The following is a 523,993-nucleotide window of genomic DNA, read 5'->3' as shown; positions in this document are numbered from 1 at the left end:
GGAGGAGAAGCTGCCAGCACAGCCGAGAAGCTCTTGGTGAGGAGCTGGCTGGCGCCCAGGGTGCGATTTCAGAGTGAATCCAGCGTTACAGGACCGGGACGAACCTTAAACCTCTTCCCAGCCTGCTGGGGGTGAGAGTCCCCATTTCTACACTTCTTTTTACAGTAACCGCCCACTTTTTCATAAACCGTATCTGTTAATCTCTGCTCTGGGATGATGGGGGTCAGGACCGTGTGCCTGAGCTGCGGAGGGTGAAGCCCACGGGAAGGGGAACACGGACAGATGGGCAGTGGGATGGAGGAGGGATTGCACTGCTTCTTACAAAGAGTTTTTTTAATTCCAACACAAACACCCATGAAAACGAGACCAGAAAGGTGTTTTCTAAAAACACTGGATGCCCTGAGGCTCGAGGCCTTCTTCTCAACAGAAGTGGGAAGGGTAGAAAACCCGACTCGCTCGATCTCAGGAACTCAAGCGCTGCCTAAAATCCCTGAGGAGAGCACACCTTGTGCGCTTTGGATCCTGATGCTTCGCAATGCCCACGGGTGTGATGCTGCTGCACCCCCGAATGTGCTTTTCTAGATCCAGTTCTCATTCCACAATTAACATCAGTCAGAGGTTAAACTTGGCTCGAAAGCACATCGTACACATCAGGGACCCGGGTGCCCCAAACTCCTGTATCCTCCCCCAGAGGCCTGAGCACCGTTGGGGATCGGGTCTAAACACTGCATGCAAAATTAACATTTTGTTGTTGGTTTTAAGGTACTGCAGCTTCACTTAACACCTCGGGACTGAAAGCCACAATAGCACTGACACATCCTAAAGCAACGATGAGATGACCTGGGCTGAAAAACAGCCTTTGGACAGCTGGATGGCAAAGGGGACACATTTCATGTCAGAGAAAGTAAAGAGAAATGCACCACCATCTAGAGAAACATCCAAATCGGTAAGATTTTACCCCTCTTCTCCAAAATAACACCTTTGTGTCAGACTTGGCGAGGACTGAGGAGAACTTGGGTTTGTCACAATTTCCCTACAGCCTTTTGTGGAGGCCTGGCCCCCTCCCTGCACCCGCCTGTCCTCACAAAGCTCCAGGCGCACAGGGAGGTTCTGGCTGCTCCACATCTAAATTAGATGTTTCTCCAAGTATCCTTGTGCAAAAACAATAGGAAATCGGCAGCTGCTGCTCCTCTCCCTCCACTGATCAAAAAATGCCAATAAACAGGCACAAAATGCGCCGCAGAGCTGCTGATCATGCCCTGTAGTGAGAGCAGCAGCTCGTATTTCCTTCCTGCCTCTGTGGTGGAACAGGAACCGTCCCAGCTCCGCGCGGTGCCGTGGGACTTCCTTCACCCCGAGCAGCTGCAGAGCCCCAGGTATGTGACCCACCCTCAGGGAACGCAGCTGAGCAGAAAACGCAGCCCAGAATAAGCACGTGTGTCACTAAAACTGCATTTGAGCAAAAAAAACCAAACCACCAAGTCAGAGAGGAAAAAAGGTGTGACATGGTGACACGCGGAAGGGCTGGCGAGCTGATGGTTGCAGAGGCGGGTTAATACATTCCTTTAGATACAAGTCAAATAAAAACTCATTCCACATGTGCTCCATTAGTCACCGGATCAATAAAAGACATGCAGGTGACTGTTTTACAAGGAGGTAGAAAAATTATAGTGCTATAAAGAAAACCACAAATGTGATTTAAAGGGTGAAAGTAAGTTTGTGAGAAAGCCTTTTAACAGGCAATCTCTGACACCTAATCTAACGAGCTCATCAAAAGTTACCAAGAGGTGGCTTGATTAATTAGCTTTAGAGGGAGGAAAACAAAAGTCTTCAGAGTAGGCAAAAGGCTTTTTGATTCAGCAAATACATTAAAAAATAAAAACAATGGCCAGGGACTTGCCCAGAAGATGTATTTCCATCAAAAAGCAGCTCAGCTCACCCCAGAGCAAAGGGAAACTCGTCTAAGGGGGACGCCAGCCCCGCGCGGGCAGCTGAACTCCCCCCGGGCTGCGCAGCCACCAGGAGCAGCCCAAGCTCAGCCCGCGGCCGCGCTGGAACAGGCTGGTGGTACTGGGCGAGCCGCCTCCCTTGACTTCCAAAAACCTTCCAGTATTTCCCCTGAGACAGAGGGAGAGCAGGCGGCAGACGAAGGAACATGGAGCAAGGGCACATTCCTGCTAAGGAAACGGGCACCACATCACCACAGAGAGCGGTGAAGTTTACTGAACTATCCTCCTTCGTCAAGATTTTAGTTATTTAATTAAGAACCAGAGGAAACTGGTCGTGTCCTCAGCTACGACCCACTTAAGCTCAGACTCCCGACAAAGCAGTACTGGTATTCATGGCAAACCCTGCTCGGGAAGTGCCACGGGAGCTGCCCGGCCGCCCCCTCTGCGGGGAGTTAAGGGCAATATCTGTATTAAAGCTCCAGAATAGGATCTGGAATCCAACACTCCTGTTTAAAAACATACCTTAGACAAATCGAAACCAAGAATTTGTGGGTTTCCAGAACAATTTATTTCTCTAAGTCAGGTCCTCTGCTAGCAGTAGTGTATATGTTGTGATAAACTGACACTGAGAAGATTTAACAATTTCTTCATTTAATAAGTGATTTTCACTACATGGTATTGTACACTGTTATCTGTTCAAAAAAGATTAACAGTTTTTAAAAAACAAGATTCTGTGAGAGATTTATATAAACCGGTGATCAAGATCACCTCCGGTTGGCTTATCAAGCTAGTTTCTAGGCTTCTTTGTAGAACAAAGTCTTTAGGCTAAAATGCACAAAACCATTCAGGAAGATCTAGAACCATTTCTGTAACTTCCAGCTTTGTCCTGGGCTGCCACAGGACTGACGCCACCATGAAACGGTCCACTCGATCGACCATACGGAAACTGTCCAAAACTGTGTTTACTTTGACCAGGAATAGAACAAACAGCACAGCAGTTCTACTCGCTATTTCAAGTCAGGACTTCCTCTTATCTGCAGGAGGAAGGCGTGAATGGAAAGCTCTGCCAACTCAGGGTGGTGGGTCATGTACAAACGGTTTTCTAAGCAAACTTTGGCTTCAGGAAAGAGACACAAACACTTAAAATAATGGCTTTAATTGTCATTTGAAGTATACGGAGAGGGATGTGTGTCTGAATTAAATATACATCATACCAGTGATGCTGGCAAGGTTGAAGGTTATTTCTAATGTTGACAGCAATAAAACTAACGTGTACGTGACAAGACATTAAAAGAAAAGCAATCCCTTTAAAATAAAATTTAACGTAAAAAAAGTTCACAGTGGTTTGTATAAACAGTATGTAATTTCTGACAGTAACAGATCTCTACTCTCACAGCACACCAGTGCCCTCTTTAGATCCTAAAGAAGAAAACAAGCATTTACACTACTCATTGTCCAGATCCGGAAAGTCAGTTGTACAATTACCCACAAGGACGGGGTACGATGCTGTGGAGTGTACAGCTGTAACACCAACGAAAGGAAAGTTTAAAACTCTTTTCCTGGGAGGGAGAAAAGTCTTTCATTTGCTGTTACAACCAGCAAATGCCATTCATCAAATCAAAAGGAAAACCACAAACACATTATCTATTTTGAGCAAGCTGAACAGTACACATTACAGTTTTAAAAATGGAGATTATATACTATAATACAAGTCCCAACAAGGCAGTGCCAAAGTGACTATTTCTTTGCTTGTTTTGTGATCATACCCCTGGGAGGCGTTACGGGTCTGCTGGAATTGGGCTTCTTTTTCTCTGCAGGTTTCAAAATCTGAAAAAATAGTTCAGTTATTTAGCAAAAAGTTTTAGCTTTCTTACAATCAAACAATTAATTCACTCGTAAAGGCATCATACAGGTCATCTGGACAAGTCATAAACGTGCCAAGAAATAGATGTGTTTCCTGCTCAGAGCTCTGACAGGCCCATTCAGCCCATGCCAACGGAAGCGGGCTAACAGCTGACAGCTTTGCTTGAGTGATTTAATTCCAGGGTAAAACAGTTCAACGACTCACACCAGCAAGAGCTTCTCACATTTTTGAAGACATGAGTGGAAACACAGCCCTGTCTACATACAGTATCTGTAAAGATCTATTTGAAACAAGCATTATGGTTTTCTAACAGTACAGTATCAACTCAAACTAGAGTAAATTTAAAGTGTGACTACACTAACTAGGAGGTGAAATCTTCAGATATCATACCTGAAAAGAGCACATTAGAGTTTCATCCACACTCATCATGGCACCCGCATTATCAAATTCTCCACAGTAATTTGGGGCAGAAAAGAGAGTTACCAACTGCCTTTTTGCAAAAAATTCATATCCATCTTCAACAACCTTTAGAGAAAAAAGCAGAAATATTAGACTGGACAACTTCTTCCTGCCAAGGCGCAAAGCAGCTTTAGCACAGCCAGCAGCTGAAAAACTGGCTACATCCAACGAGCCTGAGTTCCAAACTTTTACAACAGAACAGGAAGACCATTGCAGGATCCAGTTCAACAACAGAGTCCATTAGCAATGAGTAAACCAGAATTCTCTTAAGATTCAAGACAATCTTGTTCAGGAATCAGTCACAGTTTATGTGTATTAAGAAAAATGTTCATTATGAGGGTGGTTAAACATTGGGACAAGTTGTTCAGAGACAGTGGAATCTCAATCCTTGCAGATATTTAAAACTTGGCTGGACAAGACCCTCAGTTTGGCCTGTGTTGAGTACAGGTGTGCAGGGTTGGACCAACCACAGCTCCCTCTCAACCTAGATTATTCTGTCGTTTAATGGACAAAATTAAAATACCTGATGAGCTCTACATATGAGATCCAAATCATGTTTATGGAGAAACTTCGCAACCACTTCAGCGCCGAACGTGAAGGACACTCCTCTATCATTTTCACCCCACCCTAAGACGTCCTTGTCAGGGTCAGACCACAGGAGATCACAAAGCAGACCTTGATCTGGTACATCAGTGGGGCGCATAATTCGTCTTATCTGTTCCATTGACTGAAGGTCTGGTGACAAACCTGGTCAGAGTTAAGATATGCAATTCCCATTTTAGTCCAACTTTGCTCTGCAAGACTGAGGTTTTAATTCAAGACAAAAATAATTTGTATTCAAACCGATTCACCACTGCTATTTTATGTAGTTCAATGGCAATGTTAACTGACATTTTTTTAATCCAGCATTTGTTTTAAAGCTTTTGTAACAGAAGTCACTTTCTAGAAGATTTACTGGAAGCAAGATAAGCAGAGCCATTTCCACATTTGACAGGATTACAATAATCTCACTGTAAGTTTTTGCAAGTGTCTGTTAAGAGAGCTGTTAAGTAAAAGAGGCATTAACACTAGAAATCACGGGGTACGTTTATTTTACTGATCAGGCCTAGTAAAATGAAATACAGTATCAGAGATCTTATACCATTTTTCACTCGTGGGTCTCCCCAGGCAACTGTCATTACTCACAAGTGATAAAACATTTAAGGTACAAGATGTATTTTACTACTTTGAAAAGTTGCATGAAGCAGGTATCACACAACATAACAGAGCCAATTTCTACAAATGAATCTCCAAACCCGTCAGGCTGGATGAGGCTTTGAACAACCCGATCTAGTAAAAGATGTCCCTGCCCATGGCAGGGTGGATTCTACTACACGATCTTTAAAGGTGCCTTCCAACCCAAACCATTCTATGAAAACATGTTTTCAGAATGTACATAAAACTCCTAGCCATGTAAGTGTAAAAAAACCTATGCAGATTCTTTATTCAGAAAGGGAAGCTACTAAATATGTCTTTTGGTATAAAAGGAAAAGCAGATCATTGCATCTGAAGTTACAAAACTACCTGCTCAATGACTCACAAAACAGACACTAATCAAGCTCAACCCTATCTCATACATTATCCAAGGCAGAGAAAAATCCCTGAAGTTTTGAAGCTTCAGCAACGTAAACAAGACATTGACATGACTGATATTGGAGTATTACAGTTTCTCAAATATCAACAAAGGAACTGTTGCTTACCCCCATGACAGCAGAATATTTTCTCATCCACAATAGCTGCAATTGGTAAACAGTTAAAACAGTCTGTGAAGGTTTTCCACAGCTTAATATTGTATCTTCTCTTACCTAGAAGACATTTTGAAGAAAAAACAGTCAATATGCTTTAACATAACTACAACCAACCTAACACGGCTGCCGTAAGTTTGCTAAGGCTTGCAAGAAGTTAGCGTTACAGGGTATACACAATTTATCTTCTCTGATACCCACTGACATACTTTATCACTTGTAAGAAAGGTGCAAAGGTGTCTTTCAGTGTGACAGGGCGCTCTGAAGAGGCTCTGAGGACAGTACAGGTCTGTTCAACAGAATGACATTCCACTGCTGGCAGCCAGACTCTCCAGTCCCACCTTTGCTTTGTGAAATTATCCCTTGGAGAATGTGATCCATTTCAGAAAATCTTGCCATTTGCTATCTTCTTTGGGAAAGACAGCAATTCTTGGAAAGCAAATTTTCTTTAAACTTGTGCTAGTGCTTTACCACATAAAATCACTCTAGCCAAAGAAACAGGACTGAAAAATGAAACTGCTAGTTTTACTTTCAAAGGGACTCTCTCAACAGATATGAACCCTGATATTTGCAATATGACTAAGCCTGTGATTAATCTCAGAGGAGTCAACTCAAATACCACACATCTTTTGTTTCCTCACTGAAGGAGAATGAGACATGGAGAGTACATCTTGTAAGCTACAAGCCAAGTATGTCCCTCAACACAAGTTGTGAGAATGCTTCAGTGCACAATTAATTTAACAGTTTAATCTCCTCTGCATTATCTGGATTTCTTAAGTCACATCCTTTGAAACGCAAACATACACTTCTACTTCACAACAAAATCACTTGTTATGTTAGGGGTAAGGTCTATGTGTGGTCTCCATCACAACAGACCTTAATGCCCTCTGCAGTCACTTAACTGCACGATGCCAAATACAAGCACATTGTTTCATTAAAAGGCTGACACAACAGTTCAAGTTCTGCAGCTGAAACTACCTCTGAGAAAGCAAGTATCTGGTGCTCAAACCAAGCACACAGCACACGGAAGGCTTCACACCTTTGTCCCATTTATGAAAAGAAACATGGTTTTGGCCAAAGCAACAGCACACAATAAAACAGGACTGCATCCAGAGAACAGCAGAGTCTTCTTTTTTTTAAACATTATGAAGTTACAGGTCTTAACATGAAGTCGATTGATAGCAGTGTAGCGTAACTACAGTAAAGACCAGCCCAGTCTCCAAGTTAAGTTATAACCCACGTATACATTATCATCATCTTCCCTCAGAGGAATGAAACAGAGGTGAACTCTTGTAAAGCACATCAAGTAAAATTATCTCATATTTCAACAGATGACCTTATCTGAAGAAATTTAACAATATGTACCAGCAAGAACTAAATTAACATAGCAGCCAATAACTAAAATTATCCACTCGCATGCTGCTTTGTACTGTGAGGATCAGACTCCAACATCATCAGGGAAAGGACACATTTCCCTTCCTAAAATAGGCCACGGGCCCCCAGGAAGCACACAAAGGGCACTGCAAGTTAGGAAAGAATTATCCAACACTGAAATGCTAGCACTTCCTACCCTGCTTTCCCAAGCCAAAGATGCACACATCTATTACTTACATTCATCGTAAAACCCATAAATTCTGTTGATGCTGGCACATTCGTGGTTCCCTCTGAGGAGGAAAAAATTCTCTGGGTATTTAATTTTGTAGGCCAACAGAAGACAAATTGTTTCTAAAGACTGTTTTCCTCTGTCAACATAATCACCAAGGAACAGGTAGTTACTTTCTGGTGGAAAACCTCCATATTCAAAGAGTCGAAGCAAGTCATAGTACTGTCCATGGATGTCACCTGTAAAGAGCATTCAGAAACACCTAAGTGATCCTGTGCTACATTCTCTGATTGACTCTAGAGAAAGAACAAATGAATGACACTTCAGAAAGAAAAAAAAAGCTTGCAGTTAGATACTACCTACAACATAATTAAAAATTACAGTTTATCTTAATGTATACTTTATAATAAAATTATCACATTCTGAACGTTGTTATCTATTTAGTGCAATGGTTAACTGCACTAAGATGAAGTAAGTAGCTACGTCAAAATATTCATGTGTGTAAAACAAAATCAAGATTCCAAGAAAGCAACTGCATGTTCACATGAAAATCTGACATCCAGTCAAATCCTTTACTTGACTAGTGACTGTGAGATCACAAACCTTTCCCTCATTCTTGGTATTTTCACACAGAATTAGTAATACTGATGGAAAACTGAGCACTTGGGGAATTTGCTTTCCTTTGTACCATCTCTGGTGTTTTCTTGAAACACTCAGTAATTCAAATTCTAGTAGTGAAGTTCTATCAAAAATGAAATTGGTATTTCTGCTTTTGCTTTAAATCATGGCTTTGCTTTTGACAAGCAGAACACTAAATCATGATTTTAGACTACCAATGTTACTAATATCAAACATGCTACTTCAATCTGAAGTAAATCCTCAGTGTTAGAATAAGATAAAATACTGTTTGCTGGAAGCTTTTACAAGTGCGTTTATTGAGGCTGTTATTTTGACATTCTTCATTCTTTTAGCATAGACATGTATGTGTGTGCAAAATGAGCACTACTGTGTACAAGTATGGTGAAACCAAACCAGAAAGCAATTCCAAGAAACAGTACAGTAATTTAAGTTTCCAGCAGGATTTTAGAATATCGTCAAAGCAGTGTTCATCTCTGAATAGCAGCTACAATAACCCACTGCCGTTCTTTGCTTCTCCCTGTTCAGTCATAACTGGGCCACCAATTTTCATTGATACAAAAGCTCCCCTCCTAAACTTCATGTGAATCCCTTCCCCAAGTGACCTCGTGAGACTGGACCAGTTACTTTTTGGGGTTGGATTATTTTGGTCCCCACTCCAATTTGTATGTTTGTTACCTCCTCCCCACTCCTTCACCCTAAGCATCCAGCCAGGTTTTTCCTTTTTGATACAACCATTTACTAGTTCCACTGTTAGTAGGTGAAAGTAGCATCTGGCATTTGTTCTCTGCTTAAGGTCTGAATTTACCTGACACCCCACTATCCCCAACAAGCATCAAACCAAAATCACAATACTCACCACATATTTTCAGTGGAGCTTCAAGTTCTAGTAGAATAGGCTGACTCAGAAAGATTTCTCTGGATTTTAAGCACAGTCCTCTAATTTCATTCTCTTGAAGTTGGACATTTTTGCCTGGTTTTGATCCTCGCACTGTTGGAAGGAGTCAGAAGTCAGTAATCAAAATCAACAATATCCCTAGTGCTATTTTAAGAGCCTGACTAAATGCCACTGTAACACAGAATGAGAAGATAACAGGGTAATATCAGTCTGCTGAGATGAAACTGCAATTCCGTGTTACCACAGAAAGCATAGTGTGTTCTGTTTCAGTTGTATGTTACTTTCATTTAGCAGAATTCACGGCTCAACACTTCCCCCGTTAAATGTCACATTTTAAATAGCACCAGTGTTGTTCTATTTAGTTATAAAACCCATCTTGGATAATGTGACTATATATATACATTTATTAAAAAAAAAAAAAAAAAAAAAAAGTAGTTCTACACTTGTTCTCCGCAAAGCTGTCTGAACATGAGAAAAGGAAGTCTCCCATTTAATCACCAACATCATAGCTCAAATGTGAAAGCTTCCCTAAACTATCATATAACCTTGCCCAAGACAGTATCTGAACAAACAAGACTGCAGTACCAATAAATACTGTACTGCCCCATTCTACACGGTAGTTAGCAAACATGGAAGAAAAATAAGTACGTGATTGGAAGGTAAGGACTATACCTAAGGAAACGATTTTGAATCACAATGACAAAACAGCTCTCTATCATTACCTCTGAGCACAGTAGAAGAGAAACTAGTAGAAGATCTATCTCCCAGCCTCAGACCACTTCCCCCCCACACCCCCAATCACCCAGCTTCAACCTCCCCCACTGCAACAATTCACAGTAGCTAGCCCCCTGAATCCCCATTGGAGTTTGCTTTCCTAGTCCGGACAAGGACACCAGCTTGGCCTGAACAAGTTTCCACAGCCACCAGCACAGCTTTCCCTCAATTTATTATCCCTGTTCCCACCCATTTCTCTTGCCCAAAAACAAAGCACATTTCTATGGCAGCAATGTTGTAACTATAGCTAAACTGCATACAACAGCATTTATCAGGGTTAGGATAAAACTAAATAAAAAACTGTGATTATGCCATTACTGGTGAAGTTTATTATATTTTTATTTGATGTCAAAACGGCTGACAACACAGAACACTGATAAGGCTGAAGCAAAAAAACAACCTGTAGCAAATTCAAGTAAGATTATGGAATAAGAGCAGTCATTTTCTGCAACATAACCCATTGGTTTAGCCACAAAGCCAAATTATCTCAAAACTTTAGCCTCAGATACCTGGAAACACTCTGACATCTTCAGAAACAAAACCACTATAGTAGTATTGTTGCCTAGATGGGTGACTTCCTGCATACAACTTGTCCCGCATTGCAACTGAAAAATCTATGCTCTTATCCAGAAAATCTTAGTCTTTTGTTGCAAAACAAAAAAGCAAGTGACAAGCCCTGAACCTAAATATAAGAACCGACACAATATTATCTTCCTGAATACCTAACTTTTTAGATTCCATTTCAGTCTAACTCCCTTGATATTGTTTAACCTCTGAGTGAGAAATCTGGAAGCTAGAGATGACTCAAATCTCTGTACTGTCGCTGTGGACCTTGCACTATATGAAATCAAGAAGTGAGAACTGCAGTAGGAAAGGCGATGGAGGGAGGGTCAGGGGGCATGTTTTAAGAAGGGTAAGAACAAACGTAGTTGTGTTCCAAAAGGATTACAATTTCTCATTAGCACAGATGATACCTACTTTTGTGCAAGTCTCTGAACAAGAGTAGAAACTATTGTTCAGTCAGCATGCATCTTATCTAGACCAAGAATGAAATGATGACTGTGTAATTTCCACCCATAAAATCAAGTATCACTGGACCGAATCTCTACCAGCATGTCCAGTGTTAATCCAAAACAATTCTACCCTGCATACTGAGCCCCGTCACAGACCCTAGTCATGGTGGCACAGCCTGCCCTACAGACATTGATTCTTTTGAAGAATCATTGACAATACCCTGAAACACACCACCCGTCCTCAGACAACCTTCAAAGTTCAACCTTAGTTCAAACTGCAGTGTGTGCTGACAGTGGCATTACATTCATTGTAGGTCAAGTCATGGCTTTAATAATGTTATCTTTCAAACAATACATGCTCCTTTTTTATTCACTGCTTATGTATTATCACTCAACACTGACATTACATGGCAACACTGGAATTACCACTAAATTTCATGTCTTCCATTAAAATATTTGAAGTAATGAAGCATATAAATGGAAGTTAAATCTGTCACAGCAGTTTATCATGCATGAGGCTTTTCATCCACACAGTAATTTTTTCATCCATACAGTAATTTTCCAAACACTCCTGAGCAATGAGCAAGTTACTCAAGATGCCAAATATCCAGAAGCAATAAAGGAACAGAAATTTATAGAATAAAGTGATCAGCTGACTGAATTATAAATGTTAAATTTTCCCCTACTCTTAAATTTTACAAATAACATTTGTTTCTGAGATAATACAATATACTTGTATTTAGTTTTGAGAAGACAAAAATCTAACTTTGCATGATTTGATCTTGTTAGAAATTGATAAAACCAAACCCTGTATCTCAGATCCATAAATTAAAAACCATAAAATATTATACAGACTATGTAATGCACTGAGTCACTAAAGCTCATGAATAAAGCATATGCATTCATTTTTGCTGAAGATTAAATGAAAATCTGAAAACTGACTGTTTCAGATACAAATTTCTTATGTTTCTCCAATACATTTTTACTGAACCAGTATAATCTTCATGCAGTTTTAGTCATCTGCTTGCAGAAAACCATGACAAGATAAAATGATGCTTTGTTGCAGTTTACAAACTCACTAGCACAGACACCAGAAGGATGAAAGAACAGGACAATGACTCAGTTCTGTAGCCTACTGCCTTGCCAGTGACATTTTGACCACTTTCATCCAACATGGAACTGGCACAGAACAAACAAGAGCATTCCGTTTCTTCTAACATTGATCTATATATCCTGAAAAGCTGGAAAAAAAATATTTTTGGCTTCAAAAGAATCAAATACGCAGACGTGTATGTTGGTTTGAGAAATCTGTATTTTTAGTGCAAGGATTTTCTCATCCACAATGAAAAAGCTGGCAAGAAAACACAGGATGTTCAGTCTGAATGACTTCTTAAAAGGTTTCTCTGACTGAGCCTTCAAGTTCCTTAGTCCCACTGAGAAAGGCAAAAATAATATACTATGAAAAATATATTGTGTTTACAATTGCTTTTCTCTGTTTTGGACCAAAACAAGGCAGCTTGTAGAGATCAGACAGTACGATACTAATTGGCAGCTTGGTCACAAAGTCAAAAGAGCAGCTCAATAGTACTGTATGTGCACATTTGTTCTTTCAATGCATAAAAAAATAACCTCTCAGAAATGACAGTCTGGAACTGACAGCAGAACAAGCTAAAAATTAATCAGCTGAGGAAAAAAGTCTGCCCATTTCAAATAATATTTTATTTATATCTTGTCTCAACAGACTGCTGCACTATTTCCAGACAGTAATGTATTCTCATCCTCTCTTAGGCAGAGATACTCCTGTTCTTAAACATCATTTTTCTAGAGCTTGAATTTCAATGTCCAGTCTGGGCAGACTTCTAACATGTAAAATCTTGTCCACTGTACAAGTTCGAGAAGTTTTAGAAAAATAAGCTCTCCACTGGATGGAAAAGACTCTAGGGAAGATCCCTTCCTGGAGCCTGGATGATTGCTGCAGAGGTACTGACTTGAACACAGGTTCCAACTATTAAAATTAGCGCTGCTTTCCAAGACAAAGAGGAAAACTGCTGGTAAGCAATGACAGATCCCAACCCTCTAAAATGAAAGTGTACTATCAAGAGGGGGTGAGTGCAGTACAACAGCAGCCCAGCAGAGGGGGAAAGGAGGCTTAACGGCAGCCTGGCATTCTCCGTGCAGCCAGCACCAAGTGCAGCTGCAGATGCCAGGAGTTAAAACAGCACACAACATCGGGGATAACTTTTATACGCTTCTCTGTGAAGGACAAACTGGTGAAGGACTGTGTGACCTAGAACGTACAACAGTCAGAAGATCACATGCATGTAGAGTAAAACAGACTTCTATACAACATCCCATTGCTAGCAGTTTCCAATATTCAGTTTGGTGCCACACAATCCTTTAATGAGGGCAAATGCTATTACAAAGCTGAATATATTACCTCATTCAAGGTTAATATGAAAGGGACAGACACTTAGGAAAGTATTCAAAAACATTTGAGAATTCAAAAATATTTGAAATTTCAGTGATCTAAACTTGTAGTTTTCCTTCAGTATTATATTAAAGAAGCAGTTGAAATGCTGTAAACTGAAGAGCTAGAATCAAGTTCTTATATAGAAAATGTTTTAGAGAAAATAGTCTGTCAGCAGGTCAGTTAATCATTTGGCTTAAGTCTCTCAGTTTTACCATATTTCATATTATTATGATGTCTGCAAACCTAGAGACATTTCCAAAAATAATGCAGGTTGGTTTTAATCTTGTTTTCAGCAGCTCCTGATGACAGTTTTGCACCATAGGCACAAAGGGAATAAATAACTTGAAAGTGGTGGTTGATGTAAAAAAGGTTTTACTTTACTGCAGGCACCACCAACTTTGATCAGATCATTTCAAATTCAAAATTGAAACTGAAAAGCAATTCCTCAGTGCCCAAGCCTCCAAAAAGAAAAGGTTCTAGTCTACTTTTTAGTATGACAGAAGTTCACAGCCGTAGTATCAAACATAAGATTCTGCACAACTGCAAAATCTTTATCTTGTAACATACTTCCACACTGGGGAGAGCTACATAGCAACAGGTACACACGCAATCACAAATACTCAGAGATGACAAATTCCTCCACTTCACTGACTGGGCAACAAACACAGAATTTAACTGACTTATTTGAATGCACAGCAGTGATAGGAATCTAATCCTCATCTTTCAAATGCAGAGCTCCTATTTCCCATTATTAGAAACTGCTGCAACACAGCAGGAAACAATTAGCATTAAGCTACACAAAGTATGGAAAATTATATGGTTTGAGGTCAAGTGCTGCCTGACTATTAGAAACTTAACAGTATCCCAACTCATCAACATGTGAAATCTGACCACATTTCAGACTAACATTGGCGACCATCAGACAGACTCATCTCAGTGCATGAAACCAAACAGAAAGCAAGCCTTCAGACCCAAGGAAGGGTCTGAAGACCTTTAGCAGAAAGGTAAAAAAAAAAAAAAAATAGGAGAACTGTATTTGTAGGAAATAGCCTTCGCAGTTGCCAGCAAAAGTTTATCCATACTCTTTGACTCAACTACTTTTAATAACTGTATGATCCTCTTTCCCCATTTAAAGCAAATAAGAGAGACTATCTCCTTGACAGCCATACAACAGGCTTTACTGGGAATAGAAATCTGTGGGTGTATAAACAGGAAAGTTTGAGGATTTGCAGTCTTTTTGCTGATTTTAGTGCACTAACCAGGATTTCAGCTTTCCGAATGGCTACCACCATTCTAGCCTCCCATGGACTTAGCCACAGTAGCCTCTATTCACTACTTAGTTTCTCTTTAATGGTGTTTGCAGAGGCTGCAGCACAAAACATTCTCAGAAACGTATTTCAGCTTGGGTTCCACTTATGTATACTGGAATTGTGTTATTTATCCCCGTTATTTATCAGTACCACGGTAAGACTAATAAATTTCAATCTTCTTTTCTAGATGTTACTATGAGCTCCACTTTCAAGCCAGACCCTACTTATCTGTGAAAAGCTGCCAACCACTAGATGAAGGAAAGCGATAATGGGCTCGCGTTATAGGAACACCAGATGACATGACACGGAAAGGAAGCCATGCTCACGCTCAGGGCATCTCGGGATTTGTCACTCATTTTTTACCTGGAGCTGAGCAGGAAATCTGCCATTTCCTGGAACCTCTTCTATGATCATACAGATGCCAGTGATTTTTCACCTTCCAGGGAACTTTTCTAGCATCTTCTTGTCTATTGGCAGTTTTGACTTAGCAGACACACACAGCTGCAAGCTCAGAACCATTAAGTTACTGCCTACAATACTACTAGGAGGAGAACAATTCGCTCTCATGTTTGTCCCTTCTTATTGCTCAGTAAAGTGAGCCAGTTCCATAAATACGTGAGCCTTTATCCACTATCAAGGACACTTGGGAAACATTCCAATACTCAGTTCAGGATACTGTAATTTACTATACTTTAGAAGTCTTATTCTTGTGAAAATTGTTGTTAGCACAGTTACTAAAAGTGACAAAGTTAGACAACCTGTACTCATGAAATTTAAAGAGGGTAACAAATATAAATTCAATTACAGCAAAAAAAAAAAAAACAGTATGTTTAATGTTTTCATTGAACTGCTTTCCAAGGTTGAGAACAATGTTACTGAAAAATGTTTTTTGTGACATTTTAATGCCAAATGGCTCTGAACTATAAACATTTGGAGCAAGAAAGACTCTTCAAATATTTACCTTAGAATGATAAGCTAAATATATACTTCCAGGCCTTTTAAAAAACAAACTAATAATTGCAGCTAACTAGCCTAAGGTAGGTGGGAAAATATCAACTATCTGGGGGAAAAGTACAAATGTAATTCGATCAGAGAAGGCAGTATAGAAATCAAGTAAACCCCCCTCACAAATACATTATTAATACCCTATATATTAAGAACAAAAGTGAGTGTAATTTATTACTCATCCTTTAACCACTTCACTTTACCTCGAACATCAGACTACATTCACTACTGGCATCGCTCCTGGTCTCCTCCAATGGTGCAATGCTAAGGCACATTATAAAACATAAATACCTGTTTAACTATATTTTCTCATTGATTTGAAGTATTTAATGAAGTATCTCCTTAATACTTGGGTTTGTTACCTTTAAAACGGGATAATCTCCCCCACTCATATCCTTTGCATTTTACTAGCAAAATCACCTAAAGTTATCTGTTGTAAAAACATGCAAGTATACAGTTTAGAGACAGCTGTACTGAAATACCACATTGCTCTAAAAAATAAAGCTTGCACAAGAACTTGGGCAACTTGGTTTGTGAGCTGATTATTAAAACAGATTTTGCAGTGTTTTCATGCTTGAGTATGATCTTAATCTATGTGCAATGCTGTCTGTAAAGGGTATCACTTAAAACAGAGTTCTGGTATGGGCACTCCAGATTTTGTAGAACTAACATTATGTAGTTTTACCAGAACAGCACTGAAAAAGAATCTGTTTGCTGCAAGCCTAAACAGGGTGAGAAGCCTTACACATACTTCAGATTTTTTTTTTTCCTTCACTGAACACCATGCAGCTCTCCACCTTGGAAGTTCAGCCCTGCTACCTACCTAGCCAGACTAATAATTTCAGGGAAAGGATGAGTCAAATAAATGCTAAACAGAATAGAATGGCATTTGCACAGTAATTCACACAATTTAGCACTCTATCAAAAATGCAGTGTTTGTTAAATTGCAGTATCATTTTGCCCTTTCTGCAAAAAAAGTATAAAAATGACAGACTGACACAAAGGTCAATCATTTCTCTGTCTGGTTAAGATGTTTACAACAGTCATTTAATAAGCAATAAAAAAAGCACTAGCATAGGTTACTAACATTGGTTATTGTTTTAAATATTGAAAGGCAACCATGGCCTCAAGAAATCCAAAATACCAACTGAAATGTCAATAAAGAAAACAATTTTATTTCCGTTCTGGCAGCTGATGCAACCCCAACTAGTATCTTTAGTTGCACAAACCACCTCTTAAAAGATCTTGTCAGTAAACCTTCTGAAGCCTGATTTATGAACTCTCATCGCCTCCAAAAATATAATATTGATATAAGCTGGGCAAAAACATATTAGCATAGTACACCTTATTACTTTTTGAAATTTTAAACAAGAGATATAATTCAAAATCATTCCAATCTCTTTCTACAATTATTCCATGTTTCTGATATTAAGAACTTACACTTTGAGAAAATTGCACTAGTTACACTAGGGCAAATCATGTTAAGAATTGTAACTAATACCTGCAGTAAAACTGAGCACATATTAATATGTCAGCAAACACAGGACATACAGGACCTGACATCTACAAATCATACTACTAGAGTTTCAGAAAAATCCTGGTCTAAATTTATGAAGGGAAGCCTTTAAGTAATTTAAACCAGGGCAGTTTAAATTGGTAACAGGCAAAACCCAAAACGCATCAGAAGAAAAGCCATATTTACTTTTATTTATTCTAGTTCAATAATCTCATAATACATCTATAGGATTTTTAGCTCCAAGTAATTTCTAGAGTAGCACTATTGTTCCTCTGCCTGACCTTTTGCTATCCAAGCCATTACACAAGCAAAATCTTGTAAGGGTGTAATACAGCTGAAAGACATTTCTTCACCATTTGTCTCAGCAACATCTCAGATGACTTTGTGCCAAATGGAAAAAAGTTAAATCCCTGACCAAGCTCTTCAAGCGTAAGTGCCTGCCCCAATATACATGAAATGAGGCTGGATCAGGCTTGCTTCTTTCTCTGAATAATTATGATTTTCCTTGATGCCTGGAAGAAAATTTGTCATTGGCTACTTCTCACTTTTGCCCTAAGAAAGATCAGTCATCAATTCTAGTCTGGTGCCGACCAACTGAAGGGATGATGCTGAAGACACCCCCTGCAACTTCTAGGTTTTCCTTTGATTTAGGAACTCCTATGCAACTCATTTCAACCCAAAGCACTAACAATACAAGACAATAAGCCTTTCCACAGACTGCCTGAAAAAAAAAAAAACAAAACCAAAAAAACAACCCAACCTATTCATACCTAAAACGCCATCGTATGTCAGAAATTAAGAGCCAAAAAGTCCTATGGTAGTACTAACGCAAGCAGCTAATCAAAGCTAAAACCGGGATATCCTGAAACCCATGTGAGTGTCCTCCCGACTTTCTGAAAAACTGTCTCAACAGACTCTTTAAACGCGCTTAGGTCTTATTTCCAGAGCCCTGCGACTACCCAGGCAAGCACAGACCCCATGTACGTGACTGGAAGGCAAGAGAGACCCCTTTTTTAAAAAACCCACTTTCCTACTAAAATAATACGAAATTAAGCATCCCCTTCGAGCTGCAGGGGAGGAGAAGAGGGGCAGCCGGCTGGTCCCAACACCGCACCGGGAGCGCAGAGGGCAGGAACGACTGGGAAACACAAAGGCTGAGGGAAAAGTTGGGGCTGAAGGGCAAAGGCGGAGAGCCCCGGGAAGACAAAGCGCCGCGGCGCCCCTCCATTTTGGTCCCCCAACCCCAGCGGGCGGGCAGGATACGGTGCAGCCCCCGCGGCAGCGGCTGAGATAATACCGCTGAGGCGCCACACGGGTAGGCTCCCGGGGACCGGACCGGCCGCCACCCACCCCCCGGCCATCCGCCCCGTGCCTTCCCCGACCCTCACCCTCCAGCAGCCGTTGGATGATGCTGTCGATGTTGAGCTTGTCTATATCCGCCATCGCCTCTCAGCGGCCGGGCGGACCCCTCCCCGCAGCTCCCCTCCCTCCGCTCGCTGCTTGGCTGGCCCGGCTTTTCTCCTCGTTCTGTCTCGTTTTTTCCCCTTCCTCCTCTCCTCCCCGCTCTCCTTCTTCCCTCTCTCTCTTCCCCCCCCCGCCCCCCCCCCTCGACTGCCGGGCTCAGCGGAGACCCAGCACTGAACAAAATGGCCGCCGTCTCCTCAGCGCTCTCGGCTGGCGCACGGATACTACGAGCGCGACGCGGCTCACCGGAAACCCTTTCTAGGCCGGGCGGGAAGAGCGGGGCGGAGGGAACGCGTCGCGATCTTGCCACGCGCTCGCGGGATTCTTCCGCTCACGGGAGGTGAAGTAGTGCGGAGCCGCCGCCTCCCGGTGCCGGGGATGTAACAGGGCCCCCGTTTGGCCTCGGTCCGTCGAAACCAACAGGCCGTTTGGCGTCTGCCGGTGGCGGGAGGCGGTGATTGGGATCGGGATTCCACCAGTGCTGCCTCCACATGGCACACGCTCCGAGGCCGGCAGCTTGGCGTGAGGGGCGCGCACCCCGTCCGTGACATGGCAGCTCCCCCCGCCCTAAAACTGGGTGAACAACACCAAAATCACGCCTGCCGCTGCCGTCTCCCTCACAGGGTGCTGTGGGAGAAGGCGTGTGGGGCCACGCCACCAGCAGCGGGACCAGGCGAAGGCGATGGCGGCCTCTTTCCTGCTCCCTGGGCGACATGGCCACTGGCCCACGCGATGTGGCCTGCGTGATATTGATGGCAGCTCGCTGCCCACTGCCAGCTCTCGCAGAGCCGTGCCATGGGTCCTGGTCACAGCTGGGTTGTAAACTCCGGTCTCCGCTCCTCAGGAGTTTCTACACCCTGAGTGAGCCCTTCAGCTCCTAAGCAACTTCAGATACAGGGCTCTCCCCCTGCAAATACTTTAACAAACACGCAGCGCTTTGAAATCCTTATGGATGGAGAAATTAGCCTACTCTTTCAAGAGCATCTTGCTATTTTATTTTGCGCTTCCGCTATTATTTTGTTCTATATGTAGCTACAGCTTGGCTACAAGCGATTAAATGAGATTCAGTTCATAAATTGGATTACATTTGCAAGGGAGATGGGTTGTGCGGGCCTTTCCCACTGTTCAGTTTGCATCTCTTGATTGAATATTGTTTAATTGCTTTATTTACTCCTACTTTAATTTGCAGGGATGGCTGTGTCAACCCCTTTTCTCCTCCCCTCCCTTCCCCGCGTGAATTGCTCCCGCTCTGCATGCCAGATTCCTCCTGCCAACAGTTATACAATATTCATAACAGCTTATTACCATGGTGGGGCCAGAGCAGAGTTCAGGTTTGTGAGGGCGATAAAGCAAAGAACTTGCAGTCTCAGCACACCTTAGATCTGGCGGGAGGAAGGAGATAAGAGGACGCGGACAGAATTTACCTGAAACTCAGGCACTTGCCCGTTGCAAAATGTAGCTCCAACACTCAACTTCCCTCAGCGAATGCTTATCGTAACGAGCACACCCAAAACGATATGCTAATCTGTGTCATGCTGGTGTAAGCCAGAAGTAACCCTGTTGAAGACAACAGAGTTACTTCAGATTTACTTCAACATAACAGCCTTCGCAGATTTACATCTATTTTTGTGCGGCACCTTCCCAGGGAACGGCCCCCCCCCAGCTCTTTCGCACTGAATGCTTGCTTTCTCTTTTGAATCCTTTCTAATTCTGCAGGGCAAGTTGTTCTCTTGGACTTAGCTGAATTATTTAAAAAGTGAAATTGGTCCTGTGTTTTCAGAGGAACCTTTCTGGCCTTGTTTTTCTTGCTGGAAATCTCTTTATCTTATCTCATACTTTGGCTGTTATCCCCTCTCCAGGGGCAAGTCCTTCAAGGATCTGAGCACCTTTAGTGTGGTGCTGAGCCCCTTTCACTCCTGTTAATGCTCTGGGAAATGGGGTGGAGGGGGAGAGCTCAGCACCTTCCAGAGTGTGAACCAGGAGATGTACTTGGGAATTCACTGGGAAACACCGTACTTCTGGAAGGAAGGATCCAGCCCTTCAAAAGGTACCGGTCAGGGCAAAGAATATAGCTCACTTTTTGGACCATATCAAGCAAGGTCCAAAGCACCATCAATTCTTGTTAAAAGAGGTATAGCCAAGGGGAAGGGAGAGAAGTGACAGATAAAGGCGAATCTGTCGAGGCCCCGTCATCACTTCGATAGCCAACGTGCCTTGCTACAGCTCCATGTCTCAACAGCTGCCAGTGCTCGGTGTCCTCTTTGGAGGGGGGCTGTATTTTTGGACAGGGTCTTTCACATTTACATTTTTGCTACGTGAACATTAAAAAAAAAAAAAAGGACCCTTACTTAACAGCAGTAAACTCTGTGACAAGCCACAGATATTAAACTGCCACTGCAAAATTATCTTTTTAATAAGCTAACTTGTCTCTGCTGGAAATAACAAGCTTCACCCCACACCAGCTTCTCCGATTAGAAAAGGGACTCAGCCAAGGTGTTATAAATATCCTGAAACTATTTTGTTCTCCGGTGTTGCTCGCAACAGTGATTTATTTCTAGAGAGGGAACAATCAGGGAAATCCCTTTGTCCTTAAACTCTGCACACAGGCTTGAAGCATCCCATAATTTTGAAGCTTATGGTTCATATATTCCCCCCCTTCTTTCTATTTGTCTACAATTTGCGCTCTAGTTTGCTAAAGACATGATGATGTACAGTTTATCTCGCTTGCAGCTCTGAGACCTTTGTGTCTTTTCCTCCTTTCCCCCCCTTGAAATTCCACAAATAAATCACTTCTTTGGTAACATTCCTTGGAAGCCTCCATGTAAAATATCTTTCCCTCATGATTTGTCCTCACTTTCTCATGCGCATGCCACTTCGTTTATTGTATGGTTGTTCATAATATGGCTATGTTTTTTTAAAAAAATAAAATATCTAATACCCACCTACATATAGGAGCAACATAAGGAGTGTTTTGTTATTGTTCTGTACATATATATACATAATATATGTACACACATACATATACTGTGTGTATAATATAATATGTATATACACTATATATACACACACATGTACGTGTATATATATGCAGTTAATAATGAAACGCTCCTTATTTTATCCCTGTATGTAGGTGGATCCTAAGAAATGCAAGTCACCCACACTTCCCCTTGCCTTAGATTACATATTTGCTAAGACCGTGAAATTCAATGTGTTTGTGTACAATTCAAACAAAGATCTACACAGGCTGTTCAAACACTGCAAAAACAAGAACGGGTGACTCGTGGGTCAAATGTTATTTTTCCTAACTCGATACACAGCCTCGACTTAAATGTTTTCATAACTCCTACTGTTTGCATCCAGATTTCCTTGTGTTACAATCAAGACAAAGCTTTTATGCATGCTTCTTGCATCTGATGTCTAAAATATTTTGCTGACCCCCAAATTTCAGATGCTGCGGAGTTTTGAGGGTAGACAGTGCCAATTTGTCAGACAAAAGAAGAGCAGCTGGAACACGCCGCGAAGCTGATCTGGAGATGTAGGGGTCCGTGTCTTGTTTGGAAGGGAGTTGATGACGCATAGGCAGGTGTTTTCTTAGTGTCATCTTTTATTTACAAAACATACAGTGCAGTGATCTCCCTTCAGCAACAAAACCTGCAGACTGCAGGCAGGAGGCTGCATGATGCGGGACCTGGCGAGGAGCTCGGGGCTGGCTGCTGCTGTGGAGCTGCTGGCTTCGCCTTGGGGCTCGCCAAGGACTCAAACCACGTGCAGAATCTGACTGAAGCCCCATCCCCAGACAGCCAGCAGCAGGATGCCTGCCGGAAACTTCATTACACGCTCTCTTCTCACTGGTGTACCCAGCACATCAGAGCCAGGCCTTGATTTCCACTGAGCCGAACATTTCGCAGTCTCAACAGCTGGTTTCCATCTGAAATCTCCCACCAACAGAAGCTGTTAACAACGATGACAAGTCCATCTCAAGTTTGTTAAAATCATATTTTTGATAAAAAATGTTAAAAGATTCTGCTCAGAAAATTCTGAGACAGGCTATTTTGACATGGGAGAAATGTGATTTGCCGTTCTTCCACTCCTACTTCTTTTTTTGTTGATGAGAGTTGATGTGCTTCATGGGTTTCTGATGAAAGGTATTTTCAAATGGAAAAATGTTCTGTTGGTGAGTTTTGAAAGGTTCATATTGGCAAAAGTACTACCAATAAAATCCTCATATAAAAATGTCCTAAGTTGCTTTTTTTCTAATATAGCAGTGACCACAATAGGATTTTTCCTGCTATAGCTATTTGGGTAAAGAAAACACAGCACATTCCACCTTCTCAGTGAGTTTCTTATATGAATCTGAGTTTTAAGTCTAGACCAGGCACAAGAACCGTTTGGAGAATTAGTTGATTGATGTGTCCTGCCTCCGTTGAGCATCCCTGGGCAAGTGCGGCGGAGGTCTGCTCTGCCGCTTAGAAAAAAGGAGAAACGGCGCTAAAGGAGGCTTTGTCCTACTTTAAGTGGAGAACAGCCATAGCGGATCAGTTGACGCTGCTTTGGCAAGGAGCAGAGCCCCCGTCTTCCCCTCTTCGGTCAGGAATCTCTACGCTCCGCCAAAGCCTGAGTTTCATAACAGGCTAGAAAGCTCTTGCGGGTTTCCACGGGGCTCAGCTGAGCTGTTCATGGAGGGGGAAAGGGGAAAACGTACGTGGCAGGCAGTGCTGTACATCCAACAAAGGGCTTTTCAGCCCTTCTTCAGCTGGCTTGTGGTGGGGCAAGCATAATTTGCCTTTTCTCTTTGCTGTGTGAGAGGAGAGGTATTGGGGAGCGGCGTGGCTGACCATGGTCTGCCTGGATGTGGTTACAGAGGGATGTGAATTGTCCCATGGTGTGGAGCAGACCTTGCGAGATGGGGAGAGGCAACTGCTTCTCGGAAAGATTAAGTGGGACATTTTTTGGTAACTTCAGCTTCACGTGGCTTGAAGGAAGCACTCATTGAATTGGCCAGGAATGCACGTTAGCAGCCTGGGACACAGCTGGCTTCTTTGCTTCCTCTGATTTTACCCCAGCATAACTCTACTTCATGGATGAGCTGCTTCTCTAATTAAAACCGATGAAAAAGGAGGACCAGGAGGACTATCAGGGGAGTGGGAAAGTGGAAATAAGATGAAAGTCTGTTGATTTTCTCTTGGTCAAATGGCTGCTATGCCTCTGCAGACCCCAGTGGGAGACACATCACTGAACATGAGATGCAGGAGCGAGAAAAAGATCTTCACAAATCCAGGCTGGGTGATGAGTGGATTGAGAGCAGCCCTGCAGAGAAGGACCTGGGGGTGTTATTGGATGGAAAACTGCCTGGGAGCCAGCAACGTGAGCTTGCAGCCCAGAACCCACCCATGCCCTGGGCTGCAGCCAGAGCAGGGTGGGCAGCAGGGCCAGGGAGGGGATTCTCCCCCTCTGCTCCGCTCTGGGGAGACCCCCCTGCAGTGCTGGGGCCAGCTCGGGGGCCCCCAACAGCAGAAGGACACGGAGCTGCTCGAGCGGGGCCAGAGGAGGCCACAAAGATGCTGGGGGGGCTGGAGCAGCTCCCCTGGGAGGCCGGGCTGAGAGAGTTGGGGGGGTTCAGCCTGGAGAAGAGAAGGCTCCGGGGAGACCTTCGAGCGGTCTCCCAGGGCTTAAAGGGGGGACAGGAAAGGTGGGGAGGGACTCTGGGTCAGGACGAGAGGTGACTGTTTTTAACTGACAGAGGGCAGATTTAGGTGAGATCTAAGGCAGAAATTCTTCCCTGTGTGGGCGGTGAGGCGCTGGCCCAGGGTGCCCAGAGAAGCTGTGGCTGCCCCCTCCCTGGAAGGGTTCAAGGCCAGGTTGGACGGGGCTGGGAGCACCCTGGGCTGGGGGAAGGGGTCCCTGCCCAGGGCAGGGGGGTTGGAACTAGGTCTTTAAGGTCCCTTCGTACCCAAACCCTTCTATGATTCTGTGATCTTCCAGGCACCCTGGGGATCCCTGACTCCACTGGGGATTTTGAAATGCAGATGAAATACGTGGGAAATCCCACCTGCAGGTGCCTGCAGGCTTCTCAGAAGACCAAAGCCTTCCCAGATCTGGGACAGGTCACAAGTGTTCAGAGGGCAGTGGCTTTGCTGGTCCAGGTTTTGTTTTCCCTTACACTCCTGAAAATCCAGAACAATCCCACTGACGGCTCTTGGACACCTGGATTTTCTGCTTACATGCAGTGTTTGAAAATGTGGTCCACTGTGGAGGTAGCTGCCACATGTGCTTACTTATTTGTTTCTATTCTCACCTCCTCCTTGCTGCTTGCTGCTCGTGAGCCTGGCAGATTTTCAGGAGCTGGGTTGCTCTTACATAACGTTGCGCCAAAATCGGTCTGAAAGGATTCGGAGGAATCCGTGGCTGGAGTCACCTTTGATCCCTAGATTCCCTTCTGGTTTGTCCACACAGCTGGGGCAGGCTGCTGTGAGCTACTGCTTTTCCCTGGGGCATCCTCTGCCCTCAGCATCCCTTGGGACTGGGTGTAACGTGGAGGATGAGGTCCCCAGCCGTGCGGCTCGGCGAGCACTGCTTTTGCCGCAGCTTCGGCTGCTGCAAGACGGCGGGTATGGTGCTGCTCTGGCTCTCCTGGGCATGCAGCCGCTTACAAGAGCAGCATCTCCCAGGTCCCCAGGAGACCGTGGCCAGAGTTCAAACCTGTATAATTAATGGTAATTATCTGGTTGAGGGAGCGGGTACGAAATGGATTTAACTCATTTGAAGTCCTCAGCCTGAGTCACACTGAGCTGTATTCTCGGCTCAGCAGACCTTCAGCAGCATCCAGAGGATACCTGAAGTGGCTTGAGGAAACCCTCTTTCTCCTGGGATGGTTTTTCTTCCGCGATGTGGGCAGCTTGGAGAAGATGTGGGGGCTCAGCCCAGCAGCAGAGATGGAGATCTTGTAGATCTCTGACATGCCAGAGAGCACTTTGGGTGCTGCTGTGAGCTGCTCTGAAGCAAATGTGACCCAGGTCGCTGCAATCGCGTCTCTGGGTCACAGCACAGACAGACCCAAAGCAACGGAGCCAGGCTCTCTCCCATGCCAGTCTCCAGTCTGGTGCCTTTGGTGATAAATCATGAGTGTTTCAATTTGTATGTGGTGATAAATCCAAGGGCCGTGAGTGATAGCGTACACAATAGTGGGGTTTAGCCAATAAATTGGGCTTTTACGTAAATGCTTCCATACACATTTACGCTGTCAGGCGGCAGGTGAGACAGTAGACTTGGAAACATTAATCTGTGGAGAAAAGGGAGCCTTGGAAACTTGCCACTTTTGTTACAGTCTCTGCTGTCCGGGAACTTGAGTTTCCCCTCCTTTACCTCCAAGTTTTACTTCATGTAATTTTTTGCCTTTTAGAAACAGATGCCTTGTTTGCAGTAAGAACACCCTGTGCATGTCTGCACAGCAGGTGAGATTCAGATTCAGCCCAGTGCAGGTCTCGGGTGAGACTTCAGCATTGCATCAGCCCCGGGTCAGCCAGCCGGGCATGGGGGCTGATGTTAAACTTGTGCCTCAGAGCGAATGGCTGTGGGCATGGGCAGTCTGTTTCTTCCATTCAAAAAGAAGAAAAAAAGATTAGAGGAAGTATTCACCCTGCAGGCAGAACAGCTTTGATTATTCAAGGGCGCATTTATCATTATATCATATATATAATGATATATCATTACATTTTGTTACCGAATTCCCATCCTGCCTTTCCATTCCCTTCCAGGGGATGCTCGCCACCAAATTTGGTGGGCTTGACTTTATTATAAAGAGGATTTGAAGAAATTAATGTGCTTTGTGGGAAAGGGAGAGGACTACAAAAGCAAACTATGGGCAGAGAGTGAAACCTGAGTGTAATGTTGCCTTGGACAATCATGGCACATACGAAAAGGGAACACGTGTTGCAAAGCGGAGGGGACTGTACTGATTCTTTCAGCTCAAGCACTCAGCGCTGTTGTGTCAGGTCCAGCTGTGGCAGAGGGACGGTCCTTGCATTTCCATCCAGACACACATCAGGCAGGACTCACAGCCAGCTGCTGGGAGCCACCCCCAGCTTGGCCCAGTGCTGCTGAGCCAGCAGAAGCCAGGATGCACCCGGTGACAGTAGCTGTCACAGCAAAGCTGGAGCAGGGAAGAGACACCCCACGCAAGGCTCTACATTCCGTGTGAGGATAAGACCGAACCTTCTCATGGCACCTCCTGACACTCTCATTGATTCAGCACATGCAACTTGGCCAAACCCGCCTCAGGGATATGTTGCGCATGAGGAGGAAAAGCAGATTTTGAGGCCGAGAGGCAGTATTTTAGAAGGGCAGTAGTTTGTGAAAGTTGGTGCGTGCCTGGAAGTTTATCTGATGGCAACTTGAACCATCATAGCTTCTCCTGTGTACCTCCTCATGGGGTGCTCTTCCCAGCACAACTGCTTCGTCCCAGGTAGTTCAGCCTGAAACACAAGTGTCCGGAGATGAAGCAGGAACATCTCCAGAGATGGAGAAAGCCCGCCGGGGGTCAGAGAAGCCCCATGCAGCCTGCTTCTCTGCAGCCTCCACTGAAGAGGAAAGCCTTGGTGGCCTCCAGCCCTTGGGCTCAACTTTCACTCTTCTTCCGATACCATTTGACTTCCCTGCAAAGAATTCCCTCTGTGCTAAGCTTGCTGTGAATTTAACTTTACTAACACAGAGTGAGGAAGGGACCAGCAAGAGCTGCTCCTGGGTAACTCCATGCAGTGATGGACTTACACCACAAGCTCCCCAGGAGAGGGGCTTTGCTCCGAGCAGTGCCTGCACAGGCAATCCTTCACCCCAGCTCCTGGCTCGGTGACCCTCCTCTGCTGAGCTGTGCTACCTTTGCCACTTCTCCCAGCACAACCTCAAACAAGTGTTGGGTATTTTTTTTCTCGGTAGCATGTAGGTCACTGGAGAGCCTTAGGGACCTGACAGCTGACATTCATCCCTGGTTTTGAATCCGTGCATCAAACTTTCTGGAGGCAATAGAAGTGCAATTGCTGGTGAGACTGAGACTGACTACCTTTTGTGCAGCTTCAATTAAATGTCTTTCTTGGCATGGGACAGTTGCCAAAGTTCTTTTTTTTTGTTGTTGTTGAAATAAATGTTTTTATTTAGATATATATAGAAAAAGGCCCACCTGGCTTTTTGGAAGGGTTTCAGCTGGAATGTAACAGATCCCATACTCTTCTATAAAAAGGTGAGCTGTATTTTTCAGCTGAACTTTTCTCCCTTCTATAGCTGCGATTTGGCACTCATGAGGCATAAGCATCAGCAAGGTCGCTGCCCTTCCCCAGCTGAGGAAGGAAAGCCGCAGCACGTGCCGGGGCTGGGGATGCAGGGAAAGATGCTGAGGACAAGCCCGGGGCAGGGGGACACACATGAGATATGGGCTGACCCCCGAGACCTGCTTGTCATTGGGGTCTGTGCAGGAGCCCTGGGGGAGTGCAGAGACCCCAGGAGACTCGTGTCCTGGCTGCTGCAGAGCCTGCCCTGCTGATGAGATGCCTTCACAGCCGTGACCTCTGGAGAGGACTCATGGGGACAGTCATGGCAGAGCATGTGCTTCCTCTCCCAGCCTTTATTTGCTTTGTCTTCACTTCTTTCAACCCAGGCTAACACCATTTCTCTATTTTAACCGTGTAAGCATGGGCAGCAGGTTAAAACAAGGCGAGCAGCCACCATTGCCTCTGTTCTCTTTCTTCCCGCTCCCTTTTAAATTTTGGTTGCTCAGATGACTTTCTCCAGACCTGGGTGTCCTCCTCCCTTGTAAGCCATAGTACCTGATGTCCCTTGCACTGTGACCAGGTGCTCTGGTCCTCGCTTCTGTCTGCAGAGGAGGAGGTGGTAGAAACCAGCAGCTCTTTGCTGTGGTGTTACATTTCTTGACCGCAGACGCATTTTAATTAATTTATTTAATTATTTTTTATCAAGATTGCACTTATTTTTATTATGCATTCACTTATTATCAAGCGTGCATATTGCAGTCTCTTCCCAGCCCCAGCTAGGGAAGAGACTTGCCCTGTCTCATCCAGACTCGCTCCTTCCAGCAGCAACAGGCAATGCCAGAAACGCTCCAGGAGCTGCAGCACCTTGGCCCAGGCCTGAGAAATCAGGAAGTGGGGAGGAAATAAAAGTCAAAAGACAAAGAGGTGTGAGTCACTTGGTGAAACTGGGGTACCGCTGCTGAATTCCCCAGGGCTTAAAACCAGGGTACAAGGAGGGATTGGAAATCCCAGGGGTGCAAGTGGCCAGGATGACGAGAATGCACTTGATCCTCATGTGCCAGGAGCTCGGCCACGCTGACGAGCTCATTTCTGTTTTGTGTTTTTTATTGTGCTCTGATTAATATGGAAATCATCATATGCTCATGCTGGCTGACCACATATCCCTGTGCTTTTACTGGTCCTGCTCTGGAAATGCCTTTAGGGCTGTGGGGAGTCCCTGGCTCCCCTGGCTTGCACGAAGCAATGCTTTAAATCCTCTGCTCACTGTTCCCAGGTTCTCCCAAGCACAGCCTTTAAATGCTGTGCCTTCAACTGCTTGATTAATTAATGCTCTTCTGTTTCACTTGTTTGATGATGATATTCAGTGATGTGACTGAAACTCACCTCCCAGGGTGGAGACAGTTTCATGCACTGAAACAGGCTGGACATGTATTTTTAGTAAAACACTATTTTCAGCTCAGGATTTGCAGTTTCTGGTCATTTCCTCATCCCTCTCTGAGTCACACGCCAAGTCCTTTCTGTTGTTTATTGCAGATGTTGAAGGTTATAATAATCCAGGAGTTAAGTGCTCAGCTTTTGGAAGGAGAAGGAAGCAGGCAGCAGGACGAGCTCTCGCTGCCTATCGGCACCAGGCACCCAAGCTCACGGCAAAACTTCCAGGGAGCTCCAGTTTATATATTTTATCATAGAAATAATGTATTGGAAAAGGCACACGTCAGGATTTAAGGCCATTCCACATTATTGCTTACCTCAGCCAAAAGAGTTGAAGGGATCATCCCAGTTGTCCTAGCCTGGAGATGAGCACAGCAGGGCTGGCTGTCCATCCGTCTGTCCAGCCAGGGCTCCTGCTGCCTAGTCCCAGGCCCCAGAAGCAGCAGGCTCTTGGCACCAGAGGGGCTGGGGGGCTGCAGCACGGGGTGGTGAGCCTGGGTACCCTCCTCTACTGCCACTTCAGCAAATATTCCTGAATGTGGCTTCTCGCCTCTGCCTGCAGGCAGGGATTTAAGCCAGAGATGCTGTCAGTCACGTTTGTCCTGCCAGCATCAGCTCACCTTGGAGGTGTCAGCCCTGCAACCGTGCTTAACCTGCAATGCATCTCCTCAGCCTCCCCAACTGGGTGCCAGCACCTATCAGGACTGGATCCTAAAAGCTGCTACCCTGGTGTTTCCCTCCTTGCCCTTACACCCCAGATTTCTAAACTCTTCATCAGTCAATAGACATTCAGAGCACAGAGAAGCTTCAACACATGGATGGGGCAGGGGTCTGCTGGCATGCCAGGCTTGTGCTGCAGTGCCAGAAAGGAGCAATGTGGTTGTGGGCTGATGTTTGCCTGCTCTGCTCTGTGTCCGGGGAGGATGCTTGCTGCTGGAGCAGAGGAGCTGCTGGAATATCTCTCTCCCAAGCCCAGCAGCACCAGTTTGCTGCAGACGGAGGGAGCAGGCTGAGCTCTCACCATTAGGCAACGTGCTCTTCCCGCTCTGGGGGGGCCCGTGCTTAACTCGCCATCAGTCAGAGAAAGAGGACACGTGTGGGAACGAGTGCGTGTGGCAATGTGGGGCCTTCCCAAAGCGTTGGGCTCTTGCGCTGGATCCGAGCGGGAGATCTGGAGAGGAGCAGACAGGCTGTCAGGAGCACTGAGCATCAAACACACTGTGCAGCCTCTGGAGCCTCAGGGTTGGCTTTCTTCTCCCCAGGAGTGCATCCCAGGGTTTTAAGCTCCCATTTCTGATGCATGGGGGGGTCCACAGCCCTCCTGGCATGCCTGGGGGTGAGAGAAGCAGGGATACAGGGACTGTATGGCAGCAAGGCCATCCCTGGATGGTGCTGACTGCATCACCTCACTCACCCTCAGCTTTTGGGACACCAGTTTTTGCTGAAGGGATAGGTGGGCTTCCCTGCAGAGCCCAGCTGGGCAGAGGTGCCTGGGTGCCCTCCTTCCCCATCTCCCCCCTGGGGATTTCAGAGCCCGTTGGATCATTTTGCAACCCAAAAGAGGGTTTCCCACCACTGAGGGATGCGCCAGCCCTCTGAGTGCCGTGCATCCAGCTACCACCTTTCTTCCTCTTGCAGGAGCAAAAAATTTGACAATGAAAATGGGGTTGACGAGAGCGCTAAGTGCGTAAGAGATGGCATGACAGCCTGGGGCTGGGGGGATGGCATGCCGCAGGGTTTTAAAGCCACAGATGAGTGCCTGGTGGGATATTTTGCCAGCTCAGAAGGAGATGGGAGAGGGCTTAGCGCTGAGCTGGTGAATACACTGCACAGGCGGGATTCTAGAAGCAGCACAAGTTGAGCTGGTAAATTATAAAATGCCACACTTGAGGTCTGTTATATAACGTCCCTTTACAGAACCTGGGAGCTAAATATAAAAGAGAGTTACATTTTGGGCTGGTGTAAAACGATGCTCCAGAATGGGTTTGTGTGGGAAGGAGCGCTCTGCAGTGCTGTGAGAAACGGAAAGGCTTTCGGGACCCTGGGTTCGCTCCCAGCCTCCATTGCTTGTTTTCTCTGCAACCCTGTGAAAAAAAAATTACTCCTCAAGTCTCAGTTTCCCTCTCTTTAAATCAGGAACAATAAAACCTCAATTTCTTTGCAGCTGCATTGTCAAGATTAATTCATGTTTGCAAAGTGACCTGAGAATCTATAGAAACCTGAACAGTATATCATTATCCCGATCTAAACTTGGCATATAATATCAGCGGGCCAAATTCCCCTCCCACACTGGAGGAGAAGGGGTTGTGTCAACGTAGCTGAGAGGAAAATTCCAGCCACCTTTTCTAACCCCAAAATCCAGAAGAGAAAAATCTTTTCAGGCTGAGACAATTTTGTTTTCCTTGAGGAAATTCCCCCCTTCATTAGCGCTGAGCAGAAGGATCCGCTCCCACACAAATCGGCTCGTGCCGAAGTGCGGAGGGGGTTAATGGGAGTTCTGGATGGCTTATCCTTCCTCTCCAGGATGGTAATGGTGACTCTGGGCTCCTGTGGGACCTGCTGCCGTCACTGTCACCGGCTCCTGCTTCTCAAAGGTGACAAAGCCAGGAGCATCTCCTGTGGGAAACGCCAGTGGCAGAGGAGCAAAGTAGAAATGCAGAGAGATGCTGTTTGTGCAGGGATCCAGCCTGTCTGGCAATGATTTGGGGCCATTTTGCACTCCCTCAGCTCCTGCCCTTTTTCTCTTCAGCTGTATTTCCAACAACAAGCCCAGCATGGCCCCCAGCATCCTGCTCTGCTCAGAGGATGCTCCCTCCTGTCCCTGTTCTCCATGAAGTGATGGGAACAGCCTGGCCCGTCTTCCTTCTCCTTCCTCTCTGCATGCAGGGTGAAGACTGCAGATGCTCAGCCATCACAGAAGAGCTCGATGGATTTTCAGGTCAGGTTTGAATGCTCAGTGTAGGGGCTCAAGGAAGCCAGGTATGGACTGGAGGACGGCTGAAACATGGGACATCAGAGGACAGTCTGGCTGGGATGAGCAGGGATGGTGCTGCCACAGCCTTGCTCCCACAGTGATGGAGGGATGCAAGGATTGAACTAGGATCAGCCTAGTTCAGCTTCTCTCTCAGCCTACAGAGACAAAGGGCGACTAACAGAGGGCCTGCCCTGGCCAGTGGGACCGGGAAGCAGCTTGCCTGGGCTCACGTCGGCCGCTCATTTCACCCATGGCAGAGGGGGAGACCACTGCATCCCCTGTCTTTTGCTAGAATGTGGATGATGCAGAGCATCATGGCCCCTGAGCAGGGGCCAAAATGGGGATGTAGGAGCCCTGTCATCCTCCTTGCAGCACTCCTACATCTTTCTCAGCCCGTGCCTGGCTGCACGGCCAGGACCTGGCCAAAGCAGATGCGCAGCCCCTCCAGGTACAGTGTGTGGTTTCTTAAAACCACCTGATCATCCGGGCCTGATCCTGCACCTGTGAAACCCATCTGAATGGCTGGAAAAAAATGTTTTCTGACAGGCTGGAGATTTGCAGGGGAGTTGCCAAGCAACTGGCGAAGCTCTGCCGCCTCCTGCTCCTCTCCTCCCTCTGAGCAGTGAGCAGGCAGGGGATGGCTGCATCCCTGCATCCCTCTGCCCCAGTCAGCCTGCCTCTGCCTGCCCAGGGAAAAGCAGGGACCGCTCATAGCTAGTGGGATGGGATGCTCCTGGCCAGTGGGGATGACCACTCCTGCACACCCAAGCCATGGCAAATCGCTATCAGCAGCAGGGTTAGAAACAGGCTCTCTCTTCCAACCCATCTCCAAGCTGCGCAGCTTCCTTTGAGCTAGTCCCAGAAATGTGTGCTAACACACTGAGCAAAACGCCCAAGAGGACTCATTATAACCCAACTTTGATCAGTGTCACCTCTGCATTTCCTTGGGAGTCGCTTCAGATTTACACTAAGAGAACTATGCAGCCCGAACCCTTGGGATGTTCTTTTTTCAAAGCTTCAATTTAAATCAACTCTTGAGTAACAACTGCCTGTTACAAAAATCAGCCGATGTCCTTTGTAAAGCCTTGGACCTGCAGCAAGAGGCATGAAGCAACGGCTGACGGGAGGGGAGGCAACTGATAGCTGCGATCTTGCAAAAGATCAGTTGCTGAATGAGTGGCAATAAACAGCAAATCCAGCCAGCTTGTAGAAATGGCAAATGGACCAGACTGTTCAGAACAATCTGTTCCTTCTCCAGAGAAGGGCTGCGGTGCTGGCAGTAGGCTGGGAAAGAGGCTATTCTCGGCGTGAAGCTGGTCTGAAATTCTGCTTCAGAAAAATGGCAGGGCCAAGACAGGCTAATTACTAGGAGACATGTACTAAATCAAATAAAAAGACTGCAAGTGGCTTTGCTGGGCTGACTCTTCTCCAGGGAGGTTTGTGCTGAAGGAGCCTTGCTCTGCCTCATCTCATGGACCTGCTTGCTGCTGTGTCCACGGCTTTCTGCTCCGGCAGCACAGCCACTGCGCTGATGCTCGGGTTATTTGCCTGCATTTGGCTATGCACTTTACTATCTCATACCGTCACCTACTTAATTGGGCATTCATATCACTGAGCCAGAAGGAAAACAGTTGTTGCACCCAGATTCTTGCCCGGTGCTGCTACTGCTGTTGGAAGGGGATACCCCTGAGTGCTCAAACCTCTCCCATAAAGCCAAAGTTAGGGAGATAGAAAGGCTCAGGGCTGTCCATGTTGACACCACACAAGGCTGGACCTGGAGTGCAATTCCTCCAGGCAGATTTATTTCAGTTGTCCTGCTTTCCTCGGGGCTTGTGGGCTCCCCAGGATCCTTTCCTCTTGTGCCCAACCCAGAGACCAAGTGGACTTTGTTTTGGAAAAGTAAAAGAAGACAAACGGAATGCAGATGGTGCCGAACGCCCGTACAGCAGTTTAATTAATTGCCTTTAAATGTTAATTCAAAATAGTTTCTCTGAGTGATCTTACATAGGCAAATACTCAGTTGCTTTAAGCCACTTGCAGAGCGTGTTCAACTAATAAGGTGTTCTTAGTCCTGATCAAGAGCATTGCACAGGATGGTAATCAGGAGTCATTAATTGGAAATAGCTCTTCTAAAACAGGCTGTACCTGCTGCACTCTCCCGTGCTGGCCAGCTCTGCCTATAGTTGATGGGGAGCCGTCGGGGTCAGTGGGGAAGGGACTTTCCTTCCCAACTGCCCCCGTGATGTGCTGCTTTCTCAGCCACAAATCATCCTCCCACCCCTCTTCCCAGTGCTCTCCAGCTAGATCTGGCATGGAGGGTTTCCAGCACAGCATCTACATTTGCCAACAGACTTCCCTGGGGAAGAAAGGGATCTGGGAGGTCACAGTGGGAATTTATTAGCTCGACTTAGCTGTAGCCAAGCACCTTGCCGGACCTTTAGAGCTATTGCATTGCATATCCCACCCCTGAGCAAGGCTGCCTCCTGCTTTTATGCTGTAAAATGGCTGTGTCCCCTCAAAACTGCTGAGGGATCAGCAGCCCTGCTAAGAGTGTTACTTTGTGCAGCTTTGCCTAAATCACAGGCAAAAAAAAAAAATGTCCATGTAGAGAACCCTGTTCCCGGTCAGCAAGACCCTGTGTGACAGCAGCTTCTGCAATAGCTCTGTCCTTGAGTCCTCTGTTCTCTTCTCTTTAGCTAAAATCTTCCCGCAGTGTATGAGTGCTTGCTACGTGCCAGGTTTGACCTCAGGCTAGTGAAATTTTTGGAGGCTTTTTTCTTGCTTTCAGATAGCAGCGTGTCCTCAGCTATTTTGCTTCTGCGTTTTCCCACCCGCAGTGGCAGCCTTTGAGTAGTAATTCAGCACAGTGTACCTGCTGCAGTCAAAGGCGTCTGTAAGTTAGCACTGAGGGATGAAGCAAATACATGTTATTAGGCTCCGCTGGAGGAGCTGAGCCTGCAGTGGAAAAGAGTTTTATTTTCCCAAAGTCAAGGCCTGGGGAACTTGCTCCTAAAATGACCCTTTAAAAAATACCACGTATTGTCATGAAGGAGTCAGTTCACTGCTGGAAATCACATTTTGCTCGATGTCAGCAAGAAGAAACCCATCTGCAGGAAACTGTGATGACAATTTCCTCTTTGAGTGAATTACAGCTGTAATTCCTCTTTGCTGTAATCGAGGAGGCAGCGAACAGCCTCCTCTCCCCTTACTTAATACCAATTACTCCTAAAACTTGGAACCATGTGCCTGTACAGAGCCATCTCGTTCCCATCCTGCTATCTAGAGGTTATTGCTGCTGCACTTGCAAGCTGTCAGGAAAAACATACCCAGAGGTGAAAACCAGCTACTGTTGTGCTATTTTGTTGTCTCTAATGCTGGATATGCACTTGTTATTTTTGCACTGTAAATTTTCATTGTGAGAAAGGTGTCCTGCTCCATGCTTGTAGAGTGTCTGGCATACTTGGCTCTCATTTTGTTGAGATTTTAAGTGTTAAATAAGGAAAATAGCATCAGAAGTTTGCAGTGTTGTTTCAGACGCTGAACATGAAAGCCTTCTCTCTTGGAAGGGTGTGTGCTGAGGAAGGTCAGGCAAGAAAAAGTGGTATAATGCAGGAGGAGGATGGCTTAGCATTGGAAGACTAGATGGTGTGTATTTTGAAATAAACCTTTTCCGTAAGAAACGCACAGAGCAAAACTTGGGCCAGTTGCAAAAGACTGCAGGTCTACAGCTCTCAATGTGTTTGCAATGCTTTTAGGACCAAAACCGATCTTGCCTTTTGAAGGCTGGTATGGTTCATGCACATATAAAGATAACCATGCATCAGAGAAAAAGAAATAAAAAACAGGATAGAAAATGTGCTCATGGGAGGCCATTCCCAAGCAAATCAGACTTTTTTTGGTGCAAGGTGGCACCATGAGGCCAAGGTATCACTCCAGGTCCATGGGATGACATTTTAGCAAAGATGGACCTAGCGTGTATCTGAATTCAGGACCTCTTCTGTAAGGTTTTGCCATCAGATTGCTGGCTGAGAAGATCTTTCCCCATCACCAGCTGCCTTAGCAGTTGTTGGCATCTTCCTGCTCCTCCCAGCGCTGCTGCTGGAGCTGATGGGAGTTTGATTATGATTTAATCCAGGCTTTTAGAGGAGGGAAAAAAGAAAGTTTTGACAGTTCCATATATAGTCCTGTGACTCACAGATTTCATGTGTCAAACACCGAAGACGGGTTAAGTAGAATTAAGTTCTGGATTTGTTATAAATAGGCATCAAGTAACATGAATGTATTACATTTGCATGAAAATATGGGCCTGATTCTCTAGTTTACCCCAGAGATTTTCTTTGACGTCGATGGGACGCTCCCAGGTAGGTAAGCTTAGATCAGAGCTAGCCCAGCTCTGACCATCCCCTGCAGCTACCATTTAACTAGGACTGGTGAAACTGGGAAATAATTGCCGAAATTAGGAAGGATTTATGCTGCTTGAACAGATTAGAATTTGGCCCTTAAAATAGTACAAGTAGTTTTAATTAGACCCCAAATCTGCAGCTGAAGGAATAATTTCTCCATCAGTCAGTACTAAATGTACCTATTAAATCAGGGAACATGGCTTAAGATGAAAATTGCATAGAAAGTCACTTTTCCTCTGATTCTCCCAGAGACAGAGATGTGTTGGATTCAGATGTTACAAACAACCTCATTCAGCTCCGATTACCGTTCTCCTCAGCCACAACTTAAAGGTCCATCCAGACAATGAAGTCACCCTCGCTCAGAGCAAGTCTGACAGTTGAGCATTATTTGGGTGAAAACAGTCCCCTTCAGTAAAAGAAATGCTTCTGCAATGAGTGCGACAGACACAGACTCTACCAAATCACATCTCTCCTCGATAGTTTAATTTATTGACTTGTTCGTTGCTAAACAGTTGAGAATTGGTCCATGGAGAAAGAACACAAAAAGGACAGACGATATGGGCTATATTTTGAGGCTGGACTAGTCCAAGCTGAGTGAAAACAGGCTTTTGAGCCACCCGGAAGCATTGTTTCTGGAAAAATTATATCCACCCCTGCAGCTCTACCTTTAGTCTGAACTGGAGGTTTGGCCCTATTTCTGATGAGGGTGAAGAGAAGCAAACTGGAGAGACGGGATCTGCGGTATGGCAGAGCCAGGGCCACTGAGACAGAGCGACAACCTCATCCCTAGAGAGGTTGTCGTTATTATTCCACGGAGCTGTCGACCATGCAGGAGCAGCATGAAAAGCTCCAGGAGCTTCCCCCAGCCCCAGCGGGACCCTCAGGCTCTGGTGCCTTCCCAGCATTTCTTTGCCCTTGGTTGCAATTTTTCTTATCTAATGCCACATTCTGCTTTCTGCCATGAAAATAATTTCCAATTAAATGCATCCTCAGAGCCTAGCTGGCTGTGAATTAGCCTGGAACTGGATGGCTGGCTTGTTAGCTCATCAAAGTCTCCAGGATAACGGGGAGGCGCAGCCTCAAGAGCTTTGTGCTGGTTGGGGATTTTACTCATCGCCTTGAACTCATCACAGCTCTGCAAAATGGGATGTGGATGCCCTTTGCTCACCTTCAGAGCTTCTCTATTCCCCTCCATCCCAGAGCTGAGTAAGCAACACCAGGGCTACGAAACACATCCTTGCTGAAGCCTCCAGTGCTGTCTCGTGCTTCTGCCCTCCGGGGATCTCAGGGCTTGCTGAGTCCCTGGGAATGAGCCAGCCACGCGCTCCAGCTTATGGGAAAGAGATTATCATGGCTCGTGTGGCTCAGCCCACTGCTCCTGTGTACTTCACTGCATGGAAAGGAGAGGAGCAGGCGTGAATCCTCTATTTGTTTCCTATATTGGCTGCCTAAACAGTCTCTGTCCACAGGGACCTTCCCTGGGTTGGCAGTGCCAACCATTGCTTCTCTCCCCATGGTGGGTACCTCGAAGGTATCTGGATGCTGAGGGCAATGGCAGTGATGTGGTGATTTCTGCCTCTCCACAAGCAAATTGGTTAGAAATCAGGTAGGGAGGCCAGGGAGCTGGCTGCAGGGCTGACAAGAAAGGGGAGGGAACCACAGCTCTCTGGCCCCAAAGCACTGCTGAGGACAGTGAAGCCCTGGGTGCTGCATTCTGGTCGGAGCAAAAGGCTTAAAAATCCCAAGTTATGGGACGATTCAAACACTACAAACAGAAGTGGGAACTGGTAAAGTGAGGGTTTCTGCCTGCTGTAGACGTGTGACCAGGGAGATATCGGAGCACGTGCTCCAAGGCTGGTTTGGGGCATGGAAACCCCTTTGGTCCGGTAGCACGGGCTCCCAGAACCCCTTCAGTACATCCTCCTTTGTAACCGTCCCCATGGAGAATCTGTCCACACTCCAGTGTGATGACACTGTCGTGGCAACCAGGCCAGTGCCTGTTCCACAGAGCCTGGGGCAGTGCAAGCCGCAGGACACGGACCGGGGATCCGCTCCCTGCCGGGCTCTTGCCTCTCCTGAGCTTCCCACTGGAAACAGGAGCTGTTCCTTGGGAACACACAACTGCCGCTGCGGTCCCATCCCCCGGCTGGGGAGGAACCGCAGCACCCTGAGACAGGGTGAGCTGCATCCCTGGGGGGGACAGGGGAGCCCGTGCTGCTGCAGCAGGGCTGGGGGGGGACCGGGTTTGGGGCGGGAGGGCTGTGGGGTCAGCCCTAGTGCCCTCCCTGGCTGCAATGGGATTCGGGCTGAATCCAGGTGATATCCCCTTCCTTGTGCTCCCCGGGGGTTCTGCCTGCCGGCACTGGGGGGGGGGGGGCCTTGGCCTCTCCGGGATTTCTATGGAAACCCAGGTACCGAACAGGGTGGAATAGCTCAAACCATCTGTTCTTCCCCTACTTATAAACTCGATAAGAGGAGCGTGTTTCGCGATGACATCACTACAAATGCTCTCCTTTTATTCATCATGCAGCCATCTGTGATGGTTTCCTCATGTGCCAAACACGCGAGCGGGTGCTGAGGGATGGGCAGGGGAACACAACCACCCCCTTACCCAGGTTTTGTTTCTCCCCTTTGGAAAACAGGCCTGGCCCCACAGAGGCTTCCTTGTTCCCTTCCTGAGGCACCTGCAGGTCAACTGGCAGAGTTAGCTGGAAGAAATGGGGCACTCAAAGGTAAAAACTGAAGCACAATCCAAATCTGGACTTCTCCGCAGGCACTCTGGAGGGTCTGCCGTGGGGATCTCACCTGTAGAAATATGTGCCACAGTGCGGCAAGCTGGACAGGCGGTGGGCAGCCAGGCTTTCTTTTACCAGCAAGGTGTTGGGTTGTGGTGGGGCTGATTCTGCCTGACCTCCTGTGCCAGGGATGAGGCTGCAGCCTGAGATTTGGGTGTTGGGAGAGGCAGGATTGGGGAATATGGGTCAGCTGAGGACACAGGTGGTGGTGGAACTTACTGCCACAGCTTCAGTGCTTTTTCTCAGCTAGAAGTCACCTTCCCACAGCTGGGGATGTGAGCACTCCAGTTCTGCTCCTGGGCAAAGTCAGCTGGATTCATTCATGTCCTCAGCATGGGTGGGTTTGGTTCTGACTCACATGGTCCTCGCAGTCATGTTGGGTGATAAAAGAGGTGACAACCAGCCACCACCTGCCCTCCCTGTTGCTGGAGGTCCTGGAGTCAAGGTGCTGGCTGCAACACAGCCGCCACGGTCAACAGGCACCGATTTGGGTTGCTGTTAACACCTCCTTGCCCTGGCGAGTGGTGGTACCATGGGGGTGGGTTACCCAAGAGCAAAGCACCAGGTGGACTTTGCTCTGAAGCACTCACGGAGTTGGTTTGTGTGGCTCAGTGTTTTGGGTGGTAATGAATGTCTTAAGTGGCAACAAAGAGCTGAAGGTGGTGACAAACAGCTGGAGGTGGTGATGCCATTAACCTGTTCCCCTCAAATGACCAAACTCTCCCTCTCTGTGGCAGCAGGGAGGGTCCTCTTTGAGGCAGAATGTTTCAGACTTCCCTGTGAAGGAGAATGAAAAACTGGCTGAAGCTGAGATCAGGAGGCTGCAGAAGCAGTTTCGGATAGCAGCGGAGAAGAGGAAATCTTACGGTGCCAACATGAAGCGGCAAATGCAGGCTCAGGAGTGAGTGCAGCTTTGCTCAACTGCATTGTGCTTGGAAAGTTACTCCAGATCTGGGGAGCCAGGTGCAGAGATAAGGAGGGGTAAGGACCTGCTCCAGCATTGTGGGTGGGATGTGATAATGTGATTTGTTGTTCCGTTTTTACAGAAAAGAAATAGAGTTGCTGACCGAAGAACACAAAAAGGAGTCATTAACGCTGAGCCAGCTCACATCCCTGAGAAATGCAATGCTGGATGACAGAATTTGCATGGAGTTCCAATGCCTTTTGCAGACCAAATATCAGTATGATTCTCTGATTAGAGATAGAAAAGCCCTGTTAGCTGACCTGGACAACCAGGTAAGAGCATCTGGACTGTTCCCTGTCTGAGCACAGTAGAGCAGAGCAGAGTCACAGAGTGAGCCCTATGGCTGAAACTCCTAGGTGTAAAATGCATTTAATTTAGGCCTTGGAATATCATGCTGCTTCCTGGCAAAAGACACATAACAATGACAAATGGAGAGCAATGTGTTCCCATTCAAGTCAGCAGCACTGGCTAGAAAAGTGAGGTCTGACTCTCAACCTTGTTGTCCCACCGGTCTCTGCACCTCTTCTTTGATGGCACACGCCTGCCTGGGGTCATGCAACATCCCTCTGCTTTTCCCTTGATTTTTTTTTTTTTTTTCCTCCTGAAAATGAGGCAAAAATTGAACCTTTAATTGTGCTGCCTGAGACATGGCACATAGAGGAGCAGCAACATCTGAGGGATGTCCCATCACTTCTCTTGAGGACATCCTGGTTGGATTTGATCAATGGTGGGGTGGGAGACCAAGGGAAACCCAGTGCTACAGAAGTGACAGGTCCCTGCATCTTTCTGCTCTGAACAAGCCACCTATGATAGAAATCAGGGAACATGCTCAGGTAGCCTGTAGTTGCTAGAGGTGCTGTGGAGCTTTCCACAACAAGGTTAGCTTTCAATCAGAGACCTCTTGGCTGAGTCATGCTTCTCCCACCTGTACCCTGCTTCGTTGTTCTCCAACTATTTCATTCTTCTTGTGGGTTTATTTCCTCTGGAATCTCCCCACTTCTGACAAAAGTTTTCCTTTGCTCATTCCCAGGGAGTACTGCACAGATCCCTGTCTGGCCAACACAACACCACTACCAAAACCCCATCCTCTGCCTTTTCCACTCTACACAGAGTGCTGCTTGCCTTCTTCAACACCTGCTGAATTTCCCTCCAGAGGCAGCTGCATGTCCGTCGTGACACAAAAATAAACCCATTCCTAGTTACAGTTTACATTTCTGTGTGTGCAGCATGGGATCCTTTGGGATTAAAGTTGCTTCTATAACTGTGAGCTCATTAATGACATGGCTGCTGTAGTTCAGGTCAACAGAGGGTATTTTCTTTGGCTAAGTGTCCTGACAAGAGTCCAGAATGTAGGGGTGGAGATTATACTTACTTTTTTTTTTTTTTTTTTTCCTTCCTGTGTGTGCAGATACTAGTGCTGGAAAAAAAGGTTGTGAGGCAAAACCAGATAGCGGCGAAGGTGAAGCAAGCAAACAGTAGCAAACGGCTGCAAAAGCAGGTTGAGACACTGGAGGTCCATCTAAACAATGTAAGCAAACTTTTTGCAGACCTTTGGAGACCATGTGCAGGGCCACACTGGGGCCTGTGTGCAAAATACTTTTTGGTCAGGATAAAGGGTAATGGTGCAAATACATTTGGTTGACACGAGCTGCATAAAGGACCTGGCTTGTTCCCCTGGTCTGATTGTTCCTGGAATATCTCAAAGGCTCCTTCAAGTTTGGTGACCCAAATGCAGCGCTTGTGTCATGCCAAGAAGCCTGAAGGTCTGCACCTGCTTAGTGATAAAACCGAGCTGCCTGGAGCCACCTTGCCTTGGACAATGCCAGCTCCAGGTCTCTGCCATGATTGGTCTGGCTTACTGTTGCTTACCCTGTCTTGAGGAGGAGGATAGTGCAAGGCCAACTTAAAGTCTCTCAGGCTGTGTTTGTCCCAGCCCTGATCAAGGTCTTTCAGCAGAGACCTGAGACACCTAGTCCTCCACCAGCTTCAAACCTTTTGCTTCCCTCTCCCCAGGTCACTGTTCATTTCAATACCATCCTGACCAGAAATAACAAGCTCCGAGAAGAGATTGAAAACCTGCGAATCCAGAAAGCCATTTTGGACAACTTCTACTTGAAGCTCCATAAGAAGCTGGCTCAGCAGAGGAGAAGGATGAACACTGCCATTGAGCAATCAGCACAAGGCTATGAGCAGCGGTACGTGGCCTTGAGAACCCTCTGTGGCAAAATTGGCACTGATGGGCAATGCCAGCGCTGAGTATCGTTGTAAAGAAAGACTGATCACACCTTCAGAGAGAGGTTTCACCGCTCTTGTCTAGAGCTGGGTTCTAAGGTTAGGTGCCTGGTCAGTGCAGAGAGACTGGTACCTCCAGGGTGATTTACTCCACCTATCCCAGACGTTTCTCGGGATGGGGTGAGTTTCCCCATGGAGCAGCCTTTTTTCTCTGAGTCCCACCTGAGCCCACATAGGGCAATGCAGCGGACCTGGAGCAGAGGCCAGCTAGCTCTGGTCAAAGTGAGCCTGGCTGACACAATTGGGTGCTGTGGCCGAGTACAAAACCCCACCAAGAGCTGTGTCAGCTCACTGCTGGCCTTGGGCTAACACAGCTACATCTGGGTGAGAGCTGGGCAACATGCACAGCATCACAGAGGTGCATGGGAATGGCTGGGAACACAAATCCTTAGACCTAGGCATGGTGTAACCTGCTGCTCTCTGTGTGCAGGATGGAGGCTCTGGCAAGGATTTCAGCCATGAGCGAAAGGCACAGCAAAGACACTGTCCAGTACAGTGTCGAGCTGCAGGAGCGGGAGCATCTCCTTGCCCAGGAGGCCAAACTGAAAACCTTCATGCTTGCCAAATTTACAGATCACTCTGAATTGGAAGAACAGGCCAAAAAGAGAAAAGGTATCAGTAGAGAGAAACTCTGTGCGGCTAGGACCGCAAACCAGGAGTCTGCAGGGCTGGCAAGGAGGCTGCTTATAGCATTGCACCCCAAAGGCAGGACCTCTCCTCTGCCCACAGGCTCCTTTACCCACCCTTTGCCCTACAGAAGGAAAGGATGAACAGTGATAACCAAGTGAGGCCACCCAAAACCATGTGTTTTGGGGTGCCACTGGGGAGAGGGAGGGATAGGGAGGCAGGAAGCTGCCTCCATGTGCAACTATGGCTCCTTTTATCCTCCTGGGAGGGATCCCACTGTGTTTGCCCCACTCGCATGCAGACTGTGATCTCCTTGCTTAATTTCTGAGTGAAATAAAGACACTTTCTGCCCCCTTAGCACCTCACCAAACCCCACAGCACACGCAGGGGAAGGCTCTGGAAAGGCATAGCCCAGACTCTATGTTTCCCCTTCAGCCTTGAAGGCAGCCCAGAGGGCAAAGCGGAGCCAAGGGGAGAGCTTTGAGAGCAGGGAGGTGGCTTACAAGTGCTTGCTGGAGCTGGCAGAGGATGGGGACATTGACCGTCTGGTGAATGGATTCACTGAAAGGGAGGAGAAGAACTTTGACAGCTTCAGCTACGCCATCAAGCTGAACAACGAGATGGAGAAGATACAGTGGAGGATCAAGGACCTCCAGGTCTGTTCCAGGTTCTTCATGTCTCCCCTTTCTCAACTGGTGCTTTTGGGCTGGGGTGGATTTTCCCTCTCCCTTGGATCCAGCATCACTACCCACACCAGAGCCTGGCTCACAGCCTGCCACACGGGTGGGATTAAGGAAATGCAAAGGGATAGCCAAAAATATAACTCCAAGAACCAGAACACTGCGTTTTCAGAGCTAAAAGCGTCTCAATGCTGCCACCGTGTACCCAGCAAAAATACTGCAGTATCCAGGAGGGCCAAGAGCTGCCCTGTCTCTGTGGGGCTGGCTGGAGTGAGAAGTGCTGCCTGTTGTGGGGTCATCACCTGCCCTCCTGGCCTGGGGACAGTGGTCCCCAGAAGGGTCAAGTGGGATGTCCCTGCTCCCAGGGCGGAGGGACTGGTCCCCAGCCTCTGTTAGGTACATCTGGTGGGCATTCAGCCAGCATCTCCTCCATGTGCTTGTGTTTACACAGAATGAAATTATGGCCCTCACGGCGGGTCAGGAGTACGCAGAGAGCAGCAGCCTTCATATCCTGCAAGAGCTGGAGGTATTGTGGCCAGGATTTCCCTCTGCAAGGGCAGCAGACCTCTCTCAGTCCTGGCACGTGTCTTAGGGAGTCTGGTCCTGTCAATGCTGCTCTGGCCGACGGCTGGAGAGATGTGGGCAGAAAAAGGCCCTGCACCAGCCTTGGCAGCCCTGTCTCCCAGTGCATGGTGAGAGGGTGACTGCAGGGCTCCTGCCAGCCCTGGTCTTCCAGCACCTGGGGCCTTATCTGTGGCATGGGGATCTTGGGATCCCCTTCCCCTGCTGAGATGGGAGCATCCCACAGCCTCTTCTGGGATGTGTCCAGACTGGAACTGGCCAGCACTGGGGTGGGGGGGAAGAGCAGAGAACAGGTTTGACACCTAGCAAAACCTAGGAAAAACTGATGAAAACTACTGAGGAAGCCAACGAGTACGAAGACAGATGCAAAAAGAGCAGCAAAGTCCTGGGCCAGCTCAAATCTGACATGGAGGACCTGTTCAGAAAAATCAACTGCGACGCTACGGAGATAATGAAACAGCTCGGAGAAAACAGAAGGATCACGGATCTGAACCTGATGCAGTTTTTTGGTGGGTCAAGGCTGCCTGTCTTCCCCTGCCACGTGACTTGAACTGTTTTAATTGAGCTGTTTTTTTTCCCCTGCCCTGACATGCATGGGTGTCCCTAATGTGGGGGGTGCCAAATTCCCAGCAAATTCAGGGGCTAACCTGGATGTATAAACATCCCAGTGGACCCCCAAGCCCTCATCTTGGATCTGAGGGTGGGACCCAACCTTGGGCCCTTGACCCTGGGGAGGCAGGCTGGCCAGCGGCACCGCCTCGGGGAAGTCAATGGATCCAGGAATGCGTTTGGGCAGGGGTCTGAGTGCTGGGACCCCGTGACACGTTGCTGTCTCCCACCCAGGTCTCGTGGAGAAGAAGACCAATGAGCTCCTGGTGCTGGAGTCCATCCTGCGCTACACATCGGCTGACGGCTCGCTTCTGGGCAAGCCTTTTGCCAACCCGCTGCTGGGCAGCGTCGAGCTGCTGCAGGCGATGGACCGGGCCCAGCTCTGCCCTCAGCCCCCCGCCCTGGACAGCATCAGCGACACCATCGACGCCTGTGAGTGTGGGAGCAGGGAGGGAGGGGCAGACTGTGGCCACACAACCAGCCAATCCCCAGTCTCCCCCTGTCTGCCCAGCCAATCCCCTGCTGACAGCTACCCTCCCCAGCCAATCGCAACCAGCCTGCCCCGCCCCGGCGGGTATATAAGGCCTGTGGTGGTGTGCGTGATGGTGGCAGCCATTTTCTTGCACAGTGGAGGTGCCGTTGGACCACAACCAGCTGTGCCAGCTGATTGTCCAGAACCAGGAGAAGGAGCAGGGGCAACGCCACCAGCACAGGCAAGAAAGAGAGGAATGGCATTAAGGTGTGAGAGCCAGTGAGGATGAATTAAATAAACAGTTTCACTCCTGTGTAAACTCTCCACTTCTGCGCCCCGGACATCGTTCCATCGCCCTTCTCCTCTGGAAGGAGCCCAATGCCTTCTGCAGGCTTCAAAGGCTGGCCGGGTGATATTTCGGCACGGCTTCGCCCACTGCTGACAGCAGCCGCGGCCGGGGGTGGGAACAGCTGCTCTCCGATGGGGTGCTGTCTCCATTGCACACCCCGAAGTGCCTCCTGCAGCTGACCGTGGTCCCGCTCCTGCACCGTGTCTGCTCCAAGGGGGCTGGGGAGGGTATGGGGGAGGTTGCAAGGGAATGGGAAACAGCAAGGCAGAGGGACTCGAGGGCATGTGAGAGTGATGTGCAGTGGGACCGGGAGGCTGGGGGCAGTGGGTTTGGGATGGGTCTGGGAGCTCCCACTGGGCACAGACACCCAACGCAGACACATACGAGAAGCTCAAGCACCACTCACGCCAGTGGCTGAATTTCCTCTTGCCAAGAGGCAGTTTAATGTGGGTACCATTCACATCTTCCCCAGGGGGAGAGGCAAAGGGACCCCGCCGTGCGACCTAGAGAGAGGTGATCTCACAGTGCCAGCTCCAGTGCTGAGGGTAGGCTAGTCCTTCTCTTCACCGTGTGTGATGACATGGACAAGGTTTTTGTAATCCAGGTTGCCAGACATGTCTGGAGGGAAGGCTGCGAACATCTGATCAATCTGCTGGGAAAGAGCCAGGGTGAAAAGGTGGCACAGAAGGGGTTTGTGGCTGGGGCTGGAAAGAGGTCTGGGGCTCTGTTGGGATGGAGGGCACAGGAGGCTGGCAGAGGGTGGGAAGGAGCTCGTACCTCTTCCTGGGAAAACCTTTCACCCTGCGTCATCAGCATTTCTTTGATGCTGCAAAGGAGAGCATGGTGAGCACCAGGGAAGCCTCAGAGGGGACACCCATGCTTCCCCCCCTGGCCAACCCTGCACTCACTAGGCAGATTTCAGGCCTTTTCCCTCTGGATCAAACACCTTGAATGCGTTCAGGATCGTCTCCTCCGGGTCAGCACCTGTGGGTGACATGGCCACAGCCGTTGGAGGTAGCGGAGGAGGAAGCCAGCTGCAGCCTCCTGCTTGCCTCAGCCTTTGGGAGGAAGATGGGGGGCTGGCTGGGAAGTGGGGGGCCCCGCAGGAATGCTGCAGCTGGGGCCTCTAGCGTGGGTGGTGACGTGTAGGGTCATAGCGTGCCCACACAACAGGCTGTGTCACCACCGCCCTGGCATCCAGCATCTATCTAATCTTTCAGGTGTATTTATAGAGCTTCAGGCACAGGCCCCTGGGGCCGCATAGCCTTCTGGAGATCTGCGGGGAGGCTGCATGCCTTGGGTTGTGTAAGTGATACAGAGGGTGCAGCCAGACAGGGCTGTTGGGTCAAAGTCATGAGGTAGCCAGCGCCCTTGCCAGGGTGGCCGTTGGTGCCACCGTTGGTGTCAGCAGGCTCAGAGGTGCTGCAAGATCTCCTGTCCCCTCTTTCTATGGGGACAGCAGCACCACAGCCTGTTTTGTTTGTTTGTTTGTTTTTTTAAAAATGGCTGGGGAAACCAAGACACAGAGACCTGCTCATACCCTGCAACAGGTTGGGGAGACACAGGTTGAGATCCAGATCTCTGGATGGGCAGCCTGAGGTCTGGCTTTGGGACTTGATATTGCAAGTCAGCATGAGTTTTGGGGCACAGGGACCTCCCTGTGGACAGTGGATCAGGGTATATGATACTGAGTTTGACCTCTCTGCAGTGTCTTAGGATGGGGAGGCAAGGAGAGTGTCCAAGTCCAGGATTGGGAGGACAAGGACTGGAGCTCTTGGGCAGAGAGGTTGTTGCTGATGATGGTCCCACCAAAGACTCTATCTTTGAGGTGGGTCCCTGTGCTGCCACTGGGAGAATGTGGCACTAAGGGATGTGGGAGGTATGGATGAGGGAGGTTTCACAAGTATCCCATGGTTGGCCCCAGGTATCACCTCTTGGCCATAGTGTGGGAGGCATCTCTGCTCTGACCCACTTCCCGGGCTCTGCATGCTACATTATGGCAGTTGGTGACACCTTTAGCAGCTCCCACCTGAGACCCCCAAGGATGACGGAGTGATGGGTGACAGAGGCCCTGGGAGTTGGGTGGCTTCCCCAGGTGGGACAGCATATTGATGATGGTGTGGGTCCCCACTAACCCACCACCCCAGCTCCCCAGGTGCCCTCTCACCCTTGAGTTTCTCCCCAAACATAGTGAGGAACACAGTGAAGTTGATTGGGCCGGGTGCCTCCTTTATCATCTCATCGATCTCCTCGTTTTTCACATTCAGGCGCCCTAGGGGAGAGCAGCGTTGGGTGAGTTGCGTGTCCATCTCCAGCTGCAAACGCGTGCAGACCTCCCAGCTCTTCTTCATGTGCTGGGGGCTAAAAGACACCACAGGACCCTTCTCCTGGAGGTTTTTCCCCCACCCAAGGGAAGTGGAAGAGTGACCTGTATGCTGGCAGAGGATGGGTGGGATGGACACCTCCAGCTCTGGTTTCTCAGGCTCCAGGATCATGGGAGAAAGGGCTGCAAAGCACTGAGCTGTGCTGCTTCCTTCCCTCACTGCCCCCTGGATCAGCCTGCTTCAGCCCTTCTTGGAAGATATTTTGGGTCAAACCACTAGTGCTGTGGTTCCCCCTGGCCCATGATGTCAAAAAGGAACAGGACTGAATGCCTACATCCTTTTACCTGAGGTTGGGTTGTCTTTGGGATCCCCCAGCCCCATTGCTGGTTCGTGCTGGCCTCTGTGATGAGAGAACCAAGCTTGCAACTTCACAGCTTCCCATAAATCCCATAAATCCCCCTAATACTCATATACCCAGGGATGCCATGGGATGGCCACAGCCACGTGCTTCTTAGCATGCAAGAAGGCAGGGAGAGTTAGGCTGTGTATAATCCAGGAGCTGACTTTCTCTAGTACCTACAGGATTAAACACTCACTGCTGCAGGAGCTGCTCTGAGTCACCCCACGTGGGATCTCACTGGCTAACAGAAGTGGGTTTGGGTCGGGAGGTTTTCAGCAGAACAAAAGTTCCAGTTAACCACTGGGGCTTTGTTAAATGGGGGCTTACAGCTGGTTTCTCGCTTAATGGGTCTAATGTCGTGGAAGCTGTTGGGAAGGGTCCTAAAAGGGGGCTCACCAAGTGCAGCAAATGTGTCTCTCAGATCTGCCTTGTCGATGAAGCCATCCCGGTTCTGATCCATGATGGTGAACGCCTGGAAGCACAGGAGGAGGGCAGGGAGCACAGGGAGAGGGAGAGTTGTCGGCCTTTGCAAAGGCTTTAGTACCCTCCTCCTCCCATGGAGTTGGGTGGGAGCAGGGTGCTTTGAGCCATCACAGGATGGGGTCTGGGGGTCCTCACCCAGCGAGGGAGCAACAACCATCACCCCAATCCAGCAGCAATCCTGGCCCCTGCACCCTTGGGCAGTGTGGGGTGATGGCTCCCTATGGCAGCCCAAACACTAATGCTGTACAAACCCCATGCCTTGGTTAAAGCCTTCTTATCCAGGGATGAGACCAACTGGAGAGGACAGCCTGAGCCATCAGCTCCCCCAGCTGGGACCAGTTATCCCTGTAACTGGGATCTACACAGGACCACGTGCCAGCTGTGCAGGGGTAAGTTGTGAAGATCTGACACAGCAGGTAAGAGCTAGCTGGGAGGTGTGCTCCTGCTCTCCTGGATGCTGCCGGCTCCTCTGCGGGCTCCTAGGAAGCTTTGAAGTGAAGCCATACTTAAAAATGTCACTGAGTTGTCGTTTTCGCTTTTAAAATAAAATGACTCAAAACTGGACATGCTGCCTCATTGCAAACCAGCTGTCACTGATCTGAAAGTGCTGAGGAAAGAGCTGAAGGTCACATCACATCAAGAACCCTTGGACTCTTCTACTAAACCCACCTACCTCTTTGAATTCCTGGATCTGGGCCTGCTCGAACATGGAGAAGACGTTGGAATTAGCACCTTCAATCCTCTTCTTGGCTTTCTTGGGTGCCTGCAGGGGTTCAAGTATGTATCACTAACTCACTGGCTTTTTATGGTGTGGAATAAAAGCATGAAACTACCCTATTCTTAGTTGTGAGTCCTTCACAGTACCGCTGGGCTGTTGCTGCCGCTGCACTTATGTGCTTGGTGGTTTTCTTGTGCATCGCTCAGGAGCTCTGGGCACATGTGACCCTCCAAGATACTGAGGGCCGTTAAGATTCCTCATTAAATTATAGCTCTGTCTTTGCTTTCCAGATATAGGCAAATAGGTCTGAGGAAAGATGAGTTGGGAAATCACTTCCCCACCAAAGTCTACAGCAGGTCAAAGTATCGATGCTGGGCTGAAATCTCCCTGGGTGGAAACCCGGCGTTGGGAGCGCGCTGCTGAGGTTGCACGCAAGGGCTGTAGTCAGTAGGTGCTTCCTCACCCTGTTATGCCTCTTGCTAAGAACACAGCATTTATCAAAACGATTGCTTGTTAAAAAAATCTGCCTCCTCCTGCACTGAGGCTTGAAACAACCAGAAATGGCTCACCGTGTCTTTTAAAGAGGAGCAGAGGGCAGAGCCGCTCACCCCCCCCATTGCCCCTCCACATGCTCCAGCAACTTTTCCCTCTAACTGGGGGGGACAAGGCACCGTGAGAGGGTTTGGGGGGACACTGCAGCCCTTCCCATCATTGCATGGAGGAAGGGAAAGCAGAAAGATGGCATTTGAACCCCTAACTGGTCTGCCCCAGTTAGAAAGCTCTGCTGGCGTGGGAGACACCTCTCGGTTCCCCATGGGATACTGCTGATGCAGCCAGATGCTCCCCAACTTGCTCACCCCCTTTCCAGGGCAGGGGGAACCTTTGGCCATCAGACCCCTGTTGCCTCCATCGCTCCCTGCCCATTAAAGCTATCCTGATGAAAAAACTAATGGAATTTGCCTCTTCCCGCTGGAGCTTCGGTCTCTCGGTACTCACCATGGCTTCGCACAGCCGCCGATGTCGCTGTGAGAGGAGTCTCGGAGGCAGTCCCTCGCTTCCCTTGGGCTGAAACAATAAATACATCCCACTCCGGGTTAAAAATAACTCTATGCCCACTTTTGGCTGTAATAGGTAATTTAGCCACCCCCAACCCTGTTGTCTCTGACTTTCTCAGTCCCTCTCTCTCTAATCTGGAATAGCAGCTTGTTGTTGTCACCGGCTGACGTGACATGTGAGCCAGAGAGGGTTTCAAGGTTAACAAAGTGCCAGGCGGCCCCACAGCTCCCACACTGGAGATGCTGACCCGCAGTGGGGTCTGCACAGGAGCAATCCCACTTGTGTTTGTCACTCGAGCTGTGGCCGGGTTTTTACCCTCTTCTGGGGCATGCAGGGAAGATTTGGCCTAGGGGGACCCCCAGCTACAGTCCCCCAAACCTTGGGATGTGGATGTTTTGCGTCAGTCCTGCCAGGCATCTTTGGGAGCCTTCATGCCCCATCGCAGTGTTAGTATGGCAAAGCTTGGATGCTGGAGGTGGAGGAGCCCTCCTGCCCTGCCTGCAACAGGGTCACGTCACTTGTAATGCTTGAAGAGCAGAAGAGGCTGCCGGTCACCCCGTCTCTGGACAAAGGGAACCATCCTGCTGCAGCACCAGCTTAGATACAGCACCCCATCCTGGAGTGCTGGGCTGGGGCTGGAGGCGGATGCTGAGCTCCTGCAAAGCCAGGCAGGCACGCAGGGCTCCTCTCTCATGTGTCACCCCCCACTGAGGCACCTGTCACCCAGTTAAGCCAAACACTTGCTTGTCCTGGTCCCAGCAAGACGCAGCACACAATTAACTCTCACCATCCCAGGCTCTGGCAGCCAGTGCGGGGCCACATCCTGCAGCACCCAGGAGTTCAGCACGGGCATGGCACAGCCACCCTGCTTTTCTGCAGCAGGAGCCACCAAACCCACAGTCCAGCAGGCAGAAATCCTGCAAAACTTCTGCTGGGATCCATTGTCCTCGTGGAGCAGACCCACCAGCTATGGAGACCAGGCCGTTTGGCAATTCTGTTGTGTCTTCAGTATTTTTAGCTTGTTAAATTTTATCTCCCCCTCCCTCTTGCCTTGCCCTGGGGATGTGGGCATGCTGGGGTGGGAATGGTGCTGGCAGCCCAACAATGCCTGTCAGCCAGCACTGTGGCCCCCCAAGCTCTGTGGTGCCTGGCATGGTCCTGACCTGGGGTGCGGGGGGCTGCCCGACATCCTCCCCTTGGCATGCCGAGGAGGCTGGTGGGCGAGCGGTGAGGGCTCGGACAGGGCTGGGAACAAAAGGCAGCATGAAATGGGATCACTGGAGCTCCGGGCTCTGCCCAGACACTGCCCTCGTTCCCCCAGAGGACACAAATATCATGTTGGATCCCTGACACTCACCACTCGGTCGCACCTCAACGCCCAGTTGCTGTGGCTGAGCCAGCAAGGATGGCGTTACAGGGAGGATTTAAGTAGGCAGCTGGAAAATGCAAGGGAAAAAGTGCCTGGAGAGGAGAAAACTCCTGATCCAGGAATGACCACCTTGTCTGGACGCAGCTGCAGCTGAGGGAAGGGATTTCAGGATGGAGTTTGAGCTCTTGTCTGAGCAAAAGGGCAAGTGAGAATGCCAAAGGACTGAGCTGGGATGAGGACCAGTCCCGGGCACACAGGCACAGTCTGGGATGAGCGGGATCAATCTCAGCACGGATGCTCCCTTTCCCTGCCAAGTTCAGCTGGATTCATCGGCCAGCTGAGCCCAATTACCTTAATTTGTGGCATTAAGGAAAAATCCATAAGCATCAGGGAAGTGATGTGTAGTGGTTTAACAGGACCGGTTGGCCATGGAGCTGCCGGCATCGCCTGCATGTTGCCCATCCCCAGCTCCGTGTCCATGCTGGGGCCTGACTGGTGGCACGGGAGGCAGCCCTGGAACCATGGAGATTTCCCAGAATACTCTTTTTTGAGGGGGGAAGCACCATTTCTGCCTGCTTAGCCTGGAAGAGGTCAGACCTCGGTCTCTCCCTGGTGTTGCCCACGCTGTGGTTGGGGGTGAGATGGTGGCTGGGGGGCTTCGAGGGGCTGGTTGTGCTGAGCGCAGCACAGAAATCCTGGCCGGGGATGGGGTGCAGATGGCTGTCTGTGTTTCTGCTGTAATTTGTAAGACGGTGCATCTGCTCCGCTGCTCACTTCTCACTGTCAGACGTAATCCTCTGTGCTGCACGGGCCGGATCCTGCCCCCTCGATGAGGATCCTGGTCCAGCCTGGGGATGGAGGTGGCTCCAGGCACATCTTTTCCTTCCCCTGCTATGGATATGGGGGGACTTACTGGCATCCAGGAGAAACTGGGTGCTTTAAATATATATTGTATGTACATATATGCTTATACAGCTCTGCAGTGAACAAAAGAGCTGTTGGGAAGTGGCTGCAGCCTGTGAATGCATGTCAGGGAATAACACACGTATCTGTGCCATGGCAAAATCAAGCATCGTCCCTTCTTATCTGCAAAAGAGCCTGTGTTTTACATGAAAAAGCCTTTCTAATTAATAGGACAGCCCCTCTTGAGCTCGATAAAAAATGGAGTCAAAAGGATTTGATTAACCCCTGCTCTTTTCAAGGCGCGTGCTCTGCCTGAGAGAGATGCATGCCTGTGCCTCAGCCAAGTCCTGCCTGTGGCCGATAACGGGCTCCCTTCGTCCCAGGGAGCCGGCAGCGTTGCGCCCATGGGTAGTCCTGAGGCCGGACCTCAATGGAGCCGATTTGGGGGTGTCCTGGCCCCAGGGCTGGCCAGGCACTGCCACGTCGGTGTGCCGGGATGCTCCAGAGCCAGCCCGTGCAGCCGCTCACCCCACGCCATGGTGGTTTCCTTATGAATATCTTTTGCTCCAACCGATATTTTTTTTCTGCGATCAGATACATTTGACTAAACTAATACATATGTATACACGCCAGTACATTCCCATTCAAACCAATGTAAATTACCTTTGACCAATACATTTTCCCAGGGAAATCAATGCATTTTAACACTGGATAATATTTATGAAATTGAATTTTTTATTGAAGCTAATGCAATTCTCTTCTATTTTATGCATTTTTATTAAACTAATGCATTTTAAATTAAACTGTTGTATATTAACTACAGTGGCTGTTGGTACTTACAGTAAAATAATATATGTTTGCTGAAATCAATACATATTCCAAACCTAGGAATTTCCAGTTAACAAGGCTATATCAAGTATAACAAATGCATGTAGCTATTTAACTTGATGCTTATATACACTGGCTGGTATATTTGTTTATTGGTAATGATTATTTTTAAAAGGAAAAAGCTTATTAAAGTTAGAAAGATGGATTCCTGTGCAGCTCAGAGCTGCAGTTCGAAGCCGGCAGTGGTGGCCACCCCGTTGCCGGTGCTCACGCTGAGGGGGGCCATCGGGGTGGCCCGCGTGTCCTGGTGCTGGCTGGTGGCTGAAGCCCATCTCCTCTGCCACAGATGGCCTCTGTGCCCTTGGCCACATCCCTGTGCCTCAGTTCCCATTGCGTGGGTTTGGGGGGCAACCTTCCTTTTCCTTGGGCTCACCCTTGCTCATCACAGTCCCCTCCACAGCCCCTTTCTGCTGGCAGTGTCTTCAGGAGCTTTTGGAGTGTTTTATCCATCTCCCCTTGGTGTTTAGAAGGTTTCAATGTTTAACGGCTTATTCCAGATAGACTTCATTTAGCAGCTTTGTCTGATTCAGCTCCATTTTCCCTCAGAAGGATGTATCACCGCAGTAATGGCCAGGAGGATTTGCCCAGCTCAGGGGTGTGGGGAAGAACTGCCACCCACAAAACAGAGCCAGGGGCCAGCTGGCCTGAGGATGGGGCAGGTGATGGGGACGAGGACGGATGATACTCCCATTCCTGAGCTGCTCCCAGGGATGTGCCCTGCGCTGTGCACAGGATGCGGCCGCAGGAGGAGACGGCCATCCTGGCCTCCCGAGCTGTGGCATTGACGGGGGAAAGCCAGAAATAGCAACGTTATCTGCTGTCCGCATGCTGAATGGCGCCATAGTTCAGATAATTTGGGCGAAGCAATAAAAGAGGAAAATTAATTAAAGAGCATGTGCTAATTGTAGGGGGAATGTGCCTGGCCATAAGTAGCCGTGGCAGAAACACGGCCGGTGGAGGGGCCCCGGGCACCCTCCCCGTGCATCCTGGGGCACCCAGGGGGCACCGCGGGCTGAGGCCGGGCACAGCTCAGCTCATGCCCTGTGGGAGCCGCGGTGAGCACCGAGGAGAGAGGGAGGGTGCTGTGTCCCCCCGCGGTGCCTCAGCCTGCGCTCCTGTGCCCCCCATGTCCCTTCAGTGTCCCCTTCGGGGTGTGTGTCGTCTCCCCCCCCCCCCCCCAGCCCTCCCCGTGTCCCCACGCCCCGGCCCCGTGGGATGCGCTGTAGGTACCGCGGCGGCCGCCAGGTGGCGCCGTTGTAGCGGGCGCGGTGCGGGCGCTGCCGGGGCCGGGGGAGGCGGGGGGAGAGGGGAGTGAAGGGAGAGAGGGGCGGTGAGGGATGGGGGGAAAGGGGGAAGAGGGACGAGGGGAGAGAGGCAGGGAGAGGGATGGGGGAAGAAGGGCAGGGGGAGAGGGGAAGGGAGAGGGATGGAGGGAAAGGGGGAAAAGAGAGGGATGGAGTGAGAAAGGGAAAAGAGAGGGATGGGGAGAGAGAGGGATGAGGGGACAGAGGCAGGGAGAGTGATGGGGGGAGAAGGGCAGGGGGAGAGGGGAAGGGAGAGGAATGGAGGGAAAGGGGGGAAGGAGAGGAATGGAGGGAAAGGGGGAAAGGAGAGGGATGGAGGGAAAGGGGGAAGGGGGAAGGATGGGGGAAAGGGGGAAAAGAGAGGGATGGAGGAAAGAAGGAAAATTGAGGGATGGGAGGGAGAGGGAGAAGAGGGATGAGGAGAGAGGCAGGGAGAGGGATGGGGGGAGAAGGGCAGGGGGAGAGGGGCAGGAGGGAAAGAAGCAGAGGGGAGAGGGCCATGAAGCTACATGATCTGCAGTAATGGGCTTTCACACTACCAAACCCTTTAAAACATTTGTGAGAATGTGGGAAAGAGACTGGGATGGCCCTATACCGGGCTGGGGGGGGCATCCTGCTGCCCTGGGCTGGTGGGAGACAGGCAGAGCCAGGCGTTGCTGGGACAGCCCTGGGCTCTCCTGCTGGAGGAGGCAGAGCCCCTGCAATGGAGGGGCACTGGGGAGGCAGTGGGACCTCTGTCAGGGTTTCCCGGAGCCCAGGACCCAGCTCAGCTTGGGGACAGCGGATGGAGACTGTGCTGCAGGATGGGGACAGAGCTCTGGAGTGACCAGCTGGGTCTCCACGAGGCTCCTTCTGCTCTGTGCCCAGGGCTGAAGCTGGGCCCGAGCTCCTGGCCAGCCCCAGGGCCTGACTCATCCCCGCTGGCATTGCTGTCCCTCGGTGGGGCTCCTGGCATCCCCCCTGCCCATCCTCGGGACAAGGCGGCCGAGCGAGCTCACCATCACTGCTGGCACTTGGCTCTCACTGCCAACATCACCCCTCAGATGCCTAATGGGGTCGGATCACCACACAAAGGACTTATCATGTGGATCACAAACGGCAGGAAGGCGAGAATAAATTAACGCCTGAAATGGGAGTGTGCTGAAATCTAACTATTTTTTTTCCTTTATTTTTTTTAAAGTACACAGAAAAGCCTCTTCCATATTTTAATTAAAAGCCTTTCACGAGAGGAGGCAAGGGGCTGCCATTTACAACGGGCTATTGTCAGGCACACAAAGCAAACCGTTCTGGAGACAAACTGATTTATTAACCTGCGCCTCGCAGCGCTCCCCGGGGTGGGTGAGTCCTGGGTGGTTGGGGGGTGGTGGGACCAGGCTCCCCCTGCTCTCCCCGGGGTGCCCCAAGGCCAGCAGGCCCGAGGGGACACAGGGGAGTGGGGATGGAGCATGCCACCCCGCATCTCTCCATCCCTCCGTACAGCACGGGGCACAGCCCCTCTCCCTTACAGCTCTCATTGATTTATTAATGATTTGGCCAAACAGAAACATTCCTCCAAAGCCCACAATTTAATTTGCTCACCAAAGATGCCAAGTTAGTTTTATTTCTGATTTATGAGCAGGCTCTTCTGTTCCCTCGGCGGCAGAGCAGGGCAGTGATTTATGGGTGTGAGATCAGCTTTGTGGGTGCAGGGAGAAGGTCCCCTTGCTGGGACCTGTCTCTGATGGTGTCCAACAGCAGATGCCTGGAGCATCTTGGCCATGAACAGACTGAGCCACCCCTGCTGCTGGCATGAAGAGGACTCCTTGGCATCAAACAGCAGAAACCCACTCCCCCCCCCCCCCCAACAAAGACCATCACATCCCACCTGGGTTTATTGACCCATCTATAACCAAACCTCCCCCTGTGCACGGCCCTGAGAGAGGGATGGAAACAAATTCCCATGGAGGGATTCCCCCCTTGCACAGCCTGTGCTCTCACCCCTGGCTAATTACAGCCTCGTTAAGCCAAAGGTGAAGCACCTGCCTGGCACCACCAGCAGATCCAATCTCATTACACATCCCAATGCCTCTCAGTGGTTTGGGCCTTCTGATTTTTGTGGTGGGTGGGTCAACAGAGGATCTATTTATAGTGCTTGGGTTCTCAGGGCAAAGTTGGGTGCTTGATTTGGGTGCACCCAACTGGGGACAGTCCAGAGGCACTTGATGGTTGGGTGTCACAGACCATCCATGGAATTTGCTGCTGATGTCAGTAGGACTGAGATTTCAGATTGTCATTTGTATCTGGGGTTCACCAGTTCCAGGCAGGTGCTTTTGTTGAGGCACCATGAGGGGGATCTGCCATAGCAACCCCCTCCCCAACCAGCTCCGAAGCTACAGAAGAGGCTGGAGCTGGGCTCGCAGGACTATCCAGGCTCTCTCTAACACAAACTGCCTTGGCTCTTGCAAATCCTTTCTTTGAACTTTGATTTTTCTGTTCACTTGTTCTTCTGCCTGAGGCATTTTGCAATTGTGGGATTGTGAGCAGCTCTGACTCTCTCTGAGTGGAAGAGATGAGAAGGACGAGATCATTTCCTAGCTGTTTGTGCTACAGCATGGTGCCAAGGTCACTTTGGGTGTCTGCCTTATCCTTTTGGACAGTTTTCCTGGCTCAGGTGAACTTCAGATAACAAGAAGGGAAAGAGCAGACCTGTCTCTGTGACAACTGGAAGCACCTGCAGAGCTGCTTGTGCTTTGAAGGGTATTCCTTTTCTCTGGCATCTTCTGAAATCAAATTACGCTTTTTTAGTGGCATCTCTAGAGCCCTGCAAAATGCAGGGAACTGCAGCAGGATGATACCTGGGCCGAGGGGCTGCTTCCTCCCCAGCCACGTGCAGGCAGAGGCTTCAACGCCACAAGATCCGCCGCAGCGAGAGGAGCAGAGAGCTTTGGGGCTGGGATGGTGAAGGACTATGAGTGACAGCCACAGGAGCGCTTGTCCTGGGTTTGCTGACATCCATGCACATGGGTAGCGGAGGCTGCCAGGATGGCTGACCCTCTCCCTCCAGCCCCTCTGAGCACAGGGATCTCCGCAGCGGCAAAGGGTGGCAGGTAAGATGGGGGGGGACCAACACGGTGGTGAACGAAGGGGCTGCTGCATGCTGCCCTCATCCTCTCTCCAGTTTCAGAGGCAAAGCATTGCCCATGGCTTGTGAGCTTGGGGTAACACTTCAAGGATGTATCCATGGGGTGTGGGGGGGTCTGGCTTGCCCCATGCTGCGCCTCGGAGAGGGGAGATGGGCTGTGGGTTTATGGCACAGCCTGGCAGGATCCGGGGGCTCTTCCACGCGCGGAGATGTGTACGTGTCTGCGCGACAGCTTGGGGTGTTACCTGCTCCTTAGGACGAATATTAAAACCCTGCACTTGCTTGGTTTGCAAATACCTGCCTGCAAAACGTACCCGAAGGGGCAGCTCAGCTCTTCACTCAGCAGCAAGTCATGGCCAGCAGCGCTGGGGTCCCTCCAGTGCAAACACAGCAGGGCTCTGCTGGGAGGTTACTGGTTTCCCCACAGGGAAAGGAAAATAATGCTCAAAGCCCTTTGGATGTCAGTGTGGTTGGTGCAATAGGATTTGGGGCAGAAACCGTAAAGTTCTTTATTTTTTTGGTAGGAAAGCAAAAGGGTTATTTCTGGACAGGTTTTGTTACTGCCCAAGTGCTATTGGCAGTGCTCCATGCTTCTGTTTAAGTTGTTTGAATTCTTCAGAGACCAACTGCATTAAGTCATTTAAAAATATAGTCCTAAACCAGTCCGAACCTTGGGAATTTTCTCACCGTGGTGTGCTGTGGGCGTGTTTGCTGTGGCCGTTCCCACCAGAGTCAAAGGTGCTGGATGTGTCAGGTTGGGGGGGGGGGGGGGGGGGGGGAACAAACAAACAAAACCAAAAAAAACAACCAAAACCCAACCAAACCCTGAAAAAAGTTTAACTGGTGGCTTCCGGATGGTGATTTTCCACCTTCCCAGGGTGGTTGGGTGTTCTTAAAACACTGATTTTTTTTTTTTTTTTTTTCTTTTAATCTTTTAATTTTTTTTTAATCAATTGCACCGAGGCTCTGTGTCCCTTCCCCGGTGGAGGCCTCCGCGGGGGGTGGGGGGTGTCCCACATCGCGGAGGGGGGGGGGGGGTCCCACGACCGTGGGATACCCACGGGAGGGGGGGGGGGATGCCGCCCCCTTCTCTCGGGGCGGGGCGGGGGCCGCCTCCGGTGGTGGAGGCGGGCGGGCTCCTCCGCTCCTCTCCGCGCCCCTCCGCGCCTCCGGTTCACCCCCCCCCCCCAACACCCCCCCCCCAAGATGGCCGCCGACGTGGGATCGATGTTTCGATACCGGACGCGGTTTGATGTCCGCCGGCTCCAGGTTGGTGGCGGCGGCGGCCGCGGGGCTGGCGGAGGAGGAAAAGACGGGGGGGGGGGGGGGGGGGGGAGATCCAGTCCGCCGCCCCCATCCCTCCCTCTTCCCCCCCCCCCCCCCCCCGCGCTCCTTCCCTCCCTCCCTCCGCCCGCCCTTCCCCATCGATAGGTATCAGAAATTGATCCCCGCCGCCGCCGCTCTTTGTTCGGCGCCGCCCGGGAGATATGGAGCAGCGCTAGCGGCGATGGAGCCGCGCCGGCCCGGCCCCCGCCCCGCCGCCCCCGAGGTGACAGCGGGGCCGGGGAGAGGAGGGGGGGGTTGGCGGGAGGGGGGTGGGGGGGGCGGCCGCCGCTCCGCCCCGGCGGGAGGGGAAGGAGGGAGGGAGAGGAGGGAAGTTCCGCGGGATGAAGTTGCGGGGAGCGCGGCCTCCCGCCAAGTTTCTCGCGGTCGGAACCGCAGCCGCAGGTGCCCGCGGGCAGCCGAGCGTCCCCCCGGTGTCGTCGTCGTCCCGTGTTCGTCGTTGCCTTCCTTCTCCCCGCTAACGGGGTTGCAGCCCTTGCTCATGCTCGGAGCCGGGCGCTGGGAGGGTCACAGACTCTTTATTGAGATGATGGATGCGCGGTAGCCCGGGGGATGGCGGAGCGGGGCTGCCCGGCGCCCCGCCGCCCTCCCATTGTTAGTCAGGATTTGCGGGGCCGGTGCTGGGGTTCGGTCAGCCCTGAATGTCAGGGAAGGCGATCAGCAGCAACCGGCTACTAGCCGGTCCTGCGAGCCGGCCCGGGGAAGGGCTGGCTGCCGGCGTTTGGGACTTGTGATGGATGCGGCGGGAGAGAGATCCTTTGTGGCTCTGGGCAGGTCACGGATGCCGTATCCCGCCGTAGTGCCCTCGGGCTCTGAAATTAACGGTAAGTCCTTTGTTAACGTGTACGAGAGAAGGTTTGTCAGGGGCTGTTGACAGTTTGTGACCTTAAATAGGCACCTATGTAGCGGGGAGGCGGATAATTAACACAATAGCTCTCCCAACATAATGGGATGAAACCCAACCTGGATCTACTACAAAAGCCGAAACGCTCATTTACATGGATATTAAATGGGTTTATCCCTGTAGGATATTACGGAGTTTAAAATGCAGCATGCTTCATAGGGGAGTAAACAAATTGAAATGCGATTTATGGGGCTTCGGTACTGTATCAACAGTTCCAGCATTTAATACATTTTGGCTTTTAAGCAGATTACGTGCTACGTCTGTGATACGCTACCCTAAAAGTACTGCAGGTACGACGGCCGGTCGGTTTGCCATGACTGCTCATTTATGGCATTGTGGTCGGAAAGGGATTACGGGTCTAAGCGCTTCGGATACAAAAGCATTCCTCGCTACATCACACTAATGACTTTTCCTGGGTGCGCACAGACCTTTATTTAGAGACAAATATTGGCAGCTACTTTTCCGTGGGTTTGTTGGGGTGTGGGGGGGTACTTTGCTGGTGGGAGAGGTGAGCTGGGGGGTGGGCAGCTCTCCTTTCTTCTTTCCTTCTTTCCTTCCTTCCCCCCCCGTTCCGCTCGAGCGGGCGGCTGGGGCTGGGTGCGGAGCTGGAGAGGGAGCAGTGGGGATTGACTTCTGTCCAGGCAGCATTTCTGCCACCTCGCCGGGATCACGGTGGGAAAGGTGACCTTGTGCCAGCTTGGCCTAATGCCCTCAATTTAAAAAAAAAACAAACAAAAAAACATAAACCAAAAGGGGAAGGGGAACGATCAGTTTATTATCCTTCCAATGGCTTTTTCCCTTTTTTTTTTTCCTTTTTTATTTTTTTTTTCTTCCTTTTTAATGCATGTGTCTGAGCAGCTCTGCTGGCCTGGGGCTGGCCAGGAATGGCAGAGTTTGAGCAACCCTGATGAATGGTGGGCATATGTAAAACATGTAGATAATGTGCTACTCGGCAGCACTTTGATCGAAACAGCGTTGAGCCTTTTTACAGCAAATAGTCTCGGAAATGAGAAGAGATAAAATTCTATCAAAGATAATACCAGACATATTTCACTGGGTTATGAGATTGTTTTATTGTGTACATTACTAATGCAGTATTTTTTTACAGCTTTCTTGTGTATAATAGTCATAGTGGGATTCATACCTTTATGGGTTTTTTGTGTTTTAATTTGCTCTCGGTTTATTATGTTCTGGTTAGCATTGTATGGATCACATGCTCCCCGTGCTGGATGCTGTTTTAATCTAATCCATTCTGTGCTAAAATGGCAAAAAATGGGAAGAGTTGTGAGCTGTTGATTTGGGATAATAAATACAACCAGGAGTGAGGGGAGAGAGACAGATTATAGCCATCTTTTATAAATGTCTTCACATCTCATTATGCAGATGAGCTCTGGCTATACGGCTCGAGTGTTTGGTTCGTCAGATAAAATGCTCTTCGTTTTATTTCCTGTAATGCAAATGCTCTCTGCATGTCGGAGTGGAGTTGGGCAGAAACTTCGGCGGCGGCTCTGCTGGATGGCGGTGTGCCGGGAGCCTCGGAGCGTGGTGTGGTTGATGGAATGTTTTTGCTGTTCAAAGTTTAGGGGAGGGAAAAAAAAACCCAACTGTGGATGTGATTAAAATATTATAACCTTATGATATTCTGAAGTGCATAAATTTTACATATCAGCTACAGAGGGAGTTTAGACATCCATTAAATGATATGACAGCTTGACTTATCTAAATGTGCTATCATTTAACAATGTGTCAAAATTCTTCTTTATATAGACGACAGCAGTAAATAAGCTATCAGTCCTCTTGGCTGAAGCTTAATTCCTGGAGCTTGGACTAATAAACTTAACTGCACTCTTGTGGAGCAGCCCGTGGGCAGGATAACCTCAGGGGGAGGCCACAATGCTTTTGGGGCTGTGAGCAGGGGCAACTTCACATCTGAAAATTCCCCAGGTTCTGTGTGGGTTTTAGGGCTTTTACGGAGAGACTAGTGGGACCTTCCAGTTTCCTCCAGCATCTCCAGCACCCAATGCTATCAGTTCCTACCCCTGCTTTGCAGAGGTGGAGGTGAGATGGTACCTGTGGTCTCTGAGCCCAAGGGGAAGAAAGGGGGAGCCCAAGAGGGCCCTGGGTATCCCCATCTTGGAGGGGGTGGTGGGTGGTGGTGGTGGTGTTTCTTTCCAAGCTGAAATCTTGGGCTTTCTGCAAGTGCAGCCCATGTCCAGGGCTGGCTGAGGAGCATTGTGGGGTTGTGAACATGGTTTGTGCTTTCCAGTGGCTCCAGCTACTCCCCATACATCAGGGCGCAGGGGAGCACGGGCTGCAGCATCATCCTGTTTAAACAATTAATATGAATTTAGGAGCAGTGGCACTAATGAAGCCGGTTCTCGGCAGATCTCTCTCTTGTGATTGGGTTATCTGGTGTCTGCTAGTTGTGTGCTCCTCTTGGGGCCTTCCCAGTGACCAGGGTGTCCGTGATGGTGCGCTTCGTGGGGATTCTCTGCTGTCTGCTATTGCAGCTGTGCTCCGTAGCCCATCTCTTGGCAGGGACACTGGTGGCACTTCCTTCCTTCACCCAGGAGTCCTGTTTCCTTAGAGATCTAGAGCTATGGCAGCCAGAAATGTTTGTCCCTTCCATGTGCCACCAAGGAGGTTCAGCTGAACCAACCACCAAAGTGTAGCTGATGCTCCAGCGTGGCCCATTAAAACCTCAGTGGCTGGGGGACCCGTCTGTCTCTGGATGTCACCATCACTGACTGCTTTGGTGTCCCCTTCCTCCACACTTCTACCACAGCTCCCTCCTTGGGTCAGGCTGAGGTGCAACATCCACCCCACATCCCCCTGTTCCCCCCCAATCCTTCACTAGAAGCAAATGCTTGATATTTCTAATATTTCCAATTTATATATGGAGGGGACAATGAGATGTGCCATGTTTCTGGTCCCACCTGCTGTTGGGTCTGTGTTGTGCATTGGCAGAAAGTTGGACCATGAAGTTTCTGAAGTGAAATGTGGCTTTTTCTTTTTTTTTTCCCCCATGGCTGAATAATTGAGATGCTGCCAGACAAGAAGAGAGCTGCAGAAAATGAGAGTTTATCTTTAGCTCCACAGCTCTCACTTTAGAAACTGGTGACCCCAATTCCAGCCCGAAGAGTGACTTCTTCCCTAATTAATAAATCCATTAATTAATTGTGTGCGTGCTGCAACCCATTAGAGATGTACGCGCTGGCCTCCTGATCCAGTTTAGTGGATTGTCTCTGTGGCCTTGGAGGTGGGGGGGAAATAGGGATTGTGACCAAGAGGCGAATAGGGGACAAGGATGGAAATATAATTTGATTTTATGGGACTGGAGGGAAGGGTATCAGCCCTGCCACCTCCTCCTGGGTTATCCAGCTTGGAGATGGGCATGGGGACAACGAGCAGGGTGCTTGGGGTGGCTGTGCCCACTGAAATTGGGGAAGAGTGTGGAGTGGGGTTCATGGGGTGCAGGCAGCTGCCTGCTGCCCCAACCTCAGGCCAGCCTGGGTGGTGGAGCAGCCTCTTGCCTTGATGCCCCGTGAGGCTTGATGGCAAGAGGGGAGCCATTTCTTTGGGGTCCCTGGGCTGCGTTCTCACCTCCCGCTGCCTTGCGGCCACAGGTTTTTGTTTGGCAGGGCTTTTGTGCTGCAGGTGGAGCTGAATGTTAAAGCGTTTGGTGATCCGAATTATTATTTATGACCAGATTAAGCAAACAGTACACTCCCAGCCTGCGAGTCCTTTAGGAGGTACTTGCTTAACTAGATAACCTCAGCAGAGCATGCAGAACTTGCTATTCATCTCCCTCCATATGTTGGCACAGGAGCTGCTCCCTTCAGTTAATTTTTCTTGCTGTCTGCAGAGACTTCAAATAAAAATGCAGGCATAATTGTTGTGCGTGCCGGTCCCATAGCTACTGTTTTCTCTGCTGAACGGAAAGTTAACTGTTGGCAAAAGAAGCATCATCTTTACATGCAGAAGGCTTTGCTTGCCTATGGATCTGGGGGTTGGAGTGGCCCGTCTGCTCCCCCGTTTTCCCCTCCTATTTTTGCTGGTTGGAGGAAAGCAGTGTGTTTGGGTTCCCAGGGGCAGCTTCGTGTCCCATGGGACTGTGGTGATGCTGCTCCCCTCCTCCCTTTGGTGCTGGCATAATCACCGTGCTCTACATCCCTGCCTGTGGGAATTCCCATGTCTTGAATTTCAGGGAATTATCCTGGGACCTGCCGACACAACATGGCAAATTGAAAATGCGGGGCCATTGTTTGCAGGGAGGGAGGGCGATGGCAAGCTGCAGCATCCTGCTCCTCAACAGCCTGCCTTGAAAAGAAATTAATTTAGGGTTCAAAAGCAATGGTGTGTGCTCCCCGCCTTGCTAGACCTTGATATAGAAACCACACTGCTGCTCGCTCTCTGTATTAATGGGGTAGCAGATTCCCTCTTGGATTGGAAAAGGCACTTTAGAGGCATCCATTCCCCCCAAAAAGCCTGGGTGAAGTTTCTCAGTATATTTTGTACCATCCTGCTCCTATTACTGAAAGATGTAATTCCCCAACTTGGGAGATAATAAGCAGGTATTGACTTCTGCTGGGGTCATTATCAAGATTTATTCAGTCAATATGGCTTCTTGGGTCAATAAATCTTGAGGTTGATAAAGGAGGAATATATACTTGCAGACTTTATTAAAAAGTTTTCCCCTTTTGTAACACTTTCTTGTTCATGTTGCATTAGGTTCTATGACTGAGTTTCTTTAATTACCTTTTTTTTTGTGATGCATGCTTTCCTGCAGCTTTTGGTGTGTCTTGCTGAGACAGCAAAACCTGGGAAACAGGATTCAGCCCTGTGCCGGGTCTGGCTTGCTCGAGATCACTGCCTTGTGAAGATCCCCCTCTCTTGGTTTGGCTTTGGCAATAGGGTGGGGGGCTTACCCCATCATTTTGGGGCTCGGTGGGTGGGGAGGATGGGGCTGAGCATGGGGTGTTGGGTTTTCCTGCAGGAGGGTTAAAACTCAGGATTCCTGTTCCCAGCCCACTGTAAAAGAACAAGATTATGTCCTCTCCCCATCGCAGGCTGAGAAGTCTCTGAGATTTGGGATGAAGTGAAACAGCCATGACACTCTGCACTGGGTTGGGCTCTGTCCCAGTACCCGCTTTTTGCCTTGGGCAATGGCTTTGTGCTTCAGTTTCCCTACTCTTGGGGCACCAGGGATGGAGTATTCTTGCAAACCAGCATCTCGGGGCAAATTGCCCCCAAAAGGGGCCTGGCAGCATCGTGGCGGTTGCGTGCTTGTCCGTCATCTTCTGCTGAGAAGGACCCTCAGAAAAGTTGTGTATGCCATTTGGGTTGCCCTTGCAGAAGATCTTGGGAGGCATCTCTGCAGAGGCCCGGGCTGTATCGGTGTGATGAAGAACTGGCTCTGGAAGCCAGCAAGCCACCAGCCGCAGGGGGTCATCGGCAAAATCTAACCGAAAGGCTTTGATAGCTTGGAAAGCTGAAGTGCTCGTTATTTACTGCAGTGCTTGTTAATGAGCAGGAGCATCCACTTCTGCCTGGGTTTGCCATGGCCCAGTGCTGGCAGATCCTGGCTTGGTTTTGGGGTGCAGGGAGAGCCCTGGACAAGGGGGGCAATAACTGCTCACCCTGGGCTGGCAGGCAGGAACCCTGTCAGAAGGGCAGCATGCGATGATGGGCTCCTTCAACTTCATTTGTATGTTTATTTTGGCTGTGTCTGCTGAAGAGCTGCTTTGCAGTATTGCTACAATTGGTGGGTTTTCTTTTTAAGTTGAGCTTCCTGATTTTGCCCAGCTGAACACGCCAACACCTCCTTCCAAAATGGTTTCGCTGCTTTTTTTTTTTTTTAATACGGCCTTGCTGTGTAATTATTTTTTTGACTACTTTGGTGTAGCACTTAATGATTTCCCCAAAGCTGCAACAGGACCCCAGAGTATTGATTTAGCCGCAGTTTAAGCGACTCGCCGCTAACGCGTGGCCGTTTTAATATTAATTGCTTGGCATGTGCGTGCTAGCTAGTTCTTCTGCAACGCGGATTTCTAAAAAAGTAAATAACCAATTTGAACCCCGTGTAAATATTCCTCTGGTGGGAGCTGTGCCGTGCGTCAGCCGCTCTGAGCATGCTGCCGTTGCCTTTGGTAACGCTCCTGCAGTTTTACACCGAAGTCAGGACCTCGGGCATCCTTTGTTTTCTTCCGTTGGGATAACATAATAAAGTATTACCTGGCGCTGGCAGCAGGTCTTGTAATGTGTGGTGTAAGCACAGCCGCTCATCGGCGCCGGGGCCGGCGCGTTATTGCTTAGCCTGCCTGCAGAGGACATTTATTCTTTATTAATCACACCGATGGGGAGAGCTGCCTTCGTCTGCAGCTCTTGGAGCAGTTTGCAAACACTGCTTCATCCCTGGGAGCTGGGTAATTATTACCCCTCTTGTCCCCCTGGTTTCTTGGCCAAGGAGGGGAGTGGTGGGCTCTGCCCCGTGGGAGGGCACAGTTTGGGGGAGCTAAAAGCATCCCCCCCCCCCCGCCCCATGCTGCCTGCATGTATTTCAGCAGTGTGCAGCGTCTGGGGTGGGGTGATGGGGAGGATGGTGCCCTCCAGGAGGAAGGCAATTAGGGACCCCCATACTGCAGCTCCCTGTACCCCCCAGGACAACGGCTCACCGCCCTCCCTGGTGGGACAGAGTGCGGTGCTGGGTCTCACGAGGTTCCCCCCAAGCAGCACCCTTGGGCCCCAAATTCAGCGCCCGAGTTGCTGGTGACGGCTCCACCCCGGAGTCTCTCCCCCCGTGAGCATTTGCTGGTGCCAGATTCGTCGCACCGGAGCTGGAGCGGGACACCCTGGCCGTGCCGCTCCGCTTCCCTTCCTCCGGCACCGGTGATGGGCTGTGCTCTGCTGATCCCAACCCCTTCCAGACTCGCCCCCCACCCCGGCAGAGCCGAGGGTCGGTGGGCACCTGGGGCCAGCGGGACCCAGCCCAGGGCACGGCTCTGACACGTGTCCCAGCATCCAGGATGGTGGTGGCCATCCATGGCCAGAAGCTTTGCCCGCTCCGTTCTCCACTCAGCGCACGCTGCAGAGGTAGTGTCTCCTGCCACTGCACTTTTCTCTCAAATAAAAGCGGCTAATTAACATTATTCTTTAATTATTGCCTTTATCAACAAGGGGTCTGGTTTATACCAGCAGGATAGTCGCTTTCCCTTCCACTACCCAAGCGAATGCTTCAATTCCTGTTGCTTTTGAAATGAATTTGATGTCATCTGCCCATTGTCACTTAATGGGGACACTTGGGTAATGATTGCGCGCTCCAGCCCTGTTAGCAGCACTGCGAGCGTGTAATTTAGCCCCTTAGGCAACGGTACTTTTGAAATCTCTGGATAGTTTTGAACTCTCAGTTCTTAATTAAATATGCAATTTTTCACGGTAACCAGGTTAATTCTTTTGTGTTGTGTTGTAATACTGTTAGGAATTTTCATAGTTCTTATTAAACATTATTCAGGCATTGTGAATTCCATAATTAAAAAAAATGAAAAGAACAAAGCTTGATTCACTTCTTTCTTTTCCCTGGTTAATTTATCAAATGAATTTTGCAAATTTTTCTTTTTCTCCCCAGACGGCATGCCAAGTGTTTTAAAGGGGAAGGATTTAATTGCTCTGTAGGGATTGGTTGGTTATGAAGGATTTGGCTGTTTGATTAGTAAACCCTATTGGGAATGGTTTAATGCTCCATGATCTTAAAAATTGTCTGATTGTTAGGCTCTCCAAGGATGTTTTCTCTTTTCCTTATGTACGGCAACAGCTTTGCACAAGTGTGATTATTAGATAGCGAGGCGGGAGCGGAGGGGTGGATGGTCGGTGCTGGGTGAGCCTGCCCGCCCCGGCAGCGCCTGGAGAGCCACGGTGGTGATGATGATGATGATGTTGGTGAGACAAACCAGCAGTTGTTTACGTGCATCCTTGCGGACTGTGGGAATGGATCGCTGGCTGTGCCAGGATGGGGCTGCTCCCGGGCTGGATCCTGTGCTCTGTTTCCCTTCCAAGGCTCGGTCCCCAATATCTACCTTGTATAATGAAATTAGACGGAATATCTGGTTTAGCAAGAGGCAAAACCCTGCTGTGTTTTCTGTGCCTGAATCACTCTGGTGTCCCACTGGGCAGCATCCCCGTAAGGATGCTACAGTGGGGAGGTCTTGCTGGGGGACATCCACGCAGCCCTGGAGCCAGCACAAGGAGGGATGCGGGGCTGCAGCCTGCTGGGGGTTTAATCCAGGTACCCCATAGTGAGAGGGCTCACAGAGCCCCAGTCTGGGAGTTTTGTGGGCGATCAGCCTGCTCCGACTGCGGAGCCTGGCCATTCTCAGCCAGAAGCCTTTAACCAGGGAGGCTTTTAAAAAAGGGGGGGAAACAACACAAAAATGCTCAGCTGGTGTTTTTTTTTTTTTGCTGGTGGGGATGGTACCCGCTGCCCAGTTATTGCTGCTTTTTTATTTCTCCCACCCCTGCATAGGAGGGGGCTCTGTGTTGCCCTCACACCCCCAGCCCTGACACCTTCAACTGAGATTTGGATCTAAACTCAATGGAGGTGATGTCGGGGCTGGGCTGTGACTCCAGCTGCCTTGGCGTGCTGGCAAGAGCGCGTCTCCTCAGAATTCCCACTGGGGACGAGCCCAGGCTTCGCTTCCAGGGCAGCCAGCGAGCATACCTGTAGGCACTGCCACTGCCAGAAGTTCTGTGGGTTGTTTTTAAAGTGCTTTTTAGACTTAATATGGGGGGCGGGAAAGTCAATATCTGGTGTGTTTAGCCATACCATGCCAGTTGGGGTCCTCCAGGACCCTCTGGGTTTGTGGGATGAAGGATGGTGATGGGCTCACTACTGAATAACTGAAAAGCCCCAGCATGGCACTGGCACCCAGTGGTGTGGGTTTTTTTGGTTTTTTTGGTTTTTTTTTTTGGAGGGTGGGGAGCAGGAGGGGTTTTGCCTCCCACCCCATGTGTGGAGCATCCCCAGGAGATGCTGGTAGCTGGGAGATGGCAGCCAAGCTGGGATCGATTGCGGCCAGTCTGAGGGGGCTCCCCAGAGGTTATTTGGGCTTTAAGGAGAGGTCAGAGAGTCATTAAACTTATAAATATATTATGATTTAAGAGAAGAGCTGTCGTTATCTTCAGGCTTGGTTTATGTGGCGCCAATTTTTCCCCATTCTGGTTCAAGCCTTTATGCTGGGCGGATCAACCAGCCTGTGGCCAAGGCAGCATCTGGGCAGCTTGGGGTAGAAAATAGTGTTCAGTAATGTTGGGCAGGGGATTTTTGCCCCAAAAAGCATAAAATTCTGTGCTTAAAACTGCCACTTTTTTTTCTTCCGCGCCCCCCTGAAACTTGCAGGAAGACATTGATTTGAGGTTTGGGGAACCAAGCGATGCTGCGATAGCTCAGCTGGCGGTGTTCCCGGTTCACTCCGGGTCAGAGCCCAGGGCTCAGCTGGGGCTCCTCTGCATCCTGGGTGCTTTTGGGTGACCAGGATTTTTTGAGGGATGTACGAGTCAGCAGCACACGAGTGCCCAGGCTCAGTGCTGGGGTCCTGGCAGATCTGAGCCTGGTCAGTGCCAACTGGGTGTCCCCTGAGCACGGTGTGACCATGGAGGAATGTCACCAGCCCACAAAGCAAGATCCATGAGGCAACCCGCAGGGTCATACCCATCAGTGGCATCAATTCATTGCGATGTCTCCATCATTTTGTTGAGCAGCATGGGCGAGGAATGCAAGCAGGGCTTAAAAATAATGATTAAAAAAAAAAAAAAAAATCTGAGTTGCTACCCCAGTTTTCCTATTCCTCCATGGCTGAACCAGCAAAGCTGGGCTACAGCTCAAGCAGAAATGCAAACTATTTGCTCTGCGAATTTTGCTCAACGGGGGCAACACAGGGCTTGAGCAGAGACCAGCCATGCCTGCAGGGCTGCCTGGGCTCTGCTGCTCCGCCGGCGTGGGGCTGCTCCCCGCGTTGCCATGCTGGATCCAGAAAGTCATTTAAAAACAACAACAACAACAACAAAAAAAAAAACACCACAAAACCCGACAAGAACAAAAAAGGACTACACATTTGCAAGGCGAAGCTGAGCAGACGCTGGTAATGTATTCCCAGGCATGACACAGAGTGGCAGCGTGTCGTGAACCGCATCCCCGGGGACCCCCGGGTCTGTGATATTGGCTTTAACCCCCACCGGCTCCGGTCGGGGCGTAAATTCATCAGGCTTACGGGTATTGCTCTTGGACTACTGAATAATTTACAGTTGCAGAGCCCAGCCAGGTTCAGGTCATTGGGGTTCATGGGTTAATAACAGGTTTGGTTTTTGTTGTCAGCAGCTGCCTTGATAACATATGAAAGAATCCTATTCTCTTGATTAGATTTTGAAATGGATCAATTTTTAATCAGCAGAACATCTGACTCACTCAATAAGAATAGCGTGGTGGAGACAGGACGAGGGTCTCGTTATTTACAGGATTGTTTGTTTTTACTAATACGCAAATCCTCGCCGGGGCTGGAGCCTGCCCCCCGCCTTCCCTTGCCCTGGCTCCCCCAAAATAAATAGTCGGGATTATCCACAGCCTCGCACCAGGTATTTGATTCATCTACTGATTTGGTAGGAAATCTATGATGCTGTTTAAGAGATCTGAGGGTACACTGAAGCTTTGATTTATCCATCTGTTGTTATCAATGGAAAAACATTTACTTACCAATTGCCAAATCTTATATATAAAAGCACCATGGGGGTGTGTGGCTCACCCATTCCTGAGCATCCTTGCAGGGAGTTCCCTCCCCAAGGGCCACTGAGAAGGACCTTCCAGATGAGCTTCAGGGTGCTGGGAGAAAGGGGGCAAAGCCCAGTGGGATGCAGAAAGGTCCTGGCCAAATTCCTGGGTGTGAGCAAAGTTTCAGAGGGAGTAATTTTGATTTCATCTTTAATACTAAAAGAGCGGGATTCTCATTTAAAGTTAAATACTGGGTGGGGACTTGGACAGATATCTTTTTTTTAAAAAACTTTTTGATTACTTGGGACACAAAAATCATCCCAAACTTGACACGTTGTATTGCATCTTGATAACCATGTGTGTTTCTTTTTGTAAAGATATGCATAAAATATTTTTTTTTTTTTCCTGAGGTGGAATCCACTGGGTCAAAATTTTGGCTTGAAGGAAGTGTTAACAACCACTATAATGGGACTCCCTGAAAATGAAACTCTCTTTTTCCATAACAGAAAAAAGTCTTGTAAATCTAGCTTTGGGAAGAGAGTCACTAGAGTACAGATGACTGCTGTTGCTGGCTGGGCACTGGTGGGTGGCTGGGGACAGTCTGTTGCCGACAGATATTGATATAGATAAGAACTCAGTTGCGATGGTAATTTGCATGGTTTTGCCCCGGGTACTTTGGGATTTTACTTTTAAAACTTGTGTCTTCTGGCGGTCTCCTTAACCTAAATAAATATTTTCCCTCTTGCCATGGATCAATTAAGATCATGGCTGTGTGGGGGCTTGCTCTTGCAGGTTTCTTCTCCATTTCTTTCTTGAAAGAGTTGCCTCATTTAAAATTCGGTGTATTTATAAATTTCTATATATATGGTTTTTGGTTGATTTGGTGAGATAGTGATTTAAGCACCAGGAAAAGCGTGCTGAAGGCAATGGGGATGAGGTCCCTGGTCCCGCTGGGTGCTGTAGCCTATTCCAGCCCCACGTGAGCACCAATGTCCCCCGTTTTTGCTGACCTTTGGCCACAACCAGTCATGCTCTGAGGTCTCCTTCGTGGCTTTGCAGTGCCTGGAGTTATTACAGTACCATAAGCACAAGGGCTCATTTTTATTACCTGGAAATAACGCTGCAGGTAATAGGTGGTTGCTAATAGCCACAGAAGTAGCTTATGGGCTCTAGTGCCTGTCAGCGGGCACAGGCGATATATCAGTTTCTGCTAAAAACATTAGCAACATCAGAAGGTTAAATATGCATATTATATCATCCCTGGCGGTTTTATTTTCAGGAGAGCAGTGGGTGTCACAAGTTCACGACTTCAAAATTAAGTTTATTTTAGTGATGGAAAATGTGCTTCTCTGTTGAGCATCTGCTGGTTATTTTCTGAGATGAGTTGAAAGAAAAACATTTTTGCAAAGAGTGGCGGGGCAGCTGACCTGTTTTTTATTTAATAATGGGTGCTTAGAAAGCATCGAGGGAGGTGATCGGTCTTTAGTGTCTGCTGTTGGGCAATGGGGAGCTGCCCAATTCTTGTGTTTGAGAAAGGCAATGGCTTCTCTGGTAACTTATTAACTCTCAAAATTGCTGTTGTGTTTGGCAACCGAGTTAATGAATCGCTGCTGCTGGGTCCCTGGGTTTTAGTGTCATTGCTTCTGGCAGGATTGACCCAAAACTGCACCAGGGCTGGTTCTGCAGCACGGGGGGGAGCAAACTGCACTGGCGGGACTGGAGATGGTGCTTTGCTGCTTCATTTGCGATTTAAGGGCGTGAGGGGTTGCTCCTTTGCAGCTCAGGGTTCATTTTGGGTCTGAGTTTGTACTTGTGACAAGTACAGTCCCAAGGCTGGTGGGTACAACCCCATGTGTTGCTCAGAAGCTGCACTGATTTGTTCTGGAGTTACCAAGACCAGCGTGTAGCCTTGTCCTTTTTCCTCCTTGATTTTTAAGCCATTTAAGCTAGGTACGAAGCTCCAACAATTTTAGGCACCACGGGGTGTTTGGGTTCATTAGGTCTTGCTCTGGTGGACATACAGATTGCCTTTTGGCAGCAGTCCCCTTCTCCTTACCCATCCCTTGCTCTCTTATTGAAGAACCCCCCCCTGCCTACCAGGATGCATAACCTGAGCCTGGAAGGGTTTCTGTGTTTTGATCTTATTTTTTTTTTTAGGCTAATAATTAAACGATAACAGAGCCCAGCATCTCTTTATTTAAAGAGCAGATGGAGCATCCTGAGTATTAGCATGGTCCTGTCTCCCCGACAGTGCCAGCAAGTCCTGGAGCTCGGGGTTTGGATGTGCCCCCCAAGGACCGTGTTATTGGGCAGGCAGCAGGCAGCAGAACCATGGGACGCAGCTCGGCAGCGGTGCCGGCTCAAAATTACAAGGGCATCATTTGGTAGAGGTGAGCTGAGCCCCTTTTCCCGCCCTCCCTTCCTATCCCATGGCTGAATCCCAGCGAGCTGCTTCAAAAAGCACTTTCGGGCCCCGATGGGTCGTAACTCCTTCCCACCATCTGAGTCGGCAAAATCCGGCACGCCGCGGCTGCCGTGGGCTCAGCCGGGTGCCTCTCCCTCCATCCCACCTCTGCGAGCAGCTTGTGAGCGATCGGAGGAGCCGCGGCTTTTATGGTTATAACCGGTGTGGGGGTTTTTTGGTGACAAATACTTTATAATGGATAATCCCAGTCTGCTACTTTAAAAAGCTATAAAAGAAAATAGCGCAAGCACTGGCTGCTGAGCTTGCCCGAAGCTGGTTGCTCCCACCTTACCATCGCCGATGCAGAGCCGCAGCGATGCGTTCAGGGCTGCAGATGCCGTCGCAGAGGGTCCAGATCAATCACCAGCAAAATCTCCGTCTTTCCCCATTTTGTCTCTAACTGGCATCACCATCTAGCAACTGTGGTGTTTACCTCCCACACTGATTTCTCATTGAAATGCCCTATTTTTATTTTTTTTTTTTTTCTTAAGCAGCTACAATTGATAATTTAGCTCTGGATAAAGCAACCTTAGAGCTTTTTATTTCTCAGAGGCCAAACATTGATGTTGTGTGAAATGGGAGCTTTGAGGAGGCTTTGTATGGAACTTAGCTTCCTGAAAAATTTATTTACTGCGACTGTGATCTGCAGGAGCGAATTGATGTTTATCTATAGTAGTTCTTGCCAGAAAAAAAAATGCATAACTGCACTTTCTTGGGAAGCCTTGAAAGGCCTTTTAAATAAGTGTCTAATAGTAGGCTCTCAATAGCAAACAGCCAGCTTGATAGACAGTATACAGTATATTATTAACTATAAGCAGGCTTAATCTTTTTCTCATGTTTTAGAGAATGCTTTATAACCTTGTGGCCAAAGAATTCATGATCGCCAGATATTTGAAGCTAAGCAAAATTATACCGGCTGTTACTGCGGGGAGATCGATACTGCCGGGAAGCTGCGAGCTCCTGCTTGCAGCCCGTGTCCTGGCGTGGGCTGCTCCTGGGCGGTCCTGGCTGTGGAGCTCAGATTTAGGTGATGCATCTGAAAGAGGGGGGCGTTTTCTCTGGAGAGGGATGCTCAGAGTGGGGGTGTTACTTTTTTTTTTTCTTTTTTTTTCTCATTCTCTTTTGCAGTTGTCAGGTGGGAGCTGGGGGTCCCGGCATCGCGCTGGAGTCATGCGCAGGTCGCAGCTTGATGATGTGACTGCATTGGAGGGCAGGATTTGGCCTTGGTGGGATGGAGCTGGGTCACCTGCATCTTTCCTCTGCTGGATGTGGCAAAATATCAGAACTTTACTGTCTGGCAGTGTTTGTCCCAAGATGAGGGTGTTGAAGTCCCCGGTGAACCTCCAACCACCACCTTGGCTTGTGGTCAGGGACTTTGCTTTCTCCAGGGTGATCTCGGCCACGTGCTTTAGTGCCCTCATTTGCAGTTGTGTTTTTCTGCTTTTCCTGCCCGCTCTGTGTTAGATCCTGGGAGCTCCGGCCGGGAGTCAGGGAATCGATAGATGGTTAAGGTGATAAGTGGCTTTGCTAAAAACCAATTTTGCAAGAGGAGTTTGCAAAGAGGTTAGTGGAGAGGACCTGCATCCACACCCCAGATGACTTGCTCCAGCAGGAGCTCGCCTCTGACCTGAATTAACCTGGGAAGCATCCTCTGTGACAGCCACAGACACTCTTCTCCCACTTCTGTGAATCCATGTGGATCCCCTGGGAGAGTGAGCCTGAGGAATAAGTCTCCTTCCTCCAGAGAGAGCATTTGGGGAAAATCAGAGGTGTGAATGTGCCTGAAGGCAATATAAAATTAAACAAGCAGAATTTGCTCAGCTGATAACTTTTAGCTGGTCTCGGAGCCGGCGGCTCTGCTGGCATTACAGTCACAGTATTTACATAGGGATGAAGTGTTCCCGTACGGCTGCTCCAGCACGTCCAGATCTAGGCAGGCTTTTCTCTAATCTCCACCATGACTGGCTGCTGCTTCCAACTCTATTTTCCCTTGAACAAACATATTTGTTGCACCCACCATTGAGAAGGTCCCATAACCCATTTATGGCGTGCTTACTGGTTTTGACATAGCTCGGTGGGTTAGTGCTGTGCAGGGACACTGTGCAACCTCATGGCACCAAACACGAGTGTCCCTGGGTCTTATGTCACCGTGTGGCCCCTGACCACATGTTGCCGCAAGAGATGGATTTGGGAGGAATGGGCAGAAATAGGGAGCAGCACATCTCGAGGGTGTTTCACCAAGGCAGTTTTGACCACCAACAGCTACTCTGTGGTCTTTTCAGAGGAAATGAAGCTGATGGCACCTAGGATCTTCCTTTCTAACTAAATTTTGCAAACAATTTGTATCAGTTCCAAACACAAAAGCATTCTGTGCATGTGATGACTCCCTTAAGGCATGATCCAACTTGTTGCCAGGTCCTTTGCTGTATCCAAGGGGTCCCAGCTCCCTCCTGGGGCTTTGCTGACCTGGTCCTGGTTTCATAGGTAGCTGTCATCTTGGAAGTCCTGCCTGTTTGGGGTGTTTTTGGTGGCACCCCATGGAAAAAGTTGGCTTGGGCTGCAGTTCATTGGGCTGGTGATTTATTCAAGGGTGTTGTGACATTTATCCAGTTCATCCCATCCCTCCTGCATCCTCATCTCTGCTACACCCAGGCTGCAAGATGGCAAAGCTGTGGGCTTTCCCACTAATGGGTTTGATTTTTTTTTTTTTTTTTTTTTTTTTCCCTGTGGGCAAAGAGTTGGGTTGCTTTTAGGCTTTCTGGCATTTATCAGGCCTGACTCTTCTTTTCTCACTTACAAGGCCAGGGGTATTCCCCAAACTCTGGCCTCAAACCCAGGGCACTCGAGCTGACGTTGGGATGAGCTGGCAGCAGCATCCCCTCTCCCCTTGGGCAATGATTCTTTATTTTCCCTCTGTTTCCCCGTTTATCAGGTGGAATTTCCTCTTGGCCGATGACCCCAGAAGGAGCATCAGGGGATACTCATGTGTTGCTGTTGGTTTTTGCTTTCGTGCTGTTATTTATTACTATGTTGCTTCATTACACAGCTGCAGTTCGAATGCTGTGGCTGAAACCACCTTATTATTTTGTTTTTGTAATCATCGTGGGGAAGCTGTTTCTGGATGCTGATTGATGGAAACATCTTATCTCCTCTAGTCAAAGTGTCTCCACTTTGTGTGGTAATGAAATAGTTTGACACTTTGACACAAGTGTCAAACACTTTTCTGAGGATGCAAGCAGCAGACACTTTGATCTAGGTGCAAACTGGTTTCATTACAACAAACAGGCCCCCTTTTCATCCAGAAAAGAAGATAAGGGGTTTCAATTGGTGCTAACTAGCAACTGCTCTTAATGTTTTTAAAAACGAAAATAAGAAAAAATATAATGATTAGAATAGTTAAACTATTATGTCATGTTATAAACTAGGCCCAGTGCTGTGGAGTGAAATAAGGCAGGCGTAATACCAACAGTATGAATGATAAACATGAGAGAATCCTCCTAAAATAAAACAACAGAAATCTTCTCTTTTGGGAGATGTTTAGTATTGTTTTTCCCAGTATTTCAAGTGAGAACATGTTCAGAAATGCATTTTCTGGAGAAAATGCATTTTGTTTTTCATAAAAATGGCATTTTCTGTGAAAAAGAACCACTTCTACTAGTAGCTTTCTTTTTAATCCCCCCCCCGCCCAGTTTTCTCTTGGCCAAGCCTGGAAAGGTTTTAAGTCCTGGTGAGAGGGCTGGAGAGAGGAATCCTGAACGTACCCGCAAGCTGACAAAATTCTGCTCAGTCATGAGCTTTTTGTTTTCAGTAGACAATTTTGAGTAAAAATGGGTAAAATTCCTACTTGCTGTAATGATTTTGGCGTTAAGCACCTTGTACTGTGCCTGGATTTGGCCCAAGTATGTCTAATTAAACATAGCAGCACCTTTTTTCTATTTTGAGCATTGGGTTTGTGCACAAATGCCTTATGAGCAGCTGAAGAGTTTTTGTGACGTATGGAAATTGATAAGTTACAGCAAATCCTGAGCTTTACATGCAGGTTTTCTCTTCCCTCTCTGCTGTACAGTATGAGTGGCATCAGTCCGGACACTGTGTTCAGTCTTCTCGCTTAGGGAGTTTTGCTTTTAACTGTTTTCTTAGAAAATCTTTTCCCTTTGAACATCTTGGACTAGATGATTGTTTGTAGGTCCCTTCTCATCTTTCCCTTCCAAGCACTGGTGCAACAAGCACAGCCTGGCACCGGGAGCTGGATGTCCCTTAAGAAGCGTGACACCACAGGACCATGTCCCCTCTCCTAAAGAGTCCCCATACATCCCAGGCAGCTCATCCTGGAGTTGGGGCACTGGGGACGGTCCCCTCCCTGTCCATCCCACCCCACCACCAGCCAGGATCCTGCCCAGACCCATTTGCTGCCTCTGGTGTGATGCTTGGTGCAGGTGGCCCCAGCACTGGCTCTGTCCCCTGCTCTGCCCTTGGGCAACGCCCCCCAAGATGTCTCTGCCCAGAGCCGTGGGGTGAGGAAGCATGGAGGTGGCCATGCATGAGCAGAAGCGCTTAATTTAGTGCCTCCTTAATTAGTGCAGCAATTCCTGTTCCTTGCCTTCGTCCCTGCCCTCTCCGTGCCAGGGACTGGAGCGCAGCAAAATCCTCCCCGGGAGATGCTGTATTTGGAAATGACAGGGGATTTGGGGCTTAATTTTAGCCGGAACATGTGGCTTGTTTTTAGATGTTTCTCAAGTCATGTTGCAGTGGCTTTGTTATAGATGAGGAGAAAAAAAAAAAAAAAAAAAATCCCCAAAAAACTAGAACGGCATTGTGGTTTAGATGGTATCTTTCCACAGACAGAGTTACAGAATTTAATAGAAGGAAGCTTTTGCACGTTGCCTGGTCTGTGTCGAGGTGTGGAGAGCCTGCGTTTGAGATTAAAACTCACATTTCATTTTTATACACTGTGCTTAATCCAATAATGATTCCATGTTACAAACGGCAATAATATCTTTCAGCATAGTTAATCAGAAGAGACTTAATGCTGTCACTATTTATTAACCTTTGTTGAAAAGCAAGAAGTTTTCTTACTAATCTGTGATTGTTGCTCTTGTCAGGCTCTATCAAGTGCAAACCAGATTTGCCATTCGTTACAGCGGGGAGGATGCTGCTGCGTTCCCAGCTGCCTGCTGCATCCGATCCCCGTGTAGGGATGTGGTCCTATATGGTGCAGGGGGGTGCTTTGGGTGCTGGGGGGGCCAGGCTGACTGGTCTCCTCTCCCCCATCCCCATACCTCCAGCTCCTACATGGATAACAACCTCATCTGCTCCTCCAGCCTCACAGACCCTGGTGCTGGGGTAAAGAGGCAGCTTTACCCCCTCACGGTTATTTTTTGGCTGCCTCACCCATGTTGCTGCTTCCAGGTGTGTCTGGGGCTCTTTCAGGCTTCTGGTGTGGGAGATACTCTCCTGACTGGGTGGCACTGGGGCAGTGACGTTGCTCTCTGATGGTCTGCAGGAGGTTAAGTGACTTCCAGCAGCTTCCCCAAAAGCTCAGGGGATCCCTCCACTCCACTGCCTGTACCCATGCAGCGGGGGAATAGGGTGTTACTGGGCAGACCCAGGGGTTAAGGGGGGTTTTGCGAGGCTGTGGTGGCAAGGGCTGAGCTGAAGCATGTGGAGGTGGTTTATCCCTCATGTCCAAAACAGCATCCCATGCACCCGAGCATCGCCTTGGTTCCCGGCAGAGGCAGACAAGAGGCTGCAGGCAGCGCTGCCCTTGAAATGGTGGCATTTCCCAGGACGGTGGCTTGTGTGGCTTTGCAACACAGGCAGATGAAATGTAGGTTTTAGGGAGGGGAGCGGCGGAGGGTGCGTGGGATTTTTTTTTTTTTTTTTTTTTTGAAGCTCCTTGGTGATAAAAGGTCAGCGCAGGAAGGAATTTCAGCCTTTGATATTCTCCCGTTTGTCTCCTGTTGCAGGGAGGCCGGTGCTGGAATTGGCTTGTAGGAGCACCTGGAATTAATGAGCCAGCTTGGTGCTGTGCAGAAATCGATGCTTCCTGCATTAATTGTGCTGTGTTCGAGCTTCAGCTTTTTATTCTGAGTTATGTAGTTACAGGGAGAGATGTCTTTCTTCAGCACAGCCCTCAGTCCCATGGGAAAGGGTCCTTGTGCCTGCGCCTGCCCTGCCTGGGTGCTGGTGATGCGTCTCGCCTCGCTGCCAGCTGTGGGATGGGGATGCCCAGCAGTGACCGGAGCAGGAAAACCGAAAACCACCACAAAAATAAACCCTAAGTCTCTGCCACCTTCCCCTGTAATTGGCCAAATGAAAAGACAGCCGGTGATGCTCAGGCTGGGTGTATGTCTCAAGGTGGAGAAGCCACCAGCACCCGGCTCTGTGGCACTGAGGGGTCCTGCTCTGGTTTGCAGTGGGAGATGGATGGGCAGGTCTCCACAGAAGGTTGGTGTCTCCTTGCAGGTGGGTTTGCAGCAGCTTTTGCATTTAGTTGCAAATTAGTTTGCATTTAGTTGCAAATTATTTTGCATTTATTTACAATTATTTGTGATTTCTGTAACTGAACATCCATGTGGGTGGAGAGTGAAGTCCCCCAGACCCTCAGGGCTTCAGGAGCTGTTTTGTAAGAGCAGGCATTGCTGTTGTTTTTAGGGTGGAGTAGCACCGAACACCATTCTTATGTCAGCTTGAACACTCAAACAGGTGCAGTTATTTTACATACAGCTATGAAGAATCCCACTTTGCTAATATTGTTAAAGCCTAAACATGGTATTTATATTTTTAGCAAATTGTTCTTTATGGTATTGATTTACATGTAATATAGTCCTTGCATGAATAACTACCATAAATCTGGAAGTATTTATTATTCGAAATAGCTGCAAACTCAGTCAAATCTTTTATTTGTTAGACACGATTAAGGAGCTTAAACTGCAAGGTAGAGAGTAAAACATGAACTGTATTTTCTGTGACCAGCTCAGAGTTTCTGCCAGCCATCCCATTGATGTGTAGTAAGAGGTAAGGTTTAAGATAATTTGGCAAAATGAAAAAGTAGGGAATAAATTACAGTAAATGGGATCTTTGATATGGCCTGTCGATATTGGGGATGGTGCCTGCCTCTGCCTTCCCTGTATAGCCAGAAAAATCAACTTTTGAACTCAGTGGCTCCAATCTTTTTCTCCTGACTTTCATCCTTCGTGCTGATGGGCAGTGGGGACAGGCACTTATTTGTTATCCTGTTGATACTGAGCCCAGGAAAGCTGGGCTTTGTGGACCCAAGGCTTACAAAAATAGTGTAAAATCTTGTTTGGTATTTGTGAAACAGTGATCGTATTAAAAAAAACCCAACTTCCGAGCCCTTGCTGGTGCCATGCACCAGACATGGAGGGCTGGAGGGTTTCTTATTCTAAATTTTAGCCATTTAAAAGAAGATTATGGACTAGCCACTTGGGACTTTTAAAAAGGCTTTCACGGTAACTCTTGAAAGCCTGATGCCTTTAATCCTGAACTTTAATTTAAAATAAAGAGATCTTTTCAACTCACCTCTTTCCCCTCCTTCATCTCACTATTCCAGACTGAGGTTCTTTCCAGCTTGCTTACAGAGCAAAGATGTGCTAAGCTCTTTTAATTTCTTATGAAGATATTTATTTTTTAATAGAAAGAAAATAAAGTCAACACTCAAGAGTATACACAGCAGTTTACCGCAATAGAAGGAATTTATCAGTCTATAAAGTTCAAAATGTACAAAGAAGGAAGAAAAAAAAAAAAACCCCAACTGATCAAACACAAGGCTCTTCTCTGAGATGCGAAGATAAAAGCCTTTTCCTCTGCGAGCTTCTCCACTATTGGCAGCCACTGGGATCAAGATATTTTTTTTTTGTTATGGAAAGCTCGAGATAATTAATGTTGTTGAAAGAGGACCGTTGGGTTGGCGTCTAGCAGGCTAGCCCCCGAGTCTGGCATCTTGTGAAGCAGCAGTGAGTCTGGGAAGGGGGGGAAATGTTCCCCACAGAGGGAACTGCCAATTTAACGGAGCAATAAATAATATCAGGAGATAAAAAAGAGCATTTAGAAAGGGATACAGTGCTGCTGTTGCTGGTTGAGCCCCTGTTCCCTGGCTTAAGCTATGAGGACTATGCTGGTTTGGGATCCAGCAGCATCTGCCCAGCATTATTCCTCCGGATACTTTTTGCAGGGCCAAATACCTGCAGATTCCTCCTGGACACTGGGAATTATCCAATGAGGCTGCGTAGACCCATTTGCTGCATGCTTGATCTCTCTCGTCTCCTAAAGCTCGTTTGGATGTGTCCTGTTACGGTGTTCGTGTTAAATCTGCCTGCACTAATAATCAATAGACGTATGGTCACCCAGGCTGTTTATGTATCTCTTCTATCAAAGCCCTGACAACACGAGATCACGATGCGAGCAGGCAGGCTCATACATCGAACGCTGTTTAAAAAGCGGGATGAATTAATTACTGCCATTAATGACTGAGGAGAGACTTTAGGAAGCTTCAGCTGGTGGTTTGGAGCCTCCAGCACGAGACAGAGTAGGTGGTATCTTATGGTGCTTTGTCACTAATGTTTCAGCTCATGTCCATGGTCCCCATCTGTATGAGACAGACCAAAATTTGTAGGGTGTGATGAGTCCCTGCAGATCTGGCAGGGAACGGACCTGGGGAAAAGATAGATCTAAATGCCCTTGCTAGCAACAAGGACATTTAGAGCTATCTTTTCCCGAATCCTTTGGGTCCTGCACCAGCAAACCTCCCTCCAACACGCCTGGCCAAGCATCCTGGTTGGCTGGTGCATGACCCCTGGGCTGTGATGGTCCCCAAATGTCCCACCAGCGCATTGAGGCTGCACTGGCATCATAACAGTGGAGTGGTCACAGCTGGATTTGCCCCATCTAGCTGTTTGCTCAAGATTGTGTTAATTATGATTACTTTTTTATTTGCTGGGGGGGTGTGTGTGTCCTTCTGTCCTTTCCCAGCCCCCTTTGAAGGAGCCGAGATGGCACAGCTGATCGTCCCATCCTCCGCTGCCTTTTCCATTCCAGTTATTTATTATGCAGCATAACCAGAATTGCTCTCAGACAGGACTTGTCAGCTATAAAAGACACTGGCAAATTTTATTAGTTGACAGAAGGGTTGTTTTTTTTTCCTCCTGAAAATATTAAAAAGTCATTTTAGTTTAGAAACCTAATTTTAATTTAGTTAGGTTTTAATTTAATTTAGTTTTTAAATTCATTTTCCAGCAGAACTCAATTTTTCAAGTGTAATTTGATGCCGTCAGTGGCTATAATGTTTAATGTCCTACCTATAAATTGCAAGGATGGCTTTGAGATGATTTACAGGATTCAGGAGGATAAAGCCGTCTCCTGGCCCCGCACGTGGGAGAGGCTGGAGAGAAAATGGTCTTATTGTGGCAACTGCAGCGGCTGGTGCTGTTACCTACAGAAAGATAGGAAAAACCTTAATTTTCTTCCTGGCTCAGTGCAGGCTGGGGATGGATGGGAAGAGAGAGATGGGGTCTGTGCTGGGATGCTCTGGGGATATTCTTGGGTATTTGTGCTCCGCCTGTCTCTGTGCTGGGATGAGGGGGGACTCCAACGGAGGTGAAGAGGGTTTGGGATGATGGTGTTACCCCAGAAACCCATTTGTTTTTAAAAAAGCGAGCCGAGCCCTTTCTGGGTGCAGGATTCAGGCCACAGCTGATCACTCAAGGGGTTGGAATCAGGACAGACCCTTGGAAAATACAGCGTAATTGTGTAAAATACCCTCCCAATTTCATCCATCGAAGCGTTGCATCTAATTACTGGATTAGAGAAGTCCTCAGACCATGTATTGAACATTATAAATGGGGATAAGATGCTTCTGGTAATGGCTTAATAAAACAGGGGAGGTAGTTGAGGCTGTCTGCATACATCTTTGGGTCACAGCCAGATTGATTTGGCAGAGGAGGAGAAACCCCTCAGCACTTTGGAGAGCATGGCCGTGGGGAAGGTTTGATTTTTCCTCTTGGTTTTGGCTTCTGAGTAGCAGCAGTTGGCTCCTTTTGTTATCTGGGGGATGTGCTGGCCTCTGGGAATTCTTGCGTGTTGGAATTTGTCTTCATTTTTTTCTAAAGAAGTGGCCAAGCTGTGCGTTCATGGATGGGAAGGGAGCATCTGAGGGCATCTCCCAGTGTGGGGTTTGGGGAGCCCAGCAGCAGCTGTGCCTGCCCAGGCATCACCAAGGGAGGCAGGTGATTTTGGCCATGGGTCGGTGCAGCCACATCTCATCTCATAACAAACTTTGGTGCAGTTGTAGGTTTTTGCCCTAGTGGGATCTCCGAGATGTGTGGTTGCTTCCAAACTTGGTGCTCAGGGAGCAGACGTGATCCTGGATCACGCTGCAGATGCTGCTCACAGCTTCAGATCCACCGCTACAGGCCGTGGAAGATCCTGGAAGTGGCAGTCTCCTCCTGGAGACGGTCAGTGGAAAGCAGAGGAGGGGTCTGTGTTGGCTGTTCAGATCCCAAATTAATCAGCTTGTGCCAAGTGTGCGTTCTCTAAACATATGAGTCTTTGCCCTAAAGATGCGTCCTCCCAGGTTGCTGTGCTGGGCAAGGGTCTCCATCCCAGAGGATGCAGATGGAAGGAAAAAGCTCATCCACATGAGAAGTGCAGCCTTGGACCCAAGAGATGGTGGAACCTCCATCCTTGGAAGCCTTCAGACATGACCGGGATGTGGACCCAAGCAGTGGGTTGGGCAGGAGCCCTCCAGCCATCCCCCTGACCAGTGCTTGCGTGGAGTGGGGTATGCTGCCCACTCCGTAGCTCTCAGAGCACCACTGGCCTGTCACGTATCTGACCGTGGTGAGCCCCATGGTGTTCATCTCCACCAGCCCATGCCACGTGTATTTCCCTGTGCCTGGCTTCCTTCAGGGCTCAGACGTGTCCTCAGTATCCATCCCCCTCAGTAATGTTGGATTAATTTTAACCCACTTACTGTAGATGTAAGTGTTTTGAGAGATGCTCTGAAAACTTCCATGAAAACAGAGCAGAGAAAACCACCTTAAACGCTTGTCCGCTATGCAGAGAGGGAATGTGAGCACAGTCATATTAGACACTGGAGAATCCACGTGGGAGCTGTCTGCTACAGCCTGGGCCATGCCACCATCCTCTGTGGCTTCTTGTGTCCTCATGCTGACTTTTTGGCCTCCTGCATGGTTCAGGTGCTGCACGGAGGGGTCTCGCCATGCGAACTCCCCCCGTGTTTAATCCCAGGGCTGATGTGCCGGCGCTGAAGGTGAAATCCCAGCGCCTCACCGGGATGCCCGTCTCTCCCGGCGAGATGCCATCGCCGCCCGGCGTCCCCCGGGTTGTCATGGTTACTGACGCATGGGACCCCAGAGACCCGGCTGGGAATTAATGGCAGCCCAGGATAAAGGATTCCTGTCTCGGCCGAGTTGATGGATTACATTGATGTGCCATTTGTCATACCGTAATTGTTCTGGCAAATGTAATACCCACTAGTATAAACATTGTGCTGCTTTGCTAATAAAACTGAAAATAGGAAGAGAAAGGATGATGCAGTGTTATGGTCAGTTAAAGAGACACCGCCTCTGCTCTGTGCCGGCACCAGGGGCTTCTGCCTGGAAACCCGCCCCGTCCTGCCCCCTTCATCCATGGAAAACAGGCAAAGCCACCGGCCAGATCCTCATGGGATGCGTGTGCAGCCGGGGCGGCTCTCGGCATCGCTTTGCCCATCACTGCCTTTGTTTGGGGGGGCCTAGACACCTTCTTTGCTCCCCAAATGGGCAGGTGGGGAGCCAGGGACCCCAAGGGTGCTGTGCCTTTCCACTGCCTTGCTCAGGCTTTAATTGCTTTGTGAGAGGTAAATGAGGGCTGCGGCATATTTGGCATCCAAGGGGGCTGCTCTCACCTTGACAGCGCTTTATAAAAGGGAGGGGTTATGGTGCAGTGCGTGCCTGCCCCTGGGTGCCACTCCTTCCCCTTGTTTTGGAGGGTACCAGGGTCTCCCCAGCCCCGCTGGCTGATGCTCCCAGGAGCAGCCAGTGCCCGAATCCCTGGGTAGTTTTGCTTTCTGGCGAATCAGCCTATGGATTAGGAGCCCAGCGGGGATTTCAGCCAGGGCTGAATTGCTCATCCTCCTGCAAGTGGGGCCCAGTGCTGGCTCTGCAGCAGATATGATGGAGAGGGGTCGGAGATCCCCTCCAGCTGCCACCGGTCCTCACTGGCAGGACCCTCCATGACCATGGGGTTGATCCAGTGCATTATCCCCACGACTCAGCTGGGCCTTGGGTCGTGATGCCGTGCTCAGGTTTCGGAGGACAGGACCATCTCATCCCTGTCTCCTCCCGTTTTTCTGGCATGAAAAGCTAAGGGGATGAGGATGAAGAAGAGGAGGAGCAGCAACCCTCCTTGGTGCAGCCTCTGCACCCCCCTCCTAAATCCTGGGGTTAGTTCAGAGGCATCATGGTTTACACAGCCGTATCTCCAAATGTTTTTAAAGTTTCTGGTTGACCTGATTCATAGAAAAAAAAAGATAAACACCCTTTCTGTGTTTGCAGTCATATGTAATTTTTATCTCTTGACCTTTAAACGTAAGCAGCAGTAAAATGAAGAACTATGGCAGTCATTTAACACCCTGCCTGTACTAACTGGTTTCTGCCTGTGAGCCGTGGTTTTAAATTGGCTAATGCAGAATACTTGCAGAGCTAATAATAATTCAGATTACTCCTGTCAGCTATTCCGGTTTCATGGGTAATTTAGTAGTTGAATAAATTTTTAAAAAAATTCATTCGTTCCCATGCACTGTTATGAATCAGTAGATGGTTTACCATTGGCAGCAGTAACTGTAAGAAGATTTAAATTGCTACTGAAAAGGATTTGAGTGAAGGTAATGTTTTATAATGTTCTAAGCCATATGCACTACTTTCAGGCCTCATCAGTTTTACATTGATTCCTAGTGAAGTGTTTAATTGCATCATGAATGCAATATAATTCAGTTCTTTTTGCTAATATGGTATATATCTCAAAGTGATATACAGCACTGACAGTGAAGACTCAGGATTTTCTTAGGATTTGAAAATATGCGTCTGTGCGTGTGTTTGCACGCACGTGTATGCATCTGTGCGTGGCTGGGAGCTCTTTTCTTGGGGTAACCTCTGGGCTCTGGGTTGGGTGTTTGGTGTTGAGAGCTGCCAGTTCTCCTGGAATGTCTGCATGATCATCAGCAGGTAGGGGATTTTCATATATACTTAAAAATATATAGAAATAAATATATAGCTATAAATATCTATAAAATCCACTGATCTAACAGTGTGACTGCTCTGATCTTGACCAATCCTTGATGGGCAGCTCTGCCCTGGCCCCGGTGCTGTTTCGGTCCTTCCCAGCGCTGCTCACGCCCGCGGTGGGTGATGGCACCGCGGTCGGAGGCGCGGGCCTGGTGCTATCAGAGCCTCGTGGGCAGTGGATTGAAAGAAACACACTTTCATCTTAACGCGAAGACAATTTATTTGAGTCCATAAAAGAGCTAATTAGGGATGCGGCAGATCGCTAGCTGTTACCGGGCCGCTCTACGCCGGCAGCAGGGAGATGTGCGCTGGCGATGCAGCTCCGGAGCCGCTCAGCCTGACGTAAAGCCCGTTCCTGTCCCGCTGCCAAGAGCACTGAGCCGTGTGGGATCAGCTCCAGAGCCACCGTCCTGTGCCCCCCGGCAGCCCTGTGTGCTCCCCCAGCCCCCTTCCCTCCCGCTGCACCCTGTGGGGCAGGGACCTGCCCTGTCCCCCCATCTCTTTCTGCTTGTGCTTGTTGTAACTTCATCAGCTAATTAAGGACCGGGCCCTGCAGAGCCCTTTGTCACCCTGAAGGGGAAACTGAGGCACGCTCAGTGCCGGCTGGAGTTTTCCCACAGGAGGATGCCAGCTTTCTGTGGCAGCAGAGCGAGCATCCCCTGTCCCTGCTGTAACCCCGGTCTACACATCTGGATCCTGCTATCTGCTTGGTTTTTAATTCCCAAATTGCTGTGGCTTTGCAAGGAGGGGAGCACCCAGCGCTGCCGGGGACACATCCCTGGGAGGTGAGTGCTCTTAGGCTGCTGCCGTGCAGCTCCAGCTTTCACCTTTGGGAATCTTATTTTAGAGGAGCGAGTTACTTGTTCAGGATGCAGCACCCTTTATTTTGGTTTGCATCTTGCCTTTGTGTATGGGGAATCCCCTCTGCGGGGACCTTGGCTCAGATCTGTGGGGCTGAGGGAGGTCAGTGAGAGCAGGATCCGGCCCCATATTTGGAGTATTCCCACTGAAGGCTCCTCCTTGGCTACGGTGCTCCCCACCCGGCGCTGCTGGGGCCGGGGTGCATGCCAGCGGTGGAGCCTAATGCGATATCAAAGTCACTAACATGATTATGCTTATATATCATATTAGGGAAAATGAATACTAATTCAATACAAACTACTAATTCAGTAGAACAGAAAATTGCTGAGAGAATAGAAAATTGCTGAGCGTGCCGAAGCTGGGCATTGCTCGAAGGAGATACGCTGCCTGCCTCTCTCCGTGCCGGAGCTATTTTCTGCAACGGTTGGTGGCACAGTTGGCCGGGGCAGTGCGGAGCATCCCTGGGTGCGTGCCGATGCCAGGCTGGGGAGCAGCTGTGGAGATGGTTTTGCTGAGGAGCTGGGGCGAGAAACGCCCTTTTGATTTCGAGCCTGAAGCTCGTGGCCAGGGATCGGGAGGTGTTAGGTGGGACCTGTGGGAGAACTGAAGCAGAAGAGTGGGGAAAATGACTCCAGGTGCTGCAGGCGAGGGGGAAATAAAGCTGGTGTGGGAGGGTGAGGACCCTTGCCGAGGCCGTCTGCCCCAGCTGGAGGGGGCTGCCTGATAGAGCCAGTATTTTTAAGATGTTTGGTTTTTTCTAATGCATACATATCTCATTCCTAGGCTGGTGCTGAGCTTGAACCCCTCGAGATCCAGGGGATCATCCCTGTTTCGGGGACCACAACACTGACTTGGGGCTTCCTGTGGTCCAGCCTCAGCCTAAGCTTTAGACTTCTTCCTCCTCCTCATCGTGGCATTTCTGCCAAGGAATGTTCCCCGCATGGCATCTCGGTTGTTCTCCCCGCGCCGGTTGCTGTTGCAAACTGGTTGTGGAGGCTCCTGCTCCTTGGGACGGTCCCCAGCACTGCCACGGGTTTGTGCCGGGGAGCATCAGGGACTTGGTGAGAGGCAGCTGCTAACACCGAAACTACACGGCAGGCTCTTCAGTATAATTGGATTTCTCTTTCAAATTATTATTGCTTGTACGAATATTCAGGCCACATTTCCAGAACCATGCGGTGTCCCCCAGTCATGGCGGCTGGGTGGGCTCTCCCTCTGCTGCCACAGCAGGCTGGTTGCATGGTTGGGGGGAGCCAAATTTCACTAATTTACTTTGGAATAAGGAATTTTCATTGCAATTCAATGCATCTGCCATGGGTCATCTGCATCACCATGGCAGAGCGGGGCCCTTGATGCCCAACCCTGCACATCCCCCTGTCCCACACATGCACCTTTGGACACGATGAAGGTGACTGGTTTTGGAAGTGCCAGGTATTTACCTGGTTCAGAGAGAGCCGTAACTGGGGCACACAATGTTTCTATACTAATATGGTAGGAGAGTCTTATTGTATTAGCACTTTCCCATCAGATCATGTCATATTAGTATTGTATTGTATTAGTATTTGTTTTCACTAATGTGATGTGAAAGTTGCTAATGTGATAAGACTTCTGCATTGTATTAGTGAAAACAAATATTAATATGATAGGATGGAAAATAGCTAAAAAGAAACTAAGTTGCTAATCTGACGTGATGGATCTCCTAAAGGAATTGGTTGTAGCTTTCCTGTACTTTTCCAGAACCACCTTCAACCCCACTTGGGGGCGAGATGGGAAGGCAGCAGCACTGATGGGTTTTAAAGGGATGAATCCACCCAGAAAGCGAGAGCATCTCTTTTGGGCTTAAATCCAGGCTTTCATTGGGTAGGGGAAAAAAAAAAATCCCACTCTTATGGGAAAGCCCTTGTGTGCCGAGAGCCCTTTCCAAGGCTCCTGGGGCAAGCTGATCCTTGGAAAACCAGAGCAAATACGAATTTAGGGGGACTGGAGCCATTCCTCTGGTGTGCTGGAGGCTGCCCGAAGCTGCAGTTATGGCACGGTCTGGCTATGATGAAAGGTAGCCAAGAGTTTCCTAATTTTTTGTTATTTTTTTTCCCAGCCACCGGAGCAAAATATCATTTTCTGACATGGAGAGCTAGGCTAGGTGAACCAGAGCTAAATAAAAATAAGCATTAAACAATTATTGGAATTTAGGTTTATTTAAAAAATCAGCAGGGTTGAGGGAATGAGCCACCTATTAGCAGGGAAAAAGCTATTGGGCTTTTTAACAACATGCTGTTTCTTGGCGGAGGCTGGGATTTGGGCTGTGCGCACGGTGGCAGCCCTGCATGTTATTGATTAAAGATGATGTAGCAGCAGCGCAATTATATCACAGTTTGCGCTCGCCGCGGTGGTACCGTTGGCCTCTCATTTGTCTGTCAGAGATTGGTTTGTTTGTCTTGCCCTGCCCGGGCATCGCTCGTCGCTCCGATGGGTCAGGTCCCCCGGAACCCGTGGAGGATGCTTGGGGCAGTCGGGGACTTGGCTTGGTCTCAATGGTGAAAATGTTTTTTAATTGCTTCTTGTCCCTCGTTATTTTTGCATTTAATGGTAATTCCAGATTCTGCACTATCAACTGCAGTGATGCAAATAATAAGGGAATGTTGTGTTTTGGGAGGAATTGAGGTGCCCAGCGCAGATCTGCCATGGCACTCGCCCTGCGCCAGAGGATCTGGTGGATCCAGCCCTGCATCAGTGCAGCCAATGCTCAGGATGCCGTAGCAGGCAAAACCATGGGGAAGGGTGTTTTTAAAGTGTTTCCAGAAAATTCTGTGCCAGTATTAAGAGGCCAACGTAGGGGCGACGGGAACGGGCTGCACGACGCACAGGAGCAAGCGGGTAGCTTGCAGGGAGCGTGCATCTTCGAATCAGTCTATAATGCAATCAATTCTGTATATCCCTAGTGAAACAGCAACATTTATTTAACGTCTTTTATAGAGCAGCTGAGTTTTATCACAAATCACATTCCATTTCTATTCATCGGGGACCCCTTGAAGGCTAAAACGCACTTACTTTCCTCCAAGGAAGTTTACCAATTCTTCAATAAAGTCCCATTTACTTCTGTATGTAAAATTGACACATTTATTGAATATTAAACATTTGCTGGTTGCTTGTGTGCTTCTTTCGACTTTATCTGCTGCCCTTAAAAGTCATTAAGGGAAGGATATATCAAAGTCACAATAAAGGCGTGTTTATGGATGGAAAGGGGATGCTTGAATCCGCCTGAGAGGCCGGTTTATCCCATTCGGTGGCTCCTTCCTTGGAGCAGCCCTCTTTCCTCCGCTGTCTCTTGGCAATAACCATTTGGCAGCAGTTTTTCTCTGATTATTATAAAGGATTTTCTGTGCATAAAAGCTGTTTCTTGTCGGGGGCCGGTCGGGGTTGTGCTGGTTGCGAGGGATACGCTTTTCTAAGCCAGAGTCAGTCGAGCTAATTAGCAGGAGGTCCAATAAAACAAGTTTTTCTTTTATCACTGTTACTAAGTGCTGTTGTAAATCAATTAAAATGTATTCTAGTAATTCTATTTTTCCTTGGCGACTCTGTTTAAAGAAATACCAAGCCATTAACAGTATTTTGTATATGTTTGTGTGTGCATTTATGGGAGAATATCGACCTGTTGCTGTTGAGTTTGGTGCTCGGCGATGAGCTCAGGAGTGTGCCCTGCCCCGCTTTCTTCCCACCAGTCACATGAGTCTACCTGTTTATTTGGGGGAAGAGTGCAGGTTTTTTGAAGATAATAAGAAGGGAATCTCATTTTTCTTGAAATGTGCACATTCATTCCCATGGTTGTGCTGATTATTAGTTGCTAAAGATGTAGCTGCATCCTTTGAGCGCATTCCCAGAGGTGTTTTTTGGGGAGTATTAACTTAGGAGGTTGCGAGAGCGATGTGTGGTGGTCCAGCAGTAAATGGACCTTTAGGTCCATTCCCTAAAGACATCACAGCCTCTGTGCAGTGGGAATAACCTCAGTAGCCAGAGGAGAAAATTTGCCAGGAGCAAAAAATTGAGGATTCACACCCTTTCTGCAAGCCATCACTTCTCTCATTCCCCACCTTTTCTCTGCTTTAATTCACATTATTTAAGTAGAATTTACAAACGTGGGCCAGCTTGCCCTGCTTTATGGATAATTTCTCCCTGTCCACTGACTAATTGAGGACACATCGTTAGACAGGGAGGTGGCTACTGTGTGGTTTTACTGACTCTTGAATATCAGCAGAGCGCAAACAGCCATTTACTGATGGCTGGCTTGACATCTCAGAGACCTACCTGCTCTATCAACCTGGAGAGATGAAGGGGCTACTAAATCCCATATGGAGACAGACATCCTCCCCACCATGGGTTGACTCTTTAGCTCCGTGTGGGATTTGTTTTGGCAGCATTTGGGAGAAATGTCCCCAACCCATCCTGGTCCGTCGGCCGTGCTTACCAAGAATGAACTTGTTAAATTAATACTTTACTGAGCACCGAGATGGGACCGAACTACTGGGTTGGGGTTTTTTGCTAATGTTACCAGCAAGAATAAGGAGCATTAAATTTGAGATTTAAGGCTTGCTTGGTTGTTTTCAAAGATGTCATTTTGTCCCTGCTTTGGAGCAAGGCAGCTCTTGCATGCCGCAGGGATGCGGTTGGCTGCAGGATGGTGCCTGGCTCCAGCTTTGCCGTGATTGCGGCTCCGGCTCTGGATGCTGAATTATAATGCCGGGTTGGAAAATGAAGCTCTCCGGGCTGAAACACCCCAAATTGTCCCAACCGAAAGAGCAAATGTGCAGGGGAGCCAGCCCATCTTCACAGCAGCGGCAAATTTTTGGGGCACTTGTCTGTATTAATTTATAATAGAAGCTGGCATAGTAAATGTCACCTAAACAGAGCTGCAGTAAACATAGCTCATCTTGAGTGTATAATAAAAATAATATACGGCTGCCTCTCGGCAGCTGCCGTCTCGCTGCCGGCCAGGAGGAGAAGCCCCTTTGCCGGGGATCCCGCTGCCGGCACGACCCTCATCCCCGTCAAGAAATACCCGAAAGTGGCTCCCGGCACAAATAACCTTTCCAGTGCACCAAGAGGCTCTTCTTTATGGGTGAGGGAAAGCGCTTAAAATGCTTAGAGGGAATAAACAGCTTTTAATGAAGTTACATTGCCACATAATGGGTATCATAAAATTGCCTTCATAGTACAGGGTCCCAGGATGGCTTTTATTATCGACTGAGCAGGAATCCTGTCTGTAAAGCTCCGGCAGCTGCAGAGAGGAGAATGCAAAGTCTTCTTAAATTACCTGATTGAAATAACCGACAAATATTCTGCTTTGCTGCTTTGTTGAAGGCAAAGCTGCCTTTGGGGTGGTCTGTCAGACCTGGTTTGCAGCTTCTGAAGAACACAGGAGTTTCATTGCAGCAAAACAGATGTTCATCTTGTTTCTCTATCGGCTGTTTGATGAGAAATTTATTGCTCTTCTGCTGGGCTGGAGCTCCTCTGCTGCGGAGTCTATTAGGCAGCCTGGGAGCTGGCGGGGAGCCAGGGAAGCCGCGTTTTGATGAAACCCATGAAAAAGCCTCAGCTTCGAAGGCGCCAGTAATAATGCATCGGCTAGACTCTTCGGATCGGGCGATTGATTGCTGTGATTTGATTTATTGATCAATACCCTCAAATTTGGCGTCTGAGAAGCTGAACTAATCTTTAACTGCTGTGAACATCTCTGCCTGGTGGAGAATTAGAGCTGATAAGGAATGTATGAAAGGAATCTGAGCTTATCTTAATCACACAGTGCCCCGGCGCTGCCTGTGCCGAGCGGGAGTGGATGTGTGCAGAACACAATCACCAGGCAGAACAGAGCAGATCTATAAATTGATGGAATTCAAAGCCTCCAGCATCGATTACCATTATAACAAACAGTGGCGCGCTGAATGTCTGATTATTTTTAGACAAAGATTCTGTGCTCTCAGCAGCAATTTTGCTGATGCTGTCACTGTGTCAGATGTCTGTTGTTGATTGCAATTAGATGCGATACAAAAAAAAAAAAATTTAAAACTATCTCTGCCTATAGTTTTATTTCCACTTATTAAATCTCCTCCTTTGTTTGCTGCCTCCTAATGTCTGCAGCTGGATGAAATATTGCATTACCAGAAGAGATCTCTTATATTCAGTTGGGTATAATCACTTTACAGATCATTGGATTATATCTGATATGGTTCAGATAATCCTGGGGAAATGTGGGACAATTTCTCTGCCTTGGTTAAATGCGCCCTGGTTTAGGGTTTTGAATGCGAATCTGTATAACATTTGGGTTTCTGAAACAGGTCTGCAACCCTCCCAATGATCTAATTCTATTAAAACACTAATCAATTCCCTGTGACGTCAGCCCACTTTCCTGCCAGTGCCAAGCGTTAGGTCCAATGTGGATTTATCCTGTCCATTTTAAACAGCTTTTGGAGCTGGCATGGCATCAGCTTTAATGGTTTAAGGAATGAATACGCTGGAGTGGCAGCAGGAGCACGGCACGCCGGGCACTGCAGTTTGGTTTGCTGGAGTTCCTTGTGCTGGGATCCTGCTATTTCCAAGTGCATCCATTGCTTTGATGCTTTCCAGTTTCTCTCCAATGCTGGTGCGTGGCCGAGCGCCCGCGTTTGGCACCGGTCGGTGCTGCAGGAATGGCTCTGCTGGGGAAATGCAGCTGGCAAAGGGCAGTTTCTGAGATGGCTCTTCCCGATGGGGAAAGCTCTTTGGGAACCCTCTGTGAAGCCAAAATGATTGCCAGGGGGCTGCAGGTCCGTGCAGGGGTGAAAAGGCATCAGGATTGGGGGTGGCCCCTGGGGACCCCCATTGGACCAACCTGGGTTTGTTCTGCTGGGCACTGAGCTGTCACTCCGCACCCCACAGTGATGCCGGTGCAAGATATTTAGGGAACTTCACGTTTTTATTTCAACCCAGGGAGGGGGCTGTGAGATTTGCTGTGTGGCAAAGCAGTGGCCGTGGCCCTGGCCCTGACCTGGCTGCCGGGGGAGCGGGAGGTCTCCTCTTGAACGTGACCTCATCTTGCGCAGACACGCGCAGCTCCGGGGCTTGATGGAAAAATGCACCGCGGCGGAGGAGTTATGTGCTGCTGGCAGCTGGTGTTTTCTTTCTTTGGGAAATCTAATATATTGATTAGCTTTCTTCAGAACAGCATCAATAAAGCGTATAATGGCATGGCTGGTGCCTGCAGCGTCTCCTCCCCTGGTCTGAGCCCCCCTGGATCCAGGAAGGACCTTGGCGGGATCAGGTCAGGCTCCGCGTCCCGCCGGCTGCTCCTCCCTTTCCTGGCAGCCGTGGGCACCACTCTGCCCAGCAAACGTGCTTGGCTAGACACCCTGGTCCTCTGCAGGGAGGTTATCCCAGGCAGCCTTCCTCCTCCTCCTCTTCCTCATCTTACCTCCACGGTATAGCTGCCACCGGCAGCTTTGGCTCAGTCGGCTCCAGCGCTTGGCCAAACGCTGGCAAATAGCTCAAGGGTCCTGCTACACCGTGGGGCACGGCCGTGATGTGCTCCTGTCCTGGTCATCCCCGGGCAGCAAACGTCACCAGCAAAGCCACTGTCACCCAGGGTTGGTGGCACCAGTGCTGGCAGACTGGCAGCATGCCGGGGGGGGGTCGTTGCATCCTGGGTCCCTTCTGGGAGCATAGGGATGCTCTGCCCGTGCCATCGCGGTCCCCAGCACGCTACGGACCCTCCCGTCTGCAGCCCGGCCCATGGCACATGCATTGCTGCTCCAGCCCCACAGTCACGGCCGGGGAAGATGGGAGCAGAAACCTTTTCCATTAAAGCATCTAAGCTTAGAGGGTGGTTTATTGTTGTTATTGCGGTTGGTTTTTTTGGTGTGTTTTTTTTTTTTTTTTAAGCCGATTGATTGCAATAATGAATGGAGCCCAGAAATCAGCTGGAGCAGCAGCTCGAGGCCGGCCACTGGATTTAAAGTCCTGTTTGGCTTCAAACCCTCTGAACTATTTCAGCCTTCATCTGTAAAATATGCAGAAAGCAAGCGGGATCTTATTAGGGCTCTCCCAAGCCCAGATCTGCCCTCGGATGCCAGTGTCTGTAGGAGCGGGTGCCTTGCACTTGTCGAGGACTGTATTATAAACTGCTGGCTTATTTATTTCTTTGTGGTTCGCTGGAGAGCGAAGCCATCCAAAGGGATGGTCTGTTCTACCATGCAGCACCTCGGTGTCATGCGGTGGGTGAAGACAGCACCATCCAGGATTGATCCAACTCACAGATGCTTTTATTTTTCTTTCAAGTCCAGTCTACTTATAAAAGGGCTGGAGGAGCATCCCAGTCCCCCATCGCCCCAGGGTGGAAGTGGTCGGGCTGCATCTCACCAGCCGGGAGCCTGGAAGGGTTTTCTCTGCTTCCTGAGCATCTTGCTATAAGCTCATTTCAGAGAGAGATTTTCAGGGAAAATTGACAGCTGATGACTATGGGAAGATGTTTTCAAAAGGAGAAACAATTTACAATAATTAGAAATTTATAAAATGTCTTTAAACATGGTGGTAATAGGGATAAGAAAACACTTGCTGCAATGTAATCAGTTATTAGCAGCTGATCATTTATCTCGATGGATAGTTGCTGCTGGTACATGAGACACGTAATAAAAGGACTCTTGATTAACTAATTTGAATATCTTTTGAGAACAAATTCTGAGTTCTCTTTTTTCTCCATTGTAACGGATCCGTACATCTGCGAGATAAACACTGAATGAATATGGTAATGAATATTATTCTGGAAGTGTAGCCCTTGAACGCTGCCGTCGCCATCCCAGCCCTGGCCTTGGGAAGCCGCTGTAATAGATGTAATAAGGAAAGGGCCTTAACGAAGCTGGCCAGGAGGAGCCGAGGCTGTGGGATGCAGGAGAAGCGTGGTAGGGGGGTTTGCAGGGGTGGGGGATCCGAGGAGGCAGGGACCAGGCTGGCCTCCTCCATCAGCCCCTCTTTGGCCTCCAGCAAGGACCAGGATGGCAAAACTCTGGGGTGGTGGAGCTGCCCACAAGCAGCCACCAGTATAGCACATGAGATAGCATCCCTTGATATATATATATATATATTTTTTTTTTAAACAGCCTTCTCCTATCTCTCCAGGAATGGAAATCTGATGTGCGTCTCAAATCTGCACCCTCTGCGAGATCCCATTACGACTCTTTTGATAACGCGCTGTAAACCCCGATTCCATTTTAGATGCGGAGAGCTCGCGGCTCAGCATCGGCGCTGCGGGTCCGCGGGCCAGCGCTGGCCCCGGGGTGACTGATGGCAACTGCGGGGCCGATCCCTGCTCCCTCCCGGCTGCCGTGCCCGTGTGTGCTGGTGGTTAAAGGATGCGGCCGCACGTGGGAAAGCATGGCACGGCCAAGTCAGCTGGGAAAGCACCACAAACTTGTATTTCTCTTTTCTGGCACAGCAGGCAAAGGGAGGAGGCAGCTGCAGCGTGGGTTAGGTGGGGTCTGGTCCCAGCCCCCCTTGGTTTCTCTGGCAGCTCCTGGCCCTTCCTGCCAGCCATCCGTGACTTCGCCCGCGGCTCGGGAGCGGTTCCTGCTGCCTGTGAGTTATTCATCGTCGGCAGCCACTAATGGACTCCATTCAAATACTTCTCCCTCATTTTCCCCCTCCCAAATATTACGATTCACATAGTAGCTGAAAGCAGATTCCTTTCGTCAGCAAGAGCCCCAGATATTTTATATTTACGCATGATTTTTTTTTCTCAGGATCCCAATTTTTCCCCTTCTCTCATCCGCCCCTTCTACAGATGCTTCTGCAGGGACAGCAAGGTGATGCTCAGAGATGTTGGCACTGCTCCTCCTTGGTTGTATTTACTGCAGTGAGGAGCAAAGTCCATGTAGCTGTGGATGCAGTTTACAGGTAATTAAACTCAGCTTGGTGAGAATTTAAACATTAATATTGATGCTAAAGTTTTTAATAAAATATAGGTAGAGAGAGAGAGAAAGAGGTATCGATTCCTATAGGCTTTTTATTTTTTCTTTTCTCCTGCTTTATTGTCACGGGGGAGGGTTGATATATTGGTGAGCATGAAATAAGGATGTCCTGTGCTGGCACAGGGGTCTGCAGATGAGGACAGATATGATCCCAGAAGGACAAGTTGTGGAAAACTGGTAGGAAAATGCCTTTGGGATTGATCCGTATGCCCCCTGCCCATCATCCTGTGCTTGGAGGCAGCATCCACTTCTTGGGAATGGGGCTGAGCCTCCAAGGTTTCTGCGAACTGTGTGTTTCTCACCATCGCAGCCAGATGAAGACACGACCCCTTGGACCATGCCGCCATCTGTCCGTGTGTCTGGGCTGCGCCTCCAGCATCACTCCCATTCCCAGTGCAGCCCCAGTGGGTCTGGAATTGGGGTCCTCAGGGTCCCCTGGTCTTCCTGTGCCACTGCAATCATCAAACCCCCTTCACAACCCGTGTTCTCATACCACACCAAAGGCCGTTAAAAAGATGCTGACAGCCGTTTTTCACTCCCTGCTTCTCTGTATACACACAGGACTTGGGTTTATCTGCTTTCTCGCCAATATTTTTTTATATAACAGTGAAATATTTATATTGTCCAATAAAAGGCAGTAAGCTTGCAATCTTGCACAAATTCATCTGAGACCGGGAGCTTCGTTGTCTGAATTTTACACCCAACAGTGACCCCTGGTAATTGGCTCCATACATCTTTAGCATCACGGATTTACATAAGGCTTAGGGGTGATTGATGGCCGGGGCCACCTCACCTGCCCCGTGGCCCGTCTAGCAGGGGATGATGGTGGCCACCTTGCACCACATCTCCTCCTGCCCCGCGTCCCACCGTGACACGACCGCATGGATTTTTGGTGATGCCAAGGAGGAAGGAACCGATCCCCTGCGATTCGAGTGGTCGTGGCTTAAATCCCTTGCACACCTCGCCGGGGTGTAAGGCTGGCTCCACACCGAGCGTGGGGGTCACGGCCCTGAGGTTTTGGTGGGATATAAGGATGGAGCAAACTGCAGGTCCTGCAGCCTGGACCGGCTGCTGAGCCTGGAGGTGGCGGCTCCTTCTGTTGCAAACCCAATTCGTCCCACAAGTGCCTGTTTTGGGAGCCAGGGAGATGCTTGAATTGGGGATGGGATGTGCATTGCTGGCAGCTGGAGCTCGGGACACAGCCAAGCCCCACACAGACACCTCCTGACCTCCACCACCAGCACCTCGGCCCCCAATTTATCAAAAAGCAATTAATAGCCTCCACCCCCACTCAGGTTTTACGGTTTCTGTCTCTTCCCGCCGACTGCAGGGCAGTAATTAGAGTCTGTCTAATGAGGTTTTCATGGCGGGGATACGTTCTCTCGCTGTATCTCCCCATCAGACAAAGGCTTTGCCACGGTTTATGGTGCCAGTGTAAATTTTTTTCCAGCTGTTTTCACCACAATATAAGCTGAATAAGGACCGGGGTCCCCTGGCACAGCCGGGATGCAGGATTTACCAGGGAGCAACCAAGAGGTCACTTTGCATCACATCAACTCCCACCTTTTTTTTTTTTCTTTTTTTTTCCTTCGCATTCCACCAAAATTAAAAAGCCATCTATATCTTAAAAACCTTATTTATGAACACTTAAGCATAAGTAAGTCATTGTTGGACGGCTTCCCTCCCTGCTGATGGATGTAATCTGGCACCGGGGTGGACCGGGAGGGAAATCTGGCAATACAATATGCTGTGCTTGACTATTTTGACACTCGGAGTGCGATGTTTTTTTTACAGTTACTGATGAGCTTATGGCACTGCTCCTTTTGGAGAAGCGTGGAGGAGGCTGGGGCTGAGAATATTGATTAGCGAGCTCCTGATTATCTCAACAACCCTCTCGGCTTGCCTTTTCTTTTGCGGGGAATACAGAATTTCTTCAATTATTCATATAAACCCCCTTGTCGATATTGCCAACGTGCCATGGCTGCACGACACAGAGCAAAAGCAGTCCGGGGGAATTATATTCCTACAATCTTAAACCCCAACCCTCCTAAACCACCTTTATTTTATTTTTTTCCCCTCTTTTTTTTTTTTTTTTTTTTTCCCTCCTTGTTTTGTTTTGTTCCAGAAGGAGCTTAATTCTGTTGCTTCAATGCTGGCAGTGTGGCAGGGGGAAAATGCACAGTCTCATAAACATTTAATTGAAATCAGCCGGGAATTTAAGAAAAATGTACCTGAGGTACAGGAGATTTGATGTTAGAGAATTAACTTGGCAGGACAGCAGATTTCCTTCCCTGGCAACTAGATTTTTGAGAACCATAGATGTAAGTGACTAACAAGAAGGGAAGATAATTAGCCGCAAAGACAAATTATAGCGCCTGACCTTGAGGTATGGGGATTTCTGGCTCTTGCTGCCTCCAGTAGCTCCTTTGGATGAGCAGAGCTGGGTCCAGGGGGGACGGGGGCTTCGTGGGGGGACGCAGCATCCGGCTGGTTGCGGCATCCGCCTGAATGCATCCCGGCAGCGCGGGAGGAAACTTTGGGTTTCGAGGAGTTTATAAAAAGCAAACGTTGAGCATTCAGCGCCAAGATGCTGGCACCCAGCTCGCAGCCCAGATGGGGGGAGATGTGTTGTTTTTTTTTAAAAAAAAAAATTAAAAAAAGACAAGAAGGGGGAAAAAAAAAAGAGCAACTCTAAAATAGCTTTCCTCAGAGGCCGTGTGGGGAGGGGTGTTTTCTGCCTGCCTGGGTGGGAGGAAAAACTGGCAGCATTATAGGGGGATGCTTGAAGGAGATGTGGGCAGGACCTGCCCTCACCCCCCATGGTCCCAGGCATGATCCCAGCCCCTTCCTGCCCCCTCAGTTCTTGGTGGGGTTGAAATGGGAAGGGGAGAGCCCTGGGAGGGACAGACTGGACTCAGCTTGATGTGGCCAAGGTATGGGGTCACTGTCCCCAAACCTTGAGGGGTTTTTTTGGCTGATAAGATCCATCTGCTTTGCCTCCCTGGCCGGTGCTGGGTGGTCCTTGTGCCATGCGTGGGCACAGGTACAGGCAGAGTGAGCAGTGCCCAGCTGCCAGCGAGCTCCCTGATGTCCTCTGCAGGACACCAGGGATGGTGGTCCTGCCTGGAGAGCTTCCGAAGGAGCTGTCACCACCGGGATGTTCTGTGGAGTGGCCAGGAGGTGCCATGGCGTGGCTAGGAGATGCCATGATGTGGCAAGAAGGTGCCATGATGTGGCCAGGAGGTGCTGTGGTGTGGCCAGGAGATGCTATGATGTGATGAGGAGGTGCCATGATGTGACAAGGAGGTATCATGATGTGACTGGGAGGTGCCATGGCGTGGCCAGGAGGTGCTACGACACGGCCAGGATGCAGCAGATGAGGTTGCAATGGGCAGTCTGAGGGGGAGCAGAGCACCGGGGTGGCACAACACGGTCCCAGCCCACCACGTTGCTGCGGAAGGCATCTCACTTCTTCATCCTCCAGCCTGACCCAGTTGCTCCCAGTCCCGTGCCCCTACCACATCCCCGGAGGCTCCGTGAATTCCTTGGCTTCGTCCCTGATGCCGGTGAGAGATGCATTGCACTTCAGGATACCTCTTCTTCTCCCCGGCTTTTTAATGTTCTCTCTTCGGGGGCTGCTTTCTCTGCTGCTCTAATGTGCTTCGATGGAAACCCCTGGAGAGCTGCCGGTACTCTGAGCTTGCCAGCAGCGACACATTAGGATCTGTCATCTGCTGAGCATTACCTGATTTTAAATCTGTCTCTTTGGAGCTACGGAACTGCATGAGAAAATATTAAAGTAAACAATAAGTGGATTTACACAAATGCGACTGATTTCCATATTTTTCATCACTTCATTTTATTACTGGGTTTACTGATATGCTCATTTATTTATAGGGCAATCCAGTATTGATTCATTCCGATGCACTATGCATAAACACATAAAAGAGAGTGATAACAATAGGAATACATTTTCAGTCTTTTAAATACTGCATTTTTTCCAATAGTGTTCATTAGATCTGCTACGAGAATATGAACTATGTCCTTTGGGGAGCCCCAGCCAGTCCCTCCGCCCAAGTGGCTCTGGATTTATGGGGGTGTAAGGGAGAGCGGGATGCGATTCCCGGCTCGGCAGCAGCTGCTTCCCAGCTCAGCTGCCTTCCTCCCCCCCCAGGTTTTTTTCTACAGGAGGTTTGGGGGGATTTTATCCCAAAAGGTGGATTCCAGTCTCTTGGGGTTGGGTTTTTTAGCTGCTTCTGTGCCAGGCAGTGTGGGATGGACACCAGAGTGCTGCTGCTTCTCCTGGAGCAAGGCTTGCAGGGGCCCTGGGCACTCTTTTTTCCCTCTTTGTCCCCCCTCTTGTTTCCTCTCTTTTTCTTCCATTTCCCCCCTGGTTTCCCCTTCTTTTTTCCACTTTTTCCCCACCTCTTACCACCTCTTTTCCTGTTTTTCCTCTCACTTCATGCTCTCTTTTTTTCCCCTTCTTTCCTTTCCTTCTTTTTCTTCCATCTCTTTTTTCCTCTTTTTTCTCTTTTCTCTTCTCAAATATTTTTTTCTCTTTTCCCTTTTTTCCCACCTTCCCCCTCTTTTTTCACTCTTTTCCCCCCTCTTTTTTCCCCTCTTTCCCCCACTCTTTTCCTCGCTTTCCCTCTCTTTTTCCCTCATTTCCCCTCTTTTTCAAATTTTAAAAAAATACTTCTTTAATATATTTTTTCCCTGCAAAGCATACTTTTCAGCGCTCCCCATGAATATTAACCAGGGAGAGCGGAGCGCTACATCATCTGCGTCACGGGAAGGAGCCCATAAAAGCACGGTGATGAATGGTGAGCATTCCCCCTCCGCTCTTTCTTGTAAATGGGAAGGAAAAAAAAAAAAACCACCATTTTGAAATATTAACCTGGGTGGCAGCGAATGGGCTTTTTGGGCCATTTCTCTTTGCTGTTCCCAAATACACCCCGTATACATTTAGGCTCCTATATCCTTCCTACATAATTTTTTCCTTGAGAAAGGAGGAGCAGGGCCAGGAGAATAAATTGTACCCAAGGCAAATAAACCCAGCTTTTATTTTTCCCCCTCGATTAGCTAAAGGGCAGTTTCTTTCTCTCACCACAAGCTGCCCGCGATGGCAGTTTAATGGCAACAGCTTGAGACGGACAAAGTTTGAATATCCTTGCGACGGAGAAAAGAGCAAAGCGAAAGCCCTGCTAATTACAAAAGTTGCTTTATGAAAGATAATTCAAAGCAATAATTTAGCAAACATAATCAAGTAGCGCAGATGGGGATTTTGATGAATAGTTTGCAACATGCAATTAGCAGCTCTTGCAGTTACATATCATTAACCCTCAGAGCACAAAAATTATTTTCTCATTATTAGATGAAAAGGTAAAATTAAGCTGACTAGACAGTAAAGGAACAAACTACAATTAATTACCTTCATTTATTACAGTCATTATTTTAAACTTTTTTTTTTAACTCTGATAGATAGATGAAAACATCTAAATTAAAAGTTTTGTTCTGCTAAATGGGAGGTGAAACTTTGCAATGCTCGGGGTGCGCCCGCGAGCTGGGGCCATCCCGGCCCCATCCCAGCTCCATCCCGGTTCCATCCCAAACCTGGGGACCAGTGGGAACCCCCTCATCACCTCACTTCATCTATGCTGGGGATGCAGAGCCCTGCACATCCCTGCCTGTCTCCTTCACCGACCTGGACCGCTGCCACCAGCTGCCTGGGGAGTTTGGCATAATTTTACAGGAAAATATTTTCTGCGGGAAAGAAATTTGCAGGAAAATATTTCTGCAGGAAAAAAAAAAAAATCAGGAAAAAAATTTGCAGGAAAGAATTTCCGCAGGAAAATATTTTTGGAGGAAAATAATTTTGTGGGCTTGAAAGAAATCCAGCCCCGCTGGGATTTAAGATGTCCGGGTGGCACCTTCTCGTGCCGATGGTTGGAAATTAGCCTGCTCCTTTGAGCCACGTTGGGTTCGACGCTGAAGCCTTTCGTTTCGGCGTGTGTGCCGGTAGCAGATGGTTTGGAGTTGCCAACTGTCAGCAAACGCAGTCAAAAAGAAAAATACGTAAAGAAAAAATCGAGGAAAAAAATTAAGAGAAACCCAACTAAACCAGCCAGTGCAAATAAAAAAAAAAAAAGTATTAAATTATGTTGGTGAGGATAGTAAAATAAGCCTGGCATATTTTCCTCGGTTGCTGCGTTGTGACAGGAGGCTGTGGCTCACCTGGGAATGGTGGTGGAGGAGGCAGGAGGATGCTCCTGCTCGGGGCTGGCAGGGCCAGCGCCAATCCGAGGGCTCAGCCCAAGAAATCCTGCGGCACCGGGAAAGGGAAGAGCTCGGGCACCTTCTCCTGGAGCCGGCTGGGCTGGGATGCTGTGGGAGAAAGAGGGGGGAAAAAATAACCTAGCAAGCTGAGCAGTCTCTGAGTCTGCTCTCAGGAACTTTGCCAAAGCATCATTGAACTTGTCAGGAAGTATTACAACAAAATTAAGAACCAACAGCAATTTTCTTGTGTTCGGGATCCTATGCTTTATGAAGTAAATTATTAATGCATTTTTTTTCTCCGTTAAGCAGTTATTTGCAGCAGTCTCGGTATATTTCTCATTAGAAATAACATCATCTGAAGAACTTATATTGATTCTTCTTTTTTTTTTTTTTTTTTTTTTTTTTTTAATCTCCGAATCATGAACGTGAACAACATATTTCTGTGACGTTCCCTTTAACTAGAATTCTCAGGCTTTATTTTTATATTATTGATCTTTTTGACATGAATTGCTTTTTGGCCTTCTGAAAATGTTGTGAGCTGCTTCTGCCTTTGGAGGCGGCGGAAGGATTGGGAAGGGGTGGGTGGGTGCGCGACGGGTCTGTGGCGGGGTGTGTGATGAGTTTGTGGGTGTGCAACGGGTCTGTGGGTGTGCAACAGGTCGGGGGGGGTGATGGTTTTGTGGGTGTGCAATGGGTCTGTGTGGGTGTGCAACGGGTCTGTGGGTGTGCAACGGGTCTGTGGGTGTGTGCAATGGGACTGTGGGGGGTGTGTGTGATGGGTTTGTGGATGTGCAACGGGTATGTGTGTGTGCAACGGGTCTGTGGGTGTGTGCAATGGATTTGTGGGTGTGCAACGTGTCTGTGAGCGTGTCTGATGGGTTTGTGGGTGTGCGACGGGTCTGTGTGTGTGCAAGGGGTCTGTGGGGGTGTGTGTGATAGGTTTGTGGGTGTGCAACGGGTCTGTGTGTGTGTGTGAGGGGTTTGTGTGTGCAACAGGTCTGTGGGTGTGTGTGATGGGTTTGTGGGTGTGCAGTGGGTCTGCGTGTGTGTGTGTGATGGGTTTGTGGGTGTGCAACGGGTCTGTGGGTGTGTGTGATGGGTTTGTGGGTGTGCAACGGGTCTGTGGGGGTGTGTGTGATGGGTTTGTGCGCGTGTGATGGGTCTGTGCGGGTGTGCGATGGGGTTGTGCGTGTGCCCTGAGCCTGTGCGCGTGTGCGTTGGGCCTGTGGGTGGGGGTGCAGTGGGTTTGGGTGGGTGGGCAGGGGGGCTGGGGGCGTGCGATGGGTTTGTGGGTGCCCGATGGGGCTGTGCCTGTGTGTGCAGCGGCCTTGCCCACGTGCAACGGGCTTGTCGACGTGCAATGGGTCTGTGCACGAGCGCGCTGGGTCCGTGTGCGTGTGTGCTGGGTGTGAGGCATCGGTCGGGGATGCGGGGCACCGGGAAGGCAGAGAAGGACCCCGGCCCAAGGCAGGGGGGTCCAGCCCCCACCACCCTGAGCTCCCCCCAGGACAGCAGCTCCCTCCCAGGCTCCCTTCCCTCACCCCCCCACAGCCCTCCCGCTCCCCCCGACTTCTTTACCCATCAGCAAAAAAAGCGAGGAAAATAGCAAAGGCTTGAATGAATTTTTTCATCAGTTTTCTTCAACATTTGGGGTCTCTGCTGCTGCTTTCTCCCCCGACAGCTGTTCCTCTCCGCTGAAAAAGAGCTCATTTGTGGTTTACTGCCACCAGTATTTAGATGGAAATAACCCACTACTTATCCTGCACTTGATCTCATGGATATAAGAATAAACTCACCGCCGGTGCGATGCAAATCCTGCGCCTTTGGAGAGGAGATGTTCAGACGGTCGGTCCTTGCCACCGTGCCGGGAGGAGGACCGGCTGCGCTGGGGGAGTTTTACCATTTTGTTAGTCAATTATAATAATATTTCTGCTTCCAAATGTTTAAAAAGTTGGCTTCGGAAGGTATAATCATGGCACAGAGGCCAGCCTGACAATAGTAATTAATTAGGCTATTACGCATTCTACAGTGATAATTGCTTTGCTGGAAAGTCACCAGCCATGAAAAGGACCCGGCGCGTAAATGTAATTTATCACACGACGGCGATCCCGCGTTGCTGCCGTGCCTCACCTTGAGCCTGTGGATGCTGCGGATGGAGACGGAGGGAGGGGGGAAAAATAGAAATTAATAGTACGTCGATATATAATGCAGAGGCAGAGCTCGCCGCCGGCCACCGAGGGCTTTGCGGGTGGAGGGAGAGCAGTTGGTGGAGGCTTTGCTGTCACCAATGGACATCGTGGTGATGGGGGGAGCAGGGACGATGCCTTCCTGACCCCACCAAGCCAAGGCTGCTTGTGGGGACATTCAGCTCACCCATTTTTAGCTGTTTTCTCCTCTTTTTAGCATGATGCTGGTGATGTCTCCCTCTTGGATGGGGACACAAGGTTTGGTCACAGCTTCTGCCCCAAGAAAACAAGGATTTGGGTTTTTTTATTACAAAACCTTGATTTTAGGGCTGATGTGTTTTTTTTTTTTTTCCTGGGTATTTATTCAGCTCTACATGAGGAATAACAGCACTTTCAGGGTTGGGGTGAGCTGTCCCCATACAGGACTCAGAGTTGCTCTGACAGGAATGTCCCCTGACATTTTGGCAAATTATCCCTATCTGGAAAAGGTCATTGAAAATTTTAAATATTTTTTTTTCACTGACATTTCCTTGAAGTTTAGTGGGACTCTGAAAGAGCAGAGCGGATGCCTGGCTCGCCATCCTGCCGATCAGCCGTGCTGGTGATGCCCTGGCACTGATGTGGGCTGAAACATGCTGGCCCTGAGCCCGGCACGGGGGGACAGGGCAGGAGCTGGGGCTGATGAAATGGCCCCCAAATGCTTTCTCTGATGAAATAGCCCCCAGATGCCTCCTTGTCAGCAAACTGCAGGTCCTGCAGCTCCAATCAAGATGCTGATGGTAGTTAATGGGTGGAAAGGTGTTGGGTGCTCCCTGGGAAAGTTGACCTCTCACATGAACCAGATGGAAACGTGGATCTGTCCCCAGTGACCGGTGGCCATGGAGAGGCGAGGTCCATGGGACCACGGCGTGAGGATGCTGCAAGCTCCTGCCCACCCTTGGAGCCACAACATTCCCAGTGGGGGGATGCTCAGATCTCTGTCAGGATTGCTGAGGAGAGGGAAAGGCTCCAGAGTTTCCCTTTGAAAAACTCTTTGTCTCTATAAGTGACTTCAGGAATAAAATTCAGTGGAAGCAGCCTGATTTGGAGGTTTGGGCTGGCTCCTCCCTGCTGGCACAGGTTGGGGATGCGCGGAGGACAGGCACGGGTGATGGAAGACACATTTGGGCTGGCTGTTTGCTCTTCACCCTTTGGTTGACGCCGTCTCAGGGGAGATGAAGCTCCTCAGAGCACCTCGAGCAGGTCCAGGCCTCCCCATCGCCCCGTGGCAGAGCCGTGCCTGCTCCTGCTCCTCTCCCGTGCACAGTCCGACGGGTGCGGGAAGTTTGGGGGGTCACGCAGGGCTGATGCCGTCGAGCACCCCAGCACCCTTGTGTCTCTGCATCCTCACAGACCCCCCGGCAGGGCTCCCCGTGTCACCCCACCACCGCATGCCACTGGCAAGTTCGGCAGACGCAGTCCTGTCCTGCTACAATACAGAGGCAGTTTCTCTCGCTGTCTGCTTGCTGCCTCCCCCACTCTCTTCTCCGCTTTATTATTATTATTTTAAAGCACCCCAAAGCCAAGCATTTTTGCAGAATGCTGAAGAAAAGCCCCCAAATTCCTCCTCTGCTGGAAACGCGGCGCCGAGAAAGTAGGTTTGTGTACGAGACGCTATAAAAAGCCCAGCTTATACAATTTTAACAATAGAAAAATGATCTTTGTGCTCCAGTGCCTGCGAGCTTGGAAGGAGAAGGCAGTTTGCTCAGGTGGCTGCTGGATTACAAATGAGCGGTTTGCTTTGGGTTTGAATGACAAGCAATCGCAATCCGGGCTGGCGGGGTGAGCCGGGAGCTCTGCTGGCAGGGAGGGGATGGGTGGAGGGAAAAGGTGCCCCGGCGTGGGAGCTGCCACCGGGCTGAGGCATGAAGTTCAGTCTTTGTTTGATAATTAGCCCATCGGTGGCTTAAGAGTGGTTTAATTAACTAGTCAGCTGTTGGTAATAGTGTGTCTGGCAGAACTGAATGCTGGGTGGGCACCTCTTCATCACTAGATGGTGTGGGCACCCAGTTTGGATCATACTGGGCATTTTCCAGTTGGGAATGGGTCACCTCCATCTCCAGTTCCTGCGCCCGGGGCAGGAGGGACAGAGAGGTCCGTGTGTCCCACCGGCACCCCATCCCATCCACTGCAGGTGGGGCTGGATGTGCAGGGATGACAAGGGGACCCTCAGCAAACAAAATGCACTGGAGCCCTGTGGGCAGCAGCCCCCACCCCAAGGTGTCGGTGCGCCTTGAAAAATTAAGGGGAGTAAATGATTCATGCTCATAAATGTTGGATGGGAGTGTGCGGCAGATTAATATGTTGTTCAGTTATTAGCAACGCAGCGTGCCGGCTCCCCACCGCCCAGCCGGCGCGAGTGTCACCAGCACCCCAGCAGCCAGGCAGGATGGGGACATAAGCAAGAGGAGATGTCCCAGTCCTGGCCTGAGCATCATTTCTGCCCGTACTGGGAGGGTGGCTGGGGAGGGCTGTGTGCTGAATCCGACCCGGCAAGCACAACAACAGGCAGGCTTCTTTATTTCTTATTTAAGCGCCGACATTAAATTATAATTTTCATTTACTCAGTGCATCAATGATTTAGGGCGATGTGACATGGCAGCGGCACAAGGAGTCTAGCCAAAGGCAGCGAGCGGCTGTGCGGGGCGTGGAGTGGGTGCTGAGCCGTGCTGGGGGGGGACCCATGTGCAGGTCACGGGTGGCACTGATCCCGGTGGCCCATCAGAGCCCATCTCTGACGCCCTTTTTCCATCTCCCTGCAGGTGATTGCACTTAGTAAGAGAAGCAAGGAGGCTGAGACGGCTTTCCTGAGCGTTTACAAGCAATTAATCGAAGCTCCAGGTAAGCAACGCGGTGGCGACCTGGCTGCCTAACGAGTCGCGTGCCGGCGCCGGTGCCGAGAGGAGACATCGAGGGACCGCGGCCGCGCTGCCGTCCCCATCCCCGGTGCGGCCGGCGTCACCGACCTCTGCTCGCGCATGGTGCTCTGGAGATACCGGCCGAAGAGAGGAGTGGAAACAGCTTTTGCCATCGCTGTGTTTCAGCCCCTGAGCCAAATGCATCTTGACATTAGGAAAGGAATACATTTGCTCAGCCCTTGTAATAACACTGCGGCTATCCCCAGTTGTCTTTTTGACGGTAAGTTAACCGAAACGACCGAGCTCTGGCTCGCAGCACAGCTCCTGGCACCGGCGTGGGAACAGCTTTCCCCCTTTCACCACCGTGCTGGGGTGTACCCCCTGGCTGGGGCACCGCTTGAAGGCTTAGGAGGGGGAAACTGAGGCACGGGGCAGCCCTGAGGCTTGTGTTGGCAGAGTCGGTGCTAGGGCCAGATGAGGGGCTGGGACCCCCCTCCCTGCTGTTCCCCACTCCCCGCCGGGGTCGGCTGCGCTGGGTACGGCAGCACCGAGCATCCCCCAGCGCGGCGAGGACAGAGAGCTGCAAACAGCTGAAGCTGCGCAGAAGGGCTCCTGCAGGGCCACTAATTCATTTTCCAGACATTTAGGAATAACAAAATGTTTTAATGATTTCTTAGGGGAATTAGGGAGACATATTTTTGTCCTCATTAAATTTGTCCTGTGCTACAAGAACCAAATGTCAGCTCAGTTTCCAGAACCCAGTTATTTTCCCTCCCCACCTCCCTGTGCTCACCCGCCGTGCTCCTCCTGCTCGCACACGCATGCACATGCATGCAAATGGATGCACACACGTGCACACACGTGCACACCCCAAAACTGCTCCCCTCTGGTCTCTGCACCCCTCCTCCCTTTCCTCCCCTCTCCCTGCTCTCCTGCAGCATCCATCTCTTGCTCCCCTCTCCCTCCCCTCCTGCTCCCCAAATCCTCCCACCCACCGTTTTTTTCCCCATCCGTTACATGTCCGTGTGTCTCTCGACAGGCAAACTCTTTGTGGAACACTTTACAAGCGCCACATAAGTCCTGATTCGACATTTTTTGCTTTGAATGGCTGCTGTCAACACAAATCTCTGGCAGAGACTCTAACGGAGCCTGATTGCTCAGCAAGTATTTTGATAAGTGAGCTGGCTGTGTGTCTGTAATTACGGGAGAAAACCGTAAATCTTTTGGATATTGTTCACACAGATGTGGCGTGAAGGGAAGGGGGGGAAGCAGTAAAATGTGTTAAAAGCATAATTAATGTCATTGTTGTTGGGGATGATTTGATTTAAGGCTGACTTTGGCTCATGGAGGGATTCGTAAGGCGCCGGTGGATGTGTTTGAGCAGGTTGGGGTGGGGTGGCTGAGGAGCTGCCGCCCCGGTCCGAGAGGTGACAGCACTGTGGATGTGCCGTGGAGGTACCGTGGGTGCACCGTGCATGCACATGGATGCACCACAGATGCGCCGTGGGTGCCCAGTGCTCCTCTGGGAGCTGGGCAGGAGCATGGAGCAGATGTCACCCCTCTGCCCTCGGCACGGAGACCTCCACCGAAAGCCAGATCGAGTGGCCAGACCCCTGCCTAGGGATGAGCCGCTGGTCCCCAGGGACACAGGTGCTCCCTGGAGCCGTGCATGCTCCGGAGAAGGTGCTGAGCACCCAGGACACCTCCTGCCCCATCCTGCCATCATATAAGTGCCTCGAGCTTCCACGGAGGCCGCGCAGTAGCTGCGCGGTGCTGCGGTGTGGGTGTCCAGGAGCGGCGGGAGCGGGTCTGCTGCCAACCCAGACCCCCTCCAGCACAGGGAAAGGCTCCCAGCCCCACTCTCCAGTGCCAGAGCTGGGGACACCAGGAGGGATCCCGGCCCACCGCCCCCATCCCTGCTGCAGCACTGCCAGTGCCACTAAAGGACAGCCAATAACGCCAGCTAGTGGCAGGACTTATTATATATATATATAAAAATATATATATATATTAAAAAATATATATATATAGCAGGCGAGCATATGGAGCAATAGATAACCACGCCTGGGCAGCGGGTTCTGCTCTGCAGCAGGGACTTGCTGTTTCCCACATGAGCTGGCTGCGATGTGTGTGGATGATGCCACGCCACGGCCCCGGGGCGCAGCTCCTGGGGGACACAGCTCCTGGGGGACACCACAGCTCCTGGGAGACACAGCACCCCGAGGTCCTCTTTTGGCACCTGCCTCCCTCGCATCACCCATCATCACCCGGTTGTGCCACCGGCGCGTCACCGCCGTCTCCTCTACCCTGTCCCCACGAGGACCATGTCCCACGTAGTGGGGACCGTCCCCTGTGCCATGGGCAGCGTCCCAAACCCTCCCGCATGGCTCAGAGTGCAGCAGCACGTGGCGTCGGCGGTGCCTTTGGTGCGAGGAGACAATGTGCTGGGTTTTGAGGGTAGCCCCTCTCTCTCCAGCCCTGCAGCGGGAGGGTTTGTTCACTGGCGGCACAGACGTGGTGCCCAGTCCCGGCAGCCCCTTGCCGCTGCCAAACATGCGGTGACGGATCTGGCGCCGCAGCCGAGGACTGCACTTTCCCAGTGGCTGGACAACGTGGTATTAGCACGATGTAATGAATCCAGCCGGGCGTTTGGCACCCAGCGCTGCCCCAGCCGACGCAGGGAGCGGAGCCGAAGCACCACTTGCTGGTTTCCCTTCTAAAAAGCTCCTCTCCCGCCCACTTCATCCCAGGATGTCGGCTGCAAAGGGGGAGCAGCGTGCTGGAGGGTTTGCGCCGGCTGTATTTCAACAGCAGGGCTGCGGGTCACAGGAAGGAAAACACTGACCCGAGGAAAATCCCCAGAGCTTTATCGCCTGGGCCAGTTCTTCCCATATTATTTCTCATCACGGAGGCGAGAGGAGCTGCTGACGCGGATCAGCGGGGTCCTGCCCCAGCGTTTATCCCTGTGGAGGCAGCTCATGGGCTGGCACGGAGCCTCCTGCCAACACCCCCGGGGCCGGAGGAGTGTGGGGGGGGACCACCGGCCGCTGCAGCCTGTGAGCCAGGGCCCTGGAGCACAGGGTTTAATTAGCTGTATCGTTATCTCAGCTCGTGTACTTATGGATGTTATTAATGGCTGTGAGAGCATCTAGTCCGGTTTGGGGCCGTGCCTCGTCGCTGCGACCCCGTTTGATGACGCACTCCCGCATCCCTGGATGGCGAACCCACCCGAAGGATGCTGAGCCACGGCTCCGGCACCAGCCAAACGCCATCAGCGGCCCGGGAGGGTCCCAGCTGGAGCTGAATCACCGATTCAGTGCCAAATCTGGCAGCATGCTGGCAGGGCTCAGCACCCACCTCTGGCAGGGTCCCCGTGGCCGAGCTCTGGGCACAAACCTTTTATCCCGACGTGTCCATGGGGTCTCTGTGAGGTCCAGCTGAAAGAAGAGGGAATGTTTCCTGCAGAGAAGGATGCTCCAGGGGCTTTCGACGTTAGCGTAGGGTCCAGCAGCTGCTGCTCCTGCGGGGAGGTTGTGTGGTGGGTGCTGAGGTGGGGCTCTGCACCCCATGGCTGCAGTGCTGTGTGGTTGGGGGACAGCAGTGGGTCAAGGGGACCCCCAGACCCCATCTTGCTGGGCATGTGTCTCAGCATCGCTCGTTTGAAAGGAGCATCCATGCCAGGCGTTTGCAGCAAGGATCACAGGCCAAATCCTCCATCTTTTGGGCAGGTTCACCCCAAAGATGCCTGGTGCTGTGCTGCTGCAGCCCCCCAATCACCCCAAATCCCACAGCACAGCCACAGTGGTGCCAAACCGCCTTCATCCCACACCGCTGCTGTCTCAGCCGGGCACTCACTGAGCAGAAGAGCTGCTCTGCATCCCGTTTGGAGCTGAGGCAGCCAGTTGTTTGATTTTTTTTCCATCACAGTTATTATTTTTTACCCTTGGATGTCTGCCACACATCCGTGCTATACAGTAGCGCGCCCGGCTCTGTCCCACTTCCCTGTTTGTCTAACTTTTTGACCCTGGAGAATTCAAATAATTCAAATCTATTTTCTTTCCTCATCTTTTCCAAAAAAAAAAAAAAACAAAAAAAAAAAAAAAAAACCAAACCTATATTAACCTGGCTCAATAGGAGGCATTTTCTTGAACTTATTAAAAAATCCAGACTTGTAAATTAATTTGTTCATGTTGTACAATGGCAGTGCAGATGGACTCATTAGCATGCACACAACAAATAATTATAGATGAATTTTTAGCTGGCCTGCTTAATGGGCTTGCTGGGTTAATTATGTCAATGTATAATTACATCAGCCCTGGGAGACATAATGGCACACCCTGCTGAGCAGACACTAGCTAATGATGGTGTAATGCTGACAGAGGGAAGACGGACGGCTCTGAATGCACCTGCTTACCTCGGCACAAACCGCCATTGTCTGTGCCCAAACGGGCCGGCGCTGGTGGCACCGGGGCCACCGGTGCTGCGGGTGGTAGCCACCGGCTCACCACCACCTCGCTCGGGGAGGTGTTGCCCCCATGCAGCCTTGCCTCTCCCTCAGGGCTGGTGATGGAAAACGCAGGACCCGGGGGTGTCCCTGTGGCACCCAGCACCCCATGGGGTGCCCCGGGGCCGGGAGGGCACCCTCTCTGGTTTTAAGTGGGGTGCGAAGGGTGGTTGCCCTGGCGTGGGTGGCCAGGAGGATGGGGAGCATGTCCCCAGGGAGGTAGGAGAGGGCTGGTGGTGGGCATCCTCGCCACTCACCACCGCATCCCGTGTCCCGCAGATCCCGCTCCTGTGCTGGAGGCTGCCCGGAGCCTGGAGGACCGGCTGCAGCAGCTCCAGCGCCTTGAGCCCGAACCGCCCCCGCTGAAGGACCTCAGTCGCCCCTGGAAAAAACACCCGGAGCTCATCAGCACCAAAGGTACCCCCCCCGGCACCAGCCGCCCCGTTGGATTAGGGTGGCAGTGGCAGTCCCCAGCTGGGTCCCCCCCCACGTGCCTCTGAGCACCCCTGGGACGCAGCGGGGTCTCAGGGCCAGGATCCATCCCCTGGCCTCTGGTCCCCGGCGGCCACCGCCGCCGTCCCCTGCGCAGCTGTGTGAAATGTGTCCCCCCACAGAGCGCAGGGAGGGGACGTCACCGGCGGCCGGGCTCGCAGCGCCGGCCGAGCCCCTGCTCTCCGGCATCGACGGCAAAGCGCTGTGCGCGGAAACCTTGCTGCAGAGAAATGAGGCAGAAAAACAAAAGTACGTGAGTAACGGGGACGGGATCATTTCAGGGTGCTGCGGGAATGTGTGGCTCTGTCCCTGCTCCTGTACAACTCTTGCTCCTGTCCATCTGTCCTTCCCTCGCCTCCTTTGCTGTGTGGGTTGAGAGTGGAAACATCCTGTCCAGAAACTTGATACAGAGTCTTGGGTGCTCTGAGCATCCATCTGTCCATCCATCCCCGATCCCAGGTGGTTTTTGGGCAGCGGTGGGCACAGGCAGAGCCAGGGCAGGTCCCTCCTGCCAGCCCTTCGCACCATCTCCCCAGCACGTGGCTTTGTCCAGGTTGGCAGATGAACCTCATTAAATGGCCTTTTAATTTGGAGTCTCCCAGCTTTTTCGGTGCCTTCATTGTTATTCCTTAACACTCTGCACCGGGAAACAAATGAGGAATCTTTAAACCCTAAATTGCAGATCTCTGCGAGTAAGTTCCTGGCAAGTGCAGGCTATAAATAATGCAGAATAACTTTTCCCTGATTGCTTCCCCCCCTTCTCCAATTAATTACAGGCAAGGGTGGGCTGCCATCCCCCCTGACAGAGGGGTTTCAGCCACCTGGATCAGAACCATTTTCAGCCCAAAGTGAATTTTTTTACACCTGGGGCTATAAACTCCTTAATAACACAGCTTGAATATATCCTGGCATCTACCAGCGGGTCTTTTCCTGGTGTCACCAAGCAATGGGGTAGAGGAGGGGATGCAGCAAGGGGGTCTCCGTGCACCCGTGGGGAGCTGCAGGGTTGGCACGGCCGCGGTGCTGCCAGCACGTCGCTGATGCCCGTCTCTCGCAGGGGGCTGCAGGAAGCACAGGTCACTTTGGCCACTCGGCTGGGGGAGGCAGAGGAGAAGATCAAAGTGCTCCACGCAGGTAGGGGAGCCGGGGAAGGGGCCTGCTGGCCGCGGGGGGCCAAGCCCCCACCCCACGGCTCACCCTCCCCTTCCTCTTCCCAGCGTTGAAGGCGACCCAGACGGAGCTGCTGGAGCTGCGGTGTAAATACGACGAGGAAGCTGCGTCCAAGTAAGTCTCCAGTTGTGCCCGGAGGCCGTTGGGGCGGTGCCAGCACGTCCCCGCGGTGCTGCTAAACGATTTGGGGAGCTGAGATCCTTGAAGTGAGCGCAGCAGCATCCCAAGTCACGGGGACTGGGATGTGCCCTTGACCGTGTCCGTGCCGCCGTGCCGGCTGACACCTCGTGCTTTCTCGTCACAGGGCAGACGAAGTAGCCATGATCATGACGAACCTCGAAAAAGCCAACCAGGTGAGCCAGGAGCTGATTTTCCAGCCAGTGCAGGGCACATAGCCTGCTCCCTGCCTCTGCCAGGCTCAGCCACAGCCCTCCCAGCCGCTGCACCCACCGCAGCATCCCGAGCATCTGCAGGGCCTGGATGTCTGTCCCCAAAAATATCACAGGGTGGCTAGGCTGGGAAGCCCTACAAAGGGGGGGCTTTAGTTTCCTTCACCCAGCAGCTCCTCCAGACCAGCCTGACGGGACCCCCCGCCCCATATTGAGGGTCACTGGTGTGTTAGGACTCCCACTAGGCTCTGATTCAGCTACTGGAGCCAGCGTTGGTTACCTCCAGACTCTCCCGGGTGTTTCAGGGCATGACCCACACCAGCCTGGTGTTGGTTTCTGGCATAATTACTTCTGAGCCTATCCGTTCCTATTAATTAGTTTTATTTAGTTCTGAAAACGTAGGTGCAAATAAGTGCACATGGATAATAAAAAGGGCTTAAAGAGCAATTTGCATGTGAATACAGCCTGTTGGGTGGAAAAACACAGTGTCCTGGAGGTGGGTTGCAGACAGCGCCCAGGAATTGGGACTAGGGACGTTAGGATGTGGGGAGCCAAAATACATTGCAGGGGGCTGGTGGTGATGGTGGTGGGAGCAGGATGTGCGGGAGAGATGTGGCTCGGTGGAGATCCCGGGGCCCCGCTCTGCCCCATGTAGGGTAGGATGAGCCATGGGTGCCCGGCCTGACACGCTTTCTGCTCTCTTGCAGCGAGCGGAGGCGGCGCAGAGAGAGGTGGAGAGCTTGCGGGAGCAGCTGGCAGCCGTGAATAGCTCCCTCCGCCTGGCCTGCTGCTCCTCGCCGGGCGCTGCCGGGGTGAGAGCACCCCTTGGGGCCAGCAGCACCCCCATCACAGCCCGGAGCACCCCCTCGGCATTGGCAGCACCCCATCGCAGATGAGAACATCTGTCCCAGCCAGGAGCATCCCACTACACTTGGGAGCACCCCGTCATAGCTAGGAGCACCCCATAGCAGCCAGGAGCACCCTAGCATGTTCAGGAACATCCCTTTACATTTAGGAGCACCCTGTTGTGTTTGGGAGCACCCACTGTGTTTGGGAACAAGGCTGAAATGCCCACAACCGAGGCGGTTTTCCACCATGGAGGTGGTAGGGTGGTAGCATTGGCCATGCCCTCCCTGCAGCCCCAGCCTCCTAGGTGGAGGGGGACGTGCACCCCCATAGCACCCCCATAGCTGTGAGACCTGTAAGGGCAGAGGAAAGGTCTGTCCCTGCCCATGGCTGCGTCACCTTGGGTCCCCATCCCACAGGGCTGAGTCCTGGGCTCACTTGCTCCCCGTGGGGACTCATCTGGAGGAGAGGGTGGCCCCTGTCCCCACATCAGGCAGCCGGGAGCTGACGGTGTCCCCTCTCCCGGCAGGACAAAGTGAACTATTCCATGTGCTCAGGGTCGAGGCTGGAGGTGGCTCTGGCTGCCAAGGACCGGGAGATCCTGCGGCTCCTGAAGGATGTCCAGCACCTCCAGAGCTCGCTGCAGGAACTGGAGGAGTCCTCTGCCAACCAGATCGCTGAGCTGGAGGGGCAGCTGGCCGCCAAGAATGAAGCCATTGAGGTGCGCCCACGGGGGGGGGGGGGGGGGGGCGGGCACGGGGTTGCTGGGGAGGGGGGGGCACGGGTCTGGGTGTGCACCAGGAGCCAGCTGCAAGGACTCCCCCTCTCTGCTCCGCAGAAGCTGGAGGAGAAGCTGCAGGCACAGGCAGACTATGAGGAGATCAAAACGGAGCTGAGGTACGGCTTGAGCGGCATCCACGCCAGCCTCTCCCCTGGCCAGCCGAGTGCTGCCGGCACCCGTGGCACGCTTCGGTAGCCATAACGCTCAGCGGCTTGACGGCAGCAAAAAGCCATGCCCTCCAAGTCACCCCCCTTTCCTTGTCTCCCTCTCAGCATCCTGAAGGCGATGAAGGTGGCCTCGGCCAGCTGCAGCCTTCCCCAGGCAAGTGTGGCCGCGAGTGCCGAGGGGCTGGCCAGGCTGTGGCACGCGTGCCAGCCCTGCCGCTGGTGGCTCCACCGCCCGTTCCCATCTCGGCTTGGCTCCTTGCAGAGCATATCGAAGGCAGAGGAAGCCCTGCTGCTGGGGAAGGAGGCTTTCTACCCCTCCCAGAAGTACCTGCTGGAGAAGCCCAGCCTGCTGGCCAGCACTGGTAGGGTGCTCGGGTCCCACGGCATTCCTGGTCCCACCGGGAGCATCCTTGGGAATGTGGGCGGCAGGGCTGGATCCTGTCCCAGCTGTGGGAAGGAGCCTGGAGCCAGCAGAGAGGTGGGGGGAGGATGGGGGCTGGGATGTCACTTGGGGAAACTGAGGCAGGAGATGCTTCACTGCAGGGCTGTGCCAGGGCTGCCGGCCGGGGGGACTCTAGTGCGTCTTCCCTCTCTCTCGTTCATCTCTAGAGGAGGATCACTCCGAAGACGAGTCGGGGAAAGATTCGCTGGGCATGGAGCAGCCGTACTCGTCCCCCCAGCATGCCCCAGCAGACGAACCCGCTTCCCCCACTCCCCTCCCGCCTCTGCCCGGCCCCGGCCTGGCCCCCGATGGCCCCCGGACTTTCTCACTGTCCCCCTTTCCAGGGGGAGAGCGACTTTCAGGGGACCCCAAGCCCCCCCACATCCCGCCGCCCGCCTACAAGAGCGAGAGCGCCGGGGGGGGGCCACCCTTCCCCACCACCTTCTTCGGGGCTAAAAGCAACACCGTGCCCTCCGGCACCAGCCCGGCCGCCAGCGCCTCCAGCCCGCCCAGTGAGCCGTCCGAGGGCAGCGCCGGTGGCTCTGCTGACGAGGAGCAACTGGACACGGCCGAAATCGCCTTCCAGGTGAAGGAGCAGCTGCTGAAGCACAACATCGGGCAGCGGGTCTTCGGGCATTACGTGCTGGGGCTGTCACAGGGCTCCGTCAGCGAGATCCTGGCCCGGCCCAAGCCCTGGCGGAAGCTGACGGTGAAGGGCAAGGAGCCGTTCATCAAGATGAAGCAGTTCCTCTCCGACGAGCAGAATGTGCTGGCCCTGAGGACTATCCAGGTGCGCCAGAGAGGTGAGTGGTTGGGGTGGCCCCAGCCGATGGGGTCATGCCCTGGGGATGCTGCAAGCGGTGCCGTGGGATCCCCCTCCCGATACACCCCGGTTCACCCTGGCAGCACCCCGGGGTGCCCCGTGCCGCGGCAGGGATTCCCGCCAGCCCACGATGTGCTGGCAAGACACGCGTGGAGCCACCAGTGGCACTCAGGGATTGTCCCCGGTGGTCCCCAGGCTTGCTGCGGGGTGGGATGGAGCCCTGGCAAACGGTAGCAATTAACAACAACCCGTCGTTGTGGAAGCGGCATCCCTGGACGTGCTTTACTCATTTATTCTGACAAGTGCCATTTAATTATTCATTAGGCTGTTTCGCGGCGTATGAATCAATGTCCTCGGGAACATTTCGTTAAAATAATGAAGTCTTAATGCTGCGGGACCTCGGTGCAGTGTCGGCACCGCCGTGAAATGGTAACGCCTGGCTCCAGGGACAGCAGCTCCTGGCCCTGGCTCAGGGGTGGCAGCAGTGGTGGCCGGTCACTGGGGTCCCTGCGGTGACACGGGGACTGGATGGTGCAGGTCCATGGTCCGTGCATCTTGCTCCCGATTTATCCCCTGGAGCCAATCCAGCATTATCCCTTTGCCCGCATGGCCAGGAGGGCGCAGTGCCAGGGATGGGGGGACGCGGTCCCCGTGCCTGTGTCTCTGCTCAGCACCCTGCGCGCCAGTGGGGAGTGGGTGCCCTTGGATGGGGTGAGCAAGGTGGCTGGGAGGTGCCACACCGGAGGCGAGAGCTGACAGCCAGGGCTACTGGGGCTCCCTGTGCTCTGGCTAGCGACTAATTGGGAGTGACGTTTGCCTTAAAACCAGCATCCCTAAAAATAACTGAACATGAGGAACAGTAAATACTTCCTGACATACAAGCGGAGCTTGTAAAACCAGCGCCGGTGACAAAGCTGTTATCCTGCCTCTTTGATCAGGTAGCATCACACCGCGGATCAGGACGCCGGAGACCGGCTCTGACGACGCCATCAAAAGCATTCTGGAGCAGGCGAAGAAGGAGATCGAGTCGCAGAAGGGAGGTGGGTGCTGGGTGGCCCCAGGGGTGGCCAAGCCCCGGCTCTGCCTCCATGGGAGCAGCACCCAGAGGGGTGCCAGAGGCTGGGTGCTGCGTGGCTGTGGGTCCCACGACGCACCAAAACACCCACAAAACTGACAGCGTCCAGCACAGGGGTCTCTGCCTCCCCTAGGAAACATTAGCCGGTCCCTGCCGAGCCTGGCACTTGCGGCACAGTCCTGAGCAGGGTGGCACTGTGTGCCCAGCACCAGGCTAACCCCGCTGCTGGGCCAAAATGGGCTTTATTTGGCATTTCTCCCACTGACATCCAGAGATATTCAGGGCGTGGTGGGAAGAAATGTTGGTAAATTCTGTTAGGGGTGGAATACTCTCCATGCAGCGGCGTTTATATCTGAGCTTTCAGAAACTTTGGACCTACTCTTTCCTCACCCCCTGCCCCAAAACAGATGATTAAATGAGGATGCGTGATCCACCTGGCACGAGGAATCATTAAAGCAGCTGCGCTCGCAGTCAATTACAAGAAATGAAATACATTAAAACAGGTAGTCTGCTGAGAAAGCAGAATCCTGGAGAATTAAATTAGACAGGAACAGTGGAAAAACAGACAGGGAAAACAAACATGTTAGTCTATTGTTGTTGTTGGTAATGGGATTTATTTTGCAATCATCAAAAAAGAAAAAGAAGCTGGGGGTGTCACAGATTTTGCTTTGTGGGTGCTGCAGGTCCTTCTTCTGGTCTGCACCCATGTGGGACATCCACCTGATTCAGAGCACGCCAAACCAGATTGGGATAAAATCCCTTTTCCCCTGTGTTTTGAATTACGACCCCGTGGTAAAACGGTGCGTGCTGCACCTCAGGGCTCCCCTCACCCCATTTCTTTCCAGGGGAACCCAAAACGCCGTCGGCATCGCAGGCGGTGGCCAACGGGGCAGGCGGCAGCAGCTCGGAGGACGCCATCAAGAGCATCCTGGAGCAGGCGCGGCGGGAGATGCAGGCGCAGCAGCAGGCGCTGCTGGAGATGGAATCGGGGGGCAGCGGGCGCCCCGGGGACACGCCGCCTGCCGAGCGCTCCACGCTGGCCGCCGTCAACCAGAACATCGTCCCGACCTACGTCAAGCAGGAGGAGGGGAGCGGGGCCAGCCCTGGCCCCCCACAGACACCGCTGGCTGTCCTCTCGCCCGCCGCCTTCGTCCAGAGCATCATCCGGAAGGTGAAGTCGGAGATCGGCGATGCTGGTTCCTACTTCGACCAGCACTGGGCGTCAGAGCGGAGCCTGCTCAGCCGACCCTACACCTCTGTCTCGCCTTCGCTCTCCTCCTCCTCCTCGAGCTACTCCAGCATGGCCAACGGCCGGGGGTGGCCACGGGGCGAGCCCGGTGAAGGTGGCACCAATGAGGACGAGCTGCCGCCAGCGGACGATGAGCCTCACCGGCTGACGGAGATGAAGGTGGAGGGAGCTGGCGCGGAGCCGGCGGCTGGTGGTCGTCTCTCCTACTACCCCACCTACGTGCCACGGACCCTGAAGCCCACTGTGCCACCACTGACGCCAGAGCAGTACGAGATGTACATGTACAGGGAGGTGGACACGCTGGAGCTGACCCGGCAGGTCAAGGAGAAGTTGGCCAAGAACGGCATCTGCCAGAGGATCTTCGGAGAGAAGGTACCAGCCTGGAGAAGGGGAGTCCGGTGTCCCCTCTGCTCTGCGACCCAGAGCCTGGGGCTCATCAGTGACCTCTGCCAGCTCATTCCAGGATCCCTGCTCTCCCCTTGGAGGATTCTGAGTCCTCAGGGTGTGACCCAACCCCAAGTGATTTCCCAGTGGCCACCACCAACTGGTTGGTGGCACTTCCCACCAAGAAAGCCCTGTCCCCTGTGCAGGGCCCTGAGGGGACCATCCTCCCAGCCCCCTGGGTATCTCAGGGAGACCCACCACAGTCCCAGCACCCACAGCTGGGGCCAAGGGGTCTGGACGTGCCGTGGGGCCATGAATGTGGCAGCGGGTGGCAGCCTGCTTCCCCTCCCTTGACATGGGGACAGAGGGGAGGCAGCAGCCCGGCGCCGGGGGGGGGGAACGTGCCCCGGCCTCAGCGGGTGACACCTCCGCTGTGCCTAGGTGCTGGGGCTGTCCCAGGGCAGCGTGAGTGACATGCTGTCACGGCCCAAGCCGTGGAGCAAGCTGACGCAGAAGGGTCGGGAGCCTTTCATCCGCATGCAGCTCTGGCTGACCGACCAGCTGGGTCAAGGCATCAGCCAGCAGCCAACACCTTCCCAGGGTAAGTGCCACCGCTGTCCCCACGGTCTCCACAGTCCCTACGTGCCATCAGTGCCCCTGGCACTTCTGCATCTGTCACCTGCATCCCAGCACAGGGCAAATTTGTCCTACTTCCACTCCCACCCCAGCGCCATGGAGAGCTGCCCCCAGCACCCCCCTACCCGCACCCTGATCCTGGGAAGCCCCTTTGATCCCCCTCTCCCCTGATGCATCCAGCTCATTTTGAACCCCCCTTAATTAATTGATAATTTAGGGCTGTTACACCAATCCTCAAATGTTATTTTGCTGGAAACGGGTTTTGAAAGTCATCTAGTTTAAAAAAAAAGAAGGGAAAACCACAACAAGAATCTTTGGCTTTCTGCCTGGCGTAAAGTAGTAACTGGGGGTTTTTTATATTAGTGATGTTTTCTCTCTTTAATTATTCCACCGGCACCTCCTGCTTTGCCGTAGCCGCCGGAGAGACTCGGCTGGCATCCCCTCTCTCCAGAGGGCAGAGCCGCAGGCATCCCCAAAAATAACCTTCCTGCTCCTGCCGGGTCCCTGCCGCTCTCCCCTCCTGCCGTCCCTGCTGACCCCTCTGCCCCGGTGTCACGCAGCCAGCCCAGCGGAGCCCCAGCCGTCCCCCTCGCCGCCCCTCAGCCCTGCCGAGCATGAGAAGGGCTGCCAGGAGCCCCTCACCTTGGCCTTGGAGAGCAGCAAAGAAAACCAGCAGCCCGAGAGCCGGACGACGCCTGCGCTGGGTGGGAAGACGTACCCCAACAGCCAGGGACCCGTGGGCATCCAGGAGATTGTCGCCATGTCCCCCGAGCTGGACACCTACTCCATCACCAAGAAGGTCAAGGAGGTCTTGACGGACAACAATTTAGGTGCGGACCCTCTCTCCTCCTGGGTTTTCTGGAGCTGCTGGTGAGGCTGCATGGGTGCATCGCCCCAATTCCCGTAGCCGCGGACCCCCCGTGGTTCACTGAGGGTGCTTGGGGGCAGGGGGGATCCCAGCATGCTGGAGAGGGTGCTGGCTGGGAAATGGGGTGCACCCGCTCCGCGGGGGGACTGTAGCGCCTGCCCCGCTGCTCCGCCCCGCTCTAACCACTTCTGCTTCTCCTCCGCCAGGCCAGCGGCTGTTTGGGGAGAGCATCCTGGGCCTGACGCAGGGCTCGGTGTCCGATCTCCTCTCCAGGCCCAAGCCGTGGCACAAGCTGAGCCTGAAGGGGAGGGAGCCCTTCGTCCGCATGCAGCTCTGGCTCAACGACCCCCACAACGTGGAGAAGCTGCGTGACATGAAGAAGCTGGAGAAGAAAGGTGAGGGTCGGGGCTGATGCGGTCTCACTGGGCCTGGGGTGCTGGCTGAGAGGGGGGGGTTCCCCCGGCGCTGGGGGGTGAGCGGCACGCAGCTGGGTCTCCTCTCCTGCAGCCTACCTGAAACGGCGGTACGGGCTGATGAGCGCCGGCTCGGACAGCGAATCCCCCAGCACCCGCTCCGAGTGTGCCAGCCCCAGCCTGCAGCCGCAGGACCTCAGCCTCCTCCAGATCAAGAAGCCGCGGGTGGTGCTGGCCCCAGAGGAGAAGGAAGCCCTGAAGAAAGCCTACCAGCTGGAGCCCTACCCCTCCCAGCAGACCATCGAGCTGCTCTCCTTCCAGCTCAACCTCAAGACCAACACCGTCATCAACTGGTTCCACAACTACAGGTACGCGCGCTCCTGGGCTTTGGACGTCTGATGGTGCTGTGCCACCAAGGTGGTGTCACCGTTCCTCTTCCAGCCTTCCTAGTCCCTCTTGCCTACGTGGGGAGATGCAGAGCCATGCGTGGTCACTGGAGGTCCCCAGGTGCAGGATTGCAGCCAAAATGCTGCGTGTGCCCAGGCTGGCGGGTGGTCAAGAGGTGTGGACCACCTTGACCAAGTCATGTTGAGCATCTAAAGAAGTTACCATGCTCGTGTTCAGCTGCTCACCGGTGCGAGACACCAAGCACCGGGAACTCCCTGATGGCTGAAGAAAAGCTTTTTGGAGGCTCCTGGAATACAGGACCCATCCCCGCAGCAGCTCAGCCCCAGGGACTACCACGGGCTTCATCCTCAGGCAGTATTGCAGGTGGCCACATGGCTCCCGAATCCTACCCAGATGCACACCAAGAGCTGCTCCACCCTGAGGCAACAGCCCAGGTGATGGGTTGTGCTTCTGCCCTATATAAACCAGTATAAAAAGACATATAAGTGCTTGTGTTGAGTCTGCAAAGCCTCTGACTGCCTCCAACTCCCCCTGGGCAGTGTAAAGTCGATGGTCAATATTTACAGGAGCTGGCTGAGGTTTCTTGCATAAAGCCATTGTGTGGGAAGTGCAGGGGAGAGCTTGAAAAATCGGGCTTTTTGGTGAAACATTGACTAATGGGGTTTTTAAGCCCGCGACCTTTCCGCTTGCATGGATCCAGGAAAGCCCCTCCTGCTCTCAGTAAACACAACAGCCCTAAAATAAACCTTTGAAAAATGTTATGTATCAAACGACAACAAAAAAAGAAAGGTAGTGAAAAACACTTGCAAAACAGTGTTGATTTGGCTGGAAACAGCCCAAAGTGTTGCAAAATCCATTCCCTGTGTTAAAGTGGCAGTGATTTTTCCCCTCAAAAAATGTTTTAAAAAGCTGACAAGGTGGGGTTTTACACCTCAAGCGATGTCGTCACATTTTTCTGGCCAAAGATGCTTTTTTAAGACTTGTGGTGATGGTTGGTGGTCGCTGACCCTCCGCGGTTGTGTCCCGGCAGGTCACGGATGCGCCGGGAGATGCTGGTGGAAGGCACGCAGGACAACGACACGGACCCAGAGCAGAGTGGGCGCCGGGCCCCCCACAGCCCCGATTCGGATGCTGAGGACCGTAAACCTGTTTTTGGTGGGGGTGAGCACCCCTGCTCTGCCGTGCCCGTGAAGGTGAAGGAGGAGCAGGGGGAAGCGGGCGGCTGGGGTCGCCGGCGGGACTCGTGCAGCCCGGCCGGGGCGGCTGAGGGGACCGGACCTCCCCAGGAGGAACGGGGGGCAGCCCCCCACGCCGCCGCCCCCAGTGCCGGCAGCCTCCCGCGGCGGGGGGGCCGTGCCGGTGCTGCCGCCGGGGGACCCCCACCGCCACCACCGCCACACCCCGACGGCTCCCAGTCCTCGGCGGGGTCATCCCGTTGCAGCTTGGAGGTCTCCCCGACGTCGCCTTCGGCGGCATCCTCGCCCGGCCTCGCCGGCTCAGCCTCACCGGGGCCATCCTCCGCCGGGCCGGTGTCACCGGCGCTGCCGCCGGCTCCCGGCCCCCGGCTCAGCACCAGCGTCCAGCGGCGCCACGAGAAGATGGCCAACCTCAACAACATCATCCACCGCCTGGAGCGGGCCGCCAACCGCGAGGAGGCCCTCGAGTGGGAGTTCTGAAGCCCACCCCCGCCCCTGCCCCACCCCGCCGCCCTAAATATATATATACACACCCACATATATATATATATTTTGTTAAATGCGACACGCACCAAGAGGCGACAGGCGGCCAGCACCACGGAGGGGAGCGCCCGTGGAAAGGGGGGGGTCCGCGCTGCGAAGCTGCCCCCCCTGGCTTTGTTTTAAATGTGAAAAAACTGGGAACAATTTTAGAAAAGAAAAAAACAAAAAATATTTATAGACCTCTTTTAGATATTTTAATAAAAGGATACTTTGGAATTTATTAACAGCTTAAGCTGCTTTGATATTAAAGATAGCTATAAAATCAAGATAATGTAGCAATCGTGTCATTAAATGTACACTGAAGTCTTGTAGTTTGCCACTGGATGAGATTAAAAAAAAAACAAAACAAAACAAAAAAAAAACACAGAAAAGACTTATTGAGCAAAGCCATCAAGAAGCACTATGAGACTGACCAAATTTAATAAACTATTGCTGAGTGGTTTCCACCTTTGTCTGTAAGACACTGCATCGCTTCTGCCCCAGCCAGAGACTGTGTCATAGTCCCTGAAGACTCTAAAGCAAAAACCTTGATGCCATCAAGTATGTATTTAGTTCTGGTGGTTTATGTTTTTTGAAACCTTTGTAACACAGAATGTCCCGTGCGGTTGTATATGTTGTAGAAATGTCTGCAATAGCCTTCTGGAACAAAATGTAGCATGGTCCAAACGCCATCCCTCACGCTTCCTCCAGCCAGCAACCGGTGGCAGCCCCGAATCGGCATGGGGCGGCTCCTGCCAGCTCCCAAAGGAAGAGAAAAAAATAATGCAAAAGCAAAGAAAGCAACCTGTGCTTGCGATTTTGGGAGCGAAATGGGAAGAGGTACCTGGGTGTGATGCTTGGGGACGGCCCCGGCTCGCTGGGGATGGACATCCATGGGATCCCAGTTCCCCGCCCTCTGCCATCATCCATTTGGGAAAAAGAAAAAGAGGTGGAGGCCCCAAGCTCTGCCCCTAGGGCACCAGTGCTTGGGGACAAGCAGCCAAAAATCATGAGCCACCCACTCACGGGGAGCCGAACCCTGCTCGGGACCTCTCCCAGCATCACAGCCAGCTCTTGCGGCTGAAGCACTTTTTTTTCTGGGAAGGAACCCAGGCACGAGGGGCATCCCCTCGCCGCAGCCGTGTCCCCAAGCAGTGGCTGCCGACAAAGCTGGGATTGAGCCCCAGGGTGTAACGGCAGGCTCCTGCCTGAATTGGGCAAGCTTAGACCTGAACTGGGCAAAGCACCGTTGAGCTTTGGCCTTCAGGGCGGACCCTTTGCGAAGGCTCAAGAGCTCAGTGGTGGCACCTTCCCGGCGTGCTCCCCGCCATCTCCCTGACCCCACCACTGCCAGCCGGCCTCTGCTAACAAAATGCCTTTAAACGACGCAGGGTGGCCCGTGCTGGGCTGCTCTGCCCTGTCCCCTGCCCGCACGGCATCAGCCATCACCCACCAAGGCCACCGTCATCGGGAGGGCTCCCCTGCCAGGCTCCGAGGCTATGCACTGACTAATTTTCCACTGTATACATTTTTATCAGAAGAGAAGGTATTTTTATATTCGGGTGGTAGTCGATGAGCGCTGCTAAAAGCGGCTCTGCGAAGGCATGGCTCTCCTTGCCCACCTCCCCTGCCCCAGCGAGCCCTAGCTTGCCCACGGCCACTCTTTTCCCTGCCACCGTGCTGCAGAAGGTCGAGGTGTGACCACTGACTGCTCTTCTCCGTCGTGTGCTACCGGGAGCTTTAGTGGAACGGGATTTGAGGGAGCACTTAGGATAGTCTTGACCACGGCAATCCTGTTGTATTAAAGCTAGCGGGACATACCGGTCATGTTTTTGTTAGGCTCATGTACTGTACTTCAAAAGTTTCTATGAGATCGATGATCTTTGTTTAACAATTTTGGAAGGAACAAGTTCTGTAAAGAGCCACTAAATACAGAAGTTGGATACGACTCTGGCCTTGGGATGTGTTTTGTCTGGAGGCAGCTGGGTCGGGCAACTGGGTTGATTTTGGCTCATTTCAAAGTCACAACCTTGCTTTGGGTTTGTGGCAAGAGCTCTCACTGCCATAAACATCTCCCAGTGGCTGGGAGTTAAAAAAAGCATGTTAAATGGGGTTAGTCCAGCTCAGGGTGCAGTCCTGCCCTGTGAAAGTCCTACGCTCATCCCTGGTGCAGGTTTGCTCCTGCCCCTGGGGTAACTCAGCATCCTCCAGCATGAGGTTTGGCTTGGCATTGCCCGACGGCACCGCACCCCGGCACAGCTCTTCATCAGGGCCGGCCATCGCCGGGCAAGCTTGCAGCTTCCGACACGAGGCGGGGGTGTTTGCGTTTGATGAATTAATAAATCCATATGTTGCGTATCTGTTTAAGCTTGTTTGTCGGCTAACATGTTGGGGAGGATTTATTTTTAATGAATATCTGAACGTCTGGAGAAGCTGGGCCGGCTGCCATGGAAACCAGAATCTTTCTCTGCAGCCGATTGATGGGGCTGCGTTAACCATCTGGATGCTGCGGGTGCAGCAGCCCCTTGGCTGCCCTTGGTGGCACCGCTCCAAATGCCAAAACACGTAGCGGGGTGCCGTGCCTGGCCAGGAGCGGGGCTTCACGCTCTGCAGTGCTCTCGGCAAGCGAGTGACCCTGGCTGGCTTCGTGCCTCAGTTTCCCCAAGAGGCATCACCCTCCCAACCCGCTGCAAGACCCCATGTTAACAAGAAGCCGGAGATGTTCACGCAGATGGGATGTCGCGAGCAGGGACACAGGGTCACCTTGTCTGCTTCCACAAGGACTGCGTCCTCAGTCCCTGCATAGCACTGACACCAACCCTGACAAGGGGACAGATACTTTGTCCCTGGCTAAGACCCCTTGGCAGAGGGCTGGGGACATTCCACCCACTGAGGGTACAGGGCCACCCAATCCTGGGTGGCATCACAGGGTGCTGCCTGTAACCTGGGGTTTGGAGGGATGGTTGTAACACCCCATTGAGCCTGTAACGCACCAGCAACTCATGCCAGGGCACCCAGTGCCATTTCCACTGGTGAAGCTAGGGAAGGGTTGTGCTCGTTCAGTCTCCCAACCCTTTCCCAATGCCCAAACCCCTGCATTTGTCACTTGTGCCTGGCTGTTCAAGCTGTCATGGAGGGCAGAACCGTGCTGTCCCTGCTGAGACCACCCTGGCGCTGTGTCCTGATGTCCCTGGGGTGGCACCATCCCATCCCAATCCATCCCATCCCATCCCATCCTTATCCCCATCCCATCCCCATCCCCATCCCTGAAGGCAGATGAGGAGCTCCAGGGCACATGGTTTTGGCCGTGTCCCACTCGAGTGACACAGTCCCTGCCCAGCCTCACAGACATGGTGGGGATGGGGGATTGAAATGGAGAATTAATTCCCACCTGGCTTTAAATAATCCCCTCCCCGGGGACTTAAAGGTGCAAACGTGAACCAGGGCCAGGAGGGAATTTCTGAAGCAACTTTTATTGTAGCAAAATCTTGTGCCTTTCCCAAGGGGGCAAAGGGAGCCAGAGCCACCCAATCCAAACCTGGGGCACCCTGACTGCTCCCTCCAGACCCAGGGTGGGTCACCCCACCTCCGACCCAGCAGCTTTAGCACTGATATAAAACATTGGGGAAAAGAGAAACACCAGCACGAGACACCAGCTTTGCTCCCATTTGGCACATGAATCATTCGACACCCTCCACTGCTGACACATACGTTCCCATTCGTCACCGCGAGCGATGCTTCCCCTTAGCGAGCTGGACTGTGGATGGTGCCCTGCCCCAAAATATCTGCTCAGCAAGGCAGTGCCCACAGCTGCTGCGTTTCCCTCGGGTCTGTCCCCACCACGGGTTCACCGGCCGGGCTGCGAGCAGCGATCGCCCCATGCGAAACGCCCAGAGCCGGGTGTCACCAGCTCCCCGGGCAGCTGGGGCGTGCAGTGCTGCTGCCGTTAAGGAAGGTCTGTCCTCGCTGATATTTTCATTTTCAAACCACATCCTGCTGGAGCAGAGGGATCTGTCAGAGCTCAGCCGACCTCAGCCAGTCGCTTGTGCCAGGCAGGGAGGGGAAGGCAGTAGCAGACTCCCTGGCTGTGAAACAACACACACAGGGGCTCAGGTGGGCGAGAACCCACCAAAATCCTCCCCCAAAAGCACTGCCGGTGCATGATGCCGCTGCAAGAGCATCAAGACTCCCCACCAGGCCCAGTGCAGCAGTCAAGTCCCAGGAGGCATCAGTGGTTCGTAGCTTGGTTGCGATGGGTGGGCCACCTTGCACCCACGCCCAGGCACGGCCGGAGGGGTGCACCTGCTGCCTGGCACGAGATGCCTGGGGCATCCCTGAGACCCCGGGGGTTTCATGCTTGGCTGGTGGCACACTGAGTCCAGCTGCCACCCGTGGCCAGGCTGGCATTTCACCATGACAGAGCAGCACCGGTGTCCCTCGGTGCTGAGCCCTTGGTGACACCATCAGCAGGTATCCATCACCGCCACGGACAGGCCTGCGCATCCCAGAGTGAGGAGGGAGCCAAGGCGGCACCACAAATGATCACCTCCTCCCTGTCACAGGTCCCGGCAGGTCCCCAGGGCTTGGTCACCTCTCAGGGCCGGGGGCCACGCCGCCTCTCCAGCCAGTCCTGCCGCAGCCGGGCCACCTCCCAGCCGTACCGTTGGTGGAGCTGGCAGAAGGTGGACGGGCTCTCCGTTGCAGCTGCCGCGGCGCTGCCCGCCTCGCTGCTCGACGCCCACCTGCGTGGCGGCACCGGCGGCGGCCGTGGGTTCCCCTCGCTCTCGGGGGGCCGGTCCGCTCCCGGCACGTTGTTCCACACCGCGCAGCCGTTCTCCTTCGGCGAGATGGTGGGCAGAGCCGGCAGCTGCCCCGGCGACTGCTCCAGCCCCGAGGGCTTCGGCTTCCAGGAGCTGGGTGACCCCTTGCTGCCCCCGCCCCCCCCGGCTGGCCCCCAGCGCATCTCCTCCAGCTGCTTCTCCAGCTCCCTCACCACCAAGCGCATGTAGTCGAAGCTGGCCCGCGAGAGCGACTTCACCCACGACTCCATGGCAGCTTGGCTCTCCGCCGCCAGCACGTAGGTGCGGGACTTGGTGCCGCCGAAGCGGATGGCGAAGGCGAATTCCTCGGCCGAATCGCAGAGCTCCACGGTGCAACCCTCCAGCACGATGACTCCCACCGGCTCCCGGCTCTCCCGTTCCTCGAAGTAGAAGAGCATGTTGCCCTTCAGCACGAACCAGCGGCGATGGTACGCCGTGTGCCGCTCGCCACGCTTGTAGAGGAAGCCAGCGTTGTCGGCCGGGGAATCGCAGGTGGCATAAAAAGCCAGGCTGCGCTCATTCAGCTTCATGGCTCCGTGCCCTGCGGGGACAGAGGGTGCTCGAGGGGAGGATGGGTGCGCCTGGATTGCACAGTAATAAGCCGTTGATTCAGTTTTGGTAGCATCAGCCCTGGCGCCCAGGAAATAGAGCCAGTGAATGTGAATAAACAGCCCTGTGATAGCCAGGATAGCCCCACTCCCAGCCAAGGTGCTGTGTCTGGTGGGTACCGGGTGGGCTGGGGGTCCCCTGGGAGGGGGTTTCCCCCCCCAGCTGAGTGTTTTCTCACAGAGGAGCCCCAGGCAGGGCTCGTCTCACTGCCCCACGTCACCGTGTTTGCCCGTGTTTGCGCTCCTCCCCGCAGCACGCAGGGTTTATGGCCCGTGCCGCAAATCTGGCTGCCGCTCCAGAGAGCTGTGACCATGAACCCTGTCACCTGGGCAAGGCCAGCTCTCCCCTTCTCCCCGAATCACCAGTGGCCTCGCCATGCCTGGCTCTCTGCCTTACCTGGAGTATGTCTCTAGCTCCGGTCTCCGGTGGCCACCAGTATCGGCGACGTGTGGGGGGCTGCGGCGGTTGTGGGAGCACTGGATCCGGGGTGGGACGGTGTCGGGGGGCCGCTGGGGCCAGCACCCCGGTGTCCCCGCTCCAGCCGCTGACTCCGGCACCGAAACGCCTGCAGGTTTCTCACATCAGCCCAGCTACGGAGCACAAGGTGGACGTGCGCCAAGATTATTATTTTCCTATTAAGCCACGTCGCAGGGTTCAAGAAGATGAGATGAGGGTTCTCGGGGTGCTCAGCGCCGGGGGGGATGAGGCGATCCCCTTCCCCCCAGGCAGTTTGGGGACCTCTTTGGGGTCCCCAAAGTCTTGGGAATGTTTGGGAGCCGGGGAGATGCCCTCCGTCGGCACCGGCCGGCCCCGCTTCGGGTGGGCTCCCGCCCGCTCAGCCCTGCTCCGCTGCGCCTCCCCCCCGACTCCCCGCTCCCGGTTCCGCTCCCGGTTTCGCTCCCGGTTTCGCTCCCGCTCCCGGTCCCGCTCCCGGTCCCCCCACGGCCACCTTTGTCCTCGGCTCCCCGCCGCCCCGGCTCGGCCCGGCCTGGCCCCGGCGGGCGGAGCGCTGCTCCCGCCCAGCTCCTCCTCCGCCACCGCCCCTCACCGCGGCTCTGGGCGGCCCGGCGGGCCAGGGCGGGGGCCCTTCGCCCGGCTGAGAAACTGCTCCGGAGCTCGGCCCCCGTGCTGGGAGGTCCTGGCTTGGCCCAAAGCCCTAGGTGGGTGACAACTTTGGAGACCGGGAGCCAGCTCCGGGGAGAGATGGATCCGGGGGGAGTGCAGGAGGATACGCACATCCAGGGATGTGTGTGTGGATGTTTGCGTGGCTGAACGTGTTGATGTGTGTATGGATGTACATGTGGGATGTGTGCATGGATGTGTGCAAGGACCGACACATGGATGTGCACATGGATGTACTCACGGGTGGGAAACCTGAGAACTTAGTGCTGAAAGCACCTGCACAACATTAAATTTTTGAGTCAGGTTTTTGGGGCAGAGACCCACTCTCAGGAGAACCTGGCAGGGAAGGGGCAGAGCCTGATGGGTGGGGGTGGACGACACAAGCCCAGTGGGGTGGGCTGGAGGTGAAGGCAGCAGGGCAGATCTTGGTCCTGCAAGGGTGGGAGATGCTGCAAGGTACGAGGCTGCAAGTCCTGGCCGCTCTGTTGAGCTTCCAGCTGTGTCCTTGGAAGAGGCTGGGCCAAAGCAGCCGGGGAGGGGGGTCAGAAGGAAAGAAGGAGCCGAGGCAGGAGCCGATTGGCCCAGATGGGTGTCTGGGAGAAGGTGACAAGTGACACCAAGAGATAGAAAGCAAGGGGTGACGAGCTGTTAGCTGGGCACCGGAGCTGCTGGGCATTGTGCAACTGCGTGGGCAGAGATCGCAGCCCCCTCACTCCTTCCTGACCGCGGAAGCTGCGCGGCACTCGAGCTGCTGATGTGCCGGGTGGCCAGCGCTTGCCCCATCGGGGCCAGGGGTCAGCAGGACCAGCGGGGCCGAGCACCGGGGCCAGGGCTGGATTCTCTGCCGGTACCCATATCCCAGGGCAACCATAAACCTTTTGGCTGGGAGAAGTCTCCCGGCTGACTTCTGCTCCTGGTTGGCCCTCCATGCTGGAAGTGCCACCAGCCCAAGGATACCTCAGCAGCACTGCTGTCCTCACCATGTCCCAGTAAATACCAGCATCAAGGGTTTGCTCTCATTATTGCTGTTCCTTTCCTCCAGTTTCTTTGTTTTGGCTGCACAGCTATGTGTACTTTTTCAGCAAATGAAGTGTTTGCGCTCATTTTGCAGGCCCCCAACTAAGAAATCCTACTGTCCAAGACCTCTGCTGCAACCACCACTGCCCACAGTTCGTGGTCCTCACCTCTCCCGCCTGCAGATGAACCCACCGCCCTACAAGGCTGCTCAGGGCTTTGCAATCTTCTGCTCATAGCAGTGGTTTTCAGTTCACTGAGGGTTTTCCCTATCACCTGCAGACTTTCTCTTTCAGACTATAAAAAGGGATTTAAACCAGCACTAAAACCATCTGGGCTTTATCTTCCCTGCTGAGCAGAGTGGCTCTGCTCAAGGCTGCTGGTGGGAAGTCTCTGGTCTCTGCACTGCTTATCTCCCTGCCTCGCTGAGAGGTGCCCTTTCACATGGCAAGATTAGGAGCAGGAAGGACCGTGGGGAGAAGCAATATCTTTATTAGCCCAGCTGGGGTAATTGAAAAAAGGCAGCCGTGCTCCCGGCTCTGTCTTCTTTTGCCGGGACTCCAAAATCCTGGCTGCTTCCTGCAGCCCCATCAGCCACTTTGGCAGAAGTTGTTCCTCCACTGCAGCCGCTTCCCTTTGGAAGCTGCTTTGGAGAATCACCCCAATTCCTCAAAAACCACCAGCAAAATTCCCCCATGGGTTTTTGCTTCCTGTTGGATCTCCCCTGGGACAGTCGCGTGTCGCTGCAGAGGCTCCAGCACTTCCCTTTGTGAGCGGCCCCATATTGTCCCTGTTGTCCCCCCCCCCCAGCGAGGAGCCCACAGCCCGTGCCTCAGTTTCCCCTGACAGGTCTTGCAGAACAAGATGGGAAAAGGAATTCTCATGCTGAGCTTGGCCAAGAGCAGGGAAAAGGGCAAAGAAAAGGGGCTGAAAAGATGTGAGGGGCTTCTGGGCGCTATTTTGGATGTGGGCTGCCCTTGGCCTCCGCTTCCTGCTGCTCCCATGACTGGTGACTTGGTGGTGCGGTTACGCAGCGGCGGGTGCTTGACGGCTCAGCGAGGTGAGCTGGGGACCTCTGAGTCACCGCCAGTGCCGGCTCAGGGGGGGGCCTCCTGCAAATCTGGGTGTGCTGGGGAGGGGGGGGGTGTGTATCAAGGGGCTGCTGGATGCCTGGCTCTGTGCGTGTCCCCAGCCAGCACACGGAGGAGAAGGGGTGCGGGGCTCCATCATGACCAGCAGCACATGGTCCCCAGGGACCCCAAATAGGCACAGAAGCCGTGCCCTGGGGTTCGAGGCGAACAAGTTGTGACTGTCACAGCAACCCTGGTGTGGGGCGGCTGGCGTGACACCACAGGGTGCATTTTGGGGTGCGGGCATCTCTGTCTCGCTCCGGGCCCACACGAAATTCACCGTCCCACGCAGGTCCCCAGCCTGGAGGTCGGGGACCGGGGTGTGGGGGGGAGCGCTATGCTGAACCCCCACACACACACCACCACCAGTGCCGCGGTGGGAAGGGCGGGAGGCGGCGTGCAGCGCGGCGGGTGTCCGGGAGAGGGCAGCTGGAGCCCAGCGACGGCACCCATCCTAGAACCACCCTCCCCAGCGCCACCCTGCCCATCACCCTGCTCAGCACCCTGCCCAGCACCACCCTGCCCAGCACCGTGCCCATCACCAGACCATCACCCTGATCATCACCACCCTGCCCAGCACCCAGCCCATCATCGTGCCCATCACCCTGACCATCACTGTGCCTATTATCAGACCATCACCCTGACCATCACCACCCAACCCATCACAGACCTGCCCATCACCACCCCGCCCATCATCACCCAGCCCATCACCACCTTACCCTCTGAAGGGGCACATGAAAGCCAGGCTGAGGTTTTGAGGGACACTGCCAGCTCAGCACAGCCTCCCATAGCCGAGCATTTACAGATGTCACCCGCCAGACTCCCTCTGGGCAGAGAGGGGGGACCCTCATCTCACTGTGGGATGGCAGTGGTCACCTGCAGCTGATGACATCCCACCCTGTGGAAAAGCAGATGTGCCTCTTCCAAACCACCCCACACATCCTGAAAATGAAGCTGACCAGAGTGTGGGAGTTAAAGAGAGAAGTGGGAAGGACAGTTGGAAGCTGGTTCAGGCTTTTATAGGAGAAGAAAGAGGCAATGGTTAAAAGCTGAGCCCAGTGCAGAGCGGAAGGGAAGCGGCAGTGTGTGTGTGTGTGTGTGTGTGTGTGTGTGCGCGTGTACAAGGGCATCTGCGCAGCTCTGCATAAACAAACAGAAAAAGCAGAAGTCGGTGGTAGTGAATTAGCAGTTAGGGACTGTAGAAAATCCATACAGGAAGCAAAACAAAAGAGAAATCTCAGGCCACGGGGGCTGAGGGTGCTGAGAGGGCGCTTTTGGACTAGATAAAGCTCATAAAGAAAAGTGTGCAATAGCTGCGAGCTGGGACAGCCACCCGTGGGAAGGAGGGCAGGCACTGGGCTCTGGCGACCACTCCTCCGTGCTCAGAAAAAAAAGCCAGAAGGTGCAATTATGCATAAAGCAACAGCGGGAGGAATTAAAAAGCAGCTTTTAAGGTAAGATTTTATCACATCAGCTACTCCCAGCCATTCCCTGTGGGGTCTGGGGAGGACTGGTGGGTTACAAAGTAGCCTGGACCCCTGGAGCAGGAGATGCCCGAGGGGAAAGTGGGGTTATAGCCCTGCAGGAAACCTCAAATCTGGTCTGGAGGGGTTGGTGGGGCTGGAGGGGGACAGCGGGCTGTGTCTGCACCAACAGCAGCCCAAGGCTGTGGTCTGGGGATGGCCAGCCCTGGGGCACAGCAGCCCCAGGAACCCTCCTTCCCATTTCAGTCTTTTCCTTGTTGGAAGGGGATGGATTGGGAATGAATGGGGTGGACAACTGGGGTGCATTTTAAAGCATCACCGAGGATGGAGCCCGCTGGTGGTGACACGCAGATGCCCGGTCACAAACAGCTCAGCGTGCCTCTGCCTGCTCTCCAAGGGCAAAACCCCACAGCTTCCACCTCCCCAGCACCCACAAATTGATTGCGTGGTGTCTGTAAAATCCCAGCTGCCATTTTCCTGGGTTTCCCTGTCTTGGCGTGCTGGGAGAGTGCCAGCCCCCAAACAGGGCTGCTCTGCCACAGCTCTTGCATGCCAGGGTGACCCCGTGGGTGTCTGTGGGGCAAGGAGACACACACACACACACACACACCCATCCCCAGCACTGCTGCTGCTTGGGGAGGACAAGGCTCCGGAGCAGCTCTCGGGACAGTCAGGGATGCAGGTAGGAGAGGTGATGGGTCAGATGTGACGGTACAGACCACAAACCAGCCTTTTCCTGGAAAAAGGTGCAGTGAAAGTTTATTGTCCTCCCATTTCCCATGGCTCTGCCGTGCTGCCCCTGCTCCCCTGGGACGGGATGGCCCCAGGATGGCAGCGGGGTGGCCAAGCATGGCCTGTGCACACCCACCCCAGTCCCCAAGATCTGCTTGGGACCGGAGGGACACCGTGACCGCTCTGGCACGGCTGAAACCCTCGCCCACAGTGCGAGACAACTGTGGGCCCCGTGACCCGATCTGCTCAGCCGGGCGTGGGCAATGCCCTGCGGTGCCTTTCTCAGCAAGATGATTTCCTCGACCGAAAGGCAGACGAAAATGATGAGAAATAGGGTTTGAGGCGGCGTCTCGCCCACTGCAGCCACCACAGAGGTCCCTTGGGTCCCAGCTTGTGGGGCCGTGGGAGGACACAGCACGGCAGGGACAGGAAAACGGGGTGTTTTCCTGCACATTCCCCCCCAACCCCTGCCTCCGGACCCCCAAACGATCCCGTGCGCCGGCTCTCCCGACCCCCGGGGGGCAGGGGCCAGGCTGGGGTCGGGATGGGGGTGGGGGGTGGGGCTGCGGTGCCCAGACACCCCCAAATTCACAAAGAAAAAAATTGCAAAAGTTATAAAAACTTTTTAAAAAAATAAAACCAACCCCCCACGCGCGCAGCAGGGCTGTTTATGCCGCTGCCTCCGCGGGCGCGGATGCGATAAGATAAAGGCAGCGGCGGGGAGGGGCGGCGCGGAGCGGTGCGCACCCGCGGAGCTGTCGGCGGGACCCGGCCGGGCTGACCGACCGACCGGACGACCGGACGGCCAAGACAGCGCGGTCGCTCCGCACCGCTCCGCTCCGCCCCCGCGGAGCCTCCGCCCTCGGCCGCGCCGCTCCGCTTTACATAACCCGCCCCGGGGCCGGGGGTCCGCGCCCCGCCGCCGCCGCGGCTCCGCTCGGCGGAAATGCGGAGCCGCCTGCTCCGGTTTCCTGCCTGAACCGAGCCGTGCCTTGCCGTGCCTTGCCGTGCCGAGCCGTGCCTTGCCGTGCCGAGCCGTGCGCCCCGTCCCGCCCGCCCCGTCCCGGCCCGGCCCCGGGCTCTCCGCCGCTCTCCACCATGGGCGGGCGGCAGCCGGTCGCCTTCTCCTCCCGCAGGTAACCGCGGGCGCGCAGCGGGACGGGGGCGGGCAGCGCCGCGCTGCAAAGCGAAAGTGGTGGCGGCGGAGTAGGGGTGGGGGTGTCGAGGTTGGGGTTCGGTCCTGCAGCCTCCTCCGGGAGCCCCGGCCCCGCTCCCCCTCCCTGCGGATCCCCAGCCCGCCTCGCTCCCGGAGTGTGATCCCCCTCTTCTGCCAGCCCCGAGCCCTCGGACCTCTCCCCACACCCCCCCGCACCCCTATTCGGGGGGACACACACACACACACACAGCCCGGGCCGCTTCCTCAGGCTCCCTCTTCACAGGGGCTCGGGGACCCCGCGTCCTCCGAGCACCCCGTTCCCCCGTGGACACTCCCTATCCCAGGGGTCCTGTTCCCCCGTGCGTACCCCCAGTCCTGGGGTCCCCCATCTTTCTAGCACCCCTTTACCCCAGAGCACCCCTTCTCCTGGGCTCCCTGTCCCCCTCAAGGTCCCCCATTTCCATCTCCTCTGCCTGCCCCCCAACTCCCGCAGCCCCCACCATTGCAGGGGTGGCCCCTCTCGAAGGGCGCAGGACCCCATGGGGGTGATGCCCACCTGCCCCAGCCGCTGTTGCGGGGTGCTGCCCTGCCTGTGGGTGCCGTGCCCCACTTTCCCACCCCCCTGCCCCCTTCTCCTTTGCCCCCGTGCCCACTGCGAGTGCCAAGCAGAGGTGCCAGCTGGAGTTTGCCAAGCGGTGCATTTAACTTTCTGCTCCCTGAGGACTTTGTTGGCTCGGAGCACGAGGCCGATGCACCGGCGGGCAACATCCCAGTGGCCTCCCAGTGCCCTGCCAGCATGCCCAGTCGTGCTCATGCCAAGCCCCGGCAGGGTCACCCACAGAGCGCTCGGACCCACTGGCTCCCACAGCAGCAATAACACAGTCATTGCTGCCCAGGCTGGGATTTACTGTCAAGGAAACCAGGACGAGTTGTCGAGCTGCGATTTCGATATTGTTATTGCAAATTGATTCAAGATGTGCTGGAGTTGTGGGCTGGTGGCCCCGGGGGACTTTTCGGGTTGCTGCACCAAGGTAGAAAAGCAGCTGGAGGAAGAGGTGGCCGGTGCAGGGACCCGGTGCTGCCTGCTCTCACATGTCCCCGTCTGCTGCTGGGTTTTGCTGGCAGGTTACGGGATTTGGAGTTCAAAGGCCTGAGAAATTACTGGCAGGTTTCACTTTGACTTGTTTGGGACTAGGTTGATGCCTCGGATTTCTTTTTAACTTGCTTTTGGTGCAGGAGAGCCTTGTCCTTGTGCATTCCCCCCCCCCGTCCCAATACTGCTTTTATTTTCGCCTTTGCCTTTATGTGCTTGTTGCATCTGAAAAGCTCCGTTTTGGTTTCGCCGGAGCCCGCAGGGTAGCGGGTCTGCCAGCGCTGTGTATCATGCCGGAGGAATTGGGGTGCAAGTGCCGGTGGTTTTTGAGGGGTCTTATGTCCTCCTCCGCCAGAGCAAACCATCGCCCCCCACCCTCCTGCACCCACGGGGTTGCTGGGGACTGACCCTGGTGCCGCGATAGACATCGGGACAAATCCCGGCGGGTGAGATGAAGTGAAAGTGCAAGAGCTCAGCGCTGGCGGGGTTTGTGGTGCCAGCGCCGCCGCGGCTCAGTGAGGAGGAAGGACCGAATCCGGCCCTGGGGGCACCGCTGTGGTGGGGAAGGAGAGGCAGGTTGGCGGGGAGCTGAGCTGTCAGCTGCTCCCCCCTTGTCCCCGTGGGCAAAGCTGGGGACCCCCAGTCAGCCGCTCCCCCGGGAGAGCTCCCTGCGCCTGGTTTCTCCCACGCCTACACCACAGCAATTCATTTCATGCAACAAAACAAACGCTGTTGAAAGAGGCCACCCTGCTGCTGGGCTTTTCCCCGCAGGCAGTGGGTGTAAGGAGAGCGTGACGGTGTAAACCAGGCTGCAAGGGTGCCAGACGCCACGGTGAGGGGTGAACGGGAGCAGGGCAGAGGGTTCCTGGGGAGCTGGACTGGACACGGCAGGTCGTCCTGGTGAGCTCCTGCGGTCCAAGAGAGCGCAGAGCTCATGTTTGGCCTGAGATAGGTTTGGGATGTGCTGTCTCCATTCCGTCTCTCCCGGTGGAGCAATCAGGGGAAGCCAAACGGGTGGATTTCCCCTGGATTTAAAGCGCTGGAACATCACCCGTGTCCCCAGAGGTCTGCGGCGCTGCTCAGCCCACGCGGAGCGGTAGATTAAGGCCAGCTCTGGCCTTTAATGCAGCAAGTTGTGTAGTGCCAGGTGGCCAGATGAGAGAGTGTGTATGTCCTGCAAGAAAGTGGGGATAGGAGAGCAAAGTCAGCCTTCCCAAACCTACTGGCTTTAAACCATATTTCCTAAGAAAACACAGCCTGTGCAGTGTGGGGAATCTCTCTAACCTGTTCTTCTGTTGCTTTTTAATTTGTCGGTTCAGTTCAGCCAAAGGAGAGAGAGGGAAGGTCCTGAGACACCCTGGGGTCTTCCAGCTTGCGTGGCAACAGCCAGCAGGTTGCAGGGAGTGATGGTGCTGTGCCATCATCCTCTACGAGACCCCAGAGAATCAACAGTGCCATGGGTGGCTGCTCCCAGAGAGAAGAGCAGGACAGTGCTGGGCAGTTTTTGCTGTGGTTTGTGCTGGCCTGATGCACAAATGGCCTTGGCTCTTTTAGAGTGGTGCTGTAAATATGTGGGTGCTGGTTTTTTTTTTGGGGGGGGGGGGTGATAGGGGCTCTGTCAGCCTCCTTGCCTCCCATGGAGTCCTCATGCTTCCCTGGGTGTGTGGGCTGGGGCTGTCTGTTCTGCTCAGAGGTAAATCAGCAAAATTTCCCCCACTGGTGAAAGCGGGCTGCTGGAAGGGAAAACAGGCTTGGCTAAAGGGCAGCAATAAAACTTCAGGGGGTTTTCCATGAGCGTGGAGTTGGGACAGCTTCCCATGGCCGTGCTCGCTCTGCAGCGACAGGGCAGGGGATGTGCCATCAGCACGTCACCCCCCAACTTGGAGGAGGGTGAAATTGGGGTCCTCCCCTCCTTCCCCACCCCTTACCCCGCATCGGGAAGCTGCAGCCAGACCCTTTCCCATCTCTCCCCTCCCTCCACCAGCCCCTCCTGCCTTGCTTGTGCCAGTCCCCGGGGGATCAGGATACGGAGAGAGGCTGCACCAGCACCACCCTGGGGGGATGCTCTGCACCACCCAGGCCTTGCGAGCCCCCCTGCAGCGGGCTGGATCCCCCAAGGACCCGCATCCCCCCGAACCCCCCTCAGGGACCCGCATCCCCCCGAACCCCCCGCACCGGATGCTCTCCCATTGAAAAGTGCTGTTCATTGTAACCCGGCCTTTTATAGCCGCCTCGCGAGCGGGCTGCGGGGCCGTGCCAAGAAAGGCTGCTGCCGGCTCAGAATAGCTCTTTTCATGGAGGACATCCTGGGAAGGAACAATGTTCCCGCTCTTGGGATTGTGGGAACTTTGTATTTCTGCCACTCGGGAAGCGGGGAGCTGCGGGGCCGGCGAGGGCGTCTCCCAGCCCCTCACTTCACTCCCTCCTGAAAACAGTCCTCAGGGTGAATTTTGAATAGCCTCATGCTTATAAAAAGCTGAAAATGCCGCCGGCTGCTTTTCCTCCGGTTGGGGAACAGTTGTTTCTGGGAGAACCGGCACATAAATCAAATTTCCTATTTACGTTGCTGGCGTGCATTTTCTGGCGTGGAGAGTCACGGCGAGGAGTCGGGGCCGGTTTCATTTTCGGATTGCAGCGCGCTGCCTGCACCGCACATGCTCCGGGGCTGCCTGCTCACGCCCGCGTGTGCGAGCAGGGCACGGCGTCACAGTCTCTGCTCCCAAACGTTCTCCTTCCCGGCTGGATTTGCAGCGCTGGGTGCTGGAGGGTGCCCTTCCCACGCAGCCGCAGCCCCCTGCGTGGCCGTCCGGTGGTGGGAAGGCGGCGGGATGGATCCTGCAACCCCCTCGGTGGCAAGGCCGGCTGGCTCCGAACCGCTCATCCTCCGGGATCTGGTGGCAGAGCTGTGGCGCTGGCTCCCAGCATTGCCCCGCTGCTGCCAGCTCCTCCGGCTGCAATTAAACAACAAATGCATCTTTTGCTGCCGTGAAAGGCACAAATAACCCATCGCTGAATCCAACCCCTGTATTACCATCCCGGTTGGTGCCGCAGTGACACTCGCCAGGTTGGGCAAGAGTTTAATGAGATCTCCCGGGGGCGGCTCGGCTGCAGGGCTGGGTCCTGCGCAAGCCGGGGCTCGCCGCCCCAGCCCGCATCAAAGCCAGCCCACGGCCGGTCCATCCCGTCCCGCTCTTCTTCCAGCTCCTGGCCCAGCACCCCAAAACAACCCCAGCACCCCAAGATAACCCCAGTGCCCTAAAACAGCCCTGAGACAGGGCAGGCTGGGCAACATACAGCTCTTCCAGCAGCCGGGGGGGGACGTTAGCTCCCCCATCCCAACCAGCCCATGCTGTGTCCAAGAGGGGGCTGGATTCTCTATTCGATGCAAATTAAAGCAATTAGCTGTTGCCACAAGTCCTTTGGCTCGGCGCTGACCCGCGGGATGGCCGGGATGCTCTCGTAGGAACGTATGGGGTGTAAAGGACGTGGATGTGAAGTCTGCCTTAAAGCCACTCAGCTGAATTCCGGCAGCTCGGAGCGCGATGGGCTGGAGCAGGGAGAAGCCCACCTGGCTAGCGGGCACTCGCATCCCTGTGGCACATCCCTGCCAAAAGCCAGGGCCGGGCGAAGGAGCGGGACGCTGCTGCGGGAGCTCAAGCGTGGGATTCAGCTGGAATAACCATTTCCACGTGAGAAGTTGTGCTGGGGAGGACGGCATCGCGGGTTGTGCCGGTGCCGGCGGGAGGTAGCGCTGGGGGGGGGTGTATTTCCCATCGTCGCGCCGGTTGGAAAAAGCACGTTGCTACCAGAGACGGCCTCCGGCTGCTTCCCGCCGCGTGGCACAGGCGAAGCCCGGCTTTTCCCGCGCCGCAAACCTCTCCCGAAGCCGGCACGCAGTGAGCTGGAAAACTTGGAAGGCGAATTCTCTGTCCTGGGAAACTCCTGCCAACCTGGGAAGCCATCCCCGTGGGTGTCCCGCTTCCAACTGTATTTTGGGAGGGGGGGAGCGTCCGGCGGAACGTGCCGGCGGCGCCGGCGACCGTGGCGGCGATTCCCGGGTGCTGGGAGGAAGCTGGGAGGTGCTGAGTCATCGTCAGGCTGGCGATGCTGATAGACGGGGGCCCCGCCGGGGGTGGGGGGGGGTTGGCTCGGCCGGGCCGCAGCCGGGTGCACAGCCGGCATCACCACGATGCCGGCTGGCCCCCCGGCTTCAGGCGGCTCTTCTGAGAAGCCGGGCCCCGAGTGAGGCTGGCGGGGGACAGATAACATCTCCCCCTGGCCTAGAAACTTCGCAGGACGTGCTAGGAAGGGCGGCGGGTGGGCAGAGATAGAGGTCCGCTTCCCGGCGTTATCGCCTCCCCGCCTGCAAACAAGATCCGCCGTGCTGACGCGCTCCGCATCGCCTCACTCACTTCCTCCTGGCCTGCCTTTTTTTATTTTTTTTTTTATTATTATTTTATTTTTCTGCCCCACCCCAGCCCCCCCCAACAAATGCAATCACTTTTTCTCCCCTCCCAGAAGCCGGGGTGCTGTTGGCTGGGCGGCTGGAGTTTCAGGGAGGTGGCGGTGCCCACGCCGGCATGGCAGGATCCGGGTGGGTTGGCTGATGTTTCCTGCCCGAGCAGCGTGCACGGCCCCGATAAGTGCCATGGGCGAGCACGAGGTTTGGTGGTAAGCAGCGTGGTGCAGCTGGGCCGGCTGTGGGGAACGCCGCTGCCAGGCACGCCGGGGCAGCTGCAAGCCGGCCGTGGGTGCCGTCAGATTGGCCTCGCAGCAAAATCTGCTCGGGGCAGAGATATGGAGTGGTTTGCCAGAGAGCCCGATGGCCCCTTGGTCCCACGGGCAGCGGAGCATCTCCCCAGGGACACACATTCATCCCTGCCTGCTCCAGCGGCGCAGCCGCATCTCCCCAGGCCGGTGGGGCTGAGTGGATCTGGCAGGCGAGGCAGCTCCATCCCGGGATTTCTGTAGCTTTTCATGTTGTTTCCTCCCTTCCCGCCCCCACTCCAGTTTTTATCAGCTCGGTTGAAATCGGTCCCTGGAGGGAAACCCATCGGCGCTGCGAAGCCTTGGCAGGAGGAGAGCGGATGCGGCCCGGCCGGGCGTCCCCGCGGGCAGCTGCAGGCAGCTGTGCTGGCAGGAAACCGCGCAGCCGCCCCGCTCCAGGACCTGCCTGCCCCCCCACTCAGCAGTTGGGGAAACTGAGGCACTGCCCTGCCAGCTAGGGATGGGGAAGCCCTCGGCAAGCCGTAGCCGTGTATGTGCTGCTCACCGGGAAGCCGGCCACCCCTGGGTGTGAATGAAGCATCTTTGCTCCGGGGTCAAACTACCCACGGCACCCCCGGGGCTGTTTGGGTTTGAGGGGGGAGTTTTCGGGGTGCAAGGGCTGCCCTGACACCACCCCTGTGTGCTCTGTCTTGCAGCGCGGCCGCCTCGCTAGAGCCACGGCAATGAATGGGCACGCTCTGCCGGCCGGCACGCCAGCGCATCCCCGGGGCTGGCATGAATTCTGCGAGCTGCACGCCATCAGCACCGCCAAGGAGCTGGCGCGGCATTACCTGCGCTTCGCCACCGAGCACCCGCACCATGACCTCCTGGCCGCCGAGAACTTCTCGGTGCAGTTCACCGACCTCTTCCAGCAGTACTTCTGCCATGAGGTGAAGGAAGGCTTCGCCATGAACCAGCTCCGCATCCTCCCCGCCGGCCCGGCGCGGGATTACCGGGAGACGCACCGGCGGCACGCGGATGCCTCCGTGGGCACGGTGGCCACCAAAACCGAAGCGGAGCCGGGTGCCCGCCCCGAGCAGCCCAGCCGAGCCCTCGAGGCCACCCCGATGGGGCTGCGCAAGTCCTGGAGCTCGGAGGAGTTGGCGGGGCCGGCACGGCGACCCTTCTCCCTCAGCCAGCTGCGCCGGAGCTGGCGCAGCCTTTTCCGACGCCGTTCCTCGGACGCCCTCCCCGGGGATGGGGATGGGGACATGGTGGCGGAGGCGGCTCTTAAGCCGGGACTGGGCAAACGCATCCTGCCGTGGGGGCTGTCACGGGAGCAGCCCCCTGAGGTGCGCAAGGAGGGGTTGCTCAAGTACGGGCTGCTGGACGAGACCTCCCTGGACAGCGGGACGCGCTGGCAGCGCTGCCGCCTGGTGCTGCGGCGAGCGGGGACGTCCGACGGTGAGGAATACGTGCTGGAGCTCTTCGACCCGCCCAAGGTAAGGACCTGCCGGCTTTTGCCCCTTCGGGCCAGGTGATGCTGCGGGTCGCTCGGCAGCGGGTTGGGGCCGATGCCGGGGTGCCAGCACCTCCCATGGGGAGGAACAGAGGCTGCACCCCGCGTTTGAGACCCCTGAGATGTAGAGCCACTGCCACAGGCTCGCGCTCAGCAGGGCAAAAAGCACCGCGACCGTGTGCCGAGGGCGATGTGAGCACTAATTATTGCGCTGGGTCGAGATGCAGTTGCATTGCTCCTCACTGGGACCCCGAACCTGGCTTTTCTGGCTAGAAGCAGAGCACTTGCTTTGCTCGCGGCTTCAGAGCTGAGGGGAGGGGCTGGTGGGCTCCCCGCTGCTCATTCCCAGCCCCATGGGCCCATCCCAGCAAGGCGAGGGGTCACTGGGTCTGGCAAACCCCAAATTCACCCTGTCCCCACCGTACCGCCGCTTCAGCAGCCAGGGAATCTGCTTGCCTGGGCAAGTTGGGAAAGGAAGGGGAAATTAGGCTCTGTGCCTTCCTCTGCTCCCCATGGGACCTGTAAGGGAGTATGATTTTATTTTTGTAAGTACTTTTGTGGCTAGAAATTCAGATCTCAGCTACCCGGGGGAGCTCCCGTGGTGTTTAGATGCCGGCTGGAGCGGAGATGATGCAGGATGTGAGTGAACGGGGAGTGATGCGGGGGGAGCCGTGGTGTTTAATCTTTAAAAAGACTGTTCCTCCACATGGCAGGTCTTACGCAGGCACAGTGGGCTGGGTTTTCTCTTTTCCCTTTTTTTTTTTTTTTGTGTGCTCATTTAACTTTGACTAACTTGTGCTTCAGAAGGAGGAAGACTTGGGTAGAGCTGGAGCCTTGTCTCTGCCTTCAGTCTGTGTTTGCTGCTCACTGTGTCAGCAGGGCCAGGGAGCAGATGGCTAAATTCTTGCTATTTCTGTCAAACGACTCCAATATTAAATATTAAAAAAAAAAAAAAAAAAAAAAAAAAAAAAAAAGAAACAAGACCGAAATTGTGAAATCTGAAAGTAAAAGCCAGTTTTGCTCCGTCGAGTCAGGGTTGCGGTTGTTTGTCCCCGTGGGAGTGTGTGTCCCCATCCTAGGTCACGGGGAGGTCTGGCTCTGAACAGCATCACTTTGGGGCTCTTTGAGGGTGCTCCCAGCATGTCGGCCCCTGCCGCAGGGAACAGCCACCCCCGGGTGTTGAGGGGGAGGCGTTGGGCTGGTATTATTTCAGGCACTGCTGCCGCCAAATTTGCTGCTGGCTCTGCTCCTCCTCATCGGGGCTTTGCAAGAGCCAAAAATAAATGTAAAGTGAGGGGATGCCCTCCCGGGGCTGGCCGTGCTCTGCAGCACGGTGGGAATTTGGCAATCAGGGATGAGCTCACCCCTCCACGGCACTCACCCGTGCCCCCCAGGCACCAAGCCCCTGTGCATTTTTTTTTTTTTAACCTGTGCACGTCGTGGCTGCAAAGGATTTGACCCTTGCACACCGCAGCAGCACCCTTGTCCTGCAGGATGAGCCCCACTGCATCCCACCTGCCCCCAGGACCTGGTGCTTGTAAACACTGTTTGTTGTTTTTTATTTTCCCTTCATTTTTTTCCCCTCTCCCTCCGTTTGGGAAGCAAGCCCAACGCACAGCACATTCTTCCTCTCCCCGCAGCCCCTGCCTGGCTCTGACCCATGGGTGGGAGGCACTGAAAACAAGCCATTTAGCAAGTTCCCCCAGCTCTCAGCAGTGTTATTCCTTGCGGTTTGCAGCCGATCTCTGTCCCACGGAGATTTCCCGGCGAGTCCCTGTCACCACGAGGCCGGGGACCCTGCGCTCCCCCCGGGCCCTGAACAGGGGGGTTTCTCAGCCAGGTCCGCGGAAGTGGGGGGGGATGTTCCTCACTGGATTTCGCGAATCTCCGGAGCAAATTGCTTCCTGTGCAAATATTCTCAGGGCGGGTCCTTCCTTTCTAATTAACTGGGCCGGGGCCAGATCCTGTCTCGTTTACAGCAGAATCAATCCAGCCCCTTTCCCAGTAACTGCAGTTGAATGCTGGGGGCGGTGGATTCCTGGTGGTTCCCATTCCCCAAACCCAGAAAGGGGGCAAAGCCCAGAGCAGTGGGAACAGAACAACTTATTAGTGTTGTTGTTCTTTTTATTTTTAAAATAACTAAATAATAACCAATAACTCACTGCAGAAGGCTGCAGGAAGTCCCCTCCATCCTCTTGCCCAGGGATGCTCACAGGGCTTTGCCGGTGCCTTTCACCCATGTCGTGGATCTGTTCCTGATTTGAAGTTGCTGTTGATCATTGAGAAAGCTGAATGGTTTTAAATCAGCAACTGTAAAAACAATCCTTGGGGGCTTTCATCTCCAGCTGGTCTCTGGACCATTAGGGTTGGTCACCCTTGAGGTTTCCCCAGAAGCACCCTCCTCTTCTCCCTTTCTACTCTTTCAATAATACAATGTAAATGGAAATCCAGCTCAGCCTCACGGCTTTGCAGCATCAAGCCAAACCCTAAATATTCAGCACTTTGCCACGACCCTGGAAAGTCAGGATGCAGGGGGAAAGGAGGGTGGCCCCACACGTGCCCCACCGCGGCTCAGCTGCTGCTTCATCCCTCTGCTTTTGGCAGCTTTTATCTTATTTTCCCCCCTGCTTTCCCCTCGGTGTGCTCCAATGGGGCCTCTCAGCCTAATCCCGTAATGTGCGCCGCATCAAAGGGAGCAGGGTGCTTTGAAAGTCCTTAATCCCATTTACTGCTTGGGTGGCTTTGGTGCTGGGCGAAGGGGTGAGTGTCGGCGAGCCGTGCCGGAGCTGCCGGCGGTCCCTGCGGTGCTGCCCGGCCTGGGCACCCCAGTCCCCAGGGATGAGTTGGGGCTTCCCATGCTCACAGCCGCCGCTGGGTTGGCTTTGGCATCGCTCCTTCCTCCCTCGAGCGCTGGAAAAATGACGTTGCGAAGGAGGGGTTTGGAGACAGTGGGATCCGGAGCTCTACTGGGAGTGGGTCATGGCCTGGCTGCAGGGTACTGGTGGGCTCAGGGCACCCAGACCCCCACCCTGGGGACGCGCTGGAGGGTGCTGGTGTGCTGGGGAGAGGAGGGGTGCGGGGATGCCGTGCCACCCATCGCTGCTGGGGTGTGGTGATGAAACTCTGGGGCACAAAAGCTGCCGGAACCGGTGCCAGCACCAACGGGGCCATCCTGATGTGCAGAGCACCCAGAAAATGGGAATACCAGGGTATCCATAATGCTTATACCTATGGCTGGATATATACACGTGCAGAGGAAAACCAGTGACACCCTGGGGAAGGTCCTAGGCATGCAGCCCCGGTGGATTCTCTGATGTCTGGTATGAAGGCGATGCTCGCCAGTCTTCCCTGCTTTCCATGGAGGCACTAACGGCTTTCTCCCCTCCCACGCCATTTATTCTCATATAGCTCATAGGATTGAGCAGCTCTGAGGCCTCTCCACTTTCATAAATTTAAGCCAAAGCTGGCAAAGCAAGTTTGCATGTTTTAGGGCAGCCCTGCAGGGTTTCAGGGCTGCCCTGTTCCTCAGCTGAACCTCAGCCCCAAGTGCCTTTTATATGGCCAAGTCCTAAACTCCATGAAAACCGTGATTTGCAACGGAAATGTCCCGAGCCGTTTCTGTTGACCAGATGTTTTTGCAGGAAGGGGAAGGGAAATGGGATTTGCATTTGTGCTGGTTTCTTTATAGCATTTTAATGAAATCCAGTGCATCCCGTAAATTGATGGCATGCAGAGACGAGTCGGGAAGACTGCTTCCGGTGAAAACCCGTGGTGCCTGTGTCATGGCTCGTACGTCTTCAGCCGTGGCCGCCGGAGGAGCAGTATTTTTATCTCTGCTCAGCGTGAGACTGCTTTGACTTCCTTTTTTTCTTTCTTTTTTTTTTTTTTTTTTTTTCCTTTCACCTGAAGCTGGTTTCTGAGAACTGCCACCTCCTGAGCAAGCAGGTCCTGCACCACTGGGCTCCGATTTTCAGCGCCCAGCCAGTCAGCTGGCCAGGCATGGGGTGGGGACATCCCAGTGTTGTGGTCCTCGTCTTCATCTCTGCTCCTCCTGGAGCTGATTTGTACCTCCAGGAGCAATTGGGGCTGCTCAAACGTGGCCTTAAGTGACTCAACCGAGGATATATAGAGAGGCAGTGGCGGAGGGGGAGCTGCTGCCGGTTCCTGTCCACGGGGGTGGAGAGGCCACATTTTGGGAAGCCTTGATCCCCAGCAGCAGGCAGGGACTTGAGCAAAACCCCTTCTTTTGCAACACAATGCTTTGCTTGAAATCCAGAGCATGTTTCCTCTTATTCGTGACCTAGAATTATGCTTAAAAACTGGATGTACCGAGTTGGATGCACAAATACCCTTGTCCCCGCTGTAGCCCCGTGAGCTGCTTCGTTCCTCTTTTCCTGCAAAAAAACCCGATGCAAAAATAGTCTTTTCCTCCCAGGGCCACCATGAGCCAGGCACCTGCTGCAACGGGTGTCCATGAGAAGGGATTTGCCAGTGATGGGGAGCACCTCACTGTCCCGCCATTGCCCCGGCTCAGGGAAGAGCATGTTTGTGTCAATCTGGATCCCATCTGGTGTCCCTCATCCTGTGAGCCCATGTGCTCCTTCCCCGGTCCCCACGGTTAGCTCGGGGGCGAAGCTGGCTCATGCCACATGTTCTTTTCTCTTTTTGTTGTAATAAAAATGTTAAACAATCCCAGGCTGGAAGGGGTTGCTGCCTTGATCCTCCAGCCAAGAGTGACCCTGTTGCATTGTCCCTTGGCGACTGGACAGCATGTGGCCAGAGAGCTGCATCCCTCTCCTGGCATCCCTAGGGACCACATCCCTGTCTTGGCATCCTTCTCCTGGCATCTCTAGGGACCACATCCCTCTCCTCCCATCCCCAGGGCCCACAGCCCTCCCCAGGCATCCCCAGGGCAGGAGCTGTGAAGCGTGCTGGGGGGTAAAAACCCAGAGGGGTTTGGGTGTACTGCAATTCCTTTGGGAGAGGCAAAGCTGCACCCAAAGGCGCCCAGATCTGCACCGAAACCCGCCCGCAGACTTTCACCGCCGAGCAGGGCGGGCAGCGCATCCCCTCGCCGCTTCGCTTTCGGTGCTGCACCGCTCGCTGTTCTTCGAAGGCGTGCAGGGCTGGGCGCCCTTTCGTCTTTTTGAGATTTTGGTGGTGACTTTTTCTATATTCCACACCCCCCCTGTTTTTTGGTATCGCAGGGTGAGGGCATGTGGGGGGATGGCAATGAGACAAAAGGTTATTTGTCATTTATTAACCACAACTTTTTCCATCCTTGGTCATGCACGGAAAAAACACTTTTAGCAGCGTAACCACAGCCCCGGCGTTAATTGCTGAAGAGCAGACTTTCTTTTTTTGGAAACTGTGTTGCTGGGATGGAGCTCGCTGGGGCTCGATTGGGTTGCAAAGGGAAGGGTGCAGGATGGATCCCCAACCTGCCGCTTCCCCGGGCGCTGGGTTTGTTGGGGTTTGCAGGCGAGGGGCATGAAGGGTTTCTTTTCTTCTGAACCCCCTACTTTAAAATTCACCTTGATGTTGCTGGGGGGGCAGTTTGCCCCATCACTGTGACCCCTCTGCTCACGGCAGCGATGCTTCACTGCCTGCCCCACGGTCAGGGCCGTCTCCCTCACAGGGATGCTGCAGAGTAGGAAAGCACCGCATGCAAGCCGAGAAGTGAGTGGAAAACAGAGATATTAAGTGAATCACAGGAAAAGGGACTGGGAAAGCACTCCAGGACCACACCACTTCCCCCAACCCTCCTGCACCTGGGGGTGCAAGGGGCTGCAGGGTGCCGGTGGGTGTGGGAGGGTGCTGGGTCCCGCTCAGCTCTGGCAGCTGGTGTGAGATGCCCGGTGGTGTTTTCTTTGCATAGTTGTCTCTTGGGTGGTTGTCTCTTTTTTTCTTTTTTTTTTTTTTTTCCTTTTTTTTTTTTTTTTTAATGGCCCAGGATGTGGTTGTTTCAAGGCTGAGTGCTGCTTCTCTCAAAGGTAAATATTTAGGAGAGCCTGCGCAGGCAGCACAGGGTCCGGAAGGATTCAGCCCGGTGGCGGGGGCTCTGCCGGGGCGGACCCCGCTCCTCCCCACCGGGCAGCCGGTCCCAGCTCCGACCGATGCCCGCGATGGCCATCGTAGTATTCAACATCATTTTGAGATTATGTTAAAAACTAAGCATTTGAGGCAAGACCTGCTTCCTTCCGCCGGGCAGGGTGCAGCACCAGGCAAGGGGCAGGTCCCGCTTTTGGGACCGAAATACCCACCCAGGGTGGGGATTGGTTGCTCCCACGTGGGGTCTTGAAGCTCTTGCGTTGTCCTGGGTGATGCAAAACTTTGGGGTGATACAAAATCTCGGGGCAATGTGAAATCCTGGGACATCCTGGGCACTGTGGGGACCTTATGGGGTCCATGCTGGACACCCCATGTCCCCCGGCCCTCTGGGACCAAGCTTTGGGGTGACTCAGTCTCTGGCTCCAGCCTGCTCCCGCCTGCACGCAGACACCTTGTTTACTTTCCACGCTTGTTATTTATTCCAGGAAACTATTAAAGCAGCCCACGCTGGAAGCGAGTTTGGCTTAAAATAAAATAAAAAAAAAAATAAAGGGGCTGGCAAACGCCACCTGTTTACAGATCATGTTTATAGTCCCCATCTTCCTAAAACCTGCTGTGAACATGAGCCGCTGGGCTCTCTGGTTTTGGGGCGGTTTGCAGGATTTTGGGGAGGGAGCATTGACTCATTCGCACAGAATGAGAGATGGATGTTTATCCATGCACAAAGAGGAGCAATCAGCCCCAGGGACGGGGTGGGGGTTTCTAGTTGGATCCCCCTAAATCCCTCCTGACAGATGTGGATTTACCCAGTGGCTCTCGGCGTTGCGTTTCGCAGCGCCTTGGGTTTAATTTAATAAGAAATAGGGGTTCAGTGGGTCGATGGGGGTCTGGGTTGTGTTTTCTCGCGTCGCCGTTCACCGGCACTCGGCAGCCGCTCGAGCTGGGAACAGAAGGTGCTTTGTGCCCCGGCCACCCCCGAGCCAGCGCTTCAGGCCGGCACAACGGTGCCTCTTGTCACCGCTGAGCCCGGTTCCCCTCGGGGGACAGCTCTGTCCCCTGCAGTGAGCTTTGGGGGGTGCTCAGAGACGGGGTGTCTTGGAAACTCTTTCGTCTCTCCGCTGGTGGTGGGTTGAGAATGCTGGCTGGGGTTTGGGGTGGGCAGAGAGGGATTTTGGGGGAGTTGATGGCCAGGATCTGGGGGGGGGGCGGCCTTGAGCTCACACAGGAGCCCTCAGCAGGGATCACCTCACATGTTTCTCTGCTTAACAGAGGCAGGAAAGCTCCTACACCCCAAACCCAGAACAGAGAACCCCCTGACGGAGCTCACTGCTGCTGTCAGTAGGTTTCAGAGTGAACAGCCTCTGTATGCAAGCAGAGAGGCCAGAGTGTGCCACCCTAGGGTCCTCCCCAGCGAGCTTTGAGGGGGTGAGCTGAGCTGGGGGGAGGCCTGCGGTGGACGTGGGGTGCAGGAGGCCCATGAGAGGTTGCGGGTGTGCAGGGAAATGGCCCAAATTGGTGGGATCCCAGACCCCAGCCCCAACACCGACATTGGCACAGGGCTGCCCGTGGCAGAGGGGTCCCCTTGGGATCAGATGTGGTGCAAATGCCAGAGAAGGAAGGGCACTGGGATTAGTGGGAGAAGCTGGGATTAGTTTTTGGAGGACACAGGCTGGGATTAGGTGTGCTGCAAAACCCTGAGGATGATTGCCAGGATTAACCAGGGTGCAAATCCCTGAAGATGAATGCTGGGATTATCTGGGGTGCAAATCCCTGAGGAGGAACATCAGGATGAGCTGGGGTGCAAATCCCTGAGGATGAATGCCGGGATTAGCCGGAGTGTGCAAACACCCAGGGACACGTGCTGGGATTATGGTGCAAAATCCCCAAGGATGAACGCTGGGATTACTCATGGTGCAACCCTCCAAGGACAATCACCAGTGCACCAGGCACCTTGCACCCTCCAGCTCACCCCTCGGTGCCCCCCATTGCCACCCTGCTGCCCCAGACTGGTGCAATGGGACGTGTTTCCCCTCCAGTTCACCCAGTATCCCCAGGGACAGGGCTGAATGTCTTCGCGCTCCTGGGAAACTTCAAAAAACTCCCCGGGGCCGTTGGTGTGGGATGTGGTTTTATGCTGGCGTAACCCAGCGCTTGCAGAGCTGCAGATCTCTGTGGCCGTCTGTCTGTCTGTCCACCAGCAGCCCGGCGAGGCTCAGGCACGCTGCAGCTCCGGTTGAGGTTTGTCCCTTGCATAAGAGGCACACGACGGGCTCCGTGATTTACAAGAAGTGACAAATCTCGCCCGTATCCGTCGGGGACCTTGCACAAGGGCTCGTGGCGCTTCCCCGCCTCCCACGGCGTGACTCAGAGTGGAAATGAAAGAGCCGGCGTGGGGAAATCCCCAGCGCGTGGAGGGGCCGGCGGCAGCGCCCGCCGCTCTCGAAGGATTTGCTCTCTGCTCCGGGCAGTCTCGGCCAGCCAGCTCCACCGCCACAGCTGTGCCACTGCCATCGTCACTGTGCCACCACTGCCATTGTCACTGTGCCACCACTGCCATCGTCACTGTGCCACCACTGCCATCGTCACCGTGCCACCACTGGCATCGTCACCGTGCCACCACCATCGGCACCACGCCACAGCCATCATCGTCATACCACCGCCGTCATCACCGTGCCACCACCACCATCGCCACCGCTGTCATTGCTGCATCACTGCCGCCTTTGCCAGCAGGGGACTGGGCACCAGCCAAATCCACTGGGAACTGTGGGTGGCTCCGGCTCCCTCCCACAAACCAACATCGTGGGCGGTGGAATTGTTTCGGGGACCCAGCAGAAATCGGCTGAGCCCGGGGGTGTCCGGGTGGGCGGTGGGTGCCAGCAACCTGTGGGTGCATGGGCAGTGCTGGGGTCAAACCTCAAGGCACCCGCAGCCCTCCCTGGATGTGGGCAGTGTGATTTCGCTCTCGTTCTTGGAAAGCTGGCTGCCTTCCTCTTTCCCCCAGCTGAAAAATCTCTCCCAGCATCGGTAGTGGCCCCTCTGTGGCCGTGCAGGTTGTGCTCCTTGCAGCAGCAGCTTGGAGCATCGCAGCGAGAGCTTTTCCAGCACGCGTGGGCAGGCTGGGAGTTTTCCTTCCCTCCCCTTTCAAAAAAAAAAAAAAAATCCAAAATATTCATGTTGGAGAGGTGCCAGGGGGACCCGCCCTGCCGAGCCATCCCTCCTGGGGGGTGGTTTCCTCATGGAAGTTGTGCTGTGGAGGCTGCCGGGGGGGAGGATCGCCACGATGCTCCGAGCCGCTGCTGCAAGGTACCAGGTAAACACAGGTAGGAAAGAAAGTGGCGGGCGAAGGAGCCGCGGTGAGAGCTGTTACTGGGGGTTTGCGAGGCGGAAACGCGGCAGCTCCTCTCCTGCAACACCCAAGCGCAGCTGTGACCTTGGCCTGACCTTCAGCTCGCGCTCCCTGCACGACCACAGCGCCGAGCTGGCATCGGGCTCCTTCCTATATCTGGCACATGCCGGCAAACCCCACTTTCTCCCGGCTGCCCGGCCCTCCCCAGGTGCGCGGTGGCCACGGGAGCTGTGCCCGGCTCTCCCCTTGCGGTGCTGGTTCTCCCAGTGACACCCCATGGGGACCCCCCGGCAGGTCGGGGATGCGGGGACATGGGATGGTGTGAGGTGAAGTGGGGTGTCCCCCCTACCCAGGTCAAGCCGTGGGCTCTGGCGGGATGCTCTGGGCAGGGAGCAGGAGGGAGTTTCGCCCTGGGGGGATTTTTCCTCCATTTTCCAGTTTGTCCCCATGTCCCCTGACACTGGGGACAGCTCTGGCGTGGCTGAATCTTCATATTTTTAAACTCTAGAAAAAAAAATCCCCTGTGAAAAACAAATATAGAAATACTGAGGGGTCAGCAGACCACAGGTGAGAGGACACTGCTCTCAAGCACTAAATTTAAGTAGGCGCTGAGAGCCGGTGTGGCTCCTCTGTCCCCAACCGACAGGACCACTGTCCCCATTGGTGTCCTGATGTCCCCAGCAGTGCCCAGCCCCTGCAGGCAGAGGGGGTTTGGGGGAGCTGGGCCAGATCCTGCTGCTGGCAGCCCTGTGAGCTGGAGCTCACCCGTGTCACACCCCAGGACGGTCAATTTTGTGTGCCAGGGGTTGGGACCGGGGGATGCCACTGTGTCCTGGGGGCTTGAGAGTGCAGCTTTACAGGATGTCATGTCCCCCAGTGATTTTTGGGGGGCGGGGGGGTGATCAGCCTTGTGCTGGGGTTTCCCTCGTGTGCATAGGCTCCTTTGGGGGAGCGGTGAAGTCTGGAGCGGGAGATGATGCTGGTTGAGCTTGGGACTGAGCTGGAGCAACATCCCGAGCACCCTGAGCACCCCGAGCCCAGCTGGCAGCGGGGGGGGGGTACCCAGCCCCACAGTGCTGCCGTGACACCTCTCTTGCCGAGAAGGAGCCCATGGGTGCCCGTGGGTGGTGGGTGAACACTCAGTGTGTTGAGTGTGCAGTTTTCATTACCGAGAAATCCCTTTCTCGGTACCGGGTGCCATCGAGCAGGGCGTCTTGCGGTCAGGTGCGGCGGTCCGGGGGGGGTGGGGGCACCGTGCCTGTGGTAGGCACTTCTCCGAAGCCAGACTGGTTTTTCGGGCGCCGTATCTCTTTGCTGCATCATTTCCTTCTCCCTTTGCGCTCCCCATCTGCTCTCTCCCCGGGGAGGGACGCAGGGGGCTTCGCCGAACTCCCTTTTCCTGGAATTTCCCACTTCCTAGGAAAGAGGGAGGCCGACCCCAGGATCCGTGCTGATAAAACCCACCGCGCCGGCGAGCTCGGGGACGTGCCAGGCGTCACAACCCACACGTGGGAAAGCAGCCAGGATGGGCAACCCTTCACTTTCTCCCTGCAGGACTTTGAACAGGACGCCGGTTATCTCCCAAGGGTGGCAAAAAAATAAAAACTCCTTCGGGATCAAACCCCGGTGCCACCGCGGCGCCTCGTGGCACCCCTGGCCCTGCCAGCGACAGTGATTGCAGCTGCAGCGGCAATGATTGCAGCAATCACTGTCGCTGGGGGTGCCGTGAGCTGCCGCGGTGGCACCAACCCCGTAGCACGATGCCGTTTGGCGAGCAACTTCTAAGAATTTTCTTTTCGGCGCAGCTCGGCGCTGATAAGGGCTGATCCCTCTCACGCTGTGTTTCCGGCCCCAAAGTACACCAAGTCCTCGGTCAGAGAGTGTCGAGGGAGGGAGGAAGGAGGGGGGGGATGAAAAATAAAAAAAAAAAACCAAAGCGAAAAACCAAAAAACCGAAAACACAACAAAAAAAAGCAACCAAACCTGGTTTGGTTGGGTGACCATGGAGAGTGCTGAGTTACCGAGGGACCCCCTTGGGGTCCTGCAGGCGGTTGGGGAGGTGGCAGAGGTGGCTTTGCTGCGAGCATCACCCAAACTCAGGCTCTCTGGTTGGCAAACACCGTCGCATGGCGAAACGCCCACAGCCTGGCCTCCTCAAGGGGACAGTGGCCGTGGCTCAGCGAGGACGGCCGGAGCCGGTGCGGGTGACTTAACCCAGGGGATGCTGAAGCTGCTGTGAGAATCACAGCCTGCCAAAATTTGATCGTGCCGCGCTGGCAGCAAGCCCGGCGCAGGGGGTCGAGCGTGCCCGGCACATACTGGCCCTGGCTGGACTTTGCCGAGCTGGCTCACTCACCGAGCCCGGATCAGCATGGAAGGGGTTGGCTCCATCTCCCAGCACCGCTGCAGGGGAACCCCAGCAGCATTTCGCACCCAGGAGGGTCCCTGGCACCCCGGATACAGCCCGTTGCGGTGCCGCGGGCTCGCGGCAGGCAGCGCCTCGCTTGCCGGCGCGCGTTGGGTGCCAGAGGAACCGAAAGCTGCTGGGGAGGGGGTATTATTAGTCTTTCTGGAAGTGTTTGCTCAGCGGTTTGTCATGTGCCTGTCTCGACGCCAAACCAGCCAGGTGGCCGCGGGGAGCTCTCAGCACGCCACCGCCGCGCGCTCTGCCGACCCCCCCCCCTCCCACCTCACCCCGCACCGTAACCCGGGTGCTCCCTGCCTGCACCCCCATTTCCCCGTCTCGCAGGCTCCCCGGTGCGCGCTGCCGTGCTGGGAATCCCCTTCTCCCTCCTCTCCTCCACCCATCCCCATTCTGCTGGGTCCTTGGGGCCACCGAGATGGGTTCCCGCTCTGGGTGCCGCTCAGCCCCCCCTCCCCGGCGTGCCCCGACAGCAGCCGGGCAGTGCCATGCAGGGTATTTCCACGCTGCACGGGGTATTTCCTTGCCGGTGGGGTATTTCCCTGCAGAGCAGGGTATTTCCTTGCTGGCTGTTGTGCTTCGGGTGGCTCCCGGCAAGCTCGACCCCCCCACCCCCTGCCATCCCAAAAGCTGCCGGAAGACGTGGGGTGGTGTTTTGGGGTGCTGGGGCTCAGCTCAGCTGCCGTGCTCCCCTCCGCAGGGCTCCAAGCCGAAACTGCACGCCGCCTGCTCCGCCATCCAGGAGGTACGGAGGTGCACGCGCCTCGAGATGCCCGATAACCTCCACACCTTCGTCCTCAAGGTAGGGCCCGCCCGAGGGGGTCCGCAGCCGGCCCCAAGGCCTTTCCCACCCTGAGGGCTGCACGTGGCTGCCGAAAGCTCCCGTGCCAAATTTCGGTTCCTCTTCCCAGCCAGGGAGGGGGTTCACAGGGTGGGGATGTGGCTTTTGGGGTGGGGGGGATGCTCTGCGCTGGCTGGGGTCAGGGTTGGTGCCTGAGAGTGGGTGGGTGGGAGGGGGATGCACATCGCTGTCTCCATCTGAAGCCCCCGTGTCCCTCTCTGATGTCCCCCCAGGTCACCAACGCCACCGATGTCCTGTTCGAGGCGGGGGATGAGCAGCAGCTCAGCTCCTGGACAGCCGAGATCCGGGAGTGCTTGCGCAGGGGGTAAGCGCCCGGCGGATGTCCCTGAGCCTGGGGATGGGGACAGCAACTCCGTGTGTCCCCCCACCCCAGCACCGTTCCCGTCCCCCCCGCCACCACCAGTGCTCAGCCCGGCTTCTCCCATCCCCGGCAGGTCTGATGTGGGCGACCCCGAGTTCCTGGCGTGCCGGTACCCTGACCCCACGGCCGCCAGCCCCACCACCAGCACTGACACCCTTGGCCAAGGTGAGAAGTGGGGACGCCCTGGGGACAGGGCAGAGGTGCTGGGGAGGCATCCCTTGCCACAGGGGGGGTCCCCAGCCATGGCTGGCCAGGCTGATCGGGCATCCCCAAATGGCATGACAGGGGGGGACAGAGCCAAAGGGAAGGGGGCCGGGGGCTATGGGCAGGGGTCCCCATGTCCTTGGGATGCTCATCCCTGTGCGCTGGCAGGGGCGACGCCAGGGGGCCCGGGGGAGGCAGCGAGACCGAAGATGGAGCAGTTCCTCTCCTCCTGCCCCTGGTTCCACGGGCCCATCTCCCGTGTGAAGGCGGCTCAGCTGGTGCAGCTGGGGGGGCTGGAGGGCCACGGCGTCTTCCTGGTGCGGCAGAGCGAGACGCGCCGCGGCGAGTACGTGCTCACCTTCAACTTCCAGGGCAGAGCAAAGGTACGGGCAGGAGAGGGGCTAGAATTAGGGGGGGCGGGGAGGGGAGGGGTTGGAATCTCACAGGAGCCCCTCGGGCAGCTTCCCCACCGCAGCATGGTCCCCATGCTGTCCCACCCCATGGAGATGTTTTCCTTGCCTGGTCCCTGTCCCTGTGCTCACAGCCCCATGCCCGCTCCTGGAGGGGGGGAAAACTCCCTGCAGCGAGCTGGGCATGCAGCTGGGGATGCAGCACATCATGCTAAAGCCATTTGTGTCCCCCCCTCAGCCCCTACTCCAAATATCCCCGTGTCCCCCATCATCTCCTCCAGCAAAGGGAGCCGGTGGAAGGGTAACAGGTCCGTGCTCCTCCCCGCAGCACCTACGGCTGGCGCTGACGGAGCGGGGCCAGTGCCGCGTCCAGCACCTCCGCTTCTCCTCCATCGTGGAGATGCTGCACCACTTCCATCGCTACCCCATCCCGCTGGAGTGTGGGACAGCCTGCGACGTCCGTCTGTCCAGCTACGTCGTCGTTCTGCCCCAGCCGCAAGGTCCGCGGGCAGGGAGGGACGGAGACATTCCCATGGGGTGGAGGGATGGGGGCGGGGAGGTGGGGGGGTCCCCAGGGTGGGTATGGGTGCCCCCCGGGGTTGGGCAGAGCTGGACCCTTTGGCCACACACGGAGTGGGGAAGTGGAAGTGTCCAGGCAGCAGCACAAAAGGTGACTCCCGAGCTCCCGGGTTCCTCTTTCGAGAAAGAAGAAGCTGCCCCAAACCACTGGCCGCTCCCTGCTGTGGCTGGGGGGGGGGGGGGGGGCTGTGGGGATACCCGCTGTACCCCAATACCCGCAGTGGGAGCATCCCACTGACCGACCATCTCTCCCCTCCACCCACAGCTCCCAGCTCCGGCAGCACGGTCCAGCTCCCCTTGCCCGTCCCCGGCTGGAACCCCGAATTCAGCCTCGCCCCCACCAGCTCCTCCTGCCCCCGCAACCCCGACGAGACCCCCCCGGAGCAGATCTTCCACCTGGTGCCGCCGCCGGCCGAGCTGGCGCAGAGCCTGCGCCCGAGCAGGGCAGCCCCAGCCCCCGGCCCCCGACCCCGCGATTCGGACTACGAGGTGGAGGCGCCCGGCCGGGGCCACGTCCGCGCCATCGACAACCAGTACACACCACTCTGACAGGCGCCGCGCCGGCACCGGGATGCACTTTCGGGTGGAGAAATCATAGAGACCTTCCAAGTACCCCATCAACGTACTACTTTCTTCCTTCTGGTTAGGGATGATTATTATATTTTTGCAAGGAAGGGGGTAATTTTTCACTCCAGTACGGGTGCGCTCCCTCTCTTCGGCCTGTTAAAGGGCCTTTTTTTTTTAATTTTTTTTTTTTTTTTGTTATTATCAAAGCTTTCTCGTTACTGTTTACACATGCCGCTCGTGCCTGCGTCCCTGCGTGCCAAGGTCTCCCACCTGTCCCTGACATGACGGCACCCAGCGAAGGATCCGGGGTCTTGCGTTACACGCATATAATTGGAGAAAGGAAGAAAAAAAGGGGGAAAAAAAAAAAAAAAAAAAAAAAAAGTGGATTATAAATTCATTGACCAGTTGCTGCTCCAGGCCGTGCAGGCAAAGACGAGCCCCGTCCTCCCACCCCAGCACGTGCTGCCGCTGCCAAACCCTCCGGCAAAGCCCGACCTGCCGGAGCTGAGCTCCCACATCGGGCAAAGATGCCGATCGCGATCAGAGTTTAGGCTTTCTTTTTCAATAAGGCAAAAACTGGCTTTTCTTGCTCTTCTTTTTTAACCTGGCCCAGTTGCAGTTGCTCCCTGCACCAGCCAAATACTTACACCATTACCCTTGCTAATTAAGACATGAACACTAACTGCTCCATCATTATTAATGTCACTAGCTGAGAACTAACACGGAGACTGACAGCAAACCACTCCTCCCGGTGATGGAGGCATTTTATCCCGGTGATGGAAGTGTTTTAGCCTGGTGATGGAAGCATTTTAGGCACAAATCTAAAATGAGTTTTTTTCCCAAAACATATTTTTACCTCTCCAGCGCAGGTGGCTGCCCACCCTGCTCTCACTTGCCCCTTTTTTTTTTTTTTTTTCTTTTTTCTTTTTTTTTTCCCTCCTAAAACACTCTGTAACCAAGAGTTTGGTGATATTTAAAGTTATACAACAGCCTCTTGCAGGTATGTTCAGGCCCTGCAGCCATCGGTGCCGCCGAGCCCCGGTGCTGCTTTACCTGGGGCAGCCGGCGCGGCCGCGCCGAGAGAGGAACCGCTTCTTAGAAGCTGCCGTTATTTTAAGAATAAGGAAGGGGCTGGAGCCGTTGCAACATGCGGGAGGGGATGTTCACAGCCTCCAACTTGCAGATTTCTCAGCGCAGCCCGTGCGGCACTCCCTGGGATTTTGGATGCAAAACTCGCCTTGAAATTGCCTTTTGTTTTAATTTTCCTCGCAATTGCGATAGAGGTGGGAGTCCTCAGGAGCATTAACATTTAGGAATTAGTTTCAAAGCAAGCAAACACAAAGCCTCGTGGGGCAGAGTTAGGGAGTTTTGCAAAAATCCAGCCTCTGGGTAGGGCTTTGCCATTAAGCCTGGTTGATAGGCAAAGCCCAAGGAGCCCAGCTCTGCTTAAGGGCAGGAACTGAAGGGCAGGGTCACGGTGCTGTTGTGCTGGGCCAGGCCAGAAAAGGCAGATGTAGCACAAGCAGGAGCCAGGACCAGGCAGAACCAGGGAGCTGCTTTGAGAGCAAATCTGGTTTCATGAATTGTAGTCAAAGGATGAGAGCTGGGAGGAACGGGATTTGAGAAACCACTCAGGGTTTGCATTTTGTGCCTCTCCACCTCTTGCCCCAGCCCTCTCTTGGGCTCTCTTTGTACATTCGGAGCAGGCAAGGTCTTTTTTTTCTCTCCCTCCCTTCCTCTGTTTGAAACAACTCGAAAATGGGCACACGGGGAGCAATCCTGTATCGTGGCGGGGATCGGCGTTCCCCGGCGCACACTCACTCTTGAAGCTGGAGCATTAAGAGCAAATTGCACTGGCCGGTCGGCACCTCCAGCGCTGCCAAACCTGGCCAGGCTGCCGGAGAGACAAAGGCAGCCCTGTCCTCGGCTGCAGCTCCTCTGCCGCAGCCGCGTCCCGTTTTCCTCCCCGCACCAAGCACAAAGGCTGCACCGAAGGGCAGGAGCCAGGGCTGGTTTGTGCTGGGAGAGTCAAGTCCCTTCGTTGCTCATAAATGACTCCCCACGGCGTTGCATTTCTAGGGGCGATGAGGGGAAGGGGGAGGAAGCATGGCGCAACTTGTCGGCTCCTTTGCCTCCTCCGCGCGTGGTTCCCAGGTCCTGCACGCCTCCGAAAACACTCGCACACGCTCAATCTTTCTAAGGTTAAAAGAGCTGATTTTTAGTCCCGCTGAGTTCCAGGCAGCCCTGAAAGACGAGGTGGTCTCACCCGAATCATCCTACGCTCAGAGCATCTGCAAGAAAGAATGGGCTGGGAAAAAGGGATTGCTCTTCACAGCCAGCGCAGCCCTTGCCAGATAAATCAGATGCTGCTGCTGCTGGGATGGGTTGTTTTGGCACGCCGGGGCTTATTGTTCGAGCGCCAACAACTAAACATGCACACGCATGTGGTATTTTTAACCTGCAGTTTAATTGCAAGGGGTTTCTCCGTAGTTTAAATGGAAATTGCTGCGCTTGATTAGCAAAATATACATTGAGTTCATTATCGCCCCATCAGCCGCTTCCCCTGTGCAAACAAACTCCGGTGGATGCAAACTCCTGTTGTCCCCACCGGTGAGCAGCGGGGAAGTCGCTCTGATTTTTTAATAGAGTTATTTCCATCTCAGACCCTCCCCAACAAGGCAGCCAAGGGCTGTCCAGCTGCCCAGCTCCATCTCCCCACCTTAGTCCTGCGCTCTGCCGCAGCTCGGACCCATTGTGGTCCCAACCCCAGCTGCACCGGGACCCGAGGGGTTTTTTTGGGCTCTTTCCCCAGCTCCTGGAGGACTGAGTTTGAAATCCCATTTCTCCTAGAAAGTATTTGGCTTGCACCGCACGCAGCCCTACCTCTGCTCCTGCCAGCACACTCGGCTACGTTAATCCAGCCCGTAAACAGCTCCTCGCTATTCCTGCAGTGGGCAAAGAGCGTTAAACCATTCCATTCTATGGAATATAAAGCAACTTACAGGAAGTTTTAGATTCTTCCAGTAACTTGGGAAAACAGCCTAGGACTTAGCAGGTTTAGTTCCCCAGCCCACATGGGCTTTTATTGGCCTGTATGAAGTATCAGCGTTGAGTTTTTGGAGGGGAAGCCAAGGGAAGAGGCCCTGCACACAGGTACAGCCGGCTCCCGGGCTCCCCCGGAGAAAGAGCATTTCCTAGAGCTGAAATTAAGTCAGATGTGCTCACGGGCACGTGCACCCCGAGTCTGGATCCCATGGAACAAAGCCATGACCCACAGGGCAGAGATGGGCTGGGCTTTGGGGGGAGCCTTTGCCCAATGACCGTCCCCCGAAATGGGCTGTCAGGGAGGGACACCCCATTTCAGCCAGCTGAAAACAGTCGGTTTGGGCAATACCGATGCCCAAGGGGTATCACTCTGCGCCAGCAGGGACCTGCCTTAGTGCACAACCTAAGACTTTGGTCCAGCCAGACCTTCTCCCCCTCATCTCCATCTCAGGCTTTGGAAACCGCTTGCTGCTTGCGGACAGAACCTCCCTTTCGGTGGCTTTCGCGTGACAGGTTCTGAAGAAGTTCATGACATGGAGCATTAATTGAGCTTCTTCATCCGTCCCTCCCTCCTGCACCCCAGCCCTGATGAACGGCACCAGCAATCCAGAGCAGGTTACCAAACACTGACACCACCCTTGCCTCGCCGCTCGCTTTTGCTTCGAAATTATTTCGGGGCAAAGCTTCTAGAAAGAGCTCCGGGTCCAGGGTGAGGCCAAAGCTTCTCATTTCTTACAGTCTCCGGACCACAGAACACTGCTGTCATCCCACCAATGCAGTTTTACTCTAACAAACATCTAGAGCCTTGAAATCTTGACTAACAGGTTTGAGTACAGTATTCCAAATTTTAATTTAAGCTTGTTCAATGCGAACAGCCCCAACCTTCGCCAGCAACTACCAGAGGTGGGGAGGCGACTGTGCATTCTCTAACTCAGCCTTTAGCAGGATGATTAAAGCCAACAGTTTGTTGGATGAAAAGTGTATTGATTTGAAAGTTCTACTTTTCACCTGCACAGAAAAGTTCTTCTTGTATAGTAGGTTTTTCTATATATTGTTTCTGTATGTACTGTACAAGTAACTTATTCTTGAATAATGCAATTTTACCATAATATAAAGAAATCTGCTCTTAATAAACTGTTTTTAGAACTCGTTTCTCACTTTTAGTCTTCAGTCTGATTCTCTCTAGGTGCCTGGAAACCATTTTAACAGATACTGGATGCTAAAAGATGGAAACGCTCCCTTAGAGATGGAACACAAGCCAACAGCCTGTGTGAGCGCGCTGTTCCTTCTCCCAAGACTCGACTCAAGGGAGTCCTGCCCCGAGTCGCCACCGTCTGCGACAGTCTCATGCCCCCTGCTGCCCACCTGAACGTCAATTCATTCCGTTTCACTGCCCTGTTGACCTGGAAGGATTAAGACAGAAGCTGCCGCGGTATCTGTATTCCCCAGCATTTTTTTTCACCAAGCCACAACGGGACGTTAACTGCTGCCTGCAAAAGCTGGTACGAGTGTACCTGGCCTGCCTCTGCAGCGCAACTATATTATAACCCAGTTTAACCAGCATCATCATCTGGTTAGCTGGCGTAGGATACTTGCGCCATACCGGCCACTTAGGAAGAGCACAGCACTTCACAAGCAGGGCTCAGCCTGCGCTACTGAGGGAGGCGGCAGCCAACTGCTTTCTCCTACCCTTTTCCCTGTCCTTTTACAAGCCGTTTTGCTAAGGCATGCTTACCCCCATTTCTTTCTTTCCTTCTCCAGCAGCACCACTGACGCGTAGTTTTACCATCATAAACCTCCAGGCCCAGCTGCGACATCCTCTGTGACCCCAGTGTAAAGCTGAGGCATTACGGGATCGATCTGAACACAAGAAATTGTTAAAAAACTGTACCCAACTCCTGATCTTGAAACCTCTCACTTATTTTTGCAAGTCAAATACGACGGATTCGGTTTCACGGTGGGGGGCACGCACACGACACGGCAGCACCACACGCACAGAGCAGAGCTCACCTGGCGCTAAATAAAACATTCGCTCCGATTTGGATTGAAAGCTGGAGAACACATGAGAGTAAGATACTGGTAAAACAAGACACAAACACTACGTAGGTCAGTTTTTAAAACTTTTTTTATTTTTTAATTTTTTTTTAAGTTTTTATTTTATATTATCTACAAAGTAAAAGTTTTCTTAACTTAAAAGTTACATCACTGTCTCACGATAGTGATTATCTCATCAAACGTGATTTATAAATAATAATTCATCAGTTTGACGATTAGAATTTTTTTTTTTTTTACTGAACCTGTTTCAAGTTTAGTTAGAAGTAAAAGGGATCTCCAAGTCTTGATTTTTAGTGATAATAGCAGCAAGAATCACTCTTGTTACTTCTTTTGCTAGCTGATGAGTTCATAACTTTGAAGGGTCATTAAAAAATAAATAACTTCCAGTTTTCAGCAAGCAGAGTTGGGGCACTTGCAGGACTCAGATACAGTGCATGGAATTATGGAATAGCCCACAAGTTCCTAAATGCCTCTACTCAGTCCGAATCTCTCCCACTGCAAGATGAACTGTTAGCATTCCTAGTGGATGTTACAAGAAATCAATTTTTTTTTTTTTTAAACAAAATAAAATGAAATTCTAGTTTTCTGTGCTTCCAGTTGGCAGAAGCAGTAGAAGGAGGGTATTTGGCCTACAAAAGGTATCCAGCCTTTCAGTTATTCCAGATGAGCCTTACAACTGCTGTTGGTGGTGGGCTTGTACTGTAAAAAAAAAGTTCAAATGTAAATAATAAATTGGCAAGCCACACAACAGTTTGCTAGTAAAGTGGTCACAGGACAACTACTGAGCTGTACTTTTTCTTCTTTTTTTTTTTTTTTTTTCCATTTTTTCTTTTTTTTTTTTTTTTTTTTATTTTTAGAGAACAAAACAAAACCCTGCATATCAAGATGTCCTTTGGATGTTTTTTTCCCTACCTAAACCCTCAGAAAGCAGCCTTGTTCTGCTCACACATTCCCCAAGAAACAAGATCAGGTAACTAGTTCACTACAAAAGTTTAGAGGCTGTTTGGAAATGAATAAAAAAGAAACCTAGGTAAGGTTAAATTTAAAGCGGAAAGAAGTCATACAGCACCTACTTTTCCCAAAAAGTAAAGCTGCTGAATGGTACTCTGAATTAAAGATTAGACTTTAGTTGTCACTTTACTTCAGTCATTAGCAGTCTAACAGCCCTACCCCCAAGCAACATTGTCACTCCTATCCTCAAGACCGATCACTTTAAATTTAATAAAACCCCAGACCATTGTAACAGGCTACACAGTCCATCCCCCACGGCAAAACCTGGAAGAACACAGTCCCACAGTGCCAGTGTCTGCATAGTTATGCATTTCTCTACTTCAGCTAGAGAGAAGCAAAGCCATTGCTAAATCTCATACGCTTATCTAGGCTCACATTCGGGCTGGCAAAGTATAAATGCGAAATGCAGAAACTGTCTGCCTTCAGCAGCCTGCCACTCTACAAGGACATCTTAAGGTTGATTTTTTTTTTTTTTTTTTTTTCTGTCGTTCTTTTCCCCATATCTGGTTCATAACAGTTCTCCTCACTACTACGACCTGGCTCAGTTAAGGTGCAGGTCTCCCGGGCACACACTCCTCACCTGAAGGGTGCGTCATATAGGGGAAATGTGTTGTTGTCGAGACTGGAATGGGCTGTAGTGCACTTTGAGCGATGGCGGCTTGGGGACCACCAGGTGGCTGTGTCGTCATTAGCATCATTGGAGCATGGGCAGTTGGGTGAGAAGGAACCATTCCTGACTGTACATGAGCCTGAAACAAAGAGCTCTTTAGTATAATGGTCACAAGGAGGCATCACTCCTGGCCACATGACTGTCAAGTTTTCTCCAGCTGTACCAGTAAATCCAGAGATTTACTCCATTTTAACTAGATTAGCTATAGGGATTAAGGCAGAGATCTTAACACAAAAAAAAAATAACTAAAAAAAAAAATAATGAAAAATAAAAAAAAAATTTAAAAGGGCTCAAATCCTTACTGCTGGCTCTGAGTCACATTCTCAATTTTAGCCATTTGGACAGGGAGTACTGAGAGAAACTGCCAGCATTAAACAGCGGGATATTTAAGAAAAAAACAAAACAAAACAAAACAAAAAACCAAAAACAAAACTAACCAAAAAAACAGCTCAGCAACAAATCTTCAAAACATTACTGTTAGTAACCTAGATCAAAGCACTTCCTACATGGAGAATGCACTGGGTACAGACAGGAACTTCACACGCACTGGGAGTCTGGCACCCCTTCCTCGGCTGCTCATTGCGCAACTCCACACCCTCCCGTGGCTCCCTGCCCTGGAAACCACTCTCTCCAGTGACCTGTGCCCACGTTATCATTCATCTAAGCAGTCATTCTACGATGAGTGATTTCATCCCTTTATACTGTTAGGTCAGCTTTGCTCTGTTTCCAGTTAAGCTCATCACACTTAAGGTCCTTGTGTAATCTAAGCAATCATAGTTAAGTCTCAGTGGAAAAAAGAGATTGATCTTTACGATTGCTGATCACCTTCTGGCAAACAAGTTCAGTAACTTGTCAGTTGGCTTCTTTAGCTCAGAGCAGTTCATGACTCTAGAGGTCATCAATTTTTTGGTTTAAAAATCTAGTAAACACTAGTTTCTTAAAAGCACAAAACATTAAGGAACTCTTAGAGCTCTCAGTGGGTTTCTTCTGAAGGAAAAAAAAAAAAAAAGCATTTGTATCTAAGTTTTGCTTTGTCCATTACCATATCCCATTAACAGAGCACTACGGTGCAGTAATTGCAGCCTCACAAGTTTCACATGCCAGTAAAGACAGATAGCAGGTAGTGGCTACAATTTTATTTCTTAAAGACAGAATGGTTACTTGACTCATCACAGACATTCCTCAAACTCTTTATCAGACTTGCGCTGTATTAGGAGCACTCAAGAAGCCTTTATAGGCAGGAACTGCAATTCAAATCTCACTCTTGCTCTAAAAAAGGCTTGGAAGATAAGGCTGTGAAACAGAAATACCTTTCAGGATCAGCACCATTTTTACTTTGACAAACATGCTATTATAGCAGTCATCATTATAAAGCAGCTATTCATATAGCAGCTGTATTCAATACACACATTGGATAAAAATTTTCTGCTGTGGCTCAAACGCTTTGCAAATTGGCAGCTGACAGTACTCTGGTAATGAATTTGAAAGTACTGTTTCTCAAGTGAGATATCTAACAGCTCAAGATTCATCTGATAACCTAAAGGGAAATTCAATTGATTGCCTGTGTTAGCCTAACTGAAATTCCTACTACATGGCATTTTAGAATTGTGTTCAGAAGTTGGAAATGAGGCTGCTGAGAAACTATTAAATCCAGTGATTAGTTTCCCCACAATGGAATAATTACATGCATTTAAAATTTCTTACAGAACTGTAGTTATTCCTTCATTAGAGATTTTTGTGGGAACTACTTCATTTTGAAAAGTTGGCTGGTTTGGTATAAGGATCACGGATTACAGATTGTAGTTTTCATCCTAAAATTACAGCAGAAGAGACTGCGTAAGTCAAAAATCAGGGATAAAGCAGGCTTTGCCTGTGATTGCTGAAAAATCCTGACTGAGCAGTCAGTTCTGACTAAAAGTTGCATCTGATTTGCTTTAGCGAGGTTTGTTCATTAAGTGCTTGGCACACAGAAAGGAAGGCAATGGTCGCATCCTATGGCGCCAGCACGCGCCTGGCCCTGACGTGTACAGCACAATTCGTCTACAGTTTTACCTCTAAGCTGACCTTAAAACAAACATGTTTCAAATTTCAAGGCATGGCACTGAATGTGCCACTAACCCAGGAGCTTGCAGCAAGACCCTTCCGAAGGGTTGCACGCAAGGCACCCCGAGAAGCTCTACAACCTAGGCATTCACACCAGTGCCATCACACCAGAGCAGAGCAAGTATCTTGTTTTTGGCAGAAACCAGAACCTGGGAGGACGCGGCAAGATGCCACCCCAGTAGTCAAGTTTGGGCATCCTCTCCTTATCCTCCCACAGTAAAAAAGCAGAGAAATTAAAAGCCTAATGGAATTAAAAAGCTAAAAACTCAACATCAGTAAAACAATTCCTAAATAGCTATTAATTCATTGGTTTAAACTGACTGTCCCAGGGACCAAGCAAAGATTTTATCAGAATTCTGCAAGGGACTGGACACCTATTAGACTAACCTCCCTAATTTGTTAGTCACGCTATCCCAAACTATTGTTAACCTGTATGAGAAGGTATAAGCCAGACATCAAGTACTTGGACCGAAGAAGAAATTGTGCAGGCGAAATTACTGATTAACTGTCCATTCCTTGACAATGCACACTAAATCCATGAGATTTAGTAAACATCAGAAAATCTCTGTAACGCTGCTTTATGCAGAGCTCAATTAATCAGTCATGCGCTTCCCTTCCCAAATTCCTGTTTTCAGTGAGTTGACCACCAGAGAGCAGTTAAGAGAAGTGTGTTTCTGATCCTGAAGCAAGGACTGTTAAGGTGCCCAACAATCAAGAGGGATCTTCTGCATAAGCGGTCCACTGAGAATCACACACACACACATATACGCACACACACGGGTTTCTTTCTCTCTCAGCAAGGACTGTCTTGCAGTCATCTGAACTGAATCTCACCTATCTCCCCCTGCAGTGCCTTGCTACTCCCTAGTCATCTTGTGTAATATCCTCTACTGGATGTACTTGTGTAAATTTGACTACAATGCAGAGCCTAAAACTGCCACCAAAAACAGCAATTCAGCCTTCCTCCACTCAGCTCTCACCTCCAACCTTTCTGTATGCCAGCTCTTCCTGTGATCATGCAGTGAACCTGAGTAGTGAACTGATTTGACTGAGAAATAGCCTAAAATGAGGGTAGGGGAGGCACACTTCAGCTGAATCATGTCCCCAGTCTGGTTTGCTGCATGGCCAAACAGTTCTGTGAGCAGAATGGTGGGGCAGGACAAGGACGGGAGCCGGGAACTGGGAAGAGAGCTCAATTTCTTTCAGTAGCAGTGCCAGTTTAAGATGTCTTCATTAAACTACAGTTGTAGATGCACTGGGTGTTGGAAGCTGAGGTCCAAATATCTTGTAAAATTCTAAATAAAGGCAATGTACAGACAGAAACCTAAGTAACACAACAGGTAGTCTGTGCTGAGAGGTGACAGAATGGAAATCACTTCAGCAGGCCCGACTGTCCTAACTTTGTGGCATTAAGACATTTAGTCTTGAAGGTTGTTAAACTGTGTTTACCTGGGGGACATGGGCCATGTGTGGCGGATTGGTATATGCAGGTTGAACATGGGAGGGATGAATGGTGAAGACTGTTTGTTGTGCTGTAGGAAAACTATTTTGTGGAGACTGCGTATTGGAGCCTGGCGTCATGGAAGGTGGGGTTGGAGCTAGACCTGCGTGGTAAATTGCCGACTGCTGTTGTGGGTTTGCCAGGTGGAGTGCCTGAGCAGCCTGGTGCTGATGATGCTGCAAGGAAAAAAAAAAGACAGAAGATCATTTAGGTTATGGTCTAGAAGCGAGACACGTTTATTCTGGAAACTAGTGTAAGAAAGGTTTGCAAAACTGCTCTCGATAACAAATTTTTTAAGTGGCAAATCTAAGGATCACCACCCCCTATGGTTGTGAGGAAACTCGTTTCAGTTCCACTGGGCTCATTTTCTCCTTGCACTAGAAAGTCATGTGAGCCTGGAAAACAGAACCTAGACTGCCAGGTAAAAACAAGAAGAACCTGCAACCACTGAGGCTGGATATATTCCACAGTTGCACTTAGCAGCCCAAAGTTATTATCAGGAGGTAATAAGGCATGCAGCACTATCACAAGGCCTATTTTGTTTTCAGCTGCTTGTCTTTGACAAAATACATTCAAATGATTCTCAGCATTTATCTGCTATTTCCAGTTGTAACTGCACTCATATTAAAGCTCTGACAAAATTACGATCCTTCCTTAATCGTAACATGGGATTCCGCATCCCCAGAGGAGAGGAAGAAATGAACGGTTGGACTCTGATACTGGTCCTTACTAAGGAAAAGGGACCGCCCCAAGTTTCCCTGCTAGCTTATCGAACAAACTATGTCATGACCCTACCACCTGTGAGTCCTAGCCACCCCAAGCAGAGAAAAATTAAATTATATAGCTCTACTTCCTTCCTTCTGGAAAACAGAGGGCAATCTAGGCAAGTCCTGCATGAGATCTGTCACGTGCAGTTTGTTTGGCTAACTGCTCCATTCTACCATTTTCTCTCTCAAATAAATCAATATATTGATGTCAAGCATCAGATAGATGCAATACCTTCCAGTAGAGCATGGTAAATACAATTTAAAGACATTCACTCCCTTGAGTGCTGTTACCTGCACGGGGCTAGGAGCAGGGTGGCTTCCAGCATGTTGGCTTTGCTGCTGGCCAGTTGGTGTGGCAGAAGGCTGAGGATGCGGAGGATGCGGATGCAGGGTAGCATTAGGGTGGGCATACTGCTGAGCAAGTGAGCCAGTGGAAACTAGGATGAAAAAGAAGAACATTTAACAACAGATACAGAATATGCATCTCATCAAGTCACCATCTGCACTTGAAGATTTCACTATATCTCAAACATACTCTAAATATATTCCCGCCCCCTTCTAAAAAAAAATATTTATCTTGCAAATAGCTGAGTATCTTACCTTGCTTTTGTGTAGTTTGGTTTTGCAGGAAAGTCTATAAATAACCATAATTAGACAGTTCATCTTCCCTAGTTTGACAATGTAACAGATACTACATAGAAAAAAGCAGTATTTCATATTTTTTCAAACAGACCAGTTTAAAAAATCAAATTCGTAACTTTCATACAATTTAGTTTTTCCTGAAATATCCTTTTCAAAGGTGTTACAAGCCATTTTTATTTCCACCATCCAAAAAATTCTTTGGCCTTATACCTGGCTAACCTCACCATGCTACTCTTCTGGAAATTGCTCACAATACAGTCAGTGTAAAGCATATACACCGCATGTGTGCTTGAGAACTACAGGGACACACAGTATATATTTAACAGCTGAAAAAACTGAGGCTGCTTGAGCATCAAATTTTTGCTGAAACCAGTATCTTGTACTAAAATAACGTATCTTGCCTCTCCTCTCAAGGCCAATTACAGATTCTGTTCTGTATCACCACCATTCTGTGAGCTTCTCAACACTGCCATGAATTTCTTAATTCCTTGAAACAGTAGCAAATAAGGTACAAAATTCCAAAAAAGGAAAAAACTTAAAAAACTGTCACAACAGTGAAACCAGGTCTGTTGCTACAGCCATACCAGTTTCCAACAACAAACTAGTATCAACAAGTGCTGCCTTGAGGGGTCCTGTTCTGTTCTGCTTCAAAACGGGCCACACTAAATCACTGCGGTTTGGTTTTGTTTCTTCTGAGGGAATCTAAGAAAGTATGAAAAGCCACAATGATAGCAAGTCTTCCTTTAAACACTAAGCATGCAACTGGAAGGGAAGACCCTAAGAAATGAAGATGCTTTGTCTATTCCCCTCTATTGCTTTTAGATCTTGTGCAACCACCAGTCCACAGTTTGCAACTACACTTCTGCATGTGGCAGTGCACACTACGCTCTCCGATGTTACAGCTTGTCAAGACTGAGGCTAGTTTTGCTGACAATAGTGCTAAAGGACAGAACAGTCAAAGCAAACTATCAACCTGCTCCTGAATTTTCCCTGCAACTGTTCCTTAGCTGTTTTGGTATCTTTTGGCCATTCTGACTGAAGCTAATTACTGCTTACTATTTATCAGGTTACAGCTTTTTGTAATGGGATTTGTATTATATGAGAATTTGATGGCCAATGAAGTGCCTGTCTGCAGCATACCTTCAGAAGAGATGGGTTTTCTGGTGGTGTTTTCTTGCCCTAGTAAACAAAGCTGAAAAGCAGGGCACAGGGAGAAACTTGGAGCGCAACCACTACGCTGCAACCACCTGCCCCATGTATCCATGGCTAGCGAGGTGTGTTACCTCACTTTTGCAAGCAACTGTTTGCTGCAGCTTCTGAAGAGTTTCACTGTGCTGGGCTCTAAGTTCATGAATACACAGAACTGTCTGCATGTATATAAAGGATGAAAGACAAGATGGGAGGAGAAAACTGACAAAAATGTAGCTGCATCTCAAAGCACAATACTATTCAGCAAAAGCAAGTCCCAAAAAGACAGCAACCCCACCGTGCTCTATTAACCAGCCCTGACACACTACTACCCTGTGCAAATACTTGTTTTCCTCCAGTATGGCTTGCTATAGAGCTTACAAATACTAGTTCTAACATATTTCAACTCACTAGAATACTTATAGGCAGGATCTTTTTGCCTAATTAAGATTTTCCTCCCTTGTACAGGCCACTGTGAAGGTGTTTGTCTCTTTTCCAAAATAACTGCCTACCACATTTAACTTAATCCCGCCCTGCTCTCTTGAAAGCTCTATTAAATCTTTACTGAGCAAACAGTCTAACAGTGATGCGCACTACAGTTTCAGGCTATTAATGCAGATGAACTTCATATGCAGTTGTAACCCTAAATTCTTGCAGTCTGGAGTTGATCCTAACATACTTATGCATGAGCGTACAAGCGCACTCATACACTGAGCATTTCGGATTGAGAAGGGTTTTGAAAATACCTTAATATTTTCTATGCACAGTGTCAAAATTACCAGTACCTTCTGCCATAGCACTTTGTTACACTTTCAAATGCAAGAATTTCCCCCCCATTGTCCTCCCCCATATCACTACTAAAATTTATTTTGCAGCAGCATCCCCATCATGCTTCTATTTGATTTTTCAAACATCACTCCTCCTTACAATGACTACATGAAAATTATCAATGGAAACACTGATCATTTTTACAGTATAGTTTTACTGATTATTTTTACAGGCTTCCTACAGTAAGAAAATTTCTCAACCTCATTATTATACATACTCTGAAGAAGGCCAAAAGTTATTATCTCTGTCAAAGTAATAGAAATAAATGCAGAGGGATTGACTTGCTTGCCAAAGGGCATGCTACCAGAAATCTTCCTCAGCTCTCATCCCACAGCCTCAGCCACAGAGCTGGCACGTCTGACTACAAATTAACTTCAACTCCATTCAAGAGGTTTTAAAGTGTATATGAAAATTAATTCCAAGTTGTAAGATATTTAAGGCTTCCCACATCCTGCCACATTACTTGTTAAGAGCCCCCGAAATAATGTGGTACTCCCTTAAACCATTTGTGCAATTCATCTCTCGTTTCTTTATAGCTGAGAGAATAATAAACTAAGTTATTCTGAAGCAGATACATTATACAATAAAACTTCACAATGAAGTATTTCTCTCTTAAGAAACGAGCTAAACCAAGGAACAGTACTCTAAAGAATAGATATAGAAGTGGGGGGAGGATCAAGTTTTTGTTATAGCAGCAGCTCTTCCATAACCTTCTAATATCTTTTATCCACAGCTTTGCATTTAAAGTAACAGATTTTTTTATACTGAAGAATTTTTATTTGACTAGCTTCTCCTCTCCCCCATTTTCTCTTTAACACATTAATAAATTCTACAAGTTTGGTTGGAACTATTTCAGATGCTGCTGCAAATTATGCTTTAATAGTAATATTAAAGTGTCTTTCAAAAAATGTTATTTGGACACTTATCTAAATCCTGTACAGACATTGCATACAAATCAAGAAGGGTTCAGGACAAGTGGCAGCAAGTCTGAAATATGTGCACAGATCCTTGTTAGTTCAAAACCAGAATTCAAACTTCAACTCTGGAAATGTAAAAGATTTTCCATGTTTAGCTACTGCAATTAATAGTTTGTGACAAGCCAATGAAATCTGTGAGACTAGCAAGCCTCTGAAAGACATCTTGCAAAACAGTCATAAAAAATTCACCTGCTTAGCTCTAACTAAAGCACTTTCACTGTGACTTTTTTCAAGAATTTCTGCCTGTTCATCAAAACAGCTCACTACACATATCAAATAGCAAACGAGAACACAGGAGGTGAAAAACAGAAAAAAAAAAAAAAAACAAAAAAAACCAAAACAAACCAAAACAAAAAAAACACCATTTAGCCAACATTTTCCCCCAGTTGTCAGTACTTTGGAGATTTTCCAAATGGCCATCTAGTATCCAAGAAAGTGCTGAGAAAGCTCTAGGAAAGGACAAAACAGGTCCGCATATCTCCTTGCTGTAAGTAACCTCAGCTCGTTCCAGCACAAATACACTGGTTTTCCTCACCCTTTATGCCTTAAGTTCCTCTCCCCCAGAAATACTCCCTGGGCTAACCTGCCTCACTTCAGCATCTTTTTGATCAAGTTGGTTCCCAACATGAAGTATTTAACTGCACTAACCCTGCAGGGATACACAGTGAAGATAAGTGATTCAGTAATGAAGTGAGCAAAAATATCAGATAGATTGAATTTCTGAATTCAACTCTACAAAAGTGCAACCCATTTTTCTGAGAGGCAAACAAGTAGTAGTCAGCCATCAAACCCACAGAAGGAGCTGAAATCAAAAGAGGTCAGAACAGTAGAAGTCAAGCAGAACTCCCAGCTACAAGGCTATATGCAAAAACCACATAACAGAATTTTGTATTTTCCCTGGTAGGAATTTCAAAGCTGCCAATGCTGGTCATCGTTGGTCATCGTCCAAAGATACACTGAGGAGCCTATTTTCAAGAACTGACCAGTGAACAGACTTCAAAACTATTGCCAGACCCAGTAAGATGGTGAGGATAACTACATTTAAAAGACCTGAATGGTAGGAAGCAAAGAAATAGCAAATGTTTCTTTCATAACACAGACATTTAAAGAAGTAATTTTACACAGGTAGAGTGGACTTCACTTAAAAGATTATCCATGAAAGGAACGAGCTTATCAAAGTTATTTCAGTGCACCAAACCAAGACGCATGAAAACAGGACAGGTCAGCATCCTACACCACTAGTTCATGCAGAACCATTTCTGCACAAGAAACACAGGAAGTCTGTTCCAGAAGAGATTTTTGGAGAACAAATGGTATTTCTCACATCCCTCTTGCATGAGCTAACTCAAAAAACCCCAGAAGATTGCCTGGCATTGGCTGCATGGACTTGCAGACAGATGCAGCAACAAGTCTTGCTATAGGCAAGGAGCAAGTATGAAAATACTTTGGAACTGCAAGTCCTTCTTTTCCCATGTCCTGGGTGACAGCTACAGCTCATCCTGCAACCACAGCCCCCCAAACCCCAGCTTCCTCAGATGGCTATGATCAACCAACACACAAGGCAGTATTTTTTAGTTATGTGCCTTTCCCAGTATACGTATGCAACTGAAGCCTACATTAGCTGTTGTGTACTGAGAGCATGGAGAAGAGCAGCCCCTCTCCCATTGCTTACACTGATGTAGGTCACCAGTAACACCACACAGGAGCACTGGAGCCAGGTAACGTAACTGGTTGTGTTCATCTGCCAAGGAGGAAGCATCCGATGCCATGCACCAGGGCAAGGAGCCCTCATCTCTCACTGTCAAAATGACCAAGTACACTGCTCTCAGCACTCCTTCAGTGGCACCAAAGTAACTCTACTGAGAGCTTCCTTCGTCTCAGCTGCATCTCAAGTTATTTCCTCCCAGGGGCTCAGAACTTGAGCCACAGCTTTTTAAAGAGAGGAGGCACAAGATACTTCTCCTTTTAGGAAGCTGATTAATTTGCCAAGTTTTAAAAATCCCGTTTGGGCCATGAAAGAAAGGGAGCGAGGCAGTTCACCCAGATTTTAAGTAGAAGCTATCCACATGCAGTGCTCACTTCTGGTTATAGATGAAAAGACTGGGTAATAAAGTCAGAGATTATTCGACATGCAGAATATATTTTAAAAAACTGACAAATCAGCTTCCTGTGGTCACATGAATCTGTTCAACAGCTTCACCCCCCCATCCATTGAAAGGAACCTTCCTGTGTTTTCCACATACTGGTTTGGTGCAAGGAAACTTGTTCCCTCAACACGTCCCATTCCTTTAACATCTGTTCTTTAGAAAGTGCTTTTCTGTACAATCAAAATTAGTACAAAAAACCCAACTCACTGGCAAAGTAGAAAGAAGGGCCTGTCTCCTTGCTGTATGGTATTTTGGGACATGCTGAATTTGGGAAATAGAAAGGTAAATTAGCCTCTTGCCACGTGCATACTTCCCGTCTTCTGGAAAGGTCAGCGTCATTTTTTTTTTTTTTAATTTTTTTTTTTTTTGAAGATTGTAGAACCATGCAGATATTTTTATTTACTTAGGTGCTATTAGAGCTGGATAATTAGTTTTACGAATGAGTGGAGATGAAACAACACAAGTCTCAAGTAAGCCTTCCTTCTTAACTGTGACACTGAGGTCTTCAGTTCTTAATTAACACAAAAACAAACTTTGTCAATTAATGGTCTATTACAGTCCACTGTAATATGAAGGTTAAAATGTAATTACACTAGAGCAGAAATTAGCCCCTTGCTTTTTCAGCTATATCACTGTCATTCTTAACAGTTCCAAGACACCTTTGGTGACTGGTTCACTCTTAGTCCCTGGAGAATCCTCTGAAGTTTATATTATATCCACCATTGTACTATCAGGGTAATAGAATTTACTCTACTGCTGAGACAGAAACCAGATAAAGTTAGAGACAACACCAGACCAGTAAAACATATGCAGAAGGGGAAAGGGGAAGGGAGAACGGGGACAGGAACGAGAGCACAAAAAACAGGAAATGCATCTGTATAAAACCAAGGTCTGGTTTTACACAAGTTTGTAACACAAATGTTAAGTTTTTCAGAGGACTCCAGTTACCTGAAAACACAGGCAATTCAGCTGCATGGTAACACTAACACAAGTTCATTGTCACAGGAATTAAAATATCCATCCTCTACTTCAATAACCAAATTTTCTACTAAGAGCACAAGACAAATTTGGGTCTTTATGCACCACAGACCGAGCAGTCAAACTGCAAACCATGGCCAGCGAGCTCTACCAGCCCAGCAACAGTGGAGTCGGGGAGATCACACAGAGCCAACACTCGAGACAGACAGGACGTTCTGAAGCCAACGGGCAGTTTTGCAGGGTAAGAACAACAACTCCGTGTTCAGGCACGTGCGCGTGGCAGTTAAGGTGTGTGTACTGCTCTGCTTCAGCAGTGCCTGCACTTCAAACTTTCCTTGTCAATGACATCTAAGTGGCTCACGTCTCCAGAAGTTACGAGCTGAAGTGTGTAACAGACGTTTTTATTGTCTGGCTGGTAGACGGGAAGAAAAATAGTTGCTTGAATATTGTCCTTCCCAATTGTGTTTTGAGGGGAAAAACCCAATGATTAAAACACGCCTCCGTCATATGTTTAGATGGGTCTACTGGTGACCACACAGCTCAGCTGCTCTGCTTCTCTTGAGCTCTTGTCAACAGCGGGTTGTGAAACAGGGGCAGGACACTGTAACGACTGGCAAGGAAATCCCAGAAGTGCAGAAATATCCCATTAAACAGCATTAGACAAAAATACTTTCCTTTAAAATGGAGGAGTACTTATCAACAAGTGTAGGTCAATGTATGCATTTTGGATTCAGCTATCTCTTCACGAGACAAGAAGGAAAACAAAACCCAAACTTTTGGCAGTGAGGGTAGTTCACTTAATGGATCAACAGGCATTTCTCTTCGCTGGCAGGCAGTTACTACTTGCCACGGACTTTCAACTTGTCCCAAACCATTAGTGAAGATGCAGTTTCAGATCTCACCAGAAAACCTTTCACACCTTAAGAACACTTCATAAGCAGTGCCCCCCAACCCCCACGTCTCAGTGCGGTTGTCCTTGTAGACATCTTCTCTCTACCACATACGCAGGAAAAAAAATTAGTGAATTTTGCAAGAGTTATCTGAAAGAAAGCACTAGTACCTTGAAGAATAAAAGGACAGTATAGCCCACTGAATCCTGGTATCAACAGGAGAAAAAAATAAACTTAAAGATTTTTTTTTTTTAAATTAGATAGCAATTTTAAAGAGCCAAAAGGAAATCTGAGAACTTGTTTGAGCAAGTGCTCCAGAAATCAAGAGCAGCAGTGGTGGTTGTTCCTCAGGAAGTTGTTATTCTGTACTTTCAAATTAGTTTTAAGAGAGGACCAGAATCAAAATGCATTGGTGTATTTACTTTAGAGGTACTGTGGGTAAACTTAAAATTCCCAAAATACAGAACATAAGTTATGGATACTTTCTTATAGTCAATCAGATGTGAATGATTCCAGCACGCTGTTCTTTAGCAATGTACTCCATAAGCAGCTTATATTTATCGCCTTAGGCATTTCTACATTTGTTCCAAGCATTCACATATCAATAAATGGAAGCTGAAGTAAATACGTTACAGATGGACACATTTTGAGGGACCACAATCCATCTAGGCAAGGTCTTCAAGTACTGAGCACATGGAAGACTTGCAAAAATCTGAATTGAGACAGTGCTGTGCTACATCAGAAGTCATTTCATGTGTAGCTAACTGTAAACTTTGTAAGTTAAGGGTACATCTGAGCCAATTCATGTTCACTAGGCAATAAACACGTCTGCACATGGCAAGAACATACTCTTAAAAAATGTCTCATGGAGTTCCTGATCCAGCTGGGTTGAATGGTTTCAGTAACAAGAATTTCAAGCACTTGATCATTTACTGGGAAGGTGGGAGAATATTTAGAAGAGTCACCAAGTAGCTACTTGAAAGAACACAGGAGGTCATGCAATTTCTGTTAACTTAGGTGCTCTTGGAAAAGTAGTATTTAATTACATGGCAGGAAATACCAAAGAACTCTCAAGTTTGACCCAATTTAGTTGTTTGCACTGGTAGGTAGTCACATACCTACAACAGACAAGTTGCAAAACCAACGCAAAATTAGATCTAACAGTTGTAAGTTAGAGTATCAGTGAAAAAACTATACAGACATCTGATCAAAGCCAACCAAGGGAACAGGCTTGTACTTCAGTGCTGTAGAACCCACTGGTTACAGAAGATAAGGATGGTGCACAATGGGAAATTGCTACGAAGTCACATGAAACCATTTTGAATCAAATCTCGGATTATCTCATGTTTGGTTTTATTTTAATTAGGATTTGAGAGGAGAGTTTTCACCAGTAAAGGTCTGAAAGCCTTTGATCATTCACTTTATCGGAATTCTATTTAATCTAATGAAAAAGCAAACAGAGGATCTGTTTACATGGACACCTCAAGCACAAGAGTTGAAAAGATCAAAGTAATACAATTAGCAAGGACCTGTGAGAGAAAGACTTAATCTCTACAAGTAACTTCCATTTCAGCTTCAGCACAAATGAGCTGAAACATTCTTCCTCCAAGTGTCAAAAAAGGTTTCTCTATTATTTTTGTTTCTTAGCAATGTTACCATACCACTGCAGAGATCTGACAGGATGTTTTCAGATGAGTAAGACACAGACTTTTTAAAATCAGGATTAATTTCACACTAAACTTCAGATTTTTAGCCTTTTAGGTTTTCATGACACATCATGGACTTCCATTAAGTAGCAGTGTAAAACTAGGCACCGGAAAACATACAAAGATGTCTAAAGGTACAGAAAATCTTTTATTAGAATCTAAGTCAATAATATACGTGACCCAATAAAAGTCTTCCTCAGATGCTATAACAAGTATTGAAATGCCACGTTTTCAAGAGACCATCTGCTGTTTTGACATTTTATGACAATTTCCAAGTCATCTAGCAACCTTGATTCTACCTCTTTCAATAGCATGTTTTGCAGTGAGTTTTTTCCTCTGAATTGGGCATTGATTTATCATACATTTATAACGCTTTAGAAGTTCTTTCACATTTTGTTAACAAGGTAACCCACATTTTCAGCACTTCACTGTAAAGTGAAATATGCCCATCTGGTAATGCTGGAGACTAATTGTCAAAGTCAGAGCAATACATGAGCTGTTTCATATACTTTCTTGACTTACCAAAAAAGAAAGGTAAGCAACACATGTTTTATTTTGCTTAAACAGCAGTGTTCATACTGTTAATAATGCTAGTAGTATCATAAAGACAGCATTTCACTAGTTGTCAGAACTAAAGTCAAGTTTTGAAACTGAGGTCATAGCCTTGCAATAAAACAAGTCCTAATTATAATCAAGAAACAATCAGGGGATGTTGTGTCAAGAGCATCAAGAGAACTTGAACAAACTTCTTTCAGTAGATATTCTTTAGCAGCTCCCAGGTTGAAATTTCATCTTGGTCACTGGCATCCTATTGAAATCAGCATACTTGAGTTTTCATTTTAACCAGGTGGCTCAGTTTTCAATGCTCTGCTCATCATCTTATGAAATATAAACCACATCTACTGGTGTAATCTGAATGATACCCACGTTTGAAGCTTGAGATTAAATACATCCCTGCACAACATAAGAACTTAAAAAGTTACATATAACACAAAACGTTTCCTACCATACATAGCATGCGTCTGTTCATGCGCACCATACTGTGTTGCAGAAGAAGATACTAAACCAGGCTGTGCGTGTGTTGGTGGTGCCATCATTCTAGCGTTGCCCTGTATTACAGGGCTATAAACATGAGGATGCTGCATTCAACAGAAATAAGAAAACAGACAGTTAATTGGAGTGCTATTACAAAGAGACTAGTGTCATCTAAACAGTAATTATGTACTTCGAAGATTTATAATAGCTTGGCCTTACTAAAAATGCAGAGCAAACTATCATACTATCACAATTATCCCAATTGTTTCTAAAAACGTAAGGACATTTTCTGCAGTGGGCTAGAAACTGACAAAAAACACTGGTATATCTTATTTTTGCCACTCTAATAAGGTAGTAAGCTTATATATGTAGTTACGTATCTATCTGATTACGTATGTGTATTTAAAAGCCTTTGAAGGAAAAGGAGTACACCGAATGGTTTATTTTTAGAACACGTAACTAGGAGATGTCCTGGCCATAACCTGAAATGTATTCTTCAAACAGCTAAAAAGGTAGTATCAACCATAAACGCCAGCTTCTAAACTGACCTTTAAATCTGTTACAGGCTTTGAGGCACATTACAACACCACCAAGTATGCTCCAGAACACAGAAACTGTGCAGAGTGACTTCTTATGACTGGAGACAACAGGGTATTCAGGACTGAGCCACTTAATTATTTCTGTTTTGATTTATCACGTAGACTAACAGGACCCTTACCTGAGATTGGTAGTGTGGCACATGCTGCACAAGAGGCTGATTAGGAAACTGTTGGGGACTATATGCGACATATTGTGTTGAATAAGCAGGTGGCGTAGCTACAATTGGAGGGCCTGCTGCTGAGGCAGGATGCATCATGGTGCTCTGATGATGCTGGTCTTGCCGTTGCTGTGGCATATTTGGTACTACAAAGCAAAGAGTGTCTCACATTAGAAACAAAGGACAAAGAATGATGATCTTCCTGAAAGGTTTTACATTAAAATGTCACTGCAACCAAGTGGAGTAGCCTCACCCCTCACCTTTAACCAAGTATTAGAGCTCTATCAAAAAGGAACAGCAAGAGGAGTTTCTGCACGAAACATGTGATTTTCATCACTGCCTTTGAGCCATGTATACAGCCACAAACCTGGCCTGCTTTTTTTGTGAAGGAAGGAAGGAAGAAAGGTGGGGAGAAAGATTTACAAAATCAGTAATGGAAGAGAAAGGTTATATCAGGATAACTACATTAATCAGTTTTGATCCTGTCCCCTTCAGAAGGCTTAATTCACCCTCTATGGGAGCTACTCAGCAACTGTTCCATCATCTGGAAAGCTGAGTCTGTTAAAATTACTTGTGCTCATGGCTGAGGAGAGCAGAATAAAGGTCTCCACACACAGCTGCAGTTTGAGGTATTCACATCTTTTTAAGCTCTGTGCTAACCCCTCAGGATAACAGAAAGCAACCTTGCAGGTCACAACACTGAAGGGGACAAGTCAACCTATAGGAAGGAGTAGGAATAGTTAGAGGGAAGAAAGATGAGGAGAGCAGAGCACTGTAGTGTGGGACCACCTGAGCTATCCTGGCAAGACAACCGACCGAAGCACAGCAGTAATGCATTCAGAACAAACTAATTCAGCCTACTAAGCAACAGGGCATCAGAGTTCAAGGTGAGCCCCAGCCTGCTGCAGTGAGGCTGCTACTAGTAACTATGCTAACTCAAGCACCTGTAAACTCCACTGCAGTATGCAATGTAGACAGACCCCTTAAGAGAGAGGAAAGGAGGGAAATGTTGAAGATGTCAGTAAATTCACTTGATGATTGTATTTACACTGCAAATCAACAATACGAAAAAGTAAATACAGGACACAATTCAAATAGCATAAAGGCACTGAACTTTAACCCACGCAGCTCCTTCAGGACTACGCCGCACACAGAAAATAATGAAACTTTAAAAAGGAATTCAGAATAGGAGAGTGGCCTCACACAGCTCATGAGAACACAGCAGTACATTTCTGAATAAAACAATCAGTATTACCAACCAAAAAATTTCATGGGTCAGGCCACAGGAAAGTCAGTGTGTTTTAAAATAGAAAGACATTGCAGGTTTTTGTCTTCCCTACATTCATAAAGGCTACTTGTTTCTTTCTAAACAGCAGAACTGCTCTTTTAAACAATTTCCTCCTCCAGTGACTGGAGCTGCAGCACTGGAACCTCTCATCATGAACCACTGTGCAAAACTGCAAGAAAGCATGCCCTGTGTAGAATTAGAGCATTATCTGAAACATGACTATAAAAACAAGACCATCATTTTTCTGCTCCTTCACTGCACTGCACAGAAGAGAGAGCATCTCACCACACATGGTCTTGTCTCCACAGCCACAGGTGTCACTTGTTAAAAACATGGTATTGTTAGTCCAGCTGCTCAGTTACAGGTGCAGAAGGAATGCAAAAGAACAAACTGGAACCAGCAGTAAGCTTTTTCCAGACGAGTAGCATAGCATACTCTTTCTGAAGAAATAGTAATTTTGCTTGTTGACAAAAAAAATCTTTATTAAAGCACCACTCAGGGCTCTGCTGTAAACCAGTACAGAAAGTTCCCTTTAAACAAACCAGTAGCATTTATGAAATATAGATGATCAGCTTACCCCAACTCTCCGAGTAACAGAGATATCTTCCCATTTGTCAAGTCAGATTCCAAACCAAGCAACTCCCCATTACTCAAACTTATGTTCTGGCTGAATTAGTTTACCTAGAAATGCATTACTATTTCCACTTACTTCCCTTTATTAAAAATAGCATTTAAAATATAAATTAAAAACAAATTAACATGGATTAGAAAATACACAAACATTTGTCATTTATTCATGCTGCATGCAGACTAAGAACCAAACAGGCAGTATTATTCTCACCTTTACCTGCTCTATATGTCTTGGCTTGGTTCACTGGCATGGGCGTCATGGGAATAGGATACAAAGGCTGAAAAAGAAGGAGGAATTGAAGCTATGATATTTCTTTTAAAAGCCAGTGTGTGCCTAGGTGGGGGTCTCACTCAGCTTTGATGTGTTTTACTCTTTTATGTTACATGGTTTAGTGAACTCTGCCTAACCTATGATATTTTCTTGGATCACTGTGATTAAGTCTGCATGTACAAACAACTAAGACCATATGGTTTGCAACAACCAGTCGAGTAATGCTACTACTGCTACTTCGAGCAATGTACTAAATCAGACAGCTCTGTAACAGATTTGAAATCCTAGCAATCCCTACAATGACCAGAAACTAGTGCGACACATCTGGAAGTTAAGGACGAAGAAACAGTTGCTTAAAACTTAAAAGGCTATGCTTGGAGGACTGGGGAGGAAGCCTGCACAGATTCACAGTAAATGTGAGTAAGAGCTCCTGGAATTTACAAGTGTTTGAGACTATCAGAATGATCTAGGTTGAGGAATCACTGGGAAAAGTCAGTATTTATATAGCTAAAACTTAACAACGATGTAATTGTGCCCATATTTACCACAGTAATACAAGCTGTATCATTTTACTGTTTTAACTTGGATCTCCTAAGTCTCCTCAACTTGCTGACAATCGCCTGAAAAGTGTTAACAGCAGCATATGCTGCACTTTACCTGCACGCCTGGACTCACTGGAACCGGGTACATCATATTTGGTGCAAAACAAACAGGCTGAGTGTACACTGGGGTTGGCTGCTGATGACCCACCATGGAGGGGCTAGGTTGAGCTTGCGGACGAGGGGAGGTTGGTGTAGTAGAAGGTTTCGGCTACAAACAGAGTTCAGCAATGCATACGCAAGATTAGCTTGATTATCCTCCAAGTAAAAGGTTTGCTTATAAAGATCTACTCAAAGGCAGTGTTAAATAGTATCAAACAACTTACTTGAGCAAAAGATCGAGGGTTGAACTCTTTTGCATTAGGATTAAGTGTTGATTTTCTAACTTGCCTAAGCATAAAAAACAAAAGACGATGTTCAGTGTTATTCTTTTACGTGCATATCTGCAGAACTCCCTAGCAATTAAATATTTAGAGAGATGAAATACCTCATTTCCATCTGTGAGTCAGATTTCTGAGAACTCAAACAACACATGGCATGCAAAAAGCCACTCTTACTGACAGTACTCTTATCCTTATCCATAAAAAAGTTTTCCTGCTGTTGATACTACAGCTCACATGAGCCAGAAAAACATTTAAATAAGCATTTAGATATACATTAGGCATCAACAGGACCAGAGTCCTATATGCAGCTCTTCCACTGACTCATGAGATTACATTCAGAACAGTCACTTCACCTCTTTCTCTGTGTAACAAAGAGTACTTGCATTGGCCATATAAACAGTAAGATATTACACATGCATAATAGCTTTTTCTACAAATAGTTAAATGCTACTAACAGATGTGCTTATTCTAAAAGGCATAATTACTCACTCAGAAGTATCTTTCTTCTCCTCTTTATCCTCTTTATCTTGTTTACTTCCAGGCCCAGATGTCTGTACACCTTGTGAAGTTACCTCAGGCCCTCGCTTTTGCTCAGAACTATTACTTATTGAAGGAGAAATACTTGGACTATTAGGTTTGCTACTGCCACCATTAGAGTTAGCATTACTGCCAGTTTCTATGATAGATTCTTTAGGGGTTGATTCAGTTTTTTCTTTAACTACATCTCTTGATTTTTCACCTTCTCGGGTTTTGTTTAGCAGCTGATCCACTGCATCTGAAGAAGAACTCGACTGTAACTGAAAAAAACCCAAGGAATTATATTCAGTAACTTGATATACAGAATGAGGGAGAGACAATCTAATGCTATCACATACACAGAGTAAAATACAGTCCTACAGGCCTCAATCATCTGGAAATGACCTTTAAAAACATACATTTCCATTCTACTAGAACAGAAATCTATGAACATTGACAATGTTTTAAGTCTACACTGTGAAAGAAGCTATTCAGCGACTCAAGTGACCTATATGTTGAGTAGGAAGTGACAGAAAAGCTTAAGATGACCCTCTGGGTTCATGCCCCTGTGTGATTTAACAGTAACACTTGAAAAGCTAACCTGATTTAATAAACCGTTATAACCACGAAATAAGTAATATGAATTCTTCAATCTTCCTCAGCAAAACCTTTTATTTAACTTTGAAACAGCTCTTCCATATGGAGCACAAATGTGATAATTATTTGTACCTAACGATCAAACAGGTTTCAAGTACTATTTTCAGTGCACAGTCAATATGCACATTTACATGCATTAGGCAACTGTATCAGCAGGAGTCAGCATTGATTTTATAATATCTAGCATGAATTCTTATAGATATTTTCATAAATTAAGTATGTGTAGTAAGGACCTGTTTTCCTTTTAACATATGCCATTTACTCAATTCATTAAAATAATGTGGAATGAACATAAGAACTATGATACTATTAAGTTAGCATACAAAGAAACTTACCCTAAAGTCATTCTTAAATTTCTTTAAATCATCAATCTGTTTTCTATGTTCCGAAACAATTGGAGATACACCTGCCAAACAGAAGATCAACACTGTCCATGCATTTCTTGTACAAGTTTTATATACAACCCTTACATTTCTAAATTTGCATAAAGGTAATGTTTACATACCTAAAAATGAAATACAGTGCTATCATTTTATCGGTAATTTGGGATAGTTCCATGACCTACGTGTATGAGCACACAAAAATACTCTGTGAAACCATGGCATTATGTAACTAACGTATCTATAGTTCTAACCCATCACACCAAGACAGAAGCCCTGAGGTGCAGGGATTGCAGAACTCAGCTGAACACAAAGAATCATCCAATAAACCTCTCAAAACATAACATGCCAGCATTTCCAAGACACCGCAATTAAAGGTGAAATGCTGATCAAGTTCAACAACTCGAAAAGATTCTTTTTGGAGAACTGAATGAACAAGCAATGCTGCAGAGAGAGACAAGTTTAAGGCATAACAGGAAGAAGCACAGTTATAAAAAACTATGCTGACCGCAGTGCTCAGATGTATTGTGCTCATAGCTCTAAGCAGAAACACTTGTTCAGTCCAAAGAGAGATATAAAAACAGCTTTGTGAGCAGGGGAAAAAAAAAGGGGGGGGGGGGAGAAGAAAAAAACAAGTAAAAAGAAATCACATCATCCACATGAGCATCTCTATACTTTGTGTTGATGAAATGACTCAAGAACAACATTTAAAATTGTAGGCCTGCCACTTCACAACTGCGTGACCAAATTTTTGCTGCAGAACACCCAAGCCAGATTGCCTCCAAGTCTTCCTTAAAATGCTAACTAAAGCAGTCAAGATAGCAAGGTTTAGTGGTTGGAATTCCTACATTACTCAAGTATATATGAAAGCTTTTGAAACAAACCTTTGTTTTCGGGTTTAGGAAAACTAGGAGAAGTGTCACTTGGCTTTATATTCTCCTTGTTTCCAGTTGCAGAATTTTGCCTCTGGTCCTGAAGCCTAGTATCTTTAGCTAGAAAAGAAATTGCCAAAGTCATTCTCTTGCACACAACTTAACCTGACCGAAGAGAGATGGCAACACAGAAACAGAAGAGAGATTTAACCATGTTTAGCTTACAAAATAAAAACCCTAAGCTACACACTTTCTGCTACCTAATTAGGGCCTGGAGGATTATCCTCCCCCCTTCCCCACCCTACTGTCTTCAAACCAAATGAAAAAGTCCCAGTCAAACACATCCCTCTCATCATACACAAAACCTTAACTAGCCTGAAAAAAACGATAAAGTGACCAAATTATTTTCAATAGTCCAAGCTCTTCATACAGAATGCTACAAAGATATGAGAGTTCTTAGACATTTGACTGTGCTCTTGAATGCTTCCCCGCCCCCCTTCCTTTTGCTATGCTCAAAATATTATTTGAAACCAGTGGCCTATGTTTCTTTAAATTAGAAAACTGCCAGGCACTCAGTTTGAAAACAAAAAATCCACAATTAAGTCAAAAACCTATAAACCCATACTCCTTAAAGGACGGAAGAAATTAAGCATACAGACTTATCAAAAAGCCTCTCTCCAACCTTAGCTTAAAGCTAGCATCATGAGAAAAGAGGAGCTCACTACACAGTAAAATTAAATGCATGAGAAGTTTTCCCATCATTTAGAAAGCAGCTTTGCTCTTGTACAGGCATATTCATTGTCAGGGATTAGGGAAAGGGGGCATTTGCAAGCTAGCAAAGGTACCTTACCTTCGCTGGAAGGGGTAACTGCTCTGTTGGATGCAGGGCTGGCAGGTGTAGGAGAGGCAGCTGGAACAGGCATGGCAACAGATTCAGTGGGAATAGTACCAGGCTGAGGAGAAGGCAGAGCTGGTCCCGTGGGAGTGCTGCTCTGCCTCGGAGACCTAGGCCTGTGTGTTTTAGGGGATAATCTTGGAACTAGAAACAAACAGGAAAAAATAGTTATAGGGTAAGTTTCCTTATCTGCTCAGCAGTTTGCTTATTTTTAAAATGACTAAACACGTGCTTTAAAATACTTAGTAGAACATTATATAGTAATTGAAAACCTGTTTACCTTTCAGGTACATCTAGTTCTTTACAACGCAGCATTTCAGATACGTGGTGAGATTTTTCTGCAGATTGTCCCCTAATACATATCACTGCCCTGTAGTCCTACCATGAAACTGCAATATGCTCCCCAGCCCCCCAGCAGTACAACTACAACAGCTCACACTAACAGTTTCAGGCAGAACAGAAAAGGTGGTCAAAGTCTCCATACAAACAGATGTAAAACATTTTTAAAAGGGCTGAAAAAACACATCCATTTTACAGCGTTCTCTTTTGGAGGCTTGCCAGCTGGAAAAAAAAACAACATATCCTCTTGAAAGAAGATTATTTGATGTATATTTTTGTGCCTGTGTTAAAGCAGCAAGGGAAGATGTATATTCTGTAAATGGTAAGTTGTACCTCCTGCTTCCTGCTCATCCCACTGTGGCTAGTTAGTTGCTTTATGTCACATATTAACTTCAAGTGAGCGAGAAGAAAGAGAGATGAAGTTGTTTAACAGTCCTACTTGCATGTTAATAATATATAGAGGGGTGGGGAGGGAAGATGAATCAGAGATAATGCCAGAACAGAAGAGTTTAAATATTTTCCACAAGGCAACAGGTCTATGGGGGTCTAATTCATACCTTCTTTCTGAAAAATGCATTCCCACTACACTCCTCTAGAATTCTAGTTCTGCTAAAAAGTATCAGACTTCAAACTATTCAAACTGTTGCTCACTTGCCTTCTGATTGAAGAAAGCGTCCAGCTGCTGACAACTCACTAGAACACAGCCTCAAATACAAAAGCTGAAGACGAGGGCCTGTGTCACAAGACTGAGCTTTAAATTTGAAGTCAAATATTAAAAAAAGATGTTAACTGATTCAAAAAAGAAGACACTGACTACATCTGCTACTACAGTACTTAGACAAACACAAAATGACCACTTAAAACCTGCATAATTTTTAAAGGAAAAATATATCCAACTTAAACTTGAGTATCATTTCACGTTCTCTTTTATCACCAACCTTCCTCTATCCAAACATTTGTAAACCTTCATTTGTAAACCACAACCCAGTTACACCACCATTAACCAAATTCAGTGATGCAATGGAACATATGTAACTTTACCTGTCTCCTTCAATACTTCCCTGAAAATTGCTTCTTTCAACAACTAATTCCCACATTCTTCTTTCTCTTCCCTTCATACAACATCTGACTTAACCTCTCTACAGTTAGGACAATATTGCACTTGAAGGACCGACTCACCAACTATTTTACTAAGCTATCCGGGAACATCCTTCTCCCACTTCATCTAAACAAGCTAAGTTAGCAGACCAGTGTTTATTCAGAGCCTGAATTGTCTAGAAACACAGTATTCTGCTTAGCATTCACACTCTAAAGTACCCCTGGCAAGCCATCTGCAATAAGCCAAGCTTTACCTACCCCCACTGACAACTGATGACCACGTCCCACCTGAAGGGCTGCCTCGGGCCACTGCAGTAGTAGATGCTTCCCCTGGTGCATTATGAGATACAAATTCTAAGCCACTTGAAATTGTACCCCTACCAGTAGAGACTCTGTGACCTCGAGGGTGCCGTTGTGCCTTAGGAGACATCCGTGGAGGCCCTGAGAAAAAGAAGACAACCCCACACAATAAGTACTTAACGTCCGTCACTAAGAGTACCCAAACATACTATCTGTTTTTAAAAGTGGATTTAACCTAACTCTCAATAATGCAGTAATACAGTCGAGCAATTTATACTGACATCGACTAGAACCAGGGATCCACAAGACTAAAAAGGCCAAGCCATTGGTCCAGCCAGACTACCAACACACTCAACACCTTGCTATGACAGCTCACGTTCATTGATATTTAGAAGATTATCAGAATTGAAACAGGCATGCAAGTCCTGGATTTAAAATACTTGAATCCAAGTATCCAATATTGCTTACTGCAAGACAAGCCAAAAAGGCCAGTGGCCCAGGTCCCTCTAGATAAGCACAGTTCCAGGCTATCAAACATTCTCCAGAAAAGAAAAAATTTCCATCATTTTTGTTAGGTGGTTAGTGATACCAAACATTTATTTACAGAGTAGTCACTGCTGGCTGACCAATGCTCTTGGGGAATTTCAGCAGAGCATTCTGCACTGAGGCTAAATTGCCTGCAGCAGGTCACAATTCATTTACAAGTCAGCAAAATTGCAACTAAACAAGTTATTGTTATCCCAAGGTTCAAGTCATGCATGTTTAATGCCAGAGACTAATGTTATAAGTGAATACAGTAATTCTGAACAGTTTATACAGCTGCCACAGAAGAGTTATGGCTCAAGCCTAAACAGCAATACGGTTTCTACATCTTAACAAACATTTTCTTTACAAGATCAGACTTAACTGTTGATACTTCAAAAGGAAAAAACTGTATGAACAGAAGACAATCTGGCTGATTACAGTTCATTTTTAACATAGGTCAGTAATAGAGAAAAGTTCAGACAATGGCTTTCTGGTTTCAGATAAAGTCCTAAAATATCAAGTACCTCTTCTGGTTACAGAAATCTTTACGTGTCAGCCTCTATTTTAACCGTGATGCTAAAGCAGACTTAATCCAAATTACATACAGGCAAGTATTTTAAAGAATACACATTTCCAGTAATTCTCTTCTAGTAGTAGAAATTAAATGTTGCGGTTAAGCAGCAGTCCACTGCGTGCCTGACAAATCAATCGCAAGTGCTAAAAAAGAACTGAATTTTCATGTGGATTCTCAGTATCTCACTACATTAAAAAAGCTCACATTGGTAAATTGACAGTAGCACACCTTACAGACATGCCTACTACCATCCACTTTCTGGTTATGGACCATCTTGAGCATTTATCAGGCAAGCTGCAGTGTTACTGATTCAATTAGCGGGACGACTGTTCTCTCCCCCACGGCTCCAGTGGAGCCAGCTACAGCAGAGACTGCAAGTTTCCAGTGAGTTTAATATAACCAGTTTACATTTTTCCAGGCTTGCTAGATCATGTTGTGGAGGCTAGTTTTGAAGTGCACTTAAAGAAAATAAAAATTTTAAAATATGTTCCCTACTGTACCCTCAGAGGACAAACAAATTTAGTTCTGATACTTCTGCATGCAGTTACCAAAGATTTACAGGTTAGCCCTTCTCTGCATACTACTGCCTGCTAAGGAGCTGACTTATTGTTCTGCCTCAATGCAAAAAGATCTTAAGTTTTCTACAGATTCACCTTTGAAGCAGCTTATACTATTCTCATTCCACAGTGCACTTCTCTGAATAGAGCATTTTTATTACTATTTGGTTTTGTGTTTTGTTTTTTGTTTTGTTTGTTTGTTTTGGTTTGGTTTTTTTTACAGATAGTAACTCAATGACTTAGTTAAATTTGAAACTGCTTTTTATGGAACAACTATTAAAATATTTGATATTTTATATAAATTTATCTTCCTAAAAACATCCTATAAAGTGATCAGGTCCTGTATGTTGCTGTTGGTTAAGACACTGAGCAGCGTTTACAAAGCTGAGTTTATTTCATACCAACTTGGGAAATTACACAGCTTTATTTTGTTTTTGTAAAGTTCTTCAAATAAAAAGGTTAATAGAAATAGTCTGATAAACTAAAGTTAAACACAAATTATAGGTTAAGTAATGAAGAGGAAAAACAATTTTGTAATTAAACTCACAAAGGAGTTAAACAAAGACAAACAAAAACATGAACAAATCGTGGTATTGTACCTTCTGAAGACATGCGTTTAGGCATAGTAGAGACAGGAGCTGGAGAACCATGAGCAGAGGGGTGAGACGGGGGCCTGGAGGGCCGCGAGGGGGGCCTGGAGGGCGGCCGTGTAGGGGTGGCTGCCCGAGGTGGAAGAGAGTTGGGACCTGACTGGTAGCGAGAAGGTGGGCGAGAGGAAGGAGATGGGCAAGGCGATGGCCAGGGAACACCTGACAGAACAAATGATATGAAGGAAAGTATAAAAACTAAAGAAAAATTATGGGGAAAAAGGTCAACAGAAAAAAAAAGTAAAATATGACAAAATGATTTTTCATGTTTAACCCTTTGGGGATAGATTAGTTTATTTCTGCAATCAATAAAATAGTCTCTGCAAGGTTAGTTCCTCCACTTCAGGTCAAATTTAACATCTGAATGTCACAAACTCCCCAAAGGGTTAATTAGGATCTACAAATACTACTAAGGAATAGACAGTAAAGTTTGATCTGTTAGCCTATCATATATATGTTCTACAGTATGCATCACTCTTGACAAGGTCCTTAAATAGCTACCAGAGGTTCTCAAACAGCGTTTCACATATAGTATTGACTATACAAACTGCTACTTTCAAACCAAATGATGAGCAATATCAAATCTAGGAACTGTATCTTTACAAAAAACAGCGGTGTTCAGTGTCTGAATCCTGACATTTATGCCTTTACCAGTTATCTGAAGTATTAATGTAGTATTTTAATCTAGGATATAGTGTTCACTGTTTCCAAAAAAAAAAGAAACTGAATTCACAAGCCATTCTGAGTATTTTAGGTATATGATGTTCATTCAGCAGAGTAATGAGATGACAGAAACCACAAATATTACAAACAAATTTCAAGGTTAGCATTGTTTGGGCACGACTCAGTTGTACATCCTTTATACAACTGACTCTGTATCCCACAAGGAAGTCTCACTTACCTTTAGATGTTTCTCAGACTTCCTCTCCAGATAGAGGCACTTGAGTATTATACATTTTTCATTTACTCACAGTAATCTCATATAAGAGCATTTTTAACTTATAAAAATAATGCCTCAAGGATAGGCTACTGCTGAAATCCATCTCAAAAAATGGTGTTCGATTTATGAAACACCGGATTCCTACAGTGCCTAGTGATGTCTGTATAAATATTATGCATCTGTATAGCAGAAAATACTCACACAGCTATTTGGAGAGAAGGCTTTTTTGATTCTTTTTCCCATAACACTTCTCTTACTTTCCCAACAATTATTTTTTTTTTCCCCCCCACATCATCATAAAGTCAGTGAGTTGCTTTATTCTTTTTCATGAGAAACAGAGTTGATCCATGCACCAGAAAGGAAGAGTGATGCTTCCTGGGCTGCCACCTCCCTTTCACTAGGTGTCAGCATTGCTACTCCTCCACACAGAGTAGCAACACATAAAGCAATTTTTAATCTTTAAAACCGCATACTGCACCATCATCTAAGACAAAGGTGTTTTGAGAAGGAAAACAAGTAACATTTCTGCTCCACAAAAGTAGATACAGTGCAGTCAAATGCACGTTCCATTATGAGTAAGTTAAACTCAAATCAAAATCACCACCTCTGTGTTAAATGATGAATGCTAACCTAGCGTATGAAATACGTATCCTAAGACCACACCATATGCGGTTTCAACGTAATTAGATAATTGACTGCAATTTTATAAGGCACATTCATTTAGACTTCAGATACTTGCCTCCGTTAACTACTCTTTGATCTCCTCCAGAGTTAGGACTGAATTCTGAAGTATGGGATCCAGACCTCGAAATTGGTGGGCCTGATCCAGATTGGCCCATCCTTGGTGAGTTTTGTCTTCCACCTCCCCAGGACAGGACATCTCTATTCCTCTGTCCAGGTGGAATGTATTTATTTTCTCTGAAACAAAGAAAATTTCTATCAGTGTTAAGATAGAACTGAAAAGTAATGAGAAGTACCCGATCCAAGTACTCTGCTGATATTTTCTATCTTTCTCAAATAAAGCTAAGGGAAAATTCTAAATACTATCAGATGTTGACCTAATATTCACCTCATGAATTGGCTTTTGATACTGACCACACAGTCCACTTTCTATGAGCCCACAGACATGGAATGATTTAGTACTAATGCCTGAAATTCTCCATGACATACTGAAACCACTGCCCTTCCCTGTAATGTGTTATGAATTCACCAGTGACATATCAAAATGGGGAAGTCTGTTCCACTACAGAAATAATACAGGGCCAGACAGAGGTGTACAAGTTAGTGTGTCAAAAACAGTGCATGATTGTTTACACAAGGTTCTTAACCTAATCAGCCCTGCTGAAAAAAGCACAGTTTCAATGAGTAAATTGCTACTGTATCAAAATATGTACATCATTTAAATAAAAATACTATTCGTAGCGTATGCAAGTACCTAGTGTTCACACCATGACCTTCTCGTTCATTAGCATTTCTCTGAACAGCAGTATATTTTTCTTCTTCTGTTCTTTCATCATTTTCCAAGGCAACCCGAGCTTTGTATTGGGCACTTGATTCAATTTCCTCTGCTAATTGAGTTGCTCTGGCTTCCCGTTTTAAAAACTCTTCTGAATTATCTCTTTCTAATGGCACCCTAAAAGACAATGAAAAGGAAAAGAATCTCTGAAATGCATTCAAAAGCACAAAGGAACTACAAAAATTGCATAGTGCTAATTCTAACCAAGTCAGAGTAAAAACCCTTGCTTTTAGGCCAGCAGACTTGCTGTCTTTTTTAGTGTAAGTACGTCAATATTCCTGGACCGGTTTGATATTACGTGAAAATTTTGTGTCTTCTACCTGCCTAGGGAGCTGAGGTCAGGGTGCAGAGCTTTTCCATATGACTTGCAAAATCCTCAGTCCTTAAAGCTATGCAAAGGCTCTAGCTTGTAATACAGCTGAGTACATTAGTAATAAAAAGCTTTAGTCTGTTGTTTAGATAGAAACTCAGCGTAAGAGATCAAATTTGAATTTCTTTAGCTATTTACACATTCCCAACAGACACAAGAGTCCCCAGTCCTACTGAAATTAAAGAGTTACATGCTTAATCCTTTGATAATTCCAGCCACAGAATTACAGCTCTTCCTGTTATGAATAACTGCAGAAAAGATGAATGCAATACATTAGAGCATGGGACCAGAAACCCATGACTCATTTGCCATGTCTGAGGACCTCAAAACCATTCATTCTGTGTATCTATGTTAGGTAACAGTGTATTGAAAAAAGCCTATGTAGCTCCCTGAGGAAAGCCACCAAGTAAGAATTCAATACATGAGCAACGAAATGCTAAGAGAGAACCAGAGATGGACATCAGACCTGGCACTTCCTTCTGTCCACCCATGGTGTTGGTTTTTACCTGTCCTAATTTCTGTTAAAGTATCAGGTTTTATAAAACAACTTTGTGCTTTGCTCCTGGTTCTAATTTTGAGTTCCAAATATTGTTTCATCCAACCTTACTTTAGAATAAGCTACATAAAAATACAGGACACAGTTGAGGCTTGGACCATGCTGCACTGGGCATTATATAATCACTACTGCACATATTTTGAATAATATAAAAAAGAAGAACAAAGGAAGTAGGTGGAGATACAAGCCAAGCATGAAACAATATATGCAAGATTACTCAAGTGTTGGTGGCAGAACTAGGAAAACAAGTGGCTTTGCCAAATTCCAAGCCAGCACTCAGCTACTGCATCACAAGTTTTTCCCCACACACACATTTTTCGCCAGTCGAGACATCTACTGGCCTTATCAATAGTAACTGCAAGAATGTTAAATAAAAACCTTACCCTTCAGCGTAAAGCTTTGGCTCAAGTAAGATACACATGAACACAACGCATACAAACCTGAAGTCATGGGCCTCGCTTACCCTGGGTATTAACTATACACACAAAAAAGGATAACACCCAATACATCCTCATTTATTTAACGTCATTAAAAAAAAAAAAAAAATGAAGGGATGTATGCAGTAGCACTGATAGGAACCTAAAGAAGCAAGAGAATGATTTTTATATTTTCTAACAGAGAAAAGGCCACTAAAGATTTGAAACAAGGGGATGGACAAGATGACACTGTTCAGAACCCGGTGATGAGAGAAGCACATACAGCAGCTGATCAACATACTAATGCAGTACATGTGCTAGAACACAAACTTGTATCTTTATGCAGTTTGACAAACTATACTTGCTAACGCTTAGCTCCAGGAAAAGAAAACAATCAAACAATCCTTTACAATCCTTCAGTTGCACGTAAAAGCATTTAGCTACACTACTGCTCATCACATACCTGGGAGAATCAGGGAAAGTTTCCCAGTTTAGCAGACTGATAGGCAAAGCAAGTTGCTTGACTAAGAAACAGTGAAATTTGTCTCTGGCAATTTAAAGCCACCTTCATGTTTTTAATCTGTTTCCATTAATATCCGTAAAGCAGGAAGATGGAAGACTAAAGTTCAAAAGTACAAAAAGTACTTAGAGCAGTGAAGTATACGAAAGAACAGCTTCTCCAGGATTCAAATGTAAGCCGATTAAGACACTTTGATTATCACCATGTTACAGGCCTACTTTAACAAAACAGTAAAAATAAAATTGTTGAACCAGAGACCTGAAGACAAGTGCTCCAATGCCACATACAAAAATCAAAGTATTCACTGCAATTCCTTGGCATTCAAAAGTAAGTGTACATTTTGGGGGTTAAAAGAGTGGGAAAACATTAAAGACATTTCACAGGGGCCGTTCAACATCTGCAATTGATTCATTTTGCAGTTACCATTACAGCTGCAGACTATTGGCAACAGGTCCATGCTGCCAAAGTAGTCAGAGCAGGCTTTATACCACTTCTATATTCAAGTTGTTATTATACTGTAACTAAAACTTTAGTTCAGATTTGGACAAGTCTGCTAAACAAGTCATCCACAGCCACAACGCCCCCGCTTAGTTATCAGCAACAGTTCAACATTCCAGTATCTGCCAGCTCAATTGTCTCAATTAAATTAAGATTTAGTCAAAATGTTCTGCTAGGTTAAACAAAAACTATAGGTATAGCAGCTATGTAAAGACAGTTCAACAAATTGGTACTTTCCACCCGACTGATAAAGGTTTTTGTAAGAAATAAGCATTATTGCATGCCTAAATTCAGAAAATGTTGTAATGGGAATTAACTGTGTCCATTTAAGGGAATATATAATAATTACTACATCTAACTAGTCACAGAACACTGGCAAGGTTTCTTAAGCACTATTCATTCATTGCTTTTTCAGTTATTTGATTCCACAAGTTCATAAAGTATGTAAAATTATCTTCATAATATAAAGTTTGACAAACCAGGGAGAACAGTAAATACAAATCTAATAACAAAATATTTTGGAACTTACGTATAAGAAGATAAACTGCTGTCATAAGTTGATACTACACCATAATTTTCTTCATTGTAACGAAACATGTCATTGGGATCCCATCCATTAGACTAGAAGAAAATGATGCTTGTTTTTCAAAATGACACTGGAAACACATTCCCTTAAAATTAAGGGCCGACAGCAGAAGTTAAACCTTTTGCCCTTTTTCCTGGGCCTATGAATTCACTGTCTAGGTAACAAAGTTACTAAAGCCACAATTTATTTCAGGGAACTTTGTTCATCAGATACACAGATTTACCTTCAAAAGCCAGTTTTTTGTTTCCTGTATGAATTCATGTTATTTTTATGAGTTTGGTGTTTTTGTTTTGTTTTTTGTTTTTTGTTTTTTTTTGTGTGTGTGTGTTTTTTTTGTTGTTGTTGTTTTTTGGTTGTTTTTTTTAAGTACCATGCCCACTCCATACTAGAAGATTGCTGGCTAGCAAGAAATACATACATGAATGCCTTTTCCAAAAAGTACAAATTGACACTTCTGAACATCAAAGTGCCCCTTGCTGTGGCAAGTGCTGAAACTTTTCAAATGCACTACTAATGCAATTATCCGAAACACACACACCACAGGCAGAAGACCCCTGTTGATCTCTACAATTTCCCCACTTGAGTAAAATCTGTATTACAGCACTCAAGCACAATGATAAACGTTTTGAATGTTTTATAAAAGCACTGACAGTATTCAGTACTCTAATAAATCTCAGCTGTAGAATATGTACACTAAAATTGACAGGATAACTGTTCTACCCAGACAAAGTTAATACGCTCCACAGTAACATGACTAGATTCTCCCTAATCAGCAATATTATCTTCTTTAACATATTGCAGTCTGAATACCTTACTAAAATGAATGCATGGTTGAGTAAAAGCTGACTGCTATGATATATAAAGGAACGTCATTTGAGACCATACTCTTCCTCTAATGATTCACAGTCTACTGAAATTCTATCTGTGCTTATTAAGTCATGGGTCAAACTTCCATCAATTTCCTTCATCTTAGCTCAGTGACAGTTAGCTAAGGACAATTTCACCATAATTTCCAAATGCAATGATAGTCAGACAGGAATGCTCTGATTAAACATAAATCACTTCCATGTATTGCTGAATTTGGAGTCCTTAATAAGAGCTCCTCTTTCAGACAGTCCATGAGTCAAACACATCTCTTGCCACAGCAGCTGCCATTTGTCAATATTTGCCAGAAGTGGCATTTGAAATCCAGCTATTCTTATTCAAATTGTAAGAAGGTACTGTGGCAGCTGCTAGCAAAGACTGAACATACACCCATTCAATGTAGGCCAGCAATTCTAGTCAGAAGTTCTTTATTAGATTAAAACTAAGGAATTGTTGCAAGGCATGTCCAGAGAAAAGCTTATTTTCTACCAACTGTCATAGATGATAAAAAAGCTTTACTTACCACATCTGTCTCTAATGCCTCAAGCTCCTCAGTAGCAGTGGTCTCTCCTCCATCCCATGGTTCAAGATCCTTTTCCTTGTGTTCACCATTTACTTTAGCACTGATGGCTGAGTCAGTAAAAGCGTCTACAATGGAGTGGGGAGGGATGGGGATAAAATCACTTTGGTTAAGTACAGGAAGATGTACACACTAGTTTATCTGAGGAACAACCAAATTAATCTGAATCACAGGCACATTAAATTTCATTCACTTTCTCTTGCAGTTGTTGTATTCAATAGCACTACATTAGAAAGGTGCATACCTCATACTTAGAGTAACTACAAAAGTACAGACTAGCTTCTAACATATCAAACAGCAGTAATTACTTTCAGTTATGTCAAAATATTTTACACAAACTAGACATATGCTGTTTGGGGGGAAAAAAAAAAAAAAAAAAAAAAAAAAAAGGACTACCTGAGGATCCCCATTTCTCTAGAAAACCCAAGACTTGTGTAACATGCTTTTCCAAACAGCCCACACAACTGCACACTAACATATTATGCAAATATCAAAAAAGCATGAATGCAACCCAACCATGTCCCCTAAATGGGCAAAATACGAGTTTCCCTTCAAATATCTGAGTTGCTTTTATTTCCACAACTCTTCAATACACCAGCATGCACGCAAACACTTTTACTCCCTTTGCAGTGTAACTCAATTACCCATTAGCGTGGTGCACGCGTTCACTGAGACAGGAACGGAGCTGTCTTGCTTCCTGTGAGAGCTTTTTCAAGCAGCAGTTTACCGAAATCACACAGCAAGATTTAGAAACTCTCTACCTCTTGTTCTCAACAACATATGAAAATAAGCAAGCAGTAATGATCTGCTATTGTTTACAAAAATTATAAAAACATATTTTTTAAAAAAAATAAAGATCATGAGCTTTTATTTTCACTTGTTCATCTTTCATTTCAGCCAGACTTAAGAAGGAATAATACTAGAATATTGAAGTGCTGTAAAAAAATGTACAAAGCCATTCATCAGGGAAGCCAAGCTTTTATATTTGTAAGCAACTAGATCTCAGAGCTGCCATACTTAAACAGAAGGAACTTTAAAAAAATAAAATAAGCTTGTTATAAGCTTATAAATAAATAAATAAGCCTTCAGTATAGAATTTCCTATTATCATTCTACTGATAAAACAAGGAGCAAACATTTCAGACCTTGATAAAAGGTGAGATCAAACCACCAGCCAGTGCCAGATATGGAAGAATGTGGCTTAAATTAACTTTTGGCAAGATTTGAAATCTTACTGAGAAAAATGAACTTTTAAGCCATCATGAGAAGAATTCACAACATACGAAGTTGGCCACTGATGTTACAGTTTTTAAACAATCACTGAAAATTTTTTTAAACACACTGCTGACATTAATCCAGTTATTATTATTATTATTACGTTGACATGTTATTCCTGTTTTACCCAATTTCACAGTGAAGTTCTGCACATCTATTGGTATGATCTGTCATAATAGTTAACTGTGCTTAGTCTAATAACGTTTAGCGCTATCTCATGAAATGCTCGCTCAACTCGTACACAAGGATCAAAGGAACTATGGGTGAGCAATTAAGCATTGTTAATAAGCTTATATGAAACAAAATGTTATAGAAGATACATGAAAAATAAGAGAAGTTTATTAGCTAAACATTCATTTAAAATATAAAGGAATCAGTAAAATAAGAAAAGAAAGCCAAATGAAAGACAGACACCTAACGAGGCATACCACTGTTAGGGCTCACGTGAAATTGCAAAAACCTGCATCAATCACCTTGCGAGATGTCACAGTCTGCCAACCAAAGCTGTGACAGCACCAACGCAGCTGGAGGTTAACACTTTCAAGTGACATTATATTTTTTTAGCTTGTCACTAAATGCAGTGCCTTTAGCAGGCATGTTCTAGGATTACTTGTAAACTGTTCTGAAACAGAATCATTATTTCATTGTACTACCTATGTGCTGATGCAAAATTTCAATCGTTGCATTTTCAACTGTTCAGAATAAGTAAAAATCAAGGGTGAGAATAGAAGTCATCAACTAACTGCAAGATACTCTAAATGATTCTGTGAAGTTACGCATGCATGTTTTATAGTGCCATAAATGTGCGAGCAAAGATATTAAGTTTCCGTTATATATTATGGTAACAAAAGCATTATGAAAGGCAAGATGCAGAGACAGAGTGACTGCCAAAAAAGTTACCTGTTTCTGAAGGAACTACAACAGATATGGAGAGAGAAAAAATTGGAAGACATCAGATATAAATACAGGTGGATTTTTTCACATTATATGGCTGAATTCAGGCAAAGCTAAACTCAGTCCCTCTCACAGACATGTTCAAACTGATTATACATCTCCCACCTTGCAAAGATCATTTCCACAGTAAAACCTCAGCAATGTTCCCACCTATTAACAGCCCCATGTATGTCCCCATTTTGCTTAAATAAACCCCCCCTCCGAATAGCCTACAGATTTCTAAGGTAAACCAACTTGAAAGAAAATGTCTCTCAGTCTCCCTTCACACAAACAACTTTTAAAAACAACAGAAGATATGTCTAAATGTCATCTGAAACTAAACAGTAACACAGTGCTACCTCAATCCACAGTTAAGTAGTAACTAAAGAGCACATTTGACAGGGAGGCAAAAGTAAGGCACTTGTATTTGGAAACTCTGCATTTACCTTATCAATACCCCGTAGCCAACACTGCCATAACCCAGACAGACCAGTGCTGCTTCTGTGCCAAACATCATTAATTCACTGTTTCACGTTTGTTTCTCAGATTAGACATTTTACACCAAATGCAAGTTGGAGGCTGCTTATGTCACTTAGGAAACTGAAATTTGCTTCTATGTTACTTCACTGGGAGAGAACTCTTCTCCAATAGGATTAGATAAATATGAGTTAGGAGGACTGATGACAGCACCTGATGGAGGTAATCTGTTATATTTCAAGAAGAGTGTTTCCTTAATTTCTGTTAAATTACTTCAGACAAACTCCATACACAACTGTGACATTTTGGATGCTGTGAATAAAATACTAGTTTAACAAGACATCTACTCAACCCACTAATTTTCTTATTTTAAAAGCCACATAAACATTCAGCAGAGTGCTGTTAAAAATTATAATGATACAGATGAACTGAGGGAAAAAACATAACCCAAGTCAAAACAAAAACTCCACTGTCTAATGAATGCTACAGATCTGAGTAAGACGTGTACAGTCAATGCTAAATTTCCCAGTAGAATCCAGGACATCATGAGGCACAGGAAGCTTCACGACTCTTCATTTCTCTCTCACTTTAGAATTAAAGTCACAAGTGAGACTGCAACATCAGCTCAACCTCTACAACTCAAAGAAAATCCAGAGTTAGGAGAAATTAAAGCTACAAAGGCAGACTTCTAGTCAGACAATATGGTCTCAGGAGCATCCAGGCAAAGTTTAAATGTAGCGGAATGGTACCTCAAGGCACAGATCACTATTTTCCTGGAACAAACAGCTAGGCAGGCACAAGGGACACAAAGATTAAAAATGCAGCAAGTCAAACAAGACTTTACCAAAATTAATGAGCAACAAAATTGAGAACATATGTAAAAAATTCTACAAATTATTGTTTCCAAACCAAAAATACTGCTTATGAGTCAAGTAGAAGCTAAAACATGAACTGCTGATACAAGTGCCGACTGGCACAGTAATAACAGACAAAATACTGACTGCACAGGCTCAGCCTCCCCCTTATCTGGTGTCTCGTATCTCTGCGCTGTTGAAGGAGCAATTCATACGACACCTTGACATGGCCAAATTTTTAATCAATTCCTTTTCTACATAGTAAAACCCAAGATCAAATGAAAACTGGTCAAAGAAAGAGCCTGAGCTTTAACACTCAATTAGCCCCCACTGCTTCTGTACTTCCTTAATGTGACATCTCCTAAGCAAAGAGGTTTGATATCAAAGACCTTGCTTCTTGTTTTAAAGCCTGCTAACCAGGGAAAAAAAGAAAAAAAAAAAAAAAAAAAAAAAAAAAAAAAGAAATCCCAAGGATAATTCTACTCAACAGAAATTCACATTAAGTCAAGTCAAATTAAATATACAAATTCTGAGAAAAACTCGGCTTGGGCAAATTCTTCAAGTATGTGCTATTAAATGAGTTAAAGAAAAAATTGCCAGAATAAAGCAATTAAGAGTCCAGGTTTAATTAATTTCCATGTTTAATATGCTTGTTTTCGCAAACATATTTTGAGCTAGTAATGGTGAAGAACACAAATATGCAATTAAGTGAAACTCTGCAGTTCAAATGCTATTAAACCAACTGGCATTATGTGCCAAAGGTGTTCATGCAGCACACTGCTAGCTTTGAGCAAGTTTAGCATGGCCCAAAGTAAACTGAGGTTTCATCTTAAAGGTTTCAACAGTAAACTCTCATTTGTTTTGTAACTACTTACTAGTGATTTGAAACATTAAAACCAGTTACCACCAGCTTTGCAGAGCCAACATTTCCTTCCTTTGTTCATAATATGCCTACTGCTATTCCCCTTGCAACACTTTCTCTGGAAGGATGCCACTTTCAGCGCTAATTCAAGGCAAAACTTAAATAGCCAATTCTCTTTTGCCTTTTTTCACTGGATTTGTAGTATTTTTCTCAGAGTATGGTAATGGTGCCAAAAACCCAATACAAACATTGTAGAAACCTTTTGCTTTAACAGTAGTTATGATGCTGAATTGTCTTTAAAGAGAAGCCAAGAAGGCAACTCTGAAGCCTTACTCCAATTTGAATCATATGCAAACCAGCACTGTTGACTGATCAGTGTTTAAGACAACAGGAAACACTGCTGGGAGTTCGTTCTGTAGAACACAGAAATATACCCTCCTATTTCAACAATGCAGCCTGAGTCATCTAGCAACTACACGATCTAGGCACTTCACCTTCACCTCAGAAGGTGAGGCAGAAAGATACTCCATGCTAACATACAGCCAAGGATTTCAGCTTGCACAGCAGAGCAGTCGATTTCCACTGCCACATGCAAAAGACAGTGCCTGTCCCTCTTTAAATGCAGACAGAATAGTTTGAAACAGGGATGATGAATATAATACAATTTCACCTGAGTTTTCCAATGCATGTATCATTCATCAGCCTGCCTGTACTGCAGAAAGCCTTAATTTCACAGAGAGACACCCTGAGGTGACTCCTTTCCATTCCTTCTGAAGCCTAACAGGAATCTACAGAAGCACAAAGGTCTATGCAGGCTGACAGAGTTGCAAATAAAGGTCTAGGAAGTAGGGAGAGATTTATTTTTTAAACATAAACTGTTACAATGCCCCTACCTACACAGATCCAAAACTTTTAATTCCAACCCTGCCAATTTCTGAAATCTGGGCAGGCACCACACTCTCTCCACTGGTGCATCTAAAGGTGCAATGTCATGCTTGGCACAAGCAGATCTAAGACTGCTGCTTCCGAACCGGGTGGTTTCACCCACCCCAAGCCTCTACTGTCGTTACCTCCCCTGCACTCACACCACTGACGTAGCTGCAGGACGAATTATCAGCTCACTGCTCCAAAGCTGCACAAGTATGATAGCCATGAAAGGCGCTTTGCAGATTATTTCAGATGGTTCTTTCAGACACAACAGTATTTTCCATTCTTCTGAAAGAAGAATCCAGCCCATTCCCTTTCTCCCCACCTGCTGCTCTTTTCCAGTACTCTTCCAGTCTCTTCTGTCTGACTTGGTCAGACAGGTAGGCAACGCAGCTAACATCTCTGCTATTCAAGTCTGAGGATAAGTCAGATCAAGACTCACAGCCATGATCACCATTTGTCCACACTTCTCCAGCTAGCCAGAGAAGCAAATGCCAGAATAAAAATCCACAGAACTCCAGATACTTACACTAAACCAGGAAACCAGGATGCACGAAAACTTCCCAAACAGTACCTTTTGCAGAAATTAAGTTTACTTCAAGGCCTCCTCAAAAGTCTAGTAGAGTCCTAAGGGATAGAAACTACATACAGAGACCTCAACAAACCCTACTCCTGGTAAGCCTCTCTGACAGCAACAGAATGCTTGTGAAGTGCCTTTTTGTTCGACTACATTTTTAGAGAAGCGAGAGCAAGCTGCCTTTCCAACCAAATATGTCCAAATTGTCTGCTAACTTGTCTGTGAAAGCCAAGAAACACTGAGAGCTAGGCAATTTAAAAATATTTGATCCTGGATAAGTGCAACACTGTCAACCTTCTCCAGGCACCAGACAGTAACCTTTCCCAACACAAATGCAGCAAGGAGCACCATCTCCTCACCTACGAGTTCAGACTCAGTTTTTACTGTGAATCACACAGGCTTATCTGACTCAGTACCATGAAGATTTAGGTTTATTTGTAAGAACAAAAGGCCAGCAGTTCCTGCATGCATGTTCATACACTTCCATTCTTTTGAATACTTGCTCATTTAATTTTCCAAGAAGCAGAAAGCCCTTTACTGCTCTAATTTGCAGGTGTGATCAGAGACTGACTTAGACTTCCAAGTGTAGTTTTAAGATAATACATTTTTGAGACAAAATGGAAAGCAGATTAATTTACCTACAAGTTATTGAGTTTTGCAGCCTTCCAGTTTATGTTTCTTCAAGTCTCTACAGTTTTACTTCAGCTCTCCTCTCCAACTACTTAAGAGATATAAATTCAAAGACATTCCACCTAATAAAGCAAACCGAGTGACTGTTCAACCTGAAACAGTCATTTTCTTCTAAAAAACTTCCACTGACTAATTATTCCTAGAAGTAGTACTATATTTTTCATTCCGTCTGCTCAAAAACTATAAAGATTGAGTAACAGACAACCCAGTTTGCATTTACGTTAAAGTGATGTTCATAGCAAACACATTATAAAACAGCTCTCATGTAATTTAAATTCATAGTCCCATCCAGAACCTGGAACTTATCTGCATTTCAATGCCACATTTGCTCTGACATTATGCATCTTCTTTTGGGAAAAGCAAATTCCTTGAAACAACAAGCCCCTCATTCTTCAGCTTTAAAACAGGCAAGAACATACGCATGTACAAACACCAGGTAAAAAGAGAAAGATCTCATTAGATGTCCACCAGTCCCCACACATCTCTAAATCACTACTACAGGGGAATAAAGCATGTGTGTTACAATAACCACTTGGCTCCCAGTGACAGTTATTGATCAACACATACACATATGCAGTTTCACTCCATAGCACAGAAAGCTATGTATTTGCTTTTATTCCTTAGCCCAACAAATCAGAAACATGAGCATAAAACCCTTTGAGATTTGCTGCCCAAAAAAAAAAACAAAATCTGCAAAGAAACCAGAGCTGGCTGGCTTATGAGCCTCTTAGGTTTCAGAAAACTTAGGGTCACGGAGGTCAAATTTAAAATTCTGACAGTTTCAAGCCATGTCTTCAAGACTTTAAGACTCCACTTGCCTGCCATCTCACTAGGTTCTTCTGTCTTTTGGAGAGCCTTACTTACATATCTACATGTAGTAAAGCAGAAATTAAAAACACAAATGGTAGATTCTCTAAGAACTGTTAACTCTGTTTGCAGTATATTTTAAGAATATTTATACGAATGCATGTTTATAGACAAAAGTTACTTAAATAAATATAGACTTCTATATACACCAAGTCTGAACAATAATCTTTTTATAAAGAATTCAAATATTCATAGATTCTCATATAACATTTAACACACTAATTTAGAAAGACATTTACCAAAAAAAAACACCACACCCAACCTCCCACAAAATCTGTAAAATGTTTTGTAACACCACTAAGGATTTGTTTTCCAGACACTTAAAACAGCTTCCTAAAACAGTATGCCCTCACAAAAGTTCTGCAATCTATTTTTTAAATTTTGATAAATTTCTGACTTCAGGACATGCTGCGCATCTGCTCTTTCCATTGACTTTAATGGGACATTTGGATGTTCTGCACTCATTATGAGCTAACAGTCTACATGAGAACTTTAGGTTTTGGATCCTAAAGCATCTACTTTGAAAATCTTGACTTACGATCTAAGATACAGACAACTTTAAAAACAAGTATACCTCTTCTCGCATAATTGGTATCCATATCCTTAAAATGCACCATAACAAAATCTGAAGACTTGAACAAGATACTCTCTAGTATATCTTCACGTTTTGGCCCCAAACTGGATTCTGCAGTCTTCCGATGAGCAGCATCAAGCACTAAATCACACTATTGAGAGACATAAAAAGAATACACTAACTTAATGCACAATAAGCTACTCGGGTAACTTCACACACTTCCAAAAACCATTTACAATAATTTGCAAAAATTAATCTGCTTGTGTAAACCTAGACATGAACAGTCAAAATAATTCATAGTAAATATTCAAATGTTAATCAAAATTTGATTATTCAGCATTAGGATCTTTTAAAATAGGGAAGAGTCAAAATGAAAAAAATTACCTTAGGACTGTAGGTTTTAAAAACTCCTTCATATATACCACCATTTTTCACCTGTACTTCACATTTGGATCCCTAGAATGCAAGAAAAATGAAAATACAGCTTTCTACCAGCCTGATAAATGGCATTTGAGTGTTTTTCTCAAAGTTCTATTTTTCACAGAATCACAACATATAAAAATCCAGCTCAGTTTTTAGTCAAATCTATTAATTCAACATTTGCCAATTTATAAACATGCTACACAGTGCATACCAACATGTGTTCTGAAAGGATTTAAAGATACTCCCAGAAGCCTATTTGGTACTCGCAAGACCTCTGACCAGTTATGCACACAAACAAGTTTTTGTGCAAAACCAAGAGCTGTGCATATGTGTGGGTACAAATAGGGATGAAGACTTATCCTGGACTCAAGCAGATATGGGACAGTCTGCCTTACTTAATTTTGGCATGTCAGGACTTCCCTTAAAATCTGGGGAGAAAGGCTTCCATTTTGTGCACGCAGACTCATTTTATTTATCCATAACCACTCTGAAGACAGAAAATTCAAAATATGACCAGTGCACCTAATAAATTTGCTATGTGTCTGCAAATTTTATTTGAATCTTTCCAAGCCAAAAATACAGAATAGCTATTACTGTGATTCTTTAAAGTTCAATCTTGGCAAAAGATGACTACTCTTAAAGTTTAATATTCACTTCATTATATTACAATGAGTGGACTAGTTAACAATTCTATGTCACTATAGAAACTGTTTATCCTCCTTCCAAATATGAAGACTTACAACAACTGATGTAAGTATGTGAACCATTCTCATGTTTGCATAGATGCCATCGAAAGAAATCTGAAAAATAAGAAAGATGTCATGAATGTATGAAACACCTGTAACAATTCAAAAAGCCAGTGTGCCAAAAATAATGCACGCTTTCATCAGCACATACTAGTTCCTAGAAACACTGGTCCAAAACCTTACTCAGTCAATATACAAAGAACTTCAGTCACATGAGATTTCCAGAGGACCCTCAGCCCTTTCTCTGATCATTAAAGATATGAAAAGCCTTCCAAACCAGATAAACACCATGAAGTGCCCCTAACGTCACCCAATAAGGAAATTCTCTTGCTGGTTGGGTGAAGCTCATATGCACAGACTCCTAACTGAAAAAGCCCTGCTAACATCCCTCTCTGGTTTAAAAGCCATCAACAGCCTAAGGTACTTCAACTGCTGGAGAAGTAAAAAGGTGCTTTCAGGACTTGCTGAACTACATCTTTTCATCTAACGGACCTGATTACATGCATTAAGAGAAGCTAAAGTCATCAAATCATGAAGCACCAAAGAGCTACAAAACCCATTATAAAATTAGTCAGAAGGAATTCACTGTAGTATCAGAATCCAAGATCCTACACTAGGAGAGTTGACCAAGTATCACTCAGGTTGCTAGATGACATGCTTGCATAAGCATGCATGAAGTGGCGAGGATGTCTGTGTTTTGTTGCAACATCCACAATCTCTCCCTGTCAACTTCATGCTTGTGAAACAAGAGATGCTGAAACACACAAGGCCCTCACCATAATTGTGAGCTTTTTAACTGACAACATATCTTTTACACTATCAGCTACTTAATCCACTTACTCCTGTATGTTAGCCACCTCCCTGGTCTGGAAAGACATGCTGAAGGATGCTCGTAGGCTCAACACTCAGTACAGAGGATGTAAAGACTAACTCTTTTATGATTTTTAGTGTTTACATATGACCTTTTTCACCACTCTTCCTCAAAACTTCTTTATTTTTACTGAAGAGTCTTGATATCTTCAACAAACATTTATGTAAGTAAACTGTAGTCATTTTAAACCTTCCTACTTCTGCCCCATTCCCCAAAATTAGTCATCCTTGAAAACCAGGCCAATAACAAATTAGCAAATATTTGATCAGTGCGGTTCAAAAATCCACTCTTTAAACTGAGATCCGCATCTTTAGCTCTGATAAAACTATGTTCTACAAGTCAAGCCACACTTATGCTTTGACAATATATAGACTCGAAAATAACTCAAGCCACACATGCAGGTTACTCATAATACCGGCTTGGCTATTTTACAGTAAAGCTAAACAAAACTGTTAATTTTTATTTAACTAAACGCTGTCTTACTGTCATCTGTTTAAGGGAGAAGCTAATGTTAAAATTTTCAGATAGGAACTAATTCAAAAGCATTGCCTTAAGTTAAAAGTTACCCACATCTACAACTGTAGTTGCAAGAAAATGCGTAAAATTTATATTAACGTAGTCAAAAATTTAAGTGAGCCTTCCTCCCTTCACCCTCCCAGGAGACTCAAATGAATGCAAGATGCTACATCTTTATAAAAGCGTATCTATCTCAGTCTAGAATACTCATCGTGGTATTCAAAGGAAAAACATTGAGAGAATATTTCAGTATCTGCTATTCTTACATGGATACTTAGGTTCACTGTAAAAAAGTTGTTTCCTCGTATCTAGAAGTGATACAATGAGGAAAAAACATACACTTACCGTAGGCTGAGGCGGTCCTTTGCCACTGCTGCGGCCTCTGAAATTAAATACATACATGGGATACAATTAAAAGAATAGCCCAAACCGGTACATTTCTTAACAACTAAGAATTCAAAACCCCATCTTAATTTAGTGTTGAGAATGGGATCAGAATAAAACAGCACTCCCCTAGAGCAGAACTTGACACCTACAGGGGCCACAGTATTTATCCTCCATCTACTTGCCTACAAGCAAGTAACATTGGTTAGTGAGCATGAGCGTTACCTACAATAAAAATTAAAGGACAAAATTGAGAAAATACTAAGCCTATGCCATTATAAAAATCCAAAAATACAGGATTCTGCTTAAGAGAGAGTAACTAAAGCAAATTCCAAAACTTACTGGCACACAAAGCCAAACCCCACTTCTAATTCCTGCTTAGCACAGGGTCCTTTCTTTACGACTAGAGGCTCAGTACATCGTCACTGTCTGTCTTAAAAAGGGCCACCCAAACAACTGACCCATGCTGAAGCTTCAGAGGCACCCCAATTTCAAGGCCCTACCCACAGAGGTTGTTTATAACTACTATCACAGCCCAGCAGGTGAACCTAATTAAGTCTGTCCATCCCTTCAAAAACACTAACTACTTTTAATGCAAATCTGCCAATAGGACACTTGAAAAAAGCTTTTAAATTAACCTCTATGCTCTTAATACCTTTCAAATTGAGATGTAACACTCTGTGCCCTCCACTTCAGACATTTAAGTCCCAATAAAGTCCCTGCAGCTAGCAAGTCCACAACAGCTACAGTTCTTCAACTCCGCTGGTGGGCCTGCTTTCAAACTTACTTCCTTGTACCAAGAAGTCCTACTTTCAAATATTTGTCATAGTGATTTAGATTTGTATTACAATTACTTCAGGAATGCACAGTGTAACGCGAGGCAAAACGAAGTCTTCTGTTCTATTTAAAAAAAAAAAAAAAAATTTTTTTTTTACTTAGACCCACCTTACCGATGCACAACCATTTAATTAAAGAGACTCAAAGAATCATGTCTACATATCAAAACATCCAAACAACACTGAAATCTAAATACAACTTAATGTCAACTGCATTCAATTGCTTTTGAAAACACTATACTGTGGTTGAATACAACCTTGCTCTCAAAACATGCCCTTATAAATAGGGCTCATGAGTTAGCCAGGAAATCAAAGGAACTTCTCCCAATGAACATAAATATCCCTCAAATAAATTCTGCAGAAATAAGCAAGTCCATCAGAGAACCATAAAAGGCCTTAATGAGGAGAAAATGAAAACCCACTAAACTATCACCTGACTTAAGAAAACAAGCTTCTGAAACAGAAATGTAGTCTCATACAGCATCACGCACACTGATGACATTTGCTGATTGGCAATAACTGCAGATTTTGGATGTCTAGCTGACATTTTCAGAATACTTGCAGAGTACTAATCTCACGAAAAAACCCTAATGCAAATAGCCTTCATTTAATTACCTATCAGCCCTAACTTTCCATAAGGCAGCTGCACAACTTCAGGCTTGCTCTGGAGACAAGCAAGTCTCACCATTTACTAAGTCTGCTGTTTGTCAAATGGCTACCTATAGCACGGTGCTGAAGTGAGTCCTTCATGAATCTGGAACATAATTTTTGCATAAAGCTCAGATGAATGATCCTCCTCTGTCTGAAAGTCATTTCACCAGATGTGAAACACCTAAATAGAGGTGCAGTCCAGTTCTGATTTCTCCTTTTATTAGAATGAAAAGCATCAACAACACAGTCTTTCAAAGAATGCTGCCAAAGTCAAACAATGTCACCAGTTCCCTCTGTTGGTCTCAAAGATTTTAGAAGATACTCCTTCCCACATCAGCTATAGCAATGGTCAAAACTGGAAGAGTTTGGGGTCTCTGAAATAGAAAAGCACTCCCCAGTTTTAGTGACAAGTGTTCTTAGAACTCAAAGAACTCGATTGTTAGACTGGTCAGAAAGTTTGGAGTATTCCCTTCAAGCATGAGCCTAAGTGTTCTAGATTTTCCATCTATTATCACATTTGCAAAATTACCGTTTCTACCCACATTTCTTTAAGAAACAATCTGACTGTGCACATCCACATTGGCAAGAGGTCCTAACTTCTACATCGGACCTAGAGTTAAGCTAACTGCAGAAATTCTGTATGCTATTCTGATCTAACAGATCTCTTTACAGATCCAACATCTTGTTTTCCAGCTACATCTGTTAAACACAAACCATTAGAAAAAAGACGTTCACCAAGATGAAAAAAGACAGATAATCACCAATTCTGTCAATGCTACAATTCAATCAAAACTGTCTATCTTCCGCTAAAACCAAGGCCATCAACTCGAGGTTTATATTCCAACAGGTGAAGACTGAAGATCAAACTACCCTTTGACACATCTTTGATGTCTCATATGAAAAAACCTAGGACCTTTACAAAACCAGAACATAGATGGCCTTTGTTGGAAGTTTACAATTTAAAACAGGAGAGTAACACTAAGAAATAGAGGTGGGGGAAACTAGAAGGGTCACTAGCAATTTGGCACTGCTACCAAAAACTATATCTTACAGTAAGTATGGTAAATTAAAAAAAAAAAAAAAAAAAAGCAAAACAAAACCACCCCAAACATTTCATATTGCAGAAATGTGGTTAAAGGTAAGCCTGGGAGAAGGCACAGCAGCTTGGCAAATCCAACTTGTAAATCCTTTGCTTTGGGGTAGCAAAGTCGCAAAGTCAGAAGAATACTGCACCAGACAAAAGTAACAACCAAGCAATTAAACTTAGTGGCCAACTCATTGCAGGCCAGCAGCCATACCATAAAAGTCTCCATGTGGGCTTAATACCAAATGCTACACAATAAACATTTTTCCTCTGCAGCAACTTGCAAATTTTTTTCTATTTTTATGAGCTTTTACAATCCTATTCCTTAGTATCCCTCACCTCCCACCCTAATGTTTACTTGCCAAGTAGAGCATTTGTATAAGCAAAACAAGGTCACACATTTATATTTTTCCAGTTAAGTGAAAACTCATGCAAAGGGGACAAGTCTTTCCAGGATGTGAAAGAAAGTCTTGGGTTTTCTCTCCAGCAGCATCTTCACTTTGAGACTAAGAAACAAATGCAACCATACTGCAATTAATGTCTACAGCCGAAGTGCAACGACAAAGACTGTTGAATTTAACAGTGAACAGATATTTCTGGAGCACTGACTGACATTACTAGAGCTTTGAAAACAAATACAGGGTACTCTAAAGAACTTTCATTACAAGTGCAGAGACCTGGTAAAGCCCTCTTCTAAGGGAGAAATCAGAAGCACAAAGTTTTATTTAAGTGCAGTATTTGTCTATAGAGGCCAAATGAATCGAAGCTGTCAAATTAAGATTACAGAAATCCTGCACAATTGTTTTCTGTAGTTTTTCCCCAATACTAACATCCATAATGTCAACTCCTGTCTTCTTGCAAGATGAATTCTGTAGTGTCTGAATATGTAAGTGACCTGACTCAAGACTGATCCAGTGCGCATCTGCAACCTGTTGATGGACTTAGTCGTTGATGAACCCTCTTCATATACACTGCCACAAATCAGCTGTTGAATTGAAACTTAAAATCAGGTATATAATATGATACCAAAGTGCATTAGCAGCAATAAGGAAAAAGACTTGCCAGTTATCTATTCATTTTGCTTAGCAGTTTAGCACGGATGCATTAAAACTGACACACACAAAGATGTTGGAACAAACTAGAGAAACTCCGAATGGCATGTGTGATCGAACCTCCAGAACAGTCACTTCCATTCTGTCAGAGCCCCTCCGCACTCAATATTCCCCATTATTTGTCTGAACAGGATGGACACACTCTTCTGCTCTTTACCTAAGCCTTTAGTTAGACTAGTAAGAGAGGATGTCACAGAAAAAGGAAAATAAGAGCAGGTGAGAAGTGTTAAGTCCCAAAAGCAAGCTACACAACATGGCATCATTTCAGTTTTAACTTTTTAATGGGCAAAGCCATTTATAAAAGACAGCAACTTAAGAGCATTCTTCAAGGATTCCCAAGTCCAGTTAGGCAAGAAAGTTACAAAATAAAAAGGAAAAAGACCATCTGCCACAATTGTAACTAGACACGTAACTATCCAAAACCCGAGTTTCAGATGCTTTGCCTTCAGACAAAACAATGGGGAAAAACTGATAACAAAAAAAGATGCAATGCTTGGAGGAATGCTGGGACAGATGCAACTTTCGATCACAGGACAGCTAACCTTCCTGTGCTTGTGTAAGGGCAAAATGGAACGAAACCACAGTAAGTAGATATTAGATAATGTTTTGACTAACACAGCAAAGCAGGTTTGTGTATGAAGTCTACATTTTCTCCAATTACAGTTCAACCTGCTATTGGCATCCCCCCTACAGCCCGACTTCCCATCTGCCATATTGCACATGCAGTTGCTATTAAACAAACGTAGCATTTCACTTAGTGCTTCTTTACATAAAAAGATATCAATCCTCCTTATTTTTCTTGAAGGCTTCTAAAGGTACCTTCATTTGTGATTTTTCCCCTTATGTAAAAATAATTAATCACAAAAACAAATACTGAAATGTCTTGTTTGTTCACCCAAGATTTTACCTTTTCTAATATGAAATACATTTATCCATCATTATGAAACCATGGAAACAAATGTAGTGAGCGAAGCTGGCCCTCCATTCACTATCAGTCCTAGCAGGACCAGGTGCTTAGCCCAGTTAAGTCTTACAGTAATAAACACACAGCAGAAAATTAGGTCCAGGACAGTTAACTATCAATGAGGTTTCTACCCAAACCTAAGGCTTTGAGAGCAACTTAGCCATGAAAACTAACATTCTTTTGCAGCTCAAGAAGATCAGAAAGAGGATACTAGTGCTGCAGGGAAATGAGCTGCTAGGAAGAAAGCTTGGCATAAACTGGAGATGTTTAAGTTTCTATTAAATATAATACTGCAAATTGAAACCAAGATGCAGGCCAGCTAAAAAACAATTTGATTTTTTGAACAGAAAAGCCACTTAGCTTTTCATTTACATGAAGAGATTTGCAGCATGAACCGTCTTTGAATTTGTACTCCCAAGAAGACAAGACACTTCTTTAGGACAGCAATAGAAGTTCTCTGAAGGAGTTCCATGGGGCTCCATCAACCCAGGGACTGTGATTTTACAGACCCTTCATTCAAAAATAACTTGAAAAATTGATTAACAACAACAACAAAAAAAAAGGGTGTGAATACCTCTGAGGGAACATGTCAGTTGTTTAGCAGCCCCACTAGGTTTCCCTAAGGAGTTCTGAAGTGGGATTTCTCCAACAAAACTAGAAAGGCAAAACTGGTAGGAGAAATCCAGTGGCTTTATTATTAAAAGTTGGGAGCAAAACTGAAGCTCATACCCCCTAATCTACAGATTAGTGCTTACCACCATACTGAATTTAAAAAAAAAAAAAAAAAGCTGTAGGTTTTGTTGCCCTTCACGTTAACCTCTACAGTGCCACTGTGTGTTGGCAGGGATAACCGTTTAGCAAAGCACAGTAAACATCATGCTCAATCTAAACAGCCGTATGTAAAAACTATTAAAGCATTGTGATGAAGCGCTGAGGTATTATTGTTATTATTTAAGTTTATTTTGTCATTTTCAACCCTACCAAAGCTTTTCTGCTTCCAGCTCCAGAGACTGGTAACAAAGTAAAACCCTCTTTCCAGTGATGTCCAACAATGGGACCACCGTAAATTCTGTTTTGTTGCCAATGCACAAAGCTGAGCAGGAATAAAAGTCAAGCTAAAGATCAAGATGAATAAAACTTGAAATGAAACTGCTCTGAGTGACTATGACCTTCAAAACTGTTACCGTCCGGCTTTGATTGTTTGTTATGTCCCCCACAGCATTGGAAAAATCCACAACACTATAAAGTTTGGGGGGTTTTTTTTCCCTTCTTCTCCCTCAAATATGTGTGAATTTGTATAGCTACTGCTCTCTGAGCAGGAGCAATCTTCCAAAGGCGCTATGAGACAGCAGGGCCTCCGCAGCAAGCGTGGGGAGGGGGGCGATGCGATGAGGGGAATCTGAGCCTGCTTCGAAACAGCCCCCCGCCCTTCCTTGCCACCCCCCACCCCCCCCCCAAAATCTGTGAAAAAGCGAAGCCGTGATTGGAACCACCATCCACCGACGAGGCCAAGGAGCGCTCCTGCGGCCTCCATTCCCGCGAGGATTTTATTGAAAAAAAAAAATTTTTTAAATAATTTTTTTAAAAAAAGATATACATATATATATCTATATTAAAATCAATAGAAACAAACGGCGGTGTTCTGGGGAGGCCCCGCCGCCGCCGCCGCCCCCCCCCCCCCCCCCCCCGCCGCCATCGCGGCCGGCACCTTCCCGCCGCCGCCGCCGTTCCCCCGCGCACGTGCGGCCGCCGGCTACGGCGCCTCGCCCCCGCCTCCTCCTCCTCCTCAGCAGGCGGGTCACGTTGGCCCGGGGGGAAGCGGTGCCCCTCGCCCCCGCCGCAGGCCCCGCCAACCCGCGGGGGGCTTCGCCCTCCACCCCGTCGGCGGAAAATGGAGGTTCCTCCGTGCCCTCCGCCGTCCCCTCTCCCCCGAAGGGCACCGGCCGCGGCCCTGGCCTGGCGGCCTCGCCCCGGCGGCACTGCGGAACACGGCGGGGGCCCTTCGGCGGGGGCCTCCGAGGCGTGCGCCCCGCCCGCCGCCATGCCGGCTCCCGCCCCACCGGGCGGAGCCGCCCGCGCCGGGCCGCGGCCCCCCGCCATGCAGCCAGGCCCCGCTCCCCCCTCCCGGCCGCGCCGCCGCCGCCCATGGAGGCCGGGGCGGGGGGGGGGGGGGGGGGGGCGGAGAGCGGCACCCACCCGGGGCCCCGCCACACGCCGCGCACCCACCTGCCCATGTTCTGCCTCCCGCCGCCCGCGGCTGACGGGAGGCCGGGGCCGCCGCCGGGGGGTTTGCGGTTGTTGCCGGCGGCCTGCGCCGCCGCCGCCGCTTGCTTGAGGGACATGACGAGAGGCGGGAGGGAGAAGAAGGAGGGGGGTGGGGGAAGGGGAAAAGGGGACCGGGAGGGGGTGGGGGGGGTGAGCGCCGGGGCTGGGCGAGGGGCCGGTCCGCGGGGGCCTCGCTGCGGTGGCGGGGCCGGGGTGCCGCTGGCTCGGCCGGTTGCTCCCAAACAGTGCGAGCGGGGCGGAGGGAGCGGAGCGCGGCGCGGAGGGATCCGCGGAGGGAGAAGGAGAGAGGAGGAGAAGGGGGGGGGGGTGGGGTGGAAATGCTGGAGCGGGTCGGCGAGGGGAACGCCGCGACGAGGCGGTGGACCCTCCCCAGCCGCCTCTCGGGCACCCCTGCGGCGGTGAGGTGGTGGGGTGGGATAACGGAGGTGGGGGGGAAGCGGCCGGACGGGCGGCGGGCCCGCGGACTCTTTACGGGAAGTCGGAGGGCGCCGCGGCGGTGATGCGGCAGGTGAAGGGGCGGAGGCGGGAGGCGGAGGGGGGGGGTTGAGGGGAGGAGGGGGGGGACACGTGAGGCGGCGGCGCGGGACGGCGGCAGCTCCCGCCGCAGCCCCGCTGAGGGGACGGGTCGGGCCCGGCCCCACCGTGAGGCCCCCGCGGCCGCACCGCCACCCCTCACAGCCCGCCCGCTCCTTCACACACCACCGCCCCCCGTCACCACATACACACAGATCCCTTTTCCACCCGCCGTAACCACAAGGGCAAACCGGAGCCGGTGCCAGACACCCGCTGCGGGAGGGCGACCCGCAGGGCCCCCCCCCCCCCGCCGCCTCACCCCACACCGGGGAGCGTTCCCCAGTGGGGTTGGGCCAGGGGTTGCGGCCTCCTCACCGGGCCGACCCGCAGGCCGAGGCCTGGCCGGCCCCGCCCGGGCCTTCCGCTGCCCGCGGAGGCCGCGATCGTTCCCCCCCCCCATCCCCACATCTCCCCGGGGGCCAGCGGGAGGGCGGCGGGCTCGGCACGGCAGCGCCTCGTTCAAAAGAAACCGGACGTGGAGAGACACCGAAATTCAGAGAAAGGAAGAAAAAAAAAAAAAAAAAAAAAAAAAATGGCCGAGCCGCTGACTAGCTGTGAAAGGCGAAATGGAGAACCCCCTGCGCTCGCTCGCCAAGCTGCAGCCCGGCTCTTTGCCTTTCACCGCCACCAGCAAACGCATCCTGCTGCCCTCCTGGAGCCAGCTACAGCAAAGCAAGATGGGGCCGAGGGCATTGCCACGTTCCTTCTTGACAACCCCTCCATATTACAGATTTCTGGGAGGGTTCTCCCCCCCCCCCCCCCCCAAATCACTGCAGTCCAAAGAAATTAAAATTTTCGCTGCACTGAGGGAGTATTTGAGCCTGAGACGCCAGTTCTGCCATCGCTCCATGTTGCTACCTATCTGTCATCACCAGGCTTCCTGCAGAAATCTAAGGTGCAGCTACTATTCGGCTCTGCCATGTTGTTGGTACCTGCTTCAAACAGAGTGGTGGCTTCACCAGCTCATACCACTATATAAAAATAAAGCCTGGTCTGTCCTGTTAAAAATCTATGTACATACAGGATTGGTAAGAGCAGATGTAACTTGAAAAACCAAGAGCTAAATTGATTTATAGCCATGGTTACTCAAAACGCTCAGAGTTTAATCTATTCATAGAAATGCTCTAGAAATCCCACAGGATTCAAATGTAATAAAAAGGAGCGGTGCTCTTAGGCAGGCATTATTTATACACCTTGCTTATAAAGCAACAGCTTTCCCATGCAGTTGGAAGAGTTGTGGGTGGCAACACACAATGATAAAAAGATAACAAATATTTAACAGCTTTCTTAAATTAGAATTTTTCCCTACACTTTTGACGGTTACGCTGCTTGTTTTACTTTACAGGCCCAGATAACCTTGTTGTTAACACATTATTAGCTAGATGACAGGAGCCAAAATGGGCTCTCAGCACAAAGAATTTTTCCGTTGAAAATACTTGCTCTAAACAGAGCCAGCGGTCTTAAGGAAACTACGTATTTCAATCACTTTAGTGAACACACAACACACTTTGCTGTTTCACAGCCATCAACCGAGAAAAGGGTATTGAGGATTTCTGCAGACCAAGAGCTTCTGTAGGAGACACAGCACCTGCAGAGCTGAAGAGAGTTCGCACTACTGCTGGCACAAATTTTAGGACCATTTACTGTAAAAGCAGAAGTCGACATTTAACCAAATTCTTTTGTGTACCATTTATAAGGTCTTCTATATCTTTTGGTTGGTCCTACTGGACCTCAAGCAGAGGGTCCCCTGAACAACCAACTTGACAAAATATGACTTGAAACTAATTCAAGTCAGCTCCAGCTAGCAAAGATTACTTAATGGTGTGTTTCATCAGTGTGCTTTGCATTTTAAAAGAAAGTTACCAAAAAAAAACACAAGGAAGTCTGATAAGAGACTGAGTATAACATATCCAGGTAGCTTAATAGTTGGGTTTGATTTTTTTTTTTTTAATTTTTAAAGGACATTACTTCAATGCTTTTTCAGCTAAGAATGTTTACGGTGCACAGCAATTAGTCATTATTTATGTGGCTAAAGGTTAAGAACTATTAAAGAGCCTGCAGTGTTTTGAAGTGGCAGCCATGCTGTGAGGTCTGCTGGCGAAGATGGAGCCCCTGATATTCAAGGATGTCAGAAACACAGAAATAAGAAACTAGCTTTGCCCATGGAACTAAGACATGATATAAACATACTAAACTACATTCTGAGGTGGCATTACATGCTTGGAAAGCAGTGTATGAATAAGACTCGTGTTCACGTCTGCAGTAATGACTCAAGTGCAGTTGCAGTTTGACTTGTTTTCTCCTTCAATGTATTCTTTGTTTTGTTTAGCTCTGTTTGGCTTTCATTGTGCCCTCCCTTTTTTTAATTTGTCAAGCATCTTTGTAAAAAAAGACACATTAAGAGTAAATACAGGAGTGACCAAACTAAAATAGCTCCGGCAGCACTGGCCACCAGAGAACCTGCAGGCTGGTTTCCAGTGGCAGCTGGCTGCTTCACCGGCACCGACACTGCTCCTCACCTTTCTGTTGTGAGCGCACGTCTGCAGCACACTACCCAAATTTCCAGCATAATGGGATTATCCTGCCATTACAGCACATCATCCCCTTTACTTCTACCTGCATACGCTCTTCTTTGATAACCTACCATTCCCAGTATTCTGTATTTATTCCTTTATGGTTCAGCTTGATCAATTTCCCACTTTTTTGCTATTCCCTACCATTATAGCCACCAATTTGGTTGCAAATGAGGTTGTGGCAAAGGAAGGCCAACAGCGGATGCAGTGATCTAGTTGTAGAAACATTCAGGATTCAAAGTCGCCTGCTCCATGGGCAAAAAAGAAAAGCAACAATTTCTAATGGAGAATCATGTCCTGTTTTGCCCTTTCTGTCCACGTTCCAGGTTAGAGCTGCTCTTTTTCAAGACTACTATTTTCATTCAGATTTGTGACTACATGTGCAGGCAGTATTTGCATAGGAAGATGAATGAGTCTGATAATATCATTACTTACCAGGAAGTGCTACGTGATGTAACATTTCCTTGATCTAACCTGCTGTTAGGTGGTGTGCTCTCTTCCTTGAGCTATCCAGGGTGATCCTCAACAGCATTCAACAAGATGAAACATGAACGCCAACGGAGGAATGACCGACACAGGCACTCAGCATTTATTTTAAGCAAAATCAGCTGCTAGTGAAGCTCACAGAACTGTGCATTTCTACAAGTGTTTTCTCTTCCCTGAAAACTACTGCTATTTAGTCTCATTATCCCTAACCCTCCTCTTGGAGCCTGAAGCTTTGTGACCAGCGCTATGGGCACAGGGATCTCTAAACACTCAGACATTAGGAGAACAAATCAGGTACTCCAACACATAAGAAGCACTTCCCAGAGATACAATATTGGCTCGTCAGCAAAGCTGCCACCAGTTTTAACTGATTAACACACCACTGGCTGAAACAGAAAGAGGTACGTACATGACAACGAGCGAAACCAAAGCCCAAGCTCCAAACTGACCAGGCGGGACAACCACTGCCAACCTCTGCCTTTCCTCCCCACCCTGCTCTCTGTTTAGGGTCTTTCCTTGCCTGCAGCCCCTCGAATTCACAGCTCAGTTCCAAGCAGAGACCAGCTCCCATCAGAAACAGGTTTTGAGCTGCTTTTGCACTTTTATAGCCATTTCTCTCAGCCCACCGGCATCCCCCTCCAGCTCAGTTCAGTCTGATGAAGTTCAGACAGAGGTGCCCGCTGAGCCGTGTGTGCTAGCGGCTTCTCCTGCAACCAACTGGAGATGAGGGGAAACACGAACATCCACAGAGCCCAGGAGAGAGGTCCAGAAGTGCCAGAGCTCATTTTACCTATAAACAACATTTTAATAAACCTTGCTCTCAGTTTCCATTGGCCTCAGACACTGAACTTTTCCTTCCTGGAAGGCAAAGCTCTGGGACCTGTACGGCGATGCTCTAGCTCTGTAGCAATTGTTTTGGGATGGAACTTCAAACAGTGAGACACCAACTCTGCCCAGAAAACTGCCAGGCAATCTTCAGCTGAGCACTTTATGCTTTTAGATTTGACAGTTTTACAAAAGGGAGGGGGGAACCCAGCCTAGCTCCTGCTAAGCAGCAGCACACAAAGCAATCGTTATGCCAAGATTTAGCTCTTAAATCCCTCAAGATCTGGTGCTCACAGAGCATAAACAACCTTTTCCTCACAGCCTTGTTGGGCCGTACCTCCACATTTCCCAAGCACAGCTACACAGACCCACCAATACCCATCCTCTCCCCATCCCTTCGCTGAGACAGGCATGCCAACAAGAAAGCCAGTTGCCATGGCATTTTTTCCCCCTACAGACAGATGTCCATTAAAAACCAAGTCAGCCTCAGGTTTGCTTCACAGAGCCACTTTCAGTTATTATTACCAGCCCACAAGGAATTTCCTCTGTGTCCCTTCACCTCAGATGTTTCGATGCACTTCAGTATTAATCCCTGGGGATTAGAAGGAAACAACTACAGAACAGGCACAGGTACATTCAAAGGACAAATTTAGGATTATGATCTTGTTTTATGTTTTTGGCAGATGACTACCACATGACCACATTTGGAACGGGTTGAATTTGTTACCTCTGGCACTCTTTCCCTTGTTCGCTAAGACTCCATGCTAAAATCATCAGGCAAATTGGAAGTGAGATGTGGAGCTTTTCCCCTCCTCTGACACATTACTCCCAGGGCTTAGATCTGGGATTTTGGCTTCAGGAGGAACCTGCCTGCCCCAGCCAGGAGCATCATCTGAGGCTCCATCCGTGGGGAAAGGACTCCCACCCCTCCACACGGGAAGCCCAGGCAGCCTCTGCGAGCAGGGCCAAGCGCTTCCAGCAAACACACGTGTGTCAAGGAGTGATGTCTTCTTCCTCGGTTACGACGCCACGTTTTTATTTAAGATTGGAAAAACAGCTTAATGGATTCCATACTCCCCCTCAGCCCATCCTGCCTGTGGTGGGGGCCAAGGGCTTGTTGGAGGGGTCCTCGGGAAGAGCAGGGGAGCTTCCTACTACGTGCTGACAGCGCATCACCAGCATCTCTGCAGGGTTGAGCTTCGGAGGGAACGGTCAGGTATTTTTATTTGGACTGTTACAGTGCTAAATGCATGAGAACTAGACACTGAAACTTAACCGTACAGTGAAGTTCATTTTCCTTGCTGAAGACACTGCAGTACTAAGACAACTGTTAAAGAAATCCTCTCAGCGATGTCCAGGGAGGGATCTCCCCTCTCACATCTGGGTCTAAACCTGGCAGGGCTTCTAAAGTGTTCTTCATTTAGGCTGTGGCACTTGGGAGGCTCAGGCCTTCTGCGTGGGAGCTGACATTTTGGAGACGTTATTGCAGCTCGGAGCCCTACATCCGGGCTGGCTCGCAGCAAGTTTTCCACAGGAGCCTGGGTCTTCAAGGGAGCCAAGCGTCACTACTTCAGCCGTAGGAACGACAGCTCCTCGGAGCTCTGTAAAACAGCCGGCGCTGAGCACATACCCAGATGCGGGGTCCCGAGGGAGCGTTCCCTTCCAGGCTCAGAGTCACTTCCCAAGACGAAGCATTTGGCTTTCTCCTCTCGGTTACAACTAGCGCAGCTGCAAATATGATCAAAAATATCTAATCCTCTTAACTGCTTCTGCAGTTTGACTCCGATCGCTGCAGAGGAAAGTGCGGTGATTTCAGCGCGCTGCCTGCATTCCCACCCGGCTGCCTATAAACCTCGGCTTTTACACCACTATTCGTTCCTCCTTGTTGACTTCTTGGAAGGAGGAGTAGGTGTCTGGCTCCTTGCAACAAAGCTGCAGGGGTATGTCAGCGAGGGGTGGAGGCCAGGAGCTCCCAGGTCCCAGGGCTGTGCTCAGCTCTTGGTTCTCCTTCACTGAGCAGGCAGGATCCAGTTGGGATTTCTTCTTTGCTCCAGGGAAGCCAGAGCACACTCGAAAGCTGCCAAGGAGAACTGCTTGGAAAAAGGCTTCTTTCCTCCTCATGCAAGCCCTGCACTTGCAGAGGGAAACTCTTGGCACGGCTGTGCTTGGACAAGACCGGCCGGCTCCCCCTCCGTCGGCGCGGGGCCGTGGGCTGCAGCAGCATCTCTGTCTCCTGTGGATGACTCCAGCTCACCCAGCTCCGCTCGGCTGCGTCTCCCACTCTGCTCCTCCAGCCCTCGCAGAAGGTTTTCCAACTGGGACTTCACGCAGACCATGGATTCAAGCCAACAGCACTAGGAGTTTCTCCAGCCCACATTGATTCTGCTTGGACTAAGATTACCAGTAGTGTAGAGGGATTGTGCTAGGAGATCTAGTCCCATTTTATATGCTAAAGGAATTTACTGTAGTTTTATTTTGGGTTTACAGAGCTTGGATCACAAAGTTGCCTTGCGACCTTGCTCACACTATGTTGTGGGGTTCTCCCAGCACCCCAGAGAGAAGGAGCCCACCAAGGTGGGTTTCTTTCACATGCTTAAACCCCTCTGCTTTACACGTCAAGAGGTTGCGCTTCATCTAAGAGCATCACACATCAATAGAGACTAATAAATATCATAAAGTCACATATAAATAGAGATGTGAGGGAAGAGGGAGACTGGGAGGCAGAGACATGTAAGCAGCTGTCAAAAACCATCATCTTTGCATCCAGAAAACCAAGATATGTCCCACACTGACATTGTCCTCCAAGGCCATTGCCACCACATAGGGACACCGATAATAGACAAGAAGAGTGGTGAAGTTGCAGTTTACCTCCAGGAAAAGCCCTCCTTAAGTGCAGGAGGGCAGCCTGACTGCTCGGGCTGGGGCAGCAGGGTGGGTTTGGTGAATATTTTGCAACCTCTACCAGCGTTAGGCGGAGCACCTATAGCTCCCTGTCCAGTGTGGGCTCCTGCACACCCCTGAGCACAAACACGGGGGCTTCACAGCTCAGCTTAAGCACCTCTGAGAGCACAACCCCTTCGGCAGCACGCAGGGGAGAAGCGCTGCCACTGAATTGTCACCTTCAGATAACGAGGAACGTGCAGGGCCCCGCACCGGAGACCAGCGCAGCCCCAGGGGTCTAAGGTTGGGAATAAAGCACAGCCTTAACACAGCGCAAGCCAGACAGTAGCTCATCCTCACCCCCTCTCCTCAAGCCAACAAACCCAGAAAACCTCTGCAACCGCAAAACCATCGCGTTACTAAACCTGCACAAAAGACCAAAATCTCAGGCTCCTGGTGAGCTCAGACGCCTCTGCTCAGAGCACAACCCCCCCCACCAGCAAGCAGCAAAGTTTTCCACCACTTCCCAGCCTGGGTGAGCTCAGGAAACCCTCCACAGAGAGCCCCCACCTACCCCAGAGCCTGCTCCAACAAGGCAGCAACCCCCCCCAGGTGCAGCAGCTTTATGAGAGCTGTTAGCCCTGAAGAAGGTTCAACAGGGACCAATTTCCTGGTGGGGAAGTAAACATTGTTCTCTCTGAGGTGTTTGATGTTTTTAACCAGCTTGGGATGGAAGGAGTTTGATTCTCCAGCTCCCTGGGAGAAGGTGGAAGGAAACCATACAAGTGTCTTGAGGTTTGTTGTCTAACTCAATTAACCAATTACTTCCAGGTCAAGAAGGGGCAAAGCTATAAATGCTGCTTGCTGCTATAAATAATGTTTGCTCAAGGGTGGTGCAAGAGCAGGAAGTGTTAGGTGTGGGGTTTTAACTTGGGCTTGAAATGAAAGCAAATATCATGAATTGCTTCCTGCTTCAAGCAAACCTGCCTCTGTTTTACTGTTGCCCCTCAGAGGCTGAAGTGAACCAGCGCACACTGCTGGCTCATGCCTTGGGAAACTGCAGGAATTCAGGCTGGGGAATGAATATACAAATGTCCCTCCCATGCTGCAAAACTCCCCTCCAAACACTGCCGACTGTCCTGATGTAGGACCTGCTGTGGACTGGCTGGATGTGTCTGCCTTTAAAATACAATTATTAGACCAAAATGCCCATTTAGGTAAAAAGAGGAGGTGGGAGGAGGAAAAGCCTAGGAGAAGGGGATGTGAATTTCTCAGAGCTCAAACGAGAACGGACAAGTCGGTTGGTGCAGATCAAGGCAGGAATTTTCCGTGGGGCCTTAGGGAATGGGGCTCAGGTGAAAAGGTAAATGGAGCAGAGAGCGGGTGCAGGGGCCTGGGCTGGCTGCGGCGCGGGCGCAGGGTGCACAGCACGGCCGTGGGGTGCTCCGGCTGCTTGGACAGATGGACGTGGACATTTGCCCGTGGGGTGACTCCGTTTTTCTAGGGCGCAAACCAGAGAGCCGTGATCTCACCCAGGACCTCGGCTCCTAAAAGAACAGAACCAACGTCACAGAGGGGATTAATTGGTGTTAAGGGATGGGTTCTTAAGGGGCCAGTTAGCCCACCAAAAAATTAATGAGGCCGTAGAACCATGTGAAATGGAGCGATGCCAGCCAAATGTCTCACCCCAAGCTGCGGTACCTGTGGCCAGCCAGGCTGCTCCTAAGGCTGCTGGTGGGCTGGCCCCGAAAGGCTCATGGAAACCCCTCAGCAGAGATTCCCCGAGGGGGGTGCTGGAGTTTGGGTGGCCCCTGAGGTCTCAGGGGTGCTGCGTTCCCCTCCCAGAGCTTGGGCACATGCCCTGGGGGTGCCAGAGGCGGTGGGTGAGAAGCCCACCTTGCGGCCCAGCTGCTTTTGCCTCCTGCCAAGCTGGACTTTGCCATTTGCTTCTGGGGAACATCCCTGGCGTGAAGCAGCGACCGCTGAGCCCCAGCTCGCCCTGAGCTGCCCTACATTTCCCTTCCAAGCAGGGGGGCACAGCCCTTTCTGTCCCTGCTGAGGAGAAGCCGTGCCGACCCGTCACGCCGTCTAACCGCCTCTCCCCGCCGCTCGCTGGGGAGCAGCTGCTGGAGTGAATCATTTCAGCATCCTCAAAGCGCAGAGGGCTCTGCCAAGCTTTGTGTGACTTCTGGCTGTCGCTCCGCTCCATCTGTGTTTCTCCCTGGCCATTTTAAATCCCGTTGCCTTTCCTGCGGTCCCCGGTGAGCCCCTCTCTGGAGCAGGGGGGTGCTTTCGCCACAGGGGTGCAGGGGTGCAGAGCTGACAGCGGAACCTCCCGGGCTGCCTTGGGCATTTTTGCCGTTTACCGTCCTGCCCACGGATGCAGAATCACGAGTCGTTTTGCTGTTCTGTTCCCTCTCTGCCTGCCTGTGAATCGGGGACCTTTTGCAGAGAGGGAACAGCAGGATCCAGTGAAGTTCACAGAATGTGCCCTTTGGGGGGGAGCAGGTTCCCCCCTTTCTTGCTCCTGCTGGACCATCTCCTCTCCATTACTGCCACGTAGCCCACATGGCAAGTGCCAAGGCAGGCTTTTTCCTAGGGCTGTGACACCCCTCCAGCCACCCAACACAGCACCAGCAGAGAGTAAAACCCCTTTGCTGTTCATCAGGGAGAATGTGTGTTTCTTTCATGATTAAAAAAAAAAAAAAAAAAGTTGTTGGGGTTTTTTTTTAGGTTTTTATTTAAAGGATTTTTTTTTTATTATTTAGGTTTTATTTAAAGGTCTTTAATCATAGCAGAAGCTTGGCCAATCTCAGCTGTCCAGTGCTTGGGGGAAGTTTTATGCTGCTGCAGCCTTCTGCTGTGGTGATATTGAGTCATCAGCCACAAAGCTGACCTGTTGTTCGAGTTGCAGATGTCAAAACTTGACCCTAGACTGGAGGGATCTGAGCACCACTGCTTTTTTTTTTTTTTTTTCCCAGGTACTCAGGTGTCTGGATGATGGGTCGGGAAGAGTCACGGGCCAGCCTTCGCTGGGGCTTTTCCCTTCCCCAAGAGTCGCATCAGCGCCGGTTCTTCCCGTGGGGGAAGTCTCACGAGGGAGGTGTCCTCAGCCCGGGGGGAGCCCACTTGATCTCCAGTGGGGAATAAACGCCCAGACGGAGACTAGAGGTTGCCTCATCACCTGGGATGATTTTAGAAGCTGGAGGAGCCTCAAGGACTGAGGGTAATTTGGTTTAACGCAACATTATTCAACGACCCGCGCTTTTTCTGCACGAGCTGCCCACCTCTTAGGAGCCAGAGATAATTACCCTGCCTTATCTCCTCTTATCAGCTCAGCGGAACCAAACTTCCCCCCAACCCAAATATGAAAAAGAGCTCCTTTGGACAGCTTTGCCTTCAAGTTAAAAAGTCAACTTCAAAAAGAATAAGTCACATGTTTTGTTGTTCTCCCTGCCGTCTCCTCCCTCCACTTCCAGTTGAATACACAAACAGAAATACTGCACGCTGTTTTAATTTTCCATCACATTTTTTGAAAACGAATTCCAAGATACAGTACAGCATCTTAGTGTTCTACACAAAGCAAGCTTTCAGCAAAAGGTCAGAGGATCTTAGGTGGTGTAAAAATATATCTTAAATAAAATAGTTTCTATAGGAGAGCAAGCTGTGTTGTACATCTCTAGGTCCTTAGAATCATTTACAGAAGGCAGAGGCCTGGTTGTACAATCCACATGCTAGAAAAGAGTTAGTGTACATTCATGCTACAAAGTTAGAAAAGGTAGAAGTTCCAGATGATTGGGGCAAATCTCCAAACCCAAGCGGTGGATGCAACGAGTGCACTAACAAGCGCCCTGTATTTCAGAGTGAGGAAGTTCAACACTTCCAGTCCGTAAAGTCAGGAAGCCGATGATAACGTCTCGCCTTCCGAGAGTCATTCTATTTATTGTAACTCGTTCCTTTCAATTGGCCAAAAAGAACAACTTCTAGCAATAAAGGACTAGCTGTTTTATTTCTTTGTTCCAGTTTGGAGCTGGTAAGTCAGAGCTGTGTTTTCAACGTTACAGACTAAGATCACGGCTGTCCCTGCAGCTCGAACAGAAAAGGATCATACTATGGTCTGAAAAGACAACTGCGGGACTCCCCCAGCCATTTTTAATAAAGGATTAGCCGTTAAATGCTCAGTCTGCTGAGCGCAACACAGCAACCACGACAGTCGCTTCTCCAACCAGGGTAAAACCCTTTCCACCTCAGAGCATTAAGTCTGAAAACCAACCAAAAAAAAAAAAAAAAACCACCACAAAAAAACAGCAAACCCCAAACAACCCAGATTTGTCCTCAGATTTCCTTTATGGGATCCACATCCCCTTGGGGCAAATCACCCAACAGTTTTGCCAGCGGAGATTTTGGACAGTGCCACGTTTCGGAGGCGAAGGGGCAGCGCGGAGTGATGCCGGGAACTGGCAAGCCCAGCCGCATCTAACGGCGAGGGTCCCGCGGTGGGGCAGCGCGCGCCGCCCCGCCGCAGCCCCCGCAAGGAGGAGAGGGTTTCAAACGCGTCCCCCCTCGCCTCGCTCGGAGGGCAGCGGCACCGGCGCTCAGGCCAACGTGCCCCCAGCGCAGCAGCTCGTGGCTGAGGGGGACAGAGACACACACACACACACACACACACACGTGCAGCCCCCTCCCGGGGGTCGGGACGGCGATAGGGCACAGGCGCCCTGCGCAAACGTGCCTCTATTTGCTTGGTAGAAATCCCTGTAAAATAACCACATTAAACCAGAATATCAAACTTTCACACTTTCCGCCCCAAAGGCGCCAAGGGCTGGCCTTTCGAAGGCCGTCTTTAAAATGAAGAAACAGATAGTAGCGAAGTCCCTTAAAGTGTTTAATATCCTTCATTACACGCCTTTAGGACTCGTTCAGTTTCTTACACCACTAAGATGGTTTATTTTCCACACCTTTTGATTTCCAAACTGCAGTTCTACTCCTGCACTAGCAGTTCAGCAGTGTCGGGACTGCACGTACTAAAAGGAGATGTATATAATCTAATTTACAGCTTATTAAATAAAATAATTTCTTAATTGAGAATACTTTTAATCCAGGAGAAGAACTGGAAGAGCCTTACACACTGGGCCTACTCTACAGCATCCCCCTTAGGGAATGCAATGCTTAACATGTACACACCCACCCACCCCAAAACAGGACACTCTCCAAGAAGAAAGTCAAATGCATGATAGGAGGGGCTTTGAAAAGGTAGGAAGGCAAAATGGTCATTAAGATCTGCCTAAAAATAGCTAAATAGTGCAGTGAAATGCTTTTAAATACCACAGACACCTCCATTGACTGGCAGCTAGTTTTATGAGCAGCTCTGAAGACAATTTCTAGCTGAGCTTTAGTGAACTGGGTGTTCCCAGCCGGAGTCCCGAGAGGTGAGCCTAGCCTACCACCAGCACGGCCAGTTCCAGGATGGGAGAACAAGGCATTCTGATTTTCATTTGCCCCTCTTGCCACGGCCTCTCCTGGAAGAAGGTTTGCCTGTGCCCCCCGTGGAGGAGCTGGCGGAAGATGCCACTGCAATGTTGATCTGTCCTTCCTGAATCTCCTGCCGGGTCTCAGCTGGGAGGTGATTGATTTTCTGTTGTGTCTCTAAGTAGAACATGACATCCCGCAACTGCTCCTGGATCTCAGAGATCTGCAGGTCCTTCTGTTCACAGGTTTCCTTTAACACTCTCTCCTCCTCCTTTAGTTTGTTCTGAAGCAAGGCTTGATTCGCTCGCAAACACTTATTCAGTTCCTGCTCCTCCTTCAGCTCATTGGAAAGTTTAGCCACTTTGTTATTCAGCTGAGAACACCTTACAAATAGAAGCACAGGTCAGGAAAGCAGTGCGCTACATCTAGATCAAACACTACTGCATCCTTTTTATTTCCAATCCCTAGGGCAACCGACACCCAGCTGTCCCCAGCCCCACCAAGACCACCTGGAATTTGGTTTTCTGGCAAAAGATGGTCAAGGGAAGGAAACACAAGAGGATTCTGGAATCCCCTCTGGATTTCCTACCCAGCTTAAGGCTTGCTAGCACGTTTGCCTGCACGGTGTTACCTGCACATGGAATAGGATGTGGTGAAGCCGAATCCCTTCCTGCATCCCTCAAACTGCATAACCCAGGAGAATCCCTTCCCTTGCAAACTGGGCAATTCCATCTCGTACCAAACGCCAACAGGCAGGGTGTGTTTGGGAGCACGGGGCTGTAACCTTGAACATGCATCTGCAACTTACGGAACAGGCACAGAGAAAAGGGCAGAGAGATTACACGGGGTCCTGAGCGAGCTGAAGGCAGTCAGGGATTCCCAGCTGTTGGCTCCCGCCACGCTCCGAGTATGAGACGCTGAAGATACCACTTCACTCAGAAGCAAGATGCTTCCACAAGGATATCAGCAGCCTCATGGTTCACAGAACATACCTCCCTGCTCCTAACAACTCGGCGCTTCTGCCCTCAAAGTTTTCTAGCATCATACCCAGGCTCCTTTCCACTCAGCAAGGTGAGCTGCAGGAGCCACAGCGCACGAGCCTGGTTCCCTGCTCCAGGCAGGACTGCCGGGGGGGCCCGGAGGAGCCGAGCACGCAGTCCCACCTAGGGAGATGCAGCACAGTCCCCAGGCTTGACATCTTTCATCTAGGCACTTCCTAAGATTTTTCTCTGTGCTGGGTGAGATGCCTCTGCTGAGTTGCCTTTCTTCTCTTTGGATGTATCCGCCAATTGCAAAACAGCCTGGCGTCTACTTCTGAGCAGGCAGAGGAAGGATTACTGAATGCTAAATATGCAGCCCGTGTAAAAAGAGCCAAGAGCCCAAAAGCTGCGTTCCACTCAACAGGCACTTTCAATTTGTGAACACCTACAGAAATGAGAGCTTTTTTTAAAATAAGCTGTGTTCTCAGTACACGGGTTTAAATAGCTCAAAATTGCCCAGGAATAGCATGATTTTTTTCTTTTTTGGATGTCAGTGCATGGAGCTTTAATGGCTGCACAGAACTAAACCTGGCAGTGGTACCCACTTCCTTTCGACAGACTGCTTTTCTTTGAGCAAGTCATTCAGCCTCTGTTCCAGACTGTCACACTTCTCAATGGTCTCTTTAAATTTGGTCTTCATGTTGTTAATCTGTAAAAACAAACACACAGGCATTTCAAACAGATCAAAGTCCTCTGCACTTTCATTATGACGTTCGATTTTTCTGGAGTGGTTTCTAGACTTTGACCAGTGACTCTATCCCGGTGAGCAAAAGCTCTGAGTCAAGAAAAGGCTTAATTTCGATGAAGACCCCCTGCGTTACACTTCGCAGTACCCCAACAAGGAACCACGTTGCCGTGGAAGCTGCTCACACAGAACAGCAACTCAGGCCATGAATCTGTGCCAGGCACCCCATTCAAGCAAAAGCTGCATCTAATCCTTAACTTCTGATTGACTGCAGTTCAGCATTCATTTAGCCATTCTCTCAGACGTTTTTGTACTGGTCAGCAAACTTAAATTTCCATCTTAAGGCTTTACAATGCCAGGCTTTTGCTCATTTTAAACTAAACCTCAAATAAGTATAGTCAAAGTCTGAAAATTAACATGCTACTTTGCTCAGCACTGACTCAGCAGCTTGCTGTCATAAGGCAGTGACCTACTGACACGAATATCTTACTCATACAAAATGCAAACAGAAACACACATACATTGGCTTCCTCTTCCCCTCTGCTTCACAACTCGAGACTCCTACTGCTGAGGAAAACCAAGCTCTCGTTCTCTAGGCACTGCACAGAACGCGTCAAAACTTCTAACATAAGACTTGCAGGACATTTATAGACAGAAATACTTGTTTCCCCTGTATTAGGGTCAAAAGCATGCTTGAATGTAAGGGAGGCAGGAATTTAAAGGAAAAATGCTTTCCTGGAGGAGCAATCTGGATAAATGTCAGTGTCAGCACACATGGTGCCTTCACTGATGCCAGAGTTGATGCAGAGCAGGTTTTAAGCCTTCCGGCCTTAATCACTGAATGTTTATGCAGCTGATGGTTAATTTGGGGAAGTAGCCTGAGCGCTGGTAATGGAATACACTGCATAGTGGCACTGATCCAGACAAGACACATGGAGCAAGTGCCACGAATAAAACTGTAAGGATCCTTAAAAATTCAACCACGTTTGGGACATGTATCACAGGCACTTCACTCTGAAGTTGCTTCATGGATCATGCTTCGTGGTCACGCGTAAGATGATTTTTGCTGTACCTTTTCCTGTTATAGGGCCTGCCATGAGATTTCTGGGACTGTTCTTTAGACCAAGGTCAATGACCACTATTTCAATGGTCACAGTTTCTACATTTAAGATGCCTCTTATCTCCAGATACTAAATGGTTAATTAGAAGTCATGTAGAAAGTTCAGTTCAGGACTCGATCCTAAATCCTGACTCACTTTAAACCTAGTTTAAAGGATCTACATAGAATGAAAGGCATTAAAATATTCTCACTAGATTTTTTGCTTGTGACATTTTGAAGCAGTCCTGCCTACAGGATGCTTTATAGGAGGAGACTCTGAACTTTTCCCAAAGGGTGATGAGGAGAGATAGGGGATCAAAAAGAAAGGGCAAATCAATATGCATTTGGAGCAGAAAGACAGCTTCCACTTTCTGCAGCCGAGCAAATTAAAGTCATATTGTCTATGCTACACTAACCTTCCCTAGAGATACCCGTCAGTGCGAGACGGATGGCATCGGCAAGCAGGGATCCTGCAGCAGCACAGACTTGTTTTCACCACTGCTGCAGTTTCCCGAGCAGCACGTTTAAATCAACCTTCAATCTAGGTGGCAATCTACCCACTTCTGCACCGCTGAGCAGCAAATTGCTAGATCTGAGCATCGAGATAAGGGATACATCTCGGAGCCAATTTTCTCAGCTGGTAGTGAAACAGGCTATGTGAGGCCACGTCACGCAACATCCAGGCTGTAGGAGAGACTGAGCAGCTCCATCTCCCACTTAACAGTGTCCAGGGGCCTGTTTCAGCAGAGTTTCACACATGCCCAGAGCAGAGCTCACCTCTTCAGCCGTATCCTTTTCTATTCGGACAATCTTGTTCTCCCAATAGATTCGCTGTGACTCCAGCTGGCTTGTTAGCAAATATGAGTACTATAAACACAGAAGATACACACGGAACGGTCAGCTTTTCCATAAGGATGGCTACGCTGATTAAGAAGCCCAAAGGGCTCCAATATACAAATCAATTTAATCAGATGAAATTGAGCATACAGGACATTCTGAACATATGTGCAAACTGCAGATCCAGCAGATGTGTTTCACCAATTTGATTTCAAAAATTAAATCACTTGAAGTCAAGGAAAGCCTTTAGAGCACAACAGCGAGGATCAAGTAAAAGTTCTGCCAAACCGTACCCAGTATCATGCCAAGAACTTTTTAAAGAAAAAAACCAGATTTTTCATTGTAGGAGCAGTAAATCTCATCAACCTTTACATTCCACGGGAAAATGAAGCATCAACTATCCCTGTCACGAGAGTCTGAGATCCCAAAGGCTGAGCTGCTGCCCATTCACAGACCAAAACCCAAGGCAGAAGGGTAAATGCACACATCTAACTTCACTGTAGGAACATCTCTGGGAAAGCGTCCTCAGCTGTGTATAACTATTCACAATTATTGTTCTCCAACACATACAGCCCATTCCAATGTTATCTGAACATCTGAAAAAGGATATATGCCTTACATCCCTTCTTTTCCCTTCTGGTTCTGCAAATGAGTTATGACAAGGTTGGAAAATGTGATCATTTCTTATCACCAGGCTAATAAGCACCAAATTAGGCATTCATTACAGAATTAAACCTGTGCAAAAAGCCCTGAACACTCTTAGTAATATCTGAGTGTCAAAATACACTGCCAAATTCATTCTCTCTAGAAATATTTAAATTTCATAAGCTAGGTAGAAGGGTCTTGCATACCTGAAGCACCAATCTCCCAGAATAAAAAGGTTTAAAATAAGATGGTTAGCATCTAAGGGTTACTCAGAAAATTCACGGAAAAGCAACCAAATATTTATTTGAGCAATAAGATTACAAAGCCTGGTCTCTATGGGCTGTTCTTCCTCAGATACCCTTGTGTCTAATGCAGCTGAAATCATGCTGCAGTATATTTGCTCAGTGGAGCAGTAATTTTGAGTTTCTCTCCTTTACCCTTCTAGTTAAGATAGAAGAAGGTGGCCAACAAGTACAAAGGAAGAAGAAAATCATTATCTGTTCAAGCAAAGGGTGCAGAACAGGGCTGCTATCAGTCTCTTGGCTTTCTTTGTTAGCCAAGGTAAGCACGCAGCTATGGATTCCTACATACTCGTTCAGTTTACAAGCTAAACTACTCAAATTGACAGCTCCATACGCATCCTGGCTCTTAAACCAAGCCACAGATCCACTGGGAAGGGTTTGGCGAATGAGTCTGGGCATTCAGACCCATTTGTTTCTCCACTGACCTGAGTGTTTGTAGCAGCATAACCAGCTAACCTTCAATCTACTGGTGAACACAGGACGAAACTGCAGCCAGCTTACACTTAGCTGCATCAGCTCTGCAGAGCCAAAAAGAGGTTTAAAAAAAAAAAAAAAAGCTGTAAAAACATCCTGCTTCTGCCTGAAGATGATTGCCTACATGCAGGGAGCAGGTCTGCTGCATAAGCTGATGGAATTTTCCTGTAGTCGTATCTGGGTTTGAAACACTTCCACACAGCAGCACAATGCAGAGTCCAACAAGCCAAAATATTTACCTCTAATTGTAAGGCATCGATTTTCTCTTCCTGACACATATCTCCCTCACACTCATACTGAACTATCTTCCCATCGGTTTTACTTGCAACCAGTCGATGGACGTAGTTATCTGAAGAGAGAAAATTCAACCACAGGGAGTTTGAGCTTAAGAACACCCAGGTTGACACGAGTGGAAATACTTTATGCAGCACAATTAACCATGCAGACTGCTGCAACAGCATATTAGCAAGGCAGAAAGCCAACAACAGATGTATTTGTTATTTAGCAGACTTCGCACAGACACCTTACAGGATATTTATTACAACAGCCCATTCCCATACCTCAGGGCAAATTGATGGAAAGGGAGTAACAAACACATTCCACGGAGAGTACAGGACCGCCCCGGTTCATTACAGAATCATGTTCTCCCTCCTCCATCTGCTACAGACCCACAAAAACGGCTATTAGAGAGGAGATGGATGTTCCCAGAAGACAAGGTATTAGTACAGATGCAAACCCCTTAATCTCCAAGCAAACTCTACCACAAGTACTCTCACTAAAGGGTCCCGAAAGCCATTTTGCAAACAAGGTCATCTTACAAGAGGGGAAGAGAGAGTGCTTACCTCCAGCATAGTCCCAGACTCTGTGGTTGGTCAACTGCATTGCATAGGTGTGCTGGGTCTCCTCAAAGTGTTTGTAAGCGTGTCGACTCACATAGCGGCCACAGCCTATGTGCCCACATATTAAACAGATCCAAAGGTTCTGTCAAGAGAGTAAGAAAGCTCTGTACATACAGCCCTGTCAAGTGGCGGTATCGGCGCTTTGAGAAAGGGTGATCAGACACCGATGGCCCGTTGATGCTGTGTACATCCAGGCACTTCCTTAGAAAGTGAAGAGATTTTCCCTACCCCCTCCTTCTTTGAAGCTCTGCTCAGCTGGACAGCTAAAGCAAAGGAGGCACCTGCTCATTACAAGCCTGCAGGTGCTGGGCATGGTGATGGATGACCAGAAGCACAGATGGAAGAATGGACTTGACTAACGAACGAGGCACCTCAGCAGGACTACAAAAGCAAGCTCTGAAGAGCACAGACTAGAAGGGACCACCAAGTTCAGCATTAGTTTAGCTGCTTGCTGTCGTACTCATCACGCACACGCTGATCAGCTTATATGCTAATACTTCCTTCTAAGAACCAGAAGGATTTGTCAGAACAGGAAACCTGGGAGGTGCTCAGAAGGAAAGCAGATACACCACTGTCTGGTAAAATCAACCCAAAAGCAGCCACAGAATTAACCCCAAAAGCAACTAGAGCAGCTGTGCAGTCAGATCTAGTCTAGATTTCACTCACCATCCACCCACCTACTTACTTCTTGAACTCCACACTCAAAACACTTGTTCTCTTCCACTGGCTCAGGCGTTTGGCAGTATCTGCAGACAGGACACCTGGAGGGCAATAAGCATCATGATTAGACACAAGGAGCTCCATCTTAATATTACAGTAATTAAAAAGAGATCCAGAGAGCTCAAAGTATGACTTATGCAGTGGGATGATCCCTCTGTGCACGCATCTCTTCAGCTCACATTTACCCCACTCAAATTTGCCTCCATTCAACACAAGGCTACTGTTTTTAAGCCAGCAAGTGACAGAATAACACAGAACAATTCTTCCAAAGCCACTACACAGTCTCAGCTTGATCTGGTCTTGCTGCAGTCCAAGTAGAGAACATCTGCAACCAAGAGCATCAGTGGGGCTGCCAGCAACATCAGCCTCTGCCGGCAAGCAAAAAAGCCATTACTGAGGTCAAGAAACACTTCCCTGCCTCAGCCATAAACGTTGCAAGAAGCACTTGTATGGAGGTGTTACACATCTCTGAACACTGCTCCTCCAGACTGCTGCCAGTGGGTATCTTCAGTTCTCCACCTCCTGCAGGGTGTCACACAGCAGCTACACGCTGTTGTGGAAGGATGCCACAACTACACACTGCTGAGGACAGCCAAGTAACAGGGGGAGGTACCCACACTTTGAAAACATACCTTAGGACTTAAAACAACCCTAAGGAGATGCTTCAATTTCACCCCAACCCAACAGACTCAGTCTCAGCCTTTCCAGGAGGAATATCCCATAGCCACACCATCAAAGAATCAGCAGCAGGCACCCTGCTATCGTTTCTTTTGAAACTATACCACTGTGCTGCCAGAAAGACGGAAGACCCAAGACTAGAAGGTACCTTTGTCCAGACCCTAAGCTCTAGAAGCTCAGCTAGGAAGCAGAGTAACTGAGGCTGTGCATCCTGTTGTCAGGACTGTTTATGTATTTTTCATTAGCTCCTGGATAAGCTACAGTAATATTCAAGGGAGGAGACAATTGGATTGCAGTCAGCTTTTTATACAAATACAGGCACTTACAGCCTCCATGGCGCCTAAGCAAAGTGGACAGGGATTTTCTTTTATCGTTCTTCTAGACTGGGAGCATCAGTTCTGCTTAAATTGTGTATTAGATATTTAAGTGCCGGTTTGGATCTTGCTCCTACACTGGCTGAGCTCTGCTGCTTCAAATTTAAACTGGTTTTGATTTATGGAGCAAGGCAGCCCATAAACATGAATAGCTACAAACCTGATTAGTCTTACTGGGGTTCTGTTACTTTGGCTTTTAAATGGTATACAGAGGGCTAAAATTTTTCTTGCCCTCCATCAGAGAGTCGGGCAACCAGAGGTACTGGTGACAGAGAAGAAAATACAGTGCAGACTGGCAGCCTTCTGCTGCAGTATCTATGACTGCCTGATGTGCAGCAAAACAGTGTCCAGAAGAATGCAAAATACGCACGACCGATAGCACCTGGGTGTCAGCCAGGGGCTCTGCAGTCAGGAGCTCAGATGCACCGAAATCCCCATCTGCAGGGATGTGGAAGATGGTAGGAGCAAGAACAGGGAAGGGTTAGCAGTACTGAAAAGAAGAGCTGCTTTAGGGACAGTACGGGTCTGACCCCCAGCCCTGCCCAGTGCCATGGCGGGGGGGTCCCTGGAGCAGGGACACAGACTCTCAACACCCAGCCCCAAACAGTACAGCCCATCTAGAGGAGCTGCCTCCCCTTCCCAATTTACTGCGTGATCTTGTCATTGTCCCTTCCTTTCCCACCTCCCTTCTGTCTCATTTTCCAGTCCTGTCCCGCCCGCACACCTGCTCTTACCCAGCTCTTCCTCAGCCTCTCCCAGCATCTAAGTGAGACAGCAAGACTGCAGGGCTCCCAGAAGGACTCTGAGCTCCAGCCAGATGTGCACATCTGCCTACAGCACTGCCTCAGCTATGCCGAGGAAACCAAGGACTGAACAGACACACAAGACTGAGTGAAACAGGGCTGTGCGTGCATACAATGCTGTTTGCCCCAGTATTTTTATCCTATACTATTTTAAGAGAAGCAGCACTACTGTACAACTTCCTTCCTGCCTTAGCAGCGAGGCCCATGGGAAGCATTGTTCAATTACTTTTGGCGGGGAGATTTCTCTCTGGGAGTCCCTTAATGGGAAGAAAAGAGCATTAGAACTTGCAGTAATTCCTGCCCCCACATTCTGAGAAGCAGAACCAGTCTTGACAGCATGTAACCACCGCAGTGAAAACAGAGTTTTAGATATAGAAATAAAGAAAAGCCTCTTACGTGGTGTCCTCCCACCGCTGCAGACACTGGCTATGAAAGCTGTGGTTACACAGTGTGGTAAGGATCCCATTCACGGACTCATCCATCCTCTCCAGGCACACTGTGCACTTCGGGAGCTCTGTCAGATCCATCACAGGCAGGCTGGCCCCCTTCAAAAGAACAAGCAGAGACAAATTGCTCAGCACCTTCCAATCACCACAAATTAATCACCCACATAAGAAAATGTTAAACTTCTCTCCCATTAGTGATGGCACTAGAGTACAAAAACACCACAAAGTGATCCTGTGAGTCTACACAGTGGTTAGAAATTTAGAAGAAAAAAAAAAAAAAACAAAACGCGATCCACAAAATTCAACAGACTACAGCCTGGATCCTCATCACAGCATGGGCTCAGCGCAGCTGCTGCATCTGCAACCAGCCCCGTTCTGTTTTCTGGATTCACCCAATCTACTGCCCACAGCAGGTTTAAGTCAGAGATGCTGCAGTGGTGAGGCATGAAGCCCACAAAGTCACCAAACAAACTCTCCCAAGTAGCACTGGAATGGCAAACAGGGTTTGGGTGGATGCAGTAAAGCAGTTCTTGCTGCGTTCTGCCCAGTCCCAACCATCCTGTTCAAATTCTTTGAAGTGCAAGGAAAACAATACAAAGACTAACCAAAACAAACTTACATCTTCTGATTTGAGGACTTCAGCCCTTTCCACGTACACCAGCTGGCAAACATCCTCCTCTATAGAGTTAAACTGACGGCCATTGCATGCCATATAAAAGCTGTCTGCATCAGCCTGTACACAAAACAAAGGAAAAAGAGAAAATTCACAGCTGATACAACCAAGGAAGAGGAGGAGAAATCTGGTATATCCTCTCTTCTCCCCTCCAAGCCCCATAATACCAGAGGAGATATTTCAGACAGTCAGCTCCTGCCAGCAGGCACTGCATTTTGGCGCTGGGTTTAGCATTACCACTTGAAGACAAGAAGTGAAGTTCACAGCAGTGACAGCTACTCTGATATTTGAGCATTCAGCAGGAATAAGGGATTTCCCTTCAGCATCCAATTTGCCCTTTGTCAGCAATTTCAGTGCATTTGCAAAGCAAATTTGGTCTCTGCAAAAATTTAAGAGGGCCACGTCGCAGGACACTGATACTCATCAGGGAAAGGAACAACAATTTAACTGTGGGAAAGAATCCATTTCACTGGTCACAATTCAGGCACGCTCTGAACCGTGCTTGAGTGTCACTTGCAAAGAGACAGAATCAAAACAAAACCTGTCAAATACATCATCCACTTTCTCTCAGCAACCTCCCCAAACCCTTTCTCTTGCAAACGATCACACCAGAATGAGGCAAATTAGCTGAAGGCCATATTTCCATATTCCTGGTCACTCCAGCCAGAAGCACAAAGGCCCCTGAGATTTGCTTTTGCTACCTGCAGACACAACCATTAGAGGTCACTGGGGAACAGGGCTGCAGGGAATTTCCTAAGAAACAGGAATTTCAGGCTGAGTTGAATCCAAGCGGGTGGATTTGCTGCAAAGCTGTTTAGCACTAGGTATTTGCTCACGTAATTTGACAAACCGATATATAAAATGCATCTTTGCAACTACTGCAAATAGCATAAAATGCACACAAATACTGCATTTGTACAATAGGCATGGGAAATATCTCACACAGCATTCACAGCTGGGGGGAACCTCTCCCCAAACCCCAAAATAAGTCATTTGCAGTTGAGATAAGAGAAGGTACAGGTGGGAGGGTTCACAGAAGAATTGGCAGGGGGGAAGGCTTAAAGCTACATAGCTCAAGACGACTTGTAAGCAGCAAATTCTGTTATCTGGTTATCAACTCACCCCCTAAGCTCTCGGTTTTGGGGGCAACTGTCCTTTTCACACTGTACTGGCAGTGGCCGTGAAACCACCCAGCTCCTCAGAAAAGCAGAGCAAGTCTTTCCTAAAATGCAAATGAAGCCCCACTGGCTGGGTCCTTTCTGTTCAGCACAGCACACACCCCACTCTTTTTAATATGCTTTGAGACAGCAGAGATCTGTGTATCCTCACTATTTTTTTAAAATATCCTGCCAACAAGAAATAGAACAGCTAGAACATGGCAGACACTTGCCTCCAGGTCAAGGTGTGGGACTAATCCTAGTCAGCAGCCTTGGGAAAGCACTGGGCAGTAGGACAGGACTGTTTCTCTGAGGGTGAAGCGCAGCCTTGGCTAACAGCTGGCTGCTGAAGCCAGACAGCACTCCTCAACAAAAGCTCTACATGACAGTGCAGTCCCTTCAACAGCAAAGGAACTTCCAGCTCTTACCTGCGAGCTAAACTTTATCAGCACCATGTACTGGTTTGGAGTGGAATCTCGGATGATTTTCATGTGCTCGATTACTTCATAGAAGGAGGCCACGAACTTCATCAGGTCATGGCTGGTCATCGTAGCAGGGACCGTGAGGATACACAGCATGGCGCTGCGCCTTACGTCTTCTTTTAAAGAGGTCATCTTGCTGATAAACAACAGTGACACAACTTCATCTCGTTTCAGAGGGGACAAAGGCACAGCTGGACACATCACATTTTAACAGCTGCAGTTACTACAATAACTTTGTTGTCAATCTTACTCCTCTTTTGCACATTTGTAGATATTAAGAAAGAGAAGCAAGGGGCTGCAGTAAGCGTCCAACGTACCCGTGCAAAACTATTACTCTTTAGCAAAGGATTAAACTGAGCAGCTCTAATAAACAAGTTTGATCAGGAATAATTTGACATCTGTTTTTCCATAAAAACAGTTGAAGTTGGCAAGCCACAGATGCTCAGAACTATTCCTAAAACAAGCAACCAATGTTCGTTACTATTTCAAATGCCCATTTGGTGCCTCCTGATAGGTTTTTCAGGAAGACCTGAAATGGAAATTCTCACACAATTATAGGAGAACGGTGTGGAACTGTAATCCCTGAAACACGGGATGAAAGCTCCTCAGACAGCTCCTCAGGCCTGCCGCCAAGACCCCAGAGATCACAATTTAATTGTGGAATCCCTTGAGAAGCTGCTTTCAAATGTCATTTTTTAGGAACCCACAATTGTTTTATGCTATTACAGCTCCTGGGACAAGCACTCTCCACCCAAAGCAGCCTCACCTGCAGCTGCAGGACCCAGGCCAGACTCACACTCTACCATTACCACAAGGACTTGCCCTCCCGGTGCGAGTCACCCTTCCTGTTTGTCCCAGCTGAGGAGCCACAGCCCCGGGGGGACAGACTCACTCTTCCGGGTGGCAGCATTATTCAAGAGCACTGTTCCCACTAGAGCTACAATTAGTCAAGCATTCTTACTTTGTTTTGTACAGATGCATAATGCCATGAACAATTTCAACTGAGGGGTTCCCGCTGAAGAAGGAAATCTGGTCAGGGAGCTGTTTTGAAGGTGAGTCTGGAGCAGCCTCGCGCTCTTTACTTTGATCGTCATGTTTATTTTTGTCCTCAGCAGACACAGCCTCTGAAGATTTTCTTCCTTCCATGGCAGCTTTTGTTTCATCTTTTACAAATCAAAAGTTTCCACGTTACTAACGGCGCATCAGAAACATCTGCTGTTCCCTAAGCACAGCCTGCACGTACACAAACAGCACCCCGAGAAGTCAAATTACAACCCTGGAAGGCAGCAGAACAAGACACCTCTCACCTTTGTTGTCCCAGGGAAAACTCCAGAGCTGCCAGACACCCACCGGGAGCCCCTGGTTCTGCAGATCAAGCCAGGAGAGTTTTGTACCATGCCCAGTAACACCCCAACAGGCACCAGTATCAACACAAAGCAACTGGGCCAGGTGTGCTGAGCAGGGGTGAGGAGCAGGCTGCTCCTCCCATGCTGCTCCGCCTGCACCTCAGATGTTTGACAAGACTCAAAGTGTTACCATCTTTAAACTTCCCCCCATTCGGGGAATTGAAACACCTGCAGAACTGACTGGTGTCATTGCTACAGACCAGCAATACTGGCAAGCAAAACAATGACCAGGCTGTGGCAGAGCCAAAAATAAATTAACCCTTTAGAGTGGGAAACGTTTGCTAGGAATAACCAGCTCTCCTACCCACACCCCCAACGCACTCTCCTTGACTTTTTTGTTTTCCAAACTGCCCGCTTAAGTCAAGACCGGCAAACCCAGCCCTCCCCGCACTGACTGACCGCTGTCACCGGCGCCCGCGGAACACCGCGCTGCCCTGCCACAACGAGGGGGCTAACCACCGACCCAAAAAAGAGGCAAAGACCCAAAAAAAAGAAAGTTACTCGCCCCCCCCCCCCGGGGCCGGTACCTGGCCGCGGCTGGAGGGTCTCGATGATCACGTCGGTCATTTCCCTGCGGCCGAGGTGCTGGTGGAGGATGGCCGCCCGCTCGCCAGGGCCTTTCCCTTCCAAACAGGCCGGCGGGGCCGCCCCGGTGCTCTCCGCAGCCATCTCCGGAGCTGCGCAAGGGAAAACACGAGGCGTTGGGGCAAGGGGGTGGGAGCGGAGTCCCAGTACCGGGAGCTCCCGGCGACACCGGGACGCCCCCCCCCTTCTCCTCCCCTTCCCCGGGCGCCTGCGGAGAGGGCAGCGCGGCCCCCCTCCGGTATAAGGGAAGCGGAGCGACTGACCGGCCGCGCTGTAAGCGAAGCCCGCGGGCAGCGGCGAGTGCTCGGCCAGCTCCAGCCGGATCACCACCAGAGACACGCTCATGGGCCCGGGCACCGCCGCGCTCCGGGGAACCCAACGCCGACGAACCGAACCACACCGCGCCGCTGCCGCTTCCGCCTCCCGCGCCCTTTCCCCTCCGACCCCGCCGGAGGTCACGGTGACGTAAAAGCGGCGCGATGACGTAAAGCCGGCGGCCGGGGAGAGCGGCGCAGGAAGGGGGCTGCGAGCGGCGCCCGGCTACGCTTCGCGAGATTTCCAGCTGCTTTCCCGCGATGCTTCCAGGTGCTTTCTCGCGAGACTTGGGGAGCGAGGAGGGGGCTGGGGGTCAAATGGCACGGTGAAGCCTGCCCTCTTCCTGGCAAGGCCCGGCCCGGACTAGGCCCTGGGGGGGTCCCGGGAGGCACCTCCGCGCCCCGGCGTCCCCGAGGGTGGCTTCAGGGCTGAGAGGAGGGTTGGGACACTGACGGGGGGTGGTGGGGTGGTGACAGTCCTGCCTAGGCAGGCTTGTGCCACTCACAGGCCCTGTTACCGTGGCAACGCAGCCAAGCTGGCCGGACCAGGCCACCTCCCCTTAGGCCGAAGTGTCCTCCCCCCAAAAACTCCCCCAAAAAACAAACACTCTTTCTTCCTTTTCTCCCACACTCACCACGCCAGTGTCTTGCCGCTCAGGGCTGTGCCCGGCTTTGGTATGGTTTATGCTTAAGTAAAAGAAACTAAAACACAGCCTAGCCTGGGAAATAAGGACTTTGCTTCATGGCATAGGGCTGTCTGTGAAGGATGAAGAATACCCCTGCGTAGCCAAGATAACACCAGCATCCTATAGCCTCTCTAACACATCTTTGAAACCCTTCTAGTATTGTCTGGCATCATAGATAAGTAACTCTAGCAAGACTGACTCCATGGACATCTGGATCAATAGGAGAGCAACAAGAACATTGCAAAAATACAGTGGCTTTGTGCCGTTTTGCTATGATTAGTGAACAGCAGCGTGCCTGTTGCTGATTAGTCAAATTGTGTTGTACCTGAATGTTTGAAGGGCGTAAAGACCCCATGTAAAACCACATTCGGGGTGCCCTGATTTGTCGGGGATGCTTCATGCACATGAATAAATATTTACTCTTTGTAATTCTATACTTTTTGTCCTAGCCTCCCTCCCCAGTTGGCATGGGCCAGTTGTGAATTTTCCTAACACCCTCCGCACAGTTTGCACCATGTACCCGAGGAGCGTTGCCCGCAGCCCTTACCTGCTCTTTGCTGGGGTTGGGCAGCACCTGCAGGGATTAATCCGGCAGAGTAGTTCTGGATGGCGCCGCTACAAAGCCGTGATCTTTGATGCAAGCGGAGTGCTCCTCCCGTCCCCTTACAAGACAGCCATGGGTGTGTATTCTCATTTCTCATCTGCTCCCATTGTTTCTGTGCATGGAGGGAAAATAAGCTTCAGGTGTCCCTGTCAGCTGCCTCTGGTTCTGGTAAGATATTAAAAAACTTGTGACAATGGTGTTCCGCCATTGTGCCATCAGAAGTACTAGAACTGGCAGCAACCAGCAACTGTGTTGACAGCTCCAGGTCAGGGCTGGAACCCACCTGGTAATGAAACTGTCCTGTAGTGACACCAGCAGGTAGCACCCAACATTGGTACAGTCCTTCAGCATGTTTCAAGAACTGCGTGTTTTCACCCCAAGGGCACTGCACCAAAAATAGAAGTGAGGTGCTTCAGTTGGGGAAATGCCCAAACTTCTTCTCTCCATGTTTGGGTAAATTCCCCCAGTCCAGCACGTCAGTTCTCATGAGTGCTGGTCAACGTATCAGACCTCAGCAGAATTTCAAGCTAATTTCCCAGTTTTGATGATGCCATATGTGCTTTCTCTTGGCTTTCCTAATTTTCTTGGTGTAGATTGGGAGGCCCAGAAATGTATTCCAGCCGGCACCGTCCAGCAAGCTATACTCTCTGGAGGAGAAAATAGTCTTTCTCTGAAGTACACAAGAGGAGAGCTGACGACTGTGGAGTTTTTGCGGGAATTGGGACAGCAGTGCTTTGAGATTGTAAGCCAGCCCCAATCCCCCTCTCCTCCCCCCCGCTTTGTGCTTCCTGACTGCAGGGAAATAGGATCTTGCAATGTAATGGTTCAGTGAGGAAAGAGGAGCTTTTAAAAGAAATCCTTTGATGGAATGGTCTGGATTTGCCATCTAGGAAGCATTGCTGTCTGATCAAGGCAGACTTTTCACTGCTGTCATCATTCTGGTACCCAGGCAGGATGGTCAGCTGAATTTGCCTTCACTTCACCAGCCTCTTCCTGCATATTTCATAACTTTTTTTTTTTTTTAAGACACCTTTAGGATCAGCTGAGATGAGAAGTCAGAGAGTCAGAGACCAGCTGAAAGGCCTTTGCTGTTAGTTCGTACATGGACATGCTGGATGGATGGAGACCATGGTCTCTGGGGAGGGTCCTTAAGATCTTAAGATCAGTAGAAGCCCCTCTGCGAACACAGTGCAAGAATCCTCCTTTTGATGAGGTCCTTTTGAAACAGCTCAGCCTAAAATGCAGATTCCTTTCCTGCCTTCTGAATGGTAAAGCAGTATTTGCCTCTAACCTGCCTTGATTCCATGGCAGGCACAGGCCCAGTACATTTCTTTTTCCCCAAATCAGCCCTTTATGCCTGCTGCTGCTTCTGTGGAGTTAGTAATGTGAGAACAGTTGTTTATTTGGTCTAAGCAATTTAGCTGGGAGATTCACTGACTGCCTTCTGCTGCCAAAGGAAGTAGGACAGCAAGATGAGATGATCAGGCAACCTGCCTACCCAAACACTCTTATTTTCCTCCCTGCTTAAAAACCATTTATGACTAATTATCATTCTTGGTGTTTCTCTGGTTTCTTAGGCAAATGTCTGTGTTCCAGTGGACTCTTTTCTCTCGGACTTAATCAGAAATGAGATGATAAAACAGCTCCCCATAATGGCAGAAGCAGCACAGTGTATCCGTGCAGAAGGTCTTAAGACAGCTCTTCTAAGCACCTTCTGCCTGCCGAATGGAGAGAGCTTTCTTTGGAGAAAGCACTTTGATGTGGTAAGCCTGGATGAATTCCAAAATGCATTTCTGTGCCTAAATCTGTAGAAAGCAGCAACTGAAATTCTTTACGTGCGGGTACCAAATGAATGGCAACAAGCAGCACCTGTTAGTAGACATAAACTTAACAGTCTGTGAAAATGTTTCCTGGCATAATTCATTATAGTGACAGGGCCTTGAAGAGGGTCTGAGTGAGTGGCAGGTACTTATGGCTTTGAAAATTCATTGCAAAATGACCACACAACCACAAGTATACGTGTAACAGGCATAGGTAGCGATGTCGGTAGAGGACTTAGAAGCTGGGACACTATACAAGAAAAATAAATGTTATTTCCCAGTGCCCCTGCCCGCTTTATCCTTAGTCCTTACTCTTTTAAGCTTGTTTCATCCCAAAGAATTGCAAAGTATCCTCTATGCTACAAAAAAACCCACCATGCTGATCAGTCTGAGCTGACAAGCAGGCGGAGATCCCTTTCCCAGCACGCTTCGCTTTTCGAAGATGGAGCAGAAGATTAGCCACGAACCTCGAGGCTGGTTTGAGTGGCTTCACTTTAACAGGCAGCTATGAGGACTCGGCTCAGCATGACAGAAAATTTGTTTTGTGTGTCCCAACACATGTTTTTGAATTTCAGGAGTTTATTCATGACCTAAGTTGGTCTTATAGCTTTGTTTGAGACAGTAAAATATGTGAAGAAGAGGTGTATCAATACATTTAAAACCTGGGACTGTTTAAAGTCATCTTGTCAACATTATATCATTATCGACTCGGCTTTCTATGCATTATACTAGTGACACCAGTGCCTATGAAGTTCTCTTAGGGGAGTGATGCTCTTTTGTGATGCTCTGTGGTAACTTTCATCCCAGACTGTTTCAAAGCACTTTAATAACCATGGCCTATCTGGTGTCATCACTCATACAGCACAGCTCTTCTGTAACAGCAGGCAACAGCACTGCACAGTAATTAGTGGGAAAAAAAAAATTAATTCAATGTGGATTTCCATTAGCATTGGCATTTATATCTATCTAATAGATTCATTTCTATTCCTAGAGTGTCTATCAGTGCAAGGGTGAAATACTGCTGGAATTTTTAATGGTTTTGAGGGCAATGTGAGTATTCAGACACTGACTTAAGATCCAAATTTGGGCAGATGGTTATGGTCAACATCTCTGCTGCTGTGCAGATAGCTTGGTGTGGTTGACAGATGTGGCCAGGACACCGCTTTTCCAGATCATTTGGAAGGTGGTGCAATCCCAGGCTTTCTTGGACAGCATTGAGCAATTGGTTCAGCATGGTCTGGGACATCCAGCGAGCCTCCCACATCGTGACATCTCGTTGGATATCTTCCATATGAGGACTGGCTGGTCCTGTTTAGCTTATTTGAGCTGACAGAGCCACAGCCAAGGCAATTGGCAACCCATGCAGTCACTTGAATCACTTCCTACCCAGCTCTCTCCGCCCTCCGTTCCCCATGTCCTTTATTTCACACGTTAATTAGGCTGTCAGTCTCTTTCCCACCCTCCCATCCTCCACTTCCAACACTGCACAGATGTTTGTGGTCACAGTAGACTCATGCATAATCCATTTGTTGTTGCTGTAGATGTTTGAACCTTATCGGGAAGGAATGCGCAAGCCAGATCCTTGTATCTACAAGCTGTGCTTGGAGCGCTTGGGCGTTCAGCCCCAGGAATCCATCTTCCTCGACAACAGCAGCCAGAACCTAAAAACAGCAGCCCAGCTTGGCATTAAAACAGTGAAGGTACAAAGCAGTGCAACCAGGGACGGCTTTGCGTGTGGTTTTTAAGTCCAGAAGCTGTGTTTGACGTGAATGGCCCCGGATTTTCAAATGGCACTGATGGATTAGTGTTGCCAAGCCTTTGGTTTCAGCCTGTCCTTATTCCTACAGGACATGGAGGGGTTAGAGGGGAGGATTACTGGCAAAATCTGCACTGGCCCTGTTTCATTCATGGCTCTAAACCTACAGCCAGTGTAACCTCAGAAAAGTCACTTCTTTACGAACCTCTGTTTCCTATTAAACCATCCTAACCATGTGGTTGAGACAACCACATACACCTGATGTGAGAAAATAAGACATATTTATTAAATTTCTATAAGCTCTGGGGCTTCATGAATCTGTCAGCTGGGAACTGACTGGTTAACCCCTCAGCTTTGGAGATAGTGAGCATGGGGGGTTTTACTTCAGTCGGGACCACTGGGGGAAGGACAAGCATGGTACTAGTGGGAAGAGTGAACTCTGCTCCCCTGGACTGCGCACAGGGAGTTCCAGCTCTTAGCCCAGACCAAGCTCACAGTGCCCCTGCCACCGTAACAGGTACATCTCCAGGACAGAGACCAAGGTGGGAGGCTCAGCAAATACTGGTCATGGTAATGGGCTCCGTGTTGGCAGGGGATGATCTGTGAATTCCTGTGTGTCTTAGATCAGTGCCATTGGGCTCACAGATAAACGCATTGCAGAGCTCTTTCTTCCCTAGGCAATTTTATCTTTTAACTATCACCTAGTGTTACTCTCTCCCTCCTGCTTTCAGGTCGATGATCCAGAAGTAGCACTCAAAGAGCTCAAAGCCTGTCTGGGTTTTCCTTTGCAAAGGTTTGTTCCATATACTCAATCAGTGAGACCAAGCATGGAAATCTCAAAAGAACATCTGCAAAAGTACCTTGGAAATGTTCTCAGTGACCACGCAACAGGTATCACAGGGCTATTTGCTTTGCAGCTTGCATATTCTGGAGCCATTGGATCTTTCCATCATATAACAGATGGATTGAAAAATATTATTAATTAAAGGCTCCTTATCTCCAAGCAAATGTTGCAGCCATTCAGGTTTCCCAGAAATGGGAAACAACATTTTAGGACTTCCTCATTTGTGAGGGATTGTGTAGAAGTTTCCAAAGAGATGCCAGGAATATTCCTGGCCTGTGAGCAATCTATGAGCTATTGCCACACTCCCCAGGGATTTAGGATATAGGAGCAAGATGTAGGTTGCCAATTGCTGCAAGTGAGATTTCAGACCCAGGAGCAGGAAGGGGAAGTAAAATCTTGGGGAAGTGGTGAGAAATAATCCCAGCTCACGCTTCTGTCTGCTGACCCTCTGCTCTCAACACTTCAGGCCCGCTAGTGTTACAGCAGATTGGCCACGGACAGTCTTCCCGGACCTATTTCATCAAGTTTGGAGATCGCTTGTTAGTGCTGAAGAAGGAGCCCTCTGACAGCCTGTGTCCCCCAGGCCCTGCTGTCAGAAGGGAATACAGGTGAGAAGACATCTGTGCTCCTCATGCCAGCCGACTGGGGAAGGAGTGGTAGGAGATCCCAAATAACCCTGTCCTAGGGACAGTGCTCTATTCCAGCCTTGGCTTTTCTGTTCCCCCATCACACATACCTGGCTCCCACATTGCCATCCCCTGCATTTTGCTCAGCTCCGTATCCCAATCTGTGATCTGTTTGCTACGACTCGCGTGAGCAGTCCCGGCTGAGAGACAAGGCTGTGCAACAGCCCTGCAGCTGGCGCTGAGCGTGCTGGTAGGACCCTGTGCCTGTGAAAAACGTACCTCCCCACTCCTGCGTGGTGATCCTTCCAACCCACGGAGCACACCGCAGCTCTCCCAGAGTGCTGAGAGACGCAGGAGCTTGCTGTTGCATCTGGCACTTTAGGTGGGAGAGACGTTGCAGCTGGGCAGCGAGGAGCCGAGCTAAGGGCCAGCCCCATGCTGGAGGGGTCACGCTGTCCCCAGTTTGCTGTGCCAGAGGTCTCTGCCTCAGCAGCGGAGCAAAAGGACGCTTGTGGGGGAGCAGCTGTGATCTCCCCTGGGTTTTCCAGAGTGTGTCAGATAAGCCTCGGGGCTCTGAGCCATTTGAAGATTTCGGTGTGCTTCTTTCCCCTACCCACAACCATGTTATTTTAGTGTATTTAAAACTGAGCGCAGGAGTCTAATATTGTGTGTCTGCCTAGCAACAACGCAGTTCCAGTATCAATTCCCTAATGCCTTTCTGTGCTGACACGGCTCTAACTCGCCTTGGCAGGCTACTGAAGGCACTCTCTAAGGCTGGTGTTCCTGTTCCCACTGTACTTGCTCTCTGCGAGGACAGAAGGTAATCTTGTCCCTCAGTTTTCACTCTGCTTGACAACTGCAGCCAGATTTCCCCAAAGGCAAGGAGAGAAGAGAAGAAGGAGCCAGACCTCACAAAGTGCACTGGTGTAATTAGTGTTTGCCCAATCTCAGGCTAGAGGAGCCTCTAGTAGTTCAAAGGACAGTAACAGTTTTATTTGGCTCATTTTAGGTGTGTCCTTATTTTAACAATTAATCAAAATGCTATCTTCCTTTGAAAAGCTGCTATAAAACAGTGTTATAGGGCTTCCCGCTGACTCACTATGCTCTGGTTTCCAACAAGGAGGTGATTTTTCTCACTGCCAGACCTCAGACTTGCCCCAAGATCTACAGCTGCAATAGCAGCAAGTCTGTGACCAGGACACCCTGCGTAGCCTGCAGTCAGCACCGCCTCGCTCAGATAAAGTCGATAAAGTCTCTGCACTGCAGCTAAATGCGCGCCTGCTGCTCATGGTGTTTGTGCAGCCTGGCTTCAGAGCCCGTGGCAGGGCAGGCAGGGGGGTGGTTGGTGGTGTAGCCTGGCCCCAATTTCAGCTTCCTGGGGCTGGAGGGGCCGGGACTGATCCTGCCACAGCCATGTGCCATCACCTGGCAGCCTGAGCTGGGCTGGAGCCCCAGCCACAGCTGGTTCTGAGCACTCAAGTGCTGTTGGGGATGCTCTTCACCGTGCAGGTCAGGCCCGGGGACACGTTGGAGGTGTGGGGGGAGATTTGCGGGGTGGGAGGGAGCAGGATTCACCTCAGACCCACCGGTTCCACCAGCACCCTTGGCACGCCTTTCTACCTGATGGAGTACTGTGCTGGCCCTGTCTACAGCGACGCATCCCTCCCCGCACTGCAGCCTAGCCAGCGCAGGGCTATTTATGCTGCCATGAGTCAAGCCCTCTCCAAGATCCACAGTGTAGATCTCAGAGCAGCCGAGCTGGAGGACCTCGGGGAGCATGGTGAGAGAAGGCTATGTATCCTCTATCACTGTTTTTTTCTCCTGTGTATCAGCATTTCAAAAGATAGGCTCAGGTACAGGACTCGGGCCAAACTTGGGGGACAATTGGGAAAATGAAGATGGGCAGCAAGATGTCTGAATCCCCAAGCGTGGTGGGAGGGTGTGGAGAGCTGCTTTAGATCCTCCAGGTCTGTGTTTCCTACTAGTAGTCCCCTGAGCTTCCTGCCATGAGCAAGAGCTGCACTGTGGGTGCGGGAGTAACTAGTTTACTGCCATCTCTGACCAAACTTCCTCAGCTCATCCAGTCTCTCTGCAGAGCTATCTCAGCTTCTTGGAATTGGTGGAAAAGTTACATTTTGTGCAGGATCTGATTACTTCCACCAGAATATCAGCTCCAGTGCCCAGTTAAGAATGTATGAGACCCCTGAAAACCACAGTTAAACTCTTGGAGCCTATCTCAGGGTGCTGGACTGAGATCTGCTTGGCTGTTTGACTCGTTCTGCATGCAGCTTTTGTGCACCTCTTTTGAAGCCTCTTTGTGCCAGTCCCTTTCCCTGAGAGCCTTTGTTCCTCTGCTACAGGTAATTACATTCAGCAGCAAGTTGAGACCTGGACAAAACAGTATCGAGTGATGGAAACTCATGTTATCCCAGCAATGGAGAGACTCATTGAGTGGCTGCCTCTGCATTTTCCTGAATCTCAGAAGACGACAGTTGTGCATGGTGATTTCAGGTACTGCCTGGCTGACAGCACTGGCCAGGAGCACATCTCAGGCAGTAGAAAGGCAGAGAAAGTGTAAAGCAGTATGCAAACTCCACAGAGGTGCTGAGCTGGGCTGGTGCAGCAGGTTCAGAGCAGTCCAAAAGCTGGGCTCTGGGTCAAGTTCAGCATCCCCCCAGGTAAAGAGATCTAGAGGGCCAGAAGCCCTTCACATCTTCCACAAGAAACATATCCCAAGAGCCCTGACTGGTGCTGTCTTTCACCCAGAGCTCTTGCATTTTCCCCAGCGTTCATCTGCCTACTGATCTGTAGCAGTTTAAAGCAGTGCCCATTTGAAATCTGGGCAACTAGGGGCAGGAACTGAAAGCCAGGACTCCTGATACCCAGTTCCAAGTTTGCTGCCTCACTGGTGTTTCAGTTTCTTCACTCAACCACTGCAATCACTGGTCTAACACCGGAGGATCATCAGCTGGTTTTTCAATACTCAGAAATCAGTCCTGGTCCATCTTCTTAATGGTATTTGGTGCTTAAAGAGTTTAGGTGGCTGGTGGGATATATGGCAAAACCTGCCAGTGTCACGGGCGAGGTCACACAGGAGCGTGGTAGCTGGGGACAGAGGTGAGGGATGCTGAGAGCTACTTCTGCGTTGCCAGACCCTGTCTGCCAAGGCTCCTTCCCACAAGGTTTAGTGCACACAGTTCCAGCGTGACTGGAAGCTGGCGAGCTCTTTGCACCCTGGCAGGATGGCTGCCCTCTCTGTTTCCTCCTTAGTAGGCTGCTGCTCTCTCCTGGGGCTCATGAAGACTGTATGATGTATAATCTACAGCACATGACAGTGCAGGGCCTGGAGTTATGTACATTTGAAATGACCAGAAGATCCCTCTGTACAGTGACTTGCCTGCTCCACTTTTTGGCTGGCCTCTCCTGTAACATCTGTTAATGATCTGAGGCCCTGAATAACTGTTTCATTCTTCAAAGCACAATTCAATTCATAATTAATCAGGGAGTTCACTATTCAGTAACCTTAGTCCTCTGACCTATGCTTGCAGAAATTAATTTTTCACTTTTGTAGCCTCCCAAAGGCTCAGCAATTTTTTCAGAGTGAAGAGCACTGGAAACCACATGCTGCTGCTGAGCATTGGGATTTTTTTTCCCCTGCTTGAAACTTCTCTGATTTGTTTTTCCCTCTGATACAGGATGGACAACCTGGTCTTTCATCCAGACAGGCCAGAAGTCCTTGCTGTCCTTGGCTGGAAGCTTTCGACTCTAGGAGATCCCATCTCTGATTTGGCGAATAACTGTATGGCCTACTTCCTGCCACCTCACTTTAATGCACTGAGAGGTACAGAGAGGGGCAAAGTCACGTTTGACACACGGAGAGAGGAACCAGAGTTCAAAACCAGATTAGCTCCTGCCCAGAGAGCTCAGCTGACAGCTGGGCTCATTGCAGCTGCAAAGGGCTGTGGGTCTCATACCATATTCCCTGCTCTGCCCTTTCTCCCCTCCCTGAAGAACCTTCCATCCCTCCAGGGTAGAAACATCTTTCTGCACGTGCAGTTATCACTGTGCCATGGTTGCCCCATCCCCGGTTTGTTTCGTACCTGCCACCCATTTGGCAGATGCTCTGCCATGCGCTCCCTGGCCTGGTTGGAATGGTCACCCTCTTCATGCACTTGGATCTTTGTTAGCACTCATGTCAGGGATGGCCCCAGAGAGAAGGGCCCTGCTTCACAGCTTGCCAAACTGTGTTTAAAAATTATTTTGGATTATTTTCCCTCTCACTTCAGTTGTCAAGCCGGTGATAATTTTGGGGTGAAAAGCTGTGAACTAGACCAGCCCAGAAGGGGTTTGCCCACAAAGTTATACGCTTGTTTAAAAGAACAATATAGGGGTAAACAGGGAGGAAAATTACTCCATTGTTTAGGAGGAAGATCCATCAGATCCATCAGCTTTCACAATCTCACCCCAGTGAAGAAAACTGCCCCGTATGCATTTCAGCTACGTGGGTTGGTGCCAAACCCCCATCATTACGTATGGAAACAGCATGGCAGCAGTGCAGGTGTTGGATGGGTGCAGGTGTCTCCGCTGCTCCACAAGCCTCATGGCATCCCTAGAAAGCTCCTCGCTCCTCACTGTCTGCTACTTCACTGTCACCTCTTCATGTTTTCCAGGCTTGAGGAAGTGCAATCTGGGGCACCTGGGGGTCCCCACGGCAGAGGAATATTCCCAGATGTACTATGGCCACATGGGAGTGGAGCACCCTGAGAACTGGAATTTCTACATGGCCTTTGCCTTTTTCCGACTGGCTGCAATGCTGCAGGGACTCTACAAACGCTCCCTGGCAGGTGAGGGACCTGGCCACAGCAGCTCTGCTCTGCACAGGTCTCCAGCCAGAGCACAGACACACGAGCGCCAGCGTGGGGAGAGCTCTCACACTGAATCAGGAGAGGCCAAACCGGCAGCACGTGCTTCAGGGTTTGGGCATTCCTGGCTGTGAATCTTGAGAGCTCCAAAATTTCAGGTGCTACAGCAAAACGTGGCTTGTCTGGCAGTCCTGTGCTTTCAGCATAGAGCTGTTATGGGAAATAAGGGCTCGAAATGAGCGATCTTGTTTCATCTCTACATTTGGATATGAGTGACCTGGAAGCAATCGTCCAGCGAGTTATTGCTGTGTGTAGACAAGAGGGATGGGACTAGAGTGTCCTGTAAAGGACAGAACTCCCTCCCTGCTGCCACGCAGGCTCTGGAGGGTGTGAGGCTGCTGTAACCTCTCAGACAGGCTGCACTGGGTGGTCAAGCTGCGTCCTGCAAACAGAAAGAAGGGGAAGCACATGTGGGGAACTTCCCCAGCGGCTGCTTTTTGCTTGATGCAAGGTCAGGTCTGTTCCCGTTTGCTGTTTGTGTTGATCGGAGGTTGCTGTGTGGTCTCTTTTCTTTCATGGGAGAACTGAGCAGAGGCCAGAGTTCAGAGCTCAGAGCCGTGTCCTACAGGTGGAGCTCTCAGACCTCCAAACTAAGCACCAGCCTTGGCAGAAAGACTTGGAAGCAGGGAGGTGGTGTGAACTCTCAGTGCTGTTTATCTGCATACGTCAGGTCTGGCCTGAGAGTCTTTATCAGAGAAAAACAAGATGTTATTTTCATATTCCTTAGAGAGGAGCCTCCCCGAGTCCTGCTGGGCTGGCCCAGACAAGGGCACGTGGCACTGTTTGGGATGTGACTCCATAGCGTGAGCTCTTTCAAACAAAACTGTCCTATTCTTTTGTCCCCAGAGAGGCCAGCCCCAGGTGAAAGCAGCTCGGAGGATGCAGAGTTTGTGGCTGACCTGGCTTGGGAGTTTGCCATAAAAGAAGGATTCCGGGTGTTTGACAGCCTCCCCACCACAAAGCCTCTCACACGACGTTACAGTACCTGGGCCAGGCGAGGGCCATTCCTCAGCAGGGGCTGTGCTACCTGCCCACGTCCTGCGGCAGCTCCTGTGCCCAAAGTCCCCCTGGTCACTCCCCCCACCAGCCTGCTGGGGGTGGCCCAGGGTCTTTACTGCAAGCTGGAAAAGATCACGGCCATCCAGTGGGCTTTTCTGATTTCCCAGCCCAGATGGGCTCCATGTCCTCTTCTAGAACAGAAGGTGAGATGACTTCCTCCCTAAAGTTGCTTTGCTGCTCCTGCACCAGGCTGGGGGATTGTGCCATGCCTCTGAGTGCCCTCACTATATATCATGTCAGACATTTGGCATTCAGAGAGACCAGTGGCTTGGAGAAAGGGGGCCAGGCTCCCAGTGCTGGCTACGTTCGAGTAACGGAGTTCATATTCTGGGAAGCAGCAATTTCAGGAGCTGGCACACCCAAGATGAGCAGATGAATGCCAGCCCAGCTGTAATTGCTGGTGCCTCTCCACTGAGGTCCTGCCATCAGTGCTGATGGGGTCCCAAGAGCTTGGCTGGGCTTGGGCTTTTCTACATCTGCCAGTCCAGCACTTGCTCATTCCCTTCCCCTGTCAGGCAAAGCCTCGCTGCTGCCTGTGTGGGAAAGGATAAGTTAATTCTCTTTGTAACAGTCCCTCTTGGGACTTCCTTGGGAGATCCTTCAGGCAGGGCAGGGAGCGGCTTGCACCTTCACAGCTTCATTTCCTCCCTTGTGTTCTTTTATCCTCCTCTTCCTGGCAGGGTCTGGTCCTGCAGACATCCCCGTCAGCAAAGTCACCTGCCCAGTGATAAGTCCGGTGTGACCAGGCCCTTGGCAGTGCAGGCTCTGAGATGCCACTTGGACTTTGGCCCTGCCACCATCCCGGGCCCTCCCATGCAGCGCAGCTGCTGCTGCAGCCCTAAACCCTCAAAATGGAGGGGCACTGGTTATTCCTGGTCTGGTGGCGAGGAAGCAGAAACCAGCTGCCAAAGCGGCTTGCCCACGGTCCCGGGGTGGCTCAGTGGCAGAGATGGGAACAGCATCAGCTCTCAAAGTTTTAACTGCACGTCTCTTCCTTCTGCCAGCGCAAGGCGGGTCGGGTCAATGTGCAGGTATCAGGACACCGGAGTTCCCTGCCCAGGCTCTGCAAACTGTCTGGTTTCTCTCTGCTTCCAGTTCCCTGTGCTGTTGGTGGCCACGGCACGGCTCAGTGAACCCATGGCTCTGGGCTGGCTGGTGTTGCAAAAAGATTTTCCGGGAGTGGTGTCATAAGTAATCATTCACAGAGTGTGTCAGGAAAGCAAACATCTCTATCCTTGGGTTGCTACTGAGATTATATTCGTAATGTATTCTAGTGACATTATGGAATTCTAGTGGGTTACTTAACTGCCTTTTAGCTGCCAAAAAAAAAAAAAATCCCATCTGTTTTTCAGCCCTTCAAAAGTATTTCCTTGCGCTCTGGCAGAAACCAGCAAACCCCAGCATTTCAGGGTGCTTAGCAGCTGATCCACTGAGAAGGTGGAAAGGGAGGGGAAGCAGCGGCTCTGGGGAATTTGGAGGTGCTGAGATGAGCAGATCTCCTTGCCCTTCTTCGAAGCGCTCTTGTTCAGATGGGGAGAGAGCTGCCAAGTCCACAGACATCAGGATTGCCACTCTCTCTCTACTCCATGCTTTGGGATTGTGGTGGAGACACTGCTTCTTGTCTGGGGGACCACAGAGCCCCCTCATCCCTGCCATCTCCCCGTCCATCCCACTGCTCTTTCCCTTGGCATCATCCCTGCACTGTCAACCTTTGCTGTGGAAGCATGTTGTGAAATCCAGGGGAGGAGTTTTGCTGCCGGCAGCAGAAAGATAATGCAGTGGAGTGTTAAAACAGCTAAGTAGCCCTGGCCTGGGACTGTTAAGGTGCTCAAAAGCTCGGCAAGGGCCAAGGGAAAGGGTGAGCCTGCCTTGCGCCAGCTGGCACGGCTGGGGTGAGGAAGGTTCATCCCAGTGAGCTTGGCAGAGAGATGCCCTTGGCTGAGGCACTCTCTGCTGGCCAGGGCGGCGTCTGGGCTGCCCCTGCCACGTCCCACGTGGGGAGCCAGCAGGCTTTGCACGCTGGTCCCCCAGGCTGCCCGTCCCCACGGTTCTCTGGGGAGATCCTCTCCAGAGGAGCAGGGCAAAGCTCAGTTTCTCTTTCAGATTGAGCAGAAGGGCTTCTGGGCAAAGCACTGGGCACACAGCGGCACTACCAGCGTCGGGCCTGGGGAGGAACAATCGGAAGGGGCCAGCACCAGGGTAGGGGGATGTAGGAGGATATAATGTGCCTTGTCCTCTTCCATCAGGCAGAGAGTGCCAGGACCAAAGCAGCAGCTCTGACAATGATTGTACAGGCCATGGATCAGTATAGCCCAGTGAGCAGACACATGCACCTAACATCTGACCCTTCGCTGGCCCAAATAAAGCAAGACAGTGACACATCCCTTCTGGGGTGTCCTCCACACCAGGAATGAGGCATTGCAGGCTAGGGCCCGTGAGCACAAGGGGTGATTTTTCCTGTTATGGTATCCCAGGGGAGGACGTTTTCCCAGCACTGCGTTCCTCAGGGCATTTGGAAGGGGCTGGGGTATTTGCTGCTGTCCTTCCCTGGTCCTGCAGCCCCTGACTTACCCTGTGTGGGCTTTGATCTCACCCTCACACAGGTCTCTGGAGCAGAGCATCTCAGCAGCGCAGACCCCAGCCCGGTGCTTCACTCTGACCCAAGCTCCACGTCTGGCGGAAGGTCCCGCGTACTTCACAGCACAGTGCTCTCCAAACCAGAGCTGAGCCACTAGCTGCTGCGCCAGGGAGCCTTGGACATGAGACTAAACCAGCCACTCTGGCACAGGAGAGATCGTGCTAACAGCAGCCTGAGAGCTTCTGGATTTCAGAGCTGTTTGCTGTTATCTCGTTTGTGGACTCAGTGCCTTTATTGCCAGGCTTCACAGGTGTGGAGCAAAATCTGTCCCTGGATCATGGGGCTGCAGGCAGTCAATACCAGCCTTGGGGTCAGGAATGAGTGGGTGGTGGTGCAGGGTTTTGTTTGGGGAATAAAGAGAATGGAGCAGGGTGTCTCTCCTCCTTCAGCACGCTATCTGCAGATGCTAGAAGGACTACAGTCAGTGGTGAGGGGAATTGAATCAGCTCCTCAAGGATTTCAGGGGAGGCTCCGGAGCTGAGGCAATGCCTGGCCCCTGGAGCTGGGAGGGACTGGGAGGACTCCATGGTCCCCTGACTGTGGTGGATCTCTCTGGGTTTCTTTGGGGACCATGAAGGACGCAGACTGAATCAATGGGGGCTGTCAGTGCTTCACACAGGCCAGCACCAAGGGGAGAAATGTGGGAACAATCATGGTAATTCCTGGGCTCTTTACGTATAATCTAGTATTAATTCAATATTAAAGTGATGGGCACACTTCTCTGAGTTCTGTTCCAGCTTCTCCAGCGCAGGCGCCGCCTCACAGCTTCACTTTCACAAAGCCACGTCCATCTGCTGGGGCTGTGCCACAGAGCTGTCGGGAAGCCTTGTAATTTGAGCTTTCATTTCTCCCAGGCTCCAGGGTGAAATTCTGTCTCGCTTGGCTTTGCTGCAAAGGGGGAGGGAGACTGTCTGAGCCTGGATCTGCCCAGCCCACACAGTTGGGATGATTTCCTAGCAGACACCTGGCCTTTGCGCCTCCCACCGTCTCATTTTTCAGGCAGGCTTAATCCCAGCCTGTTTTTGCAGGGTTGAGAGTTTGAGGTTGAGAGTTGAGTTTGCCATGAAGGTGTTTCCTCCGTTGCACGTGATTGTAGTGCTGCTGGGTTTGCCTGCTAAACCCCAGGGAAGGGAAGGGTCCTGCTCAAGGGGAGTAAAAGCATTAGCACAGGGCTAATGCTTAAAATCATTGGTTGTCCCTCTGGGTATCAGCAGGAGACACACAGGACGTGCTATGGGAGCTTAGGCTGGAGCAAGGCCGGGGTGGAGAGCTCAGCTCTGAGACGTGCCCTGTGGACAGGCATCCTGGCCCGGTCCCTCTGGGAGATCCACCGCACACAGGCTCGTCTCTGCAGGTAAAACAGGTCTTTCTGGCATCTCCCAAAAGTGGTTTAACACATGCAGGTCTGCAATAGGAGGGAGAACGTGTTGGAACAAGCGGTCCCCATGAGTGCCACCTCCCCAGGGGCTGCCCAGGACCCGCTGTCTGGGGCACCAACGGGGAATCGAGCACCCTCCAGGGAGTATGGGCAGCCAAGGACGAGAGAGGCTGAGATCCAGCGCAAGAGGATTTCTTTTCAGCTGATTTAGGAAGCACGCAGCCTAATCTGAGTCCTGCTGGATAACCTTGGGCAGTCGCTTTGCTTCTCTGCTGGTTCCTCCCTGCAAAACGGGGCTGATATTCCCCTCCTGAGTGAAATGCCTGCAGAACTGCAGATGCAGGAACTACCACTGTGCTACCCCCCTGGGTCTTCCTGGACAGCAGGTTAAACTATTTTTGAATTGGCATATTCTACAATTTTTCTGGCGCCTTTAGTAAACCAGAGCCATCTACCCCCAGTTACCCTTCAGAGACCCATCACTGAAGGAGCCAAAGAGGTGCTGTCAGATCCAGGGTAATTACCCACAGGTTTACTTTGGAGGTTAAAAACTCTTTGTATTTTTGGTCTGTGGCTTCCTCAGTGATGACGATGATAACTGGAGAGCAGCGCTGTTCCCTGCATGTGAATCTGCACTTTGGCACGCTGAAGTTGCACGTCTCTTAAGCAAACAAGCAGAAAAGGCCTTTAGCCATTGTCGGGAGCAATTTTATGGAGCCTCTCATTTGTAAGCACCGAGTAGTGTTCCTGTTGTGCAAGTACTTTGCTGGCTTTGCTCCGCTCCCCCTACACACAGTGGTTTCTTTTTTAGACTCCTGTGTGCATGCTAACAGCAGCATGTCCAGGTAACCAGGGGTCCCCGACCGTTTACCTCGTCACACCACCTTCCCTGCAAAACTAACAAGCGCAATGGAGATATTTCTGGTTTTCCTTGCCTTTCTCCTCCTTGTAGCCTGTACAAAATTCCCTGGGCACGGACAGGGAGAGGAGCAGGGGCAGTCAGTGCCGGTGCTGGACACCCATGAGGCATCCCTGGCGTGCCAAAGCAAACCGTGCCAATGTAATCCTAACTGAGCCGGGCTGCGCCCACCCGAGCAGGGCTGATCTGAGCTGTTCCCAGCTGAGCCACGGCAAAGCTGCTCCGAACGGCACCGAGCTGCAGGGCCCGAACGGAGCTGAACCGAACCAATTCGATCTCAAGCGAGTTGGGCCAAGCCGCTTAGACCCGGCCCAGGCTGTTGCAGGCAGAACCGAGCCCAGGCGTGGCGGGGCGGAGCGGGGGCGGGGCGGGGCCGGCCCGGAGCAGCGGGGGCCGTGCCCGCTGCCCGCCGCAGCGCAGGGCGGAATGTTGCGGGCGGCGCTGAACGCTTCCTGGCTCTGCCGAGGCCCGGCCCGGCTCGGTGCCCCCTTCTCGGCCGCCGCTTCCCCCATCCCGGCGCCCAACCCGCACCCCGATATCGCCTGCAACAAGGTAAGGCCGTTCCCGGGGGGCCGGAGCCCACGGGCAGCCCCGGCGGGGGCTTCCCCGGGAACCAGCTGGGCGTGGGGGTCCCCGGCTCGGGTGGGTTGTCCAGACCGCCGGGATGGTGGGGTGCAAGGGCTGAGGACACCCCGCTTTAATGCGGAGGCGGGCAGGCCCCGGAGCAGCTGGAGGTTTGGGCCCAAAGCCTTGCGTTGTAGGAAATCTGCTTGGAAAAAAAGCAAGTCTGAGTGCAGCAGCCGGGGTGAGGCACAAGGCGGGTGTCCTGCAGCGGTCGGGCGTTATCCTGAACGCGGCGGGTGTTTCAGCTAACCGCAGCCATCCGGAGAACCAACCCCAGGAGAAAACCACTTGAGAAGGCGTGTGAAGGGAGGGGAAGGTGCCGTTGTCTGCAGAGGTTAGACCCTGTGCTCCTTGCTCAGCAGCCCTGGGGAAAACACCGTCCGATCATCTGTTCGAGGTGCTGGTGGAGGATCTGGCATTCCTCTCCCCAGTGTGACAAGGCTGCTGGTGGTTGGCGGAGCGTTGGGCCAGCACCACGATCTTTGCACTGACCCTCTCTTGGACCAGACCCAAAAAAAAAAAAATTGCCCTTACTGAGGAAAAAAAAAAAAACAGAGGTGGTGAAAAGCTGCTGTTGGCACCTGGTTCCGTTTTGGAATGGCACACAGGGAACCTAAAATCAGTTAATGAGGGAAATGTTGCAAAAACTCCAGTGCTGTGTATGAAATCAACTGTATCGTCTGTGCCTGGAGCATTTTCTTGCTGTTGGGTCTCCTCAGGCTTCCGGTGTCCCTGCGCAGCTCCAGCCAGGCTTCCAGGGACCTACTGGGACAGGAACTGCCTCCAGTTCACGAGCCGTTTGCTGAGATGTGAATTCTTCTTATTAACTTGAGGCTGTGTCTTTTGCTGTGTACTTTTAGGCTAAATATCTGCTTCATATCGGTGCAGTTTTGGAGCCTTTAATTAAACAGCCTGCCAGGATGCCATCAAACAAGTACAGCTCTTACTGATTTCCCCTAAGCCTGGCTCTGAACCTTAACACTGTTTTGCTTTTTTCATTGCAGATTTTCATAAATAATGAATGGCACGATGCTGTCAGTAAGAAAACCTTCCCTTCTATCAATCCAGCAACAGGAGAAGTTATCTGCCACGTTGCTGAGGGCGATAAGGTAAAATGTTCTCTTGATGAGATTGGGTGGTTTTCTGCATGAGCAGGTACACGGGGGTCGCAGAGGCAGACACTAACTCATCTCTCACTACGGCAGCTCTGCTGAGTGCCCTGTTTGCAGTAGTAAGTGTCTGACCTGTCCAAATACCACAGCGAGTGATGCTTATGTTCTTCTTTGACTACTTGTCCTTCGTGGTCTTGTGGGTGCTGTGCTGGTGGAGTGACCCAGAGACAAATGGTCAGGATTCCTCTCAACAGCCCCCTCCTGCTGTACACATGCAGTGGGAGTCCGTCCCCAGCCCTAGGAAATTAAAAAAAGAGAAAGAGATGGTGGAGAATAGAGTCATGTAACCATCCCATGCCTTGCGCAAGGCCCTCCTAGGAGTCCGTGGCAGAGCTGAGGTGGGGTTTCCCACCATTTTGGGTTCTTCCTACAGCCTCAAAACTTGTTTGTGTTCCCCAAGGGAGGGGTGAGTGAGGGAAACCCTTAGTTGTTTGCTTGTCCTGGCAGGACCATTACAGCAAGCCAGAACAGAGAACCAGCTAGAAACCAGTAAGTGCCCTGACTGGACAAAATTGGAGATATCTGATCGAGGAAGAAACTGCTTTAGGCGAAATCAAGTCCTGAAAGAATGTCAAAAGCACCCTTCTAGAGCTTTTTCTATGCCTTGTTCTAGGATGCAATTATATCCCCGGCAGGTGACACTGTGGAAATAACCTGACAATATTTGCATCCTGCATAGCTGAAATACCAGGGAGCACAAGTGCAGGCAGAGGTGGAGGCTGCACAGCTGCTGCACTCGTCTGTCTCACTGCTGCTTCTGCTCCCTCTTCCCCGTGGGCGCAGGCTGCGAGTTCTTGCCCCCGGAAAAGCTGGCTGGAGCAGCTGCTTGGGCCGTCTGGCTGGAGGCGGTTTTCTCCTGGAGACTGGGGAGGGCTTCAGCTGTACTGGGAGAGACTGAAGTGGGGCTGGGTACTGCTTTCTCACCCTCCTGTGTGGAATCCTCTGCAGGCAGATGTGGACAAGGCCGTTAAGGCAGCCAGGGCGGCTTTCCAGCTGGGCTCGCCTTGGAGGAGGATGGATGCTTCTCATCGGGGGAAGCTGCTGAATCGTCTTGCTGACCTGATCGAGAGGGACCGGGCTTACCTGGCGGTGCGTATCGCGCTCTGCGGCGCAGCTCTCTGCCGCGGTCCCTGACTGCAGACACGGGGGTTTGGGCCTGTCGGGTGGGGGGGGGACTGTAGCCACAGCTAAAACCGTGAGAGAGCGCTACGAAGGATGGGGAAGTCATTTTGGGGAAGCTGAAAGCAAAATGGCCAACGTGCAGAACCGATCTGAGTCGCAAACGGAGAGTTGCATCTAAATCTATACATGTGACTTTCCCCGCGTTGCTCTTCAGGCATTCTCATTGTCTTTTGCAGGCGCTGGAGACGTTGGATAATGGCAAACCGTACTCCATCTCCTACCTGGTGGATTTGGACATGGTAGTCAAATGTCTCAGGTAGGGGCGGAGGCTGCAGTGATGATGCAGTAACGCTCCCTGCTTCATGCGTGTCCTCAGCTGGCGCGGGGTAGCCAAACCTCTGCTCGCGCAGAGACCAAACGGCTCCGATGCGAGCGCTGGGGTGACAGGCCTGGATGGTTTCATTCACCCCGCAGCAGGGTCAGGCACCTTGTTTTCCTCTATTTTTATTTTTTTGCTGTGAATAAGGCTGTAACTCCTGCGACTTCCCAAAGGATTTTTGTTATATATGTTTCTTTCTTGCTATATACAGGACTCGCACTAATAGAGGTGACCTGTGTTGCAGCACAGGAATGACAGAATTTATATTATGCAAAGTGCTGGCAATGGCGGGAGAGACAAATGTTTGTATTTACTGCCCATTCTTCAAATCACCTGTTTGGGAAATACTTGTATTGGTATGTGTTTTATGGAGTGACTGAAGAAGAGAGGAAAGCAAATAGCTGGAGGACGTATCTCTTATTTTCTGTTGACAGGAGACTTGTTATTTGAAATTCAGTGACCAAAACTTTATTGTTGCTAGATACTTTGCAGGCTGGTCAGATAAATTCCACGGCAAAACCATCCCGTTAGATGGAGACTTCTTCTGTTACACAAGACATGAGCCAGTGGGAGTTTGTGGACAGATAATCCCGGTGAGTAAAATGTATCAGTAGTTCCTGCAGCTTTTCAAGAATTCAGTGTTACCATGAAGAGTTGTCTTAAAATGCAAGGTATTATCTGTTGCTAACCACTACTTCCTTCCAGTGGTAAAGAAAGTTATGCTTGCATCAGCTGGGCAGGCTGTTACTTTGCTCTGGCAGTATTGAACTACCTGTTGATTTCATGGGCTCTGTGGAAGATTTACTTTGTATATGCTGATTAAAAAAAAAAATAGATTTTAAACACCTTTATAGGAGTTATCTGTCTCAGAACCACAATTAAGTTTAAATTACTACCTAGCATTAAAACCCAAATTCTGTGTGATGAGGAAATAGAGAGCTAGCGTGCAAAATTCAGCGATATGTACATGATCTTATTTGGGTAACTGCAAGCGTAGCAAGGGGGTTTGTCAAGAACAATATTTATACAATGATCTGTGTGACCTCTTTATAGGAGTAGCTGGATGCTGATTGTTGCATACAGTATTTGCACGTTTTTCATACTTGCATTGAGCAAGACCTGAATGTAAATGCCTCACTGGCCTGTGTGCACTGCCCTGTCATTGCAAACAGGCTTTCTTTCAGAATGCCTCAAAAAGAACATTTAATGGCTAAACTTGACAGTAAAGATGAATTACCAAAAAAGGTGGGGTTTTGCAGTGGTACTGAGAGACCTCACACTTCAGCGTATGGTTTTCCTGGACAGACGGAAGGCGGTGCTTGAAAAAGAGCCCAATGTTGCAGAGCAGCTAGGGAAGGATCAAAGGCTGCTCCCATGGGTGCTGCAGCTGGTTTGAATGAAGCTCGGTGGTTACTTACTGATTAATCGGAAACTTTCAAGTCCAGAGCAGCAAATGCCTCCTTGTTTTTCAGTGGAACTTCCCACTGCTGATGCAAGCATGGAAACTGGGGCCTGCCCTGGCTACCGGCAACGTGGTTGTGATGAAAGTGGCAGAGCAAACCCCGCTGAGTGCTCTCTATGTGGCTAATTTGATCAAAGAGGTGAGCGAAAAGGCCGGGCTGGCATCCGCTGCCTCGCTGTCGCTGCTGGAGCGCGGTGTGGTACAGCCAAACTGGGGAGCTGCAGAGGGTGTGTGGCAGGGACAGAGAAGAGCTGTCTGATCTGAAGAAAGGCTGGATTGTCTTGGCTATCTTAGCATTTGGTTTAGCAAAAAAACCTCCCTTCTCCTTACAAATGCGTATGCAGAGGACATAAATCTTGATTAGGAAAGGACTCTTTGAGGTTCAGTTAAATAACAGACTTTAGGGTGATGAGAAAGCTAACGTACCTAGCCCCAAACTATGCTTAGGATGTGGGGTGGGGAGAGGAGTTGTATGGTTCACAATAACCAGGACATTAAAACTATAAACACCTGGGAAATTAAAAGGAAGTAGAAAAGGAAGGCCTACTGAAGGGTTACTAACAAGCGAGGGTGGGTGAAATCTGTGATTTCTAAAAGGAGTAACGTTGCTGTCTCCTGCTGTGAACCGGCAGGCTGGATTCCCACCAGGTGTGGTGAACATCATCCCCGGCTACGGGCCCACTGCGGGGGCTGCCATCTCGTCCCACATGGATGTAGATAAAGTGGCCTTCACCGGCTCCACGGAGGTAAGGGAGTACCTTAACCTTTTGGCTCCTGGGATCTCCCATTGCTGTAATACCTTTTCTGTGTAAAATCCCAGAGGTGCCTTGCCTTCTGCAGGTTTTTTTAAACGCAACAGCTGAATTCAGAGCGTGACATCTATTCTTACTTTACATAAGACTCTTTTTAGGTGCTCTCTTTAGAATACTTCATATTGTTTCCCTTGAGCTGCTTTTTACTAGGGGTGAAACTCTGGACGGACTTCAGTTGTTCCCTTGAAGCCCTGACAACGAGGGGATAATTATTAACTGCTGACTGAGATCTAAAACCAGCTGCCCTGCCAGGTGTTGCTGTATGAAGGGCTTAATTCCTAATACTCGTTCTTCTTGTGATGCAGGTTGGGCATCTGATCCAGAAGGCTGCAGCAGAGAGTAACCTAAAGAGGGTGACACTGGAGCTTGGAGGGAAGAGTCCAAATATAATCATGTCTGATGCAGACAGTAAGCGCCTGCTAGCGTAGTATTTGATCTGTACCTTTTACGCTGGCTTGCTGCACGCAGAGCTGTGGGGGGAAAGGAAACCTCTGCCGTGTTGTGTGAGGCTCCAGCTCTGACACCAGCTGGCTGGTCCCACCCAGTGAGGTCTCTCTGCCTCCTGCTGCAGCTGCCCTGTTTGTGTATTGGCACTTCTTCACTCCTACTTCTTTCCCAGGGCTGCGAAGAAGTTCAGTTATTTACAAATTAGAATTGTTTCAGTATCTCCAGTCTTAGTTCCACTTTTTGTTCTCATTTCTTTCTCTTTCTCTTAGTGTGTACCACCTTTTGCCAGTCTTACGAAGTTCTGGTTCCCTCATCTCTTGCATATAGACTCATTTTTGATCTTGATGAGCCAACACACACGCTTTTATATGGCAATAAGGAAGGAAATACCTCTAGATCTAAAATAACTTGTCCTTAACCACCTGATAATTTCAAATGAGAACTGTAATCTGCCTCAGATTAGATTTTTTTCCTCTAGTATGGTGTGCTCTGATAGACCCTCATACTAATTAAATCTGTACGTAACTTCTGCCCTACCAAAGCATGGAAAAAGCCTGTCAACTGAAAGGACTTTGTATCACTGATACTGTGGCAGTCTGCATGATACTTCTTCAGAAGAAGTCACTTACTGACTCTGGTTGGTTTTGTTTATATATTTGTTTTCTCTCCTCTCCCCATTCTTAGTGGACTGGGCTGTGGATCAAGCCCATTTTGCCCTCTTCTTCAACCAAGGGCAGTGTTGCTGTGCTGGGTCCCGAACATATGTCCAGGAAGATATATATCACGAGTTTGTGGAGAGGAGTGTTGAGAAGGCGAAGTCCAGGGTGGTTGGAAACCCGTTTGACTTTAAAACTGAACAGGGGCCTCAGGTAAGAGCAAGAAATGTCCTGAACTGTTATTTCATTAAATAGTCCCAGTCCTGGGTCATTGTGCATCAGTAGACTAGAATTAAAGGTATCCTTCAGTCTCTTGATTAATCATAGAGTCATAGAATCATAGAATTTGGGTTTGGGTTGGAAGGGACCTTAAAGCCTCCCGAGTGCCACCCCTTGTCCCAGGCAAGGACACCTTCCCCCAGCCCCGTCCAACCTGGCCTTGAACCCTTCCAGGGAGGGGGCAGCCACAGCTTCTCTGGGCACCCTGGGCCAGCGCCTCACCCCCTGCACAGGGAAGAATTTCTGTCTTAAATCTAATCTAAATCTGCCCTCTGCCAGTTTAAAACCCTCATCCTATCCCCACCCACTGATCAAGAGTCCCTCCCCACCTTTCCTGTCCCTCCTTTAAGCCCTGGGAGGCCGCTCGAAGGTCTCCCCAGAGCCTTCTTTTCTCCAGGCTGAACCCCCCCAACTCTCTCAGCCTAATCTCATTCAAACTGTGCCCATTATCTCCTTGCTTGTGCAGGAGGGAGAAGTTAATTACCAGTTTTGATTATTCCAAAACCTCCACTTGATGCTGGCATTTAAAAATTATCACCTCCCTTTGAAGCTAGCTTGGCAGTCTGGTGAAATGAGGAGTTGCTAGAGCACAGTCTCATGCACAGCAGGTTGCAGCTGAATCTTTTTTTACCCCCAGTAAAAGCGAAGCTGATCTGTCTGTCCCCGTGGCTCTTAGGTAGATGAAGAACAGTTTAAGAAGATCCTCGGGTACATTAGTACTGGGAAGCGTGAAGGAGCCAAACTGCTGTGTGGTGGCAACCCTGCTGCAGACAGAGGCTATTTCATCCAGCCAACAGTCTTTGGCGATGTGCAGGACAACATGACGATTGCCAGAGAGGAGGTGAGACCCGCAGCGCCGTCATGTCTGTCAGCTTCTTGCTTCTTCATCATTTTCTCCCTTCTGATGCAAAAAACCACGGGTCTGCAAGCACTGGATGTTCGTGAGCTGCAAAACTTGCTGCTTCTTAGAAAGTTACCACATTAAACTTCCCTCCAGATTACATCCTGGGCACTTCGTAATGCAGGAAGTGATACTTTGAATTTGATGTCCTGTGTGTCTTCTAGCGTACGCGTGTAACTCCAGCGTCAACCACAGCCTCCCCTGCGATCAATTTATGCCAATTTTCACATTCTGTGTTTGGATTTTGCAGATATTTGGGCCAGTCATGCAGATTCTGAAATTCAAAACAATTGAGGAAGTCATTGAAAGAGCAAATGACTCCAAGTACGGCCTTGCAGCAGCAGTCTTTACAAAGGATCTTGACAAAGCAAACTATGTGTCACACGGCCTGCGAGCTGGAACAGTCTGGTGAGCTTCCTTCTCCCTGAGCTGCTGGACGCTTCCTTGTGTGCTGCCATTTCTCATTAAGCTTGCTCTTTGATAGCTTGTCCCTACTTTGGATCCAATTTTACATGTACTTCACTGAATGTAGTGTCAGACCTTCAACTGTAATGCTAACTGTTGGTAAAATTTAGGAATTTAGGTCTGTTAAACTTCCATGCTCCCGCTGTAGGGCCAGAAGCCATCAGATCACTGAGCACGTCTGTGTGGTCTCGGCTGCTGTGGTGGATGTTCCTCTGTGCTCTGAGGCTGTGCTGAGGGCAACACCAAACACCAGTTTACTGTTTTAGCACAAGAGATTTTGAAGATCCAGTATCTTACTATCTTTTTTTTTTTAATGGTACTGAGTGAACAAGTAGGTGCTTTTGATATCTGTGGTGTGGGTGGCAACTTGGATGCTTGGTCCTGTCATAACAAGAGACATGAATCGATTTGATGATGTTCTGTTTCCTGGGTGATAAGGTTTCAGTATTGATGAATTGGCTGAGAGAACTGAGAAATACGGAAATCCTGCCTAGAAATTCAGCTGTCCCTGTGCTGTAAACAGCTGAGATGCCCATTTGCTGCGAAAGGGCTCTCCCATGAAACAGTTGTGAAACTAGAAGTGCTTAATTCTTGGTTTCCATTTCAGGATAAACTGCTATGATGTGTTTGGTGCACAAGCCCCATTCGGTGGCTACAAAGCTTCTGGGAATGGGCGAGAGCTGGGAGAATATGGTCTGGAGGCATATATAGAGGTGAAAAATGTGAGTATCTGTGTGTCCACGGACTTCCCAACCCCCTGCCATAGCTCCAGATTGTATTTGTGCTTGTTGGTGTAGGCTGGCCTACGAGTTGCAATTCTTCCTTCTAAAAACAAAACTGGAGTTGCCCATCTGAAGTAAGCACAAACACAACTCCACGTAACTGTATTTAAAACAGAAAGCTAGCCTTGCTTTATACTGCTGAGGAGAACAAGGATATGTGACCTAACATTACCGATTCCCTGCACCGCTCGGCACTGTTGAGCTGTTCCTCACTGTAAAGAATGTAAGTGTGCAGACTTCTCCCTGAGTTTGTTTTATGGAGAACAGGAAGAGCATGTGCTGGGGGTGCTCGGCCCATTCACTCAAAAGCAGGAATGTGAGCAGTGATCACCAGCACTTAATGCCACTCAACCCGAATTGATATGCCCCCAGGTCCATGAGACCAAGGTTCCTGGTATTAGGTAATCCAGTCACCGAAGGCTGAGTAATGTCCTGTAAGACAAGGCAGAAGGGCTGTCCCACCATCAAGGAGCAGCAGAATCTCTGGAGAGATGCTGTGGCCCAGCCTCCGAGTTTCCCCCTCTCTTCCCTCTCTTCGAGCCTTCCCAATAGGTCTCCAGACCAAGGTGGTCCCAGTCTGACTGGGATGTACTGTCCTCTGGTTTTGGTTCTTTTCTGCAGGATGCTGCTGCTTCTTGGCCTTCAAGTGCATATAACTGAACGCTGTCTCCAGGAAAATAACTTGTGACTTTTTTTTTTGTTTGTTTATTTGTTTTTTGTTTTTTTTTTTTTTTTCTCCTAGGTGACAATCAAAATTCCACAGAAAAACTCTTAAAGGACAGCAGCCTCTCCAGGCGTTTGGAGACACTTGTGCAGCTTCATGAGCTCTAAAGCAAGGAAACCCCTTCTTAACACACGCAAAACTTGGGCGGCAAATATGTAACTCTACATTAAGAAATGTTTCTTTAGAAGGTGCCTGAAGGAGCTTTTGTTAGAAAATGTTACTTGGCTTTATATTTTTAAAATACTAAATACAGTCAGCTGAGTACTAATGCATTACAGGGGTGTACTCTTGTTGCAACTCTACCTGATGAATATGCTTTTTTTTCTAGAAATCATTTAAAGGCTTGTCAAGTCTGCAGTAGGTTTTTTAATAATTCTTTGTTGGCTTACACAGCTCGCTCTACACTCCTTGTCCTTTCCACCTAACACGTACCCCCCTCTTCTGTAAGCAAATTGAACAGAGGTTCAGTTGTGTAACGGAGCAGGAGAAAAACCTCTCAGCCTGAATCTATGAGGTAAAAATTTGTTCTCGGCTGCTCCTGCCGGCTCTCCTTGTATCTACTCACAATAAACATTTGTATTAATGAAGTTAATCCTGCCATTGTTGGAGCAGTTTGTATTTGTGACCCACGTGCTCACACAAATTTTCTTCCACGCATCCGCTGCACCTTGGGTAATTACCAAGCTTTTCGCTGACTTTTTGCACAGCCCACTTTCCCCATGTTGCCTTAACCATAAAGAAAGCCCTACATCTGCAGCCTGTCCCCAACAAAGCAAGAGCTGCCCGCCCCTCAACAACAGAGCCGTGCGGATCTGAGGGTGACCTGTGCCTCAGGGAGCGGCGGTGGGAGACACCTTTATTAGGTGTGGGGAGGGGAAAACTCCCCTTCAGGAGTAGGGGGGTGCGAGGCGCCGCTCCCCACCCGCCACCCCCTGCCACGCCACCGCCTCCCCTCAGCGAGCCGCGCGCCCAGATCTCGCGAGGCTTCGCGCCGCTCACCGGCGAGGGGGCGGGGCCGAATCGCCCTGGCCCCCGTGATGTCATCAGAAGGCGCCCCCGGCGCCTCGAAAGTCCTCTGAGGGCTTTGATGGCGGCGTCGCGCTCCTAGGAGGGCTGGCGTTCGGCCGCCTGTAAAACCGCACCGCCGCCGCCGCGGCGGCGGTGGCTCCGAAAAAATTCCCCCGGGGGAGCGGAGGGGGACCGGGGGGCGCGGGCCGCCATCCCGCGCGGGGCGCGGGGCGGGGGGCAGCGCGGCGGCGGGGTGCGCCGTCCGGCGGGTGTGCCCGGCGCAGGGTGCCGGCGATGCCTGGCTGCCGGGCGGCGGCGGCGTCTCCCGGGCTGAGCGGCGGCTCCGCGCCGGGCCGCGCCCTCCCCGCCGCTCTCCCTCGCTTCCCAAGGGGGTCCCAGCCTCCCCGCCCCGGGCTAGCTGGCCGGGGATGAGGCGGTGCGGCGGTGGCACAAAGGCTCCTCCGGGGCTGCCCGTTGCTTAGCGCGGCCCAGCGCCGCCCCCACCCCCCCCCGCCGCCTTCCTCCTTCGCTCCCTCCTGCCTCGCTGCGGCCGGGACGGCGGTTCCCCCTCCTCCCCGCCTTCAGCCACTCGCGGCCCCGCGGGAGGATGTCGGAGGATCACGAGATGGACAAGATGATCAAGGTAAGGGGGAGGCAGCAGCGCTCCGGGTCTCCCCGCTACCGGCCCCCGCTCGCCCCTAGCCCTGCGAGGGGCGGTGGGCAGCCCCGGCAGGGCCCTGTGGGTCCCGGTCCCCGCTTCTCTTAACGTCTGCGGCTCTGCTCCTCGCTTCTCAGCCTCATCCCCTGTAGCGCTCCAGGCGCCGGGCAAGGAAAGAGGAGCCTCAGGCAGGCGGCTTCCACGAGATCCGGCCCTGGGGGAGGTTGGTGGTGTAATGCTGAGGGTGTGGGGGGCAGAGCTGGGGCTGCTCGAGGAGCTGTGGTCTCTGCCTGACAGCAGACCCCGGCTGCAGAGGCAGTGCTGTTGCCTCGATCCATCTCTGAGTTCCTGTTCGGATGCTGTTGTGAAAACAAATCTGGCGTGTGGGATGTTTGTGTTTCAAGTGGCGGTAGAGGAGCTGAGCAGATTCAGGATTTCTTTTTTTACAGCGAGAATCAGTGTGTGAGCTTAGCGCTTCCCGGGGAGTCCTTCTGTGACCTGGCTGAGCGGATTTCCTGAAGAAGCTGGGGAAACCCTTTTGAGATAAAGTGACAATAAAGCAACGTTTTAAAGACTGTCAGCAGGTTCTTTACCTTGTGCAAAGCATTTGTTGTCACTGATTCTGGATGCTTAATAAATGCTTATTTTAATAAGATGAATGAATTCCTTAAAGAAGCAGACTAAAAGACCCAATGTATTGTCAGTTGTCTTCTTTCTTCAGCCCTGTTATCTGCCACGGTGGGATTTGTCTTTACAAAGCTCATTGGGGGCAAAAGTCAATGGAAGAGAAGTAGCAACACAGTCTTGTGTTGCTGAGATCTGGATTGATTTAAAATTTATGGGTCTTGCCTTTTGAGCTAAAGAAGTGCAAAGTAGAAGAAAGTCTAAGCACTGTGTCCAACAATCCAGACTGTAATTAAACTATGAGATCAAGTATCGAAATTGTAGTCTGTTTCTTCCTGTTCATTATCAGCCTTGGCACAGTGCAGGTGAAGTAGCTGTCCAGAAGGTTTTCAAAAAGAAGGATTTTCAAGGATTTCTGTGGTATTTCTTGTGAAGGTAAAGATCTACATCAGAGTTCTTGGGGGTTAAACACAAACCAAAAAAGCTGAAGCAGTGGTGTAGGTATAGAGACAGTTCTGTATCTGCCTCCTGCCCCTCTCAGTTTGGAGGGGTTCTTACCAACAACGGCTTCTGGGCAAATCTTATGGGTTATAGGCATTGTCTGAAGCTAAAATATAATTTAGTACTTTTACACATTATGCTGATTTCTCTGCTTCTCAAATTGGTTATTGTTTAAGACTGATTGATTGGGTTTCACCTGCGTCTGCAGGCTTAAGGTCTGTGATTCAAGATAGCGATCGCTGTTTAAGGCACCCTAGCTGAAGTTGAAAGGCCGCTTGTTGGAGCAGTGGAGGTGGATTTACGCTGGTTGTTGGCATTTCACTTGTTCAATACGTGGAGTTTGTCCAAGCAGCAGTCTGTATACTTTCAGTTGACTGTAGTGAGTGTGCGTTATTTTTAAAGTACCTTATTGCAAACCTTTTCCCCTTGCTGTTCAGTAGAAACTGAGAAGCACCTGAGCTTTCCCCCGAGCAGTCCCGATGCATGCCTAGCCCTGTCTAAAAGCAGCTTGTTGGAGATCAAGCTGAGAGAAATCTCAGTCCTGCCTTTCCTAGCTGTTGGCATCCCAGACTGCTGACTCTGCATGGGAGGATGCTCCAACCGTTGTTTTAGGTACCCTGAGCTTGCTGAAAGGGAATTGTGCTATTGAAGAGAACTCAGCTCTTCAAAATTCGTGTGAAACTTTTTTGTAATTAAATACATTTCAAATTAGTTTATTCCCTTTGCCCACTGGAAATTAATGTAAGGAGCGATCAGAAGTTTAACATTCCTTTAACAGTGGGAGCAAAAAGGTTTATTGTAGGAAATTGCACCACTGCAGATTTTTGTTGGAAGCACTCTCTCAGGCACTCTTCTGCCTCCTCTGCTCCCAGCCGTAGCAGATTAGTTCCAGCTGACCTGTCAGCCAGTCTACGAGTTCAGGGCTGTGCAGCAGTGCTACTGTCAGGCGTTGCGTTCGCCAGATGTGGAGCTAAGTAGAGGATACTGTACCCTCTGCTGCCTGCATCCACGGCACATTAATCTCAGTGAAGAGGCAAGTCATTTAGGCTTACCACTTGAAATAGATTTTGATATTTTCTGAGGGCAGATTTATATCTGTACATTTTAAACATTTCACGCCGTTTGTAGGTTATGAACTTGTGTTGATGTGCAGCTGCGTAGTTCTGGCGCTTGATGTGGAGCTCCTGTTCTTGAACTAGAAGGAGATGTCATCCATTCTGTACGTTGATGGACATCAGAGTTCTCAAATACTGCATTTCATATCGGTAGGAGATGGTGAATAGTGTTTCTTGATCATTAGATTATTAATTTTTACTTCTAAGTTGTAAAGCTGCTTTGGAATGAAGATTGGAATCCAAATAAAAATACAGAAAACAAAAATGTTGGCTTTTTTAGTTAAAACAATTGTAAATATGCAGAATATGCAAGAGGAAAGAAACTTTTATTAAAAATTAACTTATTTGTAGTTTGAAGTTGTCCTTCAGGAGTTGAGAACCATCAGATTTTATTCTCACTTCATTTGATTCATAAATCAGAGATTTCTCCAACTCCTAATCAGCTCCTCTGTTCCGGTTACTCAGCTGAAATGAAGCAAATGGTCTCTGTGCCATCACAGAAGTGGCAGCAGGTAGCAAAACTGTTTAGTCAAGACTGGGCTTGTATGTGGAGACAATCTCTCTTTCTAGACCAATCTGTGCAGTTGAAAGTGTTAGGTAAGTTTTGGGGCAGAGAGGCCCTTCTTTGGTTTTGGAACAGGAGCAGCAGACTTCAAAGCGCTATGAAAAATAGTAATGAAGAATTGTTATCACTTAATCACGCTGTTGCTCTGGAGTACTTCAGCGTTTGCTTCTCCATTTCAGTGGTTTGACTTCACAACTTAGACACTGAGTGTGATCTTGAAAGCACGTGCTGAGGAGGTGTTCCCCAGTTCAGAGAAACCCCTTCTCTGCTCATTAATGCTTTTCTAAAATTGTGGTTTCGTTCCACCTATGATGTCTTTGTTTCTCTGTATCTGAATATCAGGAAAATTAAATTAGCTTTTCCCTAATAGTGTTTCTCAAGAGTGAAGTTTATGTTAGTTAAATTGGTAAGAAGGCTTCTTTGTGCTTCTAATTGAAAACACCGATCCACTATGCTCTTCTTCCCCTTTCTTTTAAAGCCCTTCATAAAATCTCCAGTTCAATGTTAACTTTCACTTTTTTCTTTATACCTTTCAGGCTAGTCATCTGTGATTTATGTGATACCCATTCCAGACTGTTAAAAGGCATTTTTTTCTTTCATATATGGCTTTTTCACTCTTTAATCCCTTCAAATCTTGCCTTAAATATCAGCTTTCCTCTCTTGCTTTGTTTTCAGTCCATGTGGCTTGAGGTCTGGCTCCAGCCTGGCCGTAGCGTTCATCCATGACTATTGCAGCAGAGGCCAGCGATCCCAGGTTAGGGACTACCATTTTCAATACCTTAGCTGAGAGCACGAGTGTTCTCGCTTTTCTCGTAATTTGTAGCACGAGCGAATCCTGAAATGCTGCAGGTTTTGAATGGAAGTTAACAGAAGGGGAAAATCTGATCAGAATAAAGTTGCTTTGCAAGCAGTGGACTCTCCCATTTGTTTTCAGTGCATTTGGGAAGTATTTTAGCTTCTCCGGTGTTAGCTTTTGTTACCGGCTCTTTTTCTTGCAATTTATCAGAAAGTATGGCTTTTTGAAAGATGTCCCTGAATATGGGTAGCAGAGTTCATAAAAGAGCAAAAGCAGAATTTTATGGCGTGTATTACTTGGTGACTTGAGTTTGCACACGACGTTTGCAGCGTTCAGCCCTGCTCTGTTGTCAGATCCCATCTGTGTCGCCGCACAGGGCAGCGGCGTTAATCAAAACGCTGCGCGCTGGAGCTGCGTTTACATCCCGCCTTGTGACATGTTTAAGCATGATAGCACCCGAGCTGTGTCATAACAAGCCCAAACCCTGTTTATATGGATTTGGACAAAAGGATTATAAACATGAGCCTGGTTCATTATCAGACAAGCTAAAACTAGTCAGGCAGGGTTTAATTTACAGTATAATGAATCCAAAGGTTTGAAAACCCTAAGAAAGCAGAAAAGTAATTTTCCATTGTACTGTATGACCAAAAAATACATGATAATGCTGAAATTGGGCCTTTGTGTTCAGCTGTGATCCATCATTTATAGGTAGGAAGATGGATTTAAGAGTCAGGGGTGGAGGGGAGGGGGGGAAGTGCCCTTTGTATGCTTTCTCTGTTAAAGGCACAAGATCCCATTTACTGTTCTCAATAATCCTGTTTCAAAATGCCAGAGTGAGCAGTTTCAGCTGCACAGAAATAATTTTAAACTGAGATGTATTATTATGTGAGCATCTGTATTTATGTTTAATTTTCCTAGGTGAAACAAAACTCCAAAGCAGGTTCTTTCTCTGTTCAGGTATCATGCAAATCAGGTCTGCTGAGCTGGTTCTTTTTGGAAGGGATATAGTAATTTTTTTTTTTCCTTTTTTTTTTTTCCCCCCCTCCCCCTGCTCCTTCTTGACTAGGAAACCTCCATTTTAGAGGAGTACAACATTAACTGGACTCAGAAGCTGGGAGCTGGGATCAGTGGTCCTGTTAGGTAAGACAATACACCTGCGGATTTGTATGTAATCTCAGCCCGTTTCCTTAGCTGTGGAGAAGTGAGTATGTATGTAAAGCATGTTAACAGCAGAGCGATGTGATATGTGGAAGACTGTTTTTATAAACATAAATGTCTCTACTCCACGTGGGTCATAGCTGATGTGCAAGCCAGGTATTGTCTTTTATGGAGTATGTTTGAAGTAAACACTCTCCCACCTCTCTGCCTTGTCCCCATCTCACTGCACTGTTCCTGAAGCAAAGTGGGAGCAGGAGTCGATTGTGAAATGGTGGTGGCAGAAAATTCTCCTCAAACACCTTTGTCCTTTTGAAACTAGTGTCAGCGTGGTGCAAAGGTCGCTGCTCCCGTCTACGGTATCATCACTTGGGGCATCAGCACTGCGTGCCTGTTAGCTATTTTTACCAGCTCTTTTTTTTCAGATCATCATGTGAGGCCAAAGCAGATAGTGCCATGGGCTCTGCATCTCAAACCAGACTTGCCCGTCGTGCATTTCTAACCCCTGCAGGAACTGGGTGCTTTCTGTAAAGCAAAACATATGTTCCCTTTTCAACAAGCACCCTCCCGTTTGGGAGCAGGAATTTGTGCACAAGCGCTGGAAAACAAATGTCTGCGCCTCTCTGTTGCTGGGCGTTTGACAGGACAATTGTCTTTTGCCACCATTTATCTTCCTGTCCAGGCAATTGGTTTCTCCTCATCCATTTTGTGTTGCTGTGTTGCCTCTGATCTTTATTAAAATATCCCTTTGTGCTTTATTCTTTTAGCTGCCTGTTAATATGTGGGCCCTTCCCTCTGACGCAGTTCAATTGTTAATGCTAAATGGGGGAAAGAGAGAAAAAACGTGTGTGGCACAGTTGGTGGCCTTGCCAAAACAAGGATTTCCATTCACAAACACTTTATTTATTGCAGACTACACCCTCAGTTGGAGATGTTCAGGCTGCCACTGTGTGGTTTGGGTTTTTTTCATCAAAAATGTCTCTTCAGGCTGAACGTGTAGAATATGTTTTGCTTGTCTGCAGTTACCCATTGCTCTAAAGTATTTTTTCTGCATTGCTGAAAATACAATTTTGTGTGAGGTGTTTCTACATAACCTATTTGATTGCTGTGGAAGGCTGAAAACTGAAGCTTTCAAGCTGGTATGTGGTGACAGGTGCCCTGTATATTCCAGATTGCGGGCATTCCTGTTAATTCCCATGTGGAGAGCAAACTCATAACTGCAGATCAATTGCTTGAAGTGTCTCTTTAACATTCTTGCTGACTGAATGATTTTATTGCTGTAATACCAGAGTCTGCGTGAAAAAATCCTCTCAAGAACGCTTTGCACTGAAAATTCTTCTCGATCGTCCAAAAGCTAGAAATGAGGTATAGTTCCTGTTTATACTGTCTGCCTTCTGATGCACCACAAAGTCTCGCCTTTTTGGTGAATTGTTACAGTGGTTTTAAAAAAAACCCACAACAAAACAAAACAAAAAAGCCAAAAAACAAGCATGTGTTCTGCAGATCTTGCTATGCAAGATTCCTTAGGTTGGATTCTCTAGCCTTGCTGTGCTCAGTTCCTATAGGATGAGGTGGTGGGTGAAGCAGAGGGTCTTTCTAACTGAGTTTGCTGTGGGTGCTGGCTGTATATGTACAAGTGTAATTTATAGACCTGCATTTTAAAGCTGCTGTTCTCCCTCCATCCCATGTAATGTAACATGAATAGTTTAGAATGAATTTTGTTTCCCTACAATCTCACTCTTGGATGTCACTACTCTAAGAATTGCCAAGAATGCTTCAAGTTGTGCTCTAAATGGTATGGTTTTATCTGTGTACAAGAAACTAAATAAGCTTACTGATACCATTTGTGATTTACTGTGTCTGGCAAGACCGTGCCAAGGTACCAAACTGTCAGTCTGTTGAAAATGATGGGCAGTCAGTCAAGTTGTCACGAAAGTGAAAGAAGCGTTAATCGTCCTCAAAGTTTAGGCAGCTTCCATTTCTTGTTACTGAGGAAATTCTCATTTAAAATTCCTAGGGAAAAGTAATCTGTTTACAAAGGGCATCAGGCCTTGGCTTGATTTAGCAGTCCAGGTAGCTTTAAGCTGGGGAAAGTTCCGTAGGTGCCTGTTCTAGAAAGTTGGAACAGGAGGTGAGGTTTTCACATGTTGAGTGCTAGATCATCAGGCCATAAAAGAATCCGGATCATGGAATTTCAGGCTTTATTCATTAATTTTTTTGTTTCAGTCATATCTCTATTGCTACTTTAAAGCTAGTTCTAACTTTAAACTTATTTCTAAAACCCAAAGAAATCAAAGGTTGGGCTTTTTGTGGAACTCTGCTGGGTTTGATTACGTGGTCTGTAGCAAACAGGTTGGCAATGTATGATCTTTTTGTCTTACTTGATCTAAGTAGTGTTGGTCATTTGTATAAACATTTGTAGACATTTCATGGTTTTTTGAATAATTTTAAATTGGGTGTGACTGGTGCTGAGCATGGCTGGCAGCGCCCAGGCTTGTGTGTGCAGTGGTCTTGGGGCAGAGGGAGGAGCAGAACTGGTCAAGTGTGTGTCACTGTCTACAGTAACGTTTCTTCCCTTCTCTTCAAGGTACGTCTGCACATGATGTGTGCAACACATCCAAATATTGTTCAAATTATTGAAGTTTATGCTAACAGTGTGCAGTTCCCACATGAATCCAGCCCAAGGTAAGATTACATAGGGTGATTCATTCCCACAGCTTGCTTTCCATGTTTAGGCCAAGGTATAGTGGAGTCTGCTTTTTTTTTTTTTTTTAGTCACAGTGTGACCACAATCAGTATTTTAAGGGGGTTCCAGATATATTTGTACTTCAAACTAAGCAACACTTGCTTTTTCCCCTCTCAATGCCCAGCCCTTTGCACATTTAAATGAATTTGCGTCCTTCATTACTGGTTTTGAATACATCTTCATTTCTTAGGTTTTTCATTGATTCAGTCTGTGATACCTGCATTGTCTGAGAGAGTATATTAGCTTCTAGCTTCTGTCCTGCTTTGATATTGCTTTAGTAGCTTGAATTGAATTGTAACCTTTGAGCACCCCTCTGCTTTCAAAGAACTGTTAAAGCAGGATTGGAGTTGTGGCTTTTGTTGCTACTTGGAATCCTAAGTGAGATCCTTTTCCATGATGGTGATGCCTGTGAGCCACTGGGAAACTCAGAGTGCCAGTCTTCATGTAAAAAAAAAAAAAAAGAGGAGGAAAGAATTGTTTCTAAAAATACTAGGTTCTTGCCTGTAAACTCTCAATACATTTTCCTGCTTAAAATGAACACAGCAAGACATGAAGCAGACTTACTGTTTTTCATACGTTAATATTGCTTGGGAGAAAAATGCTGTCTTCTAATTGGATGTTAGTTGAGGAAAAAAAAAATACAGCTGGGAGAATTAAAGAGCTGAGACCTGTCTTAGCCTCTGACATGTCTGATTTTGCTGTGTGGTGAGAAGAACTAGAAGTTAGTTTCTTGAGGATCTAGCAGTCCTGATCTCCACACTTTCTATTCATTGTCCTTCATAATTATGGCAATAAAACTGTAAATTTAAAAACATGAGGTACCACAGAGTATCCAGACTCAAAAACATTAAAGATAATTCCTCAAACTTCTGCTTCTAAGTTGCCATGAACATCTTTAGCGCTGAGGCAGACAGCTAGGCAGATCAACACACCTGCAAGGATGAGTGCAGACAGGGGTATGCTGCGCTCTAAGCCCGCTCCAGCCTGGAAGCTCTTTAGCCCGTTTGATGCAAGACTCTACGGGCTGTATTATTCTTTGAGGGAAGAGTTACACATTGATGTGTCTAAAGGGCTTCCAGGTCCAAACTGGCTTGCTGGTGGAAAGTGTGGGTGGAGCTTGCATGTCTCTGAATGCATTCACATAGACATGTCCATGGCGTTTTTTCCAGCTGGATGTGGGAGCCCAACATGAAGAGCAAACTGTAGATGCCTGGCTGACAATCAGTGAGTCAGATTGTGCAGGGAGCCAGAAAATCCTGCAGTTTATATGCTTGAAGGCAAAATTACGGAACCAAAATAGTTCTAACAACTGTAGGAGAAGCAAGTATATGTCTCTCTTTTGGCCTGCGTCAATAGAAATGAAGTATGCATTATTAGCTTAGCAATTCTGTTATTTTTTGATTATTTTTAATATAACAAAATGAAATGCTTTTGAACAGGGCTCGGCTCCTAATTGTAATGGAGATGATGGAAGGGGGAGAGCTATTTCACAGAATCAGCCAGCACCGGCACTTTACTGAGAAGCAAGCAAGCCAAGTAACAAAGCAGGCAAGTTAACACCCATGTATAAGCAAATCCATGAATGATAATGGCTAAAGTATTTAACAATTTCTTGGGGTGGGGGGGTGGGAAAAAAGGAAGCTAAAATAATCCTCAGTTCTGATCCGATGATCATTGCCTGCTTTGTTATAACCTGACAATGCCAAAGTTTTAATAGAAGCAAATAATTGGAAGGTGTGGGCTAGTTCTTCTGGGTTGGGACCCTGGTGTCTCTGCTGTCCTTAGCAATGTTTTTCCTAACCTGGTCTACAGAACCCTTCACTAAAGAGAGCTCTTTTCTTGCACAATCTTCCTGCTGTATCCTTCGCTGTTGTTCTAGAAGTGTTACCTCCAACAGTCCACAGGCTCTCACCAGACCCCACGTGGCTCCTGAGCTCCAGTTTGAGAATCGCTCTCGGCCATGACACAGACTTGGCGTTTCTCTCGCCTCTTGGGCAGGGTAGCGGACAAAAACGTACATGTGTCCTGGGCCAGTGGTTTTCAAGCTGGGTTTTCTATTTGGTTTTCTGGAAGTTCTGCCTATCATGGAAGATAACAAGAGGAATTAACCACTATAGTTCATGTTTTCTGTGCTGTTTGTTCCAATGTCATTTTTCCCTCTCCATTTCTCTACGCAACTCACTCTTGAACGTTGTGTTTTGTACCTTCCACGGTATTTATTACTAGAGGTTTTGGTGTCCATCGGGCTCTTTGTTGTTTAGCAGCGCATCTAGTGTGACTAGCTTACACCCTGCTGGAGTAGGCAGGATGACAAAGCAGAGGGGCGTCCGTGGGATTCAATGAGGGGAACCCCAGTGTCAGTTCCCCTCAGTTCTGGGGTGAACTTGTTCCCTTTCACTTCCAAGCTGTTGTATGACCTGTGGTGCCCAGTCAGAAGGCTTGGCTTAATGAGAGGGTTGCAGGAAAGATGGTATGGGTGTATATTGTGATAGCTTTTCTAGGGAGCCACAGCAGGAGACTAGCGGGTTGCTGTAAGGAACCACAAGGCAGAAGGATCTTGCAGTCAAAACGGTTGAGCTCTTCTGTGTGGGATTTGGCACCACGGCACAAAGCCAAGTGCTGGAGTTGCCATTGTTTGCTTCTTGCAGAGGTTATATTGGCATTCCAGACAGAAGATATAAGAACTGTAGGTGAGAGGCTATACAGGAGATACGCATCAGTAAATGTCCTGCTCCCACACCAGTGATCACTGTGGTGAATAAAGGAAAGAATACATGAGATGATATTACAGCACTTGTTGTAAATGGACATGACTGTTTATGAATATATCCATATCCTGATCACTTGCTTCCCCCTAAGTTGGGGAGATAATGTTTGGTACTGAGGCGAAAGGGGGGCCAAGTCATTTAATCTTTCTTTCTGTCTTGTGCTTTGACTTGTTTCTAATGAAATGCTAATTGTGCTGTTACCTATTTAGTTTTATCCAACCAAGAAATTAGGTTGAAGTACAGAATTATTCTTGACAGTGTTTTCATGTCCTTTGGACCATTTGATTTTGACAATGCAAGGCAGTCTCCAGAATTAGCATGTTGGGAAACTCTTTTAAAACTATACCAAAAGACAAGACTTTGAATTGAATTTTGACTGTGTGTACACTTGGGTTATTCATGTCCCAAATAACTCTTTGCTTTAATGTTTATACAAATTAAGTTTGAAAACAATGTTACTCTTTCATCTAGTGGTTCTCCCTCTTGAACTACAGGTCTTAGTTCCGTGTAACCAGTAATAGATCAAAACTTGTCACAAAGCTACCTCATTTTCTCTAGGAATGTGTTTGTATTTGTTTCTGAGCTAAGTTAACATTGAAGTTCTCTTATCACAGTAATTTGCAGTCTTCTAAGGACTCAGCATTTCACCCAGGGTATTGTGTGGGTAGGATCCTACAGAAGCCAATAGGAATACTTTCAAATAAGGGTCGTGTGGCCTTTTGTTTCAGTAATGCTGTTCAAGTATTTATGCTTTGTTTTTCTTTAAATGAATTGCACTTTCAAATGTACAATCTGTAGAGCTTTCATGACTGGGTTACAGGTTTCTAAACCATTGCAGTGTCTCTGAAAGAATCAAGTAATATATTTCTGCGTAATATCCCATTAAATGATTAAAGTGCTGGCAGTACCCTCAAGGATTAAAGAATAAAACTGCCCGAATGTTGACTCTCAAGTCAGTAACAAATGCAATAAAATATTCACTGAGATATTGAAGCAAGAACTTGCTGATGACTGCTAAACAGAATGTAATTGCTGGAGAGCATACCGGCAAGAGCAGTGACCTTATAGGCCTAGCACAGCATATAAAAGGACACTGTCGTGATCTGTTTCAGTTCTGGGGGGCTAATAATGCCCTGAATTAGTCAAACTAAGTTGGCTGGGAAGCCCAGTGCAACTTAGCTTTTCTTTTCTGTTTTCTTTGAGTGAAATGCAAACTGAATAGCTTGGTACGTTTTATGTCCTAATCGTTGCTTTACTGCACTATTGCACAGTGTGTCCAGGCTTGTCTTAACTCAGAATTGTACCCAAGTGGAGTGTAAATGTTTGGGGCCTAAGCTATGTTGGCAATGTCCTTTTTTAAGCTGAAATAACTGTCCAGGCTAAAGGAGAAGTTCTGTAATTGTGGGTGATTTATTGTGCCCTTTTTCAGATAGCTTTGGCTTTGCAGCATTGCCACTCACTAAACATTGCACATAGAGACCTCAAGCCTGAGAATCTCCTCTTCAAGGATAACTCTCTGGTAAGATGAAGACTTGGTATTCTTTGTTTACTGCTGAATTCTGTAAAATGACTCAATGGTGATTTTCAGAATAGTTGTAAAATGACATTAATACAATGTTTTGGTGACGAAAATTAATGACCCATTTTGGCTTCATGCTTTTCCATACTCTGATCTCCTTGGAGCACAGGCTCTCCATGCTGCTGCTGTTAAATACGGGTCAGGTTCTCACTTCAACATAGAATCCTGCTTTGAGGAGATGATCTGCTCTGCCATACTTCCTCCCTAAGTGTCATCAGGATGTTCTAACATGCATTATAGGTGCTTTGATGCATTCAAGCACTCGCCTGTTTCTTTCTTCTCTTGCTCATAACCACCCTGCATATGTGACCCCCCTACAACATGCTTAGTGCTTTCCAAATCTGAGCAGGTGACTGCTTTTGACCCAGAGCACCCAGGAAAACAAAAATGGTTGTTTCAAAGATCAGTTTGTGACCTTTTAGCTGCTTCGTGGAATGGTAAGGGTATAAACACAAAAGAGGAGTACTTGTAGTAAAGGTAATAATGATACAAGGTGAGAAATGTGTATTAGAAAAGCTGGTAACAATGAGATTTTGTAATGAAGCCTCTTCTCCTTGTTTTAGGATGCACCTGTTAAATTGTGTGACTTTGGATTTGCCAAAGTAGACCAAGGTGACTTGATGACACCACAGTTCACTCCATATTACGTAGCACCTCAGGTAACAAACGATTCCAGTTCTGGGCTAAAGGGGAATCGTGATCTTTATTGCCTGTGCCTCCATAACCATGTAATTTTAAAAGCCTTTGCTTTCCTGTTAAGGGCTTCTGGGCACAGGAATTTTGAGTAATTGTGTAGTAGCTGCCTGTCAGGGTGGAGTGCTGCAGTGATCTATTGGTTACAGCAGGAGATCGTGAGGCAAATTTCCCAGCCTGTGTTCTTAGCACTGACTGATTACTGCTGCCTCCTGACTGTCCCAGGCCCAACTCCCACCAGTGAGACTAGTCCAGGATTTTGACAGTTGGCCTTTAACTGTATTAAAGCAGTTGGTTTGGAAGAGTCCCTGCTTTGCAATCCTTCCAGCTCAGGCTCATTCAAGATTACATTAAAAAGGACTGTGCTGAAACCAAAAGGTTCTGTAACAGCAGTTGCTTAAGAGGGCAGTGCCAGGGGGTTACCTGTTCACCCTGGCTTGTCTCTCTTGTCAGTATGCATTAAGACATAATCTATAATTACAGACAGGCTGGGTTTTGTAGTGCTGCTTTCGCCACTCTCTGTTGTGCTTTGTCCTGAAGAAAATTAAAAGGAAACTGCAGATAGATATTTAATTGCAGTACTGGGCATGTCGGCAGCCTTTAATGACTAGGAAGAGCAATTACAGAGATCAGACCATGCAGCCACAGTTGAGTGCCCTGAAAATGCCTCCTCAAGTGGAGCCTGCTGGTGAAGGGCCATGCGTGCTGCAGACAGGATTTATAAAACAGGTGAACTACCAAATCTGTAGAAAGCTTTTCCTGAGCATATTTAAACTGGGATTTTTGTAGAAACCCGGAAACCCAGATTTGATCAACAAGGCACAAATTTGATGTGATTTGTTCCTGGGAGAGGCAAAAAGGGACATCTCTGGAGCTAGGGTTACACTTCAAACACGCTTTAGATTCTTGTTCCAAAGCATGGAGGTGCTGGAGGTTTTGAACAAGAGAGGTGTGAGCAATTGCTTTAATTCAGGCAAAACGGGAGTTTTCATCCAAAGCAGCAAAATGTTTTAGCTGCAAATTTCCCCATGTAGAAGGTTCCAGTCTGTCTTAGGAAGAATAGTTTGAGTTTGGCAGAGTCTTCAGTAGCTGGACTAAGTCCACCAAATAGAAGAGCACCAGGCATCTTTGGCGTGAGCATTGCTGTTTGTGGTGCCTGTAGATGAGATGTATTTCTGCCTTTTTTTTTTTCCCCCCCTCTCATGGCAACAGGTATTGGAGGCACAAAGACGGCATCAGAAAGAAAAATCTGGTATTATCCCCACCTCTCCAACACCTTACACTTACAACAAGGTAAGCTCTGAAACAGTCCACCAGTCATTAGAGCACAGTGTCTTCCCTACCCCCCGATGTATCTTCTGTAGAAGTAGTCTATAAACATGGTTTATCACCCAGGGCAATAAACTTTATGGCCCTGAAATTACACACTTATGGCCAGGAGCAATAAAGTTGTTCTGATCTCTGTGACAGGAGTACGTCTAGCTAGCCAAATGTCTCACACTGAGTAAAAAGCAGGATCTACAGGAAACAGTAGGGAAATGTCATGGTGCTTGTTATTTCGTGTACATATATGTTTTCAGCTGTAAGGAAGTAGTATCCTTGGGGCTGTATTTCTCAGAAGTGCAGTTCCTTTGGCTTTTCTACAAGGAGTGACCAGGTATACAGTGGTATTTCTCCCCTAAATGTATTAGGTTCAGACCAGGTTTCATTCAGTTGAACTGGCAAATTAGAAGATAGTGATCTGTGCAGGTAGCTGTCTTTCTCCGTTTGGAAGTGACACGCTAAAAGGCACTGCTGGCTCTGTGTTCTTTCTGATAGAGCGACTAATGAAGTGCACACTTGGTCCAAGCCTAATTACTGATCCTCTGATTAAAGGAGAAATATACAAGCACTGTTAAAGGAGCACTAAATTTTAACAAGATTTTGTAGAGTAGAATGATTCTGCTGGAGTGTGACTATGTGGGAAGTTCTTTCTCCTCCACAGGAGGCTGGTTCAAAATAAACCTGTTTTCTGCTGTCAGCCAGAGTTTCTGGATGTGCAATGCACTATTTAGGCTATCTTGTTCAGGCAGCTGTGGTGGTACCTTGTCTGTATTGGGGATTTTCTGCAAAATGTCCAGTAGTGTATTGTGGTGTCTGTAGCAGTAGCCATGGGCAGTAACAACTGCTGCTAGAGTCTTGGCAAAGTTATGACAGAACGTGTCCTGGAAGGTTGTACTCCTGTTCGGTCATTCCAAAACATTTTCCTCCATATTCTCTTTGCTGTCTCCTGCTGGCTTAGCAGTGTTTGAACTACTGAGTACTCTTTCAGAGTGTCAATTTTGATTAAAGTTAGCTGGTTTCTGATTGCAGTGCTAAGTATCTACGCTGATTCCAGCTTCATGGATGGTTGTTAAACCCACCACATGCTAGAGGGGGTAGTTTGATATATGGTGTTATGTATTAGTAGTCTTCCATGGAGACCTAAAGCAAAGATGGGGTAATTTTCACAGAATTAGTCTACATGGGTTTCCTAATCATAAATCTGCCTTCTTCAGGGTTATGATAATCTCTCCTCCATCCTGGAGGAACAGATTGCTTGAAGCCAGACTCTTATAAAAAGAGTTCTTAGACAGGTGCCAATAGTCTTTTCAATACAGTTTCTTCTGCCCTTTCTTGTGTGAACCCCATCACAGAGAAAGTTGTTTTTTATAAATTTTGAAAGTTTCACAAGGCAGGGTCAAGAATTCCACTTCTGTGAATTGAAGCAGATTTACTCTTCAGTAATAGCCCTCTCCAAGGGAGCAGTTGCAGTTCTAGAGACACCTAGAAGTGTTTGCTCACTGTTCATGTTGGTAACAGTTTGACCACTGTTTTGTTGTTTTAATGAACCAAAGAGCCCTGGCCGTGGCACCTGAAGTGTGGGTCGTACTCTTGTACAGAATTGAAAACAGATACCAACTGAAGTTGACTCATGTTCTGAGAAGGTTCAGCTGCCTTGATCTGATGGCATTTATAATGCGATAACAGCGATTTTGTTTTCATGTTTCGTTTAAAGAATTGATGGGTCACTCTGAACTGGTGGCACTAATGGGAAAGGCTGCTGAGAGAAGCGGCCTCATCCTTACCTGCCAAGTGTGACTCACTGCTAAAGCAGCATCTGGCATATGCCTAGTTCCCCAGAATAGAGTGTGCTAAAATCCCAGGTACACTGTCCTTCCACAGCAATTCAGAGCCCGAGTGGAAATGCCTGAGATCCACCTTCATGATCAGCAGCGCTATCCCAGAGATTTAAATTGGAGGAAAAAACACATCTTTGAAACCTGAGTATTTTTATTAAGTTGTGTGTGTATTGGATCAAATATGTGTCTGTGTGTCATGCCTGGAGGGGGTTGACTCTGAGAAATACGATCTGAGAACCGTATCCATGAAGAATTGACACTCGTTTCCTACTTACATGCCTAAAGTCCCATTGATTTAATTAGAAATTATCTCTGGTCAGTGGAAAAATTATGAGAATTTAGGTACCTAAATAGAACTTTAGACTTCTAGAGCCATCTGAGATTGACTTAACTTGCTGAAAAGCATATGTATGTGGGGTAACTCCTTGGAATTTCTTTCATTATTAGCATCCATGTGTTTTGTAAAAGCCAAAATCCAAGGGTTTAACGTAATGATCAGTATGGTCTGATCTAAGTGTATTCCCTCCAGAAGGAAACAGCCTCAACTTTGAGGGCCCCTTCCTGGGTCAGAGTTGATCCAGTCAAAAAACAGTTACTGGAGTCAGGGATTCTGTGTTTGTGGAGTTCATCTGTGCAGTGTCATGAACGCCGGTGCCGTCCTAGAGTAGGCAGTGGAATATACAGTCTGGGGCAGACAGGGTGGTGCTGAGGTTGCTTCACTTGGCAGCTGTGCAGACTTCTGTCTGTGTAAACCCATGGCAGAACCTCCCCAGTTCCCCAAATCTGCCCTTGAGTGTCTTTTCACAGTCACCTGAACCTGGCTGGAGTTCAGGCTTCTGCTTACGCTTGGCTGCATGTTCCTTCCTGTCCGTCCTTGTGCTGGCATAAACCTTTGGGAGTCCCCTGGAGGACTGGTAGGGCTGGAAACCAAGCTAGAAAAAGAACTAATCAGCTGTACAAGTGCTGGTGTTGGCACAAAAGAGATACTGGAAATGGATAGCCAGGGTCAGAGCAGGTCCTATGAGCCCCAGCCTGCACCATGCCATAAGCAGATGATAATAGAGTTGCATCCTTAAGGATATGGTCCAACGGAAACGTGAATTGAAGTCTAGGCTGTTAACGGTCCTCTTCCTTCTTCCCAAGTAGTGTGTTGCCTGAACGCAGAGTGATCCAGGTGGGGAGTAGATCTGGCTTTCAGCTTCTTTACTGAGCTGGTTTTCGGCTGGATCCATCTCCTGGGTGAACTTGGTCTGTATCCCATCAGCAGTAGCACTAGTGCAAGGGCAGGGGCGGGAGGGAGCACGGCGTAAGTGGCCCTGAAATGCTCCTGGCTTTCTGAAGCTTCTTCATCTCCGTGGCTTTCAAGACATGTTTTTCATCACAGACATCTCTGATTAGGTATCTCTGCTAGCTCATTTGTTCAATAGTGTTTCTTTTTTTTTAGTCTCACATTCTAAAAAATGACTGTATTCTGGTTTATGTTCTGTATTGAGAGACTAGGATTCAATTATCCCGAGAGATGCAATAAATGCGCAGTGTGCTCACGCCTCTGATGCTCTGGCTGTTTCCATACAATTTACCGTTGCATAGTGCAGTTACAGGCTCACTTTCTGAAAACAAGCTACTTTTGGGTACTGGAAGTAGTTTAGCTTGGCAGCATGTGCCTACATATTTGCCATATTTATCCATGAAGGTCCTCAGATGGACCTTTGGGAGGAAGCTGAACTATGTTCCTGTTTTCTTAGGGAATCACATAGAACTTTTAACATAGCTACACCACTGCTTGCTGCAAATTGCGCCCAAAAGTGATCGTTTCCTTGCTTTCAGAGCTGTGACTTGTGGTCCCTGGGTGTCATTATTTACGTGATGCTGTGTGGATACCCTCCGTTTTACTCCAAACACCACAGTCGGACAATTCCAAAGGACATGCGGAAAAAGATCATGACAGGAAGTTTTGAATTTCCAGAGGAAGAGTGGAGCCAGATCTCAGAAATGGCGAAAGACATTGTGCGAAAGTGAGTCAGTTGAGGAAAATGTTGTATTGCTCTTTGCTTATATTAAGAAACTGGAAAATCACTTGAAAGTGCATTATCACAAAGGGCTTATTTTTTCCAAAGGCGGGGGGAATTGTCTGTAGCACATACAGCTGAAAAATTTTCTATCATATTCAGCACAAATGAAGTCTGGTAAATATTTTTCTTTCCCTCTCTTTTTCCTCCCCAACTGTTGTGTTCAATTTTTGATGCCTCCTGTCTCTGAAGTTACTAGAGTGCTTTGTGCGTTTAGTCTTTAAGGGGAACGGGTACACTAACTTGCTTCAGAACAATGTAGACAACTGGCTGCCACATCTGCAAGTGAGATACATCTAGGCACATATCTCCTGTGATGATGTTTAAACCCCTGCTAAAATCAGGGGGCATTTAGGTGGTGTAATAGGGTCTGGTAGATCTGTCCCGTAGAACGCTGTGCACATAATACACAGTCTAAAAAGAGTCAAGAGAAGGGCATGGAAAGGGGTGTTAAGATCTGTCACAAGGTGTCAGACTGAGAGGGTTTTTCATTGATATTTTATTCTAAATGCTAATGGAAACTGTTTTTCATGCAGTGCACACCCCTCAATTGCAAACATTTCGAAGACTGGGATCCCGTGGTCCTGTTTGAAAGCAAGAATGTGGCATTGATTAGGTCTTGACCTCATTTATTTTTTTAAAATGTGAGAGGGACTTACTGCCTTTGGTTGTAGTACCAGAGGAACTGGAAGGATAGAAGCAACATAAATAGAAAAAAAATCACTTGGTTAATTTTAAACTGTCACTGTCTCCTCTGATGTGCTGTAAAATCTCCAAGGACTTAGCATTGTTTGGAAAGGGTTCTGGGACCTGTTTACAGCAGTGCAGGGGAGCCCACAACTTTCCCCCAGATAAACTGCAGATTATGTTGCAGTGAAACTTCTATTTATACCAAGGTCAACTCCTTATTCTCACTCAGGAGCTCCACAGTCAATAGGTTTCATTGTCTTTTAAAATGGCCATGAAACAGCTCACAGCATGTTGATACTTGGATTCAGTTCACTTAATTTTCTCACTTATGTTATCAGGACTCCCTCTCCTGTCTTTTCCAGCCAGTCAGTCTGAATCGGTGTTTATGGTGCAGGAATACATTTAGACTTTATATAATTCTGGATAAGTTTACATTTTATTTATGTAGACTGCTATTCATACAGAGTCTTGCTTCTGGAGGTCATATTTTGCATTCAAGCAGCTGCTTCCTTTCAAGCATGTCGAACTGATTTCTGACCTCAAGCTTTATGAGCTGGAGTGCTTGATAATAGGTTAGGACTTTGAAAGCCTACGGGAAAGGAATGCATGTGTCTTGGGTCTTGCATCAAAACTGAACTTACGACCTGTTTGGCAGCATGGCCTTGCAAGTGGAATTTATAAGCTAGCCTGTGGTCCTGCTGACATTTTGTAAAAGTGATTTCCACTTTCTTGGTACATTGAACAATTCTGCCTTGCAGCCAGGAAGTTGATTTAGAGTATTGTCTAAGAAAGTGTGACAAATTCATCAAGTCATTCTGTTTCTAATTCAGACTCTTGGGATAAATTGTCAGCACTTTGTGTGAAATTTTACTTTTCTATTAAACAGTTGTGATTATTATGAGAACTTGAGTTTATCTGCAAAATCTTTTTCCAGGGTTTCATCCTAGTAAAATTTAATTCCATGGAGTTTTCAGAGGCTGCAGAATAAAGTTACTTCTTATTTTGTGGTGCTGTAACCTACCAAAGTGTCCATTACTCAAGGCTTTTGCAGAGGGAGAAAGCCTAAGGAGTCGCATGGTGAAAGCAGTTAATTCATGAAACAGGTTTCCATCTTTGAAACTTTGCCTTTCTTCATCATGCCCAGAGTCCCTGGTATGAGCATAGAGCATTATGTGGATGAGCTTTAGATGTGCATTTCCAGGGAGTGTTGGTCGGGATCATCTTCAGTTCATCTGGAAGATAATTTCCCATCTGGGACAATGTGAATCTAGAGTTCAGCAGTACACAGGTATTATTAAAATGGCCTTCACCTCTCTTTTACACTGAGTTGCTGAATATAACTGGATAAGCTGTGATAGCGTTAAAATATCACCACAGCAAGGGTCAGTGAAGCTGGTAGAAAGTCTGACTGCTTTTGGGTCAGCTTAGTGCTTTAGGAGGAGTTTCGTTTTTTGGCCCTTCTGATGCTCAGAGATTGCCAGGCACTCTGATCCCAGACAGAGCAGCACGTTGTAAATCAACAAAGAGCTCTTTATGGACTGATTGATTCTTCTCACAGGCTGCTGAAGGTCAAACCTGAGGAACGGCTGACCATTGAAGGTGTGCTGGACCATCCCTGGCTCAACTCCACCGAGGCACTTGATAACATCCTTCCCTCTGCCCAGCTGATGATGGACAAGGTCTAAACAACATTTTATTTTAGCAAGAATGTTGCATAGGAGAGCTGTTAGCTCTCAGGTGGTTTGAGTGTTTTCTTTCACATGGTGTTATGCAGAGAAAGAGCTCCCCTTCTGCCTTCATGAGAGCCTGAGATCTTTGTAATAAAATGGAAACAGTTCCATTTGAAGTTTGGGCTAGGAGAAGATGCTCCAAGATTGGCGGTAAAGAGCAGCCACGTGCTAACAAATAGAGAACAGAGTATGGCAGTAAATGTGCGTGAGGACTCTTCTGTAGGTCTTTTCTTTTTTTTTCCCCCCATGTTTTATACCTGACTACAGCTGTGACATTACTAATTCTCCGCAAATGAATAGCCCTTCTTGCTTCCTTTAAACTCTCCTCAGAGAAGAGTTCAGTCAGCACTCTTAAGTTTGTGAACATGAGAAGTAGAGGTGATCCTTTGTCCTCTTCAGCCCCTGTGAGTCGGGATATATTGTCCCACAGTCAATGACTGTAGTTCTGATCATGTCTTTCATAATGCAAACCTGATTTTCGTTAAGCATCTCTGACATAAATAGGATTTTGGTGCATCTTTTTTTTTGTGTCTATATCTAACATTGTCAATATATTGTTCTTTAATTCACAAAGAAGCTCATTAAAACATCAAGTGCACCTCTTTTCATTCCAGGCAATGGTTGCAGGGATACAACAGGCTCATGCAGAACAGCTTGCGAACATGAGAATCCAAGACCTCAAAGTCAGTCTCAAACCCCTTCACTCCGTCAACAACCCAATCCTGCGCAAAAGGAAATTGCTGGGGTAACTCTCTAAATCTGTTTTTGAAAGATCAAAGTGTAGGCAGCCATGATGCCTGGAGAATGGTTTTAAACATGTTGCGGGTTCATTGAATTGTAATCGTGCTCCTGAATTTCTGATTTGGTTGACACACTCTTCATGCTGAAGTGGGTAGTTGGAGTCAAGTAATATTTGCACAATATGCTGTGTCTTCCAAGATAGGCCAGTGAGGGCAGGAAGGAGGTTGGATAGTGTTATTGTATTATACAGGCAGCAGAACAGGTCCCTAATGAGAAGATGGGTCACATCTTGAGTAAGGTAAGACAAACTGGGAGAAAGAATTCCAATATTTTTTTTCTGATCCTGACACTTATTTACTGAAAAAGTCAGGTAGTCTCTCTCTCTTTGTTCAATCTACCTATCTGAAAAAATAGGATAATGCATTTTAGGATTACCCTTACTTGAATTAATTTAAAGGAACATTTTTCTTCATACTTAAAGTGGTCTCATGATATAGAACATCATTATAATTAGTTACATCTAGCTCCCAGTCCCTGCTTTCCAGAGAGTGAAAGAGCACATTATACCGGTGCAGTTATGCAGCGAGTAACAAACTTGAGTTGCATTCAAATTGTAATTGTTTCCTCCTTGTTCTTTTGCAGCACTAAGCCAAAGGATGGTGTTTATATCCACGACCCTGAGAATGGCAGTAACGACTCCAACGTGGCTCTGGAAAAGCTCAGAGATGTGATCGCTCAGTGCATTCTACCACAGGCTGGTAAAGGTTGCCACTTTTAAGAAAGTTACATTCCTAAACATGTGAGACACTGACTTTTTCCTCTGCCTCAGCATCAGTCTGTGTCAGTGGTGAGGAAGGATAAACAGAACTCCTATTGTCCTAGTCAATCTTGAGAGGAAAGTCTTTTCTGTGGACTGTAATTTTGGTGCATGCGTAATATTAGTGTCACCAGTGACACGCAGAGCTGCTAAAATAACTTTCAGACAGGAGTGTCTGCTTTCAAACTGATTTCCTAGTTTGTGTGAGGCGAGGAGGAATAACTGCACATACTGTTTACTAAAGCTCTGAATGTTGCTGCGAGGCAGAGTGACAAACCTCCTTTTATCATTGTTCTCCTAAATAGGAGAGAATGAAGATGAGAAGCTGAATGAAGTGATGCAGGAGGCGTGGAAGTATAATCGAGAGTGTAAGTTGCTGCGAGACACTCTTCAGAGCTTCAGCTGGAATGGTGAGGAATTCCTTCTCTTGCACGGAGAATGGTGCTAATGCCGGGTGAAAGAAGGGAAGCAGTGACCTTATGTGGAAATAAAACCAAATTTATTGAATTTGTGCCAAACTGATTTAGGCTTTGACATTGTTTCAGCCCTTCTGCCAGCATGGGTGCTCTAAAAATGAGGTTGAAAGGTCTGCTTTAAAATTTCTATTTGAGGTTTGGGGGTAGAGTTTCCAAAGGCACCAAAGTCATGTGGGAACATAACAGCACAAATGGATTGTCACTTTAGAAACCGCTTCAGCTGTTTTGAGCTGGTTTCCTTCCAGCTGTTTATTGACCTCTTTGCGCTGGAGGCTGCTGCCCTCATCTATGTCAGCACAACATCTCTTCTGCTTGGTTTGGGTATGAAACAGAATTAAACTAGGCCAACTGCCTTGGGAGCGATCAGATGGCTCCTTGGCAAAACAGGGTGGCAGAAGTGTCAGCCCTCAGGAGTGGGTGCTGATGAATAGAAGGGGGGACCAGGGGCATCAGCCGGGTTCGCAAGGGCTTGGTCGTGCCTCTTCCCTCATTCTGTTTTGGTTGGTTGGTTTTAATTTAGGTTAAATGCTCAATTTTTTCAATGCAACTAGAGATCGTAACTCATTTTGGTTCCCTTGCAAATGTTGTCCTAAGTTTCTGTGGGAAGCATTGTTTTGTGTTCAGTCAGTGTGTAATTCCAGCCATGATTGCTTTCCTCCTTATGCCCAGCACCAGCTGACTACCTTTTCTTTTCCTTTCAGGCAGAGGATTCACAGATAAAGTGGATCGACTAAAACTGGCAGAAATAGTAAAACAAGTTATTGAAGAGCAGACAAACTCCCATGACTCTCAATAGCCGGAGCTTCTTAATCTTATTTTTTTTACCATTTAAGATTTATTCTTTAACTGTAAAAAGTATTTTTATGTAAATTAATAAATCATAATTATTTCATTAAATTTCCATACTGCTTGAAAATGCTGTATAGTTGTAGATAAAAAAAAAAATCATTGGTACTGTAATATTTTTTTAAAACTCAGTTCCTTGAGGTATATATGATCACTTATGTACTGTTAATGAGTCCCCCAGATGGGGCAAATTATATTGTTAAAGACCATTCTTTTTCTTAACCAGTTGCAGAAGCTGCCTTCCATCTGCTATACATACAGCCAGCTGCAATGACTATGTATGTGAACGAGACAGCCACAGTTTCTCAACACTTTCTCAGTAAGTACTTGAAGCAAGTGCTGTGAAACAAACTTCATAGCTACCCTTTGCGCCTAAATTCCGAGTTTATAGAGGCACCTAAATAGCCTTCTGTTTCGCTAAATGACCTGCGAGCCATGCTTGGCCTTGCCAAGGGCACCTCAGTCCACGTGCTTGCTGTATTTTTTTAGTTCTGATCAGTAGCCCTCTTTTTTTTTTCTTCTTCATCATCTTCAGACCTTCTTTAAGGTTTAGCCCTCTTTCTTTCTTCTTCCCCATCTTCCTCAGCCCCTTTTTAAAGCTGAATTGGCCATTCAGCATAAGACTTCTCTTTTTATCATGTTGTTCAACAGCAGAACAGAAGAATGTTCTAGTTACTTATGTGCAAGTTATTTTTATTTTCACGGTGGGATCTTCTACGGACAAAAATAAGTGTGGGGTTTGTTTGCTTCACCCCCAGATCAGAAGTTGTGTGTGTTCCACCCATGTACTCCGTTCTTTCTTTTGTAGAAGATCCAACACTTGGTTTCAGACTTGTCCTCTTGTTTGAAATAGATCATCCTGGCAAGGGTCATAGTGCTGCTGTGTGAATCCACCGGTGATCCTTCTCTTGTGTCACCCTCTGGAGTCCAAGCTCCTCATCTCTTTGATGCCTTCGAGCTCCTCCTGGGGAGCAACAGATGCAGGGCTGCTCCTTGCCACATGTCCTCACGCTGCCTGGACCATGAAGCTGCCCAGGGCAGATTCTTAACACTAGTCTGGAACATTGGCTCCAAAAGCTGCTTTTTTAATCTTAATTAAACAAACAAATGAAAAGAATCTGTACATATTTCTAGTTTTCTACCTTCTGATGCTTTTTCTTTTGAGACCGGTCGAAGGCTTTTTATAGAGATATTTTGGTACTAAACCTGTGCAGACGTTGAATGAGTTTGGTCTGCAGACTGAAGTGCCAATTCAGGGCTATTAGTAATGACTCTTGAACATTATTGTTATATTTCATAGCTCATTAATTTTGGGTTTACATTTACAAACCTGAGCCATGGATCTCCCGATTTACTCTTATGGCAATCCAGCCTTGTTCTTTTTTTGTCTTTTTTCTATACCAGAATTCCTTGCAACCTTTAGCTTGGATGGCAAACCAATGTCTGACTCTTTCTATAAAATTTTGTAACAGTTACTTAGTTTTTCTACATGAAGGAGATACTTCATTTCCCATTCTTCGTCAGCACCTTGTCAGCTTTCTTTTAATCTTGTTGACGGTTTTCCAAAGCCTGATTTATTGCAGAGTAAGAACCACAGTTCCTACTTAACCATCACTTTCTCTGATGGAAACAGGGAGTTTTTGTGTAAGCCAGAATTGTACCTCTGACACTACATGGAATATTTGTGCACTGACATGTATCGATGACAACTGTAGAGAATTAGCTAGAGACAAGAGTATTTGTCATTTCTTGGTAGTATCAACAAGCTTGCAGGCCCTATTATATGCATTTTTGTCCTTGCCCTAAATTCTAGGTTATGTCAACATCCACACAATCTTTAAACGTAATAGGTATTTCCTTTCAACTTCAAATCCATATTTTTTTTCTGGGAAATCTCATTGTATTGGAACTTTTAAGTATGGCAAATAGAGAAATAAAGAAGGAAATCACGTTTGTTTGAATGGGAGTACAAAAAATTCCCTACAAAAGCACTTTGCAACTCTGCCCTCTGAGGAGGAAGATACTCGGGCAGTTTCTTGGGAGCCAGAACTCGTTAGCAGAAAAATGGATCAGATTGTAGCTATTCTTGTGGTCAATGCACAGTGCACTCGGCAGAGACTGCTGCCACCCCACAGCCTGATATGATCCAAGCACCTTGTGAGCAGTGCAGAGTGTAATTTTTATTTTCTGTCAGGTTCTCTAGTGTTAAAGATGACAGCAGCAAGGCTCGTGTGCGGTTGTGTAACGGTCTGTAGGAGATGGCTTCAGCCTGTTCCTGCAGTACTAGGGGGTGGGGGGTATAATGGAGAGTGCCTTGGGGTGTGAGAGCAACTGCTGCTCGCTGACATCCAGGGCAGCTCAGAAAGAAGAGATGGGCTCTGGGTGTGCATGGAGGGTCCTGCCTCTCTTCATGGTCCCTTCACTTACACAACAGAATAATTCCAAGCTGCTGCTGAGTGAGGTGGGTACGTTTGCGACTGACTGTGAAGGGTTTTAGGTGTCTGGAGGGAAGTCAAATTCCTAAGGGCTTTTGTGATAAGGAACTGCTTTTTATGGATTTACTGTAGATTTTATTTGTGATAAGAGTGGCCTGATCTAAAATGGAGGTAGGGAGGGACAGATTAAGAAAACACAATTTGAAGATGCAAGGTCAAATGGTTTTATTTCTATGAGAAAGTTTGATTTTTTTTTTTTTTTTTTTTTTTACTATTAAAAGGTTATATTTTAAATTTCAAAACTAAATACACTTTAATGTATTCATTTATACATTTTGAAGTAGTATTTTACTTTCTCCTTCCTATGTTTTTTATTTTTTTCAGTTGACATAAATGCAAGATACCCTGTCTTGATTATGTAAGGTTTTACTTGGTAACGAATCTACTGACCCTTTATAGCAGACTGTGAATACTGTAAATATCTTGAGGTGGAAGGGTTGTGTGGGATTAGAGAAGACACTCTTTGTACAAACACTAAAAGGATATGGGAAAGCTCTAGGTTTTTTGGTTGGTTTTTTTTTTTATAATTTTATTTAAGAGAAAAAACTCTGAAATCATTTGACCTTTTCAAAATTTTATGTATAACTGACTTCTGTGACTTGATTTTTTTAAGCTATATATATAGATATTACAAAGTTAGAAGAACTTGACTAGGCGAAAGAGTTTTCGATTGGAAATAGCAACATGTCAGAGTTTTGCTGTCATTACTTCAGGTTTTTCTTTTGGAAATTGAGTCTGTTCTCATATGCCATGTTTAACTTCTGTGTATTAAAATGTTTTCATTTCTCCTTTTCAGTGTTACCTGTAATATGTTAGTTTATTTTGGATCAGTATTATATTGTAAATATTATGCATTGGTGTATATAAATGATTTTACTAAACTTAAAAGCTACTGGCTGCTTTTGTTTGGTTCCCAAGTCCCCTTGGTACAGAAGGGAGGAAGGGCAGCTGTGGCCCAGAGGGAACAGCACCCCGCTTCTCCTGCCACCCCCAGACCTGTCCGGCCATGCTTAGTCCCCTGACCCACCTGCCTTACAAATGTGAATAAACACTTTGCTTTATATTTTTCAGGAGTACCGTGAGGCTTTAAGATGAAAGAATGACTGAGGTATCATAGGCTGGATAAAGCCCTAGAAAATCGTGTGCTCTGCCTGGCAACACAACCTGAAATCACCTCTGTTAAGCCCTTGCTTTCCTTTAGATGGCAGCAGTATGTGCCCAGTGCTACCAGTTAACCCCCCAAGGTCTATAGGATTCTTCTTATAATATGACTTTGGGCAGAGGGATGAGTTGTTCTGCATTCAGTGACGTTTCCCTTGTCAGATCTTACGGCTCCTCCGTTTTGCCACACGTGTTCTTTGAGGGAGGAATTAGGAATCAGTTTCTTTAGGGTATGGATCTTTGCAGGATGGTGTGCTTCGCTGAAGGTGGCCGAAGCAGAGCCCTGCGGGGACTGCTGGCAGGACTGCCAGCGTGGGAGACCCGGGTAGATGAGAAACAGGTCACCTTTGTTCAGGCTGGCAGCACACTTTGCCAGGGAGCGCTGGAGTGCTTCTTCTCGCCTCTTAGGCACTTGTACACTTCCTGGCTCTGGAAAATGTTTTTATGGTTTGACTGGCTTGTTGACAGCAAGCAGATAGAGCTTTGTCACATGAGCATTTCAGAGCAAAAGTGGCGCTGAAAAAAGGCAGTGGGATGACTGAGAGTGCCTGTGTCCCCCAGACCCCCTTCTTTGTAAGAGTTAAGATCCATCTGCTTGGTACTTTTGAGAAGTTAATAGTGTATTGGATAGTGAGTGACCATCAGAGCATCCATAGTATTGGGAAGGGCAGTGAGAGAACAATTTCCAGGCATCCTGGGAGTATTTAAGGCAACCAAACCAACTGCAACTGCTCTATAAAAGTGGCACAAGAAAAGACTCCCCTACCAATACAAGGATGGGTGGCCCAAAGAATGCCTCTCCCTTTCCAGCAAGAAAACTCCCCTCAAATAGTTAAAACATTCAGTGACACGTGCTTGGCTGAGTGAGGAGCCCTGCAAGGATCTGTCAACAGACACTGAAAGCTCTCACTGCTGCAGCTGAAGGTCCCATTAGCAACCAAATCGTTGTTTCCCTGGTAATCTTCTATTGCTTTCCACTTGCAAACGCTTAATCCCCTTTTAAACAAATTGCTGTAACAGCACTGGCTTGTCAAGCTCTTGGCAAACGGGGTCAGCCCAAGTAAGGTGCGGCAAGCTTTCAGAGATGAGATGGGGCATATTTAATGTGCTGCCTGCTCCTGCCTGTGCTGGTGTCAGGGGTCCCATGGTCCCCATGGAATGTTAGTGTTTGAAGTGGGGCTGGAGAAACGGTCACACCCCGAGCCCTTCCGTTGCAGCCCCAGGAGCAGCTCTCCGCCGGCTTCCCCAGCCCATGCCAAGTTTTGCCCTGTGCTGCTTTGCTCTGTTGCAGTTGGGTGGCAGGCTGGCTCCCTCCCGGTGTGTCCTACCTCTCTGCTAAACAGGCAGCTGAGGAAGAGTTAAGAAAAGGCCCGTTGGATGATGGGTACAGGCTGCTTGAACCTGGCTGAAGGTGACAGACCCTGAGGGAAGGCGTCCTGATGGTGAGAAGGGATCTTTGCTGCTGAGTTAAAGGCAGCTTTTCTGTTGTCTCGTCATCCACATTTTCCTCTTGTTCCTCAAGCCTGGGAGGCAAGGACCATGGCTCCAAGCCAGGCACAGCTGAGGTGCACCCCAACAGACAGAGGGGTTCTCCTTCTCGGACTGGGCCTCTCCTTCCTGCTCCAGGGGCTCCTGCTGCCCTGCACAGACTGCGGCCCCCAGCCCTCCTGGGGCTACGCGGCCTATGAGATAGTCATCCCAAGAAAACTTGGCCCTGAGGCAGGGAAGGGCAGCCAGGGCGAAGTGTCCTATATCATCAACATTCAGGGGGTAAATTATGCAATTCACCTCAGGCAAAAAGACTTTGTAATTAAAAACTTCCCTGTATTCACTCGTGACTCCCAAGGGGAAATCATGGCCAAACAGCCCCATGTGCCAGCAGATTGCTATTACCACGGCTACGTGGAAGGAATCCTGGACTCCGCGGTGACTCTGACTACCTGCTCTGGGCTCAGAGGACTGCTGCAGATTGGAAACTCAAGCTACAGCATCGAGCCCCTGGCAGCTTCTACCACGGCTGAGCATCTTCTGTTGCAGAGAGGGGAGATGGTTCCTGGAATGGTGATGTACCAAATGCCCAATGGAGGTGGACAATTTCCAGGTCCTGGTACAGCAACAGGGGAGTTCCGGCCCCGGAGGCACACGCGGTATTTGGAGCTCCTTGTGGTGGTGGACAAGGAAGGTTTTGATGCCTTTGGTAGAAGTATAACTAATGTGACACTGGAAGTTATTGAAATAATCAATCTGGTGGATGGGCTGTTTTATTCTTTCCGCCTTCGTGTTTTGCTAACTGCACTAGAGGTTTGGGTGAAGAACCCTGTCAGAGTTACCAAAAACCTAACTGAGGTCCTTCATAATTTTAATCTGTGGCGGGAGCAGCAAGGCCTTACATATGCCATGCATGATGTGGGGTGTCTGTTTGCCTCAATGGACTTTAGTCACGGTACAAGAGCGTTGCACAGGAGTGGCAAATCCAACTTTGCCAGTGCCTGTGATAGAAAACGTGCCTCTGCTGTCATATCGTTTGCAAAACAGCCTTACATGGACACTGCTGTCCATGTTGCTCGTGTGTTAGGATATGTCCTTGGCATGGAGCACGATGACAGCTCCTGCAGATGTGGAAACACCTCAAAATGCATCATGAGCCCACACAGCATAGCGAACTATCAATTCAGCAACTGCAGCAAAAAGCACTATTTTGATTTTATAACATTAGGAAAAGGATTCTGCCTTAATAACGCCCCAGAACCAGTGATGTCATTTGCACGGCAGCGCTGCAGGAGTGGTGCCCTGAAGTTTGGGGTGAAGTGCAACTGTGGCTCAGAAGCGCAGTGTAAGTTGGACCCTTGCTGTGAAAATACCTGTCAAAAAAAAAAAAGGAGCCATTTGCACTTCCGGAGGCTGCTGTAAGAATTGCAAACCTCTTCCAGAAGGAGAAGTGTGCAGGGAGAGCGCTGGTCCGTGTGACTTGCCTGAGTATTGCAATGGGACATCTGAGCATTGCCCAGCAGATGTGGCCAAGCAAGATGGAACTGTGTGTGCTGAGGATGGGTACTGTTATTCAGGGAAATGCCAATCTCGCACGTTACAGTGTATGAGTATCTTCGGCAAGGAAGCAAAACCTGCTCCACTCCCATGTTTCCAGGAGGTGAACATGAAAGGGGATCGGTTTGGCAATTGCTGGGGAGATGGGGCAGATATCAACTTTCAGAAATGTGAGCTGGAAAATATCCAGTGTGGGAGGTTGCAGTGTACAAATGTTAGACATCTGCCTCAGCTGGAAGATCACACAACCATCATTCAAACCCCGGTGGGCGATATCTGGTGTTGGGGCACAGACTACCACTTGGGTGTGAACATTTTGGATGCTGGTGTCATTAAGGATGGCATGCAGTGCGGTGAGAAGAAGATCTGCATTAATCGGACGTGTGTCCCGGAGGAGAAGTACTTCGCATCCCACTGTTCTGCCAACAGAACCTGCAGAGGAAAAGGTGTCTGCAACACTAGAGGAAACTGCCACTGTGACAATGGCTGGGCACCTCCCAACTGCCAGTTTATTGGCTTCGGAGGAAGCGTCGACAGTGGCCCTGCACCGGTCACTAAAAAAGGCCTTTTTAGGTTCGTCTTCAGGATTACTGTAATAACTGTTGCTGTTCTGGTGTTTGCAGCACTTGTCATTCTGCATATGAGAAAGCTCAGAGTAACCCAAGCGTTAAACAGACTAGTTGGATGCTTTGGGGCTAGAGAACAGGCTCCTGAGGAGAATGCAGAGGTCCAGGTGGAAGGAGATGGCTCAAAACCAACTGAAAGTCAAAACTCCCCTGTGTAGGACTTCACGTGGCAACAGCGGAAAGCTGGACTGAGTCAGTCACTAGAGTCAGATTCCAGCTGTGCTGGACTCATTTAAAATTGATCTAGATGCAAGTGTAGCGTTAGGGGATCTAGTTTTTATTCTGTAGAATAGCAAATTAAATTGTTTTGCTTGACCTCACTCTGTAGAAGAAAAAAAAAATCATTGACAAAAATGACAGGGGTGCTCAGGTTAATTTAAAATCTGCCTGCTGCTTTACACTGACAGACACAGGTTGAGCAAGGAGGATCCCAGGGTGGCTGAGGCAGAGCCTCTTGCAAGGCAAGAGCAACAGTTGTCTCTCATCTTAGAGCATGGGGGGCTGCAGCAGCGAGATCCCTCTCTCCACTAACTATGCACTCTCCACAGGACACCTGCTCTTACCTCCGAGTGAAGGAACTTGGGTCACAGACCCTCCACTGTGGCTCAGGAAGGGGTTTGCAGAGTGATACAAGGGTTTGGGTTGGAAGGGACCTTAAAACCCATCCAATTCCAACTCCCCCAGGGTTCCTTCCCCCAGCCCAGGGTGCTCCCAGCCCCATCCAACCTGGCCTTGAACCCTTCCAGGGATGGGGCAGCCACAGCTCCTCTGGGCACCCTGGGCCAGCGCCTTACCACCTGCACAGGGAAGAATTTCTGCCTTAGATCTCATCTAAATCTGCCCTCTGCCAGTTTAAAACAGTCACCCCTTGTCCTATCCCCACCCCCTGATCAAGAGTCCCTCCCCACCTTTCCTGTCCCCCCTTTAAGCCTTGGGAGGCTGCTCGAAGGGCTCCCCAGAGCCTTCTCTTCTCCAGGCTGAACCCCCCCAACTCTCTCAGCCTGGCCTCCCAGGGGAGCTGCTCCAGCCCCCCGAGCATCTTTGTGGCCTCCTCTGGCCCCGCTTGAGCAGCTCCGTGTCCTTCTGCTGTTGGGGGCCCCCGAGCTGGCCCCAGCACTGCAGGGGTGTCTCCCCAGAGCGGAGCAGAGGGGGAGAATCCCCTCCCTGGCCCTGCTGCCCACCCTGCTCTTGATGCAGCCCAGGGCATGGGTGGCTTTCTGGGCTGTGAGCACACATTGCTGGCTCCCAGGCAGTTTTCCATCCAATAGTACCCCCAAGTCCTTCCCCGTAGGGCTGCTCTCAACCCACTCCTCACCCAGCCTGGATTTGTGCTTTGGATTACCCTGACCCATGCACAGGACCTTGCACTTGGCCTTGTTGAACTTCAAGAAGTTTACCTGGGCCCACCTCTCCACCCTGTCCAGATCCCTCGGGATGGCATCCCTTCCCTCCCGTGTGTCACCGCACTACACAGCTCAGTGTCATGTGCGAATTTGCTGAGGGTGCACTTGATCCCACTGTCCATGTCACCAACAAATATGTTAAACAGCGCCGGGCCCAACACCGTCCCCTGAGGAACTGTCCACACCACCGTATAAGACTCTGTCTCCACACTCTATAGCCACCTCCTGCAGAGCCGGGGGTCCAGGCAGCGTGACCAGCTTTGAGCCCCTCCTGGGCACACCTGAGCACCAACTCTGCAGCACTAAAGCCCAGGAACAAATGTGAGCTGCTGAAAACATCAGGCAGCATTAAGTGGGAGACAGGAGGAGGGAAGAAAGGGCTCTGAGGCTTGATTACAGGAGAAAAAGATGTAGAATATATCTGAAAAGAAATGAGGAAAGGAAAAAAAAAAGACCATTATTGCTCACGTCAGTGGCCTCTGTGAAGAGTACAAAGCTGGCAGGATCATTTGGACAGGAGGTTGTAGGAAGGCTTTGAGTAGGTAAAGAAACTGTCAGCAGCATCCACTCTCTGCCAGGCTGAGCTGACAAAAAAGCCAGGCTGCTGTGGAGGTGTCTGTGAGAGGTGGAAGCAGTGTGTACAGGAGCGGCTCTGAAGCAGAATAGGGATGGTGCAAAAAAAAAAAAAACCCAAGAAAAAACAGAACAAAAAACAAACTTATTTCAGCACTTCCCAAAGAAGCAGATAAATGCTGGGGAGCAGGAGCATTTCGTGCTAGAAGAGGGAATTTACCCCACTGTTATGGGCTATTGCTGATCTCCAGGTAGACCTGGTTAATGATAAATTCAGACGTTGCTGTCTGCTGGCGCTCATGTGTTTGTGTGATATGTTTTTCTGTGTATAAAAAGCTGCGCCTGACATCTGACAGGCACGGGCCAGACATGCGGGGATAACCACCGGCTGCTGCCACGTGGGTGGTGTTTACAGCAGGGGTCTCCGAAGAAAAGAATAGAACGTCAGTACTACAGGCATATAAGTTATAAATAACTAAATATGTGTATATTAGGGGTGGATGCTCAGAATATTTTTACTGAGAGAGGTGTGTGATTAAGAAAATTGTCTGGTTTACAGGCTGGTAAAGGAAGGGAGGTGGTGGCTAAGGGGCATCAACTTTTGTAAAGTTAATTTGCTGTGAGGAGTGTTACTGTGGTTAATTCTCAAATTCATGGTCCACAAGCAATGTTTGGGCAGGGATCCCCCCTTGGGGGAGGAGGAAAAGGGGGTGGTGAGGACCCGTAGCTCCCCAAATTGCACCGAGCAGCAAGGGAGCGGCTCTGAAGATCAACCGCAACTCCCTGGCCGCGAGAGCCACCCTGCAGAGCCCCAGTGAAGGCAGCAGAGCGGGGATGGGTGCCCTCCGTCCCTGTCACCTCACAGGAACCCCCATGCCACGGCCTCGCTCCACCCCGGCCTTATGTCACAGCCACAGGCTGACAACATGGCTGGGAGGGGCGGCGGCGCTTCCAGAACATTCTCAGGGGACATTGAGGGGAATGGCCGCCCCTCGGGGAAGGAGGACGGCACGCACCTATGTTGGGTCCCGTGCCAGCCCTGAGGGGACAACTCTAGCACAGCCGCTGCCTGAGCACCTCAAGGGAGAGAGGGTCAAGATGTCTGTGCGAGGGTTGGCAGGAGCCTCCCTGAGGCGGCTTACCGCCATTTTGAAGGCGTTGGTGATGAGATGGCTCCAGACACATCATGGCGGCCGAGGGAAAGTCCTGCTCCTCCGGCTGGGGGTCTGGGCAGCATTGATGTCATCTCTCCTCCTCAGGGCCAACAGCCATCATCCACCGGCGGGCTACGCTGTCCATGAGATAGTCCGGCCAAGGAAACTGGCCCCCAGGGTGGGAAAAACCACAGAGGAAGACGTGTCCTACGTCCTCAGGGTGGAGGGGGAGAACCGTGTCATCCACCTCACACAGAAGAGGGGATTTCTGGTGAAAAACCTGCCGGTCATCACATACAGCCCCAGAGGGACAAGGGTGGTGGAACAGCCCCATGTCCCCAAGGAGTGCTTCTACCTGGGCTACGTGGAGGGCAGCCCAGGCTCCCTCGCCACGCTGAGCACCTGCTCAGGTCTGAAGGGGCAGCTGGAAATTGGGAACCTGAGCTACGGCATCGAACCTGTGCCGGGGTCCCTCACCTTCCAGCACCTTCTCTATCGGCGAGAGAAGACCCAGAACAAGCCCTCGATGTGCGGATTGACGGATGAGGTGATCCAAAACCAACAGGGTGGCATGGGATCTAAAACAGCCTTAGGAAAGTACGACTTGTCTCACAGACTGAAGCACACCAAGTATGTTGAGATAGCTGTTGTGGTGGACAACTACCTGTTTTCCTTCCAAGGAAGCAATGAGACCTCTGTGATGATTCTGGTTACAGATACGATCAATTTAGCCGAAACATACTACTATCCTCTGAATATTCGCATCTGCCTGATTGGGCTGGAGATCTGGACGCACAGCAACTTCATCAGGTACAGCCAGGATATAGAAGAAGTTCTTACAAATTTTAACGACTGGGGAAATAGGGATCTATCTCAGAGGATGGAATATGACATTGCATATTTATTTACTTACATGGACTTCGGATTAATTGTTGGGCTGGCATATGTAGGTAGCATCTGCTACCCTGGTTATCAATCAGGCATTGTATCACATATACGGGGAGACTTCATAACCTTTTCATTAATTTTTACTCATGAGCTGGGTCACAACCTGGGGATGGAGCACGACAAAAAAGAGTGTGTGTGCGGAAAAGCCACCAAGTGCTACATGACAGGAGACTCGCTCGACGGTGCCAAGGCTTTCAGCAACTGCAGCAGGCAGAGTTACTTAGACCTGATCAGCAGAGGGGATGGTGACTGCTTGTACAACATCCCAGAGCCCCACAGACTCTTCCATTTTAAACACTGTGGCAACAAGGTGATCGAGGAGGGAGAGCAGTGTGACTGTGGTGGGTCACGGGACTGCCAAGGCAATCCCTGCTGTCACCAAAACTGCAGGCTGAAGCCAGGAGCTGTCTGCTCTGTTGGGCAATGCTGTCAGAAATGCCACTTTCGTGCTGCAGGACACAAGTGCAGGTCGGAGGCGGATGAGTGTGACTTACCTGAATATTGCAACGGGACTTCTGCGTGGTGCCCGGAGGATTTTCACGTGCACGATGGGACGCCATGCAGTGACAACGGCTACTGCTACCATGGGAAATGCGCGACCTATGACAACCTGTGCCAAAAAGTCTTTGGGAAGGAAGCTCGGGGTGCTCCAGAAAGTTGCTTCAAAAAGCAGAATGTGAAAGGGGATCGATTTGGCAACTGTGGCGGCGATGGGACCAAAGTTGCTTTTGTGAGATGTAAACCCCAAAACGCTCTGTGTGGAAGGCTGCAGTGTGTCAACGTGAAGAGAATACCTGTTCTGGGGGGGTCTGAAACCATCATTCAGACGCCAGGACCTGAGGATTTGTGCTGGGGCACAGCCTACCATGCCAGCATTGAAACACCTGATATCGGAGGAGGGCTCGATGGCACCAGATGTGGGCCAAAAAAGATCTGTATTAACAAGACATGCACAGATGCCACGGTCAGGACACAGTGCAATGGGAAGGCTTTGTGCTGGGGGAAAGGGGTTTGCAACAACCTCGAACACTGCCACTGTGAAGCTGGCTGGGCTCCTCCGGACTGTCAGTTCCACGGCCTGGGAGGGAGCATTGACAGTGGCCCTCCACCACCTCTCATGATGTCCATGGTGGAGGCTATCCAAAATAAAGTGTTCGGGACAGTAATTGGGCTCACAGTTCCCATTGCCCTCATTCTGATTGCTCTCCTAATTGCTGTAACCAAATACAGAAAGGCAATAGCTGCATTTTTCTGTACAAGTTTGGCCACAGAGAGAAGTGAGTCTCCTACAGATGAGGAGCAGAATATGGAACAAGAAGATGATGTTTAAAAAAAACCATGAAAGCAGTAGGAAACCCACCAGCTAAGGTTTGGAAAGGACTACAGGCCCTTGGTTATGTCCCTGAAGCTGGACTGCTAGTTCCAGGAGATCTTCCACAGTGAGTTACACAATGTAACTGTGCAAACTGTATGAAAGTTAATTACACAAAACTTGAGTATTTCCTCTTCTTGTATTACCTATCATATAAATAAATTTGGGTTGGACCCAAAAAATTAAGCTGTTAGAAAAATAAATAGTGTAAAACTTAGGGAGTTGTTTTCAATGCAGCTAAAGATCTGTTTTATTTTCTATAGAACGGTGGGACCTTAGTAAATAATTCACTTGAGAATCTAGAAGAGTATAGACAGATTCATGCCAAGTCCTGCTCACCTGGTTCATGAGAGATGCTCCACCCAGTCAAAGCAACTTATTTTTCTGAGTATTGCAGCTGAGCAGGAGTTTGCACGAAGAACAGAAGGGGAACGTGCAAAAAGCCAAGGCACAGAAGTGATCTTCTTATGCTACTTTGCAATTTTTCATTCCTTGCAGTTGGCTATTAGTATGGTACATGTTCTTGTTTTTATAGTGAATGAAAAGTCAGAGATTGAAAAATATTCACCTTTGCTTTACTGTTAATTTGTAATGGCAAATACTGAGAGAAGTAAAACATCCTTTGACCACCTACCCTCAAAGGAGCTGTACCAGGTCTCTGAGCTGTTACATATAATTTTTTGCATTTCTAGAGATATTTCCATAAGGAGAAAGTCTGTACTAAAGATTTCCCATGTTTAAAGAATAGATTTACAGTCCATACAAACCTGTAAAATAAATAACTATCTTCATCAAAGTGTCTGTCTCCGACAGAGCTGCTCAGGCTCCTCCAGCACTACAACTAACTTTGCTGCTGGCAAGACTGTTCGCAGCAGACAGCCCAATGCCGGGTCTGGCTGACGTTGCTAAAACACGACGAGGCCTCGTTAGGACGCTGCCTGTCCTCCTTTGACACAGGGATTCATCAGAGCAGGGTGGACGTGGAGCCCTCCGCATCCGGCGGGCTGGCGGGGAACGTGCTGGCGTAGAATTTCTTCTGGGAGCGCAAGAGAGGAGTCTGAGTGTCAACGTCCCGGCAGGCGTTGCGTTTGAGGGAGAGGAAGACGTGCTGGGTCCAGCCGTACACGATGCAGTTCAGAAGCCCCTGGGAAGCTGCTGTCAGAGCCTGCGGGAGACCACGGGGGAGATGAGGGCTCTCTTGTCAGCCAGCGCTGCACGGCACCCCGTGGCTCCCTACCCCGCTGTCAAACCCGGCACATTATGCCAAGCCTCCCACTTCCAGCATGACTTTATCTGTCTGCATCCCTGTGTGATATAGGAATCTTGCAGCTATTTTAATAATATTTGCTAAATGCTGCCTCTGGCACAGCAAGGAGCTGGACAAGTGTTGTGAAGGAATTGCATTTGGAGACTTTCACAGAAAGAGAAAAAAAAAAAAAAACAACTGATTTCTGGGGATCCTTTCTAGTCCTATTTTCTACAGTTTCCATGATGCTGTGATTTTGGTTACTGAGACCTTTTCAAGCCTGTGAAAAACATAAAATGACTAAGAAAGATCTTTGCCAACCAAAAGCATAAATCAGACTTAGACTCCTAGACCAGTGATCTCTATGGCTAGAAGCTTGCTTCTAGCTTCCAGCAGAGACTAGAAGCAGGCAAACACTAATACGCCTGTTCAAGCAGAGAAGGCAAAACAGGAGATTGCAGAGGAAGACGTTTACCTGTAGAATCAGAAGAGCCATGTAGATTTTGCTGTTTGTTGAAACAGTCAGCTTCAGTATTCCAAGGAGGACAGCTGTGAACAGGGATGGACAAGAGGGTGTTGATTTAACCCCACCTCTTCTGAGTTTCCTCACCAGGCACTATGTCCTAGGGGAATACTGTGAGAGTAACTCAGCTCTCTGCTAACCTGGGGCCCAGCAGCAGAAGAATGCGATGGGGTAAAACACCACCCGTTGTTCTACCGTCTTAATCATGGCCCACTGCTGATCCCCCAGGAATCCTGTGGCATTTACAAACCTTTTGTACAAACCTCGGGCTCGACTGAGTATAACCTAAAAAAGAACAAGCATACATCACTGTTTGCATTTTGTGCACGTGCTCCGATCTCACTTGTCCATCTAGGACAGAGTATCTCATTTCAATCCATCAAACCTTTTCATGCAACAGTGTGCTCCCTGGGGGCGAGCAGTTGCTTTGAACATGACCTTTTCTGAACTGAAGACTCTGAATTGATTTGGGCTCTTGTTGACCCATGCCATAGGTGATCTCTGCTGCCATGCTCTGAGCCTTTCTACCTGCTAAATCCTTTTTGGAGGGGGTTCACAGAACACAGGACTCCAAATGGATTTATATGGTGGCAAAGATATTTCTCTCCCCTCCCACTCCTTCCAAAAGGGAAGCAGCACCACACAGTTCTTCCCCTGACATTGCCTGGCCTCTGGTACCATCTAAGCAAAGATGTAAAGATAAAAAGGAGAAAAATCTCACACTGACCATCAACAGCTAGCGTGGAAGGACTACGTTTCTTACCAGAATGGCTATGAAGCTGATCAGAAAGGAAATGAGGAAGACCCCAATGCCATAGAAATGCATCGCACGGCAAACAGAGCCACTCAGGGTTTGCAGCTCGTTGGTGGGCATGGCTATTTCCGTGTGCATCAAGAGACATCTGCGGGGAGAAAGGGAAGAGCCTGAGCTCCTGCCGCGACTCATAAGCAGTGGGGCTGTTTCAGAGATGCGAGAAGCTTACCCGTGCTTCTGGCTGAAGTTCTGGTAGCAATTACTGCTGTTGCCCAGGCAAAACACAGGCACCATGAGAAGGAAAGGGATCAGGCTAAGAGGAGAAAGGACAAGAGCACAGTTGTTAGCTATTGCACTGCACTGCTCCCATCTTCAAATAAACACTACTTGTTTTTAATCCTGTCACTATAGAGGACTTAAAAATTGTTTTTACTGACAGTGCTCTGGAAGAGTATTTTATCAGCTTTACTAAATTCTGCACTTTAATTCCTGCAGGCAACACATGGTAAAGGGAGCACTTTCTGAAAAACTACATGTAGTTAATAGAGTTATAAGTAACATGGTTGGACAAAGGTCCTTACATCCAAAACCTCTTACTCCGAGCTTGTTCAGTCACTCTGCTGTTACTGATAAGCTTTACAGGTTTTAGTAAAACTTGCTTCAAAATAGAATAGGAAGCAAAGATCAGCACGCTACAGTTAACCAAAACTGTATCATTCTGCCAGAGAGAATTAAATCTTACCTAGACGAGATCGTTGCTATTCGGCCAATGCAACTAGCATAATCTACAACCTGCAAAATTCAAAGAGTTTAATGAAATTATCATTTCCATATGGTCACTGGTTCACATGAACCAGCTCCCAGGGAACACTTCAGCAGCTGAGGGCTCTTCAAATGCTGATTAATCCCCAGACCAAGCACAAATGTTTGTTTCCACTTTGCACTGAATCAACACCGCTGAGTTCAGTCTGTGCCTATTTGCACCAGAAACAACTGATGCTTCTACCCGCTTACTGCCTTGCTCTCCTTCAAGACTAAAGGATTTGAGAAGGGAACTTGGAACTGGACAAGGAGCAGACATTGGATGAGCTCTCTGGTGTAACTTACTCATTTTTTTTGCACTGTTTACTCACTTAACCTGGCTCTGTTCCTCAGAAACTTCATGTTCTGGTGAAGAAATGCAGGTAAGTTGGAGTGTCTGGGTCTTTGTTCACCAGAAAATGTACTTTGGCAGCTGGCATCCACATACCAGCTATGACAATACAACATGGGCACAGCTGTAGTGGTGGGGAATTATGGTAGGTGGTCTGTTCGGAATGGGAGTCCAGCAAGAAGGAAACCAGCCCTACAAATGGATCCAAACCCTGTGGACAAGAACCCTTGAAATGTAGAGTGATCTGCTCAGCCTGCTGTTCCCGAACCACTGGGTGAAATATCTGGGATGCAAAATTTGCTGTGCACAGCAAATGTCTGGGGAAGAAATGGGACTGCTGGGTTCAATGGGAAGAGCTGCACAAGGAATTTGTCATCTTGCAGCAATACATCGGGAGCAACACCAATGGCAGTGCCTCACTGCTTAGCAAGGAGTGAGGAATGAAACAACTGCAAGGAGAGATTTTGGTCACACGGTATGTGAAGTGTTTGTTTAGCCTGCAACATTAGGAGTATTTTTCTGAGTACTATGTCCTTGTTCCTCGGTTCCCAGTGATTACGCCGGTTCCCCAAAGGGCTTTTGTAAAGGCCAGCGATGATGAAGTGAGGATTGGCCACTGTTCACAGAGCCAACGGGTCCTTTAATCACTAGCTCATTTCCGTCACACCTCCTATCTCAAATTCTTACAATACTTACTGATGCTCTTGAACGCTGTATGACACCTGGGAAGGACAGAAATTGTCAGTTCTCAGTCCCAGGCTGTCCAGGCACCCCCTGCTTTCTTATCCCCTCTGCCATGCACTGGCAGAAGGCAGTGACAGCAACAAACCAGTCACTCAGCTGGTGCAAATTGCTGTTCTAACTGCAGAAGGACTTCACCAACACCCAGGCCTGAGCTTTCTCTGCTCTGAGACATACGCTGCCATCGGCCTTTGTCTGCTTTAGTCTTGCAAGCCTAATCTTCCACTGAGACGCTACAGCAGACCCAGCAGTAACTCTGCTGACCTCAGTGGGCAAGATACATCAATTCATACAGTAGTGGGGCTGAAGGACCTTCAAAGTCCTTGTGGCGAGATAGACTGTTACACAGGCACCTCCTAAACCTCACCACAAGCCCACAGTTAGACCTTGGTACCCAACAGTTGTTGCACGTCAGTCCTACTCACCTGGGGTGCGATCCTGAAAAGGTTCTGATTGTATTTCATCTTTAGATCCATGTACAGGTGCCAGGTGTAGTTGACAGTGTATAGAAAAGAGGCCACGTAGAATATCTGAGAAATACAAACAGACAGTATTTCAGTCCTATAATAATAGTTCCTGTAGTACTTTCAGTTCATCGCTGATGAACCCAAAGCCCGTGGGCCAGAGGCAGGATGCCAAACAGCGTAGGGGACTGCCAAAGGTGAGGGTCCCTGTACAGCCCCTGTGTTCATGTCTACTGGGTTGCAGTGGGACACCAACTGGGAAGAGCCGGATAGAGGAGGGCTTCCCACCTTAGACCGCACAAAGGCAGCTTCATTTTGGCCCCAAACCAGGGACAGGAGAACTAATGACAGCAAACTGTCTTAAAAATACAAATCTTTGTGATTCGGCTCATTTTTTGGCCCAAATACTGACAACAAATAGTTCAAAGACACTTGGACCCTTTCTGTGCTACATCCATTAGGAAACACAACACAGATGCAGCACTTAGATTTGCTTGTCACATAATGAGCTCACTACACAGTGAATTCACGGAAACAGAAAACAATAGTATATTTAATGAGGAAAGTGAGGGCAGAGAATACCTGCACTAAGCCTGAGTTAACATCTTGAGAGTCATTTTCACAGGGAAAAGGAGGAAAGAAGAGATACAGAATGCTGTTTCCCACAAAACTTCCCAGTCCTTGATTTCAGCTTGAGGTGAGAATAAGTATCTAAAATCTCCTGTTAAGAAAAAAACCCTCAAATCTTTCTGGCATTTCTTACTGAATCCATGGTTGCTCCAGGCAGTCAAGTATAAACAGTGCTGCCTAATCATACTATATATATATATGCGTGTGCTGTGTTTGTTACAGGAAACACATGCTTCAGTGGCAAAGAGGAAGGGCTGGAGAAGTGAGTTTTTTCTGTGGATTTGCTATCCTTTGCCAAAGAGGCATGGAACACAAGTTTGCCACCCTGTTATCATCCAAGTCTGGGAAAGCAGTTATTAAATAAGCTTGGTCCCCTTCACTGAGGTTGCAAATGCTGCTGGCTGAGTCCAAGGGGCTGCTACATTGCAGCAGGAACATTACGGTGGCTTTCCAGCTCATTAGACCAGGTTTAATGAGGGTTTGTTGCCCTTCTTCAGTTGCTTCCAAAGAAGGCCATCAAAACAGCTCACAAAGATTGTCCTCTTGCACTTCAAAACGCCTGAGAGAGGCTCACAAAATGTGTAGCACCACCTTCGTTTTTTGGAAGAGGGAACCAAAAGCCACTTGTAAAGTTGCCAGCAGAAAGCGAAGGGAGTTCTGCTCTCCTGAACCCCAGCTTTGGGGCTGTGGACAGCCCTGCAGTGCTCCCCAGGAGAAGGCAAAGCAGGAGCTGGGAGACACGAGAGTCTCTCATTATAGCACTTCTGTGGCTCCCCATTGTGCTCGCCAGCGTGAGCGGAGCCCGCTAGGACATTATTAGGCCACTGGAACTGAACTGGAAGAATGTGGGGGGAATTGTGCAATTATAACCACAATCTCTGTTCTGGACTCTATTATTGTAATGCAAAGGCAAGGCAAGGAGGAGGAGAGAACAAAGTCAACGGCCATCAGAAGGGAGCAGTATTTACATTTAATATCAACCAAGAGTCTGGGGCTGAAACAGAGAAAGTCCAAGAAACAAAGCAATCTCCTTCTTTACGACACAGTATGGATGTTAGGGGAGTTCCATCTGCTGTAACGTTAGCCCTTAGTGATAAAGTGATGATAAACAGGCTGAATAAGGCAAAATGTTATCCAGCTCCTAAGGCAATCCCTTGAGACAACCACATCACAGGGACTGTGGCCTGAGTCTCTCCAAGGGCTGCCACCTGCAAACACCACCGCTGAGCAGCCCTGAGCCTTGTCCTTCAGTGCATTTTCCACCTCCTACGTGTTTGTGCGCAAAAAAGCTGCGTGTGTGTAGGAGACGCCCAGGAACGCAACCCTTGCGAGACTTCCCCGCTCTGCATGGGCAGAATGGGGCCAGGAGACATTTACTCATTTCATTTGGTTACAGATCACTTGTGCTCTGCAGAAGCTGCTGGTTAAACCTGTTACCAGCTCTTACTTATGCACAAGGTGTTCCCACCACACAAGGGCATTGCTGGGGTGTTTAGCAAGGAGGTGTCCTGCACCCTGTCACGTGCACCATGCGGACACGGTTGCCGTGGCAAGTGCTCCGTTTGTTTTAATTTCTTCCAGAGCAAACAGCAGCGACAGCTCTTGCCAGACCCAAGCTGGCTCTGCCATCCTGGCAGGGGCTGGTCTGTGGGTGGCACGCAGGAGAGAAGCCCGGTGACCCTGTGGCTGAGGTCAGGATGTGACCCACGCCCTGCACACTCCACCACAGCCCCCTGACTGTCCCCCAGGGGGGCCTAAGACCAGCTCTGCCTACCCACTCTGCCTTTCCCAGTATGAAAGTACTGGTCCCACCTTGCCCTCATCCCTTGCACAGCCACAGGCTGGAAAAGCAAGGGCAAAAAAAGAGCCAGAAATGCATGGGAGCATAGCATGCTCCCAGTGTCTTTGCTGAGAAATGATGGCTTATTGTCTATATCCAGCTTCTCCTCCAGTGGTGCAGCCTGTCTTCTCCAGGACATCATCAACATTAAGAAGTGTTCTCCAGGCAAAGCTGCAACGGAAACATCTCAGACATACATGCCTTCAGTCCTGCATGCTCCTTCCACTTTCCAGATCCGAAAAACCTCTCCCAAGTTGTCATGGCTTGTGTCTTCTCATTGTCCTCTGTACTATCATCTAAATACCATCTTTAATGCTGCTCTGTATCGTTCCCAAGTGGCCAAGTTACCCACATCCCACCGTTCCCTCTCTCAACATGAACACACTGAGGTGCTTCCACAGTGGAGCTAGAGAAACCGGAGGTAAGCCAGCAGTGGAACAGCTGCTCTTAACCATCATGACTATTACAGTTTTACCCACAAGAACAGCTGTTGAAACAAGCCCAGGCTGCAAACACACAACAGCATGAACACTTCCATACCACACACCCAACTCCTTCCTTGCCCTCTCCGAGGTTCCTGGAGAGCCTCTCCAGCTTCAGATGCTGCCACTCAGCAAGGATGTTTCAGTTCCCATCTGTGGGTACCATCACGCTCTCAGGGAGCTGCCCAAGCCCACAACACACATCAAGGCTCCCAACAGCCACTTGCTCTTCCCAGCCACATTTTTGTGGTCCTTTAAAAGAAAACTGTTAAGCCCGGAGATCACCGCTTGTGAACCACCGCTTTGGTCCAAGCTTGGCCACATCCCGCAGAGTTTTTTGAGAGCAATGATTTACAAAGCCTGATGCTGAAGTGGGAACTTGGTGAGACAAAAGCAAACTGACAGGATAATGGTATTTCACTCACTCCAATTAGTCTCCAGCACACAGAATCAGCTGGAAAGCAGCCGAATCACTGGGGCATGGGGCTGAGCTTGTGCTGATGGAGCAGTCCCTGAGCATCCTTGGGATTGTTTGAGAGATGATAGGGCCAGATCAGCAAGAGCAGGGCTGTTTGTATGAGTAATGTTGTAAGTCTGAGCTCATGCAAATCGCAGAATGTGTCTGTTCCTGTCCAGGATGGAGGAAGCATGAAGAGAAAAAGAGAAGCTGCCAAGCAAGAGGCACAGAGATCATTGTTGGCACGGCTCCAACAGGAAATAGATTAAGACCCATCTACTCACTTTACACAAGCAACCACAAAATCCCATGCTCTCTTTGCCTTCCTCATTGCCTCTCACAAACCAGACGTACCTAAACCTGAGCATCGTTATCTCAGTTTTACACACGAGGCGAAGAAACCTGATAAGTCAGGGTCACATGGGGAGTCTCTGCCAGAGCCTGTCTAGAAACAGTCCCCCATGGTCACTTTCCGACCACCAGTGAGGCTAATTACCACAAAGGGTGCACAGGAAGAGCACGAATGGCAATGCCAAGGCTACTCACTTGTCCTGTTGCCTGCAGGTTATAGCAGATGAGATCCTGCTTGGAGGTTGGTGTGCTATACAGAAGTGCTCCAGCGAGCCAGCACATGCCCAGAAACAGGTCGGAGAGGCTCAGGTAGAAAAGTGGACGAATCTGGGAAAAGTGAAATTGGTCAGCAGATTTGAGCGGTGGTCACAACACTCCCACGGCCACCTACAGCAGCTCTTTTACCCCATTATCTAAATATGCTTTTGTCCCTCAGCTCTTCTGGTACACAAATCCCATGCTGATTCTGGCTCTCAGGAGCTGTTTCAATGCAGATATCCTGCTCTAATCACCCTTTCTGCCACTATCAACTCTTACAGAAAATATCTCAAAGGTCCAGAATGTTACAGTTTGGCAGAATGGGACAGGTTGGCAGGGAGAAGCATGTTATTTGTTAAATCAATTGGTAGCGAAATCAAACTTTTGGTAAACACAAACATTTCTTCAGGTCTGAAATAACTTGAAACAGACATTTCTCCTATGCGTTTCATGTCATTTCAGTTGGTGACTAAGGCTGAGACTATTTTACATGCCAGATTAATTTTCAGTATGAGTCTCTCTGCTGCACACCTCATCTTGCTGGAACAGAGTCGCGTCTCCTCTAATGGCAGTTTCCAGCCCATTTCCAGTTTGCATGCACTGGCCAAAAGGACTGTAAACACTGTACACAAACATTTGTGCAAGATTCTGGCCAACATTTAAGTTGTTAGTGGGAGAGCAGACACTCTGGAAAAGCAGTCTAATTATCTAGATTCTTAATTGTAGTCTCTTGTACCTAATTTTCAGCATCCTACAGACAAAATGATGGCTTTTTTTTTTTTTTTCCCCCCACCCTACAGGAAATTATAACGCTAAACACAGCACGGAAACATTTCAGGAGTCCTTGATTTTAAGATTTTTTTTTTCATGGAACTGAGATTTTGGTGAGATTTGCCTCAATATTGTCCTTTAAGTAAATGTTTGCCACCCAGTTCATTGTGTGATACTTGTCTTGTTCCTGTGAGCAACAAGAAAGAGCTTAGTAAGATTGGTAAGATGGCAAAATAGAGCTGATTGAACCAGATCTGTCCTTATGGCATAGTTTGAGGGTGATCTGCCTCATGCCTTCCCGGGCCCCCCACTGCCATCCAGCAGCGTGGCAGGTCCTCTGCCTTCCACAGGATGTGTCTCCTCAAACATTCTTGTCCCTCCAGTTCTGTATTTGTACCATCCAACCCAACAACACGGTAAATCAAACTGCTGTTGCTAACTAAATATCTGGAGGTAGTTTGTGTCATTGCATTTACAAATGTCTTTTTAACTAGGGTTCCGATGCAGAATTGAAGCCCAGGCAGGCATGACAGGCTGGAGACATCATCCAGTTTGCAAGCACAGCAGGTCAAAACCAAACAGCTCAAATAAGCAAAGAAGCAACTTTTGCAATCAAACAGGTGACCCCTTTCTCTAGCAAGAATTGTCCTTGGAGCGAGGCACCACTGGTTGGTTGAGGAGCTATTTTGGCACAGGCCTAAATAAAGAAGTAGGTGACATAGTAGTAAGTGAAAGGCAGCATGGTTCTTTCTTGCAAAAGGAAAAAGAAAAAAAAAAAAAACAAATGGTATTTATAAAATAGAGGAAGGGAATGTAAAGACATAACAATTCAGAGGGGCTGCCAGGCTGGAGCATACATGTTGATTTAGCTCTGTCTGGCCATTGCCCAGGAACATCTGCCTGCACAAAACCTACTGACATGACAGAGGAAATTCTTAGTTTGTTGCTTGCCATCATCTCTTCTGAATGATTCACCTCAGGCTGAAGAGTTTTATTGACCCCATAGAGACAGAAAGCAAGCTTCAAGAATGCAATATTTGATTTCCTAGGCTGGGGGCAGGAGGGGAAGTGTTTACAACATTGTTCTCCTCCCAGCCTCCAGAGTTGTTTATTTTTAAACATTTTACTCTGGAGCCTCATGACTCACAGAATAAGCTGTTTGTAGCAATCTTTGATATGGATCTCTTCCAACCCCTTTGTTTACAAATTTCTACTTAAGACCAGAAACATGGGGACAAGTCAATGGGGAAGCTACTGAAGATTTTGCTGCTTTTAAAACACCAGCAATGGATCTCCCCGGCTGCAAAACAAGGCTGATGCAGACAAATCACTCCAGCTGGTATCCATCCCTCCTATCCGGATTTGCAGAAATAATCTGAGCAGAAACATCTGGACTCTCTCAAGCAGGAAGAATCCATTTGTGCCCTGGAGCCATGTGTGGCTCCCCAGCCACAGCCACATCATATGACTAATAGCACAAGGGCTCCTGAGTAATGCAGACTTCTAGCCGTGGAAGTAAACGGGCCAAGGCTGCAAGTCACACCAGGACACCTGCCAAACCCAGATCCATATCACACCAGATTGGAGGACCCCAGGAGACAACCGTGCCTGGAGGTCTCCAGGTGCAGGAGATGTGGTAGAGGAAGCCTTTGATATGCACCTTGTGCAGCACAAGGTCATGCAGGTTTTCCATCCCAGCACTAAGGTCAAGTTCTAGCTGTCATTTCTCCCTGGGAACACACATACATTTCCACAGCCCATTCTCCATGTGCTGGGCAGAGCATTTCCAGGAGGCTGGCTGCCTGGGAGCAAGACTGCCCTGCATGTTGTAAGGGGGTGCAAATTTGCCCTGCAAACCTGGACTCATGTTCTCCTCCCCACCTGGCTTCAGCCAACAATGTGTCAGTTGTTAGCTTGACTACATGCCTTCCTTCCTTGAGGATAACTCACTGCATTCCCTTGAAGTCTTGTTCTCGGCTACAGATCAAACCCACGATGTACAAAGAACATTGAAGATGAGGGAAGTACAAATACAGCTTTGTTATAACATAGCTGCCAGCTCTACAGTCCTACTGCTCTTAGCAGTAACCTGCTATCTGCGTGGTCCACTGACTGGGCTGCCAGACACCTGCAAATCCTGGACAACGACCTCCAGCTTCACATAGATCCCCAAAGTCCTGGACAGACAGAGGGACTGCGTGTGGACAGCAAAAGCCTGTCAGGCTTGGGCTGGAGGTCCATGGCTACCGTGCACGTGCTGTCTGCTCGGCACCTCCGATCTACCCCAGGCACACGGGGCTCCCTGCATGTGTGATGCTCTTGGGATGTGTGTTCCCATCAGATCTGCACTGCACGCACAGACAGTCCCACCCCGAGGGACGTTTGCACCCGGGTACCGCGGCTTCAGCATTAGAAATGTTTGTGGCTCCTGGGTGCGACCAGGGTGAATCTTCCAAAGCCCCACTGCGGAGGCTTGCACAGCAAACTGCTTTTAAGCCTGGCCTCTTTCTGTCTGAACTTTGCAGCACCTTTGAGTTTTATCATTTTAGCAGCGCACCTGCCTGCAAAAACTACTCAGACATGCCCAAACACCAACACCTGTAAATACATTTCCTACAAGGGCATTTCCAATTTGCACTTCAGCGGTCTCGTAAGCAGCTCCTCAGCCCTCCAGGCGTTTCGCCCCACAGAAGAGGTCACGCTAAAAAATCCCTGTTCTCAGGAATGACTGGAGGATTTCCCCAAAGCGGCAGAAAGCGCAGGGCTAAGGAACCTGCTTCTCCCTGTGTGGGTACAGTTCAAGGTTAGTCCCTCCAACTCCTATCACAAAGTGCCAAATTCTTGGCAAGCCCTTTGCCTCCCAGTTGCTAAAGGAGGTTTAACCACCTAAGCCCAAGACCTGCAGTTGCTCCTAGCAGAGCGCCTGACCCACGCGGGTCTTTGCTACATGTGTGACCCATCTGCAAGGTGCCAATGCCACGGCTTAGGGAGAGAAAGGGAGGCTCAGACCTTACCTCGGGGGAGCGCACTGCATTTTGAAAGACAGCGTAGGCAATAATTGAGCTGGAACCTATTACACTGAGAAAACAAAGCACAGGTTGGAACAGGAGCACATCTGCCTCGCTAGGATAAGCGATTTCTCTTTTTCTGGAGAAAATCGTCATCATAACTCCATCCCCGGGGCCACGGGTTGGGCAGCGCGTTGTACCTGAGCATGGCCATGGTGAACTGTATCCACTGGAGAGCCGAGTAGACCTGGGGGAAAAAGCGGGTGGGAGCTCAGCGCGACGCGGCCCCACGCAGGGCCGGGAGCCGCCCACGGACAGGTACAGACCGGGGGGCGAAGGAGGGTGGAAGGGCCGGGCAGGGTGCCGGCAGAGGGAACAGCCGCTGCCCCCGGGGGTCCCGGTGCCGGCGGGGCTCGCTCACCTCCTGCCAGCCCCCGTCCAGCCGGGCCGCCTCCGCCGGGAGGGCCATGGGTCCCCGCCGCCGCCACCGCCGCTGCACCGCTCCCGGGGCTACGGGCTCCGCCCCAGGGCCACCCCGCGCCCGGCCCGCCCCACGGCCAGCCCCCCGCCGGCGGAGCCGACAGCGAGAGGGGCTGGAGCCTCGGGGGAAACAGCGGGGTTAGCGTCCCAGGAACCGACGACCCGCGCATCCCCACCGGGTGTGCGGAACGCGGCCCAGTCCCAGGCCCTGGCCGCAAGTCACCCCTCCAGGCGCCGTCCCGAAACGACCCTGCTTAGCTACCCCCGCGCGGCGAATCAGCACCGGCGTCCCCATCTCTCCAGCGGCTCCGCCCCCTTGGTGACGCCACGCCCCGCGGCGCCTCTGAGGGGGCCGGCGCGAGGCAGCGCCTCTCTCCTCAGGGGCTGAGGCGGGAAGCGCCTTCGCCCGGCCCGCGGGAAGAGTGTCCTTCAACTCCCGGCCTGCCCGGGGGCCTGCCTCCCCAGATAACGGGGAGAAGGCGCCAGGGCACCGTCTCACCGCTTCGTGTAAACCCTTCACTGCCGGGCCATGTCTTTTGCTTCTCAGGGGCATCAGCATCAGCCTTTCCTTCCCCTCTAACCGCAGAAACCTGCACCAGTTTCTCTAGGAAGCAGTTTAAGAAGCAGCTTTAACTGGAACCACTTATTTTTTTTTATTATAGCATTATTAATACATTTTATCTCGCAGCAGTATCTGCTCCTTGTACCCACGCCAGGATTCAAAAGGCAGCAAAGCTCCCACAGAAACCAGTTTTGCTTAGCTTAAAGCATTGTCTTAAGGTAAAACATTCAGGTGTTTTTCTTTTCAACTCTATAACCCTGGTCAGATGTACAGCATTTGAATTCCACACATCGTGAACAGCACATGCAGCATCAAGTTTTGAGGACTGAGCTGATCTCTGGGCCAGGTATCTCTAAATTGCACAGATGGAACTTCTAGGGGCACAAATACTTGTGCTTCCTGTTATAAGACCTCATTTTCAAATACTTAAAACTACCAAATGCTGATGAAGATTTAGCTTGACAGTGTCAGTTGCTTCTTAAGAAGATGCTGGAGAAAATCTTTTGTTCATCTTAACTATGGCTTGACACTTTCAGATGTCCTTACTGGTCTCACCTTCCCCCTTATTTTAAACCTGGAAAATGAAGCTTGAATGAGAAGGACAGGCAAAATGCACAGGCGCTGCATGTGCTCTTCAACCATGAGAACTCACCCAACTTTACCTCTGAAAAAACAGGTTTTTGCACAAACTGGTAACACTAAGTGTAATAGCACCTGAGGAAGACTCTGCCCTTGCTCAGAACATAAATCTCTCGCTCTGTCAGGGTACCACAAAAGATTTCAGGAGAACGTTTGCTGAAATGGCTGCTCCAGACAGAAGATGAGGGACAAGTTCTGATACGTGGAGGACCTGTCTTCACTATGCCTCCCAGCATTTGGCCAATACCCAAGCCAAACAGAGACAGGAGCCACTGAAGAAGGCAGAAAACCGAAACTCCATGTCTCTTAGTCAACAACAGGTAAGGAGAACAAGACTCAGAGAAGGAGCCCTATTGGTAAAACAAAAGCTAGGAGGAGGGGTAGATTAATGAGCATAAAACCCAAGAACACTAAGAACAGGGAAAGGCAGGGATGTGAGGGGCACCCTATCTGTACCTTTTACAACATGTAGGATGGAATGCAAGAGTGAATTTTGTTGTTTGTTTGCCAGGGAACGGCTGTAAAAACCACCAGGAATGTGCTTCAGGCCAATCTAGTGCTTGTTTTTTTTTTTTTTTTCTGTCTACTTTAACACTGTTATTGAATAGTATTATACAACACTGGTGTCTTGCTTTGAGGTGGTTTTTCCAACATTTAGAATACTGTGTTTTTAAGGAATGTCTTCCTCTTTGTCTTCTAAACTGAGAATACCAGAAGGAAATCTGCTGCTCTCTTGAAGTCAGCGGGAAGTTTGTTTGCATAAGGAGAACTGGTTAGGACTCTTGACAGTGTTTCACAGCTTGTACAAAGTTCTCCAACATATTAGAGCTCATCTTTTTCATTATTCTTCTTCATGAAAGAAGCAAGGATATTGAGGCTCTTCTGGAGCTCTTCCTTTTTTCCATCACTCATTTTGTTCTTCTCAATCAGTTTTGTGATTCGGACGACTTCATTAGCAGCAAACTCCTCTCCCTGCTCCAGTATCTTGCTCATAATTTTCAAGTACTGCTCAGCTGACTTCTTCTCAGTTTCCTTTGTTTTTTCTAAACTCTCTTGCCCCTTCTTCAGGAGGGACTGGCGTTCTGATTTCTCAGTGGTGCTCACAAACTTGCTGGCCAGCATGTCGTACTCTTTCAGGCAGCCTGGCATCCCCAGATAGATGCCGTTACTCTTCAGCCAGCGCTGAATAGCCCCGGCCTTGATGTGGCCACTGTAAGGTAAGGGATTGTCGAAGTCACCATCCTGGAACAAGTAAAAAACTGGAAATTTCTCCTTATCCAGCTTGTACTTTTCTCCCAGCTCAGTGTTCAGTTTATCACCATAATCTGTCATGAGAAAATGAAACACAGAAATGCACAGTATGTTAATCAAAAGAAAAAATTAATTTAGGATTCTCTCCTATACAAACCAACAAATATTCGTCTCCAAAGTTTTAACATGTCCTAATAACCTCTTTGGCACAAAATGCCATACACTGAAACAAAAACACCCCAGAAAATCACTCATGCAAGGCAAACCATCAGGTTTTCCAAAGAAAAATACAAGGTTCTAATGGTGATTTGATGTGACTGTGATAGCGTAACTGGCAGGACCTCTACGTACACACCCTGCCCTCCTTGTGGGAAATTGCCTTTTGTTCCCTCATTTTGATCTATCCATTCATTTCTATGTGCAGAGAGTGTGCACTAACATGTTTTAGTTCTGACAGCGTGCCAAGCTACAAGATATTTTCTCATCTTACATAAATTGCCTTTATTCTTGAGGACAGAAAACATGTACCTAAGAGATTTCAACTATACTATTTAGCCATGTGTGTTTAGAGATGTCAGTGTGGGTGAAAGTTTCCCGTTTGACAATTCCTCTAAGCTTAAATTCTTAACTCTACCTACAAAGCAAGAGCGAGTAAGGTGACAGTGATCCATTCTTCACTGCTTTTCTCTTGAAGCCAATTGCAAGAGTGAGTAAGGTGACAGTGATCCATTCTTCACTGCTTTTCTCTTGAAGCCAATTGCAAGGACAAGTTCCACCAGCCATAGTGCAAGGACCACTTTCTGTGCTTCACCAGCAATAAACAGAGGGTTTGCTACAATTAATTAATCGTATTACATATGCTTTGTTTGACCAGGTTTGTGGCTAAAGAACAATTCTTGTAAAGCCTGTTCCCTAGAAAAGGACGAAAAGGTTTCTCTCAGCAAGGAAAGAAAAACCATAAAGACAAAAAGTGCTATGAATGAGGAGGATGGCATCCAGTTTAGCAGTGTGGGCTGACTCGCTTCATTAACCCGCCCGCCCGCCAAAAGGAGATCAGCAGCACTCCTACGCTCGTGGCAGGAGGCACAGTGGCAGAGCTCTGCCCCCAGCCAGAGCACGTGCTTTGATCTGACAGGGCTGGGCCCATCTCATTTCTCACTATCAGAATTACCTCAGAGCCTCTTTTTATCAGAAACTGCAGCGATGTTTATTCCCTCCACCAACCCACACTGCGCTAATATTCCCAGAGTTCCTCACCTGATATTCCCACTTCAGCCACCAGAAGATCATCACTGGAGCCTGAGCTCTCTGCCAGCTTTTTAAACTCATCTTGTTTCTCGCCATACGGATATTGTGTATCAAATTTCACAAGGACAAATTTATGCTTTGGAACTACCTAAAACAAGAAGAACAACAACAAAAAAAAAGATAAAACTTTAACATTTCAAGTTTGAGCAATCCACAAGTCACCTAAGATTGCTTTAGCTTGTTCTTTTCCTGTGCAATGAGTAGATGCAGAGGGAGAGTGGAAATTTTATAATTATGGCCTTTCAGAAATGACTCACTGCAGTGTGGAGGAAAGACTGAGCTTTGGGTGTATGTGTTCCTACACTAGATGATAAAGATGGTACGTGGTAGGTTTGGGGGATCTGATAATGCCTTTAATTATATACGATTTGCTTATTGTAAATCTGATTAGCATCTTGGAGTGAAGTCTGCTAAACAATTTCCAGTGGGACATTAAGAGAGAGGCCAAATCTAATGTGATTCGGATGCGCCCCAGCATGAGCTCTTCGCTGCCAGGGGAGGGAGCAGAGGTGCTGGAGGTGCTCTACTGTTTCAGGGAATGGAGAATTCCTGTTTTCATCGATTCCTCTTCACTCGTGCCGTTGCTTCTGAATTTTGCTCTGCTCAGCTGACGTCCTATCAAGTGAGCTTGGAAATGGAATCTGTCACCTGGTTTGGGATTTTTTTTTTTAATTTTTTTTCTCCCTCCAGGAGAAGACCTTGCAAAACCTTTTTTTTCTAGGGAACAGGGCCATGTTGCAACACAGGTCCCAACCTACAAAGTGCAGCGCCAGCACTGCTCAGGCACTGACACAACAACTGGTTGCAACAGTCAACAGAAGCCTTCAGTCCTGGGCAGCCGATCATATTATTTACTGTCCTGGTAAGAAGTGAGCATGGCAAGTGTTCCAGCTTTGGCATTTCTGCTGGTCTTTTAAAGTCCCTCTTGCAGCGTTCTGCCAATTACTTCAAATTCTTCTTACTGCAGAGTTGGAAACTCCTGAGGGTTGTACTCTGTCACAGCAGAAAAATCAAGCAGGGGGCTGGCATGTAGCAAGAAATCCTTGCTCACACCTGAGCAGTTTGCTTAGGGCAGATACTTTTCCAACAGCTCGGCCGACTGTTGTCTCTTCAGCTCACCCTGATGCAGCACACAATTTAATCCTGCCATACCACCAGACCCTTGCGACAGGCACCTCGCCATCTGCCTCGGGCTGGGCCTCGGCGCCCGTCGCAGCACTAGTTGCTCCCGACATCAAAATCCTGCCAGGCAGACACCTTCTTTTCTAAGTGATGTAGAGGGGAAAAAAAAAAAAAAAAAACAAAAAAAAAAAAAAAAAAAACCAAACAAACAGTGCGAGAAAGTCTGGGAGATGCTTGTTGCTCTGTCTGTCGTGAATAAAAAGAGACCGGCCCGAGCTGAGAGCGCTGCCGCGGGGCTGCCCGGGCTCACCGGCAACAGGCAGTGCCCCCGCCCGCTGAGCCGCGGGGAGCCGGCCTGGCCCGGGGCCCCCCCCTCCGCAGAGCTGCCCCGGCTCCACTTGGACCGCGCCGATTGGCTGCCCGCCGCGCCTGCCGCTCTCCTACTGGCTGCGGCGCGGCGGGCCCGCCTCCTCGGCCACTCCGCCGGCGCTCCGCGGGGCCGGTGGATGAGGGAAATGGAAGGGGGAGCGGGGGCGGCCGCTCGTTACCTCCGGTGTCCCCCCGCCCTGTCTCCCCCCCAGCGTTCCGAGGCTGCCCGCTGGTCGCTACACCGTGGCGGTGCACATGGCCGCCGCGCTCCCGCAGCGGCCGTCCGCCACCCCCCCCCCCCCCCCCAAGCGCTCCACAAACCCCGGGAGCGCCTCAGCGGCGCAGGCCGTACCTTGAAGAAGGTGATGGAGTCGAGGGGCACGGAGCCCTTGGTGTGCAGCGCGGTGCTGCCGCCGGGCAGCGCCAGGCCGAGCAGGCAGAGGAGGAGGAGGGAGCCGGCGGCAGCCGCCGCAGCCATGGCGGAGCGCGGATGGAGCGGGGAGGCCGCGGCCACGTGACCACGGGGGCTCGCCCCGCCCCGGGGGTGGGGCGGGTCCGCGGAGATAACGCGAGGTGCTTTTACGCCGCGCAACCCGCCGCGTCCCTCGCTCAGCTGCAAATTGAGAGGAAGATGAAGGCAGGTGGAAGGGCTGGTGCGGGATCGGGCCAGGCAGGGAGGAGCAGAGACCGGCTGGTGTCTAAATCTCTGTGTTTATAGACAGCGGCACGCCAGGCAGGGTGGCCGCTGCCCTCGCTTTGCCACTTGTGTTGCCGGAGGAGAGCTCTTGCGCACTGCCAGCCCTGTGATGATCGCGGAAAGCCAGGTTGAAGCGCAAGCAAGCAACGCCCAAAGCCTGAACAAGCAGGTTGAGAGATGATCATGTCAAAGAACAGACACATCCAAGCGCCAGCCCCCAGCAGACATAATTCTGAACCCAGACCACCTGTGGAAAGCAATGAGCGTTTCCCCCCCGCCTTTCCTCTTTGCAGGTAACTTCAGTTTCTTCTTGCCCTGCACCAGGATAATCTGGCTTCACCAAGGGGCTGGTGAAGGTATACAGCGTAGGTCTGCACCTCAATCACTTCCAAACCACCCAGACAGAAAAATGAGAGGCAGCAATACTGATTTGTAACGAAACTGACTTTTATATAAATTATAAACCCATCCAGTTTAAAGCAGATCAGGTGCAGTTGTGTCACTTAAGTCCGTAGAAGGCTGAGGCATACATCTCTTCTACAGTCATAAATTAACAATGAATAGTCAAGGAAGAGAAAGTTCAAATAAGGCTGCAGATACAACAACAAAAAAAACCCCTCTAAGATTACTAGCGGTTAAAATAAAGTCATGATTATCAATGATTGCAAAATATAAATGCAATTTTTGAACAGTTAAAATGTACAAAAATGATGGGCAACACAAACGCGTTGTACATTTTGTCCTGGATGTAGACAAAGCAGGGTAGGAGACTTCTGACTTTGATCTACATCAGACACTGATTTTGAGCAAAGAGGAGTTGAGGAAACCTGTAAAAGGATCGTGGCTCATGATCCCAGTAGTATAAAAGCAGTATTTTTTCAGTCTGTAAACAGTAGTCTTGGTAGCTTCTTCTAAGTATGTTTTTCAATTCATCACCAAAAAAAAAAAAAATCTGAAACAAAAACAAATCCCAAGATCAGAAGAGGGGGAACAGCAGCAACGGGTTATAGCTTGAATTTCTTACCAGGTTCCTGTGGGACATATTCTGGAAGGGAAATGCTCTTTCGTAAGAAATATATATTTAACTGTACACAATTTATAGGGGGAGAGAAGTTCTCCCTCACCCAAGCCCCAAAACAATCAGTACACAATCATTTTTGTACAGTTTCCTCCTATAGAGAAACTACAGCTCAGGAAGAGATGGCATCTGGTTTTATAAAACACTGAGTAATCCAAAAATTGTTTGACAAGCTTATCATTTGCCAGTGGCTGGAACTGGAAACGGGACAGCAGCTAGCACTGAGAAGCAGTCTATTCCTCTGTGCTGGCACGGGGATGGTTTGAGTGACCGGCCCACGCTGTGCCTGCACCGTGTCAAATGCTGCGATGGGAAGCAAGAACAAGTCATGGTTCCATCCCTTCTCAGACTTTGCTTCAGATGACACATGTCCACAATCCCCCCGCAGCAGTTTCAATTCTGCTTTTAAGGGAGCTGATGCAGAAAACCTTTTTTTAAAGCAAGTTCTGCTTTCAGGCACATGGGAGGATTTAAAAAGCTTGGTTACATTAACCTTACACTTACATTTTCACCATTGCTTATTGATACGACTGGTTGAGTTCAACCTGTTGTAGCAGCAGTGGAAAGAAACTCCAGCATAAATCAGCCCCTGGACTGTCCCCTCTGGATGAGGGTGCTCCATCAACTTTACGTCCAATGCTGGTGTTTGGGCGAAGCTCCCTCGAGTTAGCAGTGCCGGGGGAGGGAGGGGATAGGAACATCAGCAACAGCCATTTGCTTCCTTGAATGAGAAGGGACAGTGCAGATTTCTGGCTCAGTGCTTCTCTGTGAATGGCATCACCTCAGCAATGGGACTGTTTCCACTTACCCTACACACTTTAAAGCATCAACTCAGTCATCAGTCTTGCTTTAATTTAAGGAGCACACCTTTCTTCCAAAAAAAGTATTTCTATACAACATAGAAGAGTTCATTCTTTTTTTTTTCTTTTTTCTCTTTTTCTTTTCCAGGAAAAGTATTACTATAAAACAGACTTAACACATTTCAGTATTCCTCCAGCCCAGAGCACTTACCAGACACTGCAATTAAACCATCAGGACATCCATTACAATTTGGACAATTTGCAGACATTCTTCTTTCCCTTTCAGGATGGGACAAAGTAAAACTAAATCCAGCAAGAGCAGCTTTTTTTTTTTTTTTTTTTTTTTTTATACAGGGGATTTATTTTAAAAAAATACTCTCATCAACATTCTAGCATTACTAACAAAACATAGAAGAGATGACAAAGGTAAGATTGTCAGCTCTCTTAAAACTTTAAATATAGACTTGAGATACTAGCTGCTTTATATCAGAAGATGAGGAATCTGTAAAGTCTGACCTGTCCCTTGTATTGCAGGTACATGTACCTTTTTTTGCCTCCCAATTTTAGGCTGCATTACTCCTTCAAAACAAAAAAACCCAGCAGAAATGCAGATTCAGTGAGTGGGGGCAGATGATGCGACTGCACTTTCTAACAAAATGCCTAATGAGCTAGTACTTGAATAATGAAAGATCAACTGCAAAAAGCAAGCATACAGTTACAAAAAGTATTCTCAGCCTCATACCACAGCGGAAGCAAAAGTTACCTCTGCCAACTTAAAACCAAAGCCAATAGGATTTAATTTCTATTAAAATATTTAAGTCTTAAAGTTTCAGTAATCTAAATACACTTTTTAAAAGTCATGATGATTGCTGTTTTACATTAAACTGACATGAAACCAGACTGCAGTGTCAGACTTCACTGCACCTATTATATACACAAGGTCTCTCAGTTTGTCTTTTTTTGCTGAAACACTGATTCCCATCTCTCTCTCTAAAGCTTAACAGCCAAGTTTGCTCCTCATCAAGTTTGTATTTTCTCTGAACGGTGAAAACAACCTGTGTGTACACTGAAACCACCACCTCTTCCCCCCTGCGCTGGAGGGCTGGGCTCTGCTGGAAGGCTGGATGATGAGGGTGTTCCTCCAGCGCAGCCTCCCCTCTCCCTGCTGGACCAACACATGGAATTAATTCAGTGGGACCAGGTGGCTTGCAGACAAAATAGGCAACTCCAAAACGGCTCACTTCACTGGAGGTGGCTGAATGCGGGCATCTACAATTTCTGCATTTCTAAGGCAAGGACCATACAAAAATTATAAACACTGTATGGTGATGAAAATACAATTCCTTTGAGATATATGCTTTACACTGGATTTCTATTGCTGCTTCTAAAGACCATCTCCAGTTGTTTCTAGAGATCAAAAGGGAAGAAAGTTAATTTTCTCCTGTTGCAATATACTTATGAACATGTATAAAAAGTGGTCAAGCCCCGATAAGGGTCCCTGCTTCTCGTTTATGTACAATAATTTAAATCAGCTCAATACATCTGTAATACCTAAAAAAATTGTTTTATGATTTTAAGTCCTTCATGCATTATGAGGAAGTTCGGGATTAAAGTGATGGTATATTGGATGTTGCTTCTGTCTGGGACTCTGGTGTCACTCCCCTGTGGAGCCAGTCAAGGATGCATTTCTCAAATCTTTAGTTTTTTAATGGTATCGAGTCTCTTTTTCAGCAGCTCTCCAATTTCCTGAACCGAGTGATGGTAACTGCTCTGGACCTTCCCTTGCACAGTCTTTGTAAACTTTTTTTCTTCCTGCAAAATGCAAGAGAAATCATTCACTCCACTGCGATTGTTTAAATCCTCCCAGCAAATTTCCCCCACCATCTCAAACACTGATAAGAAATTCATGAGGACCACAGTGTAAGTTTACAAAGTGAATGTCATCAGCACAGAATAAGCAGCACCTGCTCAGCACCAATAATTCCTGCAGACACTGGTATTGCCAAGACAGGGCTGGTAGCACATCAACATTTCTGCACAAGGATGTTTCCCGAAGTTTTGAAAAGTATTTGTGGCTGAAATTGAGAGTGTATGTAGCATTTTACTTTAGTCAGCATTTATTAAAGTAGAGATTTTCTTATACAGAAAAGTGAAGTCAAACAGCAAATGAATGCTGACCAGCTAAGAGACTCTTACATCAAATTCCAAAGCACAGAATTTTTACTAATTATTAGAACTTTTTCAAAAACTCTAAACACAGAGCTGCAAACACAGCTCCAAGTCTGAGCAGAGCTATACAGACTGCATTTATCAGGATTTACTGCAGCAATGCCAAGCAACAAACAGAATAGCAAACATCATGAACAAACACAGGAAAAGCTGCAGACTCCCACAGATGCTTCTGCTCAAATCCATGTGTTAATGGTAATTTTTTCCAGATCTGCCTTGTGTAGTGATTTGATGCCCTGCATCAAAGGGAAGATGGAGGAATTTGCCAACTCAGTGAGGAACCAGAAAAATTACAAAGATCAACAATTACCTGAAAGTGTCTTATCCCTCTAAAGTGAAAATTCTTTGATGATATTAAGAAAACGTACTTTCTAGCTTTTATTCAAATTTGCATTAATTACAGTCCAAGGAATTTCCTTGCTATCAGTTTTTGCAGTATCTTTTTTTAATATATATTTGCGATACTTCTACATCAGCCTCATACAGCAACAAGACACGGGCAATGTTAAATAATGTGCTATGAAATGAACATGACAGTAACTGAAAAAAATACAAGCTGGCTAACAGCAGCTTATGTAGACAGAAATGCAGTTCTGAAATAGATGGGTACAGCTTTTAAATCCTTCACAATTCAAAAGCCTTCATATCTCCCACCTAGACAAACCTGAACTCCAATGCCTTGTAGGCCAAATTTCCCATTTTAGGTAACATACTGGAGACCTGGTTTTGTCTTAAATGCAGATTCCAAATTGAATTTATGGGGGTCCTGGGTAACACAACTTCTGCCTGTGCTTTTTCCCACTCAGTCTCTCCCACCCCCTAAATGAATTTACCCTCTTAAACCTTTCTCCTGTAATCTACAATCCTCCTTTGACATGGAGCATGACTCACCACTCCCTCAGCCCCTCTCCCCTGTGTATCAAAAGATGATGTCTATTCCACCACTCTGCTATGTTGTACCTTTTAACCCCACCTGTGTTTCAAGAGAACCATAAAGGAAATTCCAATTCTATGCTTTCAGTCACCTCAAGGCTTTTTAGCTGGGCTCTGACATATTTCAAAGATACTTTCAGGATCTCAACCACTGTTTTAAATAAACACATTCATAGTAAGTACTGAACTGTCAGAAGATCCCTTACAACAGTAACATTAATTTGTCTATCACAAAGTTTAACTCTCATCTAATTGCAATGTCTTAAGCTAAGCTTCCTCATTAGGCTCATGTTTCACATGTGTGTTTATTTAGTGGCACATATGTGGCACGAGGTTTGGCATGTGTAATGCTTATTACTTCTGCCTTTGGTTTCCCCTATATAGCTAAGGGGGGGTGATGGTGGGGAAGTTGCCACTTGCTTTTCTGTAAGGATCAACTAATTGTTTCCAGGGAGGTGACTAATCAGCAGTAGGTGAATCTCAAATGTTTCCTGGAATAAGTATTTTGCATTCATTATGGCATATAAAATACAGGTAACAGAATAAGTTGTATCACATACAACAAAATTATGTTAAAATATTAAGTTTTTCTTCACTAATATGTCACACAAAATGAAAATATTTTAAAATTCCTGTATTGAGATCTCATTTTTTGATTAATTTGTGCAGTGAGCTGGAGCTGATCAGTTGAGGTAAAGATACTGTGTCACGATAGAAAAAAAACCAAAACCTAATACACCAGTCTAAAACTAAGCTTTCTAGCAGTCTGGTCCCTAACCTCTGGTTAAAAGCAATTAACTATTTTAACAGGTGGTTTTGTTTGTTTTCCTTTTTCTTCCCTTCCAGTAAGACATTTTGGTGAAAAGCAGCTTTCACAAAGGTATCCCGTAAACATGTACATCCAGGTTCTTATCAGTCACACACAAATGTACAGAGCACACAAATAACGCCACAAGTTCTTACCTGTAAAAGCAGAGTGTCCTTGAGGGACAGCTCTTCAAGTTTTAGTGCAGTCAGAATCATTTCAAGCCCTTTGATGTGATCTATTACATTGGAAGTTAACGTCTGTAGTTCAGTAACATAATCCAGAAAATGTGTAAATACCGGTGGCTACAAAAACAAATACATATTTTTAATTTATAGACACATAGTAATGCCTATTCAAATGACTATTCCATATGACAACTCACTTTGTAATGTCTATCATTCTATTCCTTCCCCCCAGTGCTAAGCTATACTCTACCTACCCAGATAAACACTACCAGTTAACAAGTTTACTGTAGCGTGTTCTAGACAGGAAGGCCTGTCACATGATGTCAGAGATGTGGCACGTCACCATTTGATTTTAAATAGAAAAGGTGTTTCAAAAATTACTGAGTAATCGCTAAACCACATCAGCCTCTACAAGGCAAAGTTTATGTAAAACAGTTTACTAATGTGTTAATCTATCCTCATTTTTCTTTCATTATAAATATGCTGTTGGACTGACGGGGGGGGGAAAAAAAGGAATGTTGTCTCTACCATAGCTACACTGCTTTCTTTTTTTTTCTTCTTCTTTTTTTGCAGGTTGGATTTAAAAGGTCGGAGGACACTGTCACAGTAACTTGATACCCACAGGGCAATGGAGATCGTCTGGAAAAAAGGTACAAGTATGTTACAAGTTGCATTTAAAGGAAGCTTCTAAAATTGTTTTAGTGTTCCTGCTGGTAAGACTCAGAGTAGTTAGAATATGCAGCAAAAAACACCTCTGCTTTCATGAGTGACTGAGATCAAAGAACTTCTTTACCACTGTGTTTTATAGTCCCATCATTTCTACCCTAACATACACCAAAATTTCCAGTTTTCAAAGAAAAAAAAAATACCTCAACAAAGAAGACTAGGTTTTCTAACAGGTTTGGATGAGTTTTCAAGGTGCCATCTCTGACTTCAATCAAATCACCTTTACATTTATTGAACAATTCTGAAAAGAGAAAAGAGGAGCCTTATTCAGGACACAGAGATCAACTTAAATGAGTATTTTCTGTACAGTATGTATCTCAGTGTAATGTGCAAAGCTGTCAGAGGACTGACCACTAAGCAGTTAATGATGAATTTGGCCAAAGCCTCTTGAGAAGGCCCAGCTCTGAAGTTTCCTCCAAACTGTATTTCATTACAAGCAGTATTTCCACACTGTTTATTAGGACACTTCGACCCAGTACCAGGGAGACAACAGTTGCTAAGATTAGGCTGCCAGGTAGTGAAACGATGGGACATAACGACATTCCATGGCGTGCAACAGCTTCATGATCAGACAAGCCACGGGGAGCCTCGGCCTTGATCTCAAGTATCTTTCAAAGGGGTGTGCAGATGCATTAACACACTCCCCATAATTGCAGCACACTCAGCAGCACATCCACCGTGAAGCTCTACCTTAGCTACTAGTGTTTATTCTTGAGTTACCATTTACCTGTTAGTCGTTCTATCAAAGACTTGAAACTATTCCCTATCCTCTCCTGGATTTCTGCTGAATCTTCTGAAAGAAAAAAAAAGTAGTGATAAACTACAAGTTTGTGTATTTTCTGCTTCCAGAAAACCAAGAGGCATTTAAATGAAATTTAGTGTTAGCAGTTAAAAGCAAATGCAACTGCTTTCCAAGAGGATCCAGTACTGTATCAACATATACTGTACAAAAATGAAGACTCATATAAAACATTAAATTAAGGCATTGCCTCCCAGATAACAGTGTCATTCAAAAAAATTAACACACAAGTAACACAGTCTGGGTCCATATCATCCAATACCTAGTAGTTTCCAAACTAAATGGAGGCCCATCTCGCTCCCTCCCACCACACATCACGACAATCTGGTTAAACCCCTGCCCTTCAAACACTTACCTAAGCCATTGGTATCTAGTTCATAAATATCACTAACAAGATAAAACAAGCTAGTCTGGCACTGACAGCTGCCATTACTGAAGAAGCCAGCCATTCGGGTAGGAGGAGGGCCAAGGACAGGATACTAGGCAAGAAGCAAAGAAAAAGACAAAGGTGTTGCAGCTTTTCCTTATCCAGAACACAGTGTTTGTCTCTGGCACATCTCTCAGTCAGATTCATACACTACAAACTCAGGGTCAGTTAAGTGCATTCTGCAGCCTGCTGGACGTTACAAGATGCATTCAGTTTCTCTGCTTGCATTCACGTTCACTTAATATTTGGGGATAGTTTTTTCCTTAACGGGTACCTGAATTTTTTGTTCTAGAAACTTCTTCCCTGAATCCACTGCCGCTTCCAGCTGCTGAAGCAGGGATCGAATTGTATCAATCTTGGATGAAACGCCGTTCTCTGCAGTCTTTTCAGAGTTCTTTGGTTGAATAGTGTGACTAAGAGTTGGGAGTCCGCTTACTAGCCTTAATGTTAAAGACCGGATTCGCAACCACATAGTTTCTTCTTCCAGGGAGAGTTTCCTATGTTCTTCGGAAATGTCCCTAGAGAAAGGCACCAAATGTTTTCAGGCAAATGCTTTGATTCTGCAAAGTAGCAAGCTTCGCTCAGCTACAAAAGCCTACCCAAGGTTGTCAAATACTGTATGAAAAGGAAGGAGTGGTCAGAAATTCAGAAAACTGTATTAATATGTAAAAAGGCAGCACTGCTAGAAGTGATGAATGACGCTTGTTAAGTTTGCAGTTAGCCAGCCTAGAGAACATTTAAATATGGCAGTTGCCCTGAAAGTATTTTCTTTGCTGTGTGCACTGTAGGTAAAAGGTGTGACTCTACAGTTGAGGGCATTTCTACTCACCTGTCTTTTGGATCCCAGTTAAACAGGACTGTCAGGTCTCTGTTGTCACGCAAATCTTTCCACGGAATGTCATCTTCCTCTGGGCTCAGACTCATGGACTTTATACTTTCTTCTAAACTGGTTGATCTGTACACAAGAACAAGCAACATTATCTCAAACATTTGATCACTGGAAACAGAAAACACAGCTCAGTAACAGACCACATTCTCTCCACTGTTCAACTCTTCTGACATCAGAAATGTTACACATGCATGGTACTGACAAGGATACTGAAGAATTAGAAGCAGAGACACATAGCTCCCAGGTTTCTGCCAAAGAGCTGCAAGTGCAACTCACTTGGTCTCACCTGGTCAGTGTTCTGCCTATGCACAAATCTCCAATTTTTTTCATATGCGAGGTGCTGCTCTTATTGCTGCTGTACTTACATATTTGCTTCAAGTAAGAGGTCTAACAACATCCGTTCTGTGCGAACTTGTGCAAAGTGAAGGGAAGAGTTCAGCCTATTTCTAAATGCAATGAATTCTGGGATCTTCTCAAATGCACCGTACTTGTAGGCTTGAATGATATATTCTGAGGTCTGGAAGAAAACACACACCGTCTCTGCATTAGTTACTTCCATAGATTCAGAATAATCAGTGTTTAACAATGTCACTGCCGAGAAATTGAATTTCTGTGGTTTTCATTAACCCAGAGGTACTGAATCCCTGGCAGAAGCTTGCACTTTTGTGGGTCCAAGTCACCCCAGCAGTTTACTACCTGTATTTCAGAATGCTCAGATGTGCCACTGGGCAGTGTGATTTAATAACCAAACCAACACTAAGAAACATGATTTTGCTGTCACCACTGAAACCGAGAAATAGAGGGGAGAGATGATTTTGGAAGGCTTTCCCCCCCCCCCTTTTTTTTTAATTTTTTTTTCTTTTTAAGATGCATTATTCAAATTAGCAAATCATTGTTTCACTGAGAGAAGTACTTTCAGGCAAAATAAATATATCCCAGATTTTTCTGGAACTGACTTGGATGTGCATCACATATTACCGCAACATAGATTAAAAAAATTACTCACACATTTTGTTGTTTCTTTTTTTTATTAAATTTTTGAATACAGTATCACAAGATGATATCACGCAGTGTATACACATTACAATACAATCTAAACACCAAAGGAAACTGTCAGGGTCCATAGAATAGTCTGCTTCTCCTCTGATGCAATGCAGCAATAAATACAAGGCACACAACTAATATTTCGTATCAGTCCAAGCAATCTCCAGAGGGAGATTTATATGATGAAGGAGCCCCGAAAAAGCATTATATAACTGTAAAGACAGTGAACTATTTATGTTCCCACTCAAGACAAACAGCTGTTATTTTTCACATCAGAATTATTCCACAATTGAGAAATTTTGGCAAAACAAGTATTTTCTTCTGAACAAGATTATGAAATGCACTGAAGATGAGAGGCTTCAAAAAAGGCCTCTGGTTAACTGCACTTTATATGGTACTAACAGACTCAACCTGTCTGGAAGGCTCTGAGAGACTAGAAGCTAGCACTCACAGATGAAAGCCACCTTTTTTTTCTTCCCCTCCAAAATAAGAAACATCCTCTCAGTAGCTCTGTCTTTTTTTTTTCCCCCCTAAGAAATTTGGTTATTTGCACTGTATGAAAAAAATATGCCAAATATTCAACAACATACCCTCTGATAAACAGCCTTGCAGAGTTCATTGTCAGGCTGCGGGATTGCGCTATGGGTGCTAATTCAACTGCATCGACGTGGTTTTTAAATCCCCATAGGACACGTTGGTGTTCTGTTTGCCTGCAGTATCTGGAGAAATTAAAGACGGACGGACACAAGAAAATTAGAGAGATTACTTGTGATTCTGCATATTTAAAGGCGGACTATCTTGAAAAGGATAAAGTTGCCTTTTTAGTTTTGGCCAAATATAGCAATACTGCCTTCTCTCTCCTCCCTGTCCTTGCCATCCTCTCCCACAGCAGAAATACTATGTCAGGACTGCACAGCATCCTAGATGGCTGTTACTCATGGGACCCACTCTTAAACAGGATTCACTTCAGGCTGTTAAGTTCAGCAAGTCAGAAGGAAAACATATTTATCCAAAGCAATCAGTCTGAATCAGTAGCTATATTTTTATGCCAGATCACTTGGTTTATATCCCACACTTCCTGTTCTATGCAGAGTCCCACACACAGTGTGCTGCAGGACACGTTCCCTGTGCTGTAGCAGACATGCTAGCTATCTTAAACGCCAACCTAGAGAGGAGGAGGCAGTATCTGAAATCACATAAAAAGGTAACTTTCAAAGGATAGTCCTCCTTTAACATTGCAGTTAGATGCTGTTACGGGACTCGAATGGGAAGCTGGTATCGGGACCCTGAGTACGAGGGGGCAACCCCTGCAGAACCAACCACAGCAGCACAGAAACGGGTAGCAGATTCAGACCTTGTGACACTTGGGACATGTCTTATGAAAAGGAATCCCTTTTTTCATCTCCACTCTTGTCATGCCATCATCCTAGGTGAACAGCACCCTGAATTGAGCCTTCATCTCCTGCAATTTGCACCTTAAAGTTGGCTTAAAGGGCAGTTGCTACTTGCAAACTAGCACAGCTTTTGATACGTTTCTCAACTAAAAGGATCCTAAGGTGATAACCCGCTGGAAGTGTCCAGAACACACAAGAGATTTGGCTACCTGAGATCAACAACAGCTCATGGACCTTTGGTTGCAACACTGTCTCCAAGACAGGACAGGATGCGAGTGGGTTCCAGAGTCACATCCTTATCTTGTAGCGCGAAGAACTGTAAAATGCTCATTGTACCACTTTCGCCCCTCTTTCAATTTCAACCTTTTAAGGTGCAGTAGTGATGCATGTTGAACCATTCAGGCACTGCCTTGTCAGCATTTCTGGAACACGAGCTGAGTAACATTTTCCTGGCAACTGCACTTGGAACGTGGCTGTCTTCGTCCGTCTACAGATGTTGAGCTACTGGAGACAATCAGCTCTTCTCTGCTGCAAGCACCTTCATCATTCATGCCAAAGAGAATAACCTTCTTGCAAGGTAACCACATCTGATGTTACTTCAGATTGTTTTCCAGAAAAAGATCATTTCTTGATGCTTTACAATGAAGTGTTCCCAAGCAAATCACATCTGAAAAGCTTTTTCAGTTCACTTTTTCCCCGTCACTCATCAGTCACACGTTTTATTCAGACAGATTAGTATACGCTTTTCATTAAAATCCACCAAATTACTTTTAAACAAGACTGAACAAGTTACTCCTCATTAAAAAAAAAAAAGCCGCCACTACCAACAATAGACATACAGGAGAAAACTGTCTGGATCCAGGGCTTCACTGCACCACAAAACATTGTACCCAGGAATCCAAAGACTCTTAACAAGTAGAATCAGTGCTTAAACAATGAGCAAATGAGGGAAGCAGGCAAGAGCGAGCTCCCATCATACAATCCGCGTGCTCCTCTGTGCACTCTGCTCCCTCCAGTGCAACTTCTGTGTCAGACACAGGGCAGTTACACAGCATCTACTTTCCAGGCACAGGTAAATGACAACTGGTTTCTCATACACAGGAACAACCTGGGATGCCAACAGAGCAAGTGTACTTTTTCTGAGGGATTACTGTGTGAACATCTTTAGCAGCTTCACTATTCAGTACAGACAATTCCTGTGGTTTTATCTATTGCTGGGCTAGTGGGAAGGCACACTGTAGGACTGCAGAGCCTTTGGAGCCAACAGCCAGCAGCTGACTGAAAGAGTTATGACTGGACTGCACCTTTATGTCTTATGAAGTAAAGTAAAAATAATTTTCCTTCACCTACCTCTCAACAATGATCCAACTGTAAAATATAAATATAGAGGATGTATTCCCACTTCTCAGAATTGGACTGCCTTGCAAGTTTTAGGGAGACAGACTGACATGCATACACTTTCCTGCCACAATTCTGGACTATTTCTGTTCCTATTTGCCCGATATATTTTCTCCAAGACTTCAAAAATGTATTGTTCCATTGTTCTCCTACCTAGCCCATTTTTCATGGATTCCATGAGAATTCTGAAATGGAATTTATATTTTCCCTATGAATGTATCAGAATATACAGCAGAGTGTACTTTTCAAGTAAGATTATCAACAAGTACAGTTACTAATCAGCAAGCTACAAGCATGCTAGATGCCTAGGGTATGGTGTGCATTTTAGGAAGCACCTGATCTCTGGAGGAATTCAGCTTCCCTCTCACCATCTCCTCCATTCCAGCCCCAAGACTCTCATTCAAGACACCTTTTCATTCACATTGCTTTTAGGGGTGAACTGAATGAAACAGGTAGTTCTCATTAGCACAGGACCAGGTTTTGCAGTTCGATCCCTATCATTTCAAAATAACTCAGTTCATCATGGGCTCTGCTCCGCCTTCAGCAAAGCTGAGACTTCAAGACTCAGTTTTTCCCTTCTGAAATCCTCCCACCTTGTTCCTTCTGCCTTACCTACCTTTTAAAATGATGTGCATTCCTCACCATCCCTGTGTGCCCACGACAGACATCACTAAAACATGCTGCTTCGGTGACTGTCATATAAAGGATTCATAAGTATGACACTGCCACCTTGACCCACCATCCCTGGCTACTGTATGACCTTCCAAAATGCTAGAAGTTAAATGACACCAGGACTTATTTGCCACATGACATTTCACTTAAATTATTGCATAAAAAAATCACAATTCATTAATTTAGAAGTAATCATACCCGTTTTCTGAGCAGCATTAGAACTGGCTTTTATATCTAGAAAGCTAAAGCAAAACCCCATATAACAGTAAGTTACAAATTCTTGTAATGAGAAACACAGGTCGAGGCAACTTTTACTACAAACATGTATTATTCCTCTTTGTTATCATGTAGTCATCGTATTATCAACCACTACATTTCTGTAAGCCCACACACAGGGCACAGACTTCTGTGAGGCATCTTGTCATACTGCTCTGTTACACAGACACAGAGGTTTCTTTCAACTTACATCTTTCTGGTTGGAGTGGAAAAACCTGAGTGCAAAATTGCAGGATTGGGATGCAGCAGCGTAATGGCCCAGTGACTCTGCATAGCGCGTCAGAAGATAGCTGCAACACAACACAGCACAAGTCAAATATCAGCACACAACCCGAGGAAACCTGAATTACAAACACAGCTCTCAACAGGGAACTGCAGCACAGCCCAGCTTTAAAAGACTGGAGGATTAACAGAGGGCATTCACAACATTCATACTAAAATTTAGGCTTTTAGAAGTAATGGAAAGAATTCTTATTTAAACACAGTATGTGGAGGCTCAGAGTTCCTCTGTCCACCTTGTCCATTGTGCAAGAACTTTACCTAGATACCCACAAACACACTAAGGCAAAGCAATTTGGTGTGTTTGCTTTACAAGCTTTGCTGAGCAATAACACAAGCTGGAAAATCAAGCTACGACTGCCATCAAGATATACATTTCACAAGCTGCTTTCAGATTTCCCCTAGTTAATACTCTGAAAACACAAAACAGATCAGAATCACACAGGAAAGATTCCACAAGAAGGTGACCATACTACAGTAGATGCGTCTCAAAATTCCAAAATGCTTTTACACAACACCATATGAAAATCTGATCATCTGCTAATTTCCAGTAGCCAAAGAAACTGAAGATCTTGGGACTGGGTACTGGAGGGTCACCATCACCAATTATTCTCAGTATATACTACCCACCCGATGGTGTCGTGCTGTATGTGTTTTGCATCAAGGCTGGAATAGAGCTCTGCAACAGGTTCAAATGCACCAAGCCTGCAGTAGATTCGAATGAGCAGCAATTTAAACTGAGCATTAGAAGGACTATGAGATAATCCTTCTTCTAAGAGAGTTAGGCACTGCCACACAGCCGTCTCTTCACCTGGTGACAAAGACAAAACACACAGACAGGTGTAGTCAGAGAGAGGCACTGGATGCTGACAGCATAGTTCACTTTGGCACTGAAGTCTTCTTACGTTGCACCTCTCAAAAGGGACCCATGCATTTAAACATGCAGATGACATTCATCAGCCACGCCGCTGACCTTAAAACGTTAACACCCACCCCAGCATTATAACTGTTCTGAGGGAAAAGTGGAGGCATAATTCTTCACATGGAATATCTAGCTCACATCTGCACAGAGCACAGCCCTCACACACGAGCACACTGCAGAAGTGACCTTCCCCGATGAGTCCTGGACTGTTCAGGATTTCTAGCTTCTATGTACAGAGCGCTCCCAAGCATTATGCAAAAGAGCAGCACAGAGCCAGGAATTTAAGAGCCCACGCTCCTCCGGTGACCAGCCAGGAACCTGACGATGGATTTATTCAAGTTAAAGACTAAATTTTCCTTGGGAAAGACAAAGGCATAACTGACAGCTACACTGAAGGGCAGGAATAGAAACACTGCCTATGGACAGCCACCACTGGATACTGACACTGTAGGATTAGGAGATTCACAGGCAGAGCAGATGTGGCATACAGGAATACTCAAGATAGGGGGACAGGTCTCAGCAGAAGGTTTAGAAGCAAGGGATCCAAAAGAAAAAGTATGTCAGGGAGGGAAAAAAATGCTCTCAAAGCACTTCTGATACCAGAAAGGAGTTGTCAGCAAAACTCGTGCAAAAGGAGAGAAAACATTACCTACATGGGAAACTTGGAGCAAGCTTCTGAAGACAGACAGCACTGAGCTGTGAGTCATCAACAAAGCTCTGCCAGGACTTACAAGGATTAATCAGAAAAATTAAATCCCTTTAGAGGTCAGTGAGACTCAGATCAAACACCAACTGAGCAGAGGGGCTTCCTGAAATACCTTATATTGAGAAAAAACCCAGAAAGCTATGAGCCTAACAAGCCATGCCACAGGTCACAGGGACACGGTCTCCTTATCACAACCATCCAGGGTGGTATTAAAAGCAAGACACAATTTTAGGAACATACCTTCTAGCCACAAATCAAGCAGCAGGTGAACTGCAAGCAGGCAGTAATAATCTGAAAACTGCAATTCAGTTTTCAAACAAGATTTCCCTAAACAGAAAAAAAAAAAAAGGTTACCCCTGAATTACTAACAGTGCTGTCTGTTGCTTCTCACACTGTCAGCATTATCAAATGACACTGCTATCTGGCAGATGATAACCACAGCTTAATTTATAAAATCCAGAGTTGTCTTAAAAACTGAAACAACTGTACACATGCTGCATTTACTCATCACACAAGTGGACTTTGGGCCACCTCATACACTGATATCTGCTGAAGAAGAACAGACTCTCCTACAACTGCAAGATTTACAAATCAACATTATTGCCCCTGTATTTGTTCTATATACACAGTGATAAAGCCTGGCTTTGCTTAAAGGCACAAGCAATTTTGCAAACAGATAAATGTACTGCCTGAACTACCCAGGAATGTCTCACTTATCTTTAAAATACTCAGTTGAAAAGAAACAAAACTGAAATGAAACGGATGATTCGGGTTTGCCCAAGGATGTCATCATAAAGGAGAAAACAGTAGTATTATCTAGCAGCACAATGGGTGCTGTGCACCGATACTGATATTTGCCAGAGTTTGTTTTGTTCTGCCCCCTCTTAAAAAGCTGCAAGTGAACTGCAACATTCATTTCAAGGTTTTCCTCACCAAACTCCAATCCATGACGGTATCTTAACATCAACTCCTGGACCACAGTCAGCTTTTGCTTCTTATCCATGGCGTGATAGATACCGAGCAATCTTGAGAGCTGCACCACACACAAATGTTGTTGCAGAGCTTTGATATCGGCTGGCAGTGCGATGTCACTCTCTGCTGTTGCTGACAGAGGGATTACTTCCAGCAATTGACTGATGAACTGAAAGAGAAACACCATTCTTAAATTTTGCAGGGCATCTGGGACTGCACAAAGCGAAGCCATCATTTCCTCCCTCAAATCAAGAAAAAAGAAAAGCAAGATGGGAATGTCAGCATCAACCCTGATATAACACTGAAATCAGTGCTTAAAGAGCTGGCTTCAAAATTTTTTATTTTTTGGAAAGGTGGTGAGCACACAGTTCTGGTTGCACTCAATAGCTTTTAGTAAGTTCCAAACAGATGGAAAAAAATAGATATCAGATGCAGACTTCCAATATGTTGACACACAAGGGAGTTCAAGTACCTGTTAACACTCACAGTAGTAACATATGCAATTAAAATAATTAGTTACTGAAAGGCTTCACAGTGCACTTCCAGGAGATAGTGGTTTTGTACTAGCTATTACATTTTTCTCTCAACTCTGAAGTAATGCGCTGTGCTCAGTGAGGTCATCATCTTCGATTAATGACTTATTTGTTGAATTAAGTTGTATGAAAAGCAGCCTCACTGTTTACAATTTTAATGAGAGACAGCAGACTTCTCACAACACACAGTCAGGGCTGGACAGCAGATCCTTGCTGCCCTAAAATCCAACAGTGTTTACAAACTTAAAACTGAGCTAAAAGCCAATTAATTCAGCTTTACTACACTTGGTCTTGAAATGCAAGAGCTGCATCAAATGCATGCCTTGAGGAAAAAAGCATGACAGACAGGAGTAACACATAGCACCACGCACACAAATTCCAGTTTTCCCATAGACTTTGATGAAGACTGTGCTGACAAATCTTTGCAGTTTGAGATTTTGCCAAGTTGAGCGAGGTCAATGAAATCACTAGGCTGCATACTCCGATTTACACCTCTAGAAAGTCAAAATCGATGTCATGACGATTATTTTTGGAATATCCCGTGTGTCTAGTGGGACAGCAAGATCACCAATTTCTCAGCTACTGAACTTTAAAGCTATTCAGAACTCTTTTTTTTTTTTTTTTTTAAAAAAGAGAGAAAAAGAAAAGACTCCTCCCCCCCCTCAGCTGTACATAGCCTCAGTGTGACCCTGCTACTTTACCTCAGATACAACCACCTTCAGCATCTTTTGCTGTGAAACAAGAATAAATCTAAGACAATCTATAAATATTTTAAGTAACTTAAATTCTCAGATTTCAAAAAGTCATCAGCATTTCAGCACCACTAAACCTCCTCAGCTACACGTCTCCTTGACCGACTTAAAACTGCTGCAGTTGCATGCTTCAGAGATGCCAGCCAGAAGACAGCCATACGCTGGGAAGACCTTCTAATATGTCAGTATAATACAATATGATATATTCACTGAATCAGCAGCAGTTTTAAGGCCCATCACAAAATTTTAGAGAATTTATTCAAAGTCATGGCTTTATAAAGCACTGCCACAAAAGTGTAGCCTAAACTATTATTATTAAATATCATTCCCCCTGTTCTGGGTTTAGAATTTGCTTCCTGGAAAGTTAGGATTAAACCTGTTCAGTACTTCAGGGTTACCTTGCAATGGTATCACCTCTTGCCAGTGGGGTTAACCCACACCTTTTAACATAAAACATCAGCACCAACCCATACATGCCAGGGCCACCATTCTCATTAGTAGTGGGGCTGTGGGAAGAGCTTGCATTAGCAGTTGAAAAATATTTTAACAACACTACCTCTACTTTGTTTACAAACATTTTATCAACAGCCTTTGGCTGATCTAGGATTCTCTGTCTAGCTCTCCCTTGCTCTGATAATTTTACACAATGGCTTAGAAAAACAATGGGGTGAGTGACAGGATTCCCAGCTGCTGAAGTCATTTAACGAGCTGCTCATGACTCTGCACAAATACTCTTTTCAGTTAGAGAGAGCTTGTTTCAGAAAGACATTCTGGAAAAGTGGCCATAGGTCTCTCGGTCACCCCTTGATCAGTAGCAATGTGTAATTCTTTAGCATCGCAGCAGAGCCAAGCAAAACATCTATGCAACGCCCTCCCTGCATCGGATGAGGGAGAAGGCTTTTTCCCCCATTAAACATGTAACTTTAATGGGAAAAACAAGCGATGGGTGGGAAGGGAAAGAGGAGAATGTCTTTGTAAAACAAAAGTTACAGTATACAGCAGTGAGAACTGCAAATGAACAGGGTGGTCTTTCTGTAGTGTTCTAATACTGCATTTTGTAAGCTGTAATCTATAAACAAAAGCGGTGAGAGATTACTCATTTAAAAGTGAGCTAATCAGGTACCTTCTCAATTGAACTACAATTCCTAGGGAGCTTTTCATTATGAGCTCGTATCTTGACACTTCCATCAGCATTACGAGCTTTTCATTTTCAATACAAGAATTCAACAAAGACCCTCTCAAAGTATCCTGACACCCTGAGATGGTAATAAAAAAGCCAAATGAATACTAATCTGGGTTTGAGATTCTGCAGGACCAAACTTAGTTTTTAGTCTCAAATAAAAATCCTCTGAATGAAATTGCTCAGTGTATCCAGATATTTGTTGTATTTTCTACAGTGCAGAGGGTTTTCTGAATTCCAAACAGAAGGTAAAAATTTGATATTTCCAATCTTTTCATATGATCCACAGGTATTTTAAGATAAAGGCATCAGAGTGCAAACACGCACTGCAGTTCCTGCCACCACTTCTTTATCTTTCCTTACCTTTGTGTATTGGCTGGGTGGGAGGAGATCAACAAATACTTTGAGATCAGTAAAACAGCAGGGTTTGTCCCCAAATTTTTTGAAGTATTGGAACATTAGTTCTTCTGGATCACCTAGGAAAAAGGCCAGTTCATCTTTTAATACGCTCCATCAAAAGTTGAATCTTTAATGAGAAATCTTTGGTAATGCTGCTTTTCCCCGCCCACCCCCCCCGCTTCGAGATTACATAGCTATTTAGAAAACGGATAGCTGCGCTACTGCAGATTTTAACAGAGGCTCAATGTCTTTCGTAACCAAGGACACATTAAAAAAAACCCAAGAGCTTCATTCAAGCTACTCTGACAGATAAGAGCTCAGCATAACAGGCATGCATACTGTTCTGGTTTTGTCTGGGATGGAGTTAAATTTTCTTCCTAGTAGCTGGTAGGGTGCTGTGTTTTGGATTTAGTGTGAGAATAACGTTGATAACACACTGATGTTTTAGCTGTTGCCAAAGGGCACTTATCCCAAGTTAAGGATTTTTCGTTTCCCATGCTCAGCAGCAAGCAGGTGTACAAGAAGCTGGGAGAGAGCATGGCCAGGACAGCTGACCCCACCAAGCCAAAGGGCTATTTCATACCATGGGACTTCATGCCCAGTATATAAACTGGGGGGAGTTGCCTGGAGGGTGGATTGCTGCTTGGGCATTGGTGAGCAGGTGGTGAGCAACTGCATTGTGCATCACTTGTCTTTTCTCAGGTTTTATTTCTCTTTTTGTTACTGTCCCTTTCTTTATAATTATTATTGTATTTTATTACTGATGTTATTATTATATTTTATTTTGGCTATTGACCTGTTCTTATTTCAACCCACAAATTTTTTTACCCTTGATTCTCCTCCCCATTCCACTGGGACAGGGGAGGAGTGAGCAAGCAGCTATGTGATGCTTAGTTGCTGGCTGGGGTTAAACCATGACACATACACAGCCTCCGCTTACCTAACAGTAACTTATTTTTGGATGGCAATACAAAAGGAACTAGTAAGTAGCACATATGTTGCTCCAATAACATTCTGGCCTTCACCGATTCCCTAAACGCGATTTTAAAATGCAAGTTTTCAAAAAGCAAAATCTGGCACTACCGCCAAAAAACTGAAATGAAAAACCACCCAGAGATTACAGCATAGTAAGAAGTAGTCTGGAACTACCTGCCTTTCTTCAAGACTCATCTACTAATGCTTTCCAAATTTTTTACATATAGACAACAGCACATAGATGTTTGTAACAGGCATTGTAATTAACTCAGTCATTTAGCAAAGAGCTCGTTCCAGGTTTGTGTTCTCTCTCCAAAAGATTAATTCATCATCCAGTTAGTGGCTCTTACCTAGTTTATATTCATCATTACAACCTCTGTATCGCAAACGTCTAATCAGCTCCAGTTTAGCTAAATATGGTCCCCGAAGTGGCCGAGAGCTCTTAGATTCTTCTGTTATCCTCTCTTCTATAAATTTCACAGCTTGCTCTATAGAATAGTGTACCTCTCCTTCCAAAGAGCTGCACAATTAAAGAGACAAAAGGTTCTTTGATTTTTCCCCTTGCAAGGGCATTGATAACACAAGCTCAGAGTACTCCCAGGATACTCTTAAGGAAATCTGACATAATGGATTCTTTAACCCAATTACCATGAAAAATATAAACTGGAAGAGTTCTATAGCATACAAGCCACTATTTATACAGCTGTTTCAAATAATCTATTGCCAGCCTCCAAAACAAAGTAGGGAGAACACATCGTTTGGGCTCTGATGTCAAGAAATCACCCAAAGATGCAGACAGTGCTGTATGGAATATATGAATGCAAACAGTTTGCCACAGCACAAAGGAAAAACAAATCCACTGCAAAACTGTTAACTTACTGCTCTTCTTCTGGTGGAGGTGTCCAGGATTCATCAATGAGTTGAAACACTGAATCAAAGTAAGTTATATAAAACTGCCAATCATCTGAGCTGAAACAAAAATCAGGCACAGAACAAAGTTTAGGGAATTGCCAAAACAGTAACTCACTTCTGAAACTGCCTTACAAAAAATGAATTTAAGGAATAGCACATATTCACATTACAGAAAAAACCCACTGTAATAAGAATAATTTCGCCTTGAAAAGTTCTCACATCTTAAAGAATGTCATCATCCTGAATTTCTTGAAATATTTTAAAGGAAACAATTTCAATAAAGAATTGAGGCAAGCTACAAATTATTCTCTTAACATTTACATTCCAATCAGAGCTCATTAATATTCCCACAAAATGTTAAAGCGGAAGTTTCTCCTCTGTATTTAACTTATATTTAAGATTAGGGTGCAGCTAAATACAAAAAAAGCAAACAACAAATCTCTTGACAGTTCCAAGAGACAGATTTGATCGCATGAGTATGCTCTCTTCTGAGGCATTCGTTCAAAGCATTACATGCATTTCCCAGTATGAAATCTGGCCAAGTAAGAGAAATGAAGTTTCAGAAAATTAAATGTAAATGCAGTTCTCCTCCTCTCCTACCATGACAGTTAGAGATGGACAATCAGCACAGCCTTTAGAAATAAGGAGGTAAACAACATTTTATTGTACTAATGTGTTGCTAAAGTCAGCCTTTGAAAAGAAGCAAATGCGGTCCTGACACTGACTCTCCCTGTGACCTTCACCATGTCCCTTGCACATTCCATTCTGCTGCCCTTTTCCTCAGGCTCTGGAGTGCTGAAGTGTGGAGTTTGGAAATACTCTGAGATCTTCTGATGTTCTTGTATTTTAACCACCATTTATAAAAGCCACTAAACAAGGCAATTCACAACCAGCCAGGAATTTTTCTTCAGTTTTTCAGTAGGACTGCAGAAATATAATCTCACTTTTTCAGCAGCAGCCTTCTTGACAGCGCATTGCACTCTGGCCACCTACACAGCTTCTTGTACATTGCCATACACTTGTTCTCACGGCTTTGGAGCTCACTTGTCAGCTTCTCTAAATAAAAACAGAAGGGCAAGTTTATTTAATCAATGCATTTCCTTCTTCACTTTCTGCATAAAGCTGATTATAGCCCAGGATGCAAAACAGTAAGTGTAAGAGAAGAGAAGAGAGGCCCTCAAAGGACAGATTTCCTATAGATATCCCAATTCCTTAAAACTGCAAGTGCATTTTAATTGCCAGAAAGACTCCTCAAAAATGCAGGATATTAAGAAATGTATTTTTTTTAAGATGGCAGCTACAACAAACTAATGTGCTGTTGATTTACTACTGCTAAGCATACTGCTGCAAAGTGCATCACTGAGTAACGGTGAAATATCATAAACAGGTGGGTAAAAACAGCTTGCACAAGAGCACCGCCGCAGCTTGCACCAATGTTTGAAACTGGTTGTAAGAGTCAGGCTTCTTAGTCTTTTTTTTGGAACCAATGGACAAGTCAGAAGAAAAGGAGAACTGCTGTGTTCTCCACACAACTGTGATTATTGACAGAGTAAGTTACCTCCTAGTTTTCCTCTCACAACATCTAAGGCTTCCTTATACTTCTCCAAACGTTCCAGAATCATGTAGTACAGTTCGACCTTAAAAGAAAGATCAGACTGCAATGAAATTTGCTAGTAAAACAATACACAGGTGTGCCAAGAAATAAAGTGGCTTGTGTTACTGTCATTAGAAATAGGAGATAGCCAGGCCTGCAAAGCTATCTTTAGCATCCCAGAGGGTAGAGCATTCAGGAATTTAGGTCTTTTTTCCATTCTCAGCCCTGAAGTTTCTCTTGGGGCCTCCCAGGGAGCAAAACCAAGTACTTCATCAGTCAAATCAAATGCCAAAAAATTTCCTTGGCCACACGATTCCAAACCCCCCTCAGCCCTCTGCTTTTGGTTTTCCTTCTGTCCCACCTACATTCACATTTACTTCCAGAACACTACTCAATATTATCTCGGAAAACTGTTAAAATAATTAACTTCCTTTCACAGTGCATTCCTTGTCTGAATAATGATCAAATCAAGCTGAAAGTATCTGCAAGCCTTACTTCAGCCTCAGCTTCAATCTTATCCTCTTTCACCATTTTTTCCACCATTCTTTCCGCTAGCGGCAAGAACATCGTCTTTGAGAGGTTTTCATCCTGTGCTGAAATAGACTGAGGAAGAGAAGAATTATTGTAACAGCTCATCAACTTTTTGTGTTATCCCACCCACTGCTTTTCTTCACATTAGAAGAGGAAGAAAAAAATACCTCAGGTGCTTCAATCCCCCCCATCCAAAACCACAGAGCTGCCATATGCCCTGTTAAAAGGCAGCAAGAAAACTAGTCATACACAGAGAAGCTCACTCTTGATTACATTGTCCAGAAGCTCACTCTTGATTACATTGTCCAGAAGCTCGTGCATCTAGGCACACAATACCCATGGCAAATAACATGCAGCAAGAACACATTTGTGTTTGCCATGGCACAGTGTTTTAGAAAACATGATTAATGCCTCCTTGCTTATTTCTTGTTTGGCTAACACTCTGTCAGATTGTCTGATTAGAGCCTGAATCTGCGATCTCAACAGCAGCACAGCTGATCTGCTGTCTATTCCTGCAGACTTTTTGCAGTCTTAAAGACATGGTAAGTCCAGAGCTCTCATTTACTTCCTCCTAGAGCCTTTATAACCTAGTTAGAGAAAAACAGTTCCGCCTAAGGAGCTGCAGATATTTGAGGTTTTATTCATTAGCTTTTTAACTAAAAAGACAGTAGGCTACTAGTCCAGATGAGAGAATAACTCAAGCTGTCTAAACATGGTAAGGCAGACCAGTTAAGCTGCATTACAAAAACACTACAGCATTCATTCTGGACCACATCAATAGTGCTACTTAAGGAAGGCTCAGTCCTTCTCCCAGCATCATACAGAAACAGTTCAAACATACATTTTACTTAAAATAATCTCTAATATTTGCATTATATCTGCAGAGAAAGTCAAACTCATTTGCAACACCGTACACACCTGCATAATCAGGCTCATCACAGACCAAAAATAGTAAGGATTTTTGGGTACAATCTTATAAAGTGCCATTCCAGCCTGAAAAATATAAGACAAAGTTTCATCATTCCTGACACATATCTGTTTGTAAGCTCTCATGACAGACAACACAAGCTAAGCAGCAACAACAGCAGATGACAACACAGAATTAGCAACTAGATGGGAAGACTTTTATCAACCCTTGAGCCCTTCCATCCTAACACACGTTGCTAAAGAGGAAAACGTGAAAATGTGCAAAGATCAAGTACTTTGCGTAAGACTGACAAGAAACAGCAATGAGCAGGCGCATGTACAATTACCTAAACAGATGACAGTTTTAATTAGAAGTGGCAACTACACCAGGAAGCAGAAGACTTTTTCTTTGGGAGCCAGTGGGATATTTCCAGTGCTGATTTTCACTAGCATGCTTCGCGCTAAAAGGCACACCAAAGCACATGCCTCCCTCATGTAAGCAACTGCCCTTCAACACTCATTTCATACATACACACTCAGATACCTGAAACATGAGGTCACCTATACGTGCAAAGCAGTGGTTAAGCAAAGGTCGAGCTGAAAGCTTGCCTGTATCAAAGCAGAGCCAAAGTATTCCAGATTTTCTAGCCTAACACAAACAGTTATTCACACAATTCTCTCACAGATTTCCAGTGCCTGTATGTAATGAAGGATAACACATCTAACCATACAAAATCTTTAAGAAACTACAATACAGTCTCCCACCACAGATGGACTTTTGGGCCAATTTTCTGACTGCAGTTTCAGTTTGCATTTTCTGTTACTTTCAGCTGAAATATCCCAGAACACAGGACGCTGGGGTTTATTTTGTCACTCTCCAATCAGTCACCACCCATGCAATCTTTGCATGTCCAAGTCCTTAGGTAGAATGCACAGGCCAATCAAACACCCTACTCTCTGACCACGTCTGGATAACTTAACTAGATACATGTTTGTATGACATTTTAAGCATACAGATGGTCACATAAAAGTTAAATATTCTTGTCTGTGTAAGACTGGGATCTTTTCCACTTGTGGTAGTAGACAGGAGTACAATTAACACACAGTCACCTTTCTGAAGTTTAGATTGTCATATGCGGCTTGTAATTTCATATATGTTAATAAATTAATCCCTATCTACAGCTTGAACTCAAACAGCACACAATATATTCTTCTGCTCAATATATTCTTTTAGATAGCAAAACCAAACTCGCACAAAAATTCAAGTCACCTTAACACAGTGGGAATGAGAGGGAGTTTAGGACTCATTTACTTGGCTGTCTGTGCTTTTTTATACAGAAGAGCGAGCGCGCATGCTTTGAAAAGAATCTTCCATTTATAGGCATTCTCCAGGCACCTAATTTGGAAGGGATGAAAACAAAACTAACCAGCATGACACTGTTCTGCCGACTGAGATGATGTACTTAAAGGAAGTGTAATTAAGTGAAGAAAAACTAAAAAGCAACCAATACAAACCTAGTCATATGTTAGATTCCAGACATAAGAGCATAAGCACGATTACTTTTTTCTTCCAAGACAACAACAAATTAAGGAGTAAAGCAAGTTTCTAAACACAGATCAGAAGAGCTTGCTAGATCTCTATCTATCCCACAATTCCTGTATAATACACCTCCGCGTATATAACCACCATACTGTTCCAGACAGATTGACAAAAACCTCCCAAAATAACCAACATATTCTATCAGACCGGATAGGCACACAACAGATACATTTGTCCAAAGGAAAAGAAAGAATGTCTTCAGATAACCCACCTCCTAAATAATGATCTTTTAGGCCTTTCTGTAAAAACTAACATAGAGTATAACTTCTGCATTAACCCATCTGAGCATTCAGGAAGATTACATGTAATACGAAAAGGCATTAACAGAAAGATATATAGAAAAAGACACCTTAAGATGACCAGGACACAAATTGTTAATTGTACCTGTTGCATCTTCTTGTATTCTCCGACCCTGGCATAGGCCATGAAGAGATGAGAGTGATACTCTTCACTGTTGGGAACCTTCTTTACAGCTGCCTCATAAAGTTTAGTTACCAGTTCCGCTAAACCAAAACCAGATGCTTGAGTTAAGACAAATTTGGGAATAATTTTAAAGCACAGCTACCTCAAGATAGCATCAGCAATACTCTGAACAGTAATCTGATTTCACTCATCAACCACAGAAATGGTGTTCCCTCCCCCCAAGACCCCAAGCACTACAAACATTAGTCAAAGGGGGAAAGTGCTTAAAAAAACCCAAACAAACAAACCTCAAAATAGAGTTAATAGCAACAACTGAACAACTCAGTTCAGTTAAGTCTTTTTCTTATGAAAGTTGATCTATTTTGGAGCCCTAAACTGAATGAAGATTTCTGCTGCCGGCAGAATGACCGCTCCACATGAACGATGTATCAAAATACAGAACACTTACTCTTATCCCAGGGTTATTTATCTTAGTCATATCCTGTCATTTCCCAATTGTCTAATTTAGTACTCTTAACAAGTAAAATACTTCACACTGTACTTTTTAATGATAGGTCTATAATGACTAAATACTTATAATATGCAAAACCTTACATTTTTATCCTTCCAGATTTTTCTTCCTTGCACATACAACCATATCTCAGTGTAGTATTAGAAAGCTAAATGTAATTTGTCTTTCACATAGTTTACATATTCTCAACACATACATAAACCATCTAATTACAATTTTCTTGCAGGACTAAAAGTGGAAATGCCCAACACCCACTATTTCCTTTCCGAGTTATAAACCTAAAAGTTAGGAATCTGAGCTTAATGCTTATGCAAGTTGTTCACAATCACAGAAAGGCTTCTGACATTTTCAGGAGTTTATGTTGAAGCCACACATACACACAAAAATTTTGTCAATCAAGAAATGATGCTTTAACTCCACATGTACATATACACAGACATGTAGAAAGGAAAACTAGGAGATCATAAGCAATTGCTATATTGCAGACTGATACTGAATATCTATTTCTACAAAAGTTTTTTCACCGCATTGCCATTGCTCCAGCAATTCAACAATAAATATTGCTACCAGCACCAAGAACCACAAAAAACTGCCAGAAAAAACAACTGTGTCGAGCTGTAGATAAGCAGTATATAAGGTCTGGCTTCTTTCAGAAAAGTACGTGAAATTTTATTCCATCATTCAAATATTAATGATTTAGTATTTTAAAATACTGTATCACTACAAGGAACTGTACTAAAAAGAAGCTAACTCTGTCACATTGAGAGGACAGGATTTCCCTTCTGTTTGTCACACAGCTTCTTGAGGCGTGAACCCCCTGACTACAGTCTCGCAGCGTTAAGCACACTCCAAACCACAGACCATGTGATTTGTCATCTCTACCACATATACTGACAACAAATTCCAGTAGCTTTAATTAAAAAAAAAAAAAAAAAAAAGTGAGCTCATAGGTTTAATCGTGAGGGATGATTATTTAGCACGCCATTCATTTAGGAACTGTGTAGACAATATATTATGTTAATGAGAGAAGCCCAAACAAGATTCTTTGCTTTATGGTGATCACTAGAGCCTTGGAGGCATTTATAACAGGCATAATTTAAATTCTCTGACTCTCTTAGGGCACCTGTACACAAACCCTGGACTTTGCATTTTTTTCCATGAAACTGTGGGTCACAAAATTCTGGTATAAGGTTAATAATTGTGATTTTTAAGAGAGGCAAAGGAAAAAGCTTACGTCTATGCATTTCCCGGTAAAGAATAGTTAGTGCTTGCAAGGAATTATCATCTGTGGGTTCAAGTGCTGCTACTTCTTGTGCCAGAGCATACGCTTCATCTTGCTTGCCAGTTCTCTGTAAGCCAATTGCCTTTAGAACCTATTGACACAACAGAGAGGCAGCTGTTAGAAACACAGTTGGCAGTTACCAGTGAAAATCCTCTCATTCCTGGTGAGGAGAGGCTTTGCCCAACCACCTCATTACTTCTACAGAAGTTCAGGTTTTATTAAGCCTCTAATCCATATGGCTGTGGAGGAAAACTTCCAAATGCAAGCTGCATCAAATAGTGTGGCTTTGCTTTCTTAAATGTGCAGGCTGCTCCGAGGCATCAGCTGCCACTCAGTTTTCCCTACCTGCAGACTAACCAGTCCTGCCAATTTTAGTTTCTTTTCTTTCAATAACTGGCCAGAGAGGAGTGACATAAATGAGATGCGGGTCAACGACACTCGCTTCGGCTTGGGAAGCTTTCAAAATGCAGCAGTACGAACTGTAGAAAAACCCACAGGGAAAAGAGAAAAGTAGAAAGATAGTCACATGTTCAGAAAACTGAGGAACAGAACTCCTTTCGCTTCAACAGGGGCATGGCAAGGAAGGCAGCAAACGAGAGGCAGAAAAGCAAATGCCGCCAAAACCACCTTGTTATGCTTTACTAAGGACTACACCTCTCAAGGAAACATTTTGGTCCAAACCACTCTGGATAGGTACCTCAACCTAAGGTCTAAGAGAGGCATTTTTAAGGTCCAGCCCATCTTCCAAGGTTGCTTGCAGCGGCTCTGTCAGGGAGGTAATTTGCTCAGGTGTAACCAATTACACTCTAGTCGTTAGACACACCTGACCAAGAGGACCTGTGCAAGTTCTCAGGCAAACACAATATTGCATGAATTTGAACAACTTGGGATGTTCCAGAGAGTTCAGAAAACACCATGGTCTCTGGAAGACCAGGGACACTGCTGGAAATGCACAGCAAAATACTCCAAGCCCTGGAGCTATGCCCACCAAACGAGGCCAGTACACCAGAATCACACTTACCTTTGCACAGTGAAGATCCTTGTGTTTTTTGAGCAGTTTATCCGCCTGCTGGATTGCCATTTTATTATTGCCATTATCAAGATAATCTGCATAAGAAGAACATATATAGAATTATAACAGAACACAAGACCATTCTGGAAAGCTATGTCTAATTTTACTGTGGAGTATGTGCCATTAGGCCAGTAGTGCAAACCACATTTTCCTTGTACAATTACTACTAAGCCAAACGTTCAGGAAACATGTCATTTTGTAGATGAAGTATTCATCTCGCTGTACTAGTTTTACTCATTCAAACAAACAAGCTTTTGTAATTACTCCACATAGATCATTAGAGCAACAAAAGAGACATAATAGAGCAGGTTCTGCAGCAACAGCTCTTTGCTAGCAATGGAGCTTAGGCTCTTTGCTTCAGTAAAAGTAGAAATTAATTTGCTGTGCCTTTGGGAGACTTTCAATGACTTTTAACAGGCAGTAGGTAAGAAACTAAGCCCTCACAATCTATCAAAGCATTAAGTGAGAAGACCTGCTTGTCCACACGATCCATACTTCAGGCAGAGCAAATCTGTCCCCTAACAGAGTATCACTATGCTTTCACCAGACTAGTTTTAAAGACAAAACTATTTCCCAGGGGGATATCCCACTATCTAGTAAAACTTCAGCTGTAGAAAACCCCTGTCTCTAGACCCTGTTCTCCTATTTTCAGCTCAGTAATAGTTTTCAGCTTCACCTACTGTGCATCATCATGAGACAATTACGAACAAGTAATTTTAAATTAGACCATGACCCCTCTATGCTTCTCCTCCCTCAAACATTAATACTTACTAACCAACACCTAGAAGAAAAGTTTAGCTGCACCTGACATGCCAAGAGGGAAGGGTCTCTGCTCCCACTGTTCTGGCCTCTCCCCCACCAAACTGGGATCAGAGTTAATGCCAGTTAATTGAAATTATGCTTCACATCTTTTATTCCTTGAGACTGCAGCTCTCATTATGAGAGAGAACTCTTACACAGAGTAGAGAGGTGACCTTTAGTAATTCCCTGGTATGTGATACAAAGTGTGCATCTATACTAATGAGATTTATATTGGGCAGCTTTAACATTTGCTTCCATGGCCAAGTAAGTGCTGCAGATTTGAAGTAAAGCTAATTGGACTCCTGAGACCATACAGACAAAACCTCAAATGAGGCAGCCTGCCCATGCTAACCAAAACAAAATGTTGCTGCATAAAATACAGTTTGAAACTGTAATACATTGCCTTTACATGGGTTAGATGGCTGTTTTAACTTATGAAAACCCGTGCATCACCTTTAATATTAAAACTTAGGCACAGATTTCTCAGTGAAAAGGTTTCAAAACTCTCTTCATTCATCAGCAGAGACTTCTTGATTTAAGAATCTGTGTTGCACGGTTCACTTACACAGAGATTATCTGCCACGCTGCACTGCCTGCCTTGGATTGTTTAACAACTGTGCTGATAAGATCTCCGCTTTAGGTCTCCTAAAGTAAATCAAATAAACCACAAACGTCTCTAAACTGCAGTAGAATAAAAAGAATGTATTTTGCTAACAACAAGTAAGTCTGTCGGAAGCCAAAGTAGCTGGCAACTTCCAAAGGAATTCAACCTAAAGGAAAAAAAACTTAAGCCTGCATTAATTGCAAGTCTGTAGGTGGAGATGTTCAGCGGCTGGAAATGCAACACGTGAACCTTCAGGTGAAGGGAGAACAAATCAAGATGAAAGATAAACATAGCTGTCAAGGAACCCCAAGTAACCAAGGCACACGGTGTGCACTGAAAAGCACTGGTTTAAGTCAAGGATCAGACCTTCGACCTCATGCTGCACATCTCCAGTTTGTGACTTTTGTGAAGCTGTGTATTCACCTCTAAGGACATGCACTTTATTTCAGGTTCTGCAACACCAAAGCCTGAATTCAAATCTTACACCACAGATAACCCTTTCTAGAACCAACAGAAAGCTATTTTAAAGCTTTCTCCCTAATAGCTATACTCTCTGAAATTAATACAGGAAAATACATCCCAACATCATCTGCTTTAACAGCAGTTGTATTTACCAAGCTTTTTCTTTGAAGAACATTTAAGATGTTATACAGGTCATAACACAAATAACTGCATATTAATAAGAATGGCAATCACAGCATGTACAGAAAACTAAGGAAAGAACTCAAAATTATTACATAAAGACAAACTGCACTGCTGCACTCATAACTGCGCAATGAACTTTAAGACAGCTGTGTGTTTACACTTTTAATCCCACAAAACTATCTCCCTCCATTTCACTGGAGCCCATCACGGATGCAAGCCTGTACCACACCGTCCTCCCTACACGAGTGGCAAAGGACATTCCCCAAACACATTCACCCCAAAATAAAGGCAGGTCTCCACATGTTTGTAGGGAAAGGTTTTTTTTTCCCTAGTGTTGAAAAAGCTGAGAACATTTTCCAAAATCTCTGTTCTTCAATTTTAGGGACGAAACGATACCGTAGCCTGGGGAAGTGTTTTTATTTTCTCTTTTTCTGTATTTGCATAAACAGAGACACGCTTGTCTACAATCTCTGAAGCAATCCCAACTGCACGTAATACTCTTAGAAATATTTGGGGACGCCTTAATACAAGAGGTTTCTTAACGAGGCTTCCTCTAACTACTTCACTCTCATCTCCCCATTAATTTTCCTAACACCGTAATTAGTCTGTGCCACAACACTTCAACACGCAACTTTAAAAGTTTCCGGGACTGCTCTTGCCCTTTCTATGAATTAATCCATTTCGAACTTCTCCGCAGCACAACACAAACGCCGACCGAAGTTGACCGTACCCGAAAGACGGCGGCACGGAGACCACGGCCGCCCGTGGGGAGAGGGGCTGGCCGGCCCCCCACGCCTGCTCCGGGACGCGGGTGGGGGGCTCCGGGCGGGGAGACCCCGCGGCCGGGCAGCTGGGGCGGGGGGGCTCTGCGGAAAACGCCGCTGCCAGCGGGGAGACACCCCCCCACACCCTCCCCTCCCCCCAGAAAAACCCCACAAAAACAAATCCAAAAACCAAACCTCCCGCTTCCAGCCCGGGGAGCCGGGGACGGGCTTCGCGGGAGCTCCTCGCATACCCCCCCTCCGCGGGCTGACCGCGGCAACGGCGCCCGTGGGAGGCGGGAGGCCGAGAGCTTCCCCACGGCGGGCGGAGGCGCGGGGGTCGGGGCGGGCGGAGGGGCCGGCCAGCCGGCGCTCACCGGGCCGGGCCGCCCCGCGGGCCCCTCCGCGCCGTCCCCAGGCACCGCCGAGCCGGCTGAGCCGAGCCCGCGGCGGCGGGGCGGGCCGGGGGAGCGGGGGCCGGGGCGGGGGACCGCGGTGGGGGGGGGGCCGTACCGTAGATGGGCCGCAGGCGCCGGTCGTTGGGGTCCTGCACATGGCCCCGCGCCGCCATGATGAGAGCGCAGATCCGCAGTGCGCAGCCGCCGGCCCGGCCGGCCCGGGGGCGGGGGGGGAAGGAGCGCGGGGCGGGGCGGGGCGGCCGTTGGGCTCCCGAGGAGCCGGGGCAGCGGGGACAGGGCTTCTCTTTCTCGGTGCTGGGTTGATTTTTTTTCTTTTTTATTTTTTTTTTTAATTTCCCCCTCCCCCACTCCTCCCCGTCTTTCAACCGCCCTCCCCGCGCTGGGGAGCGTCGTCTCCCCGCCGCTCCCCTCAGGCGCCGCCGCCCCCGGCTGAGGGAGCGGGCGCGTCTCTCCCGCGGGGCGCGGGTACCCCCCGTCGCTGAGGGGCTGAAGGGGTGTAGGGGGCCCGCTCTTCGAGACCTCAGACCAGAAAAGAAATGGCTATAGCTGCAGTTCCCGAGGCGGAAACCCGGCTGTGTGGCAACTGGTAAGAAATGAAAGCGAATGTTTGTCCGGAGTGTCTCTGGGTGGGTGCCTGGCCTTGGGGCAGGCAGGCAAATAAGCAGAACATATTTCCCTGAAATGCTGTGAAATACTGGGAGCTGCAAATTAATAACGAACCTGCTATCATTTTAGAAATGTTTGGGTTTTACTTTGTTAAGTATTACCGTCTTAACAATTTTCTTCCGCCTTTACTCAATTTCCTGACTTAACGGGCAACCAGATAGAAACCAGAGTGTTCCAGTAGAGATAAAGACTTGATTTTCAGTGAGGTACGCGTGAAGTACGTGATCGCAAGTTTTTCTTTAGCAGCTGTGTGGCTCAGAAGCAGAGATGTAAGAGTAGAATCAATGGGCACATATTGTTGTGGCAGTTGTTTCTCTTTGCTATCAGACCTCTTCCTTAAGATGTTCTGGTGTTGGTAATGCATTTACTGATAATGATGTAATTTCAGAAGTTCCATCTTGAATACAAGCAGCTAAAGAAATTAACCATTTTTTTTTTTTTTTTTTTTTTTTTTTTCCCCCTCAATGAGGCATCAGAATCTTGCAACATCAGGCTAGTTTGTTTGGAGGCAGCCAGTCTGTGCTGTTCAGACACTGCTGTTGGACTTTGTTGCTTTGCCAGGCTGTTGGCTGTTTGGGATCTGGCAACTGAACAGCTTTAGTGTTTTTCCTTTTATGACATGGAGGGCACTAAGCAATAGGTTATAAAATTTTCGTGTTTTGAAGGCTGATTTCTTGGGAGGAGAGGGGAGGAATGGTACACCCATCTAGAAATGATGCTGACTGCTTGAGGCAGGAACAAGGGCTAAGCTCTTACTGCCCGAGTTCTTTTTGGACCTTTTGTGTTTGCAAATCTTGCATCCTCCTCAGGATAAAAAAATTAATATCTTAGATACGAGGTGAGTTAGGGAGTTTTGGCTACAGAGTAATATGTTGCTGCTATCCTTCACAGAACAGATCTGGCCTAACAGGGTCTGTTACTTATTTTTTTCCAAGCAGAGTACTGTTCGACCTCTGATAGCCAAGTTATTTTCAGGAAGAAACTTTTACCTTCTTGGATTAGTTCATTAGTTTATTAACTTGAACCTGGTGATAACTTCAAAATTTGTCTTTCATATAAAAAAATAAATCTGCCTTGATTTTATCTTAAAGCAGTGTGAAAATTGTGGATTTTGCATGCTATATACGTTAATATTCCACCTATAAAGGAATATTGAGGCCTGGTTGGGCTTGCCTTTCGCTTTAGTTAGTTCTCTAAAGCATGAATTCATAGAAAGCTTTCTTAGGATTTTTTTTTTTTGTTATGAAGAACTGCTTGAAATTGTTGTCAGTGTATTTTCTGCAAAGTAACCTCTGTGACTTTCTCATAGCAAAAAGGATATTCCTGCTGTTAATTTCATCATTCATGAAATTCACTGTAGCAGAAATATTGAAGTATGCCGCTACTGCAGCGAATCAATCCCAAAGTCTGAAATGAAGACCCATATTGAGTCTGAACACGGGCAGGTGAGAAACAAATTTCTCCTCTAAAATTGCTGACTTCTGTGGCTATTAATCTAACGAAGCCTGTTTATTGTAGGTTACCTGCAAGTGTAGAATGAAGATAGAAAACAGTCTCTTGAAGGATCATGAGGTGGGTGGACGTTATATTATTAGTCGCATGGAAAATACTCTGTGGTATTTCTAGGCACTGATTCTGGAGCCTTTCTGTCAGCCAAGACCTGGATTCCAACCTGTGATTTATGCATCCTTTTTATTGAACCATGCTTTCTTAAATTCACACCCTCTGAGAGAAGGTGGTTGGAAACTACTGTAAAGTGGTGGAGCCTGCTCAAGTCTTCATACCAAAGGGGTATCTGTGATAGTTGGTGATTTTGTCCTTAGTGCTGATGAAGATGAAAAATGGTATGCTATTCCAAAAGTACCGAATATGATTAACTTGACTTTCTTCATCCCTTTAACGTTATGCATTCCTGACTCTGCTGCAGTCATTATGTGAGTTTTAATAACTCATTATGTTCAAACAAACTTTTAAAATAGGTTGTAAAAAAAAACCTAAAGTGGGACACAGTGGGATTTTTCTGAGTTTCTGAATCCAGTTGGTTGCTATCACAGGCAATCTTGTTATAAATGTCAGTACCTTTCCTTCCTATGGGCTCATGTAAAGTCATCTCTGGAAGTGCCACCTAAGTCTGCTTATGGCTGAGGAAAAAAGGGAAAATAGAAAAATAGAAAAGAGGATTTTCTTCGAAGGTATATCCAGTTCAAAGCCCTAGAAGTAGTTTATCCTGCATGTTTGTGTATAGTGCTTTCAGTTCTGTTTGTAAAACAAATGATGATGTATTTTTGCAGCATCTGCAAGTCTAACGTGTTTTTTTCCTATGTTTAACCCCTTTTGAAGGGCAATTTACCTGTCATTCAGTGTAGGGTAAAAAACATATGCCAGCAATTCTTGTCAAGTAGTAAATGAGATGTAAATCTGTTCCCTAATAAAACACATACTAACATGTTTTTTATCACTCAGTTAAGTTTGATTAGAACTGGATTTCAAGGCTGTATCTAAAAGCTGACTTCGAAAAGCACTATATGGATCTGCTGTCCAAGCATTACAGATTTACAAAAAATTGTTCTGAGTATTTGGAGTGCTCCAGCTGGCATGTTTATGACTACACAGGTTATACAACACGTTGTTCTTGCATTTCTCACGTAGTATCTTATTCCCGGCTATTCTTTAGTGTAGCTTTGTATCTGGCTAAAGAAACAATAGACCGTTCAACTCTTAAGGAAACTGAGAACCTCCCTCCACCTTTGCCTCAGTCTTCCATATGTGAAGAATAATCCCTCTTTTCTTTTTCCAGGCGTCAGCATGCCCTCTGCGTCCTGCCCTCTGCCAGTACTGTGACATACAGCTCGCCTTCAGCAAGCTCCAGGACCACGAAATCTACTGCGGAGCTAGGACTGAGACGTGTGGTGGGTGTGGCCATAACATCATGGTGAAAGATCTGAAAGGGCATCCTCGAGTGTGCGGGCAAGAGGTGAAACAAGGAAGAGGAAGCAGAACAGTGCCTCGCTTTGAGGATGAGGAGGCAGATTTGCACACCCTTCGAGACATTAGAAACCGGCTACGATCAGGTAACTGTGCTGGGCCTTTGTGGAGAATGCCTGAGGTGCTAGAAAAGCAGATTTATAGCAGCTGTGTAGGAGACAAAACCCTTCAGGACATTAGCAGGAGAGATGTTTCAGCAGTACAAAGAAATCAAAAGCGAGGTAGGGTATAAAGAAGAGCAGTAATTGGCTTCTAATTTGGTATTTGGCAGCTGATCCAAGTATAAGGTAATTGCTTTCTGTGAAAATACTGAATAATGAAAGCTCCAGAAGCACTGTGAGTGGGGCTGTTTTACCATGGAACAGAACTGCGAAGGCATAAGCCGGCTGAACAGAGGACTGCTGAGGTATCTGGTGTGAAAGCCCAGTCCACTGCCCGTTCTTTTGTCTCAAAGTGTCAGGCTTAAAAATGAAATTGGAGTTGTTTGGTAAAAGCAAATTCTGTCTGGTTTTGTTTAGCAACTGCACTCCTCTTTACTTAAGTAGAAGGGTGGGTAAGATCTGGATGGGGTTTCACATATGTACTGCTGAGCATTTCTGTGGTGAGATCCTGTTTGGACATAGCTGAGACTATTACCCATGCCTCTGCTTTTTCCTAAGCCTCTAATCTCTCACCTCCATGTGCAGGGGGTCATGTCACGCTTAAGACATAACCTTTTCATGGGCTCTCAGCTCAGTCTGTGCTCTACTTCATGCCATGGGCCACTCAGAGGATTTAACATTGCAGAATTCTGAATGACAGTCTTTGCTGTAGAAAACTGCCCGGCTTGTGGAAATAACTTCTGGGCTTAGTTAATAAAACTGAATAATCTGGAGAGCTGTAACTTGTAGGTTGCTTACACTGACTTCCAAAGAGTGCTCACAAGTGGTATTTTTATGCACGTGGAAGCTTTGTTTAAAATTCTTGTGTAATCAGTACAAACGAAGTATCAGAGCGATTCGAAAGAGCCAGCATGGGCAAGGAGCACTTTGCCTGTCTTTAGGCATCAGCAGTTGAGTCTTGTGCCCTTTTCTGTAACCCTGGTTTTCTTTTCAGCGTAGCTTTGCTACCAGAAACCATATCATGGTTTTCTTCTCTACGTGTATAATTTCTACTGTTGTCAAATGTAGTAGCATTAAAAGGAATTTGTTTTCCCATTGTTATACTGAAAAATGAAGCTGAAGTGTTTCAGCCTTGTAAAAGGGATGAGAGTACAGTATATTATTGGGCCTTGTTCACAGTGCAGGTCACCAACGGTTCCTCAGTGACTTTGTAAAGCTTCCAAGAAACTTAAGTTCAAGTTTTTGGAATAAGAGGAACGACTTTGTTGTTTTTCTCCTTTTTTGCTTGTTACAAACAAAAATAGGACGACTGTTTTCCTTCCTCCTGGATTTGATGCAGGTGTTCTTTTAGGCTTTGAACGCTGAACTCGATGAGTGTCCACATGTGCACGTGAACCCCTCGTGGCTGAGCTAGTTTGGTGTCCAGAAGGGGGAACTGCTTGTTGCAGGCTTAACGTTCTCTCAAATTTATGATATTTATGTTTTTGAAGAGGATGAACTGGAGCAGTTGGAGAGGAAAGAAAACGCTAATTCTTCACTTTATGAAGAGTGGAATGCCGATTTAGACTATGTGTTGGCTCTTAGTCTACAAAATGAGAATAATCCTCACAATAATACTGCAGCTGAAATTCCCAGTGACTTCTGGCAAAACTACTACACCAAAGAGTCTGTGCCATCTGCCTGTCTTGATGAAACAGACTCATCAGATATCTTCTCCTGTGACTCCTTCGTGTCTTTTAGCACACCAAACCGCATAAAAAGTAAGTATAAATGCTGTTGTGGTGGTGGCTTTTTCCTTAATGTTTGAGGGAAGGGAGAAGAAAAGAGAGGATTCTTGGATTGGGAACGTTAGAGATTATCTAGGTGTTTTAAAATGAGTGTCTTTGAGACTCCCTCTAAATCATTTTTAGATAATGAATACACAGGAGATTAGACTCTCCACGAGTACCATTCTTCCTTCCTTTCTTCAATTTTATCTTCTGTTCCCTCAAAACTTAGCAATATTATTGTTTACAGTAGTTGCTTTCAAAGAGCTGTTGCTGAAACAAGACAAGAAGAAATAAAAGCCATAATGACCTTGGTATGTGGTGAGAGCTTCGTAACAACTGGGTGGGTGAGAGCTTTCTTGCTGAAGTAAACATGATAGGAAGGGAGGAACTGGGGGAAATCTGACATGCCAGCTTATTTTGAAAGGAGAAATGGGACTAAAGGGTTTATTGAAAGCAGTAATAGGCTTTTTTACCAGACCTTTCGATATATCTTTGACCCCAAGACACTGTTCTCACTCTGGGTGACGTGAATTTCTTATGTGACATTCGGCAAGTGGACCTAGAGTGTTTCCTTAGCATTTGCTCAAGTTGCCGTCCTGCGGCACAGAACAGAAGCCTATTGCTTAGGGATTTTGAAGATAAGTTGGTCCAACTGCATCAAACTTCTCTGTGGTAGAGGATATAACTGTTACTTACTTTGCAGGCGATGAGATCATCATGCTGCCGTGTGAATTTTGCGAGGAACTTTACCCTGCTGAAGATCTGATTCTTCACCAGGTGTAGTACTTTCTTGTATTGTATCTATGGGTTTGTGGTAAAGGCCTTTTTCCGTTGCTGTGACTGACAAAGGGTGCAGCCTTCACTCGGTGGTACTGAGTGAGAACTCCAGCAGTTTGGTATTTGCAAAGCATGGTTTTGAAAGTCCATCTGTGCTCAGTAGGAAAGCTAATTTTTCCGTGTTGCTTGCATAACAGACAGGTTGTAACCCAGCAAGTGCCTTTGCCTCGTTCAGTAAAAGAAGTTCTTCCCCAAATCCACGAGAAAATGATGGTCTGCGTGCCATTGGGTCCAAAAGCTGGAGATCTCTCTCTTCATACCAGCCCCAAGCTGTCCAGGCAGAAGGAAACATTATGATTCCATGTGAATTTTGTGGCATCCAGCTAGAGGAGGAGACGCTCTTTCATCATCAGGTACTAAACAGAACTTGATTTGCTGTGTCACATCCAGTTGTTTGAGAACTGCACCAAGTCCTGCAGCCCCTTGTTGTGGCTCATTTCAGGAATTCCAGTACCTGTCCCCTGTGTCACATCTTCCTCAACAAAGCCTCTTGGGTCCCATCTGAAATGTTGTGGTATGCTGAGGCTTTTACTAAAAAATAACAATTATTTTGAAAGCTCTTTTAATGAAAACAAAAGGCCCTGAAATTGCACAATATAAAGGTCTGACTTATCCATAAAGGTCGTGTTGAAACCAGGATGTATGACTCAGCTAAGGTGGGAGAGGAGCCTGAGCGTATAACTTGTGTTGGTAGGAGAGAAGAGACTACAAATCTAGGAGATGGAGGAATGTCTCGGAGGGTAGATGTCAAGAGAGAGAAAAAGGGTAAGAGCAGGAATGCATCGGAAGCTCAGCCTGAGGAAGAAGTGGTGGGTGCTGCGGGGAGCTTGCTGGGGTGTTCCGCATCTCCCAGGCATCGCTGCGAATGCTTCTCACACGGAAAACACCAGGTCTTGGTACTGCTGGAGCTGTTGCTGCTTCTCAGGGATGCTGGGCAGATACCAGCTGGACCACTTGGTGCTTTAATGCCTCCGTACGCCCCCGGAGCAGAGCCAGGGAGTGGGGTGCATGTGGAAGAGCGAGTCCTCTGGAACTTGCCGTGTTACAGACAATTTATGAAAACGCTGAACTTGCTCATTTTCTGTTTCACGGCTCTTTCACATTCTTAGTCCTAGCTAACAAACCAGTGAAGCTGTGTTTTGCTTGTTTGTTTTTCTGGGCCTTTCCTCTCCTAGGTGGTAGTAAAATCAGTATTAATAGAAATGAGATCTGATAAAATTTTAAAGCTTATCTTTTGCTAAATAGTCATGCTTGACACTGAGGAGAAGTCCCATCTACTTCCTATTACACTTAGCTGTTGGAAGGCTTTTTTTTTTGACCCCTCACCCTGTCTAACTATTTTGGAAATGCAGAATGCAAAGGCCACTTTATCTACCAGCTTCTCATACTTTTGGTGAAGTTGGTGTACAATAATCAGGACTTGTTGAGAATTAGTTACGGGAGCTGAGTTGCAACAATAGCATTTGGTTACAAACCAGGAAAAGGACACCCTGCATTTAAAGTTTTGTGTTCCACATAGTATTCCTGGTATCTAAAAAAGGTAAAACAGTGTTTTCCTTTTTAGTTTGTATTTCTGTTTTGTGTCAGGTGGGTTTCTGTCATCTTATTTTGTTGTTCCTTGATGTAATTAACCTGCAGAAGAACATGACTTTATAAGCAGGATAGCCTGTGTGAGAGGAGATGGGGGTGTCGGCAGCAGCATCTGCCTGTTCCTAAAAACAATTCCCCCCTGACCTTCGTCTTTCGGGGGGGGGTGCTGCTCTGCAGTGCTTTACGGGACTGACGGAGCTGTCATTTCAGCAGCTAAATGTATGTTTTGCTTCAGCACCACTGCGACCTGCGCCCGGCCAGCCCGGCCGCCAGCTTTCCATCGCGGCAGCTGCCGCCGCCTCGGCCCGGCGGCGAGAGAAGAGACTCGCCAGAGCTGGCTCGGAGACGAACCAGGCGTCAAGGTGCGGGTAAAACACAGCCCTGCGCACGCGCTCTTCCTTTGAATCTTCCAAGGTGAATCGGTGGTGGTCTCTAAAAAAACTTCAGTCCTCTACTTTTATGCAAAAAAAAAAAAATTAAATCACCAAAACTCGATATCCTTAAAGATCTTGGTTATGAAGCTGTGCGCTGCTGGAATGGAAATGGGGTCTGGTTTTGTTACCTGAACGGTCTCTCGTGTCTCTTGCCGTGTTTGTTTTTCCTGCTAAACACTACGTTCTTGTCCCTGCAGGGGATGTTTCTCCTTGGTGCCGGGAAGGCTTTGGGCAGCAGCGCCTCAGCTCTCCGGCACGAGGCACCGAGTCGCCGAGCGACCCGGCGAACGCCCGGAAGGTGCCGCTGCCCCTCGCGCCGCGCGACGCTCCCGCCCTGGGCGGGAAGGCCGGGAGGGCGGCAGGCAGCGAGGGGAGGCCCAGGAACAGGGGAGCAAGCGGCTCTGCAGGCGGGACACGACCTGCTCGGAGCTCCCAGGCAGAAGCCTTGGCCCCCGCCTTCTCCAGAAGTGCTCCAGCCCAGCCCAGGTAACGCCTTTATCTCCCAGCATGAGGAGCGGTGGCACGGTCAGAGGGCTGTTTGTGCTGGGCTGGCACCTTCTCACTTCCCAACCCGCCTTCTGCCTCCTTTCCTTGGGGGGAAATCTGGATTCCCTTGTCTTTGCCTGGGGCTGGAAGGGTTTCACTCGGGTTTAATTGGGCTGGTGCGTCTCTGAGTTTCAAACAGCCACCAGAGGCTTTTGTATCAAAACAGAACGGACAAAGTGTCACAGGGAGGAAATGTAGGATAAAGCCTTGGTCTCTGTCCAGTGCAGTGTGCTCAGCTTTTTGCTTCGAACAGGATCTGGTTCTTCTGCTACAAAAATAACAGTGTCGGGGCTCAGGCATGGGACAGGCTTCTCCCCCGGCCTCCCCGCTCTGACGGGCCTGTGTGCGTTCACCAGTGGGAGTGGGGGGGGGATGGGCCTGTTTCCCCTGACACCGTCCTTCCTCTTCCTCTTCCCCAGCAGCAGTCACGCCACAGGAAGGCGCCCGGCACTGGCAGATGGTCCTGTCACCCTCCGGCGCAGGAACGCCAAGGTGAGGGTTGTGCCACAACCACAAGCTGATTGCACAGGCCTGCCCACCTCAGGGAGGTCTCTGTCAATTCCTTTTTACCAACTACACTTTGAAAACAGCATTTTTACTTTTTTCTTTCCCCCTTCTTGAGGCAAAAGCCCCGAGCTCAGCACCTGGCCAGCCTGAGGAGGAGTGATCTACTGCTTACGGAAAACACGTTCAGCACTCTCCGCCTTCACTCTGCACTGCTGCTTTATCTGAGCGCAAGTAAATTCCTAGATTGCTGTGTCATTGAAGACTTTCTATGAGTTTAAATTTTTACAGGCAGCGATCATTTTATATATATATATATATATATATATATGTATTTTTGATTCATGAGAGTATACTACAGGTTTTTACTTTGGTGATTGATACAAGTGCTGTCCCGAGGCAGCAAACCCCCTTCCCCGTGCCCTGGGGAGGTTCTGTGGCTGTGGTGGCTCTTTGGGACACCCAGTAAGGGAATTTCCAGCCTCTCTCCTGGTGCTGCTGCTCCCGGGCTCGCCCCTTTCTCCCACCAGCACCAGATGAAAACCAGAAACCCCCCAGAGCAGACGAGGCTCGGCCCAGGGGCAGCAGGAGCTGGAGGGAGTGGGGAGCAGCTGAACCCCCTCCTAAAGCTGCCGGGGTGGGAGGGCCCTGACCCTGCTCTGTGTCCTTGGGTGTCAGCGCCTGCGCCCAGCACCCAGGGAGGGGGATTAGAGCTGTCAGGGGATAAGCTCCAAGCCCCTGGCTGCCTTGTAAAACGCTTTTTAATGCTGGCTTAGTCCACGCTTTTTAAATTCCTTGTAATAAAATTTATCTACCGCCCTCCCAAGCACTGGTGGGGTGCAGCTGCATTCCATGAGGCAGGGGATGCTAGGTTTTTGCCTGCAGTTGGTCTTGGTTAATTTGCATCCCAGGGGCTTGGGGAAGGGGCAATGCAGAGCTGAGAGAACAAGTGGGGGCATCAGCCTAATTAAGCGGGTAGGGCAGATGGCATTAGCAGGGCTAATTAGCCCAGCAGCCTCCTGGGGCAGGGCTGGGCCTGGGCTCTGCTGCCAGCCCCAGCCTGCAGCAGGGACAGCCAAGGAGGGGCTGAAGCGATCCTGCTTCTCAAATAAAGACATTTGCCAGCCACTTCCACCAAATGTAAGCATTTATTTGTACAAGAAAAGCAGAATAAAGGTATTTTAAAAAGAGGTGGCAACCAACCTTGCACTGGCATTGCTGGGGAGAAGGGCTGGGGCCAGGTCAGCGAGTGAAGGGGGTGCCAGGGCCGGCTCCCAGAGAGCATTAGTAGGAAAATAACTCCCCTGGGAGCAGAGGCAGCAGCTGAGGCTGCGGGAGGGCTCAGGCACCCACCAGACTGCGTGTGAGCAGTCCTTGTGCTTGCTTTCCCTTTTGTACAAAATATTTACAGTTCTGTTCCAAGTAAATACAAATTACAGTGTATTAACCCCTAGAAGTGGGAATTGAAAAGCAGATAACCTGCACCGTCCCTGCGAGCAGCTCCAATCCTCCGCCTCGGCGCAGCTTCTGCAGCGGAGGATTTGTGGCATTTGTTCCAGCCCCAAAGAAGGACACGATACATCTAAAGGGATGTTAAGAATCTCCTTTATGCAAGTGTACACTCTATGGCCAAGAGCACTTAACAGGTTAATGCTGTGTACGGCACCGAGATGGACACACACCAAGCTAGAACTAATACCCAGCTCCAGAGTTTTTCCATTGTTTAGTATAATGTTACATTCTGAATGAATAGATATTTAAAAAAAAAAAAAAAAAAAAAAAATCACAAACCAATCTTTGCTTTGACAAACAAGCCTATTACAGACAATGTCAAGTTCATTTAAAGCACAAGGAAGTAGTGATGATTAGAAAAGCTTTAATTAAAAGGCCATTTGAGCTACAGTCAAAGCGCTGCAGCACTTCCTTCCTAGTCATGTGGGAAAAAAAAAAAAAAAAAGCCCAGCCCCGCCACAACTTCTCTTGCAGGACATTCCTCAGAAAAAAAACAAAGTGGATGAAGGTTATTTATTGGTGTGACATTTTTCTTGTATAAGAAGCTTCATTTACACAGCGAGGTGTAAACAGCATTGACTAGAAGTTTGTTATCTGTAATCATAAATAATTAATTGTAATAAATATGTATCAAGTAACTTTACAGCACACTTGTCAGGGCCAAGCTGCAGATACGTTCCACTCCAGTGTGCTCTGGAAGGAGCAGACAGACAGTAGCAGCAGTTCCGGACTCACAGCCGTGATCAACAGCCTTGGAAGCCGTTGGCATAGCGAGTTCTCCAACCCCCGCGAGTCCGCCCAAAGCATTAAGGGCCTGAAATGGGCCATTTCAACCCCAAACCAACCCGGGAGCGGCGGTTCTGCCCCTAAATGCAGCCGCCCTTCCGCGCCGTTCCCTGCGGCACGGCCCCAGCCCTCCCTCCCGCTTCCTCCTCCCCCCGGGCTTTGTGAACTCCACGGCTTTGCGCTCCCGCCGCTACGTCTACGCTTCTACCAGGAAATGGACAAGCTGCAAGAGTAAATATTCTTCCGACAAGTATCTGTTCCTTTGAAAGGGCAATATGCAAGAGAGGGGTAACACAGCGTCCCTCACCACGGGATTTGGAGACTCTGTATGCCAACAACTACCTCTACAACTGTTGCACACACGTTTTTCCATTCGCTCACAGAAGAACAAGAATATACACACTGGTTTAGGCTGTTCTCTCTTACTCACATCTTATCTTCCAAGTACCACACACTCATCATTCCCAATATTCACAATAATATACAATAAATACAGCTTTTTCAATTCCCATTACCACCGACAAGCCGAATTAGCGTATGCCGTCTTCTAAAGACACCTAATACCAACCTTAAGGTACAGTTACACCCCGGTGTAGACTTCCTCGCCGGAAGGGGAATCCGGCCCGCGGCGCTCCCGGGCTCTTCTCGTCCCTCCGTCAGCACGCGGGGAATCCTCCGGCTTCCGAGGGATTAACAAAGCGACGCCCGCGCTTCTGAACGCACCCGGCGCAGGGCGACGGCTTTTACAGGAGTAAAGGAAGATGCAGGCGCTGGCGCGGCGTTTCGAAACCACCCCAGGAAGTATTTCACAACGTACAAAAGTTAAACTCGGAGATTTGTTCTCTCTCCCCAGCCTGCTACCGTCTTTCCATAGAAAACAGCAGCTTTATCTTCACGCCTCATCCTCCTTGCAGGTGTCACATTTCTTGGATAATTTCCTCCTAGATCAAAGATCATTTTTGAGTACAAAGATGAGTTTACGGGTGTTTAACCACGCACTGATTATTCTGAAAGCTCAGTCGGAAATAGGATAAAGTCACAGATCAGAAGCTTGAACTGTGGTATCTTACACCATACAGAGAGAAGCCATTTTGTTTCTGCTAGCATTTTAATTACAATAAATGATTTTGTTACTAAGCCAAGCAGACATTCCAGAACATCTGGGGCAAGAACCCAACCGAATTACAACCCTTTCACTGTTCCTTCAATTACAAATCTCCAGAATCAAAAGTGAAAAGTGTCGAGCTGAAACCCCAGATTAACTGTGGCAGCGCCTCGTGTGCTTGCGCAGAGTTTAAAAAGTTACAAGAAAACGGTGGAAACGTCAACATGCAGTTTGGCAGCACATTTTTCTGCTGTAAAACTCAAGCAAGTGCCAGCAATTCTGCACGACCTCTGCCTGCGACAGAAGAGGTACCGTGCTCTGTTCCTGCAGCGACTCCCTCCCCACACCCGATTCTTTCCATTTTTGTACTCAAAAATGTTTCAGGGGAGAGCGATCTACAAACCTTCACCTCCAGGTGCTCCTGAACTCCGAACGCCCTCGCTTTTGTTGTGTTTGCATGGGTAATAGAATTCTAAATTACAAAATTAGAAATGTACATGTTGAAAGGTTTTTCAAAATTAAATTATACACAAACTGGTCTTTACTAAACTATCCTACAAATATTCCACAAACAAGGCAGCAAAATAACCAGTCCACCACAAAGTCTACGAATACAAAATGTAAGTTGTCCAGTAATTATTGTAACAGGAACAAAAGTTCAGAAAATAAATTAACCTCCAGCTCGTCACACAGTGTTACAGGAGGTATTCTGACGTGAACTGAAGGGTTTCCAATGTTAGCGGAGTCACGAAACGATCCCGACCGTCCCCCCGAGGCATCCCCTCTCCCCCTCAGCCGCTGAGCGGATCCTCCCGGTAGTGGATGGCGTATCGCAGCTTCTCCAGCATTATGTCCAGCGAGGAGTACTGAGGCAGTTTGATCATAAACATGCACGTTTCGACACGGATGTACCGCGAGTCTGGAGAACCTGCAGGGGAAGAGGAGCCACAAAGGGTTTGAACGTGCCCGCCGCTCCTCACCTCAGTCTCCAAAAGCATCCTTCCCCCACGCCCCGTACTAAGTAGTGGTGAAATAAAAAAATTCCTGCCTGTCACGCGCCTCCTGAACCTCACACACTGCTGCGCTTCTCCGTCAGTCCTCAGGGTGGTGTTTTTCTGATAGCCCTCTCATTTCAAAAGCACACGAGCCAAATATTATACAAAGTCTCTTATTGTCTCTCGGGGGCAATGTTTCAAGCGGTTCGCTTCTATTTTTGTTTTGACACGGTTTAAAAACAAGTCCCCCCTCCCCTTATTTACAGCCATCACTACCTGCCTCTCACTTGTCATCCTCTGTGCATAAAATACAAGTTTAAATTAGAAAAAGGGGAACTGACAGAACCACCACGCGAGCGCAACTGCTTTTCTTTGCCTCAGGAGTCCGAGAGCAAACAGACCTGCGGCCCCGTCGGGGGGAGCGATTTTCATGGGGTACGGCGGGACGTGGGCGGTATCGGGGCCTCCGTCTTTGCAGGGGCAGGTGAAGGGGATTCGTTCCTGGTTACAGGCGAACTTAATGAACTTGCAGAGCTCCTCCTGAGTGAACACCTCCAGCGCGCTCCAGAAGAACTCGATGTGCTGATCCGTTTCCATCAAGCCCACCTGGTACATGGTGTGTGCCTGCGGGAAAAGAGAGCCCGATGTCCGCTGCTGCTTCTGCCTCCCCACAGAAAACTGCCCCGCTTGCCCTGGGAGAGGCTAGAAGGGGAGGGTAGCAACACCTCCCCAGCTTCTCCCGCCTTTTCAAAGAAATCAGGAAATCCAGCCAGGGGAGAGTGTTAACACACGTGGGTTTGGATCATTTTTGCCCATCAGCTTCTGTCAGAGCCTTGTCCTAGTGTTTAGTTCAACCCGCGGGGCCGGGGCAGCTCAGCAGTGCTGCTGGATAAGGCAAACAACGCCCACGGCCGAGCATATTCTACAACTTCTGACACAAGAGAGCAGTTCTTCTTATGGCACAATTCTTACGGTAATGAAGTGGAAGTATTTAGGACCAGAGGTTATCTGTAACAGATTCATTTTAGATTTTCAGAGACTTTGCAATTTAAAATAAGGGCAATTGCTCTCTCAGCCTTTAGCTCGAGCAGCAAATATTGACTAAAGCTCAAGAAAATGGAGAGAGATTTAAAATTTGATGTTAAAACCTAAATTCATTATTTCTCTCTGGCACAAGCCCCATTCATTACTTCCTGAATCCAGTGAAATCTTAAAAAAAAACTTCGCTGGGGGCAAAGGGGGTGGTGTCCAGGTACAGGCCAGTGTTCCCCAGGGACCGTCCTGCCTGTACCACAAGCAGAAGATTCTCCCCTAACACCTCCCCCATGGGAGGGTTCTCTCCTCTACGTGTCAGCCAGGTCAGTTTTGCCACGGAAGCTGCGGTTCTTCGCACCTTGAGAAACTCCAGGTTGATGTACGGAAGCCCACAAGTCCTCAGCTCCATCTCCAGAGGGGTCAGCGTAGTCAGGAGCTGCAGGGGAATGATAGAGCCAAGTCCAGCACGCACTGCAGTCATGCACTCTGGTGTCTGCAGCTCACGCATCCTCAAGCTCCGGATCGCTGTTGCATACACGTCCTTGTTCTCCCATCTGCAAGGGCAAAGATTCAGGACAAAAAAAGGAGAGTGTAGAAGAGCCCCCTTGCCCTTCCCCAGACCGTTAACATACAGAGGGTTTCACGGGGACATTCCGCTTTTGAATAACCCAGAGTGAGCAATAAACTATTTGCTTAATTCTCACTCTTAGTTCCGATGCTTCCCAACTTAATTCCACTTTCCTCAGCTTCCTCCTCTTCCCCCTCACACTTTCCCCATTTATTCACAAGCCTCCTAATTGTGGAGGTTTACTGAAGCCAGCAAACAGCCGATAAGCACGGCTCCTCAGCTCTCCATTTCTGACAGAACAAAAGGCAGTAAATGGCACCAGCGATTCCAAGTTCCTGCCAACCAATGTAAAGCCTTCCCAGATCTTTCCAGCCTTCAGCTTGTTACAAAAGCATCTCTGGAGAGCCTGGTGCTTGGAAAATGATTCCAGAGCTGCTTCCTTCCCATGTGACCCAGTGCAAAGTCCGGCCAAGACGGCTGTTACTTACCCCACTGGAATGTGTCTGCCTCTGGGACAGAGCTCCACCTCCTCCCCTGTCATGGTCAGGTAGGTGAATTTGCAGCATGGCTTGTTAGGACAGTCAGGGCTCTCTGTTGCTAGATGCTGAGAAGCAATTTCTGCACAAAGAGCTTCCAGTTCTGTCTCATCATTTATCTGTCACGAAATGCAAGACCAGCATGTCGTACTGGGTCATTCTTGTGACTCACTTAAGGTATCATCACAAAGCTTGCTCATTCTATCATCTGGAGACATCACAGACAGTGAAAGTCAATAATTGCTTTGGTGGGTTATTTTCTGGGTTAGCACTGCCAAGCTCCAGTAAACATTTCAGAAGCCTTAATTCCACTGTGCCTGGCAGCACAGGAGACTGAGCAGCTTTTCCAAGCCATCAGGATGTAAAATCCTGCAGCCAAGATGAGTCAAAACACTTCACGACCCTGCTCACATGAAAAACATCTGCTAGCTGTGAAGCCAACCACTACTGTTTAGGGCAGGCAGTTTAGCTGCTACTAGAACAACATGCTTGTGGGGGAAACCCTGGGAAAAAAAAAAAAAAAAGGGGGGAAAGGTAAAAAAGGTTACTTACATTTTCAAATTTTTTGACGTAGTTGTAGGTGAGGATGTCAGCCTCCTGCAGATCAACGTCAGGATCCAGTGGCTCTCCTACCAGGGTCTTCCAGAAGGAGGGCAGGAGGTCAAGCGGCAAAGGAACATCTGCTCGAATTGCAATACCCAAGAGCTGCCCAAAGAAATGGAATAACTGCTCCTCTGCGTAGGTTATAGGGCTAGGCGTCAAAATATACTTCCCCTTTTGAAGAAAAAACACAGAAGAGAGCACACAAACCAGTATTTAACATTCGATGCATACTCTGTGGGTCCGCAAGTTCACAGGTTTGTGAAAATACCGATTTGAACGTGACGAACACTGTTGGCTACAAAAGGATGGCTCGAGCGTGGCATGGAGTCTGCATATATTACACAGTGATATTATATCACATTAGCTTATCACTTCATGATCAACAGCAATACCATCATGCTGGTTCCCTTGAGAGCCCTGCTTTCACAAGCTCTGTTAATCACAGGACTCTTCTGCATGTGTATTAGTAGCTCGGTACCTAAACCTTTCAGCTGTGAGATGTTTCTGAAACGGGCTGGGTATGCAAAGCCAGGTTTGCTCTGGAGTTGGTCTTAAGTTGTGGGAAATGACCTGTTTTCCCACCCTGTCAATATTCCTAGGAAGGAACTACACCTCAACCACTGTAAATTCTCCAGGCCACAAGCTTTATCTTGTTTCTATAATACATCTACTGCACAAAATAGGAGGATGCTAAATATGCATTAAATAGCATGGATGGAGCATCTTATTCTACTACCAATGCACTGAGCCTCCTGGTGTCATTGCTGGAGAAATACCAGCAGACTCTGACTTCACTGGTTTGAGATGAACAATCTCTAAATCCGACCTGAATCAGATTCACTCAAAGTGAACTTTGACCAGGAGTCTTCATTCTGCTACATTTTGCTGTTTGGACCACCTGGCTACTCCAAGTACCCGCAGAGTCACTTGCGGTGCAAGAGGGGATTCAGCAGCAGTCATTTCCAGTTCTCAGGCACGTGAGATCCGGCTGCTCAGATGTGCCAGCAGGGGCTGTTGATCTGAAGCTTCTCTCGGTATCGCTAACTGAGTGTGTTCTACCCCTGGCCAAACACATGCATTCAAAAAGAGAAAAGCAACTTCATTTCTTGCGCTAAGATATCCCACCTTATTCTTATTGACTGCAGAGCTCGGGCACAACAGGAGAAGGGAGAGCGAGGAGCTCTGTAACTCTTTACAAACTTGCCAAAGGAAGTGACGGAAAGATCCACCTGAAAAAGAGAGGGGCAAAATAATGAAATGTCCTCTGAGGCTTCTTACCACTGCCTTTTATCCAGAATTTGCTGTTCTCCTTGAAATCATGTTTCATACCTTAGTTCACACGCTTAACCCCTCTGACTGCACAGACACGTGGCTTAAACAAGGGTGGGGTAGATGCCAGCCATGCCAGGCTACTATTCATGTGCAAGTCCACATTTAAATAGTTTAATTACATGCAGGGAACTATGAATTGCTTCCTGCTGAATTCCTAAGTGCTGCTTTGTCTTCCAGAACTCTGTGTGTAAGCCTAGCACACACCTTTGTTACTCCAGCTGGCCTGCAAATGGAATTTGTTACTTGATCAGAAGATGAATGGTGCTGTCTTCATAACGACGGAGCATTTCCACAGCTGAAAGCAGCGAGGCAACGCATCAGAAACCATTACAGATGCTGAGCTGTGGCCATAACACTTATCTCTCTATAGATACTGTCAGTAACCACCACAGACCTCAAGAAGAAAAGAGTTCTCCTTGAGAGAAAGAATCAAGGAGCCCTTTGTTCAGCTAATAGGTGTACACTGACAAGAATTTTCCTTTACACAATTTGATAGATCCCAACACCAGCTGGAAATACGAGAAGCACCTTTGGGGCTTTTCTTTTCTACCTCCATATACCCCCATGAATCTCCAAAAAGGACCTAGTACAATCAGTACAGAGACTGCATTAATTTAGATAGCAGCAATCCATCTTCTTTGACACATAGTTGATATTTGCCTTGATACCCTATCAATTATTCAACAGATCTGCAAAGCAAGCTTTTCTTGGCTCTTGTTTAAATCAAGTCTCCTCCTGGAGTACACGCAACCCACGCAGCAGCCCCCGGAGCCAGCACCCCCAAAGAAAGCCAGTATCCAAATGGGGCTGGGCAGCATCCACATAAAGATGATCTTACAAAATGAAACCTCAGACGTTAAAACACCGTGTCAAGAGAAGAGAAGGCATAATAGCCTTGTTTGTTAAAGAAAGATTATTGCTTAACACTTTCTGTGGAAAAGCAGTGCTCCTGTGTCGCGAGGACTCCGTCTCTGTACTGGCTAGGTGCAGTCAGAACACTTCAATGCTTATTCCTCTATGAGGTTCATTCTTTTCACCAGTCACATGAAAATTATTAAAATGATTACAAGAAATATTATAAAAGTCTCCTCAAAAAAAAAGAGGAAGATGCAATTTTAATATTATTTACCACAAAAGTTAAGGACACTTTTTAAAGCAAGAAAACCTTATCGTGCTCACCATCTCTTCAGCTTGGCCAGGACAAGCTGAAGGTCATACATCTGATGGCAAGTTGAAAACAATTCTCAAAACCACCTCACTTGAGCACGACCATTTTAAATTAACACTTGTGTATTCCCTGACAGCTATGTTTGATAATGCATCCTATACTAGTATTTAATGGTACCTTAACCTATTTGCTATATAATCTCACATCACTTTAACAATAAAAACCACAGTAGCGTTACCCAGCTCATTACTAACAAGCACTTCAAGTCCTGGTTATCAGCACAGTCTGGGTTTACCGTGGCCGAGCACCAAAACAACCTGAGAGACATCCTTACTAAATTCTCTCCCCGTGCTTCAAACAACTTATCATTACTTTATTTACTTGCTGTAGTTAGCAAAGTCGCACGCCCAGGCACACATCCTTCCTGCTGTATTAGCTGAAATATGAAAATTAACCATCTGGCTTGCTTAATTCTTGGAAGCTTCATTCTCTTCCATCTGCAGGACTACAAGCACCACGGAGGTAACGCTGCTCCCTCAGGTTAACGCGAGCCACGTTCCGGTGAAAACCTGGGATTCCACCCGGGGTAAGTTCTCACAACTGTACCCGGTGTCACCCCCGCTGGCAACTCTGTGATCCCGACTTACTTGTTCCATGAACCTCCTCCCCTGTGAACCGAATGTTGAAAGCGTACGTAGGGTCTCCGCCACTGGCAAGTTTAACACAGAGCTGCGAGGAGGGCACACAGGCCAGCTGTCTCGCTGCCTGGCAGAAATAGGAATTTTCTGAAGAACGGATCTCCCCTATTTAAAAACCAAAGAAAAAAAAATAAAAGCCCCACACTCCGAGTATTTTACGTTAATAAGCATCTGAGCTTGGTTAAAACAGATCTGACCTATTGCAACGGATTAAAATGGATTTTGAAAAGGATCAGTGTTTCCCTCACCTCCAACGATTTCCAAGGGATCCAGGGTGATCTCTGGGGCTGCGTGATCAGCAGTTCTTTGGACGGTGGCGTTCAGCACTCTGTTCATTACAGTTACTTTTGTGTCATAAAAGATTAGACCTAAATAAAAAAAACAGATTTCAGTATAGTTGCTCTATCCTCCTGCAATCCTATTTTCTGAAATTCTCTAATGGACAACAGTAGAATAATAATTCCACCTGCACTAGGTAGGTAAGATATGGCTACTCCACTTTTTTTTGGAAAGTATTTGTTACTAAAGTTTACTGGAAGAAGTGCAGCAGGTTAGAGCACTGATGAATGCAATTCCAATGTTATACAAATAGACCCTAGCAACTCCACCAGAATCTTTAAATCAGAAGCACTTTGCCAAATAGCTTTCAGAAATCTGAGATGTTTTGACAGTAATGCTAGAGGCAAGAAAACATGATAAAAAATAGGGCTCTCACATTGCACCAAAAATATGGGCTTTATAAAGACAAATCTCTGAAGATCCTTCACTTCCTCATACTGAGATTACTTTTTTTTTTTTTTTTTTTTTCTATCTGGGCCAATATAAAAGCCTACTTGCACATATTGACACCTTTGGTGAATTCTGTATCATTGTCTTCAGAAGAAAACAAGTTTGGGAAATGTAATGACCTAAGTCACCATTTTGTTTGTTGTCTAATGAAGTCTTGTAAAAACCATTTAAATGCATGGTGTTCTCTTGATCTCTCTAATTCTACAACTTCAGTGACAACGAGGATGCCAACATATCCTGGGACTTTCACCTGATCTGTTGCTTGCCTGATAACAAAGAATTTTCATTTATGGATATGCCCAAGAAGATAAAGGCACATTGAAGGGCCACCCACAGACAGAAAAGATGGGCCAGCTCCCTCCATGGTCAAGAAAGGTGCAGAGTGTCTATTAATTACTTGCAAGAATAATCCCCCTCGCCTTTAAAAAACAAACCAAGGAAAAGAACAACTCCCACACTGAGAAGTGCCCTTGGGTTAACGCCGAGTTTCGGCTGTCACCTCAGACCGTGCGTGGGCTTATCGGGCTGAGAATGAAGCCAATAAGCCTTTGTTAGCGCACTGGAACCACGCCCGATCTCGCTTTCCCTCTCCCCTCCACGTTCCTCTTTCTGTCACCCGTACACATGCATTAAAACCTTCTGCAAAATATCCAAAGGAATTCCATGTGGTGCACGGTGCCCCCCTTCCAGGGCAACCCCCGTGCTCCCCAAGAAGCTGACCTTTGGCCTCCTGCAGCAGCGCAGCAATGCTATTAGCGTACATCTCGGTCTGCCGAAGCTCCACCAGCGGCAAGAAGAAGGTCTCCAACGTTGTATTGAGAGACTGAAGCAGCGCAAACCGCAGGCGTAGACTTTCGACGGGAACATCTGAGGTGGGAAACATCCAGTCAGAGAGACAGAGAGATCCCTGCCTAACGCACAGTCCATCTTCCCAGCAGATTCAGCCCAGGAGCCACACGAGCTTCCTTCCAAAGCAGCCCCTCCCGGTCCCTGTGCATCAACAAGAGGGCCAGAGGTGCAGGAACAGTGGTGATCTGTGATGTTCTTGCCTGGATCTCCAGTCTCCAGGTCCCTGAGCCCAGTATCTGTTATCATCACTGAATTTGCATTGTCTGGAGACCCTCTTGAAGGAACTTGGAACAGGATTTAGGTGACTAAAGTCTGCCTAGGTCCAGGATTGAAATCCAGCCTTCCTTCCCCCTGCAAGCTAAGCTCAGCAGCTATCTTCCTGCTCCAGCCTGCTCAAGGAGGTGGGCTCGGAGAGCAGAGAACAGTTGCAGCACATTTCTAACCAAGCTGCCAAAGGCACCGTGGTGCCCGAGCACACCCCAGGAGAGAAAACCTAGACTTGGTGTTCCCTGAGCCCAGAGAGGCTCCAGTCTGCAACCTCCAAAGGAACGTTCCAAGGACCTGGGCGACAGCCAGGCTGCGCAGGAGCACTACCCAGCTCTTCCACTGCAGAAAGCCTCCAGGCAAACAATCTATACATACTCAACAGACAGGAAATTCGGGGATCTGCTGCATCAGCTGGATCCAAATAAACTTCATGGGGATGGAGTCGTGCTGGTGTAATTGCAAGGTGACGACAAAGCCTGTTAATATACTGGACAAGGGCTACATCCATTTCCAGTGTCCATTTCCGGGACGCTTTTTGAGCATGTCTTGCATCAATGCAGGCACACCTGAAATGTAAAAGGCATAAGACCTATTGAAATTTAAGTGTGATACTACTTACTAAGAGCATGCTGAGCACACCATTGGGTAGCTTGTTCTACTTCTCTCCTCTTTTCTTAAGCAGAGCTGCTTCATTATAAAAACTCCACTTTGAGAGTAAGAACTGATTTATTACCTACCTTGCCTCACTGATTAAATAATAAGCCAAAAAAAGGAACTGCCTGTTAAGCTTACATACTGCACTATCTTCTTTATGATCTGAAGTGGATATAGGAGAAGGGGATGTGGCAATTAGCTTATGGCTTGACACAGGGTGATAAGGAGGATTCATTTAAGGAACTTTCTTCCTGTACAGTATTAACAAGGAAGTAACTGTTCCCACTTCTACACTACTACTGACTCAGTAACAACACTGTCAGTTTAAACAACTGCTCAGTGCACAGAAGAGAAAGCTGCTGTGAAAGGAAACCAGAGACAGCCAGACGGATCTACAATTCTCATCAGGCCAGCTTATTATGCAGTTTGAAAGCTATAAAGGACAGTATGAAATGTGATTTTTTTTAGCTATGCTGTGTACAAGAAAGTCAGGAGCCTGCGTTTTGACAGCACAGTGACTCTTTTAAAGCATGTTTTAAGACAATAACCAACAATCTTCTGAGGCTTGTGGTAACATGCAAACTTCTATCCATGGCTAACACTCTGGTTAAAGCTACCTGGAGCAGGAACACTTGGGAGCGAACCTTTTTTTTTTTAAAGTGAGCGCAATTAATCAGTATCACCTTTACAAAAGATTTGCAAAATGTACCTTTCAAAATGTAGATCATAGCCACAGGACAGAATAGCTCTCCACACACTACGGATATCCTGTTTAGATCGGTCAACCACAAATCTGTGAAATCCATCCAGCGTCAAATACTTTTCCTCAGGAACTGAGCAAAGATACAACCATCAAATAGTTAAAGACTTCTTATAAAGTCTACACACCACACAGGAAAACGGTCACTGTGGTGGCTACCTGCCAGCTTTCTCCTGGTTCAATTTTCCTCTTGTAACTCAGTATATTTTCCTACTTAAGTTGAGAAACACCATTTAAGACCATCTAGTTCAACCCCGTAATATCCTAATTTCACACTGTACAGAAAAAACCTTGAAAGTATACCTCTTAGAAAGTCAGCTTCTCTACCCAGTATATGCATATGGCCTATGCACACCATTGCAGGAATTGCAAGAGCATGGTTTGCTCTCACTTACACTGCTGAGTCCAGGCTTAAAGACATACAAATAAAAGCAGCATTTTAAATCACTATTTAAAAAAAAATAATATCTAGTTGGCCTCATTAAAAACCAAGACAAACCAAATCTATCATAACATCACATAAGCATGCCAATACAAAAAATGTATTTCTTTTCTACAATGTAATACTACAGAAAAATGCTATAAAGCTACTACCTTCCTGTTTCTTTGTCGGAGACTTTTCTGGGTCCTTCTCTTCAGGTTTGCTCTTCTCAGGAGATTTTGGCTTTACAGTAGGTTTCTTCTCACTTAAGGCTGTTCGGCTAAGGGACAAAGTGAACGTTAGAATAAAAGTTTTCTTTTGTCTGTTCAAGAAACCAAAACATTCCTTGAAGGTCTCAAAGTTTTATAATCTTTTATAATCTCAAAGTCGCATTTCCTTCTTCCAATCCATACATGGAAACACAGAGGGAAAGGGGAATAAAAATCTGTATTCCTAAAGAGAAATCAAGTATTTTGTAACGGTCAAAAGGCTGAAGACACCGACCTGACGCTATTGAGCATAGACTTTTCCTTTGTAGGTGGTTTAGTAACTGGGCGCTTGGTGCTCACAACTTTCACTGGATGCTGTTCTTTGCCCGCCTTGTTGTACTTGCTCTTGTCAAATTTCGGCTTGGGCACGCCGTATTTCCTTAAAATCTTCCAACACAGAAAGTGAATAATTACCCAATGCCTTCAAGTTACACAAAGGTGCTGAAAATAGTTTTCAAAGCACTACCTGAGTAAGCTGGTCCTCTAGCACTTTCTTTGGAGGGCGGACATTCGTGAAGAACACATGAAGAAGGTTGCCAGGAGTCTGAGAATTTATCTGCTCTTTACTAAGATAGATATCAGCAACCTTAATGGGTTTCGCTGGAGTTAGGCTCAGCATTTGCTCAGAATGGATGCAGCTTTTAAATATTTCTGTGAGGACTTCCCGAGCACCTGGGACTAATTTCTCACCTAATAAAAGAAGCAAGCAATATGGTACGATATACCATGACAACTGTTTAGAATTTGAAACATGGAAAAACTTTTTCATTCAGTTAAAATATTGTATCACATGCCACTTCCTCTCAGAGAGAAAAATCACTTAGAAAAACTCTACTAGCAGATTGTGACCTTTCTGTGCTCTAATGCCCCCTTCGTAATAGAGAACTGAATGCCTTCGCCTGTTTTAGCCACATACTGTGATTATTATTTGAACGACTGTAGTGGTTATGAAAAAAACTAGATTTATGATGCCAGTATAAAGATTATGTTGTGTAGGTACACACTGACACGTATCAATTGAACTAGCAGTCAGCTGAACTCCCTCCACGTATTATCCTCCCCTGTCCCCGTGTATTAGGGTCTGTATAGCTTTCACATTGCTGGAAAATACAAATTACTACCAGTTCTGCTTGAACAGTTTCTACTCTAAAAATTATGCTGTGTCTAACAATGGTAAATGACTACAGTGGCTATTTTCTCAAAAAAGTCACTAAAGAACTCTAGGTTTTTTGGGGTTGGTGGGGACTATTTTGTGGGTTGGGTTTTTTCGGTGTTTGGGGGTTTTCTATGTTTTTTTGTTTGGTTGTTTTTTTTTTTTTGTTTTTGTTTTTGTTTTTTTTTTTTTTTTTTATTGTTTGATTAGCTGTGAGAACAGTTGAACAATGTTCAGATTACAAATAGCTGCTTGCCAACTGACAAGAAGGAAGAAACTTGCTTTGAAATTACTCCCTGGCTCCCTCTCATTGTCACCCATCAATTAGTGAGTCATAGTGAATGTACACCAACAAGGAGAACCTGAACTCTGTATGTCCCCCCAAAAATGCACAATACAAGTGAGATATTTGTCATTATGAAAACCACATACCTTTTATTGACTTATCATTGAAATAATCTTCTAGTGCTGGGCTCCCTTGTGTGTCAAATAGACTCTGATTTACAGTAGAAACAGTTAAAATCTCTTCAGTTGACATTTCCATCAGTTCATCTTCACCATCCAGACTTGACAAACCAATGAGATCACTACTGTTAAATAGACTGGCTCGGATTTTCTCTATTTTAGCTCTTGACCTTATCTGTACAAATAATGAAATTAGTTAACAGGAATTCTGACAAAACAAATTAACTTCCATTTATATGAATTCAGGTCTTAAGCTTTCTCCCTGCTCCGTGAAGATAATCACGACAGCATCTCTTCTAGCGTTGTTCTACATCAATAATTTGATACCATTCAGGTTCATAATTCAGGTTCAGCCTAGAAAACATCCTTTCTAAGAACGTCTGGCCACTGAAATCACCATGCTGTGAGTTAATCAGGCACAGTTCTGAACCAGCTATTCAGTTTCTTAGTCTAGAGACAGCCTTTAGAAATATCAGATAAGAAGCTGAAAGTTTCAGATAGGTAACCTGTCATTATTTGCAACTCTGCTGTCCTTGCTTCCATTCTCCATTTAGAAAAATATATCTAAATTAGCACAGGCCTTGAAGTCTCAGCTACACAAACTGGGAACAGGAACAATAACTTCCTTTGATTCCAAGAATAACCACCATGCATCATTATCAGAGCAGCTACAGACTTGGCGTAGGTTTCGATGTGAATACGCTGACAGCTTTCTGTACACACTTTATAGTTTATTTCAACTCTGGTGTCTTCACGTCAATTAATAGCTTAAGAATAGCAACTGAAGATTTTCTATCTGAATAAGCTGATTTTCTTCTGAAAAGGGAAACTGATACAATCCCAGACTATGCAAAAACGTCTCTCTACATGCACAAGCTATCTGAAATGGCTGTGCTTTTGCAAGCTCCTGATAAATCTGCAGCATTCAGTTAGTGTAACAGCAGAGGGTAAGGGTTCTCGTGCACAGCTGAAAACCTGGAGCGATCTGGCATCAATGGCAGCCACCTACAATGCTTTTAAACATTAATTTGGTACCAGATAGCAACAAAATTTACCATCTCTTCTAAAGTAACCGTGTAGAAGAATCTGTAGATGATTTAAAATATGTGAAAATGTAGTCATTAAACATTGCCTTGTGGGTCAAACCAAAGGGCCACCTATCTCTAAATTTATCTCTGGCAGTGGCCAGTAGCAAATCTTTGAAGAAAGTTACATGAAAGAATAAATGAACAGATCTTTTCTTCCACATATTCTCTCAGCCTCTAGAAATCAGCAGTTTAAAAGATTTCCTAAACTGAAGGCTGCTTTGACTGCTGTGCTTAATAGCTACCAATTTGCACATCTTCAGTGAACTTAATCCCTTACAAATTCATTTACACTCTTGACTTCCGCAACACCTTGTGGCTCTACAACTTGGAACACACAAGAGTACTTCCTTCTGTTTTAAAACTGCTACTTGACCACCCCACTGCCAGGTCCCCTCTGCCCTTTGAGAGACAGCGAATGCTTCTAAGACCGTGAATGGTACAGTGAGACTCACTGGAGAATAAAACTCTGTGTTCCTCAGCCATCCTGCCCAAGCTGAGAACTCTTAGTCTCCTCAGTCTCACGTGCATGTTTATTCCACACCCGTGACCTATGCTGAGCTAGACCTTGCTAACAGAACCATCCACTCTCCATCATGCAAGCCGTGGCCTCGGTCAAGCAAAAGAATCTTTACAAAAAAAAACACCCCAAATCCATATAGCACACTTTTTCCTTAACAGTTGGATCATGCTGCTCCACACAAACCACATTAAGTACAATATTTGTCAAAGTCAGAGATTAAAATAGGTACTAGCATCAGACCTCACTTTTTCAGAAAAAAAAAAATGATGGAAAAGGCACCCTTTCCTGATTGAAGGCTATTACCTCCACTACAGCAAAACCTTTGATTGGCCGTGACAGAAGCGGCTGGTTGTCCAGAGATGTGACTGTGTACATTGACCCGACATCAGACACAGACGCCGTTTCTACATTGTCGAGTGGTTCCCCGAGGCTGCCAAGACTGCCGAGGCTTCCAGTACTGCAGTGTGAAAGATCCAAACTCTCCTGGCTGGAAACAACATGTGGTTCCAGCAGGCCCGGTGGGATGGGCAGTTCCAGTCCAGCTTGATACTGGTCAACTGAGATATCGCTAACGGTCCGAGATATACCCTGTGAGCTGCAGAGGGAAGCCTGGCTTGTAGATGCTGAAGCACTAACGCTCATGGCAGGTGTGACACTGCTAGAGCTGCTGATATCCAAACTGTCCGCGCTACTTGAAACAGTTGGTTTTTCCAGCTCAGTTCTGCATTCTCCTCCTTCCGCTTTGTCCTTGATTTTTTTGGGGTCCTCTTCCTGCAGAGGGATGTAGATCTCATCTTTGAAGACTCCACCATGTGCATTACATGCCTTTCTGATCGCACTTCTGACAGTGCCCTCCTCCAAGTGTGTCGGTATTCCAGAAATGACAAGCAGGCGGCTGTGAGCTGTGGGACCTACTAGCGCTTGACACGCATCTGCCACAGCATCGTTTGTCACACCCAATCCTTGCGGATCCTTTTTAGTTAGGTGTCTGAGAATTATAAGCAGAGTCAGTGCTCTATGAAACCATAACATGTCCTCGGGCTTGCTTCCTCCTATACTGAGTATTGCAGCATCTGTTTCAGCTGCTCTGGATGAAGACCGTTTGCCTGAAGACGATGTCTTTTCCCGCTTCATTTTGACTTTCTTCCTCTTTGACAGCAAGCTAGGACTCTGCGGCGTCTGTCCCGGAGAAGATGAAGATGAGGACGAAGAGTCACTAAGATTTGGGGCACTTGTTGAAGACATCACAGTAGCTGTCACACTCATATTGATAGGTAAGGTTACTTCTGCTACAGCAAGGCAGACTTCCATCAGAGCATGAAAGTACGTTGAAAATCTTCCTTGGTCAGCCCCTCCAACACCAGAACCACCGCACGCATTTCCGGACACCCAGTTTTGTGTTTCTTCATCATACAACTTGTGAAGTTCCGACTGCAGGGCCATAAGCATAGCTAGACAGGGATTTAGCTGAAGGGCAATAGAAGATGACAGTCCTGCTGGATTTTTTTTCTGCTCCAGATTGTGAATTTTGCGAAGCAACTCAGCCAGGAGATGAAATATTAATTCCTTCACACATGCTGCCATGTCAGTTGTCCAGAGAAAGTTCCCTGCGTGTGGAAGGCAAGACATGAGTCAGCGGCATTTCACTGTTAGTAGCTTTATTACAGGAGTTGCAACAGTAACATAAAAAAAAAAAAAGCACAAGAAAAGGTCATTTCATATGGCTGCATGTCAGCAGGAAGACAGACAGGAAGGCTATTCCAAAAAATGCATATCAACAGAAAATTTCTGGAGTTTGAAGAAAATGTCAGTATAATGGAAGAGCTCAGAAATGCTTTGTGACTGCAGGTTTTTTTTTTTTCATTTTTTTTCCTAAACTCTTCATCTGATCCAGCACATCATTGGTGCTCATTACTAAATAAATACTGCATTCTCACCTAAAAATTCCACTACTTGCAAGAGAACTGAAGCAGGAATGGTATCCAGCTCATCTTCTGATTTTCCATCCCCATCTTCCAATTTCCAAGTTAACAGCTGTTCTGCGAATGCCATTGCCAGGGGGAATTCAAGAGGAAGAGAATGCAAGACCAACACAGCTCCAGGGGGAGGAGATACTCCTAAGCAAAAAGGTCAAAGAAAATACTTATCATAACTTTAGGCATCTGTAAAGTAAGAGCAGTACCATATCTTTTAGGGTAATTTTGAGGCTAAATTTATGCTAAGTGAGAGTTCTCTCTATTAAGTACCTCGTAATACACAAACAGGAATGTTTATTTATAAGGATGTGTTGGTAGAATCTATAAAAGTACAGTCAACATTTTGTTTACAGGACATATGTACTAAAAATAGTCCTAGTTCATATCTAAATACATACAGGACTTTTACAAAGCCATTTCTTTGTAGTGTGATCAGTATTGATAAAAACAGAGATGCTATAGTTCAGCAAAAGAACTTAAGGACCTCCAACTGAAAGTTTTAAGAGCTTACTGCAGCTCAGTCACCTTCACTGCTCTAAATAAATCACCCTGTCTCTCCTTTAGGCTGGAAGAGTAGAAAGAATATTAATGATTGCTCTTGCTCGAGAAGCTGGGATGACCTACGTATTACTATACTGCATATATATTATTCTTCATATTAAAGGGTCCTACAATCACCTAGAAAAACAACAACAACAAAAAGTCTATCTGCAACACAGCATCTCAAACAGCAATAGCACCAACTTGAACACTGCAGACATATTCAATTTGTGAACTCATGGAAGACAAAAGTCAGAAAAAAAGAAATGCAGATTCTGACAGATGTAACAGAACTAACAAAATCAAAGGCAAATGGCTTCCAATGTTTATAAAACCATATTTTCTTGCTTAAGAATGATTGCATATTTCTGCTAGGACACATTTCTTAATGCCTTGTACAAAAATACTGTCACAACCAATATTAGGACTGGTGACAATATAGGAAGCTCCTGCACAGAGGCAATGATACTTGTCTCACTTCTGAAAATACAGTTAAAAAGGTGGGGGTTTCTGTTTGGTTGGTTGTTGTTTTTTTTTTTACCTAGTTTGATGTGGACCTTGTCCGTAGGGGTGATCACCGAAGGGTACTGATTGGTCGTTGGGGGAGGTGTTAGGCCTGTGTTGGTTGGAGAGGCATCTCGAGGATAGCACACTGCTTCGATCAGGTTTAACTGACCATTCCTCTTGACTTTATGCCCAAGCCCATAGACAAGCACTCGAGCCCAAGGAGCTTTGTACAGGGATGAACTGAGAAGAGAGCAAGGACAGTTCGGTTAGACAGTAACTAGCTGCTCAAAACCCCAGCCCAATCACAGAAAGATGAAACACGCTGCGGTATTTACCCTGCCACCCAGAAAATGAGGCTCTGAGAGGAGAAAAATCTTTTAAAAAAAAGTGAGCAACTACATACTCAGTGTTCACAGAGGCTCAAGCAGCACATGTTTAATCTTTGTCACTCTTGGTCCCTCAATTACTTACTCTTTGCGGAATCCAGACTGACTTTCCTTACAGGACACAATTACAAATGCAGCCCCAGGAAAATTAACATCCATATTGACTTTGGATTCTGAAATTGGGAATTCTTCAGCAGGAAACTGTTCTGGTGCCGTCTGTAACATAACATTGCATAATGACAGCCCCCATGCAGCAGCAAACCATCTCCCTCCTCTTTTTTCAAATAAAATATAGCATTTTAAATAACGACATAGTGTGAAGCCACTTTAACGTGATCCAGAGTATTGCTATTGCTTGTGGTTTTGGTGTGCCCACTATGATCAGAACAGGAATACAGTCTATCCAGAGAAAGTCCAGTGTGAGGGACAGTATTATGGAAGTTAGAATCACGCAAAGCAAGGGCTCCTTAGAAAGAAAAACAACTCTGCTCATACAACATTATTAAATATTTTACCTGCAAAAAGGAGCAGATCTGTTTAGTGAGGTCTAACAGACTCTCCTCTCCTTGATGGAGTGTCCGAGTAATGGCAACAGTAAGCCACTCTCTGATGGCTTGTGAATTGCCCTGGTAGAAGAGATCTGTGGCAGCACAGTTCTGGGAATGGACGCAGTGTTGCAGGGACTGGGCCAAAAGAATAGAACTTGAACTGATTGTTCCATCTGTAATAACAAGATAAGACAAAGTTGGAGATCACTTCAACATGTTTATGTAGCCTGTGAAACAGGCAGTGGAATGAGAAGTTTTAAAACACTTGGAAGATTACAAGCCTCTATTTTCACTCCTGAGCAAGTGCAAAACTCCTCCCAAAGGTCAGCAGTAGAAAGGATCCACCCAAGACTAGACTTGCAGCCCTGCTGTAGTTGGTTGCAGACGGGGTGACCCTCTAAATGCCAGCTGTGTTCTTCACCTGCCTTAAGCCAACCCCGAGGGATGCCTGCCAGAGGTACACAGAGCTGTGGGTTCACAGCTGCCTCATTTCGACCCATGTAGAAAGGCAGGCATATTTGAATTTACTGCCTAAGTACAATGAGGACAAGTGACCAGGGGCCCTCTCCTCCCCGCTTGTTCTAGATGAGGTGAAAGCGGCTTTATTTGTTCTTAACCTTTCCCCATATATGAACAAGATAGCTTTCATGGCTGTCATTCTGGAGCTAATGGGAGAAGTCAAAGGAAAACAAAGTGCAGTGCACAAAGGAGCGGACAATTCACCAAAATGCCAGTTTGGGAACCGTATATATTAGCAGAACTTGAATTAGGCATGTTTTAAAGAGGAAAAACAAAATAAAAGCTTGTAAAATTATTCTCAAAGCCATGCAAAGTAGTGCTGTACTCTGCAAAAGGATCTTTTACAATGCGGCATCTGTTAGAGGTAGCCAAGTTCCAAAGTAATTGGAGGAGGGAACAGGATTCTTTCCAACGGTAAATAATTACTTTCAGTTATTAATAGCCTATATTTAGCACTTCCGACTTCCTCTTTATGCTCCAGCCACGTTACACACATTTCTTTGCATGCACAATAGCTTTGTCACGATAATCATCTTTGTTAACACTCACTTGAATTAGCCAAAGATTCTTTTCCATGATTCAGCACATACATTCTCTAATCAGATCTGTGATTCCAGTAGGAAAAGGACAAACCACTTTGTGAAATGAAGAAGAGTTGAATTTTGCAAACTGAGACCCAACTGGCATTTAGTTTTACTACCCTGGATTCAAACTAGAATATGTTCTCAGCTCCTTACAAGTACCCCATATGGATACTTCCCTCCCTCCCCAAACAGATCACCAATGATGAAGGGACAGAGGCACAGTGAATGGAGTCTTAGGAGGGACTCTGAACTCTCTTGAACACTTTTAATTAGATGATTAGCATAAATTTCAGTTTAGTACCCTATCACTAAGGTCAGGAGTCCATTGAGACATTTTTTTAAATCTCATAATTATGAACTAATTAATCAGTAAGTACCAAATTAATTAGATTTTTTTTTTTTTTTGTCCCCAGAAAACTATAGTACCAAAAAAGGGCTCTGACAAAAATTAGTGTTTACCAGGAAGAGGTGGTGCAAGAAGCTGGTTGGATAGCAACTGCAGGTGCTCCAGAGTGATATCACGGATAGCAGGAATATGGAACAGACGAGTAAACATGTGTGGAGATTTGGGGGCAAAAATATTGAGGAGAGCCATGCGGCAGTACAGCTTGGCCAGAGAAGCTTCACTTCGCAAAAGCTCTCTAGAAAACACAAACATCAAAACGTAAAATTGCTTCACCGTACTTAAGTCATAACCAGCAACCTGCCCTTGAATTCAGACATATATGCCTGATTTATTCTTATTTAAAAGGTTTAGGTAGACTCAAATCCTTCTTATTCACTTAAGATAGCACTCAGCCCATGTAATTCTGGTATCAAATTAAGGCATCTGAATTAGAAGCCAACTCTCCACAAGGTCAGTCAAGAGTTCTCGAGCTTTTAGAGAGCAACTGACTGATGGTGAAACAAACCCAAGCCTCAAGAAAGGTACCTGTTAGATGAGCATGTATAAAAACACTTTCACATGACTAGGGAAAATTCTTTCAACAAGAAGAATAAATTTCCTTTATTACAAATGAAAAACCCCAAACTAAAACCCCACTACCCATTAAAACATGAAGATTTAATGAATCTTTGTCAGCTTTAGTACAACAGCTGCAATAAGATTCAGAAATTTACTACTGCTCAAAACAAGGCTGCGGTAGATAATTGTACTATAAGAAATGCTATAAATTCAGTCAGATTATACAAATGCCTTCTAACTACATTTCTTTTTTTTTTACCTGTGGATTTGGATATTGGTATTATCCAAGGTAACCAAGCCATTGGTTGCAGTCCTCCTATAACCAGCTGGCGGCCTTTCTAACATGTCAATAGGATACCAGTATCTTACCAGAACTCCTTCACTTCTGAGATACGTCTCTACTTGTACCAACTCATTTACCTGGAACACCAAAATCAACACTGTCAATAAACACAGTAAATGATAATATCTGTTTCCTTCAAAAAGGGCACCAAATCCTCATTCAAAGTACACTTCACCATATTTTCTCACAGAGGGGTGATGCTGATACATGAAAAGCCCTCCCAATGTATCTTTACTCACTGAATCAACATCCAGAACAACACCATGAAGACCAAATGTCTTCAGCATCCCACGAATAGCGAATTTGGGTAAAGCTGTTCCAACAGCACTACTGGTAACGTTGTTACTGTCAGGAGAGCGAGTCACCACCGTGAGACCTGGGCAGAAAGGGACAACGCAATTTTTGAGGTACAGCATTTTCCTCTGACTCACAGTTTATGCGGTAGGTCCCAAGTACCAGAGCCACTTAGCTTTTATTTGCCCCTCAAGCTACTTTTTGCTGACCTTACCTTTTCGTACTTTATCAATGGTAAATTTGTTTGCTTCATCTTTGATATCCTCGATAGTAGGAAGGTAGAGGTCTCTTGGGATGCCACCATTTTCCTCGTAGAGGAATTCTACAGTTTGTCGTGCTATATCAACCATTCCTGGTAGAAGAGAAGGGCATGCTAGTTATTGTCCCCAGCCACCTGAAGTAAGTTCTTATTCTCATTAATGTCATAAGCAGATGAGCTAATTACTTAAATATTCTTTCAGTCAGGCTGATAGAGTTTTCCTGAGATAAACTTGCATTCTTCTCATTAGGCCTCAGACTTCTTACTTTGCTCTTACTGTGGCTTTCCCACAAACAAGTCATCTTGCCAGAACTGTATTCATTTACAAATCCCCCCTTATTAAAAAGTTCCTCAAAAGTTTTTGCCTTAAAATAGTCATAGACAGAAAATGAACATAGGTAATTCTTCTCAAACTATTATTCCAAAGTATTTCTGCATCCACATCGCAAGTTCTGCCACCATTTCTAAAGCCATTTTCCCTATTTAAATATTCCAGATTACATTTTTTTGTAATTTTTATGTGTTAAAGAAAAATCAGGACTCCAACCCAAATTCTAAGCACTTGACAAAAACAGCAAGGGAAACATTTTTTTCTTTAATTTAAATTTTCCAGCCCCGAATACAGTAAAACATGAAACACAGGTGTTGTCTTCACACATTGCACATCATATAAAACAACGTGGATGGAAATAAACATAGCCATACCTAACTGTAAAGCTCCTTTAATCTGATCCAACCCAGACTTCCTCTCAGCTTCATTACGGAACCTTCTTCTGATTGTAGGGAAAACTTTTGTTTCCCAGGCTTTAACCAACAGGGCATAGTGATCCTCCTACAAAGACAAAACTTATTTAAGAACACCAAGAAGGAAGAAAAGTTAAAACACAGCTATATTTTCCTTAAGGAAGCAGGGAAAAATCCTTGTGTGGCAAAGCTTAAAAATCTGAATTACAAGATCTGTATTTAGACTACAAGTTATAGCAGGAAAATCTTGTCACGGTCCTCACCCGGGGAATATCGTCGTCATCGTCATCATCACTTTCATCATCTGCAATGGGAGGGGGATGAGGATCGGGGCCTGATGTGATGAAGTTCTCATAGCTTAGTTCCATTTTATAGTGGCAAGATGTGTCACTGTCGTACTCTGCAAAACACATACGGAAATAAGGAGATCGTAACGCACCAGAAGGCATGAGAAAACATTCCACAAGGTCTCAGGTATATTGCATTTCACTGTCTGGGGAAACGGGATGCATTTTGACACAGCATAATCAATTGGCTGATTCAATCAACTATATCATCTTATTGCATTCAAAGCTCTAAGAAGATAATTTCTCAACCAGGTTGTATTAATTGAGAATAATTGACAATATAAACAAAGACCAAAGTAAGATTTTTTTTTTTAATTGTCTTCTCATGTATTTGACAATGCTTGTTGTACTGCTTTACCTAAATAGGCAGCACCTAAGGACTGAAGCCAGGATGTGCTTAAATCCTATTTAACTGATTGTAATTTCTCCCAAAAAAGATTTAAAAAAAAGTTAATCATCACTTTACGTTGTTGAGCTGTAGCAACAGCAGCAATTCTACAAGGAGGTCCATGGTTCCCAGGATCAGAAGCTATGCTGGTGCCAGCATCGTTATCACTATCAGAAGCCATGGCAAAAGGCAACGCTTCAAAGTTGGCGCTTATTTCTTCAGCTAGGTCAATACACAGATCGGCAGCGTTCCTGTGAGCCTGTCCTTCAGCATAGGCAAACTGGCGAGATCCAAAGTTAGCACGGACCTTCGTGTTCTGAAAGAAGACACACATAAAAGCATTAAGATCAGTTGTGGATTGTTTTGATCCTCCTCTTTGCTCTTTTCAAAAAACTCAGCCAAAGGGATAAGCTGATCGCACCTCCATGCCGTACAGTTTGCCCAGCATCACTAGCTATAAAACTGGATGTAGAAGGGAAAGTATTAAGCTTCTAAACACAAACTTCGAACTTGCCTGTTTTCTAGCTTCAAGATACAGCATGCTTAGCTAGTATACTTTGAAGTAAGGTCACTGCTGAGAAGGAATATTAATAGAAAGGCTACTAGAATAGAATAAGGACATCTCATCAAGCCAGCTGCTCATTAGTGTCCAAATGGGCAGAAGTAGTTAAAAATAATGACAAAACATGCAATGACAATGACAAAGCACCTGGGAAGGGTAATGGAATACCTCAACCTAACTCAATAAAAGTAAAAACTATCACTCTACTTTTGTATAGATAGGTAAGCAGGCTCCATACTTTCTCTATGCTTTTAATGCTTCTGAAAGAATATGTATCAAGCAACATACTTCTGTTAAAAACTTGCCTTTTTCTGAATGTGGACAACTGGCCACATTCCACCAGAGACATCTTCTAGATACGGCCCAAGCCGCTGCCCACAGTACGTAAAATAAACTCTGCCTTTAGCTGGCTGCCCTGGAGGGGGTGGAGTTCCTTCTGTTCTTTCCCATCCAATTCCTGCTACATCACCTGTAGAAAAATATAATCATCAAAAGAACAACATGGATTTAATCTGTTTTCTCAGACACCATTCCCCTTATGCTTAGAGGATTTTCTGATTTACCAAACAAGCAAGTTAGCCATACTCTTACATACCAGGAGAAAGAGTCACATCCAATCTAACACTCTTCCACTGCAGCAAGCTGGACCCATTGTAATGCACTGCTCGCCCATTGCTGAGAAGTGACACAAGAAGAAAATTAAAAAGAGCCCTGAAACAAATAAGGATTACAACTCGCTGCCAGCTGAAGTCTTGTCAGTATCACAGCTGCCTAAAGGCAACTCAACTCTCCTTATTTTGTTAAGGAGATATTCTAGTTCATAATTTTAACATTTCAGTTAAAACATACATGTTGCCTACTACAGTGTGCTCACAACACTTCTCCCTAATGAGCATACAAATGTACTGAGCAGGACCATGATTTTTGATGTGCTTCTCCAACGTACTTGTGAAAAAGACAGGTGCCCACTGGGTTTGTCCAAGCACCATCCCGTTTTTCAGCTTCTGTAGCAAATCCAAATGAAACTATTGGTCCAGTGTCATCATCTGTATCTCCATAGGAAACTATTTCGATTTCCCAGTAGAATGAGGGTGCCTAGAAATATTAATAATTTTTTTGAAGTTATTTACAAAACATAGGTAAAATAGAAAATATTATGTCTTTTCCTTTTCATGAGCTATTGCACATTAAATGACACAAACTGCTGTAGAATTGTGAGTTCTCACCTGTACAGGAACTGGTGAAGTGGCATAGATAAATGTGCCCCGAGGAAGTCCCCCACCTGCGCTAGGATCAGCCAAAAAGGTCACAGCTGTGAGATGCGATGAAAACATGCATGCTCGCACAGGAGGAAACACTCTCGATGGGCTCCAAGTGATTTCTTTGGGCTACAAACAGGAACAGAGCATTTTATTCTAACAATTACAGTTGAAGTAATCTACAGAAATCCAGCGACGCATTCTTTTATGTAGTGCACATTTAATACAACACACGCGACTACCACAGCTGCAGCCACAGCAAATCACATCCCACTACAGAAATTCGTGTTAAATGAAATGTTTAAATAAGAATCCAACCAGTTTGGCTCGAACACCAGAGGCAGACCCTCTGCTCTCAGTGCCTGGCTTCATTTGCAAGGGGCAGAAGACTCAGCACTGTTTCTGTGCTTACCTGTCTTCTGTCTGCTTGGAGTGGAGGAGGGGGAGGTCGAGCACAGTCACGATACAACATTCGTAACCTTTCACACTGCATTTCTACAACAAGGAGCCTCTCCCCTGCAACAACAAACCAAATCAAGTCAGGAGCTTCCAAGCAAAGCTAGTTACCCAAGTCCGACAATGCAATCTTAATACTGGTAAACAGAAACAAATAAGACATTTGCCTTTTAAGAGATCTGATCAAATAGTCTCACCTAATCAACAAAAACCTAATGTATATAAACAAACATTTTCCTCATGTTTAATTTCTATTTGGTTAGCAAAGACATTGTTATGTTAATTAAGATATAAAGTTCATTTTAGTGAGTAATTTTATGACCCAGCAAAAGCAGGAAGTCAAAAGAATTTATGCCCACTATCAAAAAAATCAGGATGTTCCCTTTTACACTGGAGATCATACTGAAATCCACTTGGTTCCCATCCTAACAGCTTTTGCTTCAGCCATCCCTCCAGTGAAAGGCTCTGACATGGTCCTAAAACTTGCCCTTGAACTAAGACTTCTGCTGGGCCCCCTGCTTATCCTTAAACAAGAGGGAAAGAAACCGAGAACTAAATAATAAGGAATATAAGAAAGCATTGTAAAAAACAGCAAAAAGGCCGTAAAAAGAAAACATATAAATGATAGTGTCAAGAAATACAGAGTAGGTTACAGTGGAAACAAGAAAACTGGAAAGGGTTCAGAAGCACAGTAGCGGAACTAGTTCCAGGACTTGCATCTTCTGCGATCCACAGGATAATCATGTTCTGGCCTAAACTTTATGCCTAATGTTTAAAAATATTTAGTCTGATTATTAGTTCCTCTTACATTAACAGCTCTGCAGCTGTGACAAGACATGCTGTACTGTGCTAGTTATCAAACTCGAAGTGGCTGGAGGACAAAACACTGAAATGATTTTAAGAGCTGTTATGTCTCTGAACTGAATATGACAATGAAGCTGCACGAACGTGTTCAATACCTACCAGGGCTGCACTCCTGTGCTACTAAATTAAGAACTTCTACAGCAGCTGGACACTGTTGAATGAATTCTTCACAGAATGAGCTGTCTTCTAACAGCTGAGCCATCACCAGGCATGCTCTTAATGGAAAAAGAATACATTTAAAGCATTACAGAAGTGTACGCTGAATTCAAAGTTGTCTTTACATGTATTGAATTCAAGAGTACTTTAAAAGACAGCACGCTGACTGATCTATTTCATTATCTGCTTGCTTAGCTATCTGTTGCAGCTTCCACAATGACAGCTTCCCCCTGCTTCGTAACATTTACTTTTATAATGCATTTGCTCAGTGCACTGGCAGTGTTACAGGGGGCACTCTATTTTTGGTGCTTGTTTCAACAACATCCAGACAACTAAATGGACTTAAGGAAGCAAACAGGAATTTTTGCATCATCCCCTGCTGTTATATAATACCCACAGAGGAAGAAAACAAGAACCCATGAAATTTTCCTGAATATTTGTGTATGGTATCAAAACAGACTGAGGTGCTGCACAAAAGCCAGCGACTCACCTGGTTCTTATTTCAGCAAGAAGCCGGACCACTGCCATTACTGGAGTTGAGCCATCTCCTGTTGCAGGAAGTGAGGTGTGAATAGATAGACTTCCCTCCTGAGGAAGCAACATGGACTGGACTGCCTGTACTACCTTCTCAGTAATGGACAGTTTATGAAGAGGCAATGCCTGATGGTGGGGGGGCACGGTAAAAAGTTAAATTCAAGTAGTTAGTTTCTAAGAAATGAGGGTGTTTTATTACCTGGAGTTAATTCTTATTTTGTACTATCACAAAATCAGCACCAAACAGCAGTAAAAAAAAAAAAAAAAGAAAAAAGAGAAACAAAACCAAAAAGGCAACAGAGTATGCAATGGAACATCTTTAAGCACCGAAAGATGAATATTGATGTTACTTGAATGAGAACTTAAATACAGATAGTTAAGGTATATTTAAAATAATGAGGCAAACTTTACAAATAATACTTAATCAAAGATGAAACAGACTTTTTACATGCTATAGATTAATTGCCAATATGCTGTGACAAAAGTATAAATAATTGATATTATACTTAGTATTGGATTCTTAAAACTACCGTACCTCAGATCTTGGAACACAGAGCCTAGATAATGGAATAGTTAATGTGTCTGATGCTTGTGAGGTCTTTCTACTGTCTATACTTGTAGGTGGAAATTTGACCGTTGCTATACCTTCTTGTTCATTAATAGATGCCACAACTCCAATGCTTCCTGCTATTCCTTTACCTAAAACCTACAACCAAAGAAGGTCTGCATAAGATTTAAGACTTTACAAACAAGAAACATCACACACCAACTCAGCACACAACTAGAGCTGGGTATTTTAGGAAACAGGAATACACACAATAGCAATCTCCACAAGTGTTTTTGCAACTGCTTCATAAGCGCAGGCAATCTGCACACTGCTTCACAAGTAAGCCAGTGCAGGCAGAACATCATTAAAAGCACCAATTTTGATTTAAGATATAAAATGTGAACGGCACTAAATTACCTGAACTTCAGAACCTATTTTAATCGTCTCCTTAAAGCCACCCAGAGCACAAAGGGCAGCTACTGCCTGCCGAGCAATTCTTTGAAGTTTAGCAAGTTTCCTTCCACTGCTACTCCCATTCTCCAAAATACTCTCTGCATATTTCCCAAGTTGTGGAATGTACATCAGAGCCCGAGACAGAACCTGAAGACAGAAGCAAAAATACCAGAGAATGACTTCAAAGGACAATTCAAACAAAAACCAATGCCTCAAGCCTCCAGCCCACACACAGTCTCTGAAGAATTATTTTTGTTCTTGAAGAGAATTATATAACTCAGAATATTCTAAGTTCTCCGAAGTGTGAACACCATCAAAGCTGGCTCTGTTCCCTAATAACTTTTAGAATCACAGAGTTACATACATAATCTTAGCAAAAGTCTTCACTCAAGGATTTAGCCTAAGCAATGGATTAGGTGCTACAGGATTCAGAGGAACATAAACCCCGTGTGCTACGCTTTCCAGCCAGCACTTTAGACACTTGGAGATCATGGGAAAGAGCCCTGAATAGCAAAGATAGAATAACTACCTGGCAAAGGCAAAGTAACTCCCTAAACAAACAGCATTATTAATTACTGAAAAGAATCACTGGTGAATTACAGAATGACAACACATTCTCTAACGCTGGATGATTTTTGATCATTTATTCTACCCTAAGACATGAGATAGATACCACCTGCTAGAAACGGCTGCTGCTAAGTAGTTACACATCTCAGTTTGAAGTGTTAGAAACAGTAAATTGGAAAGGACTAGATTAGAAAATTGCTAATAAAGTTCTCTTAACTACTCAATACACGTTTGGTGTAGATCTTTTCTGTTTGCTTACTTTTTCAGCAGTTGTTGTCCATATCTGAGCTGCATTTGATTCCGGTGCCATCAGCAAGCTATGTAGCAAAGCAATCACCTCTGCTGCCATGCTGTTTGCAACATGACCACTAATGAATGGCCTCACAGGATCAGTCCTGTACGGGAGAAGAAAGCAATTTGCCCGTTCATTTCAAAATAAGAGAAGGAAAAGAAGCTTCAATCATCAGCAACAATATACAGCACAAAAAAGGGACGTTTATGAACACACAGATTATTTTTCAGAGCACTCCCAGTACTGGTATACATAAAAGCAGAATGTAGACTCAGTATAGAATCCAAGTGACTGACCTGGCAAGCTCAGAATTCCTCTCTCTGCAAATAGATGTTTGTGCAGTCTTCTTTTTGTCCCCAGTGGACAACCCACTAGTAGTTTCTGGATTGACAGTTTCTATGGGTGGCCCAACACTAACTATCAGACCAGACTGTGCCCACTTAGTTGCCTTCCGAAGAGCTGCAGCGGCTTCTTCTGTAATAACTTCACAGCAGCCACTCTGAAAATAAAATTGCCATATAAGACAAATACTAATGTTAGCTCTATTTGGCCAGACTACGTGATGCATTTAACTCTCCTCCCTCTGCATATGTAAAAGTACACATCAAAACATCCTCCTGTGTGTGTATTAGTCACAGTCATAAGACAAATTCTTTCTGTTGCCTTTTCTCTTCTACAAAGAGATCGGAGATCAACATGGATCACTGCCTTTAATATTCCATTCTTAACAATATCATTTCTCTTCCCCAATCAAAAAGCCACACAAATATTTCTGGTGCAAATACTCAAGAACATGTTTGAAAAATATACATGAAAATTTAATTAAAATATGTGGTTTAAAATTTGTACTATCAATGTGCATTAAACACTTCTGGAAAAAGAGTATTAAAGGGGCTCAAACATGACTTACGATGGTGGGAGGGAGTGCTAGCTGAAATTCTTCTTCGTCATTTACCCCTGTATATACATCAGTAACTATATAATGCTACTACTACATATAAAGTTATCTTTCTGAACAGTTCTGTAAACTAAGCAACATTTAACAAATTTAAATTTAAATGTTAAAATTTATCGATTTAACATCGATAGAAAAAAGAATTCTAACTGGCCACTGATTTTTATAATGTTGAATAACTCTTCAGTTACTTCTTTTCTTACTTTTGTCATGTCTCGATCCATTTTCACCACTTTCTCCATATTGGCTCCAGTTCCCAGTCGGAATGGACGACCTTCTGAGCTACTATTGAAGTGAAAACAAAACACATGAGCTTTGTTTTCATTGGTGGAAGAGATAGCTGAACTATACAGTCTAATTTAATATATTATGCATGGCTTTAAATTATTTGAGAGCAACCCTTGCACCCAAATTGCTCAACAGTAATAGAAATACTTGATACTTAAAGACATATCCAACTGCATTGTAATTTACAAAAAGAAGCATCATGAAATTGGCTTTTACTGAACACAAATGCCTGAGGGCCCTGAGTTAACCCTTCACCTAAGAGCTCCCAACAGCTGTACCTTTTAGTATAATTTTTAGGCCATGGGTTCAAAACTAACTTGCAGTGGGGGAAGAGGAAACAAATAGTACAAAATACAAGAGGTGATAGTGTTGTCTGTTTGACATTCAGAGGTCTAAAAATCCAGATGAGTACTAAGAATACTAAAGAAGCTGCAATAGCAAATTATTATCCAGAGTATGCATTATTAAAAGCGAAGCTTTTAAAGCCGTTTTGCTCTGATAGTTCTATTTGTCAGTCCTACGTAGGCTGTAATACCATAACAAGACACATTCAACTTTTCTGATGGAGTATCATTTAAGTGGCTAATCCTTCACGTGACTGTTTTCAGACAGATTAAGATACTTTTATGTTCCTTTGCTAGTGGCTTACATGGCTTGTAAGCAAACCAAAACGTATCCCACTCCACCTTTTATACATCTGTATGGCTGCTCCATTTCAGCTCTGCTGCTCTCATCATTGCTAAATAGTCTTCTGCAAAACATGCAAGTCCAGGAAGCATTGGGATTTATATTCTTTCTGCTGCTGCATCACCACAAATGCACTATAGTGGTATGCATTTTAGTCCAGGTCACAGCATGTTAAGCATCAGTCCTATAAACCATTTTTGCACTATTATTTTGCCAGTAAACACAATAAATTGGCAAGACATTTTGCTTTCCCAATTACTATTGTGTCTAGGATGCATTTTTCTACAGCTGTAGCACTAAAAAAAGAAGAGAAATGGAATTGGTTGCTAATTCTAATCCAGTGAGTTAAGATTACCTTAATAATGGCTGAAGAACTTCATGGGATGACTGATCTTCCCGCTTATGAATAAAAATGGAAAGTTTACCATCCACTGCCTCACTTTCTTCTCCAGGATCTTTATCACCTTTAATGGAATTTTTAGGGCTGGCTTTTGCCAAAGTAGTATCCGGCTCAGAGGCAGTTGGAGAAAGAACTGTCTGACATCCTTGAAGTAGAAAGGAAAAAAACAGAACAAATTAAAACACACAAACATGAGCTCCATCAACAAACTTCCTTGCCCTCAAAAATAATGCTCACACACCCGAGATACGTCTAAAACATCACTGCGATGCACGCCTTAGTCTGAGAACAGTTAAATTAAGAGGCAGATGGAAGGTCACAGAAATAGCCTGTCTTCTGACACTGACACATCACATACCTTTTCCTACTTGAACTTTCTGTCAATACAAAAGCTCCTTGCAGAAACATGACTTGCTTGGCAATTTCTCAAATTAGCACGACATCAAAAAAGATGGTGATACCTGGTACTACATAATCCGCCAGCTTTGCTAACAGCAGAGAGGCAATCTTGGAGGCTGGGTCACTGGGATCATCCTGTTCACTGTTCAGAGAGGGTACTGAGTAACTCCAGGGAGGCAATTCCACATTTCCACAGTCCTCAACACTCATGAGAGGCAGTGCAGCACGACACAACTGGAGGATTATAAGGACCAACTTTGGAGAGGGACGCTGATCCAAGAGCAGTGACAGAAGCTTGGACACACAGGCTGGCTGGCTGAGGATTGCTTTACCAATGTGACTCCTGAAAGGGAGAAAAAACAGGTAGCTGCTATTTTTCATTTTTTTTTTCCAAAAAGAAATTGATTGTATGATGCTGCTCTTGGAATTAAAAACAAGTTAATTTATTATTTACAAGATGTAATTAAAAAAATTCAGTGTCTTATGAAACCTTAACTGCAACAGTTCTTGTGTAACCTGATAGCACTGATTAAACACTAAGATTAGGTGTCAGTTTACAATCAAGTTTTAGAATGGTTTTGAAAGTTCTCTTACCTTCACTACTGCAAAAAAAAAAAAAAAAAAAAAAAAAAAGAAGGAAAAAAACCCAAAAGAACTCCCACCTGCTTTCATATATAGGAAAAAAACTCCAGAGACAAAGGCCTAGTACCTTGACAGGTCATTAAGAAGACTAAGAACATCTTGAAGTGCATCATTTCCTGCAGCTTGATTGCCACAACATTCCGTGGCTCGTGCGAGGTGGTTGGTAAGAAGGCTGGAGACCTGACGAGCCAGACCAGAGTGAACAGCTTCTGTTGAACCACCTTTAAAAGTAATGCAAGAATACACAATTGGAATTAACAAAAATGAATGTACACATCTACAGATTCCTTACCCATAAGCTTAAAATAGTAAAAAAATACTTTTGTTTTGCTATAGCAAAACTTTTACATGTAAAATGTCTTTAAGTAAAAATAAAACCCGATACAACATCTGTGTCTCATTAGCCAACAGCCACATGTCTAAGTTTATCTATGTTATGGGTGAAACCTATCACAGCAGAAATGTGAGAGTGATCACTCAGGGTATCTGCATTCCCTGGTTATGTCTACACAGAACCAAGTGGCAGACTTCAAATTCTCTGCAACATAAACACTCCCTTGAGGAGGAAAAGCAGCTAGAAGTAAAAAAACAACAAGAAGAAAATCAACTTATTTTTGTATCCACTTGTGTTTTCTAAAGAACCCACACAGTACTGAAGTCATGGTGAGTGAATGCCCTATTTTAAATACATTTACACCACTTCCCAGGCACTTGGGCAATTCAAAAGAGCACAGTAGAAATATATTTGGCAGTGTTCCTACCTTCTTCTTTCTCCCATTCAACACACCGATTGGCTAGCACCTGGAAGGCAGCCCAAGCCATGGTGGCCACCTTCTGTTTCTTAGTCTGTTTTTCATTTGAACTGGATTCTGTCTGGCTGCTTAAACTGCAAAGCCGGTCCATAAGCTGTACCAGGCCACTACGTACCAAACACTTTTCTTCACTCCTACATGAGAAGAGAAATTCAGATTTTACTTAAGTAACTTTTCCATCACTAACAACAGACACAATCAAAATCCAGAACTTGCTGTTAATTCAGCAATTAATTACTTCATTTTGCAGAAAGAAGGTTCTGTCTCTCCCCTGTCCTCCCTAGATGAAATTTTGTATTCTGAGAAAATTTAATAGGATGTTCTCAGATACTCCTCATTATGAAGAGAGGTGTACATTTACGCTATGTAATGCTTCTCCTTAAGGCAAAACCTAGTAAGCTGTGGATGCCCTCCTGCCCTTTCTGAGTGAAATATTTTCTTACCTTGTGTAAGGTATAGTGCATAACAGGCCAATGCTATTTGCACAAGCAATGGGGTAGCGAGCACACAATGAGACCACAGAGGTCATAGTCTCTCCAAAAGCCTCCTGGACTTGTTCCACCATCCCACCACATGTGAGTTCTTCAATTCTGTTGGTAGTTAGATATTTGAAACGGTAAGCTTTCTAGGTTAAAGAAAACGAGCAGGCTTCCAAATACAGCTTTAAAGAAAAAAAAAACTATCAGCATGTATTAAGCATTACTTAAGGAAGATTTAGAAGCAAAACTGCAAATGATTTAATGTTTTAATATGAAACATACGTAAGCAAGACAGTATGGTAGTTTTACCTCAGACATGATTGAAATTTGACTACAAACAAAATACTTGCAAAGTGTTTATCAAATTTAGAGGACAGTATTGGTATCAGCTAAATTTACCACTAATAGCTAATTGACATGAAATTAAAATTAAGTCAGGAGAATAAGATTATCTAGATACCTATCTGTGGACACATCATCCCAGTATGAAAGGAAAGTTCATCTACTGCCAAATAGAAGTATTTCTTAGAAATTTCTGCCTTTTTACCCTACAAGGGCCAAAGTGGTTGTTGCAAGCTTTGTTCTGCAAACTTTAGCCCTCACAGCTAGGTCACTTCTCACAGTTTTTCTTTGTGCAAAGCAATTTACTATCTTCTACAGAGGCCAAAACATTTAATTATTTTCAGAGAAATAAACAAACCTTGGTCCCCCCTGAAGTACCATGGTCACTGGGCCTACAAGATGTGTCACACCTCCGACCCGAACAGCTGCCGTCAGCAACTCTCTCATATGCACTAGCGCTTGCTTCCTTGTATTCCCGCGCCGCCACCTCGTCTGAGCAGCTAGCAGAAAACTGCTGCTGGACACCTGTGAGATTTGGTTTGGGTTTGTTAATGAGCCACAAGCAAAACACCTCCCTTTGTGAAAGTCTGAATTTGAAAATATAATGATTTAGCAGATTTAAAATGGCATACCGCTTGGTCAGGATTTGTTCCGATGAAAGCGAACAGTTGTCCCAGTAGGACACTGTACGTGGGTTTATCTCTGCTGTCCTCGATGGTCAGTGACTGGAGAAGAGTGAAAGAGCTACTTCTGTGGCTGGTAACGTGGCGGCGCCTGTGAGAATACAGGATAATTACACCTGGCAGCAGCAAACTGATCCAATGGAAAAAAAACAAACGTGCTAGGCTTGCAAAGTTTATTATGATTTTAACAACACAGGCCACACTATTGTGAAGCAGCTTAGTGGAATGAGCCCTTGTATACCTTTGACTTGATCTCGCAAACTCGATATCTTCGTTCCCAATCATTTCTAAGTCAGATGGTGCTGACATACTGCGAAGGAAGACGGGCTGGCGGACTGCGTGAGATATCACTTTTGTTTCAGATGCTGATTTACAGGCTGCAGTATTATACAATATGAAAGAATGTCACTCTTGGTGTAGGAGGTTATTCATAAAGTGTTTTTAAAATCATTGTGGACGCTCCAGCAAAAGTTATAACATGGGGTGGGGAAAACCATCTGAGCAAGAACTTGCAACTCAGTTTTGAGGATTTTCCTGTTTTCAGATACTGTTTCAAGTTAGTTTTGTCCTGATTAGGCTAAGCATTTTTTCCCCAATAATTCAGGAGACTAAAGTTTAAATTCTACATATTACTACTCAGACTTTGTTTTCTCATTATCATAATGATGGTAAATTAAAGACTCAATTTATTGTAAAAAAAATTACTTTGAAGAAGTGGAAAAAAAATGGTTAGTTAATTTAAATGAAAGAGGGAGAATAAGACAAACAGAATAAATTATATCTTTAGAAAAAAAGAAAAAAAAAGAAAGTACGAGGCTGGTAAAGAAATACATACCTGGAGTCTCTGCCGGGGTACCAGATATACTTCTTGTGATACCAGACTGTGCTGCAATAGTGACATGGAGTAACAGCTCTGCTCTGTTCATCAAGCTCTTAACTAATGTTTTTGTTTTTGCTAGGGGATGAGAGGTCTTCTGTATCAGTGAATTCACTTCTTGAAAAAACTTCTCCCTAAGATTATGAAAGAAAAATAAAAGAAGCAAACTCAATTATGCTTTAATGCCTTCTGAAATAAAGTGCTATTGTGAGAAAGGTAATTTTAAAGATACATAGCATAAATCTATTCCATGCCAACAAAGGAGAAAAAAGAAAAAATTAAAGAAATAAACAAGTGATTTGCTAGTAAGTACAAGTAATTGTAGGTACTAATATTAATATATTTAGTACAAATGTTTCTAACAATTTTAGCAGACATTGCTAGACAGACAGGAAAATTAAGTTTCAAAGTATTTGCATCCCTGTTTAGAAGTTCATCTGAATACTCCTGCTCCCAAGTATTGTTTTCTCTCTATAGGTCTATCAGCTTTTAATGGAATTAGACATACAATGTTTTTGAAACGTTTAGTGGCAACGTCTGTTTCACATCATTAAGTGTCATGGAGTACAATGAGATTCAATTGCCTACTTCAGTAAGAGCTTATGTATGTTTGCAACTTTAACCCTACGTAATTACTTTTGGAACTCACTGAAATTCCACAGCTGCTTAAAGTTGCCTAAATGGTACACTCCACAAACAGCTACTAACCTTAATGCCAGGACCACATTCTCAAGATCACTTCCATCAAAAGAAACTTCCTTCATTGAACACAATAGTTCTAGTTCTTTCATCTTGCTCTAAACAAAGTGAAGGAAAAGGATGAACATGTATCGAGAGAGCAGCAAGAAGCATGAGTCCACACAGCAGCCACAATGCTTACCTCATTGAAGTGATAATCATAAAAGAATGGGACATTGTTCTCCAGCTTCCCATGCATGGCGTCATCTACCTCATTCTGCCATTTCTGCTCCAGCTCGGCCACACTCTAATAAAGAGACAAAAATAACACTTACTGCAGTTGTTCATCTTAAGGAGTAAAAGAGATCTTAAAAGAATAAATTGGAGTATATTTTGTATTTCTGTTTCTAAAATGTTGTTAATAGACCTTTATTCTCAAAAAAGGCCTTTTCGGTTTTTATGTACTTTTATTTTTACCTGCAGTTGTCTCTCCATGGCATTTAGCTTCTTAAAGGTCTCTCCCATAATTTTACAAAGTAAATCATATTCTTCAGCATGTTCTTCCTGGTACTGGAAATTTATCAGTGACTGGAGTGCATCAACCAAATTCAAATGTTTAATCACACATGAAACTACCATCTCCTCCATTACTTCCGGCTGAATCACTTCCCTAGGGTTACAGGTAAAGCCCAACTGATTAAGCAAGAATAACAGACAAACTTTGATAATTCATATTTACAATTGGCCAGATCCTGCACTCACAAACAAGAATTTACAAAATATTAAATGCATACCATTGTACATGACAGGCATGCCGCATCCTCATCATAGTTTTTTTAGCTCACTTATTTTGGCACCAAACATTTCAAACAATAGAAGTCAAGTTCGAAAAATAGTGTGAAACAATGACTACTTACTTTATACTAGGTCTAAATTGAGGCCGAGCACGTCCAGAAATTTCCCTGAGCTTTATCATGATTCCTGGAGGCAGCCTAATCCTAGGCAGATCAAAATAGTGTCCAACGGGAGGCACTAGAACATCAGAAGGATATGTAAACTCTCTATCTTCATCTATAGTAAGAGGCAACGGAGAAGGACTTGGTGTAAGGGCTGGAGATATTACACCATTAGCTTCCACTTGCCACTGGCACCTGGAAAAAATAAATAAAAAACAGATGAAAGATTTTCATTCCCTCTCCCCCCCATTCAGAAAGACGGATTAGTTAACAACACACTACAAAGACAAACTACACATTATTAAGGTACACATATTAAGGTGTGGCTTGTACCAAATATAGCCCAATTCTCCTCTACTTACTCTAAAGAAAACCTCTATTCTAGAGAATATTCTCTTAGTTTTAGGCAACACAGAAGTGCTGAACAAACTCTACAGGAAAAATTATCAAAACACCACCTTAACACACGAGACGAGCACAACTACAAAATTCACCTTCCCTCAGAAAAAGCCCACAAGGGAACTCAGATAATTTTGGGGGGTTTTACCTTTGTAATAGCTTAGATCTTAAGAGCTCTTGACAGGTTTCTTCATCTTTGGTAATTTCTGGTCCATTGTATAATATTCGCAGCATAGAACAAGCTAACACAGAAAGGCCAAGTGCCAGGTCAACTAAGAATGGCAAGCCTCCTGACACATCCTCTGAAGACTCCTGTAGTAGGAATAGTGATAAGTTGCACTAATCAATCAACCATTAAGGCCTTCCCCAACATATTTCAAGATAGGAGATTTTATATTTTTATATATAATCTTTTATATAAAAGATATATATATATATATATATATATATATATATAAATCATACATCTCTTACACAGAGGTATACTGAAAAAATGCTTAACAATTAAAAGCAATATATAAGAACAACTCAAAGCAAGAAACAATGGATTTAAACATTTTTTTCCTGAACCAAGAAAGAAAAGAAAAGGTAAAGTTATTTTTGGTTCAGGCACTCTTGGGCCTGCAGATCTGTCATCTCACAGGCCTAGTCCTAGCTTCCTGGTAGTGGGATTCAAGTTTCCTTTTGTTTGATCCCAGTGTCCCTCCCCTCTCTTCTTTATAGGCTGGAATCATTATTCCCTCATCAAACCTCCGCTTTCCAGGTTGTTACAAGATACCCATCTCTCCAAAGAAATCCTGATCTACAAGCAGCAAGAGGTATTAAAGTGACTTCATCCAAGTCCAGTGTCAATGCCAAGAGACAGGTAAGACATATTTACTAATAACTATCTTCATAAAACCCTAAGCATGCTACAGACCATGCCACAGGGTATCTCTAGCTAAAGGAAGCCAAACGTCTAAAATTTAGGTCCTTTACACTGTAAAAAGATGATTTGTCTTATTGCCAAAATAAGTAAGCTATTACTGTTTTAAATTCCAAATGTTAACTTCCAGCTTTGAAGTGCATTTCTATTTGATCCAAAGTGTGTAACAGACAGAAGATAAATCGAAGCTGAACCTATCCCAGGGAATCTGTCACGTTTGAGTACCTGTGCTCGAACAGTGCAAGCAAAGCCCCACATAGCTTTGTCTGGAGTGTTGTGCTCACGACCACTCCGCATTTCAAAGGAGAAGGTGACTGTATCTCCTTCCACCTTAAAATTTTGATGGGGAGGAGGGGAAAAAAAAAGAAAGAAGATACATTTAAGAATTGAGGCAAACAAACAGGCTTTTCATAAACGCGGCTGATTTTATGGATTAATCTTTTTAATGACAGTTATGTAAGCATTATTTCTATCTCCAATTATATACTCCAATTTAAGATTCTTCCCTTTTTGTAAGGATATCTTTCAGTGGACAATTTGATTTGAATTTTGCTGCTGGCTAACTATAGGAAAACAAAAACCCAAACCACCAGAGTTGTAGAATCATAAGTAGAATTTATCAGTCTGTGTTACTTGGCCTTGATTTTCATCAAAATGCTTTAATTATTTGTCTGCAAGAAACTATGCAATAATCAACAGTTCTTCCTGAAGGAAGATAGACAAGCTCTTCAAGAAGAATGTCAACACATTAATAGAAGAGTTTGCTAAAAAAGCAGTATAAAAACCTATGTCTGAATAATAAATGAAATTCCATTAATTGTGAACAATGGAGCGCTTGTCTGAAATTGCTTTCCAGTTTATTACTTCTTGGTTTGGTTTTTCAAATTATTTTTTGTTAAGTATATAAGCCCAGTTTTAATGTGCGACAATGTAGCAGCACAAACACATAAGAAAAAAAAAAAATCGTACTGCACACAGTCTGAGAAAACATACTGCAAAATTCCTGAAATACTAAAGTTTTAAGAAGTTTGAGCGATTTTTCTGTCTTAGTTTTACTGACAAAAGCATCCAATGCATCTTTAAAACCCAACACAAATGGCTGGAGAGTTGCTACACTTACTACTTGTTATGTTTGTGGGTTACTGTTAAAAAAATGCAGTCATGCCCACAGACCTTAAGAAAATATGCACAGTCTCAGACTGTGCAAGAATGTCTCCTAGGAAGATATACTTGTGAGAACAGTGCCATTAGAGACTTCAGGACTGAAACACACCAATAATGAATTCCAGTAAGACATAACAAACAAGATAAGCTCAAAAGAGAAGTATCACACGTAACACACAGTTGAGTTTAAAGTTATTCCCCAAGGACATAACAGCCCACTTAAGAAGCGATCTCATCATTGAAAACCATACACTTAAAAGCTTGGACTTCATTGCTATAAGGGTTAAAATGGACTCGACATGATTTCCAAAGGGGATTTTTCTATGTGAAATATTGTTGGATTATAATACTGTACCTTTACTAAGTCTTTCGGCCAACCAGTTCCTAAGACACTACGGCTGCCATATCCCAGTGTATTGCCTCCATACTCAGCAACCTTCCTACTGTTTGTGTTAGGACCAGCATAGATCACCAACTTCAAAACATAAAATACACTGTTAGACTGTAAGAGAAAAACAAGAAAATCTAATAATAATAATAATACTTAGCACTTACACCGCGCTTTATATTTTCAAAGCGCTTTATCAACATTAACAAATCCTCACAACAGCCCTGTGAGGTGAGTAGGCAAGTATTATTATCCCCATTTTACAGATGGGGAAACTGAGGCAGAGAGGAAAAAAATCGAGTGACTTGCCCCCGAGGTCACACAGAAAGTCAGCAGCAGAACTGGGAGCAGAAATCAGGAGAAATCCTAACTTCCAGTCCTTGTGCTGAGCTAACTAGAACATATTGCCTCTCTATGAATAAATGGATTGGTCCTGCTCCCAGAGTTAGTATTTTGTCAGTGACTTCTGTGGGAACATGACGAGACCCAAAGATTTCTGGAGGAGTTTAACCAGTAATGGGTGACATCAACATTAGAGACACTTATAAATAACTAATGGGAGTGAGTATCACAGGACTTGCTCTATGTTAAAGAATCTATGTCAACAATTAGTAAGCAGCACAAGTAGCTTTTTGATTATACAAAATAAATAACTACTATTAGTTGTGTTCTTGAAATTGAAAATACTTGTTCATATTAATCCACGTAAACAAGCCATTTATCAGGGGAAAAAACAAGTAACTTTTCCAGTTCCAGCTGGTCTACAAAGTAGGCTGCTAGATTAAAATTTGAGAAATAAGGAAAACAGTAAAAATGAGAAGGAAGTAAAACTTTGACAATCTGAGCCATCATGAAATGAACTTTAAAAAAAAGAGTTGGCATGAATTTCTAAAGGAGAAAAAACAAAGACCCCCTCCCCCCTCTCCAAACCTGATATCTCTGGAGCCTACCATATTTCTCCTATTTCATAAGTATCACTACTTTTGACATCTTTTCAGGAAACTGCTCAATTACAGACTCTCACTCTTAAGAAAAGATCCTCATAACTGATAGGTTTTAAACATTGAAACAATCACTGGATATTATGTTCTGAAACAATACACAAGAAGAATTAAGCATATATTCTTTTTGGATTGTTTCTTCCAGAAAAATAGAAATTAAACACAAACCATTTATCTTCATCTTCCTGCCTTTTCATGTCAACAACTCTTTGTACCTTTTCTATCATTTTGTCAAGCCTAGCCTTAAGATGAAACTCCAAAATTGTTTTGAAAAAGTTATTCACACTCATCCCACACAAGAAATGACCTCTGCATCCCTGTACTTTACAGCCTTGAAGTAGACTGTGACATTACATTGTACACTAATAAACTCCTATCAATAAAAACCTCCTGCATTATCCTGATCACTGGAAATAAGGTGCCATGAAAGACAAGGGACTGAAAAGATGAAAATGGGAACTGCTGCTGACAGAAATATACACAAAAGAGCAAATTTCTAAAATGGCCTTTGCTTACCTTATCGTAATCATACTGTGAAGAACATCTGTTGTCAAATCTAAGATATAAACAGCGGGCTCCTGGAATATGTACAGTTTCTTTAAATTTATAGTTATCCCTGACGGGATGAACTGTTTCTACAGTCTTCCCAGCAGCCCACGGAGCAGGGATCTTCAAACCCGTAAGAAAACCTGGTTCTTCTTTCTCTTCCAGCATTCTGAAATTAGAGTGAAAAATTAGTCCTAAAGTGCAACACACTGATTTCTACTATATATTCAAACAAACTATGAAGTACTTCAAATCACCTCTCAGTATTGATACATATCAACACAAAGTATTGACTCCTCATTGTAGGCATAACTGAGGCATATTCAGGGAACACACAAAACTTAAATAGCATGAACTCTATACATTAGAAATAACTATGCCAATCTCTAACATGTAAAATCTGAACTTCTCCCTTTGATTTCAAATTTCCAAATTATGGTAAACAAGCTGAGTAGCACCATAAAAAAGTAAATAGTACTATACATGGATTCTAACACACAATTGGTAGCATAAAAAATGACTTTCCTCCTGGGACAGCACCCAAAACTGTATTAAAAAAATAAAAATTATACTGTCATAAAACAATATGCCTAATATTTCACTGAGGCTTAGAATTTCAAGGAGGAATGAAAGTAAATTCTTCACAGTTTTAACACATTATTACAAGTTGTTTAACACTACAAATTCTGCAACACTGCAAAATAGCTATGATAAGCATTTTTTATTTAACGTAGCTGCATGTTTCTGTTTCTAAGCAGAAGTTGTATAACTTTGAGCTGAGACACAGTATTTAAATCCAGGACTTAAACCCATTAAATTTCTATGTCTAAATAAAACTATTTAATATATTTCCAATGGTTTTAATACTGTATCTCAGGCTGCCAGAGCAATTTACATTTTCTCATGATGGTCTTCCTTAGCCTAATTTATTGTAAGAGGAACATTTAGAATTAATTCTCAATGCTTAAGGCAAGGGAAAAAAATCAAAACAAAACATACCCTGGTGCAAACAACCTGAAGATATTACTAATTTAATTCTATATGCAAAAAAAATTATAGAACTAATTGCCTTTTGTAAGGGCTTATATATCTCTAAGACAGCCTTACAAGTCATTACAGCTTTGCCTTAAAAAAAAAATTTAAAATTGCTGTGTTAAGATTTATCCTACAGCAATAGTCGAATGAACATTACAGCTAAGATATTTTATCCCATGAGAAGACCGAAATGTAAAGAAAAATCACCTCTCATCAGGTAACAGCTTCCCTTTCTGTTCTGATGCACCACTGGGGGAACTGTTCAGTTCTGAGAAAACCGGAGACTGAGTTTTAAGCAGCAGTGCAGTCTGCAGCACAAAATATATAGTGTTAGAAACATGCAAACAGTAAATAATTTTAAGATCTCGTTACTGAAATACCTTAACAATCATACTGTATGTTGTTAATGATAATAAATCATTACTTAGTAGTAGTTGTACCAAGTCAAATTTAATGTTCAGCATTACCTGCTTTTATAGCTGTTGAGGAATTCCTAATCTATGATCTGCAGATCACTTTCTGCAGAAAGTTGACTAAGATCTACAGCATTTTAGAACATGCATGACATCTTTTTTTCTTTGTAGTCAACTGCTGACACAAAGACCATACCTGACTTGTGTAAAGAACCAGCTGCACCAGCTGAGGCATCAAGGCATCAGCCATAGTTAGAGTTTGCAAATTTGGATGCATCAGAGATGTCAGTAGGACAGGAAGCAGATGACCAAGCATAGTAGCCTTTGTAATTTGCTCCAGGCCTTTTAATCTGTAAGGAGAGTTAATGTTTACATAGTAACAACTATTTTCATTAAGTATCACTATTTTAAATCATCTGTTTAATCCTGTAGCGGACTGCACAAGCAGATGATTCAAAATTCAGAAGAGAACATTTGCATTAAAAAAAAAAACAAACCAAAACAAAAAAAAACAAACCAAAAGCTTAGTATTTTGAAAACATTACAACTTCCCCGAAATGTTAGTGTCTTAGTCTTTGCTATCAATTCTTACTAAGCAATGATAGACAAGAAGAAAATCAAGAGCTTAATAATTACTTCGAAAATTATAAGCTCCCATGGGCACAGGATGAAAATCCACATTCAACACAAATGTATTTGTTCAGTATGTATAGCAGGCTCCTAGCACATGCAGCTCAAAGCACTTTAAAAGAACCTGTATCTACAAAAATACATCTGAGCATGACATCCATCTGAAAATATCTCAAAGGAATTGTGTATTGTCAATAAACAAAACTAGTCTTGCAGGCAGAGAAAAGCATAGAAACTGAAACCTGAAACACAAGTTGGAGAGGGAAGTGTTTGCTTAATGAGAGAAAAGGTTTACTGCTTTTGTTTACATCCCACTCCCAACATATATTTTTAAGTGGAGGGGAGACAAGGAAGGGCCAGGTGATGCTATCTGATGAAACATGAAGGATATCACAACAACATCCAAGAGCTGTCATGGATAAAATATCTAGTCCAGCTACTAGAGATGTAATAGTCAGGAATTTGAAAGTAAAAAAATTGCTCTGGCTTATAGAAATATTCCCAGCTGACTAACTACAGTTTGTTTCCAGTTACCCTGCTCACAAATACCATTGTAACTGTCTAACACCTTACTGAATTGAAGTTTCTAGAGATTATCAAGCTAGTAGTACTGACATGGAGAGTCTGATTCTAAATTCTTCAAAAGATAACTGCTAAGCAAATGCCATAGTAAGAAACAGTTGCCATACATTCAAAGCTCAAGTATGAAGTTATAAAGAATAAGTAATGCTAACTGTGCTTGTACAATAAAGTCACAAAAAGCAAGTTTACTGTTTTCAAGTTGGCATGCTCATACTTTTCTTACCTTTGCTCTCTATCAGAAATGTCACTGTTTATTAGTGCTGTAGTGACTTGTTGCAGCATTTCTAAGACTTCATCACATCCTGTCAGAATTTGTGTAGCAAGAGACAAAATGCTGGTCTTTAGCTCCTAGGTACAAAGAGAGTTATAGGATACTTAAATTATTAGAGGATATTAAAAAAGGACAACAGAACAAAACGATGGATTTCCAAATTAAAATAATGATAATGTGACCTGGCAGGCCTGCAGCAGTAGACTCATCCAAGACTTAAATTTGATTAATGCTAAGCCCCAAAGTGCTGGGAGAAACTAGGTGCATGTTTTACAGGATGCACATCCAGTTTCTAGAGGGAAGGAATCCCCAAGTCCAGCACAGGAGAGAGAGCTGTTAGCTAGCCAAGGTACAGCATTGGTGACAGAATGTCCTAGCAGGTATGAGGATCACTGTAGAGAGAGAAACTGAACAATGAAAACATGGGTGAATAGCGAGACAAGAGAAGTACTACGATATTTAGCATTTACTCTATGAGCCTGAACAAATAACTTTCAACCGCAGCAGATTACAAGCACACAAAGTCTCAAAGAGTAGCAGACAAAGCCAGATTAATAATACCAGAAATTCAGAAGTCCATACAATTATAGAATTGTTACTGTTACAAAAATTATTATGACAAGACAGCCTGAGTGCTGGGACAAATCTGGCTTCTATGAGTTCATTCAAGACTATTCCAGCAGTAATATGAAATGACACCATTTTAATAAGCCTTATACCAACAAAACAACCACTGCCCACAAATCTCATCCTCTAACAGTTTCCTTGCCACAAACATTATTCATGTTATTTCAGACAACAGATGGAGGTGGTTCTACATAAGCTTTAAAAGTTAAAACTGCAAAAAGGAACAATCCAGGCAAGGCGAATTGAGAAAATAAGAATTTTTTCTGTTTAAATCTGAAAAATATTTTTTCAAGGACCACACCTAAGTGATATGGAGAAGAGAAAGGGGGGGGGAAAATGTGTCTAGAAAGGACTCCTGGCACATGAATTTTCTTACTAGCACATACTAATTAAAATACATTTTAAACCTCTTTGTACATATATTTAGAGAAGGAAGTGTCTGCTCTCATTAACAATATAGAACCCGAGCTGGAATACTGAACACAAAACAACTGTGTTGTAATTTAACTGGAGAATAGGAAAAAACTGTCTACAGTAATTTAACCATATTAAGAGGAAAAGAACCAACAAAACGGTGTAGGTAGAATGCACTGCAGAAACAAGAGGTGTCACAGGAACACTGACTGTAGAGAGCCATACCAGAATAAAACTTGGTGTTTACCTGTACCTTCAATGTCTCTCCCTGCAAGGAGCTGTCACTGTCATCATTTTCATCAGGTTTAATCAAAATAGTGTTACTGAGGAGGTGGTTCTGTACGGCCATCAGATACCGCAAACACGAAGATGCAGCCTTTAACATAAATAAGTACACTTCACATTATCTAAAGTCTTTAATCAACCTTGAATCAGGCAATCCTTTTACTTTGAAATATGAAAGAGGAAAAAAGCTGAGGGTGAGGACAAGCAAAAGCAAAAAATAATTTCCCTTGAATAGAAATTTTTTTTCCTGATTTAGCGCAAGATAGTTAATATGTATTTCAGAGAAGAAACTGGTTGCAAAACACTCAATTTTGTGAAATAACTTGCAAGACATACAAAGAAGCCATATAATTTTATTTAAGTATGTAACATTATAGTAATATTCAAGTACCGTAACATTAACTACTTCTTAAAAGATAATGCCACCATAGAGCTAAATTTAATTCATGTTCCTGAAGGTGGTGGCTCCATGTTACTGCCCCTTTCCCATCCCCCTGCAGCACAGGCCACGACTCCCTCTTCCCTCCCCAGGGTTTGCATGCCAGCTCACCTACCTTGGCCATCAGCCAGATCAGGGAGCTGATCCTGCTGAAAACATCCACATCATACCCCTACCATTAAATAATGTCAACTTTCACTCATTCTTGTCTGTAACTGATAATCCATTCTGCTTGTATGAATCATTATACACAACTGTAGAAAGAGTTTGTTTTATTTTTTAAGTTGTTGCAAGACTTTCAAGACTCAGATACACAAACTTCCTTTAAGATGAAACAGCTACCAGAGCAACTGGAAAATATATCCCCATATAAGCCTGTTACAGCATTATTGTACTATTTACTTTGCTGTAAGAAATTGCTTCTTCCTTCCCTGCACAGCATACACAAAACACATTCTTTTCCTGTATTTATTAAGACATACAACTATAGCAGTTTCACCTCTATATACTGAGAAAATGATGGATTTAAGGAGGAAAAGCAACCAAAAGCAAATACACTTTTATCAAAATACATTTTACTTACAGGCACAGTTGAAAGAAGCCTTTGAAAATCATCTTTAGATACAGTTTGGCACTTGGTGATTAAGACACAAGATTCTCGGACAACAATCTTGAGAATGTAGTGCAACAGCTCATCATTTAGTCTTCAAAAAATGCAAGACAGACATAATGTTAACAGTGTAATTATGGTGCATTTTGTGTAGCCCATCTCAAAAGTGTCTGCAAGCTATATCACAAATTATGCGAAATCAAAACAAATACCTGTTCAATTTCAGAGATTCAGACACAAAGAAATGTTTAACAACAATCAATGCAACAGATTACGAGTGATTTCCTGCACTGCACTGATATAAATTGACGACTTCTAATGACTCTTAAAAAGAGACTCCTCCTAACTTGAACAGGTGCTTGAGATTGACAATTTTACTGCTGACACATCACCTAACATAGTGATATGGAGAGCAGTGTCACAATACCGCACTTAGGAATTATCATCCACAGTTACCATATACATGGTAAGTAGCAGGGAATCCAAAACTAAATCTGCGTACAGAAGCGTGCAGTTTCCCCTAAAATGTCAAACCTCTCTCCCCCTTGTCCTACTGAAATTCTACCCACTACAGACACAAAGGTAGTATTTCAGGTCACACAACCAGTAAGATAACAAGCAATTTCAGCAGAATTTTATGCAAGTTTACCTAAAGCAAGTAATAGAAACATCCATTATAAATGGGAGGAGGGGAAGTATATTGTTGCATTTTACCTATAATGATCATCATCTTCACTTCCAAATCTGTTGTTCTGAAGCTGTTCAGCTAAATTAGTCAGGATGACGTCGCGAAGTTGAGAGAGACCACTATTTCTTTCTCCTAAAATGGAATGCAAAAACTTTTACAAAACAGTGTTTTACAGAATTAATATATTTTCATTTCCTCAGATATCTTGCTTAATATATATGCTACTTCTCAAAAGTTACTATATTTATAGTGTAACCCAATTCCAGGTTGATATTACAGACTGTTAAAATGTACTCTGCACATAGCACCTTTTTAAGTTCTGAAGACGCACAAACACGTTCCCATGAAGTAACAAATTACTGTGCATCAGCTGCTTCTAAGGGCAGACCCCCATTACATGGTGAATGCAAGTAGATTATTACTCTTTCACAAAGGACAAAAATTACCTCTGTTATTGTGTAACTGCCATGGGTAACTACCTTCTAACTAGATATTCTAAAATACAACCTGGACAAGAAACAATACCAATAGTGACAAAAGAGAACTTTAATGCTTTTCCATTTCAAACAGCTGTCTGACTGAGACAAATTTTCAGTTTCTACACCTAACATACACTTGAACATGGAGCCACTCAGAAGGCAGCTTCAGAATTTAAAGCATTTTCTAACTTCCTAGAATAGGATGGGTTTAAAGCAGACTAGTACTCAATATTCTGAACTGCTCTCCCTCCAGAGGCTGAGAAGTATTTTCACTGTTTTCAAACACTCCTACCTGTCAATAAGACATTCTCACCTTCAGTTAAGACCAATTTCAATAAATTATTGATTTCTGCTTCTCCAGGATACAGTATATTTAAACCGGAGCTAAAGAAAAAATAGAACCATGTATTACTTAATGTATTTAAAAGTGAAAAAAATAATTTCAATGGACATGTGAAAAATGACATCACAGAATCTCAGCTAAGTATCTGATGTAACATCTAGAATAACTGTAATAGCTTCTTCCAACTTAGAAAGGCATCCTCCATATTTTTACATTTATATTGGTCATAAAATAAGCAGCTGCTTTCTCCAGAAATCTCTTGTAATCAACTATATTTTATTGTTTAGGTCCCAAAGCTGCTTCAAGAGCTATTTGCTTCCCTCTGAGAAACTCTACATTAATCACTTGTATACATGACAGCACATTCTTTTTTTTCAAGAAACAGACAGATGTCAGAAAAAAAAAATGGATGATGGCTTAGAGGACGACTCAGACAACTCTGGTGATGGGGTAAGAGCTGTAGCTTATCTGTGATAAGAACAATGAAGAAGCAAAAGACAGTAATTAAGAAGTCACTACCATTATAGTTTTATACTTATTAAAGACTGACTCCTAGATAAGCAGAGGATTCTAGAACTAGCATTTCAGAAACAACACAGCTATGCATAAATACTCCTTCTGGAGATATTTCTCCCCCTCTAACTAGTGATGAGCTTTGTCCTTTCTACATGAATTACCAAATCAAGATAAAAGATCACAGTAAGTTAAAACGAGTACTTCGTGACTGTCTAAAGTGTTGACATTATTATGCAGACTTTTTCTTTTCCTTTTCATTTTTAAATAACACTCTCATAGAAAACTGGTATGTTTTTCAGCTTCACACAGAGACTGTAGCAGCTTCCCTCCCTCCGGCTCATGATGACCAAATTGTGCTACAAACATCAGGAAAAGTCACCATACGTCGCAAGCTAAGTTTGAGGTTTCCATTGGTATCAGAATCCTTCAGTGAGAAAACATGAGGAAGTAGATATTACTTAATTCCCACCTCAGATATTTTGTTTTGGTTGGTTTTTTTTTTTTTTGTTTTTTTTTTTTTTGTTTTGTTTTTGGATTTTTTTTTTTTGTTGGTTTGTTTGTTGTTTTAATAAGTCATTGGAGGATACAGGATTAAAGAAGGCAAAAATGCAGGAGCTGTCCATACAGTTGACAGGATACACTTTTCCCTGTCAAAAAGTAAGAACCTGCAAATGCTAGCTATTCACAACTAAAGATACACTATTCTTCTTTGCTCACAGAGTTGCATAAAGCCACTGAAATTTGGAATGTCGTGATTCACACGAAAAAAAATGCAGGTTGATCTTCAGAAGATTTTGTTCTCAACCTTTGGAGCACTTCCCACTTGAAAGCAGATTATATTTGTACTTAGGACGTTTGAGACAGCATTCCTTGTCCTAGAGATTTACATTATCTTGTTTTTGTGATACACAACCACACTTTTTGCTCACTTCCTTGTGCTTAGTCATTCTGCTATTTTGACAAGTCAGAGAAAGGAAATTACACAGCATCAGGTTCAAGACATGCAGTAGCTAATATGATGTGGAGCTAAAGCAACCATCCTGCTTAAGTGTTTGATCACCTGGTGTACCAGCAGAGACATAATGCCCACCCTTCTACCGAAAGAAGGTCCTGTTTTCAAAACATAAACCTGACTTTCTCAAGACAGTCTTACTACCCTGCCTGTGTTTTTCCCTCGGCCTTTAATCTTACCACATTCCTCAAGTATTACTCATTCTGCTTCCTCTTACATTCCTTTTGTTTAGGAGAATTTCAGTACTGCCACTTGAAACACTGGTATAACAGCTGACAACATTAGCTTTGCCTATTCCAGAACACCAATAAACTGTATAAGCTAAATATGGAAGTCATTTTAGCCATCACTGAAATGAAGAAAACTTTGCTTGAATTTAGCAGCTGTATTATAATAAACACTAAAAAAAAAGCTCAAGAAAGCCAATAAAAAGCAACAAATTGAAAGAAGTACATAAAATAATTACTATCTGTAATTTCACTGTCAGCATGACAAACACATTGTATTTCCCTTCTGTCACAGATATAAATGGTAATAATTTTATCATCCAACGTTGATCTAAATGTTACCATATTAAACTGCTGAAAACAATATGAATGTTCACCTGCTACAACATTTTTAAATAATCTAAAGTCTAAGTTTAATTTGACAAAACAGATATTTACCTAATAGCTAGACAAACCTCCTTCTGAATTTCAGAGCAAATCTGATCCCTTGGTGCCATCAGTAGCTGCCAAAGTAATAGGCCAGACCTTCTAACAATATCTCTGTTTCTTTCAGTTTGTGGGCTGAAGAAAAATTTAAAAACCACCTAAGAAAAATTAAACACAACAATATTAAAAACTTAAACACTGTTCACATTAACTCTTCTTCTGCAGTCAGTTTCTCAAACTATTTCTCTAAGTCACTAGAAATCCGAGTCAGAAACTGACTTTGGATCAAGGTAAAAAAAAAGAAATAAACAAGTAGTAACCTTTCTGGATTGTATTTTAATCTGCAAAGGTAGCAATTACATTTATATTAGGACTCTTAAATGGACATGTAAGATACTGCAAAGACACTGCTAAGTCAATCTTTATTAAATTGAATGCAATGGAGGAAATAACAAACCCTAATAAAATCAAGTGGTTGCCTACATTCTATAACAACTTTTTTTTTTTCCTCTGTTGATGTTTATTGTGAAGTACATTTAAGATGCCCTTGTACCTGAAAGACAACAAGGATGCAGCGTATTATACAAGTATCTCCATTCACCATAGCTTTTTCCATAATGTCACAAATACTGCTGAGATGATGTGCTTCAATTGGATGTTGCTTGCCCAAAAAATTTGTTATTGGGAGATTGTTGCTGGCTGCAAGCAGGTTGAGTTGGTGGATACACATGGCACCAACATGGTGCAGTAACTGGTTAATAACCTCGTTTGTGGTCGTTGCGTCCCCTAGAAGAAAAGCAGTTCAAATGATGTCTCCAAACACAGATTATAGCATTAGGATTTGCTTCTAAAATGCAATATATCGTCATCGTCTCTACCTTCAGGACACCCACCCACACGATAAACAAAAGAACTACCCACATCACTTTTAACATGCTAAAGATAGCAAGAATCTGGAAACTTCCAAACACATCTCACTTTTGGCTTCTTCCTTTCTTAAAGCAAAGATAAACCATGACCAATATTTATAAACAACTTCTCAAGAATGAACTCAACTTTTAAGAGGAAGTTTCAGAAGGTAGTTTCTGTATATTTATTCTATGATAATCATACATTTCACTTCCACTTTGTACAAAATGGTGACTTGCAGGTTTTACCTCACCTTTGGGCTCTGTAATGACATGGCTCACTCCCAGTCTCTGACAGACACAGTGGAAGGCCTGGTTCCCAGGATTACACCACTGATCAATATAATCATTAGAGCATGTCCATATCATGTTATTCATAGTATCATAACAGGCACCTAAGAAAAGGAAAATATTTTGCACATCAAAATTTAGAATGTATGTTAGAAAACCAGACCAAAGTATTTTTATAGCAGATATAAATCCAAATTATTTGCTTTAAAAGTTCTGTCATGTGACAGCAAATTAGTAACAATGCATTGGAATGAAAAATACTAAAAGGAGATTTCTTAACATAGGAATTAGCAAATGCACATCCCTTCTGATGTTTCACATAAATGTACAACAGCATCCATTTCAGGAAATTACTCCAGCACTCATTATTTATAAGTACGTAACATATACCATTCTTCCACAAACTTATCACACACTGCCACAGTGCGTAAACTAAAAATAGCGGAGTCTGGCATCTAGTAACTTCTAGAAAAAGTAGAGGGGAAAAAGTTCCAGATTTATTTTACTACCGCTATAGACAATTAAGAACCTTAGAATTTGTTTTAAAGGCCTTGTGGTAAAAGTATAATAGCTTTGATAAAACTGACAGTTTGCACAGTGCAACTGTTAAAAAAAATTTTAAGCTTAGGGACTCCTCTCCTGAAAATCTTAAAGCCTACAAACACAAGCAGGTCCAAAATAGTGGAAGGAGAGGGATGAGCGGATTAGAGACACAACTGTTCTACAATAGAGGCATTTACCACACTAAGTTCAGAAATAACCTATTTGTCTACATGTTTCAAATGACTGAGGTAAATCTCCATTAACAGTTGCTAATGGGTTAATATAAAATTACACCTATCTATGCATCCCAGCATTTAGAATATTATTTAAAACTATTTATTTCAAACATCTTAAAGAAATACATTCTTTCTTAGGTAACAAAACCAATGCTTATTAAAATGATATCAATGATATGCAGTGTTTAAGTAGTGAAGTAGCATGGACACTGCTCAGAAGAGTATTTTATTATACCAAGCAGGTTTGGGCAGGGAGATAAAAAAAAGCCTTAAAGAAAACACTCATGAAGCAGTAAGGAAATCAGAAACACCTACATCTTTCCAGCTAAGATGCAGTAATGTATTATAAAATATAGAAATAAGGTACTCAGAACTTCGTAGCACCTTACAACATAAGCAGGGTATAAAAATCAGACTTCTTTCAAGATACTATTCTGCTACAGAAAGCACTTTTCTTGTGTGCAGCTGAAACTGCCAAAGCAAGATACTAGAAATTCCTTCAGGGAATTGTGAACTTCCAAAAATGTTAAATTTACAAAAATTCACCTGAGATATGAAACCCCACCAACTGCAGAGTTGCTTAGTGCAGATTAAAATTCTAATAGACTGTTTAGAATCTAAGGGTTGGATATGTCTAGTTCTGAAATATTCCCAGAAAGAGAGATCTAATTCTTACCAAGTCCTGGAACTAGAGCACCACGCCCAAGTGAACTTCCCGCAGCATCAATGAGATCTGCTCGACTTGTGAACTGTCCATCCGAAATATTAAACACCAAGCTTGAAGCAAGAACTACATAGAAAAAAAGTCTCCAATAAATTTCTGAGAAGTTTATTGTATTCCAGAAAACCAAGGACTTAAAATCTACCACAAACGTATCCGACTTACTTTTTAGAGATGACAAAGCACTGGTTCCTCCAAAGAGCGAGCGTGTTGCCGAACTGCCTGATCCACCTGGGGGTGGGACCAACATCACCAAGTACGTTCCACATGTGTATATCGGAGTCTTCCTTAACATTTTCAGTGGCAGCCCACAGCTAGTGTTTGCAGCTGAAATATTAAACAGAAAAATAGAACACAAACATGTATTTATTCGTAACATTAAAAAAAAAAAAAAAAAAACAAAAACGTAACAAGGCAGATTTCTATTTAGAGAAATCTATTTAAAGGCAGATTTCTATTAGCTTCAAATAAATCAATATGGAAATTAATTTAAGCTACATTTTGCAGTATTCAGAAGTTGCTTTAAGAAGCTGTATGTAGTGGTGGCCTCGATTCCACACATTCAGCATCAATCCCCAGAAGCATACAAACAGTTTCACATGCTATTTAACTAAAGAGAACAACTTAACAATTAAAAAAAAACCCAAAACCAAAAAACCAGCAATCTCTAGTTTCCAAACCAGGAAAATTAGGAGGCTAAAATTTAAGTATAAACAAAACTGTTAAGAATTGTATGCTGATAAACATATTGAAAGCACTATCTTGGAGCCAAAGAATATTTTAGCATAAAGGGATCATTTGAGATTCACTACGCATTTACTATTTTAAGTTCTCCTGCTCTACATGAAACGTATACAGTCATAATGATCTAGCTCCTGCCACAGCTGATCAACACTTTTCTGAGCACTGACTAAAGAATTATCTAAGAATAACCACTTCTTCTTCTTCTTCTGTAGCACTCTAGTTGTTAACTGGCAAAACACAAACTTAAAAATAGCCCTTCAAGCTAACTCACTGCCAATTTCCCTGTAAGCATATCTACTTCCTGTATTAATTTATTTTTATGGAAATATCTTTAATTGTTTAAAACGGAAGAAAAAATACTCATGTACACATGAAGGAAGAAGAGAAGTAATTCAGGATAAACTGAATAATATCTGAGACAAATCTTACAAAGCTCCAGATCATGCTGAAAGCCATCAATGCTGTTCATTCAAGATTCCCTAACTAACTTGGGTAGTTTCAGCAAGCCCATAAAAAGAATACCCAAACATTGTGCAAATTACCTCAAAAAAGCAAAACTACCTCCAATTTATAATATTCAACTTACTGGTGAAACAATAGTTTCATTTTCTAAACTGCAGTCCATTTTTACATAACAATTAGAAGTCCAGATGAACTGCTATCAGAGAAATGCAATTATCAGTTTGATGAAAAGTGGCTTAAACCAGCCCTATAATTGAGTACATAGGGAAAAAAGGGTACTACAAGTATTCTTCCTGGTTCTCATTCTCAAATGTTTCTCAAAATCAATGCCTAATTTAGCAAAGGAACTTGTAGTTCAAGCATTAAGGAAATCCGCATATATATTTCAAACATTTTTTGGGGAAAAAAAAAGCATACTTTTTTTTTTTTAATATGTCCTAAGAGATAAGTAATTACTAGAACTGATCCTATAGATGTTAAGAAACAAACCATGAAAAAATATTGAGAGTCAGTAAAATCTCTTCTGACCTGCTTGGTCCTCTTTCAACGTATTGGAGATTGTAGAGCCAGTGAGAGCAGCCAGCGTTGCTGATGGGGAGGCTCTATACCTAGACAGCCTACTCAAAAGCATCTCATTTATACTCTTTGCAGATTCACCCTCTTTTCTCATTAATATAATTCGTTCCTGTAGAGGATTTGCTATACATACACCATTTTCTACCTATTAAAATGGAGAAAAAAATACTTTTAGATATTAAAATCTATAGAAGACTGATTATCTTAACTGAAAGGTAAAATTGAACAATACAATATATCAAGTAGGGATACAAACTATCAAGTAGGGATACAAACTTAAACCCTGCTGGCAGAATTCCTTACAAAAAAGTGTTCTAAAAGCTAGATAGATGAGTATTTGTTTTGATTGCGACTTTGGGGTTAAATATCTTCTCTTTTGTCTGTCCTCCAAGTCAGAGCTTCTAGTCATAACCTTAAGTTTATTTATGGAACTCTACTTAAAAATATTTAACCTCCCTCTATCCTTAATGAAGTTTCAGTGGCAAGTTTTGTAAAAGAGGCCTTTAAATCATTTGCCAGCCAAAAAGTGTAAGCAATGATTTTCTTAGACCATAATCTTCAGGGGATAAAGAACGCATCCCTTAATGAAGATAAGATCTGATTACAGCATTAAGCTTCTAGCCGAGCAGATATACAGACGTTGGACCCAAAGTACTCCAGCAAAGCAAAATCCTCGTACAATTTCAATTCTCAATACTAGAGACCTATGAATTGCTGTAAACTCTGCTATACAAATTAGTATTGTTTTGGACTGAAGTGCTTCATTGTCAAATTAAAACACACACACATATACAAATGCAAGAATATATATGTATATATACAGTTATATACGTTGTTGAAAGAAAAGGTAGTTCAAACAACTGATACAGTTCTCTAGACTTAATATTTTGAAATGCATTTGGTTTTACACCAAAACCAATGACTATCATACAACATTAAAAAAAAAAAGAGTAGGCTATAAAATGCTGTGTAGACAAAACAAATGTATTTGTAACTTGGGGGATTTGATTGGCTTTTAACACAATGAAGCAAATCCACAGTAAACAGTGCTTTAAATCCTAACACGTTGAATTACTGTCCCAGCATAAAACTTAACTGTTAATTATAATAAAACATTTTACATTACAAGACAATTCATACTGCTGGAGTATGATAGTCATACGTCCTCTGAAGAGAGAACTGAACAATATGCCTACTGTTCTGTTAAAAGTTATTTCATAAACACATCACAAGCAGCTATTCAGATTACGCATATCAATATTCAAACCTAATATGGTGATTTGAAAATGATGATACTTAATTAAGCAGTAGGCATGCTACCAACCGCAGAGTCATAGAAAACACATAATTTTCTTACTATAATTTCAAAAATATCCATAAAGACAGAGTGGCCTTTTGGTGTTTTTTCATTGAGGCTTGCAGGAGACCAAATCCAGTAGAAATATGTACCATCTGAAGAAAGATGCACGGTAGTCATAGTACTGCCAACCGGGAAGTGATTTACTGGCATTGGGATTATTTGACATACCTACGAGAAGGAAAGCATCTTAACAGTTCTTATTTTGAAGTCTGTTCTTATGAGTATTAACAGTGTACTTAAAAATAAATAAATTAGGTTCAAGTGCAGTTAGTTCAGAAGAGGTTTATTATTGGACATAATAGTACTATTACATTTATTTGTTACAAAGAGCTGTTCTATAACATTTGCTAAATGGATCTACTACATACAAAACAGCTTATCTATCTAAATATTTAACATATCTAAAAATAAAAGTATCATCTCTCTAATGATTGAGAGCATACGCACAGTACCATAAGGAAAAGAGACATGCTAAAGAGTTATCCACTTTCTGCAACTTCTCTGAAATGTTACTCAAAACTTTGGAAGAAAATGGGAATCTAAACAGTCTCAGTTTCAGGAAACACACTGGACATAAATATGCATATCCATCCTTAAAACCTCAGCAAGAAAACCCTCAAAGTAGACAAACTATCCATTTTTTACAAAGGATGACAGTTGTTTACCTACAAAACACAATTAGATCAGAAACAATACCTGAATTTTGTTACAGTAGAATAATAATGAGCTGTTCAGGAAGATTATGTTTTCAGTTTAAGTCAAAGTCCATTTTGCTATTGTTTGATAGTTTTATAATGTGACCATACTATATGCTAGCTCTTAACAATACTACTGTAATATAGTACAGCATAAGTCCGTATATGCATATACATATATGTGTATATACACTCATATATATACACATGTGTATATATATATATACACATACACACACACACTAGCACATGGAAATGGAGTAATATCTGTAACAGAACTTACAAGTTCTATCATGCAATGCTTTCAACTGGGGTTTATAAAAAGGCAGTTTCACAAAGCAAAAATAAGAAACTTCAAGGACAAAACTAGTGAAACCTAAAAATGACTGTCATTAGTTAAGAACATTTTCTTACTCTACTATAAGTTCAATGAACTGTTCCTTTTACCTGAAGGGTATGCTGATCCACAACCTGGAAAAGGGAGTGAGGTTTATTATCAAAAGAGGCGGGCCGATGAAGAAGTTTGCTGTTGCCAAAAGCAACCCACCCAGTCTCCAGCTCCTCATTACGGCAGTACACAAAACCTCTGGCAAAAAAGCAGTATATTAAACTCTTTAAAACCCTGTCCTATTTTTTTTTTTTCCTAAGAACAACTCGCAAACACATTCTTGAACTTTGAACTTGAATTCAAGTCAGTAATTTTTATTGTAAAAGACCTAAGGCATAAGCAGCCTCATGACTTCCAAGCAATAAAGCAAGAAGGCACAGTGAGTCACATCTGCACTAATCACTTATATAATGACATAATTAGAAAACAAATACTTACAAATTCAGCAACTGTACAACTACAAAGATCGCAGAGCCAGTCTACAGTATATCCCTCTCAGCAATGAATAAACCAACTTACTAAACATTAAAAAAAAATGAAATCTAAAATAGTAGCTGTTCTGCTATTATACGTTTTAACAGGAGGTTGGACTAGATGGTCTCCAGAGATCCCTTTCAACCTAAATTATGCTACAGTTCTAGAGAAAACACACTCAAGAAGAATTTCAGATGAGAAAACCAAAATATTAAAATAGCATTTAATGAAAATGCATAATATGCTCTAGTCTTGTTATACCTAACATCCCAGAGAGGTTTACCAGAACACTAACTTACTGTTTAAAACAACCCAGATCTGCAGAATAGCAAATATTCAACTGTCACTTACCGCAAAGTACCATGTAATCCAGATCCTAATTTGCTTATTCCTCTGCCCACTGAATTCGTTGTATAAAGATAGAGCCCATCTGCTGCAAGACAGCGCCCTAAGTCTGCATCTGAATCGGGGAGAAAGAATAGAGCAGAGACCTCCTCTGTAACATTCAAACCTGGAAATTCTCCATGGTCATTACACTTCTGTGGCAGCTACCACAGCAACTGAAAACCAACAGATGCTCATGACAGGGCATTACCAACAGGTGAGAACCATTTTTTTTAATACTGAATTTATTATTCAGTGTTCTAAGAGCTACTGTAACATAGTCAAAGTCCAGTCTTTTTACAGTAGTTTCTTTACATTTCTTTCAGGCCTTATGGAGGTGCCCAGATTACACCTCACTCACACACACAAATACTAGGGCTATTGAAATCTTCTGCTGTTGCCAAATAAACTTTTCAATAATTAGGTGCTGGTTGCTATGCTTCTCTTTTGAGATGATAAATGACATCCACGCTGTTTTTTCATGATTCAAATGTACATCATCCATTTATCTATAATTTCTTTTTTCTGTGTTGTGTTCTCATCTCAGTGTTGAAGACCTGTCTTTGGGTGTTATGGCCCAAGCTGCTGTAAAAAAAGCCAGTAAGTCTGAACTTCCTTTTTCTGCACACTGTTCAAAACTTTACACACAGTAAGAACTAGACTAGCATACCCAACTATGCTTAGGAATAGAGGACTATTCAACCAACTCATGTCAAGTGGAAAATTCCTTTACTTAAACATAAACAACTTGAGTATTTGCTATTAAATGCCTTCAGAATGACGCAAAGGAGAAGATGACCATTCTCTTCCGATTTTACAACAGGTAATGCTGTTCAGAATTCAGAAATGGCAGCAACATAAAATACAAGCAAGGCTTATGACTCTGCAAGCCTTTCTGCTCAGGACTGCTGGTATGACATACTGTTTGAGGAAGGAATAATCTAATACTGAGCCTTGATCTAATTGCTGGTACAACTTTGTGCTTCTCTTAAAGCTAGTAAGCAGACCCTTCTACCTCTGACCACTGTTAAACTAAGGCAAAATGTATTTCAAACATAACTTTCTCACTCACAAAGTAGTAATTATGAACAAACAATCAACAAGGTCAACACAAGGCAAAGCCTTGCAATAGGGATGTCAATAAACCAGTCCAGTCAACCTATTTAAGTTCACAGAATCTGAACAGTCAGCTGGGGGGGGGGGGGGGGGGGGGGAGGGGAGAATCTAATCACTCTCATAGCAAGAAAACCTTTTCAAAATATAGATGTCTTCATTAAATTTGCAGATAGCCTGAAATGACAACTCAGCTTTGTAAATTTCTATGGCTTGCATTAAACGTAATGAAATGTCATCAAAGCTTGAACTAATATTTCTGAAGCAATATGAACTCTCTCATTTAGTGCAAAAATAGGAAGCAAGCAAAGCAGTAAAATCTGAGAATTAATTCAAGGGAAAAAATACAAGAGAAAGCATAAAAAACCCCTTACAAAACAGATTGGACAGAAACAAAAGTAGAATAGAAAAAGAGGGAAAAAAAAGCAATGAACTTGTACTTCTAAAAATAAACATGCTCTGCCAATGATAGCTAGCTAGCTACTGAACACAGTGATACTACACAGGACAAATAAATTACACTTACCAAGAGATTAACGAGTGGTTAACTCAGTTTGACCTCTGCAAAACTCCCACTGAAGTCAGGGAGGGTCACTGTATCTACTGCTTTTGATTGTTTCCTACAACCTGATTACTAGACAATTTAAAATAGCATCTGATCTTCAGCAACTGAAAAGCAATGTTTGCTGAACCCCATTACATTGTATTTTGAAGAAATTATATATCCTACTATCATTAACACACCAGACTTGAGATTTAGCATCTTAATTTTAACATAAAAACAGAATGTTTTCTAACTGATCCCAAAATCAACTTTAAAAAAAGCAAACACATCATTTACATATCTAGTTAGATTAACTTAAGAATAGGTATGGTAAGGCAAACAATGTAAACAATTTAGTACTCCTCTAAATTATGTCCATGTTTTCAAAATATCAGTTTTGAATGCACAGACTAAGACAAAGCGCCCAGAGAGTTGCTGCCCTTCCCCTCTCATTGTGTATCAGGCTTCGAGACACTCCTGGGATGCCCAGTTCTTTTTCCAGATGGTCCTTCTAAGCCCTTCAACTTTCAGTTATTTGATATGTACTGTACTTGCTTTTACATTACTTTCAACAGAAAAGGAGAAACCCTTTCCAATTCTAAAGCCTCACATGATTTTTTAATCAATTATCACTACTAAAGGAATCTTGTCCTCCCCTGCTACTATTGACAGTCATGAAATAATTCACCTTTATTTTCGCTGCTGGAACTACTGTTGGCATCAGGTGCAGGTAGCATGTCTTCAAAGCCCCAAGACACTATATGCTTTCCTCCAAGCAAACAAGAGGGTGAGCCAGGTCCTCCCTCCAAAAGCAACAACCTTTAAGCAGAAAATAAAATATGATGCATAGAGAACAGTGATAGCAAAAACCAGCTAAATCAAAAGATGAAGATACAGTTCAAGTAATTATTCTGTCAGAGTTCATAAGCCACTTAAAGGAATTCTCAATCTTTAATTAAAAAAAAAAAAAAACCTTAACACCCAAAAAAACAGTTAATAGATCCTTTTAGATTTCACTAATGTCTTCCTTATGAAATTGAATAAACTTTGATCCTTCATAGAGCATTCAATAATTCTAAAGCCTTTTAATGACATTTAAAGACATTTATCTTTAAATGCACTTCTACATCAGCTCTGAAAATGTGTAAGTGCTACAATTAGAAAAGTCACTACAAACCTGTACAATACATCAGCCACAGGCAAGGATCCTAGATCAGTCTGTTTCTGTAACAGATGCACTGTATGAACAAAGGTTTTCAGCGACCCTCTAAAAGGATAAGAAAAACATGAATTGAAGATGTCAATTGAAACAAGACTGAATAGACACAGAGAATAACATCTATGCAGAATATAATATCCAGTACCATAAAGAAAGACTATCTAAGATATGTCATCAAGCCTCTTTTTTAATTTGCATTTCTTTTCTGGATGATTTTCATTCTTTTGTGGAGGAAGTGAAAAGAGGAAGAGAGGGTAACATAAAGGAAGAATGCTGGTGAACTGCCAGTCTAAATCACACTCTTTTCGAAAGAGGATGACACACCAGGCAGGTAGGGAGATCGGCAACCATGGGCTGTGTCATAAGCAACACGTACAGTAAAGGCAATCCAGGCACATGATAAAATACCTCCATCTTGCATCTATTACAGACAGCTACTTTCAATATTTCCTATAGCTGATTAATCATATTTAGATCTTCAGATAAAATCTGTGGGTCTTGTTGGGGCTGAGCCAAAGTATTACTAAGAGCTGCTGCAGACATAGCTAGTGATAGATTTCTTGACTAAAACAGAAAAGCCCAGACTAATTAATTATCAAGATTCTGATTACTTTTCCCCTTCTGAAGTGATGCATTTAAGTGTATATAAGGACTAAATACTTCTGAAAACAAAATTAAACCGAAGTAGAAGCGGTTTCTAATCTTGTTTGAAAGCATGTTGCTTTAGGATTTTATTATGCTATTTGCAAACATACAGAGTTTGTAACTCTAATTATAATTCTTGTTCATTTTTAAGTTGAATACTTTTTTTGAGAATCTACAAACCCTGTACATTAATATAGTGGAAAACACCTGGTTTTTGTAGAAATAAAGAAATAGAGAGGTCTTTTAAAAAAAAATAAGAAGTATTTTACAGTTTCTGTTTTAAAGGTCAGGGTATTGGGAAGAAGTTATTTTCTTAAAGATGTGGTGGCTTTGTTTCCAGGAATAATAGCCTGCCTAAATAGGAGAAACTTGACTGCATCTGAGGTGTGATAGTAGCCAGTCATGAATTGATTTCTTCAGAAGCATGACTGATCAATTGGAGAGATCCTTTCCATGCTCTCTGCTGAATATAGCCTTCTGCTTTCAGTCACACATGGTCAGTCTTAGCTCCTTAACCTTCCTCCTCCATGCCACAAAAACCCTGTTTTCCCCCGCACTGTCCTTTTCAGCTATATGCTTTCACTGATAAATCTCAGCTTGGAGAAAACCAACATTGAATACTTGAAATCACTTCAATTACTTATTTAAAGCAATATTTACTGTGTTGTTTTATTCTTAGCAATATGAAGCACCCAAGATTACAACTAGGAATCTCAATAATGCCTAATTTTGAAGGCTTCTTATTCATAAGGGCACCCAACACAACTTACATACTTAAAGGAAAAATGCAAGGCTTTCATAGGTGAACAAAGCATGTCAGGGTATTACAACTCTGTAAGCAATGCAACACAGATTTGCAAAGAAAATGTAAGATCAACCTTCATTTCAAAAAGTGTATTTGAAATTTAGCTCTTTTACAAATTCAGCTGCAAAAGAATATCTCATACCTTCTGAAAATTGACATCTGGAAAAAAAATAAATGAGATAAATTGGATTTCCTGAACACTGTCTAAGCTATGTTCAAGTACATTGCCTTTTAGATAAGGCAGTTGTCAGTGCAGAAGAGTTGCCACAAACAGTAGATTTGAAATTGACTTCATTAGAACAAGTATACTAGAAATTAAGTGTTCTTCATCTGAATAAACCTTTTTCTAAAGCAAATCATGACATCGCCTGAGAACTTCAACATTTTAAATCAGAGTTAAATTTGACAGACAAGGCTGCAATCTGAAAAACATTAAAGACAAGAATTTCAAAAGGCTACTAGTGACTTAGACCCACATTCATACGGCTTTGCAGAAGCTAAGTTCTGTATACTCCTCCCCATCTCCCCAAGCCTCATCCCCTAAAAAAAACAAGTTTTTATTAAAAGCAATTATGGTCACTTTGTCCTCAATCACCTGATGGCACAGGATAGTTCAACCTACACTGGGTAAACCCTTCACTAGCAACAAAATAAAAAAATGCCTCCAGATGTTTCACATGCAACACTGAATTCTGCAACAAACTGCCCTGAAACTTGGCAGTAATGCCTTCTACAGCCAAATGAAGGTACAAACTACAGGATTAAAGGGGCAGTACATAAGGAAAAGTGAGACAACTTTCCTCCATGATAAAAACATTTGGAACCATTCCTAGAATAGATCACTGCAGTAGAAGCAGCAATATGCACAAGAGGCATTTCTAACCTAGATCCTTCTGTTTTTACATATGCTAAACACATGCAGAAAATAAATGCTTAGCTTATCAGTTTCACCCTTTCCAAACCAATATTTAAATATTAGAAAGAAAATGACTACTGTAAACCAAAAAATTAGTATCAACAGCATGGTCATACCATTTTTGATTCTTGTGTTTAAATATAAACACTTACTACCAATATCAACCACAACACGTTGTTCCAGCACAGCTTCCTTACCTTGCACAAGCCAAGGCAACTAGGGCAGCAGCAGCATTTTCTTTTTGCTTATATGGAATCTGTTGGCCTGAAGCAGAAGTGTCTTCCAGCCAGGAGCACAGCAAAGACTCTATCCCATTGAGACAGTCAGCTGGTTCCTTGGTCAAACTCAAAGGCTGGCAGTCTCGAAGGCAATTCAATAGCACCTCAGCAGTTATGTTACAGAGAGAAGGGTCTGTTCTACTTTGAGACTGAATGAGGGGAAAGACCAAGAGAAGCCCCATTCGTGAAGTAAATGGTGCCTGTTCAGGCTGCTGTAGTAAGCCTTGACGCTTGAGCAAGGCCAATGCTTCTTCATCCCCCGAGCTCTCCCGGTCATGCTGTTCCTCCAAGGCGAGCTGGCGCTGGGCATTCCAGAGTCCCCGCAAAGCATTTAGTCGGTACTCCAGCAGCCGAGCATAAGCATTGCTCTGGTTTCCACACACAGATCGTAAGCGCTCAGCCAACTCCGTCGGATTCTTGGTCTCAAACGTTAGTATCTGAAAGGAGGGAAAAGTTGGTATTTATATAGGTTTTCTTTTTCTAAAAAAAAAAAAAAAAAAGTAACATATGCCCACAGTACAATTTCTAGATCAGCTGTCCTTTACAACACATTGTGGGATGATTTCCTTTTTTTTTTAAACTTCTGGGCATGAATAAAGTTACCTTGGAGGTCAAAGAGCACGCAAGCGGTACGGAGTCTGTTATTGTTGAGTCAGCATTGGCACTGAAGCCTGGGCTTGGGGGTTGCTGACAGATTTTTAAACTCTCAATCGGGATGCTAATCCAAAAGTAATATAGATTTTAAAGAAAAATACACACAAATACTATCTCTGAAAATAAAAACTCACCTCCCCTGAATAATTTTTTTTTGCAATCAAGGCAATTTTGCCAAGAACTTCAAAAGGACTGAGGGGGTGGAGGGTCCCAGGGGCTGAGTTTAGAGCCCTTCTATGGAAACTAATAGGTCAACAATATTTTGTAATAAGAATGTGTATGTTCTAGTTTTAGAGCTTTCCAAACAAACAGACTAGTTCTCTAAAATGAACCAGGAGTTTTGTTATAAGATGTCCCTCCCATGGCTTTTTCCCCCCCTCAATATTATCATATTGCACTTTGCTACACCTTTCTCAAAATATTTCCAGTTGCTGCCATAGTTTAAAAACTTAAAAGCCTCATCATCATCATCATTTCAGACAGAAGAAAGAGGCCTTTTTGGCACTTCTACGTAACACTGGAGACAAAGCCAGAAAACAGAAAACAAGTAAACCATGAGAGAAAAACATATTTATAGGTTAGTACCCAGACCAGTACTTGAAAGAACTCAGAATGTTAAGTAATTTACAGGCGGCTTTTTTCCCTACAGCATACACCAACAGCTGAGGTCAGCAAAGTCACATGAGCTATGGCAGCCCCAAGGAAAGCAGAGTCAAACATTTTCTGATACTCAGGATCCAGTGTCCAAAGGGCTTCCACCTGTGTGCCACACGGCCTGGTCTCATCCACCCCCAAACACACTCTCTTTGGCCCACCTTTATGCTGTAAAGCTATCCTTTCCTCATTTAATTAAAAAAACAAAACAAAAAAACCCAACAACAATAAAAAAGAAAAAGAATGTGAGATATTAAGAGATGTAATGGGTAATTTCATACCGGGTTGTTGCCTTTTTTTTTTTTTTAATTGTAGGCAATAGTCATACAGAATATGAAATAGATGTTTATGCCTAATTGTAGAATTTTGAACAGCTTGATAAAATGCTTCAGGACAAATCACATCTGTCATTGCTACAAACACCCTTACTAAAGTCAATGAAACAGCGTTTCAGTAGAACGTTTATCATTAGAGTCGTGAAAAGTTCACTTTAAAGTAATTCACATAATAATTACACTTGAATTTTGAGCTTCCTAAAACTAATGAACCTCTTGTAATTAATTTCCTCAAAGAGATTAAGAATATTAATCCCTAAATCACATATACATTTAAAATAACTACCTCATGTTGTGTGTTCTATTGTCTCAAAAATAAGTTTAATTGTTTCCCGTTACAGATGCAATCACTTTTTAAACCAGTTTGCTTTTGACTTTCTTGAACTAAACTAAGTACATGATGGATCAACTAAGTGATAACAAGTTGCAGAAATGGAGGAAAAAAGAGAACTAATGTTCTCATCTTGAGAATTACATGATAAAGAAAACAGGTCTATGGTCTTTGGCTCTACTGATAACAAAGACACCACAAAGACCAAGTTGTGGTACGCTCAGTTGGCCTTCCCTTTTAGATTATACTTCCATGGCAGGGGGAGCTGCCTATGGTCTTCTCCCCTTCCTATAAACATAGTGGAAACCTGCAATTCATGCCAGATATTTCAGAAAGTTGTGGCCACCTAAATTATACCACTATGTTAATTCACAAACTTTGTACAACCTCAGGTGGACTCTGAGCCAAATCTGTACCCAGTATGTAATAACATGCAGAAGGTTTAAATAGTCAAACACATGAGAATTGCTTTATTTCAACTGAATTGCAAAGGCAACCAAAGACCCAGTTCCAACTGCAACTGATGAACATTTTTTCCAGTTTCACGTTATGTTTGGTGGGTTCTCATCAACAAAACTGTAATCAAATTGTTGCTGACAGGTCTATGGTTTGGATATAATTTAACCTTGCAAATTTTGTCATTCCTTAGGGTCCAGCTGAAGGACACTTACAAAAACTAGTCACACTATGTTACACGTTCTTGTTTCTCAGCTCCCACAGTTTAGCAGGAAGATGGATTGTCTTTGATATTGCTCTACAGGTCTGAGTCTGCTCCGTATAAATGAAGACAAGAAGTCAGTGTCAAATATTTGTTGATACGCTGATGAAAAGCCTTTCCCTACTCAAGTTTTATTTTCTCACTGATTTCACAGTTTGTTTTATAAGTATAGTATGGTCTGCCCAGAACTGCTAAGAATGTTTTGCTTTGGCCCTTCAGAAAGGAAATACCCACTAATTTAGGTTAACGATATATGAAGCATCCTAGATTCCAAAATGGGACTTGCAGATTTTTGAAAATAAAGCAATTTACATCATCTAGTTTTCATGCACAGCTTATGGAACCAGTGAAAAAACTTAACCATTCAATGTCATCTGAAAGTCTACAGTAGGCATTTGCACTTCCAGGAAATAACAGGATATTAGGAGACAGGTATAAGGTCACCTACTATACAGCAGTCTTTGGAAATTTTTGTTAAAATCTGTTCCCCTCAAAAGACATTCTACTGACTAGAAGTAAGCACTCAGAGGTACCTCCAAAAAGGAGCTTCAAGACCAAATTTTCAGACTGACTGGCTGTGACAAACAACCTGGGATCTTTCAGGGTTCAGACACACTCCTAAGGTCTCACTGCACATGAGGGAACCATTCTGGTTCTCACTGGTTAGCAAAATACACCTCTTCCTAACCCAACGCTAATGACAGAGTGTCACTTGGTCCATGCCACTGACACTGTTTCCCTTTGGATAGTCTAAAGGCTTCACAAAGGAATCACAGCCCTTGCCAAGGTTTCCTCCGCACACCGACTACAGTTTTCTCATATCTTCAGGCAAAGCTTGTTATCTTGAAGCTATCTGAAGTCAAAACAAGTTAAAATAAAATGCAAGAAAAAACCCCTCCACATTTATTCACAAATTCTTGAAATAGACAATACAACTACCTGACTTTATAAAAGACACAGGTGAAGAAAGGAAACAGCAAATCTATGCTGAAGTGGCTTGTACTAAGACTGAATCAAAAGGGCCTTCCCCATCCCTTCCCAGCCCATTTCCCACAGGCTGCCTTGGCACACGGCTGTCGGCGGCTGCCATTCTGAACACCTTTTGCCTGAGGCTGCACCCACTACAGAGGATTTCTTCAGGTTATAAAAGCTGGTGTACTCTGTCAAATCTCCCTTTTTAAATCCCCCAGCAAAATTTAATCCTTCTCCCCCAGATTAGTTTATTCTCTTCCTAACCAGAAGAACCGACCCTTCTCTTTGTTAAATTAAGCACGGGCTCATTTCCCTGCAGATGCACATGTCTGTTACTCAAGCTGTCCTCTCCAACACTTCACTGACCAAATAACTACTCAGCAAGAGGTAAAACTCCCTTTCCCCCCATCTCCTCGATGCCTCAGTATTTACACTCAAGTTTGAGCTCTGATTTAGGACTGATTTCCAGCATCCTTTTCTTAGTGTATCTGGGCACCTTGCCTCCATATACAACCCTTGGGGATGTGTCAGAAGCAGACAACCAAAAGCTAGCACATCATAAGTAGTCACCTGAACCAGTAAATAATCAGGCACTTCACAACACTGATCATTTTTGACTAACAAGGTTTAAACAGAATCTAGGAGGATGAAAAGGATGTAATATTCACATTGCTGTGCCGTAAAACAAGTTACTCAAAAGACAATCAAACAAACAGAAATAGCAGCTTAACACCATCAAGTTAAAAACACAAACATAAGCTTAAGGGAAGAATACTAAACAAAATCTAAATGTACAGATTATAATCAGAATTAGCAAAAGATAACTAACCAAGCTACAAAAATAACACTATGAAAACAAGGACATGAAAAACTTAAGATGCTCAGTAGCGGTTAAAACGTGAAGAGAATTGAGAGAACATTTAAAGTCTGTCTACCTTACGTACATCGGTAATGTTAAAATAGTCCTTTTTCTGCTTTTAGATAAGACATATTAACTTTTCTTAGGAACAATCGATAATATTAAAAAAAAAATCTTTATAACAGGAATGTAAAGGTTTAAAGAGAAACTTCTCATGAACAAGAAAAACAAGCAGCATCAAGTGTAAAAAGTGTAATGCTAATATAACCAAGTAATTCTAGTATAAATTCTAGAGTAACCAAGACACTAGAATTAGAGGAAGAAATAAAACATCACTTTTTAAGATCTTTTTCCGTATCTGATTTTGCAAGTAGGATAAACATCACATTGACGCTTTTTGCAAATGAGAAACCTACTGTTCAGTCACTCTGAAATCTGTTCATACACTGTGACTGTGATCATTACCTATTTGCCAACTTTGTCTACTTTTATTTTGTAAAGACTACATTTGAAAAGTTCTGATTTTTAAAGTCTCACGCTTAACAGCCTGAAGTTACATATAATTAAGAACTGTGTTAGTAAAAAGTTTAATTGTCACTATTCTAATTTTGCCGAATCTTGTCCTTAAAAATATTTTAAATGAATTTTAATAAATATTTTAATTAGAAAATGCTTGATCCAAAGTTCAATCTCTCTAATTGGTTGCTGACATCATCTTCAACATTGAGTTGGTATTTAATCTCAGATCATCAACTATGGAGAAGATGTCATCTTTCCTGTCATATCCAATTTTTGTCCTGTTTCATCCTACTATGTGACCTTAACCAAATATTTCTTCCCATTAAACAATATTTTTGCCAGTACTGCTCCAGAAAGCAGTCACTGCCATTCTCTATTCTTAGGGTAACGTGTTTCTCTATTGATAGTACATACCGGATGTACAACAATTAAGACATGATAATCTACATGAAGAGTTTTAGCCTGAGGTTTTATGACCACATTAAGTAAATTTAAAAGTGAGCTGCCACTAAAAGGCAGCTTTCTCCTCAGGCTAAAATTCCTGCCCCTCATGCTTTCCCTGGTGCTGCCTATAGTGCCTGTGAGGGATTTCTGTTTGTTTGTTTTTTGTGAGGTTTTTTTTTTGCTGTTGTTTTGTTTGGTTTTGTTTTGTTTTGTTTTTTAAGCTAGATTTTTGGTTTAGACCAGTTCCCTGGTGCGGAACAGCAGATAGAATGGAAAGAAGTAGAATGGAGAGGAAAGAAGAAACTGTACGGCCAATGAGAGATGTGAACAAGGACCTTCTGTAACAGCGCTCCCAGCACGCTAGCTAAGTAGCGGTCTTGGGCTGAACATGCTGCTTTCATTGATGAATTTTAATTCTACTACACAGGGAATTAATTGATGAGCAATGAAGCCGTTCACTAAGGTGTATTTTTTCCTAAAGTTACATATTCCAAGCGAAAGTCTTTAGATCTCCAAAAGAGTATTTAATTCTTTCTCTACATAATTAAATTGGCTGAACTTCACATACAAAGACAAGAACTTCCTGAAGATGGTGGTAGATTTCCCAGTATCAATTAGATCTGTAATACCCCCCTGAATATTAAACAAGTATTATTCCCATCTCAGAGAAGGAACAAACCATACAGAAAAACGAAAACATTCTCATAATCATAAGGTATCTTTAACAGCAGCATGAAAAAAATTTTACTTCCAATACCATGTTACAGCTATAAGGTCATTCCTCTTATACCGCAGAGTTAAAATATAGGGAGCACCATTTGTTTACTTGGCTCTCTTTTGTCTCCAGAAATACAAATAAAATCATGTAAAAAAGACTGAATTACAAGATTTATAGATTATTCTGTAAGAGAAATACCAGAATTGACAGTTTTAAAGGTACACTGAAAACTGAAATACACATCCAAATTTAAACTGCTCCCATAAACAACTGTATACATAACTCCTAGTCTTCCACTTTCTGTTGCTCTGCTGGGTAGCAGCATTTCTGCTTACAGCAATTTCTGAAGACACACAGTAGGAAGCGATCTTAGTGCAAACACTGCTTTGATTTCTTTTAAGACATTTTTCTAAACCTTCTATAAGGCTTTTTGTTTGATGTGCCTGTGTGTTTGTAAAATATATAAATATGTGCAAACATTTTCATCCTGAAGTTTGAGGTATTGAAATTTTATAGGTTCTTAGTAGGTGCTGCATAATTTACATTATGCTTTTAGTGTTGCAGCTGAAAACTAAGTTTCAAGATTGTTCTGAATTTTTCTGCTCCAAGAAATTTTAACCATATCACCTTGTTCAAAGCCTCTACTGATTCATAAACCTGTATATCTAGCAGCACAGCTTTTTAACAACTCAGCTAAAACTATGAGATATTTTCCGTGTGAAAGCATGAGAAATCTTATTACTTACTCAGAAATAAGTACTAAGAAACCCGTATCTTCTACTGCACGCACAACATTGTACCAAACAATTTTTTTTCAACTGTACAAATTTACCAAATAGCCTTGATACCTGAGATGAATTGCAGAGTGCAGGCAAGCTGTAAACACACACACAAAAATGCTGTAAAAGAAAGCATTGTTTCTTTATGGCTTCATTTGTTTATTAAAATAGTTCTTTGGCTCTTAAGTCGCAGATTAAAATGTCTGTGAAAGGTAAAGATAAATCTTTGTCATTTAAGCATCTGACAGTGCAGATGACTAAACTAATCAACTGCAATTGGTAATAAGAACTATATTTGGGAAACATATTTGCAAAATCAAAAAAGAAATTTTCTAATATTTCTCTACTAGGGTAACTAAAACATGACTTGAAAAAGAAAAAGCCAAGGGGCATGGTAGTCCATATTCTCAAAGTTTGATAAATTCAAACAGGTCATTTTACGACAATGGATGATAACAACAGCAACTCTGCTGGAAATTAAATCACACTGTATCGGTGGTTTACACAATCATCTAATGAAAGTGAGCTTAAAAGGAAAGTGACAAAGATTTACAAGTCCTCTCACTAGGCAAGACAGAGACTTACAGTGATGCCTCAAAGAACGCCATCAACTCCTGTGCAGAAGTAACAGCCAAGGCTCACATTTGTATGGTTATCTTCCTGTGCAGCATTAACTTCAAGAATTAACTTAATCTGGTGTTACTCTGAAAACTATAAACATTCTCAAAGGGGAATACTGGAGTATTTGAAGTAGAAGGGGATGCAAAAGGCAGGACTAGGAAAGTTATAAACCTGACATACACGCCTGGATCAGCTGTTTCCAAGCCAGAGGTCGTAACCCCAAGAAGGGTCATCCACTTAGTAAAAAGTCAATTAATTCTTTATGCTGGTATTAGGGCTTTTTATCTTGACAGAGGTGAAACTTATAGATGGAAGTAAGGTCACAACCAGAAAGATTCGGGAAACTCTGACCTAGATAATTAGGAGAGAACTACTCTCTCATTCAGCAATCTGGGAAAAGTGACAAAATGTTTCTTCTAGTCTATGAGGAAAATGGGTGAAAGCTTCAAGTTTAGCAGATACCTTCAAGTCTAACTCATTTTGACAGAAAACACAAATTATTCACAAGACCGACACATGCTGCTAAAACAGCACTGGACTTCAGTTGAACAACTTCTCCCTAGAGGGCTAGCCCAGACCATACTAAGGGGAAGAGGAAAGGATAACACCTTTTAAAATTATTTTTATTTTGATTTTTTACACTTACATTTGATTAAAAATACATATCTGCAGTGCAGAGCGACAGCTGCCCAGTGGCATCTCATACTTTGTTCAACAGAGCTTGATAAGAGTCAAAACATCAGACAAGGACAGATACATACATGATCCAGACAGCTACTGAGGGAAGAGCTATACTTCTAGCTCCATCTTAAAAATATACTAAAGAAAAAAAACATAAACCAAGTATTTAGAACTTTTCCAGACTATGCAGGAAAGCAGCAAGAACAGATATCCAAACGATTATTCCAAATTACTGTTAGGCTGTTATGTAAAACAGAGTGCTTACGAGTTAAGTGGAGTGACACATAAGGTTGTTCTACTTTATACTGTGACTATATACACTGAAGATTTGTCTTTCTTCCCACTTATTTCCTTGTGGAAAAAAATAACTGAGCCTACCACTAGTTAGCTGAAACATTGCCGATACTGCAAATTTAAAACTAATGAAAATACCAGCCACAAATTTGAAGATCAGAAAGGCCTCCTCAAATGGAAGGATTACAACAGTAACGTATGGCAACCAGACTAAACTGCCTAGCTACAAGTGAATGCTTTTTTGCCATCAGATGGCTATGTTGTAGTCAACATGCACAACCACCGTTCAGTAGCGTCCTCCTTAAGTTGCCACGGGTTAACACATCAATTTATATTGCTGGCACTCTCATAAGTTGCAGCACACTGACTATGGTGTAATGGCAGATTAAAACCATGTGGTTTGAGGGACCGCTACCTTCAGACATGCTTCTTGCCCTGCTTCCAGGGGCTACTGCCTCTGTGAAAGATGTTTGACTGGGAGGATTTTGGATGGTCTGCAGTTTCCATTGTGGCACATTAAAGAACAGCTCATCTTCCATTAAGCTGTCCCTCCTGTGCAGGCATTGACATCCAGGGCAGAGACCGGACAAAATGTCATGGCAACAGCTTCAGTGGTTAGTCACATAAGGTTGTCTCCAAGAAGCAGAAGACTTTGCACTCTGAAAGTCATTTCTCTGTATGAAAGGCTTTAAAATAAGGGTGCAAAGGCTCACATAATTGCTAACTAATCTAGGTCTCTTGACTAGAAGATTTTATTGGGAAACCATAGCAGGAACAGCTTTTATATGCACATTATTACAAAATTCTATCAAATAAAACTGCCCCCTTTCTTTTTGGTAATATATATTCCTCGTAAATATGCTGATACACAGTCTAAGAAGTTGGCATACATATTTACATTACATAAAAACTGAAAATGAAACAAAAACCTCCATACTCTTTAAACCTAAAGATACTCCTAGAACAAGTTACCTTCACATGAAAGAGAATGGTAACACTTTCATAACCTACCATTAAGGAAAAAAAAAAATATATATATACACACACATATATATAAAAATATATTAAAAATAAGTAGAAGTCTGGGAGTCAAAACAACAAAATAATAAATTTTCATAAGCTTTTATTGGCATAATACCAGTACCGTAACATTTTTTCCTCTTTTTATAATTAGACAAAACCTTTGAACAGAAGGACAAAGGAAACATATGCAAAAACATTGACATTATTCACCAATAAACTCTTTAAAGGGCTATTTAAGCAAAATAGACCAGAATGATACTCCTCTTTCCCCTGTCCCCCCCAAAAAAAACCCAAACAACCCACCCACCCATTTAAGTATACTACATCTTTTAATTAAGCACATCATACCATAAATTCAGTCAGGGTTCTGACCACCACTGATGAAGCACAAGTAGTATATTAGGAAGTTTACTAATCAAAGCAGCAGCTGCAGCATCTCCTACCCTTGTCCAATAACATATCCCAAGAGATTTCTATTTGGACCATTTTCAAATATATCTATTACATTGCAAAAGTAGGAGTAGAAACAGTGTAAATGAGCCATTCAGTGTATTAGCCGATTACGTGGCCACACTTCAGTAAGATGCATGCACCTATTTCCACAAAATGGCTCCTCAAAGTCACTCCAGTTTACCAAGGTAGCCCTTTATTTTAAAAAAAACATTAAAAAAAAGGCAAAGTTATGAGCTAAATAATTTACATTTAGACCATGTGAAATTTCACTCTTTTTTAACCCTCCCCCCTCAGTACCAAAAACTATAAACCATTTTACAAACAAGATCTGAAAAATAAGTCACTTGTGGTCATCAATTCTTTCAGTGGAATGAAATCAAATGCTTCCATATTCCATGGTTAAAGACTATAGAGCAAAATAAGTACCACTGCAAAAAGTATTATTTATTTTCAAGTTTCACACTGCAAACATGCATAACAAAGAAAAATAAATCTCTGAAACAGGAAAAATTATATGAATCAGTAGCACTGGATTGCTGAAACACTATAATGAGTGTCATAAAGAGCAGGACACAGTAACACTAATTCCATCCCTATCTCCCCCAAACAACTGTAGTGTTACAGACATTCCTAGCACTAACAAAAATTCTCCAGAGCTAAGGTGTTTGTTAAGTGAAGCTGTGTGTCAAATTTCATGCTGGAACATACTTCTGGTCTAGCTTGCAAGATCTTAAAAAATAAGGTTTGGTTTGGGTTTTGGTTTATTTTTTAAAGGATATCTTCCTTTATTATGATATAACACAAATAATGCTGTAGGAGCATATATTTTTCTAATGCAGTTATTAAGACTTGATGCTGGTTCTAAAAGTATGGAATGGAATCAAAATATTTTCTTGAATACAAGCTGCACTGAATGCCAGAGTGGACTCTGATCACAAGGGAGCCTTATTCCATGTTTATACACATAAAGATAAGACATCCACCTTAGAAGTCTCTCCCTTCCTGTTCATGTGATATTTGCCAACATCCATTTCATGGGAGCAGCTAATGTTCCCATCCCAATCCCCAGTGTCACATCGCACAGAGAAGAAAATGCATGTTCAGCAAAAAATATCTTTCCTTAGATAAAGCTGTGGGAAGTTTTCATAAATACCGTAAAGACTTCACAAGGTGAACAATGATGTTCTCAGAACTGCAAGCCTGGCTCATGGGTTCATCTTAGCAACACCCCAGTTTGCAGCCAAAGCTTCACTAAAGGCTTTTGCGGCCTAAATGCTTGTGAACTAACATAGCACACAGATAAACCGCCTGCTGAACCATCCCCTCTCAGCTCACACCACTCAGCTTCTCTGACAAAGACCCTGTGTCATTGCAAGCCACATTGCTGGAGAAGAGGGCGGGGTGAAAGAAGAGAAGGGAGGCACACAGGAAGGAAAAAAAAAAAATGCAGTCTACAAAATAGATGCAACCTACAATCCGTGACATTCAGTCCTTCACTGTCGCCTCATAAACCAGCTGTACCATCTGCCTGCAGCCAAAATCCCAGCAGTTTTGAGGAGGTAAAAAGCTGGAATTAAAATCTCAGCTGTGCTCCTGGCTCTTTAATAATGATCACTGTCAACAGCCTAAATAAAACACCCAGACACCCCAGTACCCTACGCATCTTATTGTAAGGCTGATTAATTACAAACCAGCTAAAAGTAACAGCAAAAAGATACAAAACCATAAATAAATGTGAGCCAAAGGCCACCTCGAAATACATGAGCGTGGTTCACATTAACAAACCCTACCGATTCAAAACAAGGAGGCAGCACCAATACTTCACCCTCCATCTTCATTAGCACCTCACTACCCTCTTGTCCAGCTCCACTTCCAGCATTATTTGAGATAAATTAGATGGACTGAAAACAAGTAGACTGCCTCAATTCCAGTTAGCTCCATACCCCAAATCCTTCACCCTGTATCCGCATCCACCGTTCTCCACCCCGGCACCCCCATCCTCCCCTAGTCATCCTCCCTGCAGGTCCCCCCCTCCAACACCATCCTCCTCCACGCCTCAGGCCCTCCCTGCCACTGTCTCCCCTCCCCCGGGGGCACCCTCCTCAACACCCCCGTCCCTCCCCTCAGCTCGGGGGGGGCCGCAGTCCCGGCTCACCTCCAGCTCGGTGTCGCCGGGCTCGGCCACCCCGATGATCTCGCTGGGCAGCTCGGCCAGGTCGGTGACCCGGATCAGCCCGTCGTGCAGGAAGATGGTCTCCTCCTTCACCGACAGCCACTGGGCCGAGTCGGTGGCCGCCGCCGCCGAGGCGCTCGCCGGGGACCCCATGGCGCGGACGGCGGGGGGGCTCCGCGGTGCTGAGGCGAGGCGGGTCCCGCTACCCCCCCATGGCGGGGGCAGGGCGGGGGCAGGGGGGTCCCCGGCGGCCTGGGTGCCGGACAGCCGGAGCGCGGTGGGCAGCAGCGAGGAGCGGCGCGTTGCCACCACGGCGCCAGAGGAGCGGGGACCCCCGGGAGCCGCCGTGCCCGCCCGCAGCCGCCACGTCCCGCTCCCTCCTCACACACACAGGTGACAGCGCGACGCCATGTTGGGGGCTGAGGCGGGCCCGGCATGCACCGCGCGAGGAACAATAAACCCTCCCCCCCTCCCAGCCCCGTGGGGCCCCGCCCCCTGCCGCGCCCCTCCCCCGCCGGGCCCTCCCCCCCAGCGCCTCTCGGTGCCGCCCCCCGGGATCTGGCCCCGCCCCCCCCACGCCCCGCCCCCAAGGGCGGTGCCCACCGCTCTTCGCCCCGCCCCGCCGCCCCCCAGGCCGCTACTCGCAGCGCCTCAGCCCCTCGGGCAATAGCCACTCCCCTCAGCCCCTCACGTAGTGGCCTCTCCCCTCAGCTCTTCACGCAATGGCCTCTCCCCTTAACTCCTCACGCAATGGCCGCTCCCCTCAGCTCCTCGCCTCAGTGCCTCTTCCCTCAGCACCTCTCCCCTCAGCCCCTCACGCAGCGGCTGCTCCCCTCAGCACCTCACCTCAGCGGCTCACACAATGGCCGCTCCCCTAAGCGCCTTGCCTCAGCCCTTCACACTATGGCCGCTCACCTTAGCGCCTCTCCCCTTAGCCCCTCACGCAACGGTTGCTCCCCTCAGCGCCTCTCCCCTCAGCCCTTCGTGCAATGGCCGCTCACCTTAGCGCCTCTCCCCTTAGCCCCTCACGCAGCGGTTGCTCCCCTCAACGCCTCTCCCCTCAGCCCTTCATGCAATGGCCGCTCCCCTCAGCCCCTTGCCTCAGCACCTCTCCCCTCTGCCCCTCACGCAACAGCTGCTCCCCTCAGCACCTCACCTCAGCACCTCAGCCCCTCACATAATGGCCGCTCCCCTCAGTGCCTCACCTTAGCGCCTCTCCCCTCAGCCCTTCGTGCAATGGCCGCTCACCTTAGCGCCTCTCCCCTTGGCCCCTCACGCAGCGGTTGCTCCCCTCAACGCCTCTCCCCTCAGCCCTTCATGCAATGGCCGCTCCCCTCAGCCCCTTGCCTCAGCACCTCTCCCCTCTGCCCCTCACACAACAGCTGCTCCCCTCAGCACCTCACCTCAGCACCTCAGCCCCTCACATAATGGCCGCTCCCCTCAGTGCCTCACCTTAGCGCCTCTTCCCTCAGCCCCTCACGCACGCAATGGCCGCTCCCCTCAGCGCCTCTCCCCTCAGCCCCTCATGCAATGGCCGCTCCCCTCAGCACCTCACCTCCCTCCACCCAAAGGCTCCTTTCCTCTCGCTGTTGTCCGAGAGCTGCTCCCTCAGCAACTTATCCCAAAGGTGAGGCCATTCTCAGTTTCCCTCTTCAGCCTCACCACCATGGCTAGTCAGGGCCCCTCTGCAACTACCCTTTTCCCTCAAGGACTGATCCCTTTTGGTGCCTCACATTCCTCACAGGGTAGTTTCTCCCTTCCTGACACCTATGGTCACCCCTTTTTTGTCTGCTCCCCTCTCTTTCCAGAATGACCTCCCGTTCTCCCTTCTATGTCCACCCCTCTGTCACCTCCTTGAAGGAATCCTGTCACCTCTCAGCCTTTCCCTGAAGGACTTGTGAGCAACCAGGTATGTCCCTTAAAATCCATACCTCTAGATTTATCTCTGTAATGATGATGCCAGAGGATGTGATGCAAAAGGTTCGCAACACCACAGTGTGTGTGGAAAAAAGGTGATCCAAAGAAAAATTGACTCTTCTCTCTCTGTCTCTCTTTTAGGCAGCGTCATGTAACCTTCCCCATTTTCCATCAGTCTAATTTCACATGCATTTGCTTCAGACCTCCACCCGTGCCTGTTCAGAGAGGCACGAAGTGTCACAGGCAGCTGTACCTGACTGTTCAGTAAAGAAAGTGCTTGTGAGACAAATCATGTTACTGAGAAAGACATGGTGATAAATGTTAAGTATTTTTAGTGTATAATTACTGTGGGGATTCCTATTGCAAGTGGCTGCTTTTCATGAAACTGTGTGCACAACAGAACAGAGATGGAATGCTACAGATTTATTTACCTGTTTGATCAGATTAAATTATTTAATATATTAGTGCGTTATAACAAATGTGCTGTGGTATTGGAGGAAAAGTGTATTCAAAGCTGTAGTAAAATGAGATCTACCGCCAGTGCTTTATGTCCTGTAAAATTTGGAAAGAAGCATTTTTCCCATGTGATCAACTACTGCTCAACTTAGGACCCACACAAAGTGTCTTTGTGTCACTGATTGAGCAGCGTGAGCATTCACACAATTGCATAGTTTGTCTTTGAGGCCAGTTCAGGCAACATAGGGTTCAGGTAAGTTCATATGGGCAGTTGTTTACAGATCTGTGTGATAGCTCAGTACACTGTATTTGGTAGGATATCACTGTCATTCATGTATTGGAGAGCAGAAGAGTCTCCAAGCTTGGTTTTATTATAGAAATAGGTATTATTTGCCTCTGCGCTAGAGAGTGTAATTTTTGAACAGGGGGAGTATGGAGAGCTGGTATCAAGGGTTTTCGTGAGGGAGAGACCATTCATGAGCATCTGTTATTTTTGGTCAAGACATGACACAGAGAACAACGGCTGCAGATGGACATATCCATAGATATGAAATCCACCCTGATCCTCCTGTGGGGGCCCTGCTAGTGCTCAGAAGAGAGAGAATGCTGAGTTTTGAGGATTTTATGGCAGGTGGGACGTAGCAGCTGAGTTCTGTCAGTTGAGATAAGCTGTGCTCACAAGGTCTCCTTGGAGGAATGGGAGGGCTGCTGAGGTTAGATTAGTCACAATATTTAATTGCAAGATAGTCACTGGTGTTATTGTTTTGTTACAGAGTAGGGGTTTTACATTGTTTTTATTCATTCACATGAGACAGGAATAGAGGAAGAGAAACACAAAGTGTGTATACATTTTAGTGGGAGTAACACTGAAAAAAATTCTGCTTTTAAATTTTGTAATACTATCATGGTACTAGTTGAATATCTTCCACAAAGTTGATACAAATATCAGAGCTGGGAGTAAAATGGGATGTGCAGTTCACAAGCAACACTCATGCCAGGAAGGCTTGTCAACAGAAAGGATTTGCAGTGTTTTGTAGAAGTGGCTGAGTTTTGGATGTATCTTGTTCTCCAAAGGACTGTTTTATAGGCTGGGTAACCCCGCAGCCTGAAAATTGATTGTCTCCAGCTTTCACGTGCCCTTTCCAAGGCCTTCTGGTCTGCTTTGTCCCAGAGGAATATGGTTGTCACAGTAGCTCCCAGATGGAGAATCGTGGTTTGATATAGCTGTCGATTCAATCCCCTAATTGCTTTGAAATACAAACCAAGGCCTTGTATTCGAATAAGGAGCTGACTCAGAGCTAGAGAGAGGTATGTGTAACTCTGGATGCATTCAGAGCAGGCTAAGCACAGGAGGAGATGCATGGCAGAATTATATACTGGCCAGCGGCTGTGCTTTGTCATTTGGCTGGGGGTTGGCAAAATTTCTTACTGCAAGGATCCTAATACATGTGGTTTTGTGTGGTAAGTAACCTGAGCTGCCCCTGAGTGAAAAGCAGGCCACTTAACTGTGAATTGGAGATTGTGCAGACGTTTTAGAAATCCTTTTTAGCTGTATTTGTGTGACGACATCCCCAGCTGAACACAGGGATGTTTACCATTTTATAGTTATTTATTTGCTTACTCAGAGTTCTGCTGAATTGTATTGATTTGACAATTCAAAGTTAAAAATCAGTTATTGAATTAATCTAGTGCTGTAACACTGAGAAATATGTCCTGTCCTGCCTCAGTGCAGATAAATAAAATAATAACTAGTAAATGTAAGCTATACTAAATTATTTTAGGTGCCCGACACACCATTCAGGAATTAACACTATGTGGTACAATCTATAAGCTTGCATAGCATGGAATGCTGACATAGGTCTCTACATGAAATTTTCAGTATTAGGGCCCTAATCCTGCAATGAATTCAGCAGATGTAATGCAGTTTGTCTGGCAACTGCTGCAGAAGATGTTGTACAATATAATGAAAAAAAAAAAAAATTTTATTCTGCATGTCACTAGAAAACATCAGCCACTGTAACTTTAATGTAGTATTCAGAGATGTACTGCAATAACAACAAAGAAGTCTTGTACGATGTTATGGGAGGTGGTGTGACTTAAAAACCAGACTAGAATAACTTGGTGACACCAATCATCAAGCAGAAGAAATAAAACCCTTAACTTGTAAATAGGCCCGTACAGAAAATCAGTCTTTAATTATTCTGGAGCAGATGGGTCAGCAGCCTACAGCTGTGGCTGTGGTCGCTCTGCCTCTGGTGGCCGGATTCCGGAATCAGCTGCTTTACGGGCAGGTCCTGCAGCAGAATGTGCCCTTGTGCTTCCCTGCGCATCCTGGTTACTGAGATTTGGCAGAAGATGCTCGTGGTCTGTGAGCAAAAATTCAGTCTTGTGAGCTGAAAATGGAAATTCACTATTTATGCTTCGAATTGACCATTTGCCCATTATGTAATGGAATTTAAAGGAACATTGTCTCACCCTCCAGTTTAATTTTATATTAACAGCTATAACATATGGTAGAAATTCCTTTCATCCTAAGGCTTTGCTGTACATCTTTCTGTTAATTTAGAAATGGCAGTTTCAGTTTTAATGACCATTGTGGCACTGAGAAATGTGTGAAACAGAAGAAACAGTTGCTATTTTTGTGTGGTCTGTAATAACCAGATTTCCATACCCTGAATCCTGGCTCCTCTGCCTAGTACGTGTTATTTAGACAGCCCAAATGCCATCATTAATAAGGCCACTATGCAAGGAATACTGGCATTTCTTGGCACAGTAACTGTGATTAGAAAATACAGTTTCTTAATTTTTCTCCAAGTAACACTTAGAAAGACTGAAGTGGAAAAAAATCAGTATTCGACAGAGGAGAAAGAATGAGCTAGACAGTGAAATAAAATAATTTCAAACTTCAGAAATGTATTTTAATTGCAAAGGAAAATTATTCACATTTTTCTCATTTGGATATGTTAGCAATAATCTCTGAAGAAGGCTCTGACTGATACCAAGGTAGGCTTGAGGAAGGAAGATCAAATAAAAGGAGATTTTTAATAAAATTAATAAGGACAATTTTATTATAGGAAACATGAGAATGAATCACCTACTTGCAAACATAGCCTTAGTTAAATTGGACATGAGATAAATGTAAATTATATAATCAGAATAAAAATGCTGGAATGTTTTCTTAGAGGCAACCTAATCCAGCACTGTGACCCAAGCTGTAACTACACTACTCGTGACACATACTTGTCCCATTTAGTGTGATGGAGACTCCACCTGCAATCTGTCTCCTCCATTGTTGAATTGTCATTACAGTTGGGGAGTTTCCTAATGCTTAATTGAACTTGTGTTACTGTAATTTAAGCCTTGTCATTTTTTTCAGCTTTGTAGGCACTGAGAACAGTTTATTTCCTTCCTCTTATGTGCAGTCTTTTTGATGTGTGAAGGCTGTGACCACAATTCCTCTCCATCATGTCTGCACTAAATAATCCCCGTCCTTTCAAGCTTTCTCTGTAGGCCCCATACTCCACAACTCTGATCATTCTTCTGCTCTTTGGGATTTCCTCCAACTTGTCCACATCTCTCTTGAGCTACTGGTACTTTACATGAAGCCTTACCAGTGTGAAAAGGTTTAGACAGATTCCTGTGTCTTCTATGTAATACTCCAGTGTCTCAGTGTCATCTTTGCTCTCTGTGCAGCTGTATGATACTGTTGACTCATACTGGGCTTGTACATGAAATACCAATTTATGCTTCTATTCTGTTTGTGGTATTTCACATGCAGAAACAAAGCAAGCTGGCATTTAGCATTACTCTCGGTAATCTCTTGTCTCATTTTCTTATTCAAGAATTTAACACAAGTAGCCTTTTATGGAGGGAAGTATTTAAATGCTGCCCATCAATGAGGAAGAGTGGTTGGGAGCTGAACAGATCCCTTAGTGGTTGTCCTGAATTTCTGAATCTCTAATGTCTCAAAAGACTCATTATTAATATCCAAAAATAGGTAGGTTTTAAATACAGCTATTCGGTACTGTTTTAAAATTCAACCTCCCTGAAAAATGGTGCAGAAAAATGAGGAAAAAAAAAAAATAAAAAAAGGTCTGCTACAATATCCTTCTCAGTATTGTCAAAATATAAATGCAACATGGTGAATTTATAGAATTCATACAAGTTATTACAAGGTCCACTTTATAAAGTGTTTCTCAGGGTTTGTAATGTTAAACTGACAAAATCCCTAATAGCTTGGATGAGATCTGAGGATTTTAAAATTAGTTCTCAAGAATGAGTTACAAAAATGGTAGACTTTTTGGATCAGTGTGTGCTTCAAGACTGGCAGTGTTTTCTTCCTCTCGTAAAAGAGAGGAGGACTGCTTGTCAATGCTATTGGAATGCTGAAAGTGGTCAGCAGAGAGATGGGGCTGATCCTTAGACATAAATACAAAATATATCTTTAATCAGAACTATTTCTAGCTTCATATTTACCCCATATTTTACATAAAGTTTTATTTAAAACTCCTGAAAAAGTGTCATAAGCTGGTTTTCTATTAGACTATCAAGAAATAGAGTTTATACATTTGTATTTCAGTAATTTTCCAGAGTTTCCCAAGTAAATTGGTTGAAATTCTAATCTGTCAAATGTCTGTGTTTGAGAACTATTAATTGATAACAAGAAAGTATTCCAGTTACTGACACAGAACATATAGACTTTTGTTTTTACTTCTAGGAGCATTGCCTTGTTACTCAAAGATGTCCTTTGTTCCAAGGCAGACATCTAAAATGTCCATTTTTTGCTATTTTGTGTTAAAAGACCTCAGCTTTAATTTTAGTAAGATCAGTGAAAGTCCCACTTGGAGTCACCACCCTATATCATTATTTTAAATTTCTGATAGTTAAAAAATTAGAATGGATCAGTTAAATATGTTAAAGCCCTCTCATCTTTAGGTTAAATATATTTTCCTCCTTTACATTAAATAGTATGAACACTTCACACCTGTATTTTAAGGGGAATTACAATGTAAATTCATCCTCAGTACCTCATACAGAAAATGAGGTGCATTAACCTCTGGATCATGCTGCTGCCCCAGCGCAGGGCCCCTGTGCACCTCCAGGCAAACGGGGGGTCGAGTCCCAGTCCAGGACTCCCACAGGAGGTGGGTGCGGTGATCTGCGGGGCTTTGTGTCTGATTCATTAGTCCCCCTGCAAGGTTCATTCAGCGTTGATTGAAGCATGTTGTCAAACCTGCCATCACACTTCCCGGGGGAGGATAGGGATTTTCACATCACCAACGCCTGGTGGAAATGTGAAGCAAGGAGGTAGTAGCTGCAGCTTCATCTCAAGGCGGGGAAGCATCCTGCCTTGTGCTTGCAGGTGCTGAGGAGGGGAGGAGCTCCCTGTGGCCGGGCCACCACCGCTCTGCCGTGGGAAGTCTGCCCCTGGTTAACTGGCTGGCTGGTTAACTAGCTGGCTCACTTCATGGTGCAGGTGGGGAGGCTAGGTTCTTGTCACTTTGCATTGAATGAGAGCTGTAAGGGACAAGATCTATATTCTACAGAACTTACATCTCTGGGAGAAATGAGTTCTCTACCCCCATCAGGATGGCCCTACGCAGACATTGTTTTAAAGCTGACTGAGATCTGGGCAAAGTTTTATAAAAAATGTTTGATCCCAATCAGAATAAAAAGCTGAAATATTGACACTTGCAATGTAACATTTCAGGGGAAAAAGTACATTTCAGGACAATTAACTTATTTCAGTTTTCTTTTTATTCCAATTTTACTTTATATTATGTAAGATTTTTAAAAAATCTGTATGTTGTTTTAATTTATTTTTATTTTATATAATTTCTTCATAATTTTGATGCTGAATAAAATTAATATTGAAATGAAAATTGCCAAAATCTGTTTTAGCATTGTACATTATTGAAGCTTTGTTAAATATGACTCATTCACAGGATGAGTTGATTTCAATTACTGGCAAATTTTCTGCCAACGTACATTTTCTTAAAATCTCCCATATCATTAAAACTGTCTTAAGGACAGTCTATGGAGTGTTGCAGAAAAATATTGTTGTGACGTCTACAGGAGCTTATATTTTATTTACAATTTATTTATCCTTATTTATATCATTATTGGCAATGGAAGAGATCTTTTAATTATAGTACATACATTCCATTACCTTTTTTTAACATCCTTTTTACATTCCAGTCTTCCTATCAGAACCACAAATAAAAATTCCTGGGAGAAGCTTCCCAGTACAGCATTTTTCTTTTGCTCTTACCTTGGGATGGTTGGTCTGCACTGGCACAAAGCCATGAGTATGGGGAGGATTGTATTGAGTTGTGAAGGCATCTACTCCATCTGAATTTCCTTAATTCTGACAGACACTAAGACTAGACAGTTCTGCACCTTCTTTTTTTCCTTTTTTTTTTTCCTTCTTTTTCTTTTAATTTTAACATTGTCAACAATGCCTCACTGAACTGAACTGAACCGGTAATTGGAAGTGAATGAAAAGTCAGAAGAATGGATGGGTAGACCAGTGTGCTCATATCATTTGTATGCTAGTGGGAAGATATATTTCCCATGAACTGTAGAGGTCAGGTCAAGAAACATGTGAATTATCTACTATGGGTATTCTGTAACTTATATTTCTTACATAAATATCCCATCATATCTGTTTGTCTCATGTCTAAATATTTGCATCAGGCTTCAGTGTTTTTCTGCTACAGTAATAATGAACCTACCCTGACCGGATTTCAGACTGTTCCAATTTAGGAGCTACTCTTCACAAATAAGGATGCTTTTCCTCTGTGACAAAGCAGAACTAGTAGAAAAATTGAAATGAGGGCATCTTGGCTTTTTAATTTCTTGTTGATAAAAGTCTTCATTTGTGACTGAAAAAATTTTAGGAGTAAAATAACTTATAAATTTTCATGGCTTTTTAGAGTACCAGAAAGTCAAACTATCTAGGAAAACTTGTAAATATGAGGATAGTTTAATTTCATTCATATATTTCAGTCTAAATCCATCATACAGCAAGGTTAGGAATATTTTGACATTAAGAGTTTAAAATACATATAATAAATACAGTAAAACGAAATGGATGAATAGGTAAGTGGGTGGATGGCAGGGATTACTATGACTGGCAAGAATTTGTCTATACTATTTTTTTCTTGTTATCTATGATTCTGTAGTGGCTGTAAGCTTCATTCAAAAACAAAATCTTACTGTGATGTTTTACAGACACAGAACAGAACTGCTGAAGAGTAAAGCATGAAGCACCACCTGGATAGCTGCATTTGGAATTGATCCCTGTGTTTCAAGAAGCCCATGGATGGGCTGGGGAAAGTCTTGATGAGAGCAATCAGGCATCTTGAAAACATCGCCTATGAGGAAAGCTCAAAAGGATTTGGTATGTTCAGTCTCGAGAAGAGAAGACAGAGAGGAGACATGGTAGCAAATGTGTGAAAGGCTGAAGCAGAGAGAGCAGCAGTAAGCTGCTGTTGATGGGACAAAAAGTGATGGTCTTGAACTGCAGCTGGGGAGATCCAGAGCAGACATCAGGAAACATTTCCCATTGATACAGCATATTCAGCGGGGGACTGGATTGCCTTCTGCAGATGTGGGATCTCTGCTAGTGGAGGGCTTTGGCAACACCTGGGCAAGTGTCTGTTGGGCCTGATGGGGATTTAGCTGATCTCATGGTGCAGGATTAGATGGTTTTCATAGTCTCTTTGCTATTTGCTGTATTCTGTTCTAAATAATTTTCATAACAATGGCAAGGAGAAAGCAGAAGGACCTGTAGGAAGGAAAAAGACAAAAAAAAAAAAGCAGCTTTGGGAATGTCAAGCAATAGCTTGTCCACAGCGAGAGGTAGTGATGGAGGCAATGATGGGGGAATTACTCAAGGCTGGCAAGAAACAGGATTTTGCCAGCTTGCTTCCATCAGCCATGTTTTGTAGGTGTCATCCAGAATGAAAGGCCTGAGGCAGCTGTTTACTACAAAAGGCTGGAGCTGGGTCTTTGTATAAGTTTTAGATAAAGGTATGTCAATCCTGACAAAAACATCTAATCAGTTGCCCATGCTGGGGTAGCAATATTGGGAATAAACCACACAACTCATTACATGTTATTCATCCAAAAATTACTTGCCTTTCATAAGCACATCTCTAAGTAAGGATGACTTGTGAGGGTGTTATAAAAGATATGATAGTGACTAGCGAGTATGAAACAACATGACACCGAATAAAAGAGTCAAAGCAGGATTTTAAATGAGATGGCTTTTGAACTTTTCTTATTCTTGTCTTTTACATGAAATTCACAAATCAGTTCCAAGATCCTGTGAAGTCTTAATTAGCAGGTTTTCACAGTCACTGCAGCACTAACTACCCTTTTCCCTAAGGAAAGGAAGCCAGGTCAGTGAATACCTGGACTGAGAAAATGCTATAGTCTGTACTGATTTTCTCTTCAATGGTGACAGGCATTCAAAACAAACTTAAAACTGAAAGCCACTAATTGAGAACTGAAACCATGCAGCGCAAATTGGAATGCCTTTTCCTCTGGGGAGAACAATTTTGCCCTCTGCGTGGTGGTGTTTTGCAGCTCTAAGTGCCCACATCTCCAAAGGTGCTCTTCCCATAGTGCCTACCTCCCCTTCCTTTCTTTCTTGAAGCATTTCTCCTGTTCTTTCCAGTATCTCTTTCCTATAATTTCTAGACAATAATCTACTTTTAAAGGAAGAGTAAGAACTGTTATGCCCTAAAGTCACAGCAAGTGAACAACTTGATGGGATATAAATGTGAGAGATAAACAAAAAAGGATATAGATGTCTACTATGGTTTTGTTAGTGAAGGAATGTTGCTGATTTCTGTGAGAGGTGCAGTCTTCCTATGCTCACTATGACTCACCTGTTTTTCCCTCTGTTCCTTACAGCCAGATGGCATAAACCAGCAAAGGCCAAATAATTCATCATTCCACAGGCTTGTGATGGGCTGGCCCCCAGATGAAGCAAGAATGACTGAAAATCTTTTCATGCTGATACAGGTAGGACAGTTTCTTCATTTGTAATATTGTAGAGCTGAGTTTATGAATGCTGCAGTGGAATATCAAGTGCTAATAAAATCCTGGTCTTGACAGGTAAAAGTCAGTCTTTTCTGGAATTGTTTTATAAACTCTTGACTTGATGCTTATCAACATAGCAGAGTTTCTTTAAAAAGAACAACATCACAAGCAGCCTACAGATAAACCATGAAGAACAGTTAATTGCCCTTCAACTAAAATAACTCCATGAGCAATCAATCAACAGAAGAACTGAGAGCAGCACTACCTGTCAGTCATCCAAAGCCAACTAACTATTTGGAGGACTATACCAGCATCACCACCTTCATTAGCTTATTGGTTCACAAATAGCATCAGCCCAGCCTTTCACATGCAATACAGTGACCATATTACGTGTATTGTGCTCATTCCTTCATTTTTCCAGTTTGCTGTGATATGGCTATTGATTGTGTGTGACAAAGGCATAAAAAAGCTATTTCTTAGGCTTGATTATCCAGTCTCTGCAGGCTTGGTGCAGTGGCCAATTGACTGACATGAAAAGTTGCAGCTCAGGGTGACTTGGTGGGAAGAATGATAGAAATTCTGATGAATATTCTTATAAATCCCCAGGAGACAGCTGCCCTGACTGGCTCATGCTGGGACACCCTTCTCAGGTACTTGTGGAATCAGCTGTTATTTCAAGGCAGCCCAAGCCACATAATTTGTGGTGTTATTTGCGTTATTTTAATTTCTTTGACTCAGGCTGTTAGCCAGTGTGGAGATGAATGGATTGCCTGTGTTAGAAGGCAGTTACACGATGATGCTAGACATTGCCTTGATGAAGTTCTGTTTATTTACAGAGCATGAAAAAGTGTCTTTTTCCTAAAGTGCTGGATTAAGTAAACCACAGATTTTTGTGTGTAGTGCTTTGACCAAAGTCAGTATTTTGACAGAAAAAAAAAAAAGCACTCTCAAAGTTTTCTCTTGCATCAGCAGTCTCAAAATGCAGTTTTCCTTTTTCTCCCTCTGTGTCCCTAGTATGTGCATGTGATTGTTTTGTTTTGTTTTGGTTTGGTTTTTTTTTCCTCTCACACAAACACAAAGGTCCAGATTTCAAATGCCCTTTTTGCACCTTCTGTGTCAGTCCGGAGGGAAGCCATACGGATAATGTGCAATGTACAGAAGCTTTGTCATGTGCCTGTCATTTGCATAATAGTTGCTGTTGTTTCAGTTCTCTAATTCTAGAGGGGCATTTATTTTTTTTTTTTTGTGCTTATTTTAAGGAACAGTTATGGTTACCCACCAATTTCTGTGAAATTCCATGAAATGGCCCTTCATTCCAGCTTACTAGGACATTCACACCGGTCACTTGAATTTTCCCTAAACATCTCCAATGAAACATTTTGAGGAAGCAGCGTTCTTTGTAGGGCCTTCATAGTTCCTTGTTCTAAAAAATAGCCTTCCTCCCTTGCAAATGAAGGACATAAGTTTGCTGCCTAGGACTGTTTTTGTACATTTTATCTTTGTGTTTTATTTCCTCATGTGAAAATGGGCGTTTTGAACAATAGGATACCATGTATAGCACATGGTGATATCTGAAAGCCTTAATTTTAAAAACAATTACACCGTAAGTGCATCTGTCAACCGAGTGAAAAACCTCTAGATCAAGCGGGACTGACAAAGTGGATGAAGACGTAATTGCTTTTGGTTTAGTCTCCTATTTTCTTCATGAGGTTCAAAGTCTTTCCTAGGGCAACTTGGTGTGGTTCTCTGCATCCCACTGACTTGCTCCAATGGACTGAATAAATAATTTTACCTTTGTGTACAGTTTCTTGGTGTTATAATGGCAGTTTTTGCCTCTGCTGGGTATCACAAGGCCAATGTGCTCAGTGTATGTAAAGTATGAGAAGTTGTTTATTATTATCATTAAAAAAATTCTGTAGGCAAAGTGCTAGGAACTGCTAATTGGGCAAAATGCAGAAACACAAAATGTCATCAGAGACTAAAGCTTTTAGCTGTACTGTTCTGTACAAATATAATGGACTGAATTCTGCAAAAAATGACATTACAACTGATAAATAAGAATATGAAAACATTTATTTTTCATATCACCTGTGCCAGTTTTCACCACACAGTGTTTTTATTTTTTAGTATTAAATGTTGATATGATCTCAGTAGGGGAAGATTGGAATAATGGATCAGATTCCCTCCTTAGTGTCATCCAAGCATAGACTTTTTTATTCTTTTACATACTCTAGAGCATTGTCATAAATTGTATGTCTGCAGTAGTTTAAAACCCTTCTTGAGACCCAATATGAGAAAGTATTGCTGCTGTTCTGCAGCTATGTGAACACTGACCTCGCTGAAATTAAGTTACTTGCTCAGGGTCACACAGAAAATCAATAGGGCTGAGAAAAAAAAAAAAAAATTAATCTCAAGTAATATTTTGACTATCATGCTTCCTCTCTCCTTATCCTTATTACTACTAATAAGTATTTATGTCTGGTATAGCGTGAACCATGGTTAGGTCATAGAAGTTGTTTGCTGTGTGTACAATCTATCATGTAAAGTCATTTCCACTGAGAAAGAGAAACATTGAAATAATGGGGGGAAAACCAGGATAAAATGAGCCGAAAAAGGCAGTCTGCTGGCAAAAATAGTTTTTGACTCTTCATCTGCAAGAAGGTCAAAACTGGTCTGATCTAAAAAAACCCCAAACAACAAACAAACAATGCAAAAGCATCAAGTAAGAAATGTCATGGTTGCTTATTGGCAGGCATGTTGAATTCCACCTGTAACAGTCACAGACCAGCTCTCCTGCATGACTCAGTGCAGATGTTGATTATAGCCAGTGGGACTGGCTTGCTTTGTTCAATTAGTGGCTTCCTGAACAATGAGGAAAAAAAATAGCAAGAGCTATTATGAATAAGAACCTTACAAAAATATGGATTTAATTGCTCTAATTGCTTAAACAATGAGTTGTCAAGCACTTAGTGCAGACTGTAATGCAGGAGAACTGGGGAAATCAAATTAACAGGTAAATAGTTGCCCTTTTCCTGCATCCTCACATTCCCACACAAGTCACTGGGAACTTCAGATGCTGTCTCCAAACCAGAATAGGAGCAGGAGCTCTTAATCCTGTACCCATATGATTATGTCATTTATGTGACTTGCTACTTCAAGACAATAACGATGAAGGAAAGCGTAGTGGAGTTTACATGACCCTCCTGTGTGGTTCTAGATCTCTTAGACTAAGCTGCCCATGTATCCGTCTTGTAACAGAGCTGATAAAATCATAGGAGTGAGTGATATTTATAGATTGGTATGCAGCTTAATCCCCTAAACAGCACAGGAAAATGGTGTGGTCTCTTATCCTGATGGAACTTTAAGAGACCTCAGTAACACAGCCTTCAGTGAGCCAGGGACAGGGCAGAACTCCGCTGTCCAGTTTCAAACCGAGCAAGGTAATTGCTTGCCTGGAGTTAGGAAACTGTAAAAAAGTTCTGATCTTAAAAACCAATTGATTTTAATAAGGAGAGATGAGGAAGCCCTCTGCACTGAAAGACAAGAAACAAAATGTACTGCAATAAAAATATACAGAGAATCTGGAACAAATTCTGTTAGTAAAATCCATTTGGATGGGGTTTCTAATGCTTGAATCATTGAAAATGAGATGGGAATCAGCATTTGGAGGAGTTATCTAGCATTTGCTAGAGGAAGATTGCCTGGGCCAGCTCTTCTCTATGAATGGTTTCTCAGATGATCTTGCCTACATTTTCTGAGGCTAAAGCAGAGCCTCTTTCAGGTGATAAAGACAGAGGAACTGTCCCCAAAGTCTATTTATTCTTTCTTGAGCTCGTGGGGAGATCCAGAGTGACTTTTTTCAGAAATGTGGCAACAGTTCTGTGAACTACGAGGAGAGGAAGGGCAGGGATCAGGTGGAAATATGCTGGTGGAATAAGGTTCAGCTGCCCCTGCATGACAAGGCACATCCTATAGGTATCTTATAGCACAGGTGTTCAGAGTAGCTGATTGCTGGACAGCTGTGCATTTGGCATATTTTCCTCAACACCTGGCCAAAATTGTATGGGGGTCAGTCCTGTAAAAGCGCCTTCACGCTCCAGCCACAGCATCTTCTCTTAAGCTTAAAACCAAGTGTCACACCTGAAATACCAAAGGCCATGTTTTCTACAAACCTGGCCCTGGAAACTACTCTGCCTTGTAAATAAGCCTAAGTTTCTCCTGCAGCTCTTAGTCCCAGAAACGAAGGTAGTGTCTGCCTCGCCGAGACTGCCGGCCAGCACATCAGCAGGACAGCCTCTCTGGGCTGGACTGAATCCACCGGGTCATTTCACAGAGACAGCTAATAGATAAAAATAGGTGCCTGTAGATAATAAGGCATTGCATCTTATTACCAATTCCCTGAGAAAGCCAACATCCCTCTATCTTTCCTCTCAAAAGGATGCTTTATTATAATTACATATCACTTTATTAGGCAGCTGAAGCAAAGAGCACATTTGATGCTAATGAAGTGCTGCTGTGGTTGTCTGTCACTATTTTTGGACCTGCACATCTCCAGCACTTTTGATTGGGTGACGGAGGCTTTGGATGTCTCTAGCTTCTTCTGTGGGGGATGCTCGGTGGAAAGCAATGACTCAGCGAGCCAGGACTGCAGAACTGTTTACATGCTCAGAATGAGAAAAGCTGTGGGACAGCGAGAACACACACAAAAGCTCTTTATGTGGTGGAAGTATCTTTCAGGTGGTGGACAGTATTATCTAGACTGAAAAATCCTTCTAAATATTCACTTTATTTCTGTGTTGGTCATCTATACAGTCCTTGTTTCTCTTCTTTTTCATCCCCCACCCCAGAGCATTTCAGAAAAAAGGCAGATTTCACAGAACTCGAGGAAAATATTTTAGAGGCTGAGAGAGAGACAAATCACAGCTGTCCATTGGCTGTCGTGCCCTATGAGTGTTTTGCAGTCTTCATCTTCTGCGCTGCTCACCCTATGACAGCATGATTTGGTGTTGAAATTTCACTTAACAGCTAGCACCCCCAGAAGCAGGGCCACTCCCACGCCCCGTTGTGCTGATACCGGCATTCATCTGGTCCCACAGTGACTCAGTTCAGGGATCTAAACTGGCATGAAAATATCAAGTCCTCCCTGTCTCTCCCCACCTTGCAGGGCTGTTACTGGTCACCACCTAGTCAGACAAGTGACAGGACTGGGGCGAGGGAGGCAACGGCAGCACGTGAGACCGTTTCTCCGTACCAGGACCTATTAAGACAACTGAATTATATTACCACATCACTTCCTGACAGCACACTGGGAGTCAAAAATCTCCCCATTCAGTAAAAGAAGTTAATGGTTCCAAGTATCATTTCATGTCTTCTGATACATAAATGAGGAATGTGTCAGAGTAATCAATAATTACAGAAAATACCATTGTATCTAAATGCCTGGTTATTCTTAAGACTAGCCCCTAGGGCCATTTTGTTACTACAACTTCCTCACCCCCAGAGAAGGCGATGACCAAAGCCCTAGTGCCTCTGAAGCATTCTCTTTGACTGCAGCTGTGTGACTGAATCTGCATTTACAGCCTTTGTGATACCATATACTGCTACAAACTATTTTGATCAAGACATCTACTCACAGGTTTTGGACTTTTCCCGTTTAAGTGTTCCCACATATAGCTTTTACTTTAAGTGAGCTTTCTAAGCATATTGGGTTAAGATCTTTCTTTGGTAGTATCAGTAAACTTAGTACTAGCAGTGATGCGTGCAACACTTCTGTATCTTTTTAAGAGTTGATTTATGTAAACAGGCCAGCCCAATCACTGCAGTAAAATCTCACGTCAACTGAACAAACCTTTGACTGTACCTGTTACCCACCAAACCACATACAACAGAAGATGTAACTCATCACAGATGTAGTTCCAGTAACACTGAAAAATAAAGAACATCCTGGAGCACCACTGGGCAGCACCAAGCCCTGTGACACGCACCCAGCCAGGTCTGCATTTGAGCACAGCTTGGTCACTGGCTCCCTCTGCTGAACCCCACTAATATTTCATGTATTGAGAGGAAGACGGTGGAAGAGTAACCAGTGCTATATACCTCCCTACTCTTAGCACCAGCTATAAAGGTGATCATAATCCCTCAGTGCAAGAATTCACTGAGCCAGGTATTCTTGAGGTTTTTTCATCAGCCCTAGAACACTTGAAGCCCAATTCCTCCTTCCCTGTGAATGTGAAATGTTGCAGGCTTCTGCCTCAGTGAGGGCTGTATGACTCCCTTTTCTATCCCCTTTTCCTGAAGCTTGTATGAATTTCATGAAATCTCTGCTCCCCATCAAGTTTGACCCCATTGGCTACTTTCAGCTAAGAATTAATGGGAAGACAGATGGTGCAGTTATATAAGCCTCGTTTCCTGCCTAAGTCTGGCTAAGAAAGAGCTCAAGCGTGCCAGATTTGTTAATATGTACATCCTCATTTTTTCTAAGAGCAGAGCTATTGCTACCCAAGCATCCTCTTCCAGATATCTGGTAACTGACCTCAACAGATAAAGAAAACAGACAGCACTAACTTTCTCAAATCACCTTCTGCCAGTTTTTGAGATAGGAAAAATTGTTGAGACTCCAGAAGTCTCCCAGGATAGAAAAATACTTGCCTTCCACAGAAACAGTTTCTGTTTTTTTAACTCATTCCTGATTCTACATAATTAAGGCTCATGCTTTTGCTTTTTGATCTAAGCAGGTGGTATTCTTCCTAAGTAAAAGTGGTACATCCCACATGCATAAAAAAAGGAACGGGAAAAAAAATACAGGATTTGGGAAGGGACATACATTCCAAATTTTGTTGTGGTTCCAGGATTAAGTCACCCTGGAAATCTCTGGACTTCTTTCAAAATGAAAGGCATAGCTCCTGAAATGGCTCTAAAAAGTTGCTATATTTGCTGAGGTTTGTGTGGTGATTGATGGATCAAAGCAGTTTGTCAGAAATACCATCTCAACAAAGCTGTACACAAGCTTTAAAATGCTAATGAGTTACCTGGCAGTGATTGCTGTCAGGACCTGGTTCTTCACAAAAGATACCTGAAGCAGTTTCCCCATCTCCAACTCATTCATAGTTAAGAAAGCTGAAATTCAAGTGCTGATTCCTTTCTACTTACACTACACAGGGAAAACCCAAACCCAGCTAACCCCAACCAAAACCCCCTTACCCTTATGCATTCAAAATTCTAGTCATCTACATAGTCCCTCAGAATTTCATGCCACAAGCAGTTTTCCTATCCATTACATAACACGCATTGCAAGGTTTGCACAACACATTCTATTATGGATTGCAATGAAGACATCAGAAATCCTTGCTTTTTTCCCTTCAAATTTAATGTGGTGCTTTCAGAACAGTTAAAACACCAATTTGTGAGGATAGACTCCATTTGAGAGACAGAATGTAGAACGCAGGTACCCACGGAGCTGAGGCACCTTCTTGATTCGTGCAAGGATCTGTGAATCCACTGCCTTCTGGTCTGACTTGCGTTGCTCCGTTATCTCGTATTTCTAGAAAGTACCAAGAATAACATTAAAATCCTGCAGAGTGACTTCAGACTTTTCTGTGGAAACGAGAAAATTCAGGGCAAACCCTGAGTTCTGGCATTTTCAGGAAATCTTTTCTCCATTTGGTCTAAATACAGGAAAGGTGGCAGGAGACCGGAGGTGGCAGAGAACTGAAGCCACCATTTGGCTTACGTTGCAGATATCAGAGCCAGCAGCATGCTGTTGGCAGTATCAAAACAGTGAGGGTGTTTCTTGGTCAAAAAAACCATTTAACTAGAATAAACATTGCTGCTGTTCTGCTAAGGTAGAAGCAGAAAAGAATCCCCAAAGGTAAAAAGGGGTTATCTCAATGCTGCTGTATTAATTAATTTTAATGGCACTGCCACACTTCATTGAGGACCACTTAAAATTCAATTGTCCAGTCATGCTATTTCCCTTTCCAGCCTGGCTTTAAGTAACAAGGGCATTCAGGAGGAGTGAATAATCATGTTCCTTACTTCTTTTTCAGTGTCAAAGATCTCTCCTTCCTGGTGCTTAGGCTTACGCAGCCTCTTCTTCTTGAAGTATGCATCCGTGAGATGCTTGGGAATTTTCACTCCAGAGATATCAACCTTTGTAGATGTAGCAATAACGAATTTCTGATGGGCCCGACGCAGGGGGACACGATTGATAACCAAGGGTCCTAAAAGCAGAAGAATAAGGTTAGCTTTCCTGGCAACAACCACTGTTTTTAAGTTGAATTTTTGTAGTAGGAGATTACTAGTTTCTTCAGAAATGCCTACAGTTAAAATCTGAACAATCAACGAAGCCCTTCCCCACAGCCCCTAGAAAAGCCAAAAAATGTTCCCTGATCTCTTCCAGGCAGTCAGGTACTGAAGCTCTACTCCACCTCCCCAGAAAGTCACAAAACATGATTCCACATAGTGTAACCACCCGCATGCAGATCTGTAGCACCCCTGACCCCAGGGACAAAGCTTAACTTAAGCCCACTCAACCCCCCCCAAAACAAACAAAAAATCATCACACTTTTACATAAGTTTTTTACCTGTAACAAGCAAAAGGCCAGTAGCAAGCTGCTTCAAGAAGACAACACGCTGAAAAGAGAAGAGATGAGACATCAGTCCTCATGTCCCAGCACTCTGAAATACCGCAACCGAACTGGGACCACACCTGCGCTTGGCCCGTGTTACCGGTACAAGCACCGACAAAGCACCCCGGTACGGGCACAACCGTGCGACTCGAGAAGTAACCACCACACAAGCCAGGCTATCAACTTTCTCTGAGTAAGGCTTTGCCAGGTACCTCATCTACAACAGGTCGCGACTCTCCGCATGCTCCATCGTGCGAGGCTGAGCAAAGCCACCAGTACGTTTTTTTAATCTTTGCCTGTTCTACAGGATGGTGAGGCAGCCATCCCGCCAACCCTGTTCTTTGTACGAGTTAAAGGGAGAGACTAAATAAGGACCAGAAGGGCACCACAACATATCACACAGTCAGAGCCACCCCCAGTTGCATTTTGTTCTTTCTGGTCAAGTTTACCTTCTCTGAACAGCATTCTTTTAAGTAACATGAATTGAAGCCAAAGAATTCAAGAAAACAAAGGATGCCAGTTAAGACCTGTTAGTAAACATCATTAAAATGAAGAACACAGCTCAATATAACAATCCAGTGCTACCTTGATAATTAGATTAAGAATGGAAGTCTAATTCTTCCTGTTCTATAGCTAGTCCAAGACAAAGTTTCATCCTCACTGCAACAGTAACACAGAGGCATCAGCCCTGCCCTTCTGCAGCGCAAAGTTAGCACAACATGAATCCACGCACTTTTCTGCATTGCAGCAAGGCTCCCTTCATTTTGTCTAAGCAACTGGACTAGCCTGTTTTACTTCCAGCTCTATGTAGAATGCTTATTTAAAGACCATTTCCCCTAAAGGCAGGATGAGAGAAAGCATCTAGACAGAATTCACAGAAAACCAGATTTGCATCTCTGAGGCTGAGCAGTGCTCCCTGCCATCAGCTGGTAAATTCCCGACACCTCTGCTCAGTGCAAATGGTTTCAGCACAGAAATGCCGCGAAGCCTCAGTGAGAGCCAACGGGAAGAAGCCTGGGATTACCTTCCCTCTGTGACGCCCGGTCAGAAGGATGAGGACAGTTCCTGGAGTAATAGAGGCCCGCAGCCTCCTCTTGTGCTGGCAGAAGGGCTTCTTGCCGTGACTCAAAAGCTTGCGAGGAACATCTTCAGTGGGGTAGTATCTAGGCTAGAGAAAGAGCAGCAAAACATTGTACCACCCTTTGTTCCACAGGACAGAAAGCTTTCACTACAGCTCTTCCTTTCGTAGGAAATACTATTTCCCTAAAGATGACCATTCTAAAAGACTTTTTTCTGCTTCAACCAGCATTTCAGGAACACGCTAAGTATTTTCTCTACAATCACGCAACTGCAAAAATTGAGGCCAGCTCTCTATTTCTGTGTGTGCTTCCGACTCAGCCCAGCGACACAAATGGCAGAGCAGGACCCACTCCTGCCTACTGACCCGCCTCGAGGAGCTCACCGCCGGCAGCTCAGTGGGCCAACAAGAAGCGCATTATCTCTTCAAAAAGTTCCGCGTGACAGCCCCGAACGGTGAGCACCCCTCTCCTGCTTCTTACCATTTTGCGGATTTTAACCACACGGCTGCCTCCATTCTTGTCTCCACCCACTGGCTTGATGATGGTCGCGCGGGGCTTTTCTTTCTTTTTCTTTTCTATCTGTAGGCAAAGAAAAGAGAAAACGTGTCACGCTTCAATCCAAATTCACTGTGATTATTCAAACACAGTCTGTACTGACCTACCTTTGTTTCCGGAGCAGTGTACTTGCGCTTGTACAGTGCTTTTCTGGCATACATGGCTGACCGGGAATACCTCCCAATGCCCCGGGCCAGGACTGGGTTACGGCTGGCATGATGCTTCTTAACCTTCTTTTTCTTCTCACCTGCTTCCTTCTGGCTTCCCTTCTGCTCAGCCGGTGCCTTCTCACCTGTCTTTTTCTTGCCAGGCTTTTTCTCACCGGCTGCCTTCTCTCCTGGCTTTTTCTCACCGGCCGCCTTCTCGCCCGCCATCTGAGGAGCCAAGTAAAACAGAAATTATTATTTATTACAAGGCGTATAGAGAAGCGTCTAAGTTGCAGAAATAAAAGGATCGGAATTTGATGGTTTGCACTACTCTAACAGCTGTCAGCCACCTCCTGCAGCCGCGGCTAACCGAGACACCGCAAAGCCAAGAGCCGTATCGCGAACCGCTCCTCCGCGCCCGCGCCGCCGGTACCAACCCGCCGAGCGCATCCCAGGCCCAGGAAAGGGCAAAGACTCGCCGAGGCTGCAGTCGCCGCCGCTCAGGGTTCCCCTCGGCCCGTGCCACACCGCGGGGCTACAGCGGCTTTCACCGGGCTACCGCTTAGCCCCGAGGAGACCCCCGGTCCCGGCCCAGCGCGGTCCCCGCAGCCAGCGGCGGCCTGGCCCGGCCACAGGCAGCTCAACCTCCCGCTCCACCCCCGCTCCCACATCGCCCCCAGGGCCTCATCGCCACCTCCCTGAGGGCGCTGGGCCGGGCCCATAAGCCCGGCACAGCCACCCGAGGGCGGATGGCGGCGGATGGCGCCCACCGGGCCCCGGCCCTGCCCGCAGCCGCTCCGCCATTCTCACCTTCCGGGATGGAAAAGGAACTCACATCCGGGTACAAGCGGCCTAAAGGGAACGTGGCGTCTGGCGTCACCGCGCCGCCCGCAGGGCACGCTGGGACTTGTAGTCCCGGCGGATCCGGCGCGATCCCCGGTCACCCGTGGAGGGAACACCGGCCTCCGGCACTCCGGCCCGGGGGGGCTGCGTGGGCGGCCGGCGGCTCCGCAAGCGGGGCTCGGGGCACGGCGGAGGTAAGGCTCCGCGCCAACGCCCAGCCCGGCTTCACGGCGATGAAGCTGCGCTCCTCCCGTGGCTGGGTGCTACCGGCGCCCGCTCCTGGGGAGAGCCCCACGGCCCTTTTTCTCTTTTTTCTTTTTTTTTTTTTTTTTTCCCCCGCTTTTGAGGCGGGACAGTGTCGCAGCCTGGTGACGCAGCGGGCGGGTGACGCAGGGCGGGCCGCGCCGCGCTGCGGGGCCTGAGGCGGCCGTTGTTCACGCTCCCTCCTGGGCGCCCCTAGGCCGCGGCCCGCGCCGGGGGACACCCCCCCTCCCTCCCCCCAAAAAAAACCCAAAACAAAACCAACCCCATGTAAGAAGCGGCTGTTGAGGCGTGGGGGCGGCTGGGCGCACCGCGACCCTCCGGTGCCACGGGAGAAAATGACATCGCGGAGGTGAGGCGGGAGCGAGCCGGGCGGGGGGGGGGGGGGCGGGTAGGGCCCGGGTCCCTCGGTGCCCGCTTTTGGGGGGGTCCCCGGGCCGGGCCTCGCCTCCTCCCCGCAGCCGGGCAACGCCTCCCGCGCCCCAGCCCCGCTCCCGCCTCCCTCCCTCCTCGGTTCCCGGCTCGCTCCCCACCCGCGCCTCCCCTCGCTGTCCCCGGGGGGGCGAGGGGGCTGCCCGGCCCGGGGCTCCACCGGCCCCCGCGGCAGAGCCCGAGCTGCTGCACTAGCCTTGGCTGTGTGTGAGCGTGTGGGGGGCTTCAGGCGAGTCCCGCTGCGTCCATGGGTGCGTTGAACCGGAGCCGAGAGATGAATTTTGTGTGGCAACCCACTCGATCCGGTACCTGAGGCCGGGGAGGGTCGCACTGCTGTGGGTAGTCCAGCGCTAATAACGTTACTGAAACTAAAACATCAGCCAACTTTAAAACGAGGGCTCGCAAGCTGACCTGGTCTGGGCTCTCAGTGTATTAGCAGCATTCGGTCTAATTTCAAACCCTTGTGGTGTTGCAAAGTCAGGATGATAAAGAATTGAATCTGTTTTCTTTGTTGTAGCTTCTCACTGTCCTTAATGTGTTTTGATGTTTGCCTTATTTTACCAGTCCCTTTTGGACTGAGAGATTAAGTTAAATGTTGGATTTAAGAAGAATTACTATCATAAAAAGGAGAAATATATTAAAATCTAACATACCTATTCTGAAATTTGATACATCTTTTTAAATAATACCTATTAAAGTATAACTTCTTCAACGCTGGCTTGTCCTCTTTCTTGTTCTGCTTGAGATGGTTGAAGCTAGATAGGTTGCTTTTCAGTCCCTGCCCATTTATAGTCACAGTTGGGTTTGGGGTCTCCTGAAGCACATGGAGGATCTCTGGTGTATAGTGGGTTTTCTGAATGTTGCTACCCACTGATTGGAGCAAGTATACAAGTCACCTTTTGGAAACACTTGCAGACTTCCTCATTGCTGGGACTGATCCTCATATTCTGCTCAGAACTTTAAATTGTAACTTGTGAGGGAGACTGAAAAAAGATGAGAAATATAAACTGATGAACCTATAAATAGGCGTAATTAAACTACCAGTCACGGCCTCCCTGAATGCTACAGTTGTGACAGCTGAGACTCAGAACTGATTTAATCTCTCCTGCTCTTGAAAAGGTGATTAGAAAAGCCAAATTACAGCATAGAAAAATGTATTGATTTTTTTTTCTTTTCTCTCTTCAGTTTGGTAAGAGAAATATGCTGGCAATGTATGACTTACAAAACGCGGGTCCTGCTGATATTTTGTGGGCCATGCTAACCAAAAAAAAAAAGAGAACTGTAGCAAGGCTGTATTTCCTACCATGTATTAGTTTTCATCAAAAGGTTTCTTGCTTAGCTGATATCCCCTTAGTTTTGTAAATGAGATCCCCACCATTTCACTGTCTACTTTTCTGCCAACGTTTTCATCTTGCTGTAAACTAATAAGGGACTTGGAATGGTATGCTGCTGAACCCCCCCAAATCAGAATTGCTGTAAGGAGTATTCCATGCATAGTGAGGACAGCTAGTTTAATTAGAGCGTGGGCTTACGTGTGCGTGTGTTACTTTCTTGATTGTATTTACTGGCTGTAATGTCCTTTGCTTGGGATAGCCTCTGCACCTGCTCATAATAGAGGTTGAAGAAGGAAAGTAGAAAAAAAGCCTAAAATGCATTCCATCCCTATAAAAGGAAGTGCAAGAGAAAGTTCTCTATAGGGCTTGTGTTACTGGTATCTGTGTCTGCAGTCCCTGTGCGCTCTCCTCCAGTTTTGGAAGGGATGTAGCCACCGAGGTTCAAAAGCACACATGTGATGGCAGTACTTCAAATGAAGCGATCTTGATCACCGGTCCGGAACCATTTAACAGAGATCACTAACACCCCCATTTTTCTATTTGGAGTGGCTGACAAATGCATCTTCCTACTCAAAGCCAAAAATACAAAGATGAGAGAGCAGGAGTACAAGTTACCATTAGAACAAAAGTTACATAAAGTGCAGTAAACTCCATTGGTCTCCCAGATGTAACTTTTCTTTTGATACAGTCACTTTTTGCCATCTTCCTTTTTGCCATCTTCAGTAGGAGTGTATGTATATGTAGGGGTGAGATTTTTATTTTTAAACAATCTATCATGCTTTTAATCTCTCCTTTATGCACAAGTTATTCGTAGCCCCTTCTGTTCATTAAATTATTAGTTTTTCTTTTATTTTGTATCTTTGTAACAACTGGTGTACAGTTAATTCCAGATATATTAGGATTTAGAATAAGATACAGAAGATACTATATTAATTAAAGTTTATGGAATGTCACCATACAGTAGGGTTGATTCCAATAACTTCTTCTTTGTATATTTATACATTTTTGGATATAAGCTTAGAAACTTGCAAAGGTGTGTCTTTAAAAGCTTATAAACTGTTTAAAATGTTGCTGCACTTTTGTTTGTTTTTTGTTTTTTTCTTAACGGAAGTAAAATCTTAGGGGTGGAAGTGTGGTAAATATATTACAGGTTTTGCAGGCCAACCTGTCATATTCTGAGATATATTATTTAATGTTGAGTTCATCCCAGATACGCATACTTGTGCAGTTTCTTTTGTGAGGCTGCCTCAAAACAGAACTTTTTTTGACCTCTGAGTAGTCATTAGATAAATGTAGCGTTATTTATTAATTCATTCCCATTTGCTGTAATAACTTGGAAATATTTTTTAGTAATTTTTTTCATGACCCGGGCTGCATAGGTTTGATTTTTTTTCTTGTTGTTCAGTTAAAGATGCAGTAGTATCCACTAGATTTTCTTGGTGCAAGCGGAATATCCATAACTAGAAAAAAAGCAAGATTAACAAGAAGACTCATTTACTTCTGAAATTGAATTGGTACACAAGTAATCTTAATTCCCACTTGAATGATTTTGTAGAGCTTGCATATTCTAGGATCTCTAAAACTCTCCAGGCTGTTTCGATGAGAATCTGTTACTGAAGAGAATAGACTGGATAAGGCCTGGGTAGGAATATTGTCAGCTTTTCAGTACAGAAGGAATTGCTGAAACAATTGAAGTAATGACCCTAAATTTAGACACGCACTTGCATATTTTGCTGTTTTAGCAATTTAGCATGAAATGCTGACTGTATCAGGAACGATCAGAAATACTATTAAATTTATTTTGGATATAGCACTCATATCTATAATGACATTGGTTGCAGAGTCATTTGCCTTAATATTTTGCTTTACTTTGGAGAAACTAAGAACCTGGTGTACAAAGAGGAGTAGCCTGTGTTCCTTCTGCAGATATAGAGGTGCATTTTCACTTGTGCCCTGCATAGCGTCTGATTTATGGCAACTCTGGAAAATAAAGCGATCTTTTAATTGCCAAATACAAGTCTGACAAAGCCACTAAAACACTTCTTAGTTGCTGTGTTCAAATCTCTGTCCCTGGGCTGTGTGGTGGTTTGTTTGGGTTTTCTTTAAGTTTCTCTTCTAAAATCGTGCCTCATTGAAAACTCCTTTCATCCGGAACACACAGATGTAGTTTAGTACTGTAAGAGTGCAATAAAAATCCTCAATTATAGATAAGAGAGAACGCAGATGTGTTAATTGAATGGCTAAGAATAAGTCTCTCAAAATTAATGCCATAGGTGGGGACACTGAGCTTCTTGGATATAGACCATATACAGTTCTCCTTTGGAAGGGCACTATATTAGTCATTCAGAAGGCTGTTTGTGGGTGGTGAATATCAATATGAGATTCCTCGGTGTTTGTATTTAAGTGGGATATATTCGGACCAGAGAAATTGCCATGGTAGTTAGAAGTCAGAGCAGCGCTCTGGCAGCGGTCAGCACCACGTTCTGTTGAGGAGGGTGGAAGGCGGCTGGACAGCTGCGTAGGTTGTCCTCAAGGGAAGCTCCTTCCTGACCCCTGTCAGCTGGGGGGGGCAGCCGGTGCCCTAAAGCATGAGGTTTTGTTAAATTTTTAACCTTTAAAATGTTGTCAAGTGTCACTTTGGATGTTTTGTTTTCTTTTTCAGTATTTTTCCTGATTGTCTTTCAGTTTTTTTGTGTGTCCTGTCTTCCCAGAGTATGGAAAATGCATGACTTGTGGTCTCTGTTTACATTGTAAACCTTTGATAGCATTTTAATCCGAGCGATCGGAATGTGTGTGGGTATAGCTCTTCCACTTACAAAGCATCTCTTACCAGTATGTAAAATTGCAACATCACACGAAATGGACAATTTATACCTTCTGCTAAGATACAGATTCTTACTTAATTAGGAACAAAATTCAGTACTTCCTGGCTTTGAAGCTGTTGAATTTCTCTGATTAGTCTTGTCATGTAAGGTAACTCCGAAAACCAGATCTTCTACGTATTTATTAACACTCTTTATTTTTAACCTCTTATAGATGGTTTCATCCGAATATTACTGGGGTGGAGGCAGAAAACCTGCTGTTGACAAGAGGAGTGGATGGCAGTTTTTTGGCACGGCCCAGCAAAAGTAACCCGGGAGACTTTACACTCTCTGTTAGGTAAGTTTAACTGTGTTTTTATCTTTCTCCCCAAATTGGTAAGGGTCTTCATTTGATGCTGTTCTATGGGGAAAGAGTTGTAAATTAGCTACTTGCAAGAGATGAAAGAAGGCATGGATGACTTTTTAGTCTGTTGTTCACTTTTCTCCTTTTTCTCCTGTTTTCCATGAAGGGGTTCTCAAATACTTTTGCCCAACTTGGGGAAACTATACATTGGAGACAAGTGATTTCTGATTCTGAAGAGACAGAAAAGATAAGGGGAAGCAGAAGTAGATTTGTAATAGCATTACTTTTATCCCTTTAAAAATCTATTCGGTAACCACCTGGAAGTAGCAGAGATATGAATTACTGATCAAGCATGTGCAAGGGAATGCTCTCCAGACTCTCTTCTTACCGGAAAAGTCAGCAAGTTTTTAAGGGCAACTGTGGTGCTATTTCAGCTTCCAAAATAGTCCTTTTGTAACGCTTGTCCCCTGACATTGTGTGTATAATGGTAGAGATGGGGAAAGAACGGCAGGAGGAAGTAGATAAAGGAAAAAGGAAAAGTGGGATTGGTGATAAGAATAATGCTGCTGGGATACCTTTGAGATAATGGGCCTTGTTGAACAGAAGGGGACTGTTTCAGAGAGCTGCTCTTCATTAACACTAGAGGCTGTGGGAGCAAATGACTTGCATCAGGCAAAGGCAACTGTTTATTGAAGGAGAAATATTAGCAGTTACTGTGAAATTCTGGGGAAAGGAGTAAACAACCTCTGATGGGTATCTTGAGAATGTTGAATTCTTCTCACCATTCCACCCTTTGTGCTTGTGTGTGCAATTCTTGGGGGTCTGAGGGATTTCTGTTGGAGATTGTGAGGCCGCAGAGCTTACACTGGCTTCAAGGATCCCTTCGTTACGGAATTAAGTTTTTTTTCCTATTCTTCCTGACTATTGGACAGCCACTTCCCCTTCTTGCAAACCACTGAAATGTGGCTGAAGCACACTTCAGAGGTGCACTAGCTTAGCTGTTCTGCAATATTTCAGTTGGAAAGTGATGCAATTGTAAGTATGGATTTCTCTAACTCAGAAAACAGAACACTAATTATAAAAGTGATTGATTGGAAATCAGCTGACTCGTGTGTTGTGTTTTTTGTTTGTTTGTTTGTTTTTTTTTTTCCCTTTGTTTCAAATATTAGACGAACTGGAGCTGTCACCCACATCAAGATCCAGAACACAGGAGACTACTATGACCTCTATGGAGGAGAGAAGTTTGCTACTTTGGCTGAGTTAGTCCAGTATTATATGGAACATCATGGACAGCTCAAGGAAAAGAATGGAGATGTTATAGAGTTGAAATATCCACTGAACTGTGCTGATCCTACATCTGAAAGGTCAGAGAAATGGTGGTGAAAATCTCAGTTTCCATGTGCTACTTAATAAATGCATATGTTTATCCTTATTAACACTACAGTCAGCTTCAATTTGATGAAAAGGTGGCCACTATCTTGTACTAGAAGTGGTCCCAGTGATCCCACAGTGGGGTTACCTGCAACATAAACTAATAAACATGACTAAAGGTAAATCAATCTAAGCCTCAGGACCTATTTTCTTCCCCATTCTTCCTGGTGTGATTGAATACTAAAAATAGAGGGCATAGTTCCCTTGATTTTCACTTGGAGAATCTTTTATTATAGAAGTTCTCCTGAAGCTTCCTGAAGCTGTTATTACTGCAAGGAATTCCCAGGTATATTCCTGGGCATGACTTTATATGATTTTTCCAGCAGGGGGCATATGTATAAGAAAGTAAATCACATGTGAACCCTCAGATTGCTGAAACTCATGTTTTGAGGGACATGGCTAACAAGGAGAATCTGAGACTTTAGACTTGACATATACCGAGGAAGTATATGTGTGTCAGAAATAAACTTCTGTGGCCTGTAGATAATCAGTTTATTATCAGAAGTGAAAAAACAAGGAAAAATATTAAAACAAGTTCTCTCACTCCTCAGAATGGCTTGCATTTAACAGCGGTGGGGAGGATTATTGCCTTTTTTTGGCCACGTTTCTTGAAGAAATGCGATAGAGGTGATTATCCTGTTCGGTTCCTAATGTGATGGAAGGGTAGGGTCTCGAAGGTGATAAGTTCCCACAGGTTTGTCAGGAAAGTGCATCCTCTTGAAGGAAATAAAAGAATAAATGCCTTGACTGAGGAAAAGGTTGCAGTATAAGCTTGTGTTTGCTGGACACCAGGGAATCCATTTGGATTGTTGTAAAGCATTCAAATCAAAGCTTCATTTGAAGCCTGCGTGAAATGCAAATTTCAGTGCTTGCGGAGGTGCTTGCTTTGAAGTGTTTCTGTAATCACTGGTGTGTATGCTGCACGTACACTTCCAAGGCTTGTTTTGTGGTTTCATTTTTTTGTTTGGTTTTTTTTTTTTTTTTTTTGTGTTGCTTTTTTTGGTGTTTTTCTTTCTGTTGTTTTTTTGTGTTTTTTTTTTTTTGTTTGTTTTTTAATAAACTGTGAGGCCTTCTGTAGACCTGGACACTTGTTCTGTGTATAACTTAGTATAAGCATTTTACTTTCTTTTATAATAAAATATTTAGAACAAGCAGATTCAGCCATGGCTGGAATGACAAGTAGGGTACCTGTCTATATCTTACTTTATTTAAAGGTGGTTTCATGGGCATCTGTCTGGAAGAGAAGCTGAAAAACTATTAACAGAAAAAGGAAAACATGGAAGCTTTCTTGTACGTGAGAGTCAAAGCCACCCTGGGGACTTTGTTCTTTCTGTCCGGACAGGAGACGATAAAGGAGAGAGTAATGATGGGAAATCTAAAGTGACACATGTCATGATTCACTGCCAGGTATGATGACGCATGAGCTTTTTTAACAGGGCTACTTCCGTGGGCAGTGGGTTTATTCTAACAGGAGGGCCATCTTGTACTTCACTACAGAGAGCTAAATACATTTCCCCTTTCCCTGTGGTACTGTATGTGCTATATATCATCTGTTTGATCAAATTGACTAATTTGATAGCATCAAAATTCTATTAGGGTTTTATTGTTTTTGACTGCTTGCCTGGCTGAATCATGTCACACTATACTATCCTGTCAAGTACCTTCTAATAGATTTGCTTTTGATTGCATCAGAAGTCTGTCTCAAATCCTCTGCTGATGGAGTCTTTCATGTTCATGAATCTTCTTAAGTGAGTTGCAGTCTGCTGGATGAATTATATAAAAATATGAGTAATTGGACAAATAGAGATCTACCCGAATATATCTGCTTCTCCTGTCAGTTTGTAAAGTTGCACCTGATAGATGGTCAACATTCTGTGAAAATTTTGAGTATTGAGTCCAAGGAAAGCTTTTAAATCTAAAGCTTGAATTTAATATAGGGTAGTTCTTCACTGAAGTATTGTTAAATTATAGCCTTTTGATATTTTCACGGGTTGCTACCGAAAAAAAAAGTACAGATTTTGTCATTTTCTTTTTCTTCCATTATCCTAAAGGACAGTGCAGCAACTTAATTGTTTAAAAACAACAAATGCAATAACAGAAATAGTCCGGAGGTAGAAATGACCTACCAAGTCTGTAAGAGCTAAACTACCAGAATATTTATTTTTTTAAGAATACCTCTTTGATTTGCAGTTAACTACTAGTAGAGTTTACAACATTGAGGAAGATAACTCAGCACTGCTGCTTTAAAATATGGATGGTGCCAGTCAATACCAGCCTTTCAGGACCCAATGATACTCTGTTAGGAATTTGAATTGATTTCCAAAGCTACCTCTTGGATTCTAGTCATGTAGCTCAGGTAGCCTGCTTGAACTGGCTGAACCTCAGTTCAGGAGGAATCAGCTCTCCTGAAAAGGCAGATAAAATGATTTTCAATTATATGACAAAAAGGGTAATGTCCTCCACAGTGTGTGTGTCTGCTTATTAAGGTTCTGCCATCCCTTAGCAGAAGGATTTTTACTAGATTCTTCTGGTTTTAAGAGAATTTCTTATGTGTTTCGTAGCCTAAAGATGGTATTAGTGTAGATGTCATTGTGTGAAGTGCATTTATTTTTATGAGCATCTGTCTTTCAAGGATCTAAAATACGATGTTGGTGGAGGGGAAAAATTTGACTCTCTGACAGATCTAGTGGAACATTACAAGAAGAACCCTATGGTAGAAACTTTGGGAACAGTATTGCAACTCAAGCAGGTGAGTGAATGAAGACACCACTAAGCTTTGTTACCTTCAGCATATATTGCTGAAGTGCAGGCTTTTTCATGGGTTCTGTGAGACATCATTTTTTTTCTTTCCTAATGCAAAAATGAAGATTTAAACTTCATGAAACTGGATGAAGTCGTCAGTCATTTAAACGGGAACAATTTTTAATGTGCCTGTGAAGGATAGACTCTTGTGTCTCTGATGCATGCAGAACTTCTCTCGGTGTCATCGTGGTCCATAGGGATTGCAGGACTAGTCCAGAAATGAGACTATGTATTGAAGAACATGAGAAAATGTATTGAAGAACAACCGTGAGACTTTATCTAAAAGCAATTGTTCCCTGCCCACTTCCTCTCTACCCCCACTGCCCTTCATTGTATGAATTTTAAAGTTTTGAAGTTCAAATAGATGCCTGGATTCTAAAATTGCCTATATAAAATATACTTAGTGCAGGATATTTGTGTTTTAACTGTTTTCTCACAGTTTTCATTTGTTATACCTTTGTTTAATATTTGTATCTTTCTCAGCCTCTGAATACTACTCGTATTAATGCTGCAGAGATTGAAAGCAGAGTGCGAGAGCTAAGCAAGCTAGCAGAGACTACAGATAAAGTCAAACAGGGCTTCTGGGAAGAATTTGAGGTACTTCATTACATTCCAAGTGTTACAGTATTAAATCTCTACATTACTAAAAAGTTAGATTTGTTGTTGCCTTCTTGATGTTTTCTCATTTCCCCCTTCATCACTTTAGATCCTTCTTGCTCCCATCTCCAGTGTCAGGTACAGCATGTGTAAAAACTCCCCCAGTTTCACTCTTGTGTCTGCTAGTAAAGCGATTGAAATATTGCATTTTTTTCCTGAGAGCTAATTATGTTCTTCAGTGCTAGCACAATGCCTCCTGAATATTCTCCCCATCAGGAGGGAGCCTTATGTACAACCATATCTGACCTACCAGGACAATGTCATCATATCTGGCCCACCAGCAAAATTGATCAGGTTCATTCCTGTGTTCTTTTTCTTCATGCGGACAGGAAAAGGTCTGTAGGCTGGATTAACGTTTCTGGAGGCAAAGGACTAATTCCTAGCCTATGTTACTCTTGATGCTCCGAGAACCAGTACAGCAGCAGTATCTGATGCAGTTGGAATATGTCAGATGTATTGTGCATATGAAGGGAATTGCACCATGCTTTCTGTTGCATGTCTCAGTGCAGAGATTGTTTCGGATTGCACTCTGCTGTGTTTGGGAGGTTGGGTACCCTTGCTTCAAGGTAACTTCAGTGTGATTTCTCAGTCAATGTATGCTCTTGCCCTTGAGTTTGTGGCTTTTTGATAACCATTTTGGGGGATCTTAAAACTGTTGTGAAGCGGCAGTGGTAGCAAGCTCTGAGATGAAACAACATTGATTATGTGTAGTCCTTGGACTCCTGAAGATTTATCTTTGTTTTGTTTGGGTGTTATATTTCTACCTGCAGCCAAAATTCCATTTCCCTCTCAGAAAGTAGCATTGCCTTTCCTTCTGTCTTATCTATGCACCCCTTGTGTGTGTAATACAGCTGTGCTGGCCCAGCTTTCCCCTTCTTTGAAGTCCTAATGATTTCAGGGAGCTGTTCATGTTTGAAAGAAAATACAACTGCAAATGTTAATTTCTGAAGTAGAGCAAATTAAGTATGATCGTTAAGTAACACATTCCAAGCTACTTGAGTCTAGCTTGGGTCCTAACCCTTCTCTAATAAATGGAGTCACTTAACAGCTGCTTGCATGTGATGGTTGTAGCCAAAAGCTTAGAAGAGTCTTAAATGTAATACCGCACATACATGAGAAAACCACAGTGGAGTCTGGAACTTCACCAGCAGATGGCAACAGGAAACTGGGAAGTCCTGATCTTTGACAGAGAGGCTGATTTTGGCTGTGTAATGCTATTTTGAGAAACTTCTTGAATAGTGATGGGTTTGCAAAGCAGCCATTCTTGAACAAACTCTTTTTAGATCAGACATTCATTAGCTGAATATACATTCCAGTCTGCTCGGAGATTACTGTCGGGAGGAGAAGAATAAGTCCATGAGAAGCAAAAGACTTACTAAAGAGGTAACACATTTCACTATGAACATAGATGGAATAAAAGAAGGTGAGGTCGCGACAGTGAGGAAATCATAAAATGAGGATTAGGATATCTCCTCTCTCTTTCCCTGTGCTCAGTGTGGGGGGACAATCTTTGACCTAGGACTGCTGAACAGTCAGAATCCTGCCTGGAGGGGGAAGCAAGCCAGCAGAGCCTGCTCTGGCTGTTGCTGAGGACTTGAGACTCTGTTTCACCTTAACAGTAGAGAGGTGGATCCCCTGGGGAGCAGTTTTCATCTATTGCTTGTGAACCTTGCCTGGAGGTAAAATGTCCTCAACCTCTGAATTGCTTCTCTTGCGGAGTTTGCCACATGAACTTTGATATGGGGCCTGAAAGGTCAGGGAAATTAGCCACACCTGCTCTAATGGCTAAAACTTGCATATGGGAATTAATTGCTTTTTCCAAAGACTGGTTAGTAGTGTGCTTTATCATATCATGACACAGTCTTGTAGATTGCCTGTGACCACTGCGTGGTTTAGCTTGAACGTACATTTGTAAGTTAGCCAAGCAGAGGGTGTCTGTTGGCTTCCCTGGAGACTGTAAGCATACCTTGCTCTTATTCAGAGGGAGTAAAGAGGAAAGAGTGTGCCATGTTGGTTTGCCCTTCTTGTAATTGCTGCTGGCTTACTAGAAACCATATGAATTAATGTCAGTTTTCTTTGTTGTTGCTTTGGTTTGGTTTTGTTTCTGTTTTTTTTTTTTTTTTTTTTTTCTTATAAGGGAAGCATTCTTACGCGGTGTTTTTAGGAATGGATTGTTGTTTTGTCAAAATATGACTGAACTGTTACTTGACACTTATGACTTCTGACCTCTGGTCTTTGTTGAATAAATTTGTCTTGGAATAGATTTGTTGATCCTTAAAAGCAAGGTGTTTTCCTTCCTTGTGACTTTTCTGAAGAGTATTTGCTAGCAAGCCAGACGTCTTCAAGAAAAAGGAAATGTAAGAAATGAGAGACTTTACCTGTGAGACATTCTACTTCTCTTTCCCCTTCACTGCTGTTAGTAAGGTCAGCACTAAACCTTATTTTTTTCCACTGTGTTTTTGGAAATGAAGCAATCTCATAGCAGTTTGTGTCATGCCTTTTCAATCACCTCAGGTAAGCTATAGCTGTCAGCCTTGGTGGCAGGAGGCAGCAGGGCAAACTCCAGGTTGTCCATGGATCTCTGATTGTGCTGTTTATGATTTGGCAGTCCAGATGGTAGTTATAAATTACTTGTCTTCAGGCATATTTAAGAATGCCCCATGAACCACTAGACAGAAATGTTGACAGTCCTTGTAATGTTTTTGCTTCTGAAAAATGGCTGTTTGGTGAGCTTAATGCTTGGATGTTGTAGTGAAATTGAGGACTGTGTTTCAGATTTATTGTTGCATTGTGTACATCTCTTAATGGGCTTGTTAGAAGTTGCTGCTGCTCATGGATCTCTCCTCAGGGATGCTCAAAGCAATAATAATTAACTGTATGAGGTAACGATGTGTTTGAAGCTATAGTTTCCACACACTTAATTGTTGCCATTTTTTAACCTGCTAGCAAAGTTTAGCTTTTGGTTCTTCGGCTTGGCGTTTCACTTGGCTGAGATGCAAAAGTGTTAATATTCTATAAAGGTGCTCTCTAATAATGGCACTTGAAAGACCCTTGCAGTGTGGCAAGAGGTGAACTTACTGCAAAGTCCTGTTTCACCCATTGTTAGTAGTAGCAAGCAGTGCTTTATGGTGATACGTTTTCTGTCTTTGCTTCACAAGCATGAAAAATCTTCTAGCTCTCCAGTATTGCTTTTGTTCTTTGGTTTCCCTATCTTTAGGATGAGCCTAATTGTCTAAGGTCACTAAGTGAGGCACTAACAATAACAGTGACCAAAATAGAAGTGAGCAAATACACTTGACGTGCCCAAGCTTTAAAGTAAAAGCAATCTCTGCAAGAGTATTAAGGGTGGTAATAACAAGGGGAGCAGCTTCCAAAGCCTGAGTCTTCCTTTTAGTCAGGCCAGTACTGCTTTTGGGATTAAAACTTGGAACAAGGGCATTGAGATTCTCGTCCCTCCAGCCTCATTGCAAGTAGGGAGATTTGCTGCTAAGCTGCATGGCTGTGAAATATGCAATTGCTCTTGTCCCTGTCATATTAATTGTGAATCAGGCACTGAGAAATTAACTCCTTGTCAACAGCAAAATCCCCATGCAAATTTATTGTTTCTGCATTGGGATGTTTCATGGATAACCCTGTTTGTAGTTATCTAGTTTAGTGAAATGGCCTTGTGTTGGTAGAAGATAATAATTAGAGCACTTAGTGGTACGTGGCTGTGGTGGTAGGTTGTACATTGGCGTTGTACCAGTTGCATCCATACCTTTGAAAATACTGTAGCATTCCCATGTGGACTTTTGTTTTGGGGGAATAGACAAGAATATCTTCAGATCTTCAGCAGAATTACATTCTGCTTTGAACTGCTGAAGGACTTTTAACTGTGCTTGATATTTAAATACAGTTTCTTGTGCTGCTTTGGGTTTTCTGTATGTTCCTTCCTCTTCTTTGGCTGTCTAGAGTTGGTCTGGCTGCAGCTTGCAAGGATCCACTCTTGTGGCATTGCTATAACACAGCCTTCCTAACCCCAGGGACTTGTTTTGGGGCTTTTCCAGCAGTGTTACTGCAGATGTGCTGTAGCTGAAGGGGCAGGAGAAGGCTGGTAAGGCCTGGAGGAATGCAGTACAGCGTAGGTAGAGAAGCACTGGATCACAGAGTGCCTTACTCCTTTTCAGGTTGGCAATATTTTGAATACATTAGTTACTAATCTTTATTGGCACTAAAGCTAATGCCAGTTCAGTGGAAATTTTTAAACTTTACCTGCCTCATTCAGCAGAAAGGAGAAATACGATATTATTCCTATCTTATACTTGGTGAGAAAGACTTAGTGATAAATATGTTTATTTGGACCTGCTCTGTAGAACGCTGCTTGTGTTGTTGGTTTACTTAGTGTGCCTTTTAAGATGGCCACGTTTCCACAGACAAAATTTTATTGTGGTCCTTTAGCCAGTTATGTTTTCCTTGCACAGTGTTTTAAGCTAAAAGCTTTAAGGGTCCCACTTGCATCTGCTTGGTCAGAACAGTATCATGAGGACTTGCTGGTTATAGTGTGTGGTTTAAAGAAGCTTTGAATTTGTAGGTATCTATAATTATCAGATGGAAAATAGCTTGCCTTGTCACTCATGCTCCTGTGTTTCTTACATACCTTGGAAGCAATGTCATACTAAGTCTGAGTGGAGAAATCCAGTATATCTCTCTCTGACTATCTGGTGTTACAATCAAGTATCACCATTTTTATGAGAAAGGATTGCTGTAATGATGGTGAAACAGTCCATACTGCTTATATTAAAACCAGTTATTTGTGCTGTTTTCATTTAGACTTTACAGCAGCAAGAATGCAAACTTCTCTATAGTCGTAAAGAAGGCCAGCGTCAAGAAAACAAAAACAAAAATAGATACAAAAACATTTTACCCTGTAAGTATTGATTTCTCTGATTATGGTGTAAGCCTGCTATTTTTGTATGCTTTATTTTCTTAGCTTGTAAATACAGGGTTAATTAAGCACCACTATGCTTTTTCTTCCCTTTAGTGATAATTTCCTGTCTTATGTTGTCAGTATTAGTCCATGCAATTTCTAATTTGTGTTCAAATTCTTGCACTTTGTAGATACCAATATTTTGACTCCCAAATATTGTCTTTATCTTCAGCTTTCATTTAAAAGCGTCACATCCCTAAACTGCTATTCAGCAAACTCAAATGCTTAAATTTAAGAGGATTAATTTGTGGTACAAAACTGCATAGTGCAAATCCAGGGGCCATTTGCCTTGACTTAGTGCTTGACTGCCCATGTACTCCTGAGTTACTAGGGGCATGAACACTTATTTTGCTCTAGCTTGTTATGAATTGGCCGCTTGTTTTAAGAAATGGCACAAGAGGAAAGGTTAAATATTCTAGCCGGTAATTTACTGTTTGGTAACTTAATTGCTTCTGGTAGCAATAAGAAATATACCTGTCTATGGGATGTTTAAAAATAGCTGTGTGTTCCTAACCATAGGATGCAAGTGTTTAACATTCATATATATTCTTCCAGTTGATCATACCAGAGTTGTTTTACATGATGGTGATCCAAATGAACCTGTTTCAGACTATATCAATGCTAATATTATTATGGTAAGTATATTTATACCTACATGAGTGTTGTTGGCACAGTCTATGTCTACTTTTTAACATATTTACCTAAATCCAAGTTAGTCTTGTAACCATTTGTCATGATTTAATTTTTTTTTTTTTCTCTAGCCTGAGTTTGAAACCAAGTGCAACAACTCAAAGCCAAAAAAAAGCTACATTGCTACTCAGGGTTGCCTACAGAACACAGTGAATGATTTCTGGAGGATGGTGTTCCAGGAGAATTCTCGAGTTATTGTTATGACAACAAAAGAAGTTGAAAGAGGAAAGGTAAAAACAGACTCTCAAACTGGCCTTGGGAAAGGTCATGACATTTGAAAGCAAGTAAGGACTAAACTGACTTGGTTAAATTGATTTATATGCTGAAGTCTGGTGTGTCACCACTGCGATTGGAGACCTGGAAGTTGCTGAGTGTCCTTTTTTATTGGTGCCTGTGGGAATTGAGGCTGTACTTATAGCATCAGGCCTCCCTTTTTTAAGGGTTGGCTGATTAAACTTTAGCTACTGAATGTGAATCTATGTATTTTAAAATTACTCAGGGAATGAGGCACTGGAACGCAAGGTGCAGCCAACCAGGCATTCTGTGTATTTGAAGGGATAAACTCCCTGTTCCTATAACAAAAGTATTGCCATTTATTTTAGCTTAGCAAGCCTGTATAGACTTTACTAGAAAAGCAGAATTGTGGGACTTTGTTATAAGAATGAATGTAGATGATATTGCTTCTTATCTAAAAACTACAATATAATGTGAAAGTTGTTGCCTTGGATTCGTCTTTTTTGAGCCACATTTACTGGACTATTAGAATGTTATTCTCTCTTCTGACTCTACTTTCTGTGCTTGAATTGGATAACATTCTTATTACGAACCGAGCTAGTGATTACAGCTGAAACTGCACCTGGTTAGAAATCTCCCAGCCAGCTGTGATTTAGCACTTTTATTCCTGAAGTCAGGTCCTTTCTCTGCCTTTGACTGCCCTGTTCTCCATGAGCACAGCTGCCTGCTTGGCCTCAGTAATCTGTAAACCCCTTCTGAACTGCTCTGGCAGTATTTAATGCTCTGAAAGAGGAAATTTTCCTGCAACAGTGTATCCCAAGAACCTCTGTTTTACCTTTTAAGTACAGAGATCTTGTCTTCTTCACTGTCTTCTGGCAAATCTGAGGCTATTACTTTGTTTCTGGGTTCTAATGACATATGGCAAGAAAGAATAGGACATAGTTGAACACTTATACTCTGGCAAGTCACATACTGCTTCCTGTGTATAAAATAGTTTTATGTTTGGCAAGTGTTGCTTCTGATCTTATTTTCTTTTAGGTAAACAGTCTCTATTCTCTGCTTCTTTTTTTTTTTTTTTTTTTTTTTAATTTTTCTGCTTTTTCCATGTACCATTGTCCACCTTTTCCGATAATCTGATGATCTGCTTCTGAGTGGAAGGCTGTTATCTTGTGAGATGAGCATCACCTTTGAAGAAAATTGAATTGAAAGTATAGCTCATGTTTTTCTATGGGTGATTGATAATTGTGGGTGTTCCTTACCACTACCACAAAAAATGAGGCTTTGTGTATATGTATTGAAGACAAATAGTAGTGGATTTTTTGGGCTTCTATTCCTAATCTAGGTAGCAAAGATGCTATTGGTGGTGTTTGTAGAAACCACTGGACTCTGTTTTGTGGAATTTTTTTTAGGCTTTGTAAACCAGTGCCCATTCATCACTTACAAAGGGGCATGGTTTGTGTTTCCTTCCTGAGAATGCATTGAAGGAGGGAGAAGCTACCCCTTTCCAGTAACCTTCCTCTTAGATCTTTCTCTTAGAAGAAGATAAATAAATTATGGGCTTATTTTGGAAGAGTTGACATGAATAATTTTTTTTTTTTTTTTTTTTTTTATAACCTACTGAATGGCCTGTGCTCCTCTGCAGTTTCTCCGTGATTCTTTCCAAATTTTGCTAAGCCTGTTTTCTGTGCTCTGGCTGTATAAAACATTTTAATGTCTGATTACTTAATTGGTGCTACATGCATTGATTTTTTTTTTTTTTTAATTATTTTTTTTTTCTTTCCCCCTTGATTCCTATTCTACTTCTTGAAGAATTGCAAATAACAGTCCTGGTAGAAAAGCTTTTTTATCTTGGGTCAAGATGCTCTCAGATCTGCAGAAAGGAGAGAAACCCCTGCATCAAAGATGGCTTGAAGAACACATTGTCTAAGGAAGTGAGGAACTATGAAACATCTCAGATCTGCATAGAGATCTGAATATGCTTTAGAATGCACTGTCGGAGCAGTGAATACTTACAAATCAAAATGGTGGTGTTTTGGAGGCAGTCTATTGAGCCGACAATACATAACATCTCCTCTATCAGACTAAAACTTAAACTTCTTTTAACACTGCGTGTTACTGTTCAGACTTGCTATACCAACTGCTCTTGTGCTCAGAGTTCTGTATTGAAACTGCAAGTTATGCTGGCATATGCTAAGATCGACATCTTTTATCTTGTACCCTTTTGGAGATGGCAGGGAAAGAAGGGCAAAAGTAACAGTAAAGCATCTTGTTGCCAAAGTAGGCTAGAAAGCATGTGTTCAGTCATCTCTTACTGTATCTTGTGTTGGCAGAAGGAACTTTCTTGTTGCCATGTCTTCTCATAAATATGTGGTAGTAACCGCAAATAAGAAATGTTTCTCTGTAGTACTCAGTGTTTGGTCTGCGTTTGCTATTGCTGGAAGCTGCATCTATATATGCACTGTAATTTCTCATCTGATAGTGTGTGGACTTGTGTTACATTCACAGGCTAACAGGAGTTGCTCTTTACTGAACCGTCACAGGAACCAAATCTAAGTAGTAATAGGTGAACCTGTTCTTCAGTGGATGGATTCTATCTCTGGCCAAAGATGAGAGAAAAGCAGCACTCCAAAAGCTCTAAATTTCAAAAGCTACAACAAACACATGAGACTTCAGTGCCCTGCTGCAGGGAACAATTCTTTATTCTTTTGGTGATTGAATTAGAGAGCTACGTTAGCCCTTCCTGCTCTAAGTGATGAAAAAGCAAGCATCCATGTTTCATTGTGGCTAAAAATGGCTTGTGCCTTTGACTGGTATTTATTTTGCAGTCTGTAGGGTTTTGTTTGTAGAATAGCCTGTAAGGCTACAGCATTTCACTGGAGATTCTCAGTATTTTGAAACCCATACCTGGGTGAAGATAGAAGTAACAGTATTTTAATCTTGGGGGTTTGAAACTATTGAGACAAAGCAGGTACTAAGATGATCACAAAAGCTGCTAAAATGAGAGATTGGCTGTACTTGTTTGTCTGAAATCATCTGGTGTTTAGTATGGGGAAGAGAAACTTCCCCCTAAAATGTACTTTACCTTGTCAGCTAGCTAGTGATTATGTATGTATTCAGAAATGAAAGCTTCAGAAATGTGTTTGTTAACTAGTGTATGAACCAGCTTTTCTTCTTACTGATTACTCTGGTTTTGGTTTGGTTTTTTTTGTTTGTTTGTTTTTGTTGGTGTTATTGTTTGTGTGTCTGTGTGTGTGTTTGTTTTGGTTTTTCTTTTTTAATCTTTCAGAGTAAGTGTGTCAAGTACTGGCCTGATGAATATTCCCTAAAGGAGTATGGTGTTATGCGGGTTAGGAATGTTAAGGAGAGTGCAGCACACGATTACACGCTAAGAGAACTTAAACTTTCTAAAGTTGGACAAGTAAGTATGTTAATAACTCTGTCCTTTTATGTTGTAGATCACAAAAAAAAAAAAATTGCAGAAATAGACTGTTTCTTTGGAATCAATAAAAGCACTAAGAGATTAATAAATTGAGCCCTGTCTCTTTCTTTGAAACTCCAGGTTTAGTTCCGTACATGTTTCTCTTTGACCTTAGGATAATTGAAGGTTCTTATACCTAAGCACTTTTTGGCAGAAGATGCATGGCTGCAGAGCTTTGAGGAAATATGGAAATCAGGATGATGCTTTTTAAGTAATCACACTTAAGTCTAACTAGGTATTTGCTCCCTTTCATGGAGGTGGCTGCAGTAGAAGATGGTTGCGTGTGGATCCAGTATGTAGAAAGAGCACTTAAGGGAAGAGATACAAAAGATGAGGAATGGAGCAGTGAACTAGTGTGGAAATAGCACTTCCTTGTTAAGGAATAATTTGGATCAGGATGCAGAACAAATTGTGTAAGAAGCAAATAAGCAGCATGTGTTAGATTGGCATGTCCATGGGATGGAACTGAGTGGGAAGAAGTGTGTAAGGTCAGTGCTACTAGGTATGAATGATGAGTATGACAGACGAAGGTCCCTCACTGTTGGTCATCCTCAGACAGATCTTTGCCATGGCTTCTAAAGGCGAAGCTGGAAACGTTCTTGGAAACAATTGCATGGAAAAGAGGAGCTGAGGAAGGAGATGGTGTGACTGACTTGTCAGGCCAGAAAGAACTCTGACTTGTTCCCTCCTCTAAGAGAGTTGTGTTCCTGTGGATACTGAGAAGCAGGTTGCATAGGCCACCTTCTGATCTGACTCAACTTTGCCACATAAATGCTTTCAGCTGGACTTTGATCTGAAGGATTTTTTTTTCACGTATTGGTATCTTCCTTCCAGGGGAACACAGAGAGAACGGTCTGGCAATACCACTTCAGAACTTGGCCTGATCATGGAGTCCCAAGTGACCCTGGTGGTGTACTAGACTTTCTGGAGGAGGTGCACCATAAGCAGGAGAGCATTTCTGATGCGGGACCAGTTGTGGTCCACTGCAGGTATTGTGATGCCTCTCCTGCCTCTGGAGTTCTGTTGGATGTTGGATCCTTTTCAGCTTCCCCTGCAAAAAAAAAAAAAAAACCAAACCCCACTTAAAAAAAAAAAAAAAAAAAGAAAAAACAAAACAAAACAAAAAACAAAAACAAAAACAAAAAACAACTTTCCCTGAGAGCTACTCAGACTTTGATCTGTCAAGGTGTTTGTGCTTTCTGTTTTGCAAAATGATGTGTGCTGGATAAGTGTCAAATGGTTACCTTCAAAGCAGACTGTCTTTCAGAGTGTGCATGTCTGTATGAATAAGAATTTCTGATGTTGTATGAGAAGGTGGTGTACCAGTCTTGGCTAGATACATTTCAGGTGCAGGATCATGGAAATTCTAGTATCCCATCCTACCTCCTGTGAGTGCTTTCTCCTCAGTCTTAGCTTATAAATGAGATCCTTCTTAAAAAGCAAGGAAATGTTAGATCTCACCTTGTAGCTTTTTTCTGATTCAAGGACACTAATAAATGATGATGTACAGAAGTGCTGTTATGACTTTTGTCTCTTCCATGTTAAGTTGTAACTTAACCATGTTAAGAGTAACTTAAACATGCTAAGAGTAGCTAGGTCTCTGGTTACTGCTGGGTGTGAGGCTTGATTTCACTCTGGCTATAATTTGGGAGTCTAATGTCTCTTAATGTTACACTCTTACTTGGGCTGGTGTTTTGATGTCTGTTCAGAAAAAGCAAAACAATTACATTTTTCTTTTCCCCCCTTCTTTTTACAGTGCTGGGATTGGGCGAACAGGAACTTTCATTGTGATTGATATTCTTATTGACATAATCAGAGAAAAAGGTAGGTTCCCTCCCCCAGTTTTATTTTCCTGTGGGGCACTGACAGAGATATCACAGTAAAACAAGTGGAATGTTGATAGAATAGAGGATTCTAGTGATGCTACAAACTAGACGTGTGTTTGATATAGAACGGAATTGCTCATTCCTCTTGACTTAGCTGGTATCAGAGTGCTGAAACCCAGCTTCAGTTCAGCATAATGAAAACTTTCAGCTGAGGATTAGCCAGGAGTCTTGATTATGTTTTTCTAATTTGCATTATTTATTTTCCTACTTTTTTTTAATAATTCATGAGCATGTGGCCATCAATGTTCTCACACATACTGATTTAGAGTAAATTATTTTTGGAGAATGGTGTTGTATTTATGTATAAACTGCCATAAACACTAACTTGGCATGTATGTTGAGCTAAGTTGCATATGAAGTCGTCTTGGAACAGTGTGAAGTGATGCAGTTTTCTCCCCCTGTACAGCTTTCCACATTGTGCTGCAGTTCTACAGATCTGTATATAAGTAGTCAAGGACAAATCCTCTGTGTTAAATGTTAGCAGTCTTGATTATTGCAAGATCATTCAACTACACTGTGTTCTGCTAGAAGATGAAACCAATCTCTCCTCCAAAGACAAAATTTATTTTACTGTTCTTAACATTGTGATGATTCTTCCTAGGTGTGGACTGTGATATTGATGTTCCGAAGACCATTCAGATGGTGAGGTCACAACGGTCAGGAATGGTTCAGACAGAAGCACAGTACAGATTTATTTACATGGCAGTACAGCACTACATTGAAACGCTACAGCGCAGAATTGAAGAGGAGCAGGTATATTTGTCCTAAGTATAAAATGTTACATAGGAACATGTTATCATTTGATCAGGGAGCAGAGTTTCTTGTTTGCTGCCTGTGACTTTTGGAGGCGTGACTGCTGACTGTATAACCAATGCCTCGTGAAAAGGCTGGGTCTGCAGCCTGTTAACTCTGCTCAGAGAAGTTAGCTTATATTTCAGTTCATTATGCTTGAGAATTACTTAAACTATTAGGTGAAAGTAGAAAACTGTAATAGAAATAGTGTGTTTGGCCACTGGCGGAGGAAGAAAATCAACAGTCTGAGAGGCTTCTCTGTATGACTGCAACTAGTGCTGGTTTACCTTCCATGAAAATGCTTACATGTGTGGGATCCTGTTCTCCCTGTCCCCCAGTCCCTGCACCCCAGATCTCAAATTCCCTTAATATCTAGTTTTCTGTGAAAGAAGAATAAAAGATAAGGCTCTGTGAATTAATACAGAACCTCGTGCCCTGTTGAGTTTTGAAGAGATTTCAAACCGGTTAACTATTTCTAAATCTAACTATATCTAAAGTATGATAATCAAATTCAAATACCAGTCACTGTAATACCAATTTTGGAATCTTAAAGTACATGTTTATTAATAAGAGGTAAGTATATTAGACTGAAAGATTAAAGAATGTGTGGTGTTCTTGCAGTACATTGTCCAGCAAAAACCAGGTAGAGGAGTGATTTGGTGTAATAAGACGAGAAAAGTTTTGGAATATGTGGTGAAAACCGCAAGACCTTCACCTCACTCTTCCTGTTTAAGTACTTCATTGCACTCAAATTCTACAGTCTTTTACAGAAGTTATCTCCTTTTGTAAGAAAGAACTGACATTCTACTCACTGTTGCTTTCATCTTCTGCCTTAATCTCTGGTCATTTGGGATTTTTATCTTTTTGTTTCAAAATTTCAGTATCTTCTGCAGCTGTCTTGCTGCTCAGAAGGAGATAAACCACCCAGCTGATCAGGCAGATGCGGGGAGCTGCATGGTTAGCGCAGTGCCAGGTGTGAGATGTAATCCTTGCTTAGAGATGGAGTGTGCCAGCTCGGGCTTGGCACTCCTGTGTGGCTGCTGGCTGCTTTGGAATGTGGCAGAGCTTATTTTCTATTTGCCTACATTATGTAGTTGCGCTGTTCAACAGAGAGGATGGGGACTTTTTTCCTCTCCCCAGGACAGCTGTTGTGTGCTCTGATGGTGATTAGACACAAAGTGAAGAACAAGAAATCCCTCAGATGTACTTTTTTTCCTGGCTTTGGTGTCTTGCTTTGCCTTAGAGCTGCCTCACACATGTGTGTGTAATTAAGTGAGGCTTGTATCCTCAGCTTTTTGAATGTGGTCTCTTTCTGCTGCTGCCATTTACAAAGTAGATCTGTAACTCTCTTGATCGTTGTAACAGGTTTTGAATAGTGTTTTGATATTGAGTGGAACAGTGTATTTCTCCTATAGTGATGAGGCTCAGATAGTTGTGTTTCATCCTCTATTCGGTTACTACCTCAGAAGGCATGGGTATAAAAGTTTCAGAAATGGGAAATAGAACATTGCTTTACTTCAGGAGGTCTTGACCTATAACCAGGGTTAGTGGCAGCTATACAAATAAAACAATATAAAACTTCTGCAAAAGCAAAGCTTTGTGGTGACTATAGGAACTAATGTCCTGAAAAAAATCATGGTGAATTGGGAATGCTCCAAAGCATGTTTTGATAGAGCAGGAAGAAAATTAGCTGAGTAGTATACTACTAGGCAGAATGCTTGAATCTCACCTCAATAAGATAGTTTGAGAATGAAACACTCTGTTTTGAGACACTTTAACTTCTGGAACCTACTTTTCTACTTGCTTTAATTGCAGTTGCAAACAGTGAAAGTTGAAAAAAAACTGAAGTCAATTAGGACACCTTTATAGAAACAATATGAGGTCATGCTCCCTGTTTGCCTTTCAGTGTGGATGAACACGAGCCAGCTCTGATAAGGAGTTAGGTAGTCACATTAGCTAGCCTGTTGGCATGCAGGACTTAACCAGCTGGACTGAAGAAGCGGATATCTGAGTAGCTGCATCCACTCACAGATATGCCTGCTTTTTGTTGGTATTCAGGGAAAAATTTCCCTGCTCTGCTTGCATTCCCTCTTGCATTGCAATGCTGAGAGCCTCGAGATTTCATAGAGTTAAGTGTTGTGTTAAATATTGCCTGTCTTCTTACAAGTATAGAAGAAAAACAAAGTTGTTTGGTTTTTTGTTTTTTGTTTTTTTCCTGTGGAATGTGTGTGTTTTCTTACATCTAGGAAACAAGTAGTTCTTACCACACTTCTGTTATTCTGAATTAGGATAATTACAGTGAATTAAGCAGAAGGAAGATAAGCCAGATATCTACTTTTTCTTGGCTTGTTTTATCTGTTTCAGTCTGCTTAAGTAATAGAACTGAACAATTATTTTTTTTTTTAAATTGCTTTTACTATACAGTACATCTATAACTTTAATGGCCATTCATTATGCAGTTTGGGGGAGAGGGGGTCAAAAATCAAGCCCTAGTTTTGGGCTTCAGTATATTTTTGGCAGGTGAGGGATTTGTAGCCATAACACTGTATAATGCAGCAGAGTTTGAACCTTTGTGTTTTGTTTAAATCTTATTTTTTGTCATTAACCTTCCAGGTAATGCATCTGGACTGGTAGTCTGTTTGAAAGTGATTTGTCAGGAATAAGTAGGAGGCTGAGAGAGAAGTCCAGCAAAATAACAGAACAAGTTGAGCAAGTTTTGAGCAAGTCACAGAAGGCTATATTGGAAAAAATTCAACCTACATTGCTATGCAGAACGTTCTTAATGGAAACCCAGCAGCCAGAACTCCCCAAAGGCTCTAACAACCTCCGTTGTGAGATTGATTCAGGCTAGTTATTTAGTACTTGTTCAAGCATTTAAAAACTAAAACCAACCCCACAAAAAAAAACCCCAAACCCACTCCAACACTCAGTACCCTGTAAAACTTTAAAGTGAGGCTTTAATTTATATGTAGGTTTCAGTATATTGCCTGCATTTTGAATGTTTGTCTTGAAAAAATGAAAAAAGAAAGCCATATCCCCTTTCTTTCCTAGTGTGGCTTTGCTTGCTGGAGCCTTCAGTATCTTCAGATGAATGCCAGCACGATTGGCTGCAGCTTGAAACATATGCTGCAGAATACAAATAACAGCTTGGGTTCTTTTTATATCAGCCTAATGGGCTAAGATGTTATTTTATTAGAGATCTTGCAATGTTGTTACTCATTTGGCCACATCTCCAAGCTGGAAATAAGGTCAGTGGGAAGCCCACTGGCTGGTGCTGTCTATTAAAGAATGAAGTGTGGTTTCCTCTGCCAAGTAAGATGAAGCCTGCGTACGAGTGCTGGTTCATAAGGTTGGTATATTCTGCTGGAGATGGTGGTGGAAAGGGGAATATTGAAAAGTGAGGCTTTTCAGGTCTTATAACCAATAGCTAAAGCTGACCTTTATGTCTTATCCATGTTGTATGTGTTATCTACAGAACTGAGCTCTTGTCTCATAGACAAACCTTTCTTCTAAAAACATGTATGATTATTTACACATGTAGTTTCTGCACTGCTTCAGTGATTGTATTCTATTAGTAGTTCACAACCTGGCTTTTTGTTGTGTTTTGCTTCACAGAAGAGTAAGAGAAAAGGTCACGAATACACAAACATTAAATATTCTTTATCGGACCAGACAAGTGGGGATCAGAGCCCTCTTCCACCCTGTACCCCAACCCCAACGTGTCCAGAGTAAGTTTGCTTCTGTTGTTAGTGTGTAAGTTTTGAATGGTACTAACTAATCATCAGGGACCTTGAATGAGAATGAATTATCACAGAATCTGCCCTAGTCTGTTGCCCTGTGCTTTGGTCTTAAAATAAATAGTCACTGAATTATATTGTGTGTACGAATATGTTGTTTTCAAACTACATTCTTCAGACTGTAAATATTTGTTTCGTTTCAGAATGAGAGAAGATAGTGCTAGAGTATATGAAAATGTGGGGCTGATGCAACAGCAGAAAAGTTTCAGATGAGATGGTGTACAGAGACTTCCGTGCAAAGGCAGGTATGTACGTTCGGGAGTGAGGGTGCGTATCCAGCCTGGAGTTGTGGTGTTTGGAGAAAATGTTCGCAGAACCAAACTGTGAGAAGAACTGTAGGAAGGACTTTGTAATGCCCAAAGTGCGCATCACCTGTCCCCTTTAGGGCATTTAAATTCCAGAAGCTAATTTTAATTAAGTTGCATCTATGTCTACCCTTTCAAAGCAACATGGAACATTAGCTTGGTATTTTGGCCTTTGTTCCCATGTCCTGACTTACCAGTGACATAAGTTGGATGTCTTTATTATTCAGGAGACTGAAATTCTGCATGCTAGCAAAAGATGAGCAGTGTCTGCAGTTTGAACTTTTCATGTCTTCTAGAAGTGACCTTTGCTTCTGGTTGATGATAAGGATTTGTGCGCATGTAAAGAGATTCTAAGAACACTTAATCTTGTGCTCAGCCTCATAAAAGATGCGATGAGCGAAGTTACTGCTGTGCCTGTGTGCTGTGAGCAGTTGGTGTAGTACTGCTGTCATACTAGTAAAAATTAAATCCTTGCTTTTGCAGGGAGAGAAATCTGTAGATTCTTTTTGTTATATTTTAAATATCTGTTACAATTTGGTTCTTTCGATCAGACAACTTAATAGAGATATATATATAGGTTATTAGCTAATAAGTTTATCTGAGGCTTTAGTTAATGGGCTGTGAATACAGCAAAGGAATACCTTTGAATTCAAGGTGTCTTTAGTCATTAACTTATTCTGGAATCAAATCTAAAGCCTTTTGTCATCTTTTTTCCCTGTGTTTTTTAAAGACTCCAGAACCCTATTTTCCCTTTTCCATTTGGTGACTGTAAGCGCGCTTCATCCATTTAGTCCAGGGACCTTCTCCAGGTTTAGACACAGTCTCATCTTCTACTGCCAAAGCATCACCCAGTTTATAAATAAGGTTTGAGATTTTTGGTTGAGTTTAAGGTTTTCTTGAGTCAAAATTGAACACTTATGTATAATGTCAGAATAAAAAAATAACTCCTGGGTTTTTTTCCTAAATAATTTTTTATTTTTCTCTCCCTTTCTTTCCCAGAAATGAATATGTTTTTTAAAAAGGTCAAGAAAGAGATGGAAGAAGCTTCACATGAACGGTGAACTCTGAGGGCTTGGTACCTTTTTATTTACGGTTTTAATCCTTCAACAGTAGGCAAAACTCAAGACCATCTAAAGGTTGTTTATATCTCTTCTCTCCAATGCCTGATTTACAATTGCTCATTTTCCAAATAAAAGGAAATCCTTTCTACAATGTAGACAACTACTTTGTAGAGTCAGTTTTGAATCCTGCAAACTGTTGGACTGTTATCCATTTGTTTTTTAAATAGTATTTTTGTTTCACAGTATGGCTATTAGGGTTTTTTTTTTTTCCTTATTTGAGCAGTTGTGGGATGTTTTGGTTGGTTGGTTGTTTTTTTTTGGGAGGGGGGTGGGATGGGCGGTGGTGGGAGAGCAATGATATGGATAAATCCGTTACACTAATGTAAAATACTGATGGGAACAATACTTGATTGTTTGAAAACAGTGGATCACCAGTGTGAATAGAATCAGCTACGTGATAAAATTAGTCCTAATACATTTCAAACTCAGACTGAGTTTCATAGGGGGTGAGCAGTTATTGATATGAAGGTGCTTTTTGTGATAACTGATGGCTTTGATTACAACTTAGCTGAGTGGCTGGATAGGCTATTGTTGGGTAATTATGCAAGGTAGCCTTTACATCAAACAAAATTTCTTTTACATGATAACTACCCAAAATAGAAATTTACTGTATCTCTCAAAAGACACGGTGGCCTAGCAGTTTGTGAGGACACTGTCAATGTTATTTTGTCTGTGTTTGTCTATTAAGCAAGAGATTGAACATGTAGAGTTAAGGTATTTTAAAAAGTTGCATGGTGACACCTTGACAACATATTAAAAGCAGTGAAACAATTAACCCACTGTGCAGGCAGTTACCTTAGTATAAGGTAACCCTCTTCCCCTTCTGCTGGGGAGGTGGAAGCTGTTGAGCCTTCTGATTTTTTTTTTTTTTAGTAAGGCCTTATGCTAGTGCAAGTGGCTAAATTAAAGTTGTGCGGGGAAAGCAGTGCATGGAAGCTAGCTCTCCACTCAGATTGCCTTAGTGGGAAAGGGCAGCACGGGCAGCAGGCTTGTTCTGGTTTGCTTCATCAGGCAGGAGTTGGTTACCATTCTACCTGAAGTGCCTTTCAGAGCTGCGCTGAATTTGCTGTCCCTATTCGATTACAAAATCACGTTCACCTGGAACCACTTCTGATTGTTGTCACTGAGACAAAGTCCTCTTCTAGAGACTCTAGAACGAAGAACTGCTGTTAAGCTGCCAGTTAATTGGGTTTCTTCACTTTGCTCTGTCCAATTATCTGGACCAGAAGCTCCCCTCGAAGCTGATAGCAGCTGCATGTGTGCGTCAATGGCAGAATTGGTCCCTAGGAGCGGGTACCGGTCGTGTCTTACCAATGTCTTTCCCCATGTTTCTGGGGAAGTTCTGTGACTTAAGTGGTGTTAAGGAATGATTGCCATTTTCATAAAGCAGGTGCAGATGGTGAACGCTGCATTAAATTGCTGTATGCAAGGGTGCAGGGCCAATGGAATTGTGTTACTGGCCTTACTAGTGAAATTATGCTAAAGCCTGGAATGTAATTAATGCAGCTTTGTGAAAGGTTAAGTGGGAGATTACATTACCTTTTCCTGAGTGCTTAGCGAAATCAAATATTTGAACACTTTGTTTGAACTGAATGAAGGTGCTTCGTTAATGTTAAGCAGAATGTTGTTACTTTGCCTATTGTCCTTTTTGTCTTCTGGGGCTTTGGGCTGTTTTTTTATTGGTGGTGTTTTGTTTTTTTTTTTTGTTGTGTTTTGGGGTTTTTTTGTTGGTTTTTTTTTTTTTTTTGGAAAACCTGTCACCAGCATACCATAATACATGTTTTAATGTCATAGCCTTATACTCTAGTTATAAATAGTTGTGCCCTTTTTAGATCTAAAATTTCTAGTAATGATGAGAGAGAAATCTGTTCATTTGGTAGTGAGATGCCTCTTCTACATTGCCTGCTTCCTATCCCTATTTACAGCTTCATCCTGCTGAACAGGGATCGGTTATAAGTATTGGTATTTGTATAGAGCAATTGACAGCAATTAAATATTTGTCTAAAACTTTGTGCAAAGTTAGACAAATTCTACACTTCATATGTTATAGCAAGGTGGAACACGTGTTCAGGTTTGGAGCTATTCTGTGCCAAACTGAAAGGTCAGGGAAAAAGTCAAGAGAAATGAGAGAAGGATCCTGAATGAATCTGAACTCTGTTATGAACTCAGTTAATGTGATGTGTCTTAAAAGATTGACCTGTATAAGCAGCAATCAGTTAAATGGCCAACATAAAGTTGCCTCTTAGGACTTCATTTTAGCTGTTTAGAACCTGCCACTGTAGGATTTTTTTTTTTTCCTTTTTCTTGAAACCAGGGAATTATTACTGCAGAATGTGTATTAATCCGGGGGAGCATATGGTGGAAGAATGTCAGTGAGGGGGGAACAGAATCTGAAAGATTGTGAATAAATACCCCTCTCCTAACTGGAGTGTTAGGCCCTGCTGAATACCAAAGGGGAGACCTTGCAAAATAAAATCTGTCTGCCTTTCATGTACCAGCAAGAGAGGGACGATTCTTAAAACATTTTTTACATTATTTTAAACAATGACTGGGGTTTATGACAGATGAAGCAAGAAAGAGGAATGCCCTTTGGTACAGGGAAAATAAGTGAATGTGGGTTTCGTGTATTTCTAGTGAGTTTTTAGAGAATAAATTTTAAGCATTGATTTACAAGCTTTTGCTGTATCAATGGAATGGAAAAGGGATGCAGTTCTGAAGTGTTCTGTTGTAGAAGACTTTATACCACAAGGGAAACTTTAACCCAACTCCTAAGGCACAATAATTTATACCAGCATGAATTTGCTGCAGACTTCATTTATTGAATGTTTTATAGGATACACTTTAATTTCATCTAACTGTTGTTAGGACTGATTGGTTCTCCTATTAATCTTGACCAAACTTTACTTTTTCCTCTTAAGATATGTGTTTGAAACATGTTTAACAAGGATATGGCTAACAAAGTTATAAAACTTGTTTCCTTTTTGTTGTAGGGATGGGAAAAATCACAGCTGGTACTAGGATGTGTTGTCAGGTTTTGATTTTCTACCCATAACTTCATTATTTCAAATTAATTTTTAATTTTTCCCTTTTAAATAGTGAAACGTAATTAATAATTTCAAGTCTGTTTATTTATGACATTATTGTGATTTTTTTTTTTTTATTGCAGTACTAAAGACTAATGAAAAAGAAACCTCTTATTAGGTGGAGTAGACCTTGCATTTATTTTTTTTTCCTGCAATGTATGAAGTATTGTACTAGAGTATTAAATGAAATGTAATATTTTATTGAAAAATCTCTATCCTTTAAAAGGAATACATTTAGGATGTCATCAATTTGATGTGAATCATGTAAATGTTGATAATGCGCTGTTTATTATACATCTAGTGTTTCAGAAGACTCACTTATTGCCTTTTGCCCACATACATTCTGTAGACCATTTACAGTTGTCAAAATGTGACATTAAAATAATAGTTCATGTATAGAAATATTGGTGGTTGTCCATTGTTTTCGGTGCTGGTATTTATGGGTCTTAGTTCAGCTGCTCTGCTAGCTGCGTTGTGATTTTTATTGCTGCGAAGCTATATTATCAGAAATAAAAACGTATCTGTAAACATCAGAACTTCAAAAACAAGGGGGAAAAAAAAAAAAGAAATAAAAAAAGAAATAAAAATAATTTTCTTAAGATGGTTTGTCAGTTACTCTGTTCTCCAGCTGGCAGTCAGAAACACTGTGTTGTATGGGCACTAATCTTCACGTGTGGATCATAGTGTTTCCGAGTTGTCCTGCTGAGCCCCCATGGGATGAGATGCTGTTGAAGAGAGCGGCTGTCCTCCCTGAGAGCCAGGGGAGCAAAACTCCTATTGCACAGGATGTATACGAGCTTTCATCTCCGTGTTCCCACTGTCGGCTGCCAGCTGGCTGCCCCGTGGGAGCTTCTCCGTGCTGTCCAGGTACCGCCTCTCCTGTTAGCCCTCGATGGCTCTTGTCCTGGGACTCCTGCTCCTGCGTCCCTGCTGCCTTCTGCTTTTCTTCTTCTCTTTCACCTCCAGATACTTGACCCTCATTGTTTCTTTCTTGATTTTTGAACTGGGCGTGGAACATGCTCAAAACTGGGACGGGGTGGGGATTGGCCTCTTTTTTTTTTTTTTTTTTTTGGCTATTAGTGTATAATCAATCCGTTCTAATTGGGGGAAAGGAATGACAAACCTGTTATTTCTCTGTCCACATCATGCTTAGCTGCAGCTGATTCTTCAGGGTTGAGGGAGAAGTGAGCTGTTGCTCTCACTCCTGCTGCTCCTGCCTTCCAGATCTTTCATCTCTTGCACCATTTGCCTTTGGGCCTCTGCCGTTTCCTGAGATCCTTTTATGCCAGCACCATGCGGTGACTCAAAAGAGGGACTGGTGCTTTGAAAAGGAGCTGTATTGCACCCCAGGCTCCCTTCTGTCAGCTGCTGCTACCGTACTTCAAAAGCTATCAAAATTTCTGACTCTCTGCAGCACTTGGAGCTAGACACTTCCAAAAATGTAATGTCCTACCTGTTCTCTAGCCTGCAGCAGAAGAGTGTACACGTGCCTCTAAGTATTGCATATCGGTCTAATTTTAGGTCCACTAATACTGCTTTTTCTTTCTTAAAGCTGTTGGGAATGTTCCCACTAGGCATGTCATTGCTGTTACTGATTCCCTGAAACTAGACAGCCTGAGTGCTTTCACTAACAGATGAAGGGTTTTTAATTCCAGGAAAGGTTCCACTACACATTAGCTCTCCCCTTGATCCTGTTTTCGGGGCTGAATGGTAAAAATGCAGCTGAGCCATCCTGCAACTTTTTAGGGAACAAACGCTGCATGTTGTAACGCAGATGACATGAGCAGTGCTGGTCGAACACTGAGCAAATATCAGCTGAATTTGTCGTAAAACACGCGTAATCTCAAGGCAATGGCAAAGTATAGAGATAATCTACTGAAATGCCAGGAAGGAGGCAAAGCCTTATGGTTGAGGCCTCTGCAGATTCACATACAAGCTGAATTCAAATGAGGACAATAGCTATGTAGAGCAGCTTGGTTTTAAGGTGATTATCCTGCAGAATAAGATTTTTTTTTTTTTTTTTTTTTTTAATGAATGTGTCTAACAGTTTGCATTCATCTCTCTTTACAGCAATGGTTTTATAATCCCTTTCAGGGTTGGGGAGGGAGGGGGGCTCTGTCCAATCTAAGAATCTTGACCAAGATTGAAAGCGATAGTGATGTGGTAATGCTTATAGCCCCTCCTGTTTTCTCCCAGCCTGCTGTGTTGCCTTTTTGCTTTCCCTGTATGGGTAAGTACGAATAGAATTTATTCTCGCAGTGCTCTCGGTGTTTGTACAAACCTAGATGATCGGATATTGCTCAAGGACAAGTTTATCTCCATAAAACCTTGAAACTTTGGCTGACTTCATTATGACCTGCTATGCAGTTAGTGTTTAGGTTGGGTGAATTCTGAGACGTGCCTCCCATTATGCGGGAAGGTGCGTACATTGTACCGCTCTCCTGACCCTGTCATGGGCAGAGCTGAATGGGTCAGGAAAAATGAAGGTGTCTTTCAATCAACCTGTTTGCCGTTTCCAAAGAAACCGTTTTTCCAGCGCATCTCTCTTGGCAGAGCTGGTGCAAATCAGGTTCCATTTTCAGGGTAGCAACTCTCGCTTCGTGCCCCTCTGTGTTGCGCCTGGTTGTGCTTTTTAAAAAAGCCTTCACGCGCTAGTCCCTTCGCTTGGGATCACCTGGAGCCCATTGCACAGTGCTTGTGCTTCAAGTCTCCGAAATCTTCTATTGCCTTGAGCTGGGGCCTGAGGCTCAAATATGTATCTATTTTTTCCCCTTTTGTAATGGTTGGGAAAGATGCCTTCAAAGGATTCTTAATATGCTGATTGCTTCCTGTTTTCCCCATGGAGTAAGACTCAGCAATTCATAGATCAAAACGTTTGATTTGAAAAAAAAAAAAACAACAACAACAACAACAACAACAAAAAAACCCAAAACAAAACAAAAAAAAAAAACCAAAAAACAGCTCTCCCAATGAATGCCTCCAAGTACTGGAGGGGTTGCTACATTTTTAGTGTGCATCATCTGGACAACTCACTGGTTTTTTAAACTATGTGCAAGTTTGCTCCTAATGGAGGAAAGATGGTTGGATTCTCATGCTGGTGCTTTTCTCAGTTTCCTTATTTGTGTCATTGGATGTGAAACGGGAGGGGGAGGAACTCCCTAGTCTCTCTTGTGCTGGAAATCAGGCTGGCAGATGCTGTGATTCCTTCTGGTCTTTTTATTTAATAGGCCTGTGTCTGAGCTTAGTTTATGATTGTTTTTCCTGGCCACAATCTTCAGTTTTATAGATCTGTGAAAGTCCTGTGTATATTTACAACTATGAATGATAGCTAAAGGGGTATAAAGTGCTGTATAAGAAACAGGAGAGAGAAATAGTATGTAAGTGGTGGCTTTTTTAGACTGCTTGATCTCGGTTTATCTCGGTGTTTAAGGTTTTTTGTTTGTAGAGCTGGCGAGTGCCCTTCCAAAGGAAGAAGGGAATGGCTCTGTCCTTCCCGGTGGCGGGGCTGCGGGTATGCAGAGCAGGTCAGAGGCTGACTAGTCAAGATTGATTGCCCTCACTGTTTCAGATAAGCCTGACCTCAGCTCCTGCCCGACTGCAGCAATCCTGGCTTGGTCTGTTGGTATTTGCCCACGCTGGCCTTCCCGTAGGAGCCCGTGCTTTGGCCACAGACCTGCATGTGGACACGTCCTCCTGCTGCTTTCCTGATGCTTCTGGCAGCCTTTGACAGCAGCTGATGGTACTTGGAGCACTGTCCTAATTTAGCAGAGCAGAAAGCTGCTTTAATTCAGGTATTCTTCGTGAAGGCTTTTGTGCAAACAGCAAACCTCCCCGGCACTTCTCAGCCGTGCAGGCTCCGTGCTTTGCAAGTCTTTCCCCCGACAGTGTCAAGATCTGAGTTTCGATGTTCACCCGCCTCGACTGCGGTACTCGGTGCGTTGTGTCGGTGACCGATCTGCTCCCCTTCCTTCAGTCTTCTGGAGTCCCCTTGTTAATCACAGATGTTTGCAGTGACTTGCGTTATTGTAATTAACGGCCTTTCTGCGCGTTGCAGTCAGTTCACATTCCTCATGGCTCCTGAGCTCAGGGAAATGCAGAACTTCCAGAGCATCTACACTGGATCTCTCCATGCTGCTGTCCCTGCAGGTGTCCTGCACTAACCCCCGTGTAGCCTTCAGCCTTCTCATTTCTGTGATTTGGAGACTGCTGTTGTCCCCTAATAAAGAGATTTGACTAAACACCGTATGAAATTTGAGATCAATCTCCAAGGGTTCTCCCACAAGGATCTGTCTGAAAGTTAACCTTTTGATTCATAGCAGCTCATAATTGTACAAATCATCAGTGGCTGCACTGAATTTCTATTAGCTTTGGTCCATTTCCCAGGCCTAGATCTGCATAGTAATATCAGTGTCTGGACAATGTGCTCCTCACATTCAGCTGAATCAATCTAAAAGCTTTGAGTGGTGACTTCCATGGCAGAGATGCATTTCTGTGTAATGTGGAAAAGCAGTAGGCTCTTACTCAAATTACTCTTCCCAGGCACAGGTCACTGGATGGACTCAATCTGGATCATGATGTTTTTATCAGAGACACGAGAAAAATATGAAGCTGCTCTCCCAAATACTCAGTGCCTGCCATGGGTGAAAACCAAAGGATGGAGCCAGCGTGTTGCTGTCACCCTGCAGAACAGGTAAGTGTGTTCTCAGGACGTTAGCTCTGGCAGTCTGTGCTCCGTCCTTCCTGAAGGAAGAGTTGGGGTCCTATTCCCTGTAGCTATGTCTTACCCTTCTTGTTATGTCTTGCCATGAAGCTCTTTGGGATGAATTATATCGCCTTAATGGTAACACAGCTTGGGAAGTGAAATTGGGGGTGTGGAGCCCTCGTCTTGGCCACTACCTGGGCTTGCCTCATGTTTGCTGTCCTTCCTCCCGCTCAGCATCACTGTGCCTCAAGCACAATCTCCATCCCTGGAACGTGGAGGCTTTTTTTCCCCTATTTCATGCCAGGTGCAGGAAGAAGGGCCGTGGTGGTGGCGGGATTCCTTCTGCAAGGCTTGCTCCCCTTTCTCCGGCCGGTCGCTGAGTGTTTCTGACACTCAGCCCGCTCGGCGCTCTGGCGCGGGATCAGAAGCGCCGCGGAGAGGCTTTGTTCCTGTCTGTGCTGCAAACGGGCTGATTGCTGGTGCGTAAGGGCCTGGAGGCTCCTGCATGTGAGCTCTACTGTAGGAGTGTCTCTGTGCTTAACACGTTCAGCTCCTTTGAGCTTTGGGGCAATGGGTTGAGTTAAACAATTCACCGGCAGGCTCCGGCTCTGCTGAGTTTGACCCTCAGAGATGCGAGGAATAATAGACTGTGCTGACTTGTCAGTTATATCGTGAAAATAAACACCTTGGAGATCTCGGGCCTCTCAAATATTACCCCGACGGGCACCAGAGGTGCCTGGCGTGAGATGTGTATGTACGCTTCTCCTGGCTGGATTGCCAGCTCCGCTCCCCTGGCAGCCCCTTCGCTGGAGCGAGGAGGTAATTTTGTACTCTGGTGCAGTCGGACCCGACGGGGTCTTGCTGCGAGCCCCGAGCGTCGCCCACGGGCTCTTGAGGCGCCTACGAGCAGCATTTGCTAAAGCAACCCTGTGCCACCGCAGCAGCGCGGTTACCCCAGTCTCCTTGCAGCACTTACGTGCTCTCGTGTTAATGATTTGCGTGCTAAACATGCAAAAAAAAAAAATAAATTACATTTTTGCATTACTCAGCCATACTGACCCCGCCTGCCTTCCCTTTCGCTGGAGGCTGTTTTGCTTGTGTTGTCCTCGGCGTTTAGCAGCGATGCGCAGGCACAAAACGCGCCCCGTGTGCCATCAGTCTGGGGCTAATACTGTAGCTGTTTTATCTCTATTAATAGTTTTTTCCTCACTGAGGATTTTTATGCTTCCGTGCGCTTAGAGAAGGTTGCTTTGAAAATTCTTTTCCTATCGCTCACGATAAATGGTGTGTCAGTTCCAGGATAAATAGGCAGGATGGGAAAGGTGTTGCCATAGTAACAGAGGGATTTCAGTGATTGGTATCCATGGCAATTGTTGCTAAATTCTGAGAGATTTTAAAAATACTTTTATTTAAAACCTAATGAGCGCGCTGCTGCTGGTGCCTATGGGGCCGGTGTGGCGGGGAGCCGGCGTGTGTGTAAGCACCTGTGCACGCACAGACGCGTGCGCTTTCGGGAGGAAGCGTAACCGGGCGTGAGAAAGGAGGGGAAGTTTATTTTCAGGCCGTTGGGGTGCTGTGTCATGTGGCGGCGGGACAGTGCCAGCAGCCCTACTCCAACCTGCCCGCGCTGGGTCCTCGGGGGCTCCTTCGCTGCCTGAGCTTCTGTGCGGTGGCTGCGGGTGGCCCTCGAGGCCAGCCGGCCCCTGGGATGGGGGGGTTGTGTGTTTGGGAGGGTGTGAAGGATGCCCGGCTCCATCTCTGTGGGCTCGCGGCGATGGGAGCACCCCTGGAGGTGTGTGGATGGCCCAAAGGCTGGGCTGCGGTGTGAAAATCCGCTGAGAAAACGTTTATGCCATGAGGGTGCCTGCCCCGGTGCAGAAAGGGGCTTTGTAAGCACAACCACCTTGCTCCTGTTTTGTCAGAGGGGTGTTAACTCTCTTTCCTCTCTACCTTGCTGCGTTGTCTTTGCTTTTTCTTACAGGGGAATGCTCTGAGGGGAGATGGCCCTGAGGAGCATGATGCTCCTGGCTCTGTCCCGCAGAGCAGCGCTGGGAAGTTGGGGCTCCCCTTCTCCTCTGGAGAGCCCTGTGCTGGGAGCGGGCAGCGTGGGCTCCCGGGGACGTGGCTTTGCCATCCTCCACCAGCTGGGCAAGGGAAGCGCTGCTGTGTTTCGGCACAAGCTGGGAATGAACAGACCAAAAAAAAAAAAAAAAAATATCTAAAATCCCTTTGCCATAAGCCCTGTGACTGTGGGGGAGCTGGGTGGGTGTCTGTGCGTGCAGGTGGCAATGGCCGATGAGCCGGTGGCTTGGTGCTGCCTCCCGCGACCCCGTTATTATTGCAAGTGGAGCAGGAGCAGCTGCTGCCCGCTCCATTAACCGTCCCATCCTGGCAGGGGGCTGGAGCATTACCGCAATAAGCACCAGTTAAACACCTCTCTGAAATGATCCCAGACCAGCCAGGAATTATATTTTATTAGCAATGATGGAAAGCGTCAGAAACCTCTTCCTCGGGGACCCAGCTGGTGGTGGTTTGGTTTTTCTTCTGTATCGCCAGGATGCAAATATTTAACCTGCTCGCTTGGAAGAGATCCATGTAACACAAATGAGGGCCAGGCGAAGGGCCAGCACGGCTCCTGGGCTCAGGCAGAGCCCTGAGCCCCGGGGCTGTTGCTGGCTCCCTGCCCCGGTGCAGAGGGGGAGGTCCTGAGCACACCTTTGGGTTTCTTTCTGAGGGGGGAGAAAGCCATTTTGAGAAGCAGCTGATGGGTGTCCAAGTCTTAGTGACAGGTTTGTCTTAATAGGTAGAATTTGTCTTTCCCCTTCGTAGTCCAAATACCTTTTTTTCTGAGCCAGAAAAATTCTGCTGTTTTCACACCAGGTTTTTCCTTCTGTTGGGCAGAGGCAGCGCTGGGTTGCAGGGCTGGCTGTTTTGTAAATCCACCCAGATTTATGTAGCAATTTCTTGTGCAAATGCCTCTACCTTTGCTGGCAGAGATGCAACTGCCTCCTTCCTTTCTGCACTATAGGACACTGAAGTATGAAGCATTTTGTAGGTCCTACAAAATAACAAGTTCATGTGATTGCACTTCAAGCAGTGATCTTGCAAACGTTTCCATGCAAGACAAGTACTTCCAGTGTGGGAGGCTTTTTCCTTCCTGAGATTTTCCTTTGCTTCTCAGTGTGGTTGTGCCAGGGATTAAAAATAATGCTGACATTTTTGTTGGGTTTTGATGGCTTGACTCCCATTAGCCCTGCACGCTGTTTCGTACTCAATGCTGTATTTTGTACATCAAACCTTGGTATTTAGAAGGTTTTTGAGGGCGTCCTGCGTTGCAGCCTGACCCGGAGGCTGCGTGGGCTTTCTGCTGCGATCTCCTGGGTTGGTCTCAGCGTGGTGGTTTCCCATCAGGCTGGCATCTACAGCCACCGCCCTTCCAGCACGCTCCGCTCCCCCCGGCTGCTGAGACACCAGGGGTAAATGTTGTGTGCAAACAAAATACATTCAGCCTCGATAGATTGTATTAGCACCGCTTCACCTGCTGCTGCGTCTGGCTGGTCCCCCGCTGCATCACATCAGCTGGTGTAATTTGGGGGGCAGTCATCACCAAGGGCGATGTTTCGTACCTGGTGGAGATGTTACATGACTTCGTATTTCTGATGGAAATGTAACCTCGGTTTTATGTCTCGGTGCCCAAAGCAAGTAGCGCTGAAGCATGTCAGCTGTTGAAAATGAAAAGCTCCGTAGTGTTTTAGGACGGATGGCTGAGCCCTGCCCGTGCTGGTGGGAGAAGGGAGAGATCTCCAGTGCCAGCGGATGGGGCAGAGGGGAGAGCAAAGCCCCCGCAGTGTTTCCCCAGCCAAGGTGCTTTTTCTTGGGAATACATCAGCTCTGGCACACGCTGGGTGCTGGGGTTTCTTCTTTTGTCATTTGGGGCTGAAAAATGAAGTGTGTGCTAGTGATCATTACAACGTCCACCGAGTTTGTTAAAGGATCTTTTTATGAGCTGATTTGCACAACTCCCTTTCCAGGCTGCTAGGCATGATAAAATACTGCCGTTCGGCCTGTCACAGGGATAATTGGTCGGCATTATGAATCATAAAAGTATGTTCCCCCCTGGAATTTTATCCTGACATTTGATTTAATTTTTCTTGACATCACATCCATTATATTGCATCGCTCTGCCCTCGATAGCTGAATTTGCGTGCTGGGAATAAGGACCAACAGGTTACTTAGAGCAAAGCGGCTGTTAGTGGGAGCATTTTGCTCTCTGCGGAGGAACCCTTTTCTAAATGAGCTAAAATGTTAGAAAAGTGCTGGTGAGGAAGCAGGATCCTCCCTCCTGCTTAAATCTACCGGCAGGAGGATGGGCAGCTCTGCTTTCTGATGGGGACGCGATGGGGCTGTGTCTGAGCTGAGCTCATAGGGCAGGAAGGAAAAGGTACCGGGTTTTTGTTTCACCCAGCCTCGCTTGATATTTCTGTGCTTCCAACACTCCTAAAACGAGGAGGCGTGATAACTTCTACGCTGGCCACCAGAGACATGGAGCAGACAGGGTGTCCTCCGTGGACAGCGCTTCCCCGGGACCCTCCTGGCACACAGTGACACCCCTGGCATGGCTGTGGTGTGGTCTGCAGCCCACCAGAACCAGGTGGGGATCGTGCCGGGGGTGAGCCTGGGTTACAGCTCAGCTCCTTTCCCAGTTTAAAGCCATGCCACCAGGAGTGGGTTTAGCTTGCTGGGGGATTAACGAGCTTTGTGCCAGGCCCTGAGCGCCCCGGTGTAGCTGTGAAGGCAGGAGACCCCCCTCGAGCCCCCTAGTCGCCCCTGCCACTTCCATTTTGGCACGACTCTAGATGGGACTCCCTGGAGCATCCCCGGTTGGTGCCAGGATCTGTCGTTCCGTCGGGTCCGCGGGTTCCCTCCCTCCCTCCTGGCACAGCCGCCTCTTGCGCAGACTGGTAATTAGCGCAAGCGTAGGATCCTATTAATTGCAGCAATCGTGCTGTTTAGATTTCTGGGTTAATTGGTAATATCTGGTGTAACGTTTTTTTCCCTCTGGATATTTTTGATCGCAGTAATTAACCTCCCCCATTCGGAGGAGCAGACGCTCGTCGCTGCGTTCTCCCGCAGCGAGGGTCCTGGTGGGATCCCTCTGCATGGGGGGCCATGGTGGGCTCTGTGCTTCAGGGTAGAGACACCGCAGGGCGTCCCCTCCGTGAATTTATCTGACATAACCTCAGGAAAGCAGAGGCCACGCCGGCGTGCCTTTGAACCGGCAGCAAGAAAGCCGCTGTCAGCGATGCGTATTTTTTACGAAGAGGCTGGATCGTTACAGCCGGCCTCACTTTCTTATTATTTCCAAATGGGAAGCGGAGATGGGACCACGAGTGCCAAAACACAGCTGCCTACTCACGGTGCCCTTCTGCCTCCCACCCCCCACCTGGCCCCCTCCTGATGGTGAATGGTGAGGAATGTCCTGCTCCGGCTGCAGCCGGGACGGGAAAAATCAGGTTTGTAAAGGTCAGCGTGGCGTTCCAGCCCGGCTCGCTGTCTGCCCTAGTGCACTAGGATGGGATCTGTAAAGGCAGGTTTGCTCTTACCAGCACGCTGCCTGAGCCTTTCTAGGGGCGGGGTGAGGGCTCTCCACTTGGCCTCTTGTAGGGCTGGGGTTGGGTTTTAGGTTTAATTGGCCAACTTCTCCCTGCCAGCTCTGGGTAAGCAGAGCCGTGTTGAGTTGTGTCTCTTCTTGCTCTCCTCCAGCTCACAGCGTGGAGATGCTGCTGAGAGCAGCCTTTTGCTTTACCCAACAGATATATAATGAAACAATTTGCTCTTCTGGAATCCATCTCACCCAGCAGCTCGTAGGCAGGGCAAATGTCAAGTTAGTGCTGGAACTAGGGAAATCACAAATCACCCAGGTGATTTTTTTTTTTTTTTTTTTTTTTTTTTAATCCTGTTACTGGCCATTTGGATTTTAATGAATTTTCTCCCCCTGGGTGTAAACCGGGAGCGATGGCAGGGGGATGGAAGGAGCTGGGATGCTGCCCTGGCAGTGTGTGTGGCCCTGTTCCGAGCAGGCAGCCTGATTCCTGGGGGATGAACCCATCCCCTGCCATTCCTCCTGCTTTCAGCTCAAAGCCGGACAACAGGCCAGGACCCCACCACCCCGGGCGGCTGCGGGGACACGCGCCTCCCCCATGGCACCGGGCTGACAGGGACCCTCAAACAGGTGAACGAAGAACAGGTTTGAGGAAAATCCATCACCTAATTTTTCAGAGGATTATTCTTTGTAATCGCCTTTTAAAATAATTTGGATGAAAGCAATGGTACTTTTTGATTACTTTTTTTTTTTTTTTAATGTTTATTTTTTTTTAACCTTTCCTGCTCTTAGAAAATAACAAAAGGTGAAGATCATCTCTGGGAAGGTGAATTTAATTAACTGCCTTTAGCAAGGCCTGGAGAGCTTTTGATGAGAGACAAAGTGTAGATGCAAAGGACATGGGTTTGATCTTTGGTTGCCACTGGGTCATCTTAAAATATGTGTGGTTTAGATGACAGTTATTTCTTTGCCTGGATTTAGCAGCTTGTGAGGAGCAGTAAAGGGAAGACAGCACCATCCTGGCACCCTGCATCCCCGGGTCCCGCCGGTGACGGGGAAACAGGGCGATCTCTGCGCTCCCACGGGGCTCTCGGGGCCAGGGCTTGTCTGTGAAGAGCCAGAAGGTTTGTACCCTGCTGAGCAAAACATGTTTGACCCAGCGATAAAAGCTGTCACTGGTCCCAGTTACCTGTGAACTCACCTGGTGGGGGAAACAACAGCTCTCCATCCAAACAGCTACAGTCTGCCGCTGCCACGTCAGGTTCCTCCCCCGGAGGAAGGATGAGGACAATGCTTTTTCTCTACCCAGAGAATACTCTCAGCTTGCTTTCCGTGGGGATAAGTGATGATGAAGCAAGTGGAAGTAATTCTCGACTATCTTAAAGTTATTGACTTTGCAGTGATGCTGTGATGATGATTATTTTTCAGTTAGAGATGAGAGAGGTGTGATCTGAGCTGACTGCAGCTCCGTGTCTTCTAAGGACCTGTTTGCCAGCCTCTCTTTAATCATTCCCGTCATTAGAGCTTTACTTGCTTTTCCATTTTCTTTTTTTTTATTACATGAAATCTTCCCTCCCCTCCTTGAACTAAACTAAAATGATGTTTAAAATTTAATTGGCAAATGCCTAGTTAATTGCACAGATTACTACAGCAAGCTGGAGGAAGCTTTATGTTTAGAAGATGACTGGAATAATTTACATTGTCGGAGGCTGTTGGTGTGAGTTTGTTGCTCTGGGTCTGTGATAAATCTCCAGCAGGAGAGAAGGGGGTGGGAGAGGTTGCTGGGAAGAACTGGAAATTTCCAGAAGGGATTGGTGGACAGAGTTGTGGCTCATTGAGTATTTGCCTTGTGTCCCACTGAGTCCAAACCCAGAGGGATGAAGGCTAACGGGAAGGATGCTCCTGCTTTTGGGAATTGAGACCCTCTGCTTCTCAGGGCGGTCTGGAGCTGGGCTGCCTCTCCGTTCCCTGGAGGAGCTGGTTTCTGGCCAGTCTCCTGCGACTTTCTGCTCCAGTGCCACATCCTCTGCTGGGATTTGCTGTATTGCAGCGTTCAGGTCAACTTCTCCTCAGGAGCATCGCTCCGGTGAGAGCAGAGCCCGGAAATGCAGCAGTGATTGAGCGAACAGTGTATTTATGGGTCACTGCAGCAAGAGTGCTGGGCTGGAGGCCCGTAATGTTCATCCTTCAGTGTCCTCCCCTGGGTTTGACTCATCTCTGGAGGCCTCATCTAGCCAGGTGGTTCTTGCACCCTCGCTCTGGAGCCTTGGTGTCTCTGAGCATCAGACCGGGTGCCCGATGTGACATGTGTCCCTCACCTTCCTCTCTCCCGTTTTTGCCTGGAGGAGGAAGAAATGGAAGCAGGGAAGGATCACCGATGACCACAGCCTGGAGATGAACCAGAAGATCATGTCTGAGTGTAAAACTCTCCGGGGAGGAGCAGTGAGGGCATGTGGGCTTTGCAAGTAGGCTGGCTGGGGGCCACAGTGGTGCGGGAGCACAGTGGGGAGGAGATTGTGCTCCTGAGCCCTCAGGAGGTTGTCGATGGGCAGAAATCAATCCCAGTTTGTGAGAGGTCTCTGAGCCAGGAGTCAGCATCTGAGCAGACCTGCAATGATGGATGTGGGGATGGGGGTGCTGGTGGGTTCCTCACTGTTCCCAGGACCTTGCACAACACAGGGGGTGCTGGATGCTCCAGAGCCCCAAAATCAAAAATACCAGCGGAGCTTTCAGGATTAATTCCTCCTCCTGTCTCAGCTCCTCCCAGACAAAAGCACTGATGAGCCACAGCACGGCGGCCACCCCCTGTCCTCCTCTCCAAAGAGGTGACATTTGCAGCAGCCGCCTGGCTCAGGCTGTCCTATTATCCCTGCCCAAAGGTAAAGGAGCGCGCGGGCTGGGTACAAAAGGGCTCATCAGCGGCGGGAGGAGTGTTTGCTTCTCCGCCTGCGCCTGGTCAGAGACGTGAAGCTTTTGCAGAGGAGCGGAGGCTGGGGAGGACGGTGCCTCCGCATGCCCAGAAGCACAGACCAGCTTTTTATTTTTTTCGCTGCCTGTGATGCCGATCGCAAGGGGCAAACGCGGAGCAGGAGCTGGTTGCCCAGTCCTGCGGGTGCTTTGGGGAGACAACCCTCTCCCTGCGTGGCATAAAGGCACTGGATTTCAAACGGAGGCCGAGGCTCAGCCGTGTGCTCACCCCTCTGTGCTGATACCTGGCTGCTCCCTGCAGCTCCCTGCTCCCGTCTTTCCTCCTGCCACCCCCAAACCTCCCTGTCACCTTCAGGTCCTCCCGGCAGCAACTCCACAAGGCTTGCATGGTTGTTACCCTGGGGCTGATGTGAAATCCTCCTCTGTCCCCGTCCCCCTCCTCCCCCACCCCCCAGCTCTGGGGCTCTGGATGTGCTTTTGTCCCTACCCTGCTGGTTTACACCCCAAAGATGTCCCCAGGCAACCCCAACAGCCTCCCTCCTCCTCCACGGCTGAGCACAGCAACTGGAGCTTTTCATGCATCGACTGCGCTGAGCAGAGCGGTGACTTTCCCCGTCAGTGAAGGTTGTAAAGTGTCAAAGGGACTTTGCAAGGAGATACAAAGGGGTGGCAGCCGGCCAGCGCGGTGGCTCCGGGCTTCAGCACATCTTTCCCTGGGAGATGCTGCTGGAGGGGAGCGTGTGGGCATGCAGAAAGCTCCCTGCAGTAATTAGCAGTGATGGAGAAGGACCTAAGCCAGGGCATCGCCTGCGTAGGGCAGGAACCGCTCTGGGCTGTGGTGGGTCTCTAGCTTGGGCTGGGACCGTGGTCATGGCATCTACAGAGAGTGACGTCCCCACGCTCGGAGCTTGGTGGCCCTGGAGAACCTCCCCGTGTGGGGAGGAGGCTCCCTACCACCCGTAATTTAGGTGGAAAAAAAAGGAGGGTGAGCCTCTCGGGGAGGGGAAAAAGTATCAGGACCAAATGCAGCAGCGGGGTGAGAAATGCCCCATTCCCAGTGCAGGGTTTATACCTAGCCTGTGTGCTGTCCCAACCAGCATGTGGCAACTAGAAAAAACAAACAAAAAACACCAGAAAACAACCCCAAAAGCCTGGGTCTGCTGCTAGCCTGCTTTGCTGCAGTTTAACCCTTGTTTCTGCACTGCCCTGGCTCAAACCCTGGCGTGTGTTTGGCTTTCGAATGGGGTGGGCAGCCCAAGTTCCAGCACTTTCCTTTTCTCATTGTCCTAATAAGTGATTTCTTTCTTTTTTTTTTTTTTTTTTTTTTTTTTTTGTTGCCTGTTGCAGAGCTTGCTACTGATTTCCCGGGAGAGGAATAAAAGCTGGTGCACAAATACAGCGTGGAAAATAACCGTCAGCGGGCGTATTCATTGTGGTGAGGATGAAGCCCTGTTTGAAGCCACAGCAACGCGGCGATGTGCGTGTGCATCCAGATCGGGTGGGAGGAGAGAGAAACCCCGGCGCTACTTTCCCCAGATGTTTCCCCTTTCCCCGACCCTCAGTATTATTTTTTTTTTTTTTAAGGCCAGAAAAATCTTTTAGCCTGAGCTTTGGTATTGCCCCAGCTGTAAAACTGCTTTCCCTGCATTCATTATCAGCCCTCCTTGTTTAGTGACTCATCAGCCAGCAGAGCATCCCTGTCCGTGGCGATTGTTTCCTTTGCCTGACATTTGGGCAGCTGTGTGTTAACCAGCTGTTTAGAGATTTAACAGGTTCTGGTGTTGATTTTTATATCGTTCTAGCTTCTTCATCAAAATGTCACCCGCAGCTGAATCAAACGCCCTGTCGCGCTGGTAAACTCATTTTGGAATCTCATAAAAAACTCAGGTTCGTTTAATGAAATCTGGTTTTCATAAATGTGTGTTGATTGACACTAATTAAATTTCACTTCTTCATTAAGTGAGTCCTGTTTCAGATCTTCCTTTGTTTTACCCTGCTTCAATGTCAGCCCATCGATTTAGAAGGCAACGTGGATGGTTTTAACATAGAAGGAAATAAACAACACCGCTGTAACTTTATGTAACCTTTTAAAAAGGACTTAAAGAAAAAAAAAAAATCTAGAAATAACCCCTTGGCCAGCTCTTTAAAACTGCTTTGATTCTATCGCTCTGGATCTTGCTGCTTTTTAAAAAGTTAGTTTAGCATTAATAATCTATTTATTTGGTTTAGTTCATGTTGCAATACAAAATGTCTCATCGTACTATGGCACGAATACATCATCTCATTCTTCCTCTTCCATATTAAATAAACCCAATTTCTCTACATTATCATCATCATGTCCACCCCAGCTGTTGATTACAGGGCTGACACCCCTACTTGGGTTTCTCCGTACCAAACCTGATGGGGCTCGACAGAGGGGACCACAGATTTCTTCCGAGTGCTGCTTCCCTCGCTGCTTTTGTTCACTTTCTAATTTAGCTAGTCACAACTCTCTAGTTCTATATATTGTATTTTTTAAAAAAAAAGACTTTTAAAGCTTGATTACACTCGCTTTCTGAGCAAGGCTTTTATGAATTTCTTTCTCTGCAGCTTGTTAAATAATGACACGAACGTCCCTAAGCAGTGTCCAATTCTCTTTTTTTTTTCATGGAATTCTTTCTCCTAGTTGACTGGACTCACCGATGTCTCCAGCTTTTGTGTTATTCACCCTTTTAAAGTGGAGAGAGGATGTGTGTGTGTGAGAGACTAAGCCAGTTCAGACTTTATTGTGCCCATGTACAACTTGCACAAACCAGCGTCTTCTCAGAGGGCTGCGGAAAGGCTTCGAGTACCCGTCTGCTGCTTTATTTGCCTTGAGAGAGATGAGAAAGCTGAGCCAGCGTTAGCTTAACTTGGTCTTAAAATGTAAACGCTGCCTCTGTGCTGCTCCTTGAGTCCCTCTTTGCTTTCCTCAGTTCAAATCTGCTTTTTTGGATCTGTTTTGGTTTTCAGGGGCTGCGTTTGCCGGGAGCAGCCCTGCGGGGAGGCACTTGGAGCTCGCGGTGCTGGACCTCATCATCCCTTTGGATTTTTTGGAAAGCTGATGCTTGTGCGAATGTTGGAAGGGGGAACACCACAAACATCCAACCTTGTGTCCAGAGGTTTTGGGGGGCACCTGCAGCCTCATCCCTGACCCCCCTCCATGGGTGACTCCCCGGCGCAGGGTGCGGGGAGGGGGGTAGGGGGTGCGAGCACAGCAGGGGAGCTGTTGACAAACACATCCGCCAGAATCTGCCTCTGGCAAGTGTTTTTATGACTTTAGATTATTCTCATGCGGTGCATTTGGAAAGCTGTTAGCGGATCATTTTATGGGGGGAAAAAATCCATCTCCTTTGAGAGGACGTGTTACATTTCTTAAACTGCGCTGGGAGAGTTTTAAGTGCGCCTTTAAAGTGATTTGCTCTGAAATATGTGCTTGGTTTGTTCCCCTCTTAGTCTTCTTTTCTTTTGGGGTGGAAGAAGAAAGAAGAGAAGAAAGAAATGCTTCAGCTTTGTGGGGCGGGTTAGGTGGGAGAAAGGTGCATAGTCCATGACAGTCCTGCAGGGTTTTAACATCCTTTTAATTTATTTTTCCATCCTCTCACCCACCTCTGATACAACCTTTCAGTCACCATTTGATGCCTGTACAGCGTGAGAGGTGTCCTGGCTCGCTGGGAGACGTGACTCCTGCTCCCCACGGGTCCCCAAAATAACATTGACACAGCCCAGTGGCAAAGGAGAGACGTCCCCTGTGATGTCCCATTTGAAGGGAGCTGACTCTTATCTGGCATTAGTAGTTGAGGAATATTTTTCCTTGTCCTTGGGTTGATGAGGCAATAAATAACCACATCTGCTATGTTTGGCTTCTTTGCGGGAGCTGCTTGTTGCTGGGTACTGGTAGCACAGGCTGGAAAAAAGAGGTGAAAAAGTGGGGGGAAAAAGGAAAGGGAGGAAAAAAAAAAGAAAGGTGGGGAAAAAGGGGCATAAAGGAAAAGTCAATCAGCAGAACAACCTAGTTTGCTTTCCCTTCTTGCTTGTTGTCTCATCTTTCTTGATTCTGGATTATTTAGCAGCTTCTCCTGGAAAGAGTTTTTGGACTCCCCATCCTGATCCCAGGAGCAGCCCGTGGAGCTCAGCTCTGTGCCCAGTGGTTTGACCAGCTGTGGCTGCCGACTGGGTGGTGGGGGAGGTTCATCCCGCCCAGCGGAGCGGTCCCAGCTCCGACAGCTTCATTTCAAAGCGCAGCCCTGGCCAAGGGATGCTCTAGCAGACAAGTGGCCACTCATCCTCTCCATCCTACTGGAAACTGTGCCAGCATGGCTTCACTAAGGGCTAATCGTGCCTGATGGATTTGGTGGCCTTCTGCAGTGGGGTCACAGCATTGGTGGATAAGGGAAGAGCAACGGATGTCATCTACTTGGATTTGTGCAAAGCATTGCATGCTGTCCTGTGTCTCTAAATTGAGGAGATGTGGATTTGATGAGTGGAGCACTCCGTGGGTAAGGAATTGGCTGGATGGTTGATCTCAAAGAGTTGTGGTCAGCAGCTCGATGTCCAAGTAGAGAGTGGTGACGAGGGGTGTTTCTCAGGGGTCAGTGTTGGGCCTGACGCTGTTTAACATCTTTGTTGGTGACATGGACAGTGGGATTGATGCACCCTCAGCAAGTTCACCAATGGCACCGAGCTGTGGGGTGTGGTGACACGCTGGAGGGAAGGGATGGCATCCAGAGGGACCTGGACAGGCTGGAGCAGTGGCTGGAAAACTGCCCATGAGCCAGCACCGTGCACTCGCAGCCCAGAACCCACCCGTGCCCTGGGCTGCAGCCAGAGCAGGGGGGGCAGCAGGGCCAGGGAGGGGATTCTCTGGCTCTGCTCTGGGGAGACCCCCCTGCAGTGCTGGGGCCAGCTCGGGGGCCCCCAACAGCACAAGGACCCGGAGCTGCTCGAGTGGGGCCAGAGGAGGCCACGGAGATGCTGGGGGGGCTGGAGCAGCTCCCCTGGGAGGCCGGGCTGAGAGAGTTGGGGGGGTTCAGCCTGGAGAAGAGAAGGCTCTGGGGAGCCCTTCGAGCGGCCTCCCAGGGCTTAAAGGGGGGACAGGAAAGGTGGGGAGGGACTCGGTATCAGCAGGTGGGGGTAGGATGAGGGGTGACGGTTTTAAACTGAAAGCAGGCAGATTTAGGTGAGATCTAAGGCAGAAATTCTTCCCTGTGCGGGGGGTGAGGCGCTGGCCCAGGGTGCCCAGAGCAGCTGTGGCTGCCCCCTCCCTGGAAGGGTTCAAGGCCAGGTTGGACGGGGCTGGGAGCACCCTGGGCTGGGGGAAGGGGGCCCTGCCCGGGGCAGGGGAGTGGGACTGGGGGGGCTTCAAGGTCCCTTCCAACCCAAAGCTTTCGATGATTCTATTTTGCTGTCTTTAATCGGGGCAGTGTCCACCCCTTCCAGCCCAGAGCTGCAGCTCTCCCTCTTTGGGGGACACCAGGAAGAAGCACGGGGATTTCTTCCAGATCACGGGGGGTTTCTCCCACTCCAGCTCCAGTGTCTGCGCTGGCAGGAGGGGAGCACTGGTAGCTTCTGAAGCTGTCTGCGGGAGGGATCACTGCATCACCCCGTCTTGATTTACTACAGCCCTGATCCCGCTGCACTGCGGAGCAGATGGAGACGTTCGGTCCTTCTGTCTTCGGGGCTTTGCAGAGAATTCCACAAACATTCTTTTTCTTTCTTTCTATTTTTTTTTTTTTTTTTTTTTTGGGTCTTAAATCCTTTTGAGCGGGGAAGCTTCAATGAATTTTATATAAGCTCTTGAAGCTGTGCATTAAAACCTAACGAGCCAGAATATCAATTATGCTGATGTAAATGAGGTGTAGCTCCAGGGAAGTAAACGGTGGCTTTGGTTTGACACTGGTGTCAAGAGATCAAGACCCAGCTGAGTGATGGGCGCAGAATTAAACCCATTTTCTTCTTCCAGCCATCAAGGTCAGGTCTGCACAGAGGCAACCTTAACAGTTAAACCCCGGAGGCAAAGAGAGCAAGGAGCTGGAGGTTCAGAGGAGACTTTAAAAAACTAGATTAGCTGGAGATGCGGGAGGTCTCTGGCCTCCTGGGCTGGGGAAGCCAAGGGTGTTGCATGCTGAGCACCATCCTGCTCTGGGGCACAGGCAGAGCCCTCATCTGCTCGGCCCTTCATTGTGCAATCTTTGGTGGCACCTTGGTGCTCTCTAGCTTGTCTCGCTGCTTCGTCTTCGGACACCTCAGTCTGTGCCAGTCCCTCCAGCTCAGAGGATTGGATCTGGCTGGGTCTTCATCCTGCAGACTAATGCACCAAAATCCCGATCTTCCCTGCAAAGTTCTCATCTCCTCTGGCTCATCCCCATCAACTGTGATTAGAAAAAAGGAGCTACCGATTTTCCTTGCAAGAATCCTGCCTCTTGCCAAGTCGCTGGTGGTTATTGATGTTATATTTGTCCTGGCCATTTAGGAATTGAAGAGCATTTAGCCCTTCTAAATTTCCTCTTTACTGTTTGCACTTGAGCTCGATTTTCTCTCTGTTAAGTTTAATAGTGCTTGCTGTTTTCTTTCATGCAGCCATTAAACCCCCTAAATGCAAATGTAAGTGCAGGTTGGCCAAAAGCTAAGCCCAGCACCATTGGCTCCAGCCTTTGCAGGCTCTGCCCCAAGCACCACAGCAGACCTCACGTTTGGGGGTTACCGGTCACCATCTTAATGAATTTTTGACAGTTCTTGAAAGGAAACCTCTTTCTTTGGTAAGCCAGCTTTGATAGCGCAGAACTAAATCACTGGAAGAGATTGAATCTGGGCGGCTGATGAGTTTGTGTTTAACCTCTTGGCTTGGCTCCACTGGCAGCAGGGAGTGCTGTGCCCCCCCAGCCTCGGCGGTGGGTCCGGTGGCAGCACGGGGCTGCTGAACATCGTGGGATGGTGCAAAGATCCTTCCCAGTTCAGCCGTGCCTCTTGGACCTCCGTCAGTGCTGGATCCTCTTGGATCTGTTCGATGGGTACAGGGCGTGGAGCAGGAGTCAGCAACGATGATGATGCTGATGCAAACCCTCCGTGTCCAGGGGGAAGGAGTGACATCTCCAAAATTGTCCCTGCTTTCTGCTGGTTTGATTTACGGAGCAAAGCGTCCCTGTCGTGGGAAGAGCCCTTGGGAACAGCCCTGGCACTTCACAGCAGCTCCTGCCCCGGGTGTCATCATGTTTTTGGCTTTCTGCTTGCTAAGTGGACCAGACGAGCATCCTTCAGAGCTGTCCTCCAGAGAAATGTCCCGGCACAGTCCTGTCACCCTCTCTGGAGGACTCCCAGGGCTGGGGACTACATGTGCCAGCACCTTAAAGCCTTTTCCCCAACGTCTTGCTGCACTCTGGCTCGCCATGAAGCCTGCTGTGACACAGGCTGCCTCTCGCCCCGCATGCGGGGACATTTCTCTGAAAATCCAAACCTGGTGAGGAAGCCACCGAGGCACATGGTGTGCATCCTACAGAGCACTGCGGGAACGAGCAGAGAGAGCAAATCCTGTGGAGAAAACCTGGGAGGAGGGGGAGAAAGTCTAAATAACCACCGTTAATCCCAAGACTGACACATGATGTGCATCCACGTTATAGAGGAACACACTGTACACAGGGAGGAGATGAGAGCTTTTATTTTCTCTGTGTAAATTTTCTTCCTCCACTCTCAAAGCGTGCAGAAATTTTCCTGGGGTGCCCAATTTGGCAAGCTCAGGGCTGGGTTTTGACTTCACTCTGAGGAGGCCAGAAAAAATCCCATTTTTTTCGTTGAAAGTCGCTGCTCGTTGGCATTGGGTGGATGGTAACTTTGCATCAGTGTTGTCTGCTCCTCAGTACGCGGGTTGGGAATGCTCTTGGGATGGCCAAAATGTGTTGGCAACGGGCTGGGCTCTGGGGAGGAGAGCTGGGTCGTGGGGGCTTTACTGAGGATCCCCAGGATGCTCCCGGGATGGTGGGATGTGGGGTGAACCAGCGTTGCTTGCCACAGCCTCGCGGGGAACAGCCTCCAGCTCCTTCAAGCCAAAGCGAGCAGGGATGAGCTGATAGCTGAAAATGGACAAAACGTGTCCATCTGGCAGGGCTGAGCCATCAGTCTGCAGCCCCAGTGTGGCATCGCTACAGGAGTGGCCCCTGGGATGCTTAAACCTCCTGATTGTCAGCCCCAAGCATCTGCAGAGCATCTTTCCTGAGCCTGCTTTCCCCAAAAACGCCGGCTCACATGGCTGCTCTGCTGCCTTGTCCTCATCCTCCAGCACAATGTGAACTGTTGAGCCACTTGATAAAGCATTAAAGGTTTCAGAGGTAATTAAATTCCTACAGGTTGGTGTGCTTAAACGGCAAGGCAGAGGAAAAACGCGTCTGCCAGAGAGATGTTGGAGCAGGTGCTCAGTCTTAAGAGACACTAGAGAATCTACGCAGGCTCCCACGAGTGGGAAGTGGTGCCACATGGTCTCTGGGGGAACCTCAAGTTTAGGAGGGTTGGGGTGGCCCTGACCCGTGGGGAAGCACTGCTGGAGCTGTTGCATGGGGTCTGCACGGGGCAAAGCCAGCCGAGAGGGAGGAAAGGAAAGCGAAACGTGTGTTTAATCAATTTATGGGGAAACCAAAACTGACTGATGCTGTAAGGAGGAATGAATGGAGGCAGGAGAAGTGGGATGTGGGCGGGAGAGGGCCGGTGTGCATCTCGGGTGTTATAAAATTGCTGTTTCCAAAACATTCCGATCTTTTGTATTTGTGAATTTAGTGGCCAATGCTGCAGCAGATAAATCCAGGGCAGGTTTGTCAATGCTGCATTGCTGGCAGCCAAAACACAAATACAACCTGAACGGCTGCCAAACAGTAAAAAGCAGGGAAAAAAAAAAAAAAAAAAAAAAGCTCTGTATCAGGATTTACAGCCCCAGAAAAGAAAAGGCTACAGCAGCCTGCTCGGGCGGGCTGGGAAGGGG

General features: G+C 46.1%; 20 protein-coding genes across 58 annotated transcripts; 10 read left to right on the top strand and 10 right to left on the bottom strand.

Moving 5' to 3' along the window:
* Nucleotides 1-2,498: 2,498 nt before the first annotated feature.
* On the bottom strand, nucleotides 2,499-18,973 carry PPP1CC (protein phosphatase 1 catalytic subunit gamma). The gene is made up of 7 exons (XM_033008339.2): nucleotides 18,670-18,973; nucleotides 9,155-9,286; nucleotides 7,668-7,898; nucleotides 6,012-6,116; nucleotides 4,796-5,019; nucleotides 4,204-4,338; nucleotides 2,499-3,776 (listed from the first exon to the last, which is right to left on the bottom strand). The coding sequence occupies exons 1-7, from the start codon at nucleotides 18,722-18,724 to the stop codon at nucleotides 3,687-3,689; spliced, it is 972 nt and encodes a 323-aa protein (XP_032864230.1). The 5' UTR covers nucleotides 18,725-18,973; the 3' UTR covers nucleotides 2,499-3,686.
* A 17,783-nt stretch (nucleotides 18,974-36,756) lies between these two features.
* CCDC63 (coiled-coil domain containing 63) lies at nucleotides 36,757-46,107 on the top strand. Its single transcript, XM_033008171.2, is given in 12 exon segments — nucleotides 36,757-36,771; nucleotides 40,346-40,509; nucleotides 40,655-40,844; nucleotides 41,981-42,100; nucleotides 42,586-42,767; nucleotides 43,295-43,476; nucleotides 43,927-44,147; nucleotides 44,623-44,697; nucleotides 45,070-45,262; nucleotides 45,597-45,794; nucleotides 45,991-46,055; nucleotides 46,057-46,107. Coding segments are annotated over 12 exon segments (1,656 nt in total).
* Nucleotides 46,108-46,647: 540 nt separating this feature from the next.
* Nucleotides 46,648-51,324, bottom strand: MYL2 (myosin light chain 2). Its single transcript, XM_033008308.2, has 7 exons — nucleotides 51,105-51,324; nucleotides 50,064-50,153; nucleotides 49,304-49,379; nucleotides 48,351-48,455; nucleotides 47,092-47,167; nucleotides 46,961-47,009; nucleotides 46,648-46,832 (listed from the first exon to the last, which is right to left on the bottom strand). Exons 1-7 carry the CDS (start codon nucleotides 51,189-51,191, stop codon nucleotides 46,734-46,736), a joined length of 582 nt encoding a protein of 193 aa, XP_032864199.2. The 5' UTR covers nucleotides 51,192-51,324; the 3' UTR covers nucleotides 46,648-46,733.
* A 7,371-nt stretch (nucleotides 51,325-58,695) lies between these two features.
* Nucleotides 58,696-128,043, top strand: CUX2 (cut like homeobox 2). 7 transcript variants are annotated; one of them, XM_042805555.1, is made up of 20 exons: nucleotides 60,225-60,298; nucleotides 109,635-109,713; nucleotides 114,514-114,651; nucleotides 114,849-114,975; nucleotides 115,784-115,860; nucleotides 115,944-116,010; nucleotides 116,201-116,249; nucleotides 116,993-117,097; nucleotides 117,661-117,852; nucleotides 117,970-118,028; nucleotides 118,185-118,233; nucleotides 118,342-118,441; nucleotides 118,689-119,324; nucleotides 120,283-120,384; nucleotides 121,265-122,040; nucleotides 122,494-122,653; nucleotides 123,249-123,518; nucleotides 123,763-123,951; nucleotides 124,064-124,337; nucleotides 125,408-128,043. In XM_042805555.1, exons 1-20 carry the CDS (start codon nucleotides 60,257-60,259, stop codon nucleotides 126,051-126,053), a joined length of 4,137 nt encoding a protein of 1,378 aa, XP_042661489.1. In that variant the 5' UTR covers nucleotides 60,225-60,256; the 3' UTR covers nucleotides 126,054-128,043. The 7 variants fall into 7 exon arrangements, with proteins under 7 accessions (XP_042661484.1, XP_042661486.1, XP_042661489.1 ...); XM_042805553.1 differs by lacking the exon at nucleotides 60,225-60,298 and adding exons at nucleotides 60,428-60,917; nucleotides 109,917-110,010 and having other exon boundaries at nucleotides 118,185-118,441; XM_042805554.1 differs by lacking the exon at nucleotides 60,225-60,298 and adding an exon at nucleotides 60,428-60,917 and having other exon boundaries at nucleotides 109,635-110,010.
* Nucleotides 128,044-129,549: 1,506 nt separating this feature from the next.
* PHETA1 (PH domain containing endocytic trafficking adaptor 1) lies at nucleotides 129,550-132,536 on the bottom strand. 2 transcript variants are annotated; one of them, XM_042805352.1, is made up of 3 exons: nucleotides 132,474-132,536; nucleotides 131,921-132,114; nucleotides 129,550-131,545 (listed from the first exon to the last, which is right to left on the bottom strand). In XM_042805352.1, the coding sequence occupies exon 3, from the start codon at nucleotides 131,443-131,445 to the stop codon at nucleotides 130,690-130,692; it is 756 nt and encodes a 251-aa protein (XP_042661286.1). In that variant the 5' UTR covers nucleotides 131,446-131,545; nucleotides 131,921-132,114; nucleotides 132,474-132,536; the 3' UTR covers nucleotides 129,550-130,689. The 2 variants fall into 2 exon arrangements, with proteins under 2 accessions (XP_042661286.1, XP_042661285.1); XM_042805351.1 differs by having other exon boundaries at nucleotides 129,550-131,456.
* Nucleotides 132,537-135,997: 3,461 nt separating this feature from the next.
* Nucleotides 135,998-166,238, top strand: SH2B3 (SH2B adaptor protein 3). 3 transcript variants are annotated; one of them, XM_042805377.1, is made up of 8 exons: nucleotides 135,998-136,244; nucleotides 144,679-145,464; nucleotides 158,001-158,102; nucleotides 158,375-158,466; nucleotides 158,597-158,688; nucleotides 158,896-159,110; nucleotides 159,466-159,637; nucleotides 159,982-166,238. In XM_042805377.1, exons 2-8 carry the CDS (start codon nucleotides 144,706-144,708, stop codon nucleotides 160,263-160,265), a joined length of 1,716 nt encoding a protein of 571 aa, XP_042661311.1. In that variant the 5' UTR covers nucleotides 135,998-136,244; nucleotides 144,679-144,705; the 3' UTR covers nucleotides 160,266-166,238. The 3 variants fall into 3 exon arrangements, with proteins under 3 accessions (XP_042661311.1, XP_042661313.1, XP_042661312.1); XM_042805379.1 differs by lacking the exon at nucleotides 135,998-136,244 and adding an exon at nucleotides 137,784-138,142; XM_042805378.1 differs by lacking the exon at nucleotides 135,998-136,244 and adding an exon at nucleotides 143,847-143,926.
* On the bottom strand, nucleotides 165,436-218,037 carry ATXN2 (ataxin 2). 16 transcript variants are annotated; one of them, XM_042805362.1, is made up of 26 exons: nucleotides 217,809-218,037; nucleotides 210,897-210,933; nucleotides 209,159-209,218; nucleotides 208,380-208,451; nucleotides 207,996-208,146; nucleotides 202,135-202,149; nucleotides 199,904-200,028; nucleotides 198,460-198,551; nucleotides 195,490-195,687; nucleotides 194,794-194,972; nucleotides 193,067-193,276; nucleotides 190,770-190,952; nucleotides 189,030-189,218; nucleotides 188,192-188,299; nucleotides 187,263-187,333; nucleotides 186,244-186,551; nucleotides 185,698-185,761; nucleotides 185,430-185,582; nucleotides 184,713-184,779; nucleotides 182,545-182,729; nucleotides 181,798-181,930; nucleotides 177,425-177,478; nucleotides 171,727-171,872; nucleotides 170,617-170,844; nucleotides 166,975-167,143; nucleotides 165,436-166,082 (listed from the first exon to the last, which is right to left on the bottom strand). In XM_042805362.1, the coding sequence occupies exons 1-26, from the start codon at nucleotides 217,922-217,924 to the stop codon at nucleotides 166,054-166,056; spliced, it is 3,342 nt and encodes a 1,113-aa protein (XP_042661296.1). In that variant the 5' UTR covers nucleotides 217,925-218,037; the 3' UTR covers nucleotides 165,436-166,053. The 16 variants fall into 16 exon arrangements, with proteins under 16 accessions (XP_042661296.1, XP_042661293.1, XP_042661294.1 ...); XM_042805359.1 differs by having other exon boundaries at nucleotides 165,436-167,143; XM_042805360.1 differs by having other exon boundaries at nucleotides 165,436-167,143; nucleotides 184,719-184,779.
* Nucleotides 218,038-230,077: 12,040 nt separating this feature from the next.
* Nucleotides 230,078-244,427, bottom strand: LOC104359144 (BRCA1 associated protein). 3 transcript variants are annotated; one of them, XM_033008267.2, is made up of 13 exons: nucleotides 244,243-244,427; nucleotides 243,922-244,071; nucleotides 242,950-243,151; nucleotides 241,935-242,124; nucleotides 240,296-240,409; nucleotides 239,627-239,775; nucleotides 237,341-237,416; nucleotides 236,599-236,737; nucleotides 235,996-236,105; nucleotides 234,276-234,365; nucleotides 232,260-232,363; nucleotides 231,306-231,477; nucleotides 230,942-231,057 (listed from the first exon to the last, which is right to left on the bottom strand). In XM_033008267.2, the coding sequence occupies exons 1-12, from the start codon at nucleotides 244,322-244,324 to the stop codon at nucleotides 231,354-231,356; spliced, it is 1,530 nt and encodes a 509-aa protein (XP_032864158.1). In that variant the 5' UTR covers nucleotides 244,325-244,427; the 3' UTR covers nucleotides 230,942-231,057; nucleotides 231,306-231,353. The 3 variants fall into 3 exon arrangements, with proteins under 3 accessions (XP_032864157.1, XP_032864158.1, XP_032864159.1); XM_033008268.2 differs by having other exon boundaries at nucleotides 231,306-231,471; XM_033008266.2 differs by lacking the exon at nucleotides 231,306-231,477 and having other exon boundaries at nucleotides 230,078-231,057.
* A 56-nt stretch (nucleotides 244,428-244,483) lies between these two features.
* Nucleotides 244,484-259,967, top strand: ACAD10 (acyl-CoA dehydrogenase family member 10). Of its 2 annotated transcripts, none has more exons than XM_033008265.2 (14): nucleotides 244,484-244,564; nucleotides 245,429-245,659; nucleotides 246,177-246,325; nucleotides 247,161-247,346; nucleotides 248,945-249,103; nucleotides 249,891-250,050; nucleotides 250,470-250,611; nucleotides 251,381-251,449; nucleotides 252,228-252,409; nucleotides 252,990-253,140; nucleotides 254,325-254,470; nucleotides 255,300-255,473; nucleotides 256,398-256,753; nucleotides 259,214-259,967. In XM_033008265.2, exons 1-14 carry the CDS (start codon nucleotides 244,555-244,557, stop codon nucleotides 259,343-259,345), a joined length of 2,247 nt encoding a protein of 748 aa, XP_032864156.2. In that variant the 5' UTR covers nucleotides 244,484-244,554; the 3' UTR covers nucleotides 259,346-259,967. The 2 variants fall into 2 exon arrangements, with proteins under 2 accessions (XP_032864156.2, XP_042661109.1); XM_042805175.1 differs by having other exon boundaries at nucleotides 251,321-251,449.
* Nucleotides 259,968-261,886: 1,919 nt separating this feature from the next.
* ALDH2 (aldehyde dehydrogenase 2 family member) lies at nucleotides 261,887-271,962 on the top strand. The gene is made up of 13 exons (XM_033008311.2): nucleotides 261,887-262,097; nucleotides 263,174-263,278; nucleotides 264,290-264,430; nucleotides 264,700-264,779; nucleotides 265,324-265,435; nucleotides 266,315-266,443; nucleotides 266,937-267,050; nucleotides 267,422-267,524; nucleotides 268,248-268,432; nucleotides 269,175-269,339; nucleotides 269,650-269,807; nucleotides 270,472-270,586; nucleotides 271,389-271,962. Exons 1-13 carry the CDS (start codon nucleotides 261,972-261,974, stop codon nucleotides 271,419-271,421), a joined length of 1,566 nt encoding a protein of 521 aa, XP_032864202.1. The 5' UTR covers nucleotides 261,887-261,971; the 3' UTR covers nucleotides 271,422-271,962.
* Nucleotides 271,963-272,641: 679 nt separating this feature from the next.
* On the top strand, nucleotides 272,642-299,491 carry MAPKAPK5 (MAPK activated protein kinase 5). Of its 5 annotated transcripts, XR_006166728.1 has the most exons (15): nucleotides 272,642-273,021; nucleotides 277,704-277,777; nucleotides 279,082-279,157; nucleotides 280,380-280,477; nucleotides 281,978-282,086; nucleotides 284,736-284,825; nucleotides 285,449-285,544; nucleotides 286,791-286,871; nucleotides 290,567-290,754; nucleotides 293,057-293,177; nucleotides 293,843-293,973; nucleotides 294,612-294,733; nucleotides 295,092-295,196; nucleotides 295,964-296,427; nucleotides 296,917-299,491. XR_006166728.1 is itself a non-coding variant. In XM_033008318.2 (14 exons), exons 1-14 carry the CDS (start codon nucleotides 272,986-272,988, stop codon nucleotides 296,056-296,058), a joined length of 1,416 nt encoding a protein of 471 aa, XP_032864209.1. In that variant the 5' UTR covers nucleotides 272,642-272,985; the 3' UTR covers nucleotides 296,059-299,491. The 5 variants fall into 5 exon arrangements, 4 of the variants coding, with proteins under 4 accessions (XP_032864209.1, XP_032864208.1, XP_042661197.1 ...); XM_033008318.2 differs by having other exon boundaries at nucleotides 294,612-294,727; nucleotides 295,964-299,491; XM_033008317.2 differs by having other exon boundaries at nucleotides 295,964-299,491.
* A 1,728-nt stretch (nucleotides 299,492-301,219) lies between these two features.
* On the top strand, nucleotides 301,220-303,593 carry LOC104367421 (disintegrin and metalloproteinase domain-containing protein 9-like). The gene is given in 2 exon segments (XM_009974548.3): nucleotides 301,220-302,629; nucleotides 302,631-303,593. Coding segments are annotated over 2 exon segments (2,289 nt in total). The 5' UTR covers nucleotides 301,220-301,303.
* Nucleotides 303,594-306,284: 2,691 nt separating this feature from the next.
* On the top strand, nucleotides 306,285-308,843 carry LOC104365855 (disintegrin and metalloproteinase domain-containing protein 20-like). The gene has a single exon (XM_009972703.3). The coding sequence runs from the start codon at nucleotides 306,285-306,287 to the stop codon at nucleotides 308,841-308,843; it is 2,559 nt and encodes an 852-aa protein (XP_009971005.3).
* Nucleotides 308,844-309,438: 595 nt separating this feature from the next.
* TMEM116 (transmembrane protein 116) lies at nucleotides 309,439-322,329 on the bottom strand. Of its 2 annotated transcripts, XM_042805699.1 has the most exons (11): nucleotides 321,985-322,124; nucleotides 321,764-321,810; nucleotides 321,570-321,633; nucleotides 317,722-317,853; nucleotides 313,728-313,832; nucleotides 312,151-312,200; nucleotides 311,638-311,721; nucleotides 311,418-311,556; nucleotides 310,795-310,939; nucleotides 310,607-310,680; nucleotides 309,439-310,050 (listed from the first exon to the last, which is right to left on the bottom strand). In XM_042805699.1, exons 1-11 carry the CDS (start codon nucleotides 322,030-322,032, stop codon nucleotides 309,850-309,852), a joined length of 1,089 nt encoding a protein of 362 aa, XP_042661633.1. In that variant the 5' UTR covers nucleotides 322,033-322,124; the 3' UTR covers nucleotides 309,439-309,849. The 2 variants fall into 2 exon arrangements, with proteins under 2 accessions (XP_042661633.1, XP_042661632.1); XM_042805698.1 differs by lacking the exon at nucleotides 321,570-321,633 and having other exon boundaries at nucleotides 321,985-322,329.
* Nucleotides 322,330-322,671: 342 nt separating this feature from the next.
* Nucleotides 322,672-327,827, bottom strand: ERP29 (endoplasmic reticulum protein 29). Its single transcript, XM_033008395.2, has 3 exons — nucleotides 327,647-327,827; nucleotides 325,753-325,891; nucleotides 322,672-324,569 (listed from the first exon to the last, which is right to left on the bottom strand). The coding sequence occupies exons 1-3, from the start codon at nucleotides 327,770-327,772 to the stop codon at nucleotides 324,067-324,069; spliced, it is 768 nt and encodes a 255-aa protein (XP_032864286.2). The 5' UTR covers nucleotides 327,773-327,827; the 3' UTR covers nucleotides 322,672-324,066.
* A 593-nt stretch (nucleotides 327,828-328,420) lies between these two features.
* NAA25 (N-alpha-acetyltransferase 25, NatB auxiliary subunit) lies at nucleotides 328,421-360,606 on the bottom strand. 2 transcript variants are annotated; one of them, XM_033008272.2, is made up of 24 exons: nucleotides 360,523-360,606; nucleotides 357,148-357,233; nucleotides 356,079-356,217; nucleotides 354,295-354,413; nucleotides 352,323-352,397; nucleotides 351,369-351,476; nucleotides 350,838-350,916; nucleotides 350,224-350,335; nucleotides 349,247-349,336; nucleotides 348,718-348,887; nucleotides 347,357-347,469; nucleotides 344,490-344,697; nucleotides 343,797-343,883; nucleotides 342,559-342,739; nucleotides 341,840-341,939; nucleotides 337,231-337,382; nucleotides 336,806-336,931; nucleotides 336,251-336,494; nucleotides 335,905-336,028; nucleotides 335,478-335,543; nucleotides 334,894-334,991; nucleotides 334,553-334,663; nucleotides 333,995-334,141; nucleotides 328,421-331,681 (listed from the first exon to the last, which is right to left on the bottom strand). In XM_033008272.2, exons 1-24 carry the CDS (start codon nucleotides 360,578-360,580, stop codon nucleotides 331,559-331,561), a joined length of 2,916 nt encoding a protein of 971 aa, XP_032864163.1. In that variant the 5' UTR covers nucleotides 360,581-360,606; the 3' UTR covers nucleotides 328,421-331,558. The 2 variants fall into 2 exon arrangements, with proteins under 2 accessions (XP_032864163.1, XP_032864164.1); XM_033008273.2 differs by lacking the exon at nucleotides 360,523-360,606 and adding an exon at nucleotides 360,208-360,297.
* A 59-nt stretch (nucleotides 360,607-360,665) lies between these two features.
* TRAFD1 (TRAF-type zinc finger domain containing 1) lies at nucleotides 360,666-371,058 on the top strand. 2 transcript variants are annotated; one of them, XM_042805708.1, is made up of 11 exons: nucleotides 360,666-361,014; nucleotides 362,404-362,539; nucleotides 362,613-362,666; nucleotides 363,892-364,165; nucleotides 365,671-365,940; nucleotides 366,653-366,726; nucleotides 366,924-367,139; nucleotides 368,612-368,738; nucleotides 369,008-369,296; nucleotides 369,779-369,848; nucleotides 369,979-371,058. In XM_042805708.1, exons 1-11 carry the CDS (start codon nucleotides 360,965-360,967, stop codon nucleotides 370,021-370,023), a joined length of 1,605 nt encoding a protein of 534 aa, XP_042661642.1. In that variant the 5' UTR covers nucleotides 360,666-360,964; the 3' UTR covers nucleotides 370,024-371,058. The 2 variants fall into 2 exon arrangements, with proteins under 2 accessions (XP_042661642.1, XP_042661641.1); XM_042805707.1 differs by having other exon boundaries at nucleotides 369,776-369,848.
* Nucleotides 371,059-371,448: 390 nt separating this feature from the next.
* On the bottom strand, nucleotides 371,449-449,099 carry HECTD4 (HECT domain E3 ubiquitin protein ligase 4). Of its 4 annotated transcripts, none has more exons than XM_042805702.1 (76): nucleotides 448,653-449,099; nucleotides 436,362-436,879; nucleotides 433,757-433,846; nucleotides 433,268-433,398; nucleotides 430,890-430,998; nucleotides 430,124-430,262; nucleotides 428,979-429,149; nucleotides 427,574-427,766; nucleotides 426,005-426,166; nucleotides 425,795-425,908; nucleotides 424,303-424,443; nucleotides 423,694-423,926; nucleotides 423,153-423,298; nucleotides 420,930-421,000; nucleotides 420,164-420,269; nucleotides 419,423-419,543; nucleotides 418,363-418,491; nucleotides 417,027-417,151; nucleotides 415,788-415,941; nucleotides 415,386-415,486; nucleotides 414,114-414,312; nucleotides 412,564-412,710; nucleotides 411,270-411,374; nucleotides 410,268-410,431; nucleotides 409,682-409,915; nucleotides 409,242-409,434; nucleotides 408,967-409,071; nucleotides 408,795-408,883; nucleotides 408,045-408,220; nucleotides 407,451-407,586; nucleotides 407,159-407,300; nucleotides 406,885-407,051; nucleotides 406,149-406,295; nucleotides 405,655-405,839; nucleotides 404,961-405,114; nucleotides 404,314-404,594; nucleotides 403,808-403,997; nucleotides 402,681-402,762; nucleotides 401,819-402,021; nucleotides 401,490-401,625; nucleotides 400,628-400,810; nucleotides 400,199-400,369; nucleotides 399,620-399,789; nucleotides 399,073-399,188; nucleotides 398,066-398,169; nucleotides 397,621-397,782; nucleotides 397,341-397,489; nucleotides 396,990-397,069; nucleotides 396,700-396,863; nucleotides 395,911-396,148; nucleotides 395,361-395,497; nucleotides 395,059-395,185; nucleotides 394,309-394,446; nucleotides 394,040-394,176; nucleotides 393,717-393,877; nucleotides 392,953-393,134; nucleotides 391,358-391,563; nucleotides 390,928-391,058; nucleotides 390,491-390,696; nucleotides 389,371-389,550; nucleotides 387,737-389,040; nucleotides 385,793-386,000; nucleotides 384,674-384,897; nucleotides 384,443-384,594; nucleotides 384,112-384,218; nucleotides 383,467-383,590; nucleotides 382,479-382,669; nucleotides 381,708-381,854; nucleotides 380,447-380,566; nucleotides 380,148-380,303; nucleotides 378,126-378,229; nucleotides 376,950-377,171; nucleotides 376,350-376,516; nucleotides 375,652-375,847; nucleotides 374,660-374,882; nucleotides 371,449-374,191 (listed from the first exon to the last, which is right to left on the bottom strand). In XM_042805702.1, the coding sequence occupies exons 1-76, from the start codon at nucleotides 448,821-448,823 to the stop codon at nucleotides 374,055-374,057; spliced, it is 13,284 nt and encodes a 4,427-aa protein (XP_042661636.1). In that variant the 5' UTR covers nucleotides 448,824-449,099; the 3' UTR covers nucleotides 371,449-374,054. The 4 variants fall into 4 exon arrangements, with proteins under 4 accessions (XP_042661636.1, XP_042661639.1, XP_042661638.1 ...); XM_042805705.1 differs by having other exon boundaries at nucleotides 412,564-412,683; XM_042805704.1 differs by having other exon boundaries at nucleotides 418,369-418,491.
* An 18,290-nt stretch (nucleotides 449,100-467,389) lies between these two features.
* RPL6 (ribosomal protein L6) lies at nucleotides 467,390-470,758 on the bottom strand. The gene is made up of 6 exons (XM_033008066.2): nucleotides 470,463-470,758; nucleotides 470,281-470,379; nucleotides 469,746-469,889; nucleotides 468,677-468,725; nucleotides 468,129-468,313; nucleotides 467,390-467,634 (listed from the first exon to the last, which is right to left on the bottom strand). The coding sequence occupies exons 1-6, from the start codon at nucleotides 470,727-470,729 to the stop codon at nucleotides 467,482-467,484; spliced, it is 897 nt and encodes a 298-aa protein (XP_032863957.1). The 5' UTR covers nucleotides 470,730-470,758; the 3' UTR covers nucleotides 467,390-467,481.
* A 115-nt stretch (nucleotides 470,759-470,873) lies between these two features.
* Nucleotides 470,874-502,180, top strand: PTPN11 (protein tyrosine phosphatase non-receptor type 11). 2 transcript variants are annotated; one of them, XM_042805084.1, is made up of 16 exons: nucleotides 470,874-471,538; nucleotides 476,408-476,530; nucleotides 477,706-477,900; nucleotides 479,182-479,374; nucleotides 480,600-480,716; nucleotides 481,253-481,366; nucleotides 486,236-486,332; nucleotides 486,948-487,027; nucleotides 487,154-487,312; nucleotides 490,603-490,734; nucleotides 491,629-491,783; nucleotides 492,551-492,618; nucleotides 493,282-493,433; nucleotides 497,088-497,200; nucleotides 497,413-497,514; nucleotides 498,574-502,180. In XM_042805084.1, the coding sequence occupies exons 1-15, from the start codon at nucleotides 471,261-471,263 to the stop codon at nucleotides 497,480-497,482; spliced, it is 2,046 nt and encodes a 681-aa protein (XP_042661018.1). In that variant the 5' UTR covers nucleotides 470,874-471,260; the 3' UTR covers nucleotides 497,483-497,514; nucleotides 498,574-502,180. The 2 variants fall into 2 exon arrangements, with proteins under 2 accessions (XP_042661018.1, XP_042661019.1); XM_042805085.1 differs by having other exon boundaries at nucleotides 471,453-471,957.
* The last annotated feature ends 21,813 nt before the right edge of the window (nucleotides 502,181-523,993 follow it).

Source organism: Tyto alba, unplaced genomic scaffold, assembly GCF_018691265.1.
Source record: "Tyto alba isolate M040663 unplaced genomic scaffold, T.alba_DEE_v4.0 Super-Scaffold_44, whole genome shotgun sequence".
Classification (NCBI taxonomy): domain Eukaryota; kingdom Metazoa; phylum Chordata; class Aves; order Strigiformes; family Tytonidae; genus Tyto; species Tyto alba.
Note: the sequence above shows the minus strand (reverse complement) of the source record. Positions and strands in the feature narration are given on the sequence as shown.

Bases quoted from the DNA above. Each gene is read 5' to 3' on its own strand.
- PHETA1 (XM_042805352.1), bottom strand. From the start codon at position 131,445: ATGAAGCTGAATGAGCGCAGCCTGGCTTTTTATGCCACCTGCGATTCC.
- PTPN11 (XM_042805084.1), top strand. From the start codon at position 471,261: ATGGCGCCCACCGGGCCCCGGCCCTGCCCGCAGCCGCTCCGCCATTCT. The intron at 471,539-476,407 runs GTAAGGCTCCGC...AACCTCTTATAG, and splicing joins GGGCTCGGGGCACGGCGGAG to ATGGTTTCATCCGAATATTA. The intron at 479,375-480,599 runs GTATGATGACGC...CTGTCTTTCAAG, and splicing joins ATGTCATGATTCACTGCCAG to GATCTAAAATACGATGTTGG.
- SH2B3 (XM_042805377.1), top strand. From the start codon at position 144,706: ATGAATGGGCACGCTCTGCCGGCCGGCACGCCAGCGCATCCCCGGGGC. The intron at 158,467-158,596 runs GTAAGCGCCCGG...CATCCCCGGCAG, and splicing joins CGGGAGTGCTTGCGCAGGGG to GTCTGATGTGGGCGACCCCG. The intron at 159,638-159,981 runs GTCCGCGGGCAG...CTCCACCCACAG, and splicing joins CGTTCTGCCCCAGCCGCAAG to CTCCCAGCTCCGGCAGCACG.
- NAA25 (XM_033008272.2), bottom strand. From the start codon at position 360,580: ATGGCGGCGCGGGGCCATGTGCAGGACCCCAACGACCGGCGCCTGCGG. The intron at 337,383-341,839 runs GTAAGTTGAAAG...GTTTTCTTCCAG, and splicing joins TCCACTCCAACCAGAAAGAT to ACCTCAGAATATATCATTCA. The intron at 336,029-336,250 runs GTACCCGTTAAG...CTTCTTGCCTAG, and splicing joins TTCTAGAACAAAAAATTCAG to TATCCTGTCCTTGGCCCTCC.
- RPL6 (XM_033008066.2), bottom strand. From the start codon at position 470,729: ATGGCGGGCGAGAAGGCGGCCGGTGAGAAAAAGCCAGGAGAGAAGGCA. The intron at 468,726-469,745 runs GTAATCCCAGGC...TTCTCTTTTCAG, and splicing joins CCGGGCGTCACAGAGGGAAG to CGTGTTGTCTTCTTGAAGCA. The intron at 468,314-468,676 runs GTAAAAAACTTA...TTCTGCTTTTAG, and splicing joins TGGCCTTTTGCTTGTTACAG to GACCCTTGGTTATCAATCGT.
- MYL2 (XM_033008308.2), bottom strand. From the start codon at position 51,191: ATGTATTTATTGTTTCAGCCCAAGGGAAGCGAGGGACTGCCTCCGAGA. The intron at 49,380-50,063 runs GTAGGTGGGTTT...CTGTGCTTCCAG, and splicing joins AGATCCAGGAATTCAAAGAG to GCGTTCACCATCATGGATCA. The intron at 47,168-48,350 runs GTGAGAGGGCAC...TGTCACCCACAG, and splicing joins GTTTGGGGAGAAACTCAAGG to GTGCTGACCCGGAGGAGACG.
- MAPKAPK5 (XM_033008317.2), top strand. From the start codon at position 272,986: ATGTCGGAGGATCACGAGATGGACAAGATGATCAAG. The intron at 273,022-277,703 runs GTAAGGGGGAGG...CTTCTTGACTAG, and splicing joins AGATGGACAAGATGATCAAG to GAAACCTCCATTTTAGAGGA. The intron at 284,826-285,448 runs GTAAGATGAAGA...TCCTTGTTTTAG, and splicing joins TCTTCAAGGATAACTCTCTG to GATGCACCTGTTAAATTGTG.
- PPP1CC (XM_033008339.2), bottom strand. From the start codon at position 18,724: ATGGCGGATATAGACAAGCTCAACATCGACAGCATCATCCAACGGCTG. The intron at 9,287-18,669 runs GTGAGGGTCGGG...TCCTTCCAACAG, and splicing joins CATCCAACGGCTGCTGGAGG to TGCGAGGATCAAAACCAGGC. The intron at 5,020-6,011 runs GTAAGCAACAGT...AACTCTGACCAG, and splicing joins AATATTCTGCTGTCATGGGG to GTTTGTCACCAGACCTTCAG.
- CUX2 (XM_042805550.1), top strand. From the start codon at position 109,851: ATGGTGCTCTGGAGATACCGGCCGAAGAGAGGAGTGGAAACAGCTTTT. The intron at 116,250-116,992 runs GTGAGCCAGGAG...GCTCTCTTGCAG, and splicing joins ACCTCGAAAAAGCCAACCAG to CGAGCGGAGGCGGCGCAGAG. The intron at 119,325-120,282 runs GTGAGTGGTTGG...CTCTTTGATCAG, and splicing joins TATCCAGGTGCGCCAGAGAG to GTAGCATCACACCGCGGATC.
- ACAD10 (XM_042805175.1), top strand. The intron at 246,326-247,160 runs GTAAGCCAGCCC...CTGGTTTCTTAG, and splicing joins GACAGCAGTGCTTTGAGATT to GCAAATGTCTGTGTTCCAGT. The intron at 254,471-255,299 runs GTACAGAGAGGG...CATGTTTTCCAG, and splicing joins TCACTTTAATGCACTGAGAG to GCTTGAGGAAGTGCAATCTG.
- TRAFD1 (XM_042805707.1), top strand. From the start codon at position 360,965: ATGGCTATAGCTGCAGTTCCCGAGGCGGAAACCCGGCTGTGTGGCAAC. The intron at 365,941-366,652 runs GTAAGTATAAAT...CTTACTTTGCAG, and splicing joins CACACCAAACCGCATAAAAA to GCGATGAGATCATCATGCTG. The intron at 367,140-368,611 runs GTACTAAACAGA...GTTTTGCTTCAG, and splicing joins AGACGCTCTTTCATCATCAG to CACCACTGCGACCTGCGCCC.
- ATXN2 (XM_042805359.1), bottom strand. From the start codon at position 217,924: ATGTCCCTCAAGCAAGCGGCGGCGGCGGCGCAGGCCGCCGGCAACAAC. The intron at 185,583-185,697 runs GTAAGTTGTTTG...CTCTGTTTGTAG, and splicing joins ACCCTCGATCTTTTGCTCAA to CCGAAACCTTCTACTACACC. The intron at 177,479-181,797 runs GTAGGAAACGTT...TCCCAAATTCAG, and splicing joins ACAGACGCATGCTATGTATG to CATGTCCCAAAATACCATAC.
- HECTD4 (XM_042805702.1), bottom strand. From the start codon at position 448,823: ATGGGGTCCCCGGCGAGCGCCTCGGCGGCGGCGGCCACCGACTCGGCC. The intron at 384,595-384,673 runs GTAGTGCTTTGA...CTGTGTTGGAAG, and splicing joins TAGAGGACCAGCTTACTCAG to ATTTTAAGGAAATACGGCGT. The intron at 374,192-374,659 runs GTCTGTTTGCTC...CTTCCCCTGCAG, and splicing joins TCCCCCCGACGGGGCCGCAG to GTTCTCCAGACTCGCGGTAC.
- LOC104359144 (XM_033008266.2), bottom strand. From the start codon at position 244,324: ATGAGCGTGTCTCTGGTGGTGATCCGGCTGGAGCTGGCCGAGCACTCG. The intron at 240,410-241,934 runs GTAAGAGCTGGA...TTTTGTGTACAG, and splicing joins TGATAAAGTTTAGCTCGCAG to GCTGATGCAGACAGCTTTTA. The intron at 237,417-239,626 runs GTAAGAGGCTTT...ATTGCCCTCCAG, and splicing joins CAGCGGTGGGAGGACACCAC to GTGTCCTGTCTGCAGATACT.
- ALDH2 (XM_033008311.2), top strand. From the start codon at position 261,972: ATGTTGCGGGCGGCGCTGAACGCTTCCTGGCTCTGCCGAGGCCCGGCC. The intron at 264,431-264,699 runs GTGCGTATCGCG...TGTCTTTTGCAG, and splicing joins GGGACCGGGCTTACCTGGCG to GCGCTGGAGACGTTGGATAA. The intron at 269,340-269,649 runs GTGAGACCCGCA...TGGATTTTGCAG, and splicing joins TGACGATTGCCAGAGAGGAG to ATATTTGGGCCAGTCATGCA.
- LOC104365855 (XM_009972703.3), top strand. From the start codon at position 306,285: ATGCCACGGCCTCGCTCCACCCCGGCCTTATGTCACAGCCACAGGCTG.
- TMEM116 (XM_042805698.1), bottom strand. From the start codon at position 322,213: ATGCGCGGGTCGTCGGTTCCTGGGACGCTAACCCCGCTGTTTCCCCCG. The intron at 317,854-321,763 runs GTACAACGCGCT...CACTTTTCCCAG, and splicing joins TTCACCATGGCCATGCTCAG to ATTCGTCCACTTTTCTACCT. The intron at 310,940-311,417 runs GTAAGAAACGTA...GTTCTTTTTTAG, and splicing joins TCAGCTTCATAGCCATTCTG to GTTATACTCAGTCGAGCCCG.
- ERP29 (XM_033008395.2), bottom strand. From the start codon at position 327,772: ATGGCTGCGGCGGCTGCCGCCGGCTCCCTCCTCCTCCTCTGCCTGCTC. The intron at 325,892-327,646 runs GTACGGCCTGCG...TTCTTGTTTTAG, and splicing joins ACTCCATCACCTTCTTCAAG to GTAGTTCCAAAGCATAAATT. The intron at 324,570-325,752 runs GTGAGGAACTCT...TTCTCATGACAG, and splicing joins GGCTGAAGTGGGAATATCAG to ATTATGGTGATAAACTGAAC.